The following is a 576,716-nucleotide window of genomic DNA, read 5'->3' on the forward strand; positions in this document are numbered from 1 at the left end:
GTGATAGGAGCCTTGATTGTTACTTTCACTTGGGCTCACTGTCCTAAGTGTCCACCTCGTCACTTGGCAGATTAATGCTGGTAGGTGTTTTCTTTTCTCCATCCTTTTGATTTACAGGTAAACACTCTGATTTTTTTTCAGTTTCCCAAAGAAAGAGAAGAAAATGAAAAAAATTAAAATGAAATAAAAATTTAAAATGCAAATTAATTAATTTAAAAATGATAAATGATGAAATAATGAGTTTAATACTGGTAGGCCAATTTCTTAATTTGAAGAACTGTTCTAGGCATTTTAAATCTAGATATCACATTCAGTTGGTATTTATTATCTCATGTAGTCTACACAAACATTTTATGAGAGGTATTATTCACCCATTTCACAGGTAGAAAAATTAAAGGCTGAATCAACATATCAACATCTTGAAAATATTCTATTTTCTTTCTGCCTCAATAAACCTGAGTAAATTTCCTTTGGAATATAGTGAAATATTTTAGAATAGAAACTTCATTTCTTCTTACATTTAAAGATAGTATGTGTAAACAAATACTGAAGATCAACACACATCTACTCTAAGTTCATGGTACCAAGTAAAACATTATTCTCCTTGATGTTTCCTTAGAAGTGTGTTTTGCCCTCAGAAAGGCAAGATTTCCAGGAGAAGTGGAAATAAAATCCTAATTTTCATTGTTACATTGTGTTCCCTTCTCTCAATGGAGGTGATTGTCAGGAGAACTTGATTCCTCACAAGATGTAAAGCATATTTAATTCTTGTCAAGTTGAACTCAAAAACTCGAACCCATAGAAAGAATACTGCAGAGCACCGTAAGAAAGGTACCTGCTTTCTGCTTTCACATGCTCTTTTATAATTTTCAGTTTCTCACCCTGGGGAAAATGAAGTGCCAATAAGAAGATATAATTTTATTATGTAAAAAAATGTTCAAAAATAAGATGTGATACTCTCCCTTTACAAGATACTCATAAAGGCAAAACAAAAATTTGAATCATGGGTTTTGGAGAGGCCTCAAGTTAAAATAAAAATGGATGCATTAATTATGAGCAGGCATGTTTACTAGTCTGCAGCTCTAACAAATGTTCATCTGTGCGCTGCATCTTTATGCCTGTTCTTCTATTTTCGAGATTTATAGCTGATGGAATATCAGGAAAAATGACATAGAAAATGATTTTTATAACTATTGCTGAAGAGAAATCACTGGAGTTACATAAATTAGTCCTGTGCCCCACACTTCAGTAATTAGTTAAATGTCTTTGCTTGTCAGTGTTGGCTTGAATGTGCCTTATTTAAGTATGAATTACACATTTCAAGATCTTGGTATATTAATTAATTGATCTATTCCTCAAATATGTTTGAGAGCCAATATTAACTGTGTATTACAGCAGCTTCAAGGATTCATGTGACAAAGGATAAGAAAAAGCAAACAAACAAAGATCCCAGGCCTCTAGGAACTGGGCCAATAATATGAAATCAGGCATTAGAGCATATAGCTAGAATATTAGAAATGGAAGTCAGTGTTTTACAAAGTGCTGTGAAAATTCAGGGGAAAGAGACTAAAACCCCATGAGCAAAATCAGGTATTTCTAACTTTCAGAGTAGCCTGCTGTGGGTTAAAATGTAGCAAAATCAGAAATGTTTGGAAAAGAGAAGTAAAATGGTAGGAAATAAGAAAAACTGACTCTAATATATTTTCTCAACATGTAAAAACTTAAAGGGAATTCATCATAATGTCTCTATTCGATGGCCAATGATAAAATGTTTGTATTTGCAGCAACGAAGATCAAACTGCTTATAATTATAATATCAAGGCTAATTATGTTGTGTTGGCACTTACAGATGCATTGGATAATAAACACGCATTTGAATTCTCATGAGTGCATTTGTATTTCACTCATTTTATATTTCAAAGAAAAGACTGCTGCCCAGTTAAAATGATATGTGTTGATATCTGCAATTGATAACTCCTGAATGTGATCTTGATTACAGAATGGTTTTAGGTGAGCTTCATTTACAAACACTTGCCATGCAATTCAGGTATTTTTTTTTTTTTTTAAAAACAAGAATTTTAAAAGATATGGAGGGGGAACAAAAACCAGAAATGACACTAATTACTACTTCCTTTATGTCCATGTAAAAATCCCAAAGTGAAAGAGTCTCATAAATTGCATGTTCTTTCTCAGCTAAAAATAGAAGTGTCACCTCTGTTGGGCTGTGGCTATGCTGAGCTTCCATTGTTTATCACTTGTCTTATTTTCACGGAAAATGACAATGATTCCTGGTGGCTCCTAAACCATCTTTAACAGATGGAGATGGGCTCTCTAGCATCACCACCCATGGCAGATAGTAGCTTCTGTCAGACTCCCTACACTCCTGTCCAGAGCAGGGTTATCTCTCCACGTGGCTTTGATTCAAGGCCATCATATTAAAAGTGGAGTTCTTTTCTTTAGTAACTTATTTTTTCCTAATTTCCATTTGGAACAGAAAGAGGCATGTCTCAATGACTTAAATTTAAAGAGGCAAGTTTTGGCTATCCAAAAGGCTTTAATATTTACCTTAAGCCAACCAGTACTAAATTATCTTAGGAAAGATTATGTTTTATACCAGTATAATATCTAAAACATAAACATCACTACATTATTTTGTTCTGTTTTAAAAGGAGAAAAAGTCATAGTTATTCAAAGAATGGGAGCTTTCAGGTTTTCAACCCAAAGTTACAACTATAAAAATATTTTTATAGACTTTTCTGATATGAATTAATATTTAGTTATTAACTATTACTATCATGTAAATGAGTCTTGTGTTTCTCAAATCCACAATGAATGTTAATAAAACAGATGTGACTATCATTATATGTTTAGGTAAAATGATATTTTTTCACAAAGAAAGTTTCAGAAAAGGACATCTATAAAAATAATAGCAGAAATATAGAACCCCTCAAATTTTGAAAGCATCAATAAGAGTAAAATTTTCCAAGAATGAGTGGTTAGGAAAATTTATAACAGAGTAATGCTATTACTTTTAAATAGCTCTCTAAGACTCTTTAATAGTTTAAATTTGTAAAATATACTGTGATATATGTGATTTGCTATTGATATTATCATGTTAGGCATATTTAATGTAAGACATGTTAAGAAAATGTATAACTGATATTTTTAGTTATTGATGAAAACCTAAAAATGTCTTTAGTGTACACAAGTGTGAGTGTGGGCGTATGTGTGTGTTATATATTTATTTTTTCCTGTGGATTTTGTTTTTACTCGGCCTCTTCCTTATGATTCTGCATCTCTAACTAAAAATAAAAGTCTTAGATTATGTCATTAAATTATTCTCAAACTTTTTATTTGGTCCTTCTAAAAAATTAAAATTGTTATCATTATGATTCTAATTCTTACCATTTATTTGCTTTGTGAGGTTATTGCAAAGATGAACAATATCTCACTTGGTAAAATCACTGTTACTAAAAGTCTGCATGTTCTTAGGAGATAAAAGCAATAGAAATATATATCTTTAGTCTTTCTTATTAACCATGTTATTAAAATTAGAATTGAGAGTAATAATAATTATCAAAAGAGGTGTCCATTCTATGTGTATAAAATTCCTCTGGCAAAATTATTACTCTAAAATAAAATTATTATAAACTATGCAAAAATATGTCATCTAAAATCTTCTATATTTCATTATTTTATTACTTTTATTCATTTCTAACATAAAGATCAACTATGTGTCTTATTTTTATGATGCTTTAGTTTATCAAGCCTAATATAAATTCCAAATGTTTACTAATCATATTAATATGTACCTTGGAAAGATGAAAATAGTTTAGATCATATATTCCTGTAAGAATATCAGTCATTTTTATACTACCATGAAATAATCTTCCTAGTATGTTGCCTGGGAAGTGAACTATTTTTAAAATCATCTCAATTTAGATTTTCTCCATCCTCCTTTAGAAATGTATTTTATATGAGTAACAAATAAGTAGTAATGATTTTTGTTTTGTTGTGTATGCAAATCTTATATGTGACACAGAGAAGAAAGAACTATAAAGATTCAAATGCCAACAACAGTCTTTATAATCTATAGAACTGGCTCAAAGAAAAATTATTGGAAAAGTAACACTTAGCTTAAAAAAAATATAAGAAAATAAAGCTGATTTGTAATGGAGCAAATCACTTTGTATGATAGGAAGGAAAGGGGGGAAAAGTACTTATTGGGTATTATGTGTGGGGGACAGACAGATTCATGAGTATCAAAATTATGAAGCCAGCAATGGAGGAAAGAAAAAGTGAAAATGAATCACTTAAATAACAAAGTAAATCCCTGTAACTGTGGAATTTATATTTTAAAAAAACCTTCCTGATGAATAAAGATGCAAAAGCCATCAAAAAACATTAGGAAACCAAATTTAACAACATATCAAAAGGATCATACACCATGATCAAGTAAGATTTATTCCAGGGATGCAAAAAAAAGACTGAAGATCTACAAATCAATCAATGTAATATATCATAGTAAAAAAATAAAAAATAAAAATTAAATGATCATCTCGATAAATGTAGGGAAAAAATTGACAAAATTCAACATCCCTTTAGATGAAAACTGAAAAAAGAACAAAACCAAAAAAGCAGTGAGTGTAGATAGAATGTATATCAACATAGTAAAGGTCATATGTGACAAGCCCACAGCTAGCATATGCTCAACAGTGAAAAACTGTGTTTTTCCTTTAAGATCAGGAATAAAACAAGGTGCTCACACTCACCAATTTATTCATCACATAGTATTAAAATCTTAGCTAAAACAATTAGACAGGAAAAATAAATTTTAAAAATCCAAATTGGAAAGAGAGAAGTAAAATGTCACTAATTGCAGATGACATGATTTTATATGAAAAAAAAACCTCTAAACACCAAAAAAAGCAAAAAGAAAACATGTTACAACTAAAAATTAATTTAGTAAAATTGCAGGGTACAAAATCAATATACAAAAATTTGTGCATTTTTATACACTAAGAACTTGCACTAGAGAAATTAAGAAAATAATCACACTTATAATTGCATTAAACTTAATAAAATTCTGAGGAACAAATTTAACCAAGGAGGTAAAAGACCTAGGCACTAAAAAGTGTAAGACTTCAATGAAAAAAAAATTGAATGAGACACAAATAAATGGAAATATATTTTGTACTTATGGATTAGAAGAATTAATGTTGTTAAAATGTCCATGTTACTCAAAGCAATCTACAGATTCAATATAATCCCTATCAAAATGTCAATGGTATTTTTCACAGAATTAAAACAAATAATCTTCAAATTTATACAGAATTACAAAAGACCACAAATAGCCAAAGAAATCCTGAAGAAGAACAAAGCTGGAGGCATCTGATACCTGATTTCAAATTATATTACAAATCAAAAGCATTATAGTATTGCCATGAAAACAAACAGAACAACCAAATAAACAATTTTTTAAAAGCCTATAAATAAACCCATGCATACACAGTCAATGAATGTATAACAAAAGAAGTGAACAAATTCAACGGGGAAAGGACAGTCTCTTCAATAAATGACATTGGGAAAACTGGACAGCCACACACAATTGAATAAAACTGGACCCCTACCATACACCATAAACACAACTAAACTCAAAAGTATTAAAGACTTGAATGTAATACCTGAAACCATAAAACTTCTATAAATATAAACATAGGTTGTAAGATACTTGATACTGATCGTGACAATAATTTTTGGGACATGACTCCAAAAACAAGGGGAATCAAAGCAAACATAACCAAATGGGACCATCAAACTAAAAAAAGATCTGCACAGCAAAGGAAACCATCAACAAAGTGAAGAGACAACCTACTAAATGGGAGAAGATATTTGCAAACTGTATATCTGATAAGCTGTTAATATTCAAAATATATAAAGAACTCATACAACTCAGTAACAAAAAAAATCTAATTTTTAAAAGGTAGAATATCTAACTGGGCATTTTTTTCAAAGAAGACATACCATTGGTGAATAAACATATAAACATGTGCTCAATAACACTAATCATCAGAGACATACAAATCAAAAGCACAATAGGATTTCACCTCATGCCTGTCAGAATGGTTATTATCAAAAAGACAGGAAAAAACAAGTATTGTCAAGGATATGGAGAAAAGGAGACCCTCAAGTACTGTTAGTGGGAATGTAAGCTGATATACACTATCCACTATCCAAAAAAATGTGAAGAATCCTAAAAAAATTAAAAATAAGACTACATATGATCCAACAATCCCATTTCTAGATATATACCCAAAGGAAAAAAAACATTAATTCAAAAAGATATACACTTCTCTATTCATTACAGCATTATTTATAATAAACAGTCAAGATATGGAAACAACCTAAATATTCATTATGGATGAATGGATTTTAGAAGACGTGGTATATTTATATACATATGTACACATACACACAATGGAATACTACTCAACAATAAAAAGGAGGAAATCCTGCCATTTGCAACAACATGAATGGACCTTAAGGGTATTTAAGTTAAATAAGTCAGAGAGAAAGATAAATAACATATGATTTAACTTATATGTGGAATTTTTTAAAACACAGTCTCATAGATACTGAGAACCAGATCAGTGGTTGCCCAAGGCGAGCACTGGAGGGTGGGCAAAATGGGTGAAGGGAGTCTGAAGGTGCGACCTTCCAGTTATCAAATAAATACAGCATGGGGATATAATATATAGCATGGGGGCTATAGTGAATAATACTGTATCGTATATTTGAAAGTTTCTAAGGAAGTATATTGTATAAGTTTTCATCACAAGAAAAAACATTTTTTTGTCAATAGTATGTATGGTGATGGATCATAAACTAAACTTATGTTCATTTTGCAATATATGCAAAAAGAGAGTCATTATGCTATTAAAAATTTTTGAAGTATAAGAAATCATACAAAATCATAGGTTTGGAAAGAGTAACTAAAGGTATTAATACACCAATCTTTTCTTTCATAGCAGTAAGTTAACATTGAAAATGTTAGAAATGCTGGGAATATTTGAAGTGTTTGGCTAAAACACAATATGCAATACTTCAATCCTTGAGGTATTTAAAGACTTTTCTGTCCTCATTAGCTTCAGAGGGATGATTTTTAAGGGAGTATTATTTCATTAAGAATTTTTCACCTTAAGTTCTACATTTCCTTTCATATCAAGTTCATTTTATTTTATTTATGTAAAAGTTAATACATTTAACCAAAAAATCATAAAATTCTAATGATTGTTTTATCTGTCAAGTCATATGTATACTATCTTACTATCTATATCAATATCAGGAATGATGTCAAACAAATGTTGATTCCCACTTATGATTCATACTTTCTTTTCACCTTTTTGCTTAATCTCACATCTATCAATAGTAAAACACTTACCCTATTTATATTATTTGTATTTGCCACATTTAAATCTTTTGAATACTTTGCTGAAAAACACAAAACGGTTAAGAGAAAATGTAATTAAATTTAATATTAGGTTTGTTAGAGCTCACTGAGTTCAAACTCAAAATTTCATGCAAGTTTAATTTCTCACTTACCACTGTGGAATCCAGAAAAATAAAACATAAAATTGGTTAAAATTGTAATCATTCCAATAAAGAGAAAATATAAATTACTAAACTGAGAAAATTACTAAGATATAGGAAACAAGTTTAAATAGCAATTATTATAGTTGTAAAATCTAAAAAATTTAATAAAATTTTTTTCTCAAAATTGTACATATCAGTGGCATTTTTTGAAGTTCCTTTCTCTGTGTGTGTATGTGTTAGAAATAAATTTAATATTCTAAGCAAAAGTGAAAAAAAAGATAACATTCAGGATACCTGTATAGTTTTATGTATCTCACCTTTTTAACCACCAAGATTTCATTGACCTCAAAGAGTTGGCAATATGTTTTCTTCCATGGTTAATATTATTGGGCACAAAATGTAACATGTGATAATAAAACCACTTTGTGTGTGTTTTCAATGTGTCTACCTCCTTTTGCTAGAAATAATGAGTCTACTTTTGCAAATTCTTCAGAAGCTGTTAAGACCCTGGTAGAAAAAAAAGATCTCTATTAATAGTCAGCTGAATGCATAAAAGGGCTTTGAACTCCTAAAGCAGGATTTTCTGTTGTGGACCTTCTCTCTCTCTCTCTCTGCTGCTTTAACTTGATGTCATTCTGTGCACTTTACAGACTATTAGACATTTTCAGTATGCTGTGGTAGAAAGTGAATTTCAGAGGCTAATGGAGATCACAGGAGCTTTCCATAGAAATGTAGTTTAAGTATAAAAGAATCTAGGACAACACTTAAAAACTATCAATAAAGCTGGATGAGAAAACATTCCAGCCTTCACGAATGGAAAGTATAGAAAGTGTAGGAAGTAATATACAACTAAACAAATACTAAAAGGCTTTGTCCTAAAAAGACGAGAGAATAAAACAAAATACTACAGTAGAGTATAATCAACAAGATAAACAAGAAATGAATTTTTTTGAAATACAATGAAGATACTATATTTATATTCAACAAATACAGGGTGGGTGTGGCAAAAGTAGGTTTATAGTTTTGAGTGCGTGAAATACAGAGTTAATTCTTGTATTATTATTATTGTACCATTTTTTATATGAACAACTGTAAATCTACCTATTTTGCCCATCCTGTATTGTGTCAAACGCTTTCAATTAACATTATTTCATTTCCACAACAATTCGTTTTTTTCCCTTAAGTTCACTGGAAGCATCTGGGGATGGAGAATCACCATGTGAAGATTTTGAGTTCATACTAGCCTCCGACTTTGAGACTGGACACTTCTCCCCTGACCTGATGGTCCCACGGGCCGTGCTGCACTTCACTGAGAAGTCACACACTGGGGACAGGGATGGAATTTCCCAGTGTGTGACTGTGGTCCCTGGTAACCAGGGACACTGTGTCCATACTACGGCCAGGTTGGATGATACTGATAGACAGCCTGTCCTGGCAGACCCCCAAGAACAGGCTGAGGGCAGGGGAACAGGAGGGACCACTGGGGGAGATGGCTCTGGGTCATGGTAATGGGACCTGGGAGCTGCTTTTGCACCCAAGCCATGCTTCTCCAGGATGAGGTTGGTGGTTCCAACAACGTCTTCGCAAACTGCCTGGGCCATGGTAAGGGCATTTAGTTTGCCAGTGCAGGGATATGAGTCTGTGTTGCCCACGTAATCAAGCTGGCGCCTTCTGAATGCCTCCACCTGCTGCCATGCAGAAATGCTGCTCCTGGCTGCACATGCCCCTGCCTCTCCTCTTGAGACCACCCTTGGTGCTGCTTGAGAGGTTGTGAGGGTGAGGAGGGGTTCCCATGGTCCCTTTACTTAGGCTCTGGTTGGGTAGCTCTCTGCCAGTGGGGCCCAGTGTGGGCAATTCAGTTCATGGTGGGGACTAGGGGAGGAGGGGCATGGAGCTGACCAGTGCCAGGGGAGGTCCTACTCTCCCCCCGCAAGATGGCGGCAGGAGTAGGTTCTTACACTGAGCACTGCAAAGTCAGCAATATAATTAGATAGAGGGAAAAAGTTCTATATCTTTTTCAGGTTGGGGGTGGGACAAAGGGAAGGCAGGCAGGAGCATTATAGAAGTCAAAATAGCATCAGGGGGAGGTTCTGGACCAGGGAGTCCTGTCAGCCTAACTAGGGGAAAGAAAAGGTTGGTTGGGAGGTGGACCCACCCGAAGTACATGGAAGTTTAAGAAGTTAATGGGTCATTCTGAGAAAGCACTTGGTTTATACCACACTCAAAGCTGAAGTAGTCCCAGAAGAACAAAGAAATGGGCTCTTCACTGCTTGGGAACTGCATGGGACCTGTACTCTGTTGGTGCACTGGCCTGTCCTCTCCTTAGGCCATGTGGCCTCTGTAGTCACATGCCAAAGGCCTCCAAGAGGGAGTCTCTCTCTCTTTCCCTCTCTCTCTCTTTTGCTGACTTGATGGAGCATTCACTGGTGCATTTGCATGCTTTCTGGCCTGGGAGCACAGGACCTTGCAGCCCTAGCAGCTGCATGGCCATGGCCGCCCTGTCTCCATTTACAGCTGCCAGGAGGGAGCCTGAAGCCAGACATCAGCTGGGAACAAACTAAACTATCTGGATGACCACTTAGCAGCTACCTCAGACTCAAAAGGACACTACTTTAAAATGGAGCTGCAACTCTGGGCACCACTTTTTGTTTTTTCCTTGCTGAAGATAGTTGGATTTTGTCTGGGTATTGTGGAGGAGATGAACTTTGAAATGGGAGGCCCCTCCATTCTCCCAGATTGTTCAGCATCTGAATAAAAACCACTTTCCTTTTTCATCAGCCTTTGCTTCTAGAGTTGTCTCTTGTGGTGGCAGAAAGCCAAACCCCCATTGTTGTTCAGTAACATGGAGAGTGCTCAGACTAACTTAAGATACATTTGTAATTGAATATGGCATTTTCAATGGTGTTTGTACAGAATAGAATACTCTATTAAAGTTGTGAACATGAAAAAATATAATTTTTTATGAGCTGTCAAATTGGGAGATGGTAAATTGAAAGTATTGACTGACAAGATGCAGTTTGCAGAATAGATTAACAAGGGGTTACCTGGAAGCCACTTGGAAACAGCATGCTAAGTGTGTGTTTCCAGTAGGGAGCAGGGATGATGGCAAAACCTTTAAATATTATTCATCCTCATACTCCTACTCCTCCTCTTTTACTCCTTCCCTACTCCTTTCTCCATGCTCCTACTCTCTCCTCTTCTGAGATACAATTGACTTCCCCTGTTCTGCTTTTTTTTTTTAATGCTTAAATATTGTTTACTATTATTTTAAGTAAGTTTTTCTTCTTCTCAGACAGCTTGACCTTTGAACTTTTGGAACCAAGTTATGAGACTTCTAGAAAATTTAGGTGACATCCAGAGATTGGATGCATGGAAAGGATGATATCATTGTTGACCAAGTGGCCAGAGGCCAATCAGTTAATGGACAATAGGACTAAAGTATGAGGAGAAGGGTCATAAACATTACTTTTTTTTTAAAGAGCAAGGTTTTAAATGATTGCAAGAATTCAACACCTGTTCTACTTCACTTTAGAATAGTCTGTGTTCTTTTCCTTATCACATAAGAAAACAAGAGTGTGATCACCAGAGGGACTAAGCTTTCTAGTAAAGTTTTCAGACCCATGTGCTTTTGATGACCTAATGCTGTTTAATTATATATTAATCTATCCTTTAATTAGTTGGTTTATTTTGACTAATTATATTATAATCTCTTTGCCATCAAAGACATTGCATTGTACATTCTTGCAAAGAAGAATGCAGTGGATTCTCAAAGATGATTCTTAAATGGTAATTTGGTTACATTATCAAAATGAAGTAGTCACACATAGGTAGAATATTCAAAAAGCCAAACTTTTACCATAAATTTTGTTGTTAATTTTACTTTAAAAGCCCCACTCTAATGATATGAAGAAAAGGAAGAGAAAAACAATGCTACACTTGAGCCTGCTGTGGAAGAAAGTAAATTTAAATGATTTAAAAATTAAAGCTGAATATATCTTTTGTTCCTAGTGATCAACATTCTGTGATAACAAAGATGTGAATTGAATTATTACGTATGTCATTTCTGGGGTTTCTAAACTTGAAGAATCAAGAAATTAAATTTAAATATTCTTAGTAAAACAGATCCATAACATTAAGTATATTTATATCCCTTTCTCATTGTACAATATCACAAAGTAATGATATACTTTAGCTAAATTTTAGTGCAAAGAGTAAAAAAAAAAAAAGAGGTATAATTTATCATCAAAAATCAATTGGCAACAGCTAGATGAACACCAGCTACCTTGTGCTGGGGAGTAATAAATAAGACTGTATAAAGAATAAATCATGTCAGATTAATCTAATTTCCTTATATGTCACAGAGTCTTTGGAGATCAAAGAGAAGCAATAGATTAAATATATCTTGATGTTAACAAGATTTTCAATGCTGTTCCATTTAACACCATTAATCATTAACAACCAAGGAAAAATGTGGCCAATGCTCTACTTATTAGATGGGTTGACAGATATTTGGAAAGCCTTTGACATAATGTCAATGGTGACAGAGGTGGGAGATGGGGTCACAACAGTCCTTACCCTATTCCATGGTGGTCTAACATTAAGCAGCAGTCACTTATGTGATATACTTGATAATAATTATACTTGAAGTAAAATTATTTAATATGAACTTATTTTATAGATACAATGTCCACTTTACTTGATTTTTATGTGCATTTAGATCAAAATAGCTGTTATCTGTACATTTATGGAATATGCAAAATCACTTTCTACATTTTTTACTATAAATATTTATATTTTATATTAAAAAACAAAAATTCTGAGAAAGGGAGAAAACACTACTAAAGAATGGTTTACTATCATTGTTCACTATAATAATGGTGTGCAACAGAAAAACTCTCAAGCCAGTGTTTTATAACAGTAAGCATTTTCTTTCATATTGCAGGTTCACAGGCTATTTTCAACCCTACTAGTCTAGCCTGGGTTTCCTTGTGTAGCCTTATGACACTGCATTAGGCTACGGGTTTGCTGGGCTTGAGTGCAAGCTGCGGCGTGGGTCCATATGCTTCTAATTTTCTTTTGGTCAGAGGCTAACTAGTGTATATTTTTCTCATGACAAATTATCAAGTGTAAAAGGCAAGTCAAAATGAGCAATTGTAATTCAAGTCTCTGTTAGTGTCACATCCACTAACATCCCATTGACTAAAACAAGGCACATAGCCAAGACCAAAGTGAAAGAGTGTGTAATTTCACCATAACATAACAAGTATGTGAATGCCCAATTTTCAAACAGGGGAGTAAAGAATTGGCACCAATAATTCAATATCCCACATACTGTTTAATGAGGCCAAGATCAACTAAAAGCAATATTAAAAATATTAAAAGTTATTCTATTTATTTATGCTCCTTTCTTCTCTTGGCACCAATCTTAGGATTCTGGAGTCACTGCTTACCAGCAATATCCATTCTTCTTTGTTATCCATACCTGCTTTCCCAAAATGAAACTCTAGATGTAATCCTCTTACTATATTGTTCACCACACTGTAATGTGTTTATGTCCCATTCCTTTACAGACAAATTGGTAAACCACTGAAATTAATTTTCACTCAAGTGGTAATGACCAACTAAAACTTCTAATGTCTTGCTCAAGGATGTTGGCATTTTACCCTACATAGCTGAAACCTTAGCAACAGCCCACAGCATCACATTAATGTGAATTATTGCTAGACATCTAAGGAACTAGGATACTTAAGTATGAGCACATGCCATGTTAATGCTAAATGAAGTGAGCTGAAAACAATTTTTGACTATTTACATATGGTTTTGAAATGTAATTAGTTTAAGAATTTTTTTAGTCATCTCCTACTAAAGATAAATTTGATAGATTTGTATAACATGTGCAATGCATTGTATATTTACTCAAAGTTCCTTGTTAGCTACCTGTATTGCCATGTCATTCTCTCCCAGTGATATGAATTTGTTATAGTAACCTAGTGATAGTCAATACCAAGGACTTGTCAGCCTACATATAATCATGTTGCCAATAAAGCAGCTATTAAAATATAAGTTTAAGTATCACATAGTCTAATATGTCTTTCCAGAAGATAATCAAGGAAAAATGTAATTTTTTAATTTACCATTATATGAACATGAAGGATAAAAAATTACTGACTTTTCAGGCCAGAGAGTGCCTTTGAAATCAGTTCAAAATTTCTCTTTGTCGTTTTCAGATGAGCAAGAAGAAGTGGAGTTACTTGCCTAACCAAATCTCTTTATTATCACAGAGCTAGACTTGACCTCAAATCATGTCCTCTTTCCATCATTCCATGCCAGGATGGGTAATCTGTAAAAAGGAATCAATGCATAGATAATCAATGTCTTTAAAACTTAATAATTGTTACACAAAGAGAGTTGCCTGGAATAGTCTTGGGACTTTGGTGGTTTAAAGAGAAAAAAAAGAGCAAGTAGCCAAAAGTGTTTTCTGAAACAGGAAGTTTGGTCAATGAATTGACTGTGGATCTATAAGAGTATATCTTTATTTCAGCCCACCTCCTGCCACAAATGTGGGTAATTTTCTCACAGATATTTTCCATACTTGACTCCCCAAAGTAATACTGAGCAGATAGTAGCCCACCTCACAATTCTCATAGAGCTATTGTCAGGAATAGCTGATTGCAGAGCATTTTAGAAAAATATGCCTTATAAATACTATACAACCAGTCTTGTATTCCTAGTGGATCTGTAATGTTTAGACCTAATAAACACAATCCTTTAACCAGTCATTCTGTGGCTAAAATGTGGGGCATTTGTGCTAGCAGTCAGCAGCTTTTCCAGTCTATAAGCAAAGTCAGGCATTTACTACATATTTATATTATGTTCATTTGTTCCCTGTCAAATTTTTAAGAAAAGTTGGTATTTAGGTTGAATAGTTGCTATTTAGTTTGAATAATGAATACTCACTATTATATTTCGAAAACACACAGAATGAGCATCCACAAAAAAAAAAAGCAAAAAACAGATATTTATTTGACTCTCTAGGGAGCTATTCATAGCAATGGGAAGTATAAGGCTGACCTTGGTGCTCTACATATAATTCAGGCTTATTAAAATAAAATATTTTGCAAAAATCAAAGTCTGGTAGGAGAAATGAACTATAAATGATTGGTTTCATCCCCAAACCACTATGCATAGCAGCCATGCTCTGTTATTTTTTAAGGCCAAAAGAAGCTGCTTAGAATTATATGTATTTTTGCCCACCTTTAACCCCTTTTAGCAGGAGCTGTGCCGTGTCTGCTGTCTAAAACATTAGCCAAATGAACTCACTGGCAGTTTGTCTATTTCTTCTCATTACACTAATATAGAAAATTAACTAGGAAGCATGCTTTCTTTCTCATTAGGCCAGTGGCACGTTTATAAGGCCATCATCAAGACTGTTCTTTCCATTCCATTCTTGGATTCTCTCTGGGTAGTTGCTGCTCTCTATCCACTTGTAATTTCTCTTCATTATACTGCAATATGAGGCTATGGAGAGTCCTTTGTTGCAAGTGGCTATAGACATGGCTTTCATTTTGTCCATTATTAGGTCAGTGGTGCGAGTTTTGAGAACAAAGGCAATGGACATAATAGTAGTTGGTATTAGATATTAAAGTCACTAAATTATTCCAAAGGATCCACAGAGAGAGGATATCATTGCCCTTGTTTTCACATATATATGAACAGATACTGAGTGACTTTTGCAAGGTCAAGAAAACCAGCAGTATGTAGAGAGAAGATTAAAACAACTTAAGTCCTTACAGCAGCATATTTTGTGAGGATAAAGGTTATAAGCCTTGTCTTTTATCCATTTTCCTTTACAGATTTACCTGGGTAGACTGTGGATTGATTTTTCTTTCCTTTTTTTTTTTCCTTTTCTATGCTTTAATTTTTCCTTTTTTAAAAATTTAAATTTATTTGGCTGACATTGCTTAATAAGATTATATACTTTTAAAGCATATGAGGTGTGTCCAGAAAAAGTCCAGCCATTTTTTTAAAGATTTTATTTATTAATTTTTAGAGAGAGGTGAAAGGAGGGAGAGAAACATCAATATCTTGCTGCCTTTCACACACACACCCCCTACCAGAGACCAGGCCTGCAACCCAGGCATGTGCCCTAACTGGGAATCAAACTGGCGATCCTTTGGTTCCTGGGCTTGCACTCAGTCCACTGAGCCACACCAGCCAAGGCAGCCATTGTTAATACAATGATTTGTGCGGCATCGATGTAGCCTGGCAGCCAAGGAGAGTGGACCACAATGCACATGCATGAACAGTGATGACTTTATTGTACTAGTCACTGGGGATGGTAGATGTCATTGAGTGAGCTTGTGTATTGTGTGACTATTGCATTCAAAATGACTGAGCAAGTAGAGCAACAAATCTGGATTAAATTTTGCATTAAGCTTGAACATTCCTCAGATGATTCAGAAGGCTGTGGCTCTGGGCAACTGGAGACTGGCAGCTTCATCATGACAATACATCCACTCATGCATCATGTTTTGTGCAGAGTTTTTGGCAAAACATAAAATCACTGTAGATTTGATGTTTCGACAAAGATTTGGTGCCCTGTGACTTCTGGCCTTTCTCAAAACTAAATCACCTTTGAAAGGGAAGAGATTCAGACTATCAATGAGATTCAGAAAAATATGATGGGGCAGCTGATGACAGCTGGGAGAACTGTGTGAGGTCCCAAGGTGTCTACTTGAAGGGGACTGAGGCATCATTGTCCTCGTACAATGTTTCTTGTACCTTTTTCTTCTTCACTAAATGTCTCTATTTTTCATATTATATGGCTGGGTAACTTCTGGACAGACTTCGTATATTTCTATGATATATGATCTGTATATTGCATTGTGTACCCACCACCCATAGTCAAATTACCTTCAGTCACTATATATTTGTCCCCCTTAACCCTTTACTGCCCCCCAAACCCCTTTCTCTCTGGTAACCACCATAATGTTGGCTGTGTCTCTGAGTTTCAGTTTTGTATTCCACATATGAGTGAAATCATATGGTTCTTAACTTTTTCTGATTGACTTATTTTGCTTAGCATGATAGTCTCAAGGTTCATCCATGATGCATTATTTCCTCTTTGTATGCTGATACATCTTTTTTTTTAATTAAGAAAGCATGCTTTTCTTTGAGAAGCTCTCCTTGAAAGAGTATTTTAGAAAAAACTTTCTACCATTGTTTTAAAAATATGCTAGGGAAAAAAGTCATCTAGGTTAGGCAATAGTTTTCTTTTTTTTATTCTATTTTCTATATTCTGGAATTAATGCATTCAGTCTTTGGACACAAGTGAGTTTCCTATGTGCCCCATGAGCTAGAACTACATTCAGGGTGTGGATGACAAGAAAGATGAGGAAGGCTTCAAACTCTGCATGTCATCCTTTCTCTTTCCTTTCATGATACTTCTGTTGGTTGACAATGTGATTCTAATTTATCCCGATTTTAGGATTAAAACACAACTGATAAAAAATATTAAATGACTAATTAGTTGATATATCCAAAAGGAAAACTTGTTTCTACTTGCTCAATTGGCATCTAACAATCCACCCCAGGGTGAGAAATAGAGCAAAATTTCAGACATAGTAAGTGGTGGAACATAGTGATGACATTAATGAAACTCCTAATCAGCATCCTTGACTTTGCTAATGTGGATGCTGTGCCTGCTCCTTAGTGCTTGCTCCTTAGGGTTTGCTTTAGCTTTGTGGAATGTTCTTTTCTAGATACATGCTTGGCTCACTCACTCACCTCCTGCAAGCCTTTCTTCAATCCTACCCTCTTAATGAAGCCTGCCCTGACTGCTTTGTTTAACATTATAACCTAATCCTGCTTGTCCTCGTTACCCCCTAGTCGGTTCTGCCCTATCACCATATTCTAAATGTTTTTCACATTCTAACATGATATAGTTTTTGTTTATGTATTGTGTTTTTTTTTATTCTTATCTCCTCTAGCAAGAACTTGATTCTGTGAAGCAGAATTGGTCATTTATCCTCTGATACTTTCAAAATACCTGTCCAGTTCCTGGCACATAGCTAGTGTTTAACAAGTATTGTGCTAAAGGAATGAATAAATTTAGGCCTGGTTTTTCCACTGTTTGTGACTTCAAGAAAGTTCTTTTAACCTTTGTGGTTTTAAACCCTCATTAATTTGATGCCCAGTCTCAAGAGACATAGGAATACATTTTGTCCTGTTACTTATAGAGCTAATTTATTTTAATATATGAGGAAATATGCTTATATCACTTCACATGTTATAAAAAAAGGTAGCATTTTATATATCCAGGTATGAATTTGTTTTTGTTTTTTTCTTCTTATTTTTGCACTTAATATATCTCAGAGGTCATACCCTATAAATATATAAAGACCTTCTTTATTTATTATACAATATTTAATACATAAAAAAGAAAATATGACATTAAGTGTAAATATTAATAAAATTAACACCTCAGCGGTAACAAAGAGCTTAAGAAATTGAATATCAATAAAACTGAAACCCTCTGAGTCTCCCCCTCTGATTGCATATCTCATGATGCACCTACCCTTCTTCCAAAAAGGGAACCAAAGACTCTCCTAAATTTTATGTTTATATTTTTCTGCCTTTTTGCATAGTTGTGTTCTGTATGTATCATGGTTAAAACTACACTTACATCTTGACCTCTATGCAAGTAAGATAACTTCCTTCTTTTATATACATATCATCATATCCCTGAGGCTCATTAAGTCGATGAATGAGCTTATCTCATTGCTTGGCCTATTGCATGGTATTCCATTGAAAGATACACTTTTCTTATCCATTCTTCTGATTGATAGATATTTGTGTTGTTTCCAGTATTTTCCTACTTTAGCATTGCAGTTTTCATTCATATGTATGTTTCTAAGTGGGCATATAATAGACTTTTCCTGAGCTACATTCCCAAAAACGGGAATGCTAAGATTTTAGAATATGTAAAGCTTCAACTTTACTAGATAATACCTCTTTTTCAAATGTGTTATGAAACCTTACATAACCTCCAGCAGTAGATAAGAATTTTTATTTCTAGTCTACACCCCTCCCAAAACTTGATGATCTTTCAATTTTTGCCAGTCTGGTTTTTATTAAATGGGATCTGAATGTGGTTTAGTATGGATTTACTGAATATGAATGTTTTATGTATTTTTATATTTATTGATCATTTCCATGCTCTCTTCTATGAAAAGCACATTGATGTCTTTTGTCCATTTTCTACTGAGCATATTATAATTATTATTTTTAATTTGTATTTTTGTAAGTATATATACTATGTATACACTATGATTATTAACTCTTTTTTAATTATATGTGTCTTATTTTTTCATCCTAGCTTGTGGCTTATATTTTTTATTTTTTAAAGTTATCTTTTGACATTTAGAAAAACTGTTTTAGAAATCAGCCCTTTTTTTAGGGTTTGTGATTTTTCTGTCTTGTTAAAAATTTATAAGATTTTTCTATTTTGATAAGAATCAACATGGTGGAGGAGTGATTAGAAGTCCACACTGATCTCCTCTCAGGACCAATCTGGAATTACAACTAAATTGTGGAGAAATCACCTGGAACACACAACTGAACAGTAGAGAGGAAGGAACCTTATAACCCTGGACAAACAGAAGAATCAGCTTTAGCACAACCTAACTAGTAAGGAGTGCGGTAGAGACTTGAGAAGGCGGGTGGGGCACCTATGGGTGGCAGCACCAGAAAGATATCTAAATGGCCAGTTGGATCCCCCTGAGATGAGCAAAGTCTGAACCATGAGTGGGGACCTCCAGCCTATAGCACCAGAGCCCAAAAATGTACACAGATAACACCTGTCTGCAAAAAGCGGCAGGGTTGCTCTCTTCCAGAGACATGTGGCTGGAGATGAGAAGAGCCTTTTAAAGGGCAACCCATAAATTTTTCTTTGCAGCCACTTACCCTCGGTTTTGGCAAAGACAGGAGCAGAGTGGGCTAGAGATGCCTGACGAGAGACTGGGGAAGGAAGCTTTGTGGATAGAACGAGAGAATAGCCGGCGGGATCGTGGTGCTGACTCATCCCCCATATGGCAGCAGCCTCATGGCTCAGGCAGACCACTCCCCTGAGTGGCAGCAGCTTGAGAGGACACAATAGCCCTGCCCCCAGGAGGGACTCTGCCCTGTCCTGTGGTGTCTAAGACTGACTCCTGGGTGCAGAATGACTAGATTAATAACTGAAGGAGACAACCACAGACAGTAGATTCCTGAAAGTCTAAAACAGAATCCCCTAGGCCAGACGGGGTCAACATCTGACATCATCAGAGGCAGATCCAGGGAAAAAAAAAATAAACAAACCAAAAAAACCCAGGGGCTCCTACCATAGAAGTTCACACCACAAAGTCAGAAAATCAAGACAAATCAATTTAAGAAGCAGAAACAAACAAACAAAAAAAAGAGTCTCTCAAATATTGGACAAAGAAACACCCCCAATGGAAGGGAAAAGAGGAATCCCCAAAAGAGAACTAAATGAAATAGAGGCAAGTAAACTATCAGATACTGAGTTCCAAAAAACGGTTCTAAGGAAACTCAATGAGCTCAGAGAGCTCAGAGAGAATTACAAAAAACTACAGGGAACTTACTGTAATATATATCCGTATGAAAAAGGACATACAAACTATCAATAAGAGACAGGAGGAAATGAAGAATTCAATTTCTGAATTGAAGAACACAGTAGAAGGAAACAAAAGCAGGCTAGATGAAGCAAAGAAACAAATAACGAGCTGGAGGATAAGGTAGAAAAAAGCTTCCAGAAAGAGCAAGAAGATGAAAAAAGGCTCAAAAAGAATTATGATGCAATTAGGAAAATGCAGGATAACCTGAAATGTAATAATATCCGTATGATAAGGATACCAGAAGGAGAAGAGGAGCAAGGGATTGAGAACCTGTTTGAAAAAATAATGATGGAAAATTTCCCTAACTGGAGGAGAGAAAAAGTCACACAAGTCCAGGAAACACAGAGGGTCCCATTCTAGAGGAACTCAATGAGGCCCACTCCAAAACACATCATCATTAAAATGGCAAATATCAAAGACAAACAGACAATCCTAAAGGCAGCAAAAGAGAAAGAGGTAGTAACATATAAGGGAACCCTGGTACAGCTAGCAGCTCACTTCTCAACAGAAACACCACAAGCCAGAAGGGGATGGCAAGAAATATTCTAAGTCATGAAAAGCAAAGGCCTGCAACCAAGACTGCTCTACCTAGCAAGGCTCGCAGTTAAAATGGAAAGCAAAATAGAGTTTCTCAGATAAAAGAAGGCTAAAAGAATACACTTCCACTAAACCAGCATTGCAAATATGGTAAAGGGACAGCTTTAAGAGATGAAGAAAAAGAGTTTATGAATACCCAGTTCCTTTCATGGTCACCAATACTTGATATTACCAATATTTTTAATACTTAACCTGATTGTGACAATGATTTGTTATTTTAATTGTTCCTTTACTATTTGTTGAAACTAAACCTGTTTTTGTGTATTTCTTGCCTATTTATATTATTTTTAAAAAGCTTTAAGTGACTTTTTGATATTCTTTATCAATTTTTTGATTAAATGTTTATAGAATTTTTGCCCTAAAAAAAGATTAACCCTTTTTTAGATGTGTTGCAAATACCTTCCTATTCTGTTACTTGTCCTTTAACTTTTTTTATGTGTATATTACTGTATAGTCTTAAATGTTTAATAGACTCATATTGTCAATATTTTACTTTATAGCTTCTGGGTTTGAATATTTTACTTCAGGGTAAGAAAAATATTAGTTTGTATTTTCCCCTAAAACTTTTTAGATTTTATATATTGAATATTAACTCACCTGAATATTTTTTGTATAATATGGGAAATAGGGCTCTATATTTGTTTTATTTCAAGTAATAGTGGTCCATGCACCTTATTTGTTGAATAAGCCTTAATTTCCCCATTGATTTCAAATATCAATTTAGTCATATATTACATTGTTAGACAGATACACACATTTGTTTCTAGAATGCTCATTTTATTTCATTGATCTACTTGATTTTTTCTGTTCTGGTGTGATGTTATTTTAATTGCTGAGAGTTTATAATGAATTTACATTTTTTAATATTTTATAATGGATTTTGTCATTTACAAAAATAAATAAATAAAATCAATCTGCATTACAAAAACAACAACAAGGTACTCCTACCTTTTGAGACAAAATGGATGGAACTGGAGAACATTATGCTAAGTGAGAAAGACAAATACCATATGACATCATCTATAAGTGGATTTTATTCAACAAAGTAAACTAATGAACAAAATAAACCACAGGTATGGAAACATGGAGCAGACTAAAAGTGACCAGATGGGATGGGGAAGGAGGACAATGGTGGAGAGAAAGAAGGGACTAAACAAAGAATATGTATGAATGACCCATGGACATGGACAACAGAATAGGAATTGACTGTGGGAGAGGGGGGACAGGGTGGGATCGGTAGAGGAAGGCAAAAGGGGAAAAACTGAGACAACTGTAATAGAATAACATGATTTAAAAATAAAAAAATTAGGAAAAATACTTTTCTATTTAAAAAATTTTTTGTATGTCTTTTTGGGAAAGTTGTCTGTTAAGTCCCTCTGCCCATTTTTTTAATTGGATTATTTGTTTGTTTGATGTTGAGTTGTATGAGTTCTTTATAAATTTTAGAATACTACTTATCCATAAGAAAAGAGGAAATACTGGTATTTGCAACAACACGAATGGACTTTGAGAATATTATGCTAAGTAAAATATGTCAGTCAGAAAAAGTTAAGAATCATATGATTTCATTCATATGGGGGATATAAAAGTGAAACCCAGAGACACAAACAGTATGGTGGTTACCAGATGGTAGGGCATGCAGGTGTGGTAGAGGGTAAAGGGGGCCAAATATATGGTGACAGAAGATGATTTCACTATGGGTGATAGGTACACAATGCAATAGACAGGTCAAGTATCACAGTAATGACAATTAAAATGCATTTGTCCCTATTAACCAATGTCATCTCAATAAATTTAATAAATTTCTAGCTGTACCTGAAATTATATTTTATGTGGATACATTCTAATTTTTTCAGTGTCAAATATCTCTAGTTCTATAACATATTACTCTTCTAAATATGCATAGATAAAATTTTGGGCTCTTGATTCAGTTCCCCTAGTCTAAAGCAGTCTATATTTCCTCCATAAAATGCATATAACTTTTGTTTATCAATATTAATTGGCAAATAGCTTATCAAGTTTCATGAAAAATTTTGTTGGAATTTTGGTAGAAATAGCATTTGATTCACTATATCAATTTGGGAAAAACCAATACAATTACAGTATAGATGACATCTTATTCTTAATGAAGATATAATTTAATTTTAAATAATATATTATGGCAAGTTAACTACTTAATATTCATTAAAAATTTTAGTAGAAACAATGATAATATTCTTGTCATATTCCTGATTTTAAAGAAAATGTTTCTAATGTTTTCATTAAATATGTTTTGCTACAGATTTTGATAGATATATTTTATCAGACAAAAGCAGTTCTGTTCTATTTTTAATAGCTTATACTTTTATCAAGAATTGATGTTTTATCAAAAAACATCTTTCCATATCAGGATGACTTTTGTTTACTTGGAGATATATATATGTATATATACCTGTATCATGATACTATGACTAATTATCTTATATAAGAACATGACTAATATTAAGCTGTATCAACTTAGACAGTCATTACTTATGGTTATGTTATAAGAAGCAGCATGGATATTTTTGTCCTCAGAGTTAGTCTTTATACTTGAGTTGAAGTAAATTATTAACATTTTTAAGAAAGTTATTCAACCTCTTGAAATAAAGTGTATTCTTTCATTATGTAATTAGTGATATCTTTATTATAAGAGTACTTTGAGGATAAAATTATATATTTGTGTTTAATAAATAGTAGTAACTTTTTGTCTTTTCTTATCTTCATCTCCAAATATGACAGCAAATATGAACTAGGAAGGCAAATACTCAATTAATACGGACCAACCCTACTGAGACATGTCTCAATTTAAAGTAGTTTGACTTAAATTACTGTGAAATTAAAGAGCTTATAAATTAGAAATTTAAAAAGCAAACCCTTCACTCATCTCTTATATCAGAATTAATCCTTTTGAAAGTTCATGCTGGTCAAGTTTAATCAGTTGCCATCTGGGATGCTTATAATATAATAGAAAGCAACCTTGCAATTTTAATGTTAATGGAATTTTACAAATATCGTATCCTAGCTCCAGGGTTAATATTCTAGTTGTGACTTTCTCTTCTGTGTTTCCATGGTGCATTGTGTATAACTTTAAGCATGGCATTTAGTTTATATTGTAATTATTTAATTATATTCCTCTTTCCCTTTCTCAGCCATGAATTTCTTTGGTTGGGCTTATGTTATATTTGTCTTTGTTTCTTTAGTCTTTTATACAGTTTCAAAGCTTGTTGAATAGTAATAATAAGAAGAATAGCTAGTACTTCTACAGGATTTTATCAGACACTCTTCAGAAATCCACATTATTAATATATTGAAAGGTAACAACAACCTTATGAGGTAAGTGATGTTAGTATCCTACTTAAGAGATGAATAATAAATGGTTAAGTAAATGATGAGTGTTATTATTTATAGTACTCTCTGTAAGCATGGATTTTTGCTTCTTAGTTCTTAGAAGAGAGGAATAATACCTATGTAGCTGTCTTTGCCTGGATGCTTAATAACTGTCTATTGAAGACAATTGTAGCAACACTTGTATTTTTCAACATATGACATGCCTTGAAACATGGATGTTCATGTTGTTTTATATGCAAGGGAAATCTATGAGTTCCTAAAGAGCTAACAGGAGCCCTAGCCAGTTTCTCCAAAATTACTTACTATCTACCACCTACTTGGCTTATTGTAGCTTTCTGACAACCATTTCTCAAATCCACTACCAACCCACAGAAATCCACTCCACTCCACTTTTGAATGCTTAGCAGCCTTCTTTTATACTAACCAACATATCTTCAACTTTCACAACGCCAATTTAATCTTTGGCTTCATGGAAATTCTGTTAAGAGCCACTCCTATCATTGTACTCTATTATTGTCCTTTAGATCCTGCCCAGAAGAGAGTCATATGAGTCATATCCAGGACTAACCTCACATGGAAAGGGTATAAAATGATTCTCCTGAGAATAACCACAACCTGGGTTTATACCTATCACTGTCCTAGGATGAGAGATTTGGTGGCAGCAGTTGACATCACAGCTCTCAACCCAGGTCTTGACTTATATATCTCTTTTTTTAAATACATGCACTAGTGTTAAAACAAATCTTGTGACTTCTTGCTTTGTGCTCCTAAATAATTAGCTATTGGCCTTCTCCTCATTGTACCTCCACTGTAGCCATTCTTGCCTCTGAATAATTTTCTACACAGTTCTGAAAACCACTCTATTTTTTTACTTAAAATTTGTCTATGAGACTGAATACAAGTAGACAATGACCTGGCCAAATATGTTAGTAGATCTTTGACCCACAACCTCTGAAAGAATTAGCCTAGACATTCAGAACTTAGTCAATGACTGCAGCTTCCTTATTTTTTGCTGCAGTTCCCTACTCAGGATCAACTAAAGAAATATGTTCTCTAAACCAATTATATGAAATTCTACTTCTAGTTAGTTTGCATCCACATTCCCTATGCCAATGACATCCAATCAGAACTTAACCATAACTAATTATGACTTCTATTTTTTTTTATTATAAATCTTTCCCGTTTTCCTGCATGCCTTTGAGTCTGCCAAATGCAAGTGTTGGTGGTTGACTGTCTTGTTATAGCAAGCTCTGAATAACCAACCTGTTTGTATTTAGATTTCATTTATTTTCACATCTGCATAAACAATCACTAAGTTCCATGTCTCTACATAAATTGGCAAGTTATAATACTTTTTTTTCTAGCCTAGGGAAGGTCATAGAAAGCTGAAAGTGTCATTACTTGAAGACTACATGATGTTCCTTACAGTTCTGAGACAAATAACTGCTAAGTTTACCTGCCCTAAACTGCCAATCAGCATTATTAACAGACTTGAAATGACCATGGTTGGAACTTTATAATTTCACTGAATTCTTATGCAAAGTCAAGAATTAAATAAACTGTTTCTATTTTCTTGATAATGAATAACACCCCCAAAGGAAGAGGAAAATGATTATTTTCCTCAAGTAGATAAATATTTTGTAAAGTTCAGTTTAACCCAGTCATTGCTGGTCTAACAAATTCTTCTGCTTCTGACATATTAGAGCTCTGTTGTTCCTGGTCCCTGACTCTATTTCTTTAGAAAGCCTTAATATGAGGGGTGAAGCAGTATTAATGAGGTGAGATGCAATGGTTAAAAGCACAGTGTGGAAACATTACACTTATGTGTAAAGACCATCTTTACTATTTACTAGCTCTTTCAACTGGGCAAATACTTGGACAAATTATTTATACTGTCTGTACATCTTTATCTTCATAACCAGTAATAATAATATCTAAACCATAGGGTTGTTGTGAGAATTAAATGAGTAAATTCATATGAAAACTGGATAAGACTATGTGCCGTAATTAAATTTTCAATTGGTGTTCATGGTAATGATAATGATGCTTTTCTTAGTTAGAATCAATTATACCAAATCACACCAAATGTCAAAATAGGTATACAGGTAATATTTTGATATATCTGGCATACCAGCTAAAGTTGCCTGACTTTTGTAATTTAGAACATTTGGGATAAAAATAAAAATCTATTTTCTGATTGATATTAATATTTATTATATGTGACCCCAAGTGTTTGCGCCGTATGAGTAGTTTACTCTACAAAATATTTTGGAAAGCTACCAACATCCTGCTGTATATATTGAAAAAGCTGCTTGTGGTTTATAGAACATCATCATTTCAGAGTGTATTATCCAGCTATGTAAAATTATTTAAGAAGGATCAATTTCTAATGGTGAATACAACCTTTCTGATTTTGATTTAATTGATGTTGATGTTGGCATACAAATCCTAATGCCTCTTTTTTTTTTCCCATTTCAGTTCAAGAACCAGTAAAACCATGTGATTAGTAAAAAGAACAGTACTTGCTTTAGCAGGAAGATCTGCATTTAATTGGCTTAATTGTTTATAAACAATGTGACATAATGAGTAGGTAAAGAAAGGACAGCTTCAGTTAGTACCAGGTAGAGTAGAAATTGCACCTGCTATATTAAACTTCCTAATTCCTTTCTGGGTCATGTTTTGATATAATTGCAAGATTTGTACTGAATTTACTTTAGAGCATGTTGAAATTGCATTTTGGAAAATTATGCAATATACTTTTTTATTGTAATATTTTCAGGGACTATCAGTAGGTTAATCTGTCAATTTCTGCATGATTTCTAAATTTTGCACCATTTTTGCCTAGCATAGTTTATCTCAACCCCAACTACAAAATTAGTCCTTTATTTTGGTTTTAATACAAAATATTTTTCACCCAGGTTTTTTTTTTCCTGCCCACATTTCTTTTTGCTCCACCCATTCGCCTGACCAAATATACTCACTTTTATGGTTTAAAAACTCACGGGGGTGAAATGACTTAAAAATATCTGTTTTAAATTCTGATCTTCAAAACCGAATATACAATCAACTTCCATACATATCTAGTTAAGTAACCATGGTAGACACTGAACTCATCATGTCTAAAATTGAGTGTACCTTCTTTGTCCTATCTGTGACTGTTCTTGTCATCATAATCCCTATTAATGTTTTTTCATCCAAATAGCACCTGAGCCAGAAACTCAGGACTTATCCTAAATGCCTCTCTAGCATGCAGTAAATAAAATCCAGTACTATTTCTTGAAAATATTTAAAAATCCTTCCAAGAATGTTCTGCTATTCATATGTCCTTCCATTTCAGACACACATAATCTTTGATCTGACTAATTCCTAACTGGTTTCACTGTTTGCAGCCTAAGTCTTGTTCAAATCATTCTCTTCTTGCCAGACAGAGTAACCTTTGTATCTTGGTCAAGCAATATGCCGATGTAGTTGCCCAATATCAAAAGAGTCAGACCCACGTGACTCCTTTACTTCAAGTCCTTTGTCCAATCCTATTTAATCCTTTCCTAGAGGATAATATGTCTAGTGTTCTATACTGTTGTAAAAGTTCTATATGTCCTAGCTCTTTTTAACCCTACATGTGGTACTAGTTAAAGATAAAAAATTATTCGTGACACTTGTTAAAGTAAGGGAAAGAGATTAGGCTCAACTCTAAATATAAGAAAAATTGGGAGTTTATAGCTAAGGAACAAAATGTATGTGCTGGGGTGGTAGGGGCATGGGGAGCTGGTTAGTGGATAGAACATTACTAAGAAGAAATATAGGGGGTAAGAAGAGATTCTGGCTAAACTGATCCAATAAGATTTTTGCTGAAGGCCATCCGAGGTGATAAGATATCACCTGCAGAATAGTAGAAGATGAAGAACCTAATTAGATATGGTAGGTGGGGAATTCTGCCTAAACCAACCTACCATGATTCTTGCTAAAACTATGCAATGCAAAGTAGGACATAGAAGTACAGAAATGAAGGCCTCGTTGAAAAGAGGGTTCAGAAGAGCCAACTACAGTTTGGTAAAGGAAAGACTGGCATGTTTTATTGAGAGTATGCACTTAGAATGCTACATCATATGTAATCCCACACTAACTGCATAGGCTAGAAATAGCATACTGCATGTGCTCCTCAGCAGTTTATTAAATGATCTCATGCTTTTGCGTTTTTTATTACATCTGCTGCTTCTCTTTATGTGGCTATTTATCATATCTACTAGACAAAGATGAAGAATTCTTGTAGGTTCTCTCTACTCTCAAATACACATAGTGTTTTTCAGAGGAATACCAAGAAACTCTGGAAAATAAAATAATAGCAATTTTATAATTTTATAATCATAATGTTTTAAGAACACAAAATAGTAACCTTATAATAAAAATGCAAAACTAAACTACTGAACTATAACAACTACTATAACGACTCCAGCTCCTACCATTTATTGAAGAGATACCACATTTTAAATGCTTTACAAGCATTATCTTATTTAGTGTTTAAGACAGGTTTACAATAGGGGTATTATTCCCATAGTAAGATGAGAAAACAGAATCACACTAAAGATAAGTAACTTGTCCTAGAGCAGGGATTGGTGAACTACAGCCCATAGACCTAATACACCACACAACCTATTATTACAGAGTCAACAAACTAAAGAATTTTAGACATGCATACACATAATTTGTGTCAGAGATCAAATGTAGTTTAGAAAGCCTAAAATATTTAGTATCTGATACTTTAGAGTAAAAATTGCCAATGCTACCTTGGACCACAAAACTTGTAAGAAATTGTCCTGGGTTTTGAATGCAGGTCATTTTGACTTCAAGGTATAGGTCCTTGATCATTAATCAAAATTTTCTTATCTGTTCTATTATTATGTAGGCCTTATGTGTACACCTCCTTTTATTCACTGTCTACAGAATAAGTTTCTAACATTCAACAGCCAAAAATGTTTGTTAAACTAAACTCTGGTTGAGTAGTCAGTGACTTTGCATCAAAGTAACTTTGCTGCTAGTCTTAAGACTTTTCATTCAACTTTTGAAATTTGTATTATTATTTCTTGTGATAAGTATGTCATGTGTGATATCCACATGTTATCTTCTGCAAAACCTGCACAATTTACAATCTTTTGAAGTTCACATTAAAAGGAAAATCTCTGTTTCTCCTCTACTCTCATTACTTCATTTTTGACATCAGATCTGTGGGAGGGTTTCCACATCAGCAAATTCTCTGGTACCAGCTGAGTGTCCCACAATTGAACTCAACTCCGATACTAGCTAAGTGGAGATGGCTTCAGATCTCACAGGTTAAGAGCTCAGATCTACAAGACTGCCTCATTTCAAACACCAATTACAAGTCCAGGCTGTTACCTGGGCTTCTGACTAATCGGCTATAAATCTAAGAGTCCCATAACCCACTCTTTGGGTTCCACTTTTTGGTATACCAGTTAACGAAGCTCAGAACACACTTTTTACTAGGTTTCTGATTTATTTTATAAACTATAACTAAGGAACATGCAGATGAAAGAAATGCATAGCAAGGTATGGAGGAAGGAGGGGATGTGGGGGTTCCATATCCTCACTGGGTGTGCTATCCTCCCAGCATCCTCATCTGCTGACCAACTGGGATGCTCTCCAAACCTTGTGCTTTGGGGATGTGTATGAAGCTTTATCATGTAAGCCTGATTGATTAAATCATTGGCTGTTGGTGATTAAATCAACATCAAGTCTTTGAAACTTGGGTTTGAAATTTCCAAGGTGCTAATCATACTTTGGTTTTCCTGGCAACCAGCCACCATCTTTTGGATATCTAGAAGCTTTTCAAAAATCACTTACTAACAAATTCAGGTTTGGTCCGGTCAAAAAGGGCTTGATATGAATACCAAGGCACCTTAGTTGGTTTTATCACTTAAGAAATTCCAAGGGTTTTAGGAGTTCTGGGACAGGAAAGGGATAGAAACCAAATATAAACTACTTATTGTAAAATTACAGTATCAAAAGTGCCATCATAGTTTATGATTGGGGCCTCAAATGTTGGAAAACTTTTAGTTTCAGGTAATTGCTAATAAGCTTAGCAATCAATGTATATAAAAAGTTATTGTTGCAGGAACTGAAGGTATGACCCGCCTCGACTCCAGGAGACCATAAGCAGTTCCACTTTTGTGCCTCAGAGGGTCTCAAGCAACCAAGATGCTATCTGAGCCATTGTGTTCCAGAGAGAGATGCCCAGCACCCAGGACACAAATAAAGACCACTGTTCAGGGCACAGATGAAAGAATGCTGAAGCTTTTTTCTGATTAACTTTTTCCCTGAAATCCAAACTCCTTACCTACACTTTTCTTCTCCTTGTAAAAAAGGTCGGTTGAAAATGGAATTGAAGAGAGTCTGTTACGGGACAAACCGACTGTCTTCTCAGATCGCTGACCATCTGAATAAAGTGCCCATGAAGATTCAATCCCTTTCTCTGCTTATTGGGTCTGGTAGGTGACAGGCAGCCGAACACCAGCTTTTCTGGTGTCAATTATTTTGAAGAGTCTTCCTTACACTGAAATAACTTTGCTATTCATCTAGTATTCAGGTAAGGCTCTTCCTGAATTTTTGCATCTCTGCTGGGATTTGCTTTATTTGTTTAATGTAAATGTAATTAGGTTTCCTTGAATTTGCCCCACTGCACATTGGTATCTATTTCTCTCAAAGCCTTGATTGCCTATTAGCCTAGTGTATAAATACCTTTTCTGTGAAATATGCTGCCATTTGTAATGAATTACAGATTACTTAGATGGCATACCTAGTGTTTCTTACATGAGAAGACAATCATTTGTATTCTCCAACATTAATGCCCATTTGTATTGAGACTAGCACTTTTTCACCTTTTTCTAAAATGGGTATTTAAAGTAATTAAATTCTGTGAAGTTATTAATCCAAGCTAATGAGTTATATATAGTATTCTTAATGGGCTTTCCAAGAAGTAAAGGGTAGCAGGATCCCATAACATCAGTCATTAGGCAATGATGTCCACTGTGAGCCAGATACCTTACCTGTGTAAACCAAAGTGCTGACATCTATCTACTTGATATAGCTAGCTTGCTCCCTTCATTAAAGTGCGTGCCTTACTACTGAGCTTGCCACTGAGTTCTCTTAGACTCCTTTTTTCCGTTTGAAATTCTCCATTAAGAGAGAGTTGTGATAACATAATAATAACAACAACAACAACAACAAAACAAAAACAAACAGTGCTTTCTGGGTAAGGGCATCATCAAATGTGGGGTGGGGGTAAAACATAGAATATTAAAGAAAATTACATGATTTTATTTCCTCCTTACTAACACCTTCCAAATCTAATCTTGACACTGGTTGCCTGCTTTCCTACACTCTAGTCACAGAGACTTTTGGTTAGTGTTCTTTGTATATCTGCTTTAAGAAGAGGAGCAGAACTGTCTTTTTGCTGTTTGAGTATTAACACTAGAAGTTCTCTTTTTATTCTTTTATTCACCTAAATACCTAGATTTTTTCTAAATTTAGAGAAGTGATAGATTCTCTCCTCTCCACCACACTCCTTTCTCTCTCTCTCTCTCTCTCTCTTCTTCATGTCTCCCTCTTTCTGCCACCCCTGTTCTTATCTAAGACCTTAAGATCTTCTATAGTAATCATGAGGTTAATCACTATGACCACTTTGTAAAAGTTATTTGATCCGCTGTTAGTCATCATTCATTATATATTTTTTCAAATATTAGTACATTTGTTAGCTAAGATTACATGAAATTTGATTACATCTGCATATTACATTTACAAATCCTTAAGCAACCACCTATTGTCATAACATATTCAAAGAAAAACATGCAAAGGAATACAGTCATTTTATCACTGCAGAACAGTGTTTCTCAATCTTTTTATCACATTCCTCAAGAAGCTTTTTTTTCCTTTAATGACATCCCCATTACATTTTTTTTAAACCACAGATATGCCTGACAATGCAAGAAATATCCAAAATTGTAGAGAATTTTTATGAGCTTATTTGAGCCAAAACTAATGACAATTGCTGGGAAGCAAGATATCAAATGCTTTGGATAGTAACAGTTTTGTATTTTCTTTTATACATTTGAAATTAAGGAGACTATATAAGGGAGATTACATGAATGCAGGGGAAAGCAAGGTAGGGACTGGATTACAGGGTTGTTAAGATTACCTTGCTTTCCTGAGGCTGGTAATGCCTTGAGTGGTATTCCTTCTGGCATTTCAAAGATGTGTTAACTTAAATGGACAAAAAATGATGAAGACTTGCTTAAAAATCTATGACTAAAGAGATTATAGGCTGGGGACATGACTAACCTCTGAGATCTACCCAGTTAGAAATTCATGATTTATTATAGCACGTTTGTTTTTCCTGTGGTTCCGCACCCCATTTTGGTCATAAATCAATCGGAAGGATACATCAATGCCCAACCTTTTGATTGGATACTGTGGTCTTACAGTGCTGGGGAAGGCTCAGACCTAGGATGTCTGTGTCAACATTATGTTATTGAACCAGTGGACTACTGGATATGAGACAATACCATAGCAACTGGATGTGAGTTGCAGCCAAATTTTCCTAAAAAGGGGAAGGGCAGTTAAATGGAGGGTGTCACATCTTTCAAATGTTAATTTATTGTTCTTTAGTTTTCTCATTTTATACTTTTATCTAGTTTGGAATCAGGATAATAGTAGCTTCATATAATAGATCAATTTTTGGGGGAAACTTTGTTGAATTGTTATCTTTTCTTTAGGTGTTTGTTAGAATTATTCAGTAAAACCATTTAGGCCTAAGAATTTCTTTCTTGGGAATTTTTTAATTATAAATTTAATTTCTTTAATAAGGCTATTAAAGTTATCTATTTCATATTGAAGAAGTTGTGATAGTTTATAGCTTTTAAGAAATTGTCCATTTAATTTAAGCTGTCAAATTTATGTATATAGAGTTGTTTATAGAATATCTTTAGTATCTTTTTGATGTCTTCGGGATCTATATCCTTTATTGTATTCTCTCTCCTTTTTTTTCTGTCAATCTTACTAAAAGTTCATGCATTATATTGGTCTTTCCAAAGAACAGGCTTTTTGTTTATTATCTCTGACTTTTTTTTAGGTTTATTGATTTAAATTATTTTTTCTTATGGTTTGGACTTATTTCTCTCTTCTTTTTTCTATGTGCTTGATGTGGAAACTTAGGTTACTATTTTCAGGTCCTTATTCTTTGCTAATATATTTCTTTAATGCTATAAATTTCCTGTTTACTACTGTTTTAACTGCATCCCACAAATCTGTATATATATATATTTTTATTTAGTTCATATATGTTTACTTATTTTTCTTGACATTTTATCTTTGACCCATAAATTATTCAAAAGTGCATTGTTTAGTTTGTAAGAGGTGATTTTATTTTCATGCTTCTGTTACTGAATTAATTTACTTTAAATTTTTGATACTTTAAGGATATAGTCTTGCGACTAGATATTTTAATATATAATTTTTGGTACTTGAAAAGAATGTGCACTCTGCTGTTGGCTAGAGAGTTCTCTAAATATTGATTAGATTTTAGTGATTATTGGTATTTATGTTATTCTTCATTCCTTATGATTTCATACCTAGTTGTTCTATCAATTATAAAGAGTGTTGAAGTCTCCAATTGTAATGGTGGAGTTGTCCATTTCTCCTTTTAGTTTAATTTGTTTTTTGCTTCAAATACTTTGTGGCATGGTTGTTTTACTGTACACATTTAGTCTTCTTGATGGACTGACATTTTATCAGTATATACTCTCTATTTCTATCCCTCGCAATTTTCTTTGCTCCAACATTTACTTTCTTGAGTACTAATAAAATGCTTTCTGATTACTGTTTGTTGTTGATTACTGATGACTATTGGTATACAATGTTTCATCCTTTTACTTCCAACCTGACTATATATTTATATTTAAAACAAGTTTATTATACATAACTGTTGGTATATTTAGACTATTTACATTTAGCATACAGTATTTTGCTGTGTGTAATGTGCTTCTGTGTGTAATGTGCACCCATGTTTTTGGCTAGAACTTTCAGGAAAAAAATCTTTAATTTTAATGTTTTCATTCAATTTTTTATTTATATATAAAACCGATTATTGCATTCCAGAGTATTATTTTGCATACGGATATTGCTATCTCTTTCTAAAGTTACACTTTTAATGCATGAGCATAAATAAAATAATTAAAATCATTTATTCAGATACAGAATTAGTACTACCCAAGTATAATGCACATCCTTATTTTTCCCTCAAAAATTTGGACAAAAATGTGCATTATACATAGCAAAATATGGTAAATAACGTTTTATATATATATGTGAATATAAATATTGGGACTTAAGCCTGTAACTTTACTTTTTGTTTTTCTTTTGTCATATCTATATTTTATTTCTGTATTTTTCTTGAATTTCTGTGAATTATTGAAACATTTTAGGTCTGTTATGATTTATCCATAATATTTTTTAGTGTATCTTTTAAAATATCTCTTATAGTGGTTTCTATAGTTTTTATACTCTATATAAGTAACATCATATCTATTTGCATTATTTACCAGTTTGAGTAAAGTAGAGAAGTCTTACCTTTCTTTACATTCTATTAACCTCCCCTATTTATTATATAATTGTCTTAGACATTTTCCTACAAATATTTAGAACCACATTGGACAGGTTCCATTTTTTTTTCTTCAACCATCAAACATAACTTAGAGAACTCTAAGGACAAAGAAAGTCTATTATATTCACTCATAGTTTTGATTACTGTGGTCTTTCTAACATTCTACAATTCCTTCTTTTACGATTTCATTTTTATTTAAAGAACTTCCTTTAGTTTTTTTTAGTGTGGGTCTGTTAATTATACATTTTTAAAGGTTTTATTCATTTAAAATCTTTTATTTCTCCTTCATTCTCAAATGATCTTTTTGTTGTGGATAAGATTTTGGGTTGACAATTTTGTTTTTTTCTCTCGGTTCTTGAAATATAGCATGCCCTGTCCCTATGGCTCTGTAGTTTCTGAAGAGACATCCACTATTCATTTAGAATTTTTTTCTTTATATGAGTAAAGTATCATTTTATTTTTCTGACTGCTTTCAAGACTTTTTTCTTTGTCCTTAGTTTTTAGAAGTGTAATTATGATATGTCTTGGCATGGGTTTTCTTCACCTTTTTCCTGTTTGGGGTTCCTTTAGCTTCTTGAATTTGCATATTTACATATCTTGCCAAGTTTAGGAACTTTTTTAGCCATTATTTCCTTAATTACTTTTTCAGCACCACTCGTTTTCTCCTCTCCATATGGGATAAAAATAAAACAAATATTTTATGTCTTATTATAGTCCCACATACTTCTAAGGAACTGTCCTTTTTTTTAGCCTATTTTCTCTCTGCTATTTAAATTGAGTAATTTCTATTGTTCTACTCTCCAGTTTACCAATTCTTTGCTTTGTTTCTTTCCCTAAACTCTGCTTTTAAGGTTATCTGCAGATCTTTTCACTTAAATTACTGTGTATTTCAGTTCTAACATCTCCCTTTGTTTCTTCTTTATGTCTTCTCTTGCTTTGCTAATATTCTATTTTCTAGGCCTTTATACTTTTAATTTGTTTCAAACACATTTGCAATTTTCACTGAAGCATTTTATTATAGCTGCTTTAAAATCTTTATTTTGCTCGTTCTTAGTTTGATAAATTATTTCTTCATTGAAATCTGAATATTTTTGTATTATATTCAGATACTGTATCTTATGTAGACATTTTTTTTTCCTAGTTGGCTTTGATACCATCCAGGCAAGAGTAGAAGGGACCCTTCATTATTTTCAAGTGGAGGTAGAAGTAAAACCCCTGTACTTGATATCCTTTGACACCCACAATTAATATTGCTCATTACTTCTGGGTAGGAGTGTACTGGCGCTGAGCAAAGATAAGAGTTCCAGCTCCCTCTGTGGTCTCCACTGACAACCATGAAACATCATAACAGAGATGGCCTTACTACTCCTGGACAATGGTGAAAGTTTTGGCACTCCACCACACCTCTTTTGACACCACACTAAAAGTGAGGGGGAAAAGCTGCTTGTTAACTGTTCTGTGGAGGTGAAGTCAGGAATTCTCACATGATCTTCATTTATACCACAAAATTGGAATGTCTCTTCAAGACTGATAAGAAAGAAAATCTTGGCTTCCTACTTGCCTTCTCTGACATCATTCTAAGAAAAACCATGGTGCCTTGTTACAACCTTACGAGGACAAAGTCCAGGTTCCCTGCTCAACTTTTGCTGGTGTGGGACAGAGTTTTTCTATGGTATATAACTGGAGTGAAGTCATTATTGTCTAAAAGTTTTCTGTCTTGCTAGGTTGCATTTTTCCTAGTCTTTTGGGATAAAACAACAGGCTTCTGTTGGGACTTTGTTTTTTGCTTTGTCTTGTTTTGTCTTGTTTGGTCTTCCCACATTTATGCTTTCAGATTGCCATCTTCTTCAACTATGAGACAAAAAAAGGATATCAGGGAATGTATCACCATATCATTCCTTAACTTCCAAGATCCCTTCTTCTCTCTGCCTTGCAGTATATTCTTATATTTGTTTAATATATAATATGTAATTGACATATGATTATTTGTACTAAGTGGAGGAATAAAAAAAAATTTCCATTTCATCTGTGTCCTGCATTTCTATTAGTTAAGTGTGACAAATCTATAGGGAAAATCAAATGAAACTGTTTAACCTAGACATTACCCCCTAAGTAAGAAGCAACTATGGACACATATAACTAAATTATCTGCCAAAAAATCAGGGGAAATAAACAAAAACTGAAATAATACAAAAAAATCACTTTCTAGAAGTGTGGCCAAATATATATCTTCATCCTCTATCTACACTTAATTGTAGGGACAATAGATGAGGTAAAGAAACACTAGCCTCCACTTGAACAAAGAAGTGGAAATATAAGTTTATTACTTAGTGGTGTGGATCTTCCTAACAATGGAAAACATTAACAAAGTATAAAAAAAGTTCTGTTAAATTTTTGTAACTATTTTCAGTTTCTCTAAGGACATAGAGAAAAGAATATGAACCTCTAGATCCTTCAAGACGTTTTATGAATATCTTTATCTTTTTCTGAAATCTACCAAAATAAGTTAAGTTTACCCCAAAGCACACATTTTACTCCACAGAAAGAACCCCTGTCCAAATTATGACAGCTCACTTGTCCAATAAAGCTCTGAAGACAGATCATACAAAGTGCACCAGATGAAAGTGAAACCCTTGATAATAAAGAGCTGAAAATATAAAATGCTTCCAATATATCAGCATCCTATAAAATTTTAATATGTCAACACTTCCATTCAGTTCTCACAGATAATTTAATTTAAAACAAAATCAACTTCTCTCTTTTCCCCCTATAGATAAATTTAGGAACAGAATATTGACAAAGCATCTCATTTCCTTCATCTTCTATATAGACTCAGTCCCACTTAGAAGGATTTCAATCAGATCATACACTGGATGCGAAATATTCTCCAGTGTTGCCCTCTTCAACAACCACACATATCTTTAAGAACTACTCCAGTTTTCTAAGTTTCCAGAATAAAAACAGGAAACATTCCAAGTATCCATCTCAGAAACAACATTTCCCTCTATTCCCTAAGTCTATTTACTTTCCAAAGACCCAAACTTATAAAATCTAGAAGTACACTAATATTATCAGACTAGAGCAAATAGTGTTATTTGGAGCTAAGATGGTAGACAAAAAAAAAACCTGAGGAAAAAAAAGTTTTGTTTTGTTTTTTTAATTTTGAATGTGACCAAATGGTAAGTAAATCCAATGCTGGTTTACTCAGAAATCGATATCTGTAAATTTTGCCCTTAATTGGGAGAAATCTTCTATCAAAATTCTAACTTGATACTATACTTCCAAAATCCTAAGGGGGGAAAACACCACTTAGAATGTCTTTTCTATCAAGAGAGCATGTCAAAACACGCCTGCATTTTTATTAAATTTAAATATTAAAATGCCTTTATTGTCCATCCCTTAAATCTTTATGGAGATCACTGCTTTCCTTTCAGTGTTGATTCCAAACATTTATAACTTCCATTTCCTTTTAAAGTTTCAATTAACCTTTATGTTTGTAGTAGCTCAATGATTAATAATGAGCCTTGACTAGAGACACAACATCTAATCTCTACACATATGGAGTTCCTCATGCCAATCACAGGCAATCCTCCAAGCAAATGTTATAATATTAAATGCCCCCTAGTCCCTGCTTTATGCCCTCAACTCAGTGTTTTTCCAACCCTAGAAACATCCTAAAGCTTCCTGAGTTCTGTATTGCGATGTTTCTGCCTTACAGGTCCCTTTTTATGCTTTCTACTTTGAAATTCCTTCTGTCTGAGAATTCTGCCTCTTGGCAGATTGTCATCTCATTCTCCCAGTTACTACTTTTAGGAAATCCCTCTCAATAGGTAATTGGACAAAAACTACTGGGGCTACTGGGGATTGCATTCTTGAGGTGCTATTAAGAAGCACTACATCATGGACCATGTGCTTCTTTCCCAAACCAGATCTTTTGACAACTTTTAAATTTCTGAGACCATGAAAGTCTCTCTTTCGGCCCCTCATTTCTCTGGGGCCTATTTCCGTTTCTTTTTAGTACCTTCCAATTCCTTTCAAACTACTTCAAATTGATCCCATGCCTTTTTTACAGCACATAAAGTATTCACAATGCTCAATTTGTTTTCCTCTCTTTTCCTTTCTATTTCTCATAAATCAAGTTTGAATCTCAGCATCAAAATCCATCTTCATCCGACTCTATCGCTGGGTTTCTAATGTCTAAAGAGCAAAGGAAAAATTGTGATAAAATGCCTAATTTTGGAGCCTTTTTAGTTTTTTTATTGTAATTGTTTCTCTATTTCTTACCCACAATTTTGAAAATTTTTAAAACCCAAATATTTCCAAATGTTGAAAAGTCTTTGTTATTTCTGTCTTAGTCTTGGCTTGCCTCACTTCTATTGAGATTTATTTCCTAAGCAATCCAAGAAGAGAAAACATCTTCTACCCAGTCCTCTATTCTCACACTGGAAAACAAGTGGTCTTATCCCTTTTTATCTTTCTTTTCAGAAATCTACTATAGTTAAAACAGGATTCTAATTTTCCAAATACATGAAAGTTATAAATATGTAGCCCCTTGCCAATCTTTCAGCCTTATATCTAATACAAGGTGAGGGAGATTCATACCAAGAACCCAAATACCCATCACATTGGTGCCCTGCTTGCCTTGATGGACACCCTTTTTAAGGTGTTGATGCAGGGAACAGCTAACTGCTCAGCACTTTATGCTGGCTTGTGAAAATGTCCTGCCCAAACAGCAGTTTGTGGTTTTCTACAAAGTGGCTCTTGGTACCCTAAATGAGCCCCTATCTTTTCCAATATTAGGTTTCAATTTTCTCTATATAGAATATACAATTCAGCAATTCAGTCCCAGAGATCTCTCACAATCTACAGAGGACTTTACTTCCCCAAACAGGTTGTAGAATCTGTTATTCAGAGTTTTCTATTGCTCATGAGATATACTTATTGATGGGGTTGTACAAGGTCATGTTATCTTCTACTGTTTAAAAGTTAACCCCACAACCTTAGGCCAGCTCTTGCTTAGCTAAGTTGGTATCTACAGAATGTCAATACATTTTATAGGTTATTAGTAGACCTGATTCCAACAATAATAGTAGGCTTAACAATGCCCTGCCTCTTTTCTTTTAGGATGGTACCTTAATATCAGGCCTGTGAATTAAACCTATATGATAGAAATGTAATGCCAATTTCACATACAATTTAAAATTCTGTTATGGTCACCTTAAAAAAGTAAAAAGAAATAAAAGGAATTATATTTTATGCAATCTAATATATTCAATATATTTTATAGAAAATCATTATGGAGATGTAAATATATGCCTTAAGTCTTTGAAATCTGTTGTGCTTTTTACATTTAAAGGATCAATTCAGAGTAGCCACTGTGGCTAGTGGCTACTGTGTTGGGCTTGCATAGCTCTAGATGTTGTTATTGATAGTGAGAAAAGGTAAACCTGAAAGCAACAAAAGAAAAGAAAATCCTTCACGAAGCTCAGAGCAAGGGTGGACTGAAGTACTTCCTCAGAGTCTTCCTAGAAGGAAGTGGTACCCAAGCAGGTGGGAGTTCTTCATTCACATTTATCATATCACCTTTACAAGTGAACAAGGAGAAGGAACTCACCAGTGAAAACCCATTGCTTAGGTTTGAACTGGCTCTACCCCAGCCTTGAGGGCAAAGTGAAGGTAGATATGGGAGATGTAAGGATGCTTTGGATCCTTCTAGGGGCAAAAATTAGTGTAGCAAAAATTGTGGACTCAGCATAATTTCCTTAAATTCCCTTTGTCTTAGACACGTCATGTAAAAAATTGAGATGATAATATATAAGTGGCAGTGTATGAGGAATACAACCTAGTTAATAACAAAAAATAAGTGCTTAATAAATGGTATGTAGCCATGAGCCAATATCCTTTATTTTCATTTTAAAAATAAGAAACAAGAATAGTAGTTGTATGTACATTGGAGTCATGAGGCTTTGAACTATAGACAGTGACCTTTGGTGTTATTTAGTACCTCACGCTCATTTTACTGACAAGGAAACTGTAAAAATATGTGCCATTGAATTCTTAATTATTTTTTCTGTAATGAATTTAATCATACAAACATCCCATTGCCTGAATTCATCAGAGAATGAATCATTTGGATAACAGTTTTTCTCATACAGTTGGTAATTCATGTTCCAAATAGATTTGCAGAGCTTTTATTTTGTGAAGTATTACTGCAATATGTCTTATGTGATCATATCTTATTAAATGTATAACATATGTTTTATATACTATAGGAAAAATTAATAAGTCAAGAAATAGATAACTAAAAGACAGAAGTGTCTTTTTGAATCAATGAGAAAAAAAATCAATGATGTGTCAGAGATGGACAATATGATTTCTGCATCCTTACAATATCAGAGATTTCCACAACTTCTCTTTGACAGGAAAAAAGCTATATTAACATTTATAGCCAAACTCAACAGAAGAAAATAAAAAATAAATTTATAACATGACCAAATTAGTAACGGACAGTCAATGTTTCTGGACTGTATATATAGGAGAGACTTGGGACTGATTCAGGTAGAATTTTTTAAAAATATATAAAAGCCTCCAAAAAATCCATGTATGCTTAATTTTTTTTTTTATTTCAACTCAATACCATTCTTGTCCCCACTTGAATTCTCTTCCACATCACTGTGGAAGCATCTAGCACTACATTTCTCAGAATCCAACTAACTTTATGGTACCAGGTTGGAGGAACATTTGTGAGGAGAGGCATTCCCAAGAGATTTGGGAGGTAGAAGAGAAGGGGACATTATTATTCTCCATACGCAAGTAGAGTTGAAGGAGGCATTAGAGATCATAGATGGCTAAATTGTCCTATAATTAATGCGATAGTCAAGATGCATTTCCACACTTCTTAATAATACCTTATTTGGGCTTCTTGATAAATAAAGGAGCTGACTTTGATATTACCCATTTATATCTCCAGACCCAACTTCAAAAATGACCCCTAATCTAAAAAATTACAGGTCTTCCGAAGGTATATTACCTCAAATATCAATCCGAAAAAAATGTTTTAAAGTTCCTGAAACACAATTTGTCCAGTGAAAATATGACAAAACACCAATAATTGTCTGTCAATAAAAGCTGTGCATAATAATTTTCCAATTCTACAGAATATGCATCCCATATATATTTTTGTGTAAATAAGCCAAAAATGTCCTCTTACTAGAGGATGGAATTTTGAGGTAACAATTTTATAGTTGTGGAAGAAATTACTCACTCTGCAGATACTCAGATTTGGCATCCAACCTGATGGGTTTGTGTTTTCAGTCACACCACTGAGACATAATGTATAAGAAGTTGGAACTGGGAACTATACCTACTTAATATGGCAGAGAAAGCAAAAGAGGTTCAGTTTAAAGGTACTTAAAGAAACTTTACGTTGGGCAACAATTTGATTTAGGGCAGTAGTTTGATCTAAACACCAGTCAGATACGAATTAGCCCAATCTGATACAGTGACAGAGGTTCTGGAACTACATGAAGTTAAAAAGATGGCATAGACTTAGAGGCTGTGCCAGCAGTACTTTAGCCAAAAGGCTGGAGTTCAGAGTAAGAAATCTTTCCTTTGGAAAATGAATTATTAGAGGAAAGTGAGCCTTAGAGAGTCTGGGATATAAAGATTTTGTTAATTCATAGATTTTTTTTATGGGGACTACCATGGGGTGTTCTATTTTATAATGTTATTTAAGTGTGTTCTCGTGAATAGAATCAAAACCCAAATTTCTACAGTGAGCCTACAAAGTCAGGGCCAGAATGACTTAGCCTGGGTACCCAACAAATGAAAAGCTAAGATAAGGTATATATTTTAATTGAGACTACTTCAAGAAAATAGGAATGTAGGACATGGGAGAATTACAAGAAGAAGAAAAAGCCAATACAAGGTACATTTTTGAAGTACAAGGGCAATTGGGGTTATCCCTTCTAGGACCTTTAGAGAAACACATAGAGAGCTTCTCAGAATTGTTTTTGCAAGGACGGACTTGGAAAACTATTTTCTACTTTGGATTCACCTCCTATTGCTTTTAGAATTGCTTCCCCTACCACTGTCATCAACTTCAAGATCTCCACATGCCAGGTTTATGTATGTGCTTGACAGTAACTCCCCAGCCAATTTCTGTACACTGGAAAAGTGAGCCCAGAAAATGTCAACAGGGTGTCATTAGAGAGTTGAAACCCATGTGGATATGTCCACTCAGCTGTGGCTGAATCAGAGACAGGCTGATAGAATCTGAGTCTTCCATGAGAAGAGTTCTATACTTACATGGTTTTGAAACATGACAAATTTAAATACAAAATTCCACAGTGTTGACTTAGGGCTCCTTAAACCCCTGCTGAAAATATTCCTGCTATGTATAGGGGCAGGAAGTAGCATAGAGATAAGGGTTATGGTCCATTCAAAGGGGAAAGGAAAAGGTGGTCCTTGTTAAAATAGGTGCCTAAAATAAGCTCCTACTTTAGGGCCTTTACAATGTCTGAAGCTCCACAACTGCTGTCATTTTTTAAGAAAAAGTCAAGCTTCCCTGTTCCATTTCTCTAGCTAGTCACATTATTGTTCTAGATAGCATCAGAGAATGAATGACATCAGGAGCCACTGGCTTGGTACACAAATTACTTTGAGACAGAAATTGTTTTAGAGCTGAATGAAATATTCATATCCGTGTAATCAGTTCCACTCATGTGATGGGTTAGTAGAGGCAAACATGGAGAGGTTAAACAGATTAGCTCTACATGTTTCAGTAATTTGGTACCAGGTTGGCGTTTAGGGAACCACGCTGACAATTTCTTTAGGGTTGAGAAATCCTAAATTTTATTTTAAATCCCAGCTTTCTCACTGATTAAAAAAATGTATTTGTTGGAAAATCACTTAGTATTTTGCAGTCACATAGAGGAAGCAGGTTTTTGGCATCAATACGCCTGCATTTAAATTTCTGCTCTAACGTTCCTGAATTTATATAACCTTCTGAGACTTAGCGTGTAAACTGCTTGATTCTTATTTTACTTAGCTATATATAGGGATAATTAGACTATAATTTTTAATCCCTTTTCCAGATTGTTGTAAAGTCAGATTCTATAATGCATGTAGAAGTGTTTTGGAAACTACACTATGGAATGAAGTTAAGGGGCATTTTTGTGTGTTCTCTCGTATGATGTGGATAGCAATTTATGTTTGTTGTGTATAAGTTTAACATGCGTGTTGCATAGTTCTGCCTTAATTTGCCTCATTTAATATAATATATGATTTGAGAAGCAGCATAGAATATAGACGATAGAGCCAGCAAGACAGTTGCCTGGGCAGCTTTTCTCTAAGACATGTTGAAATGAGTCCAAGAAACTAAAATATCACTGGAAATATGATCAGTAAGAAAAAACAAAACCCAAAACAAATACCTTTGTGGTTGAACATTGTACGTGTTTGGAAGAAACACTTGATGAGAGAGTAGGTGGGAAATTCTGGAGCAATATAATGTATCATTTTATATACTTCATTTTAATTTTTCTTTTTGGAGTATCATTAAGGTCTTTCAGAGATTTAAATTGTTTCCACATTTTTAATAATAATATGTTTCTAAAATTGTCAGAAAATGGCCATGGGCCTGCTCCAAAGTTAGTTTTTTCTTTGGCACTGACCCCAACCAAGGTTTATAATTATTCTTGCTTTTGGCATCAAAAGGCTATTTTAAGTTCATTCTGGTATTTTCCTATGAAAGGACATGGAGTCAGCTGCTCTCCATGAGAGAAGTGTGTCAGACACCAGTACTAGGGCCCAGGAAAGCCACCAGAGGTCCTGAAGAGCAAATGGCAAGTGATACTGTTGATATTACTGTTAGGAGTATAATTTTATGTTCTATGTTCTATAATTTTTATGTTTCTAACTTAAATAATCAAGTTACTGGACCCTACCTCTCTTATAATATGAAGTTCAGGTAACCATTAAATAAATAAATGTACCCTGACAAATAAATCTAGAGGTAAATAGTAATTTTTGCCAATTGAGAACATAAAATCAGGCTTTGGTAATGGTTTATTTAGTGACCTTCACAACCAAAAATTGAGTTCTCCAGTGATATGACTAAGACTTCTTTTTAGTTATGATGAAAATTATTTCAGAGTACTAACATAATTATGTAAGAAGTAACAATATAATGGAGGAGGAAAGGATTCATTTTTTTCTTTTTTACTTAGAAAGGCAATTTAAAGACATACACAACTTAACATCAGCAAAGATAAGGAAATGAGACAGAAATGATTGAGCTAATTGCCAACATCCTAATTAAAAACCAGCTTTGTTTACAATTTTAATATATTTTGTTGACCTCAAATGTAAAATAAGACACCAGAAAAAGATAACAGCTGAAAGAGCACCTGGATACATTTCAAAAAATTCCTTGTTTAGAACAAGTAAGAAGAAATGCAAAAGAGATTTCAGAGTTGATGAGAATTGTTTGTTTAAATGCTATTTAATTTGGAGGCAACTCCTTACAGATTTTTTAAATTTCTTTTTGCTCATCTTTTATTAATAAGATGATTTGCATGAAAATAGGATCTTTGCTGCTTGAGGCTTTTGTTTTATTCTAATGACCTGATAAAAATAAAAGCTATAATATGTATAAACACTATCTGATTCACTACATGAAGCAATGCTGTTTAAAAATAGGACAAGAGGAAACAAAATTGTCTTTTTTATTTCAATCGGAGCACCTTATTTCAACTTGCCTGGAAAGCTAATCTGATAAATACCTTTGTGCTCAATATACTGTTTTGTGTGTTCTGGAAAGGACTGCGTGTTTCTCCAGCAGTGGGATGCCCACAGCTGATTATTTCAATTAAATTATTGTCAGTCAGGATTTTCAGTGAGAAAGAAAGATAAAATCAGCAGAAATGATGATAAAAATGAATAAAGTATAATTTGTTTTAGTTTAAAATAAATCAATATACAAATAAGACTACTAATTTGTCTTCTAATTCATTATGCTTTGAAATATACCATATTCTGTGTACATTTTTATTATCTTTATATATTGTTAATTTTCGTATTTTATATTTTTTCTGAACTTGGTTTGGACATATGGTAGGTGTAGGAATAGGCCTGAACTTATTTAATTTGGAATGGATACCTCCTCAAAGGAAAAAAATTATAAGTATATAAATAAAATGTTGGGTGAGTAAATGATAATTCATTTGAAATAAGGAAAAAAGCAATATAACAAATATGTAAAAATGTGAACAACCTCACCAAATTCACCAGATCCAGAAAAAAAATTCATTTCATCTCTGTAATAATTTTTTCTTTCATTTTTGGCTTTTAGTTTATAACCACCTACCCTTTCATATGACAATAATTTTACAAGAGAACAGAAATGAACATTTCCTCTTACATGATTGATCAAAACCTGATATGTTAATGCAATGTAATTTTTTAGAATTGCTGCCAAATTTAGAAAAACCTCTGTCAAGTGTTTTTTTAAAAAAATACAGGAGATATAAAATTTCAATACAGGTCAAGTTTTCTTAGTCAATGACTACACTTAACTATTCAATACTCTGAATCGACTACATTCATTACCAGTTTTTTATTGTCATCTTCATGTCATAGATTGGAGAAGAATTGGTCCTGAGGGTGGTTTGAGTATTCCTGGAAACCATTTCTGTATAAATCCAGTGAGTGATAACTGCTTATGTAACCCATTTAAAATTATTTTTGTCCTGACTGACATGGCTCAGTTGGTTAGGCATCATCCCAACCACAATGAAAGGTCGCCAGTTTAATTCCGGTCAGGGCACATGCCTAGGTTGCGGGTCTGGTCCCCAGTTGAGGCACATGGGAGAGGCAACCAATCGATGTTTCTGTTCACATTGATGTTTCTCTCTCTCTCTTTCTCCCTCCTTTCCCCTCTCTTTGAAAATAAATAATAAAATAAATTGTTTTAATAAATCAATAGTAAATTTCTCCATTAGACGTATACCCTAGATCAACTTCTTGTTATCCAGATCCCCCAAATTGCCTTCAGCCATTCAGTACTATGTGACAGGAGAGAACATGTTATGTAAGAACAGTCAGAGTGGAAAGAGACAATGATCTTAGCAAATAGCAGTTAAAATAATTTAATTTGAAAGGATCATGTGAACAGGTGTAGGCTACTGAAGACCCTGGAAGGAGCCTATGTAAGTGAAGGAGCTTGAGGCTTTAGTTTCATTAACTTCAGGGTAAATGATTTTTTTTTTTTGCCTTTAGTTGAGAAGTTTGAGGACTATAGAGATTAGAAAAGCAAACTGATACTCTGGGTCAAATGTGGAACTGATAAATTGCCTTAAATGTAACCTTCTACATAAACAAACACTCAAAAACATGAAAAACTAAGATTGTCAAGACTATCTAGTGTTACAAGACCTCTGACAACCGGAGCACTGGACAGTAATTTCAGCTTGATTTTTCATTGTGTCTGTGTAAACTGAGCAGGAAGGTATTGCCATCCCTCTACTGTGTGTGTATACATGTGAAAAGAGAAGGATAATGGGAACTCAAAAGTTTTGATTTGAAGGGAGACTAAAAGATAAGATTGGGAGATAAGCAAGAACCAAGAGAGCCTCTGAGAGTCAAGAAAGCTTAATAAGTCTCTGTTAGATGTCACTTTATCTTAGTCTATATGAAAGAATTCCATCCTTAATAGAGCTTTTAATTGGCCATATGAAGAGTGACAACTTCCATTGTGAGAGGTGAAGCTCTGCCTTCCACCCAAACTGTGCACACCTAGTGATTATCCAGAATTAAAAATTGTGAGGTAGGTGTTAATATCCCTCTGAATGATAAATGTCTTTTTTTACCGAGTTTTTTTAATTGAATTTATTAATTTATTAATTGAATTGAATTTATTATTGGGGTTACATTGATTAAAAAATGTCTGTTGGAGTCACTGTACTGGGTGAAGAACAGTAGCCAGCTAAAGGGTTACATCAAGACGAGCACTTAGAGTAGAAAGAGGAGGTGGAGAAAAAAATTTAAAAAATCATTAGGTGGGGCTCCGCAGGGACTTGTAAACCAATATTCTCTTGTTGGCTCACCTTCTAAACTACTTTTATCATTTTTTTCACTACAAAAATAGAGTAACTGATAATGTAAAAAAGCACATCCCTACTTTTTAAATAGAGATTGTCTAATATTTTCACTATTTAGACCATTCTTTTCAAGTTTGATTTACGACTGAATGCAATATGTTGTTGATTTCATTCTGTTTTTCGCTCAGGTTGGAGATTCAGATTCAAGCAGTGTGTATTCTACAAAGACCCTAGTTGACTAGCATCAAATCACATTCACTCTACAACTATATGGTTATTCTGTCAGCTCATGTTCTTCCTCATACCAGGTTATTGTCACACAGAAATAACAGTTTTTACTTTGTGTAGGTTAGAGCTGGTAGGCTCTGGGAGGAGACCACATGAGTTTGTGAGGAGGTGAGCAGTTTACTCATTTTGAGTTCTCCCAAGTAACATTCACCAACACTTTGGTTTTCTGTAAAACCCAATTTTCAATTCAGAGTTAGAAAGTGTAGGGGTGGACAACTAATCAGGTAAGCTCTTCAATAATCTCATATTCCTATATGCAATAAAGCTTAAATATTGCAAATAAGTTAAGCATCTAGAAACCACTTTCAATAAGGCAAAGTAGTATGATTAAATTCACTCAAACTATTTTGAGATGTTTCTTTTTCATTTGTTAATTAAACTCTTAGGACTTACAAAAATTGATAGAAAACAATGTAACATATTACGTCATTCAACCAAATAAGATTCTGGGCAATTTTGCATTTAGTTTTTCGACTGAAAGATGTAAATTGATAATAGACAAAAGGAAATTGTTGTTACCCAAAGTGAGTGTATAAAACATAAGAAAATGTTCCTCTTTTAAGATTTAAAATCTAATGCCTTTGTGATGTGGAAAAATACTGACTATCCCTGGAGTATTTGATGAAATTGATTTTTAAAAACTGCTTAATATGTATATGACTCAATGTCTGCCTTAGAATTATTTTGAGAGGCTTTCACCCCATTCCTTTTAGTCAGGAACCCCCTACCTACTTAGTTAAAAGCAGAGCTTTTATCTGCAGCAATCTTAAAAGCATAGATTCATTTGTGAAGCATAGGAATAATAAAAGAGAATTAAAATGCTGATTCACAAGCACACAAACACACATATACACATGCACACACCCTCTTCCCTCAAATCCATATTCACTGCACTTCTGATTATCCACTTCACCAGGCTCAAACTGTTTCGTAATTACACTACTCCTACATTTCCTTTGATGGGGCTAACTGACAAATAGGAGTGGCTGCTACTACAGAACTCCTCTATGAAATGTTCAATAAAGAAAATGATACTAATATAATAAAAAGAGGGAGGAAAGCTGCCTTTATATATAACCACTCCCTCTATGAAGGTTATTTAAAAATACAGTGACTAAAACATGTCATGCTGTCTTTTTGTTTGAAACTGATAAAGGGATCAAAGGGGTAGTTCAATGAAAATAAAATATTTCAAAAATAGAAGGACAAATATATTGAAAATGATAACCATCAAAACTGTTCAAAATAACATCTGATTGCCAATCATCAATAAAACTTTTAACTGAAAACAGTCCACATACTCAAATATGGAAGGATTTTTTTTGTTTGCTTTTTTACCTAAAATTTCAAATATTCATTTTTAAGGGACGGCAGATTTCATTTCAGTCCTTTTGGCTCCTGCCTCCCCCTTTTGTTTAGCATTAGGTTAAATTCTCACAGAACTATATATAATACCATTAGTTAAGGTGCTAGATTAAGGCAAAGCTATTTGGGGTCAAAGCATATAATTATTGATGACACACTCTATTTTTGGCATCTGTTGATAAAGTCAAATCTCCCAATGTTTTGTTTGGATCCACACAAGCCTATCATGGAATTTCCCATATATTCTGCTCTTCATTACACTTCAGGTACAATGACTATAAATTCTGTGCTACTGTTAGACACATAACATGTATTGTGTTGCTCTTATCCTATGCATTCAATGTTAAAGGAAATTTCTTAAGCTGTCTTTGACCCTCTCTTCTATAAATATAATACTTGGTGAAATTATTTCTTTTCTGGTGTCTTTATTCTTCTTTAACTATTTACTAAACTGTGCCTTCTTCCAATTTCATATGCTGAAGCCCTATTCTTCAATGTGACTACATCTGGAGATGGAAACTTTGGTCAGTAATTTGGTTTAGATGAGGTCATAAAGGTGGAACTCTCATGATTAGATATATTGCTGTTTTAAGGGGGGATACGAGAGACCTTGCCCCCTCTCCACCAAGTGAGGACACAGTGAGAAGATGGCCATCTGCAAGTCAGAAAGAAAGCTCCTACCAGAAACCAGCCATACTGGCACACTGATCTTGCATTTCTAGTGTCTACACCGTGAGAAATAAATATCTGTGTTTAAGCCTTTTGGTCTGTGGTATTTTGCTATGGTAGTTCACACTAAGACACTGTTTAGCAATCAGCCTGAGATAGAAGTCCGGATTCCCTTTATGTTCTTTTTTTATAAACTTATCCTTGCCACCTCCACGGGGCTTGACCAAGGAACAAAGATTCAGGGACCCCTTTGAAGGACACAAATTCTCTTCACATCCCTCTCTCTCTAGCCTTGGGCATCTTTCTATATTTTGAGGATCGTTAGAGGTGATCACCCACAGAGACACTTACTTACATTTTGTGAGCATTTGGTGATTGCAGCACCACAGACCCAAGTGCATGTGGTATGGACTTGTACTGAGCAGCAGGAGTCAATAACAAATCACTGCTGCATTTTCTTTTCTTATTCTATTTTTTTGTTTGACCTTAAAAATTGTATGAGAGACAATCCAATATGAAACATGAGACAGTAATGAAACATAAGACCCTTAGGTCCCCAACATAAACCAAGGTGAGCTGGACATGGTGCAGCGAGAAATTGAATATTTAAATATTGGTAATGAAAACATTGAAATTGTTTAAAATTTTGCTTACCTCAGCTCAGTCATCAATTCAAATGGAGAGACTGCAGCCAAGAAATAAAGAGGAGGCTGAGACTCAAAAGGCTAGCCATGGAAAAATTAGGAAAGATCACCAAGAGCAAAGTGGGTCCTAGAGCAAATTAAGCCTGAAACATCACTGGAGGCAAAAATAATAAAACTGAAGTTGTTCTACTTCAGGCACACCATGAGAAGGCAGGGCCCTCTGGAAAAGGCAATAGGGCTGGGAAAATAAAAGGCAGCAGTAAAAGAGGAAAGCCAAATATTGGACAGATTAACTAAGAGCAGACTGAGTGGCATGTAACACACACCCGGAAGCATTTTTGCTCTCCTTCATCCCAAGTGTAGTCTGACATGAGTTCTTTCCACTTAATTCTGTATCTAGGGTATAAAACTCAAAAAGCAAGAAGATACTTTTTCTCTTCTCTGATTTCTTTTGTCATATTTTTACTGAGATATCACCCACTTCCTGTGTGACAGGGTACTGGGAATAGATATAGATGGAGAGAACAAGAGAAGGAGAGAGAGAAAAATAGCCATAGCTATAATATAGATTAGTAAAGATGATGATGTAGAGATGTTTTTGTGTGTGTGTGACTTCTCATTTAAATCTATATCAATCTTTACATGTGTTTTATTATCTTAACTTTATAGATAAAGAAAATAAGTTTAATTGAAATGGAGTCTATAAAATTAGAATATGATTGAACATGAATTTCTGGGTTAAAAAAACCACATCTATCTAATTATAAACCTCATGTTTCTAAATTCTAACTGTAGAGTTCCACGGTTATTTTGATATAGGGTGTGGGAGTGTTAGAATAATATATATTATTTTACATATAGAATAATGTGTATATTAGATTAATGTTTTCATGCAATGAATTCAAGATATGAAGGATGACATCTGTCATTTATGAATGCTTGATCTGGAATCTAATGAATTTCAAATAATTCTGCAAATTAACTGGAAGAGAAATAGCAACAAACTTTTCAGATAGGAACCAGTGGATCTTTTGGCTCTCTGATGTGCTGTTGTAAAATACAGGTGCACATAATGACATTTTGAAAACCTGAATAGACTTCGTGACCACTTCTAAAAAATTATTGGTTAGTTTTTAAATATTGCCTTCACTCCATTGACTTGGATAACTTATTCCAATTGACAAAAAGGTTTGCTTCATTCTTTAAATAACAAAATACAAACTATTAGCAACTGTTTTTGCATGCTGCCCCTAGGTTATAGCAGTGAACAGAGCCAGATAATTGAAGATGGAAAAAAAAAAACACTTCTTAATGAACTACCAGAAGAGAAATTAAGAAAACAATCTCACTTGCAATTGCATCAGCAAAGATGAATAATATCTGAGGACCTGATATATAACACATTGACTATAGTTGATGACATTCTCTTATAAAATTAAAATTTGGTATTAGTGAAATAATAGACAAATGTGCCAAAGTATAACAGAATAAAGAACTTGGAAATAGACCTAAAAAGTAAAGTCGAAAGATCTTTGACAGAAGACAAAGGTAATTCAATGGAGAGAGTACTGCCTTTTCAAGAAATGGTGCTGGAACAGCTGGACAATTCATATGCAAAAAATGATTCTAGATACTAGTACTATACTTTCTCAAAAAGTAACTCCAAACAGATCATAGTCCTAATGTTAAACGCAAACCTATGAAACTTCTATAGACAACACAGGAGAAAGTCAAGATAATCTTGGTTTTGTCAATCATTATCAAAAGCAGGATCTATCAAAGAAAAAAATTTATACATCAAACTTGATTAAAGTTAAAAATTTCTTCTCTCTGAAGGACAATAGCAAGAGAATGAAAAGATGAGCTACAGACTGGGAATAAATATTTGCAAAACACATATCTGATAAAGGACTTTTATCCAAAACAAAGAACTCAAATATTAACAGTAACAAACAATCCAATTAAGAAATGGGCATAAGGTCTGAACAGACAGCTCACCAAAGAAAACATACAGATGGCAAATTAAGCACTTGCAAATATGTTCAAATTCATCTGTAATTAAAGAGTTTAAAATTAAAACAACAATGAGAAACCATTATACACATATTAGAAGGTCTAACATGCCAAACATTGACAATACCAAAAGCTGACAAAAATGTAGGAGCAACAGAAAAATTAATTCATCACCAGTGGGAATGCAAAATCGTATGACCACTTTGGAAGACAGTTTAGCCATTTCTTACAAAATTAAACAGTCTTAACATAAAATCTAGCAATTGCAATCCCCTTGTCCACATAAAAACTTGCATATGAGGTTATAGGAGCTTTTTATTCATTATTACCAAGAATTAGAAAAAACAAGACATCATTTAATAGGTAAATGGATAAATATACCATGACACATCCACACAATGGAATATTATTCCATGATTGAAAATGAAAATGAGCTATCAAGCCATAAAAGGCATTGAGCAACCTTAAATGTGTAATGTGTAAAGGCATTGAGCAACCTTAAATGTGTATGAAAATGCTACATACGATATGATTTCCACTATGTGATATTCTGGAAAAGGCAAATCTATAGAGACAATAAAAAAATCAGTGTTTGCCAGGGGAGTGAGGGAAAGAGAATGAAAGATAAATAGGAAGAGCACAGGGGATTTTTATGACAGTTAAATTATTCTGTATGATAAAGTAATAGTGGGTACATGATGTTACGCACTTGTCAAAACCTATAAAAAGGTACAATATAAAAACTGAACTCCATTGTAAACTATGCAATTCAGTTAATAATGTGTTAATATTGATTAAAAAATTGTAGCAAATGTATAATACTAAAGCAAAATGTTAATAATTGCAAGAAAAAGAACTCTGTACTATATACTACATATTTCTGTCCACCTAAAACTACTCTAAAATTAAATATTAATTTTAAAGAAGACTATCAAGAAAACAAAAGAAAAAACTTTAGAGTTAAGAAATAAGCAAATCTATAATTACCAAATTGTATTCTAGTTGACCTTAATCTTTATTCATTTATATGCAAATTCACAGACTTTGCTGTTATTAAAAAATAATTTTATGCATTCAGCTTAAAAGACACATAAATGACAATAAAGTAAAACAAAGTAGGATACTTTTTTATATATGTTAATTGTGTTAATGTAAACAAAATTAGTTAAACAAAAGTGAGTGAATTTAATAATAAATCTAAGTACTTTATCTTTCAAAAATTGAATGAAGAGCAGCTCCACTAGACTGTCTAATTAAGTATAAATGATGAGAATGATAAATACATACTAGAAATGATAAAATGTGATTAAACCACAGATACAAATATTAGAAAATTATAGAGATATGTGCAACATAATGTTAAATTTTAAAATCAAATATTTTTGATTTTTGCCAAAATAAAAAATTGAAGTCTCTTAAGATTAATCTGTTACTATTTTAGAATAAAGCAATGAGTTAAAATTTCAGGGCATCAAGAAGTAAACAAAATATTCAAAGGTTATTTTGTTATTCCTATATATTTTATCAAAAGCAATTGTTCCAGTTATTATTGTTGAATAACAAATTACCCCCAAGCTTAGTTACTTGAATTAACCATTTTAATGTAATTGAGATATTGGTGTCACATCAGGATTTGAGGAGGGCTTGGTTTGGCAATCCTCATCTGCAGACTGGGTGTGGTTGCTATTAGGTGTCCACTCAGGTTTCAATCACCTGAAAACTCCAGCAACTCGAAATCCAAGATGGCTGCCTCACATGGCTGGCAGGTGATGTTGGCTACAGGCTTAAAGTTCAACTGGGGATCCCACCAGAGCCCCTGTCATCTCAAACATGGAGGACTCAGGGTTGCTTCATCTCTATCATAGCATCTTACCCTGGTGCTAGCATGCCGAGGACACCATTGGGAAGATCGGTGTTTCCTGAACCAGTCTCTGAAGTAGTGCAACAGCACTTACGCTGCACCTTTTTCTAAATGTGCCTGGTCACTAAGTTCAGTCCTGATTCTAGGGAAGGAGGAACAGACAGCTGCAGCAATATTTTACAATATTCAATTATGTCCTCTGAAGGTTAAGTCTCAGCATGTGAAATTAGTTATTTTTTCATTATTTTTTTTTAATTTTCTGAGCAGATGAAAATCTTCAAAATATATTTTTGGGGGGAGTGGAATTTGGATGCATAGAATTTCTGCCTGCAAGTAGGCCTCCCTTTCTCAAAACAGTAGAGTTCTGGACACTTGCAACCTGTCCTGAGATATAAACCAGGCTATGTCAGCATCATTCACAATACTTTCTGACCTCTTTTTAGGCAGATTTGATGAACAGGCTACCAAATGTATTAGCAATAACAACAAAAGGTTGGAACAATTTTTGGACAAAAGAAATGTATAAGAATTCTGCCTTGTACTGTGAAATTTTTTTTTTTTTCAATAATGTGAAATATATCTTTCTGAAAAATATGAACAGAGAACTTGATGAGATTTATTTGAAAACCAAAAATTAACTGTCTCAATTCATTGCATATATCTATCTTTTGCAAGAGGGAGAGAGATTATGATTGCACATTTTAAAAGACTTTGAGACATATTAAAACCAAAGAATTTAAACAAAGATCAGATAATGCATTCAAAAATTTTATTAAGGGAAATGAATTACTGTTGACTAAAATAAAGTTAAAATATCACAGATAGATAAAACTGTGAAAAATTATAGAAAAGTATTGGAAAATATTCCTGGAAAGATGATTACAAAGAGAATTTTGCAAGTTATTCCTTTCAACCATGAGGAACATACACTAGCATATTATACTCCACAGTTATAAAAGGTTAAAATTCTTAATTTTAGCAACAAGATAATGCAGATATAGAAGTTGAAGAAAAGGTATTGAAGAGAAATTATAAAATGCCATCACCTTGCATGGTAGTGATTATTACTCCAGTACATATTCCAAGAAATAAGTTACTTTGTTTAAGTGCCTTGGTTTTTGACAGATATTTCTCAGTTGCTGACTTGTATTTTGAATTAATGTATCTCTGATACCTGTCTAACAATAAATGTTCCTCTTTTCGTTTTAAATCTCTGCTGATTTGATAAGTTAAGAAAGCATATTTTTGCATCATTTTATTTTTAGTAGTGAAATTAAATAATTTTTATTGGTAATGAATATTTAATTTTTTGTCATTTATTTACACATGTACAATTTTACTTTCTAATGACGTGTGGATTTTTTAGGTATATGGAATCTCAACAAATGACTAAAGTGATGTCAATTCAATGTCAATGTGCATTGCAAATAATTTTCTCACTTATTTTTAACATTTAACTCAGTTACTTTTAATTTTTATAAAAATTTGAACAACTTTTCACTTGACTTTAAGCTCATGTTTAGAAGGAATACTATAGATGATATGAAATGTCACCTATATTCTCCAGTAAATATTGTTTGTCTGTTATTATGTTAATGCATTTAATTTATTCACCTCAATTTGGTATATTGTGAGAGATAAAGTTATATTTTATTATTTTTACGAATAACAATAATGTATTTCTTTTCCTACTGATTTGAAATTTTACCTTTATTAAATGATTATTTATTTATTTGAGTTTGTTTTTGTATTCATTACTCTGCTCTCTTTGCTCAACAGTTTGTTCTGTGCCTAGAAAAAAAAATCACACATTATATTATACTGTCTAATAAGATAAAGGCCATTCTTATAAAATGTTCCAGACTGATCATTTTTTATTTTTCCTACTGATCATTAGTATCATCTTCTTTGGTTCCATTTTTGTATGTACACATATTTTACATATATCACAATTTTAAATTTATAAAGTAACAAGTGAAATTGTCACAGGATGATATTTTGTGTATAAACATGATACCGCTTTTCATTTATTCTTGTCCTTATTCGCTTCTCTCAAAAAAGGTTTTAATTTTCTTAATGTAGGTGCTTACTCACTTCTCATTTTATTTGTTCCTAGATGATTGCGGTTTTGTTCATTTTGTAAGTGAGGTCATTGCCTTGTCCCTTATTATTTATTTATTTATTTTGCTTCTTGATAAATGTGAGCTGATAATTGAAATATCTATTGCTTTTAATATATTTTTATATTTTCCTTTTTTAAAGTATATTTTGTTGATTGTGATATTACAGTTGTCCCATTTTTTTCTTCCCTTTATCTTCTTCTCCCCTGCATCCCCCTCCCTCAAGCATTCTCCCACACCCTTAGTTTCTGTCCCTGAGTTATACATATAAGTTCTTTGGCTTCTCCATTCCCTATACTATTTTCACCCTCCCCTTGTCTATTTTGTGCCTACTAATTATGCTTCTTAGTCCCTGTACCTTTTCCCCCATTTCCCCCCTCCCTCTCCCCACTGATAACCCTCCATGTGATTTCCATTTTTGTGATTCTGTTCTTATTCTAGTTGTTTGCTTAGTTTTTGGTTTTTGTTTTTTTTTTAGGTTCAGTTGTTGACAATTGTGAGTTTGTTGTCATTTTACTGTTCATAGTTTTTCTTCTTTTTCTTAGATAAGTCCCTTTAACATATAATATGATAAAGGCTTGGTGATGATGAACTCCTTTAACTTTACTTTAGGAAGCACTTTATCTGTCCTTCCATTCTAAATGATAGCTTTGGTGGATAGAGTAATCTTGGATGTAGGTCCTTGCCTGCCATCACTTTGAATACTTCTTTCCAGCCTCTTTTTGCCTGCAAGGTTTTCTTTGAAAAATCAGCTGCCAGTCTTAGGGGAAGTCTTTTGTAGGTAACTGTGTCCTTTTTTCTTGTTGCTTTTAAGATTCTCTCCTTATATTTAATCTTGGGTAATGTAATTATGGGGTGTCTTGGTGTGTTTCTTCTTGGATCCAACTTCTTTGGGATTCTGAGCATCCTGGACTTGCCTGTCTATTTCCTTCACCACATTGGGGAATTTGTCCTTCATTATTTGTTCAAATAAGTTTTCAATAGTTTGCTCTTTCTCTTCTCCTTCTGGCACCCCTATGATTCAGATGTTGGAATGTTTAAAGTTGCCCCCTGAGGTTCCTCAACCTCTCCTCCTTTTTTGTAAGTTCTTGTTTCTTCATTCTGTTTTCATTGGATGTTTATTTCTTTCTTTTGTTCCAGATCGTTGATTTGAGTCCTACTTTCCTTCTCTTCACTGTTGGTTCCCTGTATATTTTTCTTTATTTAGTTTTGTATACCTTTCATTTCTTCCTTTATTTTCCAACCATACTCAATCATTTCTGAGAACATCCTGAATACCAGTGTTTTGAACTCTGTCTCTGTTAGGTTGTTTATCTCCTTGTCCCTTAGTTCTTTTTCTGGAGTTTTGATCTGTTCTTTCATTTGAGCCATCTTTCTTTGTCTTGGCACAGCTGTTACATTATAAGGGGTGGAGATTTAGGTATTTTCCAGGGCAGGGAAACCCACTTTGCTGAGTTGTGGCCTTGAGACTAGTATCTTTCTAAAATTGTCAAGTCCTAAAGAATTTTTCATTGATCTTACAAGTTTTCCAGTTAGACAGTATATCATTGAGGTTTAATCAGAAAAGCAGAAACAACAGAAAATATGTACACATAGATTTGACCTTACATAGTTGCAGGAACTGGTTAAGGAGTCTCCATAAGAATGTAATCTTCAGATGTGATGCTGGAGTTTGAAGTCTGCAGGCCAGTCTTTGAGAAGTGGAGATGGATGTAAAATGCTGAACCTCACAAATGAGCTGAGGCCTGTGAAGACAGACAAAAAGCCTTTTGTCAGTTCCTTTTGTCTCTGACCTTGATGATATAAATGTCTTGCAAAAGCTAACTCTTCATTGTCATTTCTGTCCCAGGTGTCAGAGCAGTAACAGGGAGTTAGGAGAAGGTAGAGTAGTTGCAGCCCTGCTAACACTTAGAATGTTTGTGCCTCCTCCCCATGCCCTGCAATTCCAAACACTGAAATTGTAACACCTAAGACCAGTGTGATGGTCTTAAGAAGTCTAGCCTTTGAAAGGTTTTTAGAACATAATGGCAGAGTCCTTATGAATGAGGTTAATGCTATTATAGGAGAGATCCCAGAGAGCTCCCTTGCTCCCTCCCCCAGAGCTCCCTTGTGAGGATACAACAAGAAGTCTGGACTGGAAGAGGGCCCTCACTCTATGATGCTGACATTCTGAGCTCAGACTTTCAATCTCCAGAACTCTAAGAAATAAATTTCTGTTGTTTATAAGCCACCCAGTCCGTGTTATTTTTGTTTTATCAGCTTAAACAGACCAAGACAAGGGTCCAATGAGATAAGTCAACAGGCAAACAGCAATATGTTTAGCCTGCAAGATGGCTGCTGCTTTATTTCTGCCCTCTAAATCTGTCACTAAAATCTCTGTTGTTAATCTTTCTAATTAGAAACTTACAGGCAAGGAATTCTGGGAAATAAATTCAACCTGGCCAAGCTGACACGTTAAAATGCCATATTATTTACATCAACTGTAAATGATATTAGCACTGTTTCTTTTTTCTATCTATATTTTCTTTTTTCTTTTTTTAACTTTGAGTAAAAGATTCAGAAAACAAATTTATTATTAAATAAATTACCCTGGCAGAAAACTATGCTCACTACTTTTCTGTTTTTGGTCACTAAAGTACCAGTGTGTCAACTTATCTAGCTCTGAACTTCTGATGTGTTTCTCCACTTGAATCTCTTTTATATCAGATAAAAATGTTTCCAAATTGTTTTCTCTACAAGATACCAAGTAAATTTTCCAATGAACTTTTCCTCTAAGTTTGTACCATTAAAACACAACTGGACTCTATCATCAGACCTCCTACTGCCACTCCTTTTTTTTACTGGAAATCACCCCAAAAATCTCAATTACAATTACAATGAATGTAATCTTAGTCCATTCATTGAGCAGATGTTTATGAAAAATTTTCTTCTTTCTCTGTTTGTTCTCTCCTCCTGTCACTTTTCTTTCATATTTCAGGCTAATTAGGTATTACAGAGACACAATATTAAATTTTTCTCATCAGAGTTTACAGTTCACTTGTGATAACAAAACACAAACAAATGTAATTATAGTATATAAAAATAAGACATTATTTTAGCCATTTCAGGATGCTATAACAAAATACCACAATTTGGTAACTTAAAGAGACATTTATTTCCTCACAGTTATGGAAGCTGGAAGTCTGAGATCAAGACACTGGCAGATTCAGTGCCTGGTGAGGACCTGCTTCCTTGGTTCATACACAGCATCTTCTGTGTCCTCACATGGGCAGGCCTATTTATATTTTCTTATATAGAAAATATTTAAAGTAATGTTGGATCCTCCTTTACTTAAGTTGAATGCCTACATTCCTTCTGATACTAGCAGCTGTTGGTTTCATTTACATATATTTAGACAATAGTATCAATCTATTCATTTCCTATCAAAAAAAACAAAATGTCATGGATTTTTTTTAGTATATATTTTTATGATTTTCTTAATACCTTTATCTAATTTCTTTTAGTAATATTTACATCTATTGATTAAATTTCCAATTTTTGATGATACTTTCTATTCTGTAATAACTTTGCTTAAGATAATTTTTAAACTTTAGGCTAAATTCCTTTCACTATTATTTTTTTTCTCACAGTTTGAATGAGATGGATTTATGCTCTGTCTTTTCAAGTTTTGATAGCAGGGTTATTCTAGATTTATTGAATGAATTGGGAAAGTTAATATGCAAAAGATTAAATAGCATAAAACTGATTTTTTAAGTATGTATCTGCTAAATCTGACCTGTAAAAATGAGCCAGCATAGTTATAGTAATAGTTTATTTAAAACTCATCCTTGTTTATTTATGACATAAAAGTTTCTTTAGTTTCTTTAAATATCTTTTAAAAATTATTTTAGTGAATATATCCTCCTGGTATTTCACACTCTCAAAATTTTCCAATATAGTGGATAATATAATATTTACATAATTATTAGAACTAGAAGGGCCTCTAAAAAATTACAAAGGACAGACACCACAATACTTCCAGGGAAGACAAGTACAATTTTCCTGCATTTTGCACATGTGCTCCTCAACAATCAAGGATAAAAGAACTTTGCCAAGGGTTATAGAGATAATATGAGTAGGTAGAAAGTTATAGCCTTGCCATCTTATTTCCCCAGGTGATCCTCATTCTACTAAACCATGGTGAAGCTCCAGATCTAGGGGGTTGGCAGGCAGTTCACTCTTATGGTCAGAAGCATGGACTCTGGAGTCAGGCTGCCTGGTTTGGAATCTTGGTCTGAACACTCGCTAGCTAGATAACACTGTGTAACCTATCTCACATGTCTGTACCCTGCTCTCCTCATTTGTAAAACAATTCATGCTTCTTTGACAACTGTGAAAATTAAGTGACATTATCGCAATGTGCTTAGAATAACACTTGATACACTAAAAGTACTACATAAATTTTAGCTATTATTAGATAGGTTGAAAGTCAGGAAACCCTGGATTGACTCCTCATTCATTTTGCATTTTTCCTCTAAAAAAAAAAAAAAGTAATGAGGTTTCTATCTATAATGAGACTTTTCTAGGTCATTCTTTCTCTAGTTTATAATGACTTCAGAGGTCGCAAGATCACTGATTATCTCGATCAAAAATTAAGACATTATTGCCAATCTAAACCTCACTAGCTCTCAAATGACACCAGACATAGGAAAATGGACAACGAAATAGTCATAAAGCACTAATTCATGAAGTAATCCCCCCTGGAAGGTCTTGGTGAAATTATAAAATGGCTATTAAACTAGATAACGGTCCATGTACTTTCCACCTACATAGGAAAGAATTTCAATGAATTTAAATTATACAGATTTTCTAAAAGATTAAAGTGTTTCACACACATTAAAGAAAACATAATATTCATCAGTTTTGATAATACATATGACTTTCTTATTGTATATATTCTTTTTAATAGCATTGCTATTTTTACCTATTACTATTTAAAAATTGCTATTTAATAATTTTTAATGTAGAAAATTTGGAAATTTAAGAAAAGTATAGAGAAAAAAATCATTCACAATAGTATATCTAGTAAGATACATTTTAAAGATTTTTTTTCTGTTGGTGTATATACACATAAACACATAGCTATATGGTTCTAGATGAAAGTACATATAGGTAATATATACATATATTTTAATTACATATCCACTGATAATTTTTTTGTGTGTCAGGCTCTGCTCTAGGCACCAAAAATATAGAATTAAACAAACACACAGACAGTCCCCACTACCATGGAGATTTCACCCAACCACAAACAAAAAATATAACTACATAATTTTAACAAACTTGAATCACACTTTTACGACTTGCTTTTTCGCTCATGTGTGAATGTCTAACCTAGTTTTTATAGTGATACTTTTAACTACCGCACAATTTTAAATTCAGCTTTTATGACTGCAAAGACATGTATATCTTTTTGGAGTAATCCATGCATGTGAACAAAATTAGCATTTCATAGCTAAAACTATTTAACTAAAAATGTGTTTCTGTCCAATAGATATAAAAAAGTAATTGCTTTATCAAAGTAGCAAAAGGAAAAAGGGACACTATTCTACTGGGCAAATGTTGGATCATTGAAACGAAGTATATTGAAATACTTTTTTATTATTTTACAATTAAATGCATTTATAGATAATTTAATTGCTGAGATATCTGCAAATATGTGTGCAGTTCTGCAATTTTCTGTATCTCTAATGGTGCTATGCAGAGCAAAGTTATTTAAGTTGGCACGAAGTCCAGATGTTTAATTAGAATTATCTTAGTCTCAAATGAATATACTGTGAGCCATCTATCCCCTAAAATACCCTTATCTAATACAACATTAGATGAGGAAGAAGCACTTTAATGTATATTCTCTACCAGTATCTCAATAAAAAAAAAAGTTTAGTAACATGGTTAGATGGTTATATTGAAAAATATGTGCTCTGAACATGCGGACAAGGAGCCGGTGTTGTTAAAGTCCTCTTCTGGCTGCCCAGCAAAATCCTAAAGCACTCAACTTGACTTTGTTTTATGTTTGAAAAGTTTATTTTGGTTTTTATTATAGTGGACCTTCAATGTCATTTTATATTTATTTCAGGTATATAGTATAGTGATTAGACAATTATATAATTTACAAAGTTATCCTCCAATAATTCTAGTACCTACTTGGCACCATACATAGTTAACATAGTATTATTGACTATATTCCCTATGCTGCATTTTATACCTCTATGACTATTTTGAAAATTTTAAAGATAAAATGTCTTACCTTCCTCTTTCTGTGCCTCCTACCCCTTAAGGAGTTTTCAGGCTTAAGTGATTCTTCTTTGTTATTGTTTCTTGAGTCTACCCTTTTTAAAAATAGTTACCACCAACTCACATAGTCAGCCCACTTTTAAAGCTTTCCAAGAGATTATCAGCTTTCCCCCTTCTCAAAACTATCAGCATAGGTTTAAAAAAACAACAACAACAACAATTTCAGTTTTTTTTAGGTAATTTCAATGCCACATATAGGCAGCTAATATTATTAATTTAAATGTGAGAAACTACTTAAATTTAAAAAAATCTAACAGTGATAAGCTTTAATGGATTCTCTTCCTTCATGAATACAGAAGAAGGGGCAATTAATATTTGTTCTCAATTAGCTTCAGAAAGAAAACCTAGAGTATTTTGAAGAGATAAAGCCTCTGGCTTCTGAAGGATGAGAATCAAAGCCATCAGCTACCATGGGTACTTTCCATCAGAGTATCTTTTCCTCACTTGAGTGGCCTTCGAGCCTACAAAGCTGATAACTTGGTCAGTAAGGACTGGTGGTGCTTGGGGAGGAAGTGAAAAAGGTCTGGAGTAGAGATGGTATAAGTTGCACCTCCAGAGGCTGATAAGCAGATACCACCATAGCCCTGCCTGACTAGCCCAAGGTGGGCAGGTTGAAAGGCAGGATGGCCCTGCCCCTGTCTCAGGAGCGTCATCAGCAAATGTCTTCCAAATCTTTCTCTTGAAGGACCTGGCCTCTCCCTAAATGCACAAGAGGTGACAAGTGCAAGAAACTGAAAAACAGAAACATCAACTGAAAGTTTATTATGAGCACAATCTCAGTATTTGATAATTTCAAATCTCTTAGAAGTAAAAGTTTAGGATCAAAGGACATGGCAATATTCTGTGAAGCGTGAGTAGCTTAAGAGTCACCTCTCTTAGATGTAACGTTTGCAAGGAATCTGTTATGACAAAATAAAATCTTCAGTTTTGAGGAAAGAAAATATTTTCCTGGGCTTGTTATTTTTTTAATTAGCAGTTTGAAGGACCTATGATTTTAGGGCAAGGTAATATAATCACAAGTGTTAAAAGTGAGAGATAAAAGTAGGTTTGAAAAGTTCAAATTTACAATATAGAAAGAAACAAGGACAGTAATGTTAACAAATGTAATATGCATCATGTTTTCCCTCTAGAAGGTTTTCTTTATCCAGTCCCAACCTGCACACTCAGTATTATTTTCATTATGTTGTATTTGCTTACTCATAACAGCAGTTGAACAACAAAAATGTTGAATAAATGACAAAACTGCCATTGCAATCACATTAATTTGGTTACCATTCTCTCCACACAAGCCATGATCTTTCCCACATTTGTGCCTCTGCTTCCATAATTTCACAAGGCCTATGTTATGTTTTACCAGTTTTATCAGTCGTCAGTGACCACTCTGTTTTTTGGATCATCTGACCACTCTCTGAACTATTGTCCCCTTTCTCACTAATTCATATTTCTTAATTCAATTGTCTGCTAACTCAAAGGCCTAGCCCCTTCTCCCCATTGTAACACAAGTATTTTAATTCTGAAAATATGAGTGTAGGACTACTTGTTTAACCCTGTTCTGCCTATTTTTTTTAATTTGTAAAGTAAGGATAATAATAATACTAACTTCACAGATAATAAATAAAATATTATATGTAAATCAATTAGAACAGTAAGCATTCAGTCAATTTTAATTATTAAATCTCTGTTTCTCTCTCTCTCTCTCTCTCTCACACACACACACACACACACACACACACAAACACACCCCAAATATAAAGCATTTTTCCTTTTTTTTTCTTCTGTCTGTCTCTTGTTCTGGTTGCCACTGTGAAGTAGCATAAAAAAACTTACCTTTCAGGTGTTCATTATTGGAAGAGTAAAATTTTTCCAAAGATGCTGCCTAGAGATGCCTCCGTGAATTCCAATGTATAGGCTGTCAGTGCAGAAGCGGGTTCTGTGCAGTGGGAAAATGCTCTCCACTCTGGCTCAGTTCACCCTTTGCTACTTCAACCCTGAAGCATCTGACTGTGGTCAGAGCCAAGAATTTAAGGGACACAGGAGTTAGTTTATCGCTTCTATCATTGTTCTTCTGTTCTCTTCATCACTTTCCTAACTTCCTCAATAACATTTATATCTCCTACCGAAATTATGAAACTAAACCCCTTATGTATATTTATGACTCCATTGTAAACAAATATTGATGTGGATATGGTATCATCCTGTGTGCAGGAGAGGTAGAAGTGTTATATTCAAGAGCAACTTCTCAGCTTCAGTTCATTCAAGAAAATCACCTGATGAGACCACGTATCTTCTTTTAAGCTATACCTTCATATTTAAACTTTTGTTACTCCAACTATTAAAGTACACACTTCTTTTTACATTGGAAAACCATATATGTATCTCCCAGAGTTCTTAAAACAAAGACTTTAACACACACAACTGCTGTAGGTAATTCCTTATCGGTCTCTTCCATTTCTGCACATCTTGCACCAACTTTTGTTCCAGAATATATTTACAGGGATGTTTGTATAGTAAACAACCTTGCAAGACAGAGGTAGTGTCTCCTTCCAGGTCAAAAGCAGATTTGTTTCCTTATCAGGATATTAAACATAATATTTTCCTTCAGGACCATGGCTGGCCAGGACTTCTTGCCATCCATTAAAAAAGGTTAGGGTTTCCTAAGTTAAGCTTCTCCTCTGTGATACAAACCAACTGTCGAATTCTACCCAGAACAATCTGCATTGCCACCGGATTGGATGCAAGGAAACCTGGTGCTTTTCCTGACATGAGGAATAAAGGTCTTTCTGTCTGACCCAGGACCCTTGTGACTTTTACCAGCATCCATGAAACTTTAACAGGCTAACATCTCAGACCCTTCATAGTTTTCAAAAAAGACTCAAAAATACTTAGTACATTGACTTACTTTCTAACATGCAAGACAGAAAACAGTAGTTTAAAAATATTAAATGCTTAAATTTTCATTTTGCATATATTGTTTTAGTATATATATGTACAAGTTTCCATATTTTGTAACACAATATTTTATCATCTGTTAGGTATATACATTTAGCTATAGTATCTGACTTCTCTCCAGAAAGTTAGAGCACATTTTGTACTCAAACTTTATCCATTGACAATTCAGGAAAATGAGATTACATGTAATTACTGCTAAAGCTCAGACTACCCTCTCTCACTGATGAGTAAATATAGTATATATTCAACAACTATTGCAAAATGTAATTATGTCATGAGGGACAAAAGGGCTTACTCATTACAAATTATTATGCTAATAAAAGGTGAATCAAGTGTAATACACATGCTTGGTTGAACAAATGAAAACTGTTGGCCTATGGTAATACCCAAAGAAATGATCCCTGCCATGAATATATTTCAAAAACACCATGTTTATCCTATAAAGTTGCTCAAGGTTTGATACATGGGTGAAGTGTTGGCAAAAAAATCTGCACATTGAAGGGATAATTTTTTTTTTAATTTTAACACAAGAAAACAATGCTTCAATTAATTGAAACATTCACTAAAACAGAGATGTGAACATTATTAAAACAGGAACATTTGTAATTATTGGGTTCCAAATTAATATTAAGATTTTTTCCCCCTCCAAATGAAGGTTTTCTAAAGCAGATTGCCAGTTGCTAAAAAAAATTACAAATATAATGATGGTAATCTATATGTATTGGTGGCTGATAATGTGTTTTTGTTTCTTTTTCTTGCCTAATGCTGCTTTCATTATTATATTTTTTCTTTTTTGTCAATGAACGTTACGTGCATAAAATAAATCATTGTCCACATGGATTAACTATAAATACAAAAATTTTTGTGTGGTGAAATGTTTATATTGTTAGTAATGTATGGTTTTGCGTGACTATGCTATATGAACTTTCTTCAACAGAAAAATATAAATCTATTTATCAATATCTTTAGTCTATCAATATCTGCATGGCCTACAAAGAAGTTTATAGCTTTTATATCCATCCCAACACATTGCTTCTATGCCAGTGACCATTGGTCTTTTTATGAGACAACTGCTTTGAGCTATCTTGATCATTAGTATTGTGGTCTATTAGACTGAATTAAAATGAATTACATGATATTTCCAAAAAGAGCAAGATCAAACTACAGTTTATTTTTTCTTTGTTCAACATCATTTTTGGGCTTTAGAGAAACAAAATAATCTTCTTATCATGATCTAAAGAGAAGAGGATGCAGGAGTTTCTCTCAGAGATGTTTTGTTGGTTCCCCACGTGTGGCTTGTGTGTAGGAGCTCTGCAGTCAGCCCTCTCTTTGGATAGACATCTGGTACCCTACATGGAGTGAAGATGCAAACATGATCTCTCTTTATCATCTTAGTGAAGTGCACATTGGGCCACCACCTGAGAATTAGACTAGATCTTTGACCACAGTCACCTAATATTAAGATGTTCATTGTATTTTTTCACGTCTTTGTGCCTAGAGTTGTTTACATTTAAAGGGAAATTAAAAATAATATGATCTGGAAAGCTCTGGTATTGAAATCCAATGATGGAGATATAAGTCTATAGTGAAGGTAGAGATTATACTTTCATTTTTTAAAAATCTTGCTATGGAGTGTGAAACTGGTGACTCAATAGTCTTCTTTTTTATTTATTGATGTTTTGAGAGAGAAAGGAAAGAAAGGGAGAGAGAGAAAGAGAGAGACATTGATTTGCCATTCCACTTGTACCCAATCAGTCTCAGTGACCTTCTTTAAAATCTCAGGTCTCAGAAGTCACAGTGAACTTGGAAGTGCTGCATTTCCATGGAAAAAAAACAAAACAAAACTGGTTATTGTCCAGCTCTCCTTCCATTTTGCAGTCAGGGGCTCCGGATGCTTAGACTATAAAGCAGTGCAGAGCAAACTGAAATGAAAATTTCTCACCTCACATTCTAAAACTGCTCTTGGAACTTTATCCATGTTGTTGAGATACCTGGGTTGATTCTGCTTCTTGTTGTTGAGACCTGTGACCCTTAGTTACTAGCCTGAATTCAGTGAGTTCTATTGATACTTACCTACCTCTTTGCTTCTGAACTGGCATCACAGGACATTGGGCACTGGACTAGTCAGTTGATCTGAAACTACAGAATGTACATTAGCTTAACTTTTTCAGCATTGTTCTCTCTGGATAGACACATAGGATCTGCCCATTGTAGATTCAAAATCTGAGGAGTTTCTTAGGTGAAATCTGAAACTGGCCTTATAAATAGCGGGTAAGGAGAGGCTGTAGGAAAGTGGCAGATCACTCCAGATTGGTAGGTGGCAGGTTTGATAAGCAAGGAAACACAAAAGGCTTGTGTTGGGCCACTGCAAAATCAGTAGATCTCTGTACCTTCCCTCCAGAATCTTAACTGTTTAGATAGAGGCCTTTTTTAACTGTGTTCACTCACAGTTACAGTCCAGATGATCTCAGCAATCCTTTATTCTCTCAAGACTTGGTTCTTGATGCAGGTCCTAGTGTGGGAATAATGAGCAAACATACATTTCAACAACAAAGAATGGGTAAGAAGCCCATTATAGCTTGGTTCGTCTGTTGGGTCAACTTGTGGTCACATTCTCTCAATGACTTCCCCCAACACTCCAGCCCTCATGGCAATCTTAGATACATGCCACCTCAGCAATATTCCCTGAGCAGTCAGCAATAAATTTAAGTAGCATGGAAGTGGCTTGTTTGGTGCCTAGCTGGTTGAACTTGAGGCAGATACCAGAGCAGCAATAAAGACACATGCAAGAGAACACACAGATCAAGATAATGACGCCCAGAGTAGTAACAATTTTTTCCACCAAAACCCCCATAATCCAAATCACTGATTTAGTCCCCTGGGTCAGATAACTAAGAGCATTCACCTGTGTCATCATGTGACTTAACAAAGATTATACATTAGCAGACTCATCAGGTATGAACATATAACATTCTGTTTGAATAATAGCATAGGTGCTTCCTTGTGAAGCAATAACAATTTCCAAGGCCATTCTACTTTGGAGAACAGCTTTTTTTATTAGAGGAATTTCAGTGTTCAGTAAAGACAGACTTTGTCAGATGTCATTTAAAGCTCACTGGGCAAGTGTAGTAAGGTTTGCTGTAAATGCTATAACATCCTTCAAGTCAATGAAAGGGACAAAGACAGTGGCCAAATGATTGTACAAGTGGACAACAGAACATGTTCACCTGGCCTTGAGGAGAAGGAGGCTGGCAATTTTTGTCACCCTCTGGTAGATTTTCCCCTGTGTCTACAGAAAATCCAGTGTCCCCAATCACCCAGATAAGAGCCATAGCCAAAGTTTTGTACCACACAACAATCAGGTCCCATTTGGGGCTACTCAGTACCTGGGTGGCACAACCATCCAGTATCAAACCAGTAGCTATATTTTAACATGACACAATGATTACACATTTCTTGTCATATCTATCCCATATTCCTGGTACAATTGTGTTGGTCCTATTTAGAGTGATTTTTCTGTTCCTGACAAATAGGTGACCTAGTACTCAAATGTCTATAACCTAAGATGAGCCACATTAACCTATTTCAAATCTAAGCATAGCCACCCATGATTCTGATGGTGGTATTTTTAGGAACCTTCTGGACAGCAGTTTGGAGCTGCCAATGTAGTCTGGTGAACAAAAAAATAATACCCATGCCTAGTGTTATTGATTGTATGTACCATAAGCCAGTTTTCTGGATCAGTATTTATGATTAAGAGTACTAGTCTTAATTTGTCCTTCCCTACTGTACTGTTTTAGGATTTTCCAAACCCTTCTCTGGAATGGTGGTACCTACCATAGCAACCATGATGAGCTAAAGAGAGATAACAGCCCCTACGCCAAATATCCAGATTGAATCTTCTGCCAGGCATGTAACTGGGCCCACTGTAGATAGATATTTCCACTAGATGCCCATCCCATGACTGGACACCACACAAGAGCAGCAGAAATCTAAGATTGAAGGACAGATATGTAGTAGGGACTTGTATGGGAAAGTCTTCACTTTCTACCTTGTGACCTGACCCTCAAATGTTAATGTAGCCGTAGCTTTAGGAACTTGATCTGGTTTGGAAACCCACATGTTTGCGGGTAGAGGCAGCACTGTCAATAATGAAGAACTATGCCAGATGAGGACCCTCATTTTCTTCCCTTTTACAGTTGTGTGTTCCATTTCAGTAATAGTACATTTCCACAGATCTAGCTTACAGCAGGACTATGGGATCCTAGTGGTGAATGAGTACTTCCCCCCACTCAGGAGTAAATCACTCATTCACATAGGATGTGCCATTGCAAATTTCAGTATTTAATATCTTTCCCGGGTGTAATGGAGCTTAGGGTTATCAGCAGCATAACTTGATACATGGTGAGAGTCAAGGCAATGGCTGCTTCTCGTTACTTCCATACTTTTATGGTGCTTGAGGTCTCAGCAGGGGTCCCCAGTCTGGTGTATGGGGCAGCAGGCCCTACTGCTTAACCATTCAAATGTATTAAATCTTGTACTTTAATCTACCCAGTCAAGATGGTTTTATTTGATAGTAAATGGATCTGCTGATTTAATAATCCATTCTTCTTTCTACCAACCCAGCTACTTGTGAGCTATGGTTGAAATGCAACCTCCATTCAATATTATTTTCTTTTGCTCAGCTTTGCACATTACAACCTTTGAAATATAATCCCTGCTTACTTTCTATGTGACAAGGGTTTCTGTAGGTAGTACTTAACTTCTCTAATACCTTAATAGTGTAGCCTCGTTTTTGTAGTGACAAGAGAAAATTTGCGTTAAGCCAGATGCACTGTCCACAAAAACAAAGGCATATTTAGAATATTCATTCAGAAGGAGAGGGTTAATATAAACAATTTGCCAATTCCTCACCAGCTGGATGGCCTCAGACTCTTTGGAAATTGACTTAGTCATTATTTAGAACACACAGGACATGCTGTAATTGCATTAACCAAATCACTGTATTTCAAGAGCAACCTGGCATCCTTGGCAATATGTTATCTCACCTGGGCTCTATGGTGGCCACTTTTTCTCTGTACCTAATCTGCTGTATCTACTGAAGGGTCAGTTGCTAGGGCTAATACCTGGGTGAGGGTAAAAGAGGATCCTGATGGCCAGAGGGTGTCAGCATCTGTTGAGCTGGAATGTGGAAAATGAAAAGTACTATCTCAGGCTCTTACACATGAACTCAATGTCTTTTCACATATCCTAACCACACAAAGTCTTATTTTTGATCATCCATCCCTTGCCTTCCTATTGTTTGAGCCACAAAGTTAATTCCTCCCTAATAGCCCAACTCAGTGCAAAGCGTTATTGTCCAGAGTTTATTAGTAGTTATCAGCCAAACCACTCTGAATGTAACTTACTGGCTGCTGCAGTTCATTCTTGATTTCACCAGGTGGTACTAGTGTTGGACTGAAGAGCAATCGCTAACCATGGAATTGGATTGTCCCAACAAGACTCATCTGTATACCAGGTATCAGTAAGAATTTCTCCCACTCCTTCTCTACAGGCCACAGGAGTCTCCAGAGGAATAGGGGTGTGGCATATGGAAGATCTACGTACTCCACAGAGTCTAGAAGAAGCCAACTTTCTAGAGGTAGTGGACTGGCAGAGAGTGTGCTCTTTGCTGCAAATAGGAATGTCACTTAGTAAAAGTGGAAGTTTGAACCATGGAAGAGGTGGGTTGATGAAACATATTCCCACAGATCCTTTGATATGAAGGGAAGTTCTTACCATGACAAGCTGTTCCTTTGAAAGAGGCTCTACCCGGAGAAGCACTGTGTACACAGTCAGGAGCTGTTGCTCTATGGGGCTATATCGGGTTTCTGCCTGTCCAGAGCTGGGATCAAAATCCTAGGGGTACTTTCTTTTTCTGTTCTCTCCACCACAGTGTCTACTCATACCTTCTAGAGTCACAAATATATAGAACTCTAACGGTAATCTTGTTTCAGAAATGCCCAGAGCTCTAATCTACTTCAGTGGCATTTTTGCCTGCTTAAAGGCAGCTTGTTGTTCTGATCACCAGTCCCATACATGCCTTTTCTCTGCCAGGTGCTATGAATAATGAAGGTGCTATGCCAGGTGAGGAAAAAAAGTCCTCCAAAATACCTAACCCCCTACAAATGTTTGTACTTCTCTCATATTCTTAGGGGTTGGACAGACTTGCATCTTAACAATCACAGCTTCTGTGTCCATGCATTTCATACCTGACCAACTGACTCCAGGCAGTGTCTGGGTCTTGAATTTTCTGTGGGTTCTCCATCCATCCTTTCCCTAGCAAATGTTCCAGCATAATCTCCAGTGTCCTACAGCAGAGGCAAGTCTTCATATGTTAATATATCGATGATATAAAGGGCCCATTTTACTGATGCAGGAAAGGAGAACAGAGACAAATCTTAGGTTACCATCCCATGATATGCTGTGAGGCCGTGTAAGTAGCCTTAGGGGGAGCACTTAAAAGATCCATTGTTGCCCATCCCACATGAAGGCAAATTGATTTTGTGCCTCAGCAGCCAGGGGTATACTAAAAAAAGCATTTGCTAAGTCCAGTACAGTACAGTGTTCTCCTAGGATGTGGCCAAGATGCCTAAGATGGAGGCAACTTTGGGCACAGACACATAGATGGAGAGCATTGCCTTATTCAGTTATCGATTGTTCACCGCCATTTGTCATGAGCGATCTAACTTTTTTCCCAGCCCTTAGCTCTGTTGAAAGCACCATCGGCGAGGCATACAATACTCACTTAGTGCATATTTCCTGTGCCCCTCCCTCCAGGTCAATTTTTATTTTCTGACAGTTACTAATTTTGTAAGAGGGGGAGAATTTCTGATTCCCAGTTGACATTTCCCCTCAACACAATTCTGATGACTCTAAGCAGGAGGTTGAATTCACTAATAGAAGTTTGTAGAGTTTGACATAGGCTTTCGATGCCCATTATGGTCTCTGGTACTGGAGAGATAAAATACCTCATATTCTAAGGGGAAGAATGCTTAACTTGCAATGTCAAAGTGACCTTCCTGACCTTGCCCTCTGTAATCATCAATGACACCAAGGGGGCCAGAAGCCTTCTGAAGATTACCATGTATTAAAGTACATTAAGTTCCAGTATCAGCCAGAGCTATCACTTTTTGTTTATTTCTGGGAGACCAGTGAGTAATGAGCTCATCATGAGACCTCTAATCACCTTCAGTGTCTCTGACCTGGAGACAACCTTGGCTTGTATCTTATTCTGGGTGAATAGGGAGCATCCACCATGAACAGTACAGTATCCCTGAGGCATTTGCTGGGGATAATAAGGGAAGATGAGGTAGGTCTGAACTGTTATTCAAGTTTTAAGGCTTTCCACAAGCTAACCAGAACAGCTCTGGGTTGCTGGTCTATTTTCAGATGGAGTCTGGTCAGATATGAGGTCTAATCACACTTGCTTCTGTGTTACTTTCACTGAACCCTTTAAAAGATGATTGGGACAGCATTTTTGCTTTTTGAGCTCCCTTCTAGCTTCAGGCTTTACCCACAGCTTTTATTCATCCCTAGGACTGTCAGTTTCCCTCAGATCAGAAATAGATTATCCAACATCATAAGTGTCTTATCCCACAACTTGGCTCAGCATGAATATCAATGCCCCTTAGGTGCTAGGGGTGGATGGGAAAATCTTGGCTTTCATTTGTGCAGTGAATGTGACCTTAATCAAGGACTTCAAAAACAAGGACATAGATTGCTAGTCTCAATCCCAACCCCCCAAATTTGTTGTAATTACTCTGTAGATATCCAGGGTTTTAAGTACTCAGGGAGAATATGAGGTATTTTATCTCTCTGAGTACTCATTGGGCCAAACCTCTCTGCAGACTAGAATAATCCAATCTATAAGGGAGCGAGTCCTTTGAATCTCCCCAGCACCATGTAGGCACTGCCAAAAGGTAGGGCCTGTGGTGACATTACTCATTTTCTTAGCCTCCTACCAGTCAGAGGAATGCCATAGCCTCCACATCCCATAGCCACACTAACCATGCCTTGTACTTCCCCTGGCCATTTGCTAGAACTTGACAGCTATATCAATAAGCTCAGTGGGATTATATTTTCTTATCATAAATGTTTTCCAAATTGGGGGAGAGGTGCTGTCCACAGCAGTTTGTGCCCTGCTAGTTTTACAAAATGGCATTCCAAGTAAGTTCTCTAACTTATTATTCTGCTTTTCCACTTTGTCTGCCAGTCCCAATGCTAAAAAATTAGTGGGCAAACACACATCCTTCTCATCTCTTCTTCCAACTTTCTAACTCATGCTGCAGCCTCTCATTGGGCATCGGTGGACATTGGAACTGCCCACAGTAGAGGCCAGCTGACTGCACACCATTCATTCTCTTTTTTGCCAGAGTGCACTATGCACTGTTCCTCAAATGAGTGCTGTAGACTAGCTTGTATTTTGGGCGTGTCCCCATACTCACACAGCAGTCCACAGTATCTAACATATGACCACCCTTTCACACAATGTGGTTGATAACCAATTCAGGATTTCTCCTCTGGATACTTCTTTTTCCCAAGACCCATCTGTCTAGTCTCCTGTCTCGCTCAACAGTCATTTGTTTGAAAACTCAGGAGCTCCTTGGGTGAAATCTGAAATTAGCCCCTTTACATGAAGGGCAAGGACTGAAGAAAGAGGCAAACCACCTGAGATTGGTAGGTGGCAGTTTTAATAAGCAAGGGAAATTATATATATGGTTTGTCTTGGGTGACCACAGATGAGTAGATCTCCCCATTCACCCACTAGAATCTTAAAAGTTTACATAAAGAATTTATTCTGATTCTGTGACATATTCAGCCCAGATGGACTTACCAACACTTTACTCTCTCAAGGCTGCATCCTTAACACAGCTCCTAGCGTGGGAATGGTAAGTGGAATGTACATTTTGAGGACAGGGAGCATATAAAGAGCCTCTGATAGCCTGGGTCTAGCTCTAGGGTCAACCAGCAGTCTTGTCCTCTCAGTGATCTCCCCTGACACCCATGGCTTTCTAATTTTGTCCATCTGATACATGACATCTGTCTAATATCCTATGGCAAATTTCATGAAACCCTGTGTTAAATAAGTGAAGATTGTCACCACAGTTCTAATAACTCAATAAATTGAAAGCAGTCACCTACCATATTATAAATGTGATTATTAAAAACACTGAATAATTGCTTCTCGTAAGAGACATGTTTCTTGTCTTGCTAGGAATTCCTTATCTGGTTATCACACCAATAACTTCAGAAATTTTGATATTAGCAAAAAAGGAAAATTTATTTGATGACTATTTGATTGTTTGATTTCTAGATTGTCTCATAAAATCTTTTCTTTTGAAACTGAATTAATTTTACTTCTTTCACAATTGATTCTTATTTTTAATAAGTAAAGAGAGTGTCACAATTTCTATAAATGAGTAGAAAATTCATTAATTCAACATCAGTGTTTAAAACAAAGCCATTGTGTCTGACACTGCTGGGTGTTAGGAAAACTGCTGTGAGCATGATTTTCTACCCTCTCAGTGCTTATAACATAACAAAAAAGTGTTTTATTGAACAAGAAAATCTTTCTCTTCTAGAGAGTAATATATTTATTATTTGTTTTTATATCATTCTCTTCTACTACCTTCATCACCATACTTGCATGTAGTAGGCTCATTACACACTTTTATTTTCCCTTAGCCTACAGATAGGAAACAGGCTAATGTTACACTTAAGAATATGAAAGTAACAAATATGGTCTGTCTTTTCATGTTCTAATGATAAGACTATCTCTTCAATAGTACAGTAAACAATGCAATATTTCCAGGGTAAAAAAAAAAAGGAGGATTTTTAACTCAGTCTCAAGAAGTATACAGCATAGAGCAAAGTTAAAACTCATCATTTTTAAAGTTATAGAAATGTTAGAAAGTTTCAGATAATATTAAAGATAACCAGCAGATTGGTCAAGGACAATTAAAAAAAAAATAAGATTTCTAGCTGTTAAGATTTTTTAAGAGTTATAATTGGAATTTTATGCAGCTATTCAAGGGGATGGAAACAAAACAAAATTCACTATTATGAAAATAACTTGGTATCTGAGAATGAATTTGTATTTGGAATTTGGCAGTTTATAGGGTCTAACATAATGAGAGGATTTCATCAGTCATTTTGTGAAAAGTCTTAAAGCAACTGGCCAGAAATTTTTATAAAATTGATAATTAATGGGAATATTACAAAAAATAAGATGAAAATTAAATATGGCAGGGGAAGATTAAATGGAGATGAGAAAAAGGTAAGTTGTAGATCTTGTTATTAGGACAAAAATCTAATCATTGCAGCCTGAAAGAAGGGAAGAATGGAAGAAGAATGGAGTCAAGAAATACAGGGGTAAGAAAACCCACAGTACTAAGTGCTTGGCTGTATGTAAGTTCATGGTCTCCTTTTTACTTCTAAAATAAACCCTCTTCAAATGTAAGTAGTCTTACTTGATAATTATTATGATAATAATTACATGATCAAGGGAAGACTGTACAAAACCATAGTCTCCGACTTCCTTGGAACTCAACCACTTTTAGAAGTAACAGGGAAAATTGGAAGGCATTCTTATCCCCTTAGTACTTGAAATAGGATCAGAGTTATCTTAAGATACTGCATTTAAGATCATGTGTGATTAAGAAAATAAGTGAAATAATATGTGAGTTTTGGTATGCTATAACTTTAAAATCCTAAATATTTTTTAATGAGCAAAATATTATGCTAACATATTTGGAATATTAATATATTTGTCTTAAATTGTAAGATAATTACTCATGCATATCTTTTAGATATCAATCCACTAGATAACAGTGATTTAGAGTGGGCACTTTAGCTAATTTATGTAAAGATTTTTCCAGAATCCTGTGGTTTAAATATCACTTTAAAAGATATGTAACCCAAAGTTAGTAGGAAATAACATATTAGAGCAGATATAAATGAGACAAAAAGATAATAAAAAAAAATCAGTAAATGTAAGAGCTTGTTCTTTGTGAAGATAAAAAAATTGACAGACCTCAGAGATTAAGATGGCGGAGGAGTGAATGGGAGTCACGCTGACCTCCTTCCCCCAAGACCAAACTGGAATTGCGACTGAATAGTGGTGTAATCACCTGGAAAACAATGGAACGATAGTGGGGGAGGAGCCTTGGAGCCACGGACAGTGGATTCTACTCTCACACATCCCAACAGGTGAGAAATGTGGTGGAGGCTCAAGAGGGTGGGCTGGGTGCCCACGGGCACTGGCACCAGAGGGACATTGAAATGGCCAGTTAGCTCCCCCCCCGCCAAGAAGAACGGGGTCTGAATCATAAACAGGGACCCCTAAACTACAGCAGCTAAAACCAAGAAAATACAGACAAAATGCAACCCCGAAAAGCTTAAGGGCGTTCTCTGCCAGAGACAGGTGGCTGGGGATGCAAAGAGACATTTAAAGGGCCAACGCAAAAATTGCAGTGGCAGCCACCCTCCTTGATCTCTGGGTAGAGGTGGCAGCAGGGTGGGCTGGTGCTTGGGAAAAGATTGGTGAGGAAAACTTTGTGAAGAGAATTGACACGGTGGCCGGTGGAGCCCCGGTGATAACGCACCTCCCACTCTGCAGCTACCATCTTGCTCAGGCATAAGGGAATCAATTAACCTGCCTTTTGTGTGCTACGAACACAGCTTGTGCATGTGAACTGGGGGGCTGAGTTGTGCATGTGGCTGGGAGAGCCTTGAGGAGAGACTGGAGATGGAGGCATTGGGGAAAGAATGGGAAGAGGAACCGGGGAGTCCCCACTCCCTCCCCATTCCATAGTCTCCATTGTGGGCTGGAAAGGCGCACCCCCAAAGAGGCAGAAGTGGGGCGCGCATGAACCAGACTGCCCACAATTGAAACGCAGTCCGCACGGGGGGTGGATCCTTGACCGAAGGGGTCACTGAACTGCCTGGAGACCCCTGAGGAGAGACTGGAAACGGAGGCCTTGGGGAAAGAACAGTAGGAGGAACCGGGGAGTCCCAACTCCTTCTCCTTGCTGTGTCTCCATTGTGCGGGAAGAGGCCACACCTCCAAAGAGCCAAAAGCCGAAAAGCACACATAGGCACCCCCAAAACACCCAGTGCAGTCGCGCACACTTGCACCGAGTGGCCGGGGAGGGTTGGCAAGCGTGTGTGTGACCCGCGCGGGCTGGCGAGGGCTTGCACCAGCTGGCAAGGCTTCCCACAGATTGGCACCGATATGGCCTACCAGGGAGTGCACAGAGCGGCAAGGGAGGGCATAAATTGACCCGCCCGACCCGCAATTGCGGAGCGGCTCACAGAATTAGTAGATCCCAGGCTGAAGGGGTCACAGAACTGCCCAGAGTCCCTAGAAGAGAGACCAAAGACAGGATTAACCTGAGAGTCCTGGAGCTGACTTTTTCCATAGTCTCCATTTGGCGAGGGCAAGGAAGGCATCCAAAGAGCCAAACACGGGGAAAGCACAATAGAAGAACCTAAACTGACCAGTGCCGAGGAACCCACCAGCCAGGGGGGCCAGATGAGTACGCGAGGTTGCAAATAAGCCCCCTGGTCTGGGGCAACCACCCGCGAGTCCAGGCGGGGGTGGGGGGGATCCTGCTGCGCCAGGGAGCGCTCTCAAGGAGCCAGCGTGAGAGTGCAGAGCGTTCCCAAAAAATAGTCCATCCCTGACCGAAGGGGTCAGAGAGCTGCCCAAAGCAGGAGTCAGACACAGACAGTACACTCCTAGAAAGCTCAAACAAACAACCCAAGGTCATACAGGGTCAACAACTGACATCATCAGAGGCAGGCTCAGAAAGAAAAGTAAAGGACAAAAATAAATAAATAAATAAATAAATAAATAAATAAATAAAAAGACCCACCTACTACCATAGAAGTTTAATCCACAAAGTCAGGAAATCTAGACAGCCCAATTGAAGCAGAAGCAAAAATAAATAAAAAAAAAATAAGTAAATTAATTAACAGACTCTCACAAAAATGGGAAGAAAAAGAAATTCCCCCCAAATGAGTGGAAGAGCAGACTCCCCACAGAGAGAGCTAAATGAAATAGAGGAACTATCAGATACTGAATTCAAAGCAATGGTTCTAAGGAAGCTCAATGAGAGCAGCCAGCTCAACGATAACGATGAGAAACTGCAGAGAACCTATCAGGATCTTACAACAAACTATATCAACCTGGAAAAGGACATAGAAACTATCAAGAAGACACAAGAGGATATGAAGAATACCATTTCTGAATTGAAGAACACAGTAGAAGGAATCCAAAGCAGGCTGGATGAAGCCGAGGATCGAAGCAGTGAGATGGAGAATAAGGTAGAAAAAAGCTCCCAGAAAGTACAAGAAATGGAAAAAAGACTCCAAAAGAATGAAGAGGCATTTAGGGAAATGCAGGACAACCTGAAACACAATAATATCCGTATAATAGGGATCCCAGAAGGAGAAGAAGAGGAGCAAGGGATAGAAAACCTCCTTGAAAAAGGAATGATGGGAAATTTCCCCAATTTAAGGAGAGAAAGGCTCTCATGGATCCAGAAGGCACAGAGGACTCCACTCAAGAGGGACTCAAGGAGGTCCACTCCAGGACACATCATCATTAAAATGGCAACTATCAAAGACAAAGAGAGAATCTTCAAGGCATCAAGGGAGAAGGAGAAAGTAACATACAAGGGGGCCCTGATACACCTAGGAGCTGACTTCTCAACAGAAACACTCCAAGCCAGAAGGAAATGGCAACAAATATTCCAAGCCATGAAAAGCAAGGGCCTACAACCAAGGCTGCTCTACCCAGCTAGGCTCTCAATTAAAATAGAAGGGGAAATACGGAGTTTCCCAGACAAGAGAAGGCTAAAAGAATACATCTCTATCAAACCAGCACTCCAAGATATGCTAAGGGGACTGGTAAAAGCACACGAAGGAAAAGAATGAGAGAGGAACACAGGTACAAAGAGAAAAGATGAGTAAGATTCTATCAGTAATATCTCTCAATGTGAATGGACTAAATGCCCCAATCAAAAGACACAGGGTTGCTGAATGGATAAGAAAACATGACCCACACATATGCTGCCTACAAGAGACCCACCTCAGAGCAAGAGACCTACACAGATTGAAAGTAAAGGGATGGAAAATAATATTCCAAGCAAATGGGCAAGAGAAAAAGGCTGGGGTTGCCATACTTGTATCAGACAAAGTAGATTTCAAAACAAAGGCCATAAAAAGAGACCCAGAGGGGCACTTTATAATACTTAAAGGAAGACTCTATCAAGAAGACATCAACATTGTAAACTTATATGCTCCCAATATAGGAACCCCCAAGTTTATAAGGAAATTGTAGGATGACTTCAAAGAAGATATCGACAGCAACACACTGATAGTAGGGGATTTCAACACCCCACTGTCAAAAATCGACAAATCTTCCAAACAAAACATTAATAAACATGTTGTGGCACTGAATGACACACTGAATCAAAGAGACTTAACTGACATATGTAGAACCTTACATCCCAAAGAAGAAAAATACACATTCTTTTCCAATGCTCATGGAAGTTTTTCAAAGATAGACCACATGATAGGACACAAAGCAAACCTCAGCAAATTCAGGAAAATTGAAATAATACCAAACTTTTTCTCGGACTAGAAGAGCTTGAAACTGGAAATCAATCTCAAAGAGAAACTCCAAAAACTTGCAAACTCATGGAGACTGAACAGTAGACTATTAAACAATGAATGGGTCAATAATGAGATAAGAGAAGAAATCACAAAATTTCTGGAAACAAATGAAAATGAACAGACAACAGTCCAAAACCTATGGGACACAGCAAAGGCGGTCCTGAGAGGGAAGTTCATAGCAATACAGGCTTACCTTAAAAAGATAGAAACATTTCAAATAAAAGACCTAACACTACAACTTCAAGAACTGGAGAAACAACAACAAATAAATCCCAGAGCAAGTAGAAGGAAGGAAATAGTCAAGATTAGAGCAGAACTGAATGACATAGAGACAAAAAGAACAATTCAGAGGATCAACCAATCCAGAAGCAGGTTCTTTGAAAAGATAAATAAAATTGACAAGCCTTTAAGCAGACTCATCAAGAAAAAAAGGGAGAGGACCCAAATTAATAATATCAGAAATGAAAGAGGAGAAATAACAGCTGATACCACAGAAATAAAAAGGATTGTCAGAAACTACTATGAACAATTATATGCCAAGAAATTTGAAAACCTTGATGAAATGGACAAATTTTTAAAAAAGTATAATCTTCCAACACTGAAAGAGGATGAAACAGAAAGCTTGAACAGACCGATAACAGCCGGGGAAATTGAAGCAGTCATCAAGAAACTCCCGGCACACAAAAGCCCAGGGCCGGACGGTTTCTCAGCAGAATTATACAAAACATTTAAAATGCTTACCCCTGTCCTTCTCAGACTATTCCAAAAAATCCAAGAGGAAGGAAGACTCCCAGACTCTTTCTATGAGGCCAGCATCACCCTGATCCCAAAACCAGATAAAGACCCTACAAAGAAAGAAAACTACAGGCCAATTTCGCTGATGAACATAGATGCTAAAATCCTCAACAAAATATTGGCAAACCGCATCCAGCAATTCAAAAGAATATCCACCACGATCAAGGGGAATTTATCCCAGTCATGCAGGGATGGTTCAATATATGCAAGTCAATAAACGTGATACATCACATAAATAATAGAAAAGACAAAAACCACATGATCATCTCGATAGACACAGAAAAAGCATTGGATAAGGTACAGCACCTATTTATGATCAAAACACTCAGCAAAATGGAAATAAATGGGGCATTCCTCAATGTAATAAAGGCCATATATGAAAAACCTACAGCCAATATCATACTCAATGGGCAAAAACTGAAAGCTTTCCCACTAAGATCGGGAACACAACAAGGATGTCCACTTTCACCGCTTCTTTTCAACATCATATTGGAAGTCCTAGCCACAGCCGTCAGACAAGAGAAAGAGAAAAAAGGCATCCAAATAGGAAAGGAGGAAGTAAAGCTATCATTGTTTGCAGATGACATGATAGTGTACATAGAAAACCCTGTAGACTCTACCCAAAAACTCCTCAACCTAATAAGTGAATTTGGCAAAACAGCAGGATACAAAGTCAACATTCAGAAATCAAAGGCATTTTTGTACACCAGCAATGCAATAGAAGAAGAAATCAGAAAAAAATACCATTCAATATACCAAAAAGAAAAATAAAGTACCTAGGCATAAATTTAACCAAAGACGTAAAAGACCTGTATGTAGAAAACTATACAACATTGAAGAAATAAATTAAGGAGGACACAAAGAAATGGAAGCATATACCATGCTCATGGATTGGAAGAATTAATATGATCAAAATGTCCATACTACCCAAAGCAATTTATAGATTCAACGCAATACCTATTAAGATACCAATGACATATTTCACAGAAATAGAACAGACATTTCCAAAATTTATATGGAACCATAAACGACCCCGAATAGCTGCAGCAATTTTAAGAAAGAAAAACAAAGTAGGAGGGATCACAATACCAGACATCAAACTGTACTACAAATGCACTATACTCAAAACAATCTGGTACTGGCACAAGAACAGATCCATAGACCAGTGGAACAGAATAGAAAGCCCAGAAATAAGCCCAGGTCTCTATGGGCATCTAATATTTGACAAAGGGGGCAAAAGCATAAAATGGAGCAATAATAGCCTCTTCAACAAATGGTGTTGGGACAGTGGGACGGCTACGTGCAAGAAATTGAAATTGGATCATCAGCTGACACCATACACAAAAATAAACTCAAGATGGATAAAAGACTTAAGTGTAAGTCGCAACACCATAAAAGTCCTAGAGGAGAACATTGGCAGGAAACTCTCAGATATCCCACACACCAATTTTTTCACTGATATGTCTCCTAAAGCAAGGGACATAAAGGAAAGAATAAACAAGTGGGGCCTTGTCAAAATAAGAAGCTTCTGCACGGCTAAAGAAAACATCAGCAAAATGAAAAGGGAGCCAACCCTATGGGAAAATATATTCGCGAATGATACATCATATAGAAGTTTGATCTCCAAGATATATAAAGAACTCACTCGACTCCACTCCAAGAAGACAAACGATCCAATCAAAAAATGGGCAAAGGACCTGGGTAGACGCTTTTCCAAGGAGGAGATACAGAGGGCCCAGAGGCATTTGAAAGGATGCTCAGCATCACTAGCCATCAGAGAAATGCAGATCAAAACCACCATGAGGTACCACCTCACACCAGTCAGAATGGCCATCATAAACAGATCCACAAACAACAGGTGCTGGCGAGGCTGTGGAGAAAAGGGAAACCTAGTCCACTGTTGGTGGGAATGCAGACTGGTGCAGCCACTATGGAAAGCAGTGTGGAATTTCCTCAGAAAGCTGAAAATGGAACTGCCTTTTGATCCAGCGATTCCCCTGCTGGGACTATACCCTAAGAACAACAAAACGCCAATACAAAAGAACCTATGCACCCCAATGATCATAGCAGCACAATTTCCAAGTGTTGGAAGCAACCTAAATGCCCATCAGTAGATGATTGGATCAAAAAGTAACGGTACATATACACAATGGAATACTACGTAGCAGAAAGAAAAAAAGAACTACTAAACTTCGCGACAGCATGGATGGAACTGGAGAGCATCATGCTAAGCAAAATAAGCCAGGGGGCGAAAGACAAATACCATATGATCTCACCTATAAGCGGAACCTAACCAACAATACAAAGATGCAAGGAAAATAAGACCAACAACACTGAAAGGAAAAGAAATCAACAGAGACAAGAGGGAAGGAGGGAGGGGGATGGGGAAAAGGAAGGGAAGGGGTAAGTCAAGGAACATATAGCAAAGACTCATGGACAAAACCAAAGGGGAAGAGCTGAGGGAGAGGGGTAGGGGGGGGAGGGGGCAAGGGAAAGTGGTGGGGGGTAGGCAGAGACAAATGTATTTGAAAAAATAAATAAATAAATAAATAATTAAAATAAAATTGACAGACCTTCAGTTAGACTTACCAAGACAAAGAGAAGACTCAAATAAACAAAATTAGAAATGAAAAAGAAGATATTATAAATAATAAGAAAAAGTACACAAGATTATGAGACTACTCAACAATTATATACTAAAAAGTTGTACAAACTATAAGAAATGAATAGATTCCTAGAAACATACCAAAACTGACTCAATAAAGAAATAGAAAATTTAAACTGATCACTAGTGAGGAGATTAAATCAATAATTAAAAACCTCCTAAAAAACAACAGTCCAGGACCAGACAGCTTCGCTGGTGAATTCTAAAAAAATATTCAAAGAAGTATTAATACCAATCCTTGTCAAATCCTTCCAAAAAATAGAAGAGGAGACAACTCTTCCAATATCATTTTGCAATGCCAGCATTACCCTAATAATGGTTGGTTGCCACCAAAACAAAAAAAAAAATTGCAAGTTAGTATCTCAGAAGAATATAGATGCAAAATCTTCAGGAAAATATTAGAAACCAAATTCAATATTATATTAAAAAGATAATACACCATGCATTATCAAGTAAATTTATTCCAGGAATGCAAAGCTGGTTTAACATCTGCAAATCAGTCAGTACAATACACCACATTAACAAAATGAAGAATAAAAATCATATGATCATTTCAATAGATGAAGAAAAATCATTTAACAAAATCTAACATCCAGTTATGACAAAAATTCTCAACAAATCCAATATAGAAGATATATACCTCAAGGCCATATATGACAAGACCAAGCTAACATAATGCTCAGTGGTGAAAATCTGAAGGCTTTTTCTCTAAGATCTGGAATAAGGCCAGGATGTCCACTCTCACAACTTTTAATCACTGTAGTATTGGAATTTCTGTTGACAGCAATTAGGTGAAGAGAAGAAGAGGAGAGGAGAGGGAAGGGTAGGGGAGGAGGATGAGAGGGAAAGGGAGAAGAGAGAAGAAGAGAAGAGAAGAGGTAAGATCCAGGATGAAAAGAAAAAAAAATAAAACTATCACTATTTGCAGATGACATAATATTATGAATATATGAATAATAAACTTCAAAGATCTCATCAAAAACTGTTAGAATATATGAATTCAGTAATGTTGCAGAAAACAAAATCAATTCATACAAACTCGTTGTGTTACTATACAATAATAACAAACCATCAGAAATAGAATGAGAACAATCCCATTTACAATTGCATCAGTAAAACTAAAAACCTGGTAATAAATTTAACCAAGGAAATAAAACACTTATATATTGAAAACAACGAAGATATTAGGGGGAAAAATTGAAGAAGACCCAAATAAGTGAAAAGATATTCCATGTTAATGGATCAGAGGAACTTGTATCGTTGAAGTGGCCTTAATATCTAATTTACAGATACAATACAATCTCTATCAAAATTCTAATGGTATTTTTCACAGAAAGTGTAACAAACAATTCCAAAATTTGCATGAAAACAAAAAGACCCCAAATAACCAAAGCAGTCTTAAAGAAAAAAAAAGGGGGAACAAAGCTAGAGCCATCACACTCCCTGATTTTAAATTCTACTTCAAAGTTAGAGTAGTTAGAAGAGTATGGACCCTGGCTGGTGTGGCTCAGTGGACTGAGTGTCAGCCTACAGACCAAGAGGTTGCTGGTTGGATTCCAATTTCAGGGCCCATGCCAAGGTTGTGGGACAGGTCACCAGTAGGGGGCACATGAAAGGCAACTACACACTGATGTTTCTCTCTGCCCCTTTCTCCCCCCCTGCCTCTCTCTAAAAATAAATAAATAAAGTCTTTAAAAAATAAAAAAGTGTTATATTGACATAAAAACAGGCATATAGATCAATAATACGGAATAAAGACTCTAGAAATAAACCCATATCTATCTCTATATCTATATATATAAATATAATCAATTAATTTTACTTCAAAAAAGCCAAGAATATACAATGGGTAAAGGACAGCCTCTTCAATATAGAATGGAGAAAAATGAAGAGTCACATGCAAAAGAATGAAATTGGGCAACTATCTTAAACCATACACAAAAATAATCTTAAAATGGATTAAAAACTTGAACATAAGATCTGAAACCACAAGATTCCTAGAAGAAAACATAAGTGGAAAACTCCATGATATCAGTCATAGTAAAAAAATTTTGAATCTGACACCAAAAGTAAAAACAACAAAAAACAACATTAAAAATATGGGATTATGTCAAAATAAGGTTCTGGAAAGCTAGAAATACCATCAATAAAATAAAAAGACAATCTACTGAATGAAAGAAAATATTTGAAAATTATAAAATATATGATAAGGAGAAATATTAAAAATATATTAAAAACTCATACAACTTAGCAAAAAAAATCTGATTAAGAAATATGCAAAAGATCTGAGTTGGTATTTTTCCAAAGAAGACAAACAGATGGCCAAAAAAATGTATGAAAAGTTGCTCAACATCATTAATCATCAGGAAAACGCAAATCAAAACCACAATGAGCTATTACCTCATACCTGTTAAAAAGGCAAGAAATAACAAGTGTTGGTGAGGATGTGGAGAACAAGAAACCCTCATGTCTTGTAGGTGGGAATATAAATTTATGCAGCTAATATGGAAAACAGTATAAAGTTTGCTCAAAAAATTAAAAATAGAACAAATGCCCTGGCTGGTGTGGCTCACTGGATTGAGTGCCAGCCTGTGAACCAAAGGGTCGCCAGTTTGATTCCCAGTCAGGGCACATGCCAGGATTGCAGGCGAGGTCCCCAGTAAGGGGGTATGAGAGGTAAACAAACATTGATGTTTCTCTCCCTCTCTTTCTCTCTCTCTTCCCCTCTGTCTAAAAATAAATCATTCTTTTTTTTTTCAAAAAAAGAAGATTCTCTCAAAAAAAAAAGAAAAAAAAAGAACTACCACATCATTCAGCAATTTTACTTCAATGCAAATACCCCAAAAAAACGAAAACAGTAATTCAAAGATTTTATACATACGAGGCCTTCCAGAAAGTATCCAGCTCTGTACTATGAAAAATAGAGACATTTATTGAAAAAGATACAAGAAATATTGTACATAGGACAGTAGTGCTTCAGTCCCCTTCAAAGTAGGCAACTGGGCACCTCACAAAGTTCTCTCAATTGCTATCAGTAGCCCTGTCTTCGCTTTCAAAGATGATTTTAGTTTTGGGAAAAGCCAGAAGTCACAGGGCACCAAATCTGGGCTGTAGTGGGGCTGAGTCACCTGGGTGATCTATGTTTCATCAAAAAACTCTGCATGAGATGTGATGCATGAGGGGGTGCATTGTCATGATGAAGCTGCCAATCACAGTTGCCCATAGGTGCAGCCTTCTGAATCATCAGAGTAGATTCTGCAGAAGAATGTTCAAGTTTAATGAAAAATTTGATGCAGATTCATTGCTCTACTCAGTCATTTTGAATGCAATGACAGTCACATTGTACACCTACTCACTCAATGATGTCTACCACCCCCACTGACTAGTATGGTGAGGTCATCATTGTTCACACATGTGCATTCCATTCTATTCTTCTTGGCTGCCAGGTTACATCAATGTTTTGCAAACTGTTCTCATTATATTAACAATGGCTAGACTTTTTCTGGAGAGACTATATATATATTCATTGCAGCATTATTTATTATAAGTAATCAAGATATGGAAACAACCTATTTGTCTATCAATGGATGAATGGATAAATTACTTGTAGCAATGGAATACTATTCAGCTATAAAAAATAATGAAACCTTGCCATTTGAAAGGACATTTGATGGACCTTGAGGACATTATGCTAAGTGAAATAGTTCAAAGAGAATAAGACAAATGTTATATGATCTCTCATATATGGTAAATCTAAAACAAACAGATAACAACCTCCACCAAAGTCTATAAATTAGAGAACAGATTTGTGGTTTCTAGATGCGGGAGTAGGAAAGGGAAAAATGGGTGAAGGGTGTGAAAAGTGAATATATAAACAAAGAAACAAAATAAAAGCCTCTTACTGGAAAATTCCTTTAAAAGTATAAGCTCAAGTAAATAAAATCCCCAGAGGCAAAAAGAAAATAAAAATGGAAAAAAGATGTATAACATTTCATGAGTCTTCAGTTGAGTGATCAATAGAGCAATCATAATAGAAAACAATCTTTGGAATGTCCTTTTCACCTTTATAACACCTGCCATATGGAGGGTAACACTGGGCTTAATAATAGTCACCAATATGTCCCCTAAAGCAAGTGACATAAAGGAAAGAATAAACGAATGAGACATCATCAAAATAAAAACTTCTGCACAGCCAAAGAAAACATCAACAAAATGAAAAGGGAACCAACTGCATAAGAAAATATATTTGCCAATGATACCTTGGACAAGGGTTTGATCTCCAACAGGTGTAAAGAACTCACACCACTCCATTCCAGGAAGACAAACAACCCAATTAAAAAAATGGGCACAGGGCCTGAACAGACACTTCTCCAAGGAGGACCTACAGAGGACCTCGAGATATGTGAAAGGATGCTCAGCATCACTAGCCATCAGATAAATGCAAATTAGAACCACAGTGAGATACCACTTTACACTAGTCAAAATGGCCATCATAAACAAATCAACAAACAACAAGTGCTGACAAGGTTGTAGAGAAAAGGGGACCCGAGTACACTGTTGGTGGGAGTGCAGACTGGTGCAGCCACTGTGGAAAGCAGTGTGGAATTTCCTCAGAAAACTAAAAATGGAACTACTTTTTGACCAAGCAATTCCACCATTGAGATTATACCCTAAGAATCCAGAAACACTAATTGAAAAGAACCTATGCACCCTAATGTTCTTAGGAGTACAATTTACAATAGTCAAGTGTTGGAAGCAACCTAACTGCCCATCAGTAAATGAGTGGATCAAAAAACTATGGTACATTTACACAATGGAATACTACACAGCAGAAAGAAAGAGCTACTGCCCTTTGTGACAGCATGGATAGAACTGGAGAGCATTATGCTAAGTGAAATAAGTCATGGGTGAAAGACAAATACCATATGATCTCACTTATAAGTGGAGCCTAAACAACAAAACAAACAAGCAAGAAAAAAAGAACCAGATGCATGGAAATAAAGAACAGATTGACAGTGACTGGGGGAGGGGGAAGGGGGATAACACAGGAAAGAAGGGGAGGGGTTGTCAAGAAACATTAGGCATCTAATGAGGATATTACCCTCCCAAACTCCAAAAAAAGGATTTTGTTATTTTACAAAGTGTTTGTTCAGAAATTCTCGAAAGAAACAAAGTAGTATATTTACATGTTAAGAAAAGACCTGCAATAAAATATTTATGTATAGTTTAAAAATTCTGTTAAACAAACACCAAAAGACTATCCAAATGACAATTTGTTGAATCAAATGTTTGACTTAAGTGTTACTAAGATCATTATATGTGACACATTATATGTGTCAGTTTTAATGTAATCTGATTCCCTCTGTTAGGTATATCAAAGCTTTTGTAAAAGTGCTTTTAAATGAGAGTGGAAAGGAAGTTCTTTTTGGAAGGGATAAATGAGGTTATCACATGCTTTCCGTAGACATACATTACAGAGCCTGTGAGAAAACATTTTGCACTTTCTTTCTAGCTCCTCAGTGACTGTTACAATACAAAAGTTTCTATCAAATAACGCATAATGAGAAAGGAAAAGAAAATTCATCTTAAGAATGGAAGTTAAGTGTCCAGTATAAACATTTTTGTTATATTTTCCTGCATCAAACATTTTATTCTTTTTACTCTTAACTCCTTATTGAGTATTACAAATAAGATGTAAAGGAAATTTCCTTGGTCAGGTCCTTGTCAGTTATCTTAATATTATAGAAAACCAATAATGACCCAGAATGATTACATCATCACTTTTCTTGTAAAGGCTTAATATTTATAAATGTGTTTTCATTCATTGACAACTTGTATATTAATTGTCTGTTTCCCTAAGTGAACTGTAAAATCTTTGCAGTTCTGGACAGTGGATTATTCCTATCTCCCTAGTACATACAACAATGTCTGGCAAATGAATAATAGGTACTCAATACATGTGGAACAAATGGATAAGTCTGCCTTCATTGCCTGTAGAAAGCACCAGGGCCCCACTAGCTGCAAACTCTATTGGCTGCGAAGCTCTCTAAAAATGGCATATTGGATTCTCCCTTCAACCCAACAGATGCAGCAATTAGCAAGCAATAAAAATGAACCTAATCTTAGCATTTATTTGATGATGACCTTGTTTGTTTTGATGATTCTCAGCTCATACTTTAATGCTGCAGTTTACAGCTGCAGCTTTGTGACACGCAAGACATAATTTGGAGTTCAAAATTGTTTATCTACTTTATAAAGAAATGTGCCACAATAAATATGAAGCATGGAAGTATGTAATCTGTAGGAAGTGAGAACATTTTCATTTTAAAATAATTGAAACAATAAAATAGTACTCAAAGTTTTAACAAATGGCAGGGAGTTTCAGTTGATGTGACAAATAAGCCAGTTGAAGAACACAAAAGTCAGTGGAAATGATAAAGACCTCTAGGGAGTTTAATCTTGTTTGTCAGAAAAAGTATCGCAGCTGTTTTTTTAAATCTAGAGAAGCTAATCAGTGGCTGTAGTAAACAGAAAATGGATTAAATGCAAGAGTGTTGTTCTTTGAGATATCAGAACATATCATAGCAGAACATGTTGACTTTTGAGAATACATGACACACAAGAACATGACAAGCCGTAATCCAAATAATGTTTCAGATGGGCATATTTCTGTGTTTCATATTGCATATTTGGAGCACAGGGGCCATGTGAAGAACTTAATCCAAACTTTGCTACACTACACAAAATTTCACAGGTGCCCTATAGGCCTGCCACAAGTTCTGCCTGTGTACTTGCCATTGTTTCTACTACATTAAAGAGGTAAAGCTTCCTTTGACTTTTGAAAATGTGACCAACTGTGCTACCTGGTTTGTAGAGTGCTTCTTTACATTGTTGTTTTATTTCTGTGAGATTATGTATTTTCTCGTGGTGATCTAAAGGTTTCAAAGAGCTCCAATACAATGTCTAGAAGGATGGAAGACAATTACTGAACACCTCCCAAGGCGTAGTCCTTGTATACATATTCTATTATGTAGTTCATTATAATGAACTCTCAGAATACTTCCAATTTTCCTCTGAAACCTTCCTAGAAGTTCAAAAGCAGAGAATATATTTTATTTCACCTCAAATTTTCTAAATATTCTATGTCCACCATTTCTTCTTTTATTTCAGTTGTAGCAGTGTTGTGGTGTATAATGTGTGTGTGTATGCGTGTGACTATCTTTCTGTATGTTGAGTGATTTTTCTTACATTTCATTACATTTCTTCAACTAATTCATTCAGAATATAACACATATTAGTCATCATAAGGCTACTAAATACAAATTAAATATTTTCAGTCTGCTGCTGAGATTCAAAAAATATTACTTGAAAGAACCTCAAAGTAACAGGAAAGATTTCCAAATACCTCCCAGGCCTGAAGGTGTTTCATTCCTCCAAATTTGTCATAAATATATTGGCCTGAAAAAGTACAGAGAGAACTTCCTGTAGCAACAATTGTAGTAAGCAGTAGAAGACAGCTAAACTTCTGGAAGTCCTTGAATTTGTATTCATATCTTTGTTAGCTATCTAGAACAAAAATAATGGTAAGTATGCAAATGCAGTTAATGACTACTCCATATTCCAAAACATGGACTTTTGATATAAAGACAGAATGAGGGAAATGCTTTTCAATTATGTTTCAACCCTGTTTTAAGGAAGCAGAAATCTCATCTGAGATAGTAACACATAAATCATCATGGGATAAGGAAGTGGCAGCATCACTGAAACTCAGGGAACATTGAACTAACAAAATCTGAATCATGATCGAGAAGCAAGGACAGATAGATTTCTCTTACCCTTTCCTGTCTAAATGATAAGTCTATGTGGAGAAAGTGATAGTTAACATCTGGACTGCACTATAATTAGACCCATATGTTATCTGTAAACTGTGGCAAACTTTTCCTAGGGTTAATTGTTTTTATATGTGGTATATAGCTGATTATATAGTGTTACCCTACTTTCAATTTATCATTTTTCTGACCTTTACAAATCCTTCAAATGAATAAGACTCTTTGAATAGAAATTCCTGAAATACACTAACATTACTAGTCAAAGTAGGGATTCTCAACTGTGAACATTCTGTTGTGATTGAGACTACTAACTGCCCTTTAATAACTACTCCCCAAGCTTCCTTTTGGTAGGAGTATGCCCAGTTTTAGCCAGGTCTATGGCTTCCCAGATATAGACAACATTCATGAACCTCTCTTGTAGTTAGTTATGGTCTTGTCACCAAGCTTGGGCCAAAGGTCCAGAATGATCTGTGCAACTTCTAGGCCACATTCTTGAAAGGAAGGCATTTGACCTTCAGTTTTACTCCTTTTCATGAATTGGGATGCTAGCAAGCCATATTTTTTCCATGTGGTCAAGGAGAATACCGTTAGAAATGGCAGAGCACTAAGAGTCACTTCAATAAATTTAATTTTCAAAAAATAGAACAATTCTGGGTACCTAGATACCCTAATTGAAAATAATTCAGGCTAAGAAATCAACGAGCTTGGTCTTTTAACCTTGAAAATTTTTTATCTTGCTTAAACAACTATTATTTGATCTCTGTTAAAACAGGCAAACAGAGATCTTATAACAATTTGTAGGATTTCCCTGGGAAAAACAAAATCAGAGAAGCTAAGATGAATAGTCTTCATTAAGCAACTTTTACAGTTCTGTGGACAGATACTTTGTGATGCCGATGCATGCACAGGTAGTACATGCTTTGTGATGCTTTATCATGGGGAAAGCATACATGAATTTGAGCCAAAACTTTTACTGAGAATAAATATTGATTATAGACAGGCTGTCTCTTCCCTTAGGATACACACAAAATGGTAGAACAGATATGATTAATTCAAAATGAAATTTAAATAAAAATTGTACAATCTTAAATGCTAAGTAATATCTTATGGAGGGTGATGTCTTCATAAATGAGCCTTAATACTATGAAAACACATTTGGAATGAATTTTAGAATAATCATTGAGATCTAAGCTCAAATATAGCCAGGGAACAATTATTTAATTGCAGAGAAGCAGAAGTTGGAGGATGTTCTGCTTTTGAGGCAAAGCACTGTTGTTTGGACACAAAGTCAAAGTACATAGATCTGTTTTTACTCATGAATCTTTCAAGTTTCTGCACAGTCTGCTTGGCATGGATTTCTGATGCAGCATCACTAAATTTTCTACTAGTAAGATATGCAAACATTTTACTAGTATGCAACACTCTTATCTTAATCAGGCAAAATGTATTAATCCTGCCACTGACAACACCAATATATAGTCAATCACTGCATAGAAGCTGATGAAAATATTTTGTCTCATTCTGTTACATAATTAGGAATTTTGCTTTGATGTACATAAAGCAGGACTGATAGAATATAAGCTAAGAGTTTTAAGATGCCAACTTATTTTTATATAAGCTGGTATCTTAAAATGCCCTGCTATCATGAATGGGATCTAATATAAAATTAGAGCATCTCTGGATCACTAAGTCATTATAAAAATAAAAAGGAACATTTTACAACAAACTTTTACTTACACAATAATTCTGGCACTTGCTCTATTGGCAATGTAATATCTGGAAAAAATTGTGTTCATTTCAAATGAGAAGGGAAAATAAAATGTTATAGTTACGATTCCTTAATACATTTTCAAGTAACTTTGTACATAGTGTATCAATTGATTCTCACAAGTATGTAAACTTAGTGAGTAGTAAAAAAATATATGGTCATCATTTGCTAGATAAAACTTCTTAGGCTCAGAAATGGTAGATGACACTCTCACAATCCTAGATCAAATGATTGCTAGATGTTAGATCAGAAGTCACATCCCTTGAAACTTGACTTTAAATGTACTCATGTCCCTATTTAATATAACTTGTGACCATACCTTAGTCCTCATTTGCTGAAACTTGAGATTATTTTAAAATACGGTTAAGTCTAGAGTTGTGTGACCAATCCTGCTGGTTATCTACTCAAAATCCAGCCTCCTCCTCTATATTACTAATAAAATAGAATCCAGATTTTATTTGAGGCAGTGATAAATTCAAGTTGAGAACTTGATTTTGAAAGCTATTTTGAAAAGAATGGTGGTCCTGTGACAGGCTGACATAGTCATGGCCAATGAGATGTTTACAAAAGTGAACTGAGTAGGACTTGTAAGAGTATTATCTTCCTTATAAACAGAGAAAAATCATCTTCCACATGCTTTTCACTTTGGGTCTTTTCATTCTTTCTGCTGAAATACAGACTTCTTATGTGGGGGTGCAACAGCAATGTTTGAACAAACTACATCAACTTGTCGTTGTCTGCTCCTGGACTTCATATTACAGATCAAGTCTTTCAAATCTCAGGGAAATTATATTTTAACATGTTTTTAATATTTCTTTCCTTCTTTTCTTCTGAAGTGTTTATTCAGGAAAATACTAAACAGATACATTTTTAACACCTATAATACATCTGCCACTATCTTATAGTGGGGATACAAATTTAAACAAGACAAGTTTCCTACCTTCATAGAGCTTACTTTCTAACAGGAAATACCAACTGCAAATAAGTGAAAAATTATTGTGTAATTTCAAATTGTGTTAAGAACTATGAAGGTATACACAGGGAAAAATGAGCAAAAACGATGGTGGGACAATGATAAATAAGGCAGTCTTATTCAGATAGGACATCTCTGACTGGAAACTTTTGAAGAATATATCTGAATATATCCCACTTCTGTGAATATACCTGAAGAAACCCAAAACACTAATTTGAAAGAACATAAGCACTCCTATGCTACAATTGCCAACATATGGAATCAGCCAAAGTGTCCATCAGTAGATGAGTGGATAAAACAACTATGGGACGTTTACACGATGAAATGCTACTTGACTGTAAAAAAGAAGAAAATTTTACCCTTTGTGACCATATGGATGGATCTGGGGAATATTATGCTAAGTGAAATAGTCAGAGAGAGACAAATACCATATGATTCCACTCATATGTGGAATGTAATGAACAAACTGAACTAACAAATGAAATAGAGACAGACTCACAGAGAGCAGGTTGAGAGTTATGGTGGCAGTTAAGGGGTGGAGGGATAAAACAAAAAAGAAAACAGACTCATGAACATAGACAACAATGTAGTGATTGCAGAAGGGAGTGGGGTATAAAGGGGTATGCTAATGTGAAAAAATGCATAAAAAATACAGAAAAAAAAAGAGGCCTTGATCAAGCGTGGATAAGCTCCTCACTACCCCTACCCTGTCCTTGGAATGTTACATTTCACCCATTGCTCCCATGGCCAGAACTGTTTCAAGAAAACAACCTTGAGAGAACAAGTGTTAGTTCTATCTGCACTTCATACTGACTGAATTTACTTAAGGCCTCTATATAAACGTGTAAGATTCTGGCTTGCAGGTGAGGAGATTTATTCATTTTGTGGCCACCCGCGCCTAGCCTCTTATGTAAGTTTCCCCGCTTATCAAACCTGCCACCAACCTATTTGGAGTGGTCTGCCTCTTCCTTCTGTCTTTCCTTGTTCTCTGTGTTTGGGGGCCTATTTCAGATTTTATTTGGGGAACTCTCAAGGTTGTGAAATAGATTATTATGTTGCACACCTAAAACTAAAACAAAATAATGTTGAATGCAAAAAATAAATAAATAAAAAGGAAAAAAGAAACAGACTATAGAGGTCAAGGTAGCAGCAGGAAATCAGTTACATAATTATCCCGTGGGTCTGTGGGCAAATCCCACAAATTTACCATTTCCATCTTCTTCAGATTTATAAACTGAATTTTAAAATCCTTATTCTGATCTATAGGATGTCTTTATTTCAATTTCAAATTAATCAATTCAATGTTTTGAAATATCTAAACTGCCAGATATTGTTTCTATTAAAAACCAAACTCATATATTTCAATGAAATATTCTTAAATGTCTCATTCTTTGTTTTTTATTACTTACTATTCTTTAGTAAATATTATACCATTTAGGTAGAAATGGCTAGCAGTAATTTGGTAGAAATCAAGATAGTCAACAATGTCATTTAGTTAATTTTATTATAGACAATTTTGGTAAACTATGGACTACTGCCATCTGTCTTAAAGATCTTTGTTGATTTTCTAGAATATTCAGGTTTTTAATACTATTTTTCAAATTTTTTTTAGGTAGTCTCTAATTCTGACAACTTCCCCCAAGTAATCATAGAGTTGGAAGACTACTACTTTCAAAGAAAAAACAAAAAAACTTTGAAGAGAAATAATATTGCTATCTTCATCATCTTATGAAAAAGACAATAAGTATTTGAACATTTTCCATTTATAAAGACCTCTTGAGGTCCTTTTCTTTAACTGACAAAAAGGTAATTTTTAGTTCATATTTTATTATCATCACTTTTATTGCAATAAGGAAAAACTACTTCCCTGTGCTTGTTTTGGTTCTCAGGAGTATAAGTTAGTTGTTCATTAGGCCAGGCCTTGTCCTATTTCATCACTGAGCTGCAGGTAGATAAAGGCAAGGAACTAAAATCTCATCTCTTTCAGTTCTCTCTCAGATTGAACAGCAGATGTCATATGGAAGAGAGCGGAGTGAAAAAAGATCTGCAGGGGGACGTCAAAAGATAATACACAGCCAACAAGGTGAGTTTGCTTGGTAATGAAGCCATGGCCACTGTAACCTTCCACTGCTCTTAACAAGGTGGAAAAAGTCTGCTCAGCGCTTCAGCATACACCTACTATTCTTTCCCCTCAGCAGGCTCATTTCTTTAGGGCACACAGGAAATAGACTTTTCACTCTCAAGTATGCCCCAGACTCTTTTGTGCTTGAGGAATAAGGAAGTCTATGTTTGTGGAAAAATATGATATAAAGCCTTTTGAAATAATCTAAGACAAAAATACTTTTTTGAACCATACTTTTAAAAATTATGATGAATTCAAATATTTAATGGATAGAGATCACTGTAATATTTCTAAGAAAGTTCTTATTTTCTATAATATTATTAATAAGTTTTCATTGCTATGTATCATAATGGAACAGTAGTAAAAATGGATATCTCTCAATTTTCTATAAATAATTGCATTGATTGCAACAGTGTTTAAGTATTACCAACTTATATCTCCTCCCAGAAGAACATATGCCATTAGCAGTATATACTCATCTTTATTCCACCAGACTGTCAAGCTCCTGTTGACATATTGTAAATACTCAACAATACATTACATTAGTAATCTATAGTTATAAAATTTTCAAAAAAATTAAAAATGTTGACAGTATCTTAGACTTTCCTTGTCTTTCATGACCTCCACAGTTTTGAGGAGTACTGGTTACCTATTATTTTGTATAATGTCTGTCCCTAAATGTCTAATACTCGTGTCATGATTAGACTGGGGTTTTAATTTTAGGGAATAAAACAACAGACATGGAGTGGGATTCTTCTCATCACTTCTTATCAGGGGGCACATGATTTCAGTATGACTTATCATTGGTGAAGTCAATGGGCAGCAAGTACTTAGTTAAGGTATTGAGTGCCACTTTTCTCTACTCTACATCACTGTTCTCCATTTTCTGCACTCTCTCCTTTGAAGTGAGTTACTAATGTAGCCTTCACTTAAGGAGATTGTTGTTGCTGGTGATAGCTATATATATTATGTAGGAGTCTATAAGAAATATTTGTATCTTCTTTAGACTAAGATATTTTAATTAGGAGCTCAATTTTCTTCCTGCTTTCTATGAGAATATATTCAGGTTTCATCATTTCTTCTCCCTTCTGAACCTCAAAAAGATAGAGGTAGATTCGGAAAATATTTTTTTTCTGAACTCTAATTGCTTCAGAAGTTTTTATACATTTCACTAAACTATTTGGAGGTTTTGGGAGATGAGCCTTACTAACTTAGGCTAGACTTAATTAATTTTGATTAATTTAGGCCTGATTATTTTCTCCCTCTCTGAAATCAATACAACTTATGTAAAATATTTAGTCACTGAAAAAACATTTTGAGAACACTTAATATATCCATGCCACTATTCTAGGACCTGTGGATATTTTAATACAATCAAGATTGTTTCCCTTTTATTTAAGTAGTGAGGAAGACCATCTTGTAAGCAAATAAATAGACCTAAAATAGAAATAAAATCCACAGAATTTATCCTATGGGCTATACACTGCAAAAAGTAGTATGAAGCACAGTGCTTTCACATTGTGGATAGTCAATAAATATTTGAATGTTAAATATTGAACATATAATATCAAGGACAAAAGATAATAACCTTAAAATTCTCCCGCAGTGATGGTTCATACTTGTCAAGTAGATAGCCAACAGCATGAGCATCCAAATTTGTATTTAAAACAAATATAATTAGATGTACTTTACCAGCTAAATCATTACATTAAAATTGGTCAATATATTTGGATTGCTTCACCATTCTGACTGAAATTTACATAAAATACCTTGATGTGAAAATAATCTACAACTCTCAGAGATGGGGCAATTATGGCTTCACAGAAAAATTGGAGCTCCCGCCAGACAGATGAGGAAAAAAATTGGAGTCAGAAAGCAGGGCCTAGGAAAAAATGGATCAACAATGCTGCTCAGGCCAAATACAAGGAAATAATAAAAATGGACTTAATCCATACTAATGTGCAGTGGTGAGACAAAAGGATGAGGTCTAATTTGAGTGACTGAAGTATCAAAACAGAGGTGAAGAAGTTAAAGGAAATCAGAGATTATTAAGCAGAAAAAAGAATGTAAGGAAATGGACTAAGAAGTCACTATCCCAGTCTAATGACTACTTTCAAATATATTCCAAAAGGAAATCTAGAAGAACAGACAGAAGCATGAGTTAAGTCTACTGAACTCTTATAGTAGAAGATCTAAGGAAACTTTTGTTGCTTGTTCATTACCAGGTGTGAGCGAAGGCCGCCAGAGCTTACTGAAACCTTGAGGAACATAGAACATGACAGTTGAGAGTAGGCAGCTATGTACCTTCACGTTAATCACATGAGCAACTTAGAGAAACACAGGTTGACAACCACAGCATTAGTTCTTCATTTCCATTTATTTAAACATGTATAAAGATTTCTGTATTTATTATTTAATTTATTCACTTTCGTACTTGGCCAGCAAACATCCGTAGACCTATTATGTAGACCCAGACTATGCTCTCTCTACAATTCCATTAATCGAAAGCTATTGCATAGTGCATTCTGCTAGAACAGCTATTCTAGCAAAACAGCTAATCACATTTTAGCAAAATGCTAAAACTATGTATATAATACCCCTCTGGAAATTAAACCTCTGATGGAAATAATCCCAGAGCCAACTGGAGGCAAAACAATCACATATACACACACACACAAAAGTGAGGGAGATTCGAGCAAGTTTGTGTTTATAAATCTGATGTGAAGTGAGTTATGTGGCTATTGCAAGTGAATATATCTGGAATTATAAATAAATTCTAATTGTGTATAAACAGTCCATATTGGCACAAGATGGATTGTTGATAAATAGACAAACGCTGGCCAACAGAGTGGGCAAAAAAACTTTTATTAAGAATCTATCTTGGGCAAGACACCATATTATGTGGTTCATATATGGTATCTTTTTTAATTTTCATAACGATTATATGAGATAGAGGATAAATTTGCTACTAGAAGATTTAGTCACCTGTGGGAAATCCTCATAAATTATAAAAATACTTAATTTTGCTGTGACATATTCTGATTCAAATATGCTTTGAGATCAGTATCCATAATATGGGGTCCAGCAGAAGTAAGCCTCCTTGAATGTGGTCAGTAGGGTAATAATATGGATGTAATAATTTATAGTTTTAATTTCAACATTTCACCTAAAATGTCATATGGTGTCCTTGAGTGTGATATTGTGATATTACAGAATTACATGCTTATGATTTTGTAATAAAAGATTTTTTTTTAATAAAACAACAGTGTTATTTGTGCTGGACACTGTATAATGATTTCTTCAGTTGATGACTCAGCATTAGCTCTCACCCTGCACCCTTATTCTACTCTCCTCTTCACGTGATTGAATTCAGATGATGTGATAAAAAGCCCAAAGCAAAGGAAAGAGATGGGAACATTATTTGTGTTTGAAAATGGCATTGAAAAATATCTGATAAGACACTGGTCACTTATGTATAGAAACATTAAGATAAGAATGCCATGCATATTTTTTATGTTTTATATGCCATTTTATGTTGGATTATATATGTTCCTGTAGTCTAACAAAATGTTAAATTTTGAGAAAGATCCATGACTGTCAGGGCCAAGCTGCATTATCATTCCCATTTTCCACATGAGGAAAGAGAAGTTTAGGACAAATAGCACATCGGTCACAAGGCGAGCAAAGAGAGACAAGAAACCTATTATCCCCACAGTTTGTGTCCTTTATGCAAAGCTGCTATAACCTTTAGTTGAGATGGAAACAATCTTTCATCCCAAGGGCCTTTTCTATGATGTCTTTCTTTTTTCCTTCTTTTTTTTAAATGAGATAAAGAATTTGCAATTGATCCTTGAACAATGCACCTTGTGGGTCACCGACACTCCTGTGTAGTCAAAAATCCATGTATAACTTTTGAATCTCCCAAAATTGCAGTACTATTAGCTTACTGTAGACCTGAAATCTTACTAATAACATAAACAGTCAATTAATACATATTTTGTTGTCATTTGTATTATATACTATATTCTTACAATAAAGCCAGCCAGAGAAAGAAAGTACAGGGTTGAACAAAAGTAGGTTTACAGTTGTGAGTACACAAAACAGTATATTCTTGTATTATTATTTTTTAATTATTGTGTTATTTTCCATATGAACAACTGTAAACCTACTTTTCCCCCACCCTGTATTATTAAGAAAATCATAAGGAAAAGAAAATTCATGTACAATATTTAGTGAAAAAAATCTGTCTATAAGTGGACCAGTGCAGCTTATACTTGTGTTGTTCAAGGATCAAATATACTTTACTTAGGACAAAATTGTCAGAAAGAGCAGAAAGACAATCCCAATGTAGAACTGGATTAATAAAAACAAGGGAAAATTCAGAATGAAAAAGAATGCCACATAAACCTTTAAATATAGAGGCACTTCCTTATCTTGGGGATATTAAAGGTCTTATCTATAAATGCCAGGTACAATAAATTGAACCACATTCAGATCATTCACCTGGGGAGAATGAGTCAAGCCATGTGTGAACCTTAAGCTGTCACTTTCAAAAATTGTGAGACCGACCTAAGACTTCACCTCTAGCAATCAAAACTGAGAAGTTAAAAAATTAAATGAAATAGCTCGATATTACTTTCAGTGGAATTGATGCCTTTTATTTTAAATTACTGCTGATGGAAAAATACAGGAAAAAAAGCACGGCTTTTTATTGACTTATACTATATTTTAAGTACCAGTCTAAAAGACTACAATTTATCTATAAAAAATACAAATTATTAAGGAATCTTGACTATATCTTATAGGTGACAGTAGGTGAAGTGCATTATTTAGAATTTAAACAAGGGGTAACTGTCTCCCAAATAGATCCTATTTCACTTCTATGTGTTTCCACATTATACTATACTTATCTCTACGTTGTTAACTTTTATGTTGTAATAAGATATTCCACTGAATAGCTACTAGACTGTTAGCTTTTTGAGGGTGGCAACTGGTTCTTATTTATTTTTATACCAACAAGTAGCATGGTGTATACCACATTGTGAAGTATTTTTGTTTTTTAAAAAAATTTTATTTAATATATTGGGGTGATATTGGTTAATGTGTCATATAGATTTCAAATGTAGATTTTTATGATATATGATCTGTATATTGCATTGTGTATCCACCACCCAAAGTCAAATCATCTTCCATCATCATATGTTTGGCCCCATTTACCCTTTAAGTTTTAATAAATGTTAGAATGAGTAATTTGGATTTTGTTTCAGAAAATTATCATGTCAGCTTGGAACCCAGATTGAAGGCAAGAGAAACCAGAAAAAGAAGAACATTTGAGGTTACAGCTGTTGAGAAGGGAAGACATAAAGCTGGCCCAGTTAAGGCAGTGGTAGTGAGGTTGGAAAGAAGGCAATGTATTTGAGTATTTCAGAAAGTAAAATCAAACTTGTTTGGTAACTATTTAAAAAAGTAAAGAGAGAAGGGAGTGAAATTGAAGTTTATGCCTGTGTTCCTTTCTATGTGACTAAGTGAATTAGGAAGTAATCAATCAGTATCAGGGATGCAATAGAAGAAGCTATTTTGGAAAATAAGGATAATTATTTTTATTTTTAACAAGCAATGGTTTTATGTATTATTTCCAGGACTATGCTAGTGTTCATGGCTTGAGTAACCTTTTGGATTCACCATACACCATAGCATAACAAAAGGACTTAAGTAGTTTTTGCATTAACTTCTCATCCTCCCCTCTTTTCAAAGTCATTCTCTCATAATTAGGTAGCACATTATTCTTTTAGGATGAGTTAGTTTCCTTGCCAAATATATTTTCCCAGAGCAAGTCCTTCTGAGTTATTTATATAAAATATGTTTAGTTTTGTTGCCATGACTAAAAATAATTTTTGTTCTCAACCTTCTTAGCTATTTCCCAGAGAAAATGTACAGTCAAATACCAGCGAATGCACCCGTCAGTTTCCTTTGGTGGGTCTTGATTTAGTGACTGCAGTGCTGTGCATGGTCATGACTGCGATCTTCTGAGTATCCTCTTTCTAATGCTGTGGCACAAAGGAGAGGGCAGGGATGTGGGAGAGAGGCACATCTGTGTTTAAATGCCAGTCATGCTGCATTCACTTAATCTCCATGAGCTTCAATTTCTTCATCTGTAATAACACTTTTCTCATCATGTTGCTGCACAGAAGAAATGAAATAATGTAAAAGAAAGTTTCAGTTACAGATTTCCAATTACCTGCCTACATGCCGATTCAGTGGCTGCTCATGCTTGTGTTCAAAGATTTTTTTTCCTTATATGAATAAGAGGTAAAATTCATGACTAACTGTAAAGAGCAAACAGAGAGCTGCTAAAATGAAGAAATGGAACACATTATGATATTATTTTTTTAATATGACAGTAACACTAAAGTTGTAAATAGTTGAAAATATTTTTTGAGTATATCGGAATTCAAAAATATTAAACAGACTGAAACAGTAATCTAGAAATAATAAGAGATTTACTAGGGTAAAAAGTGGAGTTGGTAGGTATTCTGAAAGGCCTAAGGACTTTGAGTTGACTCCTCAGCTAATTAAACAGCAATATGATGACCTAAGAAGGAAGTTTAGTCCTAATGGCATCTGTAGAGGTGGAGGGTCCAGAATAAAGAAGGCAATAGCCCACCATTGTAGTTGTCATCCACCAGACATAATCCATGAGAAGAAGAGGGAGACTTAACAAAAATGACTTGACGATAAGATGTCTTATGATGGAGAGTAAGAAGTTGTGGAAGCTTAAGACACGTACTAATTTAATTTTCTATAAAACGTGATGGGGAAATAAGATATGCTCTACTCTTCCTATTTGTCCAGAAGGATTTATCTATATCTACTGCATTTATCTATTGCAGCATAACAAGCCACCCAAAACTTAGATGAAGACAAACATTTTGTTATGCCCATGAGTGTGGTTCAGAATTTTTAAAAAAATGCACAGCAGAGATGACCTTTCTCTTCTCCATAATATTAGTGGGGACTATTCCTTAGTCAGTACATGCTGCAACAATAAAATGCTATAAACTGAGTGGCTAATACTAACATATTTATTTCTCACATTTTTTGGAGGCTGGGATCAGGGTGCCAGCATGGTCAGGTTCTGGTGAGAGCCTCTTTAGGAACTGTATGTAATTCTGTGTGATGATTTCTGATAAATTATCATTTCTGATGTTAAATGATGGTGAGTCATTGGTAAGTTAGGAGAAACTAAAATTAGAAGATTATTCTATTCTCTTTCACAGAAGGAAGGCTAGGCAATCTAAAGAAATGTAGTAGGAGCATATTTTACTTATAACTGAAGCTGTGCATCAAGTCATTTAGAACAAGGTCATTTCTAAGAGAGAAAGAGTCCTAAAGGTTATGAGTGAGAAGCAAACATTTGGTTTAAATGAGTTGTCAGTTCCATAAAGGCCTGAGTTATGTATCCAGAGTTGACATGTAAGATTAAGGGGCAGAAAACCTAGAAATAATAAGCCAAAACTACTAAGTGAAACTGAATAGGCTTTAGGTAAACACATACTTGAAGATGGGCTTTTAGATATTCCATGCACGTACTCAGCATAGATCCATGAGGTTAGGTGACAGAGCCCACGGAAGTAGAATCTGATGAGATGAAATGAGGAAATTACACATTCCATTAATCTTTTATCCACCTGTATCTGTCTTTTATGTACCTGTTCAGCATGGCTGGCTAAAACTACTAGCCTTGCATGAAAGAAGTGTTGGTGAAAGGTAGACAAATAACACTATCACCAAATCTATATTGTGTTCTGTGTATTGGTAGTCATATATCAGACAACAAGAAATATGAATAAGATTATTTCAAGACTAAATCTTTGTGAGAAAGGCAACTGCTAATATTTTAATCTGGTTTTGTACTTGAATCCAGAACAAAGCAGTTAAATGAGACCATCTGTGGGCATAAGGGACACCTGGGCTGGGATGGAGTAGGTAAGTACTTAGAGAAGTGACAGGACATTTAGCACTAAGAAACATTCCTTACTTGCCTCATACACATTAAGTAATCTTGCTAGAAAGTTACAGGTTATCACACAGAGGTGTTACAAGAAAAAAAAATATTCACATCTTCAAAGTAGAAAGTGTGTATAAAAAGAAAAAGCCTCAAATAAATACAAGTAAAATATCTTTCTAAAATTACTTCCTATTTACTTTCTCAGCATCTTTACGTTTTTCATCCATGTGTCATTCATTTCATCTGGCTTTTATTTTCTGGTTGCTATAGCATTTAGATGTTTTAATGGACTCTTTCACATGGCAGAGTATATGACCCAATCCTTCCTCTCAGGTAGCATATTCTTCATTGTTATTTGCTCTCCAAGGTCTAGTGACTTGATTTGGTTGGTTAAGTTTGCCTAAAACAGACAAGGCTGCATTTTCTAATATGAACTATGCAAGAAGAAAAGCAAATTATTAGCTCTACGTTCTTATTCACGTCACTTACCCCAAGTGCCATTATCAAATAGTCAATTAGAACTGAGTTTATTAAACTTAGTTTTAGTGTCAGTTTCCTTCACTTTCTATTCCTTCCATAACCATTTTGGTATTATTGAAAGACTGTGAGTGAAATTATGTTGAAGTCTGTTCACTGTATGTGATCTTGAGCCAGGGTTCTATAGGTTCTTGATTCAGTTGAGAATTCATTAGCATTAGATACATAGTGGAATAGTATTCGATATGTTAAATACATATGTTATACACTTTTAATGTTTGGAAAATCCACTGTTTATAATAAATATAATATATATTAATATCTGTTAATATCATATGTATTAATCTCTATTAAGTTAATGCAGAACATAGAAAAATTATTATAGGTCTTTTGTTAAATTTCAAGGTTTTAGAATTGAAAAACTGGATTCAAATCTTGTCTTGACCACTTAATATTGATCTTTGAGAAATTCTCTTAATACTTCTGTGTTTCAGCTTCTTCATGTGTAAGATTTAAATGAGTTCAAAGTCAGATGCAGGGTAAGTGCCCAATTGAGTGGGAACTATTGTTTTTATTATTGTTATTAGCATTCCTTCAAATGACCCTTTATTTACAGCAGTGCTACTCAAAGTGTGGTCCCTGAACCAGCTGCACCAACATCAGCTGAGAATTTGTTTGCAATACAAATGCTCCAGCCCCAACCTAGACCTACGTGATCAGAATTGTACAGGGGGAGCCCAGAAATAATTTAACAAGTCTTCCACATGATTCTGATGCACACTCAAGTTTTAGATCTACTGATTTACATCATATCATTGCTAGTATAAAATTTTGAATAAATCTTTTTACTGGACAAAAAATAAAAAACAGCTAAATATCATGACACCCACATATGACAAAATAATATATATATGAAATTCATATTTAATTTCCTTATGGACTTAATAGACATGTTAGCTAATGATTGACAACCATTATTCTAAGGATTCATATGCTAATCCTCAATACTAGAACCATAGACCAAGCAAAACTTCATTGCTTTGTTAAAAAAGCTCTATTCTGCTATATATTTTTCTAATTGTATTTCAAATATAAGACAATAGTATGGAATTTTTCTCTCTCACTCCCCCTTCAATCTTTTTCTTTTTAAAAAGATGTACTTTTCATTAAATTGTTTTGACCATGAGTCAGAAAATATCTCCTGGCATATACTAAGAAGTAGTTATCAACAAATGGAGAGAGTTGAGAGGACTCTGACCTCTAACACTTTGCTTAGGAAACTGCCTTCCCTGAAATTTAATGTATGATTCTATGGTTTCAATTTTCTTACATTAGAGGTATCAACTCAAGCTGGTGACTGCAGTCTTTGAGGTCAGCAGACAGTATTAATAGACACACTGTTAGTACTGCAGCTGTGTTAATGGGAAGTTTGAACCCACTGGTTTGGGGAAAGAAAAAAAAAGAGCAAAATGTATATGAAACTTTCCGCAGCTCCTCAGTGTGAACTTCTACTCTTCAAAACTGACTTCCTCCTTTAACCAACTCCCATTCCCACTGGCTTTTTTTATTCATGTTTAAAAAATTGCAAGAACCTATTGTTCACTTTATATAAAGATTTCTCATAGTTTTTAAGGTATTCAAATAGTGATGCCTTTTGAAACATCATCAGATACAAAGTTCCCTTTGGGGGACCATTAAGTTACATTTTTTACTTTATTTCCCCTAAAGTAGTATAGTAGTTTATCAGTCGCTTTATAAATTTCTTAATTTGGTTCCCAAGAAGTAACCATTTTAAGTACATTGTCAAATATCTCACAAGAATTTACTTTAAGTTGTTAGAATGACTCTCAATATTCCTAAAGGGTCTAAGTTTTGAAGGTTTCTTTCAGTGTTTTTTTTCAAAACTTGTGTTTTTCTTTGGAATATAGGGATAGCAATTGTCAGTAGAATGTGCTGTGATTTTATGATTGCAGATTACTTTTAAACCCCAAACCAACTCCATTGAGCTTTGGAAGGCATCTGATAGTGTGATAAGGAAAACAAAAAACAAAAATTAAGCATGTATTTCAAGAAAAAAACAGGTGATTTTACCCTTTTAAAATTATATGCCCTTTACAGACTTCATGTGACAGGCATTTGAGAACAAGTGGAGAAGCAACACAGAAAAGAATAAATGGCTTTGGAGCTCAGGGACAAATGAGTGCTTTACTGTGTATTCACTCTGTTTCTTTACCACACCATCTGACCTATCTGAACTTAGTTCTTGACTACAGAACATAAAAATAACACCTGTTTTACATGGTTAATCTAAAATGAAGCTCATATAACATAACATATACAAAACTTCTAGTGCCATGCTTGGTACTTAGAGTGACCTCAATAAATGTATTTATGTTCCCTTTCCCCAAACACAACAATTCTCAATCATAGATGCACATTACAATCACTAGAGAACTTTTATAACTACTGATTCTCTGAGCACTATTGCCAAAGATTCTGATTAAATTGCTCTGGGCTATGTTCTAGGCATCCATAGTTTGTAAAGCTCCCCAGGTGATTCCAACGAGCAGCCACCATTCAGAATCTTTGCACAAAAGCCTCAATCCTGTGATTTTCATGGGTTTCAGAAGTACCTGTGGAGATTTTTTTAGTTGTATATGCCTGGTCTTTAACCTTGTAAGACTCCGATTCAGTAGAATGGCACAGATTATCCTTAGGAGTTTCAGGAAGATATTTTAGTGTCACTGTTTGAGAATGTCTAAAATCTTAGAGCTGCTCACATCACCTTATTTCTGCCTCAGTTTCATAATGACTTCTAAGTAACTGTGCTACATTTTCTCATTTCATGATAACAGTTTTGTGAAGCAGATGTGGCAGAAATTGTTGCCCCTACTTGACAGATCAAAATATTTGAGTTTAGAAACTCTAAACAGAGTTACTGTTAACATACAGTAAATGGCAAAGATAAGAGTCACATTTAGGTTGTATAATTACAATAATAATTATTACAATTTATCTAAGGCCTTACTATAACAATAATAAGACATTATACTAAGATATTTACATTACTTTTTTTGTTAATTCTTTATGCAGCTCTAACCCACCCCACCATTCTTTTGACATTGTTTCTGTAAATGTTGACTCTGACTAATATGTAACTTGTAGACAAACAACATGTTTGTTTAAAAATTCTAGAAACTAACTTCAGAAGATACATACTCTGACCTTTTTCACCCAGTCACCCCCAAATCCCCAGCCCCAATGACTTTCAGTGTGTTCTATCTATGAGTCTGCTTCTATTTTGTTTGTTTATCGTTTTCATTGGATTCCATATATAAGTGGAATCATATGGTGTTTGTCTTTTTCTGACTTATTTCACTTAGCATAATCTCCTCTAACTCAACCCATGCTGTTGAAAAAGATAAGGTTTCATTCTCTTTTGAGACCAAGTGAGTAGCATTCTGTAGTGTAAATGTACTACACCTTTTTATCCACTCATTTATCGATGGCCTCTTGGGCTGTTTCCATATCTTAGTTATTGTAAGGAATACTGCAATAATCAGGATTGCATGCATTTTTTCAATTTAGTGTTTCAGGTTTTTTCTGATACACTCCCAGAAGTGGAATTGCTGGGTCATAAGGCAGATATATTTTTAACCTTTTTCAGTACCTCCCTACTGCTTTCCACAGGGGCTGTACCAATCTACATTCCCGCCAGGAGTATAAAAGAGCTCCCCTTTCCCTACATACTCACCTGCACTTGTTTGTTGATTTATTGATGATAGCCATTTTGACCTGTATGAAGTAGTATCTCATTGTGGTTTTAATTTGCATTTATCTGATGATTAGTGAGGCTAGGCATCTTTTCATATGTCTATTGGCCATCTGTATGTCCTCTTTAAGAGAAGTGTCTATTCAAATCCTTTGCCCATTTTTTAACTGGATTATTTAGTTTTCTATGTTCATTGAGTTTTATAAGTTCTTTTTACATTTTGGATATTAACCCTTATTAGGTGTATTGGCATACATCTCTTCTCCCATTCAATGGGTTTTCTTTTTATTTTGCATAAAAACAGACACATAAATCAATGGAACAGAATAGAGAGTCCAAAAATAAGCCCACACCTTTATAGTCTATTAATATTTGACCAGGGACACAAGCACATACAATGAGCTAAAGATAGTTTATTCAATAAATGGTGTTGGGAAAATTGGACAGATGTATGCAAAAAAAGTGAAAAAAAGACCACTTTTTTATACCACACACAAGAATAAATTCAGAACGGATTAAAGACTTAAATGTTAGACCCCAAACCATAAAAATCCTAGAAGAAAACATAGGCAATAAAATCTTTGACATTGCTAATAGCAATATTTTATCTGATATATCTCCTTAGACTAGGAAAACAAAAGAAAAAAATAAACAAATGTAACTACATCAAACTAAAAAGTTTTTATACAGCAAAAGAAACCATCAACAAAAAGAGAATCTAGTTTGCTATTAGATTGATTTAGTATTCTCCATCAATTATCACCTCATCTTAATTATATAAAAAAACTCATGAACAAAGCAATATTTACCCTGAGGAGGTTCATGTTTTAATCTTGTGATATATTGTGTTTACAGTATGGTATATATTTCTATAAAAGTACAGTAACTCCTCATTTATCATCAATAGATTCTGCCACTTTAAGACAAAATGTATAATGAAACCAATTTCACAACAGGCTAACTGATAGAAACAAGAGTTATGTTTCTATAGCATCTCATCAACATTATAAAGAAATGACATTGAACAAAATAGTTTTTCAAGGACCTGCTACATATGAAGTAAAATTTTAAGACAGAAAGTGGAAAAAATGACTTCTAACTGATGTCAAGGAAGAATTTTTAAGGAAGATGGTACTTGATCTGCATTTCGAAAGAGAAGTGTTTCCAATTATAAATGAATGAATAGCTACTAAAGGTAAAGGGCATACCGTGTGCAAAAATACAAATCTTCAGGGAACTAAGCAACAGTTCTCTGACTACAATGTAAGTTGTATAAAGAGGGAAGAACAAAGATGGAGGTGTAGGTAGATACACTTTGGCTCCTCACACAACCAAAAGAAGGACAACAACAAATTTAAAAACAAAAAATAAGTTGAACTTCCAGAAAATCTAACCGTATGGAAGTCCAACAACCAAGAAGTTAAAGAAGAAACATTCATCCACACTGGTAGGAAGGGCAGATATGGGCAGCCAAGGTGGAGAGGACTCATGGCATGGTAGTGGCTGGAGGACCAGGTGGGCAACCCAGCATTTGGTGGACCAGGTGGCCCTACATTTGTCTGTGGATAAACCAGGAGGAACAACTGGGAAGCAAGACAGACTGTGCAATCCAGGCTTCCAGCACAGGAAAAAATAGCCTCAAAACCTCTGGCTGTAAAAATCTGCGGGGGATGTGGTGGCAGGGGAAACTTCCAGCCTCACAGGAGAGTTCATTGGAGAGACCCACAGGGTCCTACAATGTACACAAACCCACCCACTCAAGAATCAGCACTAGAAGGGCCCAATTTGTTTGTGGGTAGTGGGGGAAGTGACTGAAAGCCAGCAGAGAGCTGAGCAAGTGGCATTGTTCCCTTTCTGACCACTCCCCCCCACACAGCACCATAATGCAGCGACTTGGGTTGCCTTGCCCTGGTGAATACCTAAGGCTGTACCCCTTCAAACATACTAGGCATGCAGAAACAAAGAAATATGGCCCCAATGAAAGAAAAGATCAAAGATCCAAAAATAGAACTAAGTGATGAACAGATAGCCAACATATCAGATGCACAGTTCAAAACGCTGGTAATCAGGATGTTCACAGAAATGGTTGAGTATGGTTACAAAATGGAGGAAAAAGTGAAGGCTATGCAAAATGAAATAAAGAAAAGTTTACAGGGAACCAACAGTAAAGGTGTAGAAACTGGGACTCAAATCAATGATTGGGAGCAGAAGGAAGAGATAAACATTCAACCAGAACAGAATGAAGAAATAAGAATTCAAAAAAATGAGGAGAGGCTTAGTAAACTCTAGGACAACTTTAAACATTCCAATATCTGAATCATAGGGGTGCCAGAAGGAGAAGAAGAGAAATAAATTGAAAACTTATTTTAAGCAATAATGAAGGACAACTTCCCCAATGTGGAGAAGGAAAGAGACTTCCAGAAAGTCCAGGAAGCTCAGAGTCCCAAAGAAGTTGGACCCAGGGAAGCACACACCAAGGCACATCATAATTACATTACCCAAGATTAAAGATAAGGAGAGAATCTTAAAAGCAGCAAGAGGAAAAAAAAACAGTTACCTACAAAGAAGTTACCATAAGACTATCAACTGATTTCTCAAAAGAAACTCGCAGGCAAGAAGGGGCTGGAAAGAAGTACTCAAAGTCATGAAAGGCAAAGACCGATATCCAAGATTACTGTATCCAACAAAGCTATCATTTACAATGGAAGGGCAGATAAAACGATTCCCAGATAAGGTCAGATTAAAGGAGTTAATCATCACCAAGCTATTACTATATGAAATGTTAAAGGGATTTAGATATCTAAGAAAAAGAAAAAGATCAAAAACCATGAACAGTAAAATAACAACAAACTCTCAACTATCAACAACTGAACCTAAAAAATAACAGAAACAACTAAGCACAGAATCACAGAAATGGAGAAGAGAGAGGAGGGGGAGGTTGAAAATGGAGGAAAATGTACAGGGAATAAGAAGTATAAATAGTAGGTACAAAATGGACAGGGGGAGGTTAATAATAATACAGGAAATGGAGAAGCCCAATAACTTATATGTATGACCCATGGACATGAGCTAAGGGGAGGAGGGGCAATGCTGGTGGAATAGGGTTGCAGGGGGGAGGGAAATAAAGGGAAGAAAAATAATGGAAACAACTGTTAATAGTATAATAAATATATACATAAAAGAAGGGAAAGGCAACAAGATCAGGATGAAGACAAGCAGATATGAGAGTCCCTATGTATTATACAAAGGAGTCTGAATATTGACCTTAACTTTTTATGTAACTGGGTGTTCAAATGGTCAGATTAAGAATTTTACTTAGTTTCCTCTTCTTAGCTTATATCCTCTGATTTGTTCATTATAAACTGTATGAGGATGCCTACAAATGTTGATGTTTAGTCAGGGTCTCTCTTCTGAATCCCATAATTGAGCATTTCCATGGTGATGTGTTGACTAAATCACAGATTAAATATTAATAATATTGCATGTATTATTTTTTACCTCCCCAACTTGCTTCTTATGAGCCATTCATGATATATGTTAATGACAACTGTAGTAACCTAGAAAGGCACTAGATTTTTTAAATATTTTTCCATCCAGCCAGAAGGCATTTGGAAGACAAAAGAAACCAAATTTCTCTTAAGGTATTCCTCTTAACATGCTTAGAAATGTAGGGTTGGTCTTCTTCTCATATGTATCTTTCTAAATAAATGTTTTTATAAAGAGGTATGTTATTTTTGTGGACTAAAATCAACAGGAATTTTTCTTCAGTGATATTTTTCATCTATTTTCTGAGGACCATGAAAAGACATCATTGTAAAACTGAGAAATAGAAAACATTTATGCATACTTCTAATCTTGACAATCCCAAGGAATTTTATTCCTTAAATGATTTAGAGTCCTATATAATATTCACTTGGTCAATTTTGTGGGCAGGACCCAGTTACTACAGTGTGAAGACAATGTAAACAGATGGATCATTAAAAATTAATCCAATGTTCCAACAAATGTGTTTTGGCGAAAAAGTAGTATTTGCAAAGAAACAACCTGGTTAAGACACACATTTCATGTGAACATCAAGTAAAGACATTTTGTTGTCATTTAATGCAGGTACTACAGAGTTAATGTTGCTCAGAATATCATGATCATAAAAAGAAAGGGAGAAGTGTAAGTTTAAATACAGGGGCTGAGGATGTTTTAAGCAAAATGCTACTCTGATTTGACAGGATCTCAGCTCTGGTATTAATAGTTATTTACATTTTTCTCATCTATTAGGTGATAGTGAAAAAATTATCTCACAGGTTTTGGGAAGATTAGATAAATTTACACAATTAAATGATTCAGCACATTTGAGTGTATATACTCAAGTTTAATTCCCCTTTTCCTTCTGTACTTTGTTGGGAATTTCTGAAACAATAGAGTAAATGCAATTCAATTTCAGAAATTGAAAATATCTTCTGAACTATATCAACAGACTTACAGAGAATAGTTTAAAGGAACTATGTAGGAAAATTTCCTACTGGACTGGTAATATAAAGGTGACTCTAGGGAAAAGAATTGTTATTTTAAACTGTTACTTTTCATGAGTAGTTTAGAAATGATCATTTTTGTGTGTGTATATATAGCTTTGTTTTAAGAAACCAAAAGAAAGCTAATCATTTCTTTTATGATAAAATAAATTTGCCTACACTGATATTTATATAGGCATAAGCCTGATGATCTTCCCATAATATGAATTTGAACATACTCAAATTCCAATTGGTATGAGAAATTGATTATTTTATAAATGAGGCACAGTTAAAAACATCAAACTCATTGATTTGGGTTGATGTTTTAGGAAATAAAATCTATGAGAAATATGTATAATAAAAATAACATTTCATTTGCTACAAAAGTATACTAGGCAAACAGTGATTTACTCATATATACTTTGTATATATACTGAGTATATAATATTATATAAATCTTTCACACAAATTACAGAATATCATTCCAGTGATATTTCAACCTAAGCAAAAAGTTATTTCTCAACATTTTTCTGTTGCACTTATTAATTTCCCCTTCCTTCCCGTGAATTATTTGAGGTGGCGGACTTGGACAGTGACACACTCATCCATGCACCATACCTGTCCCTTTTGTAAACTGGAAAAGCAATCTACTTATTAATGTTACAAATCACACTTTGAAACCAATTCAGAAGTCCCATTTCTCTCTTCTAGATGTGTGAGAGGATATTTAGGGGCAAAAAAAGACATCACAAAGAGAACAGAATAAACCACAGTATTTCAAGCCAAACTGATTCCTTCATGACTCATGACATAGGAATACCTTTTGTTGGCACTATTACAGATAAATGAACAATGACACTCTTCTACTATACCTAGTATACTGTTACATAAATGTGTTTTGTATAATTTATGCAAATTACTATATATTCAGCTGAACCATTAAATGACTTTACTTCAAAACATCTATTCAATTGAACTAATTTAGTTGTAGAACATAGTGAAATAATAATAGGCTACAGAGACAGCTGTCAATATCATTCCACTCTGATTCATTCTCACTTATATGAATTCTCACTGATACTTAGGTGATTAGAAACAATGGTAGAGTAATTTTGCACAACTTTTGGATTTAAGAAATCAGTGTAAAAAAGCAAATGATAACTTTGAATAAAATCTCTCTGAAACTATGACATATAATAATTTAGTCTTCCAATCTATCATTTCTCTCTTCCTTTCCCCTTTCCCATCCTGCACAAATACAGCTTCTATTTCTGGTTTCTATATTCTCTTAATAATCTGTCACTCCTTCACCAAGTGTAGAAGCCTAGTGATATTGTTGAGCCTCTTTCTTCTTCATGACCCACGACAAACATATAATCCATTTTTGTCAGCTTTTCTTTTCAACCTCCCACAAACTTCTCTTCTCATTTCCTAGTTGCCAACATATTTCAAATTTAAACTCATTTGTAGCTTACTAGACTCTTGTAATATTGACTTCCCTATCACCAGTCTCTTGCCCACTCTATCTGGCACCCTGGAACTTTACTTGGACTGTGACCTTCCTCTGCTAAAAATCTTTTAGAGAGTTTTACATTTAAGATGAATAAAACTATGATGCTGATTTAGGTTTAAATTTCTTGCCTTATATCTCATTATTCTATAGATTTAAGCAAGCTGTTATATTCATTATTATCTAAAGATGTCATTAAAACTATACTTTTGCCACACTTTCTATAAAGATTAGCCTAGCCTTACATTTTACTTATAAAAACATCACTCTTAAGATGCCTTTCTTAAGCAGTCTTTTACTATTTCTGTCATAATTTTATTATACTCCAGCACTAAGCTTAGGTGTTTTTTATTCCACTGTACTCAGTTATATAAGTGGTCTTTTTCACTCTGAGGACAGAATTAAAGTGTAAATTTTTGCCCTTACATAGCTTTTTTTATAACTTTAAGTAACAGACTTTTATATAAATATATAAACATACATATACATATATGTATATATACATACATATACATATGCATACACACATATCCATACACACACATACTTCTCTAATTAACCCTTTTACTTGCTATCCAGGCTGATGAGAACCTTGGGCTTAACATAAAAATTACGTAATGTTCACCTTGTTAAAATATGAGATCCCTCATTACTTCAGAGTATTAAATGAAACAGTTGAGTTAGTAACAAAATCGACAAAGAATCAGTTGAATATATGTACGATTAAGGACTTTATCATTTTGTTTTTAGATTAATTACATGGCTCATTATACTAGACTGTGTGCTTAATTTCATATCTAATTTTTTTTCCTTAGATTTTGGTTCTTGCCTTCTGGTTTTATGTGCTGTTCTATTAAAAATAAAAACTGTATTTTACATGTCCGACTTGTAGCAAAAATAATAGTAATGAGCAAAAATAAGAGAATGGTGGACTTTGCTCCAAAAAAAAGAACAGATTTTAAAACAAAAATGACATACACAACATGGCTTCATTCAATTCAGTGACTTCACTGAATGTGAATGGGCTGTAAGTATTTTCAATACCAATATGCAAAGCTACCAGTTAACAAATTCTATCCAAAGTACTGAGATCACCATAAAGAAAAATAAACATTATTTTTCTGTAATGTATATATTAATATGAGAAGACAACTACGCCATGGGTAAAAGAGCTAAAAAAAATTAACAATCAAAGCACATGTTTACAAGTTAACTTTATCATTTTGAATGTCTCTCCAACACTTTTTCTTTGTTTGAGTTTGATGATTTGAGTTTATTTGTTTAAATACACTTCTTCTCAAGTTCTCATTAAATTTACTGAGGAAATGGAGGAGGGGAATGTCTTTAACAACAGTGGTTACCAATTGGAAATCAAGAAAGGTTGGCATCATCAAGTTGAGCATTTTCTGTAAGAAATGTTATGAGACCATATTGAGGGAAATAAAGATTACAAAAGTAAAGAAAGGGAAAGGGCTTTTTGGGGAGATTAGTGGGCAGAATCCCTAGCAGGAACCCCCTCCCAGACTTGTGGGAAGGGCAGAGTAAGAGGCAGTGAGATGATTGGACATAGGAAAGACAGGGATCTCAATTGTATAAAGTAGTCCGTAGAGTAGGAAAACCAACCAAGGAAACATGCTCATTGTATTTCCTGCATGTCTGGTGTCATGGGCTGTGGTCTGTCAGTACCATATACAACTGCTCCCTGCTTGACTTCTGCCTGACGGGATCTAAACATAACGGGCTGAGTGTTCTCCAGGTCCACTGCTGGTTGTCATTCTTCATTGCTTGCCAGGTCATGTGCCATGATCATTGAATCACACCTATCTTCTTTCTTACCTTTCTCCTTTGTTTTACTAAAGCACAGGCTAAAGAAATTTCCTATAAAGTACTTACAAGTTACTTTTTCTCAGTTCTTACCTATCTGAATGTCTGTACAGTTTGTTGTCCAAGTATGAATTAAATGTAGAAATAACTTTCTCTTAAGATTTGAAGGCTTGATTCCAACTTCCCTAGTGCACATTGTACGGCTGGTAAGAAAATAATAATGCCTGTCTGATTCTAAGGTCTGTGGTTACCTGCTTTATTTTTCCCTCACTTCCTTCAATTTTTGTCTCTCTTTTAGATTTTATTCTAATGTTCACAGTGATGTCTCCAGTTGTTTATCTCTTTTGTTCATTAAACTACAAACACTCAGTGGCATCTTTTGAATCTTAAGACTATTTCCTTAAGCTCTAAGAAATGTATTTTAGCTTTTATAATTTTTCTCTTCAATATTATCACTATTCAGTTCTTTCTACAGTTCATTAGTATAAAGTTAGACCTCCTGGATTGATTTCAAGTCTATCTCTCTCTTTTTTTTCACATTTTCTGCACTATTTTTCTATATAAAAAAAAAAAAGTTTCCTTCAACTGGATCTTCTAAACATTCTATTAAATATGTAATTATTTTTAAATCACATTTGAATTTCCAAAAGCTCTTTTTGTTTCTTTATTGTTTAACAATTCTGTCACCAGTTCCAATGTGGGGGTGGTTGGAACGGCAGTTCCCCAAACTACGACCAAACAATTATCCAATACTGTAACAGGGCACAGCCAGGGCCCCACCAAAGGGTATTTGTAATGGGGTCCAGAAATTGGGGTGTCCAAGAAAAATATGTTCTCCCCACCCCAAGAAAGGTTGCCATGGGGGATGGAAGACCTGGAGCAGGGCCACTGAGAGTTATTTTGTGTATCAGTCACAGGCCAGCTTCCTACCTGAAGTGGAACAAGGCCATTAAGAGTCATTCTGCATGTCAAGAACAGGATAGCTTCAAATCTCATCTGCAAAGAAGGTTATTTTACATCTCAGCAAGGCTAACCAGGAAGGTTTGAAATATAGAATGTAGCCAAGAGAGGAGAGACAGGCCCTGTGGGAGGGACAAAAGGACACAGACTCTAGGGAACAATGGGAAGGCCACTTGGGAAGAAAAGGTGAGAAAAGACCCCTGCTAATGGGCCATGAGAAGGTGCCACATGGTTTTGGATTAAGAACTGGAGATCGTGGTGATGTGCTGCAGCAGATGGTGCTGGGAACTGCAAGAGACCTGCCTAGCCGAGCACAGACTTCTTTTCTTTTGCTTCTGAAGGATGGTACCCCTGACTGGTCTGACCGGGCAAAGGGGAGAAGGCAGGGCTGTGTGTGTTGGTGGGTGTTTTAAATGATGGGTGTTTTAAAGGGATTTTGAGACTTAAGAGTGACATTTAGCCATTAATCAAACCTGTATAACTTTTGAATAAATAGCTCCTTTCCTTTTCACCAAACTCTACCATTGAGAGCCATAATTCCAAGGCAAAGGCAAAGGACCAGCAACCGAGGAACCCTGGGACTGGGTGGGGGGAGCATTGTTTCAGGAATAGCATCTGGGCACTGCTCCATGGGTCCATTGTTCGGTAGCAATACCGTCTAACTATCCTACAATCAACTCAATTCTGACACTATCTACCTGGACATAGCATCAGATCGCACAGATTAAGGACTCCTCCTGCCCATTTCAGATGCCAAATTGCAAGTCCAAGTTGTCACCTGTGCTTCTCATCAGCTGGGTATAAATCAGAGGTTTCCACAATCCTTTCCTTGGATTTGATTAATTTGCTAGAGGGGCTCAAGAATTCAGAGAAACAGTTTACTTACTAGATTACCAGTTTATTTTAAAAGGATATAGTTCAGGAATAGCCATATGGAAGAGGCGCATAGGCAAAGTATGGGGAAAGTATGGAAAGCATGAAGCTTCCATGTTCTCTCTGAGGGCACCACTCTCCCCAAATTTTTACCTCTTAACCAGACTAGAAACTGTGAACTCTCTTCTTTAGGGTTTTAGAGGAGGCTTCATTATACAGCCATGCTTGATTAAATCTTGACCATTAGTGCTTGAAATCAAACCTCCAGTTCCTGGAGATGGTTGCAGGGAGGTCTGAAACTTCCAATATTCCAGTCACGTGGTTTGCTTCACTGGCAGCCAGCCCCATTCATCCTTAGGTGCTTTCCAAAAGTCAACTCCTTAACGTAGCAAAAAATAACATTTATTTCTCACTTTTACCACCTGAAATTCCAAGAGTTTGGGAATCTCTGTGCCAGGAACCAGGAAAAACAAACATATATTTCTTCTTATAATTCATAATATCACATTGGTCATTATTCAACTACTTTTAAGTCTCTGAGAATACCAATTAGAGCATTAATATTTATGCTATCTTTTTCAATTTTCTGAATTTTCTTTCTGCATCTTCTGATGTTTATAATTTTATCTTATTTAATCACACTTTTATTTTCAGTTTCATTGAATTGTCTTGTGATTATTTAATATCCATTAATATTTAAGATTCAATAATATCTTTAACAAAGTATTTTAAAACTTTAATGTGTATATCTCAAAATTTTGAAATATTATATATAGAGAGAGAGAGGAAGAGAGAGAAAGCAGAGAGAAGAGACTGATTTGTTGCAAGGAATTGGCTTGTACAATTGTGTGGGCTGGCGAGGCAACCTGAAATCTGTAGGAGAGGCCATCAAGACATCAGGGAGGGCAGACTGAAGTCTCTCTGGCAGAAGCTGAAGCTTCAGTCCACAGGTACAATTTCTTCTTCCTCAGGGAAACCTTAGCTCTGCCCTTAAAACCTTTAAACCAATTGAACCAGGCCGGCCAGGTTATAAAGGATAATCTGTTCTCCAAGTTGATGTATTGTAGATGTTAATTACATCCACAAAGTACTTTTACAGCAGCTACACTTAGATTAGTGGATAATTGAATAATTGGGGATTGCAGCCTAACCAAGTTGACCTGTAAAATTGACAAGTGATCAGACAGAACACCTACCTTTTTGCTGCAAGGGGACAGAGTGGAGAGAGACTCAAACATTGTTAATAGTTAAAAACATGGATTCAACTCTGGAGTGAGGCCATCTATTGGCTGCATTATGTAACTTTTCCATACTTCCATTTCCGGAATTATAAAATGGGAATAATAATTATAACTTCGTTGGCGGGGTATGTGAAGATTAAGATTAACATATGTGAAGCATTCAAACACCGCCTATCACATGGTAAGCGCCTGATGAGTGTTTGCTGCTCTCACTGCTCTTTCTCAGAATTCTCTGGATAGTATGAGGGAAAGTAAAGTTGAAGGGATCAACTGCTTCACATATAAGTTCTCAATTAATTTTTTTCCATAATGCGAATGTTTTAACATCCAACTCTTTCTGATATTTTGGAAATGAAACTAACTTCCTCCTTCACTATAACCTACTGCACAAGTACCAGGAGTAAAAAAAATGGTTGCTTCAACAATTTTTGTGTTTCGGAAATGTGCTTATATTTCTTATTTTAAGACATCCCATTTCTTTCCATGTTATTGTCTGTTCATGTACATTTTATTCCTTTTGTGTTATTTTAATAGGATCACAGGGTGAGATAACACAAAGGATCAGATTGTCACATCAGAGTCACAGGAATCAGAGATTAAAATATAATTAGAAAGCCTGAATGAACACAAGGTATAAAAGTCTGTACCTCATTTTTAATGTTCATACAATGTTAAAAAGTATTGTATTTTAAACTACAAAATAAAAATGAGAATAACAGACAATTACTAAAATAATAAATATGACTACAATCATAACTTTTAGGATGTGGAAAAGCCATATTTTTAAAATTTTATTCTGTTCTCCAGAAAAAAAATATTGCTTTCTATTTCATTTTATTGCTTGCAAATAATCAAAGCTAAACTACATATGCAATTTTAAGATAGGCAAATTAAAAAATATTGACAATAACATAAATGGATTTAAAGTGAGAAAGGAAACATAAAGGTATTGAGACTTTTGCAAAAATGTATAGACCTCACAAGGATATCCACCTCAGTTGCTTTACAAAAAAATAAATAAATAAAAAATAAAAATCTTTTTTTAAAAACCACAGAAATTCATACGTTCCATAATATTTAAACTCTTCTGGAACACACAGAAAGAAAAAAATCTCTTATTTCTGTTTACAGAGTTAAACAAATTGTTTTAGTATTGTGGCAAAATTTCTCAATAAAATATTGGCAAATAATATCAATATTAAATAATAGCTGCAATGAATATTCAATATTATGACATGAACAGACATAATTTATCATAACAATTTGTCAGGATACAAAAATTATCAGTTCATTTGAATAGATTTAAAAGGAATAAAATATGAAAAATAAGTTCCAAAAATATTTTTATTTATTTTTTTGTTTTTAAATTTTATATTTAATTTTATTTTTTGTAAACATATTGTTTATTTGTTTATTTGTTTGTTTATTTATTTATTTATTTTTAAAATTTATTTACTTTTTAAATACATTTGTCTCTGCCTCCCCCCCACCTCTTTCCCTTGCCCCCTTCCTCCTTCCCTCCCTCAGCTTTTCCCCTTTGGTTTTGTCCATGAGTCCTTGCTATGTGTTCCTTGACTTTCCCCTTCCCTTCCCTTTCCCTGCCCCCCCTTCCCTCTTGTCTCTGTTGATTTCTTTTCCTTTCAGTGTTGCTGGTCATACCAACAATGCAAAGATGCAAGGAAAATATGACCAGCAACACTGAAAGGAAAAGGAAAAGAAATCCAAAAATATTTTTAGCAAAATAGAGATAGAAGGACATTTATTTAATATGGTAAAAAGAAAAAAAAATCTCATGTTTACCAGCAAACATCATTAACACTGAACAATCCCATTAAAATCTGCCACAATAAAAAAAAAATGTTTTACCACAAACATTGACAATTCTGGAGAAATATAGGTCAATGCAAATTTTATTATAATAAACAAATTTATTTGGGATTTAAAATATACCGCAACAGTTAAATGTGACCTATCAAATTCATTTAGAAATAAGAAGGTATATTTCTTGTTGCTGTACTTCATAAATGCTACTATGCTGATATAATCATACTTTGGCTATGACTAGATCCTTTGGATTTGTCTTTTTTTCTTTTCTTTCTTTTTCCTTTTGGCTTTTCATTGTATTTTGTTCGCTTACTAAATTACCATACATAAAAAAAAATCCCCCTTTTTTGGTAGAAGTCTCTAAATTTAGACAAATGCATCAGTTGGGTAGTCACCAGCACAATCAACATGCGGAAGAGTCTCAAGATCCCCCCGGACTTCTTCGTTAGTTCCTGGGTAAGCAAGCGTCCCAGCACACCAATGTTGGTCAACTACTGATTTTCTTGATACCATTTCTTTACGCTTTTCTGGAATCTCATATAAATAAAATCGTAGACTATGTAGCCTTTTGAGTCTGACCTCTTTCACTTAAAATGTGTTTAGTTTCATTGATATTGTATCATGTGGCAGTATTTTCCTTTTTATTTTTGAGTGGTATTCCACTGTATAAATGTACACAGTTTCTTTATCCATTTCTAATTTGAAAGATGTTAACATTTTTCTGCGTTTTAACATCATGAATAAAGATGTACTAAATAATTACATAAAGGCTTTTGTGCAAGTATAACTTCTCAATTCTTTTGGACAATACGATGGAGCCAAGAGTCTTCAAGAAACGGTCTTGAGAAAACTAGACATCCACATACCAAAAAAGTGAATCTAGGCACAAACCTTATACCTTTCCCAAAAATTAACTCAAAATGGATCATAGATTTAAATGTAAAACATAAAACTATGAAACCTCTAGAAGAAAACATAGGACAAATACCTTGGGTATGGTGATATCTTTTTGGATAGAACACTGAACATACAATCCATGAAAGAAATAGTGGGTAGCTGGACTTTACTAAAATTAAAAACTGCTCTATAAAAAACAATATCAAGAAAATTAGAAGGCAAACCACAGACTGGGAGAAATATTTGCAAAAACCTCACCTGATGAAAGGACTGTTATCCAAAGTATGAAAAGAACACTTAAAACTCAACAATAAGAAAACAAACAACCCAAATAAAAAATTAGCCAAAGACATTAACTACCACCTGAGCAAGGAAAATATATAGATGGCAAATAAGCATATGAAAATATTTCCATAGCATATGTCATCAAAAGAAATGTAGCCTTGGCTGGTGTGGATCAGTGGACTGAGTGCCAGCCTTGAAACCCAAGAGTCTCCAGTTTGATTCCCAGTCAGGGTACATGCCTGGGCTGCAGGCCTGCAAGCCAGGTCCCCCAGTAAGGGGCTCTTGAGAGGCAACCACACAATGATGTTTCTCTCCCTCTCTTTCTCCCTCCCTCCCCTTCTACCTAAAAAAATACATAAATAAAATCTTTAAAAAGAGAGAAATGCAAATTAAAACAATAGCATGCTATTACACACCTATTAGGATGGTCAAAACCCAGAACACTAATAATATCAAAGGATGGCAACAGGAACTCTCATACATTACAGGTGGAAAAGCAAAATGATACAGCCACTTTTGGAAAGAGTTTGACAGTTTTTAAAATAAAACTAAACATTCTTTTTTCATTAAAATCCAGCAATCTTAGTATTTACCCAAAGGAGCTGAAAATCTGTCCACACAAAAGCTAGCATATGGATGTTTATAAAAGCTTTTTTCATAATTGCCCAGACTTGAAAGAAAGTAAGATGTCCTTCAGTGCATGAATGTATCAATAAACTGTGGTACATAAGACAATAGAATATTATTCAACACTAAAGTGAACTATCAAGCCATGATAGACATGGAGGAAATTTAAATACATTAATGAAAGAAGCCAATCTCAAAAGTTTTCATGCTATGTCGTTCCAACTATGTGGCATTCTTGAAAAGATAAATCTATGGATATAACAAAGAGGTCAGTGATTTCCAGGGGTGAGTAGAAGAAGGGAAAGATGAGTAGACCAAGCACAAGACAGAGAAAATACTTAGTATGTTATAGTGATGGATATATGTCATTATATATTTGTATAAACCCATAGACTGTATAACACTAAGGCTGAACCTTAGGCAAAACTATAGACTTTGAGTGATTATGACTGATCAATATACATTTATCCTTAGTAACAAATGTGTTATTCGGTGAGTGATGTTAATAGAAGGGGGAGGCTAAGCATGTGTGGGAGCAGGGAATATTTGGAAAATCTCTGCACATTTCTCTCAGTTTTATTATAGGTCTAAAACTGCTCTAAAAATTAAGTCTTAAAAATCATAGCATATTTTATAAGGAATATGCTTCTTTAAATACTTATGCTATATTGAATAAATAAAAAATTCAGAAAACAGCATTTAGATAGAAACAGAATTCACCTTTATAAACCTATACAAAAATACATTTACTCCTTTAACTATTAAGCCAAATTCTGCTTTTTATGCCTTATGAAAGTTATTATTATTATTTTAGCTTGTTTGTTAGCTGTGTCAGGAGGAGAAAGTGAAATGAAAAGGATTACCATGTATCTTCTCTGTTTTGACTTTGCTACCTTTCCTAAAACACAAAATTATAAGTTAATTGGGAGGCAGAATTAATGAGAAGAGAATAAATGTATTTCAAATAGTTCTTTCACTGAAAATATCACTTTAAGCATGTGCTGTTTCCCATTGTTACAAGCAATTATTGTATATGATAAACTTTTGAAACTCCTTTTTTCATGCATACTTCTTCCTTTAATCACCTATAGCTTGTGTATTCATATATAGATTGATTTCTTTAAAATAAATATTTATTGAAATCATGCTATGAATGAAAATACATTGGCCCATACACCAGCTCCTTCCCTTTCCAATCTTCTCAAATATAACATTTGAGAAATACCTTTGATTCCAAGATTTGTTTACTATTACAATAGCAAACAATGTATTTCACCACATTCACAGAAAAAAAGAGAAAATTATGTACTTAACTAGGAAAAATCTGATAAAAATAAACATAAACAAAATTGATAGAAACAAAATATTCAATGAAAAACTCTTAATAAACTAAGGATAGAAAAGGTCCTTAATAAGATGAAAGCTATATGTTAATAAATAATATTAAATTTATCATAAGAAATCAGGAAAGAAATAGGATGACTGCAGTCACTGCTTATATTCCATATTATATTGAAAATTTTAACTAATGAAAAAAGGCAAGAAAGAAAATTAAAGGTATAAGAACTAGGAAATAAAAAAGAAGACTCATTATTTGTAGATGAGATATGATGTAAATATAAAAAAATCTAGAGGCAAGTATTAGAGAAAGAATTCAACAATATTACTGTAATGAATAATTAGAATAATGAGTTTACACTTTAATAACATTTATAATAGCACCAAACATTCAAATACTTATGGCTCAATCTAAAAAAATGTTCAAAACACTACAAAAAATTATAAAACATTATTGAAAGAAGTTAAAGAATACCTAAATAAATGGAAGGATATAGTACTTCATGAATTGGACAATTTAAAAATGTAACAAATCCATTATTTTGAAATTGATTTGTACAGTGTAATCTTAATCCAAACCCCAGTAAGATTTAAAAAAAAAAAATCAACAAGAAGATTTTGTTGTTATTTTATTGATTGCTATTTACTATTGTATAAAACAATAAACTAATCTATTATGTATATATCCTGCAAAATCAAAAAATAGTTAAGAAATTTTTAGAAAAAAATATGGAAGAAAATATTTACAATATATAAGCAAAATATACATTATCATGAAAATAAAAAAACTACTAATTTATAGGAAGATAACCCCATAGGACGATGGGCAAAATATTTCAACAGGAGTCTTACATAAGAATATATTCAAATGGGCAGTAGTGAAATGAATATGTGCTCAACTTCATTTGCTCACATGCAAAGGAAAACCACATTAAACTACAACTAAGCACTTGCCAGGATGGAAAAATGAAAAAGATTGACAATACTAATGTGGACAAAGATATGGATTGCTAAATAGGCACAGATACAATGTAGTTTAGATCAGAAGACAACATTCTCAAATCAGTGTCTCAAATCTTCCTGGTAGGAAAGTAAAATGGTAATAATACTATAGAAGATAATTTGCTAGTTTAGGTTAAGTTGAAGGCATTCAGTTATCATAACCCAGTAATCCAAGCACAATGACCTAACAACATGCATATGTACAGTATTATTAACAGCAATGTTGTTCATAATAGCAGATAACTGAAAACAGTTGAAATGTATTAGTGGAAATAAAATAATTATAGTAGAATGGACAAAGAAATTACTATATTCTCAATCTGTAGAATACTGTATAGCAATGAAAATAAGTGAGTTACTACTACATAAAACAACAAGGGAAAAAAAACTTCAGATGCAAAAAAAATGTGCATATTATATGCTTTCCTTCAAGTTCAAAAACAGGAAAGTCTGGAAATAAAAGTGTGAAATCAGTTACTAGAAGACTACATAAAGGATATTTCTAGAGCATTGTGATTATTTTTTAAATTGGGTTGTAGTTACATGAGTACATTTACTTTGTTATAATGTTTTGAGTCACATTATTTAAAATTAGTATACTCTTCTGTATTTATGTTACATTCAAGATATTATTAACTGGTGTGTTGAACCTACTTTCACATTTCTAATTTACTGGAATAAAGACTAGGGAGGAATTTATTAAATTTGTTAAAATATAAAAAATAAACTATAATTTTGCTATACTGGTAAGATAGATACATAATATTATAACAACTATAGTATAATATTCTATTGTTATCTTGTTCCTTATTAACACTGTTTTTATTAATGTTTACTTTTTCATTTGTCTCTCTCATTTGAAAAGATTCTCATTAAGGTAACAAGGTAAGTATATATTTACCTTCATCTACGATAGCACTTAAGATGAAAAATATCCTCTAATTTTCTGTTACCATATTTTGCCATGTATAATCCAGACTTTTTTGCCCAAAATTTTGAGGGAAAAATAAGGATGTGCATTATATATGGGCATAATGATTACATAATCCTGTATATAATGTGCACAAAAATGTGGATATGCATTGTACATGGCAAAATATACTATCTTGAGAATACAGTCGTTTGACTTGTTTCCTATTACTTAATGAATGTTGTCTTCTGATCTAAACTACGTCATATCTGTGCCTATTCAGCAACATTGCTTTTTTTCACTTACGAATATTTAGTATGCTCCTTCCTGTTGTGAAATTTCATGCTGAAATGCATGTCAACCTCTGCCTGAATATTTCCCCTTTCCCTCTGCCTAGATGGGTAGGTAAACATCAGCTCACAGGTTTCAATTGATGCGTTTCATATCTTTTTAACAGAATCTTCTTGTGTCCTGATTTCCTTAGTGACAGGTTCCATAATAACTTGTGCCCTCTTAAATACCTCTGAAATGAGGAAAAATGGGGTCTGTTAATAATCAGTCACAAACACAGGGACCAGCAAAGTGTAGATGTCCAAATATTTATTGAATAAATAAATGATAAGGAAGGTTACCAGTTAGGGCAGTTTTTAAATATAAGTAATAAAAACTGGTGTGGTTTAAAAGATAGGAGCTTACTGTTTTCACACAATGTTCAGGGGTAGGCAATACTGTCAATGGTTCGGTGGCACAGCAATGCACTCAAGGGTTTAGATTCTTACTATCTTTCCCTTTTACTATTCATAGCCTCAGGGATTCTGTTCCTAATGTATGCCTTTTACATGAGGTTTCAAGATGGCGGCCGCAGACCCAGGCATCATGCTACTTACACTCTTATGAAGGGTGTGTATAATAACAACAACAAAAAAGATTTATAGAAACTCCCAGAAAAATTCATTGTTCAGAATTATGTCACATTATCACTGGCACAAAAGAGGATGAGAAAGTCAGTATATCACCCCTTCCTGCTGTATAGTAAAATATAGATAAGGGAGATAATTAGGCATGCCTTTTGAGTTAATCAATATACCTGTCTTCTACAAAGTGGAAATGTAGATTTCCATATGTCAATTTGGACATAAGAGTTTATAAGTACTTACTGGTGAATTGATGGATTTTCAGCTCTTCTATTGTATTTTCCTAAAGACAAGAACATCATTGGGCAATATTCCAAACCCTTTTGTATTAAATAACATGAATAAGTCTGAAATAATGAACCACACAGAGAAGATAGAAAGTTTCCATGAAAATGAAATTTAAAAAAAAAAAAAACAGAAGAAATAAAGCAGAGTATAGCAAGTATATCACATGATTTTTGTCTGGCTTTTATCAAACTTAATAATTCTTTTTGCTCTGGCACATATATCATTCATTTTTCATTCAGCACAGACAAATTGAACTACTGGACATTAGATAATAGCTATAATTTTAAATCATTTCACAGTTTATAACCTTAAGGGCTAATGTTATAACAGAATCAAATTAATCTATCTGTTTTTTAAAATAATAAAACAATTTACTCTTACCTTTGTCTATTGCTGGACATCTACTACCCTTTAATCCTGATAATATCCAGACTCTAAAAAACGTAGTCTTACATGGAGTTATGTTTATCATTGGGAAATTAAAAGTTAGACAAACCATTAAGTAATTTGAGAGATTTCTGCATATTATGCCACAAAAATCCAATATAGTTTCTGACATTGAAAAGACCTACTCTACTTAAAACCATTGAGAGTAACTAATGCATTAGCTTAAAAATTCAAAATTACACTATTGAATGACTCACTAATTTTAGCATTGTCATCATCATTCTTCCATAAAAATGGAGTATCAGAAAAAAATCAGCTTTTTGTATAGAATAAATTCACTGCCTAGATAATTCTAGATTGCCAACAAGCAGTGGTTTTACCTACCTGGTAGATATTATTCTTTTCAAAACACAAATAATAAATTAAAAAAATGAAAAAATAGGTTTTTCAATGTTCCTTTCATTACATAATTCTGATTGAAGAAAAAAGTAGATTGTATAGTCAATGAACAAAAATATTTATAATCCCACCAGTGGAAGGCAATCACAGATTGTACTTTGTTACAATCCTAATGCAGTGATCTTTCCGGAGCTATTTTCTAATTCTAGATTTCTGTGTGAGCATGGTTGTGTGTGTGTGTGTGTGTGTGTGTGTGTGTGTGTGTGTGTCTGTATGCACATCATATTTATCTTTTGTAAACTTTTTCTCTATATATGAATAAATATACTATATATTTTAAGTAATTATTAATAACTATATTGTATACATGTTATATAATTAATTTTATTTATTTTTTATTTTTTAGGATGCATTTCCAAAATAAAGTGACTTTACACTATTTTGAATATTACTAAATTGTAGGCCAGAAAAATTTTACCAAAATAACCTCCCACTGAGTAACTAATTTTGTGTATTATGACCTATTTCTTTTTTTTTTTACTTTATATAAATTTAATTTGGGAAAGGATGGTATATAATTAATGATGTAATTTGGATATAACAAAATTTAAGCATGGCTAAAATAATTTATCCAGCTGGTTAATGATTTTTAAGAAACTTTGTGAGGTAGGAAACTCAAGTGAAACTGCTATCGATTTCAAGATCTAACATAGTACAAAGCATATAGTGGAAGGCTAATAAATATTCATTGAATAAATGGATTAAATATTTGTTCTTTTTCTAATTTTTTATTGCTATTTTAGCTCATTCTTCTTATTTGGGATATTTATTTTTTCTTTTTGAAATAAAATATATTTTTGTATATTTCCAAACTATTCCCTTTTCATATATGTTATAAATATTTTTTCACAGACTACTTGATTTCTTTTCTTGTTTACTAAATTTAAACGTAACTGGCATAAAATTTTCCAAGTTCGAAAGTAATAGAATCACAAAAATAAAACAGGTAAATTTCTGTACAATTTTAGTTTCGTAAAGAGCTGACCCAAAGCCCAAAACAATAAAAGAAAATATTACTTGGTGTGACTATATAAAAACAATGGCAAAAAAAACACACCAAAAATATGAGTTAAAAAAGCAATGACAAACATAAAAATATATTTTTAATACTCTACAGATAATAGTGTTAGTAGGCTTTAAACACCAGTCTCATAAAAAACAAAGCATAAGAATTAGATCTCATCATTGCTAATGCGCTATCAGTTTCACTAATAAGCTAATTTACAAATGAAATAACGATGTTACAAGCTCACTCCCAAAAATTTTTATCATTATCAAAGTGTAAAAGAATCACAACTTTCAAAATTACTATGGGTGTGCAGAAATGAATTGATCACATTAATTTACTATTGTTGAGAGTGAAAGGCGTTTCAGCAAATGTGATATCTTCAAATATATAGAGCATGAAGGTGGTGTTGGTTGTGACATAGACTTGCAAGGCACAGCAACCCACACAAAGTTTAAGAGATGCATTAGTCTTTCATAAAGGGAGAGGGGAAACTAAAGGAAATATATGAAACATAATTCACAAGTGAAGTCAGATAAGAAAACTTTTTAATTCTTCTTGAAGGTGTGAATAGAAGATACAACTCTTGTTCCACTAAGAATCCAACCATTAACTATTGGATCAGTCGCATTGTTTCTAAAGACAAACCATAATTCTCAGGAAAAATGCAATCAGCCCCAAAACACATAATTTCCCTAATTACTCAGTGGTTTGCAAGGCCATGTCACTTCCAGAATAGGAAGGACTATACTACTTGTTACACACAATACCATAGTTTCTTCACCTCTGCTGCTGGAAATATTGCAAAAAAAACTGGTCCACTATTGTATTTTGTTCCTATTAATCATTATTCCTTATCTACACAAAAATCTGTAGGAGCTTTAAAATTAAATTTTCAAGGGGCCAATTAAACCTTAAATATACCATCTTTTGCCTCTAGAGCATATTAGAATTACCTGGGCAGCTTTTGCAACTAGAGTGTCTGGGAACCTTCCCCAGACAATTGCATCAGAATTTCTGAGAGTTGGAGGGGGACAGACACCCAAAATTTTTTTAAGCTCACTGGGTGATAATGATGCAAGATAAATGTAAATAATATAGCTCTATAGGAAAGGGGAATAGTGGTATTCTTCAGGATTATCTATTTATCTATATCAACCTATTGTCATTTTCTTTTATACCATCTGTTAACATTAAAAGATATACACACAAAAATTTTAATAGAGCAAAAGCTGCCCTTCTTTCCTCACAAATCTGTCTCTTATTTCAGCCAAAATCTTTCCTTAACAGGATCTTGTTGATGCCACTAGATAAAGTCTACCTGCATTTGAATAAAGTTTATTTTATGGAGTCATGGAAAGAAGGGCGAAGACATACCATAGGTGACCATGGAGGAGAGGGTGGATCTTGGGCAGAAGATGTTAGAAAGGACATCATCGCATAGTGTCTTGTACCAGGATTTTGAAGAGTGTTTAAGAGAACATGGCTTTGTTCTAGGCGGGTGGCTTTCAGCAAGCCAGGTTGATCCTGTAATTGGGTATCTGAATGAATCTTAACAAGGAGGCAGGAGGAACAAAGCCAGGTTAAAAGTTGTCATTGGTGAGGAGTAGTATCTACTCCTGTTAGCCAGGAAAGATAGCTATGGGTCACTTTTGTGGATTGGACAGTGTTCTTGTTTTCATCTCTGATAGGACATAATTATGGAGTGGTCTTGTTTCTGTTTTCTCTCATTTCTGATCACAGTGAAACCTTGTTTGAAGGTGGTGCTCTGTGAATTTGATCAGCAGAAAAACACCACAGCTAGTGGTGAGTGTTAGGCCAACTTTCATTCCTGAGGGAGCTCCCACTGATAATCTCATCTGTCTTAACGCCTCAATCACTATAGTTCAGCCACCCTGAAATTATTGCTGGCCATTCAGCATAGAGTTTATTTCATACTGTGGTCTCTGCCCGTGCTGCCACTTCCTGCTGGGGACATTACTCTCTGAGATCTTGACATTACTGATGTCTCACTACTCAATCTTAAATTAAATACCATCTCTTCAGAGATACCTTCCATAACTATTTTAGCTAAAGCATCTCTCTCCCCAATCATTTTTAACTCAGTACCATAGTTTTTCTGCAGTGCTCTTAATTCAGAATGCATCTTTTTCTTTCTTTTAAAAAAATTATACATATGAATATATATATGCATATACACATATATTTAAGATATATAACATGAGAATTTGATATATATAGTAAAATGATCACTACAGTCAAGTTAATTAGCACATCTTTCTTCTTTATAGTGACTATTTGTATGTGTGTATGGCAAGAGCACCTAAAATATAGTTTTTTAGAAAATTTCCATTATTTAGTACAGTATTATTAACTATAATCATCATGCTATACATTAGATCTCTAGACATTTTAATCCTACATGACTACAGCTCTGTACCCTTTGAACAACATGTCTGTATTTCCCTCACACAGCCCATAGATATCAATATATATTTCATATTATTGTTTATAAACTGTCCATAAATGTAATAGATTTTCTCTTTGATTCCAGCATTATTTCAGATAGATATAGCAAGAATCACCAAAACCAGTCCCATTGAATTTTCTTGCCTTTGAGCAAGGCACTTGCCCAATGTGAAACCAAAGATAACACAGTATTCTGACTTGTTTAAGCTTGGGCCATGTGCCCCTTACAATACCTCCCAACCTCCAGTTTAGTGGATAGTTATTCTACTGAATTCCATGAAAAAAGGATGGGGAGAACATAGTGATACACAATAATTAAAATAATTAGAGAATGTTTAGAGAATATTTTAATTAAAAGTAGATAAGATCTGTTGTAGTTTTACCTTTATTACATTTTTTAAAAAACAATCACTCAACTAGATATAAATGATATTTTCATATCATTGACAATAGGGTTGACATACAGCTGGCATTTTGGTTGACTGGTTACCTGTTGTACACAAATACTTTTACACTCTCAGTGAGAATCAATCTCTGAAAGTTCAAATACTGTTTCTACATTCCTTTTACAAACTCTCATATTCTTTCCTACTAACACACAGGCATAAACTTACTTCTTTTACATCAAATGACCATGTTTTATTTCCCATTACCCTTTTATCTTCATGTCTTGAAACAGGCCCTGAATGTAAATAAATGCATTTGTTCTCCTTGTGCAAACATCTCAACACTGTATAAATAATAAATGAATAAGTGGACATTTTTAGGTCAAGACAAAAACATTTAGAGTGAAGAAAGCAAACAAACCCCCCAAAAGGAAAAAGTGTTTAGTCAAATTACTTCTTTTTAAATAATTTCTTCAGATGTGAGTGATTCTCTCTCCCCCTGCCCCAAACACACACTCTCTCTCCTAAGTTGTCATAATATTTCTGTGTTTTTACTAACAAAAACACAGTCTATTTACAAGCCCACTTGATGTTTTCTCTGTAAATAATGACTCTTGGATGCAGGAAATATGATCTGACTCGAAGCTGACATTTACTTTATTGGTCTCAAGATGATGTTTCTTTCCCGATTTTTTCTACATGTCCAAAATACTTCAAACTCTTTTTACCCCTGAAATTCTGGCTGACATTTATCATGTGTTATTAATTAGAAGAATCATTCTATTTTTTTCATGAAAAACATTCTAAGTTGAAGAGAAAGAAGGAAAGCTAACCATCATCCATAATTCATAACTTCACTAAAATGTCTGAATGCTAATAATGTGATTTTGAAATAAAAAGGAGATACGTGTATGCTGGTATTACTCCATCTATAGAGATGTATAGATTAATGGACAATGGCTAAAAACCCAGGCTCTGAAGCAAGATGCTAATATTGGAATCCAAGCTCCACGAATAAACTCAGTGCCCTGATCTGTAAAATAGTAATGAAAATACTACTTATTACATGGGTTACAGTATGGATTAAATGAATTTATACACATAAAACCATTTTGAGTAGGTACTCAATACATTTTAACCATATTATCACCAGTTGTTTATTTATCCTTGTGGCAGGATGATGTGTGGAATATTATATGTTTTTGTACATTTAATTCTAGGACTTGTCTGCATTTAACAAAAAAGATATAAATTTGACTTTGTCTCATGGTAAACAGTTACCAAAAAAATACTAAGCTTTTAAATTCCTAAATTTCAGATCCAAATTCAAGACATAAGGACTTTGTTTCTTCCTTGTAACTTAATCTTATTCTAGATAAGTAAGATTGTATATCTTTTCTTCTGATATTGACTAGAAGGTAGTAAGTGAAGGACAACTAAGTGCAGACGTTAATGAAGATCTCAGGAAATATAAACCCGACCACCCTAACCTACTTTTACTTGAATATCTGAGTAGAGAAGAGGCAATGTAACCCAATGGCACCATCTTGGAGTGTAGCCCTGGAAGCACTTAACATGGTACCTCACAGTCCAAGCAGAACTACATGATATATATCTAGGCAAAGTGACCGGAGAGCATCTCACTTACCCAGGGTTCCTCAAAAGGAAATGTATTTTAAAGAAATAGAGGATAGGTCAAAAAAGATCTTTTTAGTTTTAAGACTAGAAAAAGAGAACATAAGGAAGGAGGATGTAACACGGAAACTGGACAAGGAGATGGTTACATCTTAACCAAGGTCATCTGGGTAGGGGAAAAAAACTACTCTAGAATGAAAGCAATGTGTTCCCTCAGGGAAAGCTACAGAAAGGATATGCTTAGGATAAAATGAGATGAATTACATTTCAACAGAAAAATTAAGAATAAACTAAGAAAATTTATTCATAATAACCCTATATGGGAAATATATCATATGTCTGTCAACTGGTGAAGAGATAACAAATAACAATGTGCATATATATAAAATCATGCCATGATCTGTCCAGGAAGTATCCAGCCATGTACTATGAAAAATAGAGACATTTATTAAAGAAGATACAAAATACAAGAAACATTGTACATAGGACAATGACGCCTCAGTCCCTTTCAGTCCCCTTCAAAGTAGGCACCTTGGGATCTCACACAGCCCAGCATCTCCTCCGCATTCAAAACACTCTGCAATATCCTTTGCTGGAGTTACCATCAACTGGCCCATTGTATTTTCCTGAATCTCATTGACAGTCTGAAATTTCTTCCCTTTCAAATGTGATTTTAGTTTTGGGAAAAGTCAGAAGTCACAGAGGGCCAAATCTGGTTCTTTGATAGAGGTTTCAATCAAGTCATTAGCAACTGCAGCACAATATTCCTTCTGCTCTGGTAGCAGAAGCTGTGGAATAAATTTTGCCATGACATGTTTCATGCCAAGGTCCTGTGTCAAAATCTTGGACACAATAGTTTTTGGAATCCCCAGGTCAGCTTCTAGTTCTTGCACTGTCATTCACCAGACTTTGTTGACTGCAGCCTGTATATGTTCAACATTCTCAGGTGTTCATTCTGCTTGTAGCAGACCTTCCAGAACATGGATCACTTTCAAAAGATTCTTGACCATCTTTGAAACGTTTGTGCCACACTTTTATTTGCACTGCACTTATTGCATCATCCCTGAAAGCCTTCTGAAACATCACAAAAGTTTCCACAGAGGAATGCTCAAGCTTAAAGTAAAATTTGATGCAGATTCGTTGCTCTACTTGCTCGTTCATTTTGAATGCAAAGGCCACAAGTTCACATGTTTATTCAACAATATCTACTGCCCCTACTGACTAATACAGTGAAGTCATCATTGTTCAAGCAAGTACATTCCAGTTCACTTTCCTTGGCTGCTTGGTTACATGGATATCGTGCAAACTGTTCTTATTATAGTAACAATGGCTGGATGTTTACTGGACAGATTTTATACACACACACACACACACACACACACACACACACACATGTTTTCTGGAAAGATTATATACAGAGAACCACAGATGCACACATCATGTAAATACATCTCCCTCAAAGCCAGGAAAACTCATGTGTCTCCAGATTTTACAACATAGAGCTATCTCCACATTCCCAATTATATCAACACATACACCCAGAATTAGGTAAATCCCTTTGGTCATCTCACTCTATCTATGCAGCTGGAAATTAACTTTCTGAGAATTGCCCTTTATCCAGGATTCCGCATTTTTAGAAAAATTTATTAAGAAAACCCCAAATCAGCATAAATATATGTTCTTTGCACCTCTACAAAACTATAGACCATTATTCTTCACAAACTTAGATGCAAAAGTCTTCAAGAAAATATTTAAAAATCAAATCCAGCAACATAGAAAAATGATAATATTCCATAATCAAGAAAGTTTATCTGAATGATGCAAAGCTTGTTGAATATATAAAAACTGATCAATGAAATCCAACTTATTACCAATTTAAAGAAAGTCTACATGGCCATATCAATTGAGAGAGAAATAGCATTTGACCAAATTCAATATGTATTTATGATGAAAATTCTGAGGACACAAAGAAAAGAAGGTAACTTCCTCAACCTGATAAAGAGTGCCTCTAAAAACTCTACAGCTAATATCACTTTTAATATCACCTTGTAAAAGACTGAATGCTTTCCTCCTAAGGCTGAGAATAAGACGAGAATATCTACTCTCACCACTACTATTCAGCATTATATTGGAAGTCTTAGCTAACACAACAGACAATTAAAAAAAAACAGTAAAAAGCACAACAAGATATGAAACAGTCTCTATTCATTGACAACTTGGTTGTGGGTATATTCAATCCAAAAGACAATTAACCTCCCAGGCACCTGTTATAGCTGAGGTCAATAAAGAAGGGAAACCATAGGGATAAAAAGGAATCTACAAAAAAATCATTTAGAACTAATAAATGAATATCATAAGGTCATAACACAGGGGGTCAACTCTCAAAATATATATGCTATAAATGAACAACTGGAAAATAAAATTTAAACAATACTACTTATGATAGCTCCCCCCTCAAAAAATATGTAGTTATAAATCTAATAAAATGCATGTAGTATTTGTCTGCTGAAGACTACAAAAAATGCTAATCAAAGAAATTTTTAAATATCCTTATAAATCAAAAACTATATTCTGCTCATAATTATGAGCCTAAAGTAAGAATATCAATTCTTCTTAAATTATCTATACACTTAATGCACTTCAATCAAAATCCTAGCAGGCTTTTGTAATATTGACAGGCTCATACTAAAATTTATATAAAAAAGAAAAGGAACTAGAAGAGCTCAAACAATTTTAAAAAAACAAAATTGAAAAGTAATCACACTCTTAATTTTAAGACTTACCAAAAAATTATCATAATCAAAGGTATGGAATTTCCAAAAGACAAACATGTCAATCAATGGCACATATTAAAATCCAGCAGTGAATGCACACGAATATGCCAATTTATTTTAGACAAAGCTAAAGGCAATTCACTGGATAAACAATAGTCTTTTCAACAAAAACTGTAGAAACAATTGGACACCCATACACACACAAAAAAAATATCTTGAACTAAACCTCATATGTAATAAACATTTTATTCAAGATGAATCCTAGATTTATATATAAAATGTCAAACAATAAATATTTTAGAATAAAACACTTGAGTAAATACTCATTACCAGATTTAGGGAAAAAATAGGCCTAATATTAAAAACGTGATTCATAAAAGAAAAATGATTAAATGGACATTATCAAACAATAAGTATTAGTGTTAAGTAAAACATTGTTGAGAATGGAAAGACATGACAACTGGTAGAAAACATATGTTAAGTTCCACATCTAACAAGGGAGTTGTATCCAGGATATATAAAGAATTCTTAAAACTCAACAGTAAGAAAAAAATTTTTCCCTAGAATAGGAAAACAATTTTAACACACATTTGACTCAAGAGATTAAATAAAACACAAATAAACACATACATAAAGATGTTCAATATCAATAGTCAATAGATAAATATAAATGAAAACCATGATAAGATAAAATTATATACCTATTAGAATATGTAAAATAAAAATTATTAACTTCTGGTGGGCTACTGAAATGGTCATACTTTGTTGGAGGGACTCCTGTATGGCATAGGTACTCTAGAAAACATTTTGTGAGTTTCTCATAAACATTAATTATCATGTGACTGAACACATCCACTTCTGGATATTTACCCTGCATAAATTTAAAAAATGTTGACATGAAAATCTGTATATGAATGTTTATACCAACTCTATTCATAATTTCTCAAAACAGGAAATAACATGAATGCCCTTTAGCACATAGATGGGTAAACAAATCGTGATGCATCTATTCAATGAAATACTTTTCAGCAATGTATGCAACAATGTGGACCTCAACTACACTGACGTGGGTGTAAGAAGTCAGTTTCAAAAAGTTATATACTGTATGATATCATTTATATAACACTCTCAAAAATACAATAGTTATGAAATACATATCAGTTCCTGGGGTAAGGCAAAGAGAAGGGTATTAGTATTAAGGGATACCCCAGGGAGTTTCCTGGAGTGATGTATTTAGTATTCTGATTGTGGTATTGGTTCCACTAATCTACTCATGAGTTAAATACATAGGAACATACACCAAAACAGTAGTCAAAAAAATTAATTTAGATTTTTCTTACTTCTTTTAAAACAGTCCTCAAGAAATCATTGATTCATGCCTTTGATGTCAGTGCCTTGTGATTCCCCACATATTTTCTGCTCCTTTGCACATACTTACATGTACCCATCTATTAATAACATCATTCAACATTACTATGTGGCAAGCAATTTTCCAGATTCTTAGTGATATTTTTTAAAAAGTATGGTCTCTCTTGGTGTGCTTTTTCTTCTTGATAGTTTGAGACTTCACTTTTGTGACTTCAGCCTCTGTCAACAATTAAAAACTCTTGGCTTTTGTTTTTTTCAAGACATTTAACCAGTTTACTGACATATTTACAACAGAGGAATTTATATGTATCTTTCATCCTCTCTGTATTCCCATACATTTTGTGACTCTCTGTAACTTCATCCAATTCAACTCAATAGCTACTGAGTTATTGCAGGTGGTATGTTCCAGAATGAGCTAAGTTTAAAAACAAAACAAACAACATCAAACAAACAAACAAAACTTTGTTTAAATGTCTTTGAGCTCTAGGTCAGGTAGAATTTACTCTTTATGTTTAATTCCACATTAATTAATATTCCCTGATATTAAAAATGAATGTCAATTTATTTAGGTAGGTCAATAGTACTGTGGGAGTTTCTTAAATAAGTTTTATCTTTAAGATATACTGCTGATATGTTTACTGATAAAATAAAATAGTATTTGGGATTTGCTTAAAATTTTTTTGTGTTTGAAGAGGGGAAAGTTGTAGAGTTGGCCAGGGTACAGATTCAGCTCAAGTTAACAATCGTGTTATCTGGAAGATGAATACATAAGCTCCATTATATTTGTTCCAGTTTTGTATACAAAGTGTATTACCTATAATAAAAATGTTTTCAAAAAGAAAGTAAAAGCTAAAACTTTTCTACTGTAAGAAACTGTTTCTCATACCATATCACAGTTATAGTCTGCTTACTGAAAAATACCCAGTTTCAATGCCGTTCAACCAATATGCAGTGTGTGTTTTAGTCATTCACCACGGGTGTCTGGTAAATGAACAAGGACATATAAATAGCTTTGACCTCAAAACTGTGTTTAATCCAGAGACAGTCGACAGTTTATACATATAGTATATGAAATAAGGTATATTTATTGTCATCTTATATTTATTTATTTATTTTCTCACCCAATGACATTTTTTTCATTGCCTTCAGAGAAAGAGGAAGGAAGAAGGAGAAATATTTATGCCAGAGAGAAGCATCATCTGGCTGCCTCCCGTACATGCCTGGACTGGGGATCATATGTACCCAGACCAGGGATAAAACCCGCAACCCACGTATGTGCTCTGACCAGGAATTGAACTTGCAACCTCTTGGTGTATACGATGACACACCAATTGAGCCACACTAGCCAGGGCTATTGCTACCATGTATAAATCAAGCTTTGTATTAAGGTCAGTCTGCTCTTAGGCCCTTCTCATACCAAGGCTAATCCAGAAGGAGAAAAGAAACTCCCTAAATCACAGAGTGTCAGTGCTGGACTGACTGTTGGTAGAAATGAGTCTCTGGACAACTCATTCGCAGGGAGGTAGCTGACCTTCAGTAGTGTGGCTTACCTGACACCAAAACTATCCCCTTAGCAAACACTTAAACCACAGATAAATGCCTAGAAGGATCTCAAAATGTTTGGGCATGAGTGACATTTAAAAAGAAACACAATAAGTTTTAAGCTATGAGTGCTTCATGCAAGTCCTGAGTAAATAAAAACTTACAATTACTTGGATCCCAAGTTAATTGTGAGACTCCCTTCAAATAACTTTGCAGTTTGACATTTGGCTATTGGTTTCTACAAGACACATCTTGAACTCTTTTATGCCTCAGCTACATGCAATAGCACATCTTCTTTCAATACTCCCTTTAGCTGCAATCCTCAGCATTAATTAGTAAATGTTTTGCCTGAAAATTTATATTAAAGTAAAGAAAACAAGCACAAAGCCACTTCTGTTGTTGTTATGTTTAGTTTCTGCTTCTAGCTAAGGGCTGTTGTATTTACAGATGTTTTGTTGGCACAATTCCTTCTAAAATAGAAGTTGGTGGTTTCCTAATTCATTCAGTAAGTATTTACTGGGAAGCTCTTTTGTGTCAGGGTCTGTTTTGTGTCCCTGTGAACAGAACAGGTGCCTGTTCCTTCATAGAGATTATATCATACTCAGAAGAAATAGATAACATATAACTTAATAATTAAGAGAGTTGCAGATCTGCATAAGTGTCTTGCAGGGGAAAAAACAGAATGATGGTAGAAAAAGATTTTGTTTGTGTACAAACAGGATTTTGTGTGTGATTATAAACAGGTTTGCTGATTTACTGGATATAAGAAATAAATAACTGGGAGAAACCAAAGTTAACTTTTTCCTTTCTGGTTATGATGGTTATGATGGATTTAGCAATACTAAAATGATAATATTATAGCAAAGTTTTTGAGAAGGATCATCAAAGTTTAGAGTCTATAGAGATTTGCAACTGAATATGTTAATGGGACTATTGCATATATATAAATACCCGGTGTTAAAATAATAAACCTTTGGATAGATATAATTTTAAATTTCTTTTTTATAATTTTATTTTTATTTAATATTTTCCAAATTTAAAAAATATAGTTGATATACAACATTATATTAGTTTCAGGTGTACTATCCAGTGATCAGGCATTTATATAACTTATGAAGTGACCACCCCAATAAATCAAGTACCTATCTGATACCACATTAGTTATTTCAATATTATTGACTATATTCCCCATGCTGTATTCTACAACCCATGTCTACTCTGTAATAGTCAATTTGTATTTCTAACTCCTTTCAACGTGTTCTTTAATCCACTCAACCCCCTTCCCATCTGGCAACTGTCAAAATGTTCTCTGTATCTATGAGTCTATTTCTGTTCTTCTTCTTCATTTATTCTGCTTTTAAGATTCCATATATAAGTGAAATCATCTGGCATTTGTCTTTCACTGTTTGATTTATTTCATACAGCACAATACTCTCTAGGTCCACCCATGTTGTTGCAGATGACTAGATTTCCTTCTTTTTCTATGGCTAAATCTTATTCCATTGTATATATGTACCATTTCTTCATCCATTTATCTACTGATGGACACTTAGATTGCTTCCATATCTTGGCTATTGTAAATAATACTATAATAAATATATGGACATATATGTCTGTTCGATTTAGTGTTTGGGGTTTCTTTAGATGTATGCCCAGAAGTGAAATTGCTGGGTCCTTCATTGTGTCTTGTTACAGCTTTTGTTTTAAAGTTTAATTTGTTTTGGTTTAAGTACTACTGCCCTAACTTTTTTTAATTTCCATTTTCATGAAATAACTTTTTTTCAGACCTTCACTTTCAGTCTGCACGTGTCTTCTGATCTCCAATTATTCTCTTGTAGATGGCATATGGAAGAGTCTTATTTTGTTAGCCATTTAGCCACCATATATCTTTTGATTGGAGTGTTTAACCCATTTGCATTTAAAGTAATTTTTGATAGATATGTATTTATTGACATTTTAGTGTTCATATTTGTTCTTCTTCACATTTTTTCTTCTTCTTCTTTAACATTTCCTGTAATACTGGTTTGGGGGCAATGAAATCCTTTGGCTTCTTCTTGTCTGGAAAACTCTATCTGTCCTTCAATTTTAAATGATCACTTTGCTAAATTAAATGAATGAATAGTATCACTAAGAGAAAGAGCAGAGTTAGAAAAGAAAAAACAAATTTTAAGAAAAACTTCTTTAAAATCATCTTCTTTGAGAAAACCTAGAATTAATATAGGCAGGGGACTCAGAAAACTGAGAAGGCACAACTAGGAAAGCAGGGGGAACCCAATAAAGTGATGTCATGGAAACAGAACGAAAGTGGTTTGTGTCCAGAGAGTCTGACATTGCTTATACTGAATCGACAATGTCCCTATTCTGCTCCACTTTAATTCACAGTCCAGAGAGTAAAATAGATTTTTGTCTTTGTCACTCTTCTGTGAAATCCTACTTGGTGGATTTCTATGGAATATATGCTCCAATTCCTTGGGCTTCTTTTTAAAGCCACGCTGCTTGGTTGGAGTCCCTTCCAGTCCAAGCTAGCCTCACTACCTTCCTTTGTATCAAATAATGTTATTTTCTATGGATTTTCCTTGCTTTTTCTCTACTTGAAATTCCACTTTTACAACTTTTTAAAATGGGTGATGTTCCGCTCATTCATCAATAAATGTTAGTTGACAGATTGGAATGATTGAATTAATTAAAACAAAAGAAACCCGACTCTGAAGTATGACTTTAAAAAACAGTAAACATGTCCAGCGAGCCTGTGTGTCATTGGCCCCTGCCTCGGCATAATTCTTAAGTCGCCTGTAAGGCACCAGCATCCTAGACTGTTACTGTGGCTGGCAGCGCAGACAAATCAGCACCCACACCTCAGTATTTCTCTCCAACACACTAGTGCAGCTACCCATCCTTTCTCCCTACTGTGTGAGCCTTACCTTGATTACTCTTCTCAATAATACATCCCATCTTGGTCCATCCCTCAAGCCCCAAACCATTATCATCACATATAACATCAGTGTCACATCCAAATCGTGTCCCTACCCACTCTCTAAGATCACGTCCTTCCACTTTCCCAAGACTGGATCCTATGCTGTGTCCTTCTCCGTGAACAGAAGCATTGGGCTTGATGATTTCTAAGGTGTCTGCCAGCTCTAACATTCTGTGTGTAATTAGAGAGCAGCACTGTGATCCATCCATAAATACAGCAGGAGTTCAGAGAAGGTTAGAGTAATTGAAGAAAGTTTCCTAAAGGAAATGTGGAGATTGAATGGGGTCTTGAGTAATGGGGAGAATTTAAGCTGGCAAAAAGGATTGTCTCAGGTTGGAGAAACTGCATGACTCAAAGCAGGGAAGTGGGAAGAAAGACGCATGCAGAGTGACTGATGAGCGATAAACTTGACTGGTGAAGTAAGTGCAGATTGCTGGATACTGAAAAATAAGCCTGAATCAAAAGCAAATAATAATAAATAGGAAATAAACAAGTGCCTGATGGTGACGGAAATGAAATCTGAGTTTAGTAATGACAATAATATTCTGCTCTAGACTTTAAAAAAATGTTTGGAAGCCAAAAAAAAAAAAAAAAAAAGTCTGAATTGAGGACTTTAGGATGAATTCATAACTCTACTCTAAACTCATTTAATGGCAGTGAAGAATCACTTTAGTGAGTTTCATTACACCTAATGATGCAGCATAGATAAAATATTCTATATGAATTATTTTTAGGGTGGAACTAATACCTAGAGGGAGGTCCTTAGTTGAATAGTGTTATGCCAGCAAAAATAGAAAAAGGTCACTATCAATCAATCTTCAATGTAATTGTGCTAAACAGAATTGGAAATAAGAAGGCTTAGATCACAGTTTAAACATTTATTTAGGCTATTTAATGGAAGGAAGGAAAGAAGGAAGGAAGGAAGGAAGGGAGGGAAGGAGGGAGAAAGGAAGGGGAGAAGGAAGGAAGAAAAGGAAAGGAAATTAAAGGTCTTTTTCAGCCATTCCATACTCCTAAAACTTAGCCATATAGAGAACAAAAATTAGACACTTCACATAAAACAAGTAAGAGGTACTGTTGACAGCAAAAGACAAATAATAACTATTAATTTTAATTCTATGGCTATGTAGAAAAAACATATTTATGTAGATATAATCTCCATGTTAAATATCTGAATAAATATTAAGAATGTATATGCTGCTTTTAAAATAAACTGAAAAAGGAAAATTAAGTAACATCTAATGTGCACTATATGCTTGGTACAGTTCTAGGTGCCTAACAGCTATCATACCTTTAATCACTCTCAGGACTTGGTATAATCATTTTTTCTCAGGAAGAAAGAAATGGACATGCAAAAAAGTTTAAGTGATTTACCAATGTATTACCATTCGAAAACGGCAGACATAGGGTGTGAATTCAGTGAGTGTCACATCTCTAACCCTCATGCCCACCACACATGTGCATGCACACGCACACACACACACATACACTCTATCCAGTAACAGTCCAAGTTAACTTCTTTCCAAAATCATGTGCTTTTAAAATATGGTTAGAAAACCACCTGCATCCACATCACCTGGAAGGCTGGTTAAAAACCATCATCCCAGAACCTACATCAGACCACCCTCAGTGTGACGGTTGTCCAGGTGATTCTGGTGCACACTAAAAGTTTGAAGCAGTGCAAAAATCAAAGTACTTCCCATAAATCACATAGTATAAATGCCACATTAACTTTTTAAACTAATTTTTCCAAGCCACAACTGTGGTGTATGAAACTCTATCTTAATTAAAATCTAATATCCTACAATTTAAATGGAAGCCATAGCCACCACATTTGACTTTCTCAAATGAGAGTTTTAAAGACAAGTGCGAGCTGAACTAAACTGAAAGATTGAAGAGTGCTCCATGATTGAGATGCAAATTAATCAATTTTCAAAGATGGAAAAGTTTTGAAAGTTTTGGAAGTTAACTAGAACATGGATAAGGCAGAAAAAGAAAAATGGTGATCGAAGATTAGGGCTGGTTAAGAAGGATCTTAGGGACTCGAGTCAGGGGCACATTTTTAACGTCAAATTCTTTGAGGTATAATTTATATAGAAACAAAGTGAACCAATGTAAATATAGAGTTGGGTGACCTTTGACAAAGCACCCAGTTCTGTGATCTCAAACATATAGAACGCTTCTATCGCCCTACCACTTCCATCGGTGCCCCTTTGCAGGCAGTCTTCCTCATACAGACCCAAGCAATACCCAATTTGCTTAACTGCGCTTCTTCTAAAATGTCGTGTAAATGGAATCTTACAGTATGAGAAATCTTTTGGGTCCATGTTGTTACATTGTTACATGTATCAGTAATCTATTTCCTTTAAGTAGTATTATATACCACTGTATGGATATACCTCAAGTTACTTATCAATTCAATTTTTGATGACTATTTGGGTTATTTCTAGTTCACTATGAATAAAGCTGCTATGAACATTCTGATGAAAGCCCTTGTATAGACATAGGTTTATTTGTTTGTTTTCCCTCTTGGATAAGGTAATGGGATTGCTAGATTTTAGAAGAGTTGTATTCTATCTTTATAAAGAACTGTAAATTGCTTAGCAGAATGGTTGGACTATTGAGCAATCCTAACAGTAATGAAAAAGAATTCTGTGTGCTACTCATTCTGATCAACTGTGGCTTAGTCAGTATTTAAATATTCTATTGAGTGTGTAAAAATATCTCAAGGTATTCTAATTTGCATTTCATGAATAACCAACAATGGTGACTATTTTTACGTGCTTAATGACCATTCATATATCTCACTTTTTGAAGTCCATGTTCAAAATTGTTTACCATTTTTTAAATACAATCTTCTAATCATCAAAGTATGTTTTAATTAAACCTGTAGTGATAGCCTTGTCAAATATATATGTTGCAAGTATTTTTCCCTAGTCTGTGGCTCACATTTTTGCTTTCTTAATGCTGTTCTTTCAAAGAGGTAAAGTTTTAATTATGATGAATTTCAACTTACCATTTTTTGTGGTTCATACTTTTTTGCACATACCTACAAACTGTTTGTTTATGCCAAGTGACAAAGATTTTTCTCCTAAGTTTTCCTTTAGAAATTTTATTACTTTAGTGTTTGCATTGGGGTCTATTACTGATTTTTAACTTTTGTGCATGATATTCAGTAGAGCTGAAATTATTTTTTTCATGTACATAAGGAGTTATTCACCACCATCTTTTTTTTTCTTTTTAATTCCTATAGAGTTGCTTTGACACTTAAAAAAAAAATCTAGGGATAAATTTATGTGTAGCACTAATTCTGGACATTTTTCTCTTTTCTTGGCCTATATGTCTATCCTAAGCCAAAAATCACTTTGCCTTGCTTAGCATAGACTTATAATTCATGTTTAAATAATTGAAAGTTAAGTGTCTGAATTTTATTCTTGATTCTTAAAATTGTTTTAGCTATTCTAAATTCTTTCCATTTATAAAATATTAGAAAGGACTTGGCAAGTTCTATAGAAAAATATTTGCTGGAATTTTGATTTGAACTACATCATGTCTATAAATTCACTGAGAAAGAATTGACACCTTAACAATATCAAGTCTTCTAATATATAAACATCATATATCTGTCCACTTATTTGTGTCTTCTTTATCTCATAAATGCTTTGTAATATTCAATGTAAATATTTTATACATATTTAAATAAGTCATTTATAAGAATTTCATATTTTATATGCCATTATAAATTATATTATTTCTTTAAGTTTTACTTCTAATAGTTTAGTACTAGTACGTAAAAATATAGTTGATTTTTGTGTGCTGGAGACTTCCTAAATATCCTAATTAATTGCAATAATTTTTTGGATATCCCTTAGGATTTTCTATGTATGTGATCATGGAGTCTGCAAATAAAGGCAATTTTGATTTTCTTTCTATAATCTGTATGTCTTTGTGTCTTATCCTTGCTTTATCACACCAGAGAGGACTTCTACACAATGGTACTTTTACCCATGTAGTCTTCTTTTTCTTCTTTTTTAATGTGTTTGATTTTTTTAAATATTTTATTTGTTTATTTTTAGAGAGAAGAGAAAGGAGGGAGAAAAATATGGAGAGAAACAGCAAGGCAAGAGAGAAATATTGATCAGTTGCTTCTCATTCAGGCCCTAACCAGGGATCAAACCCACAACCCAGGCATGTGTCCTGACTAGTAATCAAACCCTGGATGTCACATGTTAACCTTTTGTTTTGCAGGACAGTGGCTAACCAACTGAGCCACACTGGTCTGGGCTAATGTGTTTGAGTTTTGAAAGTTATACTAGTCTAATATTCCCTGAGCAAACTCCTCTTGTTCATGTACATTATCTTTTTTATATATTATTGGATTTGTTACTATTTTGTTAAGGATTATTGTCTTTATTCAGGAGGGATATTAGTCTTTGATTTTCTTTATATACAATGTATTTGTCAGGTGTTATTATCATAAAATAAGTTGAAAGGATTCCTTTTTCTATTTTTTAAAAGTATTTGCAGATGATTTGGATTATTGTTTTCTTGAATATTTGTGATTTTAATTTGCATTTCTATGAGAACTAATGTTAAGCACATTTCTATGCTTTTGTGGATGGTTCAAGGTTTTAAGGTTGTCTCTAGTAATATATTGATTTGTAGCAGTTCTTTACATGATCCAATTCTGAGTTATTTCTCACATGTGTATTGCAAATACTTTTTAATTCTGTGGCTTGCTGATTCATTATTTTATTTATTTAAATATATTTTATTGATTATGCTATTACACTTATCCCATTTTTTCTCCCCTTTATTCCCCTCCACCCTGCCCCCCGTGCCCCCAGCATTCCCCCTACTCCTTAGTCCATGTCTGTGGGTTGTACATATAAGTTCTTTGGCTTCTCCATTTCCTATGTTATTCTTAACCTCCCCCTGCCTAATTTGTACCTACTATTTATGCTACTTACTCCCTGAACCTTTTCCCCCATTCTTCTCCCTCTTTCTCCCCTCTGACTTCCATTTGTTTGATTTTGTTCCTGTTCTAGTTGTTTGTTTAGTTTGTTTTTGTTTTTGTTTTTTTAAGGTTCAGTTGTTGATAGCTGTGAGTTTGTTGTTCTTTTACTGTTCATAGTTTTTGATCTTCTTTTTCTTAGATAAGTCCCTTTAACAATTTCATATAATAAGGGCTTGGTGGTGATGAACTCCTTTAGCTTTACCTTATCTAAGAAGCACTTTATTTGTCCTTCTATTCTAAATGGTAGCTTTGCCGGATAGAGTAATCTTTTTGATGTAGGTCCTTGTCTTCATGACTTTGAGTACTTCTTTCCAGCCCTTCCTTTCTTGCAAGGTTTCTTTTGAGAAATCAGTTGTATAGTCTTATGGAAACTCCTTTGTAGGTAACTGTTTCTTTTTCTCTTGCTGCTTTTAAGATTCTCTCCTTATCTTTAATCTTGGGTAATGTAATTATTTTGTGCCTTGGTCTGTGTTTCCCTGGGTCCAACTTCTTTGGGACTCTCTGAGCTTCCTGGACTTTCTGGAAGTCTATTTCCTTTGCCAGATTGAGAAAGTTATCATTCATTATTTTTTCAAATACGATTTCAATTTCTTGCTCTTCCTCTTCTACTTCTGGAACCCCTATCATTCAGATGTTGGAACATTTAAAGTTGTCCCAGAGGTCCCTAAACCTCTCCTCATTTTTCTGAATTCTTATTTCTTCATTCTGTTCTGGTTGAATGTTTATTTCTTTCTTCTGTTCCCAATCATTGATTTGAGTCCTAGTTTCCTTCTCTTTACTCTTGGTTCTCTGTATATTTTTCTTTATTTCACTTTACTTAGCCTTCACTTTTTCCTCCATTTAGCAACCATACTCAACCAATTCAGTGAGCATCCTAATTATCAGTGTTTTGAACTGTGTATCTGATAGGTTGGTTATCTGTCCATTGCATAGTTCTATTTTTGGAGCTTTGATGTGTTCTTTCATTTGGGCTATATTTCTTTGTTTCAGTGTACCTGTTACATTGGGAGGGGTGGAGCCTTAGGTAATCACCAGGGTGGGGCAACCCAGGTCACTGAGTTGTCATGCTGTCAGTGGGGGAGGGTCAGAGAGGGAATAATGCCACTTGCTCATCTCTTGGCAGGTTTTCATTCACCTCCTGCTAACCACAAGCAAATTGAGCCCTTCTGATGCTGATTCCCAGGTGGGTGGGTTTGTGTGCATTCTAGGGCCCTGTGGGTCTCTCCAACGGACTCTCCTGTAAAGCTGGGAGTTTCTCCTGCTGCCACAACGCCCATGGGTTTTTACCTCCAGAGGTTTTGAGGCTTTCTTTTCTCGCACTAGAACCCTGGATTACATGGTCTGTCTCATTCCCCAGCTGTTTCTCTGGTTTATCTGCATGCAAATGTGGGGTTGCCTGGTTTGGCAGCCATTGTCTTGCCTGCCTGGTCCTCCAGCCATCACCTTGCTGTGGGTCCTCTCCATCCCGGCTGCCTGTCTCTGGCCCTCCTACCGGTCTGGGTAAATGTTTCTTCTTTAGCTCCTTGGTTGTCAGACTTCCATGCAATTCGATTTTCTGGCAGTTTTGGTTATTTTTCATATTTAAATTTCTTGTTGTCCTTTGGTTGTGCAAGGAGGGAAACTGTGTCTACCTACTTGATTCATTATTTTAAATAAAGCACTTTGATGAAGTCCAACTTATGATTTTTTTCCTTCATAGTTAATATTTTCCTGAGAAATCTTTGCTAAACCCAGAATAATGAATATATTTTCTGTTTTCATCAAGAAGTTTTATGGTTCTAACTTATGTGTCTAGCTCTATTATCCATCTCAAGTTAATTTTTGTTTAATGAATGAATAAAAGATTGACTTTTAAGTTTATCTAGTTTTCCTGTATTAGTTATTTTTTATTTAATTATTTTTAATTTTTATTGAATTTATTGGGATGACATTAGTTATTATACATGTTTCAGGTATACAGTTCTGTAACACATCATCTGTATAATAAAATTTTTTTTCTCACTGTGTTCACTTGCTGCCTTGGTCAAAAATCAGTGCTTATTTCTATACAATTCTTTTGTTTGTCATTAAACCCTTGTAACGTTACTCAAACACCAAATTGTTTTAATTACTATAGCAAGTATTGAAGTAAGGTAATATAATTCCTTCAGCTTTGATTTTTCTCAAGATAGTTTTTTATTATTCAAGATCTTTTAAACAACTATATATATTTTTAAAATTAAGTTTATTGGGGTTACAATGGTTAGTAAGATTCTATAGATTCCAGGTATACAATTCTATGATATATCATGTGTATGTTGCACTGTGTACCTGACCCCCAAAGTCAAATCTCTTGTGGTTGCTATATACTTGACCCCCTTTATCCTTTATTACCCCTACTCCCTTTCCTCGCATAGCGCCCATACTATTGTCTGTGTCTATGTTTTTGTTTAATTATTTTTCTTCTTTGTTCATTTGTTGCTTTCAGTTTTATATCCCACGTATGAGTGAAATCATATTGTTCTTTTACTTTCTTTGTGTGACTTAACTACAAAGAATTATTTAAAGAGATTGAAAAAGACACAATGGAATGATGAGATCTTCTGTGTTCATGGATTGGAAGAATCAACACAATTAAAATGTCCATACTACTAAAAGCAATAGAGATTCAATGCAATTCCCATCAAAATTCCAATGACATTTTTTAAAAGACTAAAATAAAATATCATCAGATTTGTAGGGAACCACAAAAGACCCTGAATAATCTCAGCAATTTTAAGAAAAAGGAGATGAAGTTGGAGGTATCACATTCCATATACGTTTTAAAATCTGTTTTTCACTTACTCAAAAAAACGCATTTCACACCTGTCTGGCTGTCATCAATAAATCAACAGACAACAAATGCTAGGAAGGATATTGAGGAAGGGGAACTCTTTTGCACTGTTGGTGGGAATGCAGATTGGTACAGCCACTGTGAAAAGCAGTATGGAGATACCTCAAAAAATTAAAAATGGATCTGCCTTTTGACCCATGATCCCACTTCTGGGACTTTACCTGAAGGAAGCCAAAACACTAATTTGAAAGAACATAAGCACCCCTGTATTCATTGAAGCATTATTTACAATTACCAAGGCATGGAAGCAGCCCAGGTATCCATTGGTAAAGGAGTGGATAAAACAACTGTGGGATATTTATATAATGGAATATTACTCAGCCATAAAAAAGAAGAAAATGTTACCCTTTGTGACAGCATGGATGGACCTGGAGAACATTATGCTAAGTGAAATATGCCAAGCAGAGAAAGGCAAATATCATATGAACAAATTGAACTAACAAGGAAAATGGGGACAGACTCGTAGATGGAGAGCAGGATGACAGCTCATAGTGGGGGCAGGTGAGGAGGTGGAGGCGTTGAGCAAAAGGAAAATGATCTCATGGACATGGCCAACAGTGTGGTGATTGCTGGGGGCAGGGGGAAATAAGGGGACTAAATGGTAATAGAAAAAAATACAGTAAAAAAGTTAATTGCATGTCAAAAAAAAAGCTGAGTCTTTTATTGCAATGTTGTTGAATCTGTAGTTTATTTGGAGAAAGTGGTCTTTTATTCTGTGGGATAAATACTATGTTTAAATTCTCCTTTAAGTTTTTTCTTGCTAGTTTATATAAATATAGTACATTTTTACATATCGATGTTAATGATATTAAATATCAATTTTTAGTTATTTTAAAAAAACATTTTAGTTTGTAGTTATTTGTAGGTTATATAGGGTTTTCTGCACACATATTCATGGTGTCCACAGATATTGTTTTACTTCTTTATAACATTCTGTGTTTTCCTCTTGCTTATTACAATAATTAGGATATATAAAATAATCCTGAATAAAAGCAATTAACTCAGTCATTCTTGCTTTGTTCCTGGTTTTACTGGAAAGCATTGAATATTTATCATTAATTATGACATTTCTAGGTTTTGTGTTAGAAACCCTTCATAAAGAATGTTTCCTTCTATTTGTAGTTGTTGAGAATATTTACCATAAGTGGATGTTACTTTTATTAGATGCATTTTTTATATCTATTAAAATATTATTTGGTTTTTCTTTTTTATTTATTAACATGATGAAATACATCAACTGAGTTGAATGGTTCAATCAAACTTACATTATGTGGGTAAACACATTGTCACAGTACATTATCCTTTAACATATACTATTGTTTAATACTTTTTATGTCAAAATTTAAAAGATACATGTCTACTTTTACAAGATATGTTTCATTTCTTATAAACTCTTCGCCTAGTTCGGGTATCACAGTAATGATAATCTCATAAAAATGAATAAGAAAGTATTCCCTTCTACTGTATTTTATCAAACAATACCTGTAGAATTGGTGTTTGTTTTTGTTTTTGTTATTTTTTCTTAGCTGTTTGGCAGAATTCAATTGAAGTCATCTGTATCTGTTTTGTTTGGTTTTGGGGATTTTTGGGGGAGTGAAGATTTTTATGTATTAATTTTTAAAATTTATATAGTCATTTATATAGGCATTCAGAGATGTTGCATGTTCTGTTCCAGACACCGTAAAAAGTAAATATCACAATAAAGAGTCATACATATTTTGGGGTTTCCCAGTGCATATAAAATTATGTTTATACTATACTGTAGTCTCTTAAGTGTGCAGTAACATTATATCTAAAAAATACATCCCTTTATTAAAAATACTTTATTTCTAAAAATAAATGTTAACAATAATCCAGGCCTTTAGCGTATCATAATCATTTTGTTGGTGAGAGATCTCACCTTACGGTTCAGAATGGCGGTTGCTGAAACTTGAGATGCCTGTGGCAATTTTTTGAAATAGAGCAAGAGTGAAGTTTGCTACATTGATTGATCTTCCTTTAAGAAAAGATTTCTCTGTAACATATGATGGTGTTTAATAGCATTTTAACCCTCAATAGAACTTCTTTAAAAATTGGAGTCCTTTCACATGCCCTGTTGCTTTATCAAGTAAGTTTATGTAACATTTTAAATCCTTTGCTGTCATTCAACAAACAACCTTCACAGGATCTTCACTAGGAGTAGATTTCATCTGAAGAAATCCCTTTCTTTGCTCATCCATAAAAAGTAAATCCTCATCTGTTAGAGTTTTATGAGATTACAGCAATTTTATTACATCTTCAGGTTCCACTTCTAATTTTAGTTCTTTTGCTGTTTACACCACATCTGCAGTTACTTCCTCCACTGAAGTCTTGAACCCCTCAAAGTTATCTGAGAGGGCTAGAATCAACTTCTTCCACACTCCTGTTAATGTTGATACTTGACTTTTTCCTATGAGTCATGAATATTCTTAATGGCATCTGGAATGGTGAATCATTTCCAGAAGATTTTCAGGTTGTTTTGATGGAGGATTACCACAAACCTTTAATTTGTAAGAAGAAACCAAGTATCTGTGAAGTGTAATGAAAGGAAGCACATAAAACAAGCTATGCCTACATAGAGTTTTAGAGTGTTTCTATTCTTGTTATTTTTTGTAATATGTGTCTTACAAAAAAAAAATCTGTTCATTTCACCTCAGTAGAGTTAATTTATTGCCATGTTTTTTCATAATATATTTGTTCTTTAATATTTATAAACCCTTTAGTCAGGCCCACTCTTTCATTCTTGTTACTATAATTTTCTTTTTTCTTTGATCAGTCAAGCAAAGAGTTTGTTAATTTTATTGATTTTTTAAAAAATATTTTATTGTTTATGCCCTGGATGGTGTGGCTCAGTGGACTGAGTGCCAGCTTGTGAACCAAAGGGTCACTGGTTCTATTTCTAGTCTAAGGCCCATGCCTGGGTTGCAGGCCAGGTCCCCAGTATGGGGCATGCAAGAGACAGCCACATATTGATGTTTCTCCTTCCCTTCCCCTCTCTAAAATAAATAAATAAGTATATCTTTAAAATATATTTTATTGTTGATGCTATTACCATTGTCTCAATCATTCCCCTTTCGCTCCCCTCCACCCAAGTTGCTTCCCATTTCCATAGTCAATCCCTTCACTGTTTTCCATGTCCAGGGGTCCTTCTTATATGTTCTTTGCCTAATCCCTTCAATCAGTCCTCACCTCCCTGCTCACCGGAATTTGACCTCTAGTTTCTCCGTTTTGTAGGCCACTGACTTATAGAGAGTGAAAGACTGAATTGTTCCAGAATAATTTATCTTAGTTTTCCTGTGTCATCTTAGATGTAGCATATTACTTCATAAGTTTGGTAAAGTCCAGAGGAAAATATATGAAATGTAGGTGCAGACTTCTGTGGGTAGTGGACCTTCAAGAGTGTAAACCATCACATCAGAAAATGTGGTACCATCTTAAGTATAATAAAAATTTGATAGATTTCTCTGTACCTCAATCCACCCTGTTAGCTAATTATAATTTGCTTTTTCATAGAAATGAATCCAGATACTTGAGCTATAATTTTTCCAAAGCAAAATTAAAAGTTTATTTTAGTTTATCAGATTATGTGTTTCTGGATCACATATTGATTATATTTTGTTATTTTTCTTATTTAAGATCTGTAAATATTTTCCTGAATTTTACTTTCTTTTGTAGCCCTCAAGATCCACATTTGGGATCCAAAAAAATGAGACTATATCTATGTTGACACAATTATAAAAATAATGTGGCTATTCTGTAAGAGAATTTATCAAGTAGAAGCTATTCTTAAAGTCCCCAGGCTAAAGCTCTCATTCCTAAGCAGGATTGTCTTTGCTAATTGAGTGGTAGGGGGACCTATTTCAATTACTAATTTCCTATTACATTTTATTGAGTTCTCACCTTAAAACCATATTCAGTTAGAAGAAAAAGAACATACATTTCATTCCTCAAGGCTATTTTTTATGTGTTTATTTTACCTTGTGAAAAAATGGACTAGTTTAGGAGGTGGTAACTGTCAGGAAGAACCTGGTCATGCTGCAGTTACCAAAAATTCCACATTTCAGTGGATTAACCAACAAAATTTCACTTCTCACTAATAATATGTGTAACATGGTTCAGCAGAACGACTTTATTACTGCCACTTACAGAATCAAACTGATAAATCCATCAATATGTTTGCTTTCAAGACCTCTGAGGCAAGGAGGAAGGGATCTGGTGAATTACATATATCCCCTAAAAAAAAAAAAAAACACAAACCTTCTGATCTTTAGTCACATTGCATTGGGCAAATCAAGTCCTGTAACCATAAAAAGTAAAATAAAATTAAATACATACATACAACATCTTCAGAGAGGAGTAAATTATGACCCTATCACATACCTACAAGGAAAAGAACCAAAATACTTTCAAATGGTCCTATTGATTAATACAGGGTTAAAAAAATATGGAGCAAACAATAAAATTTGTTATTGCATGTCAATTATAGGCTCAGATAATATCTCAACTTGGTAGTAAAATGTAATATTCTAATTTGACACTGCTCTGTAAAGCAGACATAGAATCACAAGTTTATTTTTTATTAAATTTATTGGGGTGATATTGGTTAATAAAATTATATAGGTTTCAGGTATACAATTCTATAATACATCATTTGTATATTGTATATTGTATTCTGTGTTTACTACACCAAGTCATATCTCTTTCTATCACCATTTAGCTCTCATACTCTCTCCTTCCTCTCTCTCTACCCCCTTTTCCCTCTGGTAATCACCAAACTATCACTTGTGTCTATGAGGTTTTTTATTTTTTCGCTTAATCCCATCAGCTTCTTTACCTAGTTCCACAAGCTCCTCCCTCTCTGACAGCTGTCATTAAATTACAAGTGTAAAGCTATCTATTATTTGAATTCTTCTTGACTATTCAACCTTATCTCCTTCGTGTTTAATCACATTTGATAGAACATTGAAAACACATTTGTTATAGGTGGTTGCATATTTCTCTGCCTAAAATATCTTTAATCTATTTAACCAAATCTTAAAATTCTTTGAGTAATATTTTGTACATATAATTTTCATGAAAGGACACCATAGTTAACTTGAGAGAGATTAATGTAGTTAATGAAATTCTTCATATAACCTTTCCTATTAATTTAATCTTTTGTTTATTTGATTTAATCTTGATCTCCCTGGGTAAAATTTTTGAAACTTATTACCTGTAAACTTATCAAAGAGACTATATGATCTTAAAGGGAAAAAAAAATCTTGTTTTTTTAAGCAGCATTTAAAAAGCATATCAAAGCTTAGTTAAAAGCATTTATGGTTTCATTAGTGAATTCTACCAAACATTCAATAAAGATTTAATGCCTATTCTTCTCAAACTCTTCCAAAAAAATTGAAGAAGAGGAAATACTTCCTACCACATTTTATGAGACCAACATAACCTAGCAAACTGATCATAACAATACATTTAAAAATAATATATTGTGATCAAGTGGGGTTCATTCCAAAGGCACAAGGATGGTTCAACATATGCAAATCAATCAATGTCATATACAACATTAACAAAACAAAAGATAAAAATCATATGATCTAACAGTAGATGCAGAAAAAGCATTTGATAAGATACAGCATTTTTTTAATGATTAAAACACTCAATAAAATGGGTATAAAAGAAAAGTACCTCTACATAATTAAGACCATAGATGGAAAATCCTCAGCTAATGTAATATTTAATGATAAAAACCTGAAAACTTTTCTTCTAAAATCAGGAACAAGACAAGGATGCCCCCTCTCATCACTCTTATTCAATATAGTTCAGAAAGTCCTAGCCAGAGCAATAAAAAAAAAAAAAAAAAAAAAAATAGAAAGAAAGAAAGAAAGAAAAGGCATCCAAATTAGGAATGCTGAAATAAAAGTATCACTTTTTGCAGATGATGTGATTCTATATATATAAAACCCTAAAGACTCCACCAAAAAACTATTAGAAACAGTAAACCAACAGAGCAAAGTTGCAGATATACAAAATGTACAAAAAAACCACTACTTTCTTATATACTAACAATTAAATTTCAGAAATAGAAATGAAAAAAAAATTCTTTTGAAATTGCAACCAAAAAAATAATGTACCTAAAAATAAACTTAAAGGATGTGAAGGATCTCTAATACTGAAAACTGTAACACATTGTTAAAAGAGATTGAAAAAGACATAATGCAATGGAAAGATATTCTATGTTCATGGTTTGGAAGAATCAACATTGTTAATATGTTCGTATTACTCAAAGCAATATAAAGATTTAATGCAATCACTGTCAAAATCCCAGTGTAATTTTTTAAAGAAATAGAATGAAAAATTATCGGATTTATATGGAACCACAGGCTACTCCGGAATAGCCAAAGCAATTCTGAGAAAAAAGAATGAGGCAGGAGGTCTCATACTACCTGATTTGAAATAATACCACAGAGCTATGATAATCAAACAGAATAACAGTCACACAGACCAATGGAACATAATTGAGAGCCTAGAAATAAACCTACAGGCATGTGGGCAAATAATTTTTTAATATGAAGCCAGAAACACACTACAGAGAAGAGAAAGCCTCTTTAATACATAGTGCTGGAAAAAGTAGAATGCCACATGCAAATGAATGAGACTAGATTATAGTTTGCCTCCATGTACAAATATTAATTCAAAATGGATCAAAGACCTAAAGATAAGATCTGAAACAATAAAATACATAAAAGAAAACATAGATATTAAACTTATGGACCTTGGTCATAGAGAATATTTAATGAATTTGACCCAAAAAGCAAAGGAAGTAATGGCAAAAATAAATGAATGAGACTATATTAAACTAAAAAGTTTCTACTTAGCAAAAGAAACCACCTACAAAACAAAAAGAGAATCAATGAATGGGAGATGATATTTATAAACAACAGCTTGGACAAGGGGTTAATATCCAAAATATATAAAGAACTGGTAAACACAACACCAAACAATCCAATTAAAAAATGGGCAGAGGACCTAAACAGACACTTCTCCCAAGAAGACATAGAAATGGCCAATAGATATATGAAAAGATGCTCAAAATCACTAGCCATTAGGAAAATGCCAATAAAAACTGCAATGAGGTACCTCCTACTACTATGAGATACCATTTCACATCTAGAAGGCTATTGTCAAGAAGGCAGGTAATAACAAGTGTTGAAGAGGTTTTGGAGGAAAATAAACTCATCTACTGTTGGTGGAATGTAAACTGGTACAGTCACTAAGAAAATAGTATGGCAGAGTCATCAAATGACCCAGCAATCCCTCTCCTGGGTATCGATCCAAAAAACTAAAAAATCATTTATTCACAAAGATATATGCACTCCTATGTTCATTGCAGCATTATTCATGTTTGCAAAGACATGGAGACAGCCAAACTGTTCTTCAGTAGAGAACTGAAGAAACAAGATATGATACATGTACACAATGGAATACTACTCAGCCATAAGAAAACATGAAATACTGTCATTTGTGACAACATGGATGGACCTTGAGCATATCATGTTAAATGAGATACATCCATCAGAAAAAGTTAAGGACCATATGATTTCACTTATATGTGGGATATAAAACTGGAATTCACAGACACAGATGACAGTATTGTGGTTACCAGAGGGAAGGGTGTGGAGTGTAAGTAAAGATTAAAGGGGGTCAAATATATGATGACAGAAGATAATTTGATTTTGGGTGCCGGGCACAAAGACAAACATTTAAGGTAGTATATTCTCTGTAAAGAAATAGGTACAATTATGAATAAGGCAGACACTCTATCCAGAGTAACTAGAAATAAATGAATGATTTCACTGTTAGTGATTGAATTACTGTCAAAGACAAAATTAAGCTCAAGGCAAAAATTAACAAAGTTTCATAAACTTGTGGTAGGGGCTTCATCCTATCTGTAATCACTTTCATTTTATCATGGGATTGAAAGTTTTAGAAAGGAGACTACAAAGCTGGCTTTCTTAGGCTCTTATTGGCAAATACTCTATTAATGTGGGATTTGTGAACTGGATGAAATTTTCTAATTGGTTTTCATGCACATTTGGCAGTCTGTGCTTGACTGCACAACTCATCAAGGAGGAAGGATTTCTCAAAATTAGAAGCAGATGGATTCCTAAGGCCAGTGATTTCCTGGAACAAGTGGAGTTATACAGGTTTTTTATTGTCAAATTGTCATAATGGTTCTTATGAGGTGGAGTGGCTGCTATGCAGACTGTCTCACTACCATAATAGTGAACACTACAAAAAAGAAAATGTATGTTACTCAGAAATCATCTAATATAGTCTCCATCCTAGCATGTGAGGTCAACAAAGTTTCCATGAGTATGTCAGACATTGCACAAATTTGGGTTCTTGTGTGTTTTTTTGTTTTGGACTTGAATGTAAATGATAGTGCATAAAGGTTAATATATTTTATTTACATTTATATGTTAGATATATGAATATTTTTATGGAAAAAGTTAAAGTAAGTGAATGGATCATTTTTTTTTTATTTTTTAAAGATTTTATTTATTTGTTTTTAAGGAGAAGAGAAGGGAGGGAGAAAGAGTGGGAGCCAAACATCAATGTGTGGTTGCATTTTATGTGCCCTGTGCTGGGGACCTGGCCTGCAACCCAGGGATGTGCCCTACACTGGGAATTAAACCAGTAACCTTTTGGTTTGCAGGCCGGTGCTCGATCCACTGAGCCACACCAGCTAGGACTGAATCATTTATTTACTTCTATCCTTAAAACACCATTTCTCAGCTTCAGCACTACTTATACATTGGACTGGATAATTTATTGTAGGAGCTGTCTCTTGATTGTAAGACTTCTAGCAGCATCACTTGCCTCTAACATGAGGTAGATATCAGTAGCCCCACTCCCCACTTGTTACAAACTTTAAAAAATATCACTAGATATTGTCATATTGTCTGGGAGGTGGGGAGTTGGAGTTGATGGAGGCAAAATGATTCCCTGTTGGGAACCACAGGCTTAGACTCCATTAAACACGACTAGGAAATAGCTTCATTATAAGAATTAGGCCACTCAAATCAACTATGTGTTTTAATCCTATCTAGTGGAAGTGAAATTGATCCCATTGAGTACTTTTGAGCATATAATGAAAAGTGCATTTTTTCAATAAATATTGTTTCAGATTTTTAAAATTCTTGTTTGTTTGAATTGATAGCAATTAATTTGACCCATCATTATTTAGCCTTTAAAAAAAAAGTTTGATAAAAACTGCCGTCAGCAAATAATTCTGTAATCTTACCTTTTCAGATACATGATAAAAGTGCATTTCATGGTCCTTACTGTGTTTGATTAGGGCCAGGTATCTTCGAGCCAGAATATAGTGAACAGAAGAGACATGTGTCAACTATGGTCTGAAACAAGTAAATATCATTTGGAGATCCACCTAAGCACTCTTTTCCTCTGTTTTGGAATTTTAATAGTCACCTTTATAAATTTTATCATCAAAAATTTTATAAATTTTATAAAATATCATGAGATATTTTAGTGTAGAGGCAGATCATAATTTTTCACTTAAAAAGCAAATGATTACTACATGAATTCCCACAGTCGTAAATTAATTACTCAACGATTACTTTTAAACCAACATTCCAATATATAGGAAAATTTGCAGACAGTTTTAACTATGAAACACAAAAATACATCTCAATTTCACAAGTTTTACAAATCTTCGCTGGCATTAGCATAGGGTAATTCTAGTTTTGTAAAATAATTTGGGAATCATCCCTTTCTCTTCGATTCACTAGAAGTAATTGTGAAGAATCAATATTATTACTACTTGAAGTGTTTAGTAGAGTTTTGAGTGAAACTAGGCCTGGAGATTTTCTTTTTTAAAAAAAGTTTGTATTTAATATTTAATGTCTCTACCAGTTTCAAGACTATTCAGCATATCTATTTCATGCTGGGTGAGCTTCAGTAGTTTGTAGTTTTGAGAAACTGGATCATTTTAAAAGTTTTAAACTATACATGAAGAGCTTTTTGTAATAATCACTTATTTTTTTAATGCTTGTTGAGTCCATTGTATCATCTTCTATTTCAATATTAATATAAGCAATTTATATCTTCTTTTTGCTTTTTCCCCCAGTCTTCCAAGAGGCTTAATTTCATCTCTTCAAAGAAGCAACTTTTAATTTTAATGATTTTTCCCTATGGCGTTATTCTATTTTGTTTTTCAAATTATGTGTTATATGCATTATTTTCTTTTTTTGCTTGTTTTTGTTTTATTTCTCTTTTCTTTATAGCCTCAATGTAAAAGCTTAAATTATTGGTTTTTGACCTATATTCCTTTCCCTTTTTCCCCAGCTTTATTAAGATATAATTGACTTACAACATTGTGTAAGTTTAAGGTAGAAAATGTGATTATTTGATGCATACATATTGTAAAATGATTGTCACAATAAGGTTAATTAACACATTCATGACCTGACATAATTACCATTTGTGTGTATGTAGTGGGAATATTTTAGATCTACATTTTTAGCAACTTTTAAATATGTAGTACAACATTATTAACTATAGTCACCACTCTGTATGTTATATCTCCAGAACTTGTACCCTTGGAAATTTGTACCTTTTGAACAACTTCTTTCCATTTCCTCCACCCTCAAAAAATTAAAAATAAAGCTCCTACAAGATTCAGCATCTTACTTTTGTGTGTGTGTGTGTGTGTGTGTGTGTATGTATGAAGAAAATTGAATTTCTATCCCAAAGATATATCTGCACTTCCATGTTCATTATAGCATAGTTCACAGTAGCCAAGACATGAAAATAACTGAAGTGCTCATACATGGATGAATGAAAAAAGTATTTTACATATATTTTCATAGTATTTAACAGTAAATAGTAAATTCATCAAATATTAAATGATGTATTTATTTAAATAAATACTAATACTAATATTTAATATGATTTATATTTATATGATATTTAATGTTATTTAGTCTTAAAAAATAAGGAAACCCTACCGTTTGCAATAACATGAATGGGTCTTGAGGTCATGCTAAGTGAGATAAGCCAGACAGTGAAAGACAAGTAACCTTTTCTAATATTAGTATTAGATAATATAGTTTTCTTCAGCAGAGACTATCTCCTTGACTTGAGTGTCTTATAGAAATGTTGTGTATGTTCCAAATGTTTAGAGATTGCCCTTCTATTTTTCTCCTGTTGATTCTTAATTTAATTATACTATGGACATTCATGATTTCAATCTTTTAAATACATTTGTAATATTACCCAGTATATGGTTTATATTAATGTCTATAAATGTCACTTAGGTCCAGCTGATTAATGTTGTGGTTCAGTTCTGCTATATGTTTGCTGATTTGATGCCTCTCTATCACTGAAAGAGGAGATTTAAAGATTCCAACTGTAATCATGAATTTGTCTATTTTTCCTTTACATTCTCTCAGTTTTTGCTTTATATTTTGAAACTTTACATATTAGGTACATACATCCTTAAGATTTTTATGCCTACTTCGTGAATTTATCCTTTTATTATTATGCCCCTTGCCACTTCGTTTCTGGTCATTTTTTTCTTAAGTCTATTTTTATTGATGACAAAACCAACGATTTTAACTCTGTCGATGTTTATTTATTCAGTATATAATTTTCTATAATTTTATTTTTAATCCATTTATCATTATTTTTGAAGCAAGGTTCTTTTCAGAAGTACTGTACATAGGTGAGTTACACCAGTACATCCATTCTGTTTTTGTTTTTGTTTTAAATTAGAAACGTTTGACCAGTGATACTTAATGTACTTGCTATTGAGTTTGGATAAGTTTACCATTTTATATCTTTTCTGTTCATGCAATCCATTTTTTCTTATTTCTAAGTTTTTTGCTCATGCTTTCTTTTAGGAATTTTGAAAATATTTATTTCATCAATTGTATTATTGACTCTAATTTTTATAGTGTTTTGAGTGGTTACCCTCAGCATTACATAGTTTTTTAACATATGTAATAACATAGACTTTTAATAGTTTACTTACTTGAATTTATCTTACATTTCAAGTGAACTGTAGAAATCTTACCACCAGATAGATCTTATTCCTTTCCTTTCAATGTTCTTGTCTTTTGTAATATATCTAAATGCACTGAAAATCCGTCAGGTGATTATATAATTTTTTTTTTTGCTTCAACTCTCAAATGTATTTTAAAAAAACTCAAGAAGAGATGAAGGAGAGTCTATTTTATTCACATCAATATCATTTTTCTTGCTCTTTCACCATCTTGATATTTTAAGTTTTTTTCTGGTATTTTTTTTCTGTCAAAAGTCTTTAGTAAAAAATTTTAATAGTTTATTTTTATTATATTTTTCCATTACCATTTATCCTCTTATATTCTCTTTGACCTCCATCCACCTCCTTCTCCCTCTGCAATCATCACACTGCTGTCCGTGCTCATGAGTCCTTTTTCTTTTTCACTCGATCCTTCTACTGCCTCTCCAAACTGTCCCACCTGGAGCTCTCATACACTCTCCATCTATGAGTCTGTCCCTATTTTCCTTGTTAGTTCAGTTAGTCCAGATCCATCCATGCTGTCACAAAGGGTATTTTAGAAAAGGTCTGCTGGTCACACATTCTCTAAGTTTCTTTCATTTGAAAAGCCTCTATATCATTTGCATTTTTAAAGAAAATTTTCAATGGATATAGAGTTTGGGGTTGACAGCAGTTTTCTTCCAGGACCTTACAAATATCAAGCTGCTTCCTTCTGTCCTCAGTGGTTCCTGATAAGGAATCTGTTCCCATTCAAATTGTATTCCCCTATTTGTAGTACATTATTTCTCTCTAGTTGCTTTCAAAATATTTTCCTTGTCTTTAATTTTTGAAACTTTTATCATTGATGTCATTGTTCATCAATTTTGTTTTTAATCTGTGTGTGATATATTGAGATTACTCAATGTAAAGATTTATTGCTTTATCCAAATTTGGGAAGTTTTTTGCCTTTTTTTCTAAATATTTTTTTCCTGTTTTCCTTTACTTCTAAACCTCTAAGGATACATAAGTTAGACCTTTTGGCATATTCCCATAGGTCCTTCAGTTATTGGGGTTTTTTTAAAAAATATTTTTCCTTCATTTTTCATATTAGATAATTTGTACTGATGCACCTTTAGGTTTACCAACCCTTCCTTATGTCATCTCCATTCTGATAATAGAGCTCATCCCATAAGTTTTGTTTTGTTTTGTTTTTGTTTTTGTAAAATGAACATATGTCAGAGATTTTGCTCAGCACATTAACTAACGGGATAATCAGTAAATTGGTAATACCAGTTTAAAGATTTTGGATGAACTAAATATTTACTGGGAATTTACAAGTGTAGGTTAAATAGAAAAACAAGTAATGTCCTCCAGGACAATGAACTATGAACTTTACAGTTATCTTTTTTCTGCCAGTCAAATATTCTTAATATTTCTACAAAAAAAAAAAATCCACAACTTAAATGTAATGTCACTAAATCTGGGAATTTTGAAGAACAAGCAGTGCATTACCCTAGACAATCCTTAGGTAGCTTTTGCCCCATATGACATTGAAAGGACATGCTGCCCACTTATCATTTGCCTTATGTTCAATTTTGATAAATTTTTTAGCTGCAGGAAAGAGGTAATGAAATTACTGGCTGGAGAAGAAACATTGCATAATCACTCACAAGAAAGCCCAGAGTCTACAGAGTTGTAAACCAATAAAATATGAGAGTCATCCTGTTTATACTGAACAGCTATGCTAAGATATCTTGCGCTTATCAGCTGTGGTCATAGGGGCCTTATGGTCCCGGGAAGATGGACTCAACTCTTTACAAATATTGGAAAGCTCAACTCGTTCCATAACATATTTCAGAATGATAATTAAGTTTAAATTTCTATGTGCCGAAAAGGTTCAATGTAAGAATCCTCTCATTTTCTTGCTGTTGTTATTGCTAAGAGAAAATATGTCACTTTCTTTAATTCATAACACAAAAATAAAATAAATCTCACTCAAATACATGTTTAGAGGGACTTCACTGGAAGACTTAGGAAGATGGAAAGATTTATATTTAAAATGTAAATAATTTAATTGTTAGCAATTCCTTCCTATCTCTCCAGTATTTTTGCTTTTGCTCCTTTCTCAGATATTTCTTCCCCTATTCTCTTTTTTTTATGATCATACAACCTGTTTGATCCTATTTTTTTTCATTATAATGGTTCTTAATAACTCAGATGCTCAGTGTTAATTTCTCTTTCACCACTTTATTAAAAATTTATATAAAGTTTCACCCCTCCTGAAAGAAAATTTCTGGTGCCAGTCAATAATGTAAAATTTGTATCCATTTTTATAATAAAAGCATTAAATTTGAATACCCTTTCTTTCCACCTTGATATTACTCATTCTGTCTATGCTTCCATTTCTCAGTGATTTATAATGTTTTTTATAATAGCCAAGAGCTTCTTATTTATCCCCCAAGGACCTGTTTAACAGATATGGTACTCAGGTGGGGGACCAAGGTGAACCTAGGAAAGCACTCTTTCCAAGCACAAAATCCACATCACCAAAAAACTTAGCAATCAAGGCAAACAACATTTCAATGCACCACTTATTTATAACATTTAATGTATTCAACTAATGCAAAAAAAATCTGTAAGATACAAAACATCAAAATCCCAAATAAAGATAAGGTAAATGTTATTATTTTTGACTCAAATGTTAACATGGCTTCCCCTAAGAGTTAGTGGTTTTTGATATTTTGTTTATCATGAATTTCTTTGAATTAATTTTGACTTTTGAAATAGTGCTTCCAAATACTATTTATCTCAATCACTTAACCTTCTGACATCATCCCAAATTTAAGGCTAATGTAAGTGGCCCACATACCCCACCCAAGCACTAAAATCACAGTGATAAATAAATATCATAGGGAGCGCCATGGTGGACAGGGCGCCATACTGTCCAGAGCCAGCTGAGGAGGGAGCGGGGCTCTGTATCCCTCAGAGCCTGTCCTGGGGTTATCACGGATGGGGGAATAAACACGAGTCATTGCAAACACTCCTCTGTTTGCCAGGAGTGGGGACATGGCTCTTCCCTCTAGTGGAGAAGGCCCAAACCCCCATGTCCAAAGGCTTCTATTGAGAATGGTATGCGAAGGGGTATACAGCAAAGCTCATCAACAATGTCAAAAGGCTATGTTTACAGAAAACAGAGATTATAGATAACAATTGAAGAAACACAAGAGGTCTGCCTCAGGTCAGGGACTATGGATAATGTAAATCTCCTTCCCAGTATGAGCCAGTTATCATAACTTTTGAGGGAAGAACAAAGCATGATTTAAGGAACTTACTTCTAGGCCTGATTGTCCCTGGAAACTGCCTGATCCAGTTTAGGGCTGTACCTGCTTTTAGTATTGTTTCAAGCCTGAGCCAGGTGGGAAGGGTAGAGCTTTGAAGAGATAAGGAGACTTCTTTCAGATAGAATGAGGACTCCAGCCATATCAAAGCCGAGCTGAGGGGTACAGGCCTTTTTGCCCTTTCTCCGTGTCCCCCAAGTCCTTGTCTGCTGCCCATACTGGCCATGTCTGTCTTAGATTGTCCCTCCTCATGAGAGATCTTACCCGTCTTTGACTAACCGACCATCACAGGGCCAAGCAGGGAGATGTGAGGGAGGCAGGTTTCATCTCCTCAGTGGCCTATTTTCCCAAGGCCTCCTTGATCATTTCTAGCCCTGTCAGTGGGGCTACAGTCCCTGAAACCAGACCGGGCATTTCCCAACAAATAAAGCTAATTGGAAAATTTCCTGAGAAATAAGTACACAAACAAAAGAGATCTTTCTGAGAAATTAAAGAAGATAAAAAGATGGCATGAAAGACCTTTAAGAATTAGATTAATACTTGGGTCATCATACTGGAATATCCAGAGAACAACTGGTAGTAAAGATCATTCATAGTCTAGGTGGTAGAGAAAGCTGATGGGGAAAATTATGTTGAACCTCAGTCTCCTCTTCTGAAAATTGAATAGTTTGCACTAGACCAATGATTCTGACTCTTGGTTGCTCATGAAGATGGTCTTTTTAAAAAAATTTAAATTAAAAAATCAATATTTATAAACCACTAAATCATAAACTATGAACATCAGTATTCTGATGTTCATAGGCTGAGGCATCAGTATTTTTAACAGTGCACCCCTTTCTGGAAAAATATTTATTTGATATACACAAAATTCAATTTCAAGGGTCTCACAGCCTCTTCTTTTCAACCAAGAAGCCATCTAATGGTTCCAACTTAAAACCACCTGATCTAGCCTATAAAGCTTTGCTTTTGTTGCTGTTGTTTTGTTCTGTTCTAACATTTCCATACATATTCCACTTTGCTTATATTTTTCCTCTTTTATTAATTTCAGTTGTGTCTGTGATTGCTCATTGAAGTATTTTATAATAGCTGCATTAAATTCTGTACCATATTATTCCAACATCTTTGTCATCTTGGCATTGGTATCTGCTGAGTGTCTTTTCTCCTGCAAATTGAGATCTTCTTAATTCTTTATATATTGAGTAAATTGGGGTTGTAACTTTGACATTTTGAGTATTATTTCATGAGTCACCTTGTCTTGTTTAAACAATAATTAACATTAAAACATTCATTTCATCAGGTAAGTGACACTGTTGGGTTCAAGAAACAAATTCCAACCAGTATTCTGTTTATTGTGGTTTCAAAATCAATTTGACTCCCACTGCCTTTATTATTCAGATATGCCAGTGGCCAATCTGAGATGAGTGGTATAGCCCTTCATTTTGTTTTCAAACATTTGGTATATTGTGCTACATGAAATATGTATGTTCAGGTCAAAAGTGAGTTTATGAGTTCATACACTACTTTATGAAGTCACTTCCTGAGTCCAATCCTGCCTGGGATCACCCTGGTAATTTCCAGTTCCCTGGGGCTCTCCTTTTGGCCCATTAGCCAGAAGGCTGAGGCCTCATTTACCTTGCTCTGTCACACATTTCCGTAAGTGTTCCACCGCTAAGGCCAAATGGTGAAGACAGAGAAAGCAATAATGGTTTACCCCATCTTCTGGGAACAACAGCTTCTGAGATTGGAAACTCCTCACTCTTGCTCCCTTGCCTCCACTGTTGACCTTACCATCATTTTCCCTGCAAGTAAAGTTACATGGGGGCTGGCACTAAAAAGAACAGGAAAAAAAGAGAGAAAGAAAATAGGAGAATTTCTCCCAGTGTTTCTGAATATTAGGAGCCCCCTTTTCTGCTCTTTATGTAGAAATTTAAAGCATTTTCTGGTGTACTCTCTGCCTGTCTCAATACACATTCCAGATTTGAGCAACTTTAAGTCCAGACAGGTGAACATCAAAGTGAAAAAAAGATAAAATCACCACCAGTCTGGCAATACTTCAAATTCTCTTTTTCTTTCTCTAACTGCCTGCTACTAATTACTCTGTAGAGTCCTTAAATAGCTTTCCCATACTTGTTATACCTCTGTAGGTAGAAGAGACAGAGTACACTCTATCATACCTGGAATCAAAACAGGTTGAATGAATTTAAATACTTTTCACTAACAACTGATTAGAATGACCTTGCTTAAAATGTTGATATCTTTCTTTAAAAGGTTATTTTTGTCAAAATAAATCCCAATAGTAATCTAATGTAATCAGCACTCTCTCAGGCGTTTGTATGATTTAATCATTATGATGGTTGTATATGTCACATGCTATACTCACATCTCCTGTGCTTTATTGAATTATTAAAAATACCTAAAACATTGAATATGTACTCTGAGTTGTGTGCTTTGTAATAATTTTATATAAATGAGCTCATTAATCTACAAAACAAGCCTATGAAATAAATACTACTGTGAATTTACAGATGTGGACACTGATTCATAGAAAACCTTACCCTGAGTAACCCAGCTAGGAGGTAGAGTTGACTCCAGGATCCACATGTTAGCAAATGAATTCCACACTCTTTTATCTGAAATACTGCATTGTCTTTTATGTATATAATAAATAGTATATAGTACGCTGTGAGATGAATTGTATCCCTTTCAAGTTTTAAGTGTGGAAGTCCTAATCCTTGTGCCTCAGAATTTAAACGTATTTGGAGACAGGATCTTTAGAGAGGTGACTGAAGTTCAAATGGAGTCATATAAGTAGGTCCTAATCTAATATGACCAGTGTCCATATAAGAAGAGAAAATTTGGACCCAGACACAGACAGAAGGAAGACAGTGTGAAGATACAGGGAGAAGACAGCCACCTACAAGGCAAAGCAAGAGGCCTGGAACAGATCCTCCCCTCATGGACCCTCACAAGAAACAAACCCTAACAACATCTTGATCTCAAACATCTAGCCTCCAGAACTATGGAAAAAAACTAAATTTCTGCTGTTTATCTCCCAGTCTGTGGTTGCTTTATTATGGCAACTCTTACACACTAATATGTTAGTATAAACTTGATTTTCAAAACATCTGAGGAAGTGCCTCAAATATTAAAATACTCTGTAAATATGTGTTGATCTATTAAAATTTAACTCATTTAGGTAAGTTGAGGTAGGCAGATAGTTAATTCAGTTTTTATCTTAAGAAGTTATTTGTCAATGTAATTTTCATATCTCAAACAGGAGCTAGTTCTATAGAATGAGAATGAGATAATTGGAGAATATTGAGACCTTACCAAAATAGACAAAAACAAACAAGTTAAGGAGCTAGAGAGACTGTAAACATAGATTCTCACAGGGAACAGACCATGGGAATGGGATTGGGCCATCACTTTTTTTATGGTATTTAAACCATTTGTGCTGAAAATCCAAGCGCATGTTACAATACATAGATTCTCTTTTTTTGGACAGTTTAAACATACTGGCATTTCTTTAGCACTTTTTAAATAATTCAAGGTATACTCCATTTGTCATTTAAATTTTAACTATCTTCTATAAAACCAAATGCTTCTTTTAGTAACACTTTGGTGTGGTTGCTTGCTCCTAAAAGATATAGTTAAGAGAAATGGGACATAAGATTGTGGGTTTTAGAATAAATCTCTGAACATGCGGACTTGTTCCAAAGACTGACAAAGGCTCAAGGGGAACGTTAACTACAAATTATGAAGATTAGATATGGTTGCCTGCTCTAACATCATGGCCAGAAGCAAACCTTACAAACTCTAAGTATCTTTTCTTCCTGTGAGAATTAGCCATTATGCAAGAAGACAACGGAAATAAAAGACAGAAAATCTCTGTAAGAGATAGAAACTTGAACATAATCACCTTTATCACTATCATAGGTGCTGACTGAGATCAACTAAGGGACATAAGCAAAGAGGGAAAATGCATAACAAAAAAATAACTAGGAAATGGGGCCAAAGAATTGGTATTAGATATATACCAATACTGATAAAAGTCAAAGAATTGGTACTGGATATAATATATATGAGGCCGTAGTAGAAGAAAAAGCCTGATAATAAATCTCAAAAGAGAACTTTGCTTTCCTGAGAAGGGAGAAAAAAGAAGTGATCCAGAGAAGAACCCAGAAAGACTTCAGAATCTTGGAGGTCTAAAGGACATAAGGAAGAGGGAGGATCATGAAAGAAATGAGGAGGATGTAACACTGATGATTTTTTATGTGCTTGGGATCAATTAAAATTAAATAGGCTGCTCCAAAATGCCAATGGACAAGTGAGGCCACACCAATAGGGCAACAGATGCGTAATAGTCCTTCTCCCTAGTACTGCAGGGCTCCTCTTAAATATAGTGGACAGGAGTACAAGAATTAAAAAGGACACAACCACAGCTAATGCCAGGACACTGAAGGCTAGGCAAACAGAAATCAAGTATGTGAATTTTGTAGAAGAATTAAATGCAAGAGAAAAGAAAATGTCTCAAGAATGAATTATTTTTTGAGTAAAGCTCAGTACTTGGACTTCCTTCCTCTACTAACCCATCCTTCTTTAGTCCAAAAAGACTGACTAACTGGTGATGCATTTTGCTTTTTTTTTTAAACAAATTCTTCAGTTTAACCATAGAGAGAAAGATTCCAAGAGCAAGAAAGATAGGGGATTAAATGAAAATCAGTACAGCTTATTTGGGAAGAAAATGCCAGTCGTGGATAAGAACTTTGCTCAAAGAAAACTTAACAGTAAAAAAAGAAGATATTAGTGATTGGTATGCTAAAATATTTTGTAACAAACAAGAAATCAATCTGACAAAAGACAGAAAAAAAAGATATCTTTTAAAACAAACAAAAACCTGATGAAGAAAATAGAAATACAATTTATAGACTATCTACTTTATAATCTTAATATGTTGATTTAAGTAAGTTTTAGAAAACTAGGTCATAAAATTATGCAATATAATAATAGACAATTGGTCACCCTATGAGTCAGGAAATATAAAGAATGAATAATTTAATATAGTTTTTAATTATTATAGTAGAAACAATAAAATGGCCTACAAAAATTTATGAAACTGTGATGAGGACATAGTGAACAGTGAACAAAGGTATAAAAAGTGAACAATTGATATTGCTAAAGAAACACCCAAAATAGACCAAAGTGTAAAAATAATAATAATAATAATAATGAGGCCAATTGTACTGAGCTTAAGAATGACCTAAAGATGCTCAAGAGAATACTATAACCCCCCCCCATAATTATTTCACTTTTATCTAGTAATTTTTATTTCAGAAAAAGGATAAAGAATGAATCCACCACAGACTCAAAAATAAGAATCTTAACCATCATTCCAATTAGTTACATTTGTCTATCAAGAGGCAAAGCAGTGTTTTGTCTTCTGGTTGTCCTTAGAATGATGACCCATTAAACATGGAAGGCACATTGCTGAGTAAGATATCTGACATGGGAAACAGTGACAGATATAGAAGGGACACCTGCAATAACAAGCACAGAGAATAAAATAAACAAGAAGCCTCATCATGACCCAGCAATTAATTTGTCTAACTTCTTATCCCAACTAATCCCTTTATATTGTTCACAAAGAATGCCAACTCTTACATATAAATTGCAATATGATTAATCCAGCAGAGGCTGGAAAAACCTGCAAGCTGAGGAACAGCTGATGAAAATTAAATCAAAGAATAACACCAAAACCTTTCAGTTAGAGAAGGAGCCTCTGGATTCAGACCAAGTCTGAACTTGGCAGAAATATGACAGTGGCAGTGCTAATCTTAGAGCCTGGCTGCCTTCCACTTTCCTTAAGGGAACCCTGGCCTAACATCCGACTCTGATCTTTGAACTCCAAGTGGAAAGTTGCCTCCTTACACAAGCAAATCTGTTTTATGACTATGGTCGAGACTTTTCTATGTGTAGAATAAGAGAGCAAAAGAAAATTTCCCTGAGGGGGAAAAAATTATGCCCTGGGTAATTGTTAGAGTACACACAACTCGTGATTTTTGAAAAATTTTGGCCATTGGATGTGTCTGTGACTGAGTCAGCAGAACATCAGCCACCTCAGAAGAAGAAACATACATATCCTCCATACTGATAATCTCAGAGATGTACAAGATCCTGCCATATCATACATTTGATTTCATGGACTCCTCCAATGGCATAAATCCTCTTTTAGCCAAATCAGGCAACATCAGTTTCTGTGGATTCTAATTAAACAAATCTTGAACAGATGTTGGTGCCAGGCACATTAGTGTAGGAGCTTAGATTAGGTACTAGTCAATTACATTATCTCTTGTGTTCACTTGTGACTATAGGGACGCAGAGGGACGTTTGCAAAGACATGGGGGTGTTTAGAACAACTGCAAATTATTTTTCTTAACTTGTATGATATGGCTTAACAAGTCCCTGCAATTCCCTCTAAACAAGTATAGTCTGCCCTTTTTTATTTTGATTCTGCATTTCAGAGTCCAGGTTATTTTAAATTTGAATCTTGGTCATGAGGCACATTGAGAAGTAGAAAATAAAATTAAATTCCTTGCAGCAATAGAAGATAACTTAAAGAGATTGATAAAGTGTCATCTAAAAATCCTCAGCTCAAGATGAAGAAAACTCAGGATTCATTTGATATAGCTACATAAACCATTTTGCTCACTACATCTGTCAAGTTAAAATTCTAGAAATTAACTTCTCTTGGATTCTAATACAAACATTGTCATTTATAAAGAAAGATTTGAATCCTTAAAAATAAAGTGTCAATAAAAAATGAGCCAGAAGTGTTGAAAAACAACATCCCTCTAGTAGCAGTTTTAAAATATGGTCACCAAATTCCTGGAATTTCCTACCATTGAGACATGGAGTCCACATCTCCTCCCATCAAATCCGGACTCAGTATTTGGCTTTCATATAATAGAAGTTATTCTATGGTAGTTTCAAGGCACAGTCTTAGGAAAAGTTGTAGCTTGTACTTCCTCTCTCTTAAGATGCTTGCATTTGAAACCCAGCTACCTATCACAAGGAAGCACAAATTAGCCCAAATGGAAAGATCACACAGTTGTAGTCTTATGTGCAGCTTCTGGTTCACAGCTATCATCGGTCCTCAGGGAGGTAAGTAAAGACACATGTGGAAGATTCCAGCTTCCAGATGTGAAAACATTTGTGGCCTCTGAAGTCTGCCCTGTTGAGACTTCAGAGGTCATGAAACAGATATTCTGCTCTCAGCCTGATTTCTACAAATTTTTAACCTGAAGAAACTCTATGTATAATAAAAGTGATTGTTTTACGTCATGAAGCTTTGTAGTGATTTGTTACACAGCAATGTTAACTGAAGCACAACTACCAAAACCTTTGCATGACATCCCCTGGTAATCTTATATTGAACTTTCTTGGCATAAGTAAATAATAATTCATAAGGAAATATATGCTTTTCTCATATATTACAAAAATTCTATAGTCAACTTGAAGGTGCTTAATGAAGAAGAAAAAAACAAATTTGGATCAAACAGAATATATTGCAATATGTGTAGTAACACACCTAAGATATATTCTGCAGACTAGTTCAACAAGCAGTTCTATGTCAAAACGACTACAAAAACCTGAACCAGTCATGACCAAGGTTATCTGACACTGAAAGATCAAATGCAAAGAAAGAAATTTTAGAGTACTAGGATACATGAATTTTATGAATTCTATACTTAAATATATTTTGCCTGTCCACTGTCTCATTTGTACACTATTAAAATCCAATATTCCTCCCTTGTCAAGCAAATATTCTGGAATTTTTCAAAAGTGCTTTACCTTTTCTCCTTTCTTCATCAGCAATGATAAATTTTCCAATTTGGCCTGAAGGAAAGACTGATGGGTCCAAGATAATGACTTTTATTATCTCTAAGTTAAGCAGAGAATGACTTTAATTGTGATTATTGCTCCATGTATGGCCTTGGTATTTGATGCATAATTATTGACCTAGAAAAGACATTTTTCTTCTTTCCAATAGATAGAGGCCACCCAAAGTCAAGCTATTATATCTGTGGTGGAAGCACTATATACCAAAAAGTTTGTAGTATTTTATTCCTGCCACCATTGAAACCTTGATCTCTTGGAGCCTACAAAAACTTCAGATGGGTTTATTATATTAATACTGATATTTTTATAGAACCACAAGTCATAAGTTCCTACAGAATTTTCAAAAATGTATAAATGGTTTTGCACAGGGAAACACAGCACATGTTTGTAAATACTAGTCTGAGACATGCATTCCAAAGTGAAAACAGCCTATGTCTTCTTTGACTACAAAGGAAGTACAATGTCTCTTGTGCTTAGTTGGATGATATTATATTAGAATATCCTTACCCCATTCATCAGAAGACCAAAAATGCTTTATCATCTATGGTAGACAGCCTGTAAGATGATTCCCAGTAATTCTTGCTTCCTGTGTAAATCCTTCCTAATCTCATCCCCTTGAATGTGGACTGGATCTAGTGACTTGCTTTCTATAAACAAAATAGCATAATTGATAGAATATGACTTCCATGATTAAGGTACAAAAAGATTCTGATTTTCTTCTTCCCTTCTCACCTGCTCACTCTGATAAAGCCAGGCACAATGTTGTAAGCTGTTCATTGAAGAGATCCATGTGTCAAGGAACTAAAAGAGACCTTTGGCCAACATTCTGAGAGGCACTTAGACCCAAGAGCCTTCGAGGAACTGAATCTTATCAACAGCCACATGAGTGAGCTTGAAAGCAGATTTCCCTCCCCGACCCCTTTCAAGCCTTCAGATAAGACCACAGCCCTGAAAAACACCTGGTTCAGCCTTGTAAAACACATTGAACTAGGGAGCACACCTAAACTATTTCCAGATTCCTGGTCCACAGAAACTATAAGATGTGCTTTTGTCTTAATCCACTGAGTTTTAAGGTGACTTTTAATAAAAATAATATTAATTTTTAGCAAGAGAAAGAGAGAGAGAGAGAGAAAGAGAGAGATTGTTTTGTTGTTCCACCTATTTATGCACCCATTGGTTGTTTCTTATATGTGCCCTGACCAGGGATTGAGCCCACAACCTTGGCATAGCAGGATAATGATCCAATCAACTGAGCTAGCTGGCTAGGGCCCCAGGGTAATTTTTTAAATATAAAAACAGTTAACTAATACACTACCTAATATAGGTTAAAAATACTGTCATTTTTTTCCAAGTAACACATTATCAAGTTAATATTCAATATACCTTCAGCAGACTGGGCACTATGTGCTACCTTGTAAAAATATGCAGCAGAATGCAGTAGAACATGCAGCAGAATATCAGGTTTCATTTCACAAGAAACCTTAAAAAAAAAACAGCCCCTGATCATAAAAGAGCATAAAACTATTCACCTTGAATGGCAGCATGGACCAGATGTTGTCTGAACTTTCTAGTTAGGATCCCATCAAAGTAGCTTTAAATAGAACCTGAGATACAAACTGCTATACAAACACAACCCCAGAGCATTTCTTATTCATTATTTTATGACTTCTTGATATATTGACCAGCTGATAAGGATGAAAAACTTGAGCCTGATTTAGAGATGGCATCACACAGTATGGTAGCGCCAGCCATAAGTGTTTTGTAGCAGCGTTAAAACCCTCTCAGGGATTATCAGCTAATGGAGGAGAAAAAATGTTTCCTATTGACATATCTTCAAACACTACACCTTATTTTTCACTTTGCTTTAAATGGTGGGATGACCTCAGGTCAAGGTATATACTGACTCTTAACAGTGACTAATCTTGTAGTCAGATATCTAATAAGAGATTTTGAATAGCAATATTACAGGATTTTGTGACAAGGAGTGATGGGATAGATCCTAAATTTCACCATATGGAATTTCCTCTCACCAGACTTGTCTTGGTTATCTTTCTTGCTAAGAACAACTCTGAACCTATGATATGACACCATGCAATAAGGGTTTAGCCAGCTCTCTAGTAATAAGTTGATCACAAGGGACCCTTTCTGTCTTGGAGGGAGCAAAGATTTCTCCTCATCATACTGAGACCTAATCTAGATTCAAAGTCACTCTCACTGCTTCTCTCAATATCTTTCGCCCATGAAATTATTCAATGCTTTATATTCTGTGTCCAACCAAGAAACCAATTCAAAACAACAGAAGTGAACTAGGGGTAGTTGCTTGTGAGGTTAACTGGTATTATTTCTACCTACCACCTGTAAGCAATTGGTTCTCCAAATAATTCTTTTAAAAAGGCTATTGGAAACTATGAGTCAATACATATTAACAATAAGATGCTGTTTCTCTCATAGAGATAATCTATTCTATCCCACAGAGATAAACCCAATGCCACAAACCAAGGAGTAGTGATAAACAAGATAAAGGTATCTATCAGGATTACAGCTAGTAGCCTACCTTGAAAATTTGAACATCCTTTGCATCTATCAGGCTAGAGGCTTATTTATGCTAAGGAATGGGCCCGCAATCATAACTTCTCTTAATTGGAAACTAAAAGTGTAACCTGGCTTAATGTAACTTTAATGCAAATAGGGAAATTATATAAAAAAAAAAAGTTGAGTTTTTATAAGTCTGATCATCAAAAACAAATATGATGGTTATTATAAAATAATATCCAGAAAAATAATGATTCTTGTTTACCTACTGTTCTACCATCTCAAGAGCCAAGACTTCATTTTCTTCACATTGACAACTTTTCTTGCTTCTCTATGCAAGCATAGCTGTCAAGTAAATGCATTGAAATACATAAAGGTAGTATAGCAGAATAATAGTGGAGGTAATAAGTAATGACCATACTTTACTTGCAAATTCAAGGACACTGGTCTTCCCTTAAGTTTCACAGCTTCCCTTTAAAAAAATTATATGTTCTAATGTATATGTGATTTTATTTCTCTGTCATACATTATGATATATTTGTAAAGGGAAATGATTGTTCTTTCCCTCATAGATTCAGAAAACTGAGAAATGACCCAGATAGATATATAGAGGAAATATAAGGATGACCAAAATATTTTGGAGTCAGAGAAGAGAGTACAAATTTGAATTCATTCAGCTACAAGTAGCATCAAAAGACTTTAAGTCACAAAACTGAAAGTTCAAATAGAGCAGGCTTTGCTTCATTTCCCTAAGGATATCTTTATTTTTTTTCCTCTCTACATCAGCTTTTTACCCAGGTAGTAGCTATTGGCCTTCAGCAGAATGAACCTCACATCTAGGCATACAATCATTCATAGTAAAAGACCATTGTTTACCACCTGTATCTAAATCCCAGGAATTACGTAAATTCCTTAGACCCACCCAAAGAATCTCTGGAACTTTTCTTGTTATAGCTCAATAACCAGAATTAAGTTATAGCTCTAACCCTAAGCAATCTCTGACAAAGGCAACATTATTACACATAGCCCAGGGGAGCTGGGCATATGATCCTCTCCGAGCATTGTATTTGTATACAAAGAGAGTTAAAATACATGATTTAATATTGGGGAAGTGGTTAAATGGGTGAAAGGGAGACACATAATGAGTGGGCTATCAACACTGTAAACAACAACAGAGACCATATAACATAAAATTTGAATGCAAAAACTAGGAATAAAAATAACTTGTCTCCTATTGGAAAAGATGAGTCCATTCATGACTGGACATGATGACAGATGGATCATAAAAGAATCGTCTACTAGAATCATCAATACTACAAATACATCAAATAATCACACTTATTGAATGTAGGGAAGAATAGTTTTAGAATTACATATGGGTAGACACCTCGACTTAATGGCTATGTCTGTGCTACCTGATCCTGTACCTTTGGTAATAGCTGAAATATTTAATGGTACACTGTAAACCCACTGGGCCAATTTAATTCTTTTCTTTTTTAATTGATCTTAGGGAGAACAAGGTAGGGAGGAGGAGAGAGGGGGTGAAAGAGAGAGAATTTATGAATTCATTGGTTGATTCTTGTCTGTGTCCCGACAGTGGAATGAACCCACAACATTGGCATATTGGTATCATGCTCTAACCAACTGAGCTACCTGGACAGGGCCTACACTGGGCCAATTTAGATTTTCTTTCTCTAGAATTTAAAGTCTGAGTGAAGTTAACCAAAGACTGAAGAGGCTTGGGGCTGTCATCTTATTTGCAGTAACTTGGAGAAAAATATCCACCAACTCATTGGTCACAATCTCCGAGCTGTCCTTATTCGTGCCCTTCTTGTGGTTTGCTTAAATGTTCTATCAGTGCTGTGATCAACTCTAATATTCACCCAGGAAATCCTAGTCTTTTGCTAGTATTTTAGCTGTTGTTTACAACCTTATATATTAACTAATCTGGTATGTTGTCAAATTAGAAATCACTGATATAGTTTAAACTCTTAAATTTATTAATAAAGTGAGTTTTAAGAAGTGTAAACTGATTTATACAAGGACACTCAGCTTCTTAAAAATTAAACTGCAATTAGAATCCATGTCTCTCTAACTCTGGCCAGTGATTTTTAGAATAGATATAAAAATGCTGAATGCTTAAGAATGCAGCCAAAGCTCTCATTTAGAACGTTTTTTTAAGGAAAGTTTCTACCAGATATTTTGTAGACACTCTGGGAGATTGCTGACCCCACTGAAAATGCTATGACCCACTTCTTGATATTTTCTAGGATTTAGTAACCTTTTCTTCTTCCACTAGACACATTTTATTTTGACACCTCCACCCTTCCACCATTGCAAACTTTTCCCATTTTAACCTTAAGACATTTGAGAAATAAAAAGAGTTCTTGATCATAAACCATATGGGCATCCCTCCCTTACAGAGCAGTCTTGTAAAGCTGTATAACAATAACTGTCTTTTTTTTTCAGTTAGTGATGAGAGGAGAAACTTGAAAACACCTTTAAAGGAGAGTGTAATACAACAAACAGGGCAAATGAAAAGCAATCCATGGAGACAAAAAAAATTTTTTTAACTTGTTAGGTAAAATAATTAGGTTGATGGATCCAAAATTTAAGGTTTAGCCTGAATTTATTTAGATCCTGGCAACATGTTTACCTTTAATAAATTTTCTTTATTTCCTTAAAATAACATTTTCTGATCTTCATCAGGTTTCATTCAATTCTGTTCACCTTGCCCTTGAATTATATCAGACTTCCAGGAAATGTAGTAAGAATGTTTATTTCTATTATTTTTTCTCTGTATTGTACAATCCAAAGAAAAACTGTTGCTCTTAATCTACGAACCCTTCATTTTCACAAAATAAGCAAACACCACCTAAATCTTTGAGAGAGCACTAACCCAATCTTAGATTCTTAAACTGTAGAAGCAAACAGGATAAACACTACTTGTCTGCCTCATTATGCTCCGGGAAATAGATTTGATTGTGATTTTCAAGTAATAAGCCATAAGAATTTGATAGAAAAAAATGTTTTAGCAATGTGGTTGAATACAGGCTGAATGTATGCCTGAGCGTGGTCAGCATTATAGAACAATCTGCTTTCTGGGTACTGGTCAAGGAGAATGGCCCCAACTCTGTGCCTTTTGGTCCCCTTAGCACAGCCTCTGGAGCAAATCATGTCCTCAGCCAGGGAAATTTAAAGGACTGGATTTAACAGCTCTGACGACCCACACACAATAAATGTAGTTTTTTAAACACTCTGAGCTGTATCACTGCTTGGGTCATTAGGATCATGTGTTTTATTAAGCCCTGTTTTAAATTCCAGTTCTTGTGACTATGTTTTCGTCCTGTTTTTTCTGTTGCTGTATCAATTCCTTGAATTATCTTTGCCTCATACATCAGGGCTTGATGAACTATAACCCAGTACAGAAATCCAGCCCACTTCTCATTTATATGTGGAATCCAATAAACAAAAATAAGAAAGAAAATGATTCCAAATATGGTAAGTTGGCAGTGACAGAACTGTGTTAAGGTGGCTTTATTTAGCAGACACTTGGAAGGAAGCATGTGAGTGAATGCTGTTGTTTTGAGAGATCTTGATTTGTAAAATTCTTGGGGACTGATAGGCTCTCACGTGAGATAATGGATATTAGTAGCATGTCTTTGCATATGAATAAACAGCATGTAGATGCAATCATCTATTTTCAGAAAAGGCAAAAACTTAAACAAGACTCCAGACCATTGATTGGTACAGGGGGTGTCGTGAGGATTCATTAAGCAGAGGGCATCAGGGCATATCTCACAAAATGTACATTTTAACCAATTCAAAATTGCAGGTTTATATTTTAAAGGTGAGGATAAAGTAAAGAATCTACACAGACAAGAAATGTACTCTTTCTGACCAAATTAAAATATAAGTTTTGTGAAAATCCTGTTTGGGGATCATTACTATGCATGAAAGCATTTAAGCTGCTCTTAACTGAAGGTTGGAATTCAAAGTACAGCCTGCTCTTGAATCTGTTCATAGAAGTTGCAATGTTTATTAGCATGTGAGAAACAGTCATTTAAGGTATTACTAATTTTTTTTGTATTAGGAAATATAAGAAATAATTTAATTACATATTAAATAGTTTTACAATTAAAAAAATTTAATTTAATACCTGATCAATTTGAGATTCACTAACAAGTTTTTGGGGTTAGCTCAAGTCCATTACCTCAATCTTCCAGCATGTAAAACATCTAAATTTTAGTGACTACATATTTTTCTTTTTTTTCAGAGGGTATTTGTTAGTTTTGAGTGAATTGATAATATAAAAAAGAAACAAATTACATTAATAAACACTGCAGTTATGGTGCCCAGCTGTGTGTTTTCTCATCTATGAAGAGGTTTGGGAGGGGAAGTTAATCTTGTTCTCACTTCTTTTGTAAAGTCAAGTTCCCCCTTTGAGATAGGTAATAATTAAAACAAGAAGTGAGGCATTTAAGCAAAACATTTGACTACTACATAATTAGACAGCTTAAGTTTTATTCAGGTCATACAAAGAAGCTGCAGGCTTCCTGAAAGCAATAGGCAGACTCCCCAAATCTCCCTTGGAGTCATTCCCTTGTAGGAGCCTTCCCTGAGAAAGGTCCCCAGGGCCTTCCATCGAGGCTGGCAGCAATGGTGGCCATACAATGCCTGTGAAGGCGGGATGTGGCTCACTGCACCATCAGACCTTGTTTTCATCATCTTGCTTTGTCTCTCAATACATCCAGCTTTTTTTTTTTTTTTAAATTCTATGAGAAGTACTGTTCCCGGTGGGAGCCTGAGTGAAAAGCTAACGCTATAATTTGTCTTAGTGAAATATACAAAATGAATGCATAAAGTATTTCTCCAGAGGCAGGCCTGAATTCTACTGCCTTCAAAATTAGTAAAAAAAATGACTGGTACATGTTACTTATGCATGTGATCCAATTTTATTCAAAAAGAGACATTGATATATATATATATATATATATATATATCCATATATATACATATATACACACATATATTTAAATGTTTTGTATGGAAAATATTCAAATATTCACAAGATTATTATTATCATAATTTTTCTTTTGCTAGCCTTTTAATTCTAGACCTCTGTTGCCTTTAACTTTTGACTTATTGACACTTTTTATAGTTTTGACGTTAGGATTACGGTGTTTCATAATTATCCTTGTCATCAATTTTTTTAATTTAATCTTCACCATATTTTTTCTATTACCATTTAGTCCCCTTACACCACCCTCCCGCCAGCAATCACCACACTGTTGTCCATGTTCATGAGTCCTTTTTCCTTTCGGCTCAATTCCTTCACCTCCTACCCACCCCACCCCAACTATCTGTCATCTGCTCTCCATCCATGAACTCTGTCTCTGTTTTGGTTATTAGTTCAGTTTGTTCATTAGATTCCACACACAAGTGAAATCATATGGTATTTGCCTTTCTCTGACTGGCTTATTTCACTTAGCATAATGTTCTTTATGTCTATCCGTACTGTCACGAAGGGTAAAATTTCCTGCTATTTTTTACAGCTGAGTAGTATTCCATTGTGTAAATTTCCTATAGTTGTTTATCCACTCATCCACTGATGGACAGTTGGGATGCTTCCACATCTCAGTGATTGTAAATAATGCTGAAATTAACATAGATGTGCTTATGTTCTTTCAAATTGGTGTTTTGGGTTCCTTTGTATATATTACCAGAAGTGAGATTGCTGGATCAAAAGACAGATCCATTTTTAATCTTTTGAGATAGCTCTATACTGCTTTCCACAGTGGCTGTACCAACCTGCATTCCCACCAACGGTGCAAAAGTGTTCCCTTTTCTCGACATCCTCACCAGTGCTTGTTTTGTTGATTTATTGATGATAGCCATTCTGACAGGTGTGAGACAGTATCTCAGTGTAGATTTATTTGCATTTATCTGATGATTAGTGACATTAAGCATCTTTTCATATGTCTATTGGCTATCTGTATATCTTTTTTGGAGAAATGCCTATTCTGATCCTTTGCCCATTTTTTAATTGGGTTCTTTGTTTTTTTGGTGTTAAGTTTTGTAAGTACTTTATAAATTTTGGATGTTAAACTCTTATCATATGTATTCACGAAGATGTTCTCCTATTCTGTTGGTTGTCTTTTTATTTTGTTGATGATTTCTTTTGCTATGCAAAAATGTTTAGCTTGATGTAGCCTCATTTGTTTATTTTTTTCCTTTCATTTCCCTTGCCTGGGGAGATATAGCCAATAAAAAATTTCTATGAGCAATGTCCAAAATTTTGTTGCCTGTGTTTTCTTCTAGGATTTTTGTGGTTTCGGGCCTAACATTTAAGCCTTTGGTCCATTTTGAATTTATTCTTGTGTGTGATGTTAGAAAGTGGTCTAGTTTCATTTTTCTGCATGTATCTGATCAATTTTCCTAACACCATCTATTGAATAAACCTTCTTTAGCCCATTGTATGTGCTTCCTCTGCCAAATATTCATTGACTATAAAGGTGTGGGTTTATTTCTAGGCTCTCTATTCTGTTCCATTGATCAATGTGTCTGTGTTTGTTAGTCCCAGGCTATTTTGATTACTATAGTTTAGTAGCATAGGTTCATATTAGATAATGTGATTACTCCAATTTTGTTCTTCTTTCTCAGGATGGCTATTGCTATTCGGGGCCCCTTGTGGATTCATATAAATTTTTGAAATATTTGTTCTATTTCTTTGAAATACCTCATTGGAATTGCATTGAATCTATAGTTTGCTTTGTGTGTTATAGACATTTTAATGATGTTAATTCTTCCTATCCATGAACATGGTATGTTCTTCCACTTATTTGTATCTCCTTCAATTTCTTTTTTTGATGTCTTATAATTTTCTAAGTGCAGGTCTTTTACATCCTTGCCTAGGTTTATTCCTAGGTATTTTATTATTTTCTAATCAATTGTGAATGGAACTGTTTTCTTAGTTTCTCTTTCTGTTAGTTCATTATTGGCCTATAAAGATGTAACTGATTTCTGGATATTAATTTTGAACCCTCACACTTTGCTGAATTCATTTATCAGATCTAGTAGTTTCTTGGTGGAATCTTTGGGGTTCTCTACGTATTTGTCATCTGCGAATAAAGACACTTTCACTTCCTTTTCAATTTGGACGCCTTTTATTTCTTCTTGTTTGATTGCTCTGCCTAGGATTTCCTGTACTATGTTGAATAGGAGAGGTGAAAGTGGATATCCCCATTTTGTTCCTGACTTTAAGGGGAATGTTTGTAGTTTTTGCCCATTGAGTATGATGTTGGCAGTGGGTTTGTCATATATGGCCTTTATTATGTTTAGGAATGTTCCCTCTATTCCCACTTTGCTGAAAGCTTTTATCATAAATAGGGGCAAAAACCTTTTCTGCATCTATTGATATGGTCATATGGTTTTTATCCTTCATTTTGTTTATGTGGTGGATCACATTTATTGATATTCAAATGTTGCATCAACCTTACATTCTCAGGATAAATTACATTTGATCATGGTGTATAATCTTTTTGATGCATTGCTCTATTCAATTTGCTATTATTTTGTTGAGGATTTTAGCATCTATGTTCATCAGGGGTATTGGCCTATAATTGTCTTTCTTTGTAGTGCCTTTGTCGGGTTTTGAAATTAGGATAATGCTGGCCTCATAAAATGAGTTTGGGATGCTTCCCTCCTCTTGAATTTTATTAATTATTTTGAAGAGAGCTGTTAGTTCTTCATGGAATGTTGGGTAAAATTCACCTGTGAAGGCATCTGGTCCAGAGTTTGTTGTTGTTGCTGTTGTTGGGAGTTCTTTGATTTTTGATTACTGCTTCTATTTCATTAGGTCTAATCTGTCTATTCAGATTCTATTTTCTTTGTGATTTAGTTTTGGAAGATTGTATGAATCTAGGAATATATCCATTTCATCCAGGTTGTTCAGTTTGTTGGTATATAATTGTTCATATTTTCTTACCATCCTTTACATTTCTTTGGTGTTAGTTGTTATTTCTCTTCTTTCATTTCTGATTTTATTTATTTGGGTCATCTCTCTTTTTTTCTTGAAGAGTCTGGTTAAAGATCTGTCAATCTTGTTTTTCTTTTCAGAGAACTAGGTCTTGGATTCATTGATTTTTGTATTTTTTTTAGACTCTATTTCATTTATTTCTGCTTTGATCTTGATTATTTCCTTCTTTCTACTCATTTTGGTCTTTGTTGTTCTTTTCCATGTTCCTTTAAGTATGAAGTTAGATTGTTTATTTGAGCCTTTTCTTCTTTTTTAAGATAGGCCTGTAGTGCTATGAATTTCCCTCTTAGAATTGCTTTCCCAATGTCCCACATATTTTGGATTGTTGTGTCCTCATTTTTATTTGTTTTACAGTATCTTTTGATTTCTTCCTTGATCTCATTGTTGACCCATTCATTGATCAATAACATGTCATTTAGCTTCCTGTCTTTGTGTGTCTTTCAGTGTTTTTGTGATTGATTTCTAGTTTCATAGCATTGTGGTCAGAGAAGATACTTGATATGATTTCAACCTTCTTAAATTTATTGAGACTTGTTTTGTGTCCTAACATATGGCCTATTCTAGAAAATGTTCCATGTGCACTTGAAAAGGATATATATTCTGCTTCTTTGGGGTGAAATTCTCTGAAGATATCAATTAAACCCATTTGATCTAGTGTGTCATTTAAGGCCGCTGTCTCCCTGTTAATTTTCTGCCTGGAATATCTATCTATTGAAGTCAATGGGGTGTTAAAGTCCCCAACAATGACTGTATTTCTGTCAATCTCTTCTTCTATGTCCATCAAGATTTGCTTTACATATTTAGGTGCTCCTATGTTGGGTGTGTAAATGTTTACTAGGGTCACATCCTCTTATTGGACTGTTCCCCTTATATAGTTTTCTTCTTTGTCTCTTACTGTAGCCTTGATTTTAAAGTCTAATTTATCAGATGTAAGTACTGCTACCCCAGCTTTTTTTTCTTTTCCATTTGCATGAAATATATTTTTCCATCCCTTTACTTTTAGTCTGTGTGTATCTTTTGATCTGAGATGGGTCTCTTTGAGGCACATATATATGGGTTTTGCTTCTGTATCCATTCAGCTACCTTATGTTTTTTGGTTGGAACATTTAAGCCATTTATATTTAAGGTGATTATTGATAGACACACATGTAGTGCTATTTGATTGTTAGACTGTTTTCCTCTTTTTTTTTTTTTTTTTATCTTTTTCTCCTTCTTCTTAAAGCAAACCCTTTAACATATGCTGCAGTACTGGTTTGGTGTTAACAAACTCTTTTAGCTTTTCCTTGTCTGAGAATCTCCCTATTTCTCCTTCAATTTTAAATGATAGCCTTGCTGGGAAAAGTAGCCTTGGTTGTAGGTCCTTGCTTTTCATCACCTTGAATATTTCACACCATTCTCTTCTGGCCTGAAGTGTTTCTGTTGAGTATTTGGATGCCAGTCTAATTGGTGCTCCCTTGTAGGTAACTATCTGCTTTTCTCTTGTGGTTTTTAGGATTCTCTCCTAGTCTTTAAACCTTATCATTTTAATCATGATTCATCTTGATATAGGCTGCTCTGGGTCCAACCTGTTTGGGACTCTCTGAGCTTCCTTGGACTTGTGTGTCTTTCTTCTCCAGATTATGGAAGTTTTTGGCCATTATTTCTTCAAATAGGTTCTTGATCCCTGGCTCACTCTCTTCTCCCTCTGGTATTACCATGATGAGGATGTTGTTAGGCTTCATGTTGTCCAAAATGTTTCTTAAGCTCTCATTTTTTATTTTTTCTTCTTGCTTCTCTGCTTGGGTGGTTTTTTCCTACCTTGTCTTGCAAAACACTGATTTGTTCCTCTGTTTCATCTAATCTATTGTTTGTTCCTTCCAGTGTATTTTTTATTTCAGATATTGTATTCTTTATTCTGACTGGTCTTTTTTTATGGTCTCTATGTCTTTTTTCATGCTGTTGACTATCCGTATAATCATTACTCTAAACTCTCTATCTGATGAATCATTTGCCTCCATTTCATCTAGTTCTTCTGGAGAATTCTCTGGCTCTTTCATTTGGGGTCTGTTTGTCTTCCAATTTTGGCTACTTCTTTGTATTTTCTGCCTTAGTTGTTAAATGAATCAGTAATTAAACTGGTCCATAGTTAACCTAATGAAACTGTAGGCAGCACCCCGGCTTAAGCACCACAATGTGAAGCACCACAGAGTACTTCCTGTGGGAAGGGCTATTGCTTCCTCTCAGGCTGATGACACTTGGTGAGGAGTACTCTGCCTGAGAAAAATGGCTTCTGCAGTAAAGGGAATGACTCAGCACAGGGATCCTGATAGCTGTTCCTTCATTTCTTTCCCCAGGGCCACCAGCCTCAGATTTTCAAGCATCTCTAATCCATTCTGCCCTCCCTCTCCTGGAACAAGGGTAAGTCCTACAAATGAAATTTTATGCGTTGGTTCTTTAAAGAGGCTCTCTACATCTCCAGCCTTTTATCCCTGGCAGACAGAAACCCTGCTACTTTTCACAGCTGGATGTTATCTGGGTTCCTTCCCTGCTGTGGTGGTATAGACTTAGGAGCCTAGATCGAGGTTTAGACCCAACCCTTCTCAGGTAGAACCCCTGCGACTGCTGAAGTATCTCTCTGGAACTTCAGCTGCCACCCATGGGAGACCAGCCAGCCCTCTTGCACCTCCTCCACACTGCCTACCAGTCTTGTTGTAGTGAAGTTATTTCTTCTTTCTGTCTGGTCATGAGGCTTCTTTTCAGCCAATGCTCAGCTGGTTATTCTGGATGATTTCTCTACAATTTAGCTGTAATTCCAGATTGGTCCTGGGAGAAGTGTAGTGTAGCTTACACTTACTCTTCTGCCATCTTGGATATTCCTCCAATGATTCCATTAAATCTTTATTGATTTAGAAATGATATTGAACTACTGGTCACTCTTGTAAATAACATGTTTCTTAAATTAATTTTAATTCATCTTTCTTCAAACTTTCATGAAACCTGAACTAGACTGAAATAAAGGTAACAACGCAGGCCAGATAACACGTTCATTCATCATTTACTGAAAAATATTGGATACAAAGAACAAATTCAATCTTAAAAGGATATCTATATTTTCATTTGCATACACTCTATGCCACATAGCTCTTCTCCCCCCACACCTCCTCCCAATCAATAGATTAGTGAGGCTATTATATATGTCTTTACCCAGAATAGTATTGCAATGAAGGGACATGGAGGTACACTGCCCAAATTTCTACTTGATAAGACACACATTGTCTCAACTACTGAGAGATTTGTCATCCCCTTCAGAGATTACCTTAGCTATAGAAAGCCACTTTGCCCAAGGATGATCTACATCCAAAGAATGATTGAGACCAGGTTGTAAAGGCCTAGCTATTTTGTTCCAATGTGACATAATGCATGTTCTAGTACTCCCTATGGAGTAGGTCAAGGTTTTTCAGACCTGTATCACAGCTCAACTTTTCTCTCTGAACAATCTTTCCTCATTCTCCCATATCCCATCTCTATACTCTACCCAGAGTCTACTTTCAGAAGAATTTCCCTCAGGTGTCTTGCTGGTATCTAACCCCATTTCATTTGTAGTTTGGGTAATAGGCTTTTTCAAACAAGCCATTCAGTGTAAGTTTCTTGTAGAACTCACATAGATTACATGGCTACATCTTAACAAATGGCAACAATTTTAATATTCCTTTTATATTTATGGCACTTAAAGCATGACAACAAACACAAAGCTGTGGCAATAGTATGTGAAGGCAAAAGCAATAAGGAATCCTACTTAAAAAAGAAAGTCAAAGCTAGAGTGATTTTGTTCCTCTGATGTGCCACATGTGGTCATTGAGGGCCTCAATGGTACAGATGGTCATTTAACAAGGTGAAGTAAAAATAATGTAAGACTACTTATCAACAGAAAACATCAACCAACTTATTTCCTCACAGTTAGAGAATCAGCACACCACAGATGATCTGGAGAAAGGGCCTTCACTGACCTGAAGTCTGATGCCTATACCCAAAGATTTCCTTGGATTGAACTAGGCCCCACAAAGTCTTCCAGAATAAACATAGCATGAAGAATTTTTCCAGACACCTGTTTTGAATTTCTTTCTAATGAGAGGACTGAAGTGAGATTTACTATCAGAAATAGAGAATGAAGTGATATGTTACTTGATATAACCTGTCCATTTTAGATGCAGTCTTCTTGGAGGCTTGATTGTCCCACAAGCACAGGATAATCAATCATCTCAGTGTAGGCAGTGGACTAAAGAGATGTATGCAGGCAGGGGTACAGATTGTAAACCTCACCAGAAAACAGCTTTGTGAAGAAAATGAGAATTTTCTGTGTGATTTGTTTAATTCAAACTAATAGAACCCTGGCAGGATGGCTTAATTGGTTGGAGCATTGTCTCATACACCAAAAGGTTGTGGGTTCAATTCCCAGTCAGGGCACATACCTAGTTCATGGGTTTGATCCCAGGTCAGGGTAATGCAGGAGGCAGCTTATTTATATTTCTCTCTCCCTCTTCTCCCTACCTCTCTCACTCTCTCTAAAATCAATAGAAACATATCCTCAAATGAGGATTAAAAAACAAACAAATTAATGAAGAACCTTTTACAGAGATGTAAATTATACAGATGTCTTCTTATCATATCAATAATGAGTCATCTATCTGAAACTGATAATAATGGTTTATATGTACATTGTAAATTTAAAGAGACACAAAATGTTACTTACAACTGACAGTGCTTAGAAAGCAGGCACTCAAAAAATACTACACGGTGAATGAAACTACTTGAAACATTATTATCTTTATTAGTAGTGGTATGAAAAGATTTGTTTGCCTTTGGTATACATTAATTTTTACATACAGTAATTAATATGTAATTAGATACAGATAAATATACTTTTGCACATGTACCATTGATTTCTAAGTCAACATTCCATAGGTAATATAGGTTCAATTTTACTTTTAGGTAATTCTAGAAGAGATATGGTTCTTTCTGGTCTCAATTATAAGAAATCCAACAAAGAGTCCTGGTTTATTTTATTGTCTAATATTTTACAAAGACTATTTACCACCTGCTCCTATCATTGTTAAAACTTAAGGCATCTCTGTTCACTTACTAACTCAGAATGGAATACTTCACTTTTTTTTTTCATAAAAGATAATCTTAGATGATCTGCTCTTAAACTTCTATCCAAAACTCAGAGGAAAGAAAGAATATGTTTGGAAACTTGACAGATTTGCAGTCTATTCACTTTATCCTTAAATTAAGCTGATCTCCCTGAGGGAAATATGCAAGTATTATACTATTTGATTTTTTGTCTAATTACAATGCTCTTTTAAAAAATAGTAATAGAAGATACTCTACTATGTCTTTTTTTCACTTATTTTTAAACACTTTTGGCTTTGTATCTGTTAGAGAATTTGGTCAAAGCTATGAACTTGCTCTCCAGAAAATCTAAATCTACAAAAAATGTGTATGTATACACACTTATGTTCACTAGTAAATAGACTTCCTAATGCTCATTTATGACTTTAAAGGGCCCACAGATAGGGCATCCAAGATGATGGCAGAGTAGGTGAAAATTATGCTCACCACCTCCCAAGACCAAACTAGAATCATAACTAAATTATAGAAAAATCAGCTGATTATAAGGACCCACAGATAGGAATGAAACTTCTAGTAGGTGTCCACTCTAATTCTAGTGTTTATCATTAAGCATTCTATGGATTATTGGCTTCAATTGATGTTTTATTGTTAGTTTATTAGGAGATTTGAACAGAATATTGAATTTTTTCAAAGGACTTTTTACAAATTACTGAGGTAATTTTATCATTTGACCTATTAATATGATTATTTAAATTAATAGGTTTTCTGATACGAGAACATATTGGCATTCCTGAACTAAACCTACTTGGTCTTGCTTTATTTTTTGCTGGATTTGGGGAACTTTTTAATGTAATTACTCTAAAAAAAAAAGAATGCTTTTTATCACTGCCAGTATTCGACATTATTCTGGAAGTGTGGAAATATAATACTGCAGAAACAAAAACAAACAAAAAACAAATACATTAGCAGATAAATGCTGGTAAGAAAGATACAAAAAATCATCATTTTTGCAAATGATGATTTGCAAAAAAAAGTCTCTCAGGAGAATCATTTCTTTTTAAATGCTTTGAATAAGAAATTACAAAGAGATGGCCAATTATAAACTAAATATACAAATTACTTTTTTTACATGATGGCAAAAATTGTTTGAAAATGCAATGAGGAAAAGTTCCTATTCACGAAGATAAATAATTCCTATTATTTGAAAAGAATTATGCAAAAAACCAAAAACATTGTTGAATGACATTTAAAGATTTGTGTAAATGAAAGGAAACATATTTCTATGAAAGACTCCAAATTACAGTAACTATAGTAATTTTAATGACTATATAAATGGAATTGTCTTGAAACTTGATGCAATAATTTTAATTTTATCATAGAAAAATATAAAGGAGAGGAATAAAATAACATTTGTCATATTAGATGTTAAAATGTTTCAGAAAACTAGAATAAATGTTAGAGTGTACAACTTTTGCAAAATAAATAAATAATTAAACAGAAGAGAAAGTCCATAAATAGAGTCAACTATGTAGACACATTTTTTATTGATTAAATATTTCAAAATTTTTTCAAGGCTATTATTCAACAAATGATGTGAAAAAATATGTATTTAGGTCCTTATAAGGTCCTTACATCACATATTACCTCAAAATAAATTTTATATGCATAAAGATTTAAAATAAATCATTAAAAGGCAAAGCAGTAAAAAATTAATATTTCTGTTTTTCTTCTGCGTAGATAAGGTCTTTGTAATAGATATAAAAGCAGAAATAAAAAAGAATATTGTTGGATTTGGATACATAAAGTTTAAAACATTTGTTTATCAAAATCACCTTAAAACAAACAGGGAAAATGGAGGTATTTATTGTAAATGGTTAATGCCATTAATATATTAAGAATTATTTAATAGCAATTTGAAGACAACATGCCTTTGATGAAACAATTGAAAAATATATAAAGAAATTCACAAAAATAAAAATGGATGTTCCAAACAATGCAGATATTTACTAATTAACAATCATAGAAATGGACATTTTAAAAATAACATTACATTCTTATCTTTTATGATTAGAAAAGAATAAAAAGAATGATAAAATCCAGCATGAGAGAGAACATGTGTGCTATGCACTGTGGAACACTGCTAAGAGAATAATTTTGTCATATATCTGGCTATATCTGCATCTATATTTGTATTTACATATCTATATAAATACTTTTAATGAGCTAATGTGATACTGTTGCATTAACAGCTCAAGCATTTGTAACCAAGCTCAAAATTTTATGTTTGGTTGTATTTGAAACATTTTTTATAACGAATATTTTAGTGGTTGTGTAACAAAAGAAAGAGATTCCCACCAAAGTATTAAGTCGAAATCATTTGATATGCCCTTATATTTTGAGTCTATAGATTGTACTCCAAACCAATGATCAGTATCCTCAGAACTTGTTCCCAAGATTTGAAATTACAATATTGTCAGTAAGTTTCCCTCAGATAATCACCACGATGGCTGGTCAGCTTACAGTTTAGAACTGTTCTGTGATCCTCTGTGAAGGGAGCAATGAAAGATGATCAAGGATTTTGTTTGCAATAGAAACACCTGGACCAAAAACAGTCTTGCTTCTGTATCTTGGAATTAAACTAAGCACACCGCTGAGCACTGTAAATAATAGATGCTTTAGCTTTTTTAGCAACGAGAGGCAAATGAACCACAGTCTGACAAAAGGCTTAGCTAGCTGGGTATGACCAAGTGGTTTGGAGATCTATGAGAAAAAATACTATAGTTAATGAACCAGCAGGGAGAGAATGTTATTTGTCCAGAATTTTCAAGAACATATGGGGCCCCTAGTGGCTGGAATTGTTCATTCTTAGATGCACTGAAAACAAAGAAATAGCTGCGCTTTCCCTATAGGATAGATCATGGAAAGGTACTGATACCGTTTTGTAGTCATTCTTTCATTCGTTCATTCATTTGTTTACTTAATATGTATAAATACCAAACACTGGTCTAGCCACTGTAAAAAGTTAACAAAAAATATAAAAATTACCTCTGGAAACCAAAAGCATTACTCAATATCATTATATAAATTACATTCCTGGCTGTTACGTTACACTAATACTGCCCTCCTCTGAAAGTTCAGTTGACATACAGGATTCATTTTCTGTCTCTGTGAAAAAATGCAGTGCAAATCTATATGCAGATGAACCCATTAAAATCGGCCTCAGGGAAGAAAGACACCTTTTACTCAAAAAACCCTTCTGACTGTTGCCACAGTTTGTCTCCATTATCTTATGAGAACAGATTTCTGACACTTTTTTCTCTAGCTCCATTTCAGGGCTTTGTGTCCCCCACCCTTCATTGCTCCGCAGTCTCCTTTCTCCTGCGCGGTTTGCTACTGCCCATCTTGCCTCAAAGGGTTTGTTGAAGCTGTCTAATTTAACAAATGCCTCTATAAAAAGAAACTGGTTGGAAGACATAATAAGCCCAGTTTTTTAAGTCATCAAGTTAACAATTCCAAAAGTTGAGTAGATACAATCAGTTATGTCACTTAGACTGACAAAAATTACAAAATCAACTGATTCAGTGCCTTATATATTAATAATATATGAATGAACTGTCATTCCTTGTTTATGACTTTATTGATGACAATTATTATGAATTGCAACCAAAATATGTGTCATATTATTTTTTTAAGAAAGTATTTTGCTGAACTGAAGCTATACCCATAGAGAAGAATGAAATTTGACCAAGATTCTTCTAGAAAATTTTATATACCCACAGAGAGCAGTTATTCTTGTTATTTCTTGTTTTTAGCTATTCACTTTCCATATACTTTTTCTTTTGAATTTTGCCAATTAAGATATATTTGTCTTATAATTTTCTTTTAAATATATTGTAATAAGAAAGTATGTGTGTGCATGTCTTAGAAACTGAGATTCTAATATAAATGCATACTATAGTTTCAAATAATACTTTTAAATTGTAAGTGTTAGACTATAAAATATATAGAAAATTATTTGTTACGAGGAGTATACCTTCTACTCTTCAGATTTTTAAGGAGAGCTAAGATGACTTCTATTTCATATGAATTTTTTACTGCTGCTCACAGAAAAGAAGTAAGTTACTCAATAAAGGTGTGACATCTTTAATTTATATTTCTCAACTGGGTGAAGTCAACAGCTTAAAAGTTTATAAGCACTGGTGCTTTAGTTTCTTTTATTCTTTCTTTACTCAAATTCTGGGTCAACATGTCTGTTATGAAATCCATGTTTTCCCTTAGATGTGAGGTCCCAAGTGAGGTCACAATAGGCTGCAGAGTACCAGCAAATCCACTTGGAGACACACCTAAGACATGTCTGCCAACCTAGATTGGAACAATGATAAATCTAACACTGAAAAATTTCCATTAGTCTAACTCTATCTCTATGTAAATAGGTTCCAAATTTGGATAGAGAATAGGGAGAACATCTGTTGATAGCCTATAACCTCAATGGTGTCAATATACTATTTGTAGAGTACTCATTTCCTTACCAGCTGATGATAATCATTTTTGGTTATTTGTTGGGTCAGCTCTGTAAACTTCAGAACCAAAAAAATTCATCCAGACAGAATGCAAATAGAACCTACATACAGACTATTACTTCACCACTTTTAGGATTCAAAGGGACCAACTTAGTGATACAAAATTTTGCCTCAGCTTTCCTTGTCCTCCTTATTATTGACTATTTTTGATTAGTGACTACCTTGCCATTGTTATTTCTCAGTATATTGTGCAATTTTTAATTATTCTGCAAAGGTATTCAGGAACAACAAAATGAGTCTTAGATTTGGACTTATATTTTGTTTGCATTTTAAACTTTTTAATAGGCTAATGCTGACACACCACTGTTAATTGAGCCCAGGGGTATCTCATAGTCCATGATTCATTTTTTATTCTGTTAGGACACAGTTACCAGATTTTGTCCATGATGGAAATATATAAAATAAAGTATGGAAACACCCAGCATTTTTATTGAACACTAATTTCATTGAGTGATATTATACAAAACGCATCAGCTCTAAGGTTGCTTACCACAGAAAATACAAATTATTTCATATAGGCCAAAGTAAGTTTTTGCTCTACAATGATTGTTTTTCTATTTAGAGTACATCCTGAGATGAACATTTATTCTCTATCATTATGTTTCTGTTTGCCACTTTCTGTTTCAAGTTAGAGACAAAGCTTTCATGAATATGAAACTGGTTCAAGTATAGGACAATTGAGCTCAAAAACTTCTTTCAATTGCTTTCCTAACTTATTTTCCTGACCAAAAAAAAAAAAAAATTATATCTTAGAGAAATATCCATTCCTTTTCACAAAAAAATCATGCAAGTTTAACCTTGATGAATAAAGATGGAAAATACCAGATGAAATCAGCTATTTGGACTGAAAATGTTAACAACAGTATACCATGTTTAGTAAAAAAGAAAGAGTTATAAAAGTTTTTTTAAGAAAATGTAGGTAATGGAATAAACCTTTTGTTTACAAAATTGCTTAGTTTTAAGAAATTGTGGTGCAATCCATAAGCCACATTTTTAAAATAGGTGAACAATAGTTCACCTAGTATCTCATATTCCCTTGAGATACAGCTAATAACTCTGCCACAATTAGAATGATGGATAAATAGATATTCATAGACAGATGGAATAGGTTTAACTGTTTGAGTGGTATAGTTTTCTATGTACTATTTTAATAAATAGTATTCATTATAATTGTAGTTGAATTTAATATAAGAATAGTGCAGTGAATCTGAGGTAAAACTGAATATCTTGATTTTTAAATACTGTATATCTTTATCTCAAGATATAATACCTCTTAAAAATGCTAAGATAGTGGAGTCATTATTATTTTTAACAGTGTCTTAGACATTTAGACAGTAAACTTTCCTATAGAGGCCTTCTTTGATATTCAGACTAACATTCCTCCTCATGTTTCTTGCTCTCTATCTCATTATCCTTATTTGATTTCTTTGAGGTATTTATCCACTAAATAAAATGATTTATTTACATTTTTAATATGCCCTTTGCCTGTCTTATTAGAATGTGAAAACTAATATTCATGAAGAGCCACGGACAAAGCTAAAGTGGGGCAGGATTGAGGGCAGGAAGTGGAGGCGGGTGGGGGGTGAGGGTGGAAGGGAGAAAATGGAGACAACTGTGCTTGAACAACAATTTAAAAAAATTTTATAGCACCAATTCTGTGACCTAAGTATTTATTGATTGAGTTCCAAAGCAATGAGGAAGTCCTACTACTTGCAGCCATGTGGATGGACCTTGAAGGCACTATGTTAAGTGAAATAGGTCAGACAGAGAAACACAAATACCATATGATTTCACTTAAATATGCACTCTAAAACAAAATAAACAAACAAAAAATACCTAACTCAGAAAAAAAAATCAAATTTGTAGTTACCAAAGGCAGGGGGTGAGTGCAGGGGGAGTGGAAAGAAGGTGGTCAAAAGGTACAAACTTCCAGTTGTAAGATAAATAAGTAATAGAAATGTAATGTACACATATCACTGTAGTGAAGTCTGCTGTATGATACATAAGAAAAGTCATTAAAAAAGTAGATCCTAAGAATTTTCATCACAAGACGAATTTATTTTTATTTTCCTTGTATCTACATGAGATGATAGCTGTTAACTAAACCTGTTATAGTATAATCATTTAACAATATATGTAAATTGAACCATCATGCTGTACACCTTAAACTTACACAGTAATGTATGTCAATTATTTTTCAATAAAACTGTAAAGAAAAAAGATTAGATTAGACTGGCAAAAAATAAATTACGTAATTAGTGCTCTTTATGTCCACTGCCTCTCCAGCAAAATATTACTTTTTATATTATTACATTGTTAAGGTATGATACAATTATATTTTTTTCTACAATCTCAATTCCCATAGGCCCTCAGTCTTAATTCTGTATGTAAATTAATTAAATGCTCATTATCATCCCCCTTATCACAGGTTCTTCTCTCCAGGGTCTGCATTATTTTTTTAAGATTTTATTTATTTATTTTTTAGAGAGAGGGGAAGGGAGGAGAAAGAGAGGGAGTGAAACATTAATGTGTGGTTGCCTCTCATGTGCCCACTATTGGGCACCTGGCCTGCAACCCATGCATGTGCTCTGACTAGGAATCCAACCAGCAACCCCTTGCCTCCCAGGCCTGCACCCAGGCTGCTGAGCCACACCAGCCAGGGCCAAGGGCTGCATTTTGATTAAACACTGAATTAGCTGCATTTGACCACTAGGAAAATTTTTCAAGAAGAGTCACTGTTATTTGAGTTCTGTGATGTTTAAGGATGTCTCTCCATTGTATTCATACTTAAAACTCATATCAGCTGGATATATCATTATTGAGCAACATTTATTTTCTACCTGATTTTATAAACATCATTTCTTTGTTTCCTGACATTTAAGTTGTAGTGGAGAAGTCTAAAACCAGCCACAACTTTTCACCCTTGCAGATAATGTGACTGACTTTGTACCTTAATATATGAGTGTTTCTTTTGTTCCATATAATTTAATAATTTGCCAGGTTATGTATTAATGTTGATTATTCTGGACTGATTTTTTTTTTAAAGAACAGTACTGTCTCCTTTTTAGAATAATTTTTCTTCATTACAAAAAAGATTTTTTATGACAACTTTTTTTAATTGATGCATAATTGCCATGCAATACCTTATTATTTTCAGTTATACATCATAGTGACAATATTTATATATTGCAAAATGATTCCTGCCATATGTCTAGTTACCATCTATTATTATGCAAAGTTGTTACAATATTATTGGCTATATCCCCTGTGCTCTACACTGCATCCTCCTGACTTATTTTATAACTGGAAGCTTGTGCCTCTTAACAACCTTCACCTATTTTGTTTGCCTCCAACCCCTCCCTTCTCTGGTAAACAATAGTTGCCTGTATCTATGAGTCTATTTCTGTTCTGTTTTGTTTGTCTTTCTGTTTTTTAGATTCCACATATAAGTGAAATCATGCAGTATTATTCTTTCTCTTTCTGACTCATTTCATCTAGCATAATATTCTCTATGTCCATCCATGTAATTGCAAAGGGCAAGATTTCATTCTATATTATGACAGTAATACGCCATTTTATATAAGTACCACATCTCCTTTATCCATTCATCCACTGATGGACACTCAGGTTGCTTCCATATCTTGGCTACTGTAAATAATCTGTGATGAACATAGAGGTACATATATTTCTTTGAATTATAGTTTTAGTTTTCTTTGGATGTATAGGGTGGGGAACAAAGAGGGTTTACAGCTGTATTATTATGAAAATAATATAATAATTAATAAATAATAATATAAGAATAAACTCTGTGTGTGTTTCATGTACTTGAACTGTAATTACCTCATTAAAGTTCCATCTTCAAATCCATCACATAGGTGTTAGAGTTTCTACATATGAATTTGCGAAAGGACGATACACACATTCATTTCATAACAGAGGGCAAATGTAAAATCCCAGGACCCACGGAAGGTGGAAATATGATGAAACCTACAACTTTAAATAAGGATCATGAAAGACTATCCCCTTAGGTAAGACAAATAAAAAAAATATTAGCTTTGAGTTTATAGTATCATTGTGATTCTGAAAACCTCAAATATTAAACCTAAGTGTAAGGGGAAACAGAGAAACAGAGATCCCTATGTGGCATTTACAGAGGAAATGTAAATCCCCTCCAGAAAAGTATCCTATCATCCTTGCCTCAAATTACTTTTAAAAATAACAAGACCAGACATATAAGAACATAAGACACCAGTGCTGGAATTATCAGACTGAGAATAAAAATAAGCTATGCTTACTATGTTTACAGAAATAAAAAATTAGTTGAAAAATATGTGCAGGAAACAAAAACTGTAAGTTAAATGGATTTTAAGTATATTAAATAGAAATTTTAGAACTAAGAATATATATATATGTGTGTGTGTGTGTGTGTGTGTGTATAATTAAAATTAAGAAATCAGCAGGTGAGCCCTGGCTGGTGTGGCTCAGTGGACTGAGTGCTGGTCTGCAAAACAAAAGGTTGCTGGTTCTATTCCCAGTCAGGGCACATGCTCGGGTTGCGGGCCATGTCCCCATTTGGGGGTGTGTAAGAGTCAACTGATTGATATTTCTCTCACACACTGATGTTTCTCTCCCTCTCTTTCTCCCTCCCTTCCTTTCTCTCTAGAAATAAATAAATAAAATGTTAAAAAAAGAAATCAGTAGATGAATTTTTCAGTAGATTAGTTACCTATGATAAAATATTTTCTGAAATGGGAGGTGTGCCAAAACATTATCCAGTACAGCGTCAATACAAAAATACATACACAGTATTAATAAACTATAGAGAGATTTAGAAATTACACTGACATCTTTAGCATGCCCTTTATCCAGAGTTAATCAGAGAGGAGAGCTAGAAAGGTAAAAAGGCAATATCTGAAAACATAATGATGAAAATTATCTCAAGTAGTTAAAATCCATAGATTCAAGAATCTGAACACATATACAAGCAGAAGAAATTTGTAACAATCTACATCTAGATTCAGCATTTAGAAACTATAGGAAACCAAAGACAAACAGGAAATTTTTTTAAGAGCAGTCAGAGAATTAAGTCAGCTTTCTTTCAAAGAAACTACAGTGCAGTTAACCTTTGACTTCACTGGGGCAATACCAGCAGAAGAAAAGAGATTTGAGATGGTCAATATCCTGAAGAGAAGACTTATTAAACTGTTATGCATACCATGTGAATTATATGACAATAAAGCTCTGTTCAGATAAACATTGCATGCTGATATTCTGTAGTTGTATTAGTATCACATATTAAAGCAAAGGGTCTTACAATAATTCTCATCAAAATAATAAAAGAATAAATTTATTAAGAAGATATGGGAAACAAATCTGTAAATACAGTCATGTACTGCTTAACAATAGGGCTACATTCTGCGAACTGAATTGTTAGGTGGCTTTGTGATAGTGTAAACATCACAGAGCAAACTTACACAAACCTGGATGGCATAGCCTACTACTCACCTAGGCTACATTGTCTAGCCTATTGCTCAACTACAAGCCTGTACATTATGTTACTGTACAAAACAACATGAGGTTAAGTCAATCACAAGAGAAAATGACGCCAAGAAGAGACACAGTGAACATGAGGTATAGAAGACTCTTGCCAGCATAACATTGCATATTGTTTTACAGCAAACTTATATACATAGAAAAATAAAATAATAATAGAAAGTATAGTATAGTAAATAAACAAACCAGTAACATAGTCACTTGTAATCACTACCAAGTATTTGCACTGTACATAATTGTATATATTATACTTTTATGCACCTGGAAGCCCAGTAGGTTTGTTTACTTTAGCATCACCACAACAGGTGAGTAATGTGCTGCACTGCATTAGGACAACTACGATATCACTTAGTGATAGGAATTTTTGAGCTCCATTATAATCATCTGGGAACACCATTGTATATGTAGTCTTTTGTTGACCAAAAGGTCATTACATGGTGCATGACTGTGCCTAATTATGTGGTGCGAAATTATATAGAGCAATAAGTCACAGACCTACAAAAGGAATAGACAAATCCAAAACCACAGTGAGAAATATAACACACCTCTCTCATAACTGATAAAAATATACAAACAAAAATCATCAGAAAGGAGGTAAAATATTTGAACAACACTATTACAAATGAAACTAAGGAACATATAGAATTCTGTTTCCAATATCTGCAGAATGCCCATTCTTTTTAAGCTTGTACTTAACATTAATAAACAATGGACCTTATAATAGATCATAAAGCACAAACATAAAGCATTTGCCACATATGTAATATAATTTATATAATTCAGGGGATGTTTTTCTTACTCTAATAAAATTATAGTAGATTACCATAACATGAATTATCTTCAAATATTGACATGAAAAAAGGTACTTCTATATGTCATGGGTCACCAAAGATATCTTACTGGAAATATGACCACATTTCTTTTCATCAACATTTATATGGTCTGCCCATTGCACTAAGAAAAATAAACAATATTTGTAATTTTTGAAAGGAAGAGATAACATTGTCATTGTTTGTAGACTGACTATACAAAAAATCCTTAAGCAGCAGTACATTATTGTAATGAAGCATGTAGTCCTGCAGGGTGACTGGAGGTGACTGGAGGTTTTGAGAAAACAGAAGATGACTTTGCATAATTTTCTTTAAAAGTGTGATATAAAAAAAAACACCAGAAGAATGTAGTAGGATTTCCAAACAATAGTGAATTCGCAGTTGGAAGTCAAGATTTTAAAGTGTCACCAGTTGTGTAATTTCCTCCATCAAAGAACAGTTTCTCTATTGCAGATTCAGAAAAGACACAATTTGGGTGAACCAGGTGAGCAACTGATCAAGCAATTAAGTCAGAGGTTATATAACACTTGTTGCTTTTAATAATAATGGAATCAAACTCAATAAGGAAGACAGAAAAAAAGAATTTCAAGAATGTTGTATGGTTAAATTGTCCTGATGTTCAACACACATACACACACACACACACACACACACACATGCATGCAAATAGTCAGATCTTGAAGAGGAGGAGAAAACATCAATATTTTTGTCTAAGTGTTCCATAGTTTTATGGAACAAAACTCCTGTTTTCCATAGTTTTCTGTTTCACCCATGTCCCCCACACACTTCTACTATGTGCGTTGGGGAACACAGGGAGCCTTGTGAGAAAGACAAGAGGAGCAATTTGGATCAGGTAAAACTTGGGAAGGACTTAAAAGAATTTGGGAAAAAAACAATTTTTATTCTTTCTATTTTTTTACCCTTTCTATTTCAAGCACTTAAAAAGCAACTTTGTTTACCTTTCCAGTTTTCACAATATTAAATTTAAATTTATCAAAGTCATATAATTTCTTTCTGGTATGTAAAAGGAGCATTAAAAATAAAGTGCTAAAGAGAGGATGCATTTTTCCATCCACAGATGGTTACTATGGACAGTCAAAGCAGACAATAACAAGCAAAAAGATTTTGTATAAGATTGGCTCCAATAGCATATACAGTTATATTAATGTGAAGAAAGTAATTCTTCTATATTTTGAACACTCATAATTTCCTTTTAAAATGTATCTACATTCCAAAAGAATAATTAATTTCAGGAACTTGGATGCTTTCTATTTGGTTTCTATATCCAGAATTCCTGTCACCTTCTGTTTTCTTAAAGAATGTTTTTTTCTGAAGCTATTCAATAGCCATCAACTTTCAATCAGTTATTCAAAAGTTACTGTTTTTCCCCAAGTCTCTTTCTTCAGCATTTATTTACATAGTTGAACTGAAAAATCAAATAATGCACAAAAAGACTTGTATTTAGAGTCCATAAAAGAAAGTTACAGCTCAGTATTGAGAAAACAACCCACCAAAAACAGAAAAAGGATTTGAAAAGAGATTTAATGAAAGAAGATATACAAATAACCAAAAGCATTTTAAAATGCAGAACGTTATTAATCATCAGGGAAATAAAAATGAAAATCACATAATACATAACTACAAACCTATTAGAATGAAAACAACAACAACAACAACAAACTTTGACCAAGTGTTGGCAAGGGTTTGGAGTAGGTAGAATACTCATGCATTGCTGGCAGGAATACAAAATGATACACCCACTTTGGATAACGGTTTTTTGGCTTCATAATAAGTTCATATATAATGGTCGGCCATTAAACTTCTAGGTATTTATCCAAAAGAAAAGAAAACTTTTTTTCCTTCTTTTTCTAATAAATATCCTGGAAATAAATTATTTTTGCCCTATTATATTTTAACACCCTTGAAACCAATGTCTGTATTAGCTTCCTGCATTAAGAAGGGAGAAAATTCATTACTCCAGAGGTTCCATAGTTTTTCTACTCAGAATCCTTTTTTGGCATGAAGCTAAATTTCACTTTTCACATATCTTCTCTCTGCTGCCTAAGATGTACTAAATTCTCCAAGGAGCCCTGCCTTGGTCTCCCTTTCACCTCGGAGTCTACGGACTCCCTTTGTGCCACCCAGACTGTCCTCCCTGAATATCAAACCATGCTCCTGAATTTGGGCAACAGGCTCTAGTTGAAAAAAAGGCCATTAAACGTTTATAAATTTGGCAGGCATTTTCACTTTAATTATCCAGTTAAATATCCACAATAAGTTTCTTGGCTGGCATTCTTTCAGATAAGGCAACTGGGCCTCCAAACAACTAGGTAATTTTCTCCAGGTCCCACAGTGAAGCCAGTCCTTGGACCCTAGGTCCCTAGTAGGGGGCACATAAGAGACAACCACGCATTGATGTTTCTCTCCCTCTCTTTGTCCCTCCCTTCTCCTTTGTGTAAAAATAAATAGATAAAACCTCGAAAATTTTTTTTCATTATTTTATCTTTGCTGGTGTATGTGTGTGTGTGTGTGTGTGTGTGTACGCGCACATGCGTGCATGTGTGTATACTGATTACATTGAAGGCTTTAAACATGGACAACTTATTTTATTTCTATCATGCCTCCTTTTCTCATTTGTATTGTAAATGCTCATCTCTGAAACATCATCTCTAAATATCCCAAATGTTTTTTGTCACTTTCTTCTCTGCAATCGCATGTCTGCATTCACCTATATCATGAAAGTAATCATATAATAATATAACTAGTTTCAGAGGAAAATGGCTTTAAAATGACATCTAAAACTCTTGCATGAATATTGTCTAATTAAATGCACTACCTACCCCTGAGTCAATATTTGTAATTATATTAACATGCCCTTCCCCCAATTTCCACTGGTGGGATTCTTGGGAAAAATGATCTCTGACTACTCATCTCTTCAGCACCCAGTGCACCCATAGTTGCACAGTAGGTATGCAATCAACACCCGCAGGATGAACAGGTAACGCTTATGATATTTGCACTGTTGTTGGGAGGTTTTCTGATATGACTCTGTCCTCTACCACTGAGATTGCTTTATAATCGAGGAGTTGGTTTTGACAATTTTCATGACCCATAAAATTTACAGTTCCCTAGGAAACATTTAGAAGAAATGATATGAGGAAATTATTTCATCCAGTACCTTGAGTGTTTACATGATAGGTTTTATCTGCTGTGATACCCATCTCCCAAGAAAAGAAAAATTTCTTGTTAAGTTTTTGTTTGTTTACAGAAATCATCCCACTTCTGTTGTCCTGAACTGCAGTTATTTCTGATGCTACCTTCTGAACTGCAATATTTACACACATAATCTCTATTCAAAAGAATATAGTACATTTTTAAGCCATTATCAACACTGGAGGTATGTTTGTTATTGCTCTCTGTGTCTCTATTGTCTTCTCAACTAAGAATCCATAACTCAGAAATCTGCAAACCTTTTGTCAAAAAAGTCATAAAAGAATATACTACTATAGAAGATGTGAAAATTCCATTTGAGCTTATTTACCAATTGAGGAAGATATTCAAGGTAGGAACATTATTATCAGCGAAGACTGCACTGCAAGTAGTAATAGGGATTTTTTATTAGCTTTTTCTTCAAGAAGAGAAAAATCTAATAGAAAACATTTTTGCAAGGTAAGTGCATAAATAACCAGTTTTGTGCTAGGTTTGCTATTGCTATTATTACAATGTTGCCCATTAAGTGTATTTATGGAGTACTTAGTGACAAGAAAATTGTTTGATGGACATATCCCACATAATGAGATTTTTCTGAAATTGTAGTTGTACGTTAAGTACAAGTCTGGAAATGTCCACAACAATATTTCCAGACAAAAGGAGTAAGCCTAAGGGAATTAATGTAGACTCATTAAATTTTAGCATTCCTTGAAGTAACAACTATATTCCTTGAAAAAACAACTATGTTCCAAATCATTTTTATTTAGAAAAATACATCTATACTATTAACAAATAGAGTTTCCACATGCTATTATGTTACCCTGTTAAGGTGCTTAAAATTCCTTGTTTCATGATAAATTTAAGTGAAGACTTGAACATAGATATTTATTCATCTCCTAAATCTTAACTGAATGGCCAAGAGACATATAAAAACAAGGGAAACTGCATAATACATTCAGTCAACTTTAGTCAAAATCTGCTTCTATCTCTCAGATGAAATTCATCTTGTCAAAGTCACAAAGGACATGACTTTTTTGATTCTGAGCTAAAGAACCACTTTCTTTCCTAACAACACTGCAACTGTAGACACAACTGACTCCTTCCTCTCTTTTTCCTAGCCTTTTCATTATGTTCTCCTTTTCAGTCTTCCAATGTTGGAGTGTTAATGGACTGAGTTCCTGCTATGGACTGAATGTGCCTCTCCAAATTCATCTGGTGAATCTTAATCCTAAATGAATAATATTTGGAGGTGGAGCCTACGGGAGGTGATTAGGTCATGAGAGTGGAGTCCTCACGATTGGGCTTGTTGTCCTAATAAAAAGAGTTCTCTCATTACTTCCAGCATGTGAGGACACAGTGAAAAGACAGCCATTTACGAACCAGGAAGTGGGCTTTCTCACCAGACACCAAATCTGCCAGGGCCTTGGTCTTGGACTTCCTAGCCTCTAAAATTGTAAGAAATAAATTTTTGTTTATAAGCAGCCCAGTCTGTAGAATTTTATTATGGTAACTAGAGCTGATTAAAAGAATTCCCCACCCATTCATTTCTCCATGTACACACATTTATGAGGTGATTTCATCCAATTCCTTGGCTTTATGTCATATCTATTTGCTAATGAATTTCAAATTACATCTCTGAACCTGATCTCTTCCTTAAGAGCCAAACTTGTATCCCCAACCACCTACACAGCATATTATATTAGTTGGCTTAGGCTAAATTATGACATAGTAGCAAATAACTCCCCCTGCCCCAAATCTCAGCACATTGTACCAGAGGTTTATTTGTGCCCTCAGTAAGTGTTGCCTCTTTATGAGCTGTAGAGCTTTGATCAATGTATCGTTTTGATTGGGAACAACCTCTGTTTGGGTATGACAGTGGAGGAAAATGATGAGAAAACCACACAATAACTCTTAAAACCTTTGTTAGGAGTGGTATATATCCTTGTTCTCACAATTCATTAGCCAAAATAAGTCATATGGCCAAGCCCGATATCAATGGGGCAGGAGAACATAACCTTCCTACAGGGACATGCAGCAAATAGTTGAGAGCAGTCAATATAATCTGGCACAAATGTCTGACAAAAATCTCAAGGTTAACATGGACAAAATTTAAATATTTATTTATCTTTCTTCAGGAGACATGTTCCTCTCTAATCCTTCCCATCTCACCAAATGATATCTCTATCTATTTACTAGACTCAGCAAGAGATTTAGGAAAAAACAGTAATCCTTTACTTTGCCTCTGCCATCTATCATCAAATTTTACTGATTGTATAGATACATCAGAAGTCCAAGTCTCTCCCACCATTATCATACAAGCCTAAAACGCCATTTATTTTCTCCTAGACTAAGACCATATGCAGATGCCCAAACACATCCTCCTTTAACCCATTCACCATATAACAGATAGTATCATCTCTTTGAAATACTAATTTGATCATAACATATCAGTAATTAAAATCCTTTAGCAACTTCCTATCACATGTATAAAAACATCCAACTCCTTATAGTTAACTACAGGGCCCTGTGTGACTTGACGTAGAACCCTTGCTAACCTCAGGTGTAGCCATTTTCTCATGTCCCATTCATACCAGCCTTGAATCCTATAGCACATCCAACTCTTTCCCACCTCTGGCAATGTGCAAGGGCTAATAACCTGTGCTTGCAGTCTGGACTACCCTCCTGTCCTCCAGTTTTCCAATAAAATTTCACCTCCTTAAAGAGACTTTCTCTGACCATCTTACCCCAGTTAAGAAACTCAAACTCCCTACCCTTGTATCAATCTATCCTCTATCAGTGCAATGTATTTGTGTTACTCATACAATGATTCAACTTTTTCATATTGATATAGTTTCATATTTATTAGTTTGTTGTTTGTCTCCAATACTATAGTGTAAGATTCATGAGGGGAATGTTGCTGCTGCCGTTACTGTTCTCTAGTACCAGACATATTGTAGATATTCAAAAAGTTAAATAAAAAGTTAAATAAATGACATATTTTCCAAATATCTTTGAGAAATGTCTGCAGATGCAGCCAAAATGCGGAAACAAATGAAAGACTAACTCAAAACTCTTGTTGGGATTAAAAAAAAATGTGTTTTCTTAGGAAGCAAAGAAATCTGGCAGAAACCCAGTAATACCATTGAGACATACAAGTTGAAGGTAGAAGCCATAGAAGAAAAAATAAACTATGTATAAATTACTTCTTTCATTTCTATATTATAGTTATTCAGAGAAAAAATGTCTAAGTAAGGATTCTGGAGGGAAAATAAAACCACTAAGAATTCTCTATTCTAATTTTAATTAAAAAAACATAACAAGTTATTAGATAATATTCTAGGATTACTTAGTGTTCTAAGTGGTTAACTTAATTCCAAAGATTAAGTTACTCTAACTAAGCCAGTCAGAGAAAGTCAAATACCATGTGATCTCACTTATATGTGGAATTTCTTCTTATTTAGAAATTTTATTTATGTATTTACTTATTTATTTGTTTGTTTATTTCTAGAAAGAGAGGAATGGAGGGAGAAAGAGAGGGAAAGAAACGTTAATCGGTTTATTCTCGCACACCCCAAACCGGAGACCTGGCCCACAACTGAAGCATGTGCCCTGATCAGGAATCAAACTGGAGATCTTTTGGTTTGCAACATGATGCACAACCCACTGAGCCACATCAATCAGGGCCATATGCGGAATTTAATGAACAAAATAAACCAATGGACAAACAAAAAGAAACAGAAGCATGGACGCATGGAACAGACTGACAGCTATCAGGGTGGGGGCGGGGAATGAATGAAAGAAGGTGAAGGGATTGGCCAAAGAACAAATATGTATAAACCATAGATATAGACAACACTGTGGTGATGGCCAGAGGGAAGGCGGGTCAGGGGCCAGGTGAAGGCAGGCAAAGAGGTGGAAAATGGGGACATCTGCAATAGTGTCAACAATAAAAATAAAGTTAAAAAGAAATTCAGTTTCTCCACCATTGAGGGGCTGAATTGTGTCCCTCCCAGATTCATACATTGAAGCCCCTCAGCTACCAGTACCTAGGCCCTGAGCTTGCATTTGAAGTTAGGACCTTTATCGAGGCAACTAAGTTCAAATGAGGTTGGGAGGGTGGGCCCTACTCCAATATGGTTTCTGTTCTTATAAAAAAGAATACTGAGACTCACTAAGTGACACCAAGCATGCACATGCACAGAGGGTGACATGCGAAGAGGCAGCTGGAGGGTGGGCATCTGCCAGCCCAGGCAAGAAGGCTTGGAAGAAAGCAACTCTGCCAACACCTTGATCTTGGACTTCCTGCTTCCAGAATGGTGAGAAAATTAATTTCTGTTCTTTAAAGTATCCAGTCCATGGCATTGTTATGGCAGCCCTAGCAAGCTGACACTGCATCTTTAAATGAGCATAACGATACCTACTTCGGAGCATTGCTCTGACTATTGAATCACACATTTAAAAAATGCCAAACAGTGCTTGGCTTTCTACGGAGACCAGATGAAGAAGCCATCCCCTCTGTGATAAGATTGTGCTATATACCTGTAATTAGAGAAATAAAGTTGAAGTATCAACAGAAAGAAATAAGAAATTTAAAACTTGTTACTTTTTGTTACCCTATTTACACCCTATGATACTCCCACTTTAGATTAAAAATCAGTAGTAGAGAAAGATAGAATAACATTTTCAAGATTGCACACGTCTAGTAAGTGGTAGTGCTGAGATTTAAAACAAAATCTTCTTGAACCTGCATCTTAATCACTATTCTTGTCTTTATCATATGTGTGTTCCCACATTACTCTGTTTTGTGACCTCAAGCTGGATCTATTTAGCAACTAAAAACAGGTGTGGGGGGACACTAGGCAGGGCTTTCCTTTCTGAATCACCAGAAACCCTCTAGATTGGCTTAGAAGACTTTTCATCATCCTAAACTATTAAGATTGTGTTTGTACACAAGATAGAAATATATATCTGTCTTATTAGACAGTCAATAGATAGCATGCTAGCAACTGTTAATGGAAGGTCCTCATTTATTGTCAGCGTGCAGATGACTAATAGTTCTTCTCATACTTATTGATGTAGGCTGTTCTTTTAAATAGAAAGTGAACAGAGTGCAGCAGCAGGTGCAAGCTTGAGTCCTTATTGTAGAATACCATCTCTCATCACATACAAGCATATTCATGCATGCACACACACGCAAAAAGAGATGTAAAAGACAGAGCAAGAAAAAAATAGGAGACCCAGTAACAGAGAGAAAAAAATGTAAACACTACTTTTCCCTTACCAATTTTCTTAGAGGACCTTAACAGATTTAAGATTGGAAGAATATTTGTCTAAGAGAGGTACTGGAGAAAAAATAGGCCATTTTTTAAGTGTTCTTTTAATTTCCATTTCTCTTTTAGTGTTAAAAAGCTAAGGTTTTTGAAAATCTGCCTTTATTTTTTTTTTAATTTTTATTTTTTTTCACTTCTCCGGCTCTCTTTTATTTTATTTTATTTTTTAAATACATTTGTCTCTGCCTCCCCCCCCGACCACTTTCCCTTGCCTTTACATTACTATAGTAAACTTGACACCGATTACTACATGTTTATGGAATGTTTTTCAGGATTTGGTATCCAAATTATGGAACTTTCATGAAATGGATTAGAAAGACTTCCATTTTCTTCATACTATAGGAACCATATATAAAGTAAAAAAAAATTTCTGTTTCCTAAAAGTTTGAAAGAAGGTATAGCCACACAGAAACTTCATTCCTTTCATATGATCTTTCTTCTTTCTTTCCTTTTTATTCAAACTGGCCTCATCCAGCACCCTGACTCACCAACCTCCCTCTCTTGAATATTCACTCCTTTAATCATTAGCCCTCAAGACAATGAGGTACTGTCGAATCAAATAATATTAGGAGCAAATCATCAGGTCTATTAGCCACAGAAACAGAGTTTCAATCAAACTAACGATAACATCTAGGTCTCGTTTGTGTTTCAGCTCCAGATTCCCAAAAGTAGTGAAACAAGAGAAAGCAAGACATGGCTGATTTTAGGATCAGATGCGCTGACCAGTCCTCACCCTCAACCCCAGTACTGAGCAGTCAGTAGAGATCACAGTCCTGCCCACAACCCTAACTCATTTAGTCACTATGAGTAATGAGTTTTCCTCTCTATAATATCCCCTGAAAGCTATTGAGGAGCTGGGCCTCTGAGCTAAATTGGCTCACCTGTGACTCTGGGCATGGTCTGCTCCCTTAACTAATAAACCCTTACTTTCTTTGCTGCAGGCTCCTGTTCATATCTTATTGGGCTTTGAGGTGCACAGGCAAACAGACGCTTTTAGGTCAGTAACAAAGGGTAATCCTAACCTCTTAACATCCTAATTCGTGTTATTGAGACAGTGATTTTTAAATACTTTGTTTCCAATATTCATTTGTTTTTATGCATCAACTTCTTCTGGTAATTTATATTTTCATTGAATATTACCCTTTACATCTGTATTTAAATAGCTATTAATAAAGAGTTGGTGTTAGTTTTCTCTTATATGTGTAAAATCTGACCCACAATTATCCAAAACTTATTCAGGGCTGTTATGTGACAGGGCTGATCTCAGGTCTGGATATAGGACAACAAATGAACAGACAGCAAACCTCACACACAGAGCACAAATTTCTGTACTATAACATCTCATTTCTAATATTCATGATTTTCCTATTTTATTTTGAATAAATTTTAACAAAAATTATCAATTTTTATTAAGATATTAATGCTATGAACCTTGGGATGCACATTATTTATAGAGTCTTCCTATGTTTCTAATTGATATGTATAAAATTGTTATTCATATTAACACATTTGCTTGACTCCTTGGGGCTGTTTCATTGTTTTCCTGTTTGCAGGGGTGAAAAGCCAGTCTTTCCTCTTGTCCTCTTCTCTTTCTTTTTTTCCTCCCTCATTTCTTTTTTTCCAGGAAAACAAGACAAGGCCATTAGTGCACAAATGTAGATGCGTTATAAACATTTTAACATCGAGTTTGCTCCATTAACATGATATTTTTAGACAGTTTATTATTCACAGTGTGGTCTATTATTTTACCTAAGAATTTTATTCTGTTTTGTCTTTTTTGTGAGGGACTATTTAAAAATTATTTACAAATCTGGAGGTAACAAGATTTTAATTTGCTGTCTATAGCACTGTAACAGAGTTACACACTCAGGCTCCCTGACTCCATCTCATTCAGGTCTGCATTGTTCCTGGGGCCTTCAGGCTAATAGATCCTGCTTTAGACACGTTAATCATTAGAGGTGTTCTGCTAGAGGGTTGTGTTTTTATAATAACAGCCCTTCCCATTTTCCTTCCCTTGACTTAAAAGAAGACAGAACTTTGTACTTTCTTAAGATGATTTTGACAACTGGAACCTCCATCTTCTTGACCAGCATCTTCTTGATCAATAATAAGCCTTTCTTTACTCCAAACTCTGACATATTGAATTTTGGCATTTCAAAGCACCCATTAGGCACATGGACTTTGGACCCGTAACAGCAGTGTCATGCTTTGTATTTTATTTTTATATTTCCAAGAAGACGTAGTCTGTACTATTTTGACTTTTAGACTTTACTAAGGGTGTAGTATTTACAATAAATAAACTAAGGATATGTGAGTAGACTATTTTGAAAATTAACAATATGAATTATATTATTTTGAATAACTAATTTTTGTTCTTTGGATATTTTTAAGAATGAGGGTTCAGTATAAAATGCGCAATTTTTCTGGTCTCTATTAGTGTTTATTTCCATTTTATATGAATTTTGTTTCATATAAAACAACAGCAAACATACATAGAATAGAATAGATATGTCTCCATACTTCTATCTCTACCATCACTCTGAAATAATAGTTGTTCATCTTTGTCGTCTTTGCAGCAAATCATTTCTAAAGAAATAAAACATTTCAGAAGAAGCAACATCCCATTTTCCCCACCCACCTCGGCTTCCAGCCTCTAGCCCCCTTCACGGTTCCTTCCCGGACCGCGCCCCTAACCAGCCGGCTGCTGCCGTCGTTCTGCTGTGCATTCGGCACCAGGTTTTTTTAAATATATTTTTGCATACATATACTGTATATATTCTTATAAACATGGATCATTTTTTAAAATTAAATAATATACTCTTTCATATTTCATCTTACTATTTACCTAATTTTAGATTTCTGATGAGATGTTTTAAATTTTTGAGGTATTTTAATATATATGTACATAGTATTCATTATTTTTTAAATTTTCTGTAACATTTCCAACTTTTTCCAACTTTCCCACAGTTAAGCTCAATTAACTGATACCACTTCTATCTCAAAAACCTAACACTTTTTTTCGTATTCTGATTTATTGAAAATTAAAGCAATGAGAAAAGAGCCTCCCTAAGCTCCCATCACAGCTATCTACCTATGGCACCTGTAACTTTAGGTTCAGTCTTCCCCTTGTGCAATGAATGGACCGTCCACAAGCCTATCAAAGGCCAACTCTTCCACACAGAAACTTGGCTGTATCTCCTTTGGCAATATCAGAAACACTTACTTCACTATTTTCTTCTTTCTTCCTGCATCATGTTTTTCCCCATCTTCACTGGAGCATTGGCATAACCCTTTTTTTGACTCCACTTTAATCTCCTGATGGAGGAAATCAACAGTTGGAAAATTTGTAGTTTTAAGTAATAGTTAATAAGCTTAGGAATTAATGCATATAAAAAGCTATTGTTTCAGGAACCTAAGGTATGACCCACCCTGACTCCAGGACCCACCCTGAGTCCAGGAGAAAGAAATTCCCGCTTTGTGCCTCAGGAGGACTGCAAGCAATCAAATGGTGTCTGGGCAATTGTGCTCCTGGGGGAGATGTCCACCACCCAGGACACAGAAGAGACAATGCTGCAGCTTTTTAATTTTTTTTTATCTAATTAACCTTTTCCCTGACTTCCAAACCCCTTCCTTATACTTTTCGTGTCCTTATAAAAGGGTCGGTTTGAAATGGAATATAAGGCAGTCTTTTAGGATATGTAACTTGCCATCTCAGATCACTGGCCAGCTGTACAAAGCACCCGTAAAAATTCAATCCCTGTCTCTGCTTATTGATCTGGTGGTGCCAGGCAGCATGAATGCTGACTCCCATTTCTCTCCTGCTACCATCCTATTCCTCTAATCCCATTTCTGGTAGAGTTCTTAAAAATATTAACTGACATTTCTGTATCTGTTTCAAGACTTTTCTTATATGGCATATCACTTGGTAGAAGTCCTTTAGTTTGCTTTTGCCTTTTAGGCAATATAGCTTACATACATTTCCCTAACAACTTTTGGCACACTAACAGCATACTTCTCTATCTACTCTTCAGGATGAAGGTTTCTTGTTATTTTTTTTTATATTCCTTTGGGTCATTTTCAGTGCTCAATCTATCAGGAACAAGAAGTTAAATGTTATTTTGAAAAAATGCAAGATGTGTAAGTTGAAGCTTAAACAAGCTAATAACCTTGAAGAACTGAAATGCAAATGTTTCGCATGGTGCGATGTTAATGCTTAGAATTTACCAGCAGAATCCAAAGCATCAGCAGCAATTAATATAATGTGTTAGATGAAAGAGATATTTGGTTAAGGGAAATGGGTATTATTTACCATGACTGCCCACTCATTATAAGTCAGAAGGAAACAAATATTCTACTTGGCTTCCTTTCATCTCAGCTATTTGCTACAGTTTCCAAATCCCCAGAATAATTTGCCTGAGGCACAGTTTTCATTCAACATTACTTTAACTAGAAAGCCCACTTGTAGTACAGAAACATTACTTCTGAAAGTAAATTAGATTCATAGAACTTTAAATAGTGTGACTACTCTTTATTTTCTTCTTCTTTCCTGTCTGACCTTCTATGTAACTAGCTTTCACGGGTGCCCTACAACATGGGGCAATTGTTTGAGAGGTATCAAAGATATTAGTTATTAAAAAAAAACTATTGGTGGAAATAAGAAAAGCTGGAATAAAACCAGTAACAAAAAAAAAAAAAAAACAAAAAACAGGTTTTCATGCAATAAAAAATACAGGGATTTCATTTGGAGCTTATTGGTTCTGGTGGCAGCAGGCAGCATAGGCACTGAATTTTCCGGAGCTGAATCTTCCCATTTCACTCATACAACCTCTTAATGAAATCTTCCACCTTACTTCTGCTAACAAACAATATTCCTTTACTTTTGTAAGCATCATCACTCCTTCCTTTTACTGTTCTTGCTTCATTTTGAATATTACTTGTGAAATATCATCAGAAACTGAAGTAAACACTACCTTTGCAACGTAAAGTTGTTTGTAATCCTAGTCTTTTTTTTCATTCAATTGAAACTGATCAATCAATTTCCACTCAATAGTGTTTGCTGAATAGTTGTTATATACCAAACAGTGAAATCTAGAATGCATACAAGCTTATGGCATTTACGTTCTAGCATGAATTAAATAATTAAAAATGGAATGACTGTTAAGGAAGGTCATTGAATGCATGCGGAAGCATATGGTAAGGAGGTCAAGAAATATCTTCCTGAGGAAGTAACATTAAACTGAGATTTGAAGAGAAAGTAGAAATTATCCAAGCATGGGACAGTTGCAGTCATCTGCAATATAATCTGACAAAAGCCAATACATTTAAGGAACCAAACTAAATCAGCATGCCTGGCTGGAGCAGAACAAATACAGGAATGAGACATTTCACGTGAATCTAAAAAAGGGGGCAAGGAGATATTATAAATTAGTTCTTCAACCATGTGCAAAGAGGTGAATACCATTTTACTTTTCTGGTACCAAAATGTTTTCTGGGAAAGAAACTATATTTGTCTGGAGAAGATCCTTCATTAGCCACTCGGTGTGGAAATGAGCCACTGAAGACAGAGATATTTCCAGTTCTGTTCCACCTGAAAAAGGGAAGAGGTTGGGTTATTTTTACTTCTTTTTTTCTTTTCTCTTTCTGGTTGAATGAGGATGAGATGAGAGAAAGATGCGGTGAAGAGAGGACAAAGAAACTGCTTATGTGGCATTGTTTTAAAAGCAGAGGTCTTGACATGGTTTTAGACAAGGGAGTTTGTTTGGGAGGTGGCCTCAAGGAGCATGGTGAGGGATTGAAGAGGGTGAGATCACAGAAGGAAGGAAAGCCAATAAAGGGAGTGTTTTTTACATGTTAGCTATGATGAGTAAACATATTCCCTCCTGCCAGTATTCTCTGAGAAAACTTGAAGAATCTACCTCAGATGATCTCTGTTAAAATTTTCCCTCAAAAATGCCCTCACACTTTTACTTGCTCTAGCACAGACTGGACAGCTTCTGAAGACACTGGAGGAAGCCATAAGGCAAAAACTGTGAGATCTTGGAAAGACATAGAACTGTCAATGATACCTGCATAAAATCAGGTGCCATGAGGAGATTGCATAAAACACAAAAGTAGCTGCTATTGGAGTCAACCAAATAATAAAAAGAGAATTAAGAATTTATGAGGACCTCGGGTATAGAGTGGGGGAGAAAACTTCTGAAAATTGAAAAGTGTAATACACCACTTCACTTGCTATGAGTAGCTACAAAATAAACCTTGATATGTATCACCACCATTTGTCATACTTACTCATGAGAATCTTCAGTAAATTTAATCATAGTCACACACACACACACACACACACACACACACACACACACACACACACATCTTGGTAGGAAAAATAAGATATCTGATGGAAATTAAGTAAAGGCTCAAATTTCACATCTGAGTGACCTGAAATGAAAAAGAAAAATCCCTTGACAGAACTAGATCTGAAACCTGACGCTGACAACACACATCCATTATTCAATCTAGGGAATTTTCAAATATCGTAGAATCTGTGGACTCCCTAGATGCGAAAGGGTAAAGATGGCAGATAACATCTTCTTTACACATATTAAGAATTTTGGACTAACATGTACGTCAAAGTAATTCAGAGTTTTAAATACAAATTTCAAATGATCCAATTTGTGTTAAAAATAAGTCATTCTTGCTACAGGGTTGAGATTAGGCTATAGGATAGTGGCAATAGCAGATTAGAAAGAACAATTAGCCTATGTATTTCCACAGTTCCACCAAGAGTCTTCATGGTAAAGGAGATGAAATACTGAGGAATGAAGTAATTTTAGGAGGAAGGTGATATATTTAATTAGGGAACATACTGAATTTGAGTAACCTATGGAAAACAAATGGAGATATCCAATAAAATTGACAAATACGTCATCCAAAAGGAGCATTTGGTTAGAGATAGTAACATAGCTTTCTTTATACACTATATTCAAAACCACAGGCATAGATAAGATTCTTTATTATTAGACTGAGGTAAACAGAGACAGATTAGGAGGAAAAGAGAAGGGAAGGGAAGACAGGAGTACCTCAAGGGTGAAAAAACTCTAGACAAAAGCATTAAGAGCAAGAAGAAATGAAGGGTTATTTTAAAAGAAGGCATATTTAGATATATAAGAAAAATGAAAGAATATGCTCACAAATATTCAAGAGAAGAGAGTATTTTAGGAAGGAGCTGCCTAATGGTGCAGCATGTTGAAACACAAAAACATAAGAATATGTCCATTTATTCTAGAAAGTTCAAATATGATAGAGATTGAGGTATGGCCATTGAATTTCAGCCTGGAGGGCAGTGTGACCTTGATGGGAAAATTGTCAGTGTGGTGATAGGGCTGAGACCCACTGGAGTGAATGGAAAGTGAGGAAATGTAAACATAAGGGGCAGCAGCTGAGGGGGTTTAGTTCATACTCACAAGTGCACATCACAAGAAAGAAAACAAGGGAAGTACATATTATTGTCATCACTTTAGGGATTAAAAAACTGAGCTTTATGGAGGTTAAGTAACTTGTCCAAGATCACATAGTAAATATCAGAACTGCGATTCAATATCCTGGCTAAATTCAATTAAACTCATTATACCACACCATGCATTGCTTCAGCTTGGGATTGTATAACAAAGATGGGGACATTTTATTATATGTTAATTACTCCTCAATTTAAAAAAAATAACAGTAAGACATAGGCACAAATGTAAAAAATGTAACATCTCTAAGTGTTAAAGAAAAACAAAGAGGAAAATTAAGACTTTTTTTTAACATACAGCTTTGACAAAGATGTTTCTAATGGGCTAAGGAGGGTGTTTGTTGTGAAGCACAAAACTCTTAATGTACTTCTGGAAATGAACTGTGGTTATCTCATGAGACTACAAGCTCCTTTAGGGCAGTTTTCGTGTCTTATCATCTTTGTTTACCCAGTGAGTTTTACAGTTGCTGAAATATAATGTGCTGTTATGAAATATTTATTGCAGTTTATTGAATTGCACCAAATCAAACAAATTAAATAAGAAAACAAATTCTGGCTCTAAGGTGTGAACAATTGTAAAATTACTTAGGAGTAGATGAGAATCATTCTGATTTTATGTTATTTACTTCTATATTCCTTTAGTTCTGAGAAATATATTTCTATTACTGAAAAATTATGTTTAATATGGGTCTGTGAATGACTGTGTGATTGTGTATATGTGATGTGTGCTTTTGATTAGTAGGTCCCATGAATTGAAAGCCAGTCAATTTTTATTACTCTTGATAAATAGTGTTTGATTATTCTCATATATCTACTCACGTAAAATTTTACTTGTTATTTTTCCATTAAAGTTGGCTGGTCATAAACTGAGGAGCCAAAAAGTACTCTGTAGTTTAAGTAGAGTGCCTGCCAAGCTGCTGCAGCAAAGGGTGACCAAAACCCAGTGGCTCAAGCAAAATAGAAATATATTTCTCTCTCGTGTAATAGCACGCAGGCTGTAGAGGGTAGGTGGTTCTGCTCCAAGGGTCATTTAGAGACTCAGAGCCTTCTACCCTGATGCTCTGTTATCTGTGAAGGAAGTGGTTTTCAAACTTTCTGTGCTTCAGAATCATCTGGAGGGTCTTATTGAAGCATATGGCTGAGCTCATTCCCCAGAGTTTCTGCTTTCATAGGTCTGGGGCAGGACCTGGGGATATGCTTTTCTAACAAGTCCTCATGATACATCTGCTGAGTTGTTTTAATGGAAAGGCCTGGGATATAGATATAACTATACCTATGTTATATCTGTATCTATATCTATATGTTTTTGTTTTTTTCTTTTATTTAAGAACTTAGTCACATAGCTATACTTAACTGCAGAGAAAACGGTAAATGTACTCTCTAGCTCGGAAAACTGCCTAACTAAAATTTAGAAAGCTCTATTACCATAAGAAAAAACAGAGAAATACTATTGAGGGTATCTTAGCAGGTTCAGCCACAAAGCCATAGGTAAAGGTGTTATAAAATTTTTAAGAAAAGGAGAAAATCATCCATAGAAAGGAATAATAATAATAATAATAGTCAAGATTTCAGTATTTATTATATTCAAAACTCTGTGCAAAACACTTTATATGTGGTATATTCTTTAAGTTTCTCAGTTACTCAGTCTCTATGAAGTAAGTCATAAAATACTCTATGGACACTAATTTATTATCCCAAGTTTATTAGTTATTTGATTTCAAAATGAGTCTGACAATCCCAAAAAATATACAAAAAGGACATACCAATTTCTTTTTTATTAGAACTCAATTTCTAAAGCATAATACTTAAAATTAGTTTAGTTCTATTCCAAATCTTTAGTCCAGTCTACCTGTTTTTCATTTACCAATGTAATATGTGTAAGTATCATCACTTAAAAAAGACTTATTGATTAATATTAATAACATACATTGAGTAGTTATTACATTCCAAGTATTTTTCTAGGTTTTTCTTTTAATGTATTACACTATTAGTTTGTATAACTCCTGAAACCATAGTAGGATGTAGGCACTATAATTATTTTTATTTATCAATTGGAAAACTGAAACATAAACTTGCTCTCAAGGTCGCAGAGCCCATAAAAGCCGAGCCGAGGAGTCTGTGCTCCTAATCACTCTAAATTTATGCTTCTTCCTCAATTATTATTCTATTATGAGGAACACCAAAATAAATATAAAATAAAAAATGGGGCAAAGGTTTACAGTTGTTCATTTGGAAAATAACCTTAACAAATAATGATACAAGAATAAACTGTGTGTACTTAACACTGTAAACCTACTTTTGCCCCACATAGCACACTGTAACTGGATAGTAAAGACAGGTTACAGGACTTTTTCCTCATTAGAAGAAAAGTATATAAAACATGTGTTTCATTTTGTAAAAATACCATGAGATGTATACTCTGGGAGATGTTACTAGGGAGTCATAAATGAGCCCAATGGAACTAAAATGGATCTCCAAATGAGTAGATGGTATCCATCACCTGTTTCCATTTCTAAAATGCCTGTGCCATTACTGCACATTAACATAAGCCTACTAAAATCATTCTCACTCTAGTCATTGCAGTTTTAATGGAAGAACACAGGAAATGCAAGTGTTGTCTATACTCTTTGCTTTGGTTTTTTGCTTCCCATTCTCCCTTGAATTCACTCCATCAAGCTTTTTACCTCATTCACTGAAAGTGTCATTGAATTCATTGGTCAAACTCTCATGTTATTGAAGCAACCATTAGCATTTGTCATGGATAATCATTCCTTCTAATCTGACAGTTTCTTCACTTGGCTTCTAATTTACCACTCTCGGTTCCCCTGCCTCACTGCTCCCATTGAATGTCTTTTACTGGTTCCTATTCCTCTCCCCCCGACCAAGACTCCCTTAACTCAGTCCTTAGACCTCTGCTCTTTTATTCCCATGTCTTCTCTGCTCTATAAACACCTATGTCCACAATTTTATTTTATATTTCAATCGAATTTATTGGGGTGACACTGGTTAATACAATTTAAGTATACCATTCTATAATATATTGTCTGTATACTGTGTTGTGTGCCCACCACCCCCAAGTCTCCTTCCAGCACCATTTATCCCCCCCCATACTCTCCTATCTCTCCTGCCCTCCTTTCCCTCTGGTAATCACCATACTACTGTCTATGAAGAGTTTTTTTTTTTATTGTTTGTTTGTTTAATCCCTTCACCTTTTCCACCCAGCTCCCCAGGCCTCCAAACCCTTCCCTTCTGGCAGCTGTCGGTGTGTTCTCTGTATCTAAGAGTCAATTCTGATTTTATTTGTTAGTTTATTTTGTTTATTAGATTCCACATATAAGTGGAATCATATGGCATGTTTTTCTCTGACTGGCCTATATCACGTAGCATAATACTCTCTAGTTCCATCCATGCTGTTGCAAAAGATAATATTTTCTTTTTTTATGACCAAGTAGTATTCCACTGAGTAAATGTACCACAGCTTTTTATCCACTCATCTTCTCATGGGCACTTGAGCTGCTTTCAAATTTTGGCTATTGTAAATAATATTACAATGAACATAAGGGTGCATATATTCTTCTGAATTAGTGTTTCATACTTTGGATATATTCTGAGTAGTGGAATCACTGGGTCATAAGGCAATTCCATTTTTAATTTTTTCAAGTGACTCTGTACTGCTTTCCACAGTGGCTTCACCAATCTGCATTCTCACCAACTGTGCATAAGGGTTCCCTTGTCTCCACAAACTCGCTAATACTTGTTGCTTGTTGATTTATTGATGATAGCCATTCTGACCAGCGTAAGGTGATATGTCATTGTGGTAAACATACAAAGGGGTAAAGTAATCTATTCAATAAATGGTGTTGGGAAAATTAGATAGATATGTGCAAAGAAATGAAACTAGACCACCTTCTTATATCATATACAAGAAAAAACTCAAAATGGATCAAAGACTTAAATATTATACTCAAAACCATAAAAATCTTAGAAGAAAAGATAGGCAGTAAAATCTCAGACATTTCTCATAGCAATTATTTTTTCTGCTATATCTTCGTGAAAGAAAAAAATAAATAAATGGGATTACATCGAACTAAAAACGTTTTGCACATCAAAGGTAACCATCAATAAAACGAAAAGACAACCTACTAAATTGGGGAATGTATTCACCAATGATATATCTGATAAGGGGATAATATCCAAAATTTACAAAGAACTCATACAACCTAACACCAAAAAATAAACACTCCAATTAAAAAATGAGCAAAGAACCTAAATAGACACTTCTCCAAAGAGGACATACGGATGGCTAATAGACATATGTTAAGATGCCTAACATTTTATGGTTATAAATACTATAATCTTCCAAACTTGTATCATCAACTCAGGGTTCTCCAAAGAACTCTGAACTCATTTATCCAATTGTTCACTGTACAACCTACCTGAAGTTAACATTGCATCACAACCTTAATATTTCCAAAAAAAAAGCTCCTGATTTTTATTCCCAAATATAATTTATTTAGTCATTTTTATTCAATCATTTTTGTTATTCTATTACAGTTGTCCAAATTTTCCCCCTTTTCCCTCCTTCACCCATCCCACCCCCACTTCCACAGTCAATTCCTGTACTGTTGTGTCACCTCACCCTTCTTACAACATGAAAACTTGGTACTTCAAGTTGCTTAGTCTGTCTTACTCAAAACCAATGCCTTTAAGTATATTCTACTGTAATTATAACAGAAAATCCCTTGCACTAAAACAAATAAGTATTAAAAAACAGATAGATAGATGATAGCTAGTGTACCATGCTGAAATGATACATTGATTCCTCTCTCCTTCAAAAATTGATAATAAAGAAATATATTTTCAAGTTTGATTAAAATCTTCTATTTTAATCTATTTCAATGAACCATTGTAAATTTTCAAGTTAAACTCATAATCTAAAAATACCAATACTTTAGTGGCAAAATGCAAGCATAACATGTATCCACTTGCCTTTTTACCTTTCAATTACTCCCATAAGAGTATAAATTACTTAAAAGCAGAGACTGTTTCTTCTTCAGAAAGGGACTGCCAGCACATACTGCAGTGCCTCACGCTTGGCAGGCACACAATAAATATTTGTGGAATAAATTTAAAACGATTACAACAAAAAAGAAGTAGGTTTGAGATGAAAGATAACCAATGGTGAATATCATATGCTGTATAGATACATCAAGAAATTCCATCTTACAAAATGAATACTCAGATAATGTTATTCATTTTTATTTATTTTTATGTGAATATAGTTGGTATACAATATTATATTAGTTTCAAGTGTACAATATACTGATTTAACATTTTTATAGCTTACAATGAGATCATCCCTCTAATTCTAAAAACCATCTGTCATCATACACACTTTTCACAATATTATTGACCACACCTTCTTCACTTTTTTCACCCGTATGTCAACCTCCTCCCCTCTGGCAACCATCCCTTTTTTCCCTGTTTCTATGAGCCTATTGATGTTCTGCTTTATTTATTCATCTGTTTTGTCTTTTTAAAGTCTACATAGTAAAACCATACAGTATTTGTCTCTGTTTTTTTTTCACTTAGCATAATACCTTTTGGGTCCATCACGTTGTCACAAATGGCAAGATTTTATTCTTTCTTATTGTGTAATATTCCATTATATATCTCACATCTTTATTCATTCATCTATTGATTGACACCTGGGGTGCTTTCATATCTTGGCTATTTTAAATAATGGTGCACAGAGCATAGAAGTGCATGTATCTCTTCAAATTAGTATTTTCATTTTCTTTGGATAATTATCCAGAAGTGGAATTGCTGGGTCATATGGTAGATATACTTCTAGTTTATTTTTTTTTAAGGAAACTTGATATTGTTTTCTATAGTGGTTGCACAAATTTTCAGTCTCACCAAAAATGTACAACTGTTCCCTCTTCTCCACATCCTCACCAAACATGTGTTACTTATTGACTTTTTGATAATACTTATTCTGACAGGTGTGAGGTGGTTGGAGGTATCATGCTCCCTGATTTCAAACTGTATTACAAAGCTATAATAATCAAAAAAAGTATAGTACTGGCACACAAAAAAAATCAGTGGAGCAGAATAGAGAGCCCAGAAACAAGCCCTTGCTTACTTGGTCAACTAATCTATGACAAGGAGTCAAGAATATGCAATAGAGAAATGACAGTCTCTTCAAAAAGTGGCTTTGGGAAAACTGGGTAGATACATGCAAAAAAGAAAAAGGAAAAAAAGAGAAAAAGAAAGTGTACTATTCTCCTAACACCTTATACAAAACAAAGCTCCAAACTGATTAAAAACTTAAATGTAAGACCTGAAACCATAAAACTCCTACAAAAAAAAAAAAAAAGCTTACATAGTAAACTATTTGACATCAGTCTGAGTAATATTTTTTTTTGGATATATCCCTGCAAGCAAGAAAAACAAAAGCAACATTAAACAAATGGGACTTCTTCACAGTGAAGGAAACTATCAACAAAATGAAAAGACACCCATTGGATGAGAGAAAATATTTGCAAATTATATATCCAATAAGGAGTTGATGTCCCAATATATAAAGAACTCATATAGCTTAATAACAAAAAAGTAAACATTCTGATCAAAAAAAGGGGCAGAAGACATGAAAAGATATTCCTTAAAAGAGAACATACAGATGGCCAACAGATGTATGAAAAGATGTTCAATGTCAGTAATCATCAGGGAAGTACAAAAATCAAAATCCCAATATCACCTCACACTAGCTGTTTCTTAAATAATTTTTTCATAATTCAAAAGAAGCAATGATGTCTTTGTTAATTTTCAATACCTATAATAGCACTGCATAAGCAAGAGGATAATAACAGTGTCACAAAAATTAAGTACATTTAATAAAAGGTATTCTATCAGTAATTCAGGTTGTGAGCTCTTGGGCATAACAAGTACACAACACAACTCAACGTCCTCACATGTGAATTGATACCTGTAAATATACACACATCTGCTTTCTGAGAGCTGATGGAAATTTCTCTGACCCTACAAAATAATACAGGGAAAAATATCTAGAACTTAGTTGTTTCTGTGGTTAGGAGTAATGTTATATTTCTGATTTCAGATTCATTGTCTATATAATACAACGGGATACAAACACCCACCTCATGTGATATGAGTGAACTCTTAGTGAGACATGACTTACAGAACATCAAATGCATTGCTAAGTTCACTATAAATTCTAATTTTTAAAATAGTAATGCTAAGAATTTTTTATTTAATGATAATGATGAATGAAAATGATTGAAGTTTTCAAGTTTCTGTCTGAGCAGTTTAGCTCAAGCTGGATCGGAGGGTGAATGAGGAACAGATCTGAACCACAAATCCCAGATGGAACTTCTTCAAATTGATTTTTTTAATTATAATTTTTTTCAAATATGCATCTCCCAGTCATTGCCCCTCCATCACTGCTGATTCTGATTCACCTTCTAGCGCTTGTTTAGAGGATACTGGTGGGGCTACTAGGTGAGTGTCTTTGTAAAATTCTCCAGGTGTTCTGAGTTCTGCAGCTCCACACTGGCTGCCATCCCAACACTTGGTTTTCACTCCCCATCTTCCTTTGAAGCATTATGAATCGTTTATTTATTTTGGGCAGTTTTAATAGATATTTTAATTTTAATAATTCCTTGCTAGACTACAACATATTCTAGCTTAATTATCACCCAGAAATTTAAAGATAATTGGTTAATACCTATCTAGGAATAAAACCAGGTGGTGATTTGATAACTAATTTTATCTAACTTTTATAAATGCAATTTCAGTTATTTTTACTACATTAACTATATGTACCTAAACTGATAAAATGGAATAGTTATTTTGACTGTTGCCTGTTTTTGTTTGTTTTGGCTATTGTTTAGCCATAAGTCACCTTCACCTTCCTTCCCCCACTCAAAAAAAAAAAAAAGGTGAAAGACTAAGATAGAATTAAGATTAAAGGAAGGAGTGGTTTGTCTGAAGAGGTAGGAAAAGCCATGGCCAAGAAAATTTTTACAGACTACGGACAGATGGACAGTATTTGTAAAGCTGTTGCAGTGCATGGTAACGTCTCATCTTTTCTTCACGTCATGTGATGTTCAATTGAACTCAAATTTAGCTCTTTAAATGTCCAAGCATTTATTTAAGTTATTTGCATTAGAAATTTTCAAAAGAGCTCAGTCCTATTAAACTGAATATAAACAAACACACTATATCTCATAAGCCTTGACTGAGAGATTAGCGACTTGAACAATTAATATTGGGTTTATGTTCAAAGAAACCATTCTCCCTAAAGCCTCCAGGATGAAGTTCCCATTATTTTGTTTTATTTTTTTACAATTCTCTTGTCTCTCTCCTCATTGTCAATGCCACATCTTGGCGCAGTCAATCTCAAGCTGAGGAATAGCTCTCTGATTTTTCCCACTACCAGACATGGAGTGAACAAAGTGTTCACTGACATGAGGATTTTTCCTCCTTCAGGTAATGTTTATTTCAGATCTGTTGTGTTCTATGATTATGGTTGCATTTAGTCTGAGATGCAGATAAAGAAAGAGATAATTTTGTTCTGTTCATCCGTCACTGGCATATGTTGACTACATAAGGAGCATGTTCATTAAGAAAATGGTGTTACTTGTTGATGTTTTGGTTGATTTATGTGTCCAAGTACAATGTGCTTTCTTTGATGACCAGTAGCATGAAAACAATATATGTAAAGAGATAATAACCAGCTAGGTACCAATTTATATATATGAAATCTTTGCATTTTTTAGGGTCACCAAATGGGGAAATCAAAGTGCACCTTTGTTTTTCCCTGTAGATTGAAAACATTACAAATTAAATGACTCTTCAATGATTCCCAAAAGGAGGATAGAAAAAAATAACTTTTGTTGCGTATTATGAAGTGTCAGCAGAAGTCACATTTTTAAAAGTTTAAAAAAAAATTTAAACTCTAAGGTTAATGATCTCTTGCATTAATAAAGGATTTTATCTAAAGGAAAAGAGCTAAAATGAAATGTGCAAGTGGATTAGTAGTCAACTTGAAATAATCAGATCAGGAGACAGCTTAATCCCAATTAAATGAAGAAAACAGTTGCTCGATAGTTTCTCTGAGTTTTCCAAATCCTTCATTGCACAAAGTGTTACTCTTATAAGTACTTCAAATCAGAGTCTCAATATAAATCATACGCCAATGAAATGAATGGAATCTGAAACCAACTAAACTATTTCTTTATCTTGATTATTTTCCTTAGATTAAGGTATATTTAAGTGTTTCACATTTTTAATTTTCTAACTTTAGAAGACCTCAAAAGTCTCTTTTAAACCAAACCCTGTATCTATATCCAAGCTCTCAAAGTGGGTGCAATTTGCTAAATGCACAGTGACACTTTTGGGGGTTTATACTTATTTTTAAAGTTTCCTTAAAGCCACAGACCTTACATGAAAGACTACATCAGATATTTAAAGTGACCTGGATAGATTTCTAGTTTGATCTTTACCCTCTTTCATCTGCCAGTCCCCTTTTGCCTAGAATATTGTAATTATTTGGAATTTATTTACTTTTCCTGTTTCTCATAACATTTTTTATGCTAGACTAAATAAATAATACCACATTTATGTGTTTATTTTGTTTTTCCACATATACATACTGTCTCTCTGTAGATGTGAGCAGATATGTGACAATATGTTAATATCAGAACTCAAATTTTATTTTCTTTTCTTACAATTTGTACCAAGACCACTGAGTCAGATTGTACCTTTGCCTTCTTAAATCCTGCAGGAAACCTTCAACCTGATGAACTGCTCTCGCTTTTCCAGCACATGGAGATTGTGGAACAAGGGAATATCAGGCAAGGTAATTCCTGCTAAAACTACTACAAAAGCAGTGAAATAAAAGCTCCCCCATCTGCCTCATTCAAACACTCACAGCCAGCCTGCCAGCACTCACTGCTGGCCCCCGGGCCCCAGTGGTCTAATATTCTGAACCATGCCCAAATATATAAATATATTCCTGTCTCTCGTTCTTCAATAAATATTATTTACCATTTATTTTATTTTCTGAGGCAAACTTGTTAATCTAATTAATTTCTTGGTTACCAAGTAAATTTAGTTTATTATGAATTCAGCAGCACCAACAGAATGAATAAAAACCACCAGTACTGATGTATTGTAGAATTGTATACCTGAAAGCTATACAATTTAGTTAACCAATGTCACGCCAATAAATTCAATAAATAAATTAATTAATTAAAAACTTCTGTATTTCAGAGATAACTCTTAAAGCCCGTTGGATATATGGAGCAGTAAAATACATCAAGACAAAATTAAACACTGGCACTTTTATTTTTTGGAAAATTTTTAAAAAATCAAAAAAGAACAAATATATGTTGGTCAAGATAACAGCACAGATAAACACAGTACTTAGAAACTTCCACAACCATATCGAAATTGCAACAAAAGTAAATAGCCATCATTCAGAACCATCTAGCTGATCAGAAGTTCTATAACTAAGGATATAGAGAAGCCACATCCTGATTGGTAGAAGGAGCTGGGATGCAAAATGGGCTGGTCCCACATCCACATGTGTCAGATAAAAACTGGGACAGATATCTTAGCTGCGGATATTCCCTCTGAGGAGTGAGAGGTCCCAGCCCCATAGCAGAACCCCCAACCTAACATTCCAGTATCTGGAAGAGAAGTCCCCAAAACTTCTGACTGTAAAAATCAGTGGAGATTGAGGCTGAGTGAGACAAAAGGCTGCTGGAGTCCTCGCCATTCCTCTTAAATGGCCTGCCCACGGACTTTGGACTCACTCTGAGTTGCAGAGCTGGGGCACCAGGAACATACAGGTAGGAACTAAATTGTCAGGTTTCAAGATGAGGGCTTGAGGGGCAGCCATCTCCTAGACAGCAGGGCTTCTAGACTTTGCTGAGCCCTTCAACCTCAGAGTCAGCAGGTGAGTGCCATATCTGAATATCTATCAATCTGGCTAACACTGTTTGCTCTGCCCTGGTGATTCCCTGATACCCTGCCCCTCCCAAGCTATTTCCAGTGGCTTTCCTACAAACTGCCTCTATCTCAACTTCAAACTTTGATAAAATCTTGCAAACAAGAAGTATCTGTCCTCTACGTACCCTGTACTTCTTGCTAAGTGGCTCCAAGCCTAGCACTATTGACGGCCACCCTCAGTTCACAGCATGACCTTTCCCAGGCATCCCTAAGCCCAGCACAAGTAGCAGCCATCTACAGATTGCTCTGTAGCTCGTGCTGGGTAGCCCCAAGCAGGGCACAGGCAGTAGCTGACCTTGCACCTCCTAGGACGCCTCATAGCCATTGTACCCAGTGGTCAGCTTCAAACCACTTCGGATTACAACCCAATCACCTCCAAAGCAACACACTCAAGGGGCAGATTTAGTGGGCACTAAATCCCCACTAAAGTCAATCCTTCTCCATGGGGTGGGTCTCTGGGAATAGCTCCCTTGTTGTGTTTGCAGGAAGTCCTCACAGTTGATCAGCCTGGGGGTCTATCTCTCCCAGTGAAGTACCAACAGCAATCAAGGCTCAACTACAACAGCAAAGTGTACACAGCCCACAGAGGAGACATACCTGGATCACTCAACTCAGGTGACTGGTAAACCAGTGACACTGGACCCTACAGGAAACCTTCTACATAATGCCACTCTATCAAGTACAGAAGATGTAATGGCTCTACTTAATACATGGAAACAAACACAAGGAAGCTGCCAAAGTGAGCAGACAAAGAAAAAGGTCTAAAATGAAAAAACAGGAAAAATCTCTACAAAAAGAACTAAATAAAATGGAGGCAAGCCAACTATCAGATGAGAGTTCAAAATAATGGTTGTAAGGATACTCAAGGAACTGTGTGAGAACTTTAACATAAAAAAGGACATGGAAACCATAAAAAAGAACCAGTCAAAAATGAAGAATATACTAACTGAAATGAAGAAGGAATTAAAGGAAATCAACAGGTAAGTAGATGAAGCTTAAGATCAAAACAGTGATTTGGAATATAAGGAAGCAAAAACACCCAGTCAGAACAGCAATAGTGCAAGTAGTCTCTGAGACAACATCAAGCATACCAATACTTGCATCATGGGAGTGCCAGAAGGAAAAGAGAGAAAGTAAGAAATTAAAGACCTATTTGAAACAATAATGACAGAAAACTTCCCTAATTTGATGAAGGAAATAGACATACAAGTCCAAGAAACACTGGGAGTCCCAAACAAGATGAACTCAAAGAGGTCCACAACAAGGAATATCATAATTAAAATGGTAAAGGTTAAAGACAAAGAGGGAATTTTAAAAGCAACAAGAGTTTATTTATGTACAAGGGAACTCCCATAAGATGTCAGGTGAATTCTCAACAGAAACTTTGAGGGCCACAGGGACTGGCACAAAATATTCAAAGTGATAAAGAGGAAGGACCTACAAACAAGATTACTCTACCCAGCAAAGCTATGATTTAGAATAGAAAGACAGATAAAGAGCTTCCCAGACAACAAAAATCTAAAGAAGTTCATTACTATCAAAACAGTATTACAAAAAATGTTAAAGGGTCTTCTTTAAAAAGAAGAAAAGATAACAAATATGAATATTAAAATGGCAATTAATACATACCTATCATCAATTCCTTTAAGTGCAAATGGATTATATGCTACAATCAAAAGACATATGGTGACTAAATTGATACGAAAATAAGACCCTTCTGTATGCTTTCTACTAGAGACTCACTTCTGATGGAGAGACACACACCGAAAATAGGGGATGAAAAAAGATATTTCATGAAAATGGAAACAAAACCAAACCAAAAAGCTGCGGTACCAATATTTATACCAGACAAAATAGACTTTAAAACAAAGGCTATAACAAGAGACAAATAAGGACCCAGCAACTCCACTTCTTGGTATTTATTGGAAGAAACCCAAAACACTAAATCGAAAAGACATATATATCTACATGTTTATTGCAGCATTATTTACAATAGCTAAGGTATGAAAGCAATCTAGGCTTCCATCAATTGATGAATAGCTAAAACAGTGGTGTATATATACAATGGGATATGACTCAGCTATAAAAAGGAAGGAAATCTTGCCATCTGCAAAAAACATGGATGGACCTAGAGGGTATTATGCTATTGTGAAGTAAGTCTGGCTGAGAAAGACTAATGCCATATGATTTCACTTATATATAGATTCTGAAAAACAAAATAAACAAGCAGAATAGAAGTAGACTCGTAAATACAGAGAGCATTTTGATGGTTGCAAGGTAGGAAAGGGGATGCAGGGATGGGTGGAAAAGATGAGGGGATTTAGAAATACAAATAGGTAATTAAAGAATAGTCATGGGGATGTAAAGTACAGCATAGAGAAGACAGTCAAAAATATTATAATAGCCAAATATGGTGTCAGATGGGTACTATATTTATTAAGGTGATCACTTTGCAAACTATATAAATGTCTAATCATAGGGTTGTAAGTCTGAAACTAATATAATATTGTACATTCACTGTAATTCAAAACTAAAAAGTAAAAATAAAATAAGAACAAAGAATAATCTAACAATCACCCATGTTTACCACAAAAAAGGAAACAGGTCAGATTTTTGGCAAATTTAGTAAATTGCTTTCTTTATGTGGCTCATCTATTTATATATCTATCTTTATAAAATAAATGCACTGGTCTTTCTATTTATTGATTATTTATTTGTTTATTTCTTTATAAAAATGTGAACTAACAGACAATGCTAAAATCTACCTGAACTTTCTGTAAAAAAATTATGGCAGTTCTTTTTTCTTATATGGATCAAACAAAGATCTTGATCTTGGTCATTAAAAATGAAAAGTATTATTAGAAAGGAGAAATATTAAACAGAGTACTTTCTGCCTGTGAATGATAAGCACTCCTCTTATTAAATGTCCATTAGGTATCAGGTAAATAATATATATATATGTATATTTTTCCCCTCATTCACACATTAACCCTGGCCAAAGGCCACCTGTCCCTCATTTTTAAGGTTAGGAAGCAGGGGCACACATGGTTAATGACTCTACCCAGGGCTCAGCTAGCAGAGACATTATTTGGACTCTAAGCTGCCTGATGTGCAAACCTGTGCTTCTGAGTAAGTAATGCTGTTCATTGTCACCAAATGTGAATTAAAATTTGACACTTTTTCTGCCATACAATCATTTATGTGTTTTTAACATATTCTTTACTATGTAGTAATCATTATAAAAATTGCATTGTTGAGACATTTCAAAAAAAAAAAGAGACATTTCTTATGTTAAGAGGAAGGTGAAATTTGATTTATTTCACTCAATGACCTAAAATATCAATTTGAGGCAGTTGATATATTTTAACATTTAGATTATAGTTTAAAATTTGACTAATACACAAGCCTCGATGGGATTTGGCTGATACACTGAAATGTGAAAAGGGAATATTTTGCAAATCAAAATGATTGCTTTAGCCAAATTAATTTTCATAAACATTAAAGCTAATATTTACTGGCTCAGCTTACTTCTCTCATAGGGCATATCTAAGTTAAAATATTAATTTTGGCAAGAGATTATTTAATAACATTGCCTAATTGCTATTTGGCATTTTAAAACAATTTGAAATATTGACTATTTTTTTCCTCTAAGACAATAAATGCCTTCAGCATCTGCATAGTAACTATTGTTTAAATAACCCTTCAGGCTAATTTGACTCAGCTAGCATGCAAAGGAGGTTTCTGTTGTAGCCTATTTATTTACATTAATTAAAATTTCCCACTGACTTGGATTTCCCAAACTTAAGAGTCAATATTATTTTTCTATAAACTGGTTTATATTCATATCCACTTGGATTTTTGCAAAAATTATCCCTGTAGGACCATGTAGATAACTAGCTGCAGATAACTATTTTTTCTACTTATTTGCAAAAAAAAAAAAAAATTAGTAACATAAATGATACTGTAGGATGAATTAATAACCAACTTAACAGATGTAACCAACCTCACTTTTCATGTGTCTATTTGCATGTATTCAACTACTAATCTAACATTTCATGTATCATTTGCTTAAAATGATACAATTATCCTAGGCTGTTGTATGTTAAGAAATATACTATTTTTTCTTTACAATCCATTCTTTTTACTATTTCTCTAAACCTCGGTGAAACCAAAAGTGTTGTTTTTAAATTAAAAAATATTGCTATTGTTTTCACCACTAGAAGTGACATAAAACATATGCCTAGGTTCTCTAGGCTTCTGGCTCATCTATACCTTTATAATCCAACTACATAGCTCAAGACACACCACTTATGGTTGGACAGTTGACAGTCTTCCTAGGATACCTGAGTTTGGTCCCCAGAGGAGGGGATATAAGGGCTTACATTCTCCTGCTTGTGTATCACTCTAGATTTCACTTCCTCTTGTTGCCTTGCCTCCTGAGCCTCCCCCACTTTACCATTTGCCAGGGCACTGTCACTCTGAATTTTTCAAGCACGTCATCGATAATGCAATTAGCAGACCTTTGCTTAGGCTTTGGGAATAAACCGGAGGTCTACTCTGCCGCTCAAGGAAGAAAATAATTCCTATAAGAGAGTATTAGATTCTTCAGTTGTGTAAGTCACTTGGACACCCATCCACAGGGAATTTCTCCTCTTTCTCCTTTCAATTGAGCCCAAGCATTTGCCCCTTGAAACGCCTCCACCTTCACATTCCTGCCTGCCAGGCTCCCTCACGCTGCCGCGCCTGCCAGCTGGCTTCATTCCTCATGTAGGGTATGCTTTCTTTCCTCCCTTTTCTCGTGTTCCAGTGAGTATCTTAAAAAAATAGCTTCATTACCAAAAGGATAATTTACAGGTGTTCCTTTTTTAAAAGTCATTTACCTTAGATCAGTACTTCTATCAAAGCAAAAAAAAAGAGTATTATTCTCATTTTTCTTTGCGTTGATTTAGTCATTTGCTTTTATTTAGTTCTACTTAAAATATTTTTGATAACCTATTTGAAATCCTTTTGGAAGGGTGTGACATATAAAATATATTGTATAAATTATAAATAGATAGAAATACATGCAGAGATACAAGTGATGTTTTATCTTTGCTTATTTTCCTATATATGATATATCACACATCAAAGTTCAAACAAACATCTACATCTCAGAGAAAACAATTTGCTTCAAAGCAGTAAATTATGCTTTCCATTGGAGTAGTATAAAGACTAAAAAATTAGTTTTCAATGTTGTAGAAATTATAATACTTACCAAATTATGTAAGTGCAGTACCCTTTCTCTGGGAATTATCTTTGGAAATAACAGAATTTACTTGCAACCTCTTTTTTGGTACCAACAGGGCACCCAGTGCTGAAATTAGCACATGTATGGCACAGTCCTTGCCCTAGAACTTTTGTTGTATAAATAGCTAAAAGAAAATATACTGCAATTACTCTGCATTTGTTCCTAATTGTCCTAATTACCCCTCTTCTCTAGAAATATTCATCTCTCAGCTTTGATTTTGCTGCCTTATTTTTTAGATTTTTTAAAGCATTTTTTTCCTCACCATAAATATCTGATTGTTTTGGGAATGGAGATTTCTTTTATTATTATTATTATTACCATTATATTTTATTGATTATGCTATTACAGTTACCCTGATTTTTCCCCCTTTGCCTCCCCCCATCCAGCACCCCCCCACCATTGCTCATGTCCATGGGTCATGCACATAAGTTTTTTGGCTACTCCACTTTCTATACTGTACTCTACATCCCCATGGCTATTCTGTAACTACCTATTTGTACTTCTTAATCCGCTCACCTTTGCTCCCATTCCCTCACATCTCCCTCCCATCTGGAAACCATCAAAATGCTCTCTGTATCCATGATTCTATCTCTGTTCCTCTGATTTGCTTAGTTTGTTTTTTAGATTCAATTGTTGATTTGTATTTTTTTTTTTTTTGCCATTTTATTGTTCATAGTTTTGATCTTCTTTTTCCTAAATAAGTCCCTTCAATATTTCATATAATAATGGTTTGGTGATGATGAATTCCTTCAGTATTTTCCTTGTCTAGGAAGCTCTTTGCTCTTCTATTCTAAACGATAGCTTTGCTGAGCAGAGCTCTAGGTCTCTGCTTTTCATGACTTTGAATGTTTCTTGCCAAACCCTTCTAGCTTGCAAAGTTTCCTTTGAGAAATCACTTGACAATTTTATGAAAACTCTCCAGCAGGTAACTAACTTCTTTTCTCTTTGTGCTTTTAAGATTCTCCCTTTATCTTTAACCTTTGTCACTTTAATTATGACATGTCTTGGTGTGAGCCTTTTTGTATCCATCTTGTTCTGGACTCTGCTCCCAGGATCGCATGTCTATTTCTTTCACCAAATTAGGGGAGTTTTTTTTTTTTTTCATTATTTTTTCAAATAGATATCCAGTTTCTTGTTCTTTCTCTTCTTCTTCTGATGAAATGTTGGACCTCTCAAAGTTGTCCCAGAGGCTGCTTATACTTTCCTCATTTTTTCAAATTCTTTTTCTTCTTGTTCTTTTTTGTTCGTTTGTTTGTTTTTTGCTTCTTCATCTTGCATATCATTGATTTGATTCTTGGCTTCACCCACTCTACTGTTGTTTCCCTATAAATTGTTCTTTCTTTCAATTAATGTATCCTTTGTTTCTGACTGGATCTTTTTCATGCTGTTAAGGTCCTCACTAAGTTCCTTGAGCATCCTTATAATCAGTGTTTTGAACTCTGCATCTGAAGATTGCTTGTCTCCATTTTGCTTAGCTCTTTTTCTAGAGTTTTGATCTGTTCTTTCATTTGGGTCATACTTCTTTGTCTCTTCATTTTGGCAGCCTCCCTGTGGTTCTCTCTCTGTATTAGGTAGAACTGTTTTGACTCTGTGTCGTGGTAGTGTGCCGTAATGTAGTAGATGTCCTGGAGGGTTCGGTGTCACAGCTTCCTCTATCACCCAAGCTGCGTACTCAGGGTATGCTCTTTATAAGGTCTGAGTACACTCTCCCCTTGTAGTCAAGCCTTGGTTGTTTTTGGCAGATCAGTGGGAAGGATTTACCCAGTCCAGTCAGCTGTAGGGATTGACAGGGACCGCTGACCTCCAACCTCCACCCTCCATGGAGGATCAGTTGTGGAAGGGCAGGGTGGTGGTGCTCTGATGTGGTCTGTAGCTGTCCACTGGATGCATTGGCCCTGGGGTTCCCTGGGTGGTGCTGGTCAAAGTCAGCCCCCACCTGTATTTTGCCCAGGTCCACTCTACCTGAGCTATAAAGCAATTTGAGGTAGCTGCTACTTGTGCTGGGCTTGGAGTTTCCCAGGGGAAGCTTCACTTAGAATCTAGGCTGGCTGCTGCTAGTACTGGGCCTGGGATGCACTGAGGCCAGCTGTTGCTTGTTTGATGGGATTTAGGAAGTTGTAAAACTTGAACCAAGACCAGCCATTCATATGGAAAAGCAGCTTGGGTGGACCCATAAGTTGGGTGGGGTAGAGTCTCTAGGGAATCTCCATGGAAGGTCAAACAGTGTTACCCAGGTTGGTGGAGTCTCAGATGTGGCACCAGCCTATAGGCTCTGTAGGATAAGGGTTAATAAAAGGAACAATGGTGTCCACTCACCTTGATGCTGGATACTTCAGTCTCTCTCTATATACCAGTTGTGCCTTTCAAGCTGCTGTCGTGGTGCTAAATCTCAGAAGAAGGGAGTTTGAGTCGGTGAAACTGTATGTGAGCTCTTTAAGAGGAACTACTTGGGGCTCCAGAAATTTCTTCCACCACCTCAATCCCTGCTGATTTTTGCAGCCAGCAGTTGTGGGGACTCATCTTTCTAGCACTGGAACCCTGGACTGGGGGGCCTGGTATGGGACTTGGTCTCCTCATTCCTGAATTATCCCTCCCGGATTTGTATCTACCACATGTGGGCAAGGGATCAGCTTGTTCATAGTCTGTACCCCTCCTACCAGTCTGAATGGGTATGGTTTCTTTAATTCCATAGTTGTCAGACTTCCATTCAACTTTATTTCTGACAATTCTGAGACATGGTTGTTCTATTTTTTAGTTGTTATTTTGATGTGGTTGTGCAAAGAGGCAAGCCATGTCTGCCTACACTACCATCTTGCCCAGAAATAATCAGGAGGGGAGATTTCTTTAATACTGTATATTAAGCAATGCATTTCCCATAAAGATTACTTTTAAAGTCATCAAATATATGACATTTATGGAATCAAAATATGAAAGAAGGATTGTGCATGTGGGATAATGGCAGTACTGCTGCTTTCCTTAAAGCACTTTGCATCATGAATTGATTAAATAGCCTGGGAGCAGAGTTAAACAGATTTCCATGGATCTCATCCAGATACCATTTTTGTCAGCCTGTCATGTGCAGTGCCAGGAAAACTGTAAATAAGTTACTGACCCTTCCTTAAGCAGACACACCAGAAAGTTTATTGGCATCCATTAATGGTCTCCCGCTAAATTCCAGACAAAGCATGATGCTGAGTGTTTTACAAACATTATCTGGAATACTCACACCAATGTTGAAAGGCAACTAATTGTAACTTTATTTAATAGGAAAGAGAATTTAATTCAACATATTAAATCATATTTGCAACTCTTTAGAATCATGTCCATTTGCTTCCAAGACCAGTATTAATTTTAACAACACTAAGATGTTTCCATAATATGACATTACTATAATACATAACTTATCGTGGAAGTATGCTATTTTAAAATCTCTAGGCAACACTAAGATTATCAAGTTCAACTCTTATAAATTCCGGCATGCCCAAAAATATATGGTTCATCCTACAAAAAAAATCAATGAAACATCACATTTTCCCACAGGCTCATATGTTTCTTTATCTGTGGGACATATTTAGTTCTTCCATACTTTCTTCCCTTTTCACGCTCTCTTCCAGTAATTGTCATATTTTTAAAAGGCACTGAAAAACATGAAGCACAGAACTGTGATCCTGGGGAGAAGGGAAGAACACAAAGTGAGCCCCAAGGTGGCTCCAGCTTTCCACCTTGGACTATTTTACTGCCACTGACCCTAAGAGGAATAGAGTGTCCCAAAGCAGAAAAGATAGGCCGAAGGGGCTGACTTTGCAAGGCACCACACTGGAGAAGAGGAGCTGGGCAGGATGAGAGCTAGGGCAGAAGACTGTGTGGACATTCACTGCAGATACTTAGATGTATCCACGTAGGGCATTTGAAGGATGGGACTGCAGGAGCCACAGCAGAGGTGGATGCTAAGGAGCTAAGAGCTGAAAGGTGTTGCTAAAGGTTATGCAGTAGAAGAATGTTGGAATTCAATAAATAAAACAGGAAAACCATATCATCATTTTAGTAAATGATACAAGCTCTCAGGAAACTAGGAATAAAAAAATTTTTCTCAACATTGGAAAGGCATCAATGAAAAACATACTGCTAATATTAGGTTTAACAGACTAGACACTTTTCTACTAATATTGGAACAATGCAAGTTATGTTCACTCTCACCACTTCTGTTAAACAGTGTATTAAAAATCCTAACTTGTACAACAAGATGACAAAAAAGTAAAAGGCATAAAGTTTGAAAAAGAAGAAGTAAAGCTTTCATTATTTACATAAAACATGATCATTTACAAGGAAAGTCTTAATGAGTCTACAAAAATGGATTTAGCAAGACTACAGTATATAAGTCAATAAATGAAATCAACTGTTTCCATATATAGAAACAGGTAATTGGCAAATAAATTTTAAAATAAAAAGTCTTCTTATACTAACATCAGAAAACATCACAATCTCGAAACAAATCTAGCAAAATGTGTGCAAAATACCTATATTGAAAATTACCAAACATGGCTGAAGAAATTTTTTTAAAAAAGTAAAACTTTAGTCACAGATTGAAAGAGTCAGCATTATTAGAATGTCCATGCTCCCTAAGTGGATGTATAGACTCAATACAACCACTCTCAATATTTCACTAGGCTTTTTTAAAAAAGATTTTATTTATTTATTTCTAGAGAGAGGGGAAAGGAGGGAAAAAGAGAGAAACATCAGTGTGTGGCTACCTCTCGTGTGCCCTCAACTGGGGACCTGGCCCACAGCCCAGGCATGTACCCTGACTGGGAATCGAACCCATGACATTTTGGTTCTCAGGCCAGCACTCCATCTGCTGAGCCACACCAGCCGAGGCTCACTAGGCTTTCTTGAAGAAAAAGACATACTGATTCTAAAATGTATATAAAAATTAAAGAACATAGAATGATCTTTAAAAAAACAAATTTGTTATCACTCAACAATAAAAACAGGCTTTACACATTTATCTAAAAATGAACTAATGATGCACATATATGTCTCACAAACATTTTGTTGAGCAAACAAGACAACACCAAAGTCCACACTGTATTCTTTCATTATATGAAATCTGCAGTCAGACAAAACCTATCTACTGCCAGAAAAAAACATTTGTTGCCTTTGGATGATGGGGAATAATTAGGAAAAAGTAGGGGGAACTTTTTCAAGGGATCAAAATGTTCTCCACTGTGATCAGGATATTAGTTATATAAGTGCATGTACTTATCAAAATTTACCAAATTGTGCACATTGTACTAGTCCATTTTATTGTATGTAAGTTTTACCTCAACAAAAAATATAAGCGGAATATTTGTATGACAAAACTACAGAGCTGATTTTGGGCACTAAAAAAAAAGGAACATTGACAACTGAAAAATGTAACAGTACAAAGTGCTAATACATTATCTCTTCCTGGGTACGCAACATGGCCAGAACTAACATTGAAAATGTCGGTGGATGTTAAACTCCATAGCAACAAATGCACTATTTTTTAAACACCTAGCTGGAGGAAATATTAATTTCAAAAATTGAAAGGCCATAAAGGTAAATAAAACAGAGAATTTGAACAGAAGTAATGATACACTCTTAATTATAGTCATGAGTTAAAGTACCATGTGAACTGCTTTCCATAACAAATTTGATTTCCACTTTAATTAGCCAAAATCCTTACTTTTATATTTAACATCAACAATTGAAAAAAATTGGTGTTTTATGTCCAGAAAGGCATAAAGGTATATATTTTCTCTTGGGAATTAACTTATTCCCAAGAGAAGATATAATGATACTCTCACTTATAATCAAAAATTTCAAATGGAAATAAACAATAATTTACTATTCAGCAAATAGTTATTGAGGATCCACCATATTCTGAGCACTATGCAATGGAAATACAAAAATGATAGTATTAAAGTCACAACTTAGGACATAGCCTGTCATGAAGATTTACATTAGATATAATGGAAACACAGCTGACTTTTAAACAATAAGGGGAACAGTGGTGCTGAAACTTGGGCAGTCAAAACTAAAGGCAGGGCGCTCACCATTACAACCTAAAAAAGAACAATACAGGAGGCTAGAAGCATAAGGAAGACATATCTCACCAACTAACCCAGCAGCCCTAAGCTCAGTTTGATAAGATTGCCAGGTGTCCCAAGCATTGCAAGCAACACAGTGCAGGAGAAAGGGGGAGTCCTTGAGGCTGTGCTGAGAAAGGGGGGCTTCTGTAACAATCTTCCTCAGATTGCCAGGTGTCCTGAACATCACAAGCAGGAACTGCATAGGAGGAAGAGGGGCCTATGCTGCAAAAGGGGACCTCTGTAACAATTTCATTAAGACAAGAAACCTTTGCAAACTGAGAAAGGCTTTGTAGTTGTTCATTATTCCCAAAGGGAAGAAGAAGGGGTAATCTAGAAGCCCACTGAGGTATATAATCCCTGAACCCTAATAGTCATCATACTTAGATGAGCTAGATACCCGCTTGTAGCCTCAGCGCAAGTGTATAGAATAAACTTATTAACAAACTTACAAACAATTTTGAGTGCCTGCCTGCAGCTTTGTGCTCATGTGTTTCATAAATAAACTTGCTATTTCATTTCCACTATACATGCTTGTCTCTTGTTTGAATTATTCTCTTGGGGGCGAGACAAGAACCAAGGCAGGGGAGAGAGCCCCTTGACTCAGGTCTCTCTGCCCCCATCCATTACGTATTTTGGTACCCTGACTTGGATTGCATCCTTTGTCTTCAGCCATCCAGAACGCAATGAGTAACGGTCTCACCAGCAATGTTTTATTGCCTCCTTCACCTCCATGGTGAAAGGAGACGCAACAGCACTGCAGAGGAGGGGATTTGGATATGCTGGGTCTATGTTTTGAGACAGAAACAAGAATAAGATCTGGAATGAATTCTCAGGCTCACCTGGGCCCCGAAGAATAAAGAGGCGCATCCTCCCTCTGGTCCTAGTTCTTGGGCATCCTTATGTGAGTGGTGGCCTCATGGATGTGTCTGGGGTCAATCCCTAAATGTGCAGGCGCCTCATAGGGAACTCCGATCACGGTAGTGTAACTTTGGCTCATCCAGGGACATGTAAAATAAGGTTTGGTCACCCAGCACTCTGAGCCACCCCTGGCTGTTTTAGACAACCAGAGGAGAAACCAAACCAAGACACATAAGAGAGCTGGGGATGACCAAAGCTGTCATAGCCTTTGGGAGCCCCTCTCATAAACAGCACACTTTGATCCACTGCGCAAAATCCCTTATCTTTTCTGCCTCTACACCGTGGCCAGGGAGCAGTAAGTTTAAATCATTAACCTGCTGTATCTCTCCCCCGAGGTGCAGTATTGTATTTGGTAACCAGGTAAATGTCTAGCTCTCTCTTCCCTGCCCCTTCTTGGGCATAAAACTGATGTTTCCTCTAAATTCTATGGGCGCCAAGGAGACTAACAGCCACCGGAGCAGAGAGCAGCAGAAACTGGACGGGGGTTACCCCCGATCCTGCCTCCAGGACCCCCCTTTTCTAACTTTCAGGCGAATGAAGGCAGCCCTACCTTGGCTCTCTCCTTTCCTATCCGTAATTTTTCTGAGGAGCCACAACAGCCAGCCTAGGCTCTCTGTCTTTCCTTTGTGTCACTGTCCCCAGAAGCAATAACTCCTCTTCTCTCAATGTGCGAAAGGAAAACCTATACTTTTAAAACTGAAGTGGCTGAAGCAGCTAAAGGTCACCCAAGCCTGATCTCCCCTCTTCTTCTCCAGCCTCCTTGCAGTTGTCAAGATTATGAGGCAATAAAACAGCTCCCTTTTAAGTGCTGTGTGCATCTGTCAATGGGGAAAAGAGCTGTTTTACTTCTGAATGAGCTAAAAAGAAACAAACTAAAAAGGAACGTGTATATTGCAGAAAGGCTATACAAATTAAGGAAGGATTATAAAAATCTTGAAAGGAAAGCATATAAATAAGCTAATACAAAATTTAGTTGTTTCTTTTTAGTATGATAAATGGGGGGAAGTTTTCCCCTCTATCTGCCTAAAAAGCCAAGATTCTGTTTAGTAAAATAGTTGTGTGTCACAGTGTGTTAATCAAATATTTAATATTCGAAGAAAATTCATGTCTCTTAATCCTAAGAGCTAAAGTTTTGTTGGCCTATATTGATGTTACATGCCTTTCATTATCATTTTAAATAAGTAGCCAAATATCATTTCATAATATACTCCTTAGGTCAAATGTTTGGCAAGCTTTCCAGAGTTTAAATTTTAAGACTTCTTCTTAACATAAAAATGGCTTTAGGGTACTTCAAAGGGCCCCTGAAATAGATCAAAGATTTATTCTTTCTTCCTACAATCAGGGTTATTTGATACATTTAAGATACATGGAAAGCTTTGTCAAATAAGAAAATTATACAAAAATCTCCAAGGATCTGCAAAGTTCTAATACACTTTCACACACAATTCTGATGGTTATTTTAGAATGTTGTGTCTTGCAGAAGGGACTATGTAAGTTGCAGAATGATTGTGTATGTTGCAAAGGGTTTGGGCATATCACAGAGGGTTCATGCAAGTCATAGATGGTTTGTGTAAATTGAAGAAGGATTGTGGGGGAGGGGAGTAAAAGAAGGAATTGAGGAAGTGAAAAAGGGAGACTAAGAATAAAGGAATGAGACATAGGAAGAAAGAACATTGGAATAGGAAACTCAAGAAGGCAAATGGGAATAAAAAAACTAGAAATTAGAAAGAAGAAGAAAGTCACATAAATAAATGTCAAAAATAATTTTAATGACAAATAAAAAAGCCAAGAACTCCCTTTAATTTTCCAAAGACAATCATTAATTCCCAACAGAAACTCCAGGTAAAATAGACACTTGGGGACAAATAAATTAATCCCTCAGTCTAATGCATTATCATTTACATTTTTTAGTGTTATTTCAAAATGTTGCTACAAAAAGCAAAATCCTTTGTCAATTGTAATCACTAATTTATGACCTAACTTGAAGTAACTTACAGATTGTTCTCTCCCACTGCTACACTGTAGATAAGGAACTACACAAAGAAGATCTGCTAGGGCTAATGTTAATAAATTAGCTGGTCATCACACTCAACAGCACACATCAACCAGAGGGGAATATAACCCCAGATTAGGACCCTAACTAAATCAATTGAACTAGGACAAATGAAGGACAAGAAGAGAAGAATAAAACCCTGTCTTTTTTTGTTAAGGGACAATTAACTAAGGCTTTGCAAATGTACACAAACATCAACCTTAACTGGGCAAAAGGCCAAGCACTTCTGGGAATATAATCACCCACCAAGCCACTGATTGAAATAGCCATCAGTGTGTTCAACAGTCCAGACAGGACAAATGAAAAGCAAAAGCCCCCACACAATAGAACCAAAGGCTCACTTGTCAGTTGCAGCTCTAAGCTCTGTGCCATACCTGGGACACCCAGCCACCAGAAACCCAGAGAAGGGGAGGGACGGCCACTACTCATCCAGTAGGGCAGCCCACACCTTGTGTTTTTCCCTTCTCTGTATCCTGCTGGTACCCCTTGGAAGACAAGGCCAGATAAGAGCTGTATCAGGGACTCTTCTCGTTTGCCAAAGGAAAATAGGGACAAACATTCTAGAAGGATCTGTCCAAAATGGAGACATCTGTGCTAGATAAATGAAGGTCTTGGGTTCCAGATTGCTGACATCCTCAGGCTATCACCTCGAATATGTGCTCTCTAGTCTTCTGCTATTTCCTCCTTCCAGACATCTCAACATCGGTCCATAATAGAGATGTCTGTTCTGGATAAAGCAGGGTCTTGGGTCCTGGGATGCTGCGTTTCTCAAGTTATGACCCTAGACATAGGTCCTCTAATCTTCTGCTGTTTCTTCCCCCACAGGTGGGAAATCAGGAGTCTACCCCAGACAGAACCCCACTGGGCTGTATCCTTTCCAACCAGTTGCAGTTTGAGCCCCAAACGTTAAAGAAGGAAATACTAATATTTTTTTGGCAACACTGATTGGCCTCAATATCAGTTAGCTGATGGTGGAATCTTGGCCAATACACAGAAGCTTAAATAACAATACCATATTCCAACTTAATGCTTTTTGCAAGCACTTAGACAGGGGGTCAGAAATCTCATATGCATAAGCAGTCTTCTATATGAAGGGCAGTGTGGACCTGTACTACAAATGTAAGTTAACTCCTACAACAATGCCATCTAATGACCATTTCATAGGCACCTTCCTGTCCACACCCCCACCCCACAACTGGGAGAGGGAGGCCAGGGCTCAGGAGAAGGAAAAAAGGAGGAGGTTAGGCATGCCCATATTATAGCTGCCCTTGCAGGTAAGCCACATCCCATGGGCCCTTCCAAGTCCACTAACAGGAACAAAAAGGGTTTAATATGACACCAGACAGGGCACGGAGCCAAGCAATGTCCAAACCATGGCCTGCCACCTCAGAGACCATACTATAAGTGCAAAAAGGCAGGCCTCTGGCTGGCACTCTGTCCCTGGGACCATAGGGCTCTCAGGCCTGAGGCCACAGCTGCTCTACAAATGTTACCCTCACTCAGGACTGAAGCTGCCTGCCCCAGCCAGCCCCACCTCAAGAGACACCATTACTGGATTGGAGCCCAGGACACGCATGGATGTGGCAGGTAGGACAGTAACTTTCTTATTAGATACTGGGACCATGTATTCTGTCCTTTCTTCCTTCTCTGGACCCCTATCCTCACAATCCTGTAGCATCCTAGCAGTAGCAGGAAAGCCCGCTACTAAGAATTTCACTCTTCTGGGCAGTCTCTGTGATGGGTATTATTTTGTTCATTCCTTTCTTATAGTCCCTGAATGTCCAACCCTTCTCCTCAGGAGTAACCTTCTCCAATTATTAGGAACCACAGCACTTATAAGTGAGATTCCTGTCTTAAGACCACCCCTCCAAATGTTAGTCACACAAACTGAAAGCCGTCTGAACCCTCCTATATGGAAGGGCCAAATTAACTCAGAGGTCAGGAATACCAGGGTTGCTGGTAGGGCTAAAAATGCTACCCCAGTCCTCATTAATCTTAAAAACACCTCACAATTTCCCCATCAAAGGCTTTCTCCCTAGAGGCCTACACACAAATAGGGGCTCACTTCTAAGCCACCCTTTAGGAAGTTGGTCTACCTCGAAAATCTAGTCAAAAGACAAATATCCTACTGCAACTTCTGGGAACCAAGGATTTAATAAAAGTCTGGAAGGATGGTTCCCCTAGCTCTCAGCTACAATCCTCATGGAAAGTACCATACCCCTCCCTGTTCTTATGCCTTCTCCAGCAGCCATCAAGGTCCCGGACATCTCCAGCTGGATCTGGCACTCTCAAGTCAAATCATGCAAGAAGCCAGCTCCTTCAGGATTTCCAGAAGAGCAGGACAATACTACCTACTCCTGTAAGCCAGCAGAGAACCTCAAACTCCTCTTGAAGAAACAGAAAACTGTTACAGATAAGTTACACAACAACTAGGCCTTAATACAATTGTCATTCTCTTATTTTGGACACTCTTTCTACCAGCTTGTCAATATGCTTAACCTCCTCCTCCCCCAGAAAGGAATTTTTCTATCTGTAATAAATTTAACCCTTATTAAATAAAGTCCCAGGTCCTCTATTCTACTAATATTCTTGTCAAAATTATTGCCTCTAGGACACAGCAATTCTAGGTCAACATAATGACTCTTTGGGAATTCCAGTCCATCTCCACTTTAAGAAAAACCAGCCAACAATCTTCAGCACATTATCACAGGCCCCTAGGAGAATGTCTTTCATTGACACCTTCTCTGGCCAACAGCCAGCAAATATAGGAACACAAACCACAACGATGTACCTTTTCAGCAAGAAGCTGCCAAAACAGTTGTCTCCCAAAGTCCCCAAAGGTTTAGGCTCCTATTACTTGAGGGGAAAATGTTAGGTAGCAGCTAGGAATGAGAGGCCAGAAGGGAAATAAAGGCAGCGCCCTCACCATCACAACCTAAAAAAAGAGCTTAATACAGAGGGCTGGAAGCAGAAGGAAGACACATCTCACCAATTAACTTAGTGGTCCTGAGCTCGGTTTGATAAGATTGCCAGGTGTCCCAAGCATTACAAGCAAAATAGCAGAAGAGAAGGGGAGTCCTTGCAACTGTGCTGAGAAAAGGGGTTTCTGTAATAATCTTACTAAGATTGTCAGGTGTTCTGAACATCACAAATAGGGATGCCAAAGAAGGAAGAAGGGGGCCTATGCTGGGAGAGAGGGCCTCTGTAACATTTCACTAAGACAAAAAACCTTTACTAACTGAGAAAGACAGTTTTTGTAGCTGTACATTATTCCCAAAGAGGGGGAAGAAGGAGGAACCTAGAAGCCAGCTGAGGTATATAACCCCTGAACCCTAATAGTCAGCATACTTAGATTAGCTAGGTAACTACTTGTTACCTCGGCGAACTTTATAAAACGAACTTACAACAAACTTACAAACAACTTTAATGGTGTCTGCTGCTTGCAGCTTTGTGCTCGTATGTGTTTCATAAATAAACTTTCTATTTCATTTCCACTATACCTGTTTGTCTCTTGCTTGAATCATTCTCTATGGGCAAGACAGGAAGCAAGTTTCAAGGGAGAGAGCCTCTTGACTAAGGTCTCTCTCCCCCCACCCGTAACAAAACCATAGTTGGGAACCACTGTGCTTGATTCACGATTGGTTGAATCTGTGGATCTGAAACTGGCAGATATCAATGGCCAGCTCTATCCATTAAAAAAAAAAATCTATGTGTAAGTGGACTCATGTAGTTCAAACCCACGTTGTTCAAGGGTCAACCGTATTTTAAAAGGCCTATGTTCAAACTATTGAGAAATGGTTTGGATTTTTTTAAATTCACAAATTGTTTTAGGAAAACATAAAAAATAAAATAAAATTAAAAAGGTCCAGAAATTTTCATCCATATTTATATTCTAGAATTTACTGAGGAATTGAAAACAACATGTTAGAACGTAGTGAATGGCTATATGAGTCCTGATACATGTATACCATGAAATAATATGTAACAAACAATAAATCTCTACAAGGTTACAAAAGTCCTTGACTTTGGGGAAGTCATTTTATCTTTTGCTATATCTCAGTTTTTCCCATTCAAAAATAGCACAAAAGTATCTTCCTCAAATATCATGCAAAATTATCAGGATGAATGAAAGCTGGAGTATAAATACAAAAAGTATCCATCCATGTACTATAAAAAATAGAGACATTTATTGAAGAAGATACAAGAAGCATTGTACATAGGACAATGTTGCCTCAATCTCTTTCAAAGTAGGCACTTTGGGACCTCACGTGGTTCTCCCATTGTCAAAACACTCTGCAAAATCTTTTGTTGGAATTGCCATCAGCTGCCCCATCGTATTTTCCTGAATCTCACAAATGGTCTGAAATCTCTTCCCTTTCAAAGGTGATTTTGGTTTTGGGAAAAGCCAGGAGTTGCAGGGTGCCAAGCCTGGGCTGTAGGGGGTCTGATTAACCTGGGTAATTTGATGTTTCTCAAAACATCATTAGTGATGCATGAGTGGGTGCATTGTAGTGATGAAGCTGTCAGTCATCAGTTGCCCAGAGCCGCGGTGTTATTTTTGTCATATTGTGTCTCTCAGCTGATGAAGGACATTGAAGAACTCATTAATTGTTTGGCCTGGAGGGGTGCACTCATGATGGACAACACCTTCCCAATCCAAAAACATAGTTAACATGGTTTTGATCTTGCTGTAACTTTGTCGCACCTCCTTTGGGTGTGGAGAACCAGGAGACTTCCATTGGAATGACTGTGCTTTCATTTCCGGATCATAGCTGTAGACCCACCATTCATCTCTGGTTATGACTTTCTTGAGGAAACCTGGTTCATTGTTAATGGTTAGAATCAAGTCATTGACAACTGCAGCATGATATTCCTTCTGCTCTGGTAGCAGAAGCCAGGCAACAAATTTTGCCGTGACATGTTTCATGCCAAGATCTTGCATCAAAATCTTAGACACAGTAGTTTTAGAATCCCTAGATCAGCTTCTAGTTCTCTCACTGTTAGTCGTCAATCTTTGCTGATTGCAGCCCATAAACTTTCAACATTCTCAAGTGTTCTGCTTGTAGTGGGCTTTCCAGAACATGGATCACTGTGAACAGGTTCTCAACCATCTTTGAAGCATTTGTGCCACACTTTTATTTGTGCTACACTCATTGCATTGTCCCTGAAAGCCTTCTGAATCATGTGAATAGTTTCCATGGAAGAATGTTCAAGCTTAACACAAAATTTGATATAGATTCATTGCTCTACTTACTCAATCATTTTGAATACAACAGCCACACAGTACACATGCTTACTCAATGGCACCTACCACCCCCACTGACTAGTACAGTGAAGTTGTCATTGTTTACACATTTGCACTTCAGTTCCCTCTCCTTGGCTGCCAGGTTACATTGATGTTACACAAACCATTCTCATTATGTTAGCAATGGCTGGACTTTTTCCAGACTGACCTCCTATAAGCACTTAAAACAAAGCATTAAGTGTTAAAAAACCCACTACTTGAATAAAATGGGAAATTAATAGATAAAACACTTCTTGTTTATTACAAAATTGTAAATTCTTAGATTAAGAATAAACCTAAATTTATGATTAGAAATTGGCAAAAAAAAATGTAGTAAGAAAGTTTGTTCTATACTTGTTGGTTTTTCCTGTGCTGACTTTTCAAACTAAAGAGATTTTCATAAGGACTTTCAGTTCACCACCATATAGATGCCTGAAGTAAGGAGATATGTTACCCATTGCCCTGGTTTGCACATAATGGTCTTACATTTTCCCCAGGAGAACACTTCAAACTCCATTTTCATTATCACACCCACTTCATAATTCTTGTTTTAGCTCATGTTATGGAAAAAGCAGAATATACAAACCTAGTTCAATCTTACTTTAGTTTATAGAGCAAAGCGCCCACAGAAGCATAAACACATAACATGCAGTTCTGGCACAGTTTCTCTCCACAAATCCTTGTTACCTCTTAATAAAATGGAAGAAGTAGGACTTATTCAGTCTTCAGATAGAAGAAAATAAAAGAATATCTTTAGCCTGTAGTAGAGTCTCCAATGCATTTAGAAAGGTCATTTAATTAGACAGATCTCTCTTCCAACTTTAGCCCATTATCTCTAGCGCTGTTCTGCATGGAACAGAACTCTGCCTCCTCCAAATAAATCAGCAGATTATTGTTATTAGTCAATGAGTAAAATGTTCACAGTACTGTCAGAGAGGCTTCATTACATATGTGTGTGTATGTGCACACATGTTACATGTATTACATGCATATGTAATATATACATATACATATGTGTATGTGTGTGTGTGTATATTCCAGAAAGGTCTATTTAATGTTCCTTAATATAATATTGTATAATAATTAAATGTTTTCACATCCAGCTGTTGAGGTTCAGGCAGTCATCGGAACAAACTATGCCCCCTGCCCTTACCTTAGATGAGATTCACAAAAAAAGTTTGTCTCTGGTCACACCCTGTGAACCTGATCTTGTTCACTGCTGTCCTTCCTATTTTATACCCAGATGATCGATAGGGATGACATCCAATCATGACTTTTCCTTTCTTTTTGGGGACTCTGGGAAATGAGCTTTCATTTTTTCTAACAATAATATTATAAAAGAGCAAGCAAAAAGTAAATAAAATGCCTCACCAAATATAAAATTTAGAATAAAAACTCTCTCTTTCATTATTACCTTTTGGGAAGAGAGTGGCCTAAGCATTGCTTTGTCAGTTAAACAAGTACACAAAATCCTCAAAGCAAGCATTTTAACAGAGTAAATGAGAGAAAGTAGGCTAGGCCTGCTCTGAAGGATTCCCTGAGTCTCCTGGCCCTTAAGATTCCCATGACCTACTGCTATGACAGAATGACCTGTCATCTGAAAGATTAAAGATCAATCAGACAGTACTGTAATCTAGAAGACTGAATGTGAATACTTTCAAAATTCTGCCATCTTGAATAAAATAGTAGCTCCTATTTATTTATTTATTTATGGAAAGGGCATGATCTTGAAAATGCAATTCACCCTCTCCCTCAGCTTACAAATTAAATGAATCATCATATCCTAATTTTTGTATTATAAACACATTTTAAGTCAATCCACTCTTCTCAGGCTGCCTCCGTCATTATTCCTATTCAGGCTCTGATCAGTATGCTGGCTCTTGAGGCAACAATATCATATCTAACCTCAACATCTAAACTACTGTCTATGCAATCAAACCAGTAAATGTCAGAGTCTTACTATACCATAGTCACTCTTGAAACCCTCCAAAGTCTTCATATTTCTTTTGGAAACAAGGTCCATGTGCCTCTTCATGGTGCTACCACAAATTCAAAGACTAAAGCTACCACTGGAGATGAGGAGGACTCTGAGGTCAGAGAGACTTTCATTCCAGCTGTGCTTTGCCTCTTAGGGAAATATGTATTCTCCCCAAGGTCCAAGTAGCATAGGCAGTCTCTCTACCTCATAGAATTGATATGAAGATTTCATTGCTCTGCTTATGTTATTTCTCATAGTGGCCAGGAACAAAATAAATGTTTAAGAAAGATTACATCATGATGATGATTTCACTATTTTGATAAAACAATCTATATAGATTTTTCTTCTTTCTATTATTATTTTTTTCCTTTACTTTCTCTCTCCAAAAGGCTTGCAAGTCATTTCTTCCTCTCAGCCTGAGACATTCCTCCCTTGTGGTGATCATAGCTCTGAGCCTAGTTCCCCAAGGCAGGTAGGTATATGGTGGTCAGGAAAATAGAATTATGTGGTTCATCTCTCAGGAAAGTGTATATGTTGTTGAACAAAACTTTAAGAAACATGCAAAATGTCTTCCCTATACCCTGAATAGAAACTTCATCTGGAATAGTAGATGAGTGAAAAGAGAGTTTTATGGGACTCTGTAGTAGGAAGGACCTGTCTCTGCTCTCTGTCTGCCTCCTGAAAAGCTGGAAAGACCCCAGCAGGAAACAGCTGCCCACAGCAGTGAGAGAGGTGAGTGCCCCAGGGTTCACACAGTGTTTAGCTTCTTGTATGTGATCAATAGCTATTGAAAGAAAAATAACTAAAGTGAGGTATTTGCAGTTGGTGATGGATAAACTAAACACAGAACTGGACTGTAGTCCTGTGACAATTCATTTCCTAAGGATCGTTTTTCTTAATTCTTGAATTGGATGTTTCACTCTTTATAGTGATATCTTTCTCTCCAGTTCACAGCTTTTATGGATATTAGAGCAGTGAGGAAAAAAATTGCCACTCTGGAACAGGTGTTCCCATATTCTTAAATCACACTTACTTGGGACAAGATGAGTTACCAAAAAAAGATTGCTATTTTAATGATGCTCATCACAGTCATGACTGGCTCAGGGCTTTCAAATCTCTTCCCTCAACTACAGCAAATTTAGAAAGCCTGCATTTTTTAAAGCATTCTAAAAGATTCAACAGTTTTTTTCCATGTAATCAGAGACACTAATTATTGAGCCTATTTGAGATAAAGTAGTAGTTAATGCCAATTTATCAAGATGGGAAATGAATCTGATTTTATTTCCATTGCGACTGCCCAGAGGCAGGTGGCTTAGGGTGAGTATATTTAGTTTAATGAGACTCTAGGGGATAAACAGTCTAAGTCTGAGCACCCTCATTATGCATCAGCAAATGCAGTGACCTGACTGCTGCACAAATTCAATTTGTATTTACACCAAACATGGTCATAACTAGTCCGCTAATATAAGTGTGAGGTCTTAGAGCTTCCTCTTCCAGATGGAATTTGTGTATTCCCTCCCCAATACTTGTATCTCAAGCTAAATTTGGAAGTAATTTCTGGTTAAATTTTTCCTCCTTCATCTGTGTAGACCATTTCACAAAGCTATTATTTTCTAAGTTTCAGGTATAAAAAGGAGTCTGTAGTGACTCAGTTTCTAAATATTTTATACTTTATTCATTAACATGTGCTCATCATACAATGGTTAAGAATTTACTATCATGCATATTCATGGTCAATCCAGGGCCCCAAGATTCCTAGGAAGTACAGACAAATACAAAATAAAATATATTACAATTCCAGTGTCCAGAGTATTCATTGGTAATATTGCAGTGGGTTGGTCTTCTATTGTTTATTGAACTTATACCATTACACTATGGTTAATCAAGAAGAAAAGGTCAGAATGAATAAACACCTATGAAATATTTGAAACACATTTTTTGAGGAGTATGTCTAAAAAGAAAGATATGATTAGTCTATGTCAATTGAATTTGGGGGCCAAAGTCTAGCATGCTTGGTACACCCTTTCTGCTACAGTTTGGCAGAACACAGATGGGAAAACCCCATAATAAAATATTCAATCAAATTGTCATATGTAAGTTAATGGTATACAGATCAAAGGCAGAGTTGGACAGAGAGAAAAAGAAAGAGAGAGACAGGAAAAGAAGGAGAGAGGATGAATTTGAGAATGCTAGTTCTATTCTTAGTTACATGGATTTATTTAACTCCCTCACCCCCTCAATAATTAAGTTGAGCCTTGTCATTTGCATTGACCAGTGTTTGTCTGGAAACAAGTATAATAGCCAGTATAAATCTGTCATGCTCTCTTATTTCCCTCTTTTGTGTCAATTAGAAAAAATTCTGATGAGGGTTGCCCAACAACCTGAGTGAAGGAATGAGAATGATGCCAAGAAGATCCCTTGGCTGATCTGTGGTAGACACGTGGTATAAACAAGAGATAAACCTTTTGTAGTTTAGACCACTGAAAATGTTTATTTCCACAGCATAACCTAGTCTATCCTTACTGATATAAATGAACAACAATAGTGGGGTACATTGCAACCAAAAGATCTGGTGGCATTGCTTTGGGGGTCAAGAGGATGGAAAGAAAGGAAAGTGACAGTGGAGACTGAGAAACAGGTGGTCCACATTATGTAGAGGCTGAACGTTTGATAAAATGTCACCTGTAGCTCTTGGAAGGCTGATCATGTTCTTAACAATCATGTGGCTAGGAGGAAGAGATGGAAAATAAAAATTGGTAGTACGTGTGCTGGTTGCTGCAGGCTCTATTTGGAAAGTTCACATAAGCAAAAAAGAATTTCAGAAAATCATCAGTGTTAATCAGTTTGTTAGCAGAGTATTAATGGGAGCATGGAGTTCACAAATGCAGAGATTTACACAGTTCAAAGAGTCAAGGGCCTCTCAACTCAAAACTGATGGTAGTGGGGTGGTGAGAGGCTGAGAATGTTCTGAGGGAGAAGTCCTATTAAAACCCAGGGTTAAGCTAAAGAAATGGCCTGCACACCATCATTTAAATCTCTCAATCATTATGTTCTTTCAATGTATAATCTAACAAAGGATGTAACACCAGTAAGTCTAATTTGACAAAGTGGCTAAGAGAAAAGTAAGTAAGAATATTTTTCTCTCTGAAGCTCAGTAAACTTAAGGTACCCACAATGAAGTCACAAAAGACACAGAGGTTTGAGAGTGGGAATGTGAAGATGCATTATAACTTTATAAGACTGTATGCCTAAAAATAAACTGTGACTCTCTGTGGGGTCTCAGATAAAAGGTAGTAGCTGTGGACATGGGAAATTGCTAATATCTGAATGTATCCTACAAAAATCCACATGTTAAAAACCCTAATCCCCACTGTGATGGTATTTAGAGGTACCATCTTTGGGAGGTAATTAGGTTTAGATGAGGTTGTAAGGATGGAGCTCCCAACAGAGCTTGCTCTGTCCCCCTGCCATGTATTGATAAAACAAAATGGTAGCTGTCTGCAAACTGGTAAGAGCTCACACCACACCTGCTTGGCACCCTGATCTTGGACTTCTCAGGTTCCAGAACTGTGAGAAAGAAATGTTTGTTGTTTAAGCCACTCAGTCCATGGTTTTCTTGTTATAGCAGCATGAACTGACTAAGACAGATACAGACTAGTCTTGGTTGCCCAGACATACTAAATAATGGAAAGGAGAACAGCTTTTTATTCCTGTCCTTGAGGAAGGGATTAAGAAATAGCAGAATAGAGACCCCAGCCCATATGAGATTGACATGTGGTGTCATGATGTAATAAACCACTGTGGGTTGTTTTTTATATCTTAACACATATAAAAATATCCATAAATGTTTATTGAAGTTGAAATATGAAAGAATGCCTTTACCTCATACACATTTGTACTTCTTTTAAAATCAACATATATTACTCATGTAATAAAATAATACGAGGTTTGAAAATGATTACTTTTATGACAGCATTAAATATAAAATAACTTAGAATTAACGTACATTAAAAAGCTAACAGAAATAAATTTTCAGTAAATGATACTGGGATAATAGTTAAGGAATTGAAAGCAAGAGTTAAAACCTTACCTCTCAGCCACACAAAATTCCTGAAGTTCTGATATGGGCCAAAGAAATTTCATTTTTATTTCTGTTAATCATTGCAATTTGGGTAGTGCTAATAACAAACAGTACTATTCTCTTACTATCAGCAGAGGCCTGTTCTCAGTGCGTGGCATATATTAACTCATTAATCCCAACAACAGCTCAATGAGGTGAATTGTTACTATTTTAATTCTTGTTTCACATATGAGGAACCTGAGAGACAGGTTAAATAAACTATCAAAAGTCACATAGCTAAACAGTGAAAGATGACAGCTAGCCCTAGCATCTGTAATCTTAGCACTTTGATGTCTATACTGCCTCTGAAGATCACATGAGTTAATGATTAATTGGGATAGCATTCATTTGAAGAGTTTCTTATGTTTAAAATTGAGAATTCTCTTTTGTAATATTTTGCTCTTATTTACTATTTTCATAAACAAAATAGAAAAATGAATATACTAATAGTATGCTGCATGTGAATTTAATACGTGGATTTTCATTGAGGTAAATATGGAAATCATTAAGTATAGCAAAGTGTTAAATCTGAATCCTCAGCTGGAAGCTGAGTGGGTAACTGGACCACAGAATTTAAACCAACTGTCTTGTGTGTTCAATGTTAAACAAAAATGACAGAATGATAGAACATCTTGGAAATACAAGAAATATTTTACTATCCATTGGGTCTCAAAAGAGAGATGTTAAAACTTCTGGAAAAATGGCTGAAGGCATATGAATTTGCATAAGCCCTTGCCAAATATGTTGAAATTAATAAAAGGATTCAATAAAAGAAAAAGATGAAACTGTGATGAGATTAAGGAATGGCTGCAATACACATTATAGCTTGAAAGAATCTGTATAGGAGGGGTCTCCATCTCTGTCAGATTACGCTTCTAAGTGGAGTGTCAGACCTGCCCGATGTCCATCCTGTGGCCCATTGTGTAACTGCCCCCTCCTTCTCATTATCCTTTGTGTATGTGTGCACACCAACTCCTCTATCCCTCTCTCATACACACAGCTTCCCAGTTCTACCTGGTCTCCTACGTGTTATTGCCCAGAACAGGGAATATGTGCTGCTGTTCGAAAATGTCTTTCCAATTCAGCCACAGTTGCTCACTGATTTATGTAGCTATTGTTGTCCTGAGCCTGCCAGCACAGGCTCCGTCCAATTCATCCTTCATCCCTTCCAGGTGTAGCTTTCAGCTTGCTAGAAGAGAGACTTGTCCTAATGCAGAGATTCCTCCAGAGACATCTGCCACCATTGGAGACATCATTCCCCAATGCCACCATTTGTCTACTTGTCTACCATTGCACCCTGCAAACTACAGTTTATTCATATGATGCCAAATATCTTTTATACAATTCCCAGAGATCAAGCTCCTATTTTGAGGGGTTAATTAATAATAATGATAAAAATAACAGTAACAACAGTACTAATTGTTCTGGGTTCAACTAATTAGTGATAGATGCAGATTGGGACTGAGAATTTATGAATCATAAATCCATTGTGTTATCATCTGTCTTGGTTAACGGGTCTCATTTTCACAGTGAGGCAGGAATTTCTGAGTACTTTTTATTTGCATACCAGCCTCCTCAGATTCCAGAGATGATACAAACTTTTCCCTACATCAGAATTTGGATGGGGAGACTGGTGGGACTGAGAAAGGCTGGGGCTCAGCTGCTATCTTGTTTACCAAAAGATTTCATTGTATGCAGCTGATTTTGATGTCAAAATACACATTTCTTAGCTCTTTCTAGATACAAATAAATCAAGAGCAACATGTACTCTAAATCTACAATCATTCAAATGGTATTTCCTCAGCCATCAGTCTTCTACTTGTAATGTTTCTCAAATTTGTCACTTCTGTAAAAGGGAATTGCACTCCAGAGGCCAAATAAAGCAGAAAAAGGGCTCCTCAGAGTTGTTTGCCGTTCAAGATTAAATACATCAAGTTTGAAGTCAGAGTTGAAGGTGTGCTTTTTTAATAATCTTATTGAATTAAAACTATACTCTGAGTTTGTGTTCATTATGGGAAACACATGGCTGAAAACAATGCCATACCAAGATTCTGCAAAATATGTATGGAACTATTATAACATGTGAGTGGTGAATGAATATTTTACAATATCTGAGTTTTTCAGCTCTCTCTATAATTAGGACAATTTTAGGTAGCAAAGACAGCTCTGGCTTGGCTTTCCACGGTGATTAAATTATTTTTTCATCTTGTCCATGCCCCATGAAGTAATCAACAAATTTTGCTGTGTCATGTTGAGATAATCACATTAAGAAAATAGATTTTTCTTGTAAAATTCATATAGAATGTATATTGTACTTCCTATTTTTTCTTTGCTAAGCTTTTCTTTCTTATAACATTATGCCAAGCATGCCTTACCTTCTCCTCCACTCACTCTTAATTAGCTACCATTTGGCATAGAGCTGTTAAAACACAAATATCTCTAGAAAACACACTTAAACGTGGCTCCTCAGCAAACACATTGTCAAACGTTCCTTCTGGATGCCTGCCCCCAAATAAACTAATAACCTGATGATTGGAAGTACATCTGTATTAGCACCTGTGAAAGAAGGGAGCTGGTTGTTTCAGAGATTTCAATAGTGAAATCTGTTATGGCAGCCGAGAAACAAATGTTCCCTCTTGCGACATTTAGTATCAGGAATATTTATTCTGAAACATTTTTGGCATATTAAAAATGCAGAAAATTAGTGCGATGTAGGAGTTCTCTGTTTTGCTCACAGATTAGCCATTAGTGTTTTGTAAGATTATTGGCATAGACCTACATGGTTTTCAGCCTTTTTCAAATAATGTATTGAGAGGGGTTTTTTTAATCCTCAGAAGATAAAGCGAAATATAAATTGAAGTTGTTATTATCAAAGGCATTCTCATTTCAGACCAGTCTGTTGAGGAATCATTGTTCTAATTTACATGTGGCCAAAAGCTGCAGACCTGTGAGGTGCTGTCTGGTGTGCTTAGTTCTACAGTGAGGGAATTTTCATGGTCAGATTTGCCACTGAAGGTAAAAGGTTAATAATTAAGTATCAACTGAAGGAGGTAAGAGGAATTTCATCTGGCGGCATGATAGTAAAAACAAGTTGCCATTTGACCTGACACTTTGATTGTTAGAAATAAGGATCTTTTTTCTATAGTATTTTGAAAGGGGAAGGGCAGGGCATGGCAGGGCAGGGCATGGAAGGAAAGGGAAGGGAAGGGAAGGGAAGGGAAGGGAAGGGAAGGGAAGGGGAGGGAAGGGGAGGGAAGGTGAGAGGAGGGAAGGGAAAGGGAGAGAAGAGAAGGGGAAGAGGGAGGGAGGGGGAAGGGAGAAAGAATAGAAAGAAGAGAGAGGAGGTAGGACAGGTAGAGGGATTAAGGAGAAAGAAACTTGCCTATAAGTTTCAGACATTTCACTCTTTAAAGTATTACAGTTTGCATGCTCAACTTTATTAAAAATTAAATTCCAATGTATCAAAATATACTATAAATGAATTCTATATGAAAGCTACACTAAATAGTTCTATTAAAAAATTATAATAATTATTTGCTATTGCTTCCAAAGATGTCATCTTACTAATGTATTGAAGGGATTGATATGACCTTGACAGATTCAAGAACTTTTAAAGCATTTTAAGAGGAAGCAAAGGTAGAATTAAGAAGTAAAATTCAATGTTTTTATTTTTATGCACTCATTGGTGTTCTCTGAACCCCTTCTCTCCAAATCCATCTGCATGCAGTAAATATTCATAGGAAGCCTCTCTTCTGGGTAGACTTTTTCTTTCCTGTGGGTGGTACATAAACTCAGAAGGAATTGCAATAGGATGTGGACATAAAAAAGAGATGTCTAACTGAGCAGAACAGAGCTATGAAAAGACAGAATGGTTGGCAGACCCTCAGGGTACTTTTGTAACCACATCTAGTGAAAAGGGACAAACAGATTATAGCCTGGTGATTATAGGTTGTGAATATGTGAAATCAATGGCAGCAATATTATAAATAACAGGAAGGAAGAATCAGAAATGCACTGCGATAGGTACCTGACTACACAAGGAGTAGCACAGGGTTATCTGAAAGTGGACTTGGGTTACTACTCTTAAGTGTATATTGCAAACTCTAGGGAAACCACTAAAAAACATTAAAAAGTGTATTTGGTGTGATGAGAGGAGAGTAATGGGTTTGCATAAAATACTCAATTAAAACCAGAGGAGAAAAAGAAAGAGTGGAAGACAAAATAAGAAACAAAGAACAAAGACCATATATTTTTAAAAAGTTAAATATAAATACATATATATGTTCTGAGTTCAGTGCATTGGACAAATCACAAGAGCCTAAGAGCCTGCCGTGTAGCAAGAAAACTTTCCATTTTATATATTCCCCTGCCCCAGCTCTTTATAAGCCTCTGAAATTCACCAGTGCCATTTCCTCACATATATTCTGTTGAATGGCAGCTCTGAGTGAGTGTCACAGAGGGCCACTTGGTGCAGAACGTGGAGGCAGCTTTGGAAGTTGTTTGCTCAGTCAAGTTGCCTCACTGAGCTCACAAAGAGGAGATATATATCTCCCAATTTTATTTATAAATTAAAAGTTTTCAGCTTATCAGATATATAGTTTCTAATTTTTCCCATTTCTTCATAAATGTGTTTCTTATATTTGAAGAGTTTGATATAAAATCTATGTAAGACTCTCGTACCCCATTGCTTTATCTCTTTTAAATTAAATTTCTTTTCATTTATCCCCCTCTCCCTTTTGTCCGTTTGCAATGTACTTTCTGAGAAAACCAGATCTATACAGCCTGTCAAGATTCCCAGGTGTTGAATTTTGTTGCTCACTTCTCCAAGATATTTTTCAACATATTGTTCTGCCACCTTTATTTTCTATAAATATGTAGTTAGATCTATAATCTGGAGTATACTAATTCCATTTTTAGCAAGAACTCTTCATAGGTTTCCATTAGAGGTATATCTTATACTGCATTTCTGGAGCAAAGCCACAAATCCAACTCCTTTGTACCCTGTTCTCAAGTTGGGCACAAAGACATCTTTACTCATTTACATTACCTTGGATTTGGATTTGTCCTTTACCGTGAAGCTGAGTCTTTCTTCCTGGGTGAGACAATCTGTATAAAGCTAAGAAAGAGTGCCTATTCTCAGAAATGCCCACTATCATTGCCTTTTCAGGGCATGTGATGATATATCATTTTTGTTCACAACTGATGTCCTCAAGAGTGAAGGAGTTGTGTCCCCTCTAATGTTAAGAGCCTGGAGTCCTAGGAGCTAGAAATTTTGTAACATGGAGAACTAGACCTTGAGTGAAGGTCATATTAAAATCTGGGTGCAGCTCTGGGTGGTGTGGCTCAGTGGATTGAGTGCCAGCCTCTAAACTGAAAGGATGCCAGTTTAATTCCTAGTCAGAGCACATGCCTCGGCTGCGAGAGGCAACTAATTGAGAGCAATCTATCAATGTTTCTCTCACACATCAATATTTCGCTCCCTCTCATTCTCTCTTTCTTCCCCTCTCTCTAAAAATAAATAAATTAAATATTTTTTTAAAATCTGTGTTCATTTGGGTTCTTCTCCAATATAACCTTTCTATGTGCAATAGACAACACAAAGGCGAGGCAGTGGTCATCCTTAAAATGTAATGGGGCTATATCCAAACCCCTTGTGTATGTTTAATCTCAGCTCTTCTGTGTTCTTACTGTCTGTATGATCTTGGAAAAGACACTTAACCTTGCTGAATTTTATTTTCCTCCTCTGTATAATGGGAGTGGCATTATGTCCTTAGGATGATTCTAATTGCATACCAAGCTAATTAAAGTATAAATCGTTCTTAACACTTTAGAGCAAAATACAAGTATATGGCTGTTATTTAATATTCCTGTAGTTACATATTTGATACCAATGGTAGGTTAGCATAAATGGGATCAGCCTACATGAAGCATGAAGGAAGGAAAGGAAAAGACACTCTTCACTATTGTGTCAAGCATCTCAATACAGGAAGAAAAAGAACATTTCATGCAATATGAACATTTGAGGTTTTTCATTAACTACCTTAATGAAAATCAGGTTCAATTAACCGTAAACACTTTTATAAGATACTCCAATATAGTATTTTGTTTTATTTAAGGCTGAGAAAGATCCTACAGGTTTATTATCCCTGTTAGGAAGAAAAGGAAACTGAAATTTAGAGACATTATGAAACTTGCCTGGTGTCAGGATATACTTCCCTCTTAAGAGAGACTATTATATGGAGAATGTCATAAACATAAGAGCAAAATTAAGTGGTAGGCCAAGATTATAGGAAAAAATGGTGAAAGCAGGTGTCCCAATTATTAAAGAAAAAAGCCATTTGAATAAGCTGGTCTCCAAAAATCACCAATTACCATATGTTGAAAAAAGATATAGTGAGATTAGTCAGAGGTGATGAGGTGACATGGGAACAGTATTAGGTACTTGGCTACCCACAGACAAGGTTAATAGAAAAGTAATTGCTAAATGTAAGCTCTATGGGCAATTGTCTACATGCAATTCAAATCAACAAATAGTTATTAAACCTCTCTGAACTCCTTTAGTACCTGCTGTACATGCTGCTTATGTGGTACTTACATTATGCTGCATTGAATTGTTAATTAACTTCAAACATGCACCTGTCATTGTTCCAACAAGGAAGGCTCTCCAACATACCCATTTCTTGTTCTCTCCAGAGGACTATCTCTTCCGGTAAGACTTGGCTTCCTCCTTCCCCATGGACACTATCCATCAGAAACCCCCAGATTATCAGTTAAGAAGTTTCCTGAATCTAAATAGTCTTCCCTTGGCCCTTTATTAAATTCACGTTAGCTTTGTTGCAAAAGGAGAAGGCAAGTTACCTTAGTGAGGAAGCTATGTGTCAGATGCAGCCTGCTCTCCATGATTCTATTAAATAAGAGATGCTGGCCCTCAAAACCAAAAAGCCTGAGTAAAACTCTAAAAGGTAGTGATTGTCTCTTCTGTTACTTTAATTGGGGAATGGACATTGTAAGTTCTCTTTAAAACTCTCTCTATCTCTCTCTCTCCCTCCCTCTCACTCGATGAAGCCTGGGGTTTCACAACAGTCTTTTGATGCTCCAGAACAAAAAGAAAATCAACCCTGAACCAATTCTGACAAAAGCAAACCTGAGTACGTCCCATATATGTGGTAAGAATATTCTAGCCTTGCCAGACCTATCCAAGGTCCTGTTTATTAGTTTCCAGAGCCCATGAGCCCTAAGAAATGATTGGGAATTAAATATGGCTCTAGTACATGTGGCCCATAATGGACACAGCATATTTAATGATGCCTCAAGGTATTACAAGGGAGTGTAGTGATGTTCACAAACACAAACATCTTTCAAAAATGAACATAAAATATATAAAATTTAAAAGTCATGCCCTAAAAGTGGTAACAGTAAATAATAAATCTCCCAAACTTTATAGTTAAGTCTCACTCTCTATTTTAACAAGGCTCTCAGTCCCCTTCAAAGTAGGCAACTTGGGACCTCACACAGTTCTCCCAACTGGCATCAGATGCCCCATCTTATTTTCCTGCATCTCATTGATGGCCTAAAAATCTTTTCCCTTTCAAAGGTGATTTTAATTTTGGGAAAAACCAGAAGTTACAAGGCACCAAATCTGGACTGTAGGGTGTTTGACTCACCTGGGTGATTTGATGTTTCATCAAAAAACTCTGAACGAGATGTGAAGCATGAACAGGCACATTGTCATGATGAAGCTGCCAATCACCAGTTGCCCATAACCATGGCCTTCTGAATCATCTGAATAGTTTCCACAGAGGAATGTTCAAGCTTAACGCAAAATGTCATGAATATTCATTGCTCTACTTGCTCAGTCATTTTGAATGCAGTGGCCACAGAGTACACATGCTCATTCAGTGGTATCTACTGCCCTCACTGACTAGTACAGTGGAGTCATTATTGTTCACACATATGCATCCTAGTCCACTCTCATTGGCTGCCATGGTACATCAATGTCACACAAACCATTCTCATTATATTAACAATGGCTGGACTTTTTCCGGACAGATCTCATGTGCAATGTTCTGAAGCTAGAGTGACCACTGAGATTTGTTGCTAGTGAGGGTGAGTTGGGTCAGCCTTTACACCCCCACATTGATCAGGCATTGAACATGAGCCCCCTTTGGATGAGGGCATGGCCTTGCATGAAATTTTTCTTTTCATCCAAGGCAAAGTGTGCTAAAAGTTGAGGGTTACCACAGCCACACTCCCAGCAGCTGGGAGCATTCAAGGCCTTCCAAAGTGAAGAGAGATTAGAGCAGCTCATCACAGATTTCACCTGAGAGCCCCTTACAACTCCACAAAGAAATTTTACCATTTTAATACTGATTTTCTAAAAAAAAAAAAATCATCAAAATTTATTCAGTAAAAATATAGAAAACCTGAAGGACAAGATAAACATGTTAACTATTTTTAAAAAGTTAATAAATCCCACAAACTTCACACTGAAATTGAGATTTTTAGTAATAAATTCTATTGAGACTAAACAAATGATAAACAAATTTCACTTATGAATACAGTTGCCAAAAGTGTAAATAGAACATTGACAAATACAACCCAACCCTGTGCTATAATATTATCATGCCCAAATAAGGTTTATTTAAAAAATGAAGATATAATGTGATAGAAAGTATAAATATCTTGGCAGATGCCCTTAAAGGGACATTTAAAGTTTTTCTGTGATTCATTCCTAGTTTTTAAAAAAAATGTATTTACTAAACTATGATTCGAATGACTCTTTTTTTTTTCTTTTTTTGCATGCTAAAGCTTATTAATCTCAAAAGGGCAGTTGGCATCATAAAATGTGAAATGCTTTTACTAAAGTGAGAAATAATATAGATGCCTGTTTTCACTGCTGTTAGTGAACATTGTTCCCGAGGTGGCAACTAATGCAAAACAGCTTTTTTCCAACTGGTTTACACCTCAGACATCTAGTTCATTCTTAACCTGGAAAAATTAGCAGAAAATGAAGTTCTACCCCCAATACTATATGCTGTGATACTACAACAAATACCAATATTCTTATTCAATTGAATTGTAGTTCTGTTACCTGGTGTGTTGTCTTTATTTTATTTCAAGATCCAGACATAATTTTGAACTCTAGTCACATAAATTTAATATCTAACTTTATTACTGATTCAATCTCACCATCCTTTCAGGACTGAATTCAACATTGCTGTAACTAGACCTTCTACCTACTGTGGAGGAGCTGGTGGGTGGGTTCCTGAACATAGCTAAGCAGCTTTACCCCTGCTTCATGCTGTTTTCTCAGCTGATGCCAACTGCTTGCTCACCAGTTGGGACTTCTAAACATCCACTGGTTCTGTATGTTCTTTCCTAGAGCCCCACATGCCTGCCAGGATAACCCTCACAACTTCGTATTAGAACCCCAGTTTACCATCTGTATACCTTTAATAGTTTTCTGTTTTCTAGACTCATTTTCTTTCTAGAACTGTTGAGCTCTAAAGCAATTTGATTCTTTTCTTGGGAAGATATTTATCTAGGTGGCAAGAGCTGCTTTACTTAACCTGGCCCCACACAGTATTGTTCAATATTTAAAAATAAAACCCACTAGAATGTTTATTCTAGGAGAGCCAATGACTTATCTTTTTCTCTGTCATATTCCCAGTACCAAATAAAGTAGCTAACAGAAGACACTTCAAAATGACATGGTGAATATATGAGTCCAATTTCAACTTAAAATCAGTTTGTGGTTACGTCCTCAATAATACTAATGTATTATCACCTTTAGAAATGCTAAGGTGAAATGACAAAGACAAGGGAACATGGTAAAAATTGTTATTGACAGGCACTCTCAAGGAGAGGCCTGTGAACTCCCATGGGTTCTGTTATAATATAAAGGTATAAAGGTATAAAGGTATCCGAAGGACTTGGCAGATGTGAAAGACAAAGTTTCGTGACATAAAACAACTCCATATGTGGGGTAACTAAAATATGTGTTAGTATTTAAGGTTAAAGAAAACTGCCTTCTTCCCCACTGGTAATTCCACAAAGCTTCTGAAAAATCTCTCGTTTTTAAGAGTCTTGTATTTAAGTCCCAGTACATCATTGAAAATCTAATGGGTGATAGTATTCAAGTTACTCAACCCTCTTCCTGCGTGAAATGTTTCTCATTTGTAAAATAAGGGTGCTACCCTCAATGTGATTAGGTTTCTCTGCATGCTCTGATGTTTAGTTATTGTATAATCCCGTGAGCAGGGGCTCTGTTTTCAAGAATGAGGTCAGTGTTCTTCAGGCACAAGCAATACCCTGGGATGTCTATCCTGGTAAATGCAATATATGAGCTATATATTGAGATATAAAGGGTGATTCTGGGCACTATTTATGAGGCATATGCTGGCTCAATCTGGCCCATGGTGTCGTCTGCCAGGCAGAGAGTTATCAAAGGCCTCTGCAGTACAAATAATGCTTGGATACAGCTGAACTTGACCTGAAATTGCCTCAGATATAGCCAGGATGTGGAGTTAGGTGACTCCTAGCCACTTAGGTATTTATTTTATTGACCAGATTAAATGTCACTCAGGGCCCTCTTGAAGACAAAGATATCAATCCTATCTACAACTAGAGGTTCAAGTGTGATAGATATGAGCAAGAGGACATGGTAGAGGCCAGAATGCAAGGAGGAAATATAGGGCCTGTGAGAGAATCTGCAATAAAAGTGGAAGAAGTCAAGAATTAAGAAAAAAAAAAAGACTTGGAAAGTAGGACCAAGGGTTGCAAGGTGATGGCACTTCTGATGAGGTATTTGGTGTGATCTTGGGCCACGTTCCAACCTAGTCACACAGATGGTGTATTTGTCTCCAGGGAGAAAAAAGAACCATATTTATGATAGAGCTCTAAATTCTGAAAGTATTGGAGTCCAAGTTATCTGGCCTTGGGGCCTCTCCCATGCCCCTAATTTAGTAAAGATATGAAGGACGGGGATTTTCCTTCGCTTTGTAACTGTGTATGTACGCCATGGTGTCTATACACCAGCTTTGCTAGTTACTCAGGAGTCACCTAAAGAAACTTGTTAAAAACACAAATTTCTGCTTTCTCAGCCTCAGAAATATCAATTCAATAGGAACAGGGGTCCAGGGGTCTATAATTAAAAACATCTGTGGTGATTGAACTTCCAGTGGTACAAAGTGTGCATTTTGAGAAACTGCGCTCTGATATCCTATCATTCAGCGTGTTGTCCACGGACCACTAGCATCAGTAATACCTGGGAGTTTATTATAAAGACAGAATCTCAAGCTCCACCCCAGACCAGCTGAATCAGTATTGGCATTTAACAGAATCCCCAGATGATACACAATGCAAGTCAGGGTCTGAAACTCACTCTAAACCTCCAGAGTTTGTGCTTAATTTCAGGAAGCAGGGACTCTCACATGGAAGCTGTATCATGTCTCCTGAATAACTACTACTTTCCTAGTTGGTGGTAATAGTAGGAAATGTATCTAGCAACCAGGGTGAAGGGGAACCTGCATAAGTAGCCAGCGGTCAGTCAGGACCTGCCTGGCTGAACGACACAGGAAGGGATGGTGGAACTGATTCGTACACATACTTAAGATGACTTTTGGGACGCTAAAACATTCCTGGGAACCAAGGAACATTCTTGGTTCATTTACAAGGAATAGGACTCCATCTACCTAAAGATGAGAACTTTAGAACGATTGAGATGCAGGCCTTAACAGTGATGCATTTATATTCATTTAACTGTTAGAGACTAGAACATTGAAATTATGCTTGATAAAGATTAAAATTGGGCATTATGAACTCAGGGTTTTCTGTATGTGATGTGTTTTCCTCTCTATTTTTTAATATGAAAATGAATAATAACATACTAGTGTTTTTAGCTCAAAAACAAAAAGAATTGATATTTTCTGAATATTAAAGATGATTGCCCCCTGTATGCATGGCTTCAGCTGAAAAGATCTGGAATGCTCACTGATGTGGGCCCTTATTATCACCAAATCATGACCAGCTGTCCTCCATTTACTTATTTAAATACTGTCGCTTGTTTGTAGCTGCTGAGGTTATTTACAGAGTCTGTCACCTTCTGTGACTTTTCATTATCCACCTAATTTTTTTTTCCCAAAATAAAATGCGGCCAAGAATCGTGGCATGCCAGATGAATCTGTTTATCCCTCATGTTTCAGAGTAGCCAAGATGCTGGGCAGCATTTCCTGCGCCCACCCATCTATGCAAGGAGCTCCCCACTTTCTCCTTTAGTTATTCTGCTTTCCCAATTTCCTCTCTCCATTCCATTTTACTTCATTTATATCCCTCTTCCACTCTTATTTTTTTATTCATGGATCATTTGTATTTCAACAAGGTACACAAGTCAATTCCATCAAAATCAAGTAAATGTTATCATCTTCTATGCAGATTGACTAGAATAGCACCTGCCAAATACAGCATTTCATAAATGCTGGGTATTCACCAGATAGTTTTGATAGCTGGCTCTGTAGATGGTATGTAGATTTTACTATGGAAAAGTGTGGGAACTAAACTATAATGCAGAGTTCCTGTTATTTCTCTCTAGAACTGGCTAGACAATTTGCTGGGCTCAGTGCAAGTCAAAAACATAGACCCCTTGTTCAAAACCTGTTAGGAATTCCAAGATGGTGACAGCAGAATGGGATCTTCCTGAGAATGGGCACAAGCCAAATGCCTAGAAAGCTATGAAGATCATCATAATTTCATTCAGAAAGTGTTTTTTGGATTACTAGGCTGCTTTGCAAGTTTGGGGGAAAAAACCTTTTAGCAAACACATTTTATTTTCTTTTTCTTAAAATATAATCATCTGTTAGAGCATGTCCCATTATTCGCTGCTGGTAGCACAAAGGTAACATATGAAAAGATGAAGAGCAGAATTTAAGTACCAGAAAGAAATGGTCCTGATCACTAAATAATATTCATTTAAAATATTTTATTTTATAATTGATTTTAATCTGAGTCTACTCACCACTGATAGAGGCACATATCAAAAACTAAGATCTTTTCCCTTCACCCTTTCCTTTCCCTTCCTCCAATTCAGAGGGCACGTTTTTTGACTGAAAAAAAAAAAGTGTTGCCCTGGTTGGGTAGCTCAGTTAATTAGAGTGTTGTCCCCATACATCAAGGTTTCAAGTTCATCCCCGGTCAGGGCACATACAAAAACAACCAATGAATGCATAGATAAGTTGGACAACAAATTAATGTTTCTCTCTCTCTCTCTCTCTCTCTTCCTCCCTCTCTAAAATCAATCAATTTTTAAAATTTATATGGACAATTAAAATTTATAATATAAATAAAATTTATATTATAAGTCAATAATGGACAGTTAATACAGATTGAAATGCTGTAGCTGGCATGTCAGAGTGAGAAGACAGATTGAAAGCCATTATATTATCTTATGCTACATGGCTATGGAGAATCCTCTGATAATTCTTGTTCATATGTACCTAGAACACATTTATGCAACATTCAAATTGTTTACATGTCTTTCTCTACTACTAGACTCTAGGATCCTTCAAAGCAGGCCTACTGTCTGTCTTTCTTATGTCCTGGGAATGAAAAAAAAAATGACTTTTACTTTTATTTTCATTTTTTCAATCCTCACCCAAAGATATGATCTTAGAGAGAGAGAGACACAGAGAGAGACACAGAGAGACACCCGTGTGAGGGAGCAGCATCATTCAGTTGCCTCTTTCACATGTGCCTACCAGGGATCAAACCTGGAAACTTTTGGTGTAGTGGACAATGATCCAACTGAGCCACACCCCCAGGGCACTTTTACTTTTTTAAATGATTGAAAAAAGATCACAAGAAGTATATTTCATGATACCTGAAAATCATATAAAATTCAAATTTTAGAATTCATAAATATTTATTGGAAGACAGCCACCCCTGTACCTTAAAGCACTGTCCGTGGCTGCTTTGGCCCTGCCACAGAGTTAGGTGCTTGTTGCAGAGACCATATGGCCCATGAAGTCTAAAATATTTGCTATCTGGCTCTTTGCAGAAAATGTTTTCTTACCTCTACTGCAGTGTGAAGGCCATCATTTCATCATCAGTGAGTTGCCTGAATTAGCACAACCATTGATTTGAATTATGTTTTTTGTTTTGTTTCTTTCTTTAATGTTGAAAACAATGAGAATAAAAAGAGCAAATGGAGGGAAGGGGCTATTTCTGTTTTATGTGACTTTGTTCTGAGTTGCATCCATCTTCTCAGGCTCTACTCTGAATGGACTCTCTTCTAGCCCATCCATTAATATATTGCTGTGTGTGTGTGTGTGTGAGAGAGAGAGAAAGAGAGAGAACATTTAAATTTTACTCTCTTGGGAAATTTTAATTATACAATACAATGTTATCAACCATAGTCACCATGTCATATGAGTGCATTATAGCCTCAGACCCTATTCATCTTATAATTGAACACTTGATTTTTTTTTTTTTTTACTTTTTAGATGCCACATATGCGGTCATGCAGTATTTATATTTTTCTCTCTTTACTTATCATAATGTCCTACAGGTTTCATCCATGTTGTCACAAAGGACAGAATTTTCTTCCTTTCTGAGGCTGAATGATATTCCATTGTATGTATGTGTGTCTGCATATGTGTACACATACACACATGTGTATATCTCACATTTTCTTTATCCACTGATCTATTGACAGACATTTAGGGTTATATTGCTCTTAAATTATGAAAACTGTCAAAGTAACATGGAAGAACACTTCCCTTGTTCTTGATTATATTTCAATTACTTAAACTTTAGAGAAAGTTGGGATGTTGATGGCCACAACACACTTATTTTTGATCCTTGTTGACTAAAACCCTAACGAAAGTTAATATCAGCTGCTGACATTCCAGAATTTTCATGCAGCAATGGTATAGAAAAAAAAAAAACAGTTGCAACAATTTGCTCCTTATTCACCTCTAAATTCTATAAATTCTTATTACCTCTTAAAGCTTGACTGTCCATGACATTTTCACTTTTATGAAAAAATAATTAGAAGAGCCTCCACTTGTTTGTTTGTTTTTTACATCTTCAGAGTTCTGTAAGGAAAAAATTTATTCAACAGTTTTCTTTGCAACCAGAAATTTTACTAAATGGCCTCTGATGTAAACCATTGACTTTTTCTAAAGCTTCATTTAAAATTTTTATAAAACGGTCAATATACCTCCAAAAAAAATCATACAAAAGTAAACTCTATGTTTTTTTAACTAGTTGTTTTATTATCTTTATTTAATCAGACTCACTGACCTACATGGTATTATGTCCTTTATTCCTTCGCAAAAGAAAATATCATGAAATGCCCTTTTACACTCTTTTAGTTGAAAATAAGTAAAGTTGTTTAATAAAAAAAAATATGTTTGGAGCCCTAGAGAAATATTGAGTCTTTGATAAATGTGATTATTTTATATGTAGAAGATACTTAGAATATAGTGGCTCAGTCAAGGCTCTTGATGACAAATGAGAGAAACACTTCTACCTAAACAGACCAGAAATGTAAACTGATGGAAAGACTGGAGAACTGAGCACAGAAAATAAGCAGAAACCAGGGGGAGCTGGGCAGCATGGGATCAGCCAAGCTCATGTCATCTGAAAAATCTGACAAGGAATTCACTCTTGTACAGTCTTCTGGATTCATCCCCTTTAAAGTATAAATTGTATCCCCTCAAAATGCATGTGTTGAAGTCCTAACTAGGACCTCAGAATGTGATCTTATTTGGATACAAGGTTGTTGCAGGTGTAATTAGTTGAGTTTTTTAGAGTAGGTCCTCCTAATCTAATATGACTAGTGTCCTTACAAAAAGGGGATGTTTGGATGCAAAGACACAGGCAGGGAAAACGCCCTGTGAGGACAAAGACAGAGATTAGGGTAATGATTCTGCAAACAAAGACTGCCAGGAAACCAACAGAAGTTAGGGGAGAGACATGGAACAGATTACTCCTCACAGTGCTCAGATGGAACCAACCCTGCCATAATCTTCATCTCAGAATTCTAGCCTCCAGGACTGTTAGACAGTAAGATCCTGTTGCTTAAGCCACCAAGTTAAAGGTCCTTAATTATGAAAGCCCTAGGAAATGAATACCACTGATGACTCTTCCTTGATACACAACCCCGACAGTCCCAGTATCTTTACTTCTCCTCAAAATTCAAGGTTCCAGGAGGAAGTAGCCAATTTAACAAGTCCATGTCACATGAGTAAGCTCAGTTTTCAGGGAGCTGGGGAAGGAAGATCACACCCCTGTCAGCTCCTGGAAATGGAAGCATGGTCCTCTCCCCTCCAAGGAGAGCACCCTGGCCCTCTATAAGTGGGAAGGTGCAGGGCTGCGCTGCCAAGAATGAACCAATAGCTGCCACATGGGGTTAGCATCTCCAAGTTCACCGAGACATTGGAAGTCATATAAAGCTACCGCATGCTCCCAGGGTCTGGAATTACTTTTGCTAACAATGGTTCCTTTCCCATATTAAAAATAATGGTGTGAGCCCTATATGTAAGCTAACTGTGCTTTACAGTATATATACTGAAATATACTCTAAATACATGTACTAAGAACTAGATAAAAGTTTTGTAAATAAATTTGTACTTAACAATCAAAACTGAATAAATATACATTGACAAAGAGTTTTTACCTACCTATGTGAGACATTATTTACTGCACGAAGAGACATGTGTATTTGTTGTATTGCTTTGCAACCCCCTTGAAATAACTTGTAGTAGTCAGGAGTCTCTCCTTCTTACCCCCAGGGGTCTATAATCTACACACTTAGAGCTATTGTTTTCCATGTACTGATTTATTGGAAAGGCTCAATGCTGTAAAGAATAAATATGAAATATATTTTTTCCTCCAGTCCTTACTTTCAACCCTGTTTTGTTGAATCATTCTTTCCCATCCTTTAACACTTTGGGAAAATCTTATTACTTCACATTCTCCTTCAGTTACAAATTCAGTTTAATTTCCAACTTTAATTACACATTAATTACAACCTCATCTTTTCCCCTTTCCCCAGCAAGGCTAATAGAGTCTAGCTCTAAGAGGCCTGCTCCTCCACAATGGCTGGCTCCTCTGGTTCTGAGAGAGGAAAGAGGGAGAGGAAAGGGATCTCAGTTCTTAGCTGGCATTTCTCTACTGCCTTTCCCTCTGTCAGTACTAGCTGAACATCAATGCTGTCTGTATGTAGCAATTCAAATGCTGCGTCATTCATAAGGGGTGTGTGTATGTGTGTGTGTGTGTGTCTTTCAGGAGGCCCTGAATAACCTCCCTGCTGCACAATTCCCTGACCTGAGACACCCAATTGCAGCCTGAACTCTTCCTCCTCTCCTCTGCCTCCTCCATTGGTGACCTTTCCATAGTCTAATGCTGCTGAGGATACTTTGAGAAGAGGACAGCTCCCTTAAGTAAGACTGAGCAAGACTGTTAAGTTGTAGCTGCTAGTCATTATTTAGCATCAACATCCTTGCATATCAGATACAAAATGCCTATCACCAATTGTCTCCTGCTCAGGCCAAGTAAGCGAGTTGGTGTTTAGGAATGTCTAAAAACTGCATCTCAATAGGGGTATGGCTTACAGACGTAAATGCATTTGTCAAAGCATATTGAATTATACAGACATAACTCGAAGATATTGCAGGTTCAGTTCCAGACCACTTCCATAAAGTGAACCTCTCAATCAAGTGAGTCACACATTTTGTTTTGGTTTTTCAGTGCATATGAAAATTGTTACATTATACTATAGTCTATTAGTTATGAAATAGCATTATATCTAAAAGATGTACTCAGACTGAAAGTGACCAGAGTAGAGGGAGGAGGGGGATAATGGTAGAAAGAAAGGAAGAGACTAGACAAAGAACATGTATGAATGACCCACAGACATGGACAACAGCACGGGAACTGACTGTGGGGGGAGGATGGATGGAGGAGGGGAAAGGGGGAAAAATTGAGGCAACTATAATAAAATTACAATAAAAATTATTAAAAATAAAATAAAAATGTGCATATCTTAGTTAAAAATACTTTATGGCCCCAAAAATGATAACTATAATCTGAACCATTAACAAGTCATAATTTTTTGTTGGTGGAGGGTCTTGCCTTGATGTTGATAGATGCTGACTGATAAGAATAGCAATTGCTGAAGCTTGAGGAGGCTTAAAATAAGATAACAATGATGTTTTCCATATTGATTGACTCTTCCTTGCACAAAAGATTTCTCTGTAGAACATTTTTCAAAATTAGAATCAATCTTTTCAAATCCTGCCACTGCTTTATCAACTAAGTTTATGTAATATTTTAAGTCTTTGTTGTCATTTCAATGATCTTCACCAGCAATAGATTCAATGTCAAAAACTACCTTCTTTGCCCATCCGTAAGAAGCAACTCTTCATTCATTAAAGTTTTATGATGAGATTACCGCAATTCAGGTACATCTTCAGGTTTGCCTTCTAATTCTAGTTCTCTTGCTCTTTCCACCACATCTGAAGTTACTTCCTCCACTGAAGTCTTGAATCTTTCAAAGTCATCAATGAGAATTGGAATCAACTTCTTCCAAACTCCTGTTAGTGTTGATATTTTGACCTCTTTGCCTTAAATCACAAATGTTCTTTATGGCTTCTAGAGTGCAGAATCCTTTCCCAAAGATTTTCAATTGCTTTGCTCAGATCCATCAGAGCATCGCAATCTATGGCTGCTGTAGGATCCGTGGGCTGCAGAGTGGATGATGTGTTAACAGCCATGAAAACAACCTCAATCTTATACATCTTCCTCAGAGCTCTTGACCATGTGCCTTGTCAATGAACAGTAGTATTTTGAAAGGAATCTTTTTTTTTTTTTTCCTGGGCAGCAGGTCCAAACAGCAGATTTCAAATACTCAGTAAACCAAGTGTAAGCAGATGTGCTGTCATTAAGGCTTTGTTGCTTCATTTAGCACAGGCAGAGTAGATTAAGCATAATTTCTATGGGCCCTAGGATTTTTAGACTGGTAAGTGAGCACCGGCTTCAAGTCACCAGCTACATTAGCCCCTAACAAAAGAGTCATCCTGTTCTTGGAAGCTTTAAAACCAGGCATTGTCTTCTCTCTAGCTATGAGTCCTAGATGGCATCTTGTTCTAATATAAGCCTGTTGGTGTAAATTGAAAATATGTTAGTGTAATCACCTTCATTAATTATCTTAGCCAAATCTTCTGGTTAACTTGCTGCAGCTCCTACATCAGCACTTGCAGTTTTATCTTTTACTGTTATGCTATGGAGACAGCTGCTTTCCTTAAACCTCGTGGACCAAACTGTGTCAGCTACACGCTTTTCTTCTGAAGTTTTCTCACCTCTCTCAGCTTTAATAAAGTAATGAGAGTTAGGGCCTTGCTCTGGATTAGGCTTTGGTTTAAGAGAATATTGACACTGATTTGATCTTCTATCTAGACTACTAAAACTTCCTCCATATCAGCGATAAGGCTGTTTTGCCTTATCATTTGTGTGCTCATTGGAGTAGCACTTTTTAATTTCCTTCAAGAACTTTTCCTTTGATCATAATGTGACCAATTGTTTTATGCAGGAGGCCTAACTTTTGGCCTATCTAGGCTAGGCTTTTGACATGTCTTCCTCACTAAGCTTATTCATATATAGTATTTTATTTAAAGTGAAAGATCTACAACTCTTCCTTTCACTTAACATTTAGAGGTTATTGTAGAATTCTTAAGTGGCCTAATTCCATACTGTTGTGTCTCAGGAAATAGGGAAGCCTGAGGAAGCCATTGAAAGATGGGGAACAGCCAGTCAGGAGCACAGTCTGAACACACATGACATTTATTGATAAAATCGGCAGTCTTATATGGGCACAGTTATTAGGTTAGGTTATTAGATTAGATTATTAGATAGTGTCAGCTCTTGCTTCACAAATTAGGATCTTCCTGAAGCCTCTGGAGAAACTCCTTTCTGATGAATGTTTCACCAAAACTTCTTTGATAAATACTCTCTGCTGCTACAGATGATACATTGGACAAAAATAAGAGGGTTCATTCTAGAACTTACTAAACTGTGTTTTATTTCTAGTAAGAAATAATGATAACAATGACTGTAGATTCCACTTTTGTAGATGGACCAGAACTATGCCCATCAATAATTGCTTAAAGTGTTTTTCTCATTCTTCTTACACACAAACCTTTCCTTTTCTGTTTTGTTCTTTTCATGAAAGATTTTGCTCACTCTCTGTCAGTTAGGCACTATGTTAAAAGTTAAAAAGTTAACCCTAAATGACCTTAAGGGCAGGCAATAAAATATTTTGCACATTACTAAGAATATTAAGAAAATCACCATTTTATCAAATCAACAAAGATCATTGCATTCCACCCTCATACTGTTTATCTTGGGAAGAGCAAAATGAATTTGAATATCTGGCACTTTTATTAGAGCATCCAGCAATAATCATGAGCTATGCAACATCATTAGTCTTAACCTGAGTAGAGCAAGTATGAGAAGAGGCACTATTTCTTAGAAACAGCAGTGAAAAAAAAAACCCCAAAAATGAAAAAAAACCCACACATACATTTTATGTAATATTCTCCAAAGTAACATGCAAGCTCATTCTGGCACTTGGGAAATGAATCACTTGCTCTGATGGCCTCATCTAGGATGAGTAAATCATCCAATTTTAGAGAAATTGCTAAAATACAGGGAAGAAAATGAACTTTCCAGCATACTTACTCAAATGTCTGTACCTACTTTAGATTAGATTAGGGATTTCTTTTCCATTGGCAAAGTTAAAGATTTTATTCCGTTATTGAAGATAACTAAGCACAAATGTGTTACAAGCCACCTCGGAGTCTTGCACAACATACTTTTGTCATTGTGTCATACTCATTTACTCATCAAGTCATGGCTTTTCAAGATATGATAGTTCTTAAAGCTAAATTTTCCGTCACCTCACACAAAAATGCACATTTGAAGATGATTCATCATGATGTTGGTCTCTGTGTCAGTTTTCCTCTTTCCCAATAATATTGCAAAAGTGATAGAGCATTTCTGGTGCGTCCAACCTGGCTAACAAGAAAGTCCTTGGTTCTAACATTTTCCTATATATTCTACCAGGGCATTGGCTAAAATTGCAAGAAGCTATGATCTTGGAGTAATTTAAAGATAGTTTAATTAAAATGACATACAAACTGTGCCTGAGTGGGGAAATGTAATTTAACTAAACAAATTTATGCAGGAAACTTACACTTATAATCTACATATTACCAATATTAAATGAATTTTCTACCTTAAAAGTTAACTACTTGAAAAGAACAATTTAGTTTTATGTTAAAGAGATAACATTCCAATAAAGTAAGAAATTACATATATGTGTCTATTTTAAATAAATGCTAATATCTATAGTTAAAAGAACAGTGCCAATAAAATCTGCAAATAGTTCCTTAGTTCCTTTTCTCTTGCACAAGAATTGAAATAAAGGCTCTGTTAATTAATGTGTGCAGAGAGCTCTGAGTTCTTGCAACAATAATCTCCAAAGAAAGATGAAACAGGCATGAACACCGAAGTAAGGCACTTGGAAAGGCTGTCATAAAACCAAGGTTTCAACCACTAAGAAGAAAATGATACATTTGTGTGAGTTACCGTCAAAGGAGACTTCCAACCTCTCACTCCTAAACAAAAAAAAAAAAGAAATGTTAAAAAATAAATGAGATAAAGGAAATATTAACTTTAGTGCCACTTCATGTGCTTCTAGAAGAGCAAGCCCATACACCAGCCTTTTAGTCTTTGATCTATTCCAGTAGGGTCTTGAATTTAGTGAGGTGTTATAGTATTAGTTACTCTTAGCTGGTTAATATTTAAAGGTGGTCTTTTCCCTAAAGTGTCTGAGTTTAATAAGAGAGCTATTTGAGATGCATATAAAACATTCTTCAATATTCCTTTTTGAATAAAGGCATACTGACAGTCTTGCCTTATTAGTATTGCTGCCTGGTTATGACCAACTGATTGTTATGAGTGTTGGATAAAATAATTACTAATCTAAATGACAGGTTATGAAGAGAAAGGATTTGCTGATATTTAACACTTATCTAAACAATACGTTCATTTTTTTCCAAGCCAAGTTCTCCTACCCAATGTCATTACGCTAATTCCGACTTCTTTCATAAATCAAATTCTTTCTACATGGAGAGAATATTTTGATAGAGAGCGCTCAGTGCATAGGACTTAATAATAGACAACTGCGGCAAGGAACAGAACCCTCCTGACGTGTTTCAGATCTAGCTAAAGTCACCAATTACTGGATTCTCCAGAGACCAGACTTTACAATGAGTTTTCTGACCCCAAGAGGATTTAGATAAGCTCTGGATAAATTCTGTTCTGTGGCATGAGCACAGAGTTGCTTAGCAGCAAAAACGTTTCTCCTCTCTAACACCTCTGCTAACAACATTTCCCCAGGATTTCTAAGGATGCAATAGGATGAGAGTGCCGAGTGTTGCAGTGTGGGAACAGGTTCTGCTAAACTTATATTAGGTTTCAGACCCTCAGGCAATTTACGACCTCTTTTTTTTGTTTTTCCTTTTTTCCTTTTTTTCCTTGTTTTGAGTTTTTTGTTTTTTTGTCTCCCCCCTGCCCCACGTTTAACGATGGAAAGGACTCTGGAGGTGATTCTGCTTTTTCCTTCCTCAGTGACCTGGGTAGCACCAGCCAGGTAGGACTTAGGAAAGGTAGAAGTTCTCACTTCCCAGAGGCATTTGTCTGCTTAAGCTCCAATATGAGGTGCAGCATCTACAGGAAGAAAACAACAGAACATCTTTGAGTGTTTATTATGCAACTAATGTCTGAGGAGGGTCAGTGTAGTTGTCAAAAACATGGTCTCTGAAGCGAGAGTACCTGGTTCAGATCCCAGCTCTACTTAATTTTGGTAACCCTTCTGAGTCTCTGTTTCTCATTTATGAGAAAGGATGATATTAAAGAAACTATCTAATCTGATGTTAGGAAGTCAGTAAAAGAACCTTTCAGAAACTTAGATGAGGGCTAGATGCATTGGAAGCTCTCAAAAACCTTAGCAAGTATGAAAAAATAAAAAGTCACTACTGTTATTCCCATTTTACTTTAGAAGAAACTGGATATCAGAAATGTTCAAACTTCTGATGACCAAGATCATACAACTAATTAATAAATGGAAGACTTGGGATGTGAGTGTAGGACTGTCCCCCATGCCCTCAGCACCAGGCTATGCTAACACTGTCAGGAGAGAGTGTTACTCAGCACGGGGTGGGATCCAAGCAACTAGAGGTAGGTCATGGTGCTCAGGAAGCCACGAATGCCCCAGAGAAAAGGGTTGAGTTTCCTCTCAGTCATCTTTTACAGAGTAGTTTCACCTGGAAAGAATATCACAGTTGAGGGGCAAATGAGGAATTGGGCGTCAGGCTGGCACATGCCATCTGCTAAGTGCTGGACCACAGACTCTATGTGCTTCTTCTCATCTGCCTCTAACAATGGCATTCAGTGTTGGGTTATTGTCCTTATTTTATATTGAAGAAATGGAAAGATAAAGCATTTGTCCCAAGGTTAAGGGCTAATTGGTAAAACTGAGGCTCTCCCACAACCAGTTCTGTCTGTCTTCCAATCCCACCCTACTTTCTGTGCAATTTACTACTCAATGCACTAATTTCCTAATGGAACAGAACAAATTGCTTTATCAAGAATCTGGCGGTTCCAATTCTAACCAGACCTTGGGCTATGGGCACTTGAAGATGAAACAGGAAACAAGAGCTGTGGAAATGCAGAGAAGTTAGTGAATGGAGAGGCTTGCAGCATAGGAAGCCACCAGCCCCCATTCTTAGTTGGTGGGCAATCAATGTGATAGGACACTTACCGTGCTGGATGCTGGAGAGGATTTGGAGTAATGGACAGTTAAAAATGGATTTTGCCATTAATGCATTTCTGATCCGTGCCTTCTGCTCCATTCACAAAGTTCATTTTCCTCTCAAAAGATCCACACCTTGGAGATTCTATAAATATAGCCTTTAATTTAACTCCTGTGAAGAAATGGCAACATCTCTTTGCGTGAAATTACTACCTTTTAGAGGCACTATCTCTTCTGGTTGCCACTGCTTCCCTGAGCACACATTAGCCTGGATAGGAGATAGTGTTGTACAAGGCCCCAAAATGCCAACCGTCCTTAGCTTGAAGGGCATTTGTTCTCCGAGCCTGTCTGACTCAGCAGTGAGGTATATGAGGAGGAAATCTCTTTGCCTATCTCAGCTTTGCTCTCATTTCTTTTTCAGTGAGGGAGTGTGATTTTTCTTTTCTACTCAAGTTCTATTCAGAAAGCAAAGGAAGTACATAATTATTTGCATACCCCTTGCATCCTTCTGCTGCATATTTGACAGGAAATCTTATTATTAAAATATTATTCATAATCTACTGAAATACATTTGGGTTGGTCAAAAGCCACTGTGGGGGAGGGTGACATAAAAACTGCACCCTGCAGCAAGGAGGTCAATTTTGTTGAGCTACAGCACAGAACACATTGTCAATTGAATCATGACCAGAGCAATAAATTCTGGGGATTCTTGGGAGAAAGTATTTCTTATTGTTCTTGGTTTTAAAGCCCCATAGTGTCCCAGGATTTTTGTTTTTGTTTTTTTCCAGTAACCTGAAGCAATTAAAATGTCAAAGGATGTTGAGAAGCAAGTGTCAGATGCTCCCACTGAGTCCTTCCCGGTGTGTTCCTGTCATGGGGGCTGTCAGACAGGAAAGGTGTCCAGTACTGTGCAACCTCTTTTTCCCAGTCCTTTCAGAAGAAGTAGAAATTGTTATCCCTGGTATTGAACTAGACATTGATCAAGGAAAGGCAACAAAGGGAACTAGACACTGAGCCTAATAAACCGGGTAGCAGGAGCCTTCTTGCTTCACCAGGAAGCTACAGCTTCACACCCCAGTGTACCATAGCATTGTGCTCCATCAGGGGAATTAACGCTCTTCCTTTCCCCTCTCCAGTACCAGACTGCTGTGGGGCGGGGCGCAGGGGGAGGTACTAGACCATAGAGGCCTGTCAGTCTAACTAAGGGGTGTAAGCCCACCCAAAGCCACAAAAACCTGGGAAGTTGATTGGTTCTTTTGAAAGGGCACCAGGTCCATCCCAAACCAAGCTAATACAATCCCAGGGAAAAACGAACTCTTTCTTGTCCACAGAGTGATGCACTCACCTGTTCATTCATGTGATTGATTGCCCAGGAGCATGTGACCATGTGGGCCTAACAGCTACCAGCCCACAGCAGATGGTGTGGGCTCTAAGAGGACTAAGCCCTCCGGCAGCCACATGGACTTCACCACTGGAGCAGCAAGGAACGAACTAAGATACCTGGATGAGGACTGAGACGGCTTAGCAACCACCTGTGGGTTCCAAAGCACTGTACTTTAATGTGAAGCAGAAACTCTGGACTCTGGCTTTTGTCTTGGCCTTGCTGAGGACACAGCTGCACATTTTCCATGGCTGGACAGAGGGAGACAGGACACTGGAAACCCAGGAGACAGCTCCTATCTCCACACAAATAAACCATGCCACACCACAGTCTCCTGTGTGTGGTTCTTGAAATGCTGTTCTTGTGATCCCGTGAAAGGACCTAATTTCCACTGACAACAAAATGAGGGCTCCATCAGTATTCTGTCACATAAAGTGTGACCTGGAAAGATCAAATAGAACACAGGCTCAGAAAGCCTCTGGCCTTCTTTGCAGATCTTGCACAAAAATAATTAAACTTCTCATCAATCTCCATCTGCCTGGTCTCGGACTTAAAAGTGAGAGTTGAAGAGCAATCAGTGCCAGTCCCTCAATTACCCAGAGTCACAGCATCACAAAATAATTATAATTACAAAGATTTTAATTTTCCACAATGAGAAAGAAAACAACCCTAAAATTGTAACAGCTACCCCTGTGGAAGCAGACACGATTGCTCACAGATGAAATATAGTTTTGCCTCCAGATCCCAGAGGAAAATGTGTGCCTCATTTAAACAACATAGAAACAAATTAAAAAAAAAAACACAACAAAACAAAACTCCCTAACATGACATAGAGGCTCTGTTTACTAACTAAGTGACTGTAGGTAAATTGTTCAACTTTGCTGTAATTTGGTTTTCTTATTGTAAAGTAGAGTTAAGAATATACCTACATTATAGGACAGTGGTGAGAATTACATGAGTACTTAAAACAGTGCCTGCATCCAGCTATTCAAGTTTTGCCAATTACAATTAATCTTTCACATCAAGGCATGTCAGTGGGTAACTGTGGATACCCACGTGAATGATAGCCAGAGTCTGTATTCATCACTGACTCACCCACTTCCTCACCAACATTGCCATATGCACAGCTATCTGAGCTTGATTTTCCCCACTTCTACTAAATTAACCACACTTGCCTCTGCCACACAAGAATGTGGTACAAGCCACCTCACTGACTGTTCCCAACAAGACTCTGATGCTCCCTGGAGTGCCTGATATGAAAATGAACTTACTAAATTCAAAACCCAACAAGACATATATGCTGATGACAGCTCTTCCTAAAAATACTAAAGTTGAAGCATGAAGAGAGTGATATTTCAATAACATATTTTTATTATGCTGAGCCTTCATGGATTAAAAAATTAAGTAAAAACGCCTGACTATAACAGGTCATATTTTTTTTTTTGGTGGTGTTTGCTATTTTTGTTCTTTAAGAGTTTCTAAGGATTATTCTGTGCTGCAGGCTAAACAAATGTGAGCTTAGCTCCATGTGCTACTGCCTACCAGGGGATTCTCTGAATGACTTAGTGCCTTAGGCACAATGAAAATGGATTTATGAGTTCCAGGCATCTACTCTAGCCAAATAAGGCTGTTCATCAAAGGACCCAACATAAAGCTAAGTTAGCCACCAAAGAATAGTGCTAGAAGGACAAGAAATGACAAAAGGAAGGAGTGGGAGAGTCCATGTATAGATGAAGAAGCAGCAGGTCAACACTCGAGGGCCAGGCAGAGGGAAAATGCTCAGCCTAAAAACACTCTCTTTTTGTGTAAAATCACAGCACTGAGGAGAGAATGAAAGGTGAGCCACAGAAAACGAACCCAGCAACGTCAGCATCCCACAGCTCGCACAGCTGCAGACCCCAGCCAAGAGCTCTGGGACTGTCGGCCAGAAGGGCTCCACATCACTTCCGAAAGGACTCCCTCCAGACCTGCTTTATATTTGGGGTCCTAAGGTCAAATGTTCTTGGACATTTGCAGAGGCATGTTCATCAGTTCCAAGATGCCTAATATCTTATTCTTTGAAATGCCTGGAAAGTTGTTCTCTTCTAGTTTAAAAACTGGTAATAACATGTAACATGCTATGAAAATATAAATGTTATTTGTATGTTACCCATACCACCTTACTACTTGCTCTCTGCCCTTTATCTTTAATAGTCATGGGGTGGATCTTGGTGCATGAGGCTTAGGGAACAATATCTAACCTCATACACATACTCAAGTTATGGAAGTATAGATCACAGTCCAATTACACCAAAAACTAAGGACTTCATAGCTAAGCAATATTTAATAAAGAAATTATTACATGTAATTGTTCTTTTTTTCTTTTGTTTTTATTTAATGAGAAGTGTTTTAACCTGGGCATTTAAAAGTAGTCATGTTTGTGCAGTGGGACCAGGGAAGGCTGATTGAACAAGGTCAGGCGTGGGGAAAACTGGGATATCCACTCATTGTATTCTTCATTTATGACATTTATCACCCTCTATGTCCTTGTGGCTTGTGGTTCTTTACTTCCCATGTTACTGCTGCACGATACCCTTGTCCCCTCAACCTTTTTCCCCCCTCACTAAAACTTACTGTCAAAAAATAATCCACATTAGGAATGACCAAAAAAATAAAAAAAAAAAGCTCTACTTGTAGCAACTCCTTGAGAATCAGCATTTTGACAGACATTAAAGCTTTAAGACAGAGAAGAAATGTTTAAGCTAAGGATATATCTTGTGGAGTTCATTATTTCAACAGCTAAAGTCTTTCAATGTGTTTGAGTCTATTCTGTACATTATTAGAAATGGAACAACATGGAGTTTGGCCTCACAGTATTCACAGCCTAACAACAGAGACATAAATATGAATACAGTGCACCACTGAGACATGAAAAATGACACCAAAGAGGTACAGAAACATCTCTGAAGAGAAAGGAACTCACTCTCCCTAGGGAAGTGAGAGAATGCCAGATTCTTGGTGCTAAAGGAAATGGAGGCAGTTTGGCAGGTAAAGGGAGAAGGATCAACCTTCAGAAAAGATAATGTAAAAAGATATGTGGGCAAGGGGCCCTTGAAAAACATGCTGTGTTTGAGAACTAACCAAGAGAGGACTTTTCCATGACCTTGAATGTGACTATCACTTGCTGGTAACAATAGTATTTAATAAAAGATACTGCAGTGGACTGTCTTACTCATCACTCTTATTTCACAGAACTTTATCACTGTAGTCAAAACTGGTGAGCTTGTCTTAAAAATTTCCAAAGGAAAGATTTCCTACTTCCTTGGATAGAAGATTCAGCATCTAACAAACTCTATCCTAGACTGCTTGGTAGACTTAAAATGGGGAACACAAGTGTGAGAATTAAACCAGCAATATGCAAATGCCCATGGCTGTAATATAACTCTGCGTCCCCTCTTATATTATAAATGGTATCTGCCATTACAGTTATCTCATGCATTTGCCACTATTTATTACTTAGGTCCCACTAATCTTAATATTTTTTGCAAGCATTGTATTTTCACTTGAATGCTGTTAGCATTCTCCTGGGATGGTTGATAGAAGTTTCAATTACCAGCCTATTTCCTCAGCAGCCTGGGGGGATAAGAAGTGATCCCTGCCAAAAGAAGTTGCATTTTTCTCTGAATTTGGTGAAACTTCTGCTTCAGAGAACAGTGCTGTTGTTTTTGTCACTCCTTTCTTCTCCCTCCCCATGCGATATTGCCTCAGTTTGGCCTCTTCTAGAAAGAGATGCACTGCGCACTCATTTCATGTGGTTTAATATTTGCTTTTGGTCTCCTAGTACAGCATTTCTGAAGGATACTGATCAGCAGTAGCAAAAGGGGTATTAAATGTAAGGCTCCCTGCATTATTTCCAGACCCCCAGCATCACCCATCCCCCCTGGTCATTTTAGTTACTGCCATACGTTTGGGCAGCTACATTCTTGTGCTTCATCATTGTTGTCCCTACAAGTCTTCTGTGTTGACTTAATTAGCTCTTTAGTGATTGTCATATCATCACTATGTTTGGAATGTGTTTGTAATTTTCATTTTGCCTGTCACAAAAGCAGAAAAAAAATTCACTCAACCCAAGGACTACTGGGTTGCCGCTGTTGCCCTATAGGATGTTAGCTGCCACAATCACTGCTTCAGAGCAAAGAAAAAACAAAGGCACAAATTAGGTATAGATGAAAAGGATAAGGGAGTTCCAGCTGAGTGGCATTTATTTTTTAGAAATGAAAAAAGTACATTGATAAAGATGACAAGGAGAAAATTCTGAGATATTCTAAATTAAAATTAAAGTGGTTGGAAAGTAAGAGGAAGACACAGGAGAATAAGCCTGTTAATAGCTTCAGACCACCTTTGGCATAGACTGCTCCCATTCCTTCTATGTCTTTGGGAATTTTGGATTGATTTCCAAGTGGTTATTTCTGCAGGTTGTCTGAGTCAGGTGCCACAGAACTGCAGGAAAATCCAGGAGCCTCTGTTTCTTGGTTACAGGTGGGCTTTCCAAACTGCTGTCCCCAGCTAGGTCCTTCTGCAGACTCGGAGCCTATTTCAGAGCCAGCCACTCTTCACTTTCTCCCACCCCTTAGCCTATAGCTATTGTCAGTTCTTTTGGATGGCTTCTTACGTTTTTCTTCCTCTCTGCTTCTACTTGGTGTATAAAAATATAAAAATGCTTGCAAATTCCCAGGTTCTGGACATCTTGTTTTTCCTACCTAGCCATGCTGCTGATGGATTAGATCTTATGCCCAAGGTCAACCTTCTTTTATTTTTACTAGCAATGGCCTAATAAACCCTTTCTTTCAAAAAGACTTCTGGCAATGGAAGTTAAAATTTTAACAAAGAAATTCAAAGACTGGAGGACTAGAATAGCCACAGTATAGAAAAGTGTAAACCATTGTAGAGAAGTATGGCCAGGGAGCTTTTAAATAAAACTTTATCTTCCCACAACATATCCAAGAGAATACCTTTATGGCACCAAATGTTGTGGCAAGTTCTGAGAGTATACTGCCCAATTCTCAAAGGGAACTGTTGGAAAGGAGATAGTGTGAAATAGATTTCAGAAGAGTAAATGATATTTTAAACGCATCTCTCTCCCTATCGAAAGTAAGGCCAAAAGAGCCTTCTCTCTGTACTCTTAATTAATCCAGTAGTTGAGAGTTTCCATTGGCTAATCCCTGCTTGGAATTTTCCCACCCATTCTTTTCAAAGACACCCAAGAAGGCTTAGTAAGTAGCCGAAATCACTTAGTTTTTGGAATTTGATTTGATTTCAAGTATTATAGAAAACACAATTCTCAACTGACTCTTTTGTGTTCAGAAAACAAGTGTATCAGTTTCTTTTTGCAGCCTACATTTATTCTCCCTGAGTGAACTGAATTATAATTAGGCCAAACAATCATTTAAAAGACATTATTCATTTCCTACTATAAAGGATGTACAAAAGCTTGGGATATGGTCACTGTGGCTGAAATCTTGCTGACACAGGAGTCTATCAATGTCTACATGTCTGGATCAAAGAAAGAGCCAGTGGTGGTCTGTGATGCACAGACACGGGACGTTAGAAAGTAGGTAACTGCAAAGTCTGAGTGGTTAACATACTTGAGATGGTTAACTTTTCCCATATAATGAAGCAGAAAGCAGTGTTTGATTCTGAGCTTCTTTCCATTCCCACTCACATAAAGTTGACATGAGAACCATTGTGACATCTGGGGACAGGGCGGCATTTGGGCCAGGAGTAGTAGTACACTGGGCAGACCAGTTGTGAAATGTTGGCATTAACACATCAGCATCTGCCTTTGAAGCCCAGCAAAGATGACAGATGTTGTTTGTGAGATAATCACTCTTAACGTGCCTGGCACATGGTTCTTCACTGTACAGATGCACCATGGGCATTCAGGCAGGGGAGCAGAGCCCACTGCAGAGCAGGGTGTGAGAGGAAAAGGGAGAGGAGCCCGGAACACCATTTCATTATTGGAATTTAAGACTGTTGTTTTTGCATAATTCCTTTTTTCTTTTAATATGCCAAAATAGGCCCTAAAGCTTTTATTAAAGCTGTATTTTATTTACTTGATTAATAAGATGTCCTATGGGATGGCAATTAGGCACAATTATAAAGATTCACTCTAATAATAATACTTAATATCAACATAATATTTTGAATTCCAGAGTCATGGCACATTTGTCAATTTGCTTTCTTTAATAAACATCTCTATGCAGGTGAGATGTGCAAAGATCTTTATTGATAAGGGTCCGGGGAGTAGGGACAAGAGAGGTGACAAGGCCACTTCCCCAGCCTCTTAAGTGAGCTCATATCCTGCCAGTAAGATGATAGCAGTAGTTCTTTGTCCCACGTCAGCCTCTCCCTAACTTCAAAAATGAAGACGTCACCTAATATATAACGACAACCTCTAAGACAAGGGTTTGTTTTTTTTTTTCCATTTACTGTATGGTCAAAAGAAATGACAAATAGTTTTCCAATTAAAAAAAAGGAAAGCAAACCCAGCAAACCACATACACTTTACAAAATGAAGTGCAAGCATATAATACTGGCTCAGGAGAGCTCTGTCTGGCTCTTTTGTGCATTTGACATCCCACATGCTCCATCACTAAAATAATTGTTTGGTAAACACTCGCAGCCTGTGGTCAGTGTCAACTCCTGTGACAGTTGACAGGGCATCATCCTGCCAGTTTGCCAATACAGATTTTGGAAAGGTCCTACTGAGTGCTCAGCAGTATGTTCAGTCCCAAGGGAGATACCATGTAAATCTAAAATTTTAAGCGCTCAGAGACTAGTTGTGAAAAGATTTACCTTGATGAAAAGGGGAAATATTAAGATGTCATTTGATGTGAAGACCCAGTAATGTTTAAATCCTGTCCTCGAGTTACAGTTATTGATTGCTATGTGACAAACTTTCCTGAAATCAAGGGGAGGAAAACAAAAAGCATTTTCTAATTCTCACACAGTCTATTAGGAATTTAGATAGGGTACTGGGTGATTGGCTTGTTTATGCTCCATAGCGCCCAAGGCCTTAGCATTAAATGTTGAGTATGACTCCGATTGCTGGAGACTGCAGGGATCTGGAGGTTTCTTCATGCACATGTCTCACATATTTGGGTTGACTCAAAGGTTGAGATCAACTGGAACTGGTGATGAAGCACCTAAAAATACACACATTCACATGTGTGTGCATGCCATGCCTGCTTCTAGACACAAAAATGCCTTTTCCAAGCTTACACTCTGCCTAGAAGAGATGAAGCCCAAAGCATATAAGAAAAGAGTAAGGTCATCTTCCAGGTTCTTTTCCTATAAAGAAGAAGTTAATTTGAAACAGAGAGAATATGGAATCACTTGTATCAGTAAAAGTTTAGTCAAGAGAACAAAAACCACTCTGTGGCTAGATTTGATGCAGAGAATTCTGAGCCAGTAGAAGAGTTTGGGGGAGAAATATCAGGGAGGCTACTGCTGGCTTTCATGCACTTGGAAACATAGATTTGTCAAGGATGCCACCATCATTGATGGGGTTAGCCTATAACGTGGGTCACTCCAGGGGGATTTAGAAGGACATAAAGGAAATATTTTCCTTCCTGACCAACAATGAACAAATAATAAAGAACACCAGGAAGAGAAAGCCATTTTGACCTCAGCCCCTTTCTTTCTTCTTACAGTTTGACGCTCAGCATGCTTGTGGCTGGGACAGCCATATCACCGCCTGGAAGGGGGATGCCATCGGTATGACAGGGTGAAGAAGCAAAGGGCTAGAGCATCAGCCCTCTAATCTTCCATTTTTATATTCATTGATATTTGAGATTAATCCACTCCTACTCTTGCTGAAATATCTTCTTATTTATAGTTGAACATATCTAAACTGAGACATACACAGTCCAGAAACAAATGACAAATTTTTGTGATGGTAGCAAGTAATCTTTGAATGGATTCATAGATTGAGAGTTGATGTACAGAAGAAAGCAACCTTGTCTGACTTCAGGAAGCTTATTACCACTATTTTGTGTCGCAGGCTTGTACATCCTATTCCCACCAACATATTTGGCAATAACCACAAGACTATGAGAAATCTAAGATCCAGGTTACAAAATCTGCCAAGTTAGGAATATGCATCCCATTCTGCTCTTCCATGCCGATAAACTACAAGAAGCCAATGAAAGATAAAAACTGGCTTTCTTTATTCTCCAGCTTGTGTGATATAACCTGTGAATAGCCTGGATTTTCATTCGCCAGTCCAGCCACCAAAAGAACACAGGTTTCTCAGGTTTCTTGACCTCTTTTTGAATCTTCGAATTCCTGGGGAATGGTCACTGTTCGATCTGGTCTCCTTGGTAACCGTGTAACTGGAAGAGAACAGCAAGTCAGCAGTGAGTGAGGACAGGAGGGTGAGCTGACCACCGCTAAGGGCCTTCATGAAGGGAGCCATCTGGGTTAAGCCAAATATCACCTGGAAAGGCAGCACCACTTCGTTCAGCACAGGCAATGGGAGAAGCAAGATAAGCAAGACATGCCCTTTATGCTGTGGAATCGGAAACAAGATAGGGTTTAAGGAGCTTGAGAAAAATGAAGACATGGCTTGGCAGATTGGGTGAAAAAAGTGAGGGATCGAAAAGTACAAATTGGTTGTTATGAAATAGTCATGAGGATGTAAAGTACTTGTAAAGTACAGTGTAGGGAATATAGTTAATAATATATATTTGGGCAGGTGGGTACTGGAAATTTCAGGATTGCTTTGTAAAATATGCGATTATCTAACCACTATCCTGTAGATCTGAAACTAATATAAAATTATATTAAATGTAAACTGTAATTGAAAAAAATTTAATTAAAAGAAGAAGAATGAGGACAAGTGAGAGTGCTCCTGGAACATGGAGGAGAAAGTAGAAGACTCTGTGTTCTGCTCTCTAACAGCATCCAGCACCTTGAACACAATTGCTTGAAGAATGAATACTTCAATTATGATAATATGTTATGATTTAGAATACCTCGATGTCCTCTGACAAATTACCCCTCTGCCCTCTGGCAGACATTGTATGTCTTTGGCTTAAATCTTTATTCCCAGGTTTAAATTCACTAGAGAAAGCACATAGCTATATATCTTGCCTTTAAAAATTCAAATATCTGCACCTTACCTCTTGATTCAGTAGATGTGAGTGATCTGAGGCCCAGAAATTCAGCTGATTCTGGATACAAATAGAGTGAGGATTGTGGCCTTGCATTTTTTAGTGTAAATTCAGGTCCCAAGGGCAAAGTTGCTGAAGAAAGTTCTCCCAAGTCACACAGTTCTGATGAGAGACATATGGAAGGGTAGAAGGGTATAGTGGGGGTGGGTAAATAATGTAAAATGAAATTGAGTTGCCCAGTAAAATCATATGGCTAAATCTACCACCCAGGTTTCCCAAAGGGAATCAGAAAGGTTAGGATATAACTTCCGAAAGACTCTTCCATTGCCAAGTGGATTTGAAAATTGGGAGCTAAATGGAGGCTTGTGCTTATTACTTACCCAATATCTGACCTTCTCAGTCAGCTCTGCTATGAATTAAGAGATTCTCCAGCCTAGTTCTCTGTATTGTGCCTAGCCCTGAGAGATGCTTTCAAGTAAAAACTGGGGAAAACAAAAATACTCACAGAGGAAACGGGGACCAGCTGGGATTTATTTCAGTGTGTCAGCTTGACACAGACATGGGTGAAGGCCAGATATGGATTGGTGACTCACCCACATTTAGATGCAGTTTGTGTAAAATGTTTTCATTTCCGCATCATGGAAGCAAATCTGAAAGCTTTCACTCAAACCATGAAATTTAATTCCTTGCAACAAAAAGTGACCTACCCCCAAGCACAGCTTTAAACAGTCCTACTTTGACTCCTGCTTAGTTTCTGAATCTAGCTTAACTATAGTTTGTATGTAATTTCAGTATAGAAACAACCAAAATGATGATATTTTGCTTCTCAGTAATTCCTTTCCCCTGCATGAATTGTTTTTAAATAAGAATGAATTAAAGTTTGGTTAATCTTTAGTGTTGCATAATCCTTTCAAAATAGACTTCAGATGTTACATTTTCTTTTGAAAGTCATTGGTAGATATTCCAGGTTGAATGTCTGCACTTTGGGGTGGGGACGGGAGATCAAGAGAGATCAGGAGAGCCCTTTGTCCTGTGTCAGGAGCTGTCTGTTCCCTAACACTCATTTTGTAAAAGAGTCTTACTATTTTTTATAAGTTTTCAGAAAAGACAAGAATTAAAATATTAAGGATTTATACACTGCCTTCAGATATTTTTGTCCTACATCACTTTTTAATGTTCTTGATAAAAACCAGTCCATAGGTAATTTCTCGCTGACCTCAGATGTAATGTGGACTGTCTTGCATATTTTAACATATATATATATCAAAGGATCTTGACTATCTTCACAGCTTCTTAAAGACAAGAGATCTTTTTGGCAGATAGTTCAAAATTATTTCTTAACAGCTTTATTGAGGTATCTACATATTTAAATTGTATATGTTTATGGAGTACAACTCAATGTATTGATATACGTATACATTGTGAAATGATCACCACAATCAAGCTAATTAATATATTTATCACTTCTACATAGTTACTACTGTGTATATATATCACATTTTCTTTATTCATCTTTAATAATGGAAACTATGTACCCTTTGGCCAATATTACCCCATTTCTCAGTGCCCCAGCCTCTGGCAACCACCATCCTATTCTCTGCTTCCATGACTATTGTAGATTCAACATATAAATTAGATCATGCAGTATCTTGCCTTCTGTGACTGGCTTATTTTGATTAGCATAATGGCCTCCAGCTTCATCCATGTTATCATGAATGGTAAGATTTCCTCATTATTTTAAGGTTGAATAATTTTTCTGAGTGTGTGTGCATGCGACATTTTTATCCATTTGTCATCTGAAGGACAGTTAGTTATCTCCATATCTTTGCTGTTGTGAACAAAGCTACAATCATTATGGGAGTACAGATATCCTTTAGTGAATCTAATTTCCATTCCTTTTGGATATATGTATACCCAGAAGTGGAACTGCTGGATTATATAGTAGTTTCATTCTTACTTTTCTGAGGGACTTCGATATCATAAATTAGTACAGCCATTATGGAAATCAGTATGGAAGTTCAAAATTATTTATTGAGCAATTACTGTATGTCAAGTTTGAGATATCTCAGTGAGACCAATATCTACCCTGTAACTGTTAGTAACTCATATCCTTATAATCCTGTTTTCCCATTTAGAAAAATTGAGAAAATTGAACTAGATTTCACAGCATGGCTCTAGGATTCAATAGAACTAAGAAGCTTGCAATCCTTTTGTGCTGGCAAAAAGGACATGCTAATGGGTGCTTGTTACAAGAAGAAATTTGACTGAAGAAAGACTTCAAAGGATGGGAATGATCCTTAAATCATGATTTTCAGCACTTTTATTATGACATGTAATTATGGATACTTTACCATCATCTTTTTAATCTGGTTTATTAAAAAGAACACTCAGCCAATCCTAGCAGCAAATGTTTTTGCATTTTGCTGCTAATGTTTTCAGTCAGAAATAAATGAATATATTACTACCATTAAAAATAAATAAATTACCCTGGAAAACAGAGAAAAGATTATTTTTTTGACAAACATGGGAACACTTATGCCCCCAAACTAGGTAGTGATACAGCATGTCCCCTGAAAAAGAACTGTTTTAACTTCTTGAGGAAATCAATGTGCTAAAATTTTAAGCTTGAGTTACCAATAAGCAATCTAGTATAGCCCCCACAAATTTAGAAAAACAAGTGAGGCTTAGGACTTTGATGGCAATGGAAAAAAAAAAGAAATTCCATAGTGTTTCACCAGTTTTCAGTGTTAAGAGGGAAAATATCTTCAAGAATTGCATTGATAGCTGTCCCCGATTTAGAAGGAGCTTTTTGGATCCTTCTCAAATCTCTGTCTGGTTTGGCTTCCCCACCTCCACCTCAACCTCCACCACATCCACAAGGGTGACCTAGAAGACTTAAAATGTGTCCACCTCTGGCCCCTGGGCCTTCAGCAGCCTCTGGTACACAAGTGGGCCAAGCATCAGCTCCTTGGCCTTTTCCCAGGAGGGCCTGAATGCCAACATGAATCTGGCCGGGGGGAGGATTGGTGGAACTCGGATTATGGGAACCATCAAAGCTGTCCAAGTGAACCAGAGCCTGCTGAGCCCCCTGAAGCTGGAGATGGACCTCTAACATCCAGGCTGTGCACAACCAGGAGGAGCAGATCAAGAACCTCAACAACAACTTTGCTTCCTTCATCGATAAGGTGCAGAGATTGGAACAACAGAATAAGATTATGGAGACCAAGTAGACTCTCCTTCAGCAGCATGAGATGACTCCCAGTAACACGAACAGTGTGTTCAAGGGCTGCATCAACAATTTTCGGTGGCACATGGAAATGCTGATCCAGGAGAAACTGAGGCTGGAGGCGGAGTTTGGCAACATGCAGGGGCTGGTGGAGGACTTCAAGAATAAATATGAGGATAAGAGCAACAGATGCACAGAGATGGAGAATAAATTTGTTCTCATCAAGGAGGATGTGGATCAAGCTTAAATGAACAAGGGAGGGCTGGAGTCATGCCTGGAAGGGCTGACTGATGAGATCAACTTCCACAGGGAGCTGTATGAAGAGAAGATTAGAGAGCTGCAGTCCCAGATCTCTGACACATCCATGATGCTGTGCATGGACAATAACTGCTCCCAGGACCTAGACAGCATCATTGCGGATATCAAGGCCCAGTACAAGGAGATCACCAACTGCAGCTGAGCTGAGGCTGAGACCATGTACCAGATACTATATCAAACATGAGGAGCTGCAGATAATGGCTGGGAAGCATGATGATGACCCGAGTCCCACGGAGATGGAGATTTCTGAGATTAATCGGAACATCAGCCAAATCCTGGTTGAGATCAAGGGCCTCAAAGTCCAGAGGGCTTCCCTGGGGGCTGCCATCAATGATGCCAAGCATCATGGGCAGCTGACCTTCAAGGATGCTCAAGCCAAGTTGGCTAAACTGGAAGCCGCTTTGAGAACCACTAAGAGGGACACAGCTGGCAGCTGCATGAGTACCAGGAGCTCATGAATGTCAAACTGGCCTTGGCCATGGGGATTGGCACCTACCACAAGCTGCTGGAGGGTGAGGAGAACGGGCTGGAGCCTGGGATGCAGAACATGAGTATCTCTACCAAGACCACCAGCAGCTATTCAAGTGGGCTGAGCCGGGCTTACACAAAACGTCATTTGCGTCCTGGGCTTCTGGGCCAGCCTGGGCTCTGGCGGGGGCCCTAGCTTCTTCCAGCACCAGCTCCAGCACCAGCTCCTCCAAGACAGTGGTTGTGAAGAAGATTGAGACCCACAATGGGAAGCTAGTGTCTGAGTCATCTGATGATGTCTTGCCCAAGTGAACAACTACTGCAGCCCCTCCTGTCCTCCCGGCTGGCAGGAAAGGAGCTGTGCAGGGGAGTGGAAGGCGCAGGAGGCCCACTAGAGGCTCAGTGCCAGGCCTCAACTCACCCTTGGGGTGGGGGAGTTTACCGCCTGGAGGATTGCTTCATACCCGTGTTTCCAACTAAAAGCCAAAACAAGCATTTTTCCTTTAAATAAAGTCTCAGCTGGCTCTGAAAAAAAAATTACATTGATAGTATGCAATTTTTACTCCTTACTATTATGTTTACAAAATTTCTTCTAGCATGTTAAAATATAAATAGGTATAATGGATGGATAGATGGATAGATAAATGGCTGGATGGGTAGATGAATAAATAGATAAATAGAGAGATAGCAAAAACTTAAGTAAAATCCTAAAAAATATATTTATAAAAGTAAAAGTGAAGAGTATCATTTTGTATAAGTGGCACTTTAGTATAAAACTAAAAATATCTCTTGAATAGTCATTATAGATTCCCAAAGCTTAAAAGGAAGTTTGTTCTAGAAGCAATATAAATTAAATCAAATTCAGAAGAAAAAAAAAAGAAAAACAAGAAGCAAAACAAACTTACAAAAATGGCTATCTGAAGAGACCTGAATTCCAGGATGGCTTGGAAACAACCATATCTACAATTCTCTACTTCCCTCAATTTCCCAGTCTTATTCTCTCCTTTCTTCTCCTACTATATCAGCAGATTACTTGACTTCATTCTTCAGAGCAGAGAAGGAAGTTACACATGGGAGCTTTTCAAATTCTCTCTACGAAATCTGTAAAGCTGCATCGATCCTTTCCTCCTCGACTTCTTGTGCACAAGGAGGAGTTTCCTCCTCCCACCAAAGGCCAGTACGCTTCATGCAGTACTTTACCACCTGCTCAGCTGTTATTCTTTCTATCTCCTACCACTCTCTCGTGGATCATTCCAATTAGATATCAAATATACTCCGCCTTTCCCATATTAAAAATGTTTTTCTCAAATCCTACATTCCCTGAGAACTGCCTAATAACATGACTCTATTTCAAGGTGAAACATCTCTCAAAGAATATGTATGCTGATCCCACATCCTCACCAACTATATACTCCTTCATCTTTGAACCTGCAAAGATTGATCTTACTAGAATCATCAACAATTTCTATGCTGCAAAAGATAATGGGCACTTGTTAGTCTCTGTCTTGTGTTTTGTCTCTACTAACATGTTTACTTAGTTAACCACAGCATGCTTGAGATTTGTTTTCTTTATACCCACAATCACACGCATTCCTGATTTCTTCTTCCTTCGGGTCATGCCTGTCTTGAGACTCTGTGCTCAGTCAGGCTGTTCTCATTCTAGCCCTGTTCCCATTCTACACTGTCCTATACTCTCTCATAGATACACTCCTACTACTACAAGCCACTTATGCATTTCATCTCTAAGGATTGATCATTAATAATCAAAATATACTTCATATCTTAGTATCTCCAAACCAATGTTCCTAAATTTTCCCAAACTAATCCAAAACTAAATCATTATCTTCTCTTCAAATTCTCTTCTCCTGATTATGTTCCCCACAATAGAAATTGGCACCATTATGTATTTGCTCATACCAGAACAAGGAGGCTGTACTCTTGACCTAACACTTCTATTTCCTAAATCAAATCATCTATCACCAAATGCTTTGATTCTAATCCCAAAATATATTTAAAATATATCAACTTCTCTCCACCTCTATCCCTGCTACTCTAGTACAAGCCAGAATGTTCTCTTTTCTGATCAACTCAGCTTCTACCAACCAGTTATCTCGTCTCCATCCAGTCCCTTCTCCTCACAACTGCCACATTCATGTTTCTAAAATGCAAGTATTACAACTAAATGCTTCTGCTTAAACTGTCTCAACGGCTTCTTTTACTCATAAGTCTGAAGTATGTAGGCTGAGACAGAAAATCTCACACTTCTGCTGCCTCATTGCACACCCATCTCCCGTCACTCCATTTACTTCAGCCTCAGGGAACCTCTTTCACATCCTTCTTGCCCATGACCTCTTCATCTGGTGTTGGCCTAGAATTCCTTCTTTACCTAGTCACAAGGCCTCACCATCCTTCAGGCAGCCTCAGCTGAAGTGTTAGTCCTTCATGGGAGCCTAGCCTGACCTTTTTCCACAAGTGTGGTACCCAGTTACATGTTTTTAGAACAAATCATAGTTTTCATCATTTTATCCCAGCAATGAGCCTGTTGCCAGGAATTTAATACGAATTCTAAATATATTTATTGAATAAGTGTTATTGAGGAGAGAAAATTTATGATACTCTAAAATATCTATATTTAAAGGGTATAAACATGGAATAAGAAGAGCTCAGATTCCTATTGAAGGTCTATAAATCAATGTTCAGTCAACAGGTGATTTCATCAACTAGTACCCTCCATCTGACTTAAACCAGAACATCCCAGAGACAACTTTAGTCAAGTTAGTTCAAATGTTCCTTACAGCATGTTAAGTAGTTTGACCATAGAACACTTTTGGAGCAATGCCAGCAACCTGGAGAGAATTGGCCCAACAGAGACCAGTAACTGAGAGCCTAGGCTTTGAAGTCAGGCACAGTTTGTAATCCTGACCTTTCTCATTAATAAGTGATAGCCTCTGAAACCCATCATTTCTCCTGCAGGGTACAGTTGAAAAAGAAACTAATTATACTGTATGTTGTTTTCTTCATGAGAGCCCAGTATGTGTGAAGGAAGAGAAAGCAGAGAACTCTTACCTTAAGAATATTTTGCAACTCCTGAATAACTGATTTGTTTATAATTCTTGCAAAGGTAGCCATTTATTATATTTAATACATACAGTAATATGTATAGTATAAGATGTACATGTATTACATACATCTTCTTTCAGTGCAAGATCCAAAGTTATTTTTTAAATAAGCAATCATGACTGAAACATATGATTGTGAAAGGTCAAGAATGTAGATTTTGTATGGTGAAGACAAGTAAGCCAGCAATAAAAGAAGATTCAAACTAAGAATGAAGTCTCTAGAGGCACCAAAAAATAAAATAATCAGTATGATTTATCTTGGTAAAGCCACAGAAAAAAATAAAGAAGTAATATCAGAAATAGAAAGTATAAAGATTTCTAAATTTTAAATATGTAAACAAATTAAGCAGAGGGTTTTTTATCCCACAAGTTGGCAACAGTGTTTTTTAATTCTAAGTCCCAGTCCTTGAGATACACAGCACAGGCGCTCTCCTGTGCTATTCACAGGTGAGTGAGGTGGTGCAGGAATCACAAGGAATAAATTATAAAGCATATCAATAGCTTTAAAAAATTCTATACCAATTTACCCAGTCATTTTCTATCTAAAAATTTATCTAAAAGAAATATTCATGAAGTTTTTTTAAACGAGCTTCAAAATTGTTTTTTGAATAGTTGGTTATAGTATCAAAAATACATATATATCTAATTACTTAGATCCTACATATCTAAGTAATTAATTAATGGGTTATTGTATCCAGGTATGATGAAATCCTATATAACTTTTAAAAGTAATGTCATAAAGTAATATTAATGCCATCAAATAAAAAATACTTTTATGTATTAAGTAAAAATCAAGTTTAAAATAATGGAGACTAAACAATTTATATTAAATATATTACTACACATATATTTTACATAAATTTATATATAAATTATATATAAATATATAAAAGAGTGTTCAAATTATCTTAAGAATATAATGTAACATGATTTTTTTCATTTCATTATGAATATTAAAGATATGTTATTTTAAGCATTTGAAGAAGTTATAGAAAAAAGATTTTTGGAATTAAATATTTTCAAAGACAGCTAATCAAACAGCTATTTTATGAAATACCCAGGTGTTATTTTAGGCATTGGAAATGAGCAGAGAATAAAACACAATTTCTATCGCAAGAGCCTAAATTCTAGTGTAAGCTCATTCCATTTAAAATCTTATATAGTCCACATTCTACTTAAAATTAAAGTTCTATTTACTAAAATCAATCTTATTTGAATAATGAAACAAATGTTTGAGGATTTGAGGTGGGACAACACAGGTGGAAACAGTAGAGCAATCTTGGTGGCAGAAGCCAGCCTGACTAGCTTCGCCTCCTGCCACAATGGAGAGAGACCTACGCCTCTGAGGCCTGAGTGGTGGTCCAGACACTCTTGGCCCTACATCTGTAACCAGAAGCACCATTTCCCTGCCCTGGGCTGAGCCTCACTTGCCAACCTCTGACTTCCCAGCTGGGTTTTCCCATTGACAGTTCAAGAACTGGGGCCAGTTGGGGAAGAAGACCATACCTAAATCTCTGCCTGTCTCCTAACCCATGTGCGGCATTGCTTCTGCCTATTTTAGTAAGGCTGGTCTCTTCATATTCTGAAAGTAGCACCCAATTGAACCCAATGGGTGCAGCCTGAGTGCACTTTGGTGCCAAAGATCTGGTGGCTTCACTGAGCCACCATTAGTGACACCTCTCTCACAGCCTTGCGGGTTTCCCTGGGCTCTCCATCTTGCTTAGCATGCTCATGGAGTCCCCTAGATCTCAAATGATCTTCCTTAAGACGCTTGCTAAGCCCTTTTAGTCTGTCTAGCCTAGGAAAAGATGACAGACCACAATCTGCTTTATGTTATTCTGCAAGTGGTGAGAAAGTGAGCTTTCTGAATCCATGAAATCAGGCCCGTGTCAGTTGGTGGCCATCATGACACAGGTCTTAATAACCTTAACAAAGAGCATTTAGTGTACTAACTATAAGATTCAACTTCCAGTCCTAGTGATAGTGGAACAAACAGAAGAGGTTGGAACTATTAAAACTTAAAGCTTGAAAATGAGGTCCTGTGAACTTGGGACACAGACCTCTAAGAAGGGAGTACTTCTTGGTGAGTGATTGGTCTTTGAAGTGAGCACAATGAAGTTGGTTCTGCAAGTTTGTGGAGAAATTGCAATCTGAAATTACTGATATTGCAGGGATAAACCACTGTTGCAGGGGTGAAGAAGTGTTACTAGTTTATCTCAAAGGATTAGGAAGCAGACAGAGAGCTGCAAGACTTCTCTAGGCTTTCCAGTCTCCCTGTGCTGCTTCCTAAAAGCAGAGCCCAACAGGGGAAAGCTGGAAAAGAAGAAATGTGGATGAGAAAACCCATCCTCAAATAAGAGTATAAAAAAATGAGTTGGGAATTGGAAAAAAAAATACCTTCTTACTGACACAGAATTGAATCAGCCTTTGGCCTCTTTTGGAATTGTTGTCAGCAGAATGTGCCTGGAAAGCCAGCATGTGTTTGTTTCCCCTCACTCAAGGATATATTTATTGATTTTAAAGAGAGGAAGAGAGAGGGAGAGAGAAAAACATCGATGTGAGAGAGAAACATCCATCAGTTGCCTCCCATACTCGCCCCAACCAGGGATCGAATGTATGTGCTCCGACCAGGAACTGAGCAAACCACAACTTTTTGATGTACAGGATGACACTCCAACCAGGAGTGAGCAATTCAACCAGGGCAAAAGTCAGCATCTTTGATCATGATCTTTGCAACACTCTGCCCCCTGCAAGCCTGTCAATCCTGCTTATTTATTTCCAATCTGTCCTCCATGAATCTATCCTTTCTTCTCTGCAAAGAGCTAACAGGATACCTAAATTTTCAAAATGTTCCTGGACAGCTATATCTGGAAATCAACCAATGAGATGAGACTATAAGGTTTCCAAAATCCTGTTCTAGAGTCCAGCCTAATCTTCAAATGCAAAAGAGAAACAAAGTCCTGATGACTTGAGTCAACATTAATCTGAAACAAAAAGATGTCAAGAGTGTAAACTCATCTGTGCACCCTTTGCAAAGTTGTTTCTACTGCCAAGCCTATTGGTATTCTTCCCCAACCTTTGAGGTCTTTTATAGCCTGTCCTTGCTTATCTCCAGGAAAGAATTTGCTTGGGGAAGATGTGTCTGTGGAATTGTTTCATCCTTTTCACAGAGGAAAAAGAGCTAGAGGCAGAGCATGCTTTAAGGTGTGACTGATGTTGGCAGAAGACATGAAGCTAAAACAGTGGCATGACCAAAATTGTTCAGAATCCTAATGTTCCAATAAATCAGCTTTCTATCTACCATGGCTCCATGGTGAAACTTGAGAAGATATAGACTTCTGCTACACCAAACGAACTTAGAGGACATTGCCAATAACGAGGCCACAGCCTAATAAGTCAACTGTATGCTTCTTAAAACCATAGGCAGTGTCCATTATGACCATTGCCTAGTTCTGTGCTGATGCTGGACCGGTGAACATACCTACAATTCTTATATCTCCCTTGTCAGGAGAAACCAAGTGGCATCCAAGGAGAGAGAAGTGCTGCTTTACCAGCTGATTTAAGAACCACCCAAGTGCCTGCGACACCTCCATTAGGTTCTGACACCTATGAAACTCTTGGAATGCCCTTAAGCCCCGGGCTCCAAATTGCTGTCTAAATTTATTCCACTTTAACTACAGATGGAAGAAAGGGGCTATGTGTTTTAAAAGCATCTTTCCTCCTCCTGGACAGTCTTTTGTTTTTCAGCCCACTTAGTTATCTTGTTTCAGCAAGCTCAAGAATAGCACTGTTTCCCTCCCTTTCTAGATATACAATTGGCCACATGCATTTTAAGTACTATTAAAATAAAAAGATTGACCATGGTGACTATCAGTTGTGATTGTATTTATTTGGATGTTAGACTATTTGCTGTAACTATTTTTGCTACCTTCCTTTGCATTACATTTAGGAATGAAATATATGTTGCTAAATGCAATAATATCATAGATAATCCAGTATTAAAATGTCCAATTACTGATTTTTCTTGTTTATCAACATGATCTGTTTATAAAAGGCTTAGTTTTTAGATTTCAGTGCATTGAATTTCTGTGCTCTATTTTTTAAATGATGGATTAGAGCTCTTAAATTTACTATTCCCCAAACTCCATTACAGAACAATTTAAAAAAATACTTGCAGAGAAAAAATTACTTATCTATCATGTCTTGGAGTGGCATGGTTCTTTTTCACTACCCATATAAACACTTCACACATGTGGACAGGGTATCTCCCCAAGTGGCGCCACTGCCAGGCCTTCCTACAACCCCCAGATGCACATGGGCATGCACACACACTCTCTCAAACACCTACATTTACTCATGCATACACACATGAACAAGTTTTTTCTAATACTGTAAACTTCTAACTACATTAAACTTGAGCAAAGGAGCAGAACATAAAGAGAATGAGAGCTGGAGGAGAAAGGACTGTGTCATAACCACCTAAAACCTAAGTGGTAAAGACTCAGGATCATTGAGACAAAGTTTTAATATTTATAGCATCAATTACATCAAGCCTCCTACTTCCTTTCCGAAGGTGTCTATTTCTTGACTCAAAGACACAGGATACCATATGCGGAGGCTTTAAAGATTTTTTTTCTTACTACTGTTCCAGCTGCCTTATAATTAGTGACAGTTCCTCTCAGATTCTAGCATCAGGCTGTCAGTCTTTGTTTCCCATGTTTCAATGAGTTATTGCCTTTTTCTGTTACTTCAGGCATATTTTAATAAGAATTTCAGAATAGTCATATCAGTGGCTCCTATCAAATTCTATTTTGGCGTAGCAATTTAATGAAAAACCAATTCAATCATGAGAGTATTGGTCCCTTTTAAGCCCAGGTAAAAACATAATTATAAGTATCAAAAAGAGAAATAAAAAGAAGGTAAAACAAAACAAAAGGTTAGTAAAGGGATTTGAATAAATGCAGAGAAAAAAATATGCTCCTTGATGACAAAAGTTTATAATATATTATAATACATAATAAAAAAGTAGTTTATTTTTCTCCAAATAATTGATAAATTTAGTGAACCAAATATTCACCAGGGTTATATTTTGGAACTTGATACAATGAATCTAAAGTCATCTGGATATGTGATTGAAAAGAAAATTTAAAAAAAGAGAAATAGGTAAAATGCATTCAGAGTGTTAAGAGTTATATAGTTATAAAATTCTTACAGTAATAAAGCTACAATAAAAGGCAGGAAAATACAGATTTCAGAAAAAAATTTATCATTTGATAAAGACAAATTCAAACCAATAGCGAAAAGGTTAGATTATTTTTAAAATTGCATAGGATTACCAGCTGTCCTAAGAAATTAAATAACACTATATTTCTTCACTAAGCCATACAATAAGAAAAACTTAAGATGAATTAATGGTTTAATAATTTACTGAAACAATAACAATAAATGTGCTAAAATTAAATACAGGTAAACACTTATATAATTTTCAATGGGGAAGTTCTTTTTAAATATATAAGCAAAAGCAAATGCACCAAAATATTTAATTATATAAAAATAATATTGCTGTGCAGTGTGAAATACCACAAATAAATGAAGGTTGAAGCAAAAACTGAGGGAGTTTTTTGTTCACCATGAGAGACAAATGGTTCATAAACTTTTTCTGTAAAGGATTATATTAAAAATAATTAAAAACTATGGAGGAGGAAAATAATTTTATCTCTATTCTTCTACATTCTTAGTTTAGCACCCCTGTCCCCCCACTCTTGGTAATAAAAGAGAGATTAATTTTTTTTTAAAGATACTTATTAACATGTATACCTCCTGTATACATGGAAGATACCTAAGAAAACTGAGTAACTCTGAAATGGACAAAACTACCATCTTAAATAGCATCTCTGGCTAATGACAAAAGAAGATATCTGGGTTTGAGGAAGCCATCAAAGGGAGGTGATCTGAGGGCTCCTGCAATACGTGATAAACAAGGGTAAAGCTCTTATGTAAGTGTAAATCTTTGTCTATTGATAAGAGTTCCTAGAGATTTGGTCATTCTTTTCTTCCTGGGGAGAGGGGAAGAGGGCGAAGGGGAGAGAGAGAAAGAGAGAAAGAGAGAGAGCTAGAGAGACTTATAATGGAGATTTCCCTTATAAATGTAAATATCTCTTACAAAAGATTAACTTCTACTTGGTTTTCAGAGCCTCTTTCTCATGTCAGCTGTTTTTTTAAAACCTAGTCAGCCTAAAATAATTGTTATGCCAGAGACACATTTTGGGGTGGCAAATTCTGCTCCCTTTCAACATTTAAATTTTTCTTCTACAAGAATAACACTCCATAGGGGGGAAAAAAAAGTAAAAAAATAAAGAAAAGAAATCACTATATTTAAAAAGTGTAAAAAAAGATGAAAAGCATTCAATCCATTTATGAGAAAAACATTGAAAACTATAAAACGCAATTGTTTTAAATAAAATATAAAAATAAAAGTCATGTTAATCATTTCAGAATGCTTATAAAAACATATACTCCTTTATTCCTCTTATATGTTATAAACTAATTTAATGTACTTAAAATTGAAAACATACATTAAAATCCTTCAAACCAAACATAATCATTAGATCAGCAATTCATATTTTCATAACGTGTTCCAAGGAATTATAGTAAGAGAATTTAGAAATAAGGACGTTCAGCATTGTAATACTACGAAATTAAAAATGTAAAATTTGAAAATCCTATAGGAAAAATGTTTATATTTTTTCATTTTTATTTTTAATATATTTCTTGATTATGCTATTACAGTTGTATCAGTTTTCTGTTGTCTCATCCACCCAGTACCCCCAATTCCCTCCAACAATATCCTTCTTAGTTCATGTCTTTTGAGTCATGCATATAAATTCTTTGGCTTCTCCAAGAAAATTGTTCTTAACAATCTTCTGCCTATTCTGTACCTACCAAATTGTACTTCTTAATCCCTTCACTTTTCTCCCCATTCCTGCCTTCCCCCTGCCAACCATCCAAATGATCTCCATATCAATGATTCTATTTCTGTTCCCTCTGTTTTCTTAGTTTGTTTTTTTAGATTCAATTGTTGATAGTTGTGAATTTATTAACATTTTATTAAAATCCCTTTATTCAATCCATTTTATTCAAATCGATTTATTCAAATCCCTTTACTAACCTTTTGTTTTGTTTTACCTTCTTTTTATTTCTTATTTTGATACTTATAATTATGCTTTTACCTGGGCTTAAAAGGGACCAATGCTCTCATGATTGAATTGTTTTTTCATTAAATTGTTCATACTTTTGATCTTATTTCCCTTAAATAAGTTCTTTTAACATTTCATATAATAATGGCTTAGTGATGATGAACTCTTTTAGCTTTACCTTGCCTGGGAGGCACTTTATCTGCCCTTCTTTCTAAATGATAGCTTTGCTGGATGGGGTAAACTAGGTTCTAGGCCCTTGCTTTTCATCACTTTCAATACTTCTTGCCAGTCCTGTCTAGCCTGCAAAGTTTGTTTTGAGAAGTCAGCTGGCAGTCTTATAGTAATTCCTTGGTAATAACTGATTGCTTTTCTCTTGCTGCTTTTAAGATTCTCTCTTTATCTTTAACTTTCGGCAATTTAATTAGGATGTGTCTTCTTTGCATTCATCTTTGTTTGGGAGTCTCTGTACTTCCTGGACTTATATGTCTATTTCCTTCACCACATTAGGGAAGTTTTCTTTCATAATTTTTTCAAATAAGTTTTCAATTTCTTGCTCTTTCTCTTCTCCTTCCAGCACCCTTATGATTCAAACGTTATGTTTGAAGTTATTCCAGAGGCTCCTTACCCTATCCTCATTTTTTTTGGATTCTTTTTCATTCTTGCCATTCTGATTGACCTTATTTTCTTCCTTGTGTTCCAAATCATTAATTTGATTCTTGGCTTCATCCACTCCAGAGTTGATTCCCTGTGAATTTTTCTCTTTCACTTAGTGTAACTTTTATTTATGCCTTGGTCTTTTTTATGCTGTGGAAGTACCCAATATTCCTTGAGCATCCTTATAACCAGTGTTTTGAACTCTGTATCTGATACATTGCTTATCTCCATTTCACTTAATTTTTTTACCTGGAGTTTTGTTGTTCTTTCTTTTGGTCCATATTTCATTGTCTCCTCATCCTGGAAGCCTCCCTGTGTTTGTTTCTATGTATTAGGTAGAGGGACTTTGACTCCCTGTCTTAGTAGCATGGCCTAATGCAGAAAAGTTCACTGTACATTGGGCATGGTGGAGCCTTAGGTAATCTCCAGATGGGACAATCTGTGTGAACCAGGTTGATGGAGTCTCTCATATGGTGCCACTCTGTGGCTCCATGTAGGGGAGAGCTCAGGAAATGGACAATGGCCACTGCCTGGCCTGTGGAGTTTTGTCTGGGAGGAAGCTGTCCCCCAGCACTCACACTGATCCCAGACACTTCATTTTCTCCCCATATGCCACTGATGCTCTTCAAGCTGCTGCCTCAGTGCTGGAGTCCAGACTGAGTAAGTCTGCATAAGTCCTAAATCCATTACAAACCCTTTAAGACAAGACACCTGAGAATCCTGCAGATTCTTCTGCTGGCCCAAACCTCACTGGTTTTTACAGCCAGAAGTTATGAGCACGTATCGTTCTGGCATTAGAACGTTGGTCTGGGTGGTCTGGTGTAGGGCTGGGGTCCTTCACTCGTGAGATATCCCTCTCAGTTTTTATCTACCACAGATGGGTATGGGACCACCTGTTCTGTGTCTCTGCATCTCTGCCTCTCTGCCCGCTACCTGTCTGAATGAATGTGACTTCTTTAATTCCTTAGTTGTCGGACTTCCATAAGGTTTGATTTTCTGACAATTCTGGGTAATAGTTTTGTGAAGTTTAATTGTAACTTCTGTCCTAGTTGTGTGATAACGTGAGCTGTGCCTTCATCTTGACTGGTAGACCCCAATAGTAAAAATGTTTTAATAATATGGTACTTTTAACCTGTGGCTCCAAAACTCTTATGGCTAAGAGCTACCAGGGAAGTGTGTTAAAGTGCAAACTTTAACCACGTTATCATTCCTTCTGCACTCGATGTTCAATTCATCCATAACCATAATCATCATTTTTAGTAGGAGCCATCATTTTACTAAAAATATGTAATTCTGAGTAGTCCTCATTCTACATTTTAAGAATCACTGATTTATTTAAGTAATGGTTCTAAAGTATTAAATTGGTGTTGCAAGTAAATGCTTTTTGACATGAAATGATGATCATGAGATTTTCAGCTTTTAGCAAGACAATGGATTGAACTGATATGAGGTCTTTCTTAACTCAAATACTTAAAAATGTTAGATAAGCCGTACATTACATTTATAAGCAACTTCAAATTTAAAAAAAGAAAATATGTAAGGACTAGAGAAATACCAAAGTTTAAAGCCAAATACAGCAAGCACAGAGCAGATGATATCCTGCCCCTGGGGAATCTGACTCAGGTAGACCTGGGGTGTGAAAGGCTGAAGCTTTAAAACTCACAAAGAGGAGTCAAGGGGATTTGGCCTTGGGCCTCTTGAGACTGGTCACTAGAATTGATATTCAGCATTAAGCCCATACTCTCAAAGGCATACATCCTATGTATAGAGAAAACTAAAAAATTTTCACCCACAACCCAGAAAAGTAGTAAAGAAACTGCCTCCTAGGTTGTTTCCAAATCTTGGCTATTGCAATGGACATAGGGGGCATATATTCTTTTGAATTAGTGTTTTGGGTTACTTTGTAAATTTACATAATGGAATACTACTCAACTGTAAAAAAAAATAAGGAAAGGAAATCTTACCCTTTGGGACAGCATGGATGGACATATAGAGAGCATTATGCTAAGTAAAATAAGCCAGTTAGAGAAAGATCAAAAACTATATGATTTCACTCATATGTTGGAATCTAATGAACAAAATGAACTAACAAAGAAAATAGAGACAGATTTATAGATAGACAGCTATGGGTGCGAGTGAAAAGCCTAGATGGGGGTGTGGAGGGGTTCAGCAACAAAGGAAAACAAAAGAGCCCTGACCCATATGGCTCAGTTGTTTGGGCATCGTTCCACAAGAGGAAAGGTTACCAGTTCTATTGGGATGACTGGTGATGCAGCTTGTGAAAGAATTCACAAAGAATAAGTGCAGAAAGTACATTTTATTCCCTTTTCAAGTTTAGAAACAGGCTTAAGTGTAGAGAGATACACCGGAAGCAAAATGTAGGGGCTTTGAGTTCTTATTGGATTATAACTGGATTATAAAAGGGCGGGGGATTTGCTGCTGTGTGACCCTTGGGCTGTTAGGGGCATTGCAACACAGGCAGATTCCAGCTGGTTTTGCGTAAGTTGCAGTTGGCTCCAGTGTTGTATTTTGCTTTGGCTATGGGGGGCAGTTAGTCATGCTCTACTCTTGCTTTTCCTGTAGTTGTCCCGTCCTGGGGACATAAGCTCAAAAGAATAAAATGGCAGTCATGTTTAACAAGGTCATGGGCCCGTTCATCAAATGACATCATGATAGCAAATGGCTCTGGCTTTATCCTTTCAGGTTCATTCCCGGACGGGGCACGTGCCTGGGCTGTAGGTTTGATCCCCAGCTGGGGAGTGTACGAAAAGTAGCCACTCAATGTTTCTCTCTTATATCAATGTTTCCCCCTTTCTCCTTCCTTTCCCTTCTCTCTAAAAATAAATAAGATCATTTTAAAGAGAAAGAGGACCTCATGGACGCCCAACAGTGTAGTGAATGCTTGGGGGAGAGATTTGGGAAGGTGCAAGAGGGTAGAGGAGGGATAAAGGCGTTGGACAGAGACTTGATTTGGGTTGCTGAATGCACAGTACAGGTACAGATGATGTGCTGTAAAATTGTGCACCTGAGCCCTGTGTAAATTTGTTAACCAGTGTTACCCTAATAAATTCAACAAAAAGCGAAAAATAAAAGAAACTGCTTCAGCTGAGAACTTTGGTAGAGAAGGATGGTGGAGTATCTCCCATGAGAAATCAGAACCCCGAGCAAATATGAGCTCAAGCTTGGATATTATATCATGTAAATGGCATATATCCTATTACAGTAAATTAATATTAAGCAGTGGCCTAGAGATTAACAAAAATGACTTAAGCAGAAATAAATGTGAAACAGTTCTGGAGAGATACTTCTAAACTATTGAGTGCAAAGTACATCTACAAAGAGAACAAACAAAAAAAGACACTAAATTTACAATAAAAACCACAAACCACACAAAGAAATAATCCATTATGAAAGTTCATTGTGACACCACTACCAAAGAGAATTAGTGTATCCAAAATGGACAATATGAAAATCTAGATCTATAATATAATATATTTCAATAATTTAATGAATTAAAAAAGATGAATCACCATAAATAGGTCATTATGAAACATAAACAGACAAAGTTAAAAATAGACAACTTTCCAGAAATAAAAAAATATTGTTATTAATCTTAAATGCCTAGTGGATAATTTACAACATATGTTAGACACAAGTAGTGTACTATAGTGTTCTGGAAAATAAAGCTAAAAAAATTATCAGGAAGCAGTATAAAAAGATGAGATCAAAAGTATAAAATTAAGTTTGAGATATGTAAATAATAAAAGCAAATATTTAACACATATATTGGGTAGTATTTTCAGAAAGCAACATAAAAAGTGAAAAAAAAGCAATATTTTAAAAGATGATGCCAAATGTTTCTAGAATTTACGAAAGACAGAAGGCCTCATATTATTAAAGCACTCTCATCCCTGAAAAAGTTAATAAAGGTAACCCACATCTAGATATGTCATACCAAAATTTCTGAATAGCAAAACCAGAGACAACATCTGAAAAACAGAAAAAGCCAGATCTCTCAGAAAATTAGACTGAGCCATACTTGTTTTACACATCAATAAAAGAAAAAAGAATATGAAATAATGTCTTTAAAGTGTTAAGAAAAAAAATTAACTACCAACCTGAGCGGTTTGAAGGAACTTAAAGGAAAAGTAAAAATGTCATTTTCAAACCAGTTCTGAACTTGCTACTGAGGATGAAAGAGATATTAATTCAAAAATATTTCAGTAAGAAGGAAATGGGACTCAGAAACCAAATATGAGAGAGAGAGGAAGAAAGATGAGCAAACAATTTTTGTTTAACCTAAATAAGTATTAACTCTAAACAACTGGAGAAGGTAAATAGACAAGTTGAAACTAAAGCATTAGACTCAAATACCATGGACTACTGGAGAGGGCGATGAGAATCAAACTTCCTATGTTCTTTGCATTGTGCAAAAGGAAAGTATTTGTTAACTTTGAAATAGACGAATCAAAATGTGCATATTGAAATAGAACTGTAATGTACAACTTTTATATTAGCAGAGGGTGCAAGGATTACAAAGAGTTTAAGTAGCAAAAATATAAACACATGGATGGGAAGGATACAGTGTGGTAGAAACATAAAACCACTGGTCGGAGAGTTTCACAGCAATGTAGGAGAATTCTGACCTCAATTGAAGAAAAGGTGTGGGCTCTGAAGTTGGGAAGAGAGTTTTAAGTCTACATGAAGCATGCTGTCCTAAAATTATGAAGTGAATGTAACAAAAGCTAGCATTTGTTAAATCTGTGTTAACATAAGTAAATGGGATGCCATTATTTTATTTTCTGTACTATTTAATTTACTTGATATAAATATATAAAGCACTATGATCCCATCATTGAAGATGATGCATTTGTATTCATGCATACTTATATGTATGCATTCTATTCATCATTCTGTAGCTGTTATTAAAGATATTTCTATCTTAAAGAAAAGATACAGAAACAAGAGCTTTTGCTTCCCTGAATAACTAAATCAGGTGATTTCTCATTTATAGTTTTCTGAACAGGATCTACTGTTACTATTCATGAAGTCACACACACACACACACACACACACACACACACACAAATCCAACACAATACAATGCTTTGAATACAGAAGTAAACTCCCTACAGTAAAAAGTTTCATATAGCCATCCAAGGCCTTAGACAAGCAACCTAATAACAGGCCTACATTACTTCTTTAAAAAAGAATGCCATTCATTGGTTTTGCCATCTGCTCAAGGCCATATACTTCACCGTAGAACTGAGATTATTAACAATATCATCAAATTCAACTATCTTTATTTCCATTATATACAATGTTCATAGAGAAAAATTATTTAGATATTATCAAAGGCAAAAATCAGACAAGTAAGGAGATCAACTTTATTCAAGCTATTACAGTAGAGAGAATCCAAGGTCCAAAGACCAGACTAACTGGCAGGATGGTTTTGTCTTATATTTTTACAGGGAGGAATATACAAGGTCTGGCAGAAGTAATGCCTGCTTTAGTGTGGTTGGTAGGGTACGTGATTGTCTCACACGAGATGGACAGCAATTTGAACATATCACCTAAAATGTCACATGGTGTGCTTGAATGTGATATTGTTATGTTACAGAATTACATGCATATGGTTTTGTTATAAAAAGGGGGCATTATTTCTGCCTGACCCTGTATAAGTGATTCACATTTAAGATTGTTTTATAATCGGGGAAAGTTTCAGTCAGTTAGCTGAACAAAAATGTTTATCTCTGTGCATAGATAGTTTTAGGGAAGATCAGTTCTAATCTTAGCTCTTTACTCCTAAAAAAAAGAATGGGAAATTGAGTAGGGACAATATTAGAAGAGTCTTTGGCCTTTTCAGCAGGTTCAGCTAAAAAGAGAAAGGGTTGTATTTGGCCTTGTCAATATGAAGATGGAAGTCAACTTATACGGTAACCTGCTCAGTAGCAAAAAGAACAATAATGTCATGGTTAACCATATGAACTTGGATCCAGAGTGCTTGGGTTAAATTCTCAATTCTGCTAACTAGCTATATGACCTTAAGCAAGTTTCTTATCTTCCATAACATAGCCCACCTCTAGAAGAAGAATAATCATGGCATTTATTTCTTCTTTTCAAAATTAAATAATCAAAGTAAAGCACAGAGTAAGAATTCAGTAAATATTAAAAGTAGGTTTAATTACACAAATTTTTTTTCTCATAATGAAAGACAAATTGACTGCATACCCAAAGTATTTCAGTGTGAATAATGTTATTTCTTAAATGCATTTTACAGTGTTTCAGACATCAGGATATTTGACCCTTTAACACTTGTGCATGTGCATCATTCACTAGAATTCAGTCTTTGTTTATAGTTCTTTTTCTAGCTTCTGCTTTTAACATATAATAGCTTATTTGAAATCTTTAAAGACTTACAGATATTAGATACTCACTCAATTGGATGTGTGTTTGTGTGGGATAGTGTTTTAATTTTCTGCCAGCATCAACATTTTATTATAGTCTAAAATGACAATAACTTACACATGTAAACCAAACCACTACTGTTTGCCTGCCAGCCCTGTCAGAAACAGAGAGAGCATAATTTTTCATCAAAAATATTATCCAGAGAATTGAGTGACAGACCTCTAGCAAATTCATCCCCAAATCCCAGCTTGGCTCTACTCAAATTAGATTTTAGGTTGGGGTTGATTGAGAACATTTTCCCAGGAGCATCCTAAAAACTGTCAGATTCCAGAGCTTTTCAACTGGTGAAGTATAAGATGACACAGTTATATTGTAATTGGATTTTCTGCTTGAAGGTTAAACAATTCATTCATTCTTAACAATTTAGTGTCATTAAATTTGCTAATTTAATTTCTTTTTGCTTTTAACATTTTCTTTTTCTTACTTAAGTAATAGATGGTCACTGTAGAACAAATTGAAAATACACAAATGTACTCATAATCCAACTGCCCAGACATGGCTAATAGTAACATTTTGAAATTCTTCCCCATTTTTTATATACATGCAACGAAGTCTATTTTTGTCTATTTGTCACATCAAGTAAAAACTGCTTTATGGATTATCATTTCATTTGAAGGATATGTTAGAGATGATTAGGCTTAATATGGAAACTATATATACTACAGACACAAACTTTACTTTCAAGTAGCTTTAGAACTACCTGAAAGATGAGATAAACTACTTTTAAAGCCTACGAAACAGAAGCACATCAAGTGGCATATGAGGCTACAGTGTAGACAACTAACTCATGCCATGTATGTTAAAATACTGTAAACAGAGGAAACAATATTGCTTTACATTTGAGCTCCAAGTAAAAATAACAGAAGGTAGGCAATTGATTTGGAATTCAACTGTTCTTCACAAGACTACCCTATATACCTGAACCAGTAAGTAGTAGCAGGGACTTTAGCTTGTTTGATAGTAACTTGGAATATTTCCTAGAAAGCCTAGTAATTCATGTATGCGTATTTAAATTTATTTATTTTAAAAATGTGTTATAAACAAAAAATATAAATAATGTTTCTAGGAAAGTTATTACATTGGTTAGAATTAGTTGTAGCTGCATGCTCAGGAAAAATCAAATTAATATCAGTAAAATTCACAAGATTGTATTCTTTCAAGTAAGAAACATCAATGTCAATAGCCTAGAGCATGGTATACAGTAGCTGCAGTAGCTCCAACTATCACATCTGTATTCTCACTGACAGGCAAAGAAAAGACAACTCAGAGAAGTTGCACACTATTACTTCTAACTTTCACTGTCCATAAATGTTTCAAACAAGTCTAACTAACATGGCATTTATTCTGCTATCTCTTGCTGAGCTAAAAGAGAAGATTGGATGTTGCAGAACAGTAAAAATCTGCTACAGTCCACTTGGGTTCGCCTATCTGTTGCCCTGTCTTGTTCTGGTTGGGGAATGTGAAAAAAACTCAGCCTCACATGTATATGTGATTGAAAAATAAAAATTATTTTACTAGCCTTTTCAGATAACTGTGAGTAATCTTTGATACTTAACAAGTGATAGTTTCTTAAAGGGTAGTTGCAATGTGGAATTTGAAATCATGTCAATGTACATTTTGTACACCACACACTTTTAAGACAATAACAATGCAAAAAACAAATAATGTCTCTTATTATTATGAAAATAATTTTTACTTTGCAGATCCCCAGAAGGTCTCAGGAATCCAACATGGTGCTCAGAACCATTCATGTAGAGACAAACTTAATTTTGTCTTTAACTCAAGTCTGAATTTTAATCAGTCTTTAGCACTCAAAGACCTTATCAATTTAATTTCTGTTTAGAATATATAATTAGTTGATATTTACAACATGAAAATTTTCAATTGTCTGGAATACCTTAGTTCTATCTCATATCTGTTTATAAAACTCTCAGTTACCTACTGTGCTCAGATCTTTCTTGCAACACATTGCCAAATATCGCCAGTACTTACCTGAATCTACCATTGTTTTACAACTTCTTCCTCTACTTCCCCAAGTTTAATAAATTCATAATATATGCATCACAAACTACCACAGTTCAAAGCTTTAGAAAATGTTTTGCCACAGAAAAACATGTATTACCGCCTTTTTCAGCCTCAGTATAATTTATCTTGCCACCATTTCTTAATCACTAAGGAAAAGCCAAACTTTTCAGGTCCTGCCCTCCCCAGACACAATCAAAATAAATTATGCTGCAATAACAAAAAAAAAATAGTTCACTTGCATAAATAAACATGGGGTTATTTCTTCCTCACATTAAAAGTCAAATTTAAATCACCAAGGAGCTTCTAGTTTACATAGTCATTCAAAGACCAGGACTGGTGGATTTTCCATTTTTCTTGCTGCTGTCTCAACACTCAAAAGTGTGGTGCTGTAAGGGAGGAGAGCCCTGAGGGGCCTCACACTGGCAATTAAAAGCTTCAGCCTGGAAATGATACCCATTAACCAAACTAGATCATGTGGCTCCACTAACAACTACAATTTTTAAAAGTATAAGCATGGGCTTGTGTCTGTAATGAGAGGAATACTGGCTGTAGGGGGGACTAGAGGACATTATCTAATATTTGTCCCAACTTACAAAGATGGTTTCAACACTTTAAAACTTAATCTGTGTTCATAAATTTAACATAGTTAGGTTTCTTTTTGATTAATTCCATTATCTATTTGACAAACAAACTTAATGGATACATACATTTTATAAATATAGTGAATTAAACTTTTACCATTATGACAATTCTTAAAATCTATTAGGTATCCCAACATTCTATATAAAATATTTCATTTTAAAATCAGATGTCTAAATCAATTACCTAATCAAACAGTTGGCAATTATACTTACAAGGTTAATATCTAATAGGTCTAATTCTGTTAAACAAAATTAAAAATAGTTCTCTGACCAAAATGCAAAAATATTAGAATACAATTAGAAATAATTCCAGGTCTTCTCTAGATTTAAAAAAAAAAAATGCTAATTTTCAAAAGAAACAATTATCCCACCTCAGACTATTGGCAGACTAAGTCCATGGCTGACTTAAAGCTACTAACATGACAATATTGAACATGGACTTAGAAAGAGATGCTCAGGAGCACACTCGTAGTATTTTCACTTTACAGATACAATAGTAATAAATAACCTTAAGAGCATAAATAATAGAAAAAGCTAGAAAAATAATTAGAAAGGATGTTCTGAATTTTTCACGAAACAGGTAATTTTTATTACCTGTTTTTATATAATTTAATTGTATATTTATGTAACTTCTGAAATGACTGTGTTTAACAATGGGCTTGCAAAATTCCTAACATTATAGCATTTGGTTCTCCATGTTACGTGGGCCAGCTCCAGCACGTCACTTAATTACAGGAACAATGGTTGCTACAGGGACGGGTGCCCGGGAAGCCCTGCCCACTTTGCTCACACAAGGCTAGCAGTCAGTTTTCTACTGCTCAGACTTGGTTGGAAAATCTTCCTTTGCAAAATATGGGTCCTCTTAGGGGAAAGACCTAAACATACTGAATCAGAGGTTCTTCTACTAAATAACCTAGCTAGATTATTCCATTTGAAGCTCACAACCAAAAGATGCCTTTCCAGAGCTAGAGATTCTAGTCATTTTAGTCCTTTCAAGTATAAGCAAACAAGCGAGAGTTCACAGGACCTAAGAAGCGCAGTTCACATAAAAGAACAATCAAAAAAAGAGAAAAAAGAAAGCGAGAGGAAGCATAACTCTGCAGGATTAAGAAAATGCCCCCCCCCAAAATTCTCTGCACTATCATTAGGATTCTCAAAAATAAGAGATGCCATGACAACCATGACAAAAAGTGCAGAATATTACATAATATAGAGTATGCTAACTATAGTTCACAGTACCGGTTGTATATGCAAAAATTGTTAAGAGAGTAGATCTTAAAAATTCTCATCACAACAACAACAAAACTTCATGACTATGTGCGATGATGGATGTTAACTAGACTTATTGCAATGATTATTTCATAACATATACAAATATCAAATCGTATTTGATATTTGATATTAGGTTGTACACACGAAACTAATATGTTATATGTCAATTTTATCTCAATTTTAAAATAATAGGATATTATTAGAGAGTAATGTTCAGGATATTTAAGGAAAAAAACTCCTAGAAATTCAACACACTGACAGAAATGTAAATAAATAAAAGTTAGAAGGAATTTACTAGTCAGAGAAAATAGAACAAAATCACAAAGAAAGATAAAAGGTAATGCATGTGTGTATGGTCTTGGTGGTGGTGGTGGTTTCATGGATGTATACAAATCTCCAAACTCATTGAATTATATACATTAAGTATGTATTGCTTTTACATGCCAATTATATCTCAATAAAATGTTTTTTTAAATGAGGAAAGATCAATCCAAGAAGTTCAATATTCAGATAAGATAACTTCCAGAAAAAGTCATTGGAGAAAAAAGAAAAGATGAAATATGTTTAGGAAATTTTCCTGGAAATAAAGCACAGTGTATTTTAAATATAAAGAGCCCTAAGTATTCCAAGCATAGTATATGAACATTTAATACAAAACTGAATACATTTATTAAATTTTAGAACAATGGGGAAGTTACAAATACCAATTTTTTAAAGATTTTATTTATTTAATTTTAAAGAGAGGAAGGGAGGGAGAAAGACCAAAGAGAAAAATCTCTTGGTTGTCTCTCATGTGTCCCCAACTCGGGATTTGGTCTGCAAACTAGGCAGGTGCCCTGACCAGGAATGAAATAAGCAACCGCTTTTTTTTTTTTAAAGATTTATTTATTCTTAGAGAGAGGGGAAGGAGGGAGAAAGAGAGGGAGAGAAACATCAATGTGTAAAAGAAACATTCATCAGTTTTCTCTTTCACACGTCCTGACAAGGACCAGCCTGCAACTCAGGCATATGTCTTGAGGACCAATGACCTTTCACTTTGTAGGACAATGCCCAACCCACTGATCAACGCCAATCAGGGCTCAAATATCATTTTTTTAAATTAAAAAAATGTATAATTTAAAAGGTCAGTTATCATACCAGCTATAGACCTAACAAAAACACTTGAAACTGTAAGACAATAGAAAAGGAACTTTAAAAATCTAAAGGAATATTGTATAGAATCCCAAATTCTCTACTCAACCAAAGCTATCCAGCCAGCTAATCGATCCAGTGTTATTGTCATGTGCTCAAGGATTTAAAAAATTTCATTCCCGTATTTTTTTTGTTCCTCAGGAAGGTGATGTTTGACTTACATTGTCAACATAAGGGAACAACATGCAAAAGAGTCCATACTAGAAACAATACCTAGCACAGGGCAAAATGAGCGAGATGCTCCAGGAAGAAGGCAAAGATTGACCCTCGGATGACAGAAACGCACCAGCATAGGAGTAGAGTCACTCTGCAGCAAGTCAGAAAGCTGGGCAGGGATGGCTTCAGGGAGATAAAATGCCCAGCACAACTAATCTGCCTGAACATTTAAAGGGGGATGTAGACAGCTTTCTACGTGTTTATATTTGAATCAATTGAATCAATAATAAGCACATAGAAAATCAAGCAAATTTTTCTTTTTTTTTAAAAAGTGGTACAGAAATAAACAATCCATCAAGACTCAACTATGAGAGCATTTACATACTCATAAGAATGTAAACAACAGTTATAAGTATTATCAAATTATTGCTATATTAGGAGAATGGAAATGGGAAGTATGAATGGATATGGTGGGACAGAATCACAGAGAAGATTATTTTCTAATGGGAAGTGAATAGATGACATTTAAAACTAAATAAACAAAAAGTAGCAATGTTATTTAACACTTTATTTTGAACCACTGAAGTAAATAACAAAAATAGCAACCTAGAAGAAATGAGAGTGGATTTTCCCTAGTACAAATATTAATGCAATTGTAAATAAAATCTCAATAATATTTGAAAGATAATGGGATGAGGTCAACAAAATGATTTAAAGTTGTCAAATAATACTTAGAATTATAAAAAAATTTTGAAATAGAAATTAAATGTACTTGCACACCAGAGAGTAAAATATTTGCTCAATTTTCAGTAATTTATACATTATAGTTCTGTCCCAAAATTCAGAACAGTGACACTGAATAAAAAGGATCAGCAATACACATTAGACCTTAACAGTTAATTAAGGAATAATAAAAAAAAAAATGGAGTCACTGTAGACAAGCTACTAAATTAGTAAAGTCAAGTTAGGTTGAAGTATGAGAAAACTGTTCTATTCTTGTTGTTATTAACATGGGAACTTAGCTCTCTAACTTTCCAGTCTTGTGTCAATGCCTAGATGAATGTTTGGACATACACCAGATTCCAGATAACACTCTGATTAACTCCTGAAAAACTAAGAAAACAATGTTCATGTATCCAGACCATATGACATCCATTATTCAGACCACCTGTCACCTAGAGTAGGGGCCCCCAACCTCCCTCCTCCCCATGCATTGTGGTCACCCGGGCATTACCACTGGAGCTCTGCCTCCTGTCTCCCACCCTTACTCCACTCAGTGGAAAAATTGTCTTCCACAAAACCGGTCCCTGGTGCCAAAAAGTTTTGAGGACCTCTGATCTAGAGGATTTCCATCTCAGATCAATCCAGAGGCTAAGAATGCAGGCCAAATTCTTCTCAAGAATGACTTATTAACTATAAGAATGCTCAGCGTTTTTTTGTTTTTGTTGTTGTTGGTTTTTTTGTTTTGTTTTGTTTTTTGTTTTTTTTTTTTGCTTCATAGCAGTCTAGATACTGCTTAGCTGCGCTTCTGGGCTACAAACATAAGACACTTCATTATATCTTTATCATTTGTTTCTAGCCAAAGCCTCCAGATTCATTGACAGTCAAAGCAATAATATAGGATGAAGATATTTTGTGTTACTGATGAAATGTAAAATTAGACAATGAATATTTCTGTGATAGCAACTTGAAGTGGAAAAATAAGCGCAATATGTAACTTGTACAACATACCAAAATGATTAATTATAAAAATAAAACCATGCAATATTTAAGATAAACCATTATTCAATATTTATTCACCAGGTGAAAAAGATATTTCTATGTATAATATGAAAAAACCAGAATGAACTAATAATTTTAACTAAAAAAATGAAATACTGTATGTTAAAAAATGTCATAAATACAATAAATTTTCTTTTACAAACTGCCAAAATCTTGGAACAGCCAGAAAACATTAGTATGTAGTTTATTTAAAATATATAAAATTTTAGAAGTGATAGTACTTAGATTGTAATAATTTCTCCAATATCTATTTAATAAAAATTATTCCACTCCTATCATAATGGCCTAAGAATATAAAACATATAAATTTTGAAAGTTGTTCAGATCTGTTAGAACTTTGTCTTAGAAAAGGTTAGCAGTGACTATATCTAATACATACACACAGTAACTAAATTTGCATCAATAAATATAGTATCTTTCCTACCCTTAGTTTTGATTCTGAATATGAAAGCTTACATGTAACTTCTAAAATCTTTTTTCTGAGTGTGTGGTAAAATATACATAACACAAAATAATACATCTTAACCATTTTAAGTGTACAAGTCAGTGGCATTAATTATACCCTCAATATTGTACAACCATCACCAGTATCCACCTGCAAAATTGTTTTACCATTCCAAAGAGAAACCCCATAACCATTAAACAGTAATTTCTCACTCACTATCCCCCCAGGCCCTGGGAACCACTAATCTACTTTCTAATTCTACGAATCTATAAGTTTCTAGGTACTTCATATAAGTGGAATCATACAATATTTGTACTTTTGTGTCTGGCTTATTTCAGTTAGAATAATGTCTTTAAGTTTCATTGATATTATGGCATATATCAAAATTTTATTCCTTTTTTGAAGTGAGATAATATTGCACTGCATGTATATACCATATTTCATTTATCCAATTTATCCATCAATGGGCATGTGTGTTCTTTACTCTTAAATACTGAATCTTAAAATAGCCTCTTAACTATTTTAGCTTCATAGTTATTTTATTTGTACATGTTTAAAATTTTTAATATTTTGTACCCTACTGCTATAGTGAACATAATAGTACTTATTCTAACCTCTTGAGTTTATTAAAGTATAAATGTTTTTATTAACCTCCACTTACCAAAAAAAAAAAAGCATCAATTAGAGTTTTCTAAATATAAATGTTATATTTAGGGAATTCTTTTATGTGGAGATGCAAATTTCAAAATATAAAGCAATAAAAACTGCATATATCATTATATTATTTAGAATATAAACTTTAAAATGAAGGATCTCAAAATGCTATTAAGGTAAAGCATTATTCTTATAGACAGAAGCATTTTGTGAGCATATACAGTGGTAATGAACTGTTTATTCTCTAATTACATGAAGAATCACAACTACCAAAAAAATGATATTTCAAAAATGCCAAGCTAAATTTTTGTTTGCCTTGCAGTAAAAAGAATCTGTATATGTTATAATTGGAATCCTGATTTGTTTCCTATTAAAAGAATTTCACAAACACAGTGCTAAATATATCCAAAGACTAAAAAAGAATATAAATATGCAATTGTCATTCAAATTAATGATGTAATTTAAGTTAAAAAAATATTTATTGCATATGGAAATTTTCTCTAAACATATGGGCTGAGAAGAATGGGGTATAAAACAGAATTAATTTCTGCTGCTCAAATTAAATAGTATGGTCATAATTTTTTTCTAAATGCATTTATGAAAAGTGACTTCAGACCTTAATGAAAAGTTTTCTTTTTATTTCTTATTTTTATCTTACGAAAATGGAAGATCATTAAGACTTTAGTTATTGGTAGTTTATATAAATAGATTGATGCCAATTTTTAATAAGTATTTGGTCAAACACTACAAAATTACACTTTTATTTGACCTCATCAGCACCTGCATTTTCCCAATTCTTTAAAGTTGTTAATTATATCTGTCAGCATTGGACTATTTTATCATTCCTTTCTACCAAGTTCTACAGGTTAGTCTATTATTTCAGCCGTTGTCTTAACACTGCTGTTCACCAAAGAACAAAGACAAAAAAGAAAAACCATTTAGGCTGCAATCAAGAATAAAAAGCATTTGTTTGAGCTAAAAGGATTGTCATCTAAGAGATGCAGATTCAGGTAGCAGCTCCACCTGCATTCTGGGGAAGAAAAAGAAAGCCTTAGCTTATTGAAGTCAAAACCACAAGTTTGTATCAAAAGAATCTTTTTCCGTTGATTGTCTAGCATGGAGTCATCACTAGTTCAAAAAGGATTGGTCAAATCCCAATGGTGAGATTCTGAGGTAAGCCAGTTCCAGGATGTGCTTCTATAGCAAACATGAAAGTCCAAGCGGTCAAGCTTCATTTAGTTCCTCTGTGTCAGTAAAGGATACTGGCTGATGAACCAGATTGACTCCTTTCAAGATAAGGAATATAGATGGTTTTGTCGCTATGGTGAGAAGTTCAGGATGTGGTCTCACAGCTGGTTCAAAAGTTTATAGGTGGGATAAGCATAGGGCAAATTTTTCATAACCTCCAGTTTCCATTTTAGTTCCTTTGACATAAGTGACTTTATCCAGGCAATTTCCCTTCACACTGACCAAGCTTTGTCTCCAATGGTTTTTATTTCTTTTTCACGTGAGGTCTTTTGTTTTTCTGGAATATTTATTCTGTGATACCGGATCTCATAATCATTGTCTTTTTTGTTTGTTTTTTTCTTGTATTATTACTGCAATTCTGATGATTGAATTAAATTTCCCTTGTTTTATCTCTTTCCATGAGTTAAACATAGTTTTACAATTTATTTTCTAACTTGCCATTTTGTTCTTTGTCCAATTTTCTGTTTATTAAGCTACTTTTTATGTTTTGTGATCACACTTTTTATTTAAGGGAAATCTTTCTAAATGTCAAGATTGGGTTTTTTGTTTTATATTTTCTGATTTTTGGCATACATATGTTCTTCCTTACTTAATCTTAATGCAGTATTTAATATGGATCCCTCCAAAATGTTATGTTATTTGTAGAGACATTGATTTTCATTTTTTATATTAATTCTCTTTTATTGTCTTTATTCTCCTCACTATATTGAGTATAGCACAGTATAGTAATTTTCCTCAGTTTCTTAATCCTGACCAAAGAGCATGTCTTTTTCTATAATTTAGAGTGGAACTATGTTCACTCAGGATTTTATATAGTTGCTTTAAAAATATTCAGCCACACATGAATGGAAAAGTGGATAATAGGTCTACCCTTGCCCTACTATGCCTACCAAAAGAAGACTGAGAGAAAGCCCTAAGTCAGGATCATTATGAGTGATCTCAGAAATCTGTATGCATCCCAGGAGTATGGCTAGTGTGAATAGTGTTCTTCTCTGACATTTTACATTCTACTCTTGCTCTGCACCATGATATGTTAAAATCCAGTTTTAATGACACTATACCATGTTCTCTCCATACAGGGAAAATATGAACATCCAAGCTTATTTACACAAGTAATAAATGAATATTGTTCCGAAGACGAAAGGGGGGCAATCAAAAATACATATAAAAATAAATATCTCTACTCTATCTTTTCCATACTAACACATTCATTCCCTCTTCAGAGAAGGCTACTGCAATTGCTTTATTTTGTATTATTCTAGGCTTGTTTCTGTTTCTTCTATATTCCTTTTCTAATGGTTTTATAAGTCCATTTATATGCCATTGGCTTCCAAATTTTTCCTCAGTCATAACTCCTAAAAATTGCCTTATGCAAGGTGGATACTCAATAAATATTTACTGAATGGATTTTACACATAGTACAACAAGTAATGTGTATATATATATATTTCCTTCAAATTTATTTTCTATTTAGCAACATATTCTGAAAATCTTTCTGTTAGTATATATTGATCTTACCCTACTTGTTATTCTTAACTATCTGTAGTATTTCACTTCTTGAATAATTCTTGTTGCTAGGCACTTCATGGCTTTTATTTTTTGCTATTACAGCTGATCTTACAGTGACTAGTCTTATACATATAGTCTTCTGCACATATGTTCTTATACATGTATTTCTTCAGGGAAAATACTGAGAAGTGAATTGCTGGAAGATAAAGTGTTCAATTTTCTATATAAATCTTCATCTCATTTTAATACAAGCTTATAATTTTAAAAATGTTGTGATGTGCACCTGATTCTGAGGAAATAAAAGCTCTAGACTTGTGCATCTGCAGCATGTATATTTATAAAGAAATTTTATAAAATATACTACCAAAATTATCTTGAAATTGAGAAGGCTGTTCTTTTATATGTAATAAAAACTTTTAATAAAAGTGAAATAGAAAAAGTGGGCCAAAACCACCAATAAGTCAGTGTGTTATATATTTTTACTGAATAACATTATTTTTAAATTATGCTGAAATGTCAACAGGAACAGAGATAGAAAAGATCATTAAATGATGGGGGGACAAAACAAACTAGGACGGTTCATCTTCTGATTCAAAAATTTACTGCAGTATTATACTGGGGATCATAAAGTTCTTTATAATTTATGATATAAGTGAAAAGACAGGAAATAAAGATAATGACAAGTTTTATTCAAAATCCCAAGTGTCCTCGATGTGCTACACATCTTTCATCCTATGAGTTACAGTTTAATAACAGACATAGATTTTTAAATAATTTCTTCAAGTTAATAATGCAACCTCTTTCATATGTGTTACATTACTAGCCATAAAAAGTGATATTGAGTAAATTTGACTTATTAAGGGAAGAAAATATTCTATTCATTTAGGATGGTTTTTAACATGGATGACTAAATAAGAATATAATGTTTAATGCTATTAAATCAGTTACCCCACCTCACTTTTTCTCTCTGAATGTGGAAAGCAAGCTATGGATTCAAAGTAAATGTTGACCAAGAAGGGCTGTGACTGGGAATGGCCAAGAGCAAACCTTGGGGTGCAGTGCCTAACAGAGAGGAGGAGCACCCAGCCCAGGTGTGAAAACTGGACCTGAGGGTCCGTGTACACGAGAGGTTTAAAAATTAAACACACGCAACACAAACACACACCAAAACAAAACACAGTAGATCTTTATCTTAGCAGCTGCATAGAACAGGATGGCAAGAAAACAGTAAACTTGCATTATAACATGTTAATTTGGGAATTAGGAAAATTAACTCCACAAAGAGGCTGATGCCTGGCCAACTTTTCTGCATCCTAATTGTACTTAACTTTTTTTTTTTTTTTTTTTTTTTTGCCAGGAACAAATGCCTAAATGTGACTGACTTGATACCTCTAAATGAAAGTAAATTAAAGTAAATGTTAAAAGTGGAAAGTTGGGAAGAGTATCAAACAACTTCTTTCACAATCATTTTTGGTAACTGAGAATGCCGTTGCTATAGTTGACATTATTTTATGCTTTAGATTTATGTCCCTTTCCAAGTTTTCATTAAAGTCTTAATCTCAGTGAAAAAGGTGGGATAAACCAGTTTAAAAGGCACTAGAATTTAGACTTCAGCCTCACATACATGTCCCTATTTAAAGCTTGCTAAATTTCATTTTTTATCTCTGTAATATATCTGGTTTTCAGTTTGTCAGGGAAAATGAACTTATCCACTTCTCCAGCAAACATTCTTGATGTACATTTTATATGTTTACCTTACAAAATTGGCAGCACTTTGAAAATATATAGAGGCTATGTGTTTTCCTGTCCCACAAGAGTTCAATGCACTTCTTTTTAACTCTGAACTCTTACTTCCAGATTCTTTTATTGTTGTTGTTAACAATTTCCAAGCAACTGGGTTTGTCAGGTACATTGCGCAATTTACTTCATGAGTTAATGTTAAAAATGCATACGTAAGGTGTGTATTAATCATAACATCTTCACTAAAGCTATTACAAATTAATTATTTATTTTTAAAAAGAATATATTTCATAATCCACTTTAAAGTGACATTACTCATAATAGTGTCTGGAAAGGTTATATATTTGAAAATATATTTTTAATATACTCAAAATATATAAAGTAGGATTTTGGAATGAATAAGTCTCAAAACCTTGGTAAAGACAAAAATTAAAAATGAGACAATTTTTTTTTCTGTTGAAAATAGGGAAAGAGACTTATTTCTCCTCAGAACATTTTAGAAATTTTGTGTTTTCTCTCTTTGAAATGTATGTGAATCATTTTGAATACTATATATGCCTTTTGTCAGCTGAAGAACCTCAGAATGTCCTTCTCAAGGACCTAGGAAACACTTCTTTTAAATCTAAGTATCTAGAGAGATAGTGCTCTTATCTTCCTTTATGTGGAAATGTATTAAGCTAACTTCAGCAGGCTCCTCATTGCAAGTTGTCAAATTACCTCCTATCCTAAGGAGACCAATTTGAGTTTGTTTATTGTTTTTTCATGTGGTTAAAGTCAAATAGTTAATACACAGGTATCAGGAAAGTGTTCAGTCTTTCTGACTCCACCTTGTTCAAGCCTGCTTTGTTTCCATGGCCTCCAGGCTAATAGCATCTGCTTAGTTTTGCAAATAAACATGTTTACCACTGGAAGAATTCTGCTTTAAGAGTTGAGGAAAGTATGTATTGTTTCCAAAGATTTACAGGAAACTTCTGAATAAACTCACATCAACTAGCACAATCTTCCTGGACCCCTTCTGGCACCTAGATGTCTGTGGTGGTCAATCAATTCTTGACCTGCCCATTTCCTCTTCCCTTGATATAAAAGAAATCTGAACTCTGTACTTTCTTAAGGTGGATGTGAGGTACCACTCTCTCCCATCTTCTTGGTTGGTGCCTTCTCGGTCAATAAAACTTTCTTTATTCCAAAATCTGAGGTTTTGAGATTTGGCCTTTCAGAGTGTCAAGAACACAGACTTTGGACCAATATCATACATGTCACTCTAATTATCAAGTAATTAGGATAAATTATGTGTCACCATTTGTGCTCTCAAGGCCTCTTCTCAAAGACCAGTTATTGTTTACCTTGAGAACATTTATGTATAGCAGGTTCCCCTTATCTGAAGGGGGTGTATTCCAAGATCCCCAGTGGATACCTGAAAACTTGGATAGTACCAAACTCAATATATACTATTTGTCTCTATACATACACACCTAAATACTAATGACAAAGTTTAATTAATAAATTAGCCACATTAAGAGATTAACAACAATAACAATAATAAAATAGAACAATTACAAAAATACTATTAAAATAAAAGTTATGTGAATATGGTCTCTCACTCTCTCAGCAAGGAAACACTGTGCAAAGGGATCATTCATATCTCTGGCAGGACAGAGTGTGACAATGGGAGTTCATCTTGACAGAAAGGTACACAATTTAAAACTTACGGCTTATGTATTTCTGAAATTTTCTATTTAATATTGTGAAAAACAGTATAAACAGAACAACTTTACAACTTTCTTTTTAAGGTGGATGTGAGGTTGAAACATCCATCCTGGAGGAACTGACTTACACGTCTTACTCCTCAAACCTTGGGAAGATTAAAACTGGGCAAAATAACTTTTGGTCTAAGCCTAAAGCAGCACTGCAACTCAAACAACTGTTTGCCAAGGTAACAAGAAAGTATATATTATAACTACCAGGCTGAAGATTAAAAATATTCTTTAGAATTAACATCCCTATATTAGATTATGTACACCCATAGAAATGCCTTTCTTCTATTTACGTAACTGATCCCCTTCTCTTTCTCATAAATACCCCGTGCCTTTGTCTCATAATTGGAACACTACTTGGGTTTCTGCCTAAATCAGTGCATCTAAAGTAGCTGTTCTTTTGAATCTCAAATAAATGCTTGTTGTTCCTCAGTTTATTTTCAGGTTAACAATATTTTCAGACCAGTTGACATGGGTAACTGAAACTGCAGAAAGTGCAACGACAAATAAGGAGGGACATCTGTAATGGGTTTTGCCTGGTTGGCTATATAAGAAGGTGAGATTTGTCTTTGAAATCTCTTAATGTGATGTGCATCACATTCTTATTTAATGTTAATTAAAAAATAGAAATAAACTCAAGATGGATAAAAGATTTAAAGGTAAGTTGCAACACCATGAAAATCCTATAGGAAAACATAGGCAGGAAACACTCAGATATCCCACGCAGCAATATTTTCACCAATATGTCCCCTAGAGCAATGGACATAAAGGAAAGAATAAATAGATTGGACTTCATCAAAATAAGAAGCTTCTGTATGGCTAAAGAAAACATCAGTGAAATGAAAAGAAAGCCAACCATATGGGAAAATATATTTGCCAATGATACCTTAGACAGGGGTTTGATATCCAAAATATATGAAGAACTCCCATGTCTCCACTCCCGGAAGACAAACAATCCAATTAAAAAAATGAGCAAAGGACCTAAACAGACACTTCTCCAATGAGGACATATACAGGGCCCAGAGACATATAAAAGGATGCTCATCATCACTAGTCATCAGAGAAACGCAAATTAAAACCACAATGAGATACCACTTCACACTGGTCAGAATGGCCATCATAAATAAATCAATAAACAACGGGTGCTGGTAAAGTTGTGGAGAAAAGGGAATCCTATTCCACTGTTGGTGAGAGTACAGACTGGGGCAGCCACTGTGGAAAACAGTGTGGAATTTCCTCAAAAAGCTAAAAATGGAACTGCCTTTTTACCTGGCAATTCTGCTGCTAAGATTATACCCTAAGATACCCTAAATACCATATGATCTCACTTATAAGTGGAACCTAACCAGCAAAGCAAGCAGGCAAGGAAAATATGACTAACAATGTTGAAAGAAAGAAGAAACCAACAGGGATGGGAGGGAGGGAGGGAGCAGGGTAGCCGGGAGGGGCAGGGTCAGATCAGGGAACAGGTGTGAAGGACGTATGGATGCAGTCAAGGTGGGGAAGGATTGAGGAGGGGAGGTGGGGATGGGTGGGGCAAGGGAAAGTGTTGGCAGGTAAATGGAGACAAATGTATTGAAACAATAAATAAATAAATAGGTAAGTAAATAAATCTTCCTAAAAAGAAAATAAAGAAATTGAATTGGATTTAAAAGATGTCAAAGTTCAGTATGAACTATAACATGTGTCCATATATTTTTTCATACAAAATAAAACAAAAAAATGCTATAAAAAGCCAAAAAGATAGAATATGGAATTATAAAAAAAGTGGAAGGAGATTAATTTCAAACTATAAAGGATGTGGAAATTAGAAAAGTTGGTCAGGAAAGGAGAAATTAAGTGGAGTCTCTAAATATAGAGAATGTGGAGGCATGAATAAACAGGATATACAGAGGAAATTCTAGGTTTAGAGGACAGCATGGAAAAAAGGTGGAGTGAAAAGCTTGACTGTAAATAAGAAACAGCAAAATATCCAATTAGTCCAAAGGAGATACATGGAAGAGTAAATTAATAGGAGCAAATATTGAAAGATAAGCTGTAGGATGAATGCCAATATAATGTTAAAAAAACTAAACTAAAATAAAATAAAACTGTTTTCTTTCTCTACCACTTCTCGTACAGAAGTTTTATGGATTGGGAGAAGATTTTGTATTTTTAATTGTATTTCTCCAACAACTTCACCATAATGAAACCTCTTCCTTCCTAATTTTTTTCAAGTAGAATTTTTCTATTGCCTTCTAAACTGCTGTGGCCCTTATGTACTTTATACACTTTTAAAGGAGGTCTAATTTCTTCAGATTATAAAAGACATGATGCACCCATATTTTTTCCCTCCATTTTCTTGCCTACTGGCTCCTCGTGTTCTTTCATTTAGAGCGGTCAGCATCTGAGGGTTCATTTTGCCAGAACTGGCTGGCCTACAACCCTGGAGCTCTTCCTTGAAGGGTGCATCCCTCGGGGCAGCATTAACCAATGACTGGTGAGTGTGAAGCATAAAAAAGACTGCAGCTTCCTGGCCCCCAGAGCAAGAAAATTCTGAGGTGCAATCACCCTGTTTCTGGAGCTCCCTCATAGGGTCAAGTTGAGGAAACTTTGTTCAGTATGGCATCCTTGACATCTACTTGTATTCCCAGGCCCACTGTCCTAGTTACCGGTCAGCATTTCCTGGGGACATTCTTAATAATAAACAAATTCTCTTCTCAGTGTCTGGAGAAATTAACCTAGGACATTATCTTCACTTTCATTCATGGTTTTAGCACCGAGACAGATTCCCTCTTGCCGCATCCACCGCTCTCCCAAACTCCTCCTGAGGGGTGACTGCTCCAAGAGGAAACCAGAGTAGAATCATCATCCTGGGGCTGGTTCCATTTTAGTTTGGGCTCAAAAAGAACTTCTTTATTCTGGAGATTGTTAACGGAGGATGTGGTTAAGTCATTAGTGAGCTTGAACTTTAAATGAAAACTCACATTGGAGAATCCCGAAACAAAAAATGTCTTTAGTGGAAAAACAGGTGAGATTAGAATAAATTCTGTACTTTAGTTATCAATATTGCACCATGGTTAATTTTTTTGGTAACTACACTAGGGTTAGGTGAAGTTATTACCTTAGAAGATGTGGTGTAAGGGATATAAGGAAAATCTTTATACTAAAATTAGTTGAAAATTAAGTTATATTTGAAACTTAGGACAACACAACAGAAAGAAATGTTTAAACACTAAATCAAAGCTTTTAAAAGGGTGAAAACTTGAAAACAACTGTGGAGTACACAGTTTTCAGAAAAACATATTCCAGATAGACCTTTCAGTTATGCAAATGTAAGGCAGAGATTAGCATCAGAAGAGATGTGACTGTTGTCTAGAAGAAGCTTAGTTTCTCAGGGCAATAATGTAAATGGTTGTGGATGTTTTATGCAGAATTGCAGTTTTGTAGACTATTTCTCTTTTAGAGAAATGTTTCTTTTTAAGCCACTGGTAAGGCTGCAATGTGCAAGGATATTGAGGCTGTTAAACTGGGGGGTGGGGAGGGGGATATACCATATGTAAACATGTATGTGCTCACACGGCTTAATTTAACTAGGTCCTCACAGAAAAACAGAAAACTGAGAAGACTAATGAGAAGAAGTAAAATTCATTTACATTTCCCTGGAGAAAGACTGAAAACAAAAGAAGTGGATCAGGAAGGGTGAAATGAAACCAGAAATATCCCATGTGTGGAATAAAAAGATAATCAATGCAGACTTTGAGAGATATATTGTGGCTAGTCATTTTGTTTTGACATGTCTATTTTGATGGGCCTGTATTCAAAGAAACAAAACGTGCTCAAAGTCACAGTTGCTGATTGAGGTCAATTATCCTAGGTGACATAGAAATGAGTTGGTATTCAGGGCCAAATTGCTACGATGATGAAAGTAAGAATATTATAGGTGCCCCCAAAGTGCCATCATGCATTTTGAAGCTTAATGAAGATCTAATAGCAGATGTATATTACCTTTTTTGTTTATCATACCTATGTGTCTTTTTTGATTCTTCATTAAAGTCTCATTAAAGATTGCAGCCTGATAACAGCTGTCTCCTGGGAATTAAGGCTACCTGGAGTAGCGGTACAGGCTAGAGTTGCCATCCTCTAAGGACAGAATAGTTGTCCCAGTGGTGACTTAAGAGAGGTCAATGTACTCCAAAAGGAGGTAACTGGCAGAAGAATGACCAGTGTCAGTGAGCAAATAGAGATGGACACCATATGTAACAGAGGTCCAGGCAGTTACACAGGCTGATACCCGAACTTCTTTGAAACAAAACTTCTCAAATATAAAGTACTAGAAAAGCATGAAACATTCTATTTTAAGGAGATCTTTGAATCATACATTTTCTGGTGAACAACAGAAGCTGGTGAATTCTAAAACCACTGAATTATATGTGAACATCATGACCTCTTATTCAGGCTTCTTCTCATCTTCTCTGTGGCTTTGATAGTAGGTAACTTGGGTGCTTATATTGATGACGACCACTGTTAAAGAAAAATTATTCTGAGCCCTGTTAAAATGATCAGGGAGACTTTATTCAGGACTACTGCAGTAAAGAGATAGCGTTCAAACACAAATATAACAAAGGCAGCTGGGAATTTAGAGCCAAACAGCAGAATAAGGAGGTCAGTGGTTAGAGATTACTAAGAACCACCAAGGGTAGAAAGATTCTTGCTAAACTAACCTATCAGAATTTTTGCTAAAGGCAGGCCCGGGTAATCAGATATCAAGGGTGTGGGGATTCTCACTAAATTGACTTAGCAGTATTCTCATTATTACTGCATCATGCAGATCTAGCAAAGACAGGAGCTAAGGTCAAAGTCTAGTTGAGAAGGGGACTCAGAGAAGCCTGACTAGAGTTTGGTCAAAGAAAAAGTCTTTGTCACCACACATCACGGCTTTATAAAAGTTGCCTGCCCTGTCTAAGCTATAGATAAGTTTTTTTTCTGTCTCCTTGCTTTTAATTAGCATTCGACTGTTAACCTAATTCAACAAGGATTTGTTGTGTGTCTGCTATGCGTCTAATACTAATTAAAAATGCTTATAACTTTAGCTTTTTAGATCCAGCTGTTTACAATGAACATCAAATTTTCCAAATTAGATATCAGGATACATGATCCCAGAGAAAGAATATTTTAAATTTAATCTATTTAAATGAAGATTCCCTGAAGGTGTAGAGATTAAATAAAATGTTCTTATACTTTTAGTGAATTGTCCTTAATTCACCCATACAAGGAAATAACTTCAGTAGATGCCACATGCCAGGAACTGAGCACTGGAAAAAGAGAAACTGTCACAGCAGATGATACCAGTGTCCAGCCCATGCCCCTCAGCAACGTTTCCCATTTTTGCCCACTGGCTCCCTATGTGCTTTCACTTCTGCATAAATTCTTTGAAGCTTCTTCCATGTAGAAGAGGAGACTATTCCTCTATTCCTTGAATCTGGCCTGGCCGTCTGTGTTCTTTTTTCCAACCAAATGTAGCATTTGAAGTGCTATACATCTAACAAGTCTCAGGAGACCTTCTGGCTTCTGATTGTACACTTTCGCTGCCCTGAGACAGTCATGTGTGAAGAAGCAGGAGATCTCAAAGGAAGAGACCAGATGAGCCGAGATGAACTGTATCACCTCAGGGACCTGAAACCTGGCCAGTACCGGCCAACTTGACAAGTTATTACAGCTACCTAAGTGACCCAACAAGATGACAAGAGAAGAAGTGTCCAGCAGAACCTAGCTTGAATTCCTGATTCACAGAACCATGAAATAGAAGATAGTTGTTTTAAGGTGCTAAGTAATGGGATAGTTTGTTATGCAGATAATAGATCACTAGTATGTATGTCTCTTAAGATGCTAGTACCCATGTCTCTTTGTCAGAGGACTGCACTCAGACTATTGGATTCTGCTTTACCTACATGAACAGAGAGTCAAAAATGTCTCTCTCAGTAGAGTCCTTGACCAATGACAGATCAGTATGAGAAAGGGTGGCCTACACCTCTTACCTACTTCGAACTCCATTATAGGACAGAATTCAAGTTACCTTCTACAGGAATTTGCTAAATATTACATTTCTGCTTGGCCTCCAAATCATCCCAGTGCATTCCTTACATCCCATTGTTTTTACTTGGTGATGTTTCCTAAATAAATTTTTTTACAGAAAACTGTCTTGGGGTCTGTGTCTGAAAAAACTAATTGTACTGCTTGAGAAGTAGTTCTACAAAGCTGACCTTCTCAATGGATTATGAGTGAGAGCACTCTCCAGCAAGATGGCAAGTGGGGCCCTATGTTGTTAGTATATAGAGATTGATTGCTTGGGGCATAGATTTCAATATACTTCAACCTATGATGAATCAAGATGGGATATAGATTAAAGAAGACACACTGTCTTGTATAATATATTTAATGTGTAAGAAACATAGGCAAATAGTAATTACAAGGACTGCGGAGTTGATTGTTTCTTCCTAAGTCCTGTTTGTGACTGAAAAATTAAAATGGAAAGTTCGGGGCAATCAGATAATTCCATCTCAGAGCATGTCATGAAATTCAGAAGGCTTCCATGATACATTTCAAGAGACTCTCTACACATATAGTGGAGGGTGAACTATGTTTAATATCAGGTCTAAGACTTGATGGTTTGAGTAGCAGAGCTTTGAGCATCTGATTTGTTATCCTTTGCAGACCTCTTAACTTAGAATCAGGGCCCCACAATGGAAAGCATTAACTCTGACGGTTAAGATAGAGAGATTTGTGTGGCTGCATTTGAGGACATTGAGGGCTGTCTAGAAAATTTGGAATATAAAATTCCTTTAGTTATGCTAGATTATAAAAATTGCTTAATAGTAATTAAAAATTTAAAAAGTCTGAACATCCATAATAGTATGATACTTTTATAATAAATTGTGATCCATGAAATTAAATATCATGAAAACACATACTTTGAAAACAATCCATTTCCATTCTATTAGTAATGTGACCTTAAATATATCTAAGCCTCAGTTTCCTCATGAGTAAAATGGGGACATTAATAGCCATTATGTCAAAAAGTCATTGTAAGGATTAAGTTAGTTAATATTTGTAAAGAAATTAGAACAGTGCTGAACAAAAAGAAATTTTATTTAACACTACTTATTATTATTTTAAAAATTTATTTTAGCTTTGACAAGTGCAGCTCAGTTGGTTAGGCATCATCCAGTAAAGCAAAGGGTCACCTATTCTATTCCTGGTTAGGGCACATGCCAAGGTTGTAGGTCAGGTCCTCTGTAGCTCAGGGTGCATGTAGGAGACAACAGATGGATGTTTCTCTCTCACATTGATGTTTTTCTCTCTCTCCTTCTCCCCTTTTCCCTGTCCCCTCTCTCATAAAATAAAAAAAATACATAAATACCCTTGATTCTTTAAAAAATAAATTTATTTTATAATAAATTCCATATGAAAAGAGAGAAAAATATAAATATATACACTAAAATTTTCACATTGCTTTTTGGGGTAAAAGTTTAACTTTCTCTTATTCACTTCTTTAAGTTCCTCTTTATTTTTATCACTATATTTAAATGTTTGCACAGTGAACATTTATTTAGGGAATGTAAGAAGTAAGATTAAAGAACAAAAATGTTCAGGATGATAGTTTTATGTCTTGAGCAACTGGAAAAATGGTGATGCAGTTCAATGAGATGGGAGAAACTAGACAAGGAGGACCGTCAGGGGTAAGATTAAAAATTCAGTTGAGACAACCAAGTTAAATTTGCAGTTAGAAAAACAAAACTACATCTCCAGGTGAGATCTAAGCTAGAAATATAAATGACATAAAAGAATGACAGTAGAACTGAAAGTTATTTCATGAACCCCAAACTCATCCCCCAAGTCTCAGAATTACTGAATGGAATGTGGAGAATGCTTCCTAGAAAACTGAAGGTATTTACCTTGTCTTGTAAACTCAAATGAACTGCCTTCTCTACTCACCTGACATTTTTTTCTCAAAACAGATTGCTCCTGATCAGTGTAGACCATGTATGTTGAGAAGAGTTTGTGCTCAGCTACCATCTAGGCAACTGAGGCCCCATCAGCAAAGTACTGGTGGGGTTTCACCAGCTTGGGCAACACACCAGGGAGGAGGCAGTGGCAGCAACTGAAGTGTGTGGACCAGTTTGGAAGTTTATGAAAGTGTGAATTGTCTGCCATTTTCCTGAAAGTCTTTTGGACTCATGCAGCCAACTCTGTATTATCCAATTTCCTGGAATAAAAGAATGGAATAAACTAGGTAAATACAAAAAACACAAAAAATTTTATTGTTCAGTTGATTTAATACATTTTCACTTCAGTCTTCTTTTACAATAAACATGTCCAATTACATCAGCACCTATCAGGAGATGACAAGCCTTTACTGTTGAAAATTAAAATGAAAAGCATCGCATCAACTACCTTCACAACATTGCAGAGTACAAATAAAAATAAAAATGCATTTATTTTACACATATATTTTCAGTGATGTGCATCCATTTGTTTTAAAAAAGCACAACTTTCAAGCTCTTGGCATGTTTAACAATATGGATATTACTTTTGAAATTATGACATGTTTAAAAGATATAAGGAATTTTTCAATCTATATATGTCAAAATATTTTTCCAAAGAAAAGACCATATATTTTCTTCAGTTTTGAATAGGTCAGAAAGATGTGGATAAACATAGTTTGTCTTAAAAACTTGTACACATACCATAATGCCTTTAATGCATAATATTTTTAATGCTGTTTCTTTGGTACTTTTCTTCAGTGGTTTTCACAATTTATGAAAGCTCAGTTTTACTTTTTTCTCAAATTTTACCTAATTAGAAAAAGAATAAATAAAGTGCAGTTTAAAGTATACATACCCTTAAAATTTAGAAGGCATTGGTTTAACATCTATTTTTGCTTTAGAGCTTGAATCATCTTTATGGTACTAAATTAAGAACCAGTATTAAAATACCAATATATAATCCCAAATAAATAGCATTTAAAATTTGTTTCTACAAATTGCATTTATAGTACTTGAACAGTTGGTTTACTAATTTATTTCCATTGGTCAGTCAATATAACTCTTTTCTCTGCTGAATGAAAATTTATAGAAAACATTAAATACACACAACATACATGCATTGTATATATAAAACCTATGAAGTCAGAGATAATTCCCTCTACTTGCTATCTTTAAGCAGAGTTCATCGCTCTGGTGGCTTCTGAGATATTTCCATGGTGTCATATGGCTCTTCTAAAAACAGTTAGAAAACCACTTTCATAGATGGATACAGTTGTTAAGTTTTCATTATTTCTAGTGTCAGCAAATATAGAAAGTTGATATCTTTTAATTGTTTAAGTCATATAATGTATATTGAAATATACTTCCAGCTATTTTCTTTTAGTTATTAGTAACACAAATGCCATTTTACTTCTGTAAGAAGCTGGGGGTGGAGGGGGAGGGCAATAAATATTTCAGAAATGATTTACAGAACATTTAAAAGCTTTAAGGATATTGGTTTATGTTCTGTGAAATAAGTGAAGAACATGGTCCTATTGGATACCCTGGCTTGCACGGTACTTGTAATCCCTCATCGTACTGTGCCATTTGGTAACTATATTTAAAAGGAAGGTTTAACACAAGCTCTGTAGTCTCCTTTTCTGTCAATGCCTTGTATTTACCTCTTGATTGCCCACCTTTTAGAATAAAGCCAATTGCCACATCTCACACATCTACCGCTTCAAACGTAAGCAGCCCTCGAGGAGGAGGACCTGTGAGCCAGGAGGACTTGTGTCCTTTCAGTGAAGTGAACATAGGCTCTTTCCTATTTTCTGTTGGGTGAGTAGCCAAGCTAGTTTCTTTGAATGATCTGCTAGTGACGAGTTATCCAAATTCCTGGAATTAAAAATAAATAAATAAATAAATAAATAAATAAATAAATAAATAAATAAATTATAAATCCAATTTCTTCAATTATATAAGTAAGTGCATAACATGGCAATCTTTATTAGCAGGTAGCTTTTGTAGTTTCCTTTTTACTTGTTTTCTACACACAAATATTAGAGATGTTATACCTTCCAAAGTTTATGTCTTTTTCTTCACATTTATCATTTCAGGAAATTCATGAAGGCAAGGTCGGAACCCAGCTGATGAGTCAGCCCACAACATGCCTATCATCCTCTGTAGTCTTCCTCAGAAGAGAGGAAGTGGAAAAACAGACAGCTGATTAGCAATAGCCTCTGGCCTGCTTCTCACCCATTCTCTAGTAAAATAAGTTTTGTCAGAAAAAGAATGTGTATATATATTGCCATCTATCAAAGTATTTTTTATCTTTTAAACTATTAAAGTATTAATGGCCTTAATACCAATAAATATTAAGATGATAATTTATTTCATACATTTCTAATTGTTCAATGTATTTTAAATTCTTAAAATAAACCTGTTAGTAATAATGCATTTATTTTCATTGTAATCCTAGATTATATTTATTAATATCTGTTGTTGTTGCTGTTGTTGTTGTTGTTATTACTTTATTTTTTAGGGCAGATTTGAGTTCATAGCAAAATTGAGGTCAAAGTACAGAGGCGTCCAAATTTCTTTTTTAGATCATTGATTAGGCATACTTTGTTTCTTGTACTTTACTATTGGAATTATACTAACTTTAAAAAGTTAATTAAGAAATTTTTCTACATTCTTTATGTTCTGGAAAACTCTATATAGCAAATGAATTATTGACACGGTGAAGACTTCATTAGACTCGCTTGTAATATGACCCGATTGCTCCTTGGGCACTAAATAGCAACTTTCTACTGCCTATTCTAGATATCAGTCAGCTGGAGGTTTTTAACTTTTCTTTAATAAATTTACATTATATCTGTCTCTTCCAAATTTTCAGATAAAAGAAACCACAAAGTGACAAACACTGATGTGAGTGTTTCTCCCTTGTCCGTTCATAATATGTGAATTTTTCTTTTTTCTCTGTCCTTTTTTCTCCCTCTTTATAGCCTTGCCTGGAATTTATCTATGTTCTGAACTCTGTCAAAGAACAGATTCATGAATTTGTCAGGATACTTTTTTTCTATAGTATTTCATAATTTCTCCTTTTACCTCTATAAACATTTCCTGCCATTTTTTAGATTTTTTTTAGCTTCTTAAAGTGAATCATCAGTTATTTGCTTTTACCATTTTTCTTATTTATGATTAAACATTTAGAATTTTGAATTTCCTTTTAAGTGCAGCTTAATTTACTTTGTTTATATATTTTCATCATTATTTTCCAGGTAAATTACACTGAGAATTTTTTTATCCAATAATTTAACTATTTAGAAGACTTCAATAGTCCCAGTCACTTTTTTATTTATTATTGCTTTAAATTATGTTTATTCTATTACAGTTGTCTCAATTTTTCCCCATTTGGCCTCCTCCACCCTTCCTCCCACCCCCACTCCCACAGTCAGTTCCCACTCTGTTCTATACATGGTCTTTGTCTAGTCCCTTTCCACCATTGTTCTCCTTCCCCATCCTCTCTGGTCACTTTCAGTCTGCTCCATGTTTCCATGCCTATGGTTTACTTTGTTCACTAGTTTATTTTGTTGAATAGATTCTACTTACAGGTGAGATCATATGGTATTTGTCTTTCACTCACTGGCTTATTTTACTTAGCATAATGTTTTCCAGTTCCATCCATGTTGTTGCAAAAGGTAGGAGTCCCTTCTTTTTTTTTTTTTAATGCAGATTGTTTTATTTATTTATTTTTTACTTTTTTATTTGTTATTGAATTGCAAATTTCCAGCTTTTATTACATTTTGGGTGGACTTTAGAGATGAATGTAGAAAGTCACTTTATTTTTTTTTAATATTTTATTTATTTATTTTGAAAGAGAGAGGGTAAGGGAGGAGGAAAAAAAGGAACAGAAACATCAACCAATCTATTGTCTCTTGCATGCTCCCAACTGGGGACCTGGCCTGCAACCCAGCTGTGTACCCTGACCAAGGATCAAACCAGCAACCTTTCAGTCTGTAGGATGATACCCAACCCACTGAGCCACACCAGTCATTGCTGGAAAGTCACTTTAGAAATGTGAAAATAGACATAGAGCAGGAACTACCATCTAATTAAAATTATGTAAAGGACGGTAAATGCTGAACAATTTCATTTTTAATAACATGAATTCATCAGATTCGTTGTCATTAGAAACTCTAACAGCATAAGATTGAAAGTATTTGTTCTGTCACTAATAGAAAAACAGTGACACTGCATTATATAAATGAACAAATTAAAAACTAACACAAAAAATAGTTTCAAAGAATACTTTGTAGAGGACAAATGGTATCTGTTGGTTTGCCAAGAATGAGGATATAAATCTTGTTACAAGACAAAAGACATGGTTCTGTTGGGCCCACCTGCTATGGTCCACTACCTTCTGCATCGTAGTATATGCATTGTTACACTCACTGAGTAGCACTAATGTCTTTCATAGGAACAGTCAAAGTACATCACATAGCATACCTGGAAATTGAGTGCGGACGATAATGAAAGGCTTGGAGTTTTCAGGTTTCAGAAAATGTCCCACAGTTTGACTACTTAGGCCGATTTTAATTATATTCTAAGAAGGCTAACTATAAGGTTTAAGCTTTTATAATACTATGTGACTATTATTGGGGATTATATATTTTTTCTCTCATCATCTCTTAGATTAATTATATTGTCAGGAGTCTTAATAATAAAACAGTGAAGTGATATTTCTCATTAGAAGATACACTAGTCAATTTTTCAAATAATCTTCAGTTCAGCCTTACTTATCCATGGGTACATCTTCAGGCAATTCCATTTCTCTGTCACAATATGTGGTAGCCATTTTATCCATGACACAGAAGCTAAAAAAAAACTCTGGTTGGCTGATCAAATACAACTTCTCGTGCAAGGGTTTTCAATTTCATTATAAAAATTGACTTCAGGCTAACCAGCTAGGCGCTCTCAGAATCAAAAAGACTTTTCATTTAGAGGTACTTTGTATTTTAAACACACTACTTTTACAAAATTTCAGAGTGACCAAAGTCAGGGCAATAATTCATATAATAGAATTTGTAAACTTGCTCTAATTAATACTCTCTCTGAATTATTTTGTGCAGTCATCCTCCCAGTGTTGGGGTCTGGTAAATGGAATCTAAGAGAACAAAAAGAAAAACAAATCTTAAAGGAAGAAAAGGAATGTCAATCCACAGGTTACCCACAGATACCAGTATAATGTAGGAATGAATACCAATTTAAAAATATAATCACTGAAAAGTCCATTAAATACTTTGGACAGGAAGGATTTACTTTAAGCTAAGTATAATAATCCTGTTACCCTTGACTAGGGATTAATTTAGGCATGGACATGTAATGAAATTTTGACCATTGAAATACCAGGTTGTCTGCAGGAGGGATTCTGAGGAGGGGTTTTCTCACTTATTAAAAGAGAAATCTGCTCTAACCAGCATGGCTTAGTTGGTTGAACATCCTCTCGCAAAGCAAAAGGTTGCTGGTTCAATTTCCAGTCAGGGCACAAGACTAGGTTGCAGGTCATATCCCTGGTTGGGATGCCTTTAAGAGGCAACAGATCGATGTTTCTCTCCCCACCCCCTTCCTCTCTATCTAAAAGATAAATAAAATCTTTTAAAAAGAGAGAAATCAAATGAAATCATTTTACTTGTGACGCGGTCACCTGCTGATGATGTCTGGAATTGCAGAAAAAAATGTTGGAATCCTGAAGGAACCCACCTAAGAGCAAAGATGCTGAGGACTGCAGAGAAAAGGGAAATGGTCAGCGAATCATAATGACATTCCTGAGCCAAACCTGAGCCAGCCCTTGATATGTGAGCCCTGAATGCTATTTGTTATGTGAGATAATTAATTTCCATAAGTCATTTAAAATCCTTTTTCCAACTTTTATTCAGTAAAATGAAGTAGAAATATAGGGTAGCAGTGGTAGAAAGATGAAGGGTTAAAAGAAAGTATATTAGTTATCCATTACAGTGTAACAAATTCTCCTAAACATAGCAGCTTAAAATACCATACATTTATTATCCTGCGCAGTTTCCAGGCTTCTGGGGGCTGTTGACCTAAGTGGTTTTACCTCCGGGTGTTTCATGAGGTTGCAGTCAAGTTGTCTGTCAGAGCTGCAGGCTCTGAAGAACTGACTGGGGTTGGAGGTTCAGCTTCCAAGCTCATTCATGTGACTTTAGGCAGAGGCTTCAGTTCTTTACTATGTGGATGCTGTCGGGAGACTACTCACATGGACATGGCCTCCTCCAGAAAGTGATCCAAAGGAAAGAGAGAGTACAAAAGAGCTATAGGAGGGAGCATGCAATCAAAAAGGAAGATGTGGTCATTTTGTAAGCTTACCTTGGAAGTGATAGTCTCTCACTCCTGTATTATCCAATTTATTAGAAGAAAGTAGCTATATCCAACACACGCTCAAGGGGAAAGAAATTAACCCCCACTCTGAAGTCAGGAGTGTCGTAAAACTTTTGTGGGCATATGTTTTAGGACCACCTGGGCTTTATTTTCAAGATAAAGAGATTTGAAAATACTTAACTACTGTAGGAAGTACCCAGCAGAGATAAGGTGAAGACATTCCTCTGTACTGCTGTGGGGTCAATACATGGCCCGTCCCCCTCCTATGACTGAGGGCTGGGCAGCTGGCCACTGGCCAGAAGGGATGTGTATTGTTTTGGAAATGGATTGTAACTCTCCTCTTATCTCTTTTTGGGAGCAGCTTCTTGTCCTATGACTGCTTCTTGACCCTTTTATAGACTGAGGTAGTGCAATTTAGAATCACACACAAGACATAGGCCTCCTTTGTCTGGGACCCCTTACAATGAGCCTCGGACTAGAGGAGGTGTGGTCTCTCTTGCATTGACCCGGGGCCATCAGTGCGCTCCCCTGTAATGCGAGTAATAAACAGCATGTCTACATTGGCTAGTCCTCCGGATGGTTTTTTTCGGAATATCATGAATGCTTAAGCAGCTCCCTGGTTTGGTGCTCCTGTGCTGCAACTGGTATCTCTTTTCTCTCAGAATAGTAAGATCATTTGTTACAGGCATTTTAATAGTTGCTGGATTTAGAGGTGTAAGTAAAATAGAAAACATTAAAAGGGTGACTTAGCTCACCCTTTTAGTAGAGAGTGATAATAGAGAGTAATAACTCTAGAGATAAGAGTACGTTAAAAACTAGAAAATAATTCTATATTACATAAATCATTATGTAGTAGGCAGTTAGGTATGAGCAGAGCAAGGAACAATAGACCAGGATGGCCAGCTATGGAAGGTCACCAAGGCAGGAAACCCCAGGTGCCTAGGAACTGACAATTGTAGGGTAGGACCTTGCCCCCAGAGTGACTTTTCCTTTCCTGACATGGCACTGGTCATGCGTTTTGGAGCTCCTGACATTTCCTCCCCTAGCATGTCACTAGTCATGTAGTAGACCCCCTTACAGAAGGAACAAGGAGGTCAGAGAATAGCCTCATATAACCCATACAAGCCCTTGCATGACCTCTCCCTTAAACATTAAGTTCCCAGGACAATGAGGTTCTGACCCTCATCAAATAATCTTAGGAACAAAGCCTCGGCTCTATTGACCATGGAGATGGAGTTTTGGTCAAACTAGAAATAATATCTAGGCCTCAGTTGTTTTTCAGCTCCAGGTACAGAAAAGCAGCAAATCCAGGTGAGGTGATGCTATGGCTGACATCAGGACCAGCTGTGATGACTAATGACCTGCCCTGGCACACACCAATCAGTGGAGACCATGACAATGAAAGGGCACACCCAGAGAAGTTAATGATATTCTATTGAAATCCTCTCTTGGGACCTTCCCTAAGATTCCTGCCTTTAGAGAGAGAGAGAAACCTTTGAGATGGAGAACCCAGTACAGCTCCCTTGGTTTCTCTCTCTCATTCTCATGCCTATGCCTTTCCCTTCCCGCATCTTTCCCCAGCATGAGATTTCTCTGAAGCACACCTGATCCTTTCTGCCTCTCCTTCCTCCAGGCATGTAGATGATGTATACTTGCTTTCTTTCTCCTAAGTTCCAAGGGTCCTTCTTTTGCCTCTGTAACTTGTTTCCTGAGTCCATGCAGCCTAGCTAACTCACCTATTCGACCACTCACTTCTTCTACCACTGTGACTTTCTGAATAAAATTTAAGTGTTATCTGCATCTTGGCTTTGAATTCTTTCTTAACCAGAACTCAAGTACCAAAGTTGCTGAACTGAGGTCCAGTTGCTGGTAACATTCTGGTACCATTTCACCACCAACAATTCTATGTAGTTCTCTGTATAAATACTTTGATGAAATGGATATGTTTCTTTCTATGAAAATAAAGCTTATCATAGTTGTCTCCAGAGAAATTAAAAACCCTAATTTTAAAGTGTTCAAGGAATGAATCACAGGCACACACGCATACACACAAATAGCATGGCATACTAATGGCTTGACTAAGGAATTCTTTTAAATATCTATGAAACTATAACACCCAACTCTTATAGGGCTTACAAAAAAAAAAAATCCTTCAGTTGATTTTCATAGAATGTATTTCCGTTGTACAAATAATTTAATTCAGTCACCTAAAACATGAAAACAGATAAGTAAATTTTATGTTTCTCTGAGGCTTTAATATGGCAACAAGTTTTGTGTATCTTCCCTAAGAAGGATTTCTCAAGCTTATTTGATTAAATGAACTTTTGTTTGGGCAGCATTGATTATTTCCTAGAACAGTGTGAGAAACATTGTTGATGTCAGATGAACCCTAGCAGCATGTAAGAATATTCAAGCATTCCATTTTTTTAAATACAGCTAAAAGAAATATCTTCCAGAAAAGCAATGGCTTAATATTAGAAAATCTGTTAATATCGTGAAACATACCGATTGATCAAAGATGGCAGTGAGAGAGACAGTGTTGGTTGTCTTGAGAGATGTCAGAAAGCAATTTGATGTAACTCAGCACGACTGCTGTTAAGAACTTTCTTAGCATAACAAAAGTATTTCAAAAAACAGCCTACTTTATATTTAAGAGCAAAAAAATAACTAGAGAACACATGAAAAGTCAGAAATAAGACAATTGTAAATGGGAGAAGAACCCATCTTTCAGTTACTGCTTCCATTCACAGGAGAGACCTGCTCTTGAATCTGATCTAGCCCAAATTAAAGAAAATCTGTCATTTCACTCCTTTGGCAGTATTTTGCATTGCTAATTGTGGAGAAACTGGATGATGACCCTGTAGCAAAATTAACTTCTTAATGAATACACAAAGTTTCTTGTATATGCAAAATTTTGCATGTAGCCCAAATATTTTGACAAAAACATAGCATGTATTTGTAGTCTTCCTGTACTTGGAGATGCATGTGAGAGTTTTGAGTGCATTTGTTTTGTTTTCTTTTTTTTTCTATTTTTCAATTATAGTTTACATTCAACTTTATTTTTTATTAGTTTCAGGTATACAGCATGGTGGTTAGACAAGCGTACACTTTACAAAGTGTCCCCTTGATATTTCCAGTACCCACCTTGCACCATACATAATTAGTAGATTATTAACTATATTCTCTATGCTGTATTTTATATACCCATGACTATGATATAACTATCAATCTTTATTTCTTAATCTCTCCACCATTTTCCCCATGTCCCCCAAACCCCCTCCCCTCTGGCAACCATCAGTGTGTCCTCTGTATCTATGACTCTTTTTCAATTTTGTTTTTTTTTGTTGTTGTTGTTGTTTTTAAGATTCCATATATATGTGAAATTATATGGTATTTGTCTTTCTCTGACTGACTCATTCCACTGACCATAATACCTTTAGGTCTATCCATGCTGTCACAAATGATAAGATTTCATGTTTTATGACTGAGTGATATTCCATTGTATATATGGGCTGTCACTTTTTTATCCACTCATCTATTTATGGGTACTTGGGTTGCTTCCATATTTTGGCTATTGTATTGGGTTGGCCAAAAAGTCTGTATAGTTTTTCCATAAAAGACACATTTTTCACTTTCATCAGTAACTTTATTGATTTGAATATTTTGTGTATGTTGTCTATTCTACCACATAGTATAACATTGATTGTTCTCAATTAATGTCTTGATTTGATTGCTAACAACTTCAACCTGTCTGCCCAAACCCAGAGCATAGTTCTGTGAGAAAGCTTTAGGTGAAAACTTCGCAAACCACTTTTGACATGTTGATCAGTCACAGCACCTTCTCCATACACTGCACAAATTTTTTTGTGTGTGTTTCAATTGCGTTTTTAGCTTTCTTGAAATAAGAAAGCATAATATGCAGAAAATGTTGTTTATTTTCTTCCATCTTCAATATTTCAAATGATTACACAAGTATTCACCAATTTGACAAGTTAATTTTTTAATGTATGCTGATATGACAACTGTCACAATACAATCGATCAAAATTTTTTCAAATGAAGTTAAAGACAACTAAGCACTACCAGAGCTGCTGTAAGAAAAAAACCATATGAACTTTTTGGCCAACCCAATAAGTAATGCTATGAGAAACATGAGGGTACATACATTCTTTCAGATTAGTGGTTAGGGTACCTTCGGATATCTACCCAGATGTGGAATTGCTGAGTCATAAAAAAAGTTCCATTTTTAATTTTTCGAGGACCTCTGTACTGGTTGAATGAAGAAAAAAAGGAATGACAGAAGGAACTCCCTACAGAGTGGAATAAGAGATACAGCAACTTGGCTATGGACAGCAATCTCGGGAGAGTGAGATGAGCTGGGAGACAACACATGTGGGAAGTTAAAGAGAATGACACCAGTGACTTTTAAGTTGTCAGTGACTTTTAAGTCGTTCTCAGATGCATGTTTATTATAAACTCACTTCCTTCTGCTCTCTGTGTCTACCAAATGCCAGTATTGTATTGGTATTATTTCGAGATATAGAGGAGAGTGGGTAGTCACAAAAGCAGAGACCACAGTACTCATGCTGCTTTGGTTATTGTCACTTTGAAGTCGAGAAGTGTGATAACTCCAGCTTTGTTCTGTTTTTCTTAGGATTGCTTGGGCTATTGTGGTCTTTTGTGGTTCCATAAAAATCTGATAAATTTTTTTGGTCTTTTTTTTAAATGACATTGAATTTTGGTGAGAATTGCATTAAATCTGTATATTGTTTTAGGTAATATGGCCATTTTACCTATGTTGTTTCTTCCAATCCAAGGACACAGAATATCTTCCTATTTCTTTGTGTCTTTTTCAATGTCTTTTAATAATGCGTTGTAGTTTTCAGTGAATAGATTTTTCACAACCTTTGTTAAGTTTATTCCTAGGTAATTTATTTTTTATGTTGTTGTTGCCCAGAAATAAATTCACAAATACATGAGCAGATATAATTTTTGACAAAGGAGCCAGAAAAACATAATGGAGAAAAGAAAGCCTCTTCAATAAATGGTGCTGGAAAAATTTGGAAAGCCACATGCGAAAGATTAAAAATGGACTACAGTTTGTCTCCATATACAAAAATGAACTCAAAATGGATATCAGACCTAAATATAAAACCTGAAACAATAAATTACATAGAAGAAAACATAGATATCAAACTTATGGACCTAGGTCATAGATAAGATTATTTTTAATTTGCAAAGTTTTATTTATTTTTTATATTTTTATTGTATTGTTTGCCATTACCATTTATCCCCCCTTATACCCCCATCTCCCCCTGCAATCACCACACTGTTGTCCATGTCCATGGGTCATTTTTCCTTTTTGCTCAATTCTTCTACCCCCTAAACCACCCCCCAAACCACCCCCCTGAGGTGCTCTCTATCCTGCTCTTTATCTATGAGTCTATCTCTACTTTGTTTGTTAGTTCAGTTTGTTCATTAGATTCCACATATGAGTGAAATCTTATGGTATTTGTCTTTCTCTGGCTGGCTTATTTCACTTAACATAATGTTTTCCAGGTCCATCCATGCTGTCACAAAGGGTAAAATTTTCTTCTTTTTTATAGTCAAGTAGTATTCCATTGTGTAAATGTTCCGTAGTTGTTTTATCCACTCATTTACTGATAGACACTTGGGCTTCTTCCATATCTTGGCTATTATAAATAACCCTGAAATGAATATAAGGGTATTTATGTTCTTTCAAAGTGGTATTTTGGGTTTCTTCAGATATATCCCTAGATTTTATTAATTGACCCCAAAGACAAGGCAAGTAAAAGCAAAAATGAATGAATGGGACTTTGTCAAACAAAAAAGTTTCTGCACATCAAAAGAAACTGCAAAAACAAACAAACAAACAAACGAACGAACGAACAAACAAGCAAAAAAACAACCAACCAAATGGGAGGTGATATTTGCAAAAAAACTGCTCTGAAAAAGAATTAATATCAAGAAATGCTCAATACCAAACAAATAATACAATTAAAATCGGGCAGAAGATGTGCAGATACCTCTCCCAAGAAGACATACAAATGGCCAACAAATAATATATGAAAAGATATTGAACTTCACTAGCTATTAGGAAAATGTAAATCCAAACTACAATGAGATACTACCTCATACCTCTTAAAGTGGCTGTTATCAACAAGATGATAATAAGTTTTGAACAGGTTGTGGAGAAAAAGGAACACTTATTCACCGCTGGTGGGAATATAAGCTGATATAGGCATTATGGAAAAGAGTACAAAAGTTCCTCAAAAATTTAAGAATATAGTTACCATATGACCCCGCAACTCCTCTTCTGGATATCTACCAAAAGCACTGAAAACATTTATTCACAAAGATGTATGTACCCCTATGTTCATTGCAGCATTATCATGGTGACCAAAACATGGAAACAATCAAAGTGCCTTTCGATAGATGATTGGATAAAGAAGATGTGGTACATACATACTATGGAATATTACTCAGCCATAAGAAAAGATGAAATACTGCCATTTGCAACAACATGGATGGATCTTGAGGATATCATGTTAAGTTAAATAAGTCAGACAGAAAAAGACAAGAACCATATGATTTCACACATATGTGGGATATAAAACTGAAAGCATCAAATGAACAAGAAAAACAAACACAAGCTCATAGACACAGGCAAGAGTATGGTGGTTACCAGAAGGAAGGGGAGGTGGGGGGTAGAAAGTATAAAGGGGGTCAGATACATGTTGATGGAAGAAGATCTGACTTTGGATGGTGGGCACACAATGCAATAAACAAATGATGTATCATAGAATTGTACATTAAAACCTGTATAATTTTATTAACCAATGTCACGCCAATAAATTTAATGACAAAAAAGTAGAGACCACAGTGTAGACTACATCAGACACTAAAATTTAGAATGAGATAAAATTACTGTAAGAACATAAGCCACAGAATCCTCAGAAATAGTGCAACAGGAGTTGGAATTTGCACAGAACTTAGAATGAAAGGCTTAGTTGTTTCATTTGGGAATTAAGGAAAACAGCAACCTGAAGACATCAGGTTTCACAGAGATTCTCAGTATCACCAACATTATCGAACTCTGCTTTTATATTTTTATTCAATGCAATCAATCAAGGAAAAGGAATGCAACATATAAATAATAAAAGAGAGATGGTAAAAATATCATTATATTTTTATAAAGCTGCATATCTAGAACACCCAGAGAAATAATGAGATGTTTCAGTGAGGTAGCTTAGTTAATAGGGAATATGTCAGTATTTTCTTCTACTAGTAATAATTGGTTTGAAAGTGGAATGGTAAAAAGATACTATTTACTATAGCAACCTGAATAAGGTTGCTATGTTTAGCAAATAAAAATCTGGGGTGCCCTATTAAATTTGAATTATCAGGTAAACAATGATTTTTCTAATTAAAAATATGTCCCAGTGATATTTAGAACATCCTATAGTAAAAAAAATTGTTTGTTTTAAATTCAAATTTAATGGGCATTCTGAATTTTATCTAGCTACCCAAGACCAGAAATATAAAATGTCACTTTAAAAAATAGAATGCAGGTCATAGAGCTGATTATGCTCTCTTGGCTAAATTCATTCACTAGCTCTATCATTCAAGAATGATTTCCACTATAGCATGCACTTTTATTGTTCTTTTAAAATTACAGCAAAATTGTGGAATATAATTTTTAGTAATTAGAATAAGTTTTAATTCTGTGTGTAAAAATCGGTTCCCATATTTTTGGCCCAGTGGGGTCTTTTGGCATCTAGTTGAATTTCCAAGGCCTCCATTTGAAATGGCAGAAGTTTATCAGCATCCTTCTCCCTTCAAACAAATACTCACCTGCTTGTTCACACAGCATTGGCTACTGTGTGCCAGCCCCTCTTCAAAGCTCATGATCCTCATATGAGCCTCACATTCCACTCTCCCATATGGACTTGGAGGGCCCTCAGGGCCCTCAGGTCATACTATGGGAATAACCTGCTACAGTACATTAAACATTGACCGTGGTACAGGACAAAGAACCAGCTGTTGAGCTGGAAGGTCCCAGGATCTGAGTTTGCAAAGTTTTTAAATAGGGAAGTTGTTACTGGTTGATGAGCTATGTTTCCCTGAAGGGTGCTGTGTTCTTGGGAGGCAGCCATTGCAGTATTTCAAAAATTAAGTTATAACTGAACAATGTATGAGGATGTATAAAAAGTAATTTACCATTTTATAATTACTTTTAATTAACTATTTTATAATTACTTCCTCCATGGTAATGCCTCTGGGCCTGATTGTGAAAACAATTATCGGCTGGGAATTTGCATACCAGTAATAGGCCTTAACATAAACGCCATAAATGTAACTATTTCTTGCTACTTATTTGGCACATCATGAAATCGCAGCTCTAACTATATATTACCCTCAACCTTCTTCCAAACCGAAAGGGAAAATAAAAAGGAAAATAAGCATCTTTTTAGAAAAATCTTTGAAATTATTATGGATTAGTTTGTTCTGTAGCCACTTAAATGTTCCAAAGTTATCAATTTATTAAAACAAAAGCCACATATGCTCTCTTTGCCCTTCCAAGTGTTCCCCAGACCCTGTTCCTACCCATTTATGCTTGGCTCTCACCAACGTCAATGCAGTGTCATTGCATAGGACGTGCATGTGTTTAAAAGCTACGCTACATTCTTTGCCTCATTTTGTAACTGATGATTAATACCATAACATTGTCAATTATAGCAGCTGGACTGCTTAAAATAAAAACAACGCATTTTTAAATATCAGAACAAAGATCAGCCGAATCATACAAGGATTCACAGTAAAACCTGTTTAAAAGAGAAAAGAATAAGGAAGCAGAATGCTCTTAATTGCTTGGAGTCTAGCCTTCTCTTTCTCATTAGCTTCAGCATAGATTATGATTCAATACTTAATTTCCCACCTGCATCAGAAAAATTAACCGAAGGGTGCATGACCCTTGCCTGCACACGCTGGCCACCAACTAGCACATTATGGTTCCTTTGAAGAGACTAATGAGAACATTATTAATAACTGAGGGAATTTTATTGTTCTCTATTAGCCAGACACTGACGTAGCAGCCCTGACCTAAAGTCAAGATAAATATAATAGCAAAAGAGCCAGGGGCTTTGGTCAAACAAGCCTGGAATCCAAGATGTCCTACATAGTCTAGTCTTCACCTCACCATGCTTTGCCCTCACCAGTGAAGGAAAAGTCATCACCTATAAAATGTCTGCATTTTAAAATTGTTCTCAAGGCATTACTCATTATGTTACTCATGTTTTTTATTACAAATTCCTTTAGGGCTAAAAGGAAGGAAAAAGTGTGCTTTTCATTTTAACAAATAAGATACCTTATCATTTGTGTTTTCCTTATTTTTCTTAGGTTCTAGGAAGCTCAGAGCTCAGTTCTTTTCAGCAAACACAACTCTTTGGGGTACAAATTTCACCTCCTTTTCTCTTTTAACACTGGATTTTGTCTTCTAGTCATGTTAATAGGTATCTGTATTTTATAATACCTTTTAGGACAAAAAGAAATTCTCTGATTTCTCTGATAAAAGTATGGAAGTGACAATTGTCTGCTAAGCCATATTGAAGCTAATGAGCAAGAGAAAGCTAAACTCAAAGCAATTAAAACCATTCTGCTTCTTTATTCTTTCCCCTTTTTAAATTTCCCATTTTTTTAAATTGTGAATCTTTTAAACATTCTGCTGGTCTCCAACCAGATATGTTTTTAAAAAAAATTAGTGTCCTTATTTCAAGTAGCACAATTTCTCTGCGTAAGTACAAACTTAAATAATTTTATTTCATGTGATGTTTCATGCCTTTTCAACCTTACCCAAGCTCCAGCGAGCCATTAAGATAACTGGCTGTACATTCGCTTGCCTTCTGATTTTGTCATGGAAATCCCTTCATCATGTACCCTCAAAACTCATGCTGCATGTTCCCTTCCTCACCCTTTGAAATTCAGCATTCATCTCTTCTCAGCCATTAAGACTACTGATGGTTCTAGCCTCTACTGATTTGATGAACACTAAAGCTCTTAGCATATATGCTACAAAGTCTTCAACAAGTTTTTTTCTTTTAAGTTAGTGGTAAGCTTTGTCTCTTTAATATAAATGATAAGGTTTATAAGACCAATTTCCATATTCTTGCATATATGCAGAGGTTTGAAAAATATTTGTTGTTGACAAGTTTTAGTCATTTAAAAAATAATTTTCCCCAGCTTGATTATTGATAACACATTTTTGCTCAGCTAATCACACAAAACTAATTTGGTCGAATTGCATCTACTCTGTTTTAGATTCTCTTTACCAGTTGTTTGATCAAAGCACTTGGCTCTCTCCTTATTATATTTATTTTTATTTTAGGTCAGGGCTATTGCCTATATTTTCAACTATTAGAAAAAATATTATTCTCCTATTTATTAATAGTTTCCTTTTGGGAAACGCCCTGTCTGGTTTCAGGAACTGTAACCCCACTGACATGTGGAAGGGCCCCAAGGCTGGAAATAATCAAGGAGGCCTTGGAGAAACAGGCCACTGAGGAGACATAACCTGTCCCCACTGGCAGGGGCGTAGCTCCTGCCTCTCTGTTTTGCCCTGTGATGGTCGGTGATCCCTGACAGGTAAGTTATCTTATGCAGACATAACAACCTAAGACAGATATCGGGCAGTATGGGAGGCAGACAAAAAATTGGGGGACACAGAGAGAGGGCAAAAAAGGCCCACTCCCCTCGGCTCAGCTTGGACATGGCCAGAGTCCTCATTCTATCCAAAAGAAGTCTCCTTGTCTCTTGGAGGCTCCCTTGCCCCGCCTGACAGGCTCAAAACAATACAGGAGTCAGTCCTAAACCAGATCTGGAGGTTCCCAGGGAAATCAGGCTTAAAAGTAAATTCTTTAAAGTGTGCTATGTTCTTCCCTCAGAAGCTACAGCAAGCTCATGCTGGGAAGGAAATTTACATTATTCACAGACCCTAACCCTATACCCTTAGGCACCCTTATCTTTACTACACTCTCCTGTTAGTCCTCTCTCTTGTTTAGTAGTCTCCTCTCAGACCCATGTAAATCGGTGTGTTCCTGCCATTTGTTTTCTTCAAAGCATCACCTATTCTCTGTAAACATTAACATACTAATGTAATGAGATAACCTGTGCATTCCTGTTACCTAGCCCCACTGATAACCCTTTCAGTAAAAGCCTTTGAACAAAGGGACTCTGGGCCTTCTCCACTAGAGGGAAGTGCCACATCCCCTCTCCTGGCAGAGAAGTGTTTGCGATGACTTGTGTTTATTCCCCCCATCTGTGACACCTTCCGGATGGGTTCTGTGGGATTCAGAGACCTGATCCCATCTCAGCTGGCCCCAGACGGTAACCCTCAGATCACAGAGCGCTGCACTCCCTGCGACGCGCTCTGTCCCCCTGCGTCAGTTGCTGCCCGGACCGGGGTGAGCGGCGCTCCCCACAGCGGCACTCCCCCCGTTCACCACCATGTTACAGCCTCCCTTTTAGCCTCTTCCAAGGGCCCACAGTGTGTTAGGTGGTATACGGAAAGATGCACACATTCTTCAGTTAATTTATCTGATAAAGGTATGAAAGTAACAATTGTCTGCTAAGCCATATTGAAGTTAATAAACACGAGAAAGCAAGAAAGCTAAACTCAAAGCAATTAAAGGCATTCTGCTTCTTTATTATTTCCCCTTTTCTTGTTTCTCATTTTTTATTGTGAATCTTGTAAACATTCTACTGGTCTCCAAACTGACACTTTTGAAAAAATCAATTGTTCTTATTTCAAGTAGCACAATTGCTCTGGTTGGTAACGTTGTGATATGAAAGCAAATGCTATGGAAGAATTCAAAACAACATATCAAAAATAAATAGTATGCAAGACATGCAAAACTGTAGGTACATCATGAATACTGTTGGTTACTAAGTAAAGCTCAATTCAGACAAGATTTAGAATTAGTGGAAGAAATCATAAAATTTTAAGATCATCCGAGACAACCAATTAATATCAAACAACAAACAATTTTATCAAACCAAAATGGACATAGGATAGTTGGGAATAAAACACGATTACCTAAAAAACAAAAAAAGAAAGAAAGAAGAAAAAATATCATGCAATGAAATGGCCTATTTAATTTGTCCTTAGGAGCTGAAAGTAAAAAAGGAAGTGAGAAATTGAAAATCATTTTTTTGTTCAAGTATATATGCATTGGAATGACTTACAGATATTGTATTAGGTATACAAATGGTTATCAAAAGTTATTGGGTTCGCCAAAATGTTTGTTTTGTTTTTTCCTGTAATATGGCTCTAGTAGTGCTTAGTTGTCTTTAACTTCATTTGACATAGTTGTTAGATTGAGTTCTGACAGCTGTCATATCAACATGCATTTAAAAAAGAAACATCAAAATCGGTGAATTTTTATTTAGCCATTTTAACATTGAAAATGGAGGAAAATATGCAACATTTTTGACATATTATGCTTTATTATTTCAAGAAAGGTAAAAAAATGCAACTGAAACACACAAAAATGGATTTGTGCAGCATATGGAGAAGGTGCTGTGACTGATCGAACGTGTCAAAAGTGGTTTGCAAGGTTTTGTGCTAAGGATTTCTCACTGGACAATGCTTCATGGTTAGACAGACCAGTTGAAGTTGATAGCAATCAAAATGAGGCATTAATTGAGAACAATCAATGTTATACCACACGGGAGATAGCCAACCTGCTCAAAATATCCAAATTAATGAAGTTATTTGTGAAAATGAAAAATGTGTCTTTTATTTCACAGAAAAAACTAAACGGACTTTTTGGACAATTCAATATATAAATCAGTTAATTGAGACTTGGAAAGTATTGTATGTCTAACAAAGAAGAAAATGCCAAAGGAGTGATCTCTTTATGTAAACTCAGGTGGTTTTACATCTGTGCAGATTGGAACATCCTAGTCCTGGGAGATTAGGATTGGGTTTTCCATGATGAAGGGAAGTAACCTTCCTCTGGCAAGCACCTGTATGGGGGCAGCAGTAGAAATGACCAAGGATTTGAAAGTAGGAGGTATCTTAATCTGTTAAATGACTGATATCATAAAGGAAAAACTGTAAAAATATACGTAGAAACAATGGTTTCATTTTGCAAAATTTATTATTCTACAATTTCCATTGTGTCGGAGTCTGATTTGCCCTTATTTGCATTATACAAGCACTATTATACAAGTGATCATTGTTTAAAAATTTCAAAGCTTAAAAAAATATAAAGTAAAAATCATGCCAAATTTCATCTCCAAGAAAAATAATAGTAATATTTTGTTACAAACACTTTGAGAATTATTTTTTATTCACAACACAATCACAAAAATTTAAGGTTGAACCATATTGTATATAATATTTTGTTATTTCATATTTTCCTAACTAATAAAATATTGTGAAAAAATTTAATATACATTGTGGTAGGTAAGATAATGCCCAGAATTATGCCCTTCGTCTCCAACATGTTCATATTGGAATTCCTTAACACCTGTGTATATGTTAGGTTAAATGGCAAGAGGAATGAGGTTGCAGATGGAATTATAAAGTAAAAATCATGCAAAATTTCATCTCCAAGAAAAATAATAATAATATTTTGTTATAAACACTTTGAGAATTATTTTTTATTCAGAAGGGGCGATGATCCTGTGTTACCCAGATAGTCACGATGTAATCACAAAAGTTCTTGTGAGTGAAAGAAGGGGGCAGAAAAGAGAAAGAGGGGTGGGAGCGTGAGGAAGCCTAGAGCCACTGTTGCTAACTTTGAAGATGGAAGAGAAGGACTATAGTCGAGAAGTGTGGGTGACCACTAAAAACTGGAAAAGACAAAGAAAGGGGTTCTCCCCTGGAGCCCCCAAAAGATACACAGCCCTGCCAACACTTTGATTCTAACCCGGTGAGACTGTTACTGGTCTTCTGACCTCCAGAACTACAAGATAATAAATCTGTATTGTTTTAAGGTATTACATTTTTTGGTATTTTTTTTATAGCAGCAATAAGAATCTAATATACTAATATATGAATGTCCATTATTTTTGATACTACCTAGAGTTTTATTGTTGAGTAAAATATAATTTATTAACTAATCCAAGAATTAAAAAATTTTCTTTAAAGGACCACAGAGTAATATTTTTGGCTCTGCCTGCTATATTGCCTTCATTATAACCACTCAACTTCGACATGATAGTACACAGCAACCAAATACGTAAACAAATGGGCTTGCCTTGGTTTCAATAAAATTTATTTGCAAAAACAGGCTGCGATTTGCTGACCCATGAACCAATATGCAATTGATAGATATTTAATTATTTCCAAGCAAACGAGTTGCTTCTTATATTTTTCTGATTAAATATATAACAAAATAGTATATTTTTATTCATATATAAATAACAAGTAGTATTTTTTTACTGACTTTTTTTATTAAATACTCTCAATCTTTAAAGTTGGTTTTAAAATTGAGAACAAATTAAAAGCATCTATTTTCCTTGTTCTCAAATGCAAACATTTGAATATGAAACGTTAAATGTATTTTTCTTAACTAATTATAGCTTCGTTCTTAAAGAAATAAAAGGATCTTTAATGTGAAAAATTAAACTTCTTAGCTATAGCAGAGGTGACAAGTGTGACATTAATCCATACAGTCACTTTCACTGAAATAGGGCTTTTGAGTTGTGCAATATAGCTGATAAGAAGTAAGCAAGGCAAAAAAACAAAAACAAAAATAAAAACAAACAGGAAACAAAGAACATAGATTCTAAAGCAAACTTCCCACTGCTCGCATCCTGCACAACTTTCCAGGTCAGGTCACGTCTCAATGGTAAGAAAGAAAAGAGGAAAGTCTACAATTTTGACTTTTGTAATGTGTGAAAGCATTGTTGTTTTTAAGAATTGTCAGAATTTATAAAGCCAAAAAAAGAAAAGAGAGAGAAAATAACTTTACGGAACTTAAGAATGAATTAAGTTTTGAGGGTAGGAGGGAAATGTTAGCAAATATACAAGGAAACAAGCAATCCTTTGATTACACTCCTCACAAAACCCACAGGAAGGGAATCAGAGCTGATGAGTGTGGGTTTAACAAATGTGTTTCATCTCCCTTCCTGTGTCATGTTGGCATCTTACAGACTTGTGGACACTCATCTCCTGGCTAATGTACTGACCCAAACTGAAGGGGACATGCAGGTGGTAGAGGAAATCAAGCAACGGATATTGTATTATTCGCATCTGTGATTCCCTAAAGAAGAATTCAGCAGACGTGCGGCATGCTGCAAAAGCACACATTTCATTTTAGCTACTGTAAATTCATCACCCTGCATTTTCTCTGAATGTTTCTTTGTCCCTGGTGCTGATTAAATCAGAGTGCATTATGTGCTTTTCACTAGTGACTTCCTACTTTGCATACAGACAGTCTGATTTTGTCTTTTTCTTCTACTTTTCTTTCCAAATATTTTCTAAAACTTTCATAACTAAAGTCAGGAGGAAAAAGAGCTATGATATACTCTAAAACTTTTGGAGATTCTAGATAATCAAAAGTGGGGCACAGGGCAGAACCTACTTGACAAATAATAGATGTTTTTTGGTGTCTTTTGGTTAACCTAAATAAATAAGAGAAGTGAAAGAGAAAAAAAACTGACCTCTGGTTACATATGGGCCACTCACTGATCTCACACTCCACAAAACATAGAGAAATTCTGGTTATATTATATATTTTTAAAATAGTAAATAAGAACAAAAAAAGAAACACACAATGCTGAGAAGAATCTGAACTTGAGGGACCATGAGGTGAGAGCAAGACCTGGTATCTTCACCCAATGCTGAAGCTGCATCCATAGCATGTGGTTTGGGCTGGGCACCCTTACTAGGATTCTGCACGCAGCTAGCGATTGGGAAAGCTCTTCTTTACAAAATGCGACCTGCACATTTTCCCTGCCTATCCTGTTTCTTTACAGAGCCAGCTTCTTGCTCCAGGTTGCTGGTGGTAGCTGACTCACCAGGGGAAAATTAAAATTTGTAGCCAATGTTGAAAATGAATTCACCCTGGCTAACGGGTGAGGAAACCCCAAACCAAGGCACAGACATACATACATGATCAGAGGTGGATGGACATGCAGAAGAGCTTCTATAAGAAGGCTTATACAGCATAATGTGTCAGTAAAAATCCCATGAAAGCTGAATCCCATGTAAAATTAGTACATGCAATAGATGAAAGAACATCTGAGGTAAATTCTTCAAATTTAAGGAAGTCAGTTTACAACACTCAAAATGGGCAAATCCACACCAAGGGCATGAAATCTACTGATAAAATCTGAAATTTATTATAATGTAAAATCACTTAAAATGCTCAAAGAAATTAAAAAATAATAGACTGCATAAAATCAAGAACAAGATTATATACACATACACACACATATATATATTCATAAACTTATTTTGTTCACAGACCTCTTAGTAGTCTAATCCTTTTCATCTGTTGTCTACACAGAAACTGTGCTCTGAAACATACCCATACCTTTATATACACAGACTATGGTCTAAAAAAAGTTCAATTCTTTCCTAGGGAGCTAGACAGTTTAAGTGCTAAATTCAAAGTCATATGGACTATGGACAGAGTTGAAGGAGATGAAGCTCTGTACTTTAGTCTCAGTGGTTCAAAATCCTAAATTTGTATCAAAATTCCTTGGAGGGCTTTGTAAAACCCTTATTTCCAGGTGCCACTCCAGTTTTTGATTCAGTAGACCTGGGGTAGGTCAAAGAATTTGCATTTATAAAATAATCTTAGCTGATTTTGATGATAAGGACCAGAGACCATACACTGAGAACCAGTGGTCCAGCTGTAGTTCCAGCATCTTTTCTATTTCCAGAAAACTACGTAAAAAATGAAAAAAACTGGACAGATATGTATGGGGGATTTACTCAAACAATGACTATTAAAACAAAACAAAATAAAAACACTTCACAAATATTGTGTGAAAACCATATTTGTTGGGGAAGAATCTAGAAAGCTACATACCCTAATGTTAATAATGCTATCTCTCAGTTGTAGAATCAAAGTGGTACATATATGCATTTTCATTTCTTTTTGCTTTTGGTGGGTTCAAATGCTCATATATTGAACCTGTATTACTTGTGTAACAAGTATGTCACATTTTCAAGAGTCATGGCCCAACTTTTATAATCTTCTAAACACACTTGGAAACCAAATGTCACAACTCAGACCCCCATAACCACATACCGTCTACCCAAGAAGTGAGCGCACATGTATGTGTTAACACACTCTCTCTTCTTCATATGCACGTTAAAATTATCTGTGGACTCAGATACCAGTTAAAACTAAAATACTCAGAGGCCAAGAAGAAGGAAGAATCCCACATGCCAAAAAAGCTATTGAAAAGTTGTGCATTTATTTTTTAAAATTGTGATTTGTGTGTGTGTGGGCTCTCATTTTAATTGAATGATACCCAGTGTCTAAGGTCTGGATCTTACCAGCTTTATGCCTCATAATTTTATTCTAATCACGTTCTCCTCCACCAGGCTTTGCAAAATAACTTTCTCACTTTTACCCCTGTGAAATAGGTTTCTAAATGTAATATATCTATCTTCCACACCATCTTTTTTTAAACGAAAGTATTAAATACTTCAACACTTTGCTTCTGTTATTGAAAAGAGAAGACCTGTTAACTAAAAGCAAAATCTAACCTAGGGAATTCTGTTTGACTACCTTTTCTCTTAAGAAAAGTCAGACCATGCCTATGTTCCTTTATTCCTTGGGTGGGAAGTATCACAAACATCCAATCACTTCTTAAACAATAAGGCTACATGAGCCTAGACAGGGTGATATTACATATCAAATTCTTGTAATGTAATATTATTTCAGTCTAGGTCATTAGTTTCTCATTTCAATATGTAGTTAAGCTAGCATAAACCAATAAGAGATATACAGAATAATATTTCAATTTTTTGTGGAATACTTTTCACAAACCGTAATTCCCAACTACTGGAAATCAGACACATAGAAAAGTTCAAAGTTCCAAATGAACTTACATCATTGTCTACAGAATGAATAATGTCCTGCGAGTACATATGTGCACATGCACACACACGTTTACTACTCTTCTGTCAAATTATCAAAGACATCAGTGTGATAAATAAAATACATATTATTCTAAAAACAGTAGATACATTTTGCCCATTTTTCATTTCCTCACTAACTGAATACTGAATGAATGCTAAACTTTTGATCAGTAGTGTTTTGCATTTTTTAACCTCAAAAGAGTTATCTTCTTTCTTCAAAAAGTTAGAGTGTTATCAATCTAAGTTTTGGATTTTATTCAGTGAGAGATATGGTAAAGTGACTGGAAACTGATAGATATAAATATATAGGAAATAAAGAACATGGAAAAATGAGACAAGCTTGCCTGAGTTCATATCATGATTTCATCATTCACAAGCTATCTGACACTAGGAAATCTACTTAAGTGTTCTGCTCCTCGGTTTGCTCTTTCATAAAATTGGGAAAAATAATGTACGTTACCCATCCCTTAGGTTTGTTGTGAGAATAAAATGAGTGCTCCTGTGTAACGGCTTAGAATAAAGCCTGACACCTAATAGGAAGATTAGATGACAATTTAGCAAGGATCCCTTCTCCTCCTCACAACATACAGAGTGTAGATCTGTTTCATCGATGCTGATATTGGCCATGAGACTTATTTTGGAACACAGTGTCACAAAGTCACAATGGAATAAAGGTGGAATTAATGTGATACCTGTCTGAGCTGAGACTTTAAAAGTGCTGCCTGTTTCTGCTTGATCGCTTTGCACTTTTGGTCCTCTGATATAAAAAGATGTACCCTAGAGTATGGTTGGACTTTATTCTGGCCTCAGAATCTGTAGCTGAGTCACCTAGTCTACCCACAGACACATAAGCCAGGAAAAAAAATGCTTATTATTGCCTGACAGTGTTTTGAGGTATTTGTAACAGAGTAATAACTAACCAACATATACACACACTGAAAATTATGTGTAACTATAAAACAAACAGAAAAATCTGTGATCTTTTCATGCAAAGTTAGAAATAGTCATTAGGGCTGCCCACAAATATTTTGTTCTCTCTGCTCCAAAGCAGATAATAGGTTTACAGTTTCTTGCCTAAGAACTCATGCATAACCAGGTAATCTGCCTATGGTCAACATAAGCAAAATCAATGTGTGTCACTTCCAGGTAGAAGTTTCAGGAACCAGCTTATATTTTATCATGATCTCTTTTTATTTTCCTATAGTGGACAGTCTGGGTCCAAAAATGAGGATAACAATGAAACAAATAAAAATCATCAGGCAATGTATGATCAACATATTGCATGAGTTAGATACATTGTTGTTATAAGCCATGGAGATTCTGCAGTTGTTACTGCAGTATAATAGCTTATCATGACTACTAAAAAGTGGTACTGAACTGAGGTTCAGCCAAAACACTTTTTAAAATAATAGTTCAAAATATAAAATTTATTCTTTGAAAGTGTAAGTTTCAGTGGTTTTTAAGTATATTCAGAGAGTTGTGAAACCATCACCACTATCTAATTTTTAAAACATTTTCATTATCCCCAAAAGAAATCTCATACCTGTTAGCAGTCACTTCCTGTTTCCCTCTTCACCCTTAGTAACCATTGATCTACTATCTATTTCTACATATTTACCCATTTTGGACATTTCATATGAAGAGAATAATAAAACATAATATTTTTATAGTTCATCAATGTTATAGCATGTATGAGTATTTCATTCTTTTTATTGCCAAGTAATATTTTATTTTACATTCACATTTTGCTTTATTCATTCATCAGTTGAACATTTTCATTGTTTATAATGTTTATTATTATTAATAATACTTCATGAACATTTATGTATAGGTTTTGTGTGAATATATGTTTTAAATTCTCTTACATATATATTTAGGAGTGGAATTGCTGGGTTTCATGGTAACTCTCTGTTTATATTTTTGAGGAAATGCAAAACTGTTTTCAAAGTGGCTGCATTATTCAGCATTCAGACTATCAATATGAGGGTTTCAATTTCTCCCCATCATTGTCAACACTTATAACTATTTGCTCTTTAAATTTAGTCATCCTAGTGGGTGGGAAGTAGTATCTCATTTTGGTTTCAACTTAATATTTCTCTAATGACAAATGATAACAACATCTTTTGATATGCTTATGGGCCATTGTATATATTTCTGGGGGAAACTGTCTACTTAAATTCTATGCCATTAATTTAATACAATTTTAAATTGTATTATTTGTCAAAGATAAGGGATAAAAATTTACAAATATTTTCTCCCATTCTGTAAGTTGTCTTTCACTTTCTCAATGGTTTTCTTTGAGTCAAATATTTAAAGTCAAATTATTTATCTGTTTTTTTTTCCCTTGTGCTCTTAGTGTCTTTCTAAGAAACTATTGCTTAATTCAAGGTCATGAAAATGTTTTATTCTATGTTTTCTATGTAGTCTATGTTTTATTCTAATAATATTATAATTTTCATGGTTACATTTATACCTATAATCCATGCAAGTTAATTTTTATATATAGTGGGAAATAGAGGTCCAACTTCATTCTTTTGTATGTGGATATCCAGTTGTTCCAGAACCATTTGTTGAAAAAACTACTCTTCATCACTGAAATATTTTGACACCCTACTATACCATTTTTATTAAAATATGAGGCATTAATGAGGAAGTAGACCATTAATGAGCAGCCAAGAAACTGATATTGGAAGTTATTGGCAATTTGTTTAGGCAACAGTCAAATTTTGCTAAAATATCCACCTTTAATCCATACAAAGCAGTAATGTACATTAAATTGGTACAACTAACTGCATTTGATAAAATACTGAAAAAAAGAGAACTGAGAAAAGAATTGACATATATATATGCAGGGCTAAAAAGCAACAAGAGCATAAAAATTTAAGAACTCCAATAACTGAATTGCCCCTGCTCCATTTATATATTGAAACCCTAATAATCCAATGTGATGATATTTGGAGGCAGAGTCTTTGGGGTTAGAAGAAGTCATATGAGTGGGGGCCTCATGATGAGATTAGTTTCCTTACAAAGAGAAACATAAGAGAGCTTGCTCACTCTTTCTTTTTCATGTCATATGGGGACATAGTGGAAAAGCAGACATCTACAAGCCGAGAAGCGGTCTTCACCAAGAGCCACATAAGCTGGAACCTTGATCTTGGACTTAAGAGTTTGTGATTGCCCAGACTCTGTAACTGTGAGAAAAAATTTCTGTTGTTTAAGCCACCCAGTCTATGGCATTTTGCTATGGCAGTTTGAGTTAAGACAAGAAAGAGGGGGTTGACAAGGCACATGTTTCTCAACTGCAAGTAATGCCAAAGAAAATTAAAGAGATTTGTAGTGACAATGAGGGATCATAACTTATCAAATGAAAGCTACAACCCTCACACTCATTAAAATTTCTGAATAAATTAAGGGTAAAATAATACCAAAAGTTTCTATGAGAATCAAGAAACCAATGAGAGGGAAGAAAATTCTTGAAAAGAACTGCAGGTATGGACTTAAGCACCTGGAGTCACCTGAAACCTGGTTTAATCTTGGCAGCTGAACTAATCTGAATAATGCCCCCCACTCCCAAACTCAGATTTACCTAGAACGTGCAAATGTAACCTTATATGGAAATAAGGTTTTTACAGATGTCACTTAGTTCAGGTGAAATCATACTGATTTAGGACACCTAATCCAATTCTTAAAAACACCTAATCTAATGACTACTGTCCTATGACCTATGTCTAGACATAGATATAGACACAAAAAGAGAATGCCATGTGAAGACAGAAGCAGAGATTGGAATGATGCACCTACTAGCTGAGGAACGTCAGCAATAACCAGAAGCTAGGAGAGAGGCATGAAACAAACTACCATCACTACCAACACCTGATTTCAGACTTCTGACCTGTGAAAGGATAAATTTTTCTTGTTTAAAGCCATTCAGTTTATGGTACTTCGTTATGGCAACCCTAGGATATAATATCTGGATTGCCCTCTTTAAATGTAGCTAAAAGGATATTGGAATACACAGAACCTACTGAAGGATAAAGCTCAAAGCTACTGGAACAAAAATTTAGGGAACTGCAGCCACAGCCAGAGGAGGAATCAGGGCTTCATCAAGGAACATTACCACTGAGAAATTTGAAAACCTCAACAAAATGGACAAATTCTAGAAAAATATAACCTTCCAACACAGAATGAAGAGGAAGCAGAAAGCATTAACAGATTGATAACAGCTGGTAAAATTGAAGCAGAAGTCAAAAAACTCCTGGCACAAAAAAGCCCTGGACTGGATGGTTTCACAGGAGAATTTTACAAAACATTTAAGGAAAGGCTAACCCCTGTCCTTCTCAGGCTATTCCAAAAAAATACAAGAAGAGGGAAGACCCCCAAACTCTTTTTATGAGGCCAGCATCATCCTAATCCCAAAACCAGATAAAGACAAAACAAAGAGAGAAAACTACAGGCCATATCACTGATGAACATAGACCCTGAAATCCTCAACAAAATATTGGCAAACCGCATCCAGCAATAGTGGGATTCATCCCAGGGAATGCAAAGACTGTTCAATATTCACAAATCAATAAACGTAAAGTCTCACATAAACAAAAGGAAACACAAAAAACCACATGATCATATAAATAGATGCAGAAAAAGCATTTGATAAGGTATAGAACCTATTTATGATAAAAACACTCAGAAAGTAGGAATAAAGGGGGCATTCCTCCACATAATAAAGGCTATATATGAAAAACCTACAATGAACATCATACTCAATGGGCAAAAACTAAAAGCTTTCCCACTAAGATGAAAAACAAGACAAGTTTGTCTGCTTTCACCCTAGACACAGGGATCAGACAAGAAAAAGAAATACAAGGCATCCAGATTGTAAAACTGTCATTGTTTGCAGATGACATGATAGTGTACATAGAAAACTCCATTGATGCCACCAAAAAATGACTCAACCTAGTAAGTGAATTTGGCAAAGCAGCGGGATACAAAGACGATATTCAGAAATTGAATTCATTTCTGTACACCAGCAATGAAACATCAGAATCAGAAATCAGAGGAAAAATTCCATTTTCTATAGCAACAAGAAAAATAAAGTACCTGGGAATAAACTTACCCAAGGGGATAAAAGACCTGTACACAGAAAACTATACAACACTGATGAAAGAAATTAAGGAAGCCACAAATAAATGGAAGCATATACTGTGTTCATGGATTGGAAGAATTAACACCATCAAAATGTCCATGCTACCCAAAGCAATTTATAGATTCAACACAATCCCTATTAAAATACCAATGACATATTTCACAGATACAGAATAAACATTTAAAAAATTTATATAGAACTATAAAGAACCCCTAATAGCTGCAACAATTTTGAGAAAGAACAAAGTAAGAGGGATCACAATACCTGACATCAAACTATATTACAAGGTGACTGTAATCAAAACAGCCTGGTACTGGCATAAGAACAGACACATAGATCAATGGAACAGAAGAGAGAGCCCAGAAATAAACCTGTGCCTCTATGGTCAATTAATATTTGACAAAAGAGGCAGAAGCATAAAATGGAATAAAAATAGCCTCTTCAACAAATGGTATTAGGAGAGCTGGTCACCTACATGCAAAAAAATTAAAATTTGACCACTAACTTAAAACCATATACAAAAATAAACTCAAGATGAATAAAAGACTTAAATATGTCTCAACACCATAAAAGTCCTAGAGGAAAACATAAACAGGAAACTCTTAGATATCCCATGCAGCAATATTTTCACCAATATGTACCCTAGAGCAAAGGACATAAAGGAAAGAATAAACAAATGAAACTTCATCAAAATAAGAAGCTTCTGTATGGCCAAAGAAAACATCAGCAAAATGAAAAGGGAACCAACCATTTGGGAAAATATATTTGCCAATGATACCTTGGACAGGGGTTTGATTTTCAAAATATATGAAGAACTCACACAACTCCACTGCAGGAAGACAAACAATCCAATTGAAAAATGAGCAAAGGACCTGAACAGACACTACTCCAAGGAGGACATAAACTGGGCCCAGAGACATGCAAAAGGATGCTCAGCATCACTTGCCATCAGAGAGATGCATATTAAAACTACAATGACATACCACTTCACACCAGTCAGAATGGCCATCAAAAAAAAAAAAAAATCAAGAAACAAAACAACAAGTGTTGGCAAGGTTGTGGAAGAAAGGGAACCCTAGTCCACTCTTGGTGGGAATGCAGACTGATGCAACCATTGTGGAAAAGAGTTTGTAATTGCCTCAAAAAGCAAAAAACGGAACTGCTTTTTGACCCAGTGATTTCACTGCTGGGATTGTACCCTAAGAATCCCCAAACACCAACTCAAAAGAAACTATGCACCCCAATGTTCACAGCAGCACCATCTACAATAGCCAAGTCTGGAAGCAACCTAAGTGCCCATCAGTAAATGAGTGGATCAAAAAACTATGGTACAGTTATACAATGGAATACTATGCAGCAGAAACAAAGAAAGAGCTACTACCCTTCGTGACAGCATGGATGGAACTGGAGAGCATTATGTTAAGTGAAATAGGCCAGGGGGTGAAAGACAAATACCATATGATCTCACCTATAAGTGGAACCTAGTCAACAAAACAAACAAGCAAGGTAAACATGACCGGAAACATTGAATAAAAAAGAAACTGACAGTAACAAGAGGGAAGGAGGGAGGTGGCTAATGGGGAAAAGAAAGGGAAGGATCAAATAAAGGAACATGTATAAAGGACCCATGGATCAAACCAAAATGGGGAAGGATTGAAGGTGGGAGGTGGGGGTGAGTGGGACAGGGGGAAGTGGTGGTCGGAAAATGGAGACAAATATATATGAACAATAAAACAATAATAATACATTTTTTGCTTAGGGTCCTAAATTAAGAAAGACCCCTATTTTGGTTTAATGCTCTTGGAAAATATTTGTAAACAAGAGGGCCTCCATTTTCACTTTGTACTGGGCCCTGCAAATTACACAGCCAGTGCGGGTCAGAGCAGCCTCCCATGTCTGCACAGTGAGATTTCAGAATTTGTTATTAACCAGTGAGAATTTGGTGTCTCCCATTCTTTTTAACAAGAGTATTTATAGATCTTTTTTGTCTCTATTCTTCCACTGAATATTGAGTCTGTGAAGGGGAAGGAAACATGTTTGTTTCATGCACGGGTCCCTTGAACAAAAGGAGCTACCGCCAGATCAGATGGGAAGAATGCCGGGCTTCACACAGAGAACCTAGACTTGGAGCTTGATTCTGTGGCGAAGGCCTTGGAGAAGGGATTCTATTCCTTGTGGAAGGGATGAAGTATTTTTTGTATACAAAGGAGAATGAACAAAATTGTGGGCAGTACGAGACATGAATTGAGGTAAGCATTTAAGCATCCCCAGCACCTGGTTCTTTCTGGAGGTTTGTGCTTCTCTGCACCGTGGAACTCAAGCATAGGCATGTGAGTTTCTTTGGTTATTAAAATACAAGCAAAACTTAAGTGTTGCACTTTCAATACGAAACATTTGTATGGACTCCCCCCACCCATTGCTTTTTCATTCTGCCATAGTTCCAGGCAATGGCTGTTCTAACAGCCAGGTCCAGATGCGTAGGCAACTGTGATGCAAACCAGAATGTCAGCTGGTTCTCAAGGAGCACACAGTGTTAGTGGCAAAAACCATAGGTGTTTAAAGCTACTGACTTTAAGCTAGCATGTTACCTCTGCATAATTTGCTATCTTGTTTAATCAGGGACAAACATGTTTAAAACCTCAGTCACTTCAAGGGTAACAGTTGATAATCTTAATGGAGAATTAATTACCAAACTTGATTAGGTACCAGCTCACAGTCACATGAGCAGACGTGCATGCACACACAAATGTTTGAAAGGTAAATAAGGATATTTTGATTGAGTTACATAATGTTCTTCTCAAAATAAGATTTATTCCATATTAAAATAATTCATTTGGGAGGGTGTAAACACCCTTTATCTGAAGGGTTGTAAAAATACGATTACTCTCATCAGAATAGGATGATATGCCTGTGCTTCAACTCTGCCTGAAATTCTGGGGTAAGGTTTTGGAAAGAGAAGTGTTAGGATCTGTTTATAACTTTCTACTATGAAACTGGGACAGATTGGATGCACACACAGACATACACACATACACGCACACACAAAGAGGAGATTTTGGCAAAGGAAGATCTTGAAAATTTAAATGAGCCGGTCTAACATTAGAAATGTTACTACTTTCTATTTGGGACTACTACAACCAAACAACCCATTATGTATATGGGAATGAGGTAAATAACTGTTTGTCAACATTAAGCAGACTATTTACTATATATTTCTAAGATTATCCAAATGGCAGCTACGGTTATCGCGCCATAGTCTAATGGCACAGCTGTCAAGGAGTAGCCCATGATGGTGTGAAATATCAGCCCATCTGGAAATATCTCCCAGCTGGAAAACTGATTATTTAGGAAGAGTAGTGCTTTCACATTATTTATAGACCCACGTTGTGTTTAGCTGCATAGGAGCATGGCAAATGGCACATTCTTTAGGGAACAGGTGTCACTGAAAAATGTTTGAAAGAGCATAAAATTGATCCAAAATTCACACTTCTGGAACATAAGGATGCGTCATTTTTCTCCCTATGGGAGTCGGTTCATCCATGGAACTATGCTGAAAAAAAATATTCTCTAAGAAAAGACTTAAGAATGACACCAACAATTAAGATACTCTTAATTAAAATGAGTGTGGACCAGAATAGCAAGAACTAAATTTCATCATTCTGTTCACTGATTTCCTGTAAGGTCCTGGTCAAGTGATTTAATATTCCTGTCTTCATTTTCCTGATAAGCCTAACTAGATTATGATATCTTTCCTACCAGACTCATGTTTTAATAGAATTCAAATGGAATAATATGAAAACATTTCCAAGAGATGAGACATAAAACGTCAGTTGCGGTTATTATGAACTCTGATCAACTGCTCAAACACCTACTCTTACCTAGATTGAATTCATTTCTGGCACTAAGCATTGTCTTATGAAGATAAAAAGACATGACAGAGACTGCTGGTTATCTAGACAGTATCCAGTTTTCCTTCCCTACTAAGAAAGTGCCCTACTTTCACTTTTCCTACTTCTCAACTAAAAAAAAAACTCAGCCCCATTTTTGGTGGTGGTGAAATTGTACCAAGCTGAAAGCCTTATGTCCCAGCCTCTTCTGCACATGTTTTTAATGACACAGTCCTTGCCATTGAGAAAGAATGAAAAAATATTGACCAGTTAACAGAAAAGTCTTTGGAACAGACAAACATAGTTGACATTTTCCTTTTGTCTTTGCCCTTCACCCTTCCCTTCATCCTCCTGAAATATGTACAGATTTCATCATGTGACAAGATCAAGATCACAGCCTAAGATGGCAGAGTAGGAGGCCTGGCTCCCTGGTAACTGTGGAGTAGCTGCACCAGCCCTGGCCGGACTAACTCAGAGCTTATTTTAAGTGAGAGAAAAATAACATCAGCCAAATTCAATCCCCAAGTTATATAAGAACTTGTGCTTAAACAATAGACACTGTATATTTTTTAATATTATACACTTAAAGTTTGCTAAGTTATCATATATATTGATTTTTATATAAAACTCACTAAGAAATCCTACTATTAAACAAATTACACAATGTTTTATTGTACAGAAAAAACACTGTGGTGTCTTTAGGATTACATATACTGAACTACATTTTGAACTAATTTTCCAGGAAGCATAAATAGAAAATACCCCTTTTTAATATAATATAAAATTCAATGAATGATTTTTATCTTTTTAACAATACTGGTCTGATTTTTGAATTTTAATAAATAATTTATGTTTTTGACACAGAAAATAGCTGGAGCTATGGTAAGATGGAGTTATAAGTTCTTATAATAAGTTGCGTCCATATTTACATCCATAGAGTTCCTCCTATTGACTCCCCTATCATCCTGTGGAATGGCAGCCTTGTGCAGTTGAATCTGTGTAATTGGTACAAGGTTACTGAGAGAAATTTGGAGTTATATTAGGAGAATATCCCAGCAGTGCCAAACTAAAGCTAAAGATGCTCAAGTGACACATTCCCTATTCACTTGACTATTTTCAGCACTGGTACTTATAAAAAGGTCACTCGATTTAATAAAGCATAGTCAGGGTTGGCTTGGTTGAAAGGTACCAATACCATTTATCCAACCTGGATCAATATACCAGATTTTAGATATCAATACTGTTTAGTCAATAAAAGGGTTGCTGACCCTTTGGTAATCAAAAGAAGAAAAGCTTCTAGGTGCATCTAGTGAAGTGCAGAGGTAAAGCAGGTTAAGCATGTAGTTATCTTTTTAAGACAAAAGTGACAAAAATTGATGGGTCAAAGACAAGTGTTCTTATGTAAACTCTTTAAAATATTTTATTTTTTAAAAAACATAACCCAAAGTAATGTAAGTGCATCAGAATTCAAATACTTCCCAGGAATACCAAAAAAAAGTAAAACCTGTCCATTTCAACTGATATCATTCCACTTTCTAAGAAGAACCACATACTAAAATTTGGCGGATATATAGTTACACATCCAAAGTTTCTATACCTTTATGCCTATAAACACACACACACACACACACACACACACACACACACAATTTATCATACATATTTTTAAAGAGTATTTTGTTTGTTTCTACCAATAAAACAGGTTTATAATATGCCTATTGCTCTAGAGCTCAAATTGCTTTAAGTTAATAATTACAGACATCTTTTATATCAATATATACAGATCATTATGCACAAGTTTAATTTAGTCTTTTTTAAAAAATTACAAAGGATTGACTGATGGCATTATAACCTATTTAGCCATTCTCCTTTCCACAAAATAATGTTTAGGTTATATCCAATATTTTGTTATTACTTATAATGTTTGAATTTTTTTCTGCTTCCAGCAATAGTAAACAATCTGATTACAGGCTACTCTTTCACTGAGGAAAAACTAAAAAACCTGGAGTTTCGGAGATCAATCATTTGATTGACTGGTAGATATCTGTCAATAATACATAACTAAATCTAAAGCTGGGTCTAGACAGAGAGAAAGGTGTTTGATGGCATCAAGAGGTTTCTGAGGCACTGAGGACTTCCAGGGGTCAAGTACCTGAGGTAAAGCAAGATCAGCAAGATTAGCCTGACATGACTTTTCCTTTCAGAATAATTGATTCAAAAGAAAGAGTAATTAAGAGATCGAGAAGCTGAGCAGAAAATAGTAGGTGAGAAGGTAAGAAGTTAAACAGAGCTTTTGAGAGCTCATAGGACAGATGGAACCAAAATATTGAGTTCCTTTTTTTTTTTTTTTTTTTTAAAGAAGAGGATTTGGCAAGCACATGAGGATTTTTATTAGGGATTTCTGAAGAGATACATTTTAAGAGTTATAGGAACATATCTTACAAGTACACATACATACACAATTAAAGTTCCCAAAGGAAAAATGAGAAAAAATGTAACTGAAATAATACTTTAAGATACAGTATCTCAGAAAATTTTTAAAACAGAAATAGGACCTGATGCCAAAGACTCAAGAATAACTACAACCCCCAACCAAAATACATGTAATAAGAGTTCATCATGAGTACATCATCATAAAACTGCTGAAAAACAAAAGACAAAAGAATAAAACCATGAAACCATCCAGAAACAAAATGATGCATTTTTTTCAAGGGAGTAATAAAAATAATGGCAACTAACTTAACACAACTAGTGGAGGATGAAAACAATATAGTGACATCTTCATAGTGTTGGATAAAAACTGCTAAAGTAGATTTCTAAATTCAGCAAATTAATAAAAAAAAATTCAACAATAAAGAAAAATAAAAAGCTCTAGGGTCAATATGGTAGTGTAGGTAAATGCCATACACAGAACTTCCCACAACCACAGCAAAATTACAGCTAAACTACAGAACAACCATTATTCATAACCATCTCAGATCTGCTCAAGCAGAAGTCCCACAACTAAGGACATAAAGAAGAAGGCACATTGAGACTAGAAGGAGGAGGGGAGTGACACAAAATACTGGTCCCATACACACATGTGGCAATACAAATTGAGAGGACTATCTCAGCTACAGACACCCCTCTTGAAGAGTGAGAAATCCCAGTCCCACACCAGGCCTCTCATCTCTGGGTTTTAGGGCCAAGAAGGGAAGTCCCCATAACTTCTGGCTATAAAAACCAGCAAGAATTGTGGCTGAGTTAGAAGAAGTGCTGTTGGCATCCCAGCTGTTCCTCTTAACGGGCCCACACACAGACATATTCAAATTCACTCTCTCTGAGCTCCAGCACTAGGATAGCACTTCTAAAGGTCCCAGGGATATATGAGGAGGAACAAAATTGTCTGGCATCTGGAAGGACAGCATTCTCCTAGAGAGACACTGGCAGAGACCATTATTCCTTTGCTTACCCTACTCCTACAGAACAGGCAGATGGGTACCGTAACTCAGTCTCTATCAACCTGGCTCACACTGTTTGGTCCACCCTGGTGATTCTCTGAGACCCGGCTCCACCCAACCTGTGGGCTCACCCAAGCCCTTTCCAAGGGCTTTTCCATACAAATTACATTTCCTGAGTCATGCTATGGACTTTCCTAAAATCTCTCGAACAAATAGCATTCAGCTTTGGTGAGTCTTATATCTCTCACTAAGTAGCCCCAGACCCAGCACTAGTGGCAGCCACTATAGTTCACAGGTTGGCCTTTCTTGGGCACCTCCAAGCTCAGCACAAATAGCAGCCATCTACAGATCACTTTGTAGCTAATGCCTAGTGGTCAAGAGTAAGGCACAAGAGCACCTGACCTTGGCCTGCACTCCCCAGGAGGTCCCAAAGCCCATCCTAGCATCACCCAGCCAGCTCCACAAGTGACACACTCAAGGGACAGATGCAGCAGGCACCAGAGCCCTGCTGAAAAGTAAGATGTGCTCCATGAGGTTGACCCCTTCACATCTGATTCTCTACTGTGGTCATAGCTGGTCTTGGAAACCAATTGGCCTGGGTATAAATTCCTCCCATTGAGGTGCCAACAAAAATCAAGGCTCAACTACAACTGGAGGGTTTCCCTAGCCCATATGAGGGCACACATGGACTGTCCAGCTCTGGTTATTGGAGAGGCTGTGCCACTGGGACCTATAGGACACTTACTACATAAGGCCAATCTACCAAGTCAAGAAGTCATAGTAGGTCTACTTAATACATAGAAACAAACACAGGGGGCTGCCAAAATTAGGAGACAAAGATACATATTCAGAATAAAAGGACAGGACAATACTCCGGGAAAAGAACTAAACAAAATAGGGACAAACAATCTACAAGACAGAATTCAAAACAATGGTTATAAGGATACTCATCAACTAGGTGAGAACTTCAACAGCATAAAAAAAATACAGAAAAAAACATTTAAAAGAACCAGTCATAAATGAAGAATGCATTAACTGAGATGAAGAATATATTAGAGGGAATCAACAATGGAGTAGATAAAACAGAGAATTAAATCAGAGATTTGAAAGATAAGAATGCAGAAAACATCCAATCAGAACAGCAAAAAGAAAAAAGATTCCTAAAAAGTGAGGCTAGTATAAGGGGCCTCTGTGACAACTTCAAGCACACCAACATTAACATCATGGAGGTACCAAAAAGAGAAGACAGCAAGAAATTGAAAACCTATTGGAAATAATAATGACAGAAAAATTCCCTAACCTGGTGAAGGAAACAGACTTACAAATCCAAGAAGCACAGAGAATCCCAAACAAGATGAACCCTAACAGGCTGACACCAAGAAACATTATAATTAAAATGGCAAATGTTAAAGACAAAGAGAGAATCTTAAAAGCAGCAAGAGAAGAGCAGTTATTAATATACAAAAGAGCTCTCATAAGACTGTCAGCTGATTTTTCAACAGGAATTTTGCAGGCCGGGAGAGACTTGCAAGAAATACGTAAAAAGCAAGGACATATAACCAAGATTACTCTAACTAGCAAAGCTATCAATCAGAATCCAAGAACAGACAAAGAGCTTCCAAGCTCTTTATCTTTCTTTCCAAGGATAAGGAAAGCTAAAGGAGTTTATCAGCATCAAACCAGTATTAAAAGAAATGTTAAAGTTTGTTCTTTAAGAAAAAGATAACAAATATAAATAATAAAATGGCAATAAATATATACCTATAAACAAGTAACTTTAAATGCAAATAGATGAAGTACTCTAATCAAAAGAATTATGGAGGCTGAATGGATACCAAAACAAGACCCTTACATATACTTTCTACAAGGGACTAACTTCAAATTGAAAGACACTCACAGACTGATAGTAAAAGAATGGAAAAATATTTTTCATGAAAATGGAAACAAACAAAAAAGCAGGGTAGCAATACTTACACTAGACAAAATATATTTTAAAACAAAGTCTATCTAACAACAGACAGGGAAAGACCCAGCAATTCCACCTCTGGGTAGTTATCTGAAGAAATCCAAAACGCTAAATCAAAAAGCCATATACATCCATATGTTTGTTACTGCATTAATTACAACAGCCAAGCTACTAGGAAGCAACCTTCAATTGATTGAAGTGTCCATAAATAGATGAATGGATAAAGAAGAAATATGGTATATGTACAATGGGATATGACTAAGCCATATAAAAGAATACAATCTTGCCATCTGCAACATGGATGGACCTAAAGGGTATTATGCTGAATGAAATAAGTCAGAGAAAGGTAAATGATATATGATTTTACCCATATGTAGAATCTAAAAAACAAAATAAATGAACAAGCAGAACAGAAACAGACTCATAGAGAACATTTTGACATTTGCCAGACAGGAAGAAGTAGGGGAAGATGGGTGAAAAAGGTGAAGGGAATAAGAAGTATGAATTGATAGTTACAAAAGAGTCACAAAAATATAAGTTATATAACTTCTAAGCACTGGGCTGTTTTAATATAATATAACCTGAAATTAATATAATATTGTATGTCAATGGTAATTGAAAAATACAAATATTATTTAAAGTCAAAAAGGAAAACATTTTATTCAAACAAAAACTTGGAGAATTAATAATCAGTGGTTGTTTACCAAAAGAAACACTAAAAACAAGAGGCTGTTTTTAGGCAAAAGGAAAATTACACAAAATAGATGCAAGGAAAGAAGAAATATTTTGGTAATATCTAATTGAATTGCATCTTAATAAATGAAACTGAAGTGCCCTAAGTTTCTATACTCTGTAAGAAGTGCTATCCTTTATTTTAGATGCCAATAAGAGTGCATATTGCAATCTACTCTGAAACTTCTGAAAAAGAGCAAAAGATTATGCATTTACCAAGCTGAGAGGAGAAATTGGAGTAAAAAAAATTCTTTACTCTAGAAGTTGGTCATAAAGATAAGAAAAAAAAGCATAGAACACATGAGAAAACTGAAAATAAATTAGAAACAGCAGAATGACTCAAAGTATATAGAAATTACATTAAATACAAATTTAGGCAGAAAAAAAGAATTATCCTGCAGGAATATATATTATATGTTATATATTTTATATGTATATAAATATGAAAAATAGAAACAGTTATTGAAGATGATACAAGAAACATTGTTCATAGGACAATGACACCTCAGTTGCCTTCAAAGTAGGCACCTTGGGACCTCACACAGTTCTTCCAGTCACCATCAGCTGCCCCATTGTATTTTTCTGAACATCATCGATGGTCTGAAATCTCTTCCCTTTCAAAGATGACTTTAGTTTTGGGAAGAGCCAAAAGTTGCAGGGCACTAAATGTGGGCTGAGTCACCCTGGGTGATTTGATGTTTCACCAAAAAACTCTGCATGAGATGGGATGCATGAGCAGGTGCAGTGTCGCGATGAAGCTGCCTATTACCAGTTGCCCATAGCTTTGGCCTTCTGAATCAAATAGTTGCTGTAGAAGAATGTTTGAGCTTAACACAAAATGTGATGCAAATCCATTGCTCCACTCGCTCAGTCATTTTCAATGTGCTCGCTGAATGACCTCTACCACCTGCACTGATTAGTACAATGAAGTTGTCATTGTTCACACATGCATGTTCCAGTCCACTCTCTTTGACTGCTAGGTTTCATCAATGTCACACAAACCATTCTCATTATATTAACCATGGCTGGACTTTTCCTAGACAGGTCTTAATATAGGTTAAAATAAGATCGATTTATTAGCTCACTGACCTTCATACAGAAATGCATGCAGGTTAGACAGGATTCTGTTTAAGGTCTCACAAGGCTGAAATCAAGGTGCCAAACAACCTGCATTCTTACCTGTGGGATCTGGGAAAACCTCTGCTTACAAGCCCACATATATCGTTAGTAGGAATGCATGCACTGCCACTGCAGAACTGAAGTCCCTACCTTTTACTGGCTGTCACCTGAGATTTGCTCCCAGCTCCTAGAAGATGCTCTCAAATCCTTTCCAGGTGGTCCTTTGTGTCTTCAGAGGCACTAAAGGAATACCTCTTTTGCTCTGATCTTTCTCATGCTTAGATTCTCCCTATTCTGCCTGCTGCTACTCACCTCTAAGCTCTCTGTTTTTAAAGGGGTCATGTCATAGATTAGGCCCACCTGACTTTTGGTTAACCCAAAGTCAACTGATAGGTCTCTTAATTTGCAAAATCACTTTTGTCTTATATCATGACATAAGTAGGAGAGTGATGTGTCATTATGTTCAAGCTTTCACTCCCACTCCGCAAGAGGAGATTGTACAAGGTGAGAGTCAGGTCATTGAAGATCATCTTAGAATTCTGCATACCATACTGCTTACAGAATACAAACTTTAAATACCTAAATATATAAAAGAAAAAGGAAGGGAACATAAACCATGCAAATACCAACCAAGATAAAACTTGTATATCTACACAAATATCAAACAAAAAATGCTTAATTAATAAGTTTTAATAAAAAGAGACACTTCATAAGGACAAAAAGATTAATCTGCCAAGAAGATATACAACAATGATATATTTATGGGCACTGAAAATATAGCTATAAAATAAAAATAGAACTAAAGGAGAAATCAATAACTCCGCAATCATGGTGAGAGATATGAACATACCTTTCTTAAAATCTAATAGAAAATGGAGAAAACTCAGTAAATGTATAAAAAAATTGAGCAAATCATTAACAAAATTGATCTAATTGATGTATCAAAAATATTTAACACATAAATGACATAATTCAACTTCTTTCCAAATATATATAAAACATTGACTAAAACTGACCATATGCTGGGTCTTAAATCAAGTCTCAACAAATCAAAGGGCTAAAACGAAAACAAAAAAAAATGATGATAATGGTGATATTAAATATATGACTTCTACGCATAAAACAACTCATTACTGAAATTAAAGGACACCTAAATAAATGAAAACATTCAAATAAAAATATAACGAATCAGAAGACTCTGTATTATAAATGTATCTATTCCTCTAATGTGTAGATACCTTGTGATCTTAAGTAAAAAAATCATAGCATTTTTTTGTTGAAATTAAAGAGTTGATTTAAAATTTGCGTGGACGCACAAAAGACCTAGTATTGCCATGACAGTCTTTGAAGAACAGGGTTGGAGAACTTAAATCACCAGATAATAAGACATATCACGAAGTTATTTATTCTAATAATAAACTCACCTCATTTGTTCAAGGTTTTTTTTACACTCATTAAATGCCTGATATTTGTTCACCTAATGCTTACTTACTTGAATTAATCTAGGAAAATATTCCATGTTTTTCAGCCAACTATGCACTACTTTACCTGACATTTATTCATTCAACACACATTCACTATATATGTCCAATTCAATATATATGTTGGATGTCAGGAGCTATGAAGTTAAGTGGCAAGGAGAGACAAATAGCCCAAAATAGCACAATAGTGTGAGATGTGGACTAGATTGTTCATATATGGTCACTTGGCTTATAACAAAAGTGACAGTGCAAACAGTGAAAATAAAACAATCTTTTTATTAAATTATGCTGCATCTGTTGGCTATTTGGATACTGAGAAGAGAAAAAGAAAAAAGCTTGACCTCTGTCTCTGACCATAAACATACAACTCAATTTTAGACTAATTAAGATAAAATTTTAAAGGTAAAGCAATGAGTTTCTGGAAAGTAACAGAAAAATGTATTCATAAATTTTGGATAAGCAAAGACGTGTCAAGTAGTATTAAGCACAAGGAAAAAATTGGCTAACAGGAATACATTACAAACTAAGAGCTCATTAAGAAGGTCAAGGAGCAAAGCAAGTGGAAAAAGAACTTTGCAATAAACATAATTGACAAAGGCCTCAAACCAGAATTTATAAAGAATTCTTACAAATTAACAAGAGAAAGAGAAATAGTAATCCAATAGGAAAAAAATGAGTAGAGACTCTTGTCAGTTTTGTTACAAAAGAAAACAATTCTAAAGACTGTTAAAGTACAAAAGTATGCTCAATCTTACCAGTCATTATGGAAATGCAATATAAAAATGATCATGAGATATCACTACCCACTTAAAAGCTGTAATTAGAAAAGACATAATATAATACTGTTAAGGGGAATGTTCAATGGTATAAGCATTGTGGCAAATTGGCAGTATCCACTTAAGTTGAACATGGTACATGACCAAGCCATGCAATTCTACTTGAATATATTTTTTAAATACCTATTACACAATCAAAAGACAGGAATAATAACAGCCATAATAGCATTATTTATTATTTATAATGGCCAAAAGCCAGGAAAAAAATGTCAGGAGTATTCAGAATAAATAATTATTTTCTCCATTCCTTCAATGGAATCATTTTACAACTAGAAAGTAAATAAACTATTCCAACATATAACACAGCAGCATCTCACAACACACAATAAAAACACTTGTCTCACAGATCTCAAATACAATGCTGAGTGAAAGAAGCCAGATACAAAAGAATGCAGATTGTATGTTTCCCATGTAAAGTTCAGAAGTAGACAAAAATGCTCTGTGTAGTGATTAATGGTGGTCACTTTATAGTAATTCAGCTAGCTAAACATTTATTAGTTATACTGTTTTGTGTGCCTAGTATACTTCATTAAAATATTTATTGACCATAGATAGAAAAGGAATTTAAAATAATGCTTGAAGAGTAATATTTTTACATATATATTGAATACTTTTATTAGTATTTTGGTAGAGTTCCTGAATGAAGAATTGCTGGCCCAAGGGTATGGTATACTCTTGAAAGCTCAATTATTTTTTCCATTGTGTTAAAAATAAATATCATCTTCAACAAAAAGAAACATATTTGTTTGTTTTCTACTGTTACATAATCCACGTAATACTTACCCACCTCTCTGGTGTATATAGGTTGCTCGTATTACATTTTACTAATGAGAGAACTAAGTTACTAAAAATAAATAAATACTTTGCTGAAGATCTCATATCTGGTGTATGTTAGCGTAGGAGATCAAAATCAGCCTAGTCTCAGTCCGAATTCCCTTTCTTTCTCTTTGATCAAAATATATACAATATGCTATACCTAAAAATGGAATTAGCATGAGACTTTATTATTTTGTGAGTGATTAATTCACATGCATGAAGTCCCAAGCCCCAGATCCAGGATTTAGATCATTTCTACATTTTACTCTGTAGCTTCACTAAGAACAGAACATTCTGGTATAAATTGAAGAAACCTATAGAACTATTGTAAGGATGGAAAAATTTGAAAACTTACTCCCCAAACTGACAGAAGATGAGCAAACAAACCCAAATAATTTATTAAATCTGGCTCCTAAGGATATTTAGGATTTATAATTTTCCAATAATAAAGTCACTTCATTGACTTTGAATTTTATTTCCATCCTAAATGCCTGACATTTGCACCTAATGTTTAATTAAAATAATTCAGCAATAAATGTAATTAAAAATAAAATTAAAAAATCTAGCAGAAACATTTCACTTCTTTCAAGGCAGCTGACATGTATATATTAATTTAGCACAAATACTTTTAGAGTGTCTATCTTGTACCAAATACTGTGATAAGCAACACACATCAGACAAAAGAAACACTCTGCCTTCAAAAAAAACTCTGATAGAGAAGAGAGGAAATAAGTCACCAAGCATGTAAAACCCCTTCTGGAGCTTCTGTGAGCTTCTCTCCTGAGACCTTCTATGAAAATGCTAAGGATGCTATTTAGTGCAGAATAAAAAGGAATCAGGAAAAAAGAAGTTTGAGTATATCAGAGAAAGTATCCAAGTGGAGCCAGGTGAAAACAGTTCAGGAGAGTTCCCAGAGATCAGTCTCTGGCAGAGAAAGAAGCCTGGACATGAAAAGGTAGAAAGGGTCACAAAATGGAAAGTAATTCAATAGAATTTGAGTATTTGGTATGAGGAGAGGATGTATATTAAAAAGTGGGATAAATCCATAGGAGGCATATTAAAAATGCCTTTGGAAGTCTTTTTAAGAAATATGGACTCCACTGAAGGGAAATTTAAAAAATTAGAGAATTCTAAAAAAAAATAGATTTTGGTTTTTAAAAGGTGGATTTGGGTACAATGTTGATTATTGACAGGAACTAGATAAAACTGGAGTCAAAAAAATGTGCTACAAGACTTTTACCAGAAATTGATATGAATTAGGGAAAAGTCAACATGATGAGAAATTGTGAAGAACAGGGAGCTATTGAGAAGGGACAATGGGCAGAATTTGGCTTAGGGTTGATGGAAAGGAAGGAGTCAGCATCATACCCAGCTTTCAGCTTTCTGTCTTGAGAAACTGAATATGTGGTAGCACTTTCTGTGAGATGGGAACTAAAGAAAGGGAAGCTCATTTAGAAGAAAGATGTTAGGTTAAGTTTCATACATGTTAACATTAAGGTGCCAGTGGAGCAGCCATGCAGATATTCCAGTAAAAACTGGAATACATAGGCCTAGACCTCAGAAGAGATCTGATGGCTTCAAGAGTAGACTGAATTTGTTATGTCAACCAAGATTCCTTTGGCACACATTTTGCTATTAAAAGATGTGTCTATTGCCCTGGCCACTGTGACTCAGTGGATTGAGCGCCAGCCTCCAAACCAAAATGTTGCCAGTTCGATTCCTCATTAGGATACATGCTTGGGTTGCAGGTCAAGTCCCCAGTTGGGGACGTGCGAGAGGCAACCAATCAATGTATCTCTTGAACATCAATCTCTCTCTCTCTCTCTTTCTCCCTCCCTTCTCCTCTCTCTAAAAATAAATAAAATGTTTTTTAAAAAGATCTAAAAAAATGTCAAAAAATGTTATATATACAAAATGCTTTACACTTTTCAAAACTTTAACAGGTGTTTCATTTGCATTACCCCATAAAGTACACCATTATCTCCATTTTATTGACAAGAAAAGGAGAGAAATTGAACACTTATAATTCATTATTTATTCATGCTTGTTATCTAGTTTTCTAATGCTGTCTATAAAATATAGTCTAATATCCTGGCTGGGCTGATCTAAACTCCTAACACTTGCTACTTCTTACAATTCTTTGTTCAGTTTGGCCTGAGTTTGCAATTAGTTAGGAAAAAGAGAGGTTGTATTTTGTAACAACAAGCACACTCAAGATGACTCCAGAAGACCAGCATTCTAGTTCCAGCCCTGCCCAGCCCTCACACTTCTCTGTGGCATCGCCTTCCCATCTCCAAAATAAGGAGAGCAGCCGCTGTCTCACGGGTTTGTGTTGCCATGGGGATGATTAGGGCGGTGAGTAAGGACAGCATGGTGCAAACCGTGATGAACCAAGCGCAATAGGAGGCAGTCACTTTCACATTAATCAAAATCACCCTGGAACTTTTTAAAAATGCACATATCTGGGTCCCACCTGAGATATTTTGAATCGTAATTTATGGGAGTGGTTTCAGTATGTTTGTATATTTTTAAAATACAGTTAAAAATACAAGTTCAGGGAGCAGTACCTTTACAATTCTAGTGAGACAGCAAAGCAAGACTACTGAGTGTGGGCTGAGAGTTGAGACACCTGTGAGCAAAATCGCATCTCTGCCACTCACTGGCTATGCCCACCTGAGAAAATCTCTTCCTCTCTGCGATCCTTGGTGATCTCATATCTAAAATGAACATTGCCCAGAATTATACTAATTAAAAGCTTATAAAACATTTAGCACAGCAGCTTACACACAGACACACACACACACATACACAAACACACACAACCCTTCAAAATGGTAGCTATTGATATAAATATTAATACACTGAAGCCTTGATCATGTACTTTTGGGACCCTGGTCCTGGCTCCTGTCATTAAGGTCCATCTTTGTCAGGTGCTGCTTTCTCAGAGCAAAAACTGGGAATATAAGGGAACTGTTTCTCAAAGCTAGACTTCTGCCAGTGCAGACTCTGAAACCTCCCTTCTTTCTGCAAACCTTTTCAGGTTCTCTGGGACATTTATTGCTCAACCACTTGAGAGTTTAATGTTATTAGCTAATTAAAGAGAGTATTTGCCCTCTTTTATATATTGCACTTAATGAATTAGATAATCCCAGTATAGTTACCATGGTATACTATTTATAAAGACCTGCCATTTGGTTGTAATTTTTCAATGATTAGAGCTTAATTCCTCTTGCAAATTGCCTATAAGTAACAAATATACCAGAGCAGGATGTTCAGGTTTATGGCAAAGTAAAATTTATCTGTTTGGGCTTCCTTGCTTCTAAGTGAAACATAGCACCTGGGCTTGCATTACTTTCATATCTAGACCCATCTGAGCAAGAATGACACAAAGCAACTGACAGTAATTGAAATTAGAATACACAACTATAATAAAAGAGATGGTGGTTTTTCCTTTAAAAATTTAATGTTCTCTTGTTGCCTTATTTATGTCATTTTGGAATTACAAGACATTTCATTTCTACAAAAATAAAGAGGAGACCTTCTACCTGAACATATTTGAGTGATTTATTTTTTTATCCAAAATCTTTAAATATACCAGATCATATTATGTTCTTCTCTCTCCCGCTGCCTCTACCACCCTCTGCCTCAAATGTAGGTATCTCATTACAACAAACGTCATTCATTTTTAGACTCCAATTTGCCACCATCCCACACAGACCTGCTGTTCCATCTCTCCATGTTAATTCCCATAAATAACTGATATCAAAATGCAGAGTCTTGGAGATATGCTTCAGAAAACTTCATGTGAGGACAACCAGAAATGAGAAGGCTATTTAAGGCTTTGAAGTTTCTCAAGATTTGTTCCTCTGAAGTTTCAGCAATGTTTAATGGCAGAAGGTTAACATGCCCATCATGAAATTGGATAATTAATAAATATATCAAATGTACCTTAAAAAACATAGAGCAATTTCCAAATAACCCATATGTTCATAGGCTGCTTATATAGATGAAGCATAATTTATGTACCAAACACATATATGATTCCTAACACATATTTAAGAGTATACAATGTTTAAAAAATTTATTGAGATCTTCATCTATTTGTATATATGATTTAATGATGATTGTCTACACTGTGCACTCAAGTTATCCTACTGTTTAAAAGGAATACACATCTGCTTAGGTTTGCCTAAGTATTCTGAAAACTTGACCTAACTTCTGAAGCCCATAAAACATAAGTTTGGAAGCAATCATTTTATCTCTTTCTCCCTTAGGAAGAGGGCCTATGAGAAAGAACTTTGAGATTTAGTACATGTGAAAAACAAGACTTGAAGAGTAAAATGACCAGCCCAAGAAGAAACCAAGAGTAGGCATATTAAAGACAGTGGCCCTGCCTGCCAAATCTTTATGGCATTGATAGGTATACCCAAGATGTACTGAATTTTCACAACTATCTTTTCTGTGTAACTGAACTGATAATATTGCAGTATGTTCTTATGATGGGTCTTTTTATTCATTTCTCTAGCTTTTCTGCAATACAGCTCATGATGCCCATGTCTTGGCATCTGTAGTAGCGAGAACCACTGGATCCTCTAAATGGCATGAATGGTATTTGAGAGGAACATGCTTATTTTGAATTTTTTCATATAATTCAATAAGTATTGAACTGTGCTGCTCAGAATCCTGGAGACTTCAAAGATATGAATCAAGACCACTCAGAAGAGGAGAAGGAAGAGCTGAGCACCAAGGGCTCTTGCCTCTTGTCCCTTCTACAACCAGGTCTCATGAACTTATTCTAAAGACTTCATTTCAAGGAAAGGTTTTGTTAATAATAATAATTTGGAGTACTGCTATTCTAATATATTAGAGCAATCCTAGGTAGCTAAGGAACTAGTATAATTCTAAAAGAAATATAATATGACATCCTGGTCTGGTGACCAAATATCCCACTTTATAAATTGCTGAAGCAATGACGATCTAGGGGAGATTTATTTAACTGGATTTCTGATACCTCTTTATTCCAGAAACCAGTAAACTATACCAGTTTACATCTGTGGTCCCTTTCAAAAGAGTCCCAGTTAGTATAAATTATATAGTCACCGTACATAAACATATATGGCATTAGTATATTATTAAATAAATTTCCTTTTTAATAGACCACTTTTAACTAATAGGCTCAATGTTTAGAAGAAGAAATAATCAGTAGCATAACATAACATTCAATTCTGCACAAGGCAGTTCTGTCGGGGAGCACATCATGTAAATAATATAGTCCCCTAAATAAACTAATTTTGACTGACCAGTTGGAAATATGTTCATTTAACATCTCCCTATAGTAGTATACTGAGAATAGATCACTTTACTTTTTCTGTGAAATGTTAAATAGTAAATCTTTTAGAGTTTGTGGGCCATCTGATCTTTGTCACAACTACTCCATTCTGCCATTATAACAGAAAAGCAGCTGCAGAAACATATGAGTGAATTAGTGTGGCAGTGTTCCAATAAAACTTTATTCATAAAAACAGGCAGTAGGCCAGATTGGACCTGTGGGCTTATTGGCCCGTGTTGCCTGTGTGGCCAGTTATTTGTCAGTCCCTAGAATATAGTAGACAGAAATCCAGTTAAATATCTCTCCTCCAAACAATTAATGCTTCAGTAATTTATCAAGCATTACATAAAAATAATAATTCTAACTTAAAAAGTCTGAAGATAAATGACTGATTATCATCAACAGAATTCCCCCATTAAAGTGTAAAGTGTTGTCAAATCTACTCTGAGTTGAAATTAAAATGATTTATTAATAGATTTAAAGGGACCTATTGTCCTAGATATTCCAAATTTATATTATGGCCATTCAAATAAATTACATGCTACACATATTTTGTCTTGAGTGTGGAAAACTTTGACATAGTAAATGGTCCAACCAAGACTCTAATAAACCTAATTAAGCAGTAACAGCATGAAAACATGAACACTCTCAGTTAAATTAATATTTTTTCTTAAAGAGTCATGAAAAAAAATGTGGGTTTACAAAAGTATCTGAACCATAAAAAATACATTTATTACTTCCTGAATAGGAGATAGTCACTATTACCCTTTTACCAAATGAAATATTTTTCATTTAAGAACTATATACATCACATATCCACACATACATAAACATCCTGAATGCTGCCCAGAGGCATGTCTGAGCAGGGTCACACAGATACATAGAAACCATATATAAAAATTAATGTCTTCTCTAATGACACAATGTGACAGCAGAATGCCAATGTTTGAAAGGCAGTTGCAGAGTTCATAGCCATGAAAATATGGATGTCAATCCTGACCAGCCACTCATAGCTTCATTTTGAAAAAAATCACTTCAAAAGTGACTATAGGTAATGTATAAACTAATAAGTGTAGCTAAATTCCAATAAAACTTTATTTACAAAACCAGCAGGAGCCCAATTTAGACCACTTGCTGTAATTTGTCAGCCTCTGCTTCACAGCATGTTTCCCACATCTGAGACCTTTATCTTTATTAATTTCTTAGTCAGATGGGAAAGATCCTTTAGTAATAGCTTCAAAAAGGGGCCCTGGATGTTATTATTTGGGAGTTTTACCTGTCTTGGATATTTCTGTGACCTTCACACAAAGATCATAACTTGGCTAACTATAGAATTATAGCACGTTGATTGGATTCTGTCCCATCGCTCCACCATCTCTCGTAGCACGTGTAAACTGACTACAGAGCCATTTCTACTTTCCTTCTGAGTTGCCTCAAGACCATAAGATTTCCCATATTAAATTTTCACTACCATAGAATTCATTAGCAAATGATTGTCAAAAGTTGCATCAGATATTTTTAAGATAGTTAGACTATCAATCAATGGGACTGAAAATTGCTGGGCTGTACAACCCCAAAGGGCAGTTAACTTTGGGTAGAAGGACAAGCAGAGCTTCCCAAAAAATTTCTTCTTATTGTTTGATAGATATAGAGAGAGAGAGAGAGAGAGAGAAAGAAAAAAATTAAGTTGTTTTTCTTTCTCTAAGATTTTAACATGACACATTAGCTTCTGAATCTGAGAGAATTTGAAAAAAGATTCTCTAAAACACTATACAGTTTCTTACAACTATCTTGTCTCACATGGGACATTTCATAAATCAGCCACCTGTTTGAACCATTAAAACATTTCACATATTTAATTATGTTTTTACTTCAATAGGAATGGTCACTCAATTTTATGGACACAAAAAATCATTTATACTGTAAGTTTGACTCCTATGTGAATTGTATAAGATTCCTTCTGTTACTGAGGGAATAGTGCTCTGTTCTCATAAGATAAAAATTTGCCTTTCTTGCTGAGAATATTTCTGCCAACACCACCAATTATGGTCTAATACAAAGTCAGCTGCACCCAGAGATTTCCATCAACATGGTCTCTAAACAAGGAAATCATTTTATGATGGAAGATGTGCTACAATGGGCTTAGCCACACAAGAATTCACTAGCCTTTTTGCATTATCTATAAGTAATTGCTCTGATAAAAGAATGAATTGGCTTACTGAAGGCCAATTTCAATATTAGTAATTTATTTCTGCATAACAATTACCCTAGAACTTTGGATTTAAACAATAATTTATTATTTCCTCACAATTCTGGGTAATAAAATGTTCAAATGTGACTTGAATGGGCAGTTCCACTGGTTTTGCTTAGGCTCACTTGTTTGGCTTCAGTCAGCTGGGTGCTCAGTGATGACTAGATGGTCCAGTATGACACTCTGCAAATGTCCAAGATTTCAGCTGAGATAGAATCATTGGAATGGCTAGAGCTCTCTCCCATCCCAGCCTGCTCACACAAAAGTAGAAGCATTCTAAGAGGGCAAGGTATAAATTACAAGCACTTGTCAAGACTCTGTTTTTGTAAATGTATGAGGTCTACCCAGAAAGTATCCAGCCATGTAATATGAAAAATAGAGACATTTACTGAAGAAGATACAAGATGCAAGAAACTTTGTACACAGGATGATGGTACCTCAGTGCCTTCCAAAGTACACACAGTGGGACTTCATACAGCTCTCCCAACCTCTCTTCAACTGTTTAAAACACTCTGTAAAATCCTTTGTTGTAATGGCCATTAGCTGCCCCATCATAGTTTCCTGAATCTCATTGACGGTCTGAAATCTCTTTCCTTTCAAAGGTGATTTTAGTTCTGGGAAAAACCAGAAGTCGCAGGGCACCAAATCTGAGAAATAGGGTGGCTCAGTCACCTGGGTGATTTGATATTTCACCAAAAAACTCTGTACCAGAGGTGATATGTAAGCCAGCGCATTGTCATGATGAAGTTGCCAATCATCAGTTGCCATAGCTGTGGTCATTTTCATCATATTGTGTCTCTCAAACAATGAAGAACATTGAGGTAACATTCTTTATTAATTGTTTGGCCTAGAGGGACATACTCATAATAGACAAAAAGTTTTTAATCAAAAAACACAGTCAATATGGTCTTTATCTTGCTGCAACTTTGCCAGGTGATTTCCATTGGGATGACTGGGGTTTTGTTCCAGATCATAGCCGCAGACTCACAAATCATCTCCTTAAAGAAATATGGTTCCTTGGCAGCAGTTTGAATCAAGTCATTAACAAGTGCAGCACAATTTTCCTTCTGCTCTGGTAGTAGAAGCCTTGAAAGGAATTTTGCCATAACATATTTCATGCCAAGACCCCGAATCAAAATCTTGGACACAATTTTGGAATCCCCAGATCAGCTTCTCGTTCTCTCACTATTAGTTGCCAAGTCTTGGTTGATTGTAGCCAGTACAGGTTCAACATCCTCAAGTGTTCTGCTTGTTGCAGGCCTTCTGGAACATGGATCACTTTCAACAGATTATCCACCACCTTTGAAGTGTTTGTGCCACAATTTCATTTGCACCGAACTCATTGCATTGCCTCAAAAAGCCTTCTGAATCATGTGATTAGTTCCTTTGGTGGATTGCTCAAGCTTAATGAAAAATTTGATGTATATTCATTGCTCTAGTTGCTCAGTAATTTTGAAAGTGACAGCCACACATAATACCTGCTCACTCAATGGTGTCCAGCGCCCCCACTGACTACTAGAGTGAAGTCATCATTGTTCACACATGCTCATACCAGTCCACTCTCCTTGGCTGCCAGGTTACATCAATGTGGCACAAACCATCCTCATTACATTAACAATGGCTGAACATTTTCCAGACAGACCTCATATGCTGATGTCTCATCGCTACTGAACTAAAGGGGTTCATTTGTCTGCACACATGAAAACCCAGTAAGACACAAACAGGAACTTGGAGCAAAGAAAATAGGGTTTATTAGTTGTAGAAGTAGTGCCATGCCAGGAGTCCCAATGTGAGCTACTACTCAAAGACCTGGCTCCCTTATGGCCTCCAGGAGGTGGGTTATATATAGGGAGAAAATTAGTAATCATGGTGACTAAGTGAGTTAGGGTCATGATCAGGGTCATGGTCACTACTGACTGGTTGGCACTGGGGTAGAAAGTAGTTGATCATTATATCTGGTCTTGATGTCAGCAATGACATCGTTTTCTCTGGTTTCACCACTTTTCTGAGTCTGGAGCTGAAACATAACTGAGGCCTAGATGTTATCTTTAGTTTGATTAAAACTCTGTCTCTGTGGTCAATAGACCTGAGGTTTTGTTCCAAAGATTGTTTAACGCTCACCAGGGAGTGAATGTGCAAGAGAGAAGGAGGCAAGTGAGTCAGGGTGCTAGGTGAGATGAGTTTAAATCAAAAGGAAAGGAAGGAGAAAAGGTTATATTGAAGAAATAAAGCTTCTGAGCAGTTACACCATTGGGTAAAGCTAAACATACAGCCAAAGTGAGAAATGAACATTGAAGGGATAATTACCACAATTTATCACAGGGCTAAAAGACAGATGGCATTCTTATGACAAATTTTATTAGGCATTCATATCATTTGATAATTACTTTAAAGAGGTTAAGCAGATGCCTCCAAAATACAATATAAGAAAATAAGGGCAGAGAGGTCTGCCTGAGCAAGATGGCTGCTGCCATATGGGGGAGGAGTATGCACCTGGATCCCGCTGGCTTCTCTCTCAGTTCTTTCCCCAAAACCTCTTTCCCCAGTCTCTCCTCAGACGTCTCTAGCCCACTCTGCCCCCGCTTTTGCTGGAGACAGTGGCTACAAATGAAAGTTTATCCGTTGGCCCTTTAAAAGGCTCTTTGCTTTTCCAGCCACCTGTCTCTGGCAGAGAGCAACCCTGCCGCTTTTCACAGATGGTTGTTATCTGTGTACTTTGTGGGCTCCGGTGCTGTAGGCTAGAGATCCCTCCTTATGGTTTAGACCCCGCTCATCTCAGGGGGACCCAACTGGCCATTTCAATTTCCCTCTGGCACTGCTGCCCATGGGCACACCGTCTCCCTTCTCAAGTCTCTGCCACACTCCTTACCAGTTAGGTTGTGCTAATGCTGATTCTTCTGTCTGACCAAGGTTACACAGCTCTTCCTTCACTATTGTTCAGTTGTTTATTCCAGGTGACTTCTCCACAATTTAGTTGTAATTCTAGATTGGTCCTGGGAGGAGGTCAATGTGACTTCCATTCACTCCTCTGCCATCTTGATTGCTCCTTATTCAGACTTCTGTTGGTTTTTTTTTTTTTTTTTTGTAATATAACATTTTATTTATTGAAAAAATTCTTGGAGAAACTTAAATGTATAATGAATTCATGAAACCTAATCTATTTGCAGAGTAATTCTGCATTGTATTTTATTTTATTTTTTAATCAATTTATTTACTTTTTAAATACATTTGTCTCTGCCTTCCCCCCACCTCTTTCCCTTGCCCCCTCCCACCTTCCCTCCCTCAGCTCTTCCCCTTTGGTTTTGTCCATGAGTGCTTGCTATATGTTCCTTGACTTTCCCCTTCCCTTCCCCTTCCCTGCGTCCCCCTTCCCTCTTGTCTCTGTTGATTTCTTTTCCTTTCAGTGTTGCTGGTCATATTTTCCTTGCTTCTTTGCATTGTTGGTTAGGTTCCGCTTATAGGTGAGATCATATGGTATTTGTCTTTCGCCCCCTGGCTTATTTCGCTTAGCATGATGCTCTCCAGTTCCATCCATGCTGTCGCAAAGTTTAGTACTTCTTTTTTTCTTTCTGCTGCGTAGTATTCCATTGTGTATATGTACCATGATTTTTTGATCCAGTCATCTACTGATGGGCATTTAGGTTGTTTCCAACACTTGGCTATTGTAAATTGTGCTGCTATGAACATTGGGGTGCATAGGTTCTTTTGTATTGGCGTTTTGGTGTTCTCAGGGTATAGTCCCAGCAGGGGAATCGCTGGATCAAAAGACAGTTCCATTTTCAGCTTTCTGAGGAAATTCCACACTGCTTTCCATAGTGGCTGCACCAGTCTGCATTCCCACCAACAGTGGACTAGGGTTCCCTTTTCTCCACAGCCTCGCCAGCACCTGTTGTTTGTGGATCTGTTTATGATGGCCATTCTGACCGGTGTGAGGTGGTACCTCATGGTGGTTTTGATCTGCATTTCTCTGATGGCTAGTGATGCAGAGCATCCTTTCAAATGCCTCTGGGCCCTTTGTATCTCCTCCTTAGAAAAGCATCATAACTAAACTATGTCTGGAATGTCCTCTCCTTCCATAGCTCCCTAAAAAATCCCTACCCACCCTGGAAAGGTCTGTGCATGAGCCATGCAAGCACAGCTGCCTAGCGCCTCAAAACCTTGCTATTCAAAATGTGGAGCTTGTTAAAAATGCAGAACCTCAGTCCTTATTTCAGGCCTACTCACAAAAGTTTTGTAGAATAGGAGTGATCCATGAGTACGAATAAAATAATATGTATCTATGATATTTTATGAAATATTGACTTTGGCCTTAAATTACTCCTTTTTTCAAAAATTATTTACTTAGTATAAGATATGCTAGACCTGTTAGGTCCTGAGCATATAATTTTGAACAGAAAGAGATACAATTCCTATCTGCAGGAACAGAGGAATACCAATTATGAAAAAAAAAGAAAGAAAATGGGGGCAGAATATGGAGTGATAAATTTTTACTTTGTTTGAAAAATAAAAGTGAAAAATTACCTTTCAAACATGTGTTATATAATGGATAACCTTATGTTTACAGTCTTTTGAAATTGAATTTCAGGTTTTATTGATAGACTTAAGAGTGAGAGTTTATTATAAATTTGTAGTTGATAATATTTTGAAACTCCTGAAATTTTAAAAAGCAAACTTACATAAAGGATTTCTTTGAATGATTCAAATTTTATCTTTTTTGTCCTTATTTTGAAGCTGTTTTAAGATGACTTTGTAAATTACTCATATTTACTGCACGGTAGTGACATATAACAAATGTCACCTGAAAAGTTATCAAGATTTATTAGAAATTTTTATAGTGAATCCTAAGAATAAGAAGAAAATAATTGCTACATGTGCTTTTAATAAATGTAATCTTTTCTCCTGATAATAATAATTATGGCTATAATTCACCATTTATTACCTGTCAACATTGAGCAAATAGCAAAGAAGGAATTAACCTTTGAACACAACTAAATGAACATAAGAACTAAATGCCTTAGGAGTGAAAATATTTATACAAATGCTAATTAAGTATTTGGCATTTAAATCAAAAGGCATAAAATAATGTTTTTCAGGCAAGGATGGAAAAATACCATGAAAGCTATACTTACAATTTTAATATGGATTAAATATTAGAGCCTGAATTTATAAAAGATTTTTATTAAGGTTGTGGCTAAGAATGAAGTTGATGTCTCAGTGCCTGCATTTTCATGTGACTATAGAGACAAACTAATTCACAAAATTGGCTGTCAAAAATACTTAATATGTTCAGTCAGAATATTCAAATTACACCTCCTGAGGTATGTTTGAATAATACAAAAACAACTCTGGTTTTTTAAATGTCAATATGATCCTTTAAGTAAAAACTCAGTTTATCTGTTTTTCAATCATTTCTATTGGTATTCTATAGAAAGTGCTAAACTAAAAATGGTGTTCATATGACTGATTGGAAACACAAACAAAATGTTAAAATCCATTTGTAAACAAAATAATATTTGTTCAGCTTCCTAAACCCTCTTGGTGTAGATAATTTACATGTAAATACATCTGTCCTATGAGGTTGCAATCTTTGGAAGAAAGGCCAAGAGAGTGTCAGTTAGGGTTAGGCTCAACTACAAGTAACAGAGTTTCAAAAATGTTGGCTAAATATAATAGAACCATTTTTCTCTCATGACCAAATCCAAGTGTAGACAGTCCATGGCAGATATGTTGGCTCTGCATACCTATGAACCCAATCTGCTTCCGTATTTCTTTCTCTCCCTCCTTAGAGTGCAGTCTTTATCCTACGGTCCAAGATAGAGAACTGGACATCATTCTACAATCTAAACTGCTGTTTAGAGAAATACAGGAAGGAGAAAAGGGAAAGAAGTATCCTCGAGCTTTCTTATAAAAAAAGTTTCTGGAAATCTGTCACCCATCACTTTAACGTACTCATATTGACCAGAACATAGTCAAACAGCCACACTTAGCTGCAAAGGAGGCTGGGAAATATAATCTTTGTTTACATAAGCTCAGTTCAAAATTCTACTACTACAGAAGAATGGAGAAGAGATATTTGAGGATAATGTTGTCTGGACCACAGATTCTTATTTTATTCTTGTTCTTCAAGTCCCTGCACCCTTCCCAGTGCTTAAAAAATAGACTTTCACTAAATCTTTGTTGAATAAACTAATAAGTAGAAGAACAAATAGCTGAAAAAAAGTAAAGCATAAAAGTTCAATACCTAAATTCATTTCTAAAATTTTAAGAAAATACATTTCAATTGAATATTAATTATTGTAGTTAAAGTTTCCAAAAGAATATCATCTTAGTCAATTTTTCAAACATTTCTATAAAATATGCCTAAAATTTTAAAATGATGACTCTAAAAATAAATATTCAGAGGTTACCTATAATAATTACAGAAAGAGGGTAGATAAATAAACTCTCTAAGTAACAGTAAATGAATTAAATGTCATGTCTTACCTATCAAAAATAATAATTTGAACAATTAATAAATATCATTTTTGTGAGGGCTTACCATGTTCTTGAAAGTCCATGGAGTACACTACATATATCATCTCATCTGATCTTCAAAACTACCCCAGACAATGAGAAAAACCACCCCAGAGATGAGGAACTGACATTCACAAAAGTTATGTAAATATTTCATGGCCATAGGAAGTAAGAAGCAGGATTCATACTTGGATCTGGCTGCCTCCCAAATACTTCTTCACTGTGAGAATGTCATGTGCAAATTAGGAAATAAGACTGGATTGGCAGCCTGGATTCAAGATTACGGATGGCCTTGAATTCAGGCTAGATAAAATTTGTTTTTTCTGACACAAATTGGAAATTGTTTTAAATGTTGAAAGAATGTGATAAATATGAAAAATTAGGAATATTATCTTAAAAATGTTATATAGGACATAGTGGGAAGAGAGGAGGAGCAAAGAGACTGATTCAGCACTCAGAGTTTTCCAGGAGTAAAATGATGTCTAGATTGGAATTATAGCTCCAGAATTTAAAACGTGGTTACAAACATAGATACATTTCAAAAAAAAAAATGAAATTGAAGTACAAAGCTTATATTACAGTTCTAGGTGACTCCCAGTTTTCAAGTGAGGTTAAAGAGGCTGACAAACTGTAGTCAAAATTGATTCTCCCTCCTTAGTTTCCTACAGCCCCACCTGCTCCTAAGCTCAAGGCTCTACCTCTTTGATTATTAGTAGAGCAGGAAATACATGCATCCATCAGACCGACATCTAGACCAAGAACATTCCAGTTCTTGAAACCTACACTCCTCCCACTTACACCATATCAGTACTTAACTAAGTTGCCAAAGACTAATTATTAGAACATGAGGTCTGTCCAGAAACAGTCCAGCCATTAATAATATAATGAGAAAAGTTTGTGCGATATCAAGTTAACCTGAGAGCCAAGAGGAGTGGACTGGAATGCACATGAACAATGATGACTTCACTGCACTATTCAGAGGAAGCACTAGAATCCACTGAGTGAACATATGCACTGTGTGATCATCACATTCAAATTGATGGAGTGAGTAGAGCAATGAATCTGCATCAAATTTTGTGTTAAGCTTGAACATTTCTTAAAAACTATTTGGATGATTCAGAAGGTCACAGCTATAGGCAACTGATGATTGGCAGCTTCAACACAATAACACACCTGCTCATGCATCATATCTGGTGCAGAGTTTTTGATGAAACATTAAATCACCCAAGTGATTCAGCCCCTCTACAGCCCAGATTTGGTGCCCTGCGACTTCTAGCTTTGCCCAAACTAAAATCACTTTTGAAAGGAAAGAGATTTCAGACCATCAATGAGATTCAAGAAAATATGACAGGGTAGCTGATGGCAATTGGGAGAACTGTGTGAGGTCACATGGTACTTACTTTAAGAGGGACTGAGGCATCATTGTCCTATGTATAATGTTTCTCATATCTTATATCTTTTTCAAAAAAGATCTCTATTTTTCATAGTATGTGGCTGGATACCTTCTGGACAGACCTCAAATTCTTGATCTGTATTCTTGATCTGGTAAAAAGTAGAAAATACATCACAGTGGAAATATACCAGTTTCAAACATCATGAAGACTAAATGCAAATTTCTTTTACTAACACTTCCTTGCTAATTACCCTCATTGTTATAATTATTTGACTTCAGCCTCTTAAAATATCTATTTCCATCCTTAATAGGTGACTTCACTTTATTTGCTATTGACTAAATAAAAAAAACTATAGCCCTCACCTTCCCATTCCTGCCTCTAAATTCTTCTTCTTTATCTTTATCACAGTGGAAAAGTATATTCTTCTTCTTTGAATTTATGCATGGGCTTTGAATCCCTTCTCTTCGTGCCTTCTAAAGATTTAGTTTCTCGGTCATCCTTTTCTCTCTCATGTATCTACTTTTGCCCCTGTTCTTCTACTGGATCATTCCCAAGGGCATGCCTCAATATCTTCCTTCCATATTTAAATATATAAATTCCTTTTATATCACTTCCTCCTCCAGCTACATACCAGTCTACATTCTATTTCATAAATAAATTCCCAGGCAGAGTTGCTGCACACACGATTTTAATTTATTTTACTTTCCGCTTCACTCTAGTATTGACTGCTCTCTCCATTACACTGATATCACTGCAGACACTGGTGATAACGCTATTGAAAAATCCAAATGACCACATTTTCTTCTTTATCTTTAGTGTTCAATAAGAAAAATTTATTTTCCCGATTTATGATTCTGATTTTTCATTGTTTGTGTACAAAAATGTCTTCGATATCTGAATACTTTGTATCCTGCTGTTTTGCCAAAATCACTTATTAGGTCCAGCAGTTTTTTTTTGGTATAGTCTACAGGGTTTTCTATGTACACTGTTGGGAACTGTACCACCTGGTTTCAGGAGCTGTAGCTTTGCCGATAGGAGAGAGGGCCTCAAGACTAACACTATCCCTTTCCCTGGCAGACCGAGAAAAGTGTCTGGAATGGGTTATTTTTATTTCCCCATCCGTGATGACCAAGACAGTACCCTGAGGGACAGAGTCCACTTCCATTTCAGTTCATTATCATGTCATCTGCAAACAATGACAGTTTTACTTCCTCCTTTCCAATTTGGATGCCTTTTCTTTCTCTTGTTTGATCACTGTGCTTAGGACTTCCAATACTATGTTGAATAGAAGTGGTGAAAGAAAACAACCTTGTCTTGTTCCTGCTCTTAGTTGGAAAGCTTTTAGTTGTTGCCTATTGAGTATGATGTTGGTTGTAGGTTTTTCATATACGACCTTTATTATGTTAAGGTATGCCCCCTTTATTCCCACTTAGTGTTTTTATCATAAATGGATGCTGTACCTTATCAAATGCTTTTTCCACATCTATTGATATGATCATGTGGTTTTTGTCTTTCCTTTTGTTTATGTATTACATTTATTGATTTGTGAATATTGAACCATCCTTGCATCACTGGGATGAATGTCACTTGATCATGATGGATGTTCTTTGTAATGTATTGCTGGATGCGGTTTGCCAACATTTTGTTGAGGATTTCAGCATCTTTGTTCATCAGTGATATTGGCCTTTATTTTTCTTCCTTTGTTGTGTCTTTATCTGGTTTTGGGATTAGGATGCTATTGGCCTCACATAAAGAGTTTGGGAGTCTTCCTTCTTGTATTTTTTGGAATAGCCTGAGAAGGACAAGGGTAAGCTCTTACTTAAATGTTTTGTTAACTTCTCCTGTGAAACTGTCTGGTCCCATTAGCTATACCTACAGGAAAAATAAAGGATCTAGGAATAAACTTAACCAAGGAAGTAAAAGACCTGTATGAAGAAAACTACGTAACACTGAAGAAAGAAATTAAGGAAGACACAAATAAATGGAAGCATACACTGTGTTCATGGATTGGAAGAATTAACATCATTAAAATGTCCATGCTACCCAAAGCAATTTATAAATTCAACACAATCCCTATTAAAATACCAATGACATATTTCACAGATATAAATAAACATTTAAAAAATTTATATAGAACTATAAAGAACCCCTAATAGCTGCAACAATTTTGAGAAAGAACAAAGTAGGAGAGATCACAACACCTGACATCAAATTATATTACAAGGCGACTGTAATCAAAACAGCCTGGTACTGGCATAAGAACAGACACATAGATCAATGGAACAGAATAGAGAGCCCAGAAATAAACCCATGTCTCTATGATCAATTAATATTCAACAAAGGGGGCAGAAGCATAAAATGGAATAAAAATAACCTCTTCAACAAATGGTGTTGGGAGAACTGGACAGCTACACACAAAAAATTAAAATTTGACTACCACTTTACACCGTACACAAAAATAAACTCAAGATGGATAAAAGACTTAAATATAAGTCTAGACACCATAAAGGCCCTAGAGGAGAACATAGACAGGAAACTCTCAGATATCCCATGCAGCAATATTTTCACCAATATGTCCCCTAGAGCAAGGGACATAAAGGAAAGAATAAACAAATGGAACTTCATAAAAATAAGAAGCTTCTGCATGGCCAAAAAAAAAAAAAATCAGCAAAATGAAAAGGAACCAACTATATGGGAAAATATACTTGCCAATGATACCTCGGACAGGGGTTTGATCTCAAAAATATATAAAGAACTCACATGACTCCACCCCAGGAAGACAAACAGCCCAATTAAAAAATGGGCAAAAGACCTAAACAGATACTTTTCCAAGGAGGACATAAACAGGGCTCAGAGACATATTAAAGGATGCTCATCATCACTAGCCATCAGAGAAATGCAAATTAAAACCACAATGAGATACCACTTCACACCAGTCAGAATGGCCATCATAAACAAATAAAGAAACAGCAAGTGTTGTCAAGGTCATGGAGAACAGGTAACCCTCATCTACTGTTGGTGGGAATGCAGACTGGTGCAGCCACTGTGGAAAACAGTTTGAAATTGCTTCAAAGAGCTAAAAATGGAACTGCTTTTTGACCCAGTGACTCCACTGCTGGGATTATACACTAGGAATCCCAAAACACCAATTCAGAAGAACCTACGTACCCCAATGTTCATAGCAGCATAATTTACAATAGCCAAGTGCTGGAAGTAAACTAAGTGCCCATCAGTAAATGAGTGGTTCAAAAAATATTGTACATTTACACAATGAAATACTATACAGCAGAAAGAAAGAAAGAGCTACTACTCCTCACAACGGCATGTATGGAACTGGACAGCATTATGCTAAGTAATATAAGACAGGAGGTGAAAGACAAATACCATATGATCTCACCTGTAAGTGTAACCTAATCAACAAAACAAATAAGCAAGGAAAATATAACCAGAAACATTGAAAGAGAGAAAGTGACAGTAATGAGAGGGAAGGAGGAAGTGGGGTAATGGGGAAGAAGGGGAAGGGTCAAATCTAGGAACATGTATAAAGGACCCATGGACAAAGCCAAAGTTGGGAAGGATTGAGGGTGGCAGGTGCAGGTGGGTGGATCAGGGAAAAGCAGTGGTGGGAAAATGGAGAAAAATGTATTTGAACAATAAAAAAAAAAGAAAGAAAAAGAAAAATTTTAAACAACTTCCTTCAAATGCTCTTTTCTTTTAGTTTCTAGAACCCTAATCCAAATGTTCCTTCTACCTCATTTGCTCCTTTTAAGTCTCTTTTACTCTTGCTTTTCCTCTATTGTACCTCTAAAAGTTGGCATTTTTAAGAACTCACTTTTCTTCTCATTTCTTTTCACATTCTTTTCTTGAGTGATTTAATTTATCCCAATGTACTTACATTCCAGACCAGTGTTAATGTCTCAAACATTTATGTATTGCTCTCATCTACACCTTCCTTTGAGAAGCAGTAAAGCACTTTGAATAATGCCTAGTTTTGAAATTTGGTGCCATCATTTTCTAACGAGGGACCCTGTTCACATTGATTACTTTCTGAGTGACTCATTTTCCCCAATTATAAAGTGATAATAATAAAAGTACCTATTACACAATAGTATAGTGAAATTTTAAATAGTTATTATGTGTGAAGTTATTAGAACCATGACTGGCACACAGCAAGCTGTCAAAAGAGCTAGCCATTGGCCCTGGCCAAATGGTTCAGTTTGTTGGAGCCTGTGCTGTATGCTCAAAGGTTGCAGGTGTGCCTAACTGTCTCTGTTAGGGCACATACCTAGATTGTGGGTTTGATCCCTGGTTGGGGAGAATATGAGAGGCAACTGATTGATTTTTTTCTCTCACATGATATCTCTCTTTGTCTCTCCCTCTCCCTTTCTCCTTTCTCTCCAAAAATCAGTAAACATATCCTTGGGTGAGGATTAAAAAAAAAGAAGCTAGCCATTGTTAGGCCCTTATTATCATCAATTATAAAAGAGAAATAGACTCACTTTAGCAGAGGACTAGTTATAGACTCAGAGACAGTGGCTAAGCCACAGACAGATGCTGAGGCAGTCAAAAGGAGAGTAATAGGTGTGACCTTCCGAGAGTCAGGCGGTCAGGGCTGGAACTGGTCACTAGAAGTTCTGTTGATAATGCTGAGTCTCTGTTTTGCAGCTGCTGAGAGAGGGCCTTCTAGGCCTTTTCCACTTTCATATCTTTACCATGTCCCTATCTCCTTACATAACCTCAGTATCTCTCTTCCTTGCAATCTGAAAGATCCTAACATTGTTTATAGCTTGTTAATCTGTTAAATTATTTAGTTGGATTACATTCCCTGGATCATAATTATTGGGTCAATAAGAATAAACACTCTTATGTTTCTTGACAGAATATTTATGTATGTTTTCTATAAGTACTAAACCAATTCACATTACTTCCAGCAAAATGTGTGTATCTGTAACCTGACCCACATCGAATACTAGCAAAGCTAAAATACTCACTGTGTGTTTACCATGGCTTGTTAGAAGGTTGTAAACTGATCATCATTGTGGAGACTGAGTAAAGTACTCTGTGTCAGGCCCTCAGCTTGTCCTGCCAGGACCCTGCCAGGACTTGCAGAGCCTCTCATAGGAAGGATTTGGAGAATCAATTAAACTCAGAGGTCTTGAGTTTTAATGGTATAGATAAACATGCATGGTTGAATAATTACATCCACTAACCTTCAGTGGTATAAATATTTTACATATGTGGCAAACGTTTGTTCTGAATTTACAGTTACCCTTGATATTAGGAGTTTTATTTTAAATATGGTTGTGTTAATAGAACTGATTCACAAATGCTTTATTAGAAAAACCATGGCCTTGATTTCAGACAGACTCCAAATGACAATGCGTTATTTTCCAGCCTTTTGAACAATGTTGTAAACCTAAAAGGAGAATAATAATGACTATTTCTACATTGTAATGTGATAATTAAATAAAACAATATAGATGCAACTGTAGGATACATTCTTGTTCACTGACGGCTTTTGGAGATTTTCTGACTCAGTACACTTCTCAAAACCATTGCTAGTCATTTGTTCATATGTCTCCTTTGTCTCTGGGAAGGTGAGAAATAAGGATCACAATCTTATTTCAAGTTGGCAAAGCAAAATGCTGTCCTTATATTTGCATATAGAAGGTTGTCAGCTATGCAATTTGTCAGCAAACTTCCTGTGATCCAGCATCTCAGGTTAAGTGTATTTATTCAACTGAAACAGATTTATAGGCCATGAAATATCCATCAATGATAATTTTTTTCAGACAGAGGAAAATGAAAATGTATGTGTCTTAGGAAGAATACTTTGGAAACAATCTTAGGTAAAAATAGAAAAACTATAAAATCATTAAATATATCTTATCCTTCACTCACTCAATAAAATCTAATCCATGTTATTCCTGTCTTTCCAATGACTAATGAAGTCTTTCTCTTATGAATAGCTCCATTCTTATTATATGTACAAATCTGGAAGTTCTGGTAAAAAGCTAGCTTATACTATTTTTCTAATCAATGTTTTGTTTCTTCAATTATGTTGTCTGGAGAACAAGGATCAGTTTATGTGTCCTCTATCTCCTGTAGCATCTAACACCTATAGTCATAGTAGATATGAACATTTATTGATTATCATGACTATGGCTCACACATTATATTTAATGAATATTTCTTACAGTTAGAAAATGCTAATCTTATAATTATTTTAATAGCTGAACTTTAGAATCTAAGCAAAGAGCTCAGTATTGAAGAAATAATTAATTCATGGCTTATCCATTAATGTAACATAATTCAGGTACTAAAAATTATGTTTATAAAATTTATAATGACATGAGAAAGGCTTGTGACAATGTTAAAAGAGCCAGGGTATTAAAATTTATATTCAATACTTATAATTCAATATAATATTGAATTATATTCAACACTTACAATTCAATATAATATTGAATAATATTATATTCAATACTTATAATTCAATATAATATTCCCTGGAATTATATTACATATAATATTGAATTATATGCAATAATTGACAGTGAGTCAATTAGAATACAGAGAACATATAAAATTAAGTTGAAGACATCTAACTCTGGCTATGACACATTAGTTTGTAGCAGACTCTCCCACCAAAACAGAAATAAAAATCTGGTTGAATAAAATAAGCTATGTGAAGGCATTAGAAAGCCACCAAGACAGCCAGGATTTGAAGATCAAAAATTATGAAAAGAAGAAAAACACAATAATGTGAACCTAACCCTGTGAACTCCCTTATCTCTCCAAGTATTTTCTTATTCGTAAGGATTCTGAATACTGATCATTACACTGAAAGAGCCAAAAACGGAGCTTGGAGCTACCAAAAGAGCTAGAACTTAAAAGTCCAAGATTCCAGAAAAAGAAAATAAGAAAAAGTGATTTAACATTATATATCATTTTATAGTTTGAAGCATTTGCTCAATTATAAACTGCATTGGTCACAAAAACTAAGTTAACAAAAAGTGGTGGCTAACATTTAAAAATCAAAGAGTTTTGGGGCCTTAAAGAGTTGCCCATGCCCTCTTTTCCTACCTTACTCTTCCCAATTTTCCAGTTCTGTAGACTGGGACATTTTCCTAAATAAATATGCCTGCATAACAGGCTGATGACTCAGGCTGTGCTTTTTTGAGGGCACTTAGGCTAAGACACTGCTGCATCCTGGGAAGTAGCCATGGGGACTGGCAGAAGGCAGGAATGGCCAGTGGAGCCCTGCTCTACCCCTAGCATGCCTTCAGGACTTATTCCCACACAACTTTCATCTTTATTTCCCTAAAATAATCTAATCACTCTGGCTCTGTGGGAATAAGAGTGAAGATTCCTAAACATATTAAATTCTTGGATCAATCTACCCCTACAGGCTAAGGGCATGAGTGTGTACTAAGAACAGGGTGCTGCCTAAGGTGAGTGGGTAGGGGACCCCTTATAGAAAAAGAGGACCAAGTGAACAAAGGCATGAAAGCTGGAAGCAGTAGGGTATGACCCAAAAATAGAAGTAAGTCATTTATATATATATATATATTTTTTAACCTTGAGTTTCACACTGAGGCAGGGAGTGCAGAGACAGAGAGAGAGCGGAAGGACGGGCATGGCCTGGTCACCAGAGGCTCCTGCTTGTTACTCAGGAGCCATTTCAAATGCCAACTCCATTGGAAAGCCCCAAACTCCATCCAGTGGTTACCTTGGCCCTTGGACACAGATCCGGTTGTAGGGAAACATTGGTTTGCACACTCCCATGCAGGATTATGTACTCTGCAAGGGAGATAACATATCTCATTTCTCTTTGCATTTCCCACCTCCTGTATGTATCTGGCTCATACTAAGCATTCAACATAAGTTTTTTGAAATGACACATCAACAAATTGTTTCAGACCACAGTTTCCTGTAACTAATGTGTCCCTAGGTCAAGGCATCAGAAAACTGTCCGTGTTGTTCAAACAAAAATTGAAGATCAGGGTCTGCCGATAAAGAAAAAACCTTTTCAAGACCCCAAGATATCATCTGAAATTATGAGTATATAAACTCAGTTTTAAAACAACTCAATCCCAGAATGGATGAAAGTGATTTAGCTTGATTGTCTAATAAGATGCCTGACAAAAGCAAAAGTAATTCATCTGCAGAGGAGACTTTTTTTCATAATAAATTCTAAAACTGAATTAAACTGCGCGCACGCGCGTGCGCGCACACAGACACACACACACAGACACACACACACACAGACACACACACACACACACACACACCCACCCACCCACTAATAAACCAAGACAAGAAGCTAGAAAAGCTAATTGAAACAAACCAACAAGACGTTCAGATATGTGAGTTACCAAATCAGACATAGACTTTAAAATTTGTTGATCATCATGTTTAAATGTGATATCTATGTTCAAAAACAGAAGAAAATGAAAATTTTTCCCCATAGAAATTAAATCTATTTTAAAAATATTATAAGAAAAATCACACACAACACCAAAAAAACCAAAAACCAAAACAAAAACAAAAAACAAACAAACAAAAGAACAACCCTCACATTAAGAGCTCAGTTTGTGTATTTAACCACAGGTAAGAGAAAGAGAAAGAAGAAAAGATCTAGAAACTCGATCTAGGTCAGAAAATAATTGGTTGGTTGAAGAATGTAAGATAAAAAAGAATGGGTAGTTTTCAAAAAATAATAGCTCTATGAGGTACATTAAAATGTTTAGCCTATGTTTAATTAGAGTTCCAAGAGGAAAAAAGAATAAAAGGAAAAGTAAAAACCTTATTTTTGAAAACTTGAAGGTTGTCTACAAACTTATAATTTCACCAAAAGAAGAGTAGACTTCCAGTTACTCCACATTCTTGGCAACAGTTGGTATTTGTCAGTGTTTTCCATCTTAGCTATTCTAGTGGATATATAATGATATATTATTCTGGCTCTAATTTGCATATCCAATACTATACAACATAAGTTGATATAATTGAACACAACTGTTACCTAGAACTGTCTTAACATAAAATTTTATCTCAATGCAACAGCCCATATTATAACTAACAATTAAAACTTGACTACAGGACACATGAAAGTGAGCTCCTAAAAATAACATTTAGAGGTACAATAGAGAAGAAACTAGAGCAAAACAGACTTCTAAAGAACTGCCCAGTAAGTAGAAGGAACACACTTAGATGGGAGATTCTACTAGAATTTAAGAAAAAAGAGTATTTCAAGAAGCAGAAAATTACCAAATGTTTTAAATGTTTCTGAGAGATCATATAAGATAAAGGAAGAAAGAAGTCCTTCAAATTTCTCAACAAGGTGATCACTAATAATTAGAGTATGATCAATGTAGTTGAGAAAGCAGTCATGCTACAAGGAACTGTATGGTCTTATTTTAAATATGGAAATATAAGAGACAAAATTAGCTGGTACAATCTTAAGGAAGAAAATTAAATGTACTAGATAATAAGACACATAAGCTACAATAATTAAGAGTATGAAATTGGCACAAAAGTAAAAAATACGTAGTAGAATAGAAAATGCATTTCTAATAAAAGAAATAACACCTTGACCCTTTATATCATACTATAAACAAAATTCATTTCCATATAGATTTATGATATAAATTTAAAAGGAAAAACAATAAAGTTTCTAGAAAAAATATTGAATAATATCTTTTTTATCCTAGGTTAGGTAAAAATATCTTACATGCAAATGATAAATTAAACTCTATTAAAATCAATGAAACTTCTATTCACCAATAGGAACTGTTAAGATATTAAAAGAACAGGGTAAAGGATGATAAATGGTGATGGAAGGAGATTTAACTTGAGATGGTGAACACAATATAATATACAGATGGTGTATTATAGAATTGCATACTTAAAACCTGTGTAATTTTATTAACCAATATCACCCCAATAAATTCAATAATAAAAAAGAGATTAAAAGATCAAGCTACAGAACAGAAAAAGGTATTTGCCCTACATGTATCCACCAAAGGATTTTTATCCAGAATACATGAAGAGTTCAGAAAAATAATGATAAAATATTAGCTAGCACAGTAGAAAAGAGAATAAAACCTTGAACAGAAACTTAACAAATAGAGTATATCCAATTGAACGAGAGATATATCAAAAAGTGCTCAACAGTAGTGGATATATAAATTAAAGCCACAATAAAACACTATTACATATCCTCCAGAATGGCTAAAATGAAAAGAACCGACACATACCATGAGCTGTCAAGGACGTGGAACAATTGCAGCTCTACTGTATGTAGGTGGAACTGTAAGTTACTGCACCATTTAAAAAAAAAAACTAGCCGAAAGCATTTACTAAAGTTGAACATATGCATACTCCCTGGCCCAGAAATTTCATTTTTGTGTGTATACCCCCAAAAATATACACTAACTGGTATTGGAACAAATGTACAAGGTAATTTATAACAGTACCATTCATAATAGCTGAAAGCAGTAAATTTTAAAATCTCACCAACAATAGACAGCTTAAAATATAATATATTACTACAACAGAAAACCATACAGAAATGAAAATTGTCAAACTACAGTTATGCACAGCTGCATGGATGAACCTCAAAAATACAATGCTGAATGCAGTGCCTTAGACCCCTTGGCTATCCTGACACAAAGTATGGCATAGGGGATATAGTCAATAATATTGTGATAACTATGTATGGTGCTTTTGGGTTCTGAAAATATCAGGAAGAACGTTTTGTAAAGTACATGATCATCTAACCATTATACTGTATACCTGAAACCATTATAAAATAATAATGAAAGAAGTAAACTATAATAGAAAAATAAAAATTTAAATTTCAAAATAAAATACATGCTGAGTGACAAAAGTTGGACACTAAATGATACATTTATATAAAAATTGCATTTCACACAATATTCAAAACTAGGCAAACTCTAATCTATATTATTAAAAGTCAGGTTAATAGCTACTGTGGTGGACAGAATAATGCCCTGCTAAAAATATCCACCTATAATCCTCAGATCTGCAAATATGTTTCCTTATAGCAAATGGAACTTTCTACGTATGATTAAGTTAAGGACTTTGAGATGGAGAGGTTATCCTGGATTAATTGGGTGGACTGTCTATAAATGATCAAAAGCTTCCTTATAAAAGGGAAGCAAGAGAAGTCAATGTTAGAAGGAGATGTGACAATGGAACCACAGACTGGGGTAATGATTTTTAAAGTGGGAATTAGGGATGACAAATCAAGAAATGAAGATGGACTCTAGAAGCTAGAAAGAAAAGAAGAAAGAGAAAGAAGGAAAGAAGGAAGGGAGGAAGGAAGAAGGAAGGAGGGAAGGAGAAGAAAGAAAGAAAGAAAAGAAAGAAAGAAAGAAAGAAAGAAAGAAAGAAAGAAAGAAAGAAAGAAAGAAAGAAAGAAAGAAAGAAAGAAGGAAAGAAGGAAAGAAGGAAAGAAGGAAAGAAAGAAAGAAGGAAAGAAAGAAAGAAAGAAAGAAAGAAAGAAAGAAAGAAAGAAAGAAAGAAAGAAAGAAAGAAAGAGGAAGGAAGGAGGGAGGGAGGGAGGGAAAGAAGGAAGGAAGAGTGGGTGGGAGGGAGGAAGGAAGGAAGGAAGGAAGGAAGGAAGGAAGGAAGGAAGAAAGAAAGAAAGAAAGAAAGAAAGAAAGAAAGAAAAAGAAAGAAAGAAAGAGGAAGGAAGGGAGGGAGGGAGGGAGGGAGGGAAAGAAGGAAGGAAGGGTGGGAGGGAGGAAGGAAGGAAGAAAGAAAGAGAAAGAAAGAAAGAGGAAGGAAGGAAGGAAGGAAGGAGGGAGGGAGGGAAAGAAGGAAGGAAGGGTGGGAGGAAGGAAGGAAGGAAGGAAGGAAGGAAGGAAGGAAGGAAGGAAAGAAAAGAAAAGAAAAGAAAAGAAAAAAGAAAAGAAAAGAAAAGAAAGAAAAAAGAAAAAAGAAAAAAGAAGGGATTTTTCCATGAATATTCCAGAGAAATACATCCCTAACAAATCCTTTATTTCAGATTTCTGAACTCTAGACCTATAAAAGAAAAACTGGTATAGTTTTAAGCTACTAAATTTATAGTAATTTTTTTGCAGTAGCACTAATGCAGTAAAAGTAATGCAGTTAGCTTTTCAGAAGAGAGTCGGGTAGAGATTGGGAAAAGAAATGAAAGGATTTTGTGGTTGTTCAATCTCTTGATCTGCAGTATTGTTACACATTGGTGTTCAATTTGTGAAAATTCATCTACCTGTGCATTTTTTAAAATTATATTTAATATATATGTGTATAAGCTATACGATTTTGAATGTATTTCTCTTTGTCAAAGGAAAACTTTTCAAGACTTAAGATTACGCTAAAATAACTAGTTGATTGTCTCTGGTTTATATTGTATGTGATTATCATCTATTTCTTGACAAGTAGCAAAAACTCAAAAGTACTTACATATGTCCTTTCACAGGAGAGTGGGAGATTTACACAGAGGAAAAACACATACCTCAAATTCTCAAAACTATATGCTCTACCAAGAGAATAGATACAGGTGTAAGCAAATTTGATTTTTAAAAATTAAATGCAATGGATACAGACTGGAAAAGGAACAGGTAAAAGGTAAAGTTTAAGTAGGGACATTAGAAAATATTTCTTTTTAAATAATCTAACTTGTTTTTAATTAATCTTTATTAAATGTGTGTGGGTGTATATATATGTATCACATATATTTCAATTTTTTAGTACTTTGTTAGTTTATTAAAGTATAGTTATACAATATTATACTAACTTCAGGTGTATCGATTTTTAATTTTTATTGATTTTTTGGGAGAGAAACATCAACTTGCTGTTTCACTCATTTATGCACTCATTAATTTATTTCTGTATAAATCAGGGCTAGATCAGGGACTGAACTCACAACTCCTATGGTGCATCAAGCTGACGCTCCAACCAACTGTGCTACCCAGCCTGTGATCATTTTTTTGTCTTTTTGTAGTTTCTTTGTCTGGTCTGGTTTCATAGAATGATTTTTGAAGTGGTTCTTCCTCTTGACTTTATTGGAACAGTTTGAGAAGAATATATTAATTCTTCTTTAAATATTTTGTAGAATTCACCAGGTATCTGCACATAGAATTTTGTTTTTTGGGAGTTTTTGATTATTGATTCAATTTTGTTACTAGTTATTGGTCTGTTCAAATTTTCTCTTTCTTCAGGGTTAAGTCTTGAAAGGTTTTGTACCGCTAGTAAATAGTATATTTCTTCTAAGTGGTTGGCATAAAATAATTCATTGTATTTCTTTTAAGTATTGTTGTGGTGTCAGTTGTAACTTCTCTTTCTTTTCTGATTTTATTTATTTGGGTCCTGTTTGCTTGTTGACGATTTTGGCTTAAGGTTTACCAATTTTGTTTATATTTCTGAAGAACCAGCTCTTACTTTTATATTGTATTTTTGTTTTATTTCATCTCCATATTCTTTATTTCTGCTTTGATCAGAGTTGTTTCCTTCTTTCTACTAACTCTGGGCTTTGTTTGTTCTTCTTTTTCTAGTTTCTTTAGATGCAAAATTAAATTATTTATTTGGGATGTTTATGTTTTCTTGAGGTAGGCCTGTGTACTATGAGCTGCACTCTTAGACTGTTTTTGCTGCATCCCATGGATTTTAAAACATTGTGTTTCCATTTTTATTTCTCTCAAGGTATCTTTTGATTTCCTTTTTAATTTTTTTCTTTGACACACTCATTGTTTAGTGGAGCAGCATTTAGTCTCTACATATATGTGTTTTTCCTGTTTTCTACTTACAATAGATTTCTTGTTTCATAAATTTTTAGTGGGAAAAGATGTTTGATATGTTGTGATTTTAGTTTTTTGAATTTACTGAGACTTCTTTTGTGGCTTAACATGTGATCTATGCTGGAGAATGTTCCATGTCCAAATGAAAAAAATGCATATTCTGCAGTTTTGGGATAAAATGTTCTCATAATATTTATTAAGTGCATCTGATCTAATATATAATTGCACAAATGTTTCCTTATTGATTTTCTGTCTGCATGTTCTATCCACTTGTTAGGTAGAAGCTAAAAGTAGATAGAGGGGAAATAAAGACAAGACTCTCATCATTACGGTCTAACAAAGAACTTAATACAGGAGGCTAGAAGTAAGAGGAAGACGTAGCTCACCAATTAACTCAGTGGTCCTGAGCTAGGTTTGATAAGATTGCCAGATGTCCCGAGCATCACATGCAAAAATAATGCAGGAGAAAGGGGGAGTCCTTGAGACTGTGCTGAGAAAGGGGGGGAGGGATTCTGTAAACTTCTAAACAATCTCATTAAGATTGCCAGGTGGCCTAAAAGTCACAAGCAGGAATAGTACAGGGAGGAGCGCTAGCCCTTGAGATTCTATGTTGGGAAAGCGAGCTTTTGAACAATTTCACTTGAACCATGCAATTCAAACACACATTTTTCATGGGTCAACTAGAAGTTAAGAATCTGCATGTGAAGAGAGCCAACTTAAGTTATACATGAATTTTTTACTGTCCCTTACCCCCCATATTGTTCAAGGTTGAACTGTATATTTGCCTTTACCTATGAGATCTTTTATCTCATATATTTCTTTACTTCTGGTTTGGACCTTTTTTTAAGTTAAAGAAGACCCTTCAACATTTCTTGTATAGCTGTATTAATTGCAATGATCTCCTTTAATTTTTGCTTGTCTGAGAAAAACTTTATCTCTCTTTCAAGTCTGAATGATAACCTTACCAGATCATTCTGGGTTATAAGTTCTCTCCTCTCAGCACTTTAAATATGTTCTACCACTTCCTTCTAGCCTGTAACATCTCTACTGAGAAATTAGCTCATAGCCTTATGAGGCTTCCCTCATATGTGATTATTTCTTCTCCTCTGCTGCCTTCAAGATTCTCTCTTTATCTTTAACTTTTGCTATTTAATTACAATATGTCTTCATGTGGGTATCTATGTATTTATCCTGTTTGATACTCTAAGTGCTTCTTGGACCTGGATGTCTGCTTCTTTCCCCAGGTAAAGAAAGTTTTAGCCATTATTTCTTCAAATAAGCTTTCTGCTCCTTTCCGTCTCTTCTCCTTCTGAAACCCCTAAACATGAATGTTAGTACGTATGATGTTGTCCCAGAGTCCCTTTAAACTACCCTTGTTTTTCTTTTGCTGCTCCAATTGAATGGTTTTCACCATTCTGCAATTTATTCCACTAATCCATTCTTCTGTGTTATGCATCTGTTGTTGATTTCCTCTAGTGTATTTTTCATTTTAGTCATTGTATCCTTTAGCTCTGATTTGTTATGTTTTCTCACTCTTGGTTGAAGCTCTCACTCAGTTCTATTATTGTCTCAAGTATAGTGAGGACCCTTATGACCAACACTTTGAGTTCTTTATCAAGAAAATTACTTATCTCTATGTTATTAGAGTTTTATTAGGATATTTTTTGGGTGTTTTTGTTCCTTCTTTCATTGGGAACATATTTTGTCTGCTCCTTTTTTTAATTTTCTTTTTGCTGCTATAAATTAGACAAAACAACTACCTCTCCCAGTCACAAAGGAATGGCCTTGTATATGATTGACCTCCATGTAGACTGCATGTGTTGGGTGGTTTTGGTGGGATAGTTTGAACCAAAGCTGGCTCACGTAGTGCCTGGAGTACTTTGGATGACGGGTTGACTGGGCTATAGCAGGTCCTCACCACCGTGACCCAGGAAACACTGTGGATGGTTTGCAAGCCAGCCACCAAACTCCTGTCCAAGCTGTCTAGGTAGAGGGAGAATACAACAATGTTGCTCACAATTCCACACCCATTTGACAAACACCTTGGGGTTAGTAAATGGATTTTTTCATATATGGTTTAAGTGCCCTTAATATTCCTGTTTCTTATCCTTGTCCCAGAGAAGGTGAGTCTGCTGGTAAAGACTCCTCGATAATTTATCTTCATACTGCAGGTTACTCCCATCTGGTCAGGGCACTAGCATTTACATCTCTCCTACTCCTCTCTGTGTAGTCGCTCTCTCATTTATGGTGCAGAGCACTTCAATCAGCCTTCAGTTGTTATTCATGAGGAAGTACTTTTTATGCAGGTGAACATTCAGTGTGTCTGTGGGAGATAGTGAGTTCAGGATTTTCCTACACTGTCATCTTGGGACTAATTGTGCTTAATTTTAGATACTGCTGCAAATAGTGGTGATTTTATAATGAATTAATTTTGCCAATAACTACTTAGAGTAAGTTTGTATATCAGTTCTGTGTCAAAAGGAAGTGAATGAAAAGTAATGTGAAGACAAATAATAACAATGATAGCAATAGTACTATGCCCTTTAAGATAGTGAGTGCTGAGCTTTGAGACCAAGTGTCAGCCACACATTAACTCTGTAAACTAACTCCATAAATCAGACCAATAAATAAATTGGTGAAGATATTGTGTCAAATGGAATAATGCACTCAAAATACTATCATTCTCCTTCGCTCTAAAATAAATAATGTACAGCAATCATGCATTTACCGAGGAGATAAAAGGATTCTTGTTAGACTAGCAGAGCATTGTAAAGATAGAGAAGCCTCCCAGGGCTCATTTCCATGACCATAAGAGGGGCATCAGGTGTGAGAATCTCAGTCCTCTGTGGCTCTGCTCCATGCAAGCCACCAACAAGCTATCTCCACAATGAAATTTATAAATACTTACTACTCACATTCCTAAGTGAGTAAGAGAGCAAGAAAAAAAATGCTATTATGAAGCTATTCTCATTTATTTTGTAGGCTGCTCAAGAGAGTGAATAGAACGTATTCTCCCAGGTGCACTTTGCTTTCCTTCAAATTGATTTTTCACTATTACTAACATCTCTTTTTATGATAAAGGTATGAAAAATTAGCTGCTACAGAGAATTCTTAATAGCACAAATTAACCTTGCCTCTGTTAATTTACTTGATGAAACTTCTCTTCATTAAGGTGATTTCTTACACCCAAGCTTTGAGATTTATCACACTATAATGGTATACTAAACTCACTAACTTTTATCTCTTTCCTACCTTTGTGCACTCCGTCCCAGACTCTACCTAGAGTACTTTTTTTCCGTAAGACACAGGATGAAATATCAACATCTTCGCGTAGTTGTCTTTGCTCCTTTGGAACACCACTGTTCCTCCCATCAGACTCCCATATTTTAGTGCATATTACATTATATTTTATTTGTATGTTAGTTTTTACTATGAACTGCATTACGTTTTATTTTAGTGTATATTACATTATATTCATTGAATTATGTTTCTTTCTCCTATGAATTTCTTGCAAGCAAGGCTATATCATTCTTATTTGAGTGGGTTGACTGCAAAGAGTTCAATAGATGTTACTTAGTTAAATAAAGGAACGAAAATTGATATGCTATCCCCAAAGGGGCTAAATCTCAAAATGCTAACCTTATATATTGGTTCTCATTGCTTTTTAAAATTCAGTATCCATGCCAGACTTAAGAGGTATTATATTCTAGAAGGTATTCTCTCTGAAGCATTAAGAATTACTTTGCTTCATTGGGCAAAACTCCTAATGAGCTACAAGGTTAAGAAGGTGACTCCTGCATTCCCCTTGCCGTGTGCTTTATTCTGCATTCAGTGACAAGCGGGAACAACTTTCTTTATCCCAAACCAGTATTAAAATAATTTCTAATTTTCTCATTTTATTCATTTTCTATTTATTTTCTTTGATATTTCTTTCTTTTTTATTATCTTTTTTTACTCTTCTCTTTCATAACCCTACTTCTGGAAAAGAAAAGAAAAATATTTCTTAATGTGGGTAGGAGGAAGCAGATTCTAAAACACATAATTCACATTTCTTCTCCTCATTTCAAAATTATTATAAATTTTTTTGAAATTGTTGTCCAGGAATAGAAAAATACAAGCTGAAGACAAGAACATATTTAGTTTGGCCTCAAATTTTCCTGTTATTTTAAAAAATGGTCATTTTATATTTACTAGGAGAAAAGGAGGCACAACTGTTTACTAACATTTTTTAATCTTCTTTTTCTAGTGATGAGTTAGCAAATTCTCATTTCTCCCACGGGCATTGTAAAAAGAACACTACTTATTATAATCTCAGGACCTACCTTCTTCTCATACCCTCACCTTCCCAGTCAAGGAGGGGTTGGGGCTCTCTGTTAGGCAGAACCCTGAGAGGGCTCTACAGTGAACTTCCCACTGGTGTATACACCCTGCAAAATTCTCTCCCTTTGAATATGAGCATGACCTGTGAATATGAATATAGGGATAACACTCCCAGGATTAGATTACATTATATGACAAGGATTATGGGAGAATCACATCATCATTGTTACATTACATAAGACTCCATTTTACCTGACTAGAGGGAAATTCCCTCTCTGGCTTTGAAAATATGAGCTGCCATGTTTTGATAGAGCCATGTACATAAAACATGAGGACATCTTAGAGCTGAAAATAACCCCTTGGTGTTGGCCAGCAAGAAAACAGGGACTTCCATCCTGCGAGCGGGCACACACATGAAACAAACCTGAAATCTGCCAACAGCTTGAATGAGAACTATGAGCCTCAGAAGAAATGACAAATCTAGCTAACACTTTGATTTCTGCCTGGTATGGCCCTGAGCAAAAGGCCCAGCTAATCCATGCTCACACTCATGACCCACAGAAATTTTGAGATAAAAAATATTTGGGTTATTTTAAGCTACTACATCAGTAATAATTTGTTAAGCAACAATAGAAAGTGAATACAGTCTCCTTTGAGAGTCTTTCTACATTTGTTGTTAATGTTTCTTTCTTAGTTGGCAGGGACTATGTCAGCCTTTGTTCTTCAGAAGTCTGACCCCAGCTGTGGTTCATGCAAAATAACTTCCAGGGCTCTAGTGTGTGTAGGATGCACATTCCTAGCTCCCTGTAATGATATAAGTCTTTCATCTCAGATTTGAAGGTATGTGTGTGTGTGAGTGTGTGTGTGTGTGCGTGCGTGTGTGTGAGTGTGTGTGTGTTCCATTTTATTTTATACTGTTGCATTTCACTTGACTCTCCTCCATGGTCTGGGAGAAGAAGGCCTATGACTAAACCCCTGCCATCCTTGTGCTTGAAGCCCTGAATTTTTTCTGTGAAAGTAATCACTTGAGTTTTTAAACTGAACAGTGAACTGTCATCCTAGGGGAGAAAGTAACCACTTTACAGAGTATGTAATTCTGTTATACTTTACAAGTATTATAATTGGAAATATTAGTATTATGAATAAATAATTGTTATCCAAACCAGATTTTTTGAGAGTGAAAATGGGAAGTATACATTGGAACTATACTAGTCAAATCAGAATTTATGATCATCTAGCTATCAGCCAATAATTTTTTAAGAATTAAAATATTGTTTTAAATATTGACAAAAAAGTCGCTTTTACACTAAATATATTTCATGTATAATTTTTAATTGAATAAATAATTTCATGACAAAAATTTAAAAATTAAATTATGTATATGATATAATGAAGAATTTCTTAAAGTATATTTCTGAAAATTCTAGTTGAACAGTTTGCTAAGAGATGTCATACACACAATATATAAAACACTAATCAAATAAGTGAGAGAAATGCTAACTTAAACTCAGTTTTTTTAAGTCTCTGGGACTTTTCAGAGGCTTTGTTATGATAATTTGCATTAGGGTATTCCTAAAAGGATACAGAGCGTATAACACTTCTCTAACTTACATGTCCATAAAACATAAACTGAAACTAAAGTCAAAAACAGTTTCCAGGACAGAGAGTAAGAAAGTGGCTGCCAAGGCCTGGTGTTGGGGGGAATAGGGAAAGGTTGGTAAAAGGGAACAAATTTCCAGTTATAATATGAATAATGTCTGAAGATATAATGAATAACGTGGTGAACTATAGTTGATAACACTGTATTTTATAATTGAATTTAAATGTTCTCATCAAAAACAAAGTAAATACTTAAGGTGATAGATAGCGATGGATATATTAATTAACCTCATGGGGGCAATCCTTTCAAAATACATGTTTTCTAAATTAACATGTTGTATACTTTAAATATCATATAATTTTATTTTTCAATTATACCTCAATAAAGCTAAAAAATAATTTCCAAAAAAATTAAAAAACCATTTTAGTTGTACATCAACTTATACCCACATGAAGTCATACTTAATGTTATTTTGGGTTAAAATAGATACTTTCAAGTTTCTTCTTACGTTTTAACCTTTCCAGAAATTAATGAAGTTATTCAAAATAATTTGGATATCATGGAAAATTTTTAAACACCAGAACTCCAACAGGAAACATGCTAGACATGTAATAGTTGTATAATTTTTTTCTATGTGTAACTTCTAACAACATCCAAGCAGCATTTAACTTAGGGTAAGTCTATTGAGTAAAAGTTACAGACTAAAATCTGAGCCTTTTCTTAATTGATTCCAAACATTACACCTTATGGTCTGAAAGATCATTAAATGATTCAGAATTTTAATAGGCACCATTTCCAGTGAAACTGCTTTCTGATTTTTCTTGAAAGTCATGACAGTCTTTTTAATTATCATATTTAAATTTGTTTCCTTATCTAATTTTTTATTTATTTCTTCCCCAAGATAACTTCCTTTGTAATATTGACTCATTCATATTGATTTGTAATTTTACTTCTTTATTTATTTATTGTTTAATATCAGTTCCACTATATTTTAAGCTTCATGAGGACAAGTAACAAGTATGTTTTGTTTAACTGTAGAATCTCCATGGACTCACAAACCTCCCAGGAACAAAATGGTCAATAAATATTTTCTGAGGATTTGAACTGACTAAATAATTGATTGGAGTAATATTGAGAATTAATTGTAAATTTTATCTTAATCTAGTAAGAGACACGTAAGACTACAAATAAGAAATAATTATAAAATCTATAGTAGAATAGATTTGGTTGTCACCGAAGGGCCACTCTCCTGCTACAAACCCTAACCAGAAACTCCATGTTAAAAATTTCGAAAAGTACGCGCTCGCGCGCGCACACACACGCACACACGCACGCACGCACGCACGCACACATGCACACACACTGAAATGCATAGCTTAACTTGAAACAAGTAGAGATGAATCTGTAGGCTCCTGATACGAAATTAAAAGTTAAGGAAAAACTGACAGTGTGGCAGCACACAGGATTTTGTTACAGAGTTATTTATACCTTGTGAAACAAGGACTAGAACGCTACCATCCCGAGAGTCTCGAGACTTTACTGAAACCTACATGAAACCAGAGAACTAACACCCCTAAATAAAGTGCTGCACTCAAATTTCTACTCATTCACCTGAAACAGAAAAACTTCATTCATTATCCCTGGTTAATAGCAAAAATTGTTTGACATCTCAGAAGGATTCTTTAGATGGGAAAAAACAGTTCCCTCAATAAGTTAAAATTCTAAGTCCTTACCAACTGTAGCTATGGATTCAAATTTATATATAATACCAGCACGGTACCAAAACTATAAGCTGAGATTCTGACTTAAAAGCAATTCCAGGATTCCTGATACTCATAAAATCCCAACAAATGCAAATAAAGAGCTACTCTGTAGCGTCACTTTCACTGGAAATGATGCCCTGACTGAAAGAATTGGTAGCTTCTTGAAACAACTCCAGAAACTTTGATGAGAATAGATTTCAGGAGGGTAAGAGTGGAAACAGAAGAGGTAAGGGTCTATGGCAGTAACCTAGGACGAATATGGTGCAGTAGCGGTCAGTGGTGATGGTGGTGGTGACAAACAGTGGAATTCTGTACGTAATGCAAATTTGATGAGAAAGGATTTGCTGGTAGATAAGATGTGGCATGTGAGAAAGGAATTAGCAGGTAAAGAACAAATTACTAGGAATAAAAAACCTTACCGAAACTGATAATACGCAATAACAAAGTATCCAACTATATAGAACGAAAGTTGAGAGAACTACTCGAACAAGTCAAAAAACCTACAATAATAGTGAGCAGTTTCAACACCTACTTCTCTTAGAAACTGATAGAATTATCAGGACCAAGTAATTAAAGCTAATAAGATACAAAAGTATAATAAATAAACTTGACTTAATAGGTATATACTGAATTCCACATCCAACAAATGTGCAAAGCATTTTTCAGGCACTCGTGAACCATAAAAGTGTATACCGTAAGGCAAGTCTCAAAGACTACATTCTATTACCACAGTGCAAGGAATTTTTAAATCAGTCACAAAGAGGTGATTAAAATAGTAGTGTGTTCACATATTTCCCTGATCAGTTTGTTTTCCTGGTCACTAGAATAATTAGTGCTAATTTAGTTGTTAAGATCTGATGCTTCACTATAGATTTTAGGCAACATTTTTAAAAAATTTTTATTGAATTTTTTCCATTACCAACTCCCTCATACGCCCTCCCCACTACAATCACCACACTGTTGTCCATGTCCATGAGTCCTTTTTCCTTTTTCCTCAATCATTCCACCTCCTAACTTCCCCCTTCTACCCCCAAACATATTTTTTATGTTACTTTTATAGTTATACCTTTAACAGACGTTAAATAAAAGATTAATGCTAGTATCGATCTGATCAAAAAATTCAAAAACTTAATGATAATTTCCAAGGGAAACAAACATATGATATATTTTGAAATTCCTGATATATGTACTCGGCCCTTGTCTTTACCTATGTTTAAAACCTGCTGTCTCTAATTAATAAATTCCACATTTATATGTCATCACAACTCCTTTTTCCCTTAGAAATCTTTGAGTATTTCCCAAAACAGTGTAGTACTGAACCATTTGCTGCTCTGAGAAATTCAAGACAGAGGGAGTGTTTATATCCAGGACTTGGGAAGAAGGCAACCATCTGATAGTTTGAAAAAATATAAGATTGCCTTTTAAAATTTTTATTTTGATGGCTGGAACTTTCTTCAGAGTCCCACAAAGTGATATTCAGAACACAAGGGTCTTAGGTGCAGGAAATGTGAGGATCCTATTGTGGGACAGCTGGTCCTGTGCCTATTGGGCCTTCTGACTTTGATGCGCCATAGGAGTCACAGCTGACTTCTCTTATCCCAGTTGTCCCTTTTTCCTCATTTAAAAAAAAAAAACCTTTAGATAAGTTATTTATATCTTCACTATCTAAAGAATTTCCCTCTTTTCACTTTATTTAATCTGGAATGGTCCACAAGAGACCAGTTAAGAATAACCTTTTTAACAGCAGACATTTTTCCTAGAACGGAAGAAATAATTCTCACAGTTAATAACCTCTTAACCAGAAACAAAAAATAAGAGCAGATGGATTAAAAATTTCTTTTTAGTGACTTAAAATGGATCTTGTTTCAAAACATTTCTAATCATAACTATTTAGGGAAAATGGGAGAAAAGCATACTAAATTTGCAGTATTTTTTAAAAGCAATATAATTATCTATGCTGAGTAACTTTTAAACTATCAATGTTGTTTAAAACATTCTTTGGAAAATGATACATCATAGAAACTAAATGACAGGGCCATTCTATGTTAGGAATGTCTTATAAAATTATAACAGCTATACTTCAAATTTTTACTGTACTTTGCCAGGTATAATATGCACTTTTTTGCCCAAATTTTTGAGGGAAAAATAAGAAAAAAAATACATAAGTAGAGCTAATTCTTTATGTATATAAATGTTTTTAATTCTTTTATTTATGCTTATGCATCAAAGTGTAACTCTAGAAAGCAGTAACAAGATCTGTATGCAAATAGTATCCTGGAATACAATAATTGGCTTTGTTTCTAAATATAAATAAATAAAAATCGAGTTAAAAAATTAAAACAGCCCTGGCTGGTATGGCTCAGTGGACTGAGCACCAGCCTGTGAGCCAAAGGGTTGCTGGCTCGATTCCTATTCAGGGCACATGTCTGGGTTGTGGGCCAGGTCCCCAATAGGGGTGCATGAGAGGTAACCACACATAGATGTTTCTCTCCCTCTCTCTGTCCCTCCCTTCTCCTCTGTCTAAAAATAAATAAATAAAATATTTTTTAAAAAATAAATTAAAACTTATTTTTTCCCTGAATGGGCCAAAAATGTGGGTGCACACTATACATGGCAAAATATGGTATTATAGAAAGGGCAATAAATCTGGTACAGAAAACTTCTGAGGTAACAATTTTTTGTAGTGGCTTTGTCTCATTTATATTTTCAATGTGGTTGTATAAATGCAATAGGTTCTGGTTTGAATTTGGAAAGTTTTCTGAATTAAAAGGAAAATGATGGACTTAGGTGGCATAAAATTCTAAAATAATTTTAAAAACAGTTAACTTAAAAAAATCTAATTATTTTTTTAATCCTTAATTTAAGTAATTCCTTTACCCATTGTGTCAGTTAGGGTTCAGGAAAAAGACATTGGTACACTTAAAAGCACTGCTAAAAGATAATATAATGCAGGAGCAATTTCTGAAAATATGGACAAGTCACCTATTAATGGACAAGTTTGAAATGCTGCAACAGAGGGGTGCTGTCATCATGTCTAAGCCTGAAATGAGTGAACAGAGTTATCAGGGACCAGAGAGGGCCGTAACCATGGAGGGAGCCAACATAGGGACCTGTTGTCTAAGAGCAATGGTTGTCAAATAGACACCTCTGGATCAGCATCACTATTACATTACCTGAGGATTTATTAGAAATACAAATGCCTGGGCCCTGCTACACATCTACTAAATCAGAAACTCTTGGGGTGGGCCCCGAAAATCTATGTTTTAATAAACTTTCCTAGTTTATTCAAATGCATGCTCAAATTTGAGAAACACTATCTAAGATCAACACAGCCACAGCCAGAACCACAGTGAAGTAAAGACCCTATAAATACCTTGAAATGTTTCCCTTCCAGACATCCAATCATCTGCTAGTGCTGCTCAGTGGCCAAACTACTGAAAGCCATAAGTAAGCAAGTCCAAGTGATATGTTTTCTAGATGTCAGCTTCCCAAGACAGAGGAAGGAAGAGAATGGAGAAAGGTTGGGAGATGCAACTGGAGAATAATCAGTAGACCCATTATTGAATAAAAGTTTGCCTTTTAGATTTTCTATGTATCAACATTAATGTTTCCATTAGCATCCTAAGCCAGTCGGATTTTGAGTGGGTTAATGAGATGATCAAAAGTATATTTATCAAGCCTTTACATATACATACATAAACCATTAAAACACATCTCAATTGCCTAGAACCTAATGCATTGTCTATACCAGAAGTTTCATTTACCATTACTAAACCTGAGTTAATAATTACAAAAATAGTGGAAGAGTCCCATTTTAAAGATAAAGAAACTAAGACTCTGAGAGGTTAAATGACTTGTCTGAGATCTCTTAGACAGTGACAATGTTGAAATACAAATCTTTAATGCTAAAGTCATTCCCTTGCTGTGACAGCAGTACTACATGTGCAAAAATAGCCAAGCTATACTGTGTTTAATCCATTGACAGGTTGTGCCCAAAGACTAAATTGGCTTTTTTCCATATGGAGGGGTGACTCTGGGTTTTCCCAAGCAGAGTCCCAATTTATCCATGTTGTCCCAAAATTGGTAAAAGTACCCAGATATTGACACTAAACTATATGGGCACTCTTTCTATATTGATAGATATGGTTCCTTTTAAAACTGGAATCCTGAAAGTAAAAGAAAGAACAGCTGGATCTTTAGGTGCAGAAGCATTGTTTAGTGAACTTATCTGTTCTAGTAGGAAACATAAATGAGACTCCAGTCTCCAAAAGCATTGGTTTCCTGACAAATGTTTTGGAGGGAGGAATTCCCTGTGTTCCCGACTGAAGTCCACATTTAAAATGGCATTCACTAAAAAAAAAAAAAAATTTAAATAAAAAACCCTCTTGTCATTATTACTTAGGATAGAACAATTATTACCACCCTCTGGTACAGACAGTCCATGTGGATGGTATGCAGCATATATAATTAAAAGTCTCTCTGCTCAGAGGTTCTCTGTGATTAATGCCTCAGGTAGGCATTTTGATTCCTATAGTAATAGAACCTGACTGGCTCTGAAACACTGGTGTTGTTCAGGTACCTCAGGAGTAATAAAGGGTTGCTCTTGGCTTATTGCACAACTCCTTGAGTCATTAATTATAGCTGTCCAAAGTGGAAAGTTTATAATTAAACATATAATTTACTCTTCTACTTTTGGATGGAGTAAATTAAAGCAATTAGATTTCTTTTGATTAAGCATATGGAGCCATTTACAAAGTGCACAGGTGTGTACAAGCAGAAGGTGGGCTACAAAAACATCTATGTTTCAAGTGTGTTTTGTCACTTCGTTGTCACTCGCTGGCTGAAGTAATTATGTTAATCCATTTGAAGTGGATTTCTTCGGTTTTTCTGGTTTACTGCTGCTTTGTTTACCCCTTTGCCTCCTTAGGTGTTTAAATAACAGCAAATAGTAATTGGGTGTAAGTACCAGCTAATCACAAGGATAATTTTGGCCAGGAGTACCCACGCAATATCATTTTGATGAGTATTTTCTGTGCCATGTATAAGTCCCACAATACATGTGACATTTGAAAAACTACAATTGAAAAACAATTATGCATTATTCTCAGTTTTATTGCATCAATATTCTGTTTTAGTGTTTGCAATCTTTCAAGAAGATTATATCTACCTTTGCCCTTTTTTGTGTGTTATATTATGTATATTATAGTGGAAGCACAATGTATTTCCTGTTTTCTTCAGCATTTATCTTTCTGGAAGGAAATTTGTCTGTTTTTTACCAGGGAAATGGCTTTCATGTTGAAAACAACTAACCCCTGCGTATCAACATAATTATGGAAAAGGATCTCTACAAATTTATAAATAACTCCAATAATAGTTTGTAAAATTAATAATATTATCTCTTACATGAATATGTCACTATTTTCCAAATATATATTCTGCCATAAATAATAAAATAAACATCTCTTCTAAAAAACCTCCTGACTTTATAGTGAATTTTTATCTTTATGTATTTTAAATTAATAGGTCAGAATTGTGTAATTACAGTTTATATTTAATCTACATGCTTTTTAATATTTTAATTGTCAACTTGACTGAAAGAAACATCTCACTTTTCTGTGAACCTCATCTGTATCAGTCTCTGTCTCATCATGTGGCTCCACCAGACACAGCCAGTGACAGCATTACATGCAAAGGGAACTACTCATTGTGGACAGACTCTGAGATGGTCCCCCGATCTCTGACTCTTGGTGTTCCTACCTTTGTCCTTTGCTTGAGTGTGGGCAAGACCTGTGACCCATTTTTAACCAAGAGAATATGGCAAAGGTTTTAGGATGTCACTTCCATGATTATGTTACAGAGGTTTGTGAGATAGATATAGATATATGATGCACATGAATATGTTATATATTACACACTATAATGAGTATTATATATAATATATATCGTTATGGGATGTTTTTAAAAATTTTATCTATAGAGACGGCAAAAATATTAGTTGTTGCCAAAAGTTCAAGGGGAGGAGGTGTAGTGTTAAATAGTTGACACAAAGGAGAATTTTGGGGGTTGTGAAACCCTAAATTGTGAATATATGATACTATACTTTGCCAAACTCCACAGATATGTAGAGCACAAAAACATTAACCTTAATTTACGTGTATTTAGTAAAAAGACATTTAAGTGTTCATAGAAATCCCAGGATGGAATGAAGACTGTGACAAAGCAATACAACTATATTACAAATATGTGAAACAATCTCACTGGAGAGGGTCAGGAAAAAGGCGCTGATCCAAGTAACTTTGTAGATGAGTGGAGTCTGTAAAACTAAAGGGAAAATAAACTGGCCATAAACATTGTGCTTTAGCTGATTAAGTTGATTCCCATGAAGATATTAAGTTAACAATTATGATGTTGCTATGCATGTATATTAGAATTAACCAATTAAGTAAATGAATGACAAACAGTGGGAGCTGTGGTTGGCAGGGGAATTTACAGATAAGGGGAGAAGCCTAGAATAGTATGTGTGATAATGGATTAGAATTAGAGACATCAGTGTAAATTTTTGTTTAGTTTAATAAAAACAGATGGGTACACATTAAGCATAATTGGCACACACAATTATGCTTAATATACAGGGGGAGCTTAAGAATAGTATAGGAAATGGAGAAGCCAAAGAACTTAAATGTACAACTCATGGACATGATCCAATGGGTGGGGAAAATGCTGGGGGATGGGGGATGCAAGCCAGAGAGGGATGAAAGAGACAAAAAAATGGGATAACTAATAGCATAATCAAAAAAATATACTTAAAAAAAGAAATATTTATAGATATGTATATAAAGGTTATAATACACTCATACGTGGGTGCAAACATAGGTTTACAATCATTCTTATGGGAAAAAGGCCTGCAGGTTATGATAAAAATACAAAAATAAACTCTGTCTTTGGCATACTCACAACTGTTAACCTATTTTTGCCCACCCCTCCATGTATTCTTGGTTCTGTCAGCTGAAAGAACCTAGAAACAGTCACATCCCCATATCAATGAGCACACCTAGAGGCCAGCTCTTGTTTCTAGTGTCATCCTCCAGTTAAAAAGGAACCAAATATCCTTGGAAACCTGGCTGACTTTAGGACAAGGGTAGAAAATATATAACATAAATCTAGATAAAGAAAAGTGCTTTACAATTTATAGATTCAATGCAATCCCTATTAAGATACCAATGACATATTTCACAGAAATAGAACAGACATTTCAAAAATTTATATGGAACCATAAACGACCTCGAATAGCTGCAGCAATTTTGAGAAAGAAACACAAAGTAGGAGGGATCACAATACCGGACATCAAACTCTACTACAAAGCCACTATACTCAAAACAATCTGGTACTGGCACAAGAACAGACCCATAGACCAGTGGAACAGAATAGAAAGCTCAGAAATAAGCCCAGGTCTCTATGGACATCTAATATTTGACAAAGGGGGCAAAAGCATAAAATGGAGCAATAACAGCCTCTTCAACAAATGGTGTTGGGAGACCTGGATGGCTACATGCAAAAAATTGAAATTGGATCATCAGCTGACACCATACACAAAAATAAACTCAAGATGGATAAAAGACTTAAATATAAGTCGCAACACCATCAAAGTCCTAGAGGAGAACATTGGCAGGAAACTCTCAGATATCCCACGCAGCAATTTTTTCACTGATATGTCTCCTAAAGCAAGGGACATAAAGGAAAGAATAAACAAGTGGGACCTCATCAAAATAAGAAGCTTCTGCACGGCTAAAGAAAACATCAGCAAAATGAAAAGGGAGCCAACCATTTGGGAAAATATATTTGCTAATGATACATCAGATAGAGGTTTGATCTCCAAGATATACAAAGAACTCACTCGACTTTACTCCAAGAAGACAAACGATCCAATCAAAAAATGGGCAAAGGACCTGGGCAGATGCTTTTCTAAGGAGGAGATACAGAGGGCCCAGAGGCATTTGAAAGGATGCTCTGCATCACTAGCCATTAGAGAAATGCAGATCAAAACCACCATGAGGTACCACCTCACACCGGTCAGAATGGCCATCATAAACAGATCCACAAACAACAGGTGCTGGCGAGGCTGTGGAGAAAAGGGAACTCTAGTCCACTGTTGGTGGGAAGGCAGACTGGTGCAGCCACTATGGAAAGCAGTGTGGAATTTCCTCAGAAAGCTGAAAATGGAACTGCCTTTTGATCCAGCGATTCCCCTGCTGGGACTATACCCTGAGAACACCAAAACGCCAATACAAAAGAACCTATGCACCCCAATGTTCATAGCAGCACAATTTACAATAGCCAAGTGTTGGAAGCAACCTAAATGCCCATCAGTAGATGATTGGATCAAAAAATTATGGTACATATACACAATGGAATACTACGTAGCAGAAAGAAAAAAGAAGTACTAAACTTCGCAACAGCATGGATGGAACTGGAGAGCATCATGCTAAGCGAAATAAGCCAGGGGGCGAAAGACAAATACCATATGATCTCACCTATAAGCGGAACCTAACCAACAATGCAAAGAAGCAAGGCAAATATGACCAGCAACATGAAAGGAAAAGAAATCAACAGAGACAAGAGGGAAGGGGGGGCAGGGAAAGGGAAGGGAAGGGGAAAGTCAAGGAACATATAGCAAGGACTCATGGACAAAACCAAAGGGGAAGAGCTGAGGGAGGGAAGGTGGGAGGGGGCAAGGGAAAGAGGGGGGGGGAAGGCAGAGACAAATGTATTTAAAAAGTAAATAAATTAATTTTAAAAAAATAAATAAATAAATAAATAAATAAATAAATAAATAAAGAACTCACTCGACTCCACTCCAAGAAGACAAACAATCCAATCAAAAAATGGGCAAAGGAACTGGGCAGACGTTTTCCAAGGAAGAGATACAGAGGGCCCAGAGACATTTGAAAGGATGCTCAGCATCATTAACCATCAGAGAAATGCAGATCAAAACCACCATGAGGTACCACCTCACACAGGTCAGAATGGCCACCATAAACAGATCAACAAATAACAGGTGCTGGCAAGGCTGTGGAGAAAAGGGAACCCTAGTCCACTGTTGGTGGGAATGCAGACTGGTACAGCCACTGTGGAAAACAGTTTGAAATTGCTTCAAAGAGCTGAAAATGGAACTGCTTTTTGATCCAGTGATTACCCTGCTGGGACTATACCCTAAGAATCCCAAACGCCAATTCAAAAGAACCTATGCACCCCAATGTTCATAGCAGCACAATTTACAATAGCCAAGTCTTGGAAGCAACCTAAATGCCCATTAGTAGATGATTGGATCAAAAAATTATGGTACATTTACACAATGGAATACTATGCAGCAGAAAGAAAAAAAGAACTACTAAACTTCGCGACAGCATGGATGGAACTGGAGAGCATTACGCGAAGCGAAATAAGCCAGGGGGCGAAAGACAAATACCATATGATCTCACCTATAAGTGGAACCTAACCAACAATACAAAGATGCAAGGAAAATATGACCAGCAACACTGAAAGGAAAAGCAACCAACAGAGACAAGAGGGAAGAAGGGAGGCGGGGGCGGGGGAAAAAGAAGGGAAGGGAAAGTCAAGAAACATATAGCAAGGACTCATGGACAAAACCAAAGGGGAAGAGTTGAGGGAGGGAGGGGGCAAGGGAAAGTGGTGGGGGGTAGGCAGAGACAAGTGTATTTGAAAAAATAAATTAATTTAAAAAAATAAAAGAAAAAAAAGTGCTTTAAAAGAAAAACCACAATAATGAGTTATGTCAAAGGGAAATAGGAGTCCCCTGAAAGAGTGCAAGTTTGAGCAAACAAAATAAAGTAGTATTGGATCATAATTGAAATTATAAATATCCATGAGGCCATATTGATCTAAATAAATTCAGGAAAATAGACAAATCTCCTGTGCAGAGTAACTTAAAGTTACTTGTGTAGGTAGTTTGTCCTCAAAAATCTGGATCATAACTCCTAAACAGAGGTTGTGCATAGTGCCTTTTTCCCAAAGAACACAGGATAGCAAAAGGGGGAAATAAGAGTATATGGGAGAAACTTAATAGGCACTGCTTTGGTTTTTGATCAAGATCAGCATGAACAGCTGATGTTATCCTATCACAGTAAGTCATGTTGTTAGTATACACTTGATATAATATGATGAAAATGGCACTTCACTTATGTGATCATCTACCCCAGTCCCACAATCAAGAGGAAAAAATCAGATAAACCTCAATAGAATAACATTCTATAAATCACCTGATTGGGACTCCACAAAACTGTCAAGATTGATAAAAACAAAAATTTAAGAAAGTACCACAGACAGGAGGAATCAATAATGGTTCATTAAATAACAAATATACCACACTAATGTAAAGTGTAAATAATAGGGGAGAGTTGATAGAGGGCATATGGAAACTCCCTATGCTATCTTTGCAATTTTTATGTAAATCTGAAACTGTTTTAAGAAATAAAATTTATTTTTTAAAAATTTAAGCTTAATTGCTGTATTCTAACTGAAGTTGAAACTTCATTTAACACCAGAATGTTTGGCAGTGCCTGGAAGTGGAAGTATACTATAGTATAGATTTGCTTTGAAATGAAGGCAAGACTGAATACTCTCTGAAAGGTCTCATATTCAAGATGGGAACAGATATGTTATCTACCTTGTCTTTATTCCTGTTTTGACCTCAGCTCCTTCTAATGAGGAAATATGGAAGAAGTGAGTCAGAAGAAATAATGCTCATAGCATTGGCAGAGCAAGAGAGATTGACCATCATTTCTCTCCTCTCATTTTTCCTTTGTCCCTCCATTGCAGAGCTCTTTATATTGCCTCTTTGTATACATCCCACAAGAGGAGAAATTCTAGGTTTGAACTTATAACATGCCAGGTTCTTTACCCACAGACTCTATTTACAGGTATAAAACCCAGATCTGAACAAAGTAGTGCCATCTTGGAAGGGTGATTGAAGACATGAAATGTACACCTTTGACAGAAACCTTTAGCTATCCCCCAGGATCTAGTCCTTTCTCTTCCTTTCTGTCCAATCCTTATTTTATTCAAGATGGTTATGTGCTTTGTCTAAAACAATTATTTAGCTGCCCTTGGTAACTAATGGTTGTTTCATGGCACAATCACAGTTCTATCCAATCAGATGTAAACAATGGGAAAGTATTTTAAAACGGAATCAAACTGAGCTGAGATGGGCCATTTTCTTCACATCATTTTTCCCCTTCTCTTCCTTGGAATAGGGTTTTGGAGCCAACCAGAGGGAAGCAGAGCAGGAGTGGAAAAGGATGTGATTTTTGTGAACATGAGACAATAGCTACATGCCACAGTGGCTGAAGAGAAGTAGAGAACCTGTCCCCAATGACATTGTGGAGTCCCATACCAGAGGAGAACTAATAGCTCAAACATCTCGCTACATAGAGAAATAAAATCCAAATTTGTGTAAGTCACTATTTTAGGTTCCATGTATTCACAGATGAACACAGTTCCTGGTAGACCAAGCAATATTTCTCTTTTTTTGTTGTTTGTCCGTGGCTGCTAGAGAGGTTTCAAACCTCACAATGTCTGGAGAAGACAGATGCCGCCTCTGCTCCTCCTCTGCCTGTGATTAAAGCACCTTTCCTAGTGACTTTCAGCAAAACTGCACAGGCATGCCAATAGCATTTAGTTATGTTTTGGAGTTGGTTTTTTATTTTCTGTTAATCCATTTTCTTTTGAATGGCTGGAAGAATCAGGGTAAATATTGATTACCTAAGACAGCGCTAATGGCATTGTTTCTTCTCAGAATCAACCTTGGCAGAAAAATAATAAAGCCCCTTCTCTTGATGAGTTTTCTATGCTGCATCCATTTTTAAAATTTTTTTCTCCTCTCTTCAAAATTCCACTTCTCTTTATTTTTGTAACATAAACAAGAAAGTGCCAGTACCAAAGGCTTATTGCAACAGCATCATAAAGGCACATGTATTGACATTCAAGGCTATGAAAGTTTATTAATGGCCATCATGGAGAAAGAAAGGTTTGTGTTTGCTTATCCCCATCCCCAAACAATAGCTGACAGGTTGCTCATTTTTTATCTTAATAGAATTTGAGTATCATAATTAATGACAAAGTGAATGAAAGCATTGAATATAGGTCTTCCACCTTGGCTCTGACTTCACTATCTGGTATTAGGTAATTGATCAAATCAGTGTTATTTGAGAAGAAACAGATTATTGGCCAAAGAGGGGGAGTATAGGTGTGATTATTGATTATATCATGATCCAACCAAGAAGGATGAGGGTTGCTAGGAATGAAGGTTAATTCAATACACTATGATTTGACCAGTTCTTGGTTAAAAATAATATAAAAAGTTCATTTATATGCTCCTTAAAATGTTAGAAAAATAATAGACAGATCATTTATCATACATTAAGGCAAATATCTCGGCTGTATAACTAAATTAAAGTCTTACCTGACAAAAGCTAGCAAGGAGTAAGCCCTTCTAATATTCACTCCACTCATTTTTCCCAAAAGAAATGTTTTAGAATTTCATTCTTAATGCTGGGATCAAGATATAGTTACAGTCATCTGTTATAGAGCTCACTGTATTTATGAAAGGTATAATTGGACTCATAGTGTTACAATATTGGAGGCATAGTAGATTTTCCTAAATAATACTCATAAACCCTGGAATTTGCCCGTATCACCTATTTTTTGTAGCTGTAGATGTGTTTCAAGACCTTAAATCTGTTTTCTTGAAAGAGTTAAATAGAGTTGACCATTTAATTTTTATATTTAATTGACAGAGAATCAAAGGACAACTAGACAAACTAGATGGCGTACTGGAGATTGTCAAGGGTATAAACAGGATTTAGTTCTCTTGTTACCGTATTCAAAGCATGAATCTCAGCAACTTCCCTTTTGCCTTCTTTTTTTATCTTTCGTCATGAAGTAAATTGATTGTTCTTCTGTCAGTTATAATGTTTATGACTGTATCTTCCTTTGATGACTTTTGAACCTAAATCTTCTGTCACCATCTTACATTCAAATTAAAATCCAATATTTTCATCAGCTCAGTAGACACTTTTAGAGTTAGTCTGTCACCTCAAAATCAATATGGAAAAGATTGAGCTCCCCTAAACTGGCTCTCTCTCCATCACCCTGTGTCTACCAATGACATCACAATTTTCAGAGTTGCCCAGGCTTGAAAATCTCAAGTTGCCATGAAGCAGATAAAGTGTAAGTATCACACTTTCTTCCAACAGTATTGCCTATAAATCTCAAAGTAGGTTTTTGTTTGTGGGTTTTGGGCAACTATTTTTTTCACAATCCCTTTCATATTAATTGCTCTCCTCTTCAACCCCACTGGTACCTCTTTACACCAAACCAGAGGTCAGCAACCTTTTCCTGTTTCAGGTCACAGAGGAAATATTTTCATCCTCACAGGCTATTTGGTCTCTGTTACAACACTCAATTCTGCATGGTGGCACCAAAGCAGTCATAGAAAATATGTAAACAAATGGGCATGGCACCCTGGCTGGTATGACTCAGTGGATTGAGTGCTGGCCTGAAAACTGAAAGTTTGCCAATCCGATTTCCAGTCAGAGCGTAAGCCTGGGTTGCAGGCCTTGTCCCCAGCTGGGGGGCATGAGAGAGGCAGCTGATCAATGTATCTCTCACACATCAATGTTTCTCTCCCTCTCTTTCTCCTTCCATGCCCCTCTCTCTAAAAATAAATAAATTAAATCTTTTTTTAAAAATGGGCATGGTTGTGTCCAATAAAATTTTATTTACAACAACAGGTGGCTGTCAGGATTTGGCCCACAAACTATAGTTTGCCAACCTTTGTGCCACCCTTGCCAGCACGCAATTGGATCACCAGACATCGTTTCACTGACTTACCTGAAAAATGTTCTCCCTCACACATATCTGTGTTCAAACAGCTATGTGATTAGTATTCTTTATGGATTGCTTGTTTCCATTATATTGTTCATTTACTAAATTTTTTCAGGTGGTCCTCAAACAGAGGCTAACATAACCTGGGGGCCTGGAACATGGGGTAGCACAATAATGGACAAGAAAACATAGTACATATTCCTGGAATGATCTTTTTATTCAAGGGTTTGGGAGAAGTCAATATTCTTACAATAAAACAAGTACAGATGAATTCTGAGGTAGAATATAAATATCACTACAATTTTAAGGTAAAAGAGAAGGCCATGGAAATTTGGGGCTTTTTTTTTAATCCCTCCAGGTTTTGTCCTAGAACTATGGAGCTGGCTGACTCCCTCTGTCACTGGAAATGCTTCCTGGGAAAAGGTGAAAAACCACTGTCAGCATGTCAAATGTAAACTCCTAGTTTTTTGGGCCTTCCATTTCTTGCAGCCTTTTCACTCTACCAGACCCCCTGTTAATTCCTCTCAGATCTGGGAAGCATTAATATTTCATTGTCTTGTTAGAGTATCATCTGTTTTTTACCAACTCACATCCTCTACCTATCCTTTCTCTCCGGTTGTACTACACTTATTGTCCAATTCAACACCCATTTTTTCCATGAACACTTCTCTATCAAAATGATTTGTTTTTTTGATTCAACAAGTAATTGATATTTAGTGTTGTCCTCAGCACTGCACATGGTTGAAGAAAAAAAAAAAAGCAAAGCAAAACAATTCTTACCTTAAAGTTCAGTAACTAACCCAGGTAAAATCATCACCTTAGTGTTAAGGTCAGAATAAGATGTCCCTTTTCTCATTTCAGTTTTCTTAACTACAGCACATTGCCTAATCTACTTTTCCTTTAAACCCTCCAGGTTTATGCTCTGCACAATAGACTATCACATATGAATGCACATATTAGTATGTATGTAAATATTGAATATTCAAATATATTCTTATATAGTCATATGCACACATATTATTGTTTTGTGGCTTTGTTATTATTTTATATGAATTAGTAGTCTCTCTATTTGCTATATTATTCCCAGAGCATAAAGGACCAAGTCAGATTATGAGAAGTAAGACCATATGAATGCACATAACTTAACAGGACTTAGAACTGAAACCACCTGTGTCAAGATGACTTCCTATTTTTCCAAGAAATACCAGCCTGAGAAAAATAAGACTTTAAACTAATTAATAACTTCACTATTTGTTTCAGGTTCTTTAAAAAAACTAATGTGTCTAGATAAATGGTTTCTTCCTCTAGGCCAAGAGCCCATTTCTTAGGACTATAGATTGTTCACACAAGCAAACAGCTGGCTTACCAAGCCTCAGTTTATTTATCAAGATTTGTTTGAAGATCCTCAACTCTCTGCGGTCCTTCAACATGAAACTATTATGTGATGAACTTTGACTGATGCCAGTCAGTCCCCGCCATGAAAGAGTCACCTTAAACAACCTGAGCCCAGGCCCCAGTACAGGATAAAGTCTTTCCCTGACATTTTTATGTGCTATAGTTTTGTTTTGTTTTTATTTGATTTGCTTCATGTTTTTAAATGTTGTCCTCATCATTTTGAATCCAATGGCAAGAGTCCATACAGTTTCCCTTCTTGGACAACCGATTAAGTCTGTACCCCAACCACTTTCCTTATCAGGCCCTCACATTCTTGGCCACCATTTGCCTGCTGTAATCATTCTAAGGCTTGGTTCTAGAACACTAAAGAGTGTTCCTATGCCTTAAATCCCAGAAAATTACTCAAATCGGCCAATCAATGGGGATCCCACAAAACCTAGCTCTCTCCTCTTCCCCACTTGCCATACCAAAGCTGCACCTTACACCTCCAGGCTGCTGGCACCCTGTTCACAGGGGCATGTGTGACCCTGCCGGGCAGCCTTCTCTCAGCTGCAGTTTTAGGTAAGGAAAAGTTTTGCCTTTCATCTGCGTGAATATATTCTGTTATGTTCTGCAGTAGAAAGACCATTTAAATCTTATAAAACACTTCTAAGTGGATATTACTGAAACTCTGTCAATGAGTGTTCTCCCTTATTACAAAAGGCTTAACAAACGTGGCTTTGCTGATCAACAGGTATTCCAATGGCTTTCTCAGGAGTAGCCAGCCAACACCTCTCCCCTCCAGATCACATTGTTCAAGGCTAGGGACTCTTAATTGGTTGATGGTAGATTGTATTTTCCCTAAGCTTCTTTATTCTTTTATTCTACACATGAGATTTTTCCCCCATAAACCAGGCATATTCTGAATTTCTGAGTTACTTGATCCCTAATTTAACAACAGAATGTAAACCATTAATTACCAACCTAGTTCTTTAGAAAATAGTGTTTTATTATATTTAACATACTGTTACAATGTTTTATAAATTTAGAAATTTAAAACAAAATACTAAGTAAAAATTTATTTGACAATATGTAGGCGAAGAAGAGAGGATGAAACAATGCATGGATGGAACTGGAGAGCATTATGCTAAGCGAAATAAGCCAGGAGGCAAAAGACAAATACCATATGATCTCACCTATAAGTGGAACCTAACCAACAATACAAAGATGCAAGGAAAATAAGACCAGCAACACTGAAAGGAAAAGAAACCAACAGAGACAAGAGGGAAGGCAGGGGACGGGGAAAAGGAAGGGAAGGGAAAGTCAAGGAACATATAGCAAGGACTCATGGACAAAACCAAAGGGGAAGAGTTGAGGGAGGGAGGGAGCAAGGGAAAGTGGTGGGGGGTAGGCAGAGACAAATGTATTTGAAAAAATAAATAAATTAATTAAAAAAAAAAAAGAAAGAACAAAAAAATACACAGAAGCTTTAAAAAAAATGCTTAATTTATTGTCTCTGGTGAACCAGAGTCTGTGTGAGGCATTTTCATATGCTCTATTGATTTAATCCTCATCACAACCAGAGAATAGAGTAATTATACCTAACTCACACATGAGGAAAAGGAAATTCAGTGAACACTTTATGGCCTCTTACCTGTCTGAGTGGGTTTTAACTTCTCTCATTAACATTCAAAATCCTTTCCTTGTATTGAGTGCCTGCACTGTGATCAGCACTTTCACCAGAAGAGTACAAGATAGATATTTTTACCTCTCATTTGTGGTAGAGGAAATAACATTCCAGGTAAGTACCGCGAGGGGTCTTAAGAGCAATTTAATGGATTCTAAAGCTTTTCCTTGATCTGCTCCTCTTGACATTCTTAGAATAACATTTAAAAGCATCTTCTTTCAATCTCACGCTGCCTGAATGAAAAAAGCAAAACATCTTATATTGTATGACCATCTGTGGTCCATGAGCTCAAGAAATTCTACTTCTACAGCAGCCATTTTCCAATTTACAGTAGTCCCCCTGTATCAATAGGGGATCTATTCCAAGGCCCCCAGTGCATGCCTAAAACCCCAGAGAGTACTAAACCCTATATATATATATTTTTTTCCTATACACACATACCTATGATAAAGTTTAAGTGATAAATAAGAAACATTAAGAATTTAATAATACTACTACTAATAATAATAAAATAGAACAATTATAACAGACTATATAATAAAAGTAATGTGAATGTGGTCTCCTCTCTCTCTCTCTCTCTCACCAATCAGATAATAAAAAAGGCTACTATGTGGCTAATGGGTGTGGAGTGTATACAGCATGTATACACTGAACAAAAAAATGACTCATGTCCCAGGCAGAACCTAGCAGGACAGCACAATGTTTCATCACACTACTCAGAATAGCCCACAATTTAAACCATATTCCTGGAATTTTCCATTTAATATTTTCAGACCATGGTTGACCACAGGTAGCTGAAACCTACCTGTGAAACTGCATATAATGGAGGCTACTGTATGACTCAAGAGTTCTTTTTGTTTTGTTTGCATCCCTTAACTTTTTCTCTTTTTTATTAAAGAGCTAAATCCATTTCCCTTCCTTGAGAGTTAACTTCGAAGCTGGCTCTGTTTGTTCCCCATGAAGTAAATGAGAAGTAATGACCATGCATTAACTTAGTCACTCAGAAAAATGATTTTATATTATCAAAGTTTGGCATATTTTGAAATAACGTATCTTGCTTATTAGGAGCAGCAAAAATTAAGAACAAAAAAAAAAAGGATACAAAAGGAAAGCTCATGGTATCAGTTGCTTCAATGCTTTCAGTCACTGACCATCTATCTACAACGCACCTTCATCTGTGATCATAATATAAAAACATTGAATTGGCAGCACCATCAGTAATTGAAATTCACCCATGTGTGGTGATAGTACTTTCAGAAGATTAGGGAGTTCTTGTACAAACGTTGACCATGTCCCCATTATAATGTGACTAATACTTAAAAAGGAATGATGTCATTTTTCAATACTGAGCAAGAAACGTTGTTCAGTCAAAGGGGCACATTTCGACACACAGAGAACAATAAGTACAAAAATATAAATCAATAAAACACACTGACATCTTCACATTAGAGGGGGAATAACATTTTCAGAAACTTTTACGTGAAAGAACATCTCATTTTAAACAAATCATCGTTGATAAGTGACCTCTGTCTCTTTATTACCACAACATTTTGCAAATTATAAAGATCTATCTTACTCAATTCCTTAGGATGAGATTGGGGATCATTTAATGCATTTTAATTGAGCTTTACCAGAGCAATTTAAACCACAGTGAACTGTCTCTTCTCTAAACACACAGTTATACTGTCTGCATGATTTATTTAGCTATCAACTATTATTGGGACACCTAGTGCATCATTATGTTGCCTTTTTTTTTTACATTTTCAAGGTGTTTATTCTTTTCTCACTACCAAGATAAATTCTTTGATATCCTTGAAACTGTAACTTTAATGCACAGGAAAAGATTTTTTTATTTTTATGATTTTTAATACTGAAATTCAATTATATAAAGTTATAAATTTAAAAGCACATTTTTTCTTAACCTATAAAGTATACTTAAAAAATCTTATTCTTTTCATGAATATACTAAATTTTGAAAATCATTTTTAGAGGGCTTCAAACTTAGATAAGTTTCTTTAAACATTTTAAATGAGGGAGGGAGAGAGGGAGGGGGCAAGGGAAAGTGGTGGGGGGTAGGCAGAGACAAATGTATTTGAAAAAAATAAATTAAAAAAAAGAACAACTGTACATATACTATTCAATTATACCACTATACATGTTCTCCAAAGGTGAGCAGTGCACTGCATAATGCAATTTCACTCTCAAATAAAATATGCTTCATTACTAACTTTTGCATATACTAACAAAAAGTAAAGTTGTATAAATTATCTAATCCAATTTGTTAGACTTTAACTGAGAAACATATCAAATATTACAAAGGAATTAACATATACATTAAAAACTAAAGTACAATGTGGTACCATTCTAACATGTAAAATCTTAATGTAAACCAAATTTCCTTTGTAGATGAAAATAAGCTGCAAAATGTACAATTATAGCAAACCCTTTCAGTAACAATAAATATATTTTGCTTCACAAAAAAAAATTTATAAGTATTATCAACTTTTTTTCTTAGGTACTTCATTGTCCACCTAAGAAATAAAACCTTCCTCAAATACTCAAATAATCCTTATAAATTTCACCAATTAAACTTGTAAATATAAAAATATTTATTCCTTTTAGTATATCAACATTATTTATATTAGTAAAAAGTGCCTATATCTTTCTATTTAAAAGCAGTAACTTAAGTCAACTACTCAAGTACACATTTTAGACTGGTGTCAAAAGTTTAGGAAGTAGCCTAATATACAAAAATTTTCTCAATCATTACATTTTAAGTACTGAGATATACCAATTATTCCTAAAGTTAATGAAAATATTGAAATATTAAAAGTTTTCTTTTATTACCATCACTATTTCTGTACTTAACTATAATCTCAAGACTAAAAAATATTTACCCACTTATCTATCATAGCCAGTAATAAGAGGTAAACTTCTCCATGCTCAAAGTCTGCAAACTTGAAGAACAATTTTTCCTGAGCCCTACAAAGGATTTTCAGTACTTTGTTTTTTGATCACAAAGACCTCATGTAGTCTCATGAGTTTACCTAATCTTCATTTATACACAGCATATCAATACAAAAATCAACAAATACAAAGGAAACCAGCAAGAGAAAAAAATACAGGCAAAGGAACTCCAGAACTAACAGAAAACAACTGGCAAAATAGTAAATACTTCTCTATCAATATTACTTTATATGTAAATAAATTATATTCTTCTATCAAAAGACATCACCATTTGGCACTGCTCAGGTAGTTCAGTTGGTTAGAGCATTGGCCCAATATGCCAAGGCTGTGGGTTCAGTCCCCAGTCAGGGCACGTAGAGGAGTTAATAAATAAATACATTCATAAATAACAATAACAAATTGATGTTTCTCTCTCTCTCTAAAATCAACAATTTTTTTGAAAAAAGACATCACCAGTCATCAGGAAAATGCAAATCAAACCTCAAGATATCACTTCATACCGTTAGAATGTTTTTTTCCAAAAAAGGTAAGAGATAAGTGTTGGTAAGATGTAGAAAAATTGGAACTATTTTACATCATGGGCATTAAAAATGGTATGAGAACTACAGAAACAGTATGAAGATTAGCAAAATTAAAAATAGAACTACCATATGACCCAGCAATCTCACTTTTATGTTTACATCCAAAATAACTGAAATAGGGAACTTGAAGAGATATTAGCACTCCCACATTTATTATAGCACAATTCAAATTAGCCATGATGTGAAAACAACATAAATGTCCATCAATAGATGAATGGGTTAAGAAAATGTGCCACATACATACAATAGTATACCATTCGGACTTAAAAAAAAAAGAGGAAAATTCTACAATAAGCAACGAAATGGATAAACCTTAAAATCGTCATTCTAAGTGAAATAGAACAATCACAGAAAGACTGACACTACATGATACCACTTATATGAGCTATCTAAAATATTCAAATTCATGAATCAAAGAGTAAAATAGTGGTTGGCAGGAGCTGGTATAAGAGAGAAATGAAGGGTTACTAAACAATGAACAAAAAATTGTAGTTAAGCTCTAAATTCTAGGGATTGGCTGTACAACTTTCCACCTATAGTTAATAATGTTTGTACACTTACAATTATGTAAAGTAAGATCTCATATTACGTGTTCTTACCACAATAAATAACATTTTAAAAACTTAGATGGAATAGCAGAAATATGACTTCTTGCATACTTTTAGTTACTTTTTGCATTTTTTGTCAAGATTTAGAGGTGGCACTGGGAACAGTCTTCCCCAGCTTTCAATGGTGACTTTGTCAGATTTCAGATATTAAATTTTTATTTATAGATTCTTAAGAATATTCATCTAAATGAAATAAACTTATATGAATCTCATCGAGGTGACAGTATATTTTCAAATATTTTTAGAATTAATGTTTATTTTTCAGAATTTTATTTTCTAATTTATTTTTAGCCAAATGAGCCTCCTCTGCTTATTTAACCATGTCTGTGATTACATAATATAAATACAATGCTTTCTCTGATCACACAATTTTTACGAAGGCAATCTGGCCAAAAATTCAAATCATTAGCTTACTTATTGGTAACCTTTGATATTTTAAATTGATTTTACAACTTATTAAATGCATCTTAAAGGATTTTCTTCAACAACTTTTTTTCCTTAGGAAAATAATTAAATTTATTGTATTTTAATGATACGTATTTTAACTTTACAGAGATAAACATTAAAGTTCCAAAGTAAATGTAAAAGGTATGTTCTCCCCAAAATTCTTCAGATACTACCTGGTTTAATTTAGGAAAAAAAACCTCAGTAACCTACGAGGTGACAATTATCTTTTAGATCTATCTTGTATCAGGATTATAACATTTTTTAGAATGTCCAAATTCAAAAAATTTCAATACAAATTTCTTGTGTCTCAATTTTTTTAAGTTTCTAAAATGTAAACAAGACACCTAAACATATCATATCTTTTCCACATCTTCAAAAAAATTTTAAACATGAAAATGTCCTGCTCTCAAATAGAATCACTCTGGAAATTTGTAGTCTATCCTAGTATTAGAAATGATTCCCAATCTTTGCCTCTACTAATCCCTAGTCACTTCGCAAAAGATGTTTTCAATTGGAATTGCACATTCATTTGCAATTCAAAATTCTGGATAAACCTCTCTTAGCTCTCATAATAAATCCAAATCCCCACTAATACCAGAGTCCATCTGCCACAACCATAGTTTGAGAGATTTGCCATCTTGCAGAATTTTGGAGCACATAAGCCAGTTGCTCCATCAGAGACTACTGAGTGAGGTGGCTCTGTCTGTACAAGGGAACTATTTCCCTGTTAATATCATATGCTGCTGACAAAATAAGACCTTTCTGAGCTGTCCTACAGTTGCACTTGCAGTTGGAATACAACTACTAGAGACTTGTGCTGTCACCTCAGTCTTGCTCTCCTCATCCCTTTCTGTTCCCTAGTAAGTATGTTGTGTGTGTGTATCCAAGTCTTAGTATGTCAAATACATCAAAATTAGCTCTTTCCCAAGTGAAAAGAGACTTACAGATGGCTAAAACCTAAGATCTCTAAAATTAAAATTCCATTCTACCCCATCCATCCTCTGAAAGATGCCCAAGTTCATCCTGGAGAGTTACATGTAAGACTAATAAAAACCTCTTCACTGCTCTAAATGCTAATAAAATGTCATGGGTATTGTGATCATATATTCCAGGTTACCTGGGACTGTCCCTATCTTGAGAAATTAGTAAACCTACGTTCCTTTAACTCTCAGAAGTATCAGAATTTTGATGCTATATTACATGAATCCCCTTCTATTTATAGCTCTATTAGTCCACATAGAGATGCAAAGTCAACTTGGCCTGGTACAGAAGCCTATGGGTCACAGATAAATATCCTAAGTTTCCCCCTTGGCCACATTCTCTCTAGGCCACATTAGATCACTCTAGATGCAAGTAAAGGTGAGCCCAAGGAAAAGAACTTCCAGTTGGGTAGTTTAGTGATGGGTTGGGAAACAGAGAGGTCTTTGCAGGATAAAAGAGCAGTGAGTAGTTCCAACGTGTAGTGACAACCCTCAACATCTGCTCAGTACACCAACCAGTTGATTCACCAGATTAATCAGTATAATTGGCAAAAGTAGAAAAAAATGAATAAACAATTCACATACAAATTTCCCTTCTAAACTTCTTACTGGTCTGTAATAACTTTTGTCTTTCTTCTGAATTGATCACAATATGACTATTGATATAAAAATTAATATATGTACTAGTAATAAATGTATGTTGTTCTTCAGGCTCACAAATATCCCATAGATACTTTCCTTGTATATACCTCATAGGATACTTTATTACTTTTCTAATAACTTATTTCATAGCTTGCTTAGTTACTGATAGTGCTTTGTCATTGCCCGTTTCTGGCAAGTAAGCTGCATGCTTAATGAATGAGTGGCTGGCTTTGGAATGAGAACTTTATAGCCATTCTTCTCTTGACATCAAGTGGCATGATGTCCAAAGTTCTGTAAATAAATATTCATATAAATTAGAACTAAAGTCTGGACTAATTCTTTGGTAATATCATATTACAGGTGCCAGCACTCAATTAGCTAAAAACTAAGCAGCCAACCTTCTACCATCTAGCAAATCATTTGTATTTTTCTACAATATGGCCTCAATGTGATTATTATATTTTACCTTGATTTAAGATGACATCTTCTGCATTCCCTAAACATTAATTATGGCTAGATTTTTCTCTTCTCTGTAATAGCAAATAGGTAATTAGATTATCAATTCCAGCACCCTCCGCTTATCTCATTGGAGGCATTTAAAGCAATTAGCTCATCTATTTGTTCCCTTTAAAGAATACCAACCATGGCTCCCTGTGTCTGCTTGGAGAAATTATCACTTTAAGTGCCAAACGTGGGAAACAGAGTAGTATGTGGCACATAATGGGGTCCAATTCACAGCCAACAAAATGTTAGATTTGAGGGAATCCCCAAAAGGGTCCAAACACTTTGTCTAAAATCTCCCTCACAGGTGCAAGATTCAGGGAGATGGAAGAGATACAGAATAACACAAATAAACTTCTTCAGTAACTTGCCATTGATATTCTTTGGTTAGCATTTAAGGCTACAACATTTTACTATAGAGTCTTGGCAATAAAATGAAACATGAACATGCGTGTTGGAAAAAATAATAACTTCTGTAACTGAATCAAAACATAAAAACTAAATTTAAAAAAAATACAAGATCAAAGAGATGGTGTCACAAGAAGACCCCAAACTCACCTCCTTCCATGGACACACCAAAAATACACCTAAATATAAAGCAATTTCTTCTGGAGATTAACTGAGGGCAGAGTGACCAGCTTCTGCACACAAACAACCGAGGGGCCACATAGAAAAAGGTAGGAGAGATGCAGACACAGTAACAATAGGAACCCCACCACAATGCCCCACCCTGCTGTAGTAAAGAATATCAATGCAGATCTATCCACCTAAGGTACAGCAATAAAAGGCAGTTTAAAAGGTGTGTAGACTATACCTGAAGGAAAATTCACTTAATAACATTAAAGTGTCTGCCAAGTAGGCAGTGAACTGCTGGAACGCTGAGATGGAACATTCTGGCAACTGCTGTTTACTGTGTTCTCCCTCCAGCTTCATCGCATGGGCAAGAGCATGGTCCAGGCACACTAGGTAGCCACTGTGGTAAAACAGAATGGAAGTTCCTTAAAAAATGAAAAGCAGAACATATGATCCAACAATTCTATTCTGGGTATTTATCTAAAGAAAGTGAAAATACTAATTTGTAGAGCTATATGTGCCCCTATGTTCACTTGCAATATTATTTACAGTAGCCAAGATATGGAGGTAACCTAACTGTCCATCAATAGACAAACAGATAAAGAATAAGTGACACACACACATGCACATGCACACAATGTAATATCAGTCTTAAAAAGAGGATACAATCTTGCCATTTGGGATAACATGGATAGACCTAGAGGTTATTATGCTAAGTGAAATAAATCAGACATAGAAACAAATATATGATTTCACTTGTATGTGCAAAATAAAAAGCAAAACAAATGAACAAGAAAGTGAAACAACTCATAGATACAGTAAACAAATTGATGGTTGCCAAAGAAGAAGGCTTGGGAGGCAGACAAAATAGGTAAAGGGGAATAAGTACAAACTTCCAGCTATAAAATAAATATGTCATTGGGATGTAATGTACAGGATAAAGATTACAGTCAATAATATTGTAATAGCTTTTTTTTAGTAAAAAGACAATGAAAATTGTGATAATCATTTTGTAATACATAAAAATATCTAATCACTGGGTGCACACTTGAAATGATAGGATATTATATGTCAACTCTATGTCAAAAATTACAGAATCTGTCTCCATCCTATTCATGTTTATTCCAAACAAGGACTGATAGATAATCTAGTCATTCAGAAAGAAGAAACCACTGATAATGAGGATAAAGATTCTGGGTAAATGTTTAAATACTTTGAAATTTTGTTTTTGTGGCTACATCTTTATATAAACTGGATTCTTTGAAAGAAATTTTAAAGTGTAGAATTTTATTAAATACAGATGAAGAGCAAGTAGCTTTTGTTTTAAAATTGGCTGTCTCCGATCATTCCTTAATTACGAAGGGACTTACATAGAAATTGTCTATCTTGAAAAACCTTTCGTCTCCCTAGTTTCATTGATGTAGAAGTTAAAGCTTTTATCTCTTCTCCTGGGTCAATACATCAATTGGAAATACCTTTAAATGGGGCATAAACACACAGCAATTCATTTTTTAAACTTGTAGAGAGAATGAGCTTTGGGGAAAAACACACACACAGTTTAAATGGTGTTAAAGACTGGGGAAAAAATGCCTTGTATACAGTCTAAGAACTGAGTCAATGTGTGTTTACCCCATTAATGGCCTCCATGATGTGATTTAATGAATTCTGAGAAAACACCTGTCTCAAAATAGTCTTTTCTCAGAAGCCAGGACCTCTACCTTGGGCTTCTCCTTTGGAGTTTTGAGTGATTTAGAAGTTCAGTTATTTAATAAAGTAAAACATAGTGTATTATTAACCATGTAGCATCCAAACTCTTGGTTACTTTTTAGTATAGCAGTTACTACAGAGAGCAAATCCTTTTGAGTAATGGAGACGTAGGATTGGAGGGAGGAAATAAAATGTGCAGGAGAGAAGGTCCTAAACCGATTCGGAGCCACTTTACTGTCTTATCTTAAATCTCTTCAAGGGCATTACTGTTAAAACCATTAAAAGTAAAAATTTAATTAGTTTCTGCTTTCCCCCATGCATTAGTCTGTCTAATGAACCCGAATTATAACACAGGGAGTTTCCCACATCTGCCATCACTCTATTACATAGCCTGGGTATGGCAATAGACCAAGGTGAGGTGGACAAAGCAGGTGCTTCAGTGTCAAGCTGAGAACAAATCTCTAAATTTTCTATCTGTGAGCGTCAAAGAAGTCATTTAACCCTTCTAGTTTGATTATTTAATAATTGTCGGAAATGACAACTGTGTACAAAGTTCTTAGAAAATACAAAGTGGTTGGTAGAAAGAGGTTTTAGAAATGTATCCCTCTCTATAATATTTGGCAGTAAAACTATAATCCTACTTTTCCCATTAGATGAAGGTAGTAGTCTCAGACTCAGGTTCAGAGTTGGTGTTGAAGCAACTAATATTTGGATCAATTCTTTAAAATAAAGATAATGTCTGAAGAATCACTTTACCTAAAAGTTTTACTGAAAACTACCAGTTTAACAGAGAATGGAAAAAGTGAGTCTTGTAGTCATCAAATGACTAGGATAATTGGAGATCTAGATGTGCTCCTCTACTAAATTTAGAATATTTCCTTATAACTGTGTTTTTCAAACTGTCCATCTTACTGATTTCAACTTGTAGAATATTTGGGCCTATTCTAAAACCACGTAGTAAGTCATCTCTCAGTGTTTTATGATCTCCCATTCAGTCCTACTATATTTTCATTGGGAATTGCCCAGTGATGGATCTCACTAGCTTTCCTTCTAATTTTTTAAAATTGTATAATTTGAGAAAAATTCCCAAGATTACTTTGTTATCAGTACCTGGTCTACTTCTTTCTGAAAAAACTTGTCACTTTTTTTGCTAGAAATATTTACCAGCAAAGATCCTCTTCTTCTCTAATCTGCAAATCTCACTTTCATCTCTTACTAATATCAATGTCTTCCAGGGCAAGCTTTTCATCTTTAGACCATCTTCCATCTAATCCAACCTAAAAATCAATGAACTTATTTATTATAATAAAGTATATAATAAAACAGAATTTCCTTCCTTGTTATTTCACTGAGTCTGCTTTCTTCGACCTTCAGTGAACCCTGTTTGTATAAGCCCAATGATGTCATCTCTACCATTTTTAACACCAATAAGAACTTATCATTTCAATTACCTTTCCACATATTATTTTATTTTACTTCTCATAGTTATTTCTCTATTCTCTCTTCTTGTTTTATAGCAAGCATTTATGAATGGTATTAATTTGTTATTAATAGCTAATATTTAAATAAGATGTACTAAATATTATAGCTACTATGTATTGTGTTAATTTTGTTTATCAATCTGTGGAGTTACTGTAAGCAAGTCAATAAGTTTTCCATTAACCAAATAAACCATGAGAGTCATAAAATATCAGTTTTAAAACTCATTAGAATCATAGACTATTACCAATTTGAAAGATGATCTAAAAGTAGTTCTCAAAAATGGTCTGGAAATCATTGTTTTCAGCTCACCTTCTCTAAGAAATTTGAAGTTAGTCTCTGGTATCATTTTAGCCTAATGTCATTGTGCTTATGCTTTTGATTTTGGGTTAAATAAATAATTTAGTTAGTCTTTAAATAAACTCCAGATAATACTCACTAGTTTCTCACCAGCAGCAATGTCAAATTATTCTTTTGGAATTGGCCAGATTTTTGGCTGGGAAAAGTAGAAGCAATTTGGATAAAACTGAATCACTCATCAGAGTTTGAGACCTGAGACTCACACAGGTCTTCAACCATGAGTAAACAGAAAGTGTGACTGAAAGAAGGGCAATTTTTAGAGTTATACCACAAATACGAGACTCTCTAACCTAGCCTCCCCAACTTACTCTGTCTAATCTAATTGCATTTTAAATTTGCTAAATGTCTTTAAGAAACAGGCTTATGAATATCATATCATTAAGCCTTCATATTCTATGAGACAAGCTCCTTCTAGATAGCTTCGACTTGAAGTAACTAATTATAAAATATATGCTTATTACAGAATCATAATATTGGAAAAACCCTCAGATTTCATCTATTTAACTTCATTTTTTTTAATGAGTACACTGAGTCTCAAAGAGCATAAGTGATATTTTTTTCAAGGCCACAAACTTCATTAGTGACAGATTTGTGACAAGAATCCAGACTTTCTGATAACACAGTCTCTGTACTCACTCTGCTCAAAATGGAATTACCTGCATTTTGCTGTTGTTACCACACTACTAAAGGACCCATTAGATCTCTGCCGACATTGAATGGACTGTCAGTTACAGCTATTTAAAAGAGGTATTTCAGAAAGCTGTATTTTTATCCTTACTTACAATTTTATTTGAAATTCTGATAATTTCATTTTTTTCCTATATAGAGTAAGCTCTGACCTTTACTTTTAAGGGTTTTAACAGTAATTTTATTTTCTACAGTATTATGTGTATTTTTGCCATTGACTTCCAACCAGTGACTGGAACATGCAGGACAGGAAACCATCCTATTCTTTTTATTTAGCCAATTTCAACTCCACTCTCCCTTTGTTTATCATCATGATATACATAATGAGGCACACACTTACACTAGTTTCAATGTAATATACTGACTCTAGTCAAGCTGCTTGGAAACACGCTGGGCTGCTGTTCCCTCATCCCTCATTAGACTTCATCTTTCCAGAATATCTCTGAAGTGCAAGTATTTTCACAGTAATAAAAAAAAATGGTCTTAATAAGAGTTAAACATTTCAACAAGTGCCTTGTCCATCAAGTCCCAAAGCATAGATTAAATTGCTTACACGTCTTCAATTTCACCAACTTATTTTTAGAACTGTACTTTTTCAATGCGTTATTGGCCACAAGTCTGAGAACAGCAGGGTTAATATAGCACATGGTAGAGTTAGTCCATCTGTTCAGGTTTCCATCCAACCATGTTATTTTATGAGTTCTCTCTAGGAGATTTTTGGTTATCCAATTTGTAGTACTCTCTAATATAAACAGCCTGGTATCACTTGAGAAGCTCAGTGAGCCAAGCCAAATGATATGAAATTGCTAGCAGCATGTACAGTTAAATTAAAAATGTTTTAAAATGTATGTATTATATGTCATTTTCTCTTGGGACACAGGTTATACATGTTTATATAAACAACATTTGGTAATTCAATTAAACAAAAAGAAGAAAGGAATAAAAATCACCCATAATTCCCTTTGCCAAAGAGAAGTATTGTTAACCTTTTTGGTATATATCCTCCTGAATTGTATCAATTCATATATAGAAATCCTCTACATAAGTTTTAAAAATAATTTTATTTCCCATTTTACTCACAATACAAGATAAATATTTTCTCCTATAAATGAATATCTCTTCCTAAATGTTTACTAGGTATATATTATTTATTATTTTAAAATTATTAAACAAATTTAAATTACTGGACACTTTTATTAACATGTGACTGTTACCACTACTCATTCCCGAGAATTATTTTCCTAAAACATTTAAATATAAACAGCTTTTAAAAACTTAAGTGTGAATAGTTTCCGGATAGTCTCTAACACTGAAGATTAAAGTAGTTTGAGATTTATGCTTCTAGCTGATTTTAAAGATGAATGAATGGATTGGCATGTGGATTGCTTAGCATGATTGGTTAGACCAGAGGTTCTAAACCTTTTTGAACTTTGTCTATCTTAACATACAACGAGGAGTATAAACAGATTGTGTGGTGAAGTAAAAACAGAGAAGTCTTATTGCATTATAAATACATAAGGCAGATTCGGTCCTTTAAATTAAGATTCATTAAAGGTGTCCTTACCTATAGTCACAAGATACTAACTAGAAGTGCATCCAAACACAACACCCTGCAGAACCACATTTTCCATCTCCTCTTCAGCAAACCTCTTGTGCCCAGACCACATGATCATCAAATTAGTTCTAAAAAAGCAATAAAGGCTTTTTCTTCTGACAAGAAACATTTAATTAGAGCTGCACAGATATAATGCCTCCAGCATTCTAGCTCTAATCTCAACAGTAGCCTATTTTGTATGGAAATTTTGTGCTGATTTCATGGTGACTTCCTGGAAAAAGTCAACACAGTTCCTGGTCATTTCATGGACTGGAAAAAAATACATACAACAGTGATTTAATTATTATTTCATAATAAAATGTTAGTTTCCAAAAAGTTATCTCTACGTGTCAAGACTGAGGTGGTCTCATCTGTTACATCTCTGTAATTTTCATTTCCCGTAAACAGTTTCCAATACAAATGCTTAAGACCGCCATCATTCGCCCTTCAGAGAACACACCCAATTCAAAAGAAATAAATACTTCTAAGGACAAGGTGGTAGAAGAATTGATATACACTGCCTCTAATACTTATATGTGAATTCTAAAAATAAAACAAAAGAACACAAAACCAAGCTTATCAATCAGAAAGTAGATTAGTGGTTTCCAAAGGTGGAGGGTGAAGTGGAATAAAAGGGTGAAGGGGTCAAAGGTAAATATATATAGATATAGATATATAGATATACATATATAGTAAATAAAATAAATATGTAAGTATATATGTATATATAATTATAAATGCAAATGTATATAAATATGTATATGTATACAATTATATATAAGTATACGTGCATATATACACATGTATACATAACTTATCACATGGTATTTGCCTTTATCTGACATATCACATAACATAATGCTCTTGATGTCTATCCATGTTATCAAAATTGGAAAGATTCTATTCTTTTACATATATATTTTTGTATATATTGTATATATATGTATGTGTATATATTTTAATTCAGCCTTTCTTTAGCTGAAGATTCAAAGTAAACTAAATAAGTTATAAAATCAGATCACTGTTAAATGCAAAACAACCAACAAATTATACAAGAAAAGAAGCATGATTATAATAATATATTATTTGGCTCAGCTTTAAATAGCATTTACCTATTCATACTGCTATATGTTGAAACCAATGTCACCCCAATAAATTTAACAAAAAATGACATTTAAAATAAATAAATAAATAAATAAATGTTGAATATGGATTTAACCAAAAATTTGGGGTAATGAAATTTAGAAGGTGGCAGGTAAGATAGCTAAAACTTTATCTTCAAACTAAAAAGTGAGTAGATAATGACTAAAATAGAAAAATTGAGAAATAGAAATATAAACAAAAATAGAAGAATGGAATTAAATACAAAAAGAGTTAATAAGTTGAAAATGGTTATTTTTGTCTGAGGTGATGAACTCAGGAGTTGTTAGGCATATGTTGTTTGTTGCTCTGATTTGTCCTCTTTGATTTTTATAATAGATTTAGGTATTTTCATAATAAGAAATAAAAAATAAATGTCAAGGGTGACATGATTTAACCATAAGTTCTTCCCTTTACCCCAGTACAGTTTCTGTGTAAGTGGGTAATTGCCTTGAGACAATCAGGATTGTGTGTGTGCCCAGAAAAAGGAGCTCAATTAGATGAATTGGCCTCAATCCATTAAGCTAGGTCCTGTGGTAGGAAAGAGAGGTCCATAGAGTCAAGTAACAAATCTGCCAAACCCCTGGCCTGTATCCAATAGATGCCAGTAGCACCTCCTACCTGGGACAGCCCAAAATGTCTCAAAAAATTGCCAGATGTTCCCTTGGGAACAAAATCACTCCTGGTTGAGAACAACCAATATATAGTTACTGTCTTCTTGTTTTGTTTTTCTGAACAAGAAAGAGGTACATCTTGGTCTTAAAACTTCCTTTGTTTTAATCATTTTATTTTTTTCCATCACCATTTATCCCTCTTCCAGCTCCACCCAACTCCCTGCTCCCCACAATCACCACACTGTTGTCCATGTCCATGAGTTCTTTTTCTCTTTTTTTTTCCTTTGCTCAATCTCTCAGCACCCTACCCCATCACTCCCAACCCCAAGCTGCCAGCCTGCTCTCTGTCTACGAGTCTGTTTCTATTTTGTTAGTTCAGTTTGTTCATTAGATTCCACATATGAGTGTTAATCATGTGGTACTTGTCTTTCTCTGACTGGCTTATTTCACTTAGCATAATGTTCTCCAGGTCCATCCATACCGTCTCAAAGGGTGAAATTTTCTTCTTTTTTATGGCTGAGTCAAAACTATCAAGTACATATCACTCTGGTTATTCTTTGATTTAGAAGCTGATTTTCTGAAGCTTTGCATTCAATCACTTCACCTATGTATACTGAGAAGCTACTATGTAACAGGCATGTCTAAGACCCTAAGATGTAAAAATAAACAAGCAGAAACTGTTCTCCCTTCTCACAGAGCTTACACTCTTGCTGCAGAGTTAGAGAGTAATCAAATAATAACACAAATATGTAAGTTAAAACTGCAATAGATTCTATAGAAAAAAAATGACAGGGTATTTTGTAAGGACATTAGCAAAGCATCTGATGTGGCCTGGGGAGCAAGGAAACTAAATGACATTTGGATGATAGCTGAAGAACGTGAAGAATAAACTATGAGACAGAAAGGATAAAGGAAGAAATGGTGTATCAGGAAAGGGTAACTACATACGCAAGTATACTGAGATAGAAATAAAAATGGCAAATTTGGGAAGTCAAAATTTCTGTGTGACAAATGCAGAAAGCAAGAATGGACAAGGAAAAAGATGAAGCTACAGCAGTACACAGGTATCAGATTGTATTCAGTTTATAGGTGTTGACCGATCTTTTTTCTTTATTTTAAGAGCAAGAAGATTTCCATTGAAAGATTTCAGTTCAACAGATGGTTGACAGATACAAGAAGATTTAAATTTTTTAAATATCACTCTAGCTCCAGGACTGAAAACAGATTTGAGAGGACAAAAGTGCACTCAGGATGAGTTATGAAATATACCTCGGTGGCACTGGTGAGAGGAGGTGGGAGCCTAAATGCACACAGACTAAATGCTTGCTACAGGGAGATGGAGAGAAAAATCCAAAGAAGTTTTAGGCAGTAAAACTGACAATATTATTAATAATAACACCTAATCTTTTGTTTTGCTGAACTATGTACATTAAGTATCAGTGTGGGGTGCTCAGTGAAGCAAGCCCAGTACTCTATTATCCCAGCCACAACTATATTCAAGGGAGAGACTACACTGGCTTACATTTTTGTAGAGTGTCATTGGAACCTTTTTATGATTTAAGAGGAACTTAAAAGAGTAAAAACCAGGAAAATTCAAATTCATGCCATTTGGTTATTCTGAGGTATCATATTTTTAGAATGACTACTGATCAACCAACTGACTAGTGGACGCTTAAAAGATGTTATCTATTTACTTTAGAGAGAGGGGAAGAGAGGGAAAAAGAGAGGGAGAGAAACACTGATCAGTTGCCCCTCGTACGTGCCCCCAAACCCACCTGCAACCCAGGCATGTTCCCTAACCAGGGATTCAAACCTACAGCCTTTCACTTTGCAGGACAACACCCAACAAACTGAGCCACACTGGCCAGGGTGACCAGTGAATGTTTAAAATGCATATTCTAGTGAGTGAAACCCTTCAGAGTGTCTGCCACAGCATTACCAGGAGCATTACTGATTTGTGAGAAAAATTTGTTACCCTTTGACCCATTAAGCTGCCTTGTAGGTATTTAATTAAAAGAAGTGGGATACAAGTAAAGAGGTGTCAGCAAGTATGTTTCTAAGAAGATTATAAATAAACAATAAAGTTACGGAAAAAAATCATTTTGTAAGCAATGGCTCCAAGCTGCAGCAACAATCTTCGGATCCTGGAACACTAAGACCTTTTTCTTCCCTGAACCAGAAGTAGGTTGAATCTACTCTATGGAGTATCAGTTTGTCCTTCAAGTCACTTTTAATCTAAAAGGATTTTAAGACGTTACTGGGGAATGACTTAGCCAAAAATTATCAAAACTTATAACCCACAAGCAAGCATACTGCTGCCAAGTTAGGTTTTCCTAAAGCCTCAAATATTATTCTGATTTTTAAATTTTATTTTGTGAAGGAAACCCCAACTGGCTTTTCCAATTTCTCACTCCATTGCCAATCTTTCTAATCTTGGAAAAAAGTTCACAGCATTTCAGATTTGTACATAGTGGCAGGCAGAAACCTATAACCATAGTTGTTCAAAAATAAAAGAAGGTAAATAGAATTTATCTTTGATTTCCAGCATCCTTGTTTTTTAACTCCTTCCTCCTCAGTGGGAGCCAGTGCTTCATGATCTTTCTTTCCATTATCAATTGAAATCAATAAAACATCTGAAACTTCTTTTCTTATATCATATCATATTAATCCTCCCAAGGAACATGCATATTTTAACAAAGATCAAATTTATAAGTTTAAGTGCTTAATATAAAATTTTGAACTTCAGTAGCTATTAGAAAAACCAACACATTTTTTAATGACTATTTCGGTAATCTTTTGTGCATCCATTCCTTTTCCTCAATGGTTTTTCACTGTTCTTCTGAGATAAAATTTTAAGTTAATTTTGGATGAAAATAATATTTTATAGGATGTCTTGTAATATTCAAAGTTGAAGTTGTACCAAATTGAACAAAACAGGATTTTCCCAATTATTTTCTCAGAGAACTTTTTTTGTGCCTACTTTCATCCAAAGCACATCAAAATTTATTCATTTATCTAGTTTTCACATGTTAGCTTCATAAAAGCTGAAATTTGGGGGATAATTTTAGACATATTAAGATTTTGGGTAAATATCCTTATTTTAGTCTTTCTTGGGAAATTATTAATAATAGCAATAATGAAGAACAGAAAATGTTATTATTAAATAAATATCCAGATAACAGTATTGATGAGTCTTAAGATGATCCACTATGTTTGCCTATTGATGGATATTAACATGGATTGATGATATTTGAAATTCCAAAGATGGTCTGAGTGTACAAAATTAAATAATGAGAAGAAATATCATATATATTTTGAAACATAGCCCTTACAAAACAGCCAATTTTGCAAAATTAAGCAATGGATAAGATCAAGAAAAAGTGACCTTTTCCACCAACTAAAACAGATGTCAGAAATTCCATTCACTTTACCCTATACTTTACTGTAGAAATCTTTTAATGTTAAGTGGCAGAAAACATAATTCAAACCAGATTAGTTAATAATCAAGGCAACATGTAAACTGATAGAACCAGGGTGAATTTTAACCCTGATTCTATTTTCTGGCAGTTTCCCAGACTTCAGCACCCAGACTTCACCAAGGTTCTGTATTTACTGGCTACTAAATGAAATTGCAACACTGAAAGGAAAAGAAATCAACAGAGACAAGAGGGAAGCGGGGTGGGCAGGTGGGCAGGGAAAGGGAAGGGAAGGGGAAAGTCAAGGAACATATAGCAAGGACTCATGGACAAAACCAAAGGGGAAGAGCTGAGGGAGGGAAGGAGGGAGGGGGCAAGAGAAAGTGGTGGGGGAGAGGCAGAGACAAATGTATTTAAAAAATAAAGAAAGAAAGAAAGAAATGCTTGAAAAGAAAAAAAATAATAAAATAAATAAATAAATAAATAAATAAATAAAAGTCCTCTTCCTTTGGATTTTTCTTAAGAAGGAGAAAACATCTTTCCCAAAGGCTCACCACAAGCTTCACCTTGCATCTATCACTGACCTCAAATGAATCAGATATAAAAATAACCAAAGAAAAAGAATGTAAATTTTATAGTGAATAAATAAAGAGTACGGCCCTCTGAAGTAAATTTATATCATTAAGATATTTTATTTTTATAATGACAGCCATGGATAAAGTATTAAATGCTGTAAAATGTACTCTATGTAAGAGGACAGGGTAGTATGAATTAAATTTTAGAAATATTTCCCAAAAAGTAACTAAAAAATAACTTGAAATTTAAAGAGAAAGCTTTTTGAGTACTTGGCAATATATGTTTATGGAATACATAAATTATGTCAATTTATGATCATGGCAGATAAATAATATATAAGATTGTGATAAGATAAATAATATATAATATTGTGATAGCTGGAGCCAACTAAGACAGGAAAATGTGGGATTTGCTAAGTCCTCCAGGCATAGTGTCTGCAGGGCAGACTATGACGGCCTCTGCATAATAAGCTGAATGTCTAGACGGGAAAAAGGTGGTCTCAAGAGTTCTCTTTCTAGAGATCCAGGAGGCCTCTGCATGGTAGATTCTTAAATAAACTGCATTTATTTAATAAAAATAAAAATAAGCTTTAACATATATCCTCCAGAATCAATTGCCATGGACAATCTCAAATTAGTGTTAATTTTAATCATGTTAGCAGAATGGATAATTATGACGATTCACTAATGAGATGAAGATGGAAGCTTTTTAAACTAAGAAATGCAAGCAGAAAGCTAAGAAAAGAGCAAATCAAAAAGGGTCTCTTTAAAAACAAAAAAAGTGAGAACCAAGGAAACTTTGGCAATGTCATACAGAGAGTCTACTCCAGGCTAAGAGGAAATGTTGATATATTACTGCTGTTTGTGCTTTGCTTTTGGAAAAGAAAAATCCAGTTCTTCCTCCTGGGTTTCTCCTTTACTCTTACACTACTACCACACTCACAACACTCCTGATACCAGATGTATTAGGGTTAGGCCTCACAAAAAGCAATTTTCTGTGACACCCACTTGGGTGTCCTGAAATTTAATTCAATTCTGACAGTGTCTACTCAGACATAACACTAGCTCCCACAAGTTAAGGGCTCAGTCCCATGAGACTTCCCCCTATTTCAGATGCCAGTTTCATGTAGTAGGTTTCCAGCTTACTGACAACTTCTGTCGAAGGTGGCTACAAACCCAAGGTTCCCATGAATTCTACCTTGGATTTGTTTATTTGCTAGAACAGCTCACAGAACTCAGAGAAACAGTTATGTTCACTAGTTTATTAAAGGATATGATAAAGGATACAGATGAATGCCCAGATGAAGCAATATACAAGGCAAAGTTTAGAAGGTTTCTGAGCACAGGAGTTTCTTTCCCTGTGTAATTGGGGTGTATCACCCTTCTGGAATATGGATGTATTCGCTCACTTCAAAGCTCTCTGAACCTCTAACTATTGGAATTTTTATAGAGGATCCATCACATCGGCATGATCAATCATTAGCTCCATTTCCAACCCTTCTTTCTTCTCTGAAGAGTGGGAGATGGACCTGAAAATTACAAGATTCTAATTGTTGCTTGGTCTTTTCAATGACCAGCCCTATCCAGGAGCCCGCCCAAGGATTCCATCCAGAATCTCCTCATTAGAACGAAAGATGCTCTTAAGGCTTTTATCTCTTACAATTTTACAAGGGTTTTAGGAGCTCTGTTTTAGTAACCAGAGGCAGAAACCAACATTTTTATTTTTTATTTTACAGCTTTCTTAAGTTTTGTGTTTGAACAAAACTGGAAAATATGATATTTGTTTAAAAGAGACAGAGTGTGAGAACTAAACCTGGCTAAATTACATATTTGAAAAGCAGGGACTATTTATGAATCTAAGGTAAGGGTGAAAAGAGTTTACCTGAGAGGAATATATATGGAGGTGGTGGTGACGAGGAGGAAGTCAAAGCACATACTAACTTCCTCTTTTACATAAAATAATATCTTCACCATTTATAGAGTGCTAAACATGTGGCTGGAATTGTGCTACATGATTTAAGTGCATTATCTCTTTTAGCCCTCACACTAAATCTGAAGCTCAGAGAAATTAAATAATTTTACGAATTTTGCAAAACTAGCTAGCAATGAAGCTGGATAGCAGCCAAATTCCACCTTACTCCAGGGCCTACTCTCACCTATCTCATTACACCGCAGAAACATTGGCAAGAAGTAATCTTATGACAAGTACTTACTTTCTTAGTATTATCTATGAAAGCTAAAGTGAATCATCTGAAACATGGAAAAATTTCAAATATTATCATCAGGAGCATCCTTAGAGTCCTAATCTTACAGAAAATTAAATTATGACAGACGTGCCATAGGTAGAAAATTCTGAACAAAGTTAGTCTGCAAAAAATTCTTCCCTGGGAAACAAATGAATCATCCAAAAGATAGAAACCTAAAGAATTTACCATGCAGAGGCCTCCTGGATCTCTAGAAAGAGAACTCTTGAGACCACCTTTTTCCTGCCTAGACATTCAGCTTATGCAGAGGCCATCATAGGCTGCCCTGCAGACACTATGCCTGGAGGACTTAGCAAATCCCACATTTTCCTGTCTTAGTTGGCTCCAGCTATCACACCAAAATATCATAAACTGGGAGGCTTAAGCAACATAAATTTATTTCTCATGGTTCTGGAGGCTGAGAAGTCTAAGAGCAAGACACCAGCAAGATAGGTTTCATTCTGAGGCTCCCTTTGTGTGTTCACATGACCTCTTCTTTGTATGTGCTGAGGGAGAAATCTCTCCATTCCTGTTCTTTCAGGGCCACAAATCCTATCAAATTAAAGCTTCACTGTTATAACCTTATTTAGCCTTAATTACCTTCTAATGGCCCTGTCTACAAATTTAGGCACATTAGGGGTTAGGGTTTCAGTCCCTCAGATTTAGTCCATAGCAGTCCTAAAATTTATTTATACAGGCATGCTGATTTCTATTAATATGACCTTGTGAGAAACAGAACTTCCATGCAGGTAAGATATAGGGATATCTTATAGATAAAATTTATATTGTTACTTAAACGTTTATATTTTGTAATAAAAGTGAATTCTAAGTAAAATAGTTACTTAAGCAGAGATTTCTAAGTCCCTCTTTCATTATTACAATTAACAAGATCAAGGAAGTGAGGAGATAAGAAATAACCAGGACCATAGGGCCATTTCCTTCCTCAAAATAGAGGAATAGTGCAAGTAGAGACAAAAATGAAGAAAAGCACATGAGACAAATGATCAGCTCCACATGAAAAAACAAAATGTGTCAAGGGAACTACAGAAAGAACATATTAGCAAAAGTCATTATCACCTTCTATCAATATTAGAGGAAAAGCTGAAGAATAAAGCTGGCTTATTGGACAAATGAGATCACAACAGTATAATGCGTAGATTTCCTTTCTTTGCTGTGCGATAACACTACTCAGAAGCAACTGTGCTGAAGGATCAAGTTATTATTGTAATCACGTCAAGTCAAAAAGCAAGATGACTTTTACCTTACTGAGGAAGGACTCCTCTTCCATGTGACAGCAGTAGCATTGGAAACGAGTCTGGACATGGCCAGGAAGTATGCCTGGAGTAAAGGCCAATCCAAAAAAAAGAGGGAATCAAGAATACTGGTCCCAGGCTCAGGGTTGTATTAGTTTCTTATTGCTGCTGTAACAAACTGCCTCAAAGTTAAAAGCTTAAATCAACAAGTTTATCATCTTACAGTTCTGTATGTGGAAAATCTGACACAGATCTCATCGGGCTAAAACCAAGGTGTTGGCAAAGCCACCTTCCCTTGTGGAGTTTTGAAAAAGAAATGTTTCCTTGACTTTCCCCTCTTCTAGAAGCCACCTGCATTTCTTATTTCATGGCCCCATTTCCCTATCTTCTTCTTTTTTCCTTTCTTCTTTTTCATTTTTTTGAAAGTTTATTTTATTATTTTTAAGTACATTTGGTATACAATATAATATTGGTTATAGTAGTTTCTGGTGTATTATATAGTGATCTAACATTTTTATGCTTACATGATTATGCGTACATGTGATCACCCCACTAATTTCAGAAATCATCTGTCACCATGCAAACTTACCGCAATAATATATATTATATAATTAACTATATTTCCCTTCATTTTTTCAATAATCTTCCCATCCCCTCCCTTCTAGTAACCATCCCTTTGATCTCTATTTTGTTGTGTCTATATTCTCTTTTGTCTGTTTGTTCTGGTTCTTTTGTAAGATTCCACACATAAGTAAAGCCATATAGTATTTATCTTTCTCTACTTATTTCACTTAACATAATACTCTCTAAATCCATCCATGTTTCTGCTTATGGCAAGATTTCACTCTTTTTTATTGCTGAGTAATATTCTATTGTGTGTATATGTATGCATGTTCTTTATCCATTCATCTATTGATGCATACCTATGTTGCTTCCATATCTTGGTTAGTGTAAATAATGCTGTAATGAACATAGGGGTACATATATCTTTTTGAATTACTGTTTTTATTTTTTCAGATAAATACCCAGAACTAAAATTTCTAGGTCTCTGGTATATCTATTTTTAGTTTTTTGAGAAATCTCTATACTGTTTTGCATGGTGGCTGCACCAATTTGCAGCCCCACCAACAATGCACAAGGGTTCTCTTTTCTCCACATCCTTGCCAACACATGTTATTTGCTGACTGTTTCATAACAGCTATTTTGAAAGATGTGAGGTGGTATCTCATTATGTTTTTGATTTGAATTTTTCTGATGATTAGTGATGTTGAACATCTTTTAATCTCTCTGTTGGCCATCTGTATATCATTTTTGGAAAAATGTCTATTCATTTCCTCTACCCATTTTTTGATTGGATCATTTATTTTTTGTTATTGAGCTGTATGAGTTCCTTTTGTATTCTGGATTCAACCCTTTTTCAGATATATCATTAGCAAATATATTCTCCTACTCAGTACACGTCTTTGGGTGGTTTTGTTGATGGTTTCATTTGCTAAAGAGAACTTTTTTCATTTGAAAAAACTTTAATTTGATGAAGTCCCATTTGTTACTTTTCCTATTGTTTCTCTTGCTCTCAGAAACATATTCTAAAAGATATTACTCAGACTAGCTTTATCTTTTAGATATTGCTCAGACTAAAAGATATTACTAGTTGTAAACTAGCTTACTGCCTGTTTTCTTCTAGGAATTTTATGGTTTCAAGGCTTAAATTTAAGGCTTTAGCTCATTTTGAGTTTATGTATATGGTATAAGACAGTGGTCCAGTTTCATTTTTTGGAGGGGGCACGTACTGTCCAGTTTTCCCACAACCACTTGTTGAAGAGACTGTCAATTTTCTATTGTATGTTTTCATCTCCATTTTTTTGTAGGTTTTTTGTCTCCTTTTGGTTCAGGATAAGGCTGGCCTCATGGAATATGTTTGGAAGTATTTATTCCTTCTCAGTTTTGTGGAATAGCTTGAAAAGGTTAGGTGCTAATTCTCCTTTGAATGTTTGCTAGAATTCACTTCTGAAGACTGTTTTTTTGTTTGTTGGAGCCCTACCTCAATCCACACAGCTAGCAATGGGCTTATCTGAATAATCCAGGATAATCTCCCTATTTTAAGGTCAGGTGATTAGCAACCTTGATTCCATCTGCAATCATAATTCTGTAATTCCAGTTTGCCAAGTAACATGACATATTCACAGGTTCCAGAATTTAGGAAGTGAACATCTTTGGGGGAAGGATTATTCTGCCTACCAGAGGTGTTAAATTCAAAAGGAGAATTCATGAGAATTTAAACAGTCATATTATGACTGCCCTCACTCATAGGCCCATACCCACTCTTCTGAATAACTAATGGAAGTTAAACATGATATAACCCTGTTTAGAATGAAAGAGAAAGAATCTACTTGTACCCATATGAAAAATGAAGGGATTCTAGGAAAATTACACAAGTTATACCGAACAAGAATCAAACCCAAAAAAGATGAAAAGCAGATAAAAATCAACATGAAGGCTCTGGAAATAATTGGAAAAAAATGAAGACATTATTAACATCATGCTCAAAAGGATTAGAAAGGGCAGAAGAGGGAGATTTACTCCAAAAACAAAAGTACACTTTAAAGAGAATCATTTTCCTTTGTTCTCAATAAAATTTAAAATATAAAATAAAAGATGACAGATGAGATAAGAAAGCAAACTGAGATGAAAGGGGGTTTGATGCAATGTAGCCAGGAATTTTTTTTTAAAAAGTACAATGGTTGAGATATAAAATGTTTCAAATAACTTAACAATGCTACCCCAGTACTATCAAAAGTACTAGCAATAGTACTGAAAATGTTTCTGCTATTTGGAAGGAGAATCAGAACTTTCCCCATAATGTATATGAATAGGACCTATTTTAGAATCTAATGAAAAGCATAAATTTCTTCCCAGGAAAGACCTTTATAACACTTACAATTTTGAATTTTTGAATAAAATTTTAAGTATATGGATTCTTAATTTGATGTGAAAATGAAGTCATCTTTATCTCTTTATTCCTCTGTACTTTAGACCTATTTTCTAGTACATTCTAGTTCTGATAAGAGTGATGAGATAGCAAAAAAAGGGGAAGGCGATACACAGCTCAGTAATCAAAATCTCTGGAGGTGAACAGGATCTGATTCTAGATGAAGCAGGAGCTGAAACTTAGAGTAGCAAATAATTGTTGACTTTGTCCACCTAGCAACTGTAATTTCCCTCTCATTTCATTTTGTTTCCTGTGTAACTGGCAATTACAACACCTTTCTTCACCCTATCTTGGGGGATTGATGTGGAGCTTCTGCTGGATCAATCATAGTACTCCAGCACACTAGGAAAATTATTTGTTCAACGATGATCATGTGACCCAGAAAAGTTAATCTAGTCCTGTGGGTCTTGGATAGATTAAAGACAGAAGTTTGTTTTCCTCTACCAGTATTAAGGTGTGATAATATGAATCTTACTCTAAGACCAAACACTGTTATTTTGGAAAGGGTCTGAAATGTATCCAAGGAATCACAAGAGAAGCCAGTCATGGTTAGTTACACTAATCATGGACCATCTTTTGAATTATATTTTTCTAAGTCTGGTTCCTGTCACTTACAGTAATTAAGTTTTGTCCTATATATTTATGTAGATTTTTTCTCAATTCAGTTTAATTCATTATAAAATTAATAAAAATTCATCTCAGATTCTGATACTAGTTTGGCTGTTGGTTTGAATTTTCCTTTTACCATAATTATTGATGGCATTTATTTTCTTCTTTATCTTCATAGTTTTTTAACAAGAGACTAGAAGTTGAAAGGGAGAGTGCTGGCCTGAAGACATTTTCACCTGGAATTTCTCAATTTTACAGTAGCTTTTTATGTATCTTGATAGGTATCTGGTGTTCTTTGTTATGGGGAGAACAGAAGAGGGTATGTATATAGTTGATTCAGGAAAGTATCATCAATGATGTTATCACCATTAATAAAAAGTTATTCTGTAACATGCCACCTGAACAATGCCAACATTTTGTCATACTGGTTACTTGCTAATTACAAGTGGGTAATGATCTTATATGATGGGGAGATCCACTGTCCACTCCTCTAACTAAATGATAATACTTGGCATTATTAATAATGGGACAATCTGACATTATGTGACTTCCACTGTAATTTAATACAAAGTATGCATCATCTATGAAAGATTTCTGGCTGAAAAATTGAACCTGACTATAAACAAGCCTCTAAATTTAAATTTAGACTTCGCAGAGGGAAAATAACCAAACAAATCTTGAATGTGGGACCTTCTATAAGAAAATTGGCTTGGTCTCATTAAAAGTCAACATCAAATGAAAAGGAAATCTACTCAATGAGAGAAAATATTTTCAAATAATATTTCTGATAAGGGTTAATATTTAAAATATGTAAGGAACTATACAATTCAACATCAAAAAAAAAACAAAGAATTTGATTAAAAAATGGGCAGAGGACCTAATTAGGCATTTCCCCAAAGAAGACATGGAGAAAGCCAGTGGATACACAAAAGATGTGAAAAATCACTAATAGCAAGGAAATATAAATCAAAACCAAAATGAGATATCACCTCACACCTGTCAAAATGGCTATTATCAAAAAGTCAACAAATAACAAGCATCGTAAAGGGTGGATGAAAGGGTAAACCCTCATGCACTGTTGGAAAATTGTAAATTAGAGCAGTCACTATGCAAAACAATATGAAGATTCCTCAAAAAAAAGTAAAAATAGAACTATTATGCAACTCAGCAATTCTGGATATGTATCTGAAGAAAACGAAAACACTAATTTAAAAAGATATATGCACCCTTATGTTTATTGTAACATTACTTACAATAGCCAAGATGTGGAAGCAACTGAGGTGTCCATCGATGGATGTATGCATTAAATAGAAATAGAGATAGAGGTTAGATAAATACATATATATATATATATATATATATATATATATACACACACACACACACACACACATACAAACACATATACATAGGTCAGCCTAGAAGGTATCCAGTCATGTAATATTAAAAAGAGAGGCATTTATTGAAGACACAACATACAAGAAACAAACATTGTATATAGAACAATGATGCCTCAGTCCCCTTCCAAGTAGGCGCCTTGGGATCTCTCGCAGTTTTCCCAGTTGCCATCAGCTGCCCAATCGTATTTTCCTGAATCTCATCAATGGTCTGAAATCTCTTCCCCTTCAAAGGTGATTTTAGTTTGGAAAAAAGCCAAAAGTCACAGGGCACCAAATCTGGGCTGTAGAGGGGCTGAGTCACCTGGTCAATTTGATGTTTTGCCTAAAAACTCTGTACAAGACATGATATATGAGCAGGCTTGTTGTCATGATAAAGCTTCCAATCACCAGCTTCCCATAGCTGCAGACTTCTGAATCATTTGAACAGTTTCTTCCAAGGAATCTTCACACTTAACCCAAAATTTGATGCAGATTCATTGCTCTACCACCCCGTACACAGCTCACTCAACAGCACCTACCGTCCCCACTGACTAGTACAGTAAAGTCGTCATTGTTCACACATGTGTATTTCAGTCACTCCCCTTGGCTACCAGGTCACATCAATGTCACACAAACCTTTCTCATTATATTAATGGCAGGACTTTTTCCAGACAGACCCCATATATAATGGAATATTACCAGCAGTAAAAATAGAATGAAATCTTGTTATTTGCAACATGAATGGGCCCAGAAGTTATTATGCTAAGTGAAAGAAGTTAAACAAAAAGGACAAACATTGTATGGTTTTATTTATATGTGGAATCTAATAAATAAAACAAACCAAATTAAGCCAAAACAGACTTATAGGTACAGAGAACAGCTGATGTTTGCCAGAGGATGTGGGGGTTGGTGAGATGGGTAAAACAGGTGAAGAGGAACGGGATTTACAAACTTCAAGTTATACAATCAATAAACCATGAGGATGTAGTATACCACACAGGGAATATAGTAAACAATACCATGATAACTTTGCATAGTGACAGATGGTTACTAGACTTATTGTGGCAATCACATCATGCGGTACATCAATGTCAAATCACTACGTTATACACATGAAACTAACATAGTATTTTATGCCAACTATACTTAACAAAAAAAAATCAACATTCTTTAAAAGGTGGCAAAATCTAAAGAGATATAAAATTCAAATAAAATCCTTAAATTTTAGTTTATACTTGTTTCCAAAAAACAACTATAAAAATATTCTAGCAACAAATGTGGGTATTTGAATGGGAACTAGATAATAATAGATCATATTAGAACTTATTAAAAATTTCAAACTAAAAATGTACTTTGAAAAAATAAATAAATACAAATTTCATTTGAATATAGAGAGGTAGAGAACATGTAACTAGAACAAGAAAGTTTGATTAGACTTTAATTGTAAATATTGGGCAGGATTTTGATAAATATTTTTTAAATAAAAAAATCATTTTGTTGATCCATTTATGATGGCCATTCTAATCAGCGTGAGTCCCAAAACGCCAATTCAAAAGAACCTATGCACCCCAATGTTCATAGCAGCACAATTACAATAGCCAAGTGTTGGAAGCAACCTAAATGCCCATCAGTAGATGATTGGATCAAAAAGATATGGTACTTTTACACAATGGAATACTATGCAGCAGAAAGAAAAAAAGAACTACTAAACTTCATAGCATAAACTTCAACAGCATAGATGGAACTAGAGAGCATCATGCTAAGCGAAATAAGCCAGGGGGCGAAAGACAAATACCATATGATCTCACCTATAAGTGGAACCTAACCAACAATACAAAGATGCAAGGAAAATAAAACCAGCAACACTGAAAGGAAAAGAAGACAACAGAGACAAGAGGGAAGGAGGGAGGGGGGCAGGGGAAAAAGAAGGGAAGGGAAAGTCAAGGAACATATAGCAAGGACTCACGGAAAAAACCAAAGGAGTAGAGTTGAGGGAGGGAGAGAGGGAGGGAGGGGGCAAGGGAAAGTGGTGGGGCAAAGGCAGAGATAAATGTAGTTGAAAAAATAAATAAATTTTAAAAAATTTTAAAAAATCATTTTACATTGAGGAGGAAACTGAGCAACAATTGAGAGGAAGAAAGAGTAGTGTGAGTTCTGAGGTCTACTTTATTAGTACCAATTAGGGTAAAAAAGAAGTTTTTGAGCCTGAAATAGATTCACAGAATCATTATTAGAGATGGAAGTTATGACAGAGACCGTTCAGTCCAATACACACATTTTATTGATGTGATAACCTGAGGTGCATAGCAGCACTATTCACAATAGCCTAAAGGTAGAAACAACCCAAATTTCCTTCAGTAAGTTGAGGGATAAACATACAATGGAGTGTTTATTAAGCCATAAAAAGGAAAAAGTACTGAAACATATTACAAGGTGGATGAACTTACATGAATGAAAACATGCCAAGTGAAAGAAACCAGACACCAAAGATCTCGCCTTGTATTATTCTATTTATATGAACTATCTAGATAAGTCAATCCAGAAACAGAAAGCAGATTTGTAGTTGTCAGGGGTAGAGGAGAGGAAGGATCAGGGAGTAACTGTTTAATGGGTATAGGATGTTTGGGATGATCAAAATGTTTTAGAACTAGATAGAAGCCATGGTTATACAAAGTGGTGAATGTAGTAAATACCACTGAATTATTCACTTTAAAATAGTTAATTTTAGATTATGTAAATTTTACCTCAATTAAACGAATCAGTTAAGTTTCAGTGACCTGGGAGTAGGGCTAGTCACTAACAGATCCATGAATAGAACCTGGATTACCTGGCTTCCAATACATCCTGAAGCAAAGCCCTGATTACTTGGCTGAGCAGGTAAGACATGATCTGGTAGGAAATAGGATGCCAACTGATATTTTTCAGTAAATGGAAGACATTTTATGATTGACTATTTATATGACCTTGTTTTACTATACTTGACCATTGTACAATGCAGGTATTAAAGTACCAGAGCACTGACCCCTCCACAACCCCCCAACGTGGTTGAAAGTTTGGTTATGACTTCAGTTGGCCCTTTGTGGCCATTTGTGGTTTCCCAACTGTGGATCAACAATATTGCTTCTCATCTTCCACTGATTAAATCTGTTGATGTGAAACTCAGGAATATGGAGGGCAACTGTGTATTTATTGAACCAAATCTGCATATAAGTGGACCCATACAGTCCAAACCTAAAGCAGATATCGTCAAATGCCTACCTTTGAATCCTACATGAAACTGAATATTATTTTATCAATAAATGGTTAGATTCTAAATTTTTCTTCTTTTTCAGTTTAGATAAACTTCAGTTGTATATATGTTTGTCCATCAGAAAATATTTAATTTTGTTAAATTGACATTTATTGGTAATATCTTAAAAGATACATAAAGAAAAAACAATGCGGTGATATAATACTGAAATTTAAATAATATTCATAACATTCAAAATGCTATTTGTGTATAGAAAGGCTCTTTGTAAGATTAAACTCACCAGATTCAATGAATGTATTTTTGTTCCTTCAAGTCAAGTAACTATAATAACGGGCTATAGAAAATAATAGGCCAGGAGTGATAAAGATGAAAGACAGAGAAACTAACAATGCTCCCACTGGATTTGGATCTGTTGAGCCTATATATTTATCTTGTATCTCTTGCTGAGGATATAATATGGTGCACGTGATTTCAGTCATTATTAGTCTGATTGTAGTTTTGCTTTGCTTTGCTTCCTCAATTTGCTCCAAAATTAAGCATTTGTTATCTTAATTTAATTTACATGGTGATCTGTATCTTTCTGGAGGAATCCTGATTCTAACATTTGCTTTCACATGTATTCACTACAAGTGACTTACCAAAAGTCTCTCGCCACCAAAAAGGGCAGTTCTCCCTCTTACCACGGATACCTAGACAAAATTAATTTCAAAAAACAAAAAAGGAATAATTCTTCTCTTTGGATTTTATCTTAATAGAATTTCATATCAGAGTCACATCTTGGTGTGATAAAATTTCCTATATAGGCTTGTACTCTACATCTTCAAAATGCTCCTCTGGGAATGTTTCAGGGGCATTAAACCGCAAAGACAGATTTAATGTCTCTCTACGTGTGTCCGCATGTGCATCTGTGTGTATGTGTTTGTGTGTGAAAGCTAAATGTTTATGTTTATGCTTTTAAAATGAATCCCAGTATATCACAGAATGAGCTCTTGTCATTTACAAGAAATTTATTTCACTGGTTGTAAGAAATAATCTCATTCTTTCCCACAGTGGTGACTGTGTTCCACGGAGCACTAACAATTCCCTGGCTTATCTGCAGCCTTGTTTATGTTACAAGCTAATGTACATGGCAAGGCAGATGTCTTTTCTTTGTAGAACTTAATAATTTACTCATAATGTTTAATCAAAACTAGACACTGCCTCAATGGGATTTTATCACAAACTGTGCTGGTCTTTCCATTAACTTTGACAAGAATTTTTTTAATGGCAAGTGGAAATAGATGCAGCAGACAAAATTTGAGAAGTGCCATCCTAAATCATGAGGTTTTGTGCAAAATTACAAGTCAAGAAATGATAAACACACAAAGATCGAAAGCCTGATTTTTGGCAATTCCCATCAAAAAGTCTTAAAATGATGCATATCCTTTCACCCAGCAATTCCACTCCTAGAAATTTATTCTAAGGCCATAATCCTAGATATACAAGAATACAGCTATGGGAATGTGCATCACAGTCTTCTTCATAGGAGTGAAGGCTTAGAAACAACTACGTCCAACACAAGGGAGTTGGTTAAATGATAGCATTCATATAACTGGATAATATACAGCTAACAAATATGTTGTTGGAAAACATATTTAATAGCAAATGGACATAGCATAGACTTAATTGACAGTATCCAAAATCACCTGCTCACCTGTAATAAAACCTTGATTTTATTTGGGATGGCAAAAAAGCAAGCTAAAATCTAAAAGAGCTGACCAATAGTATTTAGCTAAATGTGGTTTGATGAGTTTCCAAGAGAGATTTTTAGACAATACTATATAGCTTTCATTTAAAGCTCCTTTTATTTTCTTGCTTTCTTTTAATTCTAGCCTGCAAAGCCAACTCTATGGCTGTTTCAGGAGCTCTCTTATAACCTGGAGAATGGAGGCCACATGTAAAAGATGGTGAAATGGAAAGGTGGAAGATGGCGGGGGTCTGGAGAGTCTGTGGAGCCGTCAGTCATTCCAGACTGAACTGTCTAATTCTGGAATACCTCCTAATTTGTTAAGGCAACTATTATCATGTCTCTGGTCATATCAACAGAATGAAATTTTGATTTGCCATCCAAAACTACTCCCCAAAAATAATATAATTCAATTTTCTTTAGAAAGAGTATATATGTATATACGTGCATAAACATGCATGAACATATGCATAAATATAGACTAAAAATATTTTAGTTTGTTTCAAAATGTTGATAGTGCTTAAAAATATATAGGTAATATTTTATTTTATTCTTTATTTATTAGAAAACATACTAAAATTGAAAGTATATACACATATACATACATACATATGTATATAACTGTAATTTAAAATTCACCAATAAAGAGTGTACCCATGATACCCTGGACATCCCACCTATAACTCCAATAAAGGCAAAAACCCAGGTCTGTGCCCTCTCTCTCCAACTGTGACCTTGCTGTGTGGTCCCAGGCATACCATGTACCCTTCAAAACCTGTGATCAATAAACTTTGTTTTTTCAAATTTTCTGACAGTTGCCGAGGTGTGTCTTGTAATCATAATAAGAACTGCAATAGCTGACTCAGGGACAACATTGGCTCCGGCTGGGGGAATGTCTATGGAAGTTTGCCACAAGTAGTATGGGGCTAAGAGGGTGCTCCAGGCATTGCTAGCTAATAGCGTTATTTTCAATGGGCTAGACCAACACAAAACAGAATTGTAAAACAGCCAGAGATCAACTAACAAAATAGCAATAGTAAGTCCATACCTACTGAAAATTATTTTAAAGATGAATCTACTAAAATCTCCAATCAAAAGACTTAAAGTGGCTGAATGAATTAAAGAAAAGAAAAAAAAAAAACCATGTTTTATGCTACCTAAAAGTGACTCACTCTAGCTTTAAGGATAAGCACAGGCTAAAAGTGAAGAGATGGAGAAAGATATTCCATGTAAATGGAAGTCAAAGAATACAGGGGTACTTATACAGACTTTAAGCCTAAGGCTATATAACAAAAGACAAGGGTCATTATATGATGATAAAGGGGTCAATCAATTAAGAGGATATAAAACTTGTAAATATTTATGGACCACCTAAATGTATAAAGGAAATGTGAACAGTACTAAAGGAGAAAATAGACAGCAATACAATATCCCACTCTCAACAATGGATCCAAACAGAAAATCACTAAGAAAATATTGAACATAACATACATCTTAAACCAGATCAACCTGATAGACGTGTACAGAATGTCCCATCCACACTAACAGAATACACATTCTTTCAAGGACACATAGGGCATTCTTGAGAATTGATCAAATGTTAGGTGATAAAGCAAGTCTCAGCAAATGTTAAGATTGAAATTATGCCAATAAAATGTCATTATAGGTTATGGTATTTTTGACATTAAATCCACAATAGGTGAATCAATTTATTATTAAATTGTTTTGGGGAAAAGCAAAATTTTATGTCTGCCATCTTTCTTACATATAAATAAATTTAAGATCAATTAAAATTTTAAATAAAAATAAAACTGTCAACAATTTTAAAATATAGGTGAACATTTTATTTCACAGTGGAGGAAGTCATTATATGCACAACACCAGAAGAAATCACAAATGAAAAGATCAACATATTTCTACATGAAAATTGTATTAGTGAGATGCATTCTGTATAAACAAAATTAAAATACAGGTAAGAGGGGGAAATACTAAAACACACTGAAGCTTTAAAAGCCTAAAACTTAATATATTTTTAAAAATTAAAATTGGGGAGTGAGTGACATTAGTAAGATGGCAGACATGGAAGCGCCAGACTCTTCTTTCCCCTTGGAGACATGAATTCAACGACAACATACACACCAATTCCCTTCCTGAGAAATCCAGAAACCAGTTAAGAAACTAATGCACCCCCAGGGATCATAAAACCAGCCACATTGGAGCTAGTAAGAAAAGCTGTGGACCCCTGCAGCTCAACAACAAAACAAACGATATAACTAAAAAAATGAACAAAGGATATGAACAGACATTTTTCCAAGGAAGGAATATAAATGGCAAACAGGTACATGAAAAGGTGCTGAACATTATTAGTCATCAGGGGAATGCAAATAAAAAAAGAATGACATATCACTTCACACCTCTTAGGATGATATTATTTTTAAAAAAAAGAAAATTACAAATGTTGGCTAGGAAGTGGAGAAATTAGAACTCTTGTGCACTGTTGATGGGAACTCAATAATGCAATAAAAAGTAAGTAACCTTACTTTTAGGTATTTATACAAAATAATTAAAAACAGAATCTCAAAGAGACATTTAGATTCATATGTTTATTGCACATTATTTACAATAGCCAAGAGACATAAACAACTTAAATATTCGTTGGTAAGTGAATGGATAAAGAAAATATGTTGTGTACATACAATGAAATATAATTCAGCCTTAAAAAGAAAGTAAATCCTGTCATGTGTGACAACATGGAAGAAGCCTGAAGATATTATGCTAAGTGAAATAAGCAAGACATAAAAAGATAAACACTGCATGATTCCTCCTAAGTGTGGAATCTAAAGTGGTCAAACTCAAAGAAGCAGGAAGTCCAATGGTGGTTTCCAGGGGCTGGAAGAAAGGAAAACAGGGAGTTGCTCTGCAATGGGTGCAGAGTTAGAGTGACACGAGGCCAAAAAATTTCTGCAGATTTGTTGTACAACATTGTATATATAATGAGTAATACTGTACAGTGCACTTGAAATGTACTTGGGGAGATTTCATGTTTTTATTTATCCACAATTTTAAAAATTAAATTTCATTAGAAAGTGGGTAAAAGTTATAAATTGATAAGAAATAATTAGTGAACAGAAAATAAATGGCAAAAAAATGTTCAGCTAGATAAATATTCAACCTCAACATCAATCAGAGAGATTTATATAAAATAATAGAAATATCTCTCAAATTTTAAATGATGAAAATTAACAACAGTTGAAATTTAATCTCCTTAGGGATGGAAGATTAAATGAACACAGACTTTTAGATGACAACTTAGCATGATGTGCCAAAAACCATGATAGCATACAAATCTTTTAACACTGAAATCTAAATTGTATTATACTAAAGAAATACTCTTCTGACATTTTGCTATAAAGTTAAAATATTTAAGGTGAAATTATAAAATAATTTGATTGTAACAAAACTTAGAAGCGACTTAAAACACAGCAACAAGTATTTACTTAACTGTAATGCATTCACTCAATGGAATTGAGGCAGGATAGTAAGACACTAGGAAAATTTCTTGGCAAGTGGAATGGGGAAACCAAGGGAGATACTTGAACAAACTGGCTGAGCAATTTACATCCAGATACAGGTAAGCACAGTGGAAAGCCCCAGGGTCCTAGTGACCAGCAAAATTGGGCCAGACCTTCTCCAGGGGTGGCCTTTCTTCACCTGGCATACCACTGGTCATCGGTTTAGAAACTTCTGACTTTTCTTATCACTGGTCATGCCATTGGAACCTTCCCCTGACCTCTCCTCCACAGAGATAACATCTAGGCCTCGTTTGGATCTTCGTTCCAGGCTCAGAAAAGCAGCAAAACCAGCATCCCCTTACCTCCCATGCCACCCTGCTCCTGCTCCTCCCACATTTGCAATGACTAATGATCCCCTGCCTTGGCTTAGACCATTTAGTGGAGACCTTGACCCTGAAAGGATATGCTTGGAAAAGCTGATAAATGTTCTATTGAGATCCCCCTGCTGAGGCCTCCTCTAAAATCCCCATCTTTGGAAAACAGATAAAACCCCTCAAGACAAGAAGCCAGCGTTTTCCCTCCTTGGGGCATGCCCACTCAAGTCTCCTTTTCCAGTGTTTTTTTCCCTCCTAAATTCTAAACTCTAAGGGACCCCAGGACACTTGCAACCAGTGGGAGCAATGGGTAGTGGCAGCTTGTCTTGAGTTAACCCCGTGAACCTGTCCCCAAATCCCCCTTTTCTCTGACTCCTCGGTGAGCTGACGGCAGCTCCACCTTGGCTCACTTCTTTTCCATAATGTTTCTAAAGAACCTCAGCATCCTCACCTAGGCTCCGCTGGCTTCTATCCTAGGCCCTTCTGTTTCACTGTCCCCAGCTTTAATAAACACCCTCTCAAAATCATCTGGACTCATAATGTGAAATCTTCCCTGCATGAAGTTAAGAACCCACACACTACCAGCCAGCCTGAGGCAGTCACGCTCTGGGTCCAGTCATCTTCTTGTAACAGATTAAAACGTGGTGACTTTAAAAGGTTCTTTTAAAATTATTTAAAGAAAATAGAAAAGCATTCAGTTACAAAGCAGTATATAGTATTGCAATCCTACTCAGAATTTAATAACAATTCAAAAATTAATGGTGGTTATTCTGAATGATGAGATATTAAAGGATTTTTTCTTTTGGTTCACCTGGTCTTTGAAATTTTGTCATCAAAATGTGTGACCTTAATAATAATTTATTTTTTTAATTTTTAAATTTAATTTATTGGGGTGATGCTGGTTAACAAAATATGTTTCAGGTGCAAAATGCCATAGCACATCATCTGTACAATATACTGTGTGTTCACCACCCCAAGTAGAGTCTCCATCCATCACCATTTATCCCCCTTTACTCTTTCCCACCTCCCCTGCACCCCTCCCCTGGCAATCACCATACTCTTATCTGACAATTGTCACACTACTGTCCATGTCCATGACTTTTTTCCCTCTTTTTTTTTCTTTTTTACTCAATCCCTCCACTCTCCACACACAGCCCCCTCCTCTGACAGCTGTGAGCCTGCTCTCCATCTTTAACAATAAGGTCAAATATTTCATTTGTTTTTAGAGAGAGAGGAAGAAGGAGAAAGGAGAGAAACATCGATGTGAGAGAGATGCATCAATGTGAGAAAGAAACATCAATGTGATAGAGAAACTGATTGGCAACCTTTCATAAGGGACCCAATTAGAGACCCAACCCCAAACCCAGGCATGCGCCCAGACTGTGAAGCAAACAGGCCACCTTTCCCTTTGCAGGAATGATGCCCAACCAATTAAGCCACACCGGGCAGGGCCTTCACTGTAGTTTTAAAATAAAATAATATAACAAGAAAAAAATCTTAAGTGGGAAGCAAAGCTTGTCATTTCTCCACTTTTAACATTTAATTTAGTTTATGGAAGTTAACAGTGTAATTTCCCAGGTTGGCATTAATAAATTTGCACTAAAATTATTGTGATTATTTTCCCTCAATTTTGATAAACGTCACCTTTTATTCCTAGTCGTAAAAACAACAAGCAATCAACAGTTATGTTCCAAACTGTTTGTATAATAGCCAGAACTATATGTATCCATTTCACTTTGAAAAATTTGCCTGCTCCTCTTAGTCCTCAAGTATAAATCAAAGCCTTTCTCAAGTGAAACATAGAAAAGAGAGCATCTTGATGGGTGCTATTTTACCAAGCAACATATTCGATTTTAGTCCTCATCTTTGTATCATTTCATTGCCAACTCTGTATGTGGTTTTTTTCCGTGTCTGTCATTACAGAGACATATAAGTTACTTTCATCTTCCATAATTTTGCTAGCATTTTAATTGTCCATTACCATATGCCTACAAGTTCAGAACTAGTTTAAGTCTAGAATGTAATAAAAGAGGAGCTAAATGTGATGCCGATCTCCCCAATACCTTTCCTCTAACTTTTGACCAATCTATGGAGAACTTCAGAAATTGCAGTTTGCTTACTTTTGACCGATTTACACACATGAAACCATGTATATTGTTAATCATTCTCTAAAGAAATCTTCCATTTGAAATGGAGATTATGTTACAAACTTCCTCCTAAAGTGATGCAAAGCTGAGTAATCCAGGCTGCACTTCAATGCCTTGAAGGTAATGAATTCGTGTTTTATTCATCGATTCAAAGATATGATATAGCATCTTAGCAAGGTGCAGTTTTTCTAACACTATCAAGATGTGTTTACCAAATGATGTGGAAAAAACATATTGCAGAGGGCCTGGCACCATTGCAGGGAATTAGGTGAGGCGTAGGCATTAGCACAGAGAAAAGAAAGGATTTCAGAGGACAAGCAACATTTTCCAAATAGAGGCTTCATATCCACATCTCTGGTTCTCATTCATTCATCTTCTTTGCTCCCATTCCCCCAAGTAAAGTATGGTAATGTCCTCTGCCCCATAAATCTCTTAATAATTTGCCCAAGGAAATGATGTTTCTCAGAAGCTGCCAAATTAGAGCTTTCTTGCAGTAATTAGTGGTTCTCTCATAAACTCTGGAGGGAAGAAATTGAAGAGTGATGGAGATGCCTTTTTATTTGTTCTGATCTAAATCAAAGGTGTCTGTCCCAGGGAGGCAGCTGATGTGTTTACGTGGCCCACACTGCAATTACTTTAATACTTAAGTAGTTCCTAAAATATGGAAGTTAAGGGAATCACATAGATATCACAATGTATGGCTGCTTTTAAAATATGGAAGAGCCAGACAGGTTGAGCAAGGCAACAATGGGGAACATTTGCTATGTATAATGCACACCTGTATTTTTGGCCCAAACTTTCAGGAAATAAATCTTTTGTTTGTATTTATTTATTTATTTGTTTGTTTATATTTAGATACTTGTTTTTTGTATTATAAAGGAATTTTAGCATTTATTTTTGAACTTATTATGGTACAAGAAATTTTATGTAAAAAATAATTACAAAACACAAGAACAGATAAAATGAATTTCAGGTACTACCCATGTAAGATACGCATCCTTATTTTTCCCTCAAAAATTTGGGCAAAAGAATGCACATCATACATGGCAAATATGGAAATGGCCCTCACTTTGAGAAAGGACATTTTACCTCAGCCCCCACCCCATTGCCCCCTGTCACCACCTCTTTTGTCTCTCTGGTCACATAACTATTGGACTTTGCAATCCCCGATAGATAAGCCCCGGGCACTTTCTTATAGTGGTTTCCTGATTATAATGCTTATAATAGTGTTACTGGACTGACTTTTTATCTGGAGAGATGTTACTTGGTCAGTTTTAAAAATTTTAGCACTGGCTGGAAAAGTAAGAAGAGAGGAGGTATAGGTTAGCACATTACCCAAATTCTACCATAAAATATTTTTATACTTTGAAACTTCAACAGAACTATAATAAACTCATGAATGCAATTATAATGTATAAGTTCTATACAAATTACAAAATTTTTACCAATAAAAATATCTAAAAATCATGCATGCTAAATGCATGTGCTGAATTGATAACACTTTATTCATGTTGTTTCTTACCAGCTGGTTTTATTCTTGTCTAGTGTAAAAATTTCTTTTAAGTTTTTCTTTCTTATAAGTACACTTGAATAATTTTGCATATTTGCTGCACTCATTTCTCTTTCTGGTTCCTTTCTCAGTAGCCAGAATCACTTCTAAAAAGATCAAAATCTTCTAATTTCCACCAATCAATAGTTCAAAGTGAATCTCTCTTAACACTCCTTCCGTTCCTCCCTAACTCCCTTCTTCCTTCTTTTCTTATTTAACTCAGAATTCCTAAAATAGACTGAGAAAGCATCAACGTCTATAGGGAACTGGGACCCTAACAGCAGATGAGAGGCAACATTTTCAGCATCATCTGTTAATAGTGCACATATCTAGGCTCCACCCCCAAGTTACTGAATTAGAATCTCTGAGTGCAAGATTGACCATCTGCCTGCAGTGATTCTGATGTTTATAGGATTTACACCCAAAGACCTAAAATGCAAGAAATATTCAGCACCGAGGTCAAAGGCACAAACCCTCAAATAATGTAGTCACTATTGTAATGATAGGGTGTATTTCTGGCAACTACATATGGCAAAGGTCAGAACACATGGCAACTGTGTATGGTAGAAGTGAGAACACAGGAGAACACGGAAGTGAGAACACAAGTAAAAATTTTGAATGCTCAGAAAAACATAAAGTGGTAATTAAAAAATCACTCAATCTTGATTTTTAAAAGATATTTCCTCTTAGTCTTTTTAAAAATCTATAGAAGAATAATTACTGGGGTATTTTTGTATTTTTTGTTATTGTTGCTATTTTTCAGTACAACAGATTGGAATAATTATATAAGCAATTACATAACTTGCTTTTCCCAACATTTCATTGGTTCATATTTTGTCAACAAACATGAATATATAAAATCAACACATGAGTGTTTCCAAATATATTAAAACAGTTTTTGTTTCATATCTGTGTTTTTCCAAATTTCCTTATTATATTGTTGTAATTAACATACTTAGAAATATAATTTGTGAATTTGTCTATTTTCTAAGAATAAAATTCAAAATATGGAGTTGCTGTAACTATGTTAATTACTTTACATGCACCAAATTGCCTTTTGGAACTCTTCATTCTCGTCAACATACTCCCATTTTCCCTCATCTTTACCAAAGCTATATGTTAATATTTTAACCTTTTATTACATGTGAAAAATATCCCATTGTTTAAATTGACATCTTTTCAGTTCCAATAACATTGCGCATTTTTTTTCATGGTTTTTTAAAAATTTTCTCATTCTGAATTAGATGGGCATGTCCTTTGCCCTTTGTTTCTTATGATGGTATCTGTCTTTTGTTCTTACTGCCTTTTAAAACTTTTTATAAACTAACTCTTTAATGTGCATATTCATTGTATATTTAACATAATTTGTTTCATGATGATGTTTGAAACACAAAAGTCCTCATTTTTACAATAATCTAATAAATTAAACTTGTTTTTTATGTTGTCTCTTTCGGCATCAGTGTGGCTCTTGTCAACTTTGTGATAGCTATTTCAATATTTCCATCACTTTTGGAGTCATTTTGAGTAACACTTTTTTTCTAAGAAATACTTTATTTCACTGAGTTGTTATGGTGCAGTGAACAGCCAGAGAGTATACAAAGGCAGGGCCCTCACCATTGCAATCTAACAAAGAACTTAATACAGGAAGCTAAAAGCAAAGGCACCTGTTACCCCATCATTAATAAGGTTGGCAGGCACTCCGGACAACAAGATAGTGTGTAGGGGCAGGGGAGCCCTTGAAAGTCTGTGTGCATCATCTCCACTAGCTGAGAAAAGGAAAATCTTGAGGCTGTGTATTCATCCCAAGGCCTGGAAGGGGGAAAATGGGGAGGGGGGCTACACTGCCCAAAGAAAAGCCCATAAAACAGCTTTGGTTAACTGCCTGCCTCCTGTTGCCTATGAAAAATGAACAGAGTCTGGAGCAAGATAAGGATTCGGTCTATTAGACTCCCAAACATAACTACATTTGGATAGTCACAGCTCCCTGAGGGAAGCTGGCACCAATTTACCCATCAATCATTATGCAACTCCCTCACGTCCACCAACTATATAAGTCCTTAGAACAAAGGACTCACTCTCTTCCCTTGTCTTCTTGGCCCTGTTTGGCCATTGGACTTCTGGCTACCTGGCCTCCGGCTACCTGGGTGCTGGCTACCAGGGGACTTGGCCACCCTTGCTTTTGCCCTCCCATTCACTAATAAACTTTAAGGGCATGTTAATAGGCCACTGATCTATAACTCTTTACTGTGTCTGTGACAAGAACCAGGCCTTCTCCAATAACACAGTGATAAAAATACATGAATATCCATTCTCAACTGGGGACAAACTGACCTCCGGATAAACATCAAATTACCAGATGTTTCTTGGGTAAAAACTTAGTCATGTCTGTAGTTTGAAGACATAAGGAAATTTCTAATAGTTCACATGACTTAAAATTACTACATTAGTGTTCAGAAAAAGAGAATCCATGAAAACTGAAAAGAAATTAGTGGCTGCATAGGGCTGAGGAGGATAGATGCGTATCATTAAAAAAGCACCAGAGATCTTTGGGAGGGGTTGATAAAAATGTTCTAAAACTAGAAAATTTAGTAAAATCTACTGAAATGTACATTTCAAAAAGGTGAAGTGTTTGGTACGGGAACTGTATCATTGAGATATAATTGTTTCTATTTTTAATTATCTTTTAGACCTAGGCATAGCTGAAACATCTCAGGTACCCCACCACAGGCAGAACATTCACTGCCTAGAATAAAGACTTACCAGAAAGTACCCTATCTGCAAGCCAGCAGAAGAGAAATAAAAATGCATGGGAGAATCCAGATGGATACAGAATGCTCAATTCTGTCTCCTAAACTCCCAGTTAAAAAGGTCAAGAAGGATTGAGTACAGGAACAGACAGAGAGTGGAATGTAATTCCACCCAAAACCTAGAGGCTCCACTGTGGAGAAACATAAGAATTTTCCAACTAAAATTTCAGTTTACAAATTATATAGTGGAATAGAAATATTCCTTTATTTTTATGCTTCTGAAATTACACCAGGTATTAAAACCACCTGAAGAGCTTTTAAAGCTTTCCAGTGCCTAGACCCCGGTCTCTGAGACCCAGATTCAACCCAGCCATGGAGTCGCCTAGGTATTAAGTTTCTGTAAAAGTTCCCACGTGATTCCAGTGGGTGGTCGAGGTCGAAAACCACTGAATTAAAGTCTCTGTTTCCTCAGTGTGTGTGGTTATTTACCTAATACGGTTGTGTTTCTTCTTTTGGGTTTTTTTCATTCTCTTCTTTTATACTAGTTAGTGGTTTCTCTGTCTCAGAACTTCTCTAAGTTTACTCTTTGGAGCAGCTATAACAACTTCATCTGGCTAATCATTAGAAATGCATAATGCATGGCTTGAGCCCCACCCCACACCTGCTAAATCAAAAATTCTGAGGGTGACTCTCAGCCATCTGTGTATTTACAAGACCTGCAGGTTATTCTTATGCACAGTGGAGTTTTAGAACCTCTGCTGTATTTAATTTTTCACTTGAGCAGTTGTTTGTTCCTCTTCCCTGTTTTCTAAAAGCACGAAAATAAAAACACATCCAGAAATTTAAGGATTCAAGTGTGTTTTATAAGTTTTTTTTAATGTACTTATTCTTTTATTCGGCTTTGTTAATTCTTTAACTTTTGTACTAGAGTGCTTCATTTGCTGATTTTTATTTCTTAGTAATTTGAATGTTTAAGATTATGAGCTTTTATCTGATCATTGCTTTAACAAAATCTCATATGTACTGAAATGTTTCCATTGTCATTATTTTCTGGACATTCTGAAAACACATCTTTGTTTAATATAGTTATTGCACAGGTTGTTATTTTGATTAATTTATTTTAGTTTTATATAATTTTGTTCAGAAAATATGGTCTCCCTTATTTATACTTTTACAATTTGTTTACACTTTCTTTGTAGCTTAATATACAATTAATTTTAACCTTTGCAAATGTTTTATAGGTACTTTAGAAAAAGATATAAGTTCTGTGTTAAGGATATATTTATATATAAATGCATATATTTACACTCTGCTATAAAAATTATAGATTTTATGTTATATAGTTTGGTATGTAAAGATTCATAGTACAAACTTGTAACGAACTCCAAGTTTTGCTATTATAGAAAGACCTTTATTATTGAAAAATACATCTGCCTTGAATTCAACTCTCTCTGGGATTAATATTTTGATCTCTGTTTCTTTTTCTTTGTGTGTCATTGCACATCCTTTTACTTGTAACGTGTCTGAAACACTTTGTTTTACATGCATTTTGGGACTATGTCATCGAGTGTGTGTTCTTTTCCAATTCCGTCTGTCTTTATCCATCAGACCTATCCCATGCACTACTTGAAATTCTCTCATTCCAGCCCCAGCTGCAACCACCGTTTCCATTCAGGCTCACTCAGTTTCCGACAACTGCATCACATCAGCACCTTGAACTGTGCCTGTCACTTCCCGCCCTGCATCTTCTCTGACACCACAGACATTTCTAGGGGTCTTACAATTGTGTGACCTAGACATTCAGGGAAGTTAAACCCGATGAGGTAATTCTTGACCAATAATGCATCCTCTTTCTTCTTAGGACAAATGGTCTTGAGATATATATCATTGTAAGTACGCCTAGAAGCGGCCAATCTCATAACGCGCTCTTGAATTGGCTCTTTCCCATTTCCTATTTCACTCCTTGACCATCAAACCTAGCTATTGGCCTCACATTCCAAAATAAGCTACTCACAGGTAAGCAATCTCAGGTTTTGCCCTTGTTAGAGCTCAGGCTAAAACACTCAAAACTAATCTGTTACCACAAAAATTCCAGACACATCATCTGTTGCTCTTTACATACCATACTCATTCCAGGCTCTCATATGCTGCACTTGCTCTTCTCCATACCTCACACACTCTCTGCATATTCTTGCAGCATTGTCATCATTTAAGTTCAAATGTTGCCTTTTCAAAGACACCATCCCTAACCAGTGGCTACTGTAGCCACCTCCCCATCCCCAAATACCTTCTATCCCACTTTTCTTTCAGTTTCATGAGATTACAGGTCATTTGCCTATCTCTATTGGAATATTTGTACAATGAAGCAGGGAACTCTGTCTAATCTAATGCTTTAGCCAAAGCAGTTGGAAATACCTGTACTGAAGTATTTTTTGAATGAATAAATAAATCCTCTAGGAAAAATTTTCTCTGAATGTTTGTCACTCTCATAGGCATTGATATGGTCTTACTTTGTCATTTATCTTACGCTTTGTTTTTACAGCTCCCTGTGTTTTCTACATCTTGCTATTTGATTTTTATTTTCTTTATTTTACGTGTAATTCAGATGTTTCTTCCTGATAACTTGGAAGGCTTCTTGCCCATGTTGTGTTCTTTTGATGGTTGTTTTGATAACTTTTCGTAATATATCTAAGTCCCTATATCTTAGTTTCTTATCTTTATAGATTACGTATTGACTTCTTAGAACAAAATATAAGAAAATGAACACCCATACTTCTGCCCACTTCCTTCAGAACCTTCTGATTTTAATTTGTTATGTTGTGATTTGTCCTTTATTCTGGAATTGATGTTAAGTTCAAAAAAGTTCTTTCTAATATTTGAAATCATGGTTCATTTTTTGCAAAGAAAAGTAAATCTGTGCAAGTGTTCCATGTGATCTGGGGAAAAAAAGGTGTGATTTCTTTAATATACAAAGTTCAAAATATATTGAATTAATGAACCTTTAAATTATATTACTGATATCTTCCATATATTCCTTTTTCTATCTGATTTTTCAAAGATTAAAAGACATGATTTAAAATCCCCTATTATTATTCTATTTCTTTTGATCTAAGTGTACAAAGTACTTTAGAATATTTTTCCTTTGTGTGCTATAATTGACCTTTCCAAAAAAAAAAAGACAGAAAAGACCCCCCCCCCCGTGGTTTTTAATGCTTTTTATGCCTTGATTTCATTTCGTCTGCTAAGAATTTGTTACTTCCTTCTTTCTACTAGGTTCATCTCCTTGATCTGTTTTCCTTTTTTTTTTTTTTTTTTTTTAATAAGATTGATGAGGCTACTTTATTCAATGATTGATCCATGTAATCGCCAAGACCGCTATGTACAGGTAAGAGAGACGGAGCTTTATTTCTTGGTCTCTTCCTCCTTGGACAGAGTTTTAATGGTTTCCTCCTTCTTGGCCTGGAGCCGCTCTTCACGGTGCTTGCGAGCTTCCTTGGTCTTAGACCTGTGGGCCTCAGCCTGGTCAGCCAGAAGCTGCTTGCGAACCTTGTCTGCCTTCAGTTTGTGGACGTGTCTCACGAGAAACCGCTTGTGTTTGAACACGTTACCCATCACTTTTAGGTACCTGTTGGGGGCCGCTTTGAGCGGTACCGGGAACTGTAGTCCCGCGCAAACAGAGGCCTGGGGGAAGCTGCATTAGTCTTGGCTGGAAAACTGGTAATGCGCTTGATAGGCAGGACCTGATAACAGCTCCGAGAGCCCCTGGAGGGAAATCAGGCTTAGAAATAATTTACACTCCCTGAAGCATGCTTGGTTTCTCCCTCAAGCTGTGTTATTCTCATACCCACTGGGCAGGAAATTTACATTATTCATGGATCCTGACCCTAAACCATTTGGCACCATTATGTTTACACTCATCTCAGAACCAAGCAATTTAGTGTGTTTCCTGCCATTTGTCTTCTTCAAAACATCACCTATTCTCTGTAAACATTAACATACTGATGTGATGAGATTACCTATACATTCCTGCTACCTAACCCCTGCTGGTAACCCTTTCAATAAAGCTGTTGAGCATGGGGGCTCGGGGCATTCCCCACTAGAGAAAATCGCCATTCCCTTTCCTTGACAGACAAATGATGTCTGGAACAATTCTTCCTTCTGTGGCGAATCTGGGGACTTCAAGGGTCGAAGTCCCCCATAGGTACAGGCTGTGGTACATGTGGTGGTCAAGCTTCTGAAATTCACAGTATCTTCTGAGTAGTCAGCCAAGAATCCTCATTCTCCTCATCCAGGTCACTTTCTCAATCACTGGAGCATTGGCAGTACCTTTCACTTACCTACGCTCATATGCCAGTCCTTCCTGTGGGCCAGGGTGTTTTTCCAGCACCCAGCCTGGGAAAGGACAATCACAGCCTTTCGATGATCAGCTCGTCTTTGATCAGCTTCCGAACCTGTTGATGGGACTTGGCATTGGCGATTTCATTGGTCTCTTTGGGGTCCTACCAGACCTTCCCTTTGCCACAGCTGAGGACACTGGAAGCAAGCCTCTTCTGAAGCCTGAGCATGCTCTTGGCTGCTCTCCATTTTTTTTAGTTGTTTGGTTTTCTAGTTTTACATTTCATGAGGTAGTCTGTTTTTGTTTTGGGTCCTATGTTAATCCTTATGTTTTAATAGTTGAGCACTTATTCACATTTTATTTATTATGGTATCAATTATCTAGATAAATTCAAGATCCTTTTTCTCTCGGTCCTCCCTTGTCATTAAAGCAAACCGTTGTTTGCTAATCTGTTGTCAAAGTCCAGTTCAAGACGACTTTTATGCGGGTGGTTTGTTTGGGGGATCACTTCTCCCTCACTCTCTTTTCCCTCATATGACAGCTGTATGAGCATCAGCCTGGAGGTGCCTCCCACATAGGAAGGGGCTTCTTATGAACCCAGATGACAGGAAATTTGGAGTGAGCAGTTTTGTCACACTCTGTGGTATACCTGGGAGGACATTTTTTCCCTTGATGTGTTTTATCTATAGGTTACATTTTCATTACTTGAAGAAGTGTAATTAAAACAAATTTATTAATATACCAAGAATATACCCATGGTGAAAGAGTAGGGCAAAGGAGGGAATATAGCTTGAGATGAGACCTCAAACTCATCTGCCACTTTGAGAATGTCTCTTTTTTTCCATGTAGTCAGTTCAACTTAGCATTAGACTTCATGGGAATTTGGAGCCCAAGTTCCTTTTACAAAAAAAGCCATTTTTTCCCTTTCATCACTTTTATAGGCCTGGCATAGTTCTGGGTGACAGATCAAGAATTATTTGATTTACCTTTTGCTTTCTTTTCCTATGTGCGTAGCACCCTTGGGAACTTCATATTTAGAAGGGGTGATTGAACAGAAATGAAGATTTCCTGAGCTCTCTTGCAATTGCCATCAAAACCATCAAATATTTACTCTAATCAACCCCCTAATATTTTACCAAACTAAAGAACTTTTTGGTTTTATGTGTGTTCTTTAAGTTTAATGGGCTTTTGTGTTTTGGAATGATGTGTAGGAATGCTCTTTTTCAGCATTACACCAATGAGAATGGCATTCTGAAAACTCACTAGTTTTATTGAGATATAATTGACATATAGTATTGTATAAATTTAAGGTAATATTATGACATGTTAATTTGATACACATGTGCAGCAAGATGATTGCCACCATAAGGTTAGTTAATACCTCCATCATGTCACATAATTATCATTTCTTTTTTTGTAGGGACAACATTTAATTAAGATACACTTTTAGTGACTTTCAGTTACATCATACAATATTGTTACCTATAATCACCCTGCCGTGTGTTACATCTCCAGAACTTACCCAGCTTCTAACTGGAAGCTTCTTCCCTTACACCAGTCTCCCAGTTTCCCTGATACCTACAACTCTACTCTGTTTCCATCAGTTTGGCTTTTAAATTTCCACATATAAGGGATATATTATACAGTATTTGTCTCCCTGTCTGACATTTCACTTATCATAATGTCCTCCAGGTCCATCCAGGCTGTGACAAAAGACAGGATTCTCTTCTGTTTCTTGGCTCAGTAGTAATCCTCTGTGTGTGTGTGTGTGTGTGTGTGTGTGTGTGTGTGTGTGTGTGAGAGAGAGAGAGAGAGAGAGAGAGAGAGAGTGATGCCTCCAGCTTTGATCTTTATCAGGATTGCTTTGGCTATTTAAATTCTTTTCTGGTTTCATATAAATTTTAGGATTGTTGTTTTCATTTCTGTGAAAGTGATACTGGAATTTTGGTAGGGATTGCCTTTTATACAAAGCTTTGGGTGTTATGCCCATTTTAGTAATATTAATTATTCAAATCCATGCACATGGGCTAGCTCTCCATTTGTTTGTGTCTTCTCAAATTTCTCAATGTACAGCTACCTCCTTGGTTACATCGATTTCTAAGTATTTTATTTGGGGGAGTTCTATTGTAAATGAGATTGTTCTCTATTTATTCTTCAGATATTTTGTTTTAGAGAACAGAAACAACTGATTTCTGTATGTTGACTTTAAATTCTGCATCTCTATTTATTAGAGATCTTTTGGTCTTAACATAGGCACGTATGTATCACTATAAACTTCTCTCTTAGACTAGCTTTTGAAGCACCCCATATATTTTATGTTGTGTCTCTGTATTTGCCTCATGATATTCTGTAATTTTCCTTTGGATTTTGTTTTGACCAATCGGTTTTTCAGGAGTATCTAGGTTTCTGTTGAGAACCCAATGGTATCTTAATATGGATTCTCTTATTGATTACAATCTCCTTTCTGTTGTTGCTTTAAAATTCACTCTCTATGTTTGATTTTTTGGCCATTTTTATTATTAGAGAGTACTTCTTTAAGTTAATTCTTTTTGGTGTCTCATGACTTCCCCAGATTTGAACAGCTCTCAGTCATTATTTATTTCAATAAGCTTTCTGCTTCTCTTTTTCTTCTCCTTCTGAACTACAGTAATTCACATATTGCTTCTTTTGATGGTAACCTATAGATCACATAGTCTTTCTTCATTCCTTTAATTTTGTATCTTTGTTATCCTCTGACTTAATAATTTAAAAATTCCAATATTGTAACTCACTGATTCTTTCTTCTTTTAACCTACTCTTTTTTTTTAATTTTATTTTAATTTATTTTTTCAAATACATTTGTCTCTGCCTACCCCCCACCACTTTCCCTTGCCCCCTCCTTCCTTCCCTCCCTCAGCTCTTCCCCTTTGGTTTTGCCCATGAGTCCTTGCTATATGTTCCTTGACTTTCCCCTTCCCTTTCTTTTCCCCGCCCCCCTCCCTTCTTCCCTCTTGTCTTTGTTGATTTCTTTTCCTTTCAGTGCTAACCTACTCTTTATTGATACTCTCTATGGCAATTTTTAAAAATTTCATTTGAAATATCTATGTTTTTTATTATTTCTTTCTCTTAGTTAAATTTCTCATTTGTACATGTATTTTTTATTTCATTAAATTGTCTTTCGGCATTTTCTTGTAGCTCACTGAGTTTCTTTAAAACAATGACTTTGTGTTCTTTGTCAGGTAAATCATAATTCTCCATTTCTTTGGATTTGGTTATTGGAAGATTAAAATTATTTTCCTGTGTGTAGTGTCATGTTTCCTTATTTTTTATGCCTCTTGGAAATTTGCATTGCTGTTTTCACATCTGAAGTATCAGTCACTTCCTACAATGTATACTAACTGCCTTCAGGGAGGTAACACCTTTCATCAGCTCTATGTTACAATTCTGAGGTTTTCTCAGATATATGGATACACCTGCTCTATGATTCTTGCTCTCTACTGTGGCAGAATTCTTAAACTTGTATGTCTCTCCTGATCCTACAATGCATCAAACCAGCTATGAAAAGCCTCTCATTTTCTCAAAATTATGCTCAAATTTTTAAAAATTTCTTTGCCCTGAAGACACTGGCCTGCTTTCTGCATGTGCTCCCTAACCTTCTATCACAGCTCACTCTTGCAGTTGACAGAAGGATCATTTACAGGGAGCTGGACACAGAGTGGAGGACTTGGGGGGGTGGCATCAGGGTACTTTCTGTGCCTGAAGAACAGTTGGAGGTACAGCAAGCAGGCGAGGCTTTTCCAGTGACTCGTAGGTGGGCCTTCTGATGGAGTCCACAACGGAGTCAGTAGAAACCAAGTCTTCTGATGCCTTCTTACTACCTTAAATGCCACTTGGCCACTTTCTTTACTCCCCCTAGTCATGGAAGTCACCATTTAGTACTCTGGATATTACAAGAGAAAAATGAGAGAAATGAGTCTCTTTGGCAGTGTCCTGGGGAAGCGAGGCACTCACTCACCCACCCTCCTTTTCCCCCAGGGGAGAAATCATTACCAGAGATCTTTCTTGGAACTAAGCTGTACTGCCTTGGGGGAGGAGTGATGTGGACAAAGTTAAACTATTCCTTTTACCCACTCCAATGCATCCAAGCTTGTTTTTTCTTTTGTTTGGGGTTTTTTGTTTGTTTGTTTGTTTTTCCAATGGAGTGCTAGAATTTATTCTCTGGAATACTTGAACATCCACAAAGGGTCTATCATTCATGCGTGACTGCCCAGCTTGGTGTTCTCCAGATCTTCCCAGACCATGGCTTAGAAAAACTGGAAGCCCTTGGACCAGAATCTGTCTGCCTATTACCAGATGCGCAGGTGGATGAAATTTCTTCCAGGTCCCCTGGCATATGGTACTTGGATCCCATAGCTTCCACAAAGGCACTTTTGCTCATAGATGGATGTCCATTTTTTTTGTTGTTGAGTGGGGGGATTAAAAAGAGAGATGTCTTATTCCACTGTGATGGTGATGTCACCTCCAAGTACTATATGAAACAATGTGTTAGTAGATTTCAACTGCAACTGTTTAATAGTTAATTCATATAAATGTAATGTACAAATAAAATGATAATAAAATAAATTTACCTATCATTATAAAACAAAATAAAGATAAGCTTTTTAAAATTTAGTGTACAATCTCATACCACTTTTTCTGGATTTAATGTGAGAAAGATGACAGGAAAGTATTGATATCTCTATAATATTTTCTACTTCTTTCCTTCATAGTGTATTGGAGAAAGGGCTAGGATTTGGAGATAGAGGACAGATCCAAAAGACCACTTTGGGTGAAATGTAGAGCGTGATCAAAAGGGAGAGCAAGTTGAATAGGAGACAATGTGAGAAAATCCACTGGAAGATGAAGTCTAAGGGAGGATTTATAGTATTTTGAATAGGATGATGTCTTATGGAAGGAAAACATTTGAAAGCCCTCAAAGATATTTAGGAAAGAAATTGGCAGTGCCTATTGATGGATCACATCTAGGTTGAAGGAGAAGGAAGTTTCAGGGATGACTTCCGGTTGCTGGTTTGCACAACAATTGTTTCAAGTTAGTTATTTAAAATAAAGAAGACAAGTTTTGAAAAAGCAGATTTAAGTTAGACTCAGACATTCTAGTAGGAATATAAATTATCATTGAGATAGTCAAGCCTGGATCTTGGCTAGGATCAACTTTGCCAAAGGGGTTGGAAGTCTCACGAGGGGAGAGTAGTCAACTGCATTAAATGCTGCTGAGAACCCAAGTTAGATGAGAAGTTAAATTCCTGTGCATTTAGTGACATGAAGACATTGATAATCAGAAAAAGCTAATTCAAAATAAGGGTATTGCAAAACCTAGATTGGGAAGAGTTGAGAAGAAAATTGGGGAGACAAATAAGTAAGATAATATAAACAACTCTATCAAGAAGTTTAGATATAAAGTTGCTATATGATGGAGGCAGAAATGGAAGGTATTTAGTTTCATTAGTTTTATAGTATAGACAATATAATAAAAAACATTTTCTATACTTTGAAACAGATTTCTATAATTTCTTAAAACTCTAAACGCTTCATTAATAGTTTTTAATGAAGCATTTTAACTAGTTACTTTTAAATATTTAAGTCTAATAATGACTAGGGTATATCATAGAAAAAAAGAGAAATATCATCCCAAATTGTTTTTTTAAATAAAAAATGGGTTTTTATAATATAGAGACACTAGATAACTCTTTAAAATCTGTAGGATTCTTAAATGTTGTCCTTAATGTTCAAGTGGCAGTTCTGTATGCTCTTTACTTTTATGTAATTTATTTGGATAACGCCAAAAAACTCCAGTGTCTTGACACTATTATTCAAGTAAAGCTTTATATAATTTAACACTTGGTACATTACATTAACTTGTATTATTTATAAACAGAAGCTGCCTTGCCTTGCCCTGGCATATATGCATAATATACATATTAAAGTTAAGAGCCATGGACAAGAAACATGGGAGGTCCAAACACCCAAGCAAGACCTCCACAGGCTGATAGTATGAAAAGTTTCATAAAGGATTTATTCTCCCTCAAAAAATGGCTGAGTTGAATTCATACAGTGACCTGTCTTTGTTTTCTACTACTTTTTCAATCCAAATATTGAGATTTCTATTTGTTCTGCCACCCTTCACTTAGCTTTTTCCTATAGTTCTGTGTTTGTGTGCATGTCTGAAAGCACACACACACTGGCAGAGTTTTTAGACCCTTCTTTCTTCTGTCTTCATTAGATCTATTCTGTACTGAAAGAAGAACCCTGGATCTGTCCAGTAAATTCCAGAAGCAAATATTCTCTTCTGTGGCTATTAAGAATGTATTTTTTACAATCATGTCAATTGAATACTAAAAGACTATAGTTCATAGTGAGGTGAAGAGTAAAGTATTTATAGCCATTCTTAATAAACTTTGATAGAAAAAGTAAATTCACGGTGGAGAGAAAGCTGTGTTTTATTGAGGAGTAGAAAGTGAAGAAAGAATGTGTCTTTGCTCATTTATTTAATAGGAATATGTCCTAAGAAATATGATTGTTAATTAATACATACATTGGATAAAGTTAGTTGATTATCTTGTTGTTTTTTTTCTCATTTTTATGCTTTCCAGTAAAACTTCTTTACCATTCTAATATATGTTTAAAATAATGTAAAAATTAAATAGAATCCATCAGAATTATAAACTGACCTAAAATGGAATGATTTGGGAGACCATGAGCTCTCATCAAACATTACACAATCATTTAAGAGAATTTCTCAAGGTTTTGAAATAGTACTTTAATAATTTGTAATGATTTTGACCTTTATTATGTGAAATGTTGAACTGTCGAGATGACTGCTCATTTGATTGTTAATTACCCTCCTTATATGGCACATTCAATAAAGGTAGTTCTTGGAATTCCAATGAATGGATTTAGAGTTCTTTCATATTGCTAAAGAATTTTCTTTAAATATTTAAAGTTTTTCCACTTATTTTTCTATGTATTTTAGAAATATTTTATTAAAATATTGAAAGTAGAAGTTTAATGAAGAAATCAAAATTATTTTTTATTCTTAATTCCACAAAAAGTACATAAAAGTGAAAAGATTCACAATTTATCCTACCCATTCGCATTTCTCTCCACAGAATTAACTGTTAGTTCCTAAAAAATTCTGTTAATTCTAAAACCATTCTCTTCCATGTTTTTATATATTGCTAAGGAAATGGAATAAATCTGCTTGCCTAGACTGTGAGATATAGCTAAGCAATATACTTTAGAAACCTTGAGGATATTTTTGATTGCTATGTAGTATATCATAATATGGATTAACTTTTATTTAATATTTCTCTCACTGATAAAATAAAGGCTACTTTTAGTTTTTCACTATTAAAAATGATGCCATGGCCCTGGCTGGTGTGGCTCAGTGGATTGAGTGCTGGCCTGAGAACTAAAGGATCACCAGTTCAGTTCCCAAGGAGGGCTCACGCCTGGGTTGCAGGCCAGCTCCTCACTGAGGGGTGCATGAGAGGCAACCGCACATTGATGTTTCTGTCTCTCTTCCTCTCTTCCCCTCTCTCTAAAACTAAATAAATAAAGTCTTTTAAAAACATTTTAAAGTGATGCCATAACTAACATGTCCATACATATATTTTCTTGTCATCTATGTTTCTGTAGTATAAAGTTAGGGATGTAGAACAGTGAGATCAACAGGTATATAAATAGTGCATTGTGTGAGTGTTTTTCAAACTTTCTTTCACTAAAGTGTAGATGCTTTCTTTGGGGTCTAATACCTACCTAATCATGGTATTATGATGTTTAAGGTTCTTTGGGTATTTGAAATTATTCCTTTTTGTGTGTATGTATTGATTGACTAAAGAGTTTATCTATTCATAACATTAAACATTACTTACTATTGAAATTCCCCACATCCTTAATTAGCCTACTTTATATATAAATTTAACTAGGTATGTTAAACTCTTTGATTATAATTATGGACTCAAGTTTCTATAAGCTTTCATTTTTTTGTTTATTCCTGAAAAACATTAAATGGATTTTAACTCTTTTCAATAGAGAAATTTAATTCAATCAATAGTATCATGATTATTGATTTGATTAACTTTAATTTACCTTATTTTCTTTTCTTTTTCCTAAATTATATCTTCCTGATTGTGCTATTAGAGTTCCAATTTCTCCCCTTTTGTTCCCCTACACCCAGCACCTTTCCTACCCTCAGGCAATTCCCACATCATTTTTCATGCACATGAACCACGTATATAAGTTCTTTGGCTACTCCATTTCCTATACTGTATTTTAAATTCCCGTGGTTATTTGTAACTACCTGTTTGTACTTCTTAATCCCCTCACCTCTTAACCCATTCCCTTAAACCTCCCTCCCATCTAGCAACCATCCAAATGCTCTCCATACCCATGATCCTGTCGCCATTCTTGTTTGTTTAGTCTGTTTTTTAGATTCAATTGTTGACAGATAAGTATTTATTGTCATTGTATTGTTCATAGTTTTGAGCTTCTTCTTTTTCTTAAATAAGTCCTTTTAACATTTCAAATAATAATGGTTTGGTGATGAGGAACTCCTTTAGAATTTTCTTGTTTGGGAAACTCTTTTCTGCCCTTCAATTCTAAATGATATCTGCTGGGTAGAGAAATCTTGGCTCTAGGTCCTGCTTTTCATGATTTTGAATAATTCTTGCCAATCCCTTCCAGTCTGCATAGTTTCTCTTTGGAAATCATCTGACAGTCTTATGAGAACTCCCCTGTAAGTAACTAATTACTTTTCTCTTGTTGCATTTAAGATTCTCTCTTTATCTTTAACCTTTGACTTTTTAATTATGATGTCTCTTGGTGTGGGCCTCTTTGCATTCATCTTGTTTGGTCCTCTCTGTATTTCCTGGACTTGAATGTCTATTTCCTTCACCATATTAGGGAAGTTTTTTTTTCAATATTTTTTTTCAAATAGATTTCCAATGTCTTGCTTTTTCTCTTTCCTTCTAGAACCCTTAAGATGCTAATGCTGGAATGCTTGAAGTTGTCCCAGAAGCTGCCTACATTATCCTCATTTTTTTTTTGGATTCTTTTTTCTTCTTCTTGTTCTGATTGCTTGTTTTTTGCTTCCTTGTGTTCCATATCATTGATTTGATTCTCAGCTTCATCCATTCTATTGTTGTTTCCCTATAAATTGTACTTTATTTCAATTAGTGACTCCTTCATATCTGACTGGATCTCTTTTATGCTATTGAGGTCTTAATGTCCTTGAGCATACTAATAATCAGTTTTTTGAACTCTACATCTGATAGATTACTTTTCTCCATTCTGTTTATTCTTTTTCTGGAGTTTTGATATATTCTTTCATTTGGGCCATGTTTCTTTGTCTCCTCATTTTGGAAGCCTCCTTGTGTTTGTTTCTATGTATTAGGTAGAGCTGCTTTGACTCCATGTCTGTAGCATGGCCTAATATAGTAGGTGTCCTATAGAGTCCAGTGGCACTGCCTCTCCTATCACCCAAGCTGGGTACTCGATTTGTGTTCTTTCTGTGGGCTGAGAACACCCTCCTCTTGTAGTTGAGCCTTGATTGCTGTTTTCAAGTCAATGGGAGGCATTTACCTAGACCAGTCAGCTGCAAGGAATTGCTGTGACCACTGACCACTTACCTCTGCCTTCTGTGGAGAATCAGCTCTGTAGGCACAGGGTGGTGGTGCTCATGTAGTCTGTAGCTGTCCACCTAGTGTGCAGGCCCTGGGGTTTCCTGAGTGCTGCTGGCCAAGGTCAGCTCCCAACTGTGTTCTGCCTATATGTAGATGCTGCTACTTGTGTTGGGCTTGGAGGTTCCCAGGAGAAGCCAAACTGTGATCCAAAGCTGGCTGTTTCTAGTTCCAGGCCTGGAATCACTTAGCAAGAAGTACAGGGGCTAGGTGTCACTGAGGCTGGCTGTTCCTTGTTTGGAAAGATTTAGGAAGCTGTGAAGCATGAGCCAAGACCAGCCATTCATATGGAAAAGCCACTATTAACATCTGTAAGTTGGGTGTAACAGAGCCTCAGAGGATCTTCAGGGTGGAGCAAAGAGTGTTTTGCAGATTGGTGGAGGCTTAGGTGTTATACCTGCCTGCTGGCTCTGTGGCTCTGTGGAGAAATGTTCAGAAAAGGCACAATGGTCTCTGCCTGTCTTTCTGTCTAGGAGAATGCTGTCCTCTCTCTCACCTTGATGCCAGCCACTTCAGTTTCTCCCTGTTTGCCATTGGTGCCTTCAAGCTACTAACCTAGTGCTGGCACTCAAAGGGAGTGAGTCTGAGTAAGTCTGTGGTTAAGTTCTTTAAGAGGAGCTGCTTGGGACTCCGGGAGGTTCTTCCACCAACTTAATCCCTGCTGCTTTTTGCAGCCAGAAGTTGTGGGAATTTATCTTCCTTACACTGGAACCCTGGACTGTGTTGCCTGGTGTGAGTCTGGGACTCCTCACTCCCAAGAGATCCCTCCCAAATTTGCATCCACCATACGTGGATATGGACCTGCCAGTTCCACATCTCCACTCCTGTATAGATGTGGTTTTTCGGTAGTTGACAGATTTCCATTCAACTTGATTTCTTATGGTTCTGAGCAATGGTGGTTCTACAATTCAGTCATAATTTTGATGTGATCGTGCGAGGAGCCGAGCTGTGTTTTCTTATGTCACCATCTGGACTGGAATCTTCCTCAACCTCCACGTTTTCTTTAAGTATAAATTCCTTTTCATTTATTTTTGCTTTTTGTTAAATTAATTATTTTTATTCCATTTTCCTTCTTGTTTGAAAATTATGTAATTTATAAATATTCTTTTATCATTACCTTTGTGAGTTCATTTATTTAACAAATATTTCTTGGGCTTCAACTATTGCCAGTTTTTCTGCTTCTAGGGGTTCCAATGAACAGAACTGACAAAAGTCTTATCTTCATGCATTTATATTCTACTAAGATTAATAAAGGCTATATATATATATATATATATATATGCAAATTACATAGTAGTTTAGATAGTGATACATGTTATTGAATAAAGTAAAACAAGGGGGAACATAGTGAGTGAGGAGGGGAGCAAGTTTCAATAGCATTCTCAAAGAGGGCCCAGGCATCATTCTGGGGAGAACCATCAATAAAAGTAAATGGATACAAAATCCCTGAGGTAGGAGCAGACCTAAGATGTTCAAGGAAGAGCAGTTAAGACTGGTGAGGCTAGATAAAAACAGCATAGTGGTAGGAGCTGAGGTCAAATGTGTAACAAGGTGTCAGAATGGTAAGGACTTTGTGTTTTAATGAATTTGGATTTATATTTAAGAACTGAAGCAGTGTAATTGTTTTTAATTAAACACAAACATTTTTTAGGACTATATTTCACTGCAACCATTGCATTGTGTAAGATAGTACTATATTGCAGTGTGCATGTCAAGAGCATACATTGTTTCTATTATTACACATAAACACACCATCAGCCTAGTGAGGGTCAACAAATTATCCTGAACTATCCAGTGTGTGAATGATCTTTTCTACACACTGATGTAATGTTGAAAGCATTTGTTTGAGTATTTTAGGCAGACTGCACGATTACATTGGTACTTATATAAAATGTAACTGGCAAATAAAATACTTATCTCTGAAATTATAGCATAATTAAATCATGTTTCTAGTTTTGAAAATAAATAAAACCAATTTTGTTTCACTATATATTTTTGCATAATATTGATCCAGAATCACATGGAGATGCAAAAGCTAGTACTACAATCAAGACATTAACAAAAAATAAGGAATTGAAAAAGATACGTCACAAATGTCACTTGAATTTGCTGCAGCAAAGAAAATTTAAAAAGCTGTTTAGAAAAAAATTATGTTTGAAACAACTATGTTATGTGAGTCTACTTTCCCAACTAAGAGTTTATAAATTTTCAATGTAGATTAAGCCATTCCAATAAAAATATAGTATCTAAATTGAGATGTGTCTTTTCTTTCTTTTTTTAGAGAAGGCAAGGGAGGGACAGATACAGCAATGTGGTTGCTTCTCGAGCGCCCCTACTAGAGACCTTGGCCCATAGCGCAGTCATGTGCTCTGACTGGGAATGGAACCTGAGACCCATTGGTTCGCAGGCCAGTGCCCGAGCCACTGAGCCACACCAGCCAGGGCAGAGATGTGGTCTTGAACAGTAAAATATACATTGAATTTCAAAAATTTAGTACAAATAAAATATATACAATAGTTTATGAATAATTTTTATATTGATTATCTGCTGAAATGATATTTTGGAAATATTTGCATATGTAAAATATAAAATAATCTCACTTATTTTTTAAATTTTTACATATGATCTCACCTATAAGTGGAACCTAACCAACAATACAAAGATGCAAGGAAAATAAGACCAGCAACACTGAAAGGAAAAGAAACCAACAGAGACAAGAGGGAAGGAGGGAGGGGTAGGCAGGGGAAAAGGAAAGGAAGGGGCAAGTCAAGGAACATATAGCAAGGACTCATGGACAGAACTAAAGGGGAAGGATTGAGGGAGGGAGAGGGGGGAAGGGGCAAGGGAACGTGGTGGGGGGGATGGCAGAGACAAATGTATTTGGAAAAAAAATAAATTTAAAAAATTAAAAAAATTTTTTTAAATGTTGCTAGAAAAATTAAAATTGTATGTATGGCTTGCATTGTATTTTTATTAGAGTACTGCTCTAGATCATCGGGGCAAAGGTCATACTGCTTTGTATAGGGATGTCCTGTGTTCAGCGGGATATTTAGTATTTAATAATACCTAGTTATTAAATGCCAGTAGAACTCCGCAGTCATTTCAACAACCAAAAATCCTGCTACCTTCAATTGAAAACCGCTGTTCAAATGAACGAATTCCCACAGCTAGAGCCCGAAGGCAAGCATTCATTTAGTTTAGAATAGAGCCTTAGGAGTTTTAACCTAGAGGAAGACGCATTTGTTATCAAACACAGAGAATGTCTAAGGAAAGGAAAAGCTTTTTTGACCAGTTCCTTAAGCAATTACACCAAGAACTTTCCAGGGGTCCCGGCTTGTGAATATTTACTTCAAGCTTGAATTTTTCTAGGATTTTGTGGTTTAAGATTTGGTTTTACTTCTACTGCTTTTTAAAAAATATGTATGTTGCATGCAACTATTGGGTTGGTCATAAAAGTTCATTTGTTTTTTTTCCATAAGATTGTTCTAGTAGCACTTAGTTGTCTTAAACTTTTTTTGAAACAATTTTGTATATTCCTAGACTTACATGATGTAAAATCAATCTCTCTTTCTTTCTTTCTCTCCCTCCCCTGTGCGCGTGCACACACACACACGCACACGCACCCTTGTACTCTCACTCTCCCCCATTTCTAAAATATTTTTACAAACATAGGTACATCCTCTCCTCCTTTATCTCATCTTCCATTCTTCCATTCTTATATTTATCTATTCATTCACGTATACAGTCAGTGAATACATCTTAAGTCTTAGATACCATTGTATATACAAAAGGTAAATGATCATGGTCAGGGTAAACCAAAACAGAAAAAAAAGGGTGAATCTTAAAGTCAGGGGAAAAACATATAGAAGTCAACAAGTAGTTATAATAGATTGTGACAAATGCCACAACACAGGGAATGCAGGGCCTTATGTGAGCGCAACGGAAAGGCATACAACATAGTTTTAGGAAATAAGGAAATGTTAGCTATAATACATAATAGCTAAACTGAAACCGTGGGTATAAAGAAGAAAAGAGATGACAGCATCAAAAGATGTACAATTTTAACACATTAGTATATATTGCCAAAATGCCCTCCAGAAAGATTGAACCATTTAAATTGCTATAGGGAATGTGTAAGACCATTTAAACACAGCAATATTACTGAGTAACACGTGCCACTTTTGAGATGAAAATGATGTCTTACCTTGATTGAATTTTTGACTAGTAAGATCAAATTTATTTTTATCTTTTCATTAACTTTATATTGCCCTCCCAAACTCTTTGTACCCTCTAGAATAATGTTTTCATGGTAAGTAAAATCCTCTAAATACTTAATCTATTCTTAAAATATTTTCTCCGTTTCCTGTCCCTATCAGCCTTAAGTATCTTGGAGTTAAAGCTGGTGTGTACTTCCTCTTTGATTTCTCACCCTGCTTTACAGCTCCCTTATTCCTGCCCACATATTAAACCTCTCTGCTTCCTGGAGCATGTTTCTTTCAGAGTTATGGACTCATCCATCACTAATTAAACAACCATGTCATATCCTTTATTACTTCGGTTATCATCTCACATTCTTTCCCTTCTTACCACGTCCTGCTGTTGTATTTGGTAACTTCAACATCCTTTTAACATTCCAGATGACATAATAGCTTCTTAGAACACAACCCCAATATAGTCTCCTTTCTCCTCTTCTCTCTTTTTGACTGTTTTCCCTCCAACTCTTATGATTTCCTATATGTGGGTCCTTCTCAAAAACGAATGGCTCAAACACCAGTATATTGTTTTCTGATCAAAACTTCCTTTTCATCCAGTGTTCTCAAGTCAAACCCTGGGCTTCTCAAGTCCTTTATGTAATTGCATTTCATCAAGAACCTGACACTGCGTCTTCATTTTTTTCCTAATCAACTTCTTTCTCTCCCTTCATGTTTTCACAGGCCCACATTCTATTCCTTCTGCCCTAGAGTATAATCCAATACTTAATGGTATGTTTCTGGAAGTTAAAATTATATGAAATATATATATTAAAAAGGTATCACATAAAATATATTTAATTATTGAGTCGCAAGTGTGGTTTTCCCCCTCACAATGCTGTAAGTGTTGCTGCACTACCATCCTGTCTTCGATGTTGCAGAACTGGAGACTGAAGACATCTTATTTTATATTTGGGGGAAAAATAAGTTTTTTCTGCTTAAATAATAATAATTCATATTTTCTTTGTCATTAGAAATCTAAATAAGTTCTCCAAGAAATAGCTATACCTAAGTTTCTTTTCACCGTCTCTAAAATATATAGAGCTTTCCCAATCCACATATACCAGTTTCTAAAAAGTCATTAAATGTTTCTTTCATTTGAATTCATTGAATTATTTGCTCTGTTCTCTGCCTCAGGAATAACTATTATTTATAGTTTATGTCATCCACCTCAACTTTTGGGGCTCATTATTTTTCTCTTTATCTTTTTCCCTTTAAATTCTTGATGCTCCTCTCAAGTTACCCCTCTACATCTCTGACTGAGTTTCTGCAGCTTTAATTCTTTATAGCTGAAAATATGGATTTTATTCCTGTTGTTAAGTTTTTATTTTCTCTGAGGCCAGTCTTTGTTTATCATCATCCTTTCTTATAATTCTATTGCTTTTTCATCGCCCTTTCTTTTCTCTTAACAAATGTCTACTTCTCTTCCTGGACACAATGCCTTTGAAGATGCTAAGCACTTGCCAAAAAATGACATCTAGACCTTTCAATAGATCAATTACAAAATAATCTCTTCCTCTAGGTTTCTGAATACCCTTCCATTTCCTCTGTTCTGTGGTGGTTTTCCTCATACACATGGGGAGGTTTCTAATTACTCTCTTCAAATGAAACAAAGCTCTATCCAGTAAATTGCCTGTCTCCCTGCTGGCAAATGCATTGGTATTATTTCAGTATCTTTCTCAGGTCACAGATGACTGGAAGCCTGATGTAGTTCACATTAAACCCAATTCACAATTTTGAGTGGACATTGGTCCAGTGAAACTCTGTAGGAGTTTTCGTTTCCTAGATCCCTGACAATGGGAGCTCATAGGAAAAAAAATTTTTAACCAACATTTAATTCCTTGTATAAACTGTAAACAGATCTTCTCTGTCTCCATTCCCACTCCTTTTCATGACCACTATTTTTAGGGGCTGGGGTCAGGGGGACACAAGAATATACCACCTGATATGAAATGCACACCTGCGCAATATCTGTTAATTTCCTAATCTGTAGTTTACTTGCAGTAGCATTGTCTGAGTAGATATTGAAAGCTGTCAATTAAAGATTCCCAGAAATACAAGTTAAGCAAAAATTAGAGGATTCCTAAAAGCTGTGCATTTTTGTGCCCATTTTCACACAAAGTAAGATTACAGAAATTGTTGATAAATTTAAAGGTCACTTTAATCAACTTTTGAAGATGGCTGTCCTAAGATATTTTAAAAGTCATCAGTTTTTTTCCAGAAAGAAACAGGCTTTCTTTTCTTTATCTGATAACAGCCTATAGCATATGCCAGTAAGGGAAAACTGCAGCAGTTCCATCCAATTTCAAAAATATTTCTCTAGTTGTGTCTAAAATAATCATATTAAATATGAGCTTATTCTCTTTTGCCTATAACTTTCCAGCAAATAAATTATGGAAAACTGTAGCATATTGGACCTAAAACATGGCTTCCAGATTATATGGCACAATGCACTAATTTTGCAAATGAGGATACTGAGAAATAGGAAAAAATTATTTGTACAAATTTAGACACAGAACTGAACACAGAACAGCAGAATTGACACAGAACCCATTTTTCAGAGTCCTCATTTCTCACGAGACCATTCTGCCCCTTGCCTGCTTATTACTGCAGTGACTGGGGCTTCCCTTGCCAGGGGAGGTAAACCGTCTCTGTCTTTATGGAGACAGCAAGAGCCCTCAGCCCTGAACAACAACTGGAAGAACAGGGCCCTGTCAAGTCTGTCAATTTCAAATTTTTCAGACTGTTTTCAAAGACATTGCCAGACGTAGGTCTTCATGCGTGTCTATCTCCAAATAAAAAGAATATTATTCATATGTAGCATAAATTGTTCAAGGAATTATGCCAATAAAAGTATTTTTTTTCCTCTTTTATCTCCAGGTTTATATTGACTAACATTAGAAATTTGTGGTACCTGGGAGCTATTAGCCCCTTGTTTTGGGTCATAGGTCAAAGGCATAAGCTAATATTTATGAATTGATGAGAACTGTATGTGAGTGCATATATTGTAAAATCAAAGTTATGATGTAGAATGAATTAGAATGATGAACAGGGTTATATACAATGACCGAAGCTTTTCTGAGGATAAAGAAGGGTGAGGTACTTTTTTCTGTACCATAGGGTAACATAGGAGCTTATGGTATGTCTGTCCAAAATATGGAAGTCTATTACAGTATGTTAAGAATCGCATCCATTCTCTACCTTATTTCCTTACCCATAATAAAGTCTAAAGAGCAAGGCGTGAGGGCTCTGCAGCCCAACTGATATAAATCCAAATCCACATGTCACGGCTATAATATGTTGAGCAAATTATTTAAACCTCCAGCTAAGATTTCTCACCTATAAATGTAAGTAAGAATTCTACCTCAAAGATACTATCATTGCTGTTTATGTGAAATTAAAACAGGTATTGTATGTTAAAGATCCTCAGCCCATTCCTGTAACATGAATATACAAAAAATATTAGTTCTTCTCTCCTCTCTGGAGGATATTTCAAAAAAGCCAATGTATAATCAGTATTAAAAACATAGTTATGTCCCTTTTAATAAGTCTTTGAATTAATAATCTCCTTCCCTTTTAATCACATATGGATTTATTTTCTCTCATCTCTGTACACCCATTCTCTCAACCAATATTTTTTAATACGTACTATATGCCAGGACTGTTCTAAGCACGTGAGATACATCAATGAATAAAACAATTTCCTGATCTCATGAAGGTTATATTCTAGGAGGGAGAGAGATAACAATAAACATAATAAGCATGGTAGAAACTAGCAATTTCTATGCAAAAGAAACCATCACAGATAATGGATATTTGGAGTACATGGAGGCTGAGCTGAGTCTTTTCATTTTAAATGCAGACATAGAGTTAGACCTCATGTTAAAGAAGTTAAGAGATTGAGCCATGCAGATATTCACATGTTGGGAAAGAGTGCTTCAGAAAGAGGGAAGAGCCAGTCCAAATACCCTATGGTAGAATCCAGAACCAAAGAGAAGCAGCAGGGCTGGGTCAAAGTAAGTAAGAGGTAGAATAATAGATGAGTAAAAGGAAAGGAAAGTGGCAAAGCAGGTGGTCAGATTATATGGTATTTATATTATTTTCTCTGGTTGTATTATTTGAAGCACTAAAGCAAGGATAGATTGGCATGTCATGGTACAGTAGAAAGAACACATAGGTTTAGATCTGATATTCTCAATCACCTACTTATATGGGCTTATCCGTCCAAATCGCACATCTGTGTCTTAGTTCCATTGTCCTTAAAATGAGAAAGAACTTAGATAAATGGATGAACAAATCTAAATCAGCCCAATCTTGGAAAATCATGCAAATTTTAAACCTCTAAAGCAATGAATGAGAAAATGAGTAAATATTCACAAGTAGGTGACTTGGAACACTATGCCAAAAATGTTAAATTTCTATCTCTTTTATCTTTATCAATCTTGTTTTGTCATCCAAAAGTGTGAAGAGATGGATTTATTGATTTTAATTTAAAGGTCACATCTTTTTTGGAAAAGGCAATGTGATTGTCACTTTTGGTGTTTTTTTTATATTTATCACAACTTAAAGGCCTTTAGAAAAGTAGTGAAATAAAAAGGATGTTATTTTAGTCATAACCTTTAGAAAAATGTATGCATTAAGAATGAAAAAAGAAAGGAAAAAAATCCATTAAAAGTAATGTCTTTTTTCTTAATGTTATTTTCTTGATTTTATTTTAAGGGTGATAGATTGCCGAAGAAAAAGAGTAAGATATTGCTTTGCATATTACCTCTGAAAATTCAACTCTCAGATATCCCCCTGGCCTTTGCCTGAGGCATGACTACTCACATAACTCAAGATGATTAAAAATATTAAGTGTTTAATGTTTGCTTCCTATTATAAGTACCAAGAGAAGTTATTTTGAGTTTTTTGTTGTTATTTTACACTTAACACTTTCATGGAAAATATTTTTAATTTTTTATCAGTCAGAATGGACTAGGTTACGTGCTCTAGTAGCAACTCCAAATCCCAGTGGTTTAACACAGGTTAAATTATTTTCACTGTTTTCAAACTGCTGGTTCATAACAACAAAAGTTGTTCTTCCTCATTTATGCTGAATCTCCATCATAGATCAGCAAGTCACTCATGAGGTCACCAGGTTGTTGAGTTCACCAACCTTGACAAATGCTCCCCAAATTACCAAGACAATAAAATAGAATGTGTTGGAATATATTCTGACTTTTAAAGCTTCCCCTGTAAATCAGACACATCTCTTCTATTCACATTCCATTAGCCAAAGCAAGTCACATGGCCACGCCCAACTTCTCATTCTGAGGGGTGGGGAAAACCTGAAGAGCATGTCTCCCAGTCTTTCTCAAGACTACAAAGAGCACTAACTGTTTCTCTGAGACACTTGTTCTTGGTGTCTGTTCTGGCATTCTGGATTCTTTAGCTCTCAGAGAGCCATTTCCCATAAACTTCAAATTGAGGTGGAATGAAAATAAGTGAAAGAAAAAACCAGGGAGCCCATTAGGAATCAGAGGCCAGAAAACTCTCAATGAAAAGTTACAGTCCAAATTAACTCAATGGCCTGCAATTCTACAGCAACAAAATAACAGTCTCTAAGGCTTTTAAACAATTCCCATCATTCCAGTTCACTGCTGCTGTTTTCTCTTCCCCCAGGGTAAGCTATCTTCTGTGGCTTCAAATTGCTTTAGGGAATCTACTGTCAATTCCATAAAACTCAACTATGCAGAATAATATTTTTAAAAGCTTAACAAGAGTTCTCTGATAAGCAGAGTGGACCACATAAAATATTAATACTAAATTTAATCACAGAAGTTAACAGTCATACCTTCACTCCTTGTTTGTTCTCTTTTGTTCCCAGTTGTAATAAATGCTGTTTGTGAATTCCCAGATAGCATGCTCATTGATAGGTTGCCTCCTCACCATTCATGATGCAATTCTTTAAGAATCGCACTTGGGTTTTCTCTGAGAACTCTCCATTCCAAATTCTCAGCCGTGGAGTTTCAGTGAGATTCATCTCAGAGGCAGCCCCAAAGTGAACTCTAATTGACTTAAGCCAATCAGTGCATTTCTCCTTTCTCCCTGACCACAGTGACTGCTTTAGGAGAGCATGAATCACAATTTCCATCAATGATAACAGTACGAGACTCTTGATGGGACCTTTAGGGGAAACAAAATTTCTCCCGGCTCCTGTGGGAGCCATCAGGATATTAGATGCACCAGTCAGTCTGGAGAGAGAATGGGATTTCTGGGAAAGCTTCCACTTTGCTTCCCTGAGTCATCCTGAGGGCAACCTGGGAGGAGGAGGGTAGGATCTAAAGAAAGACAGAGAACTGCACCTGGAGCCCCTTCAGCCTGTGAATCCCTAACCCTACTCTTGGATTTACTGCTGGATGAAGCAATATACTTTCTTTTTGGGTTTAAGTGAATTTTGTTTGGGTTTCTGTCACTCGAACCCAAATGTTTCTTAACAGTGGCATTATCTCATACATAGAGAAGAGAAAATAAGAAAAGAGTGATCCCTCTAGCCTAGGTGCTGACAGGAGCCGAAAGCTTAGCTGAGAGCCTAGCTAGCAAAGAGAAAAATCATGGAACTACCCGGGGCAAAAGGAGACCTTGGTTAGAGCCACGGTTCTGCTGGGTCTCCATGCACAGGTGAGTTTAGTTCTACAAGCCTCAGTGTTTTAATCTGTAAGGGAAAGGAATTCTGTTTGATGATTTCTTAGGTCCTACACAATTATTTAATTATACAAGTTTATTAATAGAATCAAGTACAATAACTCAGAGGGGGCATTTTGGGTCAGAGTAAATAGTCCCTGAGAGTCTGAATGTTTATTTGCCTGCAGTGCAAGAATCAATATCCATAATCATGATATCAGGTCATAAAGTAAAGTTCAAATATTCAATAGCCTCTGTTTTATGGTGGTAGTATATTTTAGAAAGTCTTGAACATAAATGATTAAAATTAAAAATGCAACCAGCAGCAATTCCATACATATGTGCCCTAAGAGATTGGTGCAATGCATCATTGTAAGAATTAAAAACAGGGAAAAATGTAAAGTTTATACTATACTTTTTTAATAAAAAGTGGTAAATTAAACATGATCACATCCTAACTGTGAAAGAATAGATAGTCACATGTAGTTGGTGGTAATGTATGGGGAAAGAAGAGAAAAAGAGAAAAAGAATGAGTTTGGCAGAGAAATGAAAGATTACCACAGGCTCTTATTTGCCAAGAAAAGTCTCTGTTTATGCCAGTGTTATCACTAACAGCCGCCCTTTCATTCTCAAAAGTGTCCTGGTTTGAAAATACATTGTACTGTCACCCAAAGAAAATGAGGCCTTCCCTTACTCCATTGCATAAATATACTAAATATTTTGAATATTTTATAATTAAAAAATAGTTTTTCCATTTTTTGCTTTTTGAGGAAATTCCAAATTGTTTTCCACAGTGGCTGCACCAGTCTGCATTCCCACCAAACACTGGACTAGGGTTCTCTTTTCTCCACAACCTCATCAGCACTTGTTGTTTATTGACTTATTTATGACGGCCATTCTGACTGGTGTGAAGTGTTACCACATTGTGATTTTCATTTGCATCTCTCTGATGGCTAGTGATGTTGAGCATCTTTTCATACGTCTCTGGGCCCTGTGTATGTCCTCCTTGGAGAAGTGTTTGTTCAGGTCCTTTGCTCATTTTTTAATTGGATCGTTTGTCTTTCTGGAGTGGAGTCATGTGAGTTCTTTACATATTTTGGAGTTCAAACCCTTGTCTGAGGTATCATTGACAAATATGTTTTCCCATATGGTTGGTTTCCTTTTCATTTTGCTGATGTTTTCTTTAGCTGTGCAGAAGCTTCTTATTTTGGTGAGGTCCCCCTTGTTTATTCTTTCTTTTATGTCCCTTGCCTTTTGACCCAGCCATTCCACTGCTGGGATTATACCCTAAGAATCCCAAAACACCAATTCAAGAAGAACCTATGCACCCCAATGTTCATAGCAGCACAATTTACAATAGCCAAGTGTTGGAAGCAACATAAGTGCCCACCAATAAATGAGTGGATCAAAAAATTATGGTACACATACGATCTCACCTATAAATGGAATCTATTCAACAAAATAAACTAAATAACAAAATACACCACAGGCATGGAAACATGGAGCAGACTGAAAGTGACAAGAGGGGATGGAAAAAGAGGACAATAGTGGAAAGAAGGGGAAGAGACTAGACAAAGAACATGTATGAATGACCCATGAACATGGACAACAGAGTGGGAATTAACTGTGGGAGTGGGGGTTGGGGATGGGATGGGTGGAGGGGGGCAAAGGGGGAAAAATTGAGACAACTGTAATAGAATAAACATGAATTAATTTTTTTTAAATTATAGTGCATTTACACAATAGAATACTACACAGCAGAAAGAAATAAAGAGCTGCTATCCTTCACAACAGCATGGGTGAAACTGGAGAGCATTATGTTAAGTGAAATAAGCCAAGAGGGTAAAAGACAAAACCATATAATCTCACCTGTGAGTAGAACCTAGTCAATAAGACAGGCAAGTGGGGGAAATATAACCAGCAACATTGAAAGAAAAAACAAACCAATAGTAATGAGAGGGAAGGAGAGAGGAAGGTAACAGAGGAAAGATCAAATCAAGGAACATGTATAAAGGACCCATGGACAAAACCAAAGTGGGGAAGGATTGAGGGTGGGAGGTGGGGACAGGTGGGGAAAGGGAAAGTGGTGGTGAGAAAATGGAGATAAATTTATTTGAACAAAAATAATAAAAAAGCAAAATATGTATGTATGTGTATCACTCTTTCAAATTAAAAAAAAACTTGACATGAATTATTTGCAACATCTAGAACAGGAGTAGCAGAGCATTTGTAGGATCGCGAAACCTGAAATTCAAAGGCTAGCTTGCTGGGAAGACTGATAAATGACACTGTTCTGTCTAATAGAAAGGAAATATGATTATTCATGGTGCTCTCTCCACTCACCCTCACTTTTTCACACCATGACCTAATGACATAATGGGATGCCTCAAACCCTCTGAATGCCATTGTTCCTTGTATCATTTTGGTCAACAGAGAAAGGCATATAAGTAGATGGATAATTAAAGCTGTTTTTTAGAAGCTTCTAACTATGAGGCAGAGCTGAAGTCATTTATATATAAACTATATGCACACACTTTACCTTTGAATATCATCAGGTTTGAACTGAGAGTGAGTCCATTTTACATTTTTTCCAATAAATAGTATAAATGTATTTTCTCTAATGATTTTCTTAATAATATTTTCTTTTATTATAAGAATACAATATATAATACATATATATATAATAAACAAAATATGTGTTAATCTGACTGTTATCAGAAAGGCTTCTGGTCAACAGTAGACTATTAGTAGTTAAGGTGTTGGGGAGTCAAAAATTATACATAAATTTTTTATTATGTAGGGAAGAGACATCACTTACCCCTGCGTTGTTCAAGATTTAACTCTATGTACACAAACACGCACACATGCACACAAGGGTGAACCAAAATAAAATCATAATTTATTTATAAAAAAGTTATGTATTTACTTTTCCATGTTTAAACTTCAGTCACCCTCAAAGTACTCCATTTGATGTAGTGCACCTACTGAGACTTTTTTCCACTGCTCAGAACAGTCTTTGAACTCATTGATTTTGATGCCTTTTAGTGCTTCTGCCATTTTTTTTGTTTCACCACATCCACATTAGCAAAACGTTTCCCTCTGAGGACTTTTTTCATCCAGGGAAACAAAAAAAATTGCTTTGGGTGAGATTAGGTGAATAGGGAGGGTGGGGCACAGAGGTCATGGTGTTTTTGGTCAAAACCTGCTGAACACTCAGCGTGGTGTGAGCAGATGTGCTCGTAAATCACCCATCATGAAATGAGCTAATGTGTTGAAAAAGTCTTAAAAAAAAGTTCACTGAAGCCTCTCATACCCTCTCACAACAACACCAGCTGGTACACTGATAGTGACGGGTTCCTAAAACACCTAATGGGGGAAGCCTGAACTAAAAGAGGCCCTCCCTCCAGAAGATAATTCTGGCTTTCTTCATGTATACCTATAAATTTAAAAGTTGAATTTCATGCCAAGCTGCAAGGAGAGAGACTCAGTAAAAATTCCTTAGAAAAATCTTTTGCCTTTCATCATTAACTTACTCTCTACAATAAGAGATCTTATCATTCAACATACAAAACTTAGCACAGATAAAAATAAAGACATTTTCTTGACAATACACATAACAATCCTCCCCTGGGTTGCTGGTTATACCCACAGGAGGCTGGGCCACTACCCAAGAGAGAACTAAATCAGAACTTCAGGGATTGGGGTCCTAGAATTTGCTTTCTTAATAAACTCCTGGTGTGAATGAATGACCTAAAAGGTGTCATCCATTAGTGGAGCTTTTCTTCCCCAGGAGTGTGCACCCCAGCAACAGAGACTTTTCAGAAAGAATCACCTCATTAGATCACAAACACTGTAAAAACTGAGTAAAATAGAATAGTGCTATACTACCTACCAGTAACACCATCTAGATTTTAAGGATGAATTGGTATTCACAGAGAAATAATCCATTGTAACACTGCTTAGAAATACTACCAGTCAAATCATGTCCCTTAACATGTAAAATCCTGTTCTGATACATTTGGCCTGATACAAAGGCATAAATACCAGACACGACTATTTTAAGAGAATTACACTACATTTAACATCTGAGCTAGGCCATTTGTTATTCCTTAAAGGTCTGTCATCAATCTTATACTATTCCAAAAAGTCAGTCTCATTCTACTATTCCGATCTACTTTATATCTAACAATCATCTATTGACTGTCTTTTGCAGGCTTGGCACTCCACTGACAGGTATGGAAATGAGGGTAGGCGGGCTTCACATTTACTGGGTGCCTGCTTTGCATTAAGCAACTGGGACTTTAAATTGCATTATGATGCTCTTTGAGAGCACTAAGTTTGTTTAAAGGACCCTATGCTAATATTGGAACTGAAAAATCATTCTCACAAAAAGGTTAGTAATTTCAAGGTTAAATGCCCATGCTATAATTTTCTGGAAGGTAAAAAAATCATTTGAATTTAATATGCTATGTAGAAAAACATACTGGAAGAAAATATATTTTGTTTTTTCCTCCAAAATTCTGCTCTTCTTGATACTTAATAAATTTCTGGATTTGTGTTATGCTTTCCTCTCATAATTTTGTATTCATCTTTTATAGTGGCATTTATCTCCCAGGATAAAATACAAAAGTTAGAAATCTAATTTACAATATGTAGATTTTTATGACTGTCATGATTCCAGGAGCATGTGCAAACAGAGTATCCCTTGTCTCAACTCCTCACTCCAAAAAGCCAGCATTCATATAGAATTTCTGTATGAGATCCAGTTTGGGGAATCTTCAGGAAAATTCTCCTTAAAAGCACAAAATTCTTCTGGTGTTAGGTTTGACCCTGTCCTCATGATAATGAGGGACCATTGTTCCCAAGTGTGTTATGCAACAGATAGCTGTACCCTGTCTTAAAAAGACAGCTCCTTTTTTGTACAAGAAGAATGAACAGCATATACAAATCTTGTACTTTTACTTAGGAGTCCTGCTGCCTATACCTATGACATGTGTATCTCCTGAACCTATGGCAGAAGAAACATGTTGCTTTGTTTAAGACTTAGGAAGATTGTCTGGTGAGGATCCTCACCTCCACCTTCCAATTATAATAAAGTTGAGCCTTGGTAAAACTGTGATAGATTGTATCACTGTTTTGCTGTCTCTGCCCAGCAATTCAGAGCAATGCAGATTAAGGTACCTCTCTTTTCTTTCATCCCCAGTCACCAAGGAAGGAAACACAGTTAGAACACAAGGCCTTTTAACAGGTCTCTGCCACCCGCAGGTCTTGCAAGTAGTGTTGGTAACATCAGCTTGTCATTTGGGTTTTGCATTTACTAGACAATAAAGAGCGTATGAATACCTGTGACCATGGCCAGTTCTCTTGGATTCTAAAACATTTACCTGAATTCAAATATATCAGTTAGCTAATCAAAACAAGGTCTCACCTAGAAAGAAGAGTTATTCCTGATTTATGGCAAACCCTAAAACAACCCTCCCTGATATATAATATATTCTCCAATCTTCTATCATTTATCCTCCTATCTTGAGGCTTAAGACCGCCTTAAAAATATACCTCATGACCTAGACCACAACCAATCAGATAATTTATCATTTCTTTTGTCATATGAAATTCCAACTTATTTTCCTTCTACTGGAGAGCATACACACAAAAGTTTTGACTTACATAGATTTTTTAATAACAGATAAACAAGCATTGTTTGCCTTCTTGTTATTAATCACAGTAGTTTTAACCACTCACAATCAAACTTTTAATGCATGAAGATTTTCTCTTGGTGATAAGGACAAATGTGGAACCTGAGGAAATGGTCACCATCAAATAAAAGCTTTTGACTCGTAAAATGGGAAAAGTGATGCATACAAAGTTGTTCATCCTCAGAGAAGGGGCAACTCTTTATATTAATTCCTCATTAAGATATGAGAAAGAAGAAGTATGGAAAGATTCTAAAGCTTTAAGCCCTTTAACACAGCTCTCTTTGATTCTGTCTGAATTAGGTTATTATAGCCTTGGGCCATTGCCAGACTAATGCTTATTAACAGTTAACAGGGAGTTATTTTTAACTATAGCTCCACTCAAGAACTTATCATTCACACTAGGTTGTTCAAAGTACAATTTCTGGGAAAGAATACAGATGCTGAGGGAAGGGCAAATGTTAGCTAAACCAGTAAAGCTGCAGTTAAATTCTCTCAGCATGACTGGTTTGCTTCTTTTTTAAGTGGACCTAAAGAAATTCCTGCCAGAGCAGAAATTTTGCAAAATCCAACTGCAAACATAAAAATAACTTACAAGGAACCACCTTGGTTTGTACTTTTTCCTTTACATCATATTAATTAATTAGTAAAGAAAAAAGCATGTTGAAGGGGAAATAAGAGATGTCTTGTTGCAATAAGTAAAGTACTTGTGATAATAGGGTGAGGCATAAATCATGTAAATAATCCTGTAATAGTTGAAATACTAAACTAGAAATAAGTTCAATTCATTGCTGTCCAGAACATGTCTCAAGAAATATGATAAAATCAATCCATGAATACTACGAGCACAGCAATGGACTGGGTACAGTTAGGAAAAGGAAAAATACTGGACGTGTAGACATAAATGAATATAAACAGCACATTAAAGTGGCTAGAAAGACCTAGATATACAATAGAAGTTTAGTAAAATGAGTGAGTAATCAAAAGGAAACTGACAAAGCCATTATCATAAAAGGAGACTTTGACATAGTGCTCTTGGACTTGGACAAATTAGGAAGAACAAAAAAATAAAGAATTTGATGCCTATAATAATACTATGAACTAAATTGTAAAAATTTATATACATTAAATTATATACTCTCTACATATCACACTTAGATTCTATTCAAATGGCAACGGAACCTTTATCAAATGCCCATCAGTAGATGAGTGGATAAAAAAGCTGTGGTATGTTTACACAATGGAATACCACTCTGCCGTAAAATGAAGGAAACCTCACCTTTTGTGACAGCATAGATAAACCTGGAGAGTATGATGTTAAGTGAAATAAGCCAGCCAGAGAAAGACACGTAGCATATTATTTCACTTACATGTGAAATTTAATGAACAAAATAAACAAACATATGAAATTGAAACAGACTCAGATACAGAGAACAGACTGACAGCTATCAGAGGGGAGGCGATTTAAGAAGCTGGGTGGAAAAAGTGGAGGGATTAATAAAAAAAATAGTTTCATAGACACAGAAAACAGTATGGCGATTACTAGGGGGAAAGGGAGTGAGCAGAGGTAGAAGAGGATAAAAGGGAATAAATGGTGATGAAAGAAAACTTTACCTGGGATGGTGAACACACAATACAATATATATATTATGTATTATAGAATTGTATACTTAGAATCTATATAATTTTATTAACCAATGTCACCCTAATAAAGTCAATCAAATTTTTTAAGTGAAAAAATAGGTCATAAAGTCAGTCATAAAGCAAATCTCAATACATTCCAAAGCGTAGAAATTGTACAGTTTATATTTGTTGGCCTCAATGCAATAAAACATAAATGACAAAAAATATCAGATAAAATAACAGATAGAATAGAGCACTCTATTAAGGAATAATAATACACTTTGATCAAAGGAGTTTAGTTCAGAAGTATGAATGATTCATTATGATGGAAACTATCGATATAATTCATTATTTTAATAAATCAAGCAGACAAATTCAACATTCCCTTCTGATTTCTTTTCATAGATTTAGAAAACTACAAGTCAAAGAATATATTTATGATCTGCTAAATAATATCAATATTTTAAAAATCAACTGCTATATTTAAAACTAAAACACATAACTTTCTCCATTAAAACCTAAAAGAAATGAGGAAGGAAACACAGTCCAACAGTATTCTTCAATGTTGTTCTGGAGTTTAAGATAAGGAATAATAGGCATATATACTGGCAAAAAAGAAAGCATTGTGTGCAAATGTGACAACCTATCTTAAATATGCAAGAATTAATGGACAAATATTAAAAAGGATAAGTATGTTCAGGATGGTATATACAGAGTGGGGCAAAAGTAGGTTTACGGTGGTTTGTATGGAAAATAAATAAAAAATAATAATACAAGAATAAACACTGTGTTTTACATAGTCACAACTGTAAACCAATTTTGCCCTACCCTGTATTTATAAAATAGAGGCAAAAATTAATTATATTATATTAATTATATTAATAGTCAATAATTAATTATTAGCAATGAGAAACATGTAAAATTATAGATTCTTTTATTTTCTAACCAATGTAGTCCCAATAAATTCACCATCAAACCAACTTCAATATACTGGAAAGAAAATATTGGTTATTGTTTATAATTTTCAATTTGCAGGTGTGGAAAAAATTATGAAAAATGAGAGAGATGCACTTTTATGTCTCCCAAGTGTGCAATGAGTAGATCAAATTGTAAACACCATGTCTAAAATGTGATTTTTAATAGCATCTCATATGATTTAGAACTAATCTCATCTTGCTCTTGAAACCCACTTTTTGATGATAGAAGATATAAGTTTGGTAATTTAAAGTTTGCCCTCTACTCAGCTACTATATATACTTATTCTAGCTGAATCACTTTTGAGAACTTATTTAATTCAAAATTAATCTTTCTATCAGAGCTGTCTGTCTTCCTTCATGAAGGTTTCTTCTTTGTTTCTTCTTCCCTAGAAGAGATATGGACACATGGGAAAGTTTACAGACTCAAAGTTCAGAGAGGAGCCTTGACAGTTTACTCACCTATGGGTCTCCACTGACCTATGCACTGTGATGGTTTGCACTGGTCCTTGATAGTTTAGCACCAGCACCTGTTAAGTGCAACTGGTCCCTTCAGATTCACTCTGTCTCTCCGTCTTTCTCTGTCTCTCTCTCCTCTCGTCTCTCCCCTCTTCCTCATCTCTATTTCTCTTCCTCCATTCTCTCAGCAGTCATGCTTCCCTCTTTTCTGCCTATTATACACTCCAGAGACATATGAGTGTTAAGCATATCTATCCTCAACTTTCATAATTTTTTCCACAACAGCATAGAGATTATTGTTTGTAATTCTATAAACTAATATACCAAACCCCCCAGAAAGATTTCTAAACCTGGACTCAGCTAAATTTTGCCACTCTAGGGGGAAATTTGTGCTTCAGTGAAAAACTATGCATTGTCTAGACTCTGGGTTATCTGATTTTGAGTCTATAAAAGCTAATTTATATGTCTGCAAATTCAGGATAACTGATAGCAAGGTAAATTAATTCTTATCAATATACATGTAAATTATGTTCTGTCTTGACACTGACTCAAATGAGCATCCTTTTTAGATGCTAATTCTTCTCCACTATCACTATTCTCAGTTTGTTCATATTTATGGTGCTCCCCAATGGGAAATCCAGTTTTGCTTCCATTTACACATTCATTTCAATATTCCAGATCTATATATTTGTCTGTTCTTTGGATCCCCTTTTGAATCAATTTAGCCTCTACCTAATTTCTTTATTATGAGTTTAATAAAATTTTTAACTTGTTTGCATTTTATGTCTATATGAGATTCATGATTTTCCTTTTGCTGAAAATTATCTTTAAACATCACTCTTGTGTATTCTAGGACCCTTTGTCATTCTCCCCTGTCATCTCAGGACTGAGGCCCGTACACAGTGAGGAAATGCACCTATGGAAATTCCAGACAGCTGAAATTGTCATGCAGAGGGGATTTGTAAGGGGATATTATACTGTCCCAAAAGGACTGTGGAGGTGTAATAGGGAAGATTTCCATTAAAGTTGGGGTTAACATTTATTCACATTGGAAACCAAGATGCAAAACTCTAACACTTAGCTAATGGTAGTAGACTTTACTCTTTGGTAGTAAAGGGTGTCAGAACCCGCCTCCCCACATGTGCCACTGTGGCATGTGAATTAGTTTGAGCTGAATGCAACTGGGACCCTGTGAGCTCAAGAGAAACTTACTCCTTCCTTAAAGAATATAAATGGGAGTCTTGCCCATAAGAGTTATTACCACAAATAATTTTTGTGACCTATCTATGTGACAGGACAAACTTCTAATGACTGAACATTTGGTCTTCTTACCATCCTGTGAATTACCTTCCTCCCCTCTGAAGCCCCAGGCACCTTACCACATCCCTTGACTCAGGGTGTCACCTGTACCCCATTTTACCTTTATGTCTCTGAACCTCTCATGTATGTGAAGCCTCTGACTCTCTCATGTATGCAGGGTTCCCAGATGTATGTATGTAATAAAATGTGTTCATGTTTCTCCTTTAATCTATCTCATGTTGAGTTAATTAACACAAGCTAAAAGAACCCACAAGGGTAGAGAACATTTTTCCTTCCCCACAGTATGTGACTGAATTTGTGGTAAATCAGACCTCAAAACAAATATATCTCCCACCTAGAGGTAGATAACAGGAATCTTGTTTCAATGATAGCATTATGGACTGGTGTCATGCAACCTAACAGGTACAATGATTTTTCAACCTTGGGATTAGCTGTTATCCTCAAGACATATCACCTGTTATATAGCAATAAAACACATCACAAAACAACTCATATTTTATTGCCTAGAAGAAGTTGATCCTAATTTATGTCTCACAGTGTATCAATATAGCTTCCAAGACTGAAGAAAACTCTGCTGCTTACTGACCCATAACTGTTGACATGAAAGCCTTAGCTTAAAAAAAAATTCCTTTCTAATCAATTTAGAAAACAACCCTACTGCATCCATTGGAGAAACAGAAGTTAAAATGTATATGCTGTCAAACACCCTTTACCTTAGGAGGCAATTTGCTACATGAGGTGCTGAATGTAGGTGGGTACCAGAGGATATGGTTTATGATGAACTGAGGTTCGGGAGATCCAAGAATAAATCACAATGCATGTCATGCAAAATATAGCGATCACTACATTTATACTCATCATCAAGCTGTTAGGGACCTTAATATTGGCAACACTGACATTTATAAAAGACAAAAAAAATTTCAAGACTATGTATTTGCCAACAAAAATCTGGAAGTAAGCCTTTGATAAAACAATGTATTAGATGGTTTTGGAATGGCTTATATACCCGCAAACCTTAGAGAAAGTTTGGAGGTGATTTTAGATGCTATAGTTTAGAAATGTGTTTTGACAAGGTATGTATGTGTAAGAGATACTTTGGAATGACCAACGTCCTCCTGGATCTAGTAGAACAGAGGTGGAGGATTAATGAAATGTCTTGTCAGATGACCACCACATATGTAGCTGTTGGGTAGCTGTTGTGTCTCTCTAAAATTTATGTTGAAGTCCTAATTTAAAAGTAGAGTCTTTGAAGATGTAATCAGTTTAAGATGAAGCCATACTAAATGAGAGGGTCCCTAATTCAATGTTTGATATAATTATAAGAATAAGGGAATTTGGATACAGAGATGCCCAAAGAGAGTATCATGTAAAGGCGTAAAGCACACAGACACACATGATGAGAGAAATAGGAACCGCACAAGCCAAGGAATGCCAAGGATTGTCAGCAGCCCCCAGAAACTAAGAGAGGCAAGAAAAAAACATCCCCTAGAGACTTCAGAGAAATCATGGTCTTTCTGACATCTTGATATTGAACTTCTAGCCTCCAAATTGGGAGAAAATAATTTGTTTTTTTAAGCCACCCAGTATGTGGTACTTTGTTAAAGCAAACCTAGAACACCAATACATTGGTATTGCTAGTTTTGCCACATGCCAATAATATGAATACTTTACAAGGAGAGACCAGTCAGACTTGTGCACTGGGCATCTGTACCTAGGACATCAATGTTGCTGGAAATGAGCTAAGGTTGTTATTCTCATTTTGGAGATGAAATGTCTGTTTTGCAATAAGTAAGAAGAGGAATTATAGTAAATCTAGATAAGGATGAAGGTGACTTCTTCAGTAAATGTAGTGATTTGCCCATTTAAGTATCTTATCTTGGATGGAAGTTGTTATCACGGCCTAAGAAAAAGGGAGTTGACATCACCCCAATGGTGGTTTCTGGGGTCCATGAAATCTTTCTGTATTTTTCTTGCTTTGTCCAGATGGCATTTTCTCCTTTTTGATATGTTAAGTTCTCTCAGCAGTCATTGGTGATGCAAATTCACCATATTCTTTAGTTTTACTGTATTTCGTATGGAAATTCTGCCTCATAGAAAGATGTTGACTCTGATGGGCATCTTTTTTGAACTGCTAAATCTTCTCCAGCTTCTTTCTATTCTCCTCCATTTGTTCATCATTGCTGAATAAAGTACTTTTGTCCCATGTTGGGAATTGAGACAGGCTCTGTCAGAGTTGGGCTGAGTTCATACTAAATTATTTCAGCTCAGAAGATGGAAGAACAAACAAGTTTTATTTAATATGATTTCTCTTTTCCAGGAAAGGCGGCTGATAGCTGAGGAGCACTGGGACGAGAACTACAGCTAGGGGAAGTTGCATCAGAGAACTGACTCTTCGTTGACAACTTCCTCTCCGTGTTTCTACGGAAGCACACAAATTAACAGGGTAAGTATTTTACTTCTGTCTAGCAAGTGGCATGTCCTCACAGCAGTGCTGAGCATTCTTTCACTTGCCATTGTCCCCAGTCACTATGGAAAAGCACTCCGTTAGGATAGGATGACCGTTCCATGTTCTGTTTTTCATTTGCTCCATTGAATGCTTCACAGAGTGAGCTGGCAAGCATGTATCATAGCGGTTCCCGGAGGCTGTGTCACCGATGTTGTGTATGCTGAAAAGTTTAAATAACATGGACATGTCCAGCAATGTAACCAAACCACCCAGGTGATGAGGGAGGCCAGAAGGCAAAGGGAGGGAAGCCACACCAATGGAAATCAAAGCATTTTGTAGTGTTTGATGTTAAATATTGTCAACAATGAGAAACCACCTATTCACCAGCCCATTCAGCCACTATCCTCTGTGAAATAAAAGATTTCAATGAAGACAAATAAAAAAGAAAAAATATTGCAGCAAGAGATTGTGTGATAAAATCACTTCATTGTATTAAACCAGTCCCTGCACCATAAAACTGGGTGTCTGATGAAAGTGCTTGAGGAAAATAGTGGCTGAAGATATTAAACTGTATCATTAAAATAGAGATAAAATTGTCAGAGCCTTAATTTTTGCCTCTTAAATAAAAGGGAAATGTCCCTTGAAAAGCATTACCAATACCCATACCCATATACAAGAGTATAAAAAGTCTAAAGAAATGAGAACATAAAGAGATGGAGCAATAAATAATCATCCATTCAACAAATACATCTACACTTCTTTGCCAGGAAATAGTATATAATGATGAGTAAACCCAGACCCTGCTTTCATGAAGCTTATAGTCTGACTATGTAAAAAAGGCATAAAAACAGCATTCCCATAAATGCATAGTTGTATAATCCAAGTTAATAATATAAAAGAAATAATGATAATAATAATAACATCTAAAACAGAAAATATTTTCATGTTCCAAGCACTGTTTTAAGTTATTCATATGTATATTAACCCATTTAATCCTCCAAATCACCTTGGGCAGCAGGTATTACTTTTATCCCTATTTTATAATGAGAGAATTAAAATACAAAAAGGTTAATTAATTTGCCCAGGGTCATAAGGCTAATAATACACAGTAGGTCCAACATTTGAACTCATTCTATCTCCAGAGTTTATGAGATTTACTAGGACCTTATTTGAGAGTATCAACATGGAGACTTAATACAGAGGGAACTGGGAGGGTTCAGGAAGGCGTCACTGAGATGATGGCATTTTTTTAAAAGATGAAACATGAATAATGGTTCCAAGTGGAGTGAAGAGCGTGGGCTGTCTCTGAGGCAGGAGCTTCTGGTGCAGAAGAAAATGAGAAGTCTGTCTGCCTTGAGCATGGCAAGACCATGAAACCACATGAGGCCAAGATTGATGTAGGTGGAAAGTTCAGACTACACAGAAACTGCCTCATAGGAAGAATTTTGTGTTTTATTCCAAGTGCAATGGGAAGCCTTTGGGGGGGAAAATAAAGAGGGGAATTGCATGTTTCTCTTTTAGTTTTGAGTTGCGCACTCTGATTTTGTGAGGATTAAATACTACTCCTAGGTTCATAGTTCACATAAAGTTATCCTAATGAATTGTATTTTTATTTCAATAAAATAAAAGCAACCATATTTTCTTGACCATTGGAATTGCACTGAAATAATTTAAACATAAAACACAAAATAAAAACTATCACAATAAAACTATAAAACAAAATTAATAGTTTAATAAAAAATATAAATGTTAGAATTGATTCAATTACTTATCTTTATAACAGGATATGATAACTAACTTTGGAAAAATTGAAAATATTATCCAAAAAGGTATCAGGAATATGCAGTTTAGAAGAAAGTGTGAAAGGAAATTTCTCCTCAACTTTCAAAACAATAGTTCCAATATTATTTAAAATACAAATAGACTTACTGCAGAAAACCCCAAACTCACTTTTGAAAGTAACCTAAAAACTGATAGAAAGCCCTGAAGAGTATTACACAGATACACAGAGCAAACCTGACTCAATTATTAACATGGATGTGATAATCTAAAGTAGATTATTAGAGGAGTTCAAATATATGTTAACAGAAGAAAACTAGACTTTGGGTGTTGAACACAAAATAGAGTATAAAGATATCAAATTATGATACTGTATACCTGAGATTTATATAAGATTATTAACCAATGTTACCTCAATAAACTTAATTTTTAAAAGGTAGATTAATTAGAACATGGTCAGAAGAGTATGGCCAGGAATCCCCTTAATTTAACAGTTGGAAATCCACAACTACACTATATTTTGTCAGTAGATAAATTGTTAAGGAGAAACAAATAATCAAGTACATAGTTTCCCAAAAGGTCAATTAACATCTTTTAACATCTTTCAAAAGAAAGAAAATAAAAGGTATTTGTAAACAGACAAAAGAAGCATACTTATTGAGATGATAAAGAATATTTATATTAAGGAAAATTCAGTATTATTCTTAATAAGAAAGCATCCAGAAGAAAAATAAAAGGGGGGGGGGAGGTGGAAAGAGGAATATTATAGTCATTGTTATCTTCAGACTCTAAAATCTAATATATTATACATATATCTGACACAATTAAAATTGTGTGAAACTTCCCCAGCAAGTCAATTAGATAAAAAGAGCAGATAGAAAATCAAAAGGTAACTATCACTATTGAGTAATAAAAATTATATTTTGAATCAGTAAGGAAAGGATAATTAATAAGTAATCATTTATTTTTCACCCCAATTAAATAAGGGATTAATTTCCAAAATATACAAGAAACTTCTTCAACTTAATAGTACAGAAACAAATAACCCAATTTAAAAATGGACAAAAGATTTTAGATTTCTCCAAAGAAGATGTACAAATGACCAACCGGTATATAAAAATATGTCCAACATAATCATCAAGGAAATACAAATCAAAACTACAGAAAATATCATCTCACACCAATTAGAATAGCTATTTTTTAACAAAGGTAATTGTTGGCAAGGTTGTCAAGAAATCAATACCCTTGTAAGAATTAAAATGGCACAACAGCTATAGAAAACAATATGGAGATTCTTCAAAAATTAAAAATAGAAATATATTACCCAACAATCTTATTTCTGGGTAAATATCCAAAAGAAATGAAATCATGGCCTCCTGGACTTCCATGTTCATTGTAGCGCTGTTCACAGTAGCCAACACGTGGAAGCAACTCAAATGTCCATTAGATACATATATAAATAAAATGTACTATATACACACAATGGAATATTATTCAGCCTTAAAAAAGAAATTATACCATTTGTGATAGCATGGATGAACCTGGAGGACATTATGTTTAGTGAAATAAGTCAGTAGAGAAGGACAATATTCCACTTATCTGAGGCATATAATCAAACTCATCGAAGCAGAGAATATAATAGTAATTTCCAGAGATTTGTGGGTGGCGAAAATGGGTATAAAGTTGCAATTATGCTAGATGAGTAAGTTCTAGAGACTTATTGTACAATATAGTGCATATAGTTAATAGTATGGAATTGTGCACTTTGAAATTTAAGAAGGTAGATGTCATGTTAATTGTTCTTGCCACACACAAACAAGAAAAAAAAAGAATGAGGAAACTCTGGGAGGTGTTAGATATATCTATTGTCTTGATTGTGATGGTGATATTATAGGTATTTGCTGATGTCCAAACTCTCATCATTAAATATGTGCAGTCTTTGTATATCAATTATACATTAATAAAGTTTTTTTAAACAAAAATTTTGGGAAAAGCTGGTTTATATTACAGCTTTAACCAAAAACTGTTTTTGCAATTTAAAAAGTCAGTATCCCTCATTTCATATTTCTCTCTCTCTCTCTCTTTCTCCCTCTTTCTCTGTGCACCAGCATCTATGTGTTTCTCTGTGATTACTAATGCTTGCTGACAATCTCATAATCTTAGCCATTTTACCACATAAACTATTTTCACATGGTTCTGAGAGGTTTTAATTACCTCGCTATTTAATTCATTACCTGTCAAAAGCTGAGATTTCAAATAGGATATTTAAAATTTTTTACATATTTCAGCATTTTTCATACATTTTTCTTATCTACTTACTAGGCAGCTCAAGTGAATATTCTTTGTCCAGAAATAGAATTCAAATAAGTAAATTATGCATGAAAATTAAAAATACTAATTATAACTGCTCTGGTCTCTTCTAGAATTTTTTCTGATTTCACAATAAGTAACATCTACTACACATATTTTACTAACAGAATTATAGTGGAGAGTGCTTATGGCTAGTGTGCTTTCTTTATTCCCATAAAACACACACACACACACACACACACACACACACACACAGTTCCATAACCACATATTCCCCCCTTGACTCTGAGGTCCCTCGGGCAGTGGTTAACGGAGCTGAGTTTATCCTTTATGCTGAGATGAATAATGCATGACAGTAAAACACCAGTCAGCCAGCACGATCAGTGAAAGCAGACGACTGATCAGCTTTGACTGATGGGAGCCCTGCGAACATAATACACATGGAGAGATCCCTTGTCAGCATAGCTCCATTGGCCTCGGCTCCAGGTTATTATTGCTTCTAAAACATAAGTCTGAAGTATGTACTTTAGCTGTGATTTTACCTCCCATGCCCTCATGCTGAAATGCAGCCTCTATTATTCTCTTATAATGAAGAGCCAAAAAATTGATTGGGCTTACTCATATCTATTTTCATTAGCATTAGGAAAGTTTAAATAAATGCCATAATCACAAGTTACTAAAAGTTAGTATTATTTTACCCATACAATGGATTATTTCTGCCAATTGTTTAACTTCTTAAAATAGAGTTTATTTGATACTTTCTACCCACTGCGTTCTCTAACTGAAACCCATACCCCATTTTCACCTTTTAAAACAATATGTTTAAGTAATGGTCTTTTCCTCCAAATGACACATTTAAAAATATCCAAATCCTATAGCAAATTTTCTATTCTGACCATTTTCCAGTCAGCCTTTGATTCTTTCATGACTTCCTGAATTTATTGAATATTCTCCTTAACATCCTATGTCTTATTTCTATTTCTTTCTATTTTTGGAATAAAATAGCATATTTTTTTCCTCATTCTGTCTATATACAGGGGTCAGCACAAATAACACCCCTTTTTATTGCATAAAAATCTTTTATTACAAAGTCATAAGCATGTAATTCTGTAACATAACAATATCACACTCAAGCACAGCATATGATATTTTAGGTGAAATGTTCAAATTGCCGCCCTTCTCATGCTAGACATTCACAAACCCTACAAACCACACTCAAGCAGGCATTACTTCTGCTGGACCCTGTATGTCCCAACACAAATGACCTATTTTAATTAAAATAATTGTGGAAAATATGGTTGAAAAATATATATGTGCCATGTAGATTACATTAAGCCTTTCTAATATATCATTTTGTCAAATTTTCACAATAATTTTATATGATAGACACTAGTATTATTTTCACTTTACTGATAAGAAAACTAAGTTTTATGCAATAAGGACAGCTTGCTTGAGATCACATAATGAGACAGACACAAAACCAGGATCCAGATGCAAGGTTGTTTAATTCCAAAACTCACTCTAAGTGCTATGCATAACTGCTTCCTAACAATGCAACTGGGGAAGAAAACAAAATCTGGACCTACTAGCTTGCCTCCAACAATTATAATATGGCATAAGTGAGAGGATGTTATTACAAAGATTTTATTGTGAAGACTGGCTTCTGTCTCATTTGTTCTCTCTCATTCCCTCACTTGATTGCTCTTATTGAAGCCACCTGCCAAGTTGGGAGCTGCCCTAAGGAGTGGCCCACGGGCAAGGGGCTAGCGGAGGACTCTGGCCAATGGTGAGAAATTAAAGCCCTCGGTCCAATAGCCCATGAAGAACTAAATCCTATAAATAATAATGTGAATAACTTGAAAGTGAATCCTCCCCTCGTTGAGCCTTCAGATGAGGTCACTGCCCCAGCTCATACCTTCACTACACTCTTGAAAGACCTTGACCTTGACTTTGAAGCACCCTGCTAAGCCATACTCAGATTTGGGACCACAAAAACTATGAGATAATTTTTTTTTTAGTCACAAAGTTTTGAGGTAATTTGTTACACAAAAATAGATAACCAATACACCAAGTAGGAGAGAACTGTAGGGAAATGAAAATCTTCCTTCACAGTGAGTGGAAATGTAAACTTGTGCAGTCATTCTGGAGTCTAATGTGGCAATACTTAATAAACGTATGAATTACTTACATGCTATGACTCAGCAATTTCACTCCTGGGTATATGCCCTGAGAAACCATCACATTGAAGAAAGGCAATATGAAGGGATGATATACAGCAGTGATTTTCAACCAGTGCATTGTAAAAATTTTTTAAACATGCAATACCTGAGTATTTATTCAGGGACACTGACCTCTTTTCCCTTACGTGGTCAGATAAGAAACTGACAGCAACCAATACAATAGTGTCCAGTGTGAATGAATTAAAATTATACTTATTTTTTTGGTCAGATCAGCAAAAGTATATTTTTTGGTGCACCACAGGTTTTAGTAACTAGTTTACATGTGCCATGAGATGAAAAAGGTTGAAAAATGCTGTTAAAGAGGGTTATTTGTGGCAGCAAGAAATTGGGAGCAGCCTATATACCCATCATTTGGGCATGAATAAGTAATGACGGATGCTTACTGCATGATATTATGTAGTTGATCTATGCAATGATACAGCAAAGTGGACAGAATATGGAATGAAAATAGTTGGGGGGAAAAAGGCATAAAATGTGTAATACAGTATGTCCTCACTTAACATCATTGATAGGTTCTTGGAAACTGTGACTGTAAGTAAAATGACATATAAGAAAACCAATTTCACTCTAGGATAAGTAATTGATATAAACAAGGTTAAGTTCCTATGGCATCTTTCTAGCCACTAAAACATCATCAAATTTCTAAATAAAGACACAAAACACAAAATTAAACATTGAAATTAATGTGAGCTATACATACATTTAAGAAAGATGAATAAAAACAAGGCGATTCTTTCCAACCCGCTGATTTCATTTCAGGGCGCTCGGTGGCACCCAAGCTGGACAGGACGCCATTCCATCACAGGGACACTCACTCATGCCCACACTCACTAGACTGGAACAGTGAGGATACACCCATTTACCTCACATGCATATGTTTGGGATCCCAGAAGAAATCCACACAGACAAGGAAAGAATGTACAAACACAGCACAAACAGGACCTGGCCAGGAATCTATTCTTTTTTCTCATCAACATTAAAATGAAACAACATTGAACAAGATGATGTTATTTTAGGATCTGCTATAAAATACTATTTAGAGAAAATTAAAATATTTGCTATATAACAATATATTTTTCAAGGATGCATAACTATCCTAGTACATGCATCAAAATACATTAAACCAGGAGCCCTTTTACAGAGTGTGTAATAAATACATAAAATAAGAGAGGAACATTGTAAAACCAAATTATAACAGAGTGCTACTAAATATAGAATATGCTCAATTCAGCTCTGTTTTTTAAAATATCAACAGACAGGTAAAAAAAAAAAAAAGAAGGTGTGTTACCTTCTTTTGCTGAGTATTCATTAAAATTCATTTCAGGGGCCCTTTCTGGAACACCACATCATCATTCCATTTCGAGTAAATTGTTGTGGAAATAGAGTTCATTCAAGGAACTGAGGTACTTTTTTTCAGAGGAACAACTTCACTGAAAGCTTGCTTTAGTCTGAAGTTGCATTTGAAGAAAATGACCAGTTTTCTCAATATCAAAAGTACCAGATACTAGGTGGAAATAAATTGTGGTGAATTAGTGAAGGTATGGTATGATTGTTCACTTTACATGCAGGTTAGACATCCTGTGGCCTGTGGGCCACATGCAGACCCGGATGGCTATGAATGTGGCCCAACACAAAATCATAAGTTCACTTAAAACGTTTTTTCTTTTTGCTCATCAGTTTTTGTTAGTGTTCATGTATTTAATGTGTGGCCCGGGACAATTTTTCTTCCAGTGTGGCCCAGAGACACCAAAAGTTTGGACACCCCTGCGTGAGTTTACAGGATGTAGAAGTTTGGGGAATAACAGGCTTCTCAGGCAATACAACATATTCCCAGATGGTCAGCCCAACTCAGTGTTTATTAAATAACTATTGATTTGTACAGTATTTTTTCCTCAGATACTTGAGGAAACATGACTGGTATATGTGATAAATACAATTGACACATCAACACTTACAGTAGCTTATTTTAATTTTTATGTCGGAAGATCAAGAGAGATTGATGTAATTATAAGACAGTATAAGAGACAGAACTAACTAGATAATGAATTGCAAAATATCATCAAATATGAGAAAGAAATTATTATCCCCATGCAAAAAATACTCCTCTAAATATTAAAAAGAATGTGTTAATTGTAAGATCAGTAATCCCATTTCATGGCTTGGCAGTACTTTTCAGGTGTGATAGCTAAACTGAGAGGAGCAAGAGACACATAAAACCTCTGTATGTCTACCTTACAGCAAGAAGTTCTAACTTAATTCTCAGCTTTAACCATTAGGCAGAACTTCTTTTATCAACTGTACTTTTTGCAGAGCTTATTTTGTCAAAAATAAGTCTTTTGGCCAGTGAGTCATTTTGAATAGAACAGAAAGAAATAATTCTGTGCAATCAGATCAAAAAAGACTGTCAGTGAGTAATAATATCCTGTTGGAAGATTTGGTTTTTTCAGACAGAGGGTTTTAAAGACTCATCATGTATGTATTTCTTATTATTTTTCTCTCCCTCCACTGGCTTAAAGGAGTAAGTTATTTCTGACAAACAGCAATTATCAAGGATTCTAACAGTCTGGGGGAATCTTTTCTCTAAAAAAAATGAAAAGAAAGAACAAGCAAAAAAAAAAATGAGCAGTGTTTTGTAAAAACATTAGAATAAACCATAACATAGGTCTTTTTCTGAGGGAATTAATTTAGAAAAAATGAAATATGGTTCTCTTTTCATCTTGCATCATAGAACACAGGATAAATCTGGGAGGATGCCCTTTTTCTTTTGGCTGAAGGTAATTTTGTATGACTTCTGGATTGAATTTTTGTTTTCTCTGTCTCTCCCTTCCTCTCTCTGTCCCATTTATTATTATATTGTTAAAATTGACAATAAGAAAAACATCAGACTTATGTCAATAAGTCTAGCTGTCAGCCTTAAATGTGATAGAACTATAAGGGCCTCCTCAGAATTTGGCAGCAGTGCTGAGACTGCAAGGCAAACAAGACTAAGGAAATCTAAGGAGCGATATTATATCTGAACCGACAGGTTCTTCAAAGGGAATGGAAATAAACTGAGGGTAATATCAGATAGAATTGGATTAGCAAAGTCCCCAAATGTTTGACTTCTCTTGAACTTGAGTATATTTAGAAAATGAACTTACTTGATTAATAAATTGGATTTAAACTACGTGATTTCCTGTTTTACATTTCAGGGAACATTCATCTACTAAAAGAAGACACTTGGATTATATTGTTTGTAAGCAGAACAATATCAAACATTCTCATCACAATTATACATAGCATTAACCTCTGCTTGCCTCTTTTTTGTACTGGGGAATATTATCCTTTGACCATGACCCATCCTAATAATAGAGCTATTTGTATCTAAACACCATAATTTTTATAACAATACATCTACAAATCAAAGAGTCAGGATTGTACTTTTTCATAAACTGCTAATTTTTCTGTTTATTTGCATTTTTCTAGAATGGATATGTGTCATGGAGTCGTTGGTGATATAGTAGAGTCATCAATTAGAAAACACTACGAGTCATTGCTCCTGTTGTGTTTATGTGTGTGTGCGTGTGTTTGGTTAGATCACATCACAGAGACAGTACATTTTAATCAAGCCAACCCTCTAAGTTGAGTGTCTGTATTTTCCCTCCAAAAAATATTATTTATTGCTGCTGGTGGGTCTTTTTTATGTTGGAGAGAGCAAACTTGCAATTTACAAGAGCTCTCTCTGAGGTTGAGAGCATAGAAACAAACATGGACACCTACTTAATAATTTGCTCTTAAATAAATAGCTGTGACTTCAGCTGTGATCTTTTCATTTCTACTGGGTTTCTAATGACTGTGGTAGATTATTAATTCTGAGCTGAATGTTTCAGGATATCATGGCATGCTGAGGTAAAACAGGACAATCTATTAGGGGTATCTTGGTCATTAAGAGGTGTGTGCTGCCAACAAGAGTAAACATGTAAAGCAGTTCAGAGAATGACACTTAGGAATAAGCAAGTCTGATAATTATATTGGTATGTATTTATACTTCCAGGGTATAAATAGCCTATGTTCCAAATGTTCATAGGCAGTTGGGTTACTGATTGAGAACTCAAAATGCATTGAAACAATTCCATTAAATGGTTTCAAATTTCAGACTTGCCTGCAAAACCTATTTTACCAATAGTGGTTTAATGACTTTTACATTTATACTAGAAAGAAACTACAAATGCATAAGAAATAGAAGATATATATATACATTCTCAAGCCATATTCTAGAATGATCTTGCAGGCACCAACAACTCTCACATAAACTATTCTGGTCTTCTGAAGCAAGAGAAATGGAAGATAAATTTTAGGGAGTATGCCTCCCACAAAGCAGCAACTGGTGTTCTAAAGGAGCCCTGAAGTGATGGTCCCCAGTACTTTCTCTATCTTGAAACCTGATAGAGCTCAGCTCCTCTCCGACTGACCCAGGTGAGAATCTCTAACATAAATCTCAACCCAACCCCTCTTCTCCTAGATTCTAGAGATAGGGAGAGATTAAATGTGGGGTGTGTGTGTGTGTGTGTGTGTGTGTGTTAAACTGGGGAGAGGGAAGGGGATAATTCATCAATTGGCTGCAGCCACATCTCTTTACTCTTAAAGTCAAAAAATTATTTGAGATATCAGTTGCTCTCCCTAAAGGGGCCCACACTTATTGATAAAGAAAGATTAATCTCATGCCACAATGTTTACTGTCCCTATTCTTGCCTGTTGCATAACTTTCCCTTCCCAACTCTCTACAGGAATATCCTAGGACACAGAAGATTTAGTAATGATCTGTTTCTTCATTTCACCCTCCCCACACACTTTTGATTGGAACATGGACCATAAATAAGGTTTCTACTCCAACTGACACTGTATATCTATGCTATAAAGGTATTCAATGTGTAATCCTACAAATTAGTTATATAAAAAGGTCAATCCCAGATTTTCACCTGACTTTAAAGAATCACAGGCATTAAAGTTTTGCACACTATCATAACTTTAATGCTTGGTATGGAAATTGAGGACACCTTGAAAAATGAGAACTGTATTTAAAAGTATGTTCTGCATTATCTTTTGAACTCTGAGTTGGCTCTATCATTTTTTAAAACCCATTTCCTTTTTGGGATATGTCAATAATAATAGTTACCATTAGAGAAATGCAAATCAAAACCACCATGAGGTACCACCTCACACCGGTCAGAATGGCCATCATAAACAGATCCACAAACAACAGGTGCTGGCGAGGCTGTGGAGAAAAGGGAACTCTAGTCCACTGTTGGTGGGAATGCAGACTGGTGCAGCCACTATGGAAAGCAGTGTGGAATTTCCTCAGAAAGCTGAAAATGGAACTGCCTTTTGATCCAGCGATTCCCCTGCTGGGACTATACCCTGAGAACACCAAAACGCCAATACAAAAGAACCTATGCACCCCAATGTTCATAGCAGCACAATTTACAATAGCCAAGTGTTGGAAGCAACCTAAATGCCCATCAGTAGATGATTGGATCAAAAAATTATGGTACATATACACAATGGAATACTACGTAGCAGAAAGAAAAAAGAAGTACTAAACTTCGCAACAGCATGGATGGAACTGGAGAGCATCATGCTAAGCGAAATAAGCCAGGGGGCGAAAGACAAATACCATATGATCTCACCTATAAGCGGAACCTAACCAACAATGCAAAGAAGCAAGGAAAATATGGCCAGCAACACTGAAAGGAAAAGAAATCAACAGAGACAAGAGGGAAGGGGGGGGCAGGGAAAGGGAAGGAAAGGGGAAAGTCAAGGAACATATAGCAAGGACTCATGGACAAAACCAAAGGGGAAGAGCTGAGGGAGGGAAGGTTGGAGGGGGCAAGGGAAAGAGGGGGAGGAAGGCAGAGACAAATGTATTTAAAAAGTAAATAAATTAATAAAAAAAAATTAAAAAAAAATCAATATGTAAAATCTAAGGAGTTTTAGGAGAAAACACAAAATAATATTTTTTATCCTGAAGTAAAATATTCAAACCCAGAAGCTACAAATAAAATATTGACAATATGACTGTATTAAACATTTAAGACTATACAGTGATATACATATTAAAAAATTAAAGGACAAGTAATAGACTAGGAAAGTATTTGCATCACATCTAAAAAACCAAAGGGGAAGAGCTGAGGGAGGGAAAGAGGGAGGGAGCAAGGGAAAGTGGGGGGGGGGGGAAGCAGAGACAAATGTATTTGAAAAAATAAATTAAAATAAATAAATAAATAAATAAATAAATAAAAAAGAAATGCTAACAATATGATCAGTATTAGCATGCTTTTCTACCTAAAAAAAAAAAATAATAATAATAATAGTTACCAAAGTTGTTACAAATTAGCAGATGAGGGAAAAGAGTTAAAGCCACTGTCATAAGATTCCTTCACTCCCTTTACCGTAGGGGTGCACCCAAGATAAAAAAGACAGTAAAAGAAAAGATAGAAAAATATACCTAATCTCCTTTTCAACTGGACCTTTGTAATTTCTAATGATATTTACTAAGAGAAAAAGACTTGATCTACACAATGCTATTAGGAGAATGGATGTCTGTAGTTAAAGGATTACTTGTAATAAATAAACCCATGTACCGATAATACATTTTTGAGTCACAAATCACATAGAGAGGTATCAGCAGGGAGACAGAAGAAGAAAGATGGGGGAAAAGGTATAGGGAATAAAAAGCATAATTGGTAGGTACAAAATAGACAGGGGGAAGTTAAGAATAGTATAGGAAATGAAGAAGCCAAAGAACTCATATATACAACCCATGGACATGAACTAAGGGGTGAGGAGTATGCTGGAGGGAAGGGGGGTACCAGCCAGAGGGAGATAAATGAAAGAAAAAAGAATAGGATAGTGGCAATAGCAAAATCAATAAAATATACATTTAAAAAAGAATATCACAATAGCAGATAGTTACTAGACTTATCTTTGTGATAACTTTGTAAGGTATAAACGTTGAATCACTATGTTGCACACCTGAAACTAATATAATATTGTATGTTAAATATACTTTAAAATTAATTATTTTTAAAAGAATGTCGCATTAACTGTACAATAACTGAGCCAATGTTTTATCATTTACATAGTGGTTATTGTGTCAAAACCCCACAAAGTCTCCCTTGTAGATTTTATCTTTTATTCCAGACAAAGAGAGTATGGTGGACTGCAGGGAGCCACCCTTGATATCTCAGAGCTCCCTTTGCTTTGTACCTCCTGATATTACTGAAAGTTATTAGCAGAGTTTGATGCAGGGTTGATCTCTGGTTCTTAGGAATTGTCTAATTTAATAATTTGATTCTGCATGTTACTTTGTCAAACCATAAACTCAGATGTGCAAGAATATAAATCTCTTGATTTTCTTTTACTCAATATATAATCTCAACCCTTTGCTCACTGCTTTGGGGAAAGAAAAACTCAGTCTTTAACCTGTCTTTTCAGAGCCTCTCTCTTCATTTCTTCTGTAGGATTAGTTGAATTTCTGAGTTTGGGAGAAATATCAAGGTGTTGAAGGATTAAGTAGGAATAAGAAATTATGAGCATCATGCTAAGCGAAATAAGCCAGGGGGCGAAAGACAAATACCATATGATCTCACCTATAAGCGGAACCTAACCAACAATGCAAAGAAGCAAGGAAAATATGACCAGCAACACTGAAAGGAAAAGAAATCAACAGAGACAAGAGGGAAGGGGGGGGGTGCAGGGAAAGGGAAGGGAAGGGGAAAGTCAAGGAACATATAGCAAGGACTCATGGACAAAACCAAAGGGGAAGAGCTGAGGGAGGGAAGGTGGGAGGGGGCAAGGGAAAGAGGTGGGGGGAAGGCAGAGACAAATGTATTTAAAAAGTAAATAAATTAATTAAAAAAGAAAAAAGAAATTAGCATCACCTTGTAACATTCTTCATTCCTCTCTTCATTCCTAAGTCTTCTGCTGCTTCTATACTCTTCTTCAGGCCTTGATCTCATATCTGTAGATTCATGGTATAGCTACTTCTTCTCAAGATTTTGCCATTTTTCTTCTCTCAGACCCATATCATTTTTCTTCTCATAACCTCCAGGCCTCGTCCAAACTCAAGAACTATTTATTTAGTCTAGGGATAATCTTTTTCCCAGTATCTATCTATCTATCTATCTGTCTGTCTATCTATCATCTATCATCTCTCTATCTATATGTATCTATCATCCATCTATCATCTAATCTCTCTCTTTTTCTAAAGAGAAAGTATATTAGTTTTCTATGCTTCTATAAAAAATTACCACAAACATAGTGGTTTAAAACAACACAATTTATTACCTTATAGTTTTGTAGGTTAGACATCCAACAAAGACTAAGACCAAAATGTAAGCAGTTCTGTGTTTCCTTACAGAGGCTCCAGGAAAATATTTATTTCTCTTTTTTTCCCCAGGTTCCAGAATGCATCCCACATTCCTTGGCTTGTGGGCCCTTCTTCCATCTTTAAGGCCATCAATATCTTTCTATAAATACAGTGGGAAAAGTTTCTTCATTAAAAAAGACCCTGGAAATGGCATTGGGCCCTCTTTGATAATCCAGGATAATTTCCCCATCTCAAGGTCCTTAACCATAATCACATCTCCAAAGTCCTTTTTGCCATGTAATATGACATATTTACAGGCTATGGGAATTAGGATGTGAACATCTCTGGAGGGCCATTATTCTACCTACCAGAAGAGCCTAGCAACATACCTTTAACAAGCTTAAATTTTTGTAAAATAAAAAAAAGGCTAATGTGTTCATACATATATTCTAAAATATTCTTTGAATGTGGAATTTCAAATGATTGCATTGACTTTGTCATAATTTATTTAGCAAGACATCCTTGTTAGACTTTCAGAAAATTTCCCACTTTTCATCATAAATCATGGGGTGATATATCTTCTTACATGTAAATCATTCTTGTCCATTTTTTAAATCATTGGCTTAGAGTAGGTCCTAGAAGTAAAATTACTGAATTATTGATCATACCATTTTTAAAACGTTTGGCACTGTCTGTGGTTCCCTCCCACACATTGGAGGAATCTGGCCCTCCATCTGCCCTGAGGAGTAGGAATGCTGGAATGGATAAAACTTAGTCCTGGAGGTGAATTGCTTGAAAAAACTTGGAACTGGACCTGGGAGAAAATTGCTTCCTTTTCCTTGATAAAACTGTCATTGGATTTCTCTTTTTTCACTGCTAAACTTTTCTAAAAATAACTTTTATATGGTCATATAATATCTACTTTTAATTTTTAAATGCAAATTTAAAAATAACTCCTAACTTCACCAACCACTGTCAATTTGTAATATACATTTTTCTATACAGTATATGTATTGTGTGTATATGCACAGATATATACACACACAAATATCTGATATAAAATGTATTACTTATGTGATTTTACACATGTAGGATCAATTTTTTATAAATCTAAGATAATGCTGTAAAGACAGCTTTATAGTTATATTATTGCATATAAAAGCAACTATTTTAAAGACAGACATCCAGAAATAGCATTGCTGGAATAAGTATATTTTAAAAAAACAAATAGGTGTTACCAAATTGATTCTACCAACTATCCCTCTTCATAGCATATAAGAGAGCCCTCTTCTTTCTGCTGATGACCACACTGAGTATTACTTGTAAATACTATCAATTTTGTAAGTATAGCATGTCATTTAAATTTGAGCTTCTCTGCATGGCTAACTAGGCTAAATGTATTTTCATGTCTTTACTTACTTTTTATATTTTCTTTATGTTAATTAATCATTTATTTAATTTGTCCACTTCTTCCTGAGTTGTTAAATTTCACTTTTAAAATATTACAGGATGACCGTAGAAAGGACATAAATGCCATTCGGTTTCAATTTGTCTTTTAATCACATTACTAGTTAATTTTACTAACAGAACAATTATAAATTTTATGGATGAATTTAATAATTTTTAATTTAGTTTTTCTACTTTTTTTCTCGTGTTCTGAAAATCCAAGCAGAATATCTTCAAGTTACAGAATTCCTTTCTGGAATCCAGAGGCCCCTCTATACCACAGACAGCCCTTCTCCGAAAATATCCCTAACCCTTGTTGACAAGTCTTAGTAAAAGATGACTGGCTACATAATCTGTGGTATTAAATGCAAAATAAAAAACAAATGAAGTCCCTTGACAAAAAAATTGTTAATAATTTCCAGACAGCCCAAAGCAGAACATTAAACCAAGCATGGGCCTCTCTAAGCATGGGGCCATGTGTGGCTGCACAGGTTACATACCCATGCAGTCAGCCCAGCCCCGGCTACAGCTAACTAATCAGAGATATTAGACCCAAAGGCCGAAGAGTAAGGCTGGCCTGCCCTTATAAAGGCTGGCGGGAACACTCTGCTCTACAAAGTGTCCTATAATGAGTAACAACAGGTGGAATCATTCGGATTCGCAGTCATAGGGAATTTAAAGTTGGAGAGATTAGGCGAGAAAGAGACAGAGACAATCTGCACTTTTCCCAAATGTTTAGCTACTTGACATACTACCATCACTGCAAAATCATCTTTCCCTCCACCCTCTGACCTTTACCAGACACTGAATTCTTGCATATAACTTTAAAATATTTAGTTGTTTTCTGGGGTTTTAAATTCTAACTGATTTAATAAGAGTTCTGCAGTGATTTAAATTCATGATTTTTTTGGTATCCTCATTTTTTCAAGAACAAAAGCTTGGATGTTTGTACTGAGACACTAAGTGCATGGTGATACATTCACTGAGAAAGATATGAGAAGGAACAAAAGTCAAAGGCTCTATTTCAGCGATGTTATATTTGGACATTAAAGCAGAGTTGCCATTGGTCTGCCAGCCAGGGAAAGGAAAGGAACAGGAGATAATGGACTTGGGGTCATTTCCATGTAAGCAGTGTTTATAGCTGGGACTGGATAGACCTGCCTGAGAAAAGCGAGGTGAGAGGCCATAGAAGGAACCGATAACAATGCCTAAATACTTAGGATTAACACTGATGATTGCTGGGTGGTAGGATTCCTTAATTTTTAAACCATAAACTGGTATAATAACACTTAAAGACTTAAAAAAAGTAATTAAGAATTGAAGGTCATTTTTTTATGGATATGCCCAAGATCTTTCAAACATTAAGTTAATTATTAATTAAAATGTGAATGGTGAATATTTAATACTTATTTTATTTTATATTAAACATACTTCAATCAAAATGCAAATATAAAAATCTATAATTACTATGGGTTGTTGTTACGCTGTCTATAGTTTCTATTTCTTTGAATACAGGACAGACTGCATTAAATATGAAAGTACTTGATAACTAATGTATAAGCTGACAGGACTTCCCATTTGGGGGCAGAGAAGGGTCATGTGTTCTTTTTTCCCTTTGCCAGGAAAAAATTTGCTAATAATGCTTTCTCTTACATTTATTCTAAAAGAAAACACACAGAAAAAAATGAGTGATCTAAAAATGGTATTACTTCCAATGGCATTATCATAAATTTAAGTAGCCTAAGGAAACCAAGGTGAGCCTTTTTTGTGGCAAATGTGAAAATGCACTGCCTATTCAACAATGTAAACAAAGCTGACACACTGTGCGACCTCTCCGGCTTAAAGCCTGCTGAAGGAGGCAGGTGTTAAACTGAAAAGTTACTGAAAAATAAAAAGAGAGAATTTACTGAAAGAGACAATCTGAGGGAGCACAGGAAGAAGATTGGAGGGTCAGGCCATCCTCTCTGGGAGAAAATATATAGAAGCCAGATCTTGAAAATTAGTGTCATAGGCTGAATAATGTCCCCATAAATGTGTCCACATTCTAATGTCCAAAACCTGTGAATGTTACCTTAGATGGTTAAGGAGCTTTGCAGGAAAAAACATCAAGAATTTTAAACAGTTGAATGATTTTTCAAAAATGATCCTGACTCTTGTATGAAGAATATAAACTGAATGGAAGCAAGAGAGACCAGTTTGAGTCTATTGGAGAGGAGGGCCGTCTATTAGATATAGAGGCTTAGAGGAGGGTTAGACGAAGCCGTAAGGGCTGGGCTGCTTGGCATGGTAATAATGTTAATCATCCATAGGCTATGGTATGCTGAAGAGATTTATTCAAGTAGCAATAAAGATCTGTATTTTTTTTGTCTAGTTGATCTCATTGTTCCATTTTGATAGACGCCCCAGTGGTTTAAGGATGGCATTCTGTGGTTTATGAACATGGAGTGGAGAGAAATAATTTGCTTCTTTTAGAATAAACTTGATCACCATTTAGATCAGAGGCCAACAATCTATGGCTCAGGGGTTAAATCAGTCTACTGCGTCTTCTTCATTTTACATCTTTCTTCTAACAATGCTATAAATTTCCCCATAAACATTGCTTTCGACGCAACTCACAAATTTTGATAAATGGTATTTTCATTCTAATTCAATTCAAAATATTTAAAAATTTCTCTTAAGACATCTTCTTTGACCCATGTATTATTTAGAAGTGTATTATTTAATCTCCAAATATTTTGGCATTTTTCACCTATCCATCTGTTATTGATTTCTGGTGTAATTACGCTGTGGTCTGAAAACATACTTTGTATGATTTCTATTCTTGTAAATGTGTTAAAATGTGTTTCATGGTCCAGAATATGGTATACCTTGGTGATTGTTCCATGTGAGCTTGAGAAAAATGTGTACTCTGCTGTTGTTTGCTAAAATAACTTATAAACATCAATTAGATTCCATTGACTGATGGCGCTGTTCAGTTCAACTATGTTATTACTGAATTTCTGCCTGCTGGACTGTCAATTACTGACAGAAGAGTGTTGAATTCTCCAACTATAAAAGTGGATTTGTCTATCCTGCCTTACAGTTCTATCCATTTTTGCCATGTGTAATTAGAGGCTCTGTTTTTGTTATATCTTTTTGGAGAAGTGACCTTGTTATAATTAATCCCTGATATTTTTCTTGTTTTAGAAGTTAGGTTGATTTAAAATTAATGTAGCTACCCTTATTTATTTTGATGAGTGTTAACTCACTTTATCTGTCTCAAGCCCTTTAACTTTTATTCTGTGTATTTATGTTTAAAGTAGGTTTTTTGCAGACAATATATATTTGGGTTTCTGGTAATCTCTGTCTTTTAACTGGTGTATTTCATTGCCTGTTTTCATAAATAAAATTTTACTGGATTTGCAATAAAATTACTTGTTTATGTATTGTCTATGGCTGCTTTTATGCTACAATTCAGAGTTGAACAGCTGCAACAGAGATTGTAGGGGCCACAAAGGTGAATATATTACTCTTTGGCCTTTTACAAAAAAATGTTTGCTGACACCTGAAAGATCACAGCCCTCTGTTACTCATTTCTCTTCCAAATGATTCTTGATGGTTTGGGTTTTGTGAATTCTTTTACCCCAAAATTGGAACCAGTCATAAACCAACTGATGCAAATATTAGAAATAGTATAATTTTTTTTCCTTGTCACTTTAAAAAAAAAAAGCATCAGCAAATCATGTTGCCTAAGCCATCTCTGGGAGATGATGCACGATTAACCTAGGTGGTATTAGCAGAATTTATTCAATGTGTTTTTAAAAGAGTTTCTTGGTATGTGAAAGAAAGTTTCCACATAAATATAATATACTAATAAAAATGAGTAATGTAAAAAGAACTACTTCTGGGTTCTGCATCACATTTTCTCTCTACCCACTGCCTACATATGTCTCTATGTAGGCTTCAACCAGCCGACAAATTCTGGTGTTGCATAAATCATATGCTGGCAATTTAAATGTATGGACTTTTAAAAGAAATTCATGTTACTTTAGCAAGCAAAATGAAGAAGATAATTCTTCTGTGGTTGGCAATGACGAGCTGACATCAGCTTTCATGAAAGAGCTTATCTGGGCATCCATGTTCCTCCTAACCACAGCTGTGACTTAATAGAGACTCAACGTTGCTACTCATTAATGTACTGTTGACACACGGATAGTGATGGTGATGGGACCAGCCACTACGCCATATTTAAAAGCTTCTTTCAAACAGGAAAAGTAAAATCATCCCAAATACAGATTATAAAATATAGCATTAAATATTTATGAGAAACGTCCCCAAGATGCTGAATTTAGCAACTGCATAATGAAAGTGCCTCATATTTTGGAGAAGGATAACTCCCCACTGTTGCACAATCAAGGAATTGTTAGGTGACCTATGAGCAAAAGAAAAGAAACAGGAGAGGGAAGGGTAATTACAAATTAATAAAGCATGCACACCATCTGATTACCAGCCACTGCAGTGTGAAATGAGTTGGTTTTAGTCCAGCTGTGCTGACTGATGTTATCATCAACTTTCCTCCACGAGCACCTGATGCGTCGGCCCCAACAGAAGTTATGGGAAGAGGTGGAGCGAATGAGGATAAAGCAAGTCAGGGCTCTGTGAACAGCAGAGTTTCCATTCAGGCTACGGTCAGCTTGTTTCGTGGCCCTGAAATACAGCGTGACTGCCTAAAGGGGCTATCGAATTAAAAACACTTTCTGAGAATAAAGTGCACATTTAAAAAATTGAAACTCCATTATATAGAATCAAATGACATAGAGTTGCAACTGGCCTGAAAAAGCAACTAATCAAGTGGTTCTCTGTGATGACTGATCATTAAAATAGTTAAGCACCTACATATTTTTTAAACTCAGCCATGAACTTGCTGAATCAGAACCTCGGGCAATGAGGCTGAAGAGTGTGTTTTTTAAAAAATTCCCAGTTTTATTGACTAAATGACCCACTACCCACACTCTTGTCATGACCTCATTGTGGGCAGAATATACTTCTCCACCCTTTGACTTTGAGCCATGTGCATACAGCTTGCTTTGGACATGACATGAGGGCAGGAGTGGCATTGTCATTGTGCTAATTTCAAACTGAGGCCTTTAAGAAATCTCATATGTTTATGCTTTCACTCTTGTGTCTGTACCAATGATAGAGAGAGCTTCTATGTCTCTTCAGAATACCTGCAGAATGAATATGTTGGAAGAGAGCCATCCCAGTAGTCCTACCACACCTGCAGCAGGAGGCAGAGCTGTCCCAGGAGATGTAATCCAGATCGGGAACCCCAGGTGAGCTGAGCACATGTGAGCAGGCCCAGCTGAGACCTGCAGAACCTCAGTGGAGTCACAGATACATGATAAATAAATGTTTATTGCTATATGCAACTGAGATTTTTGTTTGTGACTCTGGTCACAATATAATATGATACCAGGAAGTAGATACCTGATACTATAATGGCAAAACCAGCTCAAAATGGTTTTATCTTGTTTAAAAAAATACTGCATTGTTTTTCCGAGACAATAGACAAAAATCACAAGTCATGTAGCCAAAGCATGCCCGGAGGAGAGAAACTGAACCCCAACCTGTACCTGGAACCAACTCTCCTCACCAACAACACTCACAAAACCAAAGGACCAGAACATAACCAGAAGTTGAACACTGTAACCCTTTCAAAAGCAAAGGGTGTCCTGGCCAGGTAGCTCAGCTGGTTAGAGCATCATACCAATACACCAAGTTTACAGGTTTGATCCCCATTCAGGGGATAATAAGTAGAACAACACATTGATGTTTCTCTCTCCCTTCCTCTCTCTAAATTTAATTTTTTTAAATTAAAAAAATTATAAAGAAACAAACAGGAAGATCAGTTAATGACACCCCTTTATCATAAATGGACAACTTCTAAGGTCCTCCAATCAAAACTTGTCATGCCGGTATTTCTACATATCAGTTCCCCCTGACCCCTTAAAAACTCTTAGCATAGCCCAGTAAGCAAGATGGATTCTAGGCAACATTCGGTATCCCATCTTCCCAGTCGGCACTTCTTGATCAAATAAACCTTTCCTTATTTCAAACTCTAACAATCTAAATTTTGGCCCTTTGAAGTGATGGGCACATGAACCTGGGTTCAGTAACAATACATCCAGGAATTCCAAAAATCACTCATGTTTAGAAACTATTATCCAGTGTACAGGTCAGCATACTACAGAAACTGAGCCAAATCCAGCCAGCTGTGGGTTTTTGTATATATAGTTTTATTGGAACACAACCACACCCATTTATTTACCTGTTGCCCACAGCTAATTTCTTGCCATTAGCGCAGAACTGAGTGGTTGCAGAGACAGTTTGTCCTCCAAAACTGAAAACATTTATTATCTGCTGAATTCCCATTTAGTCCAAAGTCCTGTGTTTTAATACAAGAAATACAGACATAGAAAGAATAAATACTTTTGCCAGTTATATAACCAGGAATTATTCTAGAACTCAGGCCTCTAAATTCTAATGCAATGTTCTTTTCACAATAAGACAAATTTTTTTTTTAATTTGAAAATTACATTTTAAAAAAGGGAGTCTCCAGCAGCTTTTAGTTTGCTCTTATCTGTGCTCTTTCTTTACATTCAAAACCTGCTCTAAGCTCACTTTCTGCTTAAAAAAATTAAAAGATTTGTACCAAGATTACTAGTGGAAAAGTGTCTTTTTATACTCTTATCTCTAGGGTGTTTACATTGCAGCAAACAGCTCTATTCAGCCCCTCAAACTCTACCCCCCAAAATAGACAATTTTGGTGTTTTAGATGCCACCAGATGGCTAGTGTAGGAGGTATGTAGTCCTCTGTTGGGAGCACCCAGTTATATGGCTGACCTTGGCCCTTGCTCATTCAAGAGGAAGAATTGATTATATTAGAATTGATTTAGAAGGTCCTCCAGCCCAGTTAAGAGAACTCCTCAATGGATAATCTTCTCGTACAAAAGAATCCCTTCGAGTAAAATACTAAGTAATTAGGCACAAGCTAGTTGCTTTTGTATTTAAAGCAGCATACTTGCTAATGCCCAAGACACTAACACAGCCATATACAGGAGATAGTGTTATAAGTAAGTTGGAAGATCTAAAAGCAATGATCCAGGATTGTTTTAATGTCTTCCAGTTGAGACACGATGACCACAAGACCAGGGAAACATTTACATTTGAGCATAGAATCTAGGAAAGAATGTGGGTCTCTTAAAGCAGGGTGAAAAGAGACTGTGACCAACTGGTGCTTTGAACTCTCAAGAGAAGATCCTTCTTTAGGTGTTAATCATTAACATCCACAGATCACCCTTGAAAGAATTCGGAGTTTACCTAAGCAGAGATTGAATTGAAGCATTACAAATAATGGCCTTCTCACTCTCTAAATTTCTGGCATCTTCCCCACATCTCATTGAACTGCCTGCCAATCAAAAGGAAAGAATAGAAATGTCAGTTAAACCAAGGATGGGCTAGCAAACCATGCAGTGATTTGCTTTTAACTCAAATTCTAAACTGAGTCTAATTCCTAAACTCTGTTCTGTGACAGCTGGGTATCTCTTTGAAGTTATTCAAACCCAAGCAAAAATGAGGTGTTTTTTTTTACCTTTTTGGCCTAGCAATCAGATCAGAATGTTTTTTAATCATTATTAATAATGTTATTATTAATATTTTATTTTCTAGAACCCCAAAGCCCTGTCTCAAAACTTCCATTCCAACAAGAAGGGACCATGATGCACTTGCATTTACAACTTACCTTATCTGTATCATGCATGCTATCTCATTTAATCCTCACAAACATGCATACACACAAACACACAAATTGAAAATACTGCATTATGAGGAGGGACCCAAAAATACCTGGAATTATCTTCAGGAGGGTGGGCCCCTTATAGTACAGCTTCCCCTGTTAGGGAGTGTTCTAGGAACCCATCTGTATCAGTGTACTAGCTGGTGTTGTTGTGAAAGGTTGCATTCGGCTTCAGTGAAATTTTTTTTGAAGACTCTTTGAATGTGTTTGCCCATTTCATGATTGGTGATTTACGAATGCACCTGCCCATCCTGTCCTGAGTGTTAAGCAGTTTTTGACCAAAAAAACGACATTATCTTCATGCCCCACCCTCCCTATTCACCCAGACTCACCCTGAATGACTCTTTTTGTTTCCTCAGATGAAAAATGTCCTCAAAGGGAAACAGTTTGCCAATGTGGAAGAGGTGAAACAATAAACAGCATAAGCACTAAAAGGCATCGACATCAATGCGTTTAAAAACTGTTTTGAGCAGTGGGAAAAAGTGTCTCAGTAGGTGTATTGCATCAAATGGAGAGTACTTTGAAGGTGACTAAAGTTTAAACATGTAAGGATAAACACCCAATTTTTTATAAATAAATTTTGGGTCTTTGGGTGGTCCCCCTAGTATGTATATGGAAACGAAGGCTCAGAAGAGTGAATTTACTTTGCCCAAGCTTATACGAATGCTAAATGCTACACAGCTCAGCTACAGAAATCAAATGAAAATGCAATTTATGAAGATTGAGGCCTCAGTAATTGATACCAGTGTTTGAAGATAAAGGTAGCTATGGCGAATGATGTGGTTCACTCTCTGTATGACTGAGGTTCTGGAGTTATTGACAGCTGACAACTCAGAGCACTTTGACCAAATGCATCATCTCCTTGAGTTCACACCTCCTCCTCTGGAGTAGCCCATGGTGGTGGAAGGGAAAAATACAAATGTCAAGTTTCTTCCTTCAGGACAGGACAATCTGAGGGGCCACACATGCTTCAAGTTTCCTGGCGAGATTGACTGAAGCTTCTATTGTGAGTGTACCTTAGCTCAACATCTCCCTGGCCTCAACTGCGTCCTGCCTCCCTCAGGGCATTGGCGCCAAGAGCACTCCTCAATAAACACGTGTGCAAATCCCTCCTCACAGTCTGTTTCCCAGGGGACTCAACTTAAAACATTTATCTAGTTTAAGTCTCAAAAAGGCATTGTTTGTGGTCACTAATAAACTGAGAAAACTATACAAAAATCACATTAACTAAAATTTCTCTAGTTCATAGCATCAATGAATTTGAAAACTACAAGTGGTTCAAAAATTAAATAGGCCAGTGGTTCCCACAGGAAAAAATTGGTCAATGTTTATATTTTCTTATTGTTACAGAGCAGAATGGGATTTGGCCCTCTGCGGCCATGCACAACCATAAAACAGAGATTGGTGGGGAAGGAAAAAAGTTTTTATTAACAGGGTGCCCAATTTGGGGGAATTGGATCTACCCTGCTCCAAGTCATTCTCTTTTGCAAAACACAGAAACCCTCTTGTTTCCAAAAAGACTAAAATACAAACCCATGTTTAGAGAGCCCCCTGTATGTTTACCAGTCCTTTGGAACCCAAAGCTGCTACATGAACAGGTCTCCATCCTCAGGCTCTTTGTCCCTGGGGCGTATACTTGCGTGTTCCAGCATCACCATTGCCTCACACAGCTTCTCTCTTTCCTGGGGCCAGGGCACACCACCAGGTCAGCGCAGCCAGTCTTGCTAGGGGCCGCACCCATGGAGCCCCTGAGCCCAAGGCTGCTCAGGCCCCTGGGGCCGAGGAACATTCCTGGCCTGTGCATCTGTGCACCACTCTCAGGGTGAGAGAGGAGAAGTTGTCCAGGACCTGCGCCATGCAGGCAGGGTCACAGCGTTGCACCAGCCTGTTGCTGGTGGGACACACATCCTACACATGGGACTCAACCTCTGTACAGTCTGGCTTATGACTGTACAAGCAGGGGAAGTAGAAGAGCAAGAGCCTGAGTAGGGCCTGGCAGCCCTCCCCAACTGGGGCAAGGGGCGAGGAAGAAAATACAAGCTTTTGAGCATGCCCACCGTTTTAAATCTTTCTCCCAAAATCCTATGTACTGGGGAGTGCCCAAATGCCCAACCAATTCCAGCCAATGTCCACCATGTATACCAGTCTACATAATATTTTTCCCCCTCCTATGGAGGCCATAATTCAAAAGTGGAGAGGAGAATTTTACACTTATATTGTGACCTTTTCATCCCCCACAGCTTGTGCAGTCTCTTTGCCTGTGGTGATGAGCTGCTGCGTTAGTTGTTTACTTTTCCCTGGGGATGTGGAAGCACAAGGCACTGCACTCTTTGGTTGCCAGGGCAACACACACTGGCAGCTATTTTAATTTACTCTTGCCTGGGGCAGCCGCCTCCTAAGGGCCCCTCCCTTATCCCCCTGGTGAAACACGCTTTTTTTGCCTACTGCTGCTTCAATTTGATACCTTGGGGTTTCTCCCCGCCCTCTCCCTTCTCTGGGGTATGACATCATCTAACACCAGACTGGGGTTCCCTCGCCCCGAGCAACCCAGCCAGACCCCTCTGTTACACTAGCTATCCATCTTGAATCATACAGTATGACCAGCTCTTATCAACCATCTTAATTTATGAAATACTCATAATAGGAATTAATAATAGTTATGTTTCACACATATGAAAGACTTTTTTATTTATTTTTATCTTTTATCTTCACAACCATCCTGTTGATGTAAGAAACATCCAAATGTAGAGAATTTTTATTAGTTTATCTGAGCCAAACTGACGACAACTGCCAGAAGCAAAATCTCAACAGATTTTTGCAAAAATGCTCTGGAGAATGGCAGTTTTGCAGCTTATTTTACACATTGGAATCAAAGAAGGAGATGTAAGAAGGGTTACTTGAAATTCATTGGTGGTAGATTAAGGGGGAAGGAGGAAGCAAAGCAAGGAAATCTCTGGGACTGGATAAAAAGTAAAATAAAGACAAACATACTTCTTCTACATACATAGATACAGGATAGTAAACCATTACAGATGGCATGAGGGCAACGAGATAACAAATGAGGAATTCTTTTTGGTCTCATGCTCTGGTGCTAGTGGTTGTGCCTTAAAGGGTCTAGAAAAGAAGACCACTATGACATTCCAAAGATACGTTATCTTAGCTACACAGAGATGACAGGTAGGCTCACTTAGCATAAAGATTGATATTTGTCAAAGAAGCTATAGGATGTGACTATTTTCCATGGCCTACTTTTAATCAGGAATTTTTATATTCAGACCATCCTATATAGTTACTTTCAATCACTGAGTTTGTTAGGCTGCCTCACAGACCTCCCTTGAGCTTGTCAGGTTTAGTATTGTTACCAACCATCATGGGTCAGTGGTCCAAACCAAGGTTTTTCTGTCCCGTGTCGCTCACTCCAACTGAAGGAAACTATATTAGGTAAAGAAAAGCAGAAACTTTATTCTTTGATTGAGTCATGGAGAAGGTTGGGTTGATACTCAAAAGGCACCCTCTCCTTGGTTTGAAGAAATCAGGACAGTCTTAAAGTGTTGGTGGGAAGTAAGCAGGTTCAGGGGTAGGAGATTTCCAAGAAAGGTTTCAGAATTGCAAGGGAGCAAGTGCAGTTTCCAAACATGCTTGGAACATGCCTGGCCATACATTGAATTTCTCATTTTAATGTTGTCCCCACCCCCAAGTGTTATTTTTAGTATGCTAACAAAGGAAAGTTTATCAAAATGTTGCTTGGCAAGGGGTTTCAGATGCCATCTTGGATCCTTCAGTCTGGCTGTCCGCATGTCCTGGAGTCATTTATCAGCAAGTTGCCTCATTTCCTGTAAATACACATAGCTAGCAGCTTGAGTTAGCTTATGAGATCAGAAGGCTCTTCTCAGATTAAACTGGTGACAGTATCTGGCCTCTTTTCCATCCACAATGCTATGTATAAAGCAATCCTTAAGCCATTTTACAGTTAATGGCCCTAAACTTAAAGGAGGTGAAATGATGTGCTCTATGTAGGTCACACAGCTAGGACAGAAGGGATAAGAAAGTAAAATCAAGTCTTTCCATTCTAATTGCATTCTCTCTCTCACAAGTTATAGCAGCCTCTACGCAGTCAGAGGATAGAGCATGTGGGTGTACCATAACTTGCCAAATAATTGACTCCAAGTTCAGGTATAAAAAGGACAATTTATAGGGTAGAACAAGAACAAAACTATCCTATATTTTAGGTTGAACAGAGAGGTGGCATTCCATTTGTTAATGTAAATCATTACCAGGTCTCAGAGGCTATTTTAGCTCTTATTACTAAGTTGTGCAATGTTCTTATTAATAAGATAAGACTTCTTGAATTGTTGGACACTTACTAGTCTTTGATTTCTGAATCATCTTTTATGGTTTTTTTTACCATAAAAGAAATAATCTTTCATGGTATTTCTCACCCAAGAAAGTCCAGAGGGGGCTTCCCAATAACATCCATAGTGTTTTAGAGAGTTAAGATTCTATTAAAATGGCCAGCAAAATATTAACACCTTGTAAAGCCTACATCTGATGGAGTAAAAGAAAAACGCAGTCCCAAATGAGAAAACCTGAAGAACACATGTTAAATTGCAGATGAAACTGATCAAAGAAAATCAGTGACCTTGGTAGAGGTGGAAATAGATATGGAGATATATATTATAAATAATTTCATGCATCTATATAGCACATAGACACAGACAACACTGTGGTGACAGCCAGAGGGAAAGGGGATGAGGTAGGAGGAAAGGGCAAAGCGGGGTAAATGGGGACAGAAAGAGATTTTGCATTGGACGATGGGTGCACAATGCAGTGTGCAGATGATGCTTTGTTGAGTTGTGCACTTGAAGCCTGCATGGTTTTGTGAACCAGTTTCAACCCTGTAAATTCAATTAAAAAATCCCCCCTCCCTCCCTCCCTTCCTCCCTCCTTCCTTCCCTCTCAGAATTCAACTCTACATTGCATAAAGGAAGTAGGTAACAGCTTACTACAACATTCAGAAAAACTCAAAGCCCCCAGGATAGTGAAAAAACTACCCCTGTCAACTGAAAAACAGCAGGAATCAGCAGAAAGAAGGCAAGAAACTAACATAACCTAAATCATGAACCCCCAGGCCAGAGAGAAAGACAAAGAAAAGTGGTCCCTTCTGCTGGGGTTCCTCAAAGAGAAAGATAAAACTACACTGAAAAGGGTAAATTGTTGGTGATGAGATGGATGAGACTCCAGAGGGAAGTGGTAGCAAAATAAACTGCATTCATTAAATAAAAAATTAATACTATAAGGAATAATTGTTCACTGTTTTAGATGTAAGAATAGTGTTACAGTCATATTATTTTACAGAGCTCTTCTCTTTCATAGATATCTAAGAAATATTTGCAAATGGGTAGGATGATGTCTGGGATTCACCACAGAAAAATCAAGAGGAGAGTAGTAGATAAAGGCATAAATGAAACATGACTGACCATGAATTTATAACTATGAATCTGAGTTATAATGTGCATGAGGGATCATTATACTATTCTATATTTCCATAACAAGAATTAAAAAACCAATTCTATGAGCATTAAGGATTAAATATAAACAACAAACTCATAAAATACTGAGGAAAATTTTGGTAAACATGTATAAGTCTTTCTAATATATAATAATATAGATGGAATCCATCAAGGAAACATTATTTTATTTGATAACATAAAATGGAAAACATCTACATCTATATCTACCTATATTTATACATATAGATATAGATACATAGTATACAGTTACAGAAAATATTTAATAACATGGGAAATTGTTCATAATATATACATTTTTAACATATTATAAAACCAATACAGTGTTATGCAAAACTTTGTATGCTTATATTTATTTGTTCCTTTTCCTTATTACTGGGCTGTCACAGCAAACAACTCAGATAGAGTCTATACTTAGGGTGGAGATACATAATAAATAATTCATTACAGCCAAAGTGCTTATATACTCTGAATAAGAAGCACAAAGAATGATGGTAACATATAACAAAAGACATAGTCCAGTTGGGTTGCGAAAAGACAATTAGGAGGGACCACTTGATATTTTAGCTAATGACTCCAAGGAATAAGTGTGAACTAACTAGAACAAGGAAATAGCCTTTTTTTTTTAGTATATTTTATTGACTATGCTATACTAGTTGTCCCATTTTTTTCTCCCCTTTATTCCCCTCTGCCCTGCACTGCCCCTCCCACCAGCATTCCCCTTCTACCTTCCTTAGTTCATGTCCATGGGTCATACATATAAGTTCTTTGGTTTCTCCATTTCCTATACTATTCTTAACCTCCTCTTATCTATTTTGTACTTACCATTTAGGCTTCTTATTCCCTGTACCTTTTACCCCATTCTCCCTCATCCCCCTCCCCTCTCATCTCCATTTCTGTGATTCTGTTCCTGTTCTAGTTGTTTGCTTAGTTTGTTTTCATTTTACTTTTTTGGTTTGTTGGGGGTTTTTTAGGTTCAGTTGTCGATAGTTGAGAGTTTGTTGTCATTTTACTGTTCATAGTTTTTTATTTTATTCTTTTTCTTAGATAAGTCCCTTTACCATTTCATATAATAAGAGCTTGGTGATGATGAACTCCTTTAACTTTACCTTATCTTGGAAGCACTTTATTTGTCCTTTCATTCTAAATGATAGCTTTGCTGGATAGAGTAATCTTAGCTGTAGGTTCTTGCCTTTCATGACTTTGAGTGCTTTTTTTCCAGACCCTTCTTGCCTGCAAGGTTTCTTTTGAGGAATCAGCTGATAGTCTTATGGGAACTCCTTTGTACTTAACTGTCTCCTTTTCTCTTGCTGCTTTTAAGATTCTCTCCTTATCTTTAATCTCGGGTAACATAATTATATGTGACTTGATGTGTGCTTCCTTAGGTCCAACTTCTTTGGGACTCTCTGAGCTTCCAGAACTTCCTGGACGTCTATTTCCTTCACCAGATTAGGGAACTTCTTTTTCACTATTTTTAGTATGGGAACACCAGGGAACAATGCTGCTTGCTTGGGTCTCGGCTGTCTTTCAGTCACTTCCCCTACTACCCCCAAGCAAATTGGGCCCTTGTGGTGCTGATTCCAGGGTGGGTGGGTTTGTATACATTCTAGGACCTTGTGGGTCTCTGCAATGAACACTCCTGTGAGGCTGGAATTTCTCCTACAGGTTTTTACAGCCAGAGATTTTGAGGCTTTCTTTTCCCACACGGGAATCCTGGGTTGGGTCATCTGTCTCATGCCCCAGTTGTTCCTCCCAGTTTATCTGCTCACAAATGTGGGACCACCTGGTTCTCCAGCCTCTGCTTTGCCGTACATCCTTCCACCCCAGCTGCCTGTCTCAACTCCTTCTACCAGTGTGGATGTATGTTTCTTCTTTAACTGCTTGGTTGTCAGACTTTCACACAGTTTGATTTTCTGGCAGTTCTAGCTGTTCTTTTCTCTTTAAATTTATTGTTGTCCTCATTTTGGTTGTGCAAGGAAGCAAAGTATATCTACCTACACCTCCATCTTGGCTGGAAGTCCAGAAATAAGCCTTAAATGAGAGTAACTTTCTCATTTAATTTTCTCATTTCTCTTTCATGAAATGAGAGGTAAGTTTTTATTTTATTCAATATACTTACCCATACTTTCAAATAGTATATTGAATTAGTTTTATAACATGGAAAGAAACATATTATAAGAACAAAGAACAAAAATGAGCTAGAAATTAGTTTTTTCATATTATAGCTTCTTTCTTAATAACATAAATGTATTTTATTTGAAACACCTTCAATCTTCAAAATAAAAAGGTGATTATTTTTCTTTTTTTAGTTTATCTCAGAAGTTTCTGCTGAAATAGAAAATTGTCAAGTGAATCAGGACATTTTTTTGATATTGAAAATATTGCTGTCTTTTATTTGCCAAGGCTTGGCAAAGTGACTAAATATATGCACCTTGAAAACACGTGAAGGTAGTTGGAGTGGGCACAATGCACGTTGTATAAAGCTGGGTATTGATTTCTAAGTGTTGAATAAGAAAACGAGAAACATAATGCAAAGCAGAGTAAAGACAGAGGAAATGTAAGTAGGAGAGAAGTGGACCAGAAGAAAGAGAAGGGACAGGGAAGGAGAGGAGGGAAGAAAGAATGGAAACAGGTATCTTGGTACACAAGTAGTAACCACATATATGTCAAGTCATATATACTATCCAGATTTTTAAGTTGCCACTGCCTCAAAATAATGGGATATTATGAAATAAAAACAAAATAAATACATACATAGATATATACAAAATAATTTAAACCTTCCTACTTTATTTATTTGGTTTTGCAAGCATTGTTCTTATTCATCAAAACAAGAAGAAACCAGTAAGCACTTGGGTTTGCTAACATAACTTGCAGTTTTTAAGCTTCTGAATCCTTATAAGGAATATAATTTCCTCATCATATACTCCTATGCAAAAAACAGAAAATATTTTATTTGTCAAGAATCATCTTTTGTCTTTGATACAATGAGAAATATAGCAATAACATTTTTTGTTAGAAATTAAGAAAATGTAAATTTGCTGCTACTTTAACCTAATAGGTTGAGATTTGTGACAATTTTTGGCTGCACCAAAGACCATAATTTCTATACCTAATGTAACGGGAGTCACAATGAGCAGGATAACAGAAAAAGAAGAAGCATAATTTGACAGGTGTCACTGTTTCTAACATTAGTGAAAGTTATTTAGCCTTCCAGAGCATCTGTTTACATCAGTAAAATCAGCTGTGTCAGAATAACAACGTATTTCTGTTAAGTCAGCTTTTGGTAAACAGTATATAAATTGATAAAATATTACCCATTAATATATAAATAAATATTCAGTTAAGTGCAAACTTTTTAATCAAACTACTTTTGCTATCTGTTTTATCATTCCATTCTTTGATTAAAACTCAAGAAATAAGACTTTTTTTGGCATTCAAAATTCCCATTTTTGTATTCTGAGATTTCCTTATACTTCCATCCTTTAGGTTTTGATTTAAGATGACAATATTTCTATTCAGAATTATGAAGAATTGTCTTCAAGTGAAAAATAAGTTTATGTCTGTCAAATAAATATTACCTTTAAAAAAAGACCACCAATCTAATTAAAACCAGAAGAAAAAGTGATTTTTGGTAAGCAATTTTCTTTGCAATTAAATACCCTATAGTTGAATTATAGAACAGCCTGGATGGGAAAAGTCATTAATATAAACTGAGAAAACCCAGACTGCATTTTACTCATAAGGTTTAGGTTTGAATTGATTAAAGAGCGCTTAATAAATGCACTTGGGCAAACTTATGGCACTGGGGGAGATTTGAAATAAGACTATAATTGTGAAAAGTCCATGGGATGCGAATTCATACCAACAACTGTAATAAAAGTGACCAGAAGTAACAGGTGTGGGACCATGGCTCAGATAAATTTTCCAAGGTAAAACAGCACTAAAAAGGTGTTATACACAAACAGAACTTTCTTTCATGATTTTCAGCAGCAGAGGCTTTCAAGAGAAAAAGAACTTAGCAACTCAATGGATAATAGTTTGTTTACTATAGGAAAGCAGAGGGAATAGGGAGCTGAAGATGGGAGGCTTGCAATGAACTAGATAGGACTGAAGAGCTAGATGCTTTGATATTTGCCAAGCAAAATAAAAAGTTTAGACTGTGGATGGAGACCTTAGAGCTACAGAGAAAGATATCTTTTTCTCCACTTGTTGGATTATATAGAGAACAGTCTTCTGTGTAAATGGTTTGCTGCACGCTCATCTATTTGAGGGCAGAATATGAGCATTCTAAACTGAATAAATCCATCCTGTCTCAAGAGCATATCTAGTGTAATATTTATAAGCTATTATATTAAATGCAACAATTCTCCTATTGGAGTCTTTCTCTATATTTCGGAATCACCCGGGACCCAGTTAAAAATTAAGATTCTCATTGCACACCCTCTCCCTTCTGGTTCAGTAGATTTGAGGTGGGGCATAGTTAAGAAACAATGGAAGTGGCTCCAAAAGAAGGTGGTTTACAGTATAAAACCATATCTTAGACAATAATATGCTTTTTGCCCATCTATTTTCTAAAGAGAACAATGAGAAATTTATTTGGAACCTAAGTGTTCAACTTTCTTTCCTATTCCTCATCCTTCAATTAAATAATATATTGAAAAGAAGACTCATCAGTGGATGCTAAAACCAGTGGGTGAAAATTTGATAAGGAGCAGCATTTTTTCATAATCTCAAAGTACTTCTCCTAGAAATGTGTATTCATAAAGATACTTATTTAATAAGTAAAAAATAATTTAAACTGACCTTAGGGTGACAAATCTGGCAGATGCCATTTCAGACAAGTGGTAAAAGAGAACATCAACAGCAGAGGGACAAATGAACTCTCTGTTAAATAGCATTTCAAGTCTGTGATATTTCTGCCAAAATTTCATAACTGAATTGATTCATGAGGAAATATTTCACAAATATGTAATTAAATTAAGTCGCCTCTACACTTTAAAAGTATTAAGTCATGAAAGTCAAGGAAGGACTGAAAAATTGTTCCAAAGAGAATGAGACTAAGGAGATTTGACAACTAAAACCTATGCATGATCCCAGATTGAATGCTGAACCAAAAAGGAAGAGCATAACGGAGGAGCAGGTTTGTATGTTTGTTTGACTTTTGCTATAAATGACATCATTGGGGTGGTAGAAAGAAATTTGAATGAAGATTGAAGGTAAGGTGGATTATTATATGCATGTTAATATCCTCATTTTGTTGGATTTACTATGATACATAGAAAAGGATCCTTCTTTTAGAAAAATATACGTTCAGCAATTTAAAGATAATATGAAGCATCATGTTGTTAAATGATATAGAAAATATAGAGAAAGCTAGACAGACAGACACAAATAATGATAAAGCAAATGTGGTCAAATGCTGCAATAGTGAAATAGTACAGGCATTGTACTATTCTTGCAACTTTTCTGTAATTTTGAGATTACTTCAAAACAAAAAGTAAAAAAAGAGAGAGTAATCTCAAATTCATCATTATAAAATGGCAATATGAATTCCTGGTGCAAGCAATAAGTACCAGGTTTTATATTTATCTTGCTATATGCCATTTACAAGCGATACATATAATATATAAAGTCACAGAAATGTTGAAAGTCAAAGGTATATCTGGCAAATCCCAATCAAAACAAAACTTGTATAGGCATATTAATAGGAAAACAAGGAAGCATTAAGTAAAAAGCAGTACAAAAAAGAAGGGAGGAGTGTAATAAGATGTTTGATTCATCAGTTCTAAATGTATATGGATATACCTAATTGCATAGCATCACACCATAAGATGTAAAGCAAAAACTGACAGAATTGTAAGCAGAAATAGACAGCTTCACATTGAAATGAGAGATTTTAACATATCACTCTAAAACCAATAGATCAAGTCAACAAGAGTCAGTAAGCACAGGGAAACTTGTACAACATTTTCAAGCTAGATCTGTGAGCTTACACAGCATACTGCACTTCAAACCTGCAGAATATACATTATTGTAAAACACATATGGAATAGTTACAAAAATTTCCCAGTTCCTGCACCACACATATAACAAACCTCATTAAATTTTAGAGGATTGGTACTATGGAGACCACATTCTCTACCAAGAAATCAATAACTAAAGATAATAGGTAAACGATATATGATTGGAATCCCCTTTATGCGGAAATCCAAATCTCATTGACCACAGTCCCCTATTGAGCCAGAAGCTGGGACCAAACAGAAGTGGCTATTCGTTACACCACCAGTCCTGCTGGTTTATAAACAGTTTTCCTAAAGACCTATGTCACTAAAACAGGGAAAGGGGAGACAAGCCAATGGCAATATTTCAAGAAAAATGTCTAAATGCAATGTTCACTATGCAAAGAAGGCAAGTGCCAGGAGAATTTGACTTAATAAACTATTATAAGACAAACCATAAGAGATATAGTCAGTATATAGAAAAGATGAGTGACAAAAAATTAATAAACTTTAAATAAAGGACTCAAATTTCTAAACTTTTTTAAAGTAAATAAAATAAGTATTGGTGCAGTGCAATGCTATTATGTATTCATTGAAAATGACCTCAGGCTTTAACACCCATTGCAGTTGGTGAGCTTTTTTTTTTCCTAAAGGGTGTCTACAGAATGCACCAGAAATTATGTATATTAAGTAGAAATAGTTGATTGCAAAAATGTTGTAGTTCAGTGTACTGTAGACTTGGCTAAGCACTTACAGGACAAAATGTATGAAAAATTTAAATCTTTTGTGGCATATTCTATTGCAGCTGATGAAAGCATAGCCATAAATATCACCACACAGCTATATTTATTCATGCTGTCAAAAGGAATTTTGATGTGACCAAAGGACTTTTGGGCAGAATGCCCATTATAGGAATAACATCAGGAAATGACTTTTTGTGTGTGTTAGGAAAATGTACATGTTGGACAAATTCAAAATTAGTACTGTAGTCAAGATGACAGATGGTGGTCCTATTACAAGTTTAATTCAAGTAGTAATGTGTTCCTAGGACATAGAACATTGCCCCATTCACCATGGATACCTTTGTGCTAAAAGTTAAAAATGAAACTCATTGTCAAAGTTGCCATTACCACACAGACTTTTTGACTCTCAGACAATCCAGTACTTGGCTTGACAAATTAAATACTATATTGCTTGAAAGTATCTGCTTAGTGGTGGCATGGACCTGAGGATACATTTAACGCTTTTCAAAGAAACCTACTTGCTTTTTCATCCAAGGAAAAAACCCAGGCTAGTTTACCAGTCAAAACTGTATCAGATTTTATCTCTAGGATTGATATTACAGTCTATTTAAACCCTGCTTATATCTTTGAATAGGTGTTCATATGTACTTACATGAAAATAGATGATTCCCTCACTTATTCCTAGAAAAATTTGGGAGGCTCTTGAGCAAAGAATCTCACCTCCCTGCCTTGAAATTGATTTCTAGAAATGAAAGTACTGTCTCAACTACATTTTGAATATTGTAAAGAACTGAATTTAAAAAAAAATATTATTTGACTTCACATTTTATAAAAACAACTTAACATTTTGCAATTAGCCTTCCACTGTGAATGAGGAATTAAAAGGAAGGTACAAAAAAAGAACCTAAAACCAAATATGACATTAAAATATCAAAATCCCAAGAGTATCTCAAATGGAGTTATGTTAAATAAAAAACAAATGTGCTAAATTACTATACATATTCAGAATTTCCTGTATTCATTGTTTTCCAATTAAAAAATGAATAAAACTAAATATTGTTCCCACTCAAATATTTTATGCTTGAATGTTTATTGTACATTGAAATTCAAAAATACAAGACTAATAGTTATAGCTTCATCCTATTTTTAAAAACCTATAAGAGTTTGGATCCCAAATCGAAGAAATAATATATAAATTATGAAAGATAATAAATAATTGTGGTGTCGCATTTCTTATTTTTTTAATTTAAAAAAATATCTAGTACATATATTTTCACGTTATGAGTTTGCACTCTTTAATCTTATTTATATTACCTGCTTGACCTCTCTTTCCCTTTATATGTAGTCTCAGTCTACATCTTCTACTACCAGTACACATCAATGTTTTTAGATATCCTACTCATCAAACTCAACTAAACGTAAAAGACATGCCTCAGAATTCAAGGTCATTAGACAGCACCTTTAAAGTCATTCACATTGATTCCCAGTCTGTATTTCATCTAAACTATCTCCCTCTCCATCACCCAGTGCAGCCAGTTTTTGTTTTTTCTTTTTACTTTTCAATGGTTTATTTGTGAAATCACATAATTTTTTAAAATTATTTTTATTGTTCAAATACATTTGTCTCCATTTTCCCGCCACCACTTTCTCCTGCCCCACCCACCCCCACCTCCACCTCCCACCCTCAGTCCTTCCCCACTTTGGCTTTGTCCATGGGTCCTTTATACATGTTCCTTGGCTGGACCCTTCCCCTTCTATTCCCCATTACCCCCCTCCCTCCTTTCCTCTCATTACTGTCAGTTTCTTTTTTCTTTCAATGTTGCTGGTTATATTTTCCTTTCTTGTTTGTTTTGTTGATAAGGTTCCATGTATAAGTGAGATCATATGGTATTTATTCCTGGAACTACCTCAATTTTCTTCATAATAGCATTCATACCTATCACCTCTTTCCTGGCCACATTGTCTTCGTATTAGTTCTTAACCACTCTCAAATTGAATGTTTGCAGTGTCCTTTTTGAAAGACTTCCTGTCTTCAAGTTCTCCCACCTCAATCCATCCTGTATAATATTCCAGAGTAAATATTTTTAATACACTAATGATCCAACCCTTATTCGGCTCACACACTGTTACAGACCTTGACTGCTTTTGACCACTCACAGTATAAAGGTTGTGCTTATTAGCCTGGCAAAGAGTTCCTGTGGTCGGCTCCCACACCAGTTCTCACAGTCCTAATGCCCATGACTCCTCACCATGCATATTACCAAGTATTATATATAATATGATTATACAATTATATGGTTAAATGATTGACTGTGATGGTACTTACCTTTTCCTCCACATTCCTTCTTAGCTCATGACTAGAATGCACTTCTGCTTTGTTTCCACTAGTTGAATGTTAGCCTTCTTCAAACTCCATCTCAAAAATCTTCCTCCAAGAAACCTACACTGACCTTTCTCTTAGGTAATCCTATTATAACTTACCATAACTTTAACAATTGCCATCCACTTAATTATAGTAACTTCTAAAATTTCCTCTTGCCCCTAGAAATTCCTTAGTAATAGGAACTGCGCCTGACTTGACTTTGAGTCCTAGTGATTCACCCTTCATAGGTGTTTAGTGCCTTAGTTGAGTTGAGGTTATATGTTAGAGGAGAAAATGGACCTTTAAAAGGTCCATATGTATTTTTTGGTCTATGAACCCCCTAAAAGGTTTCCAGAATTCTATTGGTACTGTATCTTTGTAAATAGAGAGGACATTTGTCATTATTTGACTACTCCACATCTTCCCTTTCCTACTAAAACCTTAGTTCTGTTTGTGGAAATCACCCATCTGCCCAATATATGCAGTCTTCATAGAACGATAATTCAAAATTTTGGCTTCTCTGCTCCTTCTGGCAGTGTCTGAGCAAAAGCAAATGGCCTCCATACTGCTTTCCACAGTGGCTGCACCAACTGGATTCTTACCAACGGTGCATGAGGCTTCCCTTTTCTCCACATCCTAACCAACATTTGTTGTTTCTTAATTTATTGATGATAGCCATTCTGACAGGTGTGAGGTGATATCTTATTGCAGGTTCAATTTGCATTTCTCTGATGATTAGTGACACTGAACATCTTTTCATTTGTCTATTGGCCATCTATATACCCTCTTTGGAGAATGAAAGAATTATGCACCCTTATGTTCATAGCAGTGTTATTTAAATTGCCGAGATTTAGAAGCAGCTCAAGTGGCCATAAGTAGATAAGTAAATGAAAAAGCTCTGGTACATTTACACAGTGGAATACTACTCAGCCTGGACCTGGAGAGTATTATGCTAAGTGAAATAAGCCAGTCAGAGAAAGACAAGTAACATATGATTTCATTTATATGTGGAATCTAAAGAACAAAATAAAGAAACAAAATAGCAACACACTCATAGATACAGAGAACAGATTAACAGCTCTCAGAGAAGAGGGGGGCTAGGTATAAAGGTAAGAGGTAAAGCAAAAAAGAAACAGGCAACAGTATAGTTATTAACAAGGGGAAAAGGAGTAGGAGAGGTAGAAGAGGGAAAAAGGAGGATAAATGGTGATGAAAGAAGACTTGGCTTGGGGCAGTAAATACACAATATACAGATGATTACTATAGAATTATTATAATATACAGATGTATAGAAACCTATATAATTTTATTAGCCAATATCACCCTAATTAATTCAATAAAAATTTAAAAATAGAGATTAAAATTAAAAGACAGAGGAAATGCTCTAATGCTAGACAATTGGATGTTTCTTTCTGGAGCTTAAGTCTTGATCTAGTGATGAAAGGGTAAAGAGAAAACTTGGAAGTTATTCATTGCTGTGGTAGCAGCAGAAACAATAAAGCAATAATGGTAATATGACACCCTGGTAAGATTGCTCAGCCCCAAAGCCATTGTTATGCTTCCAACATTCTTCCTGGCTCTCCAGGGTCCCTTAGGTTTATGCCTGCTGATTCAGATGCCCATGGCTTCCATAATCCTGCCGATATCCTGCCAACAAATTCCTTTCTTCTTATTACTTAGGGTTGGTGTCTATAGCTTACAACTAAGAGCCTTTCCTAATACACCATGTATATCTATTTTCCAGGGAGGGATTTGTAGATATTAATCAGATCCTCAAAAGGATATAGCAGTTCTTCAAACAGCATTGTTTCATTCAAGGTTGTTTCATTATAATGTTGATGAGATGCTAGGAACTTAACCCTTGTTTATATCAATTAGCCATAGTAAAATTTCTTTCCTTATACATCTTTTCACTTAGAGTTGCAGAACATATCAATGACATTAAAGACTCACTGTTTTAATTTGCATTACTCTGCCCTTCAAATATTAAGAACTATTATGTTGAATTTTTGAAGCTGTAACTTGTAAAAAAAAGAATCTGATAATGATGTCATGATTTCACGCACACGGCAGTTATTAGTAATTAATTTTTATCATGTCCTAAATTCTTATTAGAGAAGCTTTATGGAAAGCTATTGGTAATATCCAAGAAAATGAAGATGATTTTAATTAAAATAATGTCTCTATTTCTTATTTATTTTATAAACTAGTTCTTCCTTTACAAAATAAGTAGAAATTGCTGCTAACTCTATCTGGTGACCTGGAGCAGCAAAGAAGTATAAAAGCACCAGTATCTTTTCCTGGTATGTTCCTTTTCCCTTTGCTGATGGCCACAAAAAGAAGTGAAGAAATTACCTTTTCTAACAGAATTCCTTTGCTTTCTTTTTGAATTTCTTATTTATCACTCTTTCTTATCACATATCTTGGCATGCTATAACATTGTTTCCTGTTCATAGAAGTCTAAACTGTCAGGGCATTAAATTCAAGGTGAATTTTGGAAGATCTATATGAGCTAAAATACCACTATTTTAACATATCTTTTATTTCAGTTTTAGGGAATTTTATTTCTGACTTATTTAGAGTTATTTAAAACACATTTTTGTCAAGAAGGAAAAAATGAGTTTAAAAATGATTTTATGAACTGAATTTCACAGTTGTAAAATATGTTTGACAGACTCTAGGAATTTGATTTCTTATAGGTTTTTGGGTATTCTCATTTTTCTCACAATGGATAGAAAATTTTTATTGAGTATAATTAGTTTCTTAGCCTTTCAGTATAGAGTATAAATGTTTTTCAAAGTGGGACACAAGGTGGAGACTGGGCGCTTATAAATAGTCAATATATAGCTGACTGATTAATTGATTTATTGACATCTTAGTTGTGATGTGAAGGTTCTGTGTCTCTGGCTTGAGAAAAGCCATATAAAGGGCCAGAATATTTGTTCACAACTGTGAAAAAATGAGAGTGTACCTAGTTGCATTTTCCATATTTTCAGTTAGGTAATTTCCATGTTGTATTTTGTACTGAGAACAGGAGATAATCTCTAGCTCATAGCTAAAATGACAGGCCAACTGCTTTTGTGAATAAAGTTTTATTGGGACATCACCACATTCATTTATTTATACATTGTCATGACTGCTTTTGCACTAAAATGGTGGAGATGAGTAGTTGTGACAAAGACCATGTGATGCACAAAGCCAAAAATATGTATTATTTGGTCCTTTACACAAATGTCTTCCTGCACTTTGGCATTATCTCTCCATTAGGAATGGTATACACAATAGAATATTATTCAGCTTTTATAAAGAAGGAAATCCTGTCATTTAAGATAACATGAATGACCCTGCAAGACATTAAGTGAAATAAACCAGGCACGAGGAGACAAATACTGTGTGATCTCACTTATATATGGAATATAAGAAAGTTAAACTTATAGTAGCAGAGAATAGAATGGTGGTTACCAAGGGCTTGGGAAGTGGGAGAAATTGAGAGATATTTATCAAATGGTATAAACTTTTAGTTGTGAGTAAGTTCTGGAGACCAATACAGGGTGGGACCAAAGTAAGTTTACAGTTATTTGTATGAAAAATAATACAATAATTAATAAATAATACAAAAATAAACTCTTTCATTGAGTCACAACTGTAAGTATGATGGTTAGTAGTAATGTATTATATACTTAAAATTTGTTGAGGCAGTAAATCTCAAGTGTTCTCACTAGAAAGAAAAAAAGGTAACTATTTGGGTGGTGGATAATGTTAATAAACTTGATTGTGGTAATCATTTCACAATGTTAAACATCACATTATATAGCTTAAATATATCAAATTTTTATTAAAAAATGTTTCTTGTCACTAGACTACAAGCAGGAGATGGATTTCTGTGTCAGTTGGTTCACTGATGTATATTCAGCGTCATGACCTATAGTAGTGCTCAAGCACTCAGTATTTGTTCAATAAACAAAAAAGGAAGAATGATATACAAAAAATTTTCTAGGCTAGCAAAATACTTCCTGATAATCTAGAGAAGACCATTCATTCATTTAACGAGAATATACTGTGTTTCAGCGATGATTCAAGGGCTACGCTAGACACTGAAAAAAACAAAAACAAAATTGCTGACATGATCTTTACCCTCCTGGAGATTACAGTCTAGTGTGGAATCACTGAACTGAAAAACAAACAAACAAACAAAAATGACATGCACATGGAGGCAGTGGTCAGCAAGAAGTTGTTCAGGGCACACAAGACATTCCCAGGTCACATTTACACGCAGCTGATCTCTGTTGGTCTGCAGTGAGTCCCACCATGTGGAGTAAAGGTGAAAGGGTAAGAAGGGTGGGGCAGACACAGCCAGCACCAGCTCTCCTTCCCTCTGAATTAAGTTAGTGGGTTGGCAGCAGCTAGGAGGCACAAGTAGAGAACGGTAGAGTGTAGATTTGGGCACTAGCAGGAAGGCAGATTTTCTAAAGTAGTCCCATGGCTGCTTTCAGTCCAGGTTCTCATTAGCCTTGATGCAGGTTTCCCTTGATGGTGCCCTTTAGCCTGACTGCAGCTTTTAAAGAGGCAGTTCAGTCCCCACTGTGGCTCAGTCCTTGGCCTAATTTAGGTAGTACAATAATGCTTTCCAACTGTGAGGATGATGAGATGATTTTTCTGTGATTTCTTTTTTGAGAATTGCTGACCAAAATCTACAAGGAAACCACCCAGCCCATGAGTCTTTTGGACTCTGCTGCAGCTAAGCTCATGTCCTGTTAGTACTACAGGCTCATAAAGGAGCTAGTCCAGAAGTGAAATGTTTCTGTCACTCCCATAATTACATGTTTCAGATAATCACAGACTTTAGAATTTGAAAGGTCTGATAGGTCATCTGACCTAACCCTAGCACTTAAAAAAAAATTAGTACTGAAACCCTAAAAGTCTAAGTGTTCCTATTTGACAAAAAATTTAGGGGATGAAACTACCTGGAATCTCAGTGTAACCTGATTCAATAATGGGTAAAACTTGTTTAGAAGTTCGAGATTCTTCTTACATAAAGTGTTATATTTTAAGGTAGGAAGAAGAGTACCTCCTGAGGTGTGTGTAATCTTTCATGCCCTTAATCCCATGAGGATCATGGCATTACACACCACCTCAGAAATATCCTTTTTACCCTGGCAAAGAGTACTTTACCTATGACCCTGGCCACCTGTCTGGGCTATCTTGCTGAGAGGACACAATTGCAAAGCTTTCTCACTGAACACCATGATGAAGCAACACTGAAAGAATAAATCCATCCCGATGTCAGATCTATATTGCCACCTTAACAATGGGGCTATTGGAGTTGAAACATCCAAAGAATTCTTTGCCTCCTTGAACTTTAAGTATGCCTTTTTAAAAGTGATGAGAATAGTGTATAGTCATAGTTCTTTGTTCCTCAACAAATGTGTACAGAAAAAAATAATGAAAAATCATGTTTCTATCAGTCACTCTCTAGCAGAAATGGAAATTCTTATATAATTTCCATTTTTGCCACTTCTGGCCATCAGTTTTTAGAACAGGAAGCACATGAGACAGATAGATGATAAATAGATGATAGATGATAGAAAGATGATGATAGATAGATACATGATAGAATATAGATATAGATAGATTAGATAGATGATAGATAGATAGATAGGTAGATAGATAGATAGATAGATAGATAGATAGATAGATAGATGATAGATAGATAGATAGATGATGGATAGATAAAAAAGAAAGAAAGAGTGGGAGAGAGGGAAGGAGGAAAAAAGGAAATATTCCAGATTTGTTTATAAGTCTCCAACTTGGGAGATAATAAATATCTTTCCATTTTTATGACATCTTGGATTACATACATTTCCAAGTATATTCAGTCATAGAATGTGTCCACATCAATTTAAAAGCTTAGTCTCTTAATTGTTCCAAAGCACTTCCTACCATCCAATACCGAGTAGGCATGTGGCTGGAAAGGCCTGAGTTGGAAAAAAGGACACGACTTTTCATGGCACACTTCCACTCCCTCAGGTAGGCCATGTCCCTCTGTGGTTACAGAGGGGCAGTGAGAGGAAATAGGAACGACTGGGGTAGTCAGGTGACAATGTATGACAATGTAGGATGGTGCTGGCCTCCCTTGGGTTACATCTATTCCCATCTATTGTGGTAACCCAAGATGATGTGGTAGCTTTGTATGGATGCAAGGATGTTTCTCAAGATGATCATCGGTATCACCCCAGCTTTATTCTTTTTAGAGGATATTTTCAGAGGAGGGTGGTTACATCTTCCATCATTCCTACCAGAGGTATGTGACAATTTTCCAGGACTGAGAAAATGACTGCTTCCCTGAGCATCCATCCAGACTTCCCTGACCCAGGCCATTTCTAAATCCCAGTTTCCTTCACATGAACCCATTGGAGCTGCTGGAATCCTCTGCTCCACCCTTTGAGAGACCTAAGGGTTGGGCACCATACACCACATCTTTTTCAGCCCTGTTCTATGAGCTGTTCAGCACAGATCTTTCCTCTAGAGCTATTTAGGCCAGAAGTAGATATGAGCATCAATCTGTTTGATCACATTTATCCCCAAACTTTAAGGAGACTCATGTCAAGACAGCACTGAGTGGGTTGTAAACCCACCAATACAAAAGCATTTGGTTGGGGTAGCTGCCAGTCTCTGCATCTGACATTACCCTCAAATATTATGATTGATTTTCTTGGAACTGCCTTTGCTTATTTCAGGTTGTGACAAGCTCTCCAACTATATCGCTGCACTCTACATAATGGCAACGTCTCCTCACTGCCACAAAACTCCACCACCTGCTTCTCAGACCTTTCCTTAAGTGAACAGGGAGGAGTGGTGGGATGGTGATTAACAATACTGGGCTTACCCCTTAGTAAGTCCTACAAAGGAAGTGTCTGCAGGGGTGGCAGAGCAGTCGTAGTAGTACCTTTTGTTGGAGGTTTTGTGCCTGTAGTAGACAGGAGATTCCCAAACCTCAGGTTCAAGAATTCACAAGAAGGACCCATAGAACTCAGCAAAGCTTTTATACCCATGGTTATGGTTTATTACAGGAAAAGGATATGGGTTAAAATCAGCAATGGGACAAGGCATTGAGAGCAGGGTCTAGGAGAGCTCCGGGCATGGGCTTCCAGTTATCCTTTCCCACAGAGCTGCACAGACAGGGCTTACTTCTCCCAACAAAAATGTGTAGCATTGTGCACAGAGTATTGCCAACTAGAGAAACTAACTTGAGCCTTGGTGTACAAACCTGTTATTAGGGTTTGGTCATGTTACTAAGGTTAACTAAGTGTTAACCTGATTCTTCAACACTTCTAGAGGTCAAGCTGACAACCCGTGGCCCAAGGCTTCCATCATGTATCATATTATTAGCATAGACTATCTGATAAGGCCCATGGCACCAGGTAAATAACACAGTGTTATCAGGCAGCACTTGCAGCTTACCTCCAAAGACTGGGGGAGTGGGGAGTCAAATCTTTCTTTGGGCAAGATAAATATTGCATTGCACAATGCCTTAGCTACAGTTGTCACTTATAGGAAAAGTTCACATGAAGTTTTGCTGCACACAGAATTCTATCTTTTTGATCTGTATTTTTATTGTATTTTTTCCATTACCATTTATTCCCCTTAATAATCCCCTCACCCTACAAACACCACACCGTTGTCCATGTTGATGAGTCACTTTTCCTTTTTGCTTTATCCTTCTCAGACTTTGGGGAAATTTGAAGACCTTCAGCTTCAGAGTGCTCCTTAGCACATTAGGGTAAAGGAGTAATTCCATATCTACCAAATATCCCAACTTATATATAGAAATTGGTCCAAAAAGAAAGTTCAGAGGGGCTAGAGTGACGATTGAGATAGAATCAAGAGTAGAACACAGATGTCCTAATACCAAACCTATGCTTATACTGCTACAGAAAATTTATGCTTCCCCATTAGAAAGATGGCTTCAGCACTTGCTATGTGCCTGATATTGAACTAGATAATAAATGGATGCGAAGGACAAGTATGTTATAATTTCAACCCTTGGGACGCTCTTGGGGTTGGTAGGTATCAGATAGGTAATGAGAACAAAAGAATATGTTTTAGGAAAATATTCAAAAAGAAATTAGAGAATAGAAATGCCACTAAGGCAGAGACAGTGACACTTTTACATATCCTTCATGTCCTTCTGCAAAGGAGAATAACCATAAACTTTCTTCTCTACCATTCAAAACTTACAAAAGCACATAATCTTCAAATAACTAATCTTTTTTTCTATTTCAGAGATAGCCCCATAACATCTCTTTTTAAGTTTTTCCATTTTTTTCTGATTTCATATACCTGTGTGTTTCTTATAATTTTATGATAATTTATTATTGCTGTCAATTATATTTTCTTCAGCTGATATTTCTCATGGAATTCATCATGAGCTACATTTAGCTCATTTTATACTATCTGTGCAATATATTCTCAAAAAATATTAATTTTTTCATCACTCCTATTCAGTCTCAACCTGGAACCTCAGCATTCTAAATGAGACAGTTGAAAATATAAAGAGAACTTTATAATTAAGCAATGTACCAGGTTGTCAAACAAAAAACAATATTTGTCATTGAAGATCCATAATCTTTCTGTGACAAATCAATATTCATTTGATCAATAAATACTTACTGAAGGCCCATCAGATTTAAGACATTTCTGTGAATACCTGATATGTGGCAGAAACATGACTAAAGCAGGTAGTCTCAGCTCTCATAGAGCTTACCTCCTCTTTAAAATACCCAGAAAATAAACATGCAAACAAATAAATAATTTCAGATTTTAAAAAAATCCTAATGATGACTATAAAATAGGGTGACTGAAAAATAGGAGAGCTAATATAGATCCAACTTTCAAAGGAACATCTCACTTAGGAGATGACATTGAACTTAGCCCTGAAAACAAGCATGGGTAAAGCAAATCTGGAGACAGAGCAGTTCAAGCAACAGATGCAAAACCATTATGTAATGGAAAAAGTCAGTGAGTCAGAGAAATGGACAAGGGCCAGTGTGTCTAGAATGAGTTAAGCAAGGAAAAGAAAATGATTGCTGAGATGGAGTCAAAAAAGTGGGTAAAGATCAGCTTAGCCAGGACTTGGTAGGCAATGCAGAGGAGTTTAAATTTTAGCTTAAGTGCAAAGGAAAGTTCTGTTATTAGAGTTCCATTTTTAAAGAAAACTTTCTCCTCTATGGTGAATAAATTTAAATGGAAAAAAAAAAACAGGAGCAGATGGTTAGTTGGAAGCCTATAGCATTAAGCTGGGTGGCTAAAGCTAGGGTGATAACAAGGAAGGTGCAGAATGGGGTTAGGAATAATTATTTTGGTAGGAAAATGGAACTTGCTGATGGATGGATTTGAGGGATGAAAGTAAGAGAGGAATCGAGAATGACTTCTAGGTTTAGGGCTTGAACGATTGAGTAGGTAAGATGACATTAAGGTAGAGAAGGCTCAAAGAATAAATACAGTTTGGGCGGAAAGTGAAAGCAGCAAGGTTGTCTTTTGTTTGTTTTGATGGTTTCATTTGTTGTGATTTGTTGGTCATTATAAATGTGAAATGTTAGAGATACCAAATGAAGATATCAACATATATATGTTGGAATTGGAGTCAAGGGAGGAGGCAGAGATTGGAGCATAATCAACATGAAAATTATACTTAATGCCCTAAAATTGATAAAATTCACCTAACCTGTTGATAAATAGAGTAAGTTCTATTAGCTAAAACCATAAGTTGTTTTTCTACTAGTTGTAATGAGTTTTGCATCCATATATTCTTAGTCCCTAAAAGTGTTTAATGAGATAATAAGTTAACAATCATAAGTCGATTCTCTGGGTTAAAAACATAAATAAGGCCATATACCAGAGCAAGGTTACTGGTGGATACTCACATTAAACCTGTTATTTTGGCTTCATTAACATTGCATTCCAGCCAACTGGCAATGCTAAATTGAAACAAATTATCTGAGGGAAATATTTGTCCCCTTTAACTTTTTAATATCCAAAACCCGGCAGAAGAACAAGTGTTACTAAATAGAATTTTTAATAAGTAGCAATAAAAAAACTATTGATTTCTGAATTTATAATGGGGCTCTGCTTTTTAATAGAAGTGGCATGGTTTCCAATAAAGTACAAATGCTTTCCAAACATTGATCACAAGACCTAGAATTGCTTTACTATATTTTAAATCTTGACTCACTGTTTAAATTATAGATGGCATTTCAGTAAGAAAAAGCAACAGAGCTGGACCCCTGCAGACTAATCCAAACTAAAAAGATTTACACATTTCCAATAGACAAAAATGAAACATTTTTATTAGTATAAGTGCTACATTTTAACTCTGACTGTCTTGAATCTTATCCGTGGGGCTTTACATATTAAAGCAATGTTTGTGTTTCAGAACAAAAGTAAGCTGTGAATTAGCCTTGAGGTGTGAGAGGACCTCTAAGTAGCAGCTGTCTTTTATCTCAAAATATATAACTGACTGAGAGAGAGAAGCAAGAATGGGTAGAGGGGTCAGGTATGCTGCTCTAGAAATTTTACCCTACTTAAACATGAGGCAAGTAGAGTGATACTTCCTTTTATAATGATAAGGAAAATATAGTAAATATAAAGAGTGCAATAAAAAAATAATACAAGTAATCAAGTATATCCTGAAAAGACCATAGTAGCATTTAGGATTAAACACTATGATATGAAGCAGTAGGTATAATATGTACAGAAAAAAAATTAGAATGTTACACAAGGAGTCTCCATAACAGGCCAACAAGATCGTATACTGTGTACTCCAAGGAGTATAATTCACATAGAATAGGGTGTCAGTGGCACACTTGGAGTTATGAAGATGAATATAAGTACGGTGTTTCACAAGAGCATCCTGAAGACATGACACTTCCGAAGAAGGAGTGCCTAACTCTTTCTAGAGAGGTTAAATAAAGTTTTATAGAGAATGTAAAATTTGCTCTGATTTTTGAGAATGGATAGTTGTGTTCTAGACAAAAAGAAAGACAGAAAAGGCTGAGAGCTCTCGGGAAGAAGGCACGCAATAAATGAAGTGGGGGAGCCTGAGAAAGCAGTAAGTGTATAGGCAGTAAATCACAGTTTTTCAAAGTATCCAGAGGAGTTTGAGATGGGTATAATAAAGGTAAAAAAAAATATAGGTTATAGATAGGAAGTGAGGTTCTAGTTCACAAAGGACCTTGTGTGTAATACACCAAGAATACAAACTTTATCCTGTTGGAGCTAGGAGCCATGATAAAAGGGTTTTTAACCACATAACCTAAAGGATACCACAAGAAGGACACCTTAGTTTAAATTAACCTATTAACCAAGGAAGGAAATTCCTCCATTATTAAACATGTCAGTCTGTCTTGTGGACAAGCCTGCATCCCACATAATGCTAAAATAACCAAGATCATAGGGTCCTTGGGACCAAGACCACTCCTCCATACTGCAAACCAATGTATAGCGCACTTGCACTGACATATATACACAAATGAAAAAAGTCAATATTAATTCTTTAGAGTTAATTAAGGTTCTTGGGGTGTTTTTCTCCACAAAATTTTCACTGTTCTCATCTTGGATACATAATTGGACATATGGGAAAGGCAGTTGCTAGGCATAAATATGTGAGGGAGAGAAGAATTTTCTCCCAACCAACCTGGCCTGTGCAGGCTTCTTGCATGAGATTAAATTTGTGAAGATTTATGAATAAGACCAAGAAGGTGGCTTGTATGACAGGGGGAACAGAAAAAGTCCTAGGCCTATAGCTTACTGTAGGGGAAAAAAAAGAGCAGAAATGCCTTGTTTTAGCACTTTAATATTTTCAAAAGTGATTTGACCTACATATTTTCACTTGACCCTTAAATTAACTGTATATAAACCTCTTTCTTTATTCATTATTTAATTAATTCTTTAATGAATATTTATGGAGTGACTACTATGTTCAATAAATGAGTCAGGCATGCTGGAGGAAACAGAAGAAAAACATGTCATAGCTCAGGAAACACAGGTGCTAGAGGGGGAATGAATATCCAAAATAGGTTAAGGGGCCAAGGAATAATTTATAAACAATCATAGGAACTCCCTTGAAGAAAAAAGAAAATGCTGAGTTTGAGATGAAGGCAGAAATATGTGGATTCAATTTAGCAATATGGAAGCTGTAAATTAAATGATTCAGTAGGGAAAAAAAAGGAACAATTTGTTTTCAAAAGGAAAAGAATGAAAAAGGAAAATGGAAATAAATTTAGGAAGGTTTGTAGGGATCCTGGAGGGAAAATATGAATTATTTCATAAGACTACCTTCTCCATAAAGTTTGAGGCAAGGTCTTCAGATGAATGTGAGAGTAAGAAATAGGTTTTAGAGATCTGAACAAATAGGTATGCCTTGTGTAATAGAAAAACAAACCTATTGGAAAAATGTAGTTGTATTTGGGGTCAATGTTAGGTGCCAAAGGGAGAAGTGAGATAGTTCATTTACAGTGAAGCATTAATCATGTGATTTTTGCCCAGCAATGTTCAACTTGCTTAGGTGTAGACATGAAGATATATAATAATGTTTATCCAAGGTCTGAGTTTTTCTCAAAAAATAAAATAGAGGGGAAAATATAAGAGAATTATGATTATCCACAAGGAAATGATTCTAATTGCCCAGTCGTATTTGATCTTAGCAAGGAGAAAATTAAATTTAATAGAGTATGTGTAAATAGTAAAAAAAAAAAAAAAGTGGTAATCAGAGAATTGGAAAGCTTGCAGACTATAGAAGAAATAGAGGCGGAGATTTGTGAATACAGAGCGGGGAGGTTGGGGAAGGGAAAGGGTAGCACCAGAAGGAGGGTCAGAATGATGATGCAAGAGGCGGGGTGCCTGGGCCCTGGGAGTGACTGACTCGGGTGAGCACACACATGACGCATGGCAGGGTTAGTCCTCCTTTCTCCTTAAGAAACCCCATAATCATGCATATCACCAGAGATGGAGTACTTCTTTAGAGAGGTAACAGATAATAAACCGCAGCTTTCCAAAGCCTTGTGAGGGCCAGTAGAGGACACAAGGGCAAATGGGAAAATAAGTCTTGGAGCAACCCCATAACTGGGCCAGGGTTGCATGACCAAGTTAATGATGGAAACAGGACTAATTTGAAAGTCATCTAATCCTCATCTGCTGTTTTTCCACCATCTTAAACCTTACTGAGTGAAGTGCGGCCAGCCACAGACAGGAAAGGGAGATAAAGAAAGCAAAACGTGTACAGGTTTTCTTAATGAGAATAACAATATATTTAGATTTTAAGTGGGGAAGAGACTGTTCACATTAATGTTTCATTTTTTTATTTTTGAAATTTAATTGTCAATAACACATTCTACCAAAAGGGAAACTGAGGCATAGAACATAAATAATTTTCTCTCCATTGTTCAGCAATTTAATTTTAGAAACAGGAATAGTGATTTCTTCTTAGCCCTACATTATAAGCACTTACTCCAAATCAAGTGAGCTAAATAAAAAGCAAAGAAAATTAGTTTTGCTCTCTGTACCCTTACCTGGTAATGAAATATTCAATTAAAAGAAATTATGAGCCTTTAAGGATGATTGCTCTTGCACAAAGTGAACTGGAATGGAAATTCATAACTACAATTCCATATCCATCATATAAGACTATTAATTGGGCCAATTTTCATAAAAGCTTAGGTTGAATAATCTCATTAAGAAGGCATGCCTTGTGAAGAAGCTATCTCAGCTTTGAGTTTGGAGAATGTCTCAGGGCTGCCTGCCCTTTGAGCCACAGATTCAGAATTGCTTTAAAGATGCTACTTTAGCAGTGTTTACTGTTACACACAGCTGAGAGCTTGCCTAGGACCTGTTGGATAATATTTCCATGGTTTTGCCTGATAAACACAACATTTTTAAAAGGCTTCAAAGAAGGAAATTAAATGATGTGCCTGTACTTTATTTAGGTACATGTTATTTTTTGGTAGAACATTATATTTATATACATATATATGCATATTATTAGGGGGTAAATGGAAGTCCATACCCAATTAGCTAAATTTTAAGTAAATTTGGAACTTCTGACCCAAAAAGTCCTCTTACTACCATACCCATAAAATATTTTTGAATTAAAATTTGATAACAAATAACAAATGTATTCACAAATATGTCATAAAATTTCATTTGGAAGCTCTATTATTTTTCTTTAATTCAGCAAATATTCAATCTCTGCTTTTGTCAAATGCATTAGGATATACAGAGTAGGAGGGAGTTGAGCTTGCTGAATACAAACTAACATTTAAATTTTTTCTTTAGCATTTCTTATGTACCATTTCCACACAGAAATATTTTTTGAATCATTTATTCAGATCATTATGCATTCTGTCAGGATTTTGATGTACTCTCATACAGCCAGAGCTAACAAAACTCTGAATCTTTGCTGGGGTTGGCTTCCGTCGAGCACTATATTTCAGTATTTGCCTACTAAAAAATCAAAATGAATGACTACAAAGAAGGAAGAAAATGTTATTATCCACCTTTGGCATCAATCAGAGAATACAACTGTAGCAGGTTATTATTATTATTAATATTATTATAATTATAGTTAATATTTGTTGAACACATTACATCCCAAGCTTTTTTTCTCTTCTCATTCTCTCCAATTGCCCCAGAAGAGTGCAGAATTCTTTTAGTACTGTTAGGCAACCCAAAAAATTCTATAATACTTTCTGTCACCCATTAAACCAGAATTGGTCAGTACATTGTATTTGGTTGAATATAAAAATCTGTGCTCATGGGTTATTTCAGTGTTTTATTTGTAAAAGAGCTTTAATGTCTCCTTAAACAGAGGAGGGAAGCATGTAATTGAGCAAAACGATCTCCCAAAAATGTCTGGAAATGTTTATAACCAACCAAGGGATTTGGGGGAAGAGGAGCCATAATAGGATATCAGTTACTATATACCCTTCTACATTATTTTACTTCGTATAAACATATATTATTTGTGAAAAAAAATGTTAAGGAAAAGGGAGCATGCATACATACATTCAAATATATAAAGTATATACGTGTGTGCATATTGCTTCATGAACCCTCTTCTATATGCTTTTCCAAGTCCATAATGTTTTGTTAAATATCCAACAATAAAGAATATTTGAATATAAAATGCTATTGAGAGTTTGATCTTCATGAAAATAAACATGTGTTTATTTAATGTGCTTTCTGGCACATGAGGCAAACAGATATGTGACCAAATGACACAGACATATGAATTTTTGTTATTATTGTTCAAGTATAGTTGTCTATAGGGATTCTGATTAGAAAATGATGATGACCATCCATCTTTTTTCACCAACTTGGTTTATCAAATACCCTCACATGTCATTTTAAAATCTTTTTTAAATCTCTAGACTCAAACTTGCTAAAACTTGAATCTCTTTCTGCCCCCAACTTATCTCCCAGCAATACTCCTTACCTACATGGTAATATGTCCTGAGAACCTATGAGACTGGCTCTGTCCAAGGCTTCAGTCTCTACTGTTCACATTGCTGCCTCATCAAGCTGGTGTTGTACCAGTGAGTCCTATCGAGTCTAATGTTTTCCACATCCCTTTGTCACGGTGTCTGAGGGATGCCTCCCACTCTAGTCTACAGCCCAAAGGGAAGAAGAGCAGGTCATTCCCATTGTCCTCTTCTTTTACAGTTATCCCATATTGTCACGCCTTGGTTCCCAATGCATCTGGGTCCCTGGCTCTTCAATGTACCCATCCTGGAAGATTTTTAAAAACCACAAATTATTTGCTACTTCTCCCATAGAGGTGAAATCTAATTTTTCTCCTCATAAATCTGACTGGCCTTAGCAACTCGTTGACCAAAAGAATATTACAGAAGTGATGTTTTGTGGCTTCTAATCCAAGCTTATTAAAAGCCTTGTAGCTTCCATTTGGGTTCTTCAAATACTTGCTTTCAAAGAAACCATCAGTCATATAAGAAAGGCAACCAACCAGAGGCCATGATGCTGCAGGAAAATCCAAGTAACTTCATGGAGAAGCCATATAGAGAAAGAGGGATATCCAGCTATCCTAGCACATATTTCAGAAATGTGAGTGAAGAAGCCATCTCAGACATTTCAGTCTGAGCAGGTGTGAAGCAGAGCAGGGATAAGGCTAATATGATGGCCCCGTCAAGCTGTCTCACCACCTCCAGCTTCTTAAATCCCCCCAGCTCATTGTGGAAAAGAGATAAACCATCTCCCTTATAAACGGCCCAAATTTCTGACCCATAAATTGAGCCTCATAAAATAGCTGTTGTTTTACTCTATCAAGTTTTTTGTGCAGTTTGTTTTTCAGCAATAGGTAAGTGGAACAAATACACACACACACACACACACACACACACACACACACACACACATGCAGAGTCGTTTCCTAAGGCATGTCCAAGATCGACGTTCAGAACATCCCTTGTTCTTCTATTATTCCCAACACACATTTTCTCCAAAAAGTAGACTGGCATCAGTAGACTTTTGAATGTCTACAATTTTATTCATAATCATTTTTTGGAATAACCAGTCTTTCACTCATTGACCCAAAAGAACAGAAAAAGCCTTCCCACAAATGTTAAAGGATGATAAGGATGAATCCTCAGCTAATATATATTCTTTAACAGCGAGAATGTGAAGTTTGACAAAGAGGTTGCAGCATGGCTGAACTCTCTACTGGCAGAGATCCAAATTGAGGGGGAAAAAATCTAAATTTCCCCAAGCCATAACTAAAGTAAATTGTTAGAGCATAATAGGTGGTTTGTGACCTAGCTATTTCCTGGGATTTTCTCTGTGCTTAGTGTAGAGCAAAAAAATAGCAATCTACTTTCTTTGATCTGTTTGCCCCGTAAAGTGGGTGTTTCTTTCCTAGCAGGTCAAGGTAGTAGCTAAATGCCATCAAAAAGTCACAAGGAGGAGGATGCTCCTTTAAAGTATAGTAAAAGCTGAAATTGCTTATTGGAAATTGAAGGCTAATTGTTACATTCTTTTTGAGTGACCGTTTAAAATTAGCACTGCTCTGCATTGTAGAAAAACATATGGGAAACAATAAGCAGAACGGTGCAATAAAATTAGGAGTTTTAAATTGGATAAGATTTACACATTTTCTCTTTTTTGTCCTTTTTAGAGATTTCTTTGCCTATGTTCATCAAGAAGTAGAGAATTTTCATCCATAAATATATGTTCCTAGGGAAAGGCATGAATTACATTAGAATCTAAGGTTTACGATGTCATCACAGCACACTAACCATATTACTACATGCACATAAACAACAATGAACTTGATTAAGAAATGTTAAATAATGGCTGGGCTGCAATTTTGGCATTTGATTTTGCTTTGCTGATATTTCTGGAATTATGCCAAGCTTGACTAGGAATTCTTCACTGCGGTCTTGGGCAATACCTAAATGTAATGTAGTTTGGATCAGGAGTGTATATGCTGCTTCAGCACAACCCCTTGGGTCTGGATTGCAGCTGCATCAGTGATCTTCTCTGAAGGACAAGATTTCCAGGCTAGGTTTTAACTAAATTTTTTGCTTTAATCCTTAGTGATCTAGGTAATAGGATAAAAAAAACTGTGTGGTTTTGTAAGAATTGCCCAACTTTGTTTGGTCAGTGCATTAAATATCTACTCATTTCTAAAAAATATTTAATTGGGTTACTCTTCCAGTTTATTGTCTATAGATAACTACCACAAAACTTGTAGTGGTTCAACACGGCCTTTTTGGTTTTGGTCAGAATTTTGTAGTTCAGGAGTTGAGGAATGACTCAGCTGGAGTTCATCTCTGACCCATGTGGCATTAATTGGGCTGACTGGAGCTGAGAGATGCCTTTACAATCTAGCTTTTTCACTCACATGTCTGTGGTTTCAGAGTCTCTTCGCCACTCTGTTTCCACATAGTATGTCATCTTTCTAGGGTCTCTCCATTTAGCTCTGGCTTCTCACAGCCTTGTGACCTCAGGACAGTGAGATTCCCTCAGAACGGCTGGCTTCCAGGATACTGAAACAGACTTGGAAGGCTTCTAAAGACCCAGCCTCAGAAATCCCAGAATAGCATTCTTATCATGGTCTATTGTTCAAGGAAGACACTTAGTCCAGCTCACATTCAAGGGGAAGGAAATCTGAATCCACTTCTAAAAGGAAAGGAGTAGCGAAGAATTTGCTGTCATCTTTAACCTACCAAAGCTACATTTTATAATATTTACCATTTTAGCTTTCCAAGTATGTACAAGAGAGCTAAATTAATATAAGGGTATTCTTCCCCAAGCCCTCTAAAAAACTGAATCATGGTAGAAATTTATCTAGAGACACTTAATATCCACAACAAATTCCTGGATCTTGAGTCTGATCTGCATTGTTGGTTCATTCCAAAGAGTAAACATTTGAGGACTATTCAGGGTGGTCTCCGGTTAGTACCCTTTGCAGCTACTTCTGATTTCTAAAAAAATCTACAGAACAAACTGGTGTATATGTTTCTGAAATATGGATTTTAACTTTCACAGGATTCCTTTCTTCAAAGGACAAGAGACCCAGGAGAAAGAAAATACAGTAAACCCTTGTTTCTCAAACTTAATGTGTTCTAGAGACTTCTCAAGAAGCAATTTGAAAACCAAGTCATACTCATACTCTCACATTCTCTCCTTTGTTTGTGACCTGAGTGATGCATGATTAATCATACGGTGCCCGCATGAAAGGGTTGTCAGGTAGAGAACAGAAGTCCTGTTCAAAAAACGAGGTATTTTTTGCAGTGAACAACTTGGTCGAGAACCAAATTGTTTGAGATGAGAGACATTCAAAACCAATATTTGATTATAATATTTAATTCCAAAACACAGGGGGGTACTATGTCCAGGAATAGTTTAGCTCCACTAAGTGCAGTTTTTTAGAAAAAAATAATTAAAAGAAAAATGTTCAAAGATTCTCTAAGATTTCCAGAAGAGAAGGGGGGTCAGTAACAGAACATTCTGTGACAGAAAGGGTAAGTGAGGCTACTCCACTGGTAAAGAAAAAAACCAAACAGGCGGATGAAAATGTCAGGTTCCAACAGGAGGGCTTGAGTTTTGTAACTCTTGGCAGATCTTAAAGAAGAGTGAGAGCAAGATTTTGGTGAATCCCCAGAGTTAATATTTTCCTCCGGGTTATTTTGCAGAATTCTTTGTGTCCTTGGAAACTTCATGTGTTCTTTGGAGAAAGGCTGGGTTTTCTTTTTATTTTTGTGGACTACTATTTTATGCTATTATGTTTGCTGGATGCTGTGTGAACATGAGCACAAATTTAATCAAACCTGAGACACTTACAAGGTTTATTTATTTATTTATTTAGTGTATTGAAAGGTGGATCAAAATTCAAATGCCTGGGAAAGAGAGAAAAAATTAATCAAGGTTTGGATACAAGCATTTTGTTCTTTTTTTATTATTGAATTTATTGGGGTGACATTGGTTAATAAAATTATATAGGTTTCAGGTGCACAATTCTATAATATGTCATCAACATATTGTATTGTGTGTTCACCATCACAAGTCAAGTCTTCTTCTATCACCTTTATCCTGTCTAAAGCCTCTTTACTTCCCACCAACCCCCTACTTCTCTGATAATCATCACTGTGCTATTGCCTATGTCTATATTTTTTGTTTAATCCCTTCACTTTTTTCACTCAGCCCCCTTCTCTGACAGCTGTCAGTCTGTTCTCTATCCATGAACCTGTTTCGATTTCATTCACTCATTCACTACATTTCACATATGGGTGAAATCATATGGTACTTGTTTTTCTCTGACTGGCTTATTCCACTTAGCATAATACTCTCCAGGTTTATCCATGCTGTCCCAAAGGGTAAGATTTCCTTCTTTTTTTCTGCCTAGTAGTATTCCACTGTGCAAATATATCACACTTTTTTTTCCCACTCATCTACTGATGAGCACTTGGACTGTTTCCAAATCTTGGCTATTGTAACTAACACTGCAGTGAACAAGGGTGCATATATTCTTTCAAACCAGTGTTTTGGTTTTCTTCTAATACATTCCGGAGTGTAATTGCAGGGTCATTAGGCAGCTCCATTTTCAAATTTTTGAGCTAACTCCATACTGCTTTCCACAGTGGCTGCACTAGTCTGTGTTCCCACCAAGACTGCATGAGGGTTCCCTTTTCTCCACATCCTCACCAACATTTGTTGCTGGTTGATTTAATGATCAAAGATAATTGTTGGTTCTGGGTTCCTTGTGAGGGCCTCTGGTTCAGACCAATGTCAGATGCTGCCTGTTACTGGCCCTGGGCAATCCACATTTTATGGCTGCCTCTGCTAAGCAAGGGTGTGCGTAGAAGGGCAAAGCTGTGGACTAAGGATGGCTATTACCAGCACAGAGCCTAGCAGTAGGTCAGTGAAATCCCAAGACCCCCAAAGATCTGCTTCCAACTGCCTCTACCTCTGGCTGACAATAGGATCAGTTGCTGACAGAGCCTCTGGCATTACTCAATTTTCATGAGGTAGGTTCTCAGCAAGTCAAAAGGTAGGGGCAAATGATGTTCACCAGATTGATACAGGTTCAAACTCAATGCCAATGCTATATCTGAAGCCACTCAGCAAAAGTCTCAGGGTATACCAAGTTTAGCTGCCACCCCCTTGGTGCTCACATACTTTGTGATGGGGCAGGGTCTCAGGGAGTCATTAGGGTTGGACCAGCAGAGTTCATCAGGCACAAGGAGGTTTGGCCATGTGAAGCGAGGGCTTTTCACTGCTTGGGCATTCAGGGGGAAAATTCTTCCTGTTCTAGAGCCACACAACTCAGTCTGCCCAGAATTCTTCTGGGAGAATTGCAAGGTTTATTTAAAATTAATTTATAATAACCTGACACTACCCCTCTTCAGGATATACCCTAGGATTCATTTGTATAGTAATTCTCTGTGCCTCCATGTGTTTTGCTAGGCTTCTGTTCAGATGTATGTGACAGAATATGCATACCAAATTCAAAGACTGATATTATATCTACTGAGGGTATATGAGGAAATCAAAGACCACACTAGATACCCATCAAAAGACACAATGAAAAACAACAGATGATGGAGCACATATCTGGTTGAATTCCAAGAGTCACACCATCATAAGGACTTTACTACCATTACTTAGCCACATGAGTGTTGGAGAAAGATAGTTGGTATCAGACTTGAAGGATCCATGACTACACAACATAATAAATAACAAGGTGAATTATGATAAAATATTAGGAATTTTGCATATGCCTTTAAAGACAAGGCCTTCGACAATTTGGCCAAAAAAAAGTGGACTTCTATTTAAATCTCAGAATTTTTCCTCCAGAATGGACTTTACAGTACTGTAAGCTCTAAGTTGGAAAGACTTCATTTGAGCTCAATGTATTTGGGTATGAAAAGAAATAAGTTGCCTAATGATTCCATTCTAGATTCCAGTGCATTTTATGTATTACAAAATTACTAATCCTTTGCTTACAAATGAAAATGGTATTTGAAAGGCCAGTTTAGTGCCTCTGGTTTAAGATGATAATATGAACTCCTAAATTTAACATCCCCACAAAAATAGAGAAAAAAATAATAAAAACAGAAAATAATCTGTATTGCAGTTGGAAAAAAACTCAAGAAATTTAATATTTTCTATAAAAATAAAGAAATAAAAGAGTGATAAAGGCAATGGTCAAATTACAGTTCAATTCAGGAAAAAAAATCTGTTTGAAAATCAAGTTCAAGTGACTTCCCATAAAACAATGAAATGGAGAAAATGTTTGGTGGCCTTTGCTAGGTGGTCACATTCAATTATATCTCAATCAAGCATTGTGTTCCAGAATAGATCTTAGAACAGAACAAGCACATTAGTGGGAAAACTGATGAAGTTCAGATAAAATCTGTAGCTTAGTTAATATTGTAGTATTATACCTGACAACTTCTTTACAGTGATAAATGTAATTTGATTATGTAGAATGTTAGTATAAACAAAAAGCTATGTGAAGAGCATACAAGAACTCACTATTACTTTTACAAATTTTATAAATTTAAAGATATTACAAAATTAAAAGAACATATTTTTTAAAAACCTAAGTCATATGAGCACATCTATGAAGAGTTACCCAAAATAACATGAAGTCAGGATCCATCCTTGATACTTACTCCTGACTACAATTTGCCCAGAAAGCAAAGGTAGGTAATGTGGAGGAACTCCTATGATATACATGCTTGCCACAGGTCACTCTGCAAAGCATTCAGTTGAGCAAATGAAAAATAAAGCATGGGATAGTAAGGCTATCCTGGTAGAGCAATTTTCATAGTAATTGGGGACAACAGTAAGTGGAAGAATGCTCAGCACTTCTGTGAGGACATGCCACTCACTAGATAGAAATGGAGTATTGTCCTTGTTAATTTGGGTGCTCCCATTACAAACATGGAGAGAAAATTATTGACAGAGTCAATTCTCTGCCTCAGCTTCCTCTAGCTGTAGTTCCCTCCCAAATGTTCATCAGCTACCAGTTGCCTTTACTGGAAAAGAGGAATTATACTAAACAGAACTAGTCTGTTCTTTCATCTTTTGTGTGGAAATGATTTAATATGAACTCAGCCCAACTCTGACAGAGCCTGTCTCAATTCCCAACCTGAGATAAAAATACTTTATTCACCAATGATTAACAAACAGAAGAGAATAGACTCTGGAGAAAAATCAGCAGTTCAAAAAAGGATGCCCATCACAGTCAACATCTTCTTTTGAAGAAGAATTTCTATGGGAAATACAGTACATCTATGGAATATGGTTAATTTGCATAACCAATGACTGCTGAGAGAACTTAGCATATGAAAAAGCACAGAATGCCATCTGGACAAAGGAAGAAACATACAGAAAGATTATGTGGACCCCACAAGCCAACCTTCTTCATCCTTATTTAGATTTACTGCAAGTCCTCTTCCTACATATTGCAAAAAAGACTTTTCATCTCCAAAATGAGAATAACAACCTTAGCTCATTTCCAGCAACACTAATGTCCTGGGTACAGGTGACAAGTGGAAGAGTCTGACTCATCTCTCCCTGGAAAGTATTCACATTATTGGCATGTTATCAAACTACCTAGGGTTTCCTAGGGTTGCCTTAACAAAGTACAACAAACTGGGTGACTTAATAAAACAAATTTATTTTCTCCCAATTCTGGAGGCTAGAAGTCCAAAAGTCAGCAATCCATGACATCTCTGAAGTCTCTAGGGAAGAACTCTTTCCTGCTTTTCTTAGTTTTTGGTGGTTGCTGGCAATCCTTGGCATTCCTTAGTCTGTGCAGTTTCTAACTCTCTTGTCACATGTGTCTATGTGCTTGGTATCCTTATATGGTACTCTCTTTGTGTATCTGGGCATCCAAATTTCTTTCTTCTTATAAAGACATCAACCATTGGATTAGAACCCTTCTCATTTAGTACAACCTCATCTTAAACTGATTACATCTTCAAACCCTAATTTTTGACAAGATCATGTTCACAGGTACTGGAGCTTAGGACTTTGACATATCTTTTGGGGAGACACAAAAATGACCCATCAGCTACATATATGTTAGTCATCTGACAAGGCATTTCATGATCTTCAGCTCATGTTCTGCTAGGTCCAGGAGAATATTTTTCATCCCATAGTATTACCTACACATTCCTTGTCAAAATGCATTTCTAAACTATAGATAGCATTTAAAATCACCTCCAAACATTCTCTCAGATTTCAGGGATATAAGCTACTACCAAACCATAATACATTGTTTTAGCAAAGAATTCTTTCCAGTATTTTGGGTAGTAGATACATAGTCATTAAATTTGTGCTTCTGTCTTTTATGAATGTTAGTGTTGTCAATATTTATGTCCCTAATGGCTTGATGATGAGTCCAAGTGCAGTGATCACTATATTTTGCATGACATACATTGCGATTTATTTTTGGATCTCCTGAACTTCAACATATCACAAACCATATCTTCTGGTACCCACCTATTTTTTAGCACCTTGTGTAGCAAATTACCTCCTAAGATAAAGGGTGAGTGTTTGTCACCAGACACATTTTAATTTTTTTTTCTCTGCAATGGATGCAGTAGGGTTGTTTTTTCTAAATTGATTAGAAAGGATTTTTTTTAACCTAAGGCTTTCATGTCAAAAATTTTGGGTCAGTAAATACCAGAGTTCTCTTCATTCTAAGAGGCTATCTTGATATACTGCTGGACATAAATTAGAACAACTTCCTCTGGGAAATAAAATAGTAGATATTTTATGATGTGTTTTATTGCTATGTAATGGGTGAAATACTTGAGGATATCCTAATCCCAGAGTTGAATAAGTTGAGTAATTAGTGTACCCATTAGGTTACATTACACCAGTACATCATGCTATCATTGAAACAAGATTCCTGACTTCTGGTCAAGATGGAGTCATAGGTAAAGATGGCTTGCCTCCTTGTACAATCACATCAAAATTACAACTAAACTATAGAGCAACCATCATTCAGAACCATAAGAAATCGAGCTGAATGAAAAATCCAACTGTGAAATTAAAGAAACCACAACCATCCAGACCAATAGGAAGGATAAAGATGCAGAATGGGCTGGTCCCACATCTATGTGTAGTGGATAAAAATTTGAGAGGGATATCTTGGGAGTGGAGAGTACCAGACCCACACCAGACTCCCCAGCCCAGGATTCCAGTCTCAGAAAGATAAGTCTCCATAACTTCTGGCTGCAAAAACCAGCAGTGATTGAGTTGGTGAAAGAAACTTATGAAGACCCAATCAATCCCTCTTAAAGAATCCACACACAGACTTACTCAGACTCACTCCTTCTGAACTTCAGCACTGGGGTAGCAGCTAGAAAGCCACCAGTGGCATATGGAGAGAAACTGAAGTGTCTGGCATCAAGGTGAGAGCTAGAGGACAGCTTTCTCCAAGACAGAAAGATAGGCAAAGGCTCTTGTCTCTTTTCTGAACCCTCCCCCGACAGAGCCACAAAACTAGCATGAGGGTACCATATCCAAGACTCCATCAATCTGGCTAACACTGTTTGCCCCACCCTGGAGATTTCCTGAATCTTTGTCCCACCCAAATTACTGGCCCACCCAGACTGTTAACAATGGTTTCTCCATATGAAAATCTGGTCTTCATTGATGCTTCACAACTTCCTAAATCTTCTCAAATAAGTAGTAAGCCCCCAACCCCTGTACCTCTTGCTAAGTAGTTTCAGGCCTGACAATAGCAGCAGCCAGTTTTAGATCACATTTTGGCTTCACTTGGGAACGACACATGTTGGGGCTGACCTTCGCCTGCACCACACAGCAAACCCCAGGACCTTCACACCAGTGGACAGCAACAGACCATGTTGGAGCACTACTATTCTCTACCTGCACAGCTGATCCTCCACAGAAGGCAGAGGTTGGTGGTCAGTGGTCATAGCCTGTCCTTGCTGTTGACGGGCCCGGGTAAATCCCTCCCATTGACCTGCCAACAGCAATCAAGGCTCAACTACAAGAGGAGAGGGTACTCAGCCCACAAAAAAGCACACCTCAAGTACCCAGCTTGGGTGATAGGGGAGGCAGTTCCTCTAGACCTTACAGGACACCTACTACATTAGGCCACGCTACCAAGACATGGAGTCAAACCAGCTCTACCTGATACATCTAAACAAACACAGGGAGGCTGCCAAAATGAGGAGACAAAGAAACATGACCCAAATGAAAGAACAGATCAAAACTCTGGAAAAAGAGCTAAACAAAATGGAGATAAACAATCTATCAAATGCAGAGTTCAAAAGACTGGTTATAAAGATACTCAAGGAACTTAGTGAGGACCTCACCAGCATAAAAAAGATCCAGTCAGAAATAAAAGATACACTAATTGAAGTAAAGAACAATTTATAGGGAAACAATAGTAGAGTGAATAAGCCAAGAATCAAATCAATGATTTGGAACATAAGGAAGCAAAAACAACCAATCAGAACAAGAAGGAGAAAAAAGAATCCAAAAAATGAGAATAGTGTAAGAAGCCTCTGGGACAACTTCAAGCATTCCAACATTTGCATCACAAGGATGCCAGAATGAAAAAAGAAAGACCAAGAAATTGGAAATCTGTTTGAAAAAAAATAATGAAAGAAAACTTCCCTAATTTGATGAAGGAAATAGACATGCAAGTCCAGGAAGCACAGAGAGTCCCAAACAAGATGGATGCAAAGAGGCCCACTCCAAGACACATCATAATTAAAATGCCAAAGTTTAAAAATAAAGCAGCAAGAGAAAAGCAGTTATTTACCTACAGGGGAGTTATCATAATACTGTCAGCTGACTTCTCAAAAGAAACTTTGCAGTCTAGTAGGAATTAGCAAGGAAGTTCATGCTAATTCAAAGTCATGAAAAGCAGTGACCTTCATGCTAATTCAAAGTCATGAAAAGCAGTGACTTACAGCCAAGATTGCTCTACCCAGCAAAGCTATCATTTAGAATGAAAGGGCAGATAAAATGCTTCCCAAACAAGAAAAAACTAAAAGTTCATCATCACCAAACCATTATTATAAAAAATGTTAAAAGGACTTATTTAAGAAAAAGAAGATCAATACTATGAACACTACAATGGCAATAAATACATATTTATCAACAATTTAATCTAAAAAACAAACAAAGCAAACAAGAACAGAGACAGAATCATGGATATGGAGAGCATTTTGATGGTTGCCAGATGGGTGAAGGGTGGTGGGGAAATGGGTGAAAAGGTGAGGGGATTAAAAAGTACAAATTGGTAGTTACAGGACAGCTCTGGGGTTGTAAAATACAGTATAGGAAATGAAGTAGCCAAAAAACTTATATATGCATGACACATGGACATGAACAAAGATGGGGGATTGCCTGAAGAGGTGGGGGTGCTGGGTGGAGGGGGATTAAAGAGGAAAAATTGGGACAACTGTAATAGCATAATCAATAAAACAGACTTAAAAAACAAAAACAAAAAACAAGATTTCTGTCACCTACTTATAGTTGGGAAATATATTTGTGCTGAAGTCTGACTCACATGCCTTACCACAATTTCAGTAATATACAGTGGGAAAGGAAAAAATTTTTTGTACCCTTCTAGGTTCTTATTGCTAATGTAATAATTGAATCAACATGAAACAGATTAATAGGAAAAAAATGACTAAATTTAATGACATACATTTGTATGGGAACTGCACATACATAAGAGAGTCAGAGTTTCACATACATTAGAGGTTCAGACACAGAAAGGTAAAATCAGGTACATTTGACATCCTGAGCCAAGGGATGTGGTAAGGCACCTGGGGCTTCAGAGGGGAGGAGTATAATTCACAGGATGATAAGAAGAGCAAATGTTTAGTCATTAGAAGTTTACCTTGTCACATAACAAGGTCACAAAAAGTTATTTGTGGTAATAACTCTTACAGGCAAGGCTCCTGATTTAAATTCTTTAAAGGAGAAGTAAAAGTTTCTCTTTAGCTCAGAGGACCTCTATTACATTCAGCTCAAACTAATCCCCATGCCACAGTGGCACATCTGGGGATATCTGTTCTGAAACCTTTCATTACTGAAGAATAAAGTCTATTAAAATAAGCCACATGTTCCAATTTTGCATCATGCCTCTAGAGTCAATGCTACCCCCAACTTTGGTGGGAAATCTTTTCCAATAAACCTCCACAGTCCTTCTGGGACTGGATAATAACTCCTTAGAAATCCCCTCTGCATGACAATTTCAGCTGTCTGGAATTCCCTTAGGTGCATTTCCTCACTGTGTGCGGGCCTCAGTCC

The 576,716-nt window shown here is 35.4% G+C and overlaps 2 pseudogenes; one reads left to right on the forward strand and one right to left on the reverse strand.

The window, feature by feature from the left end:
- The first annotated feature begins 291,138 nt into the window (after positions 1–291,138).
- Positions 291,139–292,761, forward strand: LOC129086820 (keratin, type II cytoskeletal 8-like; annotated as a pseudogene).
- A 183,464-nt stretch (positions 292,762–476,225) lies between these two features.
- On the reverse strand, positions 476,226–477,388 carry LOC129086781 (60S ribosomal protein L19-like; annotated as a pseudogene).
- Positions 477,389–576,716: the final 99,328 nt, after the last annotated feature.

This window comes from Pteronotus mesoamericanus, unplaced genomic scaffold, assembly GCF_021234165.1.
Source record: "Pteronotus mesoamericanus isolate MK-2021 breed Mesoamerican mustached bat unplaced genomic scaffold, CSHL_Meso_final scaffold_45, whole genome shotgun sequence".
Lineage (NCBI taxonomy): Eukaryota > Metazoa > Chordata > Mammalia > Chiroptera > Mormoopidae > Pteronotus > Pteronotus mesoamericanus.